Raw genomic sequence first — 576,716 nt, forward strand, 5'->3', positions numbered from 1 at the left:
GTAACTTACGTAAGTAAATTTTTCAGGTAGCAAAGCTTATTCCTTTTATTTTTTTTTAAGATTTTTAAAAAATCAATTAATTTATTTACTTTTGACTGCGTTAGATCTTCATTGCTGCATGTGGGCTTTCTCTAGTTGCAGCGAGTCGGGGCTACTCTTTGTTGCTGTGTGAGGGCTTCGCATTGCAGTGGCTTCTCTTGTTGCGGAGCACAGGCTCTAGGCGCGCAGGATTCAGTAGTTGTGGCTCACGGGCTCTAGAAAGCAGGCTCAGTAGTTATGGTGCACAGGCTTAGTTGCTCCACGGCATGTGGGATCTTCCCGGACCAGGGATTGAACCCGTGTCCCCTGCATTGGCAGGTGGATTCTTAACCACTGCGCCACCAGGGAAGTCTCAAAGCTTATTTCTTTTAGTATAAATTATCTTCTAAACATTTTTTAAAAGGCAAAAACCTTATCTCTGTTTTTTTAAATGTAGTTTTTGAGTCTCATTTCTTTGGAGATTCTGAACGTATTTTACAACTTTGATTTCTCAGCGTCATTATTATTAATAATTGTATTGCACTATAAAAATACACAGTTCCACTCAGAGACTTGTTAAGGTGTCTGACACTATTTATTCCCAAATGGCCGTTATTTTGTGACTTTGGGGGATCTGATATTTATTGGTTCGGTTGTTTACTTTTTCTCCTTAAAATTATTATTTCTCACTTTTTAATAATCTGTCTCTTTCAGTTTTCATTTTTTCCCCCTTCTAGACCAGAAGGCAACAACCTTCTTTTTTTCTTCTGAATTTTGAATTTTATTTTATTTATTTATTTTTATACAGCAGGTTCTTATTAGTTATCTATTTTATATATATTAGTGTGTATATGTAAATCCCAATCTCCCAATTCATCCCACCACCCCTGCCTCCTGCCACTTTCCCTCTTGGTGTCCATACGTTTGTTCTCTACATCTGTGTCTCTATTTCTGCCTTGCAAACCAGTTCATCTGTACCATTTTTCTAGATTCCACATATATGCGTTAATATACGATATTTGTTTTTCTCTTTCTGACTTACTTCACTCTGTATGACAGTCTCTAGGTCCATCCACATCTCTACAAATGACCCATTTTCATTCCTTTTTATGGCTGAGTAATATTCCATTGTATATATGTACCACATCTTCTTTATCCATTCGTCTGTCGATGGGCATTTAGGTTGCTTCCATGACCTGGCTATTGTAAATAGTGCTGCAGTGAACATTGGGGTGCATGTGTCTTTTTGAATAATGCTTTTCTCTGGGTATATGCCCAGTAGTGGGATTGCTGGGTCATATGGTAGTTCTATTTTTTAGTTTTTTAAGTAACTTCCATACTGTTCTCCATAGTGGCTGTATCAATTTACATGCCCACCAACAGTGCAGGAGGGTTCCCTTTTCTCCACACCCTCTCCAGCACTGGCGACAACCTTCTTCAGTAAACAGCCAGGTAGTAAATATTTTAGGCTTTGTGGACCATACAGTCTCTGTCACAATTGCTCAACTCTGCAGCTGTAGCATGCAACAGCCATAGAAAACACACGAATGAACAGACATGGCTGTGCTCCAACACAACTTTATTTAAAAAAATAAGCCGTAAGCCATATTTTTGTCTGTTGAGTGTGGTGAGATAGCTCTGTAGAGTTCTATGTACAAAAGTAACTAGAATTTTTTTTTAAGAGTAAATAAATGTTGTAGCAAGACTTAATGTGTTCCTACAAATGAAGTATACAATATTTTGTGCCACAATTTTATGTCAGTGATTTGGGGTACTTAGATGTCTTTCCCTCCCTTTCTCTATTTTTTGTATCTTTTTTCAGGCTTAGGTCTGTGTTGCAGGTAGTTGAGGTTATTGGATAAGTGAACTCCAGATACACTTGCTTCATGTGAAGGTGTGCGTGAGTGTGTTCACGTGTCTCAGGCATAGAGCTAAAGTCACTGGACCAGTGAAGAGCTAGATAAGATTGGTTTGATTCCCAGTCTATGAATTTTGAAGGGTTCAATATCCCCCACCCACACCACCAAATTTATGCAAAATTTCAGGGTGAGACTGTTTTTTATGGTCACCTCTGCTCCAAATTGAAGTCTGCCAAATTATCTCAGTACAGAGATTGTTTGGCCCTGTTCTGAAAATGTTTTTGGCCATTTCTACACCAGCTACTGTGTTTCTCACCTTTTCACAGTTCCTTCCAGATGACTTTGGAACTCCAAATTCTTCTTACTTTGTTATGCAGATTAATTCCACTTTCTCTACCCTCACCCCCAGACTCCTCTCTGATCCCTCAGTATATTTTCTAGTCCAACAAATAACACACCGTTATTTGTTTGCTCTGCAAACAAAAAGGAGCTCGTCTCCTTTAGTTGAACCATCCTCCAAAGCAGGGAATTAAAATTTTATGTAGAATTTTTCCCTTTATGGATGTTTAGAAGAATGATTGGTTGGATGGGTGGATGAATGGCTAGACAGGTGTCATTTAGTACTATAAATCTGGACTAATATTCCATGTGAAGAATAATACCAAATGTGGAAAACCCATATTTGGTTTCTTAATCTTGTGATCTGGGAGTTATTTAGGGTTATTCTTCAACCCTTGTAGTCAAAATAACGTCCAATATGCTGTTTCGATTGTTACTTGCATTATAGGGGGTATTTTATTCATTTCTTGTTTGTTTGCTTTTTAAATATCCCAATAATTATTTTATTACAAAAGGAGTCAAAATAGCATTCCCTGTGACAGTCAGCTAAATTATAGAAATAAAATATAAGATCATAAACAGCATAAGGTAAAAGTTAGGCTGGGACTCGAATGAACTACATCGTATCCCCTCAAACTTAAAATAATAGGGTGCTATTTCTATTTGGAGATATGTTCTCTAATCTCCAATATTAGAAAAATAGCTATTCCATTTACCTAAATATTTAATATAGAATGGTTTATCTTTATCCATAATTATTATTATTCAGTCATATATTCATTGAGCAACTCTCAATTGTCTGCAAAGAGTACTGAAAAGAATACAAAATAAGAAGATACATTTCTAATCCACTAAAGAGCATAAAACCTGCTTCAGGAAATAATCCAAATATGGTTAAATAATTATAGAAGAATAAAGAGTGCAACATATGAGAAAGTTAATTTTTTAACTTATAATTTCTGAGCACTACGCTAACCTAAAATTGGTATCCTTTGAAGTCTGCTCAGAGTGTTGAACTGGAATGAAAGCTAGTAACTATACTGCTTAAAATTTTTCTTAGCCTTTCTAGAAAGTATTTGACCAGAAAGATCCTGAGTAAAGTTAAAAAACCAAACAGAAACTGGTCATTTTGTAAAAATCCAGATTTATAAAGAGGAATGGAGATATGACATAGTACTTTGGCTTGCTTTGTCAATATTTTTTGTGTTCTGTAGGCTTGCTTCATTCAATTTATTTATCCTTTTGAGGAAAATACACTGCCAGGAGTCACAGTACACAAAGGCAAAGCAGACACAGTGTTGTTCCTTAAGGAATTTCTAGCCTAGAGGGACAAAAAACCATGCAGACAACAGAAGAAGGACGATGCTTTTGACTTCAGGCTCTATGGAAGAGTTGACGTTTGGACTGGCCCACAATGAAGTTGAATAAACTAAAAGAGATGCAGAGGACCTTCTTGGCTAAGGAAAGAAAATTAATAAAGGCTCAAAAGTTCAAAAGTCTATGTCCAAGTAAAGCACATGCAGGTTCACAATGCATCCTCTATGGTTTCTAAATCTAAGAAGCTCTGAAAATCATTGTTTTCTTCTTAAGTTTGCAGCAAACTTATTTGGTATCACAACATGACCTGAACTGACATGAGACTGTTTATAATTTTTACTTACTCCACTTATGAGAATCTTTGTAGTTTTTGCTGCAGATATATCAGTGTCCTTGATTATAAGTGCTGCTCCAACATACAGAGATTTTGCTAATATTTTATACATTAACTGTATTACTTTTTAAAAATACCACCTTGTGCCCCCCAAATCTGAATTATAATACGCATCCAGCAGCATGTATTTCAGATATGGGATTGTGGACCTGAAGTAATTATGGGTGGTGGGATATTGTAGAAACTGTGGTCAGAAAGCTAGAAAAAGATTGTGCCAGTTCTTGAATGCCAAGTTAAAGATGTTGGAAATTCTACTTTAAGCTGTAAAGAAACCATGATAAGCTTTTGAAGAAGGGAGTGAAATATTCAACAATGTTTTATCAAAATTAGTTTGTATTCCTGAGCGCACACTATTTTAAATTTCTTTCCCTAAACAATCACGAAACTGGGGATATTTTCCTTGAGTAAGATAATGATGTCAGATGAAATGTCTTTTGAAAATAGATATTTACATCCATCATTTGTTTCCTTGTGAAGGTGTGTGGGAGAAATAGGGTTAGAGAAAGCAATTTCAGATTGTCCTTGCAGCTTGCTAAGTGTCATGACACATAAATAGGGACCGGGTTTGATGTCCCCCAAATGACTTTGCTTTGAAAATGCAAAAATTGCTTCTTAAAAGGAAAAAAAAAAACCAAAAAAAAAATCCATCAGAAACAGTAATTTATTTATTTTTGTTCTTTTCCCCTTCAAACTAATTTATTCTAATTACGTTAAGAAAAGTAATTGAAAAATTAAGGGTGTGTGTGTGTGTGTGTGTGTGTGTGTGTGTGTGTATCTCACTCATAGTAAATCTTGAGACTCTGTCATTGGAAACAGGCAGCAAAAGTTTGGGAATTAGAAAATTGACTCTGGAAATTACCCATCTCAGTTTTTTTTTTTCTTAGGATATCTGGATAGTTAGTTGGGCTCTCACTTTTCCCAAGCTTGTAATAATTGATCCTGGAACCCCAGGAATGAGTATATTTTATTTTCATGTTTAAAAATGTCATTTGAGGGGCTGGAAGCAGAGGTAGGCATATGTAATAAACTGTGAATTGGTATACTTTTCAAAAAGAGTATTTCTTAGCTGCCATAGGGGTATTACTAAATTCACTTCTCACAGTGGTGTTTCAATCCCTGGAAGTCTGTACAGGGAATTAGGACATTCCATCCAATCCATAGCTTATGCTTTTCCAGAAAATTTCTACATTTAACTTCAGAAGAACTGTAAATAATAATAGTACATTTACAAACATTTTATGGCTCTCACTAGAGTCCAAGGATGAAGCATGTACATGAGGCCATAAAAGAAGTATTTTTTGATGCTATAACCTCAGGAGTATTTGATGTTCGTATACATTTAAAAAAATTCTTATAAAAATAAAAGATGCTGATATTTTTAAACAAATATTTATTTCTGATTTTAAAAGTGTTCAGTGTTAGTTGCAAAAAAAATTAAAGATACAAAAATGCAGGAATAGAAATCATTGACAATGTCTACTGAGTGTTTTAGTGTTCCGTAGGCACTGTGCCTCCAGCTTTACATACATTATCTCATAGGAATCTTACCCTGTGATGCATTACTGTTCCCACTTTATATAAATAGAAACTGATGGCTAGAAAGTTAAGTGACTTGTCCATAGTCATCCTACAGGAAGTGGTAGAGCAGGAGTGAGCCCAGGAAGTCCGATTGCAGAAATCACACTCTGAACAGCTGTACTCTACTGCCTCTGCTCAATTGCCAGTAACCACCAAACCAACCACCGGCAAATAGCCATCGTTACATTTTTGTGTGTATGCTCACAGACTTCTTTTATCCACATGTACATATATATATTTAAAACATAATTGAAATCTCAGTGCAGGCTGTTTTTTCTCCTTCAAGGTTGGTCTTTCTGATTGTTGCACCTAATGACTAATAAAATGGCTAAGGCATGATCTTGGTGCTTGCTAATCCAGAATGTAGCCCTGATGCTGAGTGTCTAGGTAATACCTTGGATTAAAAACAATGAATAAAAAAACAGGGGTTCCCTGGTGGCGCAGTGGTTGAGAGTCCGCCTGCCGATGCAGGGGACGCAGGTTTGTACCCCGGTCTGGGAGGATCCCACATGCCGCAGAGCGGCTGGGCCCGTGAGCCACGGCCGCTGGGCCTGCGCGTCCGGAGCCTGTGCTCCGCAACGGGAGAGGCCACAACAGTGAGAGGCCCACATACCGCAAAAAAAAAAAAAAAAAACAAAAAAAAACAAATAAAAAAAACCCCACTCTCCAAATAAGCGGGCATCATGCTAACACCTCCTCCTAAGCAGAAGCTACTTATATTCCTCATCACGAGGTGTCAGTGATGCATCAGGCATGTGGTAGAAAATGGAAGGGGGACTGATTTTACAAATTTTATCTTCATATTCTTTTCTTGCCAAATATAAGAATCCAAAACATTGTTAATAACCTTTAAGTTTTAGAATCCATCTTTAAGAAAGATACTTGCATTTACATATTATAAATTTTAAATATAGGAATGGCCAGTGGGCAATTTATACCATGTCCTGATTAAACAAAAAACTCTCTTAAAATGTGCCAGTCCTTATTAATCAGATCAAAGATCTCGGAAAAAAAGGAGACAAGAAACTCTCATTTGTGGGGAGTCTATAAGTGCTAAACTCTGCATTAAACATTTCCTTTTCCTTTTTTTTCTCCCATATTTTGTTGCCACAGCAACTTGGCAAAGCAGGTCATTAGCCTCACTTTACAAATGAGAAAAATGAAGCTGAAAGAAGTTAATTTGTCCTTGAACACACACAGCTGGTAACACTGGGATTTGAACTGAGGAACATACAGCTCTGAAGTCTTAAATGTTTCCTATGATACAACCTTAGAGATCGACAATTATAATCTGTAGGACCTAGAGTGGCCGTCCATCCAAATTGGAAAGACAACTAAAATGGAAAGAGAAAAGGGAAAAGAAATCACCACCTAAATTAACTTTGTAGTTGTATACCATCTTGCTGAGGCCCAATTATTTTTCTTATAGAATTTTTAAAAATTGAGATGTAATTCAGATATTATAAAATTCACTGCTTTAAAGTATACGGTTGAGTGGGGTTTTGTATATTCACAAGGCTGTGCGACCATCATCACTATCTAATTCCAGGACATTTATATCAAAAGAAAATTTATATCCATTAGCAATCACTTCTTATGGAGTTTTGATGAAGCAAAAATCCTCAAAATCTTTCTTCTAAAACTCCAATTTTCTAAGATTCTTTCCTTAAACAAAAATGATTCTTAATTACTTATATACATGTAGGAGAAAAGTTATAAAAATAATGTCCCATAACAGATGATTGATTTTGTTGTTGTTGAATATATCTTTAAGTATGAAAAGGATAATTAATGGGAGAGTTTCCCCAAGGTTATCAATGTCAGAAAAATCCCCACCACTACCACTATCATCATTACCACCATTAGTTGAGCACTTACTCTCTGACAGGCTGTATACTGACATATTCATTTTATTTTATTCTGATAGCAATCCTATTAAGTAGTTATTAACACCCATTCCATTGCGCAAATGAGAAAAACTGAAGTTTGGAGAAGTGACATCACCTATTAAAATGTCTGGGTTGAGAAGTAAACCCAGGTCCAGGACGATTTGAAAGCACAAGTCTTACCTACTGAGCTTTCCACCAAGTGAGAGGAAATGGATCCAAAGAAAACATAGATCTAAAATGAAAGTAATAATGAGTCCAAATGAAAAATTTACATAAGCCGAGATGCTGAAGAAGGTTATCTAGTGCTAGCTCCTGCAAGCATTATCCCAATGATTTACATATCCAAAGGATTGGGTACTTGTATAAAGCTATAGAAACCAGATCTTTCTGGTCTTTTATTTTTCGTTATTTGATAATTAACCTATCAAACCAGAAAGGGAAACTAGTGTGCAGTCAGAAAGTATGAGACCTTTCAGATTGGTACTGTAGAAACCTCTTCTCCTAGGTCTTGGTCTATTGGTCTTCCAGGATGATTGTGCTAGACTAGTCAATGAAATGGTTCCAAATGCTGCTTTTCTCTTGGCTTGAGTTTCTTTTCTCTCCTATCAAGATCTCCTTTATTTTTATCATGCTTAAAACCATCTGGCAGGTGTGTAATTGATTTTCAGGAAAGATAGAATGCGTGACACATGTTGCTTTTGTATATAATTGCCACATAAGTTTATAATAAGTTTGATTAAGGCCTTATCTGCAGGTGAACTATACGGTTAACTCAATCTCTGAAGAAACAGAATCATGTAACTAACCTGCAACTCTGGATGAAATTTTCAGTTCAATTCAGCAGCTATTTATTGACCTTCCCTATGTTTTGAGCAGAGTCTGTGTGTGGAGCAAGGTGGTAGTGGTGTTTCATAATGAATAAACTTCAGAATTACCATGAAAGGGAATAAATTTTCATGTGCAGTGTGTGTGTGTGTGTGTGTGTGTTGAGTGTGTGTGTCTGACGTGAGGAAATGTATACGAAACATATGCCCAACTAATTGTGATACAAGATATGATGTGATAAATGCCTCAGCTTTTCCTGATTCCAACAACTAGATTAACCCCCGCCCCCTACTTTAGACATTACAGCACTGTGTACACCTCTCCTTTTTTGCACCTATCACAGTTGCAATTGTTTGTATGATTATTTGGTTGAACTTTCAATTGTATTTTGTAACTCTATCAGACATAAAGGCTATATAAATAATACAAATCGGAGATAACTGTGTAAATGTTCTATACTAAGAAATACACACAGGAGAGCCCCAGAGTGGGACATCTAACCTTGTTAGGGAAAGGTTCTGATGGAGGTGACCTTGGATTCAATTTTTGAAGAATGGCTATGTATTCACTGGGAGAAAGGAAGGAAAGAAGGAAGGGAGGGAGGGAGAAGGAAGGAAGGAAAGGGGGAAAGAAGGGCAAGGGGAAGAGCACGTGCAAAGATATACACATATGAAATAGCATGCCTCAAGGATATGAATGAAGTCAAGTTCATGTAGAGAGATGGAAGAAGGTAAATCATCAGTGGTCTTAAGACTGAGCTTAAATTGTTGACTTTATCTTCAATGCTATGAAAAGTTTCTGAAGAGCAAAATCCTCCAGCAATTTGAGTTTTAGGGGTGGTTATGTTGCCAGTGTGAAGGGTGACTTGAAGATAGTTGGACTGTCTTTCATAAGTGTGTTATAATAAGAAATGAAGTGATGAGGGCCTGAAAGAAGGAGGGCAGGAACAAAGAGGATGTGAGAGATGTTAAGGAAATAGTATCTGTAATAGAGGTGATGTAGCAAGAGGTGTCTCTGATGGCTCACAGGTTTTTGAATCTGGAAACTGTATAGATGATGCAGTCATATGGAGCTCAACAGGTTTCAGGGGGAAAGACATATATCCAGCCATAGATTTGTTGTTTTGGAAGGACTTGTGAAATATTTAAGTGGAACCTTCCAGGAAAGCTTGGAAATATGTAATTAAACCTATGGAGGGATCTGATTAGCAGACACAAATCCAGGAGTCATCAACAGCCTAAGAAATTTAACATGTAAGAAGATGCTCAGGAAAAGTAACGAGAGCAAAAAGATTAGAGGCTGCAAACCTGAGAAACAGTAATACTTGTAGGAGATGAACAGAAAGACAACCATGAGGTTAAGTAGGGAAGTAAAGGAAAAACCAAGAGGAAAATTGTGTCTTTGAAGACATGGAGGAAGGGTTTCATGAAATAGAGAGTGATCAATAATTTTAATTTAAAAAAAATTTAATAAAAATAATTTAAAAAATTAAAAAAATATTTAATATATATAATTACTGTGTTAGGTAGAATTAGGACAGAATGTGTCCCTTGAATCCTAGTTTATGTTGATTTTATAAGGAAAACTTCAGTGGGGTAGTGTGGGCAAAAGGCAGCATTTAAGAGGTTAAGGAAGAATAAAAAGTGGTAAAGTGGAGACAGTACATGTAGACTCCTTTTAAGGATATTTGTATGTTTATGGGAGGAAGGAAAGAAAGGATAGAAAGAGAATGCCCAGCTAGGAGGTGGGGTTGGAAAATTCTACATGAGGTTCTTGTCTGGTACATGGCAGTAGCATTCTTGGCCTTAAGCTGTGTTCTGCACAGGCACAAAGATATGCATATTTGTATGTTTGTGAATGTATTTGTGTGTATAACAAGTACCTTAAAGGAAGCTAAAATATTCATTTTCCAAAGTACCACATTTCCATCAAACCTTCAGTATGACTCTAATCAATGGCTCCATTTGGCACTTTATCTCTTCCTTCCCCTGCCCCAACCATAGATCCATAACCACTTGTATTAGGACAGTTAAATTTCACCATTATGAGAGTTAACCCGAGCCAGAAGCTAAGACAGTCTCCCATGCCTGTTCTGAAAGTTGACACTAATAAAACCTCATAGCTTACTATAAAAGCAATACTTATTTTATTGTTGTCCTGTCTTTAAATGAATGGCTGCCTCCTGCTTTTGGAAAGCAGACGATATGCAGGGAGAAAATTCAATTTCCTGGGAAGGGAAAAAATACCCTGAAATCATTTCTATGCATTTATAATATAAAATAACTTTGATTCTTACATTATTCTTACATTTTCAAAACCAGAAGCAGTTAGCATAGTACTTTGTAAAGAATATTGCCCTGGGAGGCAGTGTCCTGAGTTAAGAGTTGCAGCTCTGTCACTGGGAGCCAAGGGACTTTAGGGGAAATCACTCTTCCCTTTTTTGTCTTCTTTTCTGTTAAAGGATGGGGATAGATATCGCCTATCTTGGTTTGACTTATGTTAAAATTTTATTCCCTTAAATCCTGAATGAAGTCAGTCCACAAATACATTTCCTTTTCCTGTCTTTTGGAAGACTTCTGTTCTTGACAAATGTCACTATATTGGAGTGTGTTTATCCATCCTTTACCTTCCTCCTAGGCAACTGGAATTGCTCCTCTCTGCTTTGCTCTGACAATCATTTTCACAGGTTTCTATCCTTATCAACCTTATTTGTATAGCTATAGATGAAAAGGTCTGCATTTATTCAAAACAACTTGTTAAAGTGCTACTAGAAGAGAATGGAAAATGTCCAATGGTAGCAACAAATCCCGATGTATTATTTATTTGAAGATTGGGGTCTGTCTGGGGAGGTTGGAGGACAGGCATAGATGTCTTATTTATTAACCTCACCTCAGCAGGTTTGATCAGAAAGTAATGTAAAAGTAACAACAGTATACCATGCATGTTTTTGAGTCTGGTACAATAAGATATACCTATGGTGAACATGGGACAGAACTGGGGGTAAATATAGAGTCTGAATTCTGGTTGCTGGGTTTTTCAGAAGCAGGATTTATTCTTTAGTGGAGGCAGTACCAATTAAGTGTGGCTAGAAAGTAAGGTGGTAACATTTATTAAGCATTGGGCATTCAATATTTAAGTGAGAGATATCTCCTTCAGTTCACCTCAAGTTTCTTAATCTATATGAAGCTTTTTCTAACAGCTTACTTCCCACCCTCAAAGATAGAATGTACCACTCACTTCCTTGTGCCTTCACTAAAATCTGCAGTACTACCAGTGTGGCAAAGCTGTGTTTTACTTCTGGTTTAAACACCTCTCTTCTTTTGCTAGCTTTTTAGGGTAAGAAGTTAGTTTTAGTTTCTAAGTAATTGTGGGGAGGGTGCATAAATGAGTGAATGGGTTAAAAGATATCTTGAAACTTTACTCCCTTTTTCCAATGACACTGACCTTGTTTTGAACTCCTATCTCAATTTTTTTAAAATTTTAATTTAATATAGTTTAATTTAATTTCAATGCCATCTTCTTTACCTATTCATTCATTGCTGGACTTTTAGGTTGTTTCCATATCCTGGATGTTATAAATAATGCTGCCAACGAACATAGGGATGCATGTATCTTTTCAAATTGGTGTTTTCATGCTCTTTGGATAATTACCCAGAAGCGAGGTTTCACTTTTCTTTACATACTCTCCAACATTTATTTCTCGTCTTTTCAAAGATAGCCATTCTAACAGGTGTGAGATGATACCTCATTGTGGTTTTGACTTGCATTTCCCTAATAATTAGTGATGTTGAACATCTTTTCATGTGCCTTTTGGCCATTTGTACATCTTTTTTGGAAAATGTCTGTTCAGCTCCTCTGCCCATTTTTAAATTGGGTTGTTTGTTTCTTTGTTGTTGAGTTGTATGAGCTCTATATAGTTTAGATATTAAATCCTTTATTGGATATATGACTTGCAAATACCTTCTCCCATTCGGTAGGTTGCCTTTTCATTTTGATTATAGTTTCCTTTGCTGTGCAAAGCTTTTCAGTTTGATATAATCCCATTTGTTTATTTCTGCTTTTGTTTCCATTGGCTTTGGAGTCAGATCCACAAAAACATCATTAAGGCCAATGCCAGTGAAGTTATCACCTGTGTTTTCTTCTAGGAATATTATGGTTTTATATTCAGGTCTTATATTCAAGTCTTCAATCCATTTTGAGTTAATTTTGGGGTATGGTATAAGATAGTGGTATAGTTTCATTCTGTTGCATATGGCACTCCAGTTTTCCCAATGTCATTTATTGAAGAGGCTGTCCTTTCTCCATTGTATGTTCTTTTCTCCTTTGTTATAAATTAATTGTTCATGTACTTGTGGATATATTTCAGAGCTCTCAATTCTATTCTGTTGATCTGTGTGTCTGTCTTTATGTACCATTCTGTTTTGATTACTATAGCTTTGTAGTATGGTTTGAAATCAGGGAGCGTGATACCTCCAGCTTTGTTCTTCTTTCTCAAGATTGTTTGGCTATTTTGGTTGTTTGTGGTTTCATATACATTTTAGAATTATTTTTTTCTAGTTCTGTGAAATATGTCATTAGAATTTTGATAAGGATTTCATTGAATCTGTAGATTGTTTTGGGTAGTGTGGACATTGTAACAATATTAAATCTTCCAATCCATGAGCACAGAATAGCTTTCCATTTATTTGCATCATCTTCAGTTTCTTTCATCAGTGTGTCTTATAGTTTCCAGTGCACAAATCTTTTACCTCCTTGGTTAAATTTATTCCTAGGTATTCTATTCTTTTTGATGATTGTAAATGAGATTGTTTTCTTAATTTCTGATTGTTTGTTATCAATGTATAGAAATGCCACAATATTTTGTATATGGATTTTATATTCTGCAACTTTACTGAATTAATTTATTAGTTCTAATGCCCTTGGTGAAGTCCTTAGGGTTTTCTCTATATAGTATCATGTCATGTGCAAATAATGGCAGTTTTACTTCTTCCCTTCCAATTTGGATCTGTTTTATTTCTTTTTCTTGCCCAACTTCTGTGACTAGGGCTTCTGATACTACGGCTTCTGATACTACGTTAAATAAAAGTGGCAAGAATGGGCATCCTTGTCTTGTCCTGATCTTCGAGGAAAATCTTTCAGCTTTTCACTGCTGAGTATGATGTTAGCTGTGGGTTTGTCATATATGGCCTTCTTATGTTGAGGTACATGCCTCAACATATACCCACTTTGTTGAGAGCTGTTATCATAAATGGATGATGAATTTTGTCAAGTGCTTTTTCTCCATCTATTGAAGTGACTGTATGATTTTTTTCTTCATTTTATGAATGTGGTATATCACATTGGTTGATTTGTGGATGTTGAATCATTCTTGCATCCCAAAAATAAATCCAGTTGATCACGATGTATGATCCTTTTAATGTATTGTTGGAATTCTGTTTGGTAATATTTCACTGAGGATTTTTGCTTCTATGTTCAAGAAGGATATTGGCCTTTAATTATTTTTGTGTGTGTGGTGTCCTTGTCTGGTTTTGGTATCGGGATAATGATGGCTTTGTAAAATGTGTTTGGAAGACTTCTCTCATCTTCAATTTTTTTGGAAGAGTTTGAGAAGGATAGGTGTTAAATCTTCTTTGACTATTTTATAGAATTCACCAGTGAAGCTATCTATCTGGTCTTGGGCTTTTGTTTGTTGGGAGATTTTTGATTACTCTTTTAATCCCTTGATTAGTAATTAATCTATTTGATTTTCTGTTTCTTCATGATTCAGTGTTAAGATTGTATGTTTCTAGGAATTTATCCATTTCTTCTTGGTTGTCCAATTTGTTGGTGTATAACAGTTAGTAGTAGTCCCTTATGATCCTTTGCATTTCTGTGGTATCAGTTGTAACTTCTCTTTCATTTCTGATTTTATTTATTTGAGCCTGATCTCTTTTTTTCTTGATTAGCCAAGCTAAAGCTTGTTGATTTTATCTTTTCAAAGAACCAGTTAGTTTCATTGACCTTTCTTCCTGCCTTCCTTCCTTCCTTTCCTTCTTTTTTGTCTCTAGTTCATTGACTTTCACTCTGATCTTTATTATTTCCCTACTTCTACTGATCTTGTGCTTTGTCCTCTTTTTCAAGTTACTTTAGGTGTAAAGTTAGATTGTTTATTTGTGATTTTTCTTGTTTCTTGAGGTAGGCCTGTATTGCTATGAACTTTCCTCTTAGAACCACTATTGCTGCATATGAAAGATTTGGGTATGTTTTATTTTTGTTTTCATTTGTCTCTAGGTACTTTTTGGTTTCTCCTTTGATTTCTTTGATGACCCATTGGTTTCTGTGTAGCATGTTGTTTACTCTCCACATAATTGTGTTTTTTCCCTGTTATTGATTTCTAGTTTAATATCATTGTGTTCCTAGAAGGTGCTTGATAGGATTTCAGTCTTCTTGAATTTATTGAGACTTGTTTCATGACCTAATATGAAAAGTAGGCTGTTAGATTTCCTCACTATTATTGTATTGTTTTCAGTTTCTTCTTTTAATTTTGTTAATGTCTGCTTTCTATATTTTGGTGCTTCTATAGTGGGTGCATCTATATTTATAAATGTTATATTATCTTGTTGTATTGACCCCTTATATCATTATGCAATGTCCTTCTTTGTCTTTTTTTACAGTCTTTGTTCTAAAGTCTATTTTGTCTGATATGAGTGTAGCTACTCCAGTTTTCTTTTCATTTCCATTTGCATGGAATATCTCTTTCCACCCCTTCACTTTCAGTTTGTGTGTGCCCTTACTTCTATAGGGAGTCTCTTATAGGCAACATACAGATAGGTCTTGCTTATCCATTCAGCCACTGTCTGTCTTTTGATTGATGAATTAATCCATTAACATTTAAAGTTATTATTGATAAGTGTGTACTGATAGCCATTTTGTTAATTGTTTTCTGGCTGTTTTTGTAGTTCCTTTCCTCTTCTCTTCCCTTGTGTTTTGGTGGTTTTCTGCAGTGTTATGTTGAGATTTCTTTCTCATTTTCTTTTGTGTATTTACTATAAGTTTTTTCCTTGTTGGTACTGTTAGGCTTACATATACTATCCTTTGTAAACAGCAGTCTGTGTTAAGTTGGTAGCAACTTAAATTTGAACACATTTCAAAGCTTTATCTTTTAATTCACTGCCCTCACTCCCATTTTATACTTTTGAGGACACATTTTATATCTTTTTATTTTATGCAACCCTTAACTAATTTTTATATTTTTAGTTAATTCTACTACTTTTGTCTTTTAAGCTTCATGCCTACTTTATACATCACTGATCCACTATCTTTATTACATATTTACCTTTTCCAGTGAGATTTTTATTTTCATATGTTTTCTTTTTATTAATTAGCATAATTTCTTTTCAGATTAAAGAAGTTCCTTTATCATTTCTTATAGGGCTGGTTTAGTGGTGATGAACTCCTTTAGTTTTGCATATCTGGGAAACTCTTAATTCCTTCAATGCTGAATATTAATATTTTGGGGTAGAGAATTCTTGGTTTGAAGTTTTTTTCCTTTCAGCATTTTGAATATGTTATACTGCTTCCTTCTGGCCTGTAAAGTTTCTGCTGAAAAATCTCCTGATAGCCTTATGGGGCTTCCCTTGTACATAACAAATTTTTCTCTTGCTGCTTTTAAGGATTCTCTCTTTATTCTTAACTTTTACCCTTTTAATTATAATGTCTCTTGGTGTGTGTCTCTTTGGGTTCATCTTAATGAAACTCTCTGGGCTTCCTGGACCTAGCTTTCTGTTTCCTTCCCCAGATGAAGAAAGTTTTCAGCCATTATATCTTCAAATAAATTTTCTGGGCCTTTTTATCTCTCTTCTCCTTCTGGGACCCATATAATGTGAATGTTATTCTGCTTGATGATGTCACAAAGGTCCCTGAAGTTATTTTTACGTTTTAAAATTCTTTTTCATTTTTCTCTCTCTCTAGGTGAGCTCTATTGCTTTGTCTTCCAGCATGCTTATTTGTTCTTCTACCTCATCCAATCAGCTATTGGACCCACTAGTGTATTTTTCTGTTCAATTATAACTTCTGTTTGGTACTTTCTTATATTTTGTTGAAGTCCTCACTGTGTTTATCCAGTATTCTCCTGAGTTTGGTGGGCATTTTTATGACCATTACTTTGAATTCTATCGGTTAGATTGCTTATCTTCATTTAGTTCTTTCTCTGAAGTTTTGTCTTATTCTTTCAATACAATAGGAACATATTCCTCTGTCTCCTCATTTTGCCTAGTTCTCTGTGCTTACCTCTTCCATGTATCAGGTAAGTCACCTACCTCTCACATTCTTGAAGGTGTGGCCTTATGTAGGAGATGTCCTGTAGAGCTCAGAAGCACAATCCTGCCTGGCCACCAGAGTCATATTCTCAAGGGGTGTCTCCTACATGAGCTGCATCAGCCCTCCTGTCCTGGCAGGGCCATGGCTGCTGCTGCAGTGCACTGGTGGGAGGGGCTGACCCAGTCACCCAAGCTTTTGAAGAGAAATTTGGCAAGAGCCAACAAAACTACCTGTATACTTACTTTTTGACTCAGCGTTCTCATTTCTAGAATCTATCCTGAAGATATATTTCCAGCAATATGAAAATACTACACAAGTTATTTATTGCAGTATTAATTGCAATTGCAAAATATTGAAAATAACCTAAATGCCACTACATAGCAGAGTGTGTGCTATTTTGTGCAAAAGAAACCTATGGAAGATAAATCAGAAATTAAAAAGAGACCAGTTACCTATATAAGGGGTTGTTGGAAAAGGAGGGGAAGGAAGGGGAAGTGGGAATAGGACAGGAGGATGAGAGTGTAAAACTTATTGGAGTATACTTTTTTGTAGCTTTCACTCTTAGAACCATACAAAAACATACCATGTTTTACATATTCAAATAATAATAAAGTAATTAAATAATTAAAATCAACCAATATGGAAGATAAATAATAACAAAGGAACCTAACTGGATTACAAATGAATAACTAAACCACACTGAAGAGAATGGAGAAGAAAAGAAAAATCTATCAAAAACAAAGTCGATAATAATATTTTGACTGTATAAGGCTAAAGACAAAAACAAATGTGCATCAATACTGTACTCTAGTAATAAATCTGTTTCTCACAAGAGTGTTGGTTAGGAATTCTGTAACTACTTTAAGTACATACTAGGATTGAATGAATAAGTGAATATATTATAAATAAAAAAATATTTTTCACTGTTGGAAAAAGAAGTTACAAATAAGGAAAGGGCAAAGACTAAAATGGAAATTGTGATGTTGGATTGGAATCATAGGTATTAACCTATAGCTATATCTATACTTATCATGTATAGATATCTATTATTTATTTATGTATGGATATATCTACACATAGATATTTCTACATATAGATGTCTGTATAGGGAGAAATATATATTTATCAACAGAAATAAATATGATGGATGTGTATGTGTGGGTTTGTATATATGCATATATTTCATAGCTTTCTCCACTGAGAGAGCCTAGGATCAATGACACCCCAGTAACAATGGGCACACTAGCACCCCGATTTTAGTTCCTAAATACTATTTTCCAATAAAAAGTATTAGACTCATTTGAGAATGAGTTGATTCCAGAGCTAGGGCTGGAAAATAAAAGGTAAACTTGGAATATCTTGTGATGCTAGAAAATTAAGGAACTGCTCATAAAAAGACACCAGAGCCAACCAAAAGGATCTCCTGAAGGCTAAAGTTGAAACAATTTGAAACACAAAATAAATGATAGTATTGGATTATAATGCATAGAATAAACATTCCTGAGGCCATACTGATATAAATAAATACTTGAATAAATAAATAAGTGGGGGAGAATTTACAGCTCTTGCAGAAGAATTCCCATTACAATAGAAATAATTAGGAAAATACAAAGTTACTATTAGGGAAACAGCACAATAATAATTACTGCAAGCAAGTTCCACCAATGGATGCTAACATCAGTGGATGAAAGTTGAAGGAGAAACAGGATATTAGCATAGCCTCAGAGTTTCTTCTTCAAGATATTTATCAACCATAAATGAAAGTAAAATATAACTTGACAGTACAGAAACCTAGCAGACACTACCTTAACCAAGTGATTGATGTTAATAACACTAGTTGACATCATGTAGCTCTTGATAAGATCCTACCGAAAAGGATACATCACTTCTGTGGCATTCTTGCTGAAAATGAATAACTGTCGACTAATCATTAGAAAGCATCAGACAAGCCCAAATTGAAAGACATTCCACAAAATATTTGATCAATATTTATCAGAAGTTTCAAAGTCCTGAAAGACAAGAAGAGACTGGGGGACTGCCATACACTGAAGGAGACTAAGGACACACAACTAAGTGCAGGGTGGATCCTAGTTGGATCCTGGAATAGGAAAAGGGCATTAGGGGGAAAAAAAACTGGTAAAAATTCAATAAAGTTTGTAGTTTATTTGATAGCATGGTTCCAGTATAAATTTTCTGGTTTTGATAACTGTACACTGGTTATGTGAGTTGTTAATAGTAAGAGAAGTTGGGTGAAGAGTATACATGAACTCTATTTTTTGCAACTTGTCTGTAAGTCTCAATTTATTTCAAAATAAAAAGTTTAGAGAAGAATAAATAGAAGAACAACAAATAAAAAAAGAACAAGAGGAAGAAGATAACAATAAAAAAACCTCATGCATTGCTTTTTTGAAAATAGTTTAAAGTGATTTTAACTTATTTGGACCATATATGTCATTAATAAATAAGTTTGCTGCCAGTGACTGTTTTTATCACATCTGATAAGATTGATTTTCTTGCTTTCTTTGTCTGTTGAGGCTGCTATAACAAAAAGTACCTTAGATTAGGTGGCCTAAACAACCAACATTTGTTTCTCACAGTTCTAGAGTCTGGGAAGTCCAAGATCAAGGCACTAGCAGATCCAGTGTCTGGTGAGGGCTTGCTTCCTGGCTCATAGATGGCCATCTTCTCCCTGTGACTTCACATGGTGAAAGGGGAGAGAGAGCTCTCTGGGGTCTCTTTTATAAGGGCACCAATCCCATTCATGAGGGTGAAGCTTCCCGAAGATGCCACTTCCCAATACCTTAGGGGTTAGAATTTGAATATATGAATTTTAGGGAGATATAAACATTCAGTCTCTGATAGTTGCCTATAAAAATTGGATTTGAGGGTATTTCTAAAGACATGAGATACAGACCTGGTTTTTATCCTGGCAGTCGGTGGACTAGACAAATAACATAGAACAAAGATACTGTGTTAGCTATTAGACTGGTTTTCATCTTTCAGTTTATATGTTGGTTTGGTTTCTTTGTGAAATAAAGTTGCTTTCCTTTTGATAGACATTTTGACATTAATATACTCATTAAAAGTTTTCGGGCCTGGCAATACTCTTGAGTATGCTATTACTGATTCAATATAGGCTTCCAAACAGATACATACATTAATTGAAGAGCTGATGCCAGCAGTCAACAGATTCCTATGTTTAATATGAACAGAAATAAATTACCACTTAAAAATCTCAGAACTTCCTCATACAATTATTAATTTATACCATCTGTGAGTAAATAACTCTTTATAAAATGAAAAATTTAGACACCAAGAATTTAAATAAGTTCACCTATCATTATGTACCAGATTTCCCAATCCCTCTCAGAAAGTGATAAATGATTTCATTTTGAAATTACACTGGCGAGTCACTTGCTAGAGTTGGTCCAAGGTCAATAAGAAAACAGAAAGAATACCCAACTTATGAAATTTTAATTAGAGACAGATAATTTAAAATTTGGTCATTATATAATATATCTTCAATTTAAAAATATAATTGCCAGTAAAAATTTCATTTTGGCTTATGGAATAACACACAGAAAGCAGAAAATTTCCAAGTTTTGATTAAACTAAAATATGCTCTTTTCCTACCATCCGTTGTGCACCTGGCTATTACTATTTGCTTGTTTTGTCTTGCTTTTGGATGTTATGGTACTTGTAAAAATGCAGTCTCCTTATGTTCTGCCCAAGATACTTAAGGAAGACTATATATCTACATACCTGACTGTGAAGCTGGATGTCACCTTAGGAGTTGTTTTAACAAGCATGTACATGAAAGTCTGATAAGGGCAAAAATCTTTATTTTTTTAAAACTAACTCTAAGTAATACAATTCAATTCATCAATTCCCCTTTATACCTACTTCAATCAAATATCCATAATTTATAGTAAGAAAATATTTTGAATTTAAATGTTATGTGCTCACTTTGGTGTAATCTGAACTCATCTGAGAGTTCAATAACAACAAAAAAATATCTATAAATGTGATCCCCCAGTTTGTTTTCCAAGTACTATGATGATCCACTTTCTTGGCGATGAATATACCTGGCCATAAGAATCACTGTGACAGCTGCTTAAACAAGACAGCAGGACATTTAAGTATTATTTGTGACAGAGTTGGCTTTCCTGCCCTGTTTTCTAAGAATTTATAGTTCTGTTAAGGAGACAGAACTATAATCAAATAAAAGAGCCACTATGTTAGACCATTAAGGTGCACCTAGAACCCAGGGCAGTTGATAAGAGCACCCTATCTTGTGTAGATAATTAAAATCTTCAAAGCTCTCTCACATGTTTCACCTCATTGAATCCTTGCAACAGTCTTGCCAGGTAGGCAGAAAGGCTTGTTGTGAATATGAGAGTTGATGCTCTAGAAGTCATGTGTGTTTTAAATCACACATGGATTTGCTTGCTCTGCCCAAGTTCCTTGATAGGGGCCTCATCCTATTCCTTTGCTACGTTTCAAGGAATAGCTTTTCTCTCCAAGTACAAAACAGCTCTAGGCATTGGGTTCCAGAGCAGGAGAGCTCTACCGGAAAGCTCTCTGTCTCTGCTGCAGCAGGAAAGACTATTTTTAGATGTTTTCCTTTTGCTAATTATCTCCCTCTCCGTGGGGAATTTCTATGGGTAGAATCCCCAGATGAGCCAAGTTTCTCACTAATTCCTGCAGAGACCGGAAAGACAAAGGCCATGGCCCAGCTTGCCCTGGAGCCTCAGAACCTCTCCAGTGATGACAGTGTGGTGGCTTTAGCAAGTTCTTCAAGGACTGTGGAGCCCACAGAGCTTTGGTGATCACACTGAACAAGGGGACTAAGGGGCGACTGGAAGGAAGGTCTGCACATATCTTCTTGAGTCTTGGAACCACCCCAAATGACCTTGCCTGGAGCTCAATTCTGAAAGGACTTAAGAGAATGTGGAGCCAGTGGTGGCTGAAGGCTCAGGAGGCCCTGCTGATGTTCTGGCTTTCTTCCGTCATCTTTGAGAGGAATAAGGAAGAGACTTCTGAAAGAATATTTTTCCAGGCAACTTCAACCTTAAGCTTCAATCTCCAGGGAACCCCACAAGAACTGTGAAGGATTAGCCTATAGAAGAGAAAGAGGAAAGGGGTGATGAAAACCATTTTCACTCCTTTGCTGGGAAGAGCTAACCAGCTAGTGCTAGGTGGTCTGGGGACAATGGGTGGAAAGAAAGTAAAGTAAGATTTTGGTTCAATGTCAGGATAAATCTTCAAACAGGTTTTGTGCAATGAACTCCCTGGGGAGCTGGTGAATTCTGTCACCTGAACTGTTCAAGCAGAAATGTGGACACTGAAATGGATGCTGGCATTCATGGGAAGGTGGGAGTGATGGAAAACCCTACAGGTTGAGGACTAATAATTGCTAACACTATTATAGCACTTATTTTCTATCAAGTTTCTTTTTTTTTAAACACTCAACAAGGGGTATAGAAGGTAGATGTTATTATTAACTCTCTCTTAGAGATAGGGAAACTGAGGCACAAAGAGGTTAAGTGATTTGTTCAAGGTCACACAGCTAGTAGGAATTTTCACTGTGGCTGCCTGTTGTTGGTGTCTGTGCTTTTAACTACTTGCTGTATTGCTGTGTCCTCTAAGGACCCTTCTTGCCCTGAAATCCCTGATAGGGTGGAGTCCGATCCCAATGCCAGCATTCTTTGTATGCATCACTCATAAGACTTCTTCCAAAAGGGCAATGATGGCCTCTGAGAAAGAAGGAAGGAAGGGAGAGGAGAGGGGAGGGGAGGGGAGGGGAGGAGGGGAAGGGAAAGGAAGGGAAAGGAAAGGAAAGGAAAGGAAGGGGAGGGAGGGAGGGAGGAAGAAAAGAAAAGAAAAAAGAAAAAGAGAAAGGCAAAGGATGATGGAAAAAAAAAAAAAATCGAGACCTTTGGACCCAAAGGGAAGCTCCCTAGTCATCTTTGGGGCCAATTGGCAGAGACAGAGCCTAACAGAATATCGCATCAAAGTTAAATACTGCCTATGTTTTCCTCTAAGAGTTTGACGCTGTCTGGCCTTACATTTAGGTCTTTAATCCATTTTGAGTTTATTTTTGTGTATGGTGTTAGGGAGTGTTCTAACTTCATACTTTTACATGTGCTTGTCCAGTTTTCCCAGCACCACTTATTGAAGAGGTTGTCTTTTCTCCACTGTATATTCTTGCCTCCTTTATCAAAGATAAGGTGACCATATGTGCGTGGGTTTATCTCTGGGCTTTCTATCCTGTTCCATTGATCTATATGTCTGTTTTTGTGCCAGTACCATACTGCCTTGATTACTGTAGCTTTGTAGTATAGTCTGAAGTCAGGGAGCCTGATTCCTCCAGCTCCATTTTTCGTTCTCAAGATTGCTTTGGCTATTCGGGGTCTTTTGTGTTTCCATACAAATTGTGAAATTCTAGTTCTGTGAAAAATGCCAGTGGTAGTTTGATAGGGATTGTGTTAAATCTGTAGATTGCTTTGGGTAGTAGAGTCACACTCTATGACATAAATCACGGCAAGATCCTTTTTGACCCACCTCGTAGAGAAATGGAAATAAAAACAAAAATAAACAAATGCTACCTAATGAAACTTAAAAGCTTTTGCACAGCAAAGGAAACCATAAACAAGACCAAAAGACAACCCTCAGAATGGGAGAAAATATTTGCAAATGAAGCAACTGACAAAGGATTAATCTCCAAAATTTACAAGCAGCTCAATATCAAAACAAACAACCCAATCCAAAAATGGACAGAAGACCTAAATAGACATTTCTCCAGAGAAGATATACAGATTGCCAACAAACACATGAAAGAATGCTCAACATCATTAATCATTAGAGAAATGCAAATCAAAACTACAATGAGATATCATCTCACACTGGTCAGAATGGCCATCATGAAAAAATCTAGAAATAATAAATGCCGGAGAGGGTGTGGAGAAAAGGGAACACTCTTGCACTGCTGGTGGGAATGTGAATTGGTACAGCCACTATGGAGAACAGTATGGAGGTTCCTTCAAAAACTACAAATAGAACTACCATACGACCCAGCAATCCCACTACTGGGCATATACCCTGAGAAAACCATAATTCAAAAAGAGTCATGTACCAAAATGTTCATTGCAGCTCTATTTACAATAGCCAGGACATGGAAGCAACCTAAGTGTCCATCAACAGATGAATGGATAAAGAAGATGTGGCACATATATACGATGGAATATTACTCAGCCATATAAAGAAACGAAGTTGAGTTATTTGTAGTGAGGTGGATGGACCTAGAGTCTGTCATACAGAGTGAAGTAAGTCAGAAGGAGAAAAAAAAATACTGTATGCTAACACATATATATGGAATCTAAGAATAATAAAAAAAAAGTTCATGAAGAACCTAGGGTCAAGACTGGAATAAAGACAGAGACCTACTAGAGAATGGACTTGAGGATATGGGGAGGGGGAAGGGTAAGCTGTGACAAAATGGGAGTGGCATGGACATATATACAGTACCAAACGTAAAATAGATAGCTAGTGGGAAGCAGCTGCATAGCTTGGGGAGATCAGCTCGGTGCTTTGTGACCACCTAGAGGGGTGGGATAGTGAGGGTGGGAGGGAGGGAGACGCAAGAGGGAAGAGATATGGGAACATATGTATATGTATAACTGATTCACCTTGTTATAAAGCAGAAACTAACACACCATTGTAAAGCAATTATACTCCAATAAAGATGTTTAAAAAAAAGTTAAATACTGCTGTTGTTTTAAGAGTTCCCACCTCATCTGTCTCCTGTAACTCTGGCCGTCCCTTCTGGCCTGCCTTACTCCACCTGCACCTGCCTTCCCGTGGCACCTGTGCTAAGCTTTTCCAGGAGACTGGGAGGCACGGGGACAAACAAGCAGCTGCCAGTTCTCTATTCTGCACCCTCTAACCCGCCCTGATTTACGGAGAGAGAAAGTGACGCCCAGGGTGGTATGTAACTTACCCAAGGTCACAGAGCCCGGATCAGAAAATCCAGGTGTCCAGACCCCCACCTCAGCGCCCGGCCCATGCCTAGAGACCCTTCGCTCTCCGCGCCTGAATCCAAGAGCTTTCTTTATTTCACATCCCCGCCTCCCCAGCCCCACCCCCCAGTTCCCCGGAGTCACTTCTGACGCTCGGCAGCCTCCAGGGTCCAGCCCTTACTGCGGGCGCTTTCTTTCCGCCGGATTCCCACGCCGGAGTCGCCCTCGGCCCGCGCGCAGCCCGCGGGAGCGCTGCCTTCCGGCCCGGGAGCTCCTCTCCGCGCCCCGCAGCCCCGCACGGCGGGGGCACAGAGGCGGGCGGGCGGCCAGGGCTCACCGCCCGACGCGGAGAACAGAAACTGAGGGGGTGTCCCGAGCCCCCAGGCCAGAAGGCCAGGGACCCCGGGGACCCCGCTTTCTTCCCTCCCTGCGCCCGCACCTGGAAAGGGGCAGCAACCCACGGTGACGTCCTCCGCGCAGCCGGTGCGCTCACCCTCCAGCCCGCAGCCCCGCCGCCTCCTTCGGGAAGTCCCAAAGTGTCACGGTCGAGCCCGCTGGGGTGTGGCCCCGCCTCCCGCTCCCCCAGGGGCTGTCCCCAGCCGGGCGGCCGTTCCTAATCCCTGCCCGGCCCCGGCCCCGCGTCCGCTGTGCTCCTGCCCTGGCCCCGGCTCCGGCCCCGCCAAGGTGCGAACCGCTCTCCGCCCGGGACGCACGGACCATGGATTTGGGATCCGGCTTCCCAAGACAGGCCGCCTTTTGGTTGGACAATTAGCGGAGGTGGGCGGGGGGTTGACCATCCCCACACACGCGCTTCTCCATGAAGATTCTTGAGCTTTCTTTGAAGAAAGGAGTGCATATGCTGCAGTGTCTCTGTGGAAGGAGCCTGAGGTCCAGCAACAGCCTAAGTGGTGAGAAAATGTTCCTTCCTTAGCCCTAAACCTGCAGATGCCCCCCCGTTCCCTCCTCCTCATCCCCTCTCTGCCCCTCCACCCCGCCCTTAATCAGCGCTGTAAGTGATGGAAGGAAGGCGTTTCCTTACTGGGGCAAGATAATGGCCCCGTCGCCGGTTCTGTCTTTGGATTTTTTTTTTTTTCTCTCTTAAATCCCTGAAGTCATCCGTGTTTTATAGAACGCTTTCGCTGTCGCCTAGCGCCTGAGCTGGAACCCGCGGGTCTCTTTCCGAGGGGTGCTTACAGTGACCTGCTTTCGCACTTCCTCGCGGCTGTCTCCTTGTGACCTGCGAGGGCGGCGTGCGACTTGGAGTTGCTCAAAGTCTTCTCTTGAGAAGTTGCTCGTGCGTTCGACAGGAGAGGGGACTTTTAAACAGGTGGCTGGCCAGGCAGGTATCTTTTATTTTTCTTGCTTTGTCTGGAAAGTAGACATCTGGTCATCGTCAGTGAGTGCCTTTTGCCCTGGAGATCAAGAAATTTCTGAACTGATGCTGAAACAGAAGAGTCCCAATTAGGCCTGGGTTTAACCGACTAGGTCCCTCAGGAAAAGCTCAGGGAGGGAAAGAAAGAAAATCAGACCCTTTTAGTGACCTGCGATATTGAGAAAAACAATTAAAAATTTTAATTAAAAAAAGAAGTACAACCAAGTAAGTGTGATACTTCTCTGCTGAAGCCTTGAGGATGAGGCGAACTGTTTCACCACACTTTCCATTGTCCATCTCTCTCTTTCTTCAGGTGTAAGTTCTCTTTAAAGTGGTTTTGTCCAGTAATCTTGCAAGTGCTAATCCAGTTTTTGTGTCTTTGGGTTTCTGTTTACAAAATGGGGGTGGGGTGTGAGGAGAGAGGAAAGGCACCCATATTATGTCTAAACAAATGTCTCTTTGTAAAATAATTTTTTGGTACATAAATTCCAAATAACTGTAATGTTCAAAAATTTAACAATATTATAATAGGCTTCAGGTTTAAAACTTCATATGTTATTCTGGGGGATCTGATTCATTTGGTTAAGTACCTATTTTCAGTCTGTGCGGGAGCTATGAAGATTATATTTGGAAAGATTAGAATATATATAGGTTTCATTCATCCTTTCTAAAACTTCGACTTTCTGCTTACTTACCGCTCTAAATGAAAAATAAAACCATTGTAAAAGAACTAATTAGTTAATTTAACTACATGTGAAATATGAGAATATACACTTTTGGAATGAAATCAGCAATGAGATCTCGTATTTCTACTTTTGTTCAGTTCAGATTATTTAGACATTATCTTTTGCCAGCATATTTGTAAGGGCTGAAATATATCAAATAACTGTATTCTAAACTAACATGCTTGATGTTGAAGTTTTATGTTTTGAAAATACATATTTCAGGAAGCCAGCAGAGATGTATGTTAATATTATTTGTTTTTCCTTGTCTACATTAAGTAAAACATGAATAGATTATAACTTGGATATATGTTTCCTAGATGTGAAAAATTTGAAAGTATGTATGGTGTGTGATAACGACCTCTTGTAAAAATAGATAACACGTTAATTTACATACAGAGTCAGTCTCTCAAATATTAACAGATCCAAACAGAAGTGGTAATATGTGTGAGGGAGAAGCATAGGTTGTTGCAAAGTCATGGGACTTAGAATCAGAAGACCTAGCTATAAAGCAGTTTCAATAAAATCGCTAACAATCTTTCAAACTCAGTATTTTCATCTGAAAAAATAGTGGAAATAATGATAGCTCTAGGCTGTTCCCTATTTCTTACTGGATCCTAGATTTAACATGTGATCCTATGAAAACTGTTGCGCTTTATATACGCATTGTTATTTAGTGGGGTGGTTGGTTATTTTAGGGAACTATCACTCTAGGAGAATTCTTGTAAAATGGTATAGTCACAAGTTGTGAAGATGAAAGTTCCTTTTGAGTGGGTTTTTACGTCATAAGCCTAATATTCTTCACTATTTCAGTAGTGCTTCGATGGCTAAAACGAATAAGAATCATAAAATATACAAAATGATCATCACTTCCTTTTAGCTTTCATTTTCAAAAGGATTTTTGTTGTTTTATGTAACATTTTCAGTGTTAATGTCAGAAAATTCAAAAAGTTAGTGCTTACTGTTAGTTCATTTGTCTTGCAGTACTTAACAAAAGCAATTTGCTAAGTGCCTACTATATGCAAATGTGTAGGCATTACTACTCTTCACTTAGTATTTTGGGTTCTCGGGCATTTTGCAGGATAGCATTCTCGAATTCCCTTGAACTTACGTATGGCCATATGACTTGCATTAACAAACGAAACATGAGCAGAAGTGACATGCCTCACTTCCATGTGGAAGGTTTAATAGCCAGAGCACACTTCACCTTCTGCTGTGACCTTCTGATAATGTTCAAGGTAGTGGCTACTCCATCTGTCTGTGTCCCTGAGTATCTGTAGTAATAGGGCTTTACTATGTGACCCATGATGGGCATTTAGCACAAATGAGAAGTTAAAACTTCTTTTTGTAAGTAACAGATTTTTAAGGTTATTTGTTATCTAGCCTATCCTGATTGATATAGTAAGGCAGTACAGTTTAACATAATAAAATTTAATGGAAGATTATTGGCCTCTGTTTAAGGTTCTTTCTAGTCAAACACTTTAATTTCTCTATGATATCATCTGTAGTATGTAATGAATTGACGTATTGGTTTCCTTTCCTAATCTTTGAATAATTAGTTTAGCATACCAAAGTATGCGTTTTTGTCATCAAGTAAGTTAGTGCCTGTCCTGAAACTAGTGGGTACATTGCTTCTTAAATGGTATTTATCATTCCCCCAAAGATATAATGAAGCTCCACTGATATTTGAGATTATTCTTTCAAAGTGGTAGTTTAACTGAAAGACCCTTAAGGACTCAGGTGCTCCTTTCTACTTACCTTGCAATGTAGAAACTACGTTTTGATACCCCCAAGTTCCTGGAAAGAAAGAGCTAGCTATATTACCTGAAAAACAGTGCAAATGTGGCAACTCTCATCTCTGCTGCAGTTTTGCCAGACAAAAGAAAACGCAAATAAAATTGATTTTCTCTCAGCTTATAAACTAAGAGCTGTGTGCCTGTGAAGAAAACCAGGGCAGTAGTTTATGGTGAAGGGATTGGGCTGAATGCTCCATCTGGGTCATGGACCAGCAATCCATTTGCTTGGCTCTGGGTTAAGTAAAGCAAAAGAGAGGAGGGAAGGCAGACTTTTCCAGAAGCCTAGGGTATGTTTGTCATGCCAAATAGCCCTCCACAGCTGGCACCCCTCCCTTCTTCCTGTCTTTATCCATCTTAGGATAGAAAGTTAAAGAAACATGTCTGGCTTCAGGGGTTGCCATTTTTCAAATTAGCAAACACTCTTTGTGGACCGATTGTTGCTAGGCTCTGTGTTAGGCACAGGAGGCCCAGCAGGGAGAGATATGGACAAGCAAGAGGTACCATACTAGGCAGGATATGATACATGCCAAAAGTCGAGTACCTGGGAGCCTCCATTTATTTCAGTTTAACAGTCTCTTACCTGAGTTAATGGTCTATGGTAAGAATCATCTCAAAAAAGGGATAATTAATTCTGCCTGGAATTTGTTTATCTCCCTGAGCTTGAAAAAGCATTTAGGAATTCAAAAGGTAGTGCTGGGTGAGGCAGATGGGGGCTCTCATGAAAAGGAATAGTATCTCTGTATATTTTACCGGAAGAATGTGTTTGAATAAGACATAGATATAAAAAAGCAATGTTTTACAAAGAATTAGCCTACAACTCATTAAAGCCTACCCAGCATTGCTCATACTCAGATATCCTGCCTAGTTATCTGTTATACCTCTCCTCTGCCCCTCCTTCAACCTAAGTCCATTTGTTCACAGCCAGATATAACACATCAGCTTCTAAGAAGGGTGCAAGTTCTATTCTCTGGTATTGGAGTCAGAAAGAGACATCCAGGGAGTACTTTTAGATCTGTTTTCTCAATTTCCATGGAATATCTTGAAACAATGAAGCTTTCCTTTGTACAATTTAGTGTATGAAATTGCTACCTTTATGCTGTGTTATTTTCATTGCACAATGTTATGAATGCCATGTCCGAATATTATTTCTAATGCCAGCAAGTGTTGCAGGGTATTTGCATTTCCTAGGGTGAATATCAGAAAGATACTGTGAATCTGCCAAGACAATCTCTCTTGCTGAAATGATCTTTCTTGTTTATACATAAGCTTCTAGTACCGTCCTACCCTCTCCACTCATTACTGTTTATAGAAACGATAGCATTGCAGTTGGTGTCACTGATTGCCCACGTTGCTGCTTCAATGAAGCCAGCTGGGATTCGATTGCATGGTCTTTAAATAAAACTTAGTGGCACAAAATGAATCTCTTTTTTTGAGGGGAGGGGGGTTGTTGCTAGCTGGATCATGCTCTAAGGCACTAATTATTTGCTTAACTTGGAGGAACTTGAGAATCAGTGAATCACCATGTTGGCTCAGTGTCTGACCTTGGCACTGAGGAACTTGTGGGTAGGTAGCATAGATAAAGTCTTTACGAAGCCATTCTCAAAATGACAGTGATGAACCACTTACCCCCAGCCCATTTTAGCACTCTGTAAGTAGCTCATGGACTGGGGATAGTGAATGTGCCTGTGGTTCCAGCCACCCAAAGACTGGAGCCAGATTAATTGAGAACAGGAATTCCAGGCAGTAATGTTCTGTGCCAGCCTGGTACAAGGGGATGGCCTGGAAATGGTGAGAAACAGAGTGAAAGATTGGTGGTGCATTTTCTTAAACTGCCACAGTATGGAAAGTAAAGAGTATCTGTCACTACTTTTGGCCTTTGGCTTCCAAACTTCACTACAAGTTAGGCAGGATAGCATTTTTCTTTATAGTTATATAATACAGATTAGGGGACCAAGCCTTATCCAGGTGAAGATTCATATGTCTATGTAAGTTTATTTTCTCCTGAAAAATTTTAAATTTATAAATGTATCTATATCTATTTAAAATATCTGTGCACTTATGCAAGTGTGTGTGTGTATGTGTGTATCTCTGTGTCTTTGGTTAAATGTGTTCAAAATTGTTAATGGCAGTTACCTTTAGGGAGTTTGATGGCAGAGACTTGCTTTCTGCTTAACATATTTCTATATTATTTGAATTTTAATGAAAATGTGTTCCCTTTTTAATTTAAAAAACTAGTGATATATATTTTAGATTATGCAGTTTTCTGCTCATAGCAGGAAACTTTGAAAATGTAAAATCTCTGTAGAATAAGAAAATCACTTATAAAACCATAACCTCAATATAATCCCTTTTATTCTTGGTGTGTGAATTTTAAAAACAAAAGTTATCACATGAAAGTTATATGCTTTGTTTCCTTTCCTATGCGCTTAAACAGTTATTCTAAATATGGAAAGAGATACTCATTGAAATATTTGGAAAATACTTTTTTCTAAGAGGAATTACAAGAAGCTGTTAATAGTGCTTAGTAGGGGAGAGATACTTTTGGGACAGTGGAAAAGGAGGGTTCTTTTTAGCTTTGTGCATTTCTACATTGTTTCTAATGATTTGTACATATTGACTTTATATATATAAAGCAGGATATAGCTGGGTGTGAAATGGTGAACCATTTGTATTTTCTTTTTTTAAAACTCATATATGTTAAAAAACACTAACAGATATGTCATTTTGCCAAAAATTCTTCTAAATATGACTTTAAATTATAGAATGACCTCACATATCTATGCTATAATTGTCATCTGCCTACTGTTGGATCACATCCATTTTTCTAAGCCTTTAAATTTTGTTTTAAAGAATTTTTGACGAATATCTTTGTGTAGCGATCTTGGTGTGTGGTGGGCTTAGGGGATGGTAATCAGTTATAACTTTTCTTTCTTCTCCTTCCCTCTACCTTCTACCTTAATCCTGAGTTCAAAACAATTGAGAAAATAAAGTTGTGAAACAGATAGCTATTAATGTATCTGCTTTCTTACTGGATTGCTGGACAATTGGATTAGAGAATGGTCAAAATTGAATTTAACACCAAACTAAATCTTGATGTATGCGAACCACTAGCGGGAAGTTTGGATCTATAGAGCAGGCCCACCTGCCAAGAAATCCACCTTTACCCCTGCTGAACCCCAGTAGCAGAGCAGAGAGATTTGCATTCCATATTTACCTCTAAAGACAGGTCTGGGACCAGAGCTATTTTTGCCTACCCAGAAGCTAAGAATGTGTCCAGCCTGTGAGTAGGCAGATCCACAGAGACAGAGAGAGACCACAGCAGGCTAAGCTTCACTGGCCCCATTTTTTCTCCCCAGTCTCACCAATCAGATAAGTTTTTCCTCTTCCTTGGAAAGGAGTGAGAAGGGTGGATGGAAGGGCACAGAACTCTTCCCATTTGTTGGAAAAGGCAAAAGAGCCTCTTTTGTGGACCAAAAGTAAATGAGGAAAGTGGGAGCAAAAATTTATTCTTACAGTGTGTAACTTTCAAAGGCATAACTATTTTTAAGGGTGTTGATATATCCATATATTCTCCAGTAACTTACACTTTTGACCACCGTATAATATTTTCCTGGCTGTGTGTGACTGTGGGCTAGTTACCTGTGTCTCATGTGTAAAATGGGGCTTAACAATAGTTCTGAGTTTATAGGGTTGTTCTGAAGATTAAATGCATTAATATCTGTAAGGTTCTTAGCCTGTGAAAGCCTGAGCACTTGGTATTTAGTATTTCCTGCTCTTCTTTTTCTTGCCTTTCATCCCTCCTGGTGTTATAAAATACCAAATGCATGCTGTTAGTGTGTGATTTATCCCATTTTAGTCTTTCTCTTAATTTAAGGTAAAAAAATGTGCACCATACTAAATCTTAGGATATATCTAATATTTTGATCTGTATCTTTAAACTTTCCTTTATTGTTTAAGACAGGTCTTTATTCTGGTAAAAAGCTATAGGAGTCTGAATCTAGCCAATTTCATTTGTGAAGATTCCAGTTTGTTTTCTTAAAACTAATAATTATCATAATCACAGCATTAAGGAAAATTCTGGATTTTATTTCATCCATAAAATTCTGGATTTTATTTCGTCCATAGAAAATGGAATTGCAGAGTAATTTGGCTCTAACAGGTAATTTGGATGATATTTTTTTTTCTTTTAGCTCCAATAACATTTTATTTAAGGACATGGAATCTGAATTTTATATAATTTTTCCATGATACACAATATTATTATTTTGATTTTTCTCAACTATTTAAAAATGTAAAAACAGTTTTTAGCTCATGGGCAGTACAAAAACAGGCATCAGGCTGGATTTCACTCACAGGCTGTGGTGTGCTGACCCCTGCCATTTCCATTACTCGTCACTGTACTCGAAAGTCTGCATGCACCTACACCATTGGCAACACCAGGCATTACCAAACTTTCAAATCTCGCCAATTTGACAGGTGAAATTGTACCTTAGTTTGGTTTAGCTTTACTTTGCATTTCTCTTTTTATAAGGAAAGTAAATGATCTTTTCTTATTGGATGATATTCTTTTAAGTGACTTTTGATGACTGAATTTTTGGAATTAAACATAGTAGCACGAACCTTATTCTTAGGAGTTCATGTTGCTCGAGTTTTAACTCTCTGTTGTGTTGGTAGATTATTTAGAAGATCAAAACAGGAAGCAACCAAGAGTCACATTACATTTTATTACTGTAGAATCAGTGTGACTGAAAAAATTCCTGACCTCCTCAGGACTAAGTAAAATCATTTTAATTTATTTTCAAGTCCTGGCAGCTAGGATCATTCGGTAGATTGCTGTTTTTCCATTCTTTGTTGTGTTTCTCTCACTAGGTCATTTCTAGGAATTACTGAGGGGTATTGCCACATTCCACAAACATGTCCTGGTGTTATTCAACATGTCTGCCAGTATTCTTCACTCTGAAACACTGAGATGCGGGAGCTTTGTTACTCCCCTCTTTTCAATTTTAAAGAAAACCAGACTGTAGGTCTTCCGAATAATTTACTGAATACTTGAGGAAAGCAGGGGTGTATAGCAGTGCAGAGAATGGAAATCTAAAGGCAGACATTAACTGTCACTGCTCCTAAAGTCCATGGGTCATGTCCTTCTTTAGGAGAGCCTCCTGGTCATCTCTGTGTAACTCCTGGACTATCTCTGCATAATGGATATTCTTTGTTTCCCCCAGCATTTAGGAACTGCTTCTCCAGGTTCCAGAGAAACAATAAGGTAATTCTCATTCCCCTTCCAAGGCTCATTGACTTTCTTATTGCAGGATGGCTGAGAGTGAAGCATCCATGTGCTTTAGGAGAAACACTCACAGCACAGGACATGGTCTGGCCACTCCTGGCCCAGAAAAAGCAATCATGGTAGTTATCAGCACATTTCCAAATGTTTAGCTTATTCCATTTTAAATAGTACCAGATGAGGTGTACCAGATGTCAGCCCAGGTAGCCTTACACCTTTCTATCATCTATCTTTCAAAGTAGATTGCAAAGAGCATCAGTCCTGCATGGTCTCATCTCAGAAACTCTTGGGACAAACAAGACGGCTCCTCTAAGAATGAACAGTGATTTTCAAATAGGGCAGCCTAAATGCAGGGGAGAATTCTTTAACTCTGCATGAACTTGGTTCTGTTCAAAATATACCCAATTTAAATTACTGAAAAAAATACATAACATCTCAGATAGAAGCATCTGCTTCAATGGTTGGAGCAGCTTTACAGCGACAGAGACTAGGAAATTGACATATTTGTATGATTAGAAAGGCTCGACAAGGTAGTCTGTCTGAAAACAAGGTAGTATGTTTCTATGACAAGGGGAAATTCTAATTTTTACCTGAGGGAATACAAATCACTAACATCCCCCTAAAGTGCCATCTATCCAGTTACAAGAATTTTAATGTTCAGCCTCACTTACTACCCTATTGCTTGAAGAGTTAAATATTTTTGGATTTTTAAACCAAAGATACTATGGAACATCACTTCATTTATATGTCTGTTCATCCAGCATTTAATGAGACCCACACTATGTGCCAAGCAATGGGTCTGCATGAACCCTGTTCTAAAGTAACTCATACTTAGGTAAGGGAGATAATAACTGAGCACAGCTTATCCTAATTAAGATATCAATGATGTCTAGTGTCTAGGTATAGTGGGTCATTATTCTAGAAGGGACTGCTATGTTGGTAGTAGAGATAAACTCTCCCTAATATTTTTTTAGGTTATCTTCTCTGATAATTACTGTTTGCTGCTGTGATTGTTTACATGTGCTCTGTTCAAGTTCTAGTTGAGTAGATTGATTGTTAATTTGTTTTCATCAAGCTGGAAATATTCTAGCTGTAGTTTACATTAGGCTAACTAGCACTGGATGGATCATCGTTATGATTTTGTTTTCCAAGATGCAATACTCTGGATTCTATTTTTTCAGCTGAAATTGGAATTGGGAGGGCACAAGAAGGAAAAGGAGATAAAATATATATAGTTTGTTTTTAAGGTTAAAATACAGAAATGGCCAGAGATTAATATAACAAACACTAATATACCTAAGACTCAAAATGAGCAAATTATTAACATTATGCGATATACATTTCAGATTTTCTTGAAATGAAGAAGTCAAACACTACCGATAAAATTAAAATCACTTAGAACTATCCCCAGCTCTATTCCAGAATCCCTTCCTCCTCAGGGGTAACAACTATAATGACTTTGGTGTGTGTCCCTCCCATCCATATGGGAGGTTCTGTAGAGCTGAAAGTAGCCAGCTTCCTCAAAAGATGGAAATACGTTTCTAAGGCAGACATGAAGACTGATCTTCTTAATTTACTATGTATCATATATGATACTGTTTTGAGTGTTTCTAGAATTTATAGATGAGGTCTGGAACTGTACTTATCTCTCGGCATCTTATTTTTTCACTCAACTATGTGTTTTTGAAATTCATCCCTGTTAAGACAAATGTATCAAGTTCAGAAACATGAAGCTGGATGTGAGGGAATCAATATTTGTAGCTGAAAGCGTGGACCGTGGAGCCAGGTTGCCTGGGTTTGACCTGACTCTAAGACTTACCAATTATGTGACCTTGGACAAGTTTCTTAACCCCTCAGGGCCTCACTTTTCTGATTTGTAAAATGGTAATAGCACCTACTTTATTGGGATGTGGTGTGGAGCAAAATGAGTTAATATCTTTGAATCTCTTGGAATACTTTCTGACACTTACTAAGCGTAGTATAAGTATTTATTATCTGTATGTTCATTTGAGAACGTGTATTGACTTATAGTAGGAGGAGCAACCTTGCTTGGCTGATATTCCCTGATTTTTTTACATCCAGCACCATGCTAACTAGAAAAGAAACCTCTGTGTCCAGGCTTCGATTCCTGTCAGAGGCAATTAGGTATTGAGAATGAGAGGTCACCTAAACTGGAGAGGTTAGTAAATCACTAAGAAACAGTCATCTTGGGGAGCTGCTATATTTACAATGGATAACCAACAAAGACCTACTGTATAGCACAGGGAACTCTGCTCAATATTATGTAACAACCTAAATGGGAAAAGAATTTGAAATAGATACATGTATATTTATAACTGAATTACTTTGCTCTACGCCTGAAACTAACATGATGTTGTTAATCAACTACACTCCAATATAAAATAAAAAGTTTAAAAATAAAAGAAACAATCATCTTTTGAGTAAGGCTGTTGCACAGTGGACTGGCATCAAAGGAATTTGCAGCATCTGCCTTAGTGTTTGGTTTGATTGTATCAGATACAGCACTCAGGTGCTACAGAAACACCTGAAAATGGTCCGATGTTCAACCCTATTTCCCCTTGATTGTATGCTACACCGCCCCTCCCCTCTCCTGGGAATTGTAAAGTGGTGTACTTTGTCAACCCACCTTTTGAATTGAGAGGAAGTGGTTCTTGGTTGAGCTGGAACTACAGTGAGTGCTTGAGACTGAAGCAAATCCCTCTAGAGATTCAAGAGGAAAAATAAATGAAAGAACAGGTGGAGCTGAGACTGTCCGATGACTTCAGATCTGTGTCAGTCCTACTTTTCAAGCCACCTGGGCCTCCTTAGCAGGTTCTGCAGAGCTGAAAATAGCCAGCTTCCTCAAAAGATGGAAGTATATTTCTAAGGCAGACATTAGGACTGATCGAAGGCTTTGTTCTGATTGATCTCTTCACCTGCTGAAGCTTTTTGGTATGACCAGGTTTCAGTGATTCTAATGAACCTTGTTGTCAACCTCACACCACAGATATTAGGAAGCGAACATAATGCCTGTGTTGTAATCTTCTCACAAGGAGGGACCAATTATATTATGCGTAGAGCATATGTGACTCAAAATGTAGAATTGTAATATTTAGGTCCTAGCAACAATTTTAGGAATTGAATACACACTTTCATTTGACAGTTGAATAAACAGTCCCAACAAACTTGAGACAGTTATTCAAAACTCCGTATCTGTGTGAAGTGGCTGGATCTTTGAATCCAGGACTTTTAACTCTTAGTATATAGAATTTGGACACTAATTTGCAATGTTTCTTTCATTCACTCATTTCATGAACTTAGGCAAGTTTTTTTTAACCTTTTTGAGCCTCAAAATCCTCATCTCTTGTATAAGGAACATAAAATCATCCTTGTATCCATCAAAGCACTGTTTGAAATCTAATTGAAATAGTGTGTGTGCTAACTGGCAAAATCTAAAAAGCATAATAGAGATATAACATTTATTATTACTAGTTTATTATATTGGATGCATTTATGACACAAGGCTATATTGGAGATAAAATAAAGCTCCATTTTATACTGTCTTGGAGAGGGAGTTAATGGCAGAAGCCAGTTTTATCAACATGAAATTTATAGCTTCTTTGGCATAAGAATTATATCTTCCAGTAGCCATCACATCTTGCTGTACATGAATTTTTCTGGTCTACCCTATTTTGATGCTGCTTGAAAAGGATGCTCTTCCCATCAACGGTATGGAACCTTTTCAGTCTGTGTCGTAAAGTGGGACAATATGATAGAGGTTACGGCATTTTGTTGATTTAACCTTACTTTAAACTCTTTCACCGATGACTAGTAACTAGGGTCTTGCAAAGGGTGTGGTAATATATTCCAGTATCCAGAGTGTAACTTCTATTATTGAGGGCTTGTGTCACTTAGTTCTCAGTCAATGGTGAGCAAATATACGCTATATTAGAGTTTAATTCCTGGGATCTACAGGCACTTTTGTCTGTGAGGCAGAAAGAGTAAATGAGCTACTTTTAGGTAGAGTAATCACATTAATTGACAGCAGATTCTAATAAAAATAACAACATAGACAGGAGGAAATAGTAAAAGCTCATGTGAGCACTAACAGTCAGACATATTCTAGACATAATTGGGTTCCTAGTATGTGCTTGGCATTGGGCATATAGAGATAAATCAACTCCTGCCTTAAGTAATTTGTAGTATGGCAAGGGAAAGAAGATACAGGCAAAAAACACATCTTCATGGGTAGGTGCTAGACCAAAGGTAGAAACAATTTACCTTGGAAACAGAGAGAGATGAGAGCAGTTCCTTCTGCTTGGTGATGTGTGTGTGTGTAGTCAGGGAGGCTCATCTGGGAAGGCTTCAGCGAAATATGCTACCAGAGATGCATTTTAAAGAATAAATAGGCATCCACCTTGCATAGAAAATGATGAGGAAGGGCATTTTGGGTAAAGGAAAACATGCGCTGAGGCATAGGGCCAAGAAAGAGCATGTGTTTCAGGCTAAATTTGCTCATTCTTTCCTTCATTCTTTCACTCATTTATCAACGACCTACTCTTTGCCAGGTACTGTTCTAATTGCTGGGGATTCAGGGGTGAGCAAAACAATCTCTATTTTAAGAGCTGACTTTCTGGTGCAGAAGTAAAACAATAAATAAATAAACAACTAACATGCATATAATAAAGTGTCAGGTGGTGGTAAGTGCTATAAAGAGAAGTAAACACATTAAGGGGTTAGAGAGAGAAAGGAAGATGTCTTTAGATACAGCAGTCTTTTCCGAGGGAATGGCTTTTAGGCAGAGACCAAAGGAAGCGAGGGATCAAGCTTGCATTACTCAGGGAAAATTTGCTCTAGCTGGAAAGAGCAGCAAGTGCAAAGATCCTGAAGTAGGAATAGGCTTGACATATTCGAAGATGAGGGAGAAAGGCAGCGTGGCAAGAGCAAGATGAGATGAGGAAAAATGGTAGGAAATGATATTGTTTATGGTATTGTAGACTGTGGCAAGTATTTTGGAATTTATTTTGAGAGTTATGCAAAGTCATGAAAGGGTTTTGAACAGGAGTGTGAAAAGCCATTTATATTTTAAATGGATCACTCTGGCTGCAGTATGATAGTAGACTGTATCAAGGAGACTGTTTAGGAAGCTATTACAGTCTTTCTGGTGAGAGGCTTGGAAGAGAGTCAAGATGTGTTAGGTGGTGAGACGTGGTCTGAATTGGGATGTATTTGGAGGTAGAGTTGATAGGGTTTGCTAATTGAGAGAAAGAGAGAAATCAAAGGTGACTCAAGTAATATGCCTGAGCATCTAGATGAAGAGGGATGCCTTTCATTGAGTTGGGAAACAAAGAAGGGTAGAGTTGCTTTGGGGAGATAAACTCAAGTGTTGTTTTGAATATGTTCAAAGTGACATAGAATAAAAGATAAACATTGAATAGAGAGATAAAATTCTGGAATTTAGAGGAGTCCAGAGCCTTAGATATGAATGTATGAATAATCAGCATATAGTTGGTATTTAGAATCCCAGAACTGTGTTCAGTTACATAAAAAATTAGTGTGGGGACTTCCCTGGTGATGCAGTGGTTAAGAATCCGCCTGCCAATGCAGGGGACACGGGTTCGAGCCCTGATCTGGGAAGATCCCACATGCCGTGGAGCAACTAAGCCTGTGAGCCACAACTACTGAGCACGCACTCTAGAGCCTGCAAGCCGCAACTACTGAGCCCGTGTGCCACAGCTACTGAAGCCTGTGCGCCTAGAGCCCATGCTCCACAACAAGAGAAGCCACCACAGTGAGAAGCCCACACACCGCAATGAAGAGTAGTCCCCACTTGCCACAACTAGAGAAAGCCTGTGTGCAGCAACGAACACCCAACGTAGCCAAAAATAAATAAATAAATTTATATATATTAAAAAAAGAATTAGTGTTGATACGGAAAAGAATAGATTTGAGGACTACGCCTGCAGTACTCCTGTACTTAGCCATTAGGAGCTAAATGCTACCAAAGAGACTCAGAAGGACTAGCCTAAGAAGTGGAAGAAATTCAGGAGAGTGAGATAATAGGAGTTAAGTGAAGAAAGTGGCAAGAAAGAATGACCAACTGGGTTATATGCTGATGAGAGATCAGTATGGTGTAGACTGAGAATGGATCTTCAGATTGCAAAATGTGGAGGTCATCCCAAACCTTGGCGAGCGGTTTCAGTGGAGAGGTGGGTGTGAAAGTCTGATCGGAATGGGCTCAAGAGACTAGAAGGTGAGAGAGTGGAGAGAATGAACATAAAAGAATCTGCATAGCACAGGGAGATCAGCTAGGTGGTTTGTGACCACCTAGAGGGGTGGGATAGGGAGGGTGGGAGGGAGACACAAGAGGGAAGAGATATGGGGATATATGTATATGTATAACTGGTTCACTTTGTTATACAGCAGAAACTAACACACCATTGTAAAGCAATTATACTCCAATAAAGATGTTAAAAAAAAAAAAGGGCATTAAACCCTTAAAGAAAAAAAAATAAAATCTTTGCCCTTTAAAAAAAAAATCTAAGAGTTTCACAGTGAAGTTGTGTGGAGAAATGAGGGAATGTGGGATCAAGGGGAACATTGTTTTTATGAAAATATTTTGGCATATTTATTTATATGCTGATGAGATGATTGACTAGGAAAAGGAAAGCCATTGTAGGAGAGAGATTGGGAACATTGCGAAGATTAATTGACTTCCCATGATTAATACATTCCAGGCTTGGACCAGATACATCATAGCCGCATCAGACTCTTGTTAAAAAAAGCAGATTGCCTTGTCCTACACCATACCTCCCACGTGTTAGAAAGGTCCCATGTGCTTATATTTTGTAAAAGCTCCTCCGGTGGTTCTAGTGTGGAGCTAGATTTGGGAAGTTTTGTTTTGGGCAACACAGTGTATTGCAGTGGTGGCAAGGGTCCATTGACTTGGGGTGGCAGAAGGTGGGGCTATAAATTTTGACTTTTTATAAATCTTTAATCTCTTAGCTTTGGCTTTTCTTGTTTTTGGATTTCCCCTCCTAAGAATGCTCTTAGCATGCAGTACCAGATGCTGCTAATCGTTTTTTTGGAGCCCATGTGGTTTCTCTATGGGGATGTTAATGGAAGTATCTGGCTGTCACAGTCTGTGATTAAAATCGCTCTGATCCATTTATATTCTTACTTGCTCTTTATAGTCTTAAGGTAGTTGCTGTAGCTCCAGGTATCAAGTCTAAATTCCAAGCAAAGGGTGACAGAATGATGCCAGCCACATCAGTTCTCTTTCATCAAGGGAGTAAAAGTTTCCCAAACATCCCAGCAAAGACTTCCACCAATTAGTAAAAGTGGGTGACCCCTAGCTGAAAGTGAGGCTGGGAAATTGGGGCATAGTACAATATTAAGATTATCTTATATTGGTAACCATCCATTGCTTGAGACTAAGCACATTGTTGCCCTGAGAACACTGGAACTCTCTAGCAAAGATGAAATGGATATTAAAAAGGCAGTTAAATGAGTCTTCCATTGCAATACTGGCCCCAGAGGGAAGAATGGGCTAGGGGATAAAGTTTTATGTAATATACCATTTTTATTTTCACATGGGATAATTGGACATTTTATAGAGAAAATTAGTATATCATTCCATTTGATGATTTGAAATTCACCAGGGCTTTTTATTATTACTGTTGTTTTTGTTATTATTATTGTCATTCTTGAGATGATGGAGTAAAAATAATCAGATAATATCTCTTAAAGTGATCTTGCCTTTGCAACTTTTCAGTTACATAAAGTGAATTTTTACCAGCTTTTCTAGAATAAAGTGAAACTAAAGCGCAAGCAAGCATTGTGAGCTGCTGCAATTACAGGCAGAGTGGTGTAAAGAGATTTCTATGATGCATAAATTAAAACATCCCATCATAAGGCTTAACAGGTCCAAAATAGCCCCAATTTGGTCTTTCATGTGACTTTATTTCTATCTCTAACCTGCAGTTGTTGGTTTGTGAAAAATTTGTCGTGAAATCAGTTGAGTTAGTGCACAGAAGGACAGAACATTGATTCAGATGTTGTTTCAAAAACTCGTATGTATTGCCCTAAAAAGAGAAAAATATTCATATGTGGTTCTTTTTGTTTTAAGCTAGTCTTAGAAATCAGGTCAGTCTATAAAATTGGTTTCCTGACAATTTATTTCCTACCAGCAACAAAGTGAAGTGCTGATTCAATTAAGGTTCACAAAGCATACTTCTGTTTCTACAGGTTGTTTGTTCATTATTTTGTTTGGTGGCATGGTGGCATTATTAATTTAGCAAGGGCTAAAGTTTTCTGTATTGGGTGGAACCAAAGAGAAAGAACAGAATCATAACTGTGTCATCTCCAATGTGATACTGATACAAGAAGAGCTAATGGACTGGGAGAATTTCATTTTACACTGAGTGTAATGAATATCTGCTCTGTCCAAGAAGTTTTGCTCACAGAGAGGAAGAAGAGAGAAGGAATGTGAATGTGGTTGGAAGGCACAATTCAGACCTGAGTTCAGCAATATTTGGGTAACTCTATTTTCATATGTGATTATTAGCGATGAGTGAAATGTTTCCATATTAGGAAGTGTTCCCCAGATTGTTTCATAATTACAGTGTCCATTGGTCTGTTTTAAAATTATGTGTAGAACCAATAGAACTGTTGCTTTTATCAAGAGGTAATTAATGGGCAAATTTCATTATTCTTAGGGATGTTACAGATCCATAATATAAATAGGCTTAGGAAAACAACATGTGAGCTAAAAGCTATAGCTCACAATTAAGTAATTGGGGGTACTTGGGGAGGTAAGTGTTATAGACTATACTCTTAATAATATGGAGATTTTATCACAGAGTACAACCATGTTTTTCCATTTTATAACCCCATATGCCCAAAGCATAATACTAAGCTGAGTGTCTATAGAGTTTATTTACTAATTTATTTACTTTTTAATTTTGCCATGCCATGTGTATGTGGGGTCCTAGTTCCCTGACCAGGGGTCAAACCTGCGTTGGAAGCATATGGTCTTAACCACTGGACCGTCAGGGAAGTCCCAGGCTGAGTGCCTAATACCCTAACATTTCTTCACTAATTTAACAGAATATTTACTGAGAAGCTTACCATATGCCACTGTTATGGGTACTGGAGGTAGAGCAATGAACAAATTAAAATGTCTGACCTAATGCTTCTACATTTTTTTAGAAGCATGTTTTATTCATGGAGTTTTTCATGGCAACAAAATGGCTGTGCTTTCTAAGCAGATAAAGTAAAAGGGATACAACTAGAAACAGGGTTCAGCTAATCTCAAACCAAGAGGTTTGCACATGATATACAATAAGAATTATACTTTTATTGCTTTTAAATTTACAGTTAAATTCTAAATAAAGCACCTTAAGCAGTCCTACAACACTTGATTGTACCTACAGTACAACACTCTTCCAAGGGCCCAGCAATGACTTGAAGGGTAGATGTAAACAGTGCAGAGTCCAAGTGTGAATGTTTTCAGAGAGAAGCATGGTCAAACAGGTGAGCTTGAGCCCTAGGGTAATGGCTTGCAGAGCTGAAGCTAAGGACTAGGCCATGGATGAACACAAAGACACGATAAGTTAGTATTTCATGTTTGGGTGTGGTGTTGGAAGGACAAATGGACAAAGAATCAGGGGTTGGTAAATGACCAAAGGTCAGGTCAGGTATGATCTATACCAGTTTTTTTTTGTTTTTTTTTTTAGCGGTACGCGGGGCTCTCACTGTTGTGGCCTCTCCCGTTGTGGAGCACAGTCTCCGGACGCACAGGCTCAGCGGCCATGGCCCACGGGCCCAGCTGCTCCGTGGCATGTGGGATCTTCCCAGACCGGGCCACGAACCCGTGTCCCCTGCATCAGCAGGCGGACTCTCAACCACTGCGCCATCAGGGAAGCCCTATACCAGTTTTGAGTCAGCACTAGGGACAGCTCCCAAGGGCTGTGCCTGTTAGTTGCTGTAGTATCTAAGAGGATGTGACAAAATAATTCCATCTAGATACATCTAGCAGGTGGGAAAAGTGAATGAAGTAGGCTAGTAGTTAGGCAATGGGGGAGAACTGTGACAAACAGGAAATTACAGAACTTTCCAAATGGAGAAATGGAGCAGCTGCTAATCAGCTCCATCCAGCCAACTGGTTTTAGGCAGGCATGCAGGCTACATATTACTGGATTTTCCAGAAATTAAAAATAAATTCCGGAGTTGCAGAAAACTCAGATATTTTAGGTAACGTTTCATAATTTTAATAACTTTGGCGACTCAAAATTAAAACAAAATGCACACTTGTAAACACTACTTTGGTTCCCATTTCTTTCAAGGCAGTTTTGGTCCCAAGTGAAGGATGCTGCATCCTTGTCCAACTGGGAGTCTATGGTGTCTTGTCAATGGCATATATAGCTATTTTACCTACTTCAGCCTGATATTTTAAAAATATAAATTAGGTCATGTTTTCCACTGCTTGTCCTCCTCAGTGGCTTTCTATTACATAAAGTATAAAATAAGAACTAACATGGCTTTCAGGACTCTGAATGATGCTTTTTGCCTACCTCTGCACCCTCATCTTATCCCATTCTTCCCCAGCTCACTATTTTCCAGACACATTCTTCTTCTTTTACTTCCTGGAACATGCCAAACTTTTCCTACAGCAGTTTTATAAATTTTAATTCCTTCCTCAGGAATAATTCCCCTTGCTGCCTGTGTCCACTCTCTGTTTAGATGGCTTGTTCTTTCATCTAGAGATCATCTTAATATGTTCTCCAAGAGGCTCCCACTGGTCATCTAATCTCAGCTGGTCCTCCAAGTTACTCTTTATCATAGTACCCTCTTTATTCATACCATACACCGAATGCAGTTTGAATTGTTAAAAGTTACTTATTCGTATGTTAATATCTGTCTCACTTATTTGATTTTAAGCTCCCTAACGATAGGAAACATGTCTGTCTTGATCACCGATAAAACTTCGATGTCTAACACACAGTAAGCATTCTATAAATGTGAATGAGTAGATCATTGCATAAGAGGACTTGAAAGATTTGTGTCTTTCATATGTTGATTTGGTGCTGAATTCTTTGGACCTAGATCTTCTAGAGCAATACTTCTCAAACTTAGGTAAGGTGCTCACCTCCGTAATGAAAATCTGTTTTAATGGCCATTCAGTGCAATTTATTTTTATTACATTAAATATATATATAATATAGAAAAATAAATATATATTTATAGTATATAATATAATAAAGTATATTGTACAATAAATATATATGGGCATAAATGTCTCTTGTTTATAGCTCTTATAAAATTATGAAATTAATTTACAAATTAAGTTATAAACAAGTCTATACAAAAGTAGTTCAGTTCAAATTAATACTATTCATTTAATGTTATATGTGATATTTTGATGACATAAAATTGCCTCAGTTCAGATTCAGTTCTATATTTAATGTTTCTGTGCTTTTATTTCAATAATTCTTATGCAGATAATACCTGTTCACATAAGTATATTGAATAGAATTAGTAATTTCTTGGTTTTGTTTGTTAATTGAAAGTATTTGACCTTAACCAAATCTCTGCTTGCTAGAAACTCTAAAATGTTAAATTTAATTACCTGTCACTCCAAAATTGTTTTTTATTCCACTTGAAGATAAAGGCAATATTACTGAAAACTACATTATGTTATGTGAACTAGTTGCTGGAATTGGGAAGAGAGAAATTTCTTATTGCACATTTGCTATTTATTCTTACTGTGAATGAGTTGTTGCATTGTGGTATGCTCAAAGCTGGGATTTCAGTAATACATCTGCCAGCAAAATAAAATGTCTTCTTACTGCTGAGACACAAGTACTTTTGAGTTTTCAGAAGACAGATAATTACTCCATTTTTCTCTGTTTAAACTAGCACAAACAACTTTTATTGGCTGCCTGGTGATTTCATTTAACCTTTACTTTGAGTGAAACAGATCATAATCAAAATCAGAAACATTTGTTCCAAAAATTTTGTGTCAATAATCAGTTATAAAGTCATCATCCAGATGCCCTGGAATATGTCTACCTGCAAATATATAGATACATATACATACATATACAAACACATAGATTTTTATATATAGTATATGTGGATATAGATATGTTTGTGTGTATACATAGAAAATTTTAAATGTAAATTCTCATGGACACCGCTTACCCTGCCCCTTACCTAATTTAAGAACAGTATACTAGAAAATCCAACTATGTTTCAACTCCCAAATACCTGGGCATTGACTATGGTAGGTGGGGTTCTAGACCTGTCTTGAAACATGTGGGCTTAAAATAAAAATACAAGTATTATGAAACTCTCTCTAGTAAATGCATTGTTGTCTTTGAACTGAGCTTTGGTCTGGGGGAGGGCTAACATTTCTGGGGACACCATACAGGCGGTTTTCTGGAATTGTGCTCCAGGAGATGCCATTCACGTAAATACAATATGAATAGCATCCCCTAGAGCTGTTTAAGGTGGACCCGTTCATTCAGCAGTGCGTGAGCACTTAACCATTTATCTGCCTCTGCAGCAACTGTCCTCTCCTTCCACCCAGAGAAACCTGCACTTTTCCCATTCTAGCTCTCTCGGCCAACCATTTGCTTTGATATTAGTTTAAAAGAGAATCCCACCTCCCAGAGATATTTACATTCCAAAAATTAATTTTGTATATAATGAATATTTCACATTAGAGAGTAATGAAAGTAGAACAACAGGCTGTATTTTGCTTTTTGTGGGGAGGTGTGACAGGTGGTCAGCATCACTTATACTTCTATCATATGTGAACCTGGATTGAAGGGTCTGTGTGGTGTTTCAGATTCTATATTTATACCAGGTTCTAGAGCAAGTTCTAGATCAATAAAAACAGATGTCTCTTTTTTTAGAGGAATGGAATGATCTCCTTGTATCTGATGGCTGGGTGTTCTTTGGCATGGAAATCAGAGCCTTTGCACCTCAGTGGTGATAACAGAGAGAGCTCCCTCAGGGGTACACTGGCTCTTACAGTATCAGTTCTCTCCTAGATGCCCTGCCTCTTTGATTCAACAAGATCAAGCTAGAGTTTGCTATCTCACCTACTTAACTGGGACACTTGTGGGTGTCCTGTAACCATTACGTAAAATTTTTTTGTTGTTGTTTCACTTTGTTCGCTTCAAGGACAAGCAAGTTACATATAAAGGGCAGTAGGAGTTTAGAGAATAAGGGATTACAATTAGTGATGGTATGTGAACCCCCATGAAGGAGGTGGCATTTGAACTGGGCTTTGAGACATGGGCAGATTTTATGTAGGCAGAAAGGGAGGATCCTTAGAGGAGGAATAACAAGAACAAATCATCTAAGTGGCTATGTGCGAGGAAGGCGGAGAACAATGGGGTGCTTAGGGATGAAGGACTGCAGGTTCCTTGGCAATTAGAGCTTGTAAAGAGGAGTAGTAGGAAACGAGACTGGAAACATAAATTGCAGCCAGGTTGTAGACTGTACAAGATTATAAATCCTATTCTAAAGTATTTATACCTTATTCTTTAGGCAATGGAAAGTTGAAAACTTTGAACATGGAAATGAGTCATTCAGTGTTTTACCATGCACATATTGTCTTTCCAATCAGGTTAGATGCTACTCATTTTGAGGAAATCATATCATGTAAATAATAATTTATTAAGGTCTTTCACATTATCTCACATCATTTTATTGATAGCTTTTTTTAACTTATTGAAGTATAGTTGATTTACAAAGTTGTGTTAGCTTCTGGTATACAGCAAAGTTACTCAATTATATATGTATATAGATATATACATATTCTTTTCCATTATGGTTTATTGCAAGATATTGAATATAGTTCCCTGTACTATACAGTAGGGCCTTGTTGTATATCTATTTTACGTATAGTAGTTTGTATCTGCTAATCCCAAACTCCTACTTTATCCCTCCCCCACCCCCTTTCCCCTTTGATAACCAAGTTTGTTTTCCTTGTCTGTGAGTCTGTTTCTGTTTTGTAAATAAATTCATTTGTATCATATTTTAGATTCCACATATAAGTGATAGCATATGGTATTTATCTTTCTCTGTCTGACTTACTTCACTTACTATGATAATCTCTAGGTCTATCCATGTTGCTGCAAATGGCATTGTTTCATTCTTTCTTATGTCTCAATAGTATTCCATTGTGAGTGTGTGTGTGTGTGTGTGTGTGTGTGTACACACACAGACCATCTTCTTTATCCAACTATTGATAGTTTTTGAAAATTATGTCATTATCCTTTTCTTTAACCGCTGAGGGGAATAGTCTTGGAAAGCTTTAGTAATCTGCACAAGGTCAGAAGGCTACAAGGAACAGTCAGGAATTTAACCATATCTTAAGATTCACATTCCATGTTTTTCTTCTTTGCCATGGTACCTGTCCTCTTCTCAATTGAATTTTTAGTCCTCTAAAGAGATCCTCATTTAATAAAAAATTATATAGTATATAAATATGTTTATATATGTTGTTTTTCTCTCATGCATTTTGTTTAGTTCCTTTCAGATGCTAAAGCACTAAGGATGCAATCTCTTCTATGACTGAGATTCAAATGTCAAATTTGGAAACTCATAATGATCCCTATAGTGAGGTGCAGTGTCTTCACCATTCTCAGCAGTGGTGAGGTTGGTATCTGATAATGACATAGTATTAAGCTCTTGGGCCCACGGGACCCCATTAGTTGCAGCTTCTAAAATCATCCTACCTTCTTCATCTGGCCTCTTTGCCTCTTCATATTTAAACAAATAAAAATACGCTCATCAGAGTTTAAGATTCATTTTCTTGGCCTCTGATGAAGTACAGACTCTGAGAAGAATTGAGCATCACATATGGTGTAGTGGTAGGTGGCTTAAATACCAAGGAGTTTACCTGGCACATTTTACTAAAAAATCCAGAAGTAGACAGACTTCAGGGTTGGTTGGTCGAGTGGTATAACTCTCATCAAGAACCTGACGTCTCTTCATCTCTTGCTCAGCCATCTACAGTTTTGATGCCTTTATTCTTAGGCTGCTTCCATTTGTGGTCATAGGATGCTGCTTGAAGCAAACTGGGACTATCCAGTGGGACTGTTTGTGTATAACTGAACAAAAATGTTTAAAAATCTCTGTGACTGGAGAATTGTTATTCATTAATTGGTATAGACTTAGTTTATCTTAAAGAAACAAAATGGGTAGGATTACCTTGACTGATATAGATTATCAGGATTTAGCCCTAAACCTGGGGGATAATGGTAAATCCTATCAAAACAAAAGTTTTGCTGTCCAGTGGATACTGAAAAGAAAAAACAGTGTCTACTGTGCATCAGGATAAATTATATTTTGTAAACCATTCAAGCTATGTATGCTTTTTCCCATTTCAAAGAGTTTTTTTTTAAATTCATGTCAAAATACCTTTATATGAAATTTGTTTTGGAGACTGCTGATGAAGTCGTTACTCAGCAAACCCTAGAGGCCTCTGAAGTGAAATTTCTGTTATATACTGTATTCTGAGTAAGGCATGCAGTGAATGAAAAATTTCATCTATCAGCAGTATAGTTATTTCATTTTTGGGAAGAGGTTAAATTCAGCATGTTGCTTTAGAAAAATAAATTAAGCATATGGAGCATTAAACAGTGCTACTCTTCCCTGCTTCCCTGATTAGATCTAACCAATTATAATGCCATCTCCTTTGATTTAATTTTAAGTAGATATTGGAGTAATTAATGTGTTAGCTCAACATGTAGACAAAGAAAACACTTTGATCAATCAATAGCAATTGGCAAATGTCAGAAGATAAACTGCCTTGGATTCCTTTCTAAATTTCAAAATGTACTGACCTCTTTTTTTTTTTCTTAAAACATAGAGTACATACAGCGTGACTCTAGATGACTTTTGCTGTGTCCCATATTGCTAGTGATTGGGACTTTGGGAAGAACCTTTTTTTTTTTTTTTAATGGTAAAACATTAAAAGTTTTATTTTCATATCTAGAATAAGAATTAGATAGTAATGCCTACCATCTCCACTATTAATATTATTCTAGAAATAGCACATGAAATTTGACATGAGAAATGACAATTTAAGGGGTAAATATCGGTAAGAACGAGACAAACATTAGTATTAAGTACTGCTTATATTATTATATTCCTATCAAATCCAATATAATCAATTGAAAAATTTATAAAATCATTAGTTAACATATAAAATGTCACTAGGAATAAAATAATCAGTTTTGGCTTCTCATCTGTTCTCTCTTTTTAAAAATTTTTTTTATTTTTAAATTTTATTTTATTTTTTTATACAGCAGGCTCTTATTAGTCATCCATTTTATACACATCAGTGTATACATGTCAATCACAATCACCCAATTCATCACATCAACAACCCCACACCCCCACGGCTTTCCCCCCTTGGTATCCACATGTTCTCTACATCTGTGTCTCAATTTCTGCCCTGCAAATCGGTTCATCTGTACCATTTTTCTGGGTTCCACATATATGCGTTAATATACGATATTTGTTTTTCTCTTTCTGACTTACTTCACACTGTATGACAGTCTCAAGATCCATCCACGTCTCAACAAATGACCCAATTTCGTTCCTTTTTATGGCTGAGTGATATTCCATTGTATATATGTACCACAACTTCTTTATCCATTCGTCTGTCGATGGGCATTGAGGTTGCTTGCATGACCTGTCTATTGTAAATGGTGCTGCAATGAACATTGGTGTGCATGTGTCTTTTTGAATTGTGGTTTTCTCTGGGTATATGCCCAGTACTGGGACTGCTGGATCATATGGTAATTCTATTTTTAGTTTTTTAAGGAACCTCCATACTGTTCTCCACAGTGGCTGTATCAGTTTACATTCCCACCAACGGTGCAAGAGCATTCCCTTTTCTCCACCCCGTCCCCAGCATTTGTTGTTTGTAGATTTTCTGACGAAGCCCATTCTAACTGGTGTGAGATGATACCTCATTGTAGTTTTGATTTGCATTTCTCTAATAATTAGTGATGTTGAGCAGCTTTTCATGTGCTTCTTGGCCATCTGTATGTCTTCTTTGGAGAAATGTCTATTTAGGTCTTCTGCCCATTTTTTGATTGGGTTGTTTGTTTTTGTAATATTGAGCTGCATGAGCTGTTTATATATTTTGGACATTAATCCTTTGTCCGTTGATTCATTTGTAAATATTTTCTCCCATTCTGAGGGTTATAGTTTCATCTTGTTTATGGTTTCCTTTGCTGTGCAAAAGCTTTGAATTTTCATTAGGTCCCATTTGTTTATTTTTGTTTTTATTTCCATTACTCTAGGAGGTGGATCAAAAAAGATCTTGCTGTGATGCATGTCAAAGAGTGTTCTTCCTATGTTTTCCTCTAAGAGTTTTATAGTGTCAGGTCTTAATTTAGGTTTCTAATCCATTTTGAGTTTAGTTTTGTGTATGGTGTTAGGGAGTGTTCTAATTTCATTCCTTTACATGTAGCTGTCCAGTTTTCCCAGCACCACTTGTTGAAGAAGCTGTCTTTTCTCCATTGTATATCCTTGCCTCCTTTGTCATAGATTAGTTCACCATAGGTGAGTGAGTTTACCTCTGGGCTTTCTGTCTTGTTCCATTGATCTATGTTTCTGTTTTTGTGCCAGTACCATATTGTCTTGATTACTGTAGCTTTGTAGTATAGTCTGAAGTCAGGGAGTCTGATTCCTCCAGCTCAGTTTTCTTCCCTCAAGACTGCTTTGGTTATTTGGGTCTTTTGTGTCTCCATACAAATTTTAAGATTTTTTGTTCCAGTTCTGTAAAAAATGCCATTGGTAATTTGATAGGGATTGCATTGAATCTGTAGATTGCTTTGTGTAGTATAGTCATTTTCACAATATTGATTCTTCCAATCCAAGAACATGGTATATCTCTCCATCTGTTGGTATCATTTTTAATTTCTTTCATCAGTGTCTTATAGTTTTCTGCATACAGGTCTTTTGTGTCCCTAGGTAGGTTTATTCCTAGGTATTTTATTCTTTTTGTTGCAATGGTAAATGGGATTGTTTCCTTAATTTCCCTTTCAGATTTTTCATCATTAGTGTATAGGAATGCAAGAGATTTCTGTGCATTCATTTTGTATCCTGCAACTTTACCAAATTCATTGATTAGCTCTAGTAGTTTCCCGGTGGCATCTTTACGATTCTCTATCTATAGTATCCTGGCATCTGCAAACAGTGACAGTTTTACTTCTTCTTTTCCAATTTGTATTCCTTTTATTTCTTTTTCCTGTCTGGTTGCTGTATCTAGGACTTCCAAAACTCTGTTGAATAAGAGCGGTGAGAGTGGACATCCTTCTCTTGTTCCTGACCTTAGAGGAAATGCTTTCAGTTTTTCACCATTGAGAATGATGTTTCCTGTGGGTTTGTCATATATGGCCTTTATTATGTTGAAGTAGGTTCCCTCTATGCCCACTTTCTGGAGAGGTTTCATCATAAATGGGTGTTGAATTTTGTCAAAAGCTTTTTCTGCATCTATTGAGATGATCATATGGTTTTTATTCTTCAATTTGTTAATATGGTGTATCACATTGATAGATGTGCATATATTGAAGAATCCTTGCATCCCTGGGATAAATCCCACTTGATCATGGTGTATGATCTTTTTAATGTGTTGTTGGGTTCTGTTTGCTAGTATTTTGTTGAACATTTTTGTGTCTACATTCATCAGTGATATTGGTCTGTAATTTTCCTTTTTTGTAGTATCTTTGTCTGGTTTTGGTGTCAGGGTGATGGTCGCCTCATAGAATGAGTTTGGGAGTGTTCCTTCCTCTGCAGTTTTTTGGAAGAGTTTGAGAAGGATGGGTGTTAGCTCTTCTCTAAATGTTTGGTAGAATTCACCTGTGAAACCATCTGATCCTGGACTTTTGTTTGTTGGAAGATTTTTAATCACAGTTTCAATTTCATTACTTGTGATTGGTCTGTTCACATTTTCTGTTTCTTCCTGGTTCAGTCTTGGAAGATTATACCTTTCTAAGAATTTGTCCATTTGTTCCAGGTTGTCCATTTTATTGGCATAGAGTTGCTGGTAGTCATCTCTTAGGATGCTTTGTATTTCTGCGCTGTCTGTTGTAACTTCTCCTTCTTCATTTGTAATTTTATTGATATGAATCATCTCCCTCTTTTTCTTGATGAGTCTTGCTAATGGTTTATCAATTTTGTTTATCTTCTCAGAGAACCAGCTTTTAGCTTTATTGATCTTTGCTATTGTTTTCTTTGTTTCTATTTCATTTATTTCTGCTCTGATCTTTATGATTTCTTTCCTTCTGCTAACTTTGGGTTTTGTTTGTTCTTCTTTCTCTAGTTCCTTTAGGTGTAAGGTTAGATTGTTTATTTGAGATTTTTCTTGTTTCTTGAGGTAGGCTTGCATTGCTATAAACTTCCCTCTTAGAACTGCTTATACTGCATCCCATAGGTTTTGGATTGTCGTGTTTTCATTGTCATTTGTCTCTCAGTATTTTTTGATTTCCTCTGACTTCTTCAGTGATCTCTTGGCTATTTAGTAACATAGTGTTTAGCCTGCATGTGTTTGTGTTTTTTATGTTTTTTCCCCTGTAATTCATTTCTAATCTCATAGCGTTGTGGTCAGAAAAGATGCTTGATATGATTTTAATTTTCTTAAATTTACCAAGGCTTGATTTGTGACCCAAGATGTGATCTATCCTGGAGAATGTTCTGTGTGCACTTGAGAAGAAAATGTAATCTTCTGTTTTTGGATGGAATGTCCTATAAACGTCAGTTAAATCTATCTAGTCTACAGTGTCATTTAAAGCTTGTGTTTCCTTATTAATTTTCTGTTTGGATGAACTGTCCATTGGTGTAAGTGAGGTGTCAAAGTCTCCCACTATTATTGTTTTACTGTCAGTTTCCTCTTTTACAGCTGTTAGCAGTTGCCTTATGTATTGAGGTGCTCCAATGTTGGCTGCATATATATTTATAATTGTTATATCTTCTTGGATTGATTTCTTGATCATTATGTAGTGTCCTTCCTTATCTCTTATAACATTCTTTATTTTAAAGTCTATATTATCTGATATGAGTACTGCTACTCCAGCTTTCTTTTGATTTCCATTTGCATGGAATATCTTTTTCCATCCCCTCACTTTCAGTCTGAATGTGTCCCTAGATCTGAATTGGGTCTCTTGTAGGCAGCATATATATGGGTCTTGTTTTTGTATCCATTCAGCAAGCCTGTGTCTTTTGGTTGGAGCATTTAATCCATTCACGTTTAAGGTAATTATCGATATGTATGTTCCTCTGACCATTTTCTTAATTGTTTTGGGTTTGTTTTTTGTAGGTCCTTTTCTTCTCTTATGTTTCCCACTTAGAGAAGTTCATTTAGCGTTTGTTGTAGAGCTGGTTTGGTGGTGCTGAATTCTCTTAGCTTTTGCTTGTCTGTAAAACTTTTGATTTCTCCATCGAATCTGAATTAGATCCTTGCAGGGTATGGTAATCTTGGTTGTAGGTTCTTCCCTTTCATCACTTTAAGTATATCATGCCAGTCCCTTCTGGCTTGTAGAGTTTCTGCTGAGAAATCAGCTGTTAACCTTATGGGAGTTCCCTTGTATGTTATTTGTTGTTTTTCCCTTGCTGCTTTCAATAATTTTTCTTTGTCTTTAATTTTTGCCAATTTGATTACTATGTGTCTCGATATGTTTCTCCTTGGGTTTATCCTGTATGGGACTCACTGTGCTTCTTGGACTTGGGTGGCTATTTCCTTTCCCATGTTAGGGAAGTTTTGACTATAATCTCTTCAAATATTTTCTCTGGTCCTTTCTCTCTCTCTTCTCCTTCTGGGAACCCTATAATGCGAATGTTGGTGTGTTGAATGTTGTCCCAGAGGTCTCTTAGGCTCTCTTCATTTCTTTTCATTCTTTTTTCTTTATTCTGTTCTGCAGCAGTGAATTCCACCCTTCTGTCTTCCAGGTCACTTATCTGTTCTTCTGCCTCAGTTATTCTGCTATTGATTCCTTCTAGTGTAGTTATCATTTCAGTTTTTGTATTGTTCATCTCTGTTTGTTTGTTCTTTAATTCTTCTAGGTCTTTGTTAAACATTTCTTGCATCTTCTCGATCTTTGCCTCCATTCTTTTTCTGAGGTCCTGGATCATCTTCACTATCATTATTCTGAACTCTTTTTCTGGAAGGTTGCCTATCTCCACTTCATTTAGTTGTTTTTCTGGGGTTTTATCTTGTTCCTTCATCAGGTACATAGCCCTCTGCCTTTTCATCTTGTCTCTCTTTCTGTGAATGTGGCTTTGTTCCATAGGCTGTAGGATTGTATTTCTTCTTGCTTCTGCTGTCTGCCCTCTGGTGGATGAGGCTATCTAAGAGGCTTGTGCAGGTTTCCTGATGGGAGGGACTGGTGATGGGTAGAGCTGACTGTTGCTCTGGTGGGAAGAGCTCAGTAAAACTTTAATCTGCTTGACTGCTAATGAGTGGGCTGGGTTCCCTCCCTGTTGGTTGTTTGGCCTGAGGCAACCCAACACTGGAGCCTACCTGGGCTCTTTGGTGGGGCTAATGGCAGACTCTGGGTGGGCTCACACCAAGGAGTACTTCCCAGAACTTCTGCTGTCAGTATCCTTGTCCCCATGGTGAGCCACAGCCACCCTCTGCCTCTGCAGGAGACCCTCCAACACTAGTAGGTAGGTCTGGTTCAGTCTTCCCTGGGGTCACTGCTCCTTCCTTTGGGTCCCACTATGCACACTACTTTGTGTGTGCCCTCCAAGAGTGGAGTCTCTGTTTCCCCCAGTCCTGTCGAAGTCCTGCAATCAAATCCCACTAGGCTTCAAAGTCTGATTCTCTAGGAATTCCCCCTCCTATTGCCAGACCCGCAGGTTGGGAAGCTTGACGTGGGGGCTGAGAACCTTCACTCCAGTGGGTGGACTTCTGTGGTATAAGTGTTCTCCAGTCTGTGAGTCACCTACCCAGCGGTTATGGGATTAGATTTTGCTCTGATTGCACTGCTCCTACCACCTCATTGTGGCTTCTCCTTTGTCTTTGGATGTGGGGTACCTTTTTTAGTGAGTTTCAGTGTCTTCCTGTCGATGATTGTCCAGCAGCTACTTGTGATTCTGGTGTTTCTCACAAGAGGGAGTGAGAGCATGTCCTTCTACTCTGCCATCTTGGTTCAGGCTCCCAGAAACTTTTTAAATTGGTTCAGTTTAGGGAGAGTTGGAAGAGATCTCTTAGTGTTTCCCCATTGTGAGATATTTACTTTCTGCATTTAGTAATTACTCCACTCAATCAGCAGCATTATTTTAAAAATATTTTGTTCTTGTATTGTTTCTATACATGGCAGCACTATTTGCCTCAGGTTCATCTTAGAAGAGAGGACTATCTTCTCTATTAACCAGCATAGCCTTTTTCTCATTGGTGAGCACAGAAATCATATGTCTTTTCTACACTGACTGCCTAAGATTAGTTATGGACTCTCAAACTGACATTCAATACCTTAATTGTATCTGGAGGAGAAAGAAGGAATTTAATGTAGATATTTAAAGTCTGATCATACCAAGTGGAATGTTAGGATCCCATAGTACTGATTTTGTGGAAGAAAGAATGGATGTTACAGGCAAGGGTGAGCGAATGGTGAGGGTTTTTTGCGAAGTCCCATTTCTATTTATTTTCTCTATTCTGTTTCTCCCATTATCAACATTTAGTACTGAGATTATTTCAGTTGGATCATCACTAGATTCTTTTATTCATTTTCATTATCCTCATTAGTTCTACTTGCTGGTGCCAACTGAATTTTCCCAGGGTACTGATGTGCTCTCTGCTATTATCTTTTCACCGTCTGCATGACAACCCAGAAAATCCTTACCCCTTTTCCCAATCCAAATTCTGTCTTTTAAAACCAGGCTGCCATACCTGTGCTGCAAACCCTTCCCCAATACTCTAGGCTATAAAAAAATTCCTAAATTTATGTGCTGTGGTCTTTAGAGTATTCATCAACCATATTCTTTAGCCTCCCCATCTGGCTATTTTTATAAGCATTGTACATCTTAATATTCTAGGGGATAGGGATGCAACTTAGATTTTACAGTCCCCTGAACTGAATACACAGGAGGCACTCAATTTAAATGAATTGGATGAACCAGTCCGCATTATTATGAGAATAGAAAACACGATTTTGTTTAACCGGATTAGGTTAATAGATTTATTCTATTTTCTCCCCATCTTACACACACCCACCATTCAGGCGCAAGGAATATGTCTTTATTTGTTTTGGTTTATTAGTGAGAGACAGGAGAGTTTGTAGACTTTTTATTTTCGTTTATCGTTTTGTTTGGTGAACAAGAAACTAGGAAATGTGTAAAGTCTCTCAGGTTTTTTTGAGCTGGACAACTGAAATAAAGAAGTTGACTAAATTGGTGTTACTCAGACTCCATGTGACTTTACTGGTCACATATTGCAATAACATCTGACCTAGATAGAGGCTGGGACTTTGGGCAGGTGGTCATCTGCTCAGGGACCCATCCTACTGCTCTTTCTCTCGAGTTAGCTACTGCTGCCTGCTGGAAGGATGACGGTGTGGGACTCTATATGTAGACTGAACTGTGTGGTCTTCTGTGGCCTTGAAAGAGACTAAGAAGTAGAATAATTCCCTTTATTATGAGGAGAAGAAGGCTGACCTAGGCATATTGCCTGTACAAAAGGGAATTTGCTTCCTGTATCCAGCAAAAGAGGAACTGGAAGGGGAGCAGACTTGAGCTATAGATGAGAACAAATATCTACATAACATTTGACAGCGCTTTTCAAACAGCATGCCTTCTTTAGGCTTCCGTGTTTGATCAATGTGTACAACTAGGGATTATTCTGTTTTATAATGTTTGTTCTGTGGAAAAGTGGGCTGAGCAGGTTCAGAGAGAGAAAATTTGTAGTAAGAATTCAGACACATAGCAGAACACCAGGATCATGCCACTGAAATGTTGCATGCTTACTGGTGTAGGAGAAAGTGTTTCTTTGGCGTTTATGCAAGTCAGCGGTTATACTGATACAGTGACTTAAATCTCAAGAGGAAACTAAATAAATACTATGATATTATTGGAAAGGGTATAATTTTTAGTTTTCTTATCTTCCTTTTTACTTCAGCCAGTGTTCACTCTTTAATGACTTCCAGTATGCTGTCACACAATCTAGTATTTGAAAATTTTACCTCAATCACAGGAAGACTGAAAACCATTAATATACAATAAAGATATATTTGTGAAAAGTGAAGAGAAAAATCTCTTTGAAAAGTTATACTCAAGGAACAGTAATGGATGTTGGAATTTATTAGACAAAAATCTGTGTATTTTTAAATACTTTACATTTACACAGTACTTTAACATATGTTCTTTCATTTGAACCCCAAAAGAGTACTGTGGTGTAGGGACATAATAGTATAGTATATGGTGTAGAGTCAGGCTAGGGTCTGGGTTTAAATTCTGATTTTATCACTTACTAGCTGCAAGATTACAGGTAAGTTACTTAACCTAAATTAACGAGAGTCATTTTCTCATTGGTAAAATAGAGATAACAGGAGTACCTACTTCTTGGGTTGTTGTGATAAGTAGGGGAGATAAAAATGGTACTTGGAAAGTAGTAAGTGTTCAATATATTTTCTGTGAGAGGTTGGATAGGGCAAAGATATTAGCTTGAAAAGGTCAAAAGACTTGCCCAAGATCAGAGAGTTGAAATGGGACTAGGTCTCAAGCCTACTGCCTTCCAAGGGTATTTTAATTTTATCAGTTATTGGCAGAGCTAAATATAGAACTTTGGTCTGTACTTTTCACAAGTCAGTGTGCTTACCAGTGGCATAAAAGTGTAACCCATGGATACCCATGTGCAGAATCAGTGTCTCAGAAACTGAATCAAGTATCTAATTAAATGATGTAAAATAAAAATAAAGTATTTATAATCACTTAGCTCCTGATTAGGAAGCACTAAAGTTTTTGTTTATGGGAGCTTTCTTTTCTGTTTCGAACTTGAAAGATGCAATTGTTCAAACATCATACTAAACTATTAATATCAATATGTGGTTTCAAGTGAAGTTAATTCTTAACTATCCATGCTCAGTTGTCTACTATGAATAATTCTTAGTTAATTTTTTCACACTAGGTCAAATCATATTGTGTAACTTTTGAGCCAGTCTTGATTCTTCTCCATCCCTACCTTTACCTCCCATCTTAATAGCTGGTATACTTGTAGAGACTTGAAATACAATATAAATGAACCTGATGTTTAAAAATAAGTATAATTATGTTACATAATCGCTGGGAATAAAGTATCTTTTACACTGGTAGTAATTTCAGCTGTTCTATCATTGTTTCTTCTCACTCTTCATTGTCTGTTAATACAGATAATTAAAGTTGTCTGTACACCCTACTGCAATAGAACGTTCTTCATTATTTGGAAGACTTTGAGCCAGATATCTTCTGTTTGTGCTTCCATATCCCCTTTCTACTCTCTTATCTCTGCTTTCTACCTGGGAGGCTGACTGGTATAAATTCTTGAAGGGGTTCCTGTGTACTCTGGCTGTCTGTTGGGTCTGTCCAATGGGGAGCCTTGGCAGGAGATGGAAGGGAGAGAGAGTGAGATCAGAGTGTTTATTCTTGTGAAGCCACCTGTAGCTGTCTGGGGCAGAAGGTCACAACTAATTTCTGGGTAGCATTGGTTGTACAACTTTCTCCCCCTCTGGATTTGAGTAACTCCTCCGTCTTTTCCCTTCAAGCTAGTAGAGCTCTGCTGGAATAGCCCTGAGTTTCTGCACTCTCCTTGTAGTTTCCCTACACTTTGCCATCCCTTACGTAATTAGTCCTTTGTAAGTAAAGCCTCCTCAAATTATCCTAATTTAGGAGTGCCATATGGGATCCAGTCTGACACCCCTCAATCATTCAAAAGCGTTTATTGGACGTTTGCTCATATATGGCTCCAATTTTGTTACTCATTTACTCTGGACCCATTCAATATCTCGCTATTGCTTTCAGGATCAAGGTCATCCAAGCCCGTTTATAATTTGGCTATAATCAGTCTTTGCTTCTTTATCCTCACTAACTTCTTCCGGATGCCCTCTATTCTGACAAACCTAGACAGCCCAGTACCTCTCCAATCCTTAGTGAGTCACTTTGGGAAAGTCACTTTACCCTTCTGTTCTCAGATCCTAAATTTTAAGCTTCTTTTCCAGCACTTTCTTGTGACGGTGGTACTCGTGGTGGTAATTCCACAAAAAGGGGCCATGGGAATGAATACCATCAAAATAGGAGCATATTGCAGATGGCTTTGAGGACTTTAGACTTAACGCTATTGATTCATTGGGTATTTATTAAGTACTGATGTCTGTTGTTATAAAATGATGATTCATTAGGGGTTATGGAGAGTGGTGGTGAGAGTCGGGCTTTGAAGTCAAACAGTTATGGTTCATATCTGGATTCTACCACTTATTAGCTGAGGACCTCAGAGCTCCATTTTCTCATCTTTAAACAAAGAGAACATTTTCCTCACAGGCTGATATGAGGAATAAATGAGATAGGCTCTGTGCCCAGCCTTTTAGATAAATGGATATAGAAAAAAGGTATCAGAATTGTTGCTATCATTATTATTTTTCTATTTTCCTGCCCTTTAAAGTACAGAACCTCCCATGTGAGCCGTGAAGCCAGTATTTAGGTGACGCATGGAAGGTCTTTATCCAGGTGAGGGACCTGGGGTCTGTCTCAACATTCAGTATTAGACGTCACCTCACCTTGAGCTTTAGGTTCTCATGGGGATCAAATAATTTTATTTCTCTGCTCTTTGATGATAGTTTGGGGAGTTCATAGGTTGTAACATTATTTTCTGGATTTCCTAGGCTATTTTTCAGCAGGATTTTATCTATAGCTATCTAGCTATTTGACTTTAATGATTTTAGGCTTGCAAGTAGTGAACTTCTGGAAGGATGTTTTATGGCTCTCCAGTCAAGATCATATTTTAGATATATAGGGGCTGTGATCTGTCACTCTAAATGTCTCTGTCACGAGAACAGCTTCGGCAGTGATTTTTAATCTTTCCATTCCTTTGTCATTAAAAAATCATGAAATGAGAATATTGTGTCTAGAAGAACTGGGCCTGTCGTAATGATACTGTAATCCATAATCATTTTATGGATTCTGGCTTTTTCCATTATTTTAGCTTTACCCATTAATGGGTCAAAGCATCTTTGCATTTGTGCTTTACTCATATTTTCTGCATTCATTTCAGTGTTTCTGGAAACAAAATCTGGGAATAATCTGATATTTCAGGTCCTCTATGGTTTGCAATCATGTTCTTTGTAATCCCTAATAAACTTTATTGACATCTACAAAGTTGCCTGTTTCTCGGTGCATCATTTAACTGATCAGGCTTTACAGATTAAGGGGAGAGGATCTTCTTTGGGTGTGGATGGAGGCTCTGGGAATGCCTAGGAACAACCCATCCTCAATCCTCACTAACTTTGAGCTAGAAGAAGCCATTGATTTAGGGTTCTCTTGCATGCTCACAAGAGCACCATGTTTTACAACCAGAGTTCTTGGATTGGATCACTTTAATGTTTTGCTCTGTGTTTGTTTATAAAACCAGTGGTTTAAAGCTACTTTAACTCGAGCTGTGTTTAGTAGCATTTCTTTAGTTACAGATGCAGACCTCAATTTGAATTTACTTAAGTAAAGAGGGAATTTTTAGAAGGATACTAGGATTGCTCACAGAAAGAAAGAGCTGCATGAATAAGGTTAGATATGGGATTTCACGGACTGGGCAAAGGACCTAAGAGCCCTTAGAACATTCTGTCGCTCCTTCTATTCTTTCTCTCTCTCTGTTGGTTCTCTCTCTCTCTCTTCATGCCATTTGGGCATGGCTGCATACCACTGCAGCTGTGAAGCCAGAAAATAAAAGATGGGAGTTTTCTCCAGCCACCTCAGTGTATGAAAATGCAAGAAAGGCTGTCATCTTGGCTCATATTCCTGCCCTTGTAACAATCACTGTGACAGAGAAAATGAAGTGTTATGATTGACTAAATGGGTTATATGCCTACTATTGTGGCCTGGGAAGCCAGTGTTCTGTGGTTGGAAACTTTATGAGACTCACTTGCCCCTAAAAATGGATGGTTGTTGCTACTAGAAGTAGGGGAAGAGATTCTGAACTGGGAAAAACAACAGATGTCCAAGACACAAAGGGAAACTAATTTTTAAAGTTTTAATTTCTACATCATTAAAGAAAACCTGTTTTACCTTATGTAGAGTTATAGTCATTCAAAAATATTTATTTAGTACTTTTTGTGGGCCAGATCATAAAAAGACATATGAGATGTTCCCTACTCTTAAATTTAAAAAAATATGTATTAATCAGGTTTTCTTCCATATGCTGTGTAACAAACAACCACAGACTTACAAAAATAAATGTTTAATTCATACTTGCGTTCTGTGATTTCTATAGGTCATGAGTTCTGCAGTCAGGATAGCTCTGTTCCATATATCTTTTCATTCTGGAACCCATGCTGGAAGTGTAAACCCCTGTCTGAGACATGATATTCTCATGGTGGAGGGCAAGAGCAAGAAAGCTTGAGTCAAACCATGCTTCATGTTGAAAAGTTCTGCTTAATCATAGCAAACGTCTGCTCACACAATCCTTTTGGCCAGCACATGTCACACAGCCAAGCCCAACATCAATGAGGTGGGAAAGTGGTCTTTTACCATAGAATGTATGACAAGTCACAAGACAATGAGTAGAGAGGGAACACGTTATGAGGACACTACGGCTACAGTTTACAAAGCAATATTGGGTTTTCACTCTTTTATTCATTTAGTATGTGTTTGAAAAAACCAAAATATTAGTGAATAATTAACAATTACCATTACTTTTTTTTTTTTTTCTTTTGGCCACACCGTGTGACATGTGGCCATCCTGATTCCCTGACCAGGGACCAGGGATCAAACCTGGACCCCCTGCAGTGGAAGCACTGAGCCCAAACCACTGGACCACCGGGGAATTACCCCATTACCTTTCTTTTGAATAGACGGAGATTAGATGGAGTGTAGTCAGCCTACCTATGTCACCTCTATTTAGTATCCTGGATTTCCCACCCATGTATGCAGGTTTTGACTACCAGTGTGTCTTTGGTTACTTTATAATAATCATCTACTCATGGTAAAGGATTTCAAGTAATGTCAGCTGGTCTTAAAAACTTGCTGGAAGTAGGTATGGGAATAAATCAGTAAAAGCATACATAAACCAGTCTGAGCCACTCCTAAGGTTAAGTCAAACCTCAGGGGTTTGAAGGGTGCGGTGCGGTTGAGAATTTCTCTCTAATGCTAAGTTTTAGTTGGCCACAAAACATACCCTCTGTCCTCTGTTTCCTCTGTTTAGTCAGACATTTATTCATTTATTGAACATATAGTAAGAGTTAGGATTACAATGATGAGTAAAATCAGAGGTTCTGCACGCAAAGAAATCACAGTAAGTAGAGTGAAAAGCATGTAAATTATAGAAAAAATTTTGAGTACAGAAACAGCATTAAAGAGAAAATAACTAAATTGCTTTTGATTCTGGCATGAGATGGCAGACATGGAGATAGGGAGAGACTTCCCCAAATGAGTGATACTTGAACAGAATTGTGAACAATGAATAGGAAATATTTAGGAAGAAATTGAATTTATGCTTAGGAAGGACCAAGTAGTGGGAATTAGCAGGCACAAACTTGAAATCATAGAGACATAGACTTTTTGTCTGTTTTTAATACGCTTGGGAGAAATCAAGGACATACAGTAAAAAAAAAAAGAGGAGGAGACAGGGCTGAGGAACCAAATAGAAGAAGGAAGAGTTCCAGACAATGAGGTCAGCTCCCCGCCCCCCAGAGCAAAGAGAGTGGTAATTATTTCCCCTCCCCTTCTCCTCTTTCTTCTTTGGAACAGGTGAATTTGTTTAGATGTTTAGGTTATTGGCACTTGGGGAGATTCTGGGAGATTTTAAGTCTTCAAGCTTTTATTTTTGAGCCCCTTGAGCTGTGGGCCTTTGGGGATCTTTGGACTCTAGGAGATGGCAGAAATCAGATGGAGAAAAAGCCAGGTAACAACATGGAATGGCATCTGGCTTCCCTATGAAAGGGGAAGTGTTATCAAAGGAAACATGAAAGTTTCACTCTAACTGTTGGCGCCTACGCAAGAGTATAAAGCAAGAGGCGGTGATGGGGAGGTGCATCTCAGTACAGGAAACAAGGGGGTGCAATATCTATAGAAGATTTAAAAACGTTGATAAATCCAAATCAAAGTCCACATGCATTTTATTATCAGCACGTGCAGTCAGTTTTCAGTAGCATCGGCGATAGCGTACTCCTCCCCTAAAAACGTCTGCTGCGGTAGCTTACTGTTGAGTTTTAAGAATATGTACATAAGCTTGAAATTAGCACATTTAAAGTTACTTATCCTTTAAAACACTGTATTCTACATGGATATTAATTTGGAAACCTCTCAGTAATGCAGTCAGTCCTCGAAAACTGTAAACTCAGCTACATGTATTCATTTTGAGGGTAAATTAGTAATGATTCAGAATATTCCAGTTGGCCTTGGGTGCTGTGTGCATCGATGTATTCCTGGGTCTAAAGAGTAGATTTGAAGTAAACAGTAGTAACATGGAATTTGATGAACAAAAACTGAAGTTCCTCCAATTCTGTGACCTTGTAAAAAGTTTTTGTGTCTAAAATTTAAAACAGTGAAATAGAATACAAACCATTGTATATATTTGTCCCTTTTTAAAAAAAGTGCATTAATGTAATTATTTTATTTTTTATTGTTGTATTATTTTTTATTGTTACTGGCTTGATTATACATAGAGGCCAATAAAATACATTTTTATCACTTACAATTTTTTTCTATTATTACTACTAAAAATAATTTTGTGGCCTATCGGAGGGAATTATTTTAAAAAATAATCTTCCCTGAGTGCCAAATGTAGTAGTCACATGACTACCTGGCTCCTGAAGCTAGGAATAGAGGCAGGGACCCTGGGCAAGCTCTGTCCTAGGGATGGAAACTGCGCAAATGAGTGAAACCTTCTCTTTGGAGTATGTCTCTGCCACTTGAGCAAAGCATTTATGAAACGCCCGATCCTTGCAGACCCTGTTCCTAGAACTGACAGTGTGATGGCGAGAGACTGTCAAGGGCCATCCATTCTAGTAGGGAGAGAGCGGAAAAATAATCATGCAAAATAAAGGACTTTAAATAGGAGCGCAAACAAAATAAACAGCTTGGGGAGAGTAAGTGATGGGGGAGCGATAGTTTAGATGGGGAGTCAGGAAAGGTTTTGGGAGAAGTGCCATCTGATAGAAGCCCGCGACATGAGCATGTGGAGGAAGAGTGGTCCAGAGGGCGGGCTTGGCTGCAGCAGAGGTGCAAAGATACTAGGCTTCGTTTGTCCAAAAGACTGAGGAAAGACCACAGAGCCTGGAGTCACACGGGGAAAAGGAGTTCATTTTGTCTTGTGGAAGGAAACTGACCTTTTAGAGCCTAGAAAGATGTTAGGTGAACATTCATGATAGTTATCAAACTCCACTGTGCTCATGATATATTTAGTAGACCTAATGTTGGACTTTCGAAGCATTGTAATGCATTTATACATTTCTCACATGTCATTTTGAGTTAGAGTCTCTTCAGTGCTGAGTTAAAAAAAAAATTGTTCCTAACCTTTAGCTTCTTGAGGCTTTGAATGACAATAAATTTAATATGACCGAAAAATTTATTTTCAAATCAAATAATTAATTTTATTATTGGCCTTTTGACTTTTTCACTGACTCCTTATCCATTGCCTATTTTTATATTTACCTGCAGTGAGGAAATCAGAATTAATTACACCCTTCAGTTCATTGCACATTATTATCTCGATTCAGTGAAAATGTATCTCTCATTTTATTTTATCCTAAAGTACTTCTTCCCTTTATATCCAGTTTCTACTCCCATTCCCCTTCCCACCATGACATGCAGGATCCAATACATGCTAAAAATATACATATATATTTTTAACATATATAATATTTTATGTAGGTATGTTATTTATTTCCTTCTGATTTTTCATTCAGCACCGTGATCGGGGTCTCTCCATGTTCCTCTTTGCCTAGTGTCTTGCACAGTAGCCCACGTTTTGTATCTGTTACATTTTCCTTTTCCAACCCAGTGATGGGCACCTAGGTTGTTTTCAGTTCTGGCAACTACAAGCAATACTGCAGTGATCATTGTTACACACGTTCTTTTATAGATCTGGGTGTGTGGCACAGAACGGATTCTCTGAGTCACAAGACATACACTTACTTAATTTCACTTAGCCTGGTTTCCATCTTACACAGTTCTACACAGTTTGTAAGCACACAACCATTTGTCTTGGCTGAGCGGGTGATTTGTGGAGGCCAGGCTCTGTAGTTGATTTGTCCTCTGACAGCCAGCTCATCATCATTGGAGAAAAAAGTTAGAAATAAAGAGGAAGGCTAACATGCACCTATGGTGTTCTGCTGGATTTAGACGGATTGATAGGAACTCATAGTATTTACTGTACATACTTAGATGAAGAAGGATAGATGTGTAAATATGCATCTGTTAGTGTAGGTACACATATTTCCAAGATCTGCTGACTAACGGTTGTAGAAACAAAGGCACCCCAGCTGCAATGAGCACACTTAGCACCCAGATCTTAGTTTCTAAACAATATTTTCCAGTGAAAGGAACCAAGATACCTTGGAGAAGTGTTTGGTTCCAGCGTCAGGGCACACAAGTTATAAGATGAGCCTGGCACATCTAATGATACTAAAACACATGGAAGTGTTCACAAAGGGATGAAGCCTTGTCAGAAGAACTCAGGGGCCAAGCTGAAGGGGCTGTTAATGGTCAATACTGGGACAATTTAAGCAAGAGAATAAATAATGATAGTATTAGATCTTAATCCATAAGCTAAAGTAAGTACCCATGAGTCCATACAGATATAAATAAATGATTAAATAAATAAATAAATGGAGGAGAAGGGATTGCTCTTTCTTACAGAAGAATTCCAGTTAATAAGTGTAGAGGGAAAGAAGGAAATGGAAAAATCACTATTAGACAAACACCACAGTAGTAGTGACTGCAGGTAAGGTGCCTGATGGATGCTGAAATCAGTGGGTGAATGTTCTAGGAGAAACAGGATATTTGGACAGTTTTAAAGTATCTTCCCCAAGATATTTTTCAGCTACAGATGGAAAGATTATAACTTTATGGTCGAGAAACCTAGATGTCACCTTAACCAAGTGATCAAAGTTAACATCACTGGTTGTAAAACATTGATGTCACTAACTCCTTGATATGATGAGATGGACACACCCTTACTTCTGTGGTTTTCTTTCCCAAAAATGCATAACCTCGATCTAATCATGTGAAGATAACAGATAAGCCTGAATTGTGGAACAGTCTACAAAATTACTGGTCAATATTAAATAGTGTCAAGATCATGAAAGACAAGAAAAGATTGAAGAACTGTTGCAGAATGGAGGAGATGAAGGAGAAATTGCAACTAAATGCAATTTGATAATAAATGCTGGAGAGGGTGTGGAGGAAAGGGAACCCTCTTGCACTGTTGGTGGGAATGTAAATTGTTACAGCCACTATGGAGAACAGTGTGCAGTTTCCTTAAAAAACTAAGAATAGCACTACCATCGGACCCAGCGATTCCCCACTGGGACATGTATCTGAAAAAAAAAACCAAAAAGACTAATTCAGAAAGATATGTGCACTCACATGTTCATAGCAGCACTATTTACAATAACCAAGATATGGAAGCACCCTAAGTGTCCATCAACAGATGAATGGATACACACACACACACACACACACACACACACACACACACACATTGGAATATTACTCAGCCATAAAGAAGAATAAAATATTGCCATTTGCAGCAACATGGATGGACTAGAGATTATCATGTTGAGTGAAATAAGTCGTATACAGACAAATATTATACGATGTCACTTATATGTGGAACCTAAAACTGATACACATGATATTTATTTACAAAACAGAAACAGACTCACAGACAGAAAACAAACTTATGGTTACCAAAGGGGAAAGGTGGGGGAGGGACAAATAAGGGATATGAACAGATACACACTACTATATATAAAATAGATAAGAAGCAAGGATTTATAGCACAGGGAACTATATTCAATATCTTGTAATAATGTAAAAAAGAATCTGAAAAAAATATATATGTATATATAAAATGTATATATGTATAACTGAATCAATTTCCTGTCCATCTGAACTAACACAATATTGTAAATCAATTATACTTTAATAAAAAAATAAATGCAATTTGGGATCCTAAGTAGGATTCTGGGATAGACAAAGGGCATTAGTGAATAAATTTTGAATAAGGTCGGTAGTTTAGTGGATAATCTGGTACCAGTGTTAATTTGCTGGTTTTGGCAATTGTACCATGGATGTATAAGTTGTTAATATTAGGAGAAGCTGGATGAAGTGTAAACAGGGACTCTCTATACTAATTTTCCAACTTTTTTATAAGTCTAAAATTAGCTCAAAATGAAAAGGACTACATATATATATATATATATACAGCCCTTGAACCACAGACAGACAGGAAAGCTTGACCTCTGCACTCACAGACTCCAGGTCTCCTATATGTTTGTATAAAAGTGGCCGTTTGCATCTTGGCTGTTTGCCGATATGCCCACTCTCCAAAAGGGGCCACTTGTACTTGGTGTCCCCACTGAATCCCAAATCCAGTAGGCTGAAGGCACAGAACTTCTCTGTGTATCTCTTCGAATTTTCATTTTAAATGCATGTTTTGCGAAAGTTTTGCTATGTGTTAAGTCCAGAATATTGGCCTGGGTGTCAGACAAGCTATTTTCTAGTTCCAGCTCTGCCATTACCCAGCAATGAAGCATTGGGCATGCGCATAGGATGCCTTCTTTTAGAAAAGTACATAATCATTAAAGGCTTATTTAGCTTCTATTTCTATGAATTTATAGTAATCTTTCTACTTCTATGAATTTACAGTCATGTCGTCCTCTTTTAAATTAGAAAAGAAACCTTCTCTGTGTAGCTGTTTCCTGACACAACGTGTGGGAGTCAGTTCACTGGTGAACGCTTCTTATTTAACAAAAGTACATAATTGCAACATAACCTTCTGTATTTTTTCCTTTTAGCACGGTGCTCTGGGTGTCCTATTCACCCACCATGCTCACAATCTGGCTAAATTAATACTCTGCTGCCATCCTGTGGGTAATTCTAGGTACTGCAGAGCCAGGAGACAGAGAAAACAGATCCAGGAATTACAGGATCGTAGACTTTTAAAAGTGCAAGTTCCCTCAGAATACACCTACGTGAACCCCTTTATTGATAAGTAAATTGATTTCCAAAGACGGACAGTGACTTGCCCTGTGATTCTCAGTGATCAGTGGTAGAACTAAAAGCAGAACCCAGGCCAGTGCACTTGGAAATTAATTTGTCAGGCATATGTGACAGGGGGAAAAAGATTCTAAGACTTTGAAATATAAATAACTGAAAAAATGCGACAACCTTTTCTGATCAGGTCTGTATACAATTGCCTTCTTTTTATTCTGACCTATTAAGACGTTACACATAGTTAGGCAAACAACTAAAAAATGTGACTGGAAACAGTTACTGTCAGTTGTTTGTACAAGCTTCTAACAGAATAGCTATTTTAACCCTAAAAAGGCAGAACATAACTAACAAAGAATATATGGCAATTCTTTTATGGAACATCTTAATTTGTCTCTCACTTCACTGGGGGCTAATGCAACTTCTTTGCTGGTATAAATGCCCATGTACAAACTATATACATTTGAGGGAACTACTGGCAAAGAAGGCAGTGGCCAGGGATTTGAAGAACTAGGCCTGATTTCAACTCCTTCACATTCTGTGAATGTGGAGTAAGGTAACCCTGATAAACACACTGATTTCCTTCTTCTGGTCCTCCGTTTCCTCATCTATAATATTGTATACCTTCCTCACAGGAGTTTTGTGAAGATTAACTAGGAAAATTAAGATACAATTGGTTGTAAACTGTAAAGCACAATAAATATGCTTATTATTTGGTTGTAATCATGGACTGAATTGAGATGAGGCAGAAATTCATCAATGATTTGAAAGCCCACAGGGACTGCTGTTCCTCTCCTGCTGAGGAAGGATGCTTTGGTCATGGTAAATACATTTGGTCTCACACTTTGTGGATGTACATGGTGTCTTGCGCTCTGGTGCTGGGGCCCTGTATGTGAGTGAAGTGATTAATGCTTGATTTTGTCTCTGAGTGTGCATATGTGTATTCAAGTGCCTGTTTCAGGGATCCTCAAGACTACCCACACGTTCTGTTCTTCGCTAGAAAGACACAGGGCTCAGCATATGGTTGTACCCACCACCAAAGTTTATTGCAGGGAAGGGATACAAGGTAGGATCAAAGGGGCAAAGACAGAAGGTAAGATCAAAGGGGCAAAGACAGGAGGAGTCTGTAGAAATCCGTGCACAGGCTGTGGTGTGCTTTCTCTCCTCTGAGGGAATGAAAGTGTGCTACTTTCTCAAACGGAGAAAAACATGGTACCACGTTGCCATATTTCTGCCCAGAGAAGTCCATTCCAGACTCAGAACCCAGGGATTTTATTGTGGGACTGGTCACATAGGCCCCCTCTGCCAAGCAACTACCAAAATTCTAGACTCCCGGAAGGAAGTAGGTGTTCAACATAAATCTCATTGTTTCTATGCACAGTGAACCACCTTTATCAGTTAGAGAATAGAGGGAACCCTCCTAAAGCCAGGTTCGGATGCCAGCTGAGGGCTAACCTTGCAAGCCAGCCTTTCCAGAGACAGCAGTCTTGGGCATGTTTTATTAAAGTTTTTCTATATAGTGCCCCAAACTGAAACAGTCTAACCAAGATAGCTGTGACAGATTCTGAGTGCAGAGGAAGTCTTGGGTTTATTTTATCAGTATTGTCATAGAACCTCATGTATCACATGATCTATATGTTAATTTTCAGCTGCTACCTGTATTGTTTGTATATTTGTATGATACGTTTTAAAATTGGGGATCTTTGGAAGGTATTGAAGTCTTTCCCTGTTGCCATGCTGAGTACTTCTTTGAGAAGTTCAGTTTTTCAGTGGACACACACATCAGAGAACTTCTGTAATGCCTCTTAACCAGCTGATTTGCATTTACTTTAACAGAAAGTTCTGCAATGCAAAAATTCTCCTATAACCTTTAGTGAGTGACTGGGACTTTCTCCCTAGCTTTATTGAGACATAATTGACATAACATTGTGTAAGTTTAAGGTATACAGCGTCTTGATTTGATATACTTTGTGTTGCAAATAATTAGCACCATAGAGTTAGCTGACACCTCCATCCCATCACATAATTACCATTGCTTTTTTGTGGTGAGAACATTTAAGATCTTAGCAACTTTCAAGTGTATAATACAGTATTATTAGCTGTAATCACCATGCCGTACAGTAGAGCCCTAGAACTTTTTCATCTTATAACTGGAAGTTGGTACTCTTTAACTGGGACTTAATCTGTTCGAATTTAGAGGCCCAAAGGGAATTTACAGTAATATACACCCATGGAAATGTTATTACATTATGTTAAGTAAAAATTGTAACATGCTATATTAACTCTAACATATGTGGTCTCTAGTAAGGAAGCCCATGATTAAAACTCACTGGAGACTTGGCTTTTTCTCATTAACCTCAGAACTGTGAAAATGAGCTAGAAACTTTTTCTTTTTTGTTTGGCACTTAAGCTTTACTCTTTTAGCCCCTGGGCGTTTCTCTTCTTCACATCTAGACCTTTGAGAGGTGTTTTCAGCGCCCACCTTCTCCACTTCCACCCCTCTCCCTCTATCTTTAACACATGCAAACAGACTTGCACCACCCTGGTCCCAGTCCACTGGAGAGAGCTGTGATCCAGATGTAGAAAGCAGAGATTCTTTTTGCTAAAGGAAACAAAGAACAAAACAGATGCATAGAAGCTACTCTGGTTGAAGTGAGTTAAGGAACTAGAGCTCTACCCGCAGGCCCTTCTCCCTCTTCCATCATCCTTTCCAGGGCTTCCTTATCATGCCTACAGCTTCTAGCAGCAGGGTCCACACGCCCCCATCTAGGTTAGAGTCACCCACCATGTTGGCCCGAGAAGATGGCTCATGTTTGTTGGAAACCAAATGCACAGCTGGTGATGTCAACTTACCTGAAAGACTAGGCAAACTTGAAGAGTTCATTCCCCAAAGGTTAAACAATAACCAGCCTTCTCAATTAATGGAAACAAGGCTTATTTTTCCACTATGGACAGTATTGATAATTCCAAAAGGAAGACAGCAACAAAAACAAAGTCTGTCATCCAAAGGTGACGACTTTGAACACTTTGGTCTATTCCTTTCTAGTCTTTTTGATGTTGTTCCCCCCTATACTCCTGGGACTTTATTAGTTACAGTTTTGCAGTTGGCCTCTTTTCATTTAACACAATAGCACAGGCATGATTTCATGTCTTCACGAACTCCCCATATGCCTTATTTTTCATGCCCCTACAAGCTTTTCATAAGACATTTTAATTGTGGGTTTTATAAAGTATTTCTCTTATATGGCCAGCCATTTAAATTGTTTACACTTACAAATCAATTAAAAGGATAATTAATATATATCATTATCATGTGCAACTTTATACATAAAGTTTTTAAAAAGTGGTTTTTTTCTTTACTTAAGGCTATTTCCCCTGTGAACTCCTAGATCAAAAGTTAGGGACTGTTGTATTTAATGCCCTCACAGTGAATTCTCCCATGAGGGAACCTTGGTAATGCCTTCTTGACTAGATAGATCCCTGTCACGACCTCTGTCAAGAGCAATTTATATTCCCATCATTTCATTGATATTAGGGATTCTTATTAATTATAATATTTGTCAATTATATACTTCTTAATGTACATGCTTTTGGTTACTAGTGAGTTTTTAAAATAGATCTTTTCTATTTTAAAATGAAACAAAGCCATATTTTTTATTCATTCCCTTATTGTTCAATAATATTTATTTATTTTAAACATTTCGCACACACATACACTTCTATTTAGGGTGAGATAGTTGGAAAGTGAATTCTGTTATAATCTCTGTTTTATGCACTGTTGAGATAAAACATAATATTTCTTTAAATTAAGAAATTGGAAGCTACATGGTATTAAAATATTGGCTAGGATTTGGTAGATACTTGCTTGTAATTTTCTTTATAAATATAATATAATTTAATCACTATTAATCCTTCACAGGAATTGTTTATTTTTCTTTTACTTTAGGATATTTAAAAGAATTTGGGTATGTTCTGTAGTACTGATCATTTTTGATATCACAATGCCAGTATTTTCAGTTGTCAGTGTAAATTTGGCAAATGTGTTCCAGGAAAATTCTGTTTATGTTTTTCTATGATGTCAGGCCTGTGTTTTGTGAATTGGAAAGATGCGTGTGGGTCATGCTTTTGGCATGTTTTCAACTCTTAAAAGGTGTCCCTGCTAGTGGAATTCAAACTGCATTTGTTATTTTAAAAATCACATGTTTTACAGTGTGCATCCAAAGAAATATCCTATTGTTTATATGGTTGCATTTTCCAGGTAAGCTTCAACCAGTGGAAAAAAATGTGTCCTTAATGGTGAATATTTTATCATACTGGTGTCATTAAGCTCCTTGAGGCAGAAATTGTGGCTTACTGATTTTTAACTGCTCTACCCCTGGCCCATGTCACTTAGAACAGACTCTGAAACATACCAAGTGTCTAATAAATATAGTACTTTGGTTGAAAAGGGAAGATTAGTAGCAGCACTGTATGGTTGGGGATACATAGGAATTTAAATACTTGGCTTCTTATCCAGTTGGATTCAGGTGACTCTGGGAAATTCAGCTCATCTCTCTGAGCCTCATAAACCTTGCCTTGACCACCTTAAAGTGCTCTTACAAGAAAGAAGTTATATAATAGATGGGAAATAAATTGCCAACTATAAAATATTTTCTAAATACAAGGTGGATAATTTTTAGGGCAAGAAAAAATAGTACTTTTCTAATGTTCAGGAGAGACAGAAAGATATTCCCTCCCAGTTCCCTCTGCCTTTTATATTAGATTCAACAAACATTTTTGAGTATTGTGCTGGTCACGGATGGTGGGAGAAAGATTTCACAGACCTTGAAAGGCACAGTCCCTGAATTCAGAGAGCCCAGAATCCAGTGGGAGAGGACAGTGCTATTGCTGTGAACACAGGGTCAGGGGAGCGTGGTAAAGTGATAACTGTGGAGATTCAGAGGGGAGATCGGGGAGCCTCTCAGGTTGCTTGCTGTCTGCAGATTATGCGCTCTACTTTGGGTTCTAGGATCAGTGGGTTTATGTGACATTTGTTTGAGGGTAGACCCCCAAAGGCCTAGTACATGAGTCTTTTATTCCTCTATTTTTTTCACATTGAGTGTTTAGTGGTCAAACTGGCCATGCTGCATATTTGTGTGTCATTTGTTATTATAAATATATAACATATATAAAAATGTATGTTATATAAAATTCATAACACATATAAAATAGTGGAACAGTTTTAATCCAGAAAACTTTAATTCTTCCAGTTGGTAATCGTATCTTCTGCTTACAAATGCTTCTTCCCGCAAAGCAGCTTTCACGGATGCTATTTTGATGTGATGGCTTGGGGTTTTTGTATCATTGGCTATTTCTTATGGGTTTAAAATCCTTCTTTCCTACTTTTGTTGCTTGCTTCAGAGCAAAACTGTCGAAAAGTGTATACTCTAAGGATCTGTCATAAATTCATTGGAGGAATCTGCAATTTCCTGCTGCAATCCCAATCAACTTTTCTGAAAACCTCCTGTCGCAGAGTGGGAGAAAAAACGCTGTAAACAGACCACAGGGGTTGAATGGAGAGAACGTGATCTGTCTCCTGAGAATGGTTTCTTTCTGCAAAGGCTTTCATGGTAACCATGCAGAGGTTGCCTCTTGGGAAAGGGAATTCTGACAGTGGTGCAAGAACAGTAGGACACAGGGACCACGCTGAACCTGGGGAGCGGTGAGGATGGTTAGTGGAACAGGAAATGCAGAATTTGTTACAGTCAAGCCTCCACTGCCTACACATATTTATTCTTAAACTGGTTTTCCTCCTAGCAGTCTGCCTGTTCAGAAGTTACATAGCCTAAGCAACATAATGTAGGTGTAAAGCCTAAGGAAAAGCTCATGTCTGGTTTGGGTAACTGTGCTGCTGTCCCTCCAAATGCACGGGTCCTTGAAAGTTGCTAAGAGCAAGGGTTCAGTTCTCCGAGGAACTTGAAGAAACTCCACTCCTTAAACAGTCTTTTGTGGCCAAGCATGATTTGGATCTGACGAAGATATTGAAGTTTTAATTTGTGATATAAGCAAACATTACCTAGAAGACCTCAAGTATGACTCAAATCAACTTTTGCATTCTGTAGGCCTCCTTTTCACATAGTTTATTTCACTTCTGTGTCAGGAGGTGAAATCCTTCTCTGCTCTGGAGAAGGCTCTGGATTTTGTTGCCAGCCAGGTTGGCCCAGTAGGCCTGTGTGTTTTTCAGCAGACATTCTGAGCTTTACTGTCATTCATCTAGCTCAGTTCTGAGACTTTGGATAAAGCTCAGACAGAGAATCCAGGCAGGTTTCTGAATTAAGAAAGGATTCTCTGTTCTTGCCCAGTTTGAAGATGAATTGGAGTAAATTTGTGTGATCCAATGTTAGTGCAGTTAGTTCTTTTGGGAAAAGAAGAAATTCAAACAAGGAAGAAAAGATGGGAGCATGCTTTTTTTTTCTTTGCCTATATGACCAAAGATTTAATGTTTTCCTTTCTCATTACATCCCTAACAGTCATAGAAGCGTTTCCAGTCCTCTCCAACACCCAAGGTAGAGTTGATTTCACCTTCCCTCTCACCCACCCACCTGTTCGTTTTATTTCCATTATCGCCATATCATAAATGCATTTGTGTCTCCTTATCCTATAGGACTTGAAAGTGAGGTTTGACCTAGTTCATCTTTGTAGCTTAAATGTCTAAAACACAGGCTTCCTTACATGGGAAGTGCTAAATAAAGGTCTTTTGAATGTTAAAACACACACACACACACACACACACACACACACACGGATTATCTTTAGGATTAGTAAGAATTTTTGAAAATACATAGTACAAATGTAAGCATCATGATACTTTAACCAATTCAGATTTAAGCACATACATTTTCAAAATTAATTGATTTTTCCTTTTGGAAACCATGCAATCATTCTAAAATTGGCTCTATTATTAGTCCATTTTAACATTTGAATCACAGCACCTGGTGTGTCTAAGTGCAAGCCTCAGGCAGAATGGTGCCTTTTTTAAAAACAAACAGGTTAAAAACGTGTCTGGTTCCCATGGGAAGCAGGCCACAGACACAGGAGAGATTAAATAAGATTCATAGTTTTGTGATTGTTGCTTTTGAATAGGATTTTCCCAATCCTTTTATTTTGAATGTGGCATTCACAATCAGTAGGCGTGTAACAACTTTATCTGACCAACTTTTGTCTCCTAAGGGCTAGGCAATTCCTTTGAAGTGGAAGAGAATCAGAAACAGAAAATGGCAAATATCGTGGCCTTGCCATTTAGCATTTGCAGCAAGAACTGAGGCTTAATATTTAGATCTGATGGGAAGTTCATTAACTTAGTGAAACCAAGCAGCCACTCTCTCTCTCTCACTCTTCTCTCTTTCTCTCTCTTCCTCTCTGTCTCTCTCTCTATTTGAGAATTTCATTCTAAATGCCTACAAAATGCAAGGAATTGTGCTACAGAAATAAATAAGATGGAGCTCCTGCGTGCATGGATTTTATAACTATAATGTAGAGGAGAGTGACTAGTGTTCACGTGTACAGGGACCATAGCTTCCCACAGTGATATTTCTATCACTGGAGAACGGTTTAACCAAGTCCCCGGAATACTTACTAAGCATCTATAATGGCCATGACTTAGAGCTAAACACTACAGGATACGGGACTTGCCTTCGGTCCTTGCCAGCGAAGAGATCAGAGACTGGTATGAGAGACAGAAACATAAACTAACTTCTAATACAAACCAGACTCAGTGAGTGCCAACGTGGGCTTAGGAAGAACAAACAGGTTACAAAGAGGGAGAGACTCTTTCTCACTGGGATGATCAGATTGGTGCCTGGCATGGAGTAAGTGCTCAGGAAATATTTGTTCTATAAATGGATTGTTGAAGAATATGTATATATGGCCTCTCCCGTTGCGGAGCACAGGCTCTGGACGCGCAGGCTCAGCGGCCATGGCTTACGGGCCCAGCCACTCTGTGGCATGTGGGATCCTCCCAGACCGGGGCATGAACCCGTGTCCCCTGCATCGGCAGGTGGACTCTCAACCAGTGAGCCAGCAGGGAAGCCCTGAAGAATATTTTTACTCAAATAAAAATATTTGTTAATCAAAGAAATATAAAAATAAAAGAGAGATGCCACTTTTAGTATAGCTAATTAGCCTTTTTTTAAAAAAAAAAAGAAAATGGTTAGAGCTGATGAAAATACCTAGAGCTGAGAGAGGAAGAGAGAGAGTTAAAGATGATAGAAAGTGAGTGAGAGAGAAGAGGGAGAGAAAGGAAGAGGAAGAGAGAGAGGAAAGGAAAGAGAGAGGCAGAGAGAGCGAGTAAGAGAGAGAGAGAGAGAGAGGAAGAGAGAGACAGAAGAAGACAGGGGAAGAGAGAGAGAGAGAGCAAGAGATAGAGGAAGAGAGAGAGGAAGAGAGAGAGAGAGGAAAAGAGAGGCAGAGAGAGGAGAGAGAGAGAGGAAGAGAGAGGAAAAGAGAGAGAGAGGAAAAGAGGGAGAGGAAGAGAGAAGGAGAGAGAGAGAGAGAGGAAGAGCGGGGGGGGAGGGGGGAGAGAGAGAGGAGAAGAGAGAGAGAGGGGAAGAGAGAGAGAAGTCAAGTGGGTAAACTATAAGGAAGGATATACATAAAATGTTAAATGTTAACTCTAGTTATCTCTAGATGAGATTTAAGTGATTTCATTTATTTTTAAATATATCCACTATATTTTTATATAATAAGCATGTATCACATTTATAATAAGAAGGATTTATCTTCTGAAAATATTTTTAATGCATTATTCAGAACTATCTACATGTAATGAGACTCTATCCACTAGCTCTGCTTGGAGCCAGGCTTCTGGTTGAGATATCCCTAAGTCTCAGCCAACCTTCTGCCTCCTAATTCCAAGTGTGCTCTGCAGTGTAATAAATTTGGTTTTCCAGATTATTTTATACATAGCCCTGGAAAGCAGAAATGGATAACTGGATTGATCTACAGCATGATAATAATGCATCTTTAGTTTTAGAACACAATTAAATGTCAAATATTCTATCTTATTAGAGATAGTATTTAGTTGTGAACCTGTAGTGTCTCTTTTATAATTGACTTCGCAGTTGATTGTCTGGTTATGTGCTAGACATCTTCTGAGTGTCAACTGACCCTTTCCCTACAGTGACATCTTCCCCTCCTCAGATCTGCAGGAATCAACCAGCAGAACCATTTCTTCACTTTGGTGAAATCCTGGCTAATGTTTCATACCTTTCATTGCTTTCTAGACCTTTCCTCACCATATGAAAAGGGGTTGAACATGTAGGCTGGTAGATGTGGCTTTCATGCTTTGCTATGTTTCTATCCTTACTGCCTCCCAAGGAAATTCTCCCACTTTTTCATGCAGAATTTCCAAAATGCAATATCCCTTTATATCCTATTACCATTGAGCCTCATTTCTTTTTAAGCATCCAAGGTAGACCTTTTTTTTGTGAACTTTTGCTATTTCTTTTCCTTCTACCAGACATTCAGTTATTTTTCCTTCTTTTATGGATATCTCTCTTTTTGAGTATATAACACTCCTAAACTACATTTGTACCGGGCACTCTCCATGTTCATTTTATTCTGCTGATGAAACAGAAAAATCTCTGTATTTTTATGTGAGGACTGTGGAATTAGAACATGCAAGGCTTTCTTGTTCAGAGAAATATGGATATGTACATGTTTATCTTTTTGGCAAATCTTGATTAGAATGGAAATCATAGACCAAGAATATTACACACAGAGATCAAAATCTCCTTGGTTCTAAAGATGTATTACTTACACAGATGTCATACTGTTCTTTTAGAAAAATACTTTGAAATGATAAAGAAATGGAATTTAAACCTAAATTAGTTAAATTTGACCTAAACAAATGGACTTGGTTAACTGACTAAACAAGGCAAAGGTAAATGAGTGTGAGATTGAGAGACTAATACTGGGGGCCATTGTGGTGGCTGAACTGAGGCAAAGATTCCTGATTTAAGTAGAGGCTTTCCCTCACTCCCAGACAAGCAGAAGTGGTCCCTGATAAGCAGCATCCTCTGACTCTTGACCGAAGAAAAAATTGCAAATCTTCTCTGGAGGGAAGGAGCCACAATTATCCTTTTAAAATAATACCTTAAACAATTAAAGTACTTTTACTTCCTTTATTAAATTTGACTTCTTAAGAGACAGATCCTATAAAGAGATTAGAGTCAATCAAATTTGAACTTTCAGTCAAATATTATGGAAGTCCTTAAAAGAAGCCATTCTTAATCAGAGTTACCAGGTACAATAAATGATAGATTTAGACCCTCGAGAATCAAGAACTTCATATATTAGAATTATCAGTTTCAGAATATTAAGAGTTCTGTATAAAATATTTCAGAAATAAGATTTAAAAAAACATTTACATGAAGTAAGAAGGAATTTTCAAATGTGACAAAATTAGTTTCCAAAAAGAAAAAAATACAACTTTTAAAAACAAAAAAATTCAATTAAAATTAATTGAAGTTAATTTACAAGCATATCAGACACAGCTAACAAGAGAATATGTGAAATGGAAGCCATATATATATGAAGTGATTACCCAGATTATAATAATACAGAGAGACAAGAAGATAGAAAATATGAAATGTTAAATGATATGGAGGACACAATACATATATAGATAAACACAGAGTCCCAGAAGGAAATAATAGAGATAATTGAGAAAAGAATTGACTGAAAATTGTCTGGAATTGGTGAAAGACATCATAGATACACAAAGGAACATGTCTACTAATGTCTTAGTTCATTTGGGCTGCTGTAACAAAGTACCATAGACTCGGTGGCTTACAAACAGCAGAAGGGGTCTCTTTTATAAGGGCACTAACCCCATTTGTGAGAGCTCCCCCCTCATGACCTAATCACATCCTAAAGACTCTATCTCCAAATACCAACACATTGAGGATTAGTTTTCAACACATGAATTTTGGGGGGACATAAACATTCAGTCTATAGCAACTAGGTAGGATAATAAAAAGAAATGTACCCCTATGCATAATGCAATAATAGATTACCAAAGAAATTACAGTGAAATGAAAGGACCAAAGAAAAAGGGATCTTAGGAGCAACCAGAGAGAAAAGACTGATCAGCTGCAAAGGAACAATAATTAAGTAAGGAGAGGTTTCTCAAAAATGGAAGCTAGGAGACAGTGGACCAATATTGTCAAGGTTCTGAGAAAATCACTGCAAGGTTACCATACGTAGTCACAAAAGCTGTGCACTGAACAACTCCAGGGGGTGCCGCTCACACAGACTTGTTTGTATACTGCTCCCTGGAGTTGGCCAATGTGCAGTAGATAGAATTTAGGATCCAACAAAACTATCTTTCAAGAATGACCCTAAATATTTCAGGAAATAGAGGAAGAAGCAATTTCAAACTCAGTTTATGAGGCCAACATAACGCTGTTACTAAAACCTGTCAAAACTATTATAATTAGTACAGACATAACATATTGCCATAAAAAAATTCTTAACAAGACATTGACAAATCAAATCCAGAAGTATATAAAAAGGATAATAAACCACAGCTAAGCGGAATTTATCTTTGGGAAACAAGGTTGGTTTATCATTTGAAACTCATCAATCAATGTAATTCACCATATTCACAGCATAAAGGTTTAAAAAACACACGATCATCTGAACACATACAGAGAAAACATTGACAAAATTGAACACCCATTCATGACAAGACAAAACAAAAAACCCTCTCAACAAACTAGAAATATAAAGAGCTTTCTCAGTTTGATAAAGAATATCTACAAAAAGCTATAGTTTACTTCAAAATGAACAGTTAGTCATTGAAGGCTTTCCTGTTAGAATTGGGACTAAGTCAAGGATGTCCAATTTCACTAGTTCTGTTCATCCTTTTGCCAAAATAAAAAATGGAAATGAAAGGAAAGGAAAAAAATAATCTGTAATACTGAAAATATGCATATCCTATAATTATCTATTTTACTTTGAGGCAAATGCTGTAGATAAAACTCTGGCACATCACTCAGATACACGTATGAAAATGTTTAGACAGCATTGCATAGCAAAAGTCTGTAAAAGAACCCAATTTTTATCAACAATGTAATGGATAGAGAAATTTTAATAGATTTGCACAGTGAAATATTATAAAGCCATGAAATGAATAAATTAAGGCTATATGTTATTGTATGGATGAATCTTAGAAACAGATTGTTGAGTAAAAAAGCAAATTGCAAATAAAAAAGCAAATTGCAGAAGATTAAATGCAATGTACAAAATACCTGCGATGCTATACCAGATCATGACACATTTGTGTGTGAGCAGTTTAATAACCTTTTTTTTTAACATCTTTATTGGAGTATAATTGCTTTACAATGGTGTGTTAGTTTCTGCTTTATAACAAAGTGAATCAGCTCTACATACACATATATCCCCATATCTCTTCCCTCTTGTGTCTCCCTCCCTCCCACCCCTCTAGGTGGTCACAAAGCACCGAGCTGATCTCCCTGAGCTATGCGGCTGCTTCCCACTAGCTATCTGTTTTACATCTGGTAGTTTATCTCCAGTCCAATAGATACCTAAGGACCTAATAATCATCACAAACATAGGTTGTTATGTGATAGCCCGCTGCTTCATAGTCATAGTGGCACCAAATGAATTCCAAGTCCTGTAGGCTGGTTTCAATGATCATGGTTTGGCCTTGTCAGCCTTTAAAATTTCTCCTGTTGTCAAGCAATCACGTTTCATATTGTGCTGTCAAACGGGTGATTCTCATAGTCCTTCCATTCCTTCAGCTCTTTTCCAGCCAAAGCCTGATGTTCTTGTCTTTAAATCTTGTCTCTTGACACTTACAAGGGCACAAGACAAAGAGGGTTGTTAGAAAGTCAAGAGATTTGGATTCTATTCCTGGTCATTCTCTGCACCTACTGTGTGACCATGGGGAATTATCTAAATATTTACCAGTGAGGACTGTCAGTGTGGAAACAATTGGGTTTGCAGTTTTGGCAATAAAACATAGCAATAAAGGAGTTCCTGTCCCTGAGTAATGTACAGCTCCCAGGGAGATGAAGGGAGATACATATGTGGTGACCATACAAACCAGAGCACAGTACACATTATAAGAGAAGCACAGATCATTCTATGGGGCTCCAGTGGTGACGCCGTCACATTTCATATTGTCAGTGGAGACTAGGAAAAGCTTCATGATTGAGGTGGTATTTGAAGTGGGAGTAGGAGAGTAGGAAATGTATTACAGGTAGAGGAAAGATCATGCACAAAGATACAGAGCTGTGTTGAACATACATGACAAGCTGTAACCAAGGGTGAATGCTTTGGATAAGGGTTTTGGAGATTGAAGGAAATACAGGATCAACATAGACTTTGGTATTCTTGCTCTATTTGAGATTAAGACCATTGGATACAGATGCTAAATGATGTGTTCACTATCAGAAATTGAAATGGGACCATGGCCAGCCTGGTAACTCTGGATGCGTAATCCACTGAACTGTATTATATTGAGTTTTCTTTAGATTCTGGTCTTAGAAGCCAATTTTGCTTCATGTGCTAAATAAATGAACCTTGACTACTATGAAGAATCATCTTTTTTATTCTATTTTGTTTTAGTTTGGTTTATTTGGGTGAGCCATAAAATGCGTACCTGATTACATTGTGTTCATTACAACTGTGCAGTAATTTCATCAAAAATTAAGATGCTAATCTACCTAGTGTCTTGTGTTGAGTTTTACCAGTGATTGGTGTTGAGTTTTACTTGGTGTCCTGTGTTCAGTTTTATTGGTGTTGAATACTGAGAGTGGCTTCCAGAATTCACTTTATGATTAAAACTGAATATAGTATCTGATTTTTTGCTCCATAATAGGGTCCTGCAAGTTTATCTCTGTGTAGTATAGGTAGTCCCAATATGGCATATACTATGGTGTGATGCTTTTGTCTTTGAGTGTCTAAGAGAATGAGTTGGAAGGGGAGTGCTGTAAAGTGACACTGATGTTAATCATTTTAGAGAGTTTCTTTCTTTCTTACTTAATATGCTTTTATTCATGGAAAGACTATTTTGGTGTAGTGAAAAAATCAGGAGATTTTGGAATTAGAAGATCTGATTTTGGTCTTGGCTTTGTCTGGGCTGAAGTTGAATTTCTTCATCTTGTAAGATCGGGTATCAATTAGAATCTAATCAAGAGACAGAAACCACACAGTAATTTGAAAAGGGAAAGTTTAATGTAAGACCTGTTAACTAAAACGTGGATTGAAGTAACAGGGTGGCTAGTGAGAAGTAAAGAGAGTTCTATAGAAGTAGAAATAGCATATGTAAGGAGAGGCTGCTATTCACAAGGCTAAGGAAGAGCCTTCCACCCCCGTCTTCCCCGGCAGAGATCCAGACCTCTTTGGAGAAGGCAAGGCATAGCTCACTGGATGATGGAAAAGTCACTGAAGTACCTCGCCACTGGGACTTGTTTGAAACCTGCCTCCTGGGGTACTGGGAGAGCAATCCACAGGGAAGTGTTGAACCTGAAGACTTGCTGCATAGTTGCCCAAGTCAGCGCTGGGGGAGGCTACTTGCTTCGGGGCACTGCTAGCCACCAGACGCTGCAAGAACAAGGAGCTAGATGAGCCCTTCTTTGTAGGAATGGGGCGTTGCAGTAACTGTACTCTACGTAAGTCTGATGCTGGAGAAAGCATAGGTTCTGCAGGAGCTGAGCACTGGCAGGTCCACAGAGAGAGATGGATTGTCAGGAGCCTGTTCACCTGCAAGATGATGTAAGGCCTGGGGTGCGTAGTATCCATATTGGCAGATCCGTACATTGGCTGAGGCCAGTGCCACAAGCTCACTTAGAAGCCAGAAGGAAAACACCTTTCTCCAGCGCCCTCTACTGACAAAGCTTAATATTGTGCTTCCTGTAGAGAAAAATAAAAGGGTTTCAAGTCCATTACAGAGCAAATAATGAAGAATGGATTTAAACTGAGATATAATAAATTGATAACTTGCACAGATGAGGACCTATCCCCAAGGGTATCAAGGTGATTAAATTAGTATAGAGTTTAAAAGCACTTCATGAGCTCTCAAACAGAATACAAGAATTCACTGTTACTACTATTATGATTTGCTGTAGTTAAACCTGATACTGACATAAGTTTGCAGTGCCAGAGTGGGACTGGATAGATTGAAATCTGCAAATCTGCAGCATCCTGACTTTTAGGGAATTTATTTCAAGATTCTATTTGAGCAATGTTGCACCTGAAATTAAATTGATTTGGACCTCCTAAGGTAAAATGCACTGCATGTTGATGGCCATTAGTTGGTATAAAAAATAATATTTATTGAAATCTAATTATATGGCAGGTATTACAAATGCATTTAGTCTTGCTAATATTAGTATTATTAGCCCCATTTAAAAAATGAGGAGATGAGATAAAGTAATTTACCAAGACCATACAAGTAGGAGGAGTTGAACCAGAATTCATATCTAGGTTTCTCTTATTCCAGAATCTTTGCATCTAACTTAGAAACAAATCTCTCCTCAGGCCAGGATAGTTACCAGAGTGCTTTAACTTGGGTAAAATGTATATTTACTTTGGACTTTTAGTGTCTGTTTGCCACTTACCATGCTGGTATGGTGCTTCATCCCCCTTTTTAGGTGAATGTTTCCTTTTATATTTGGTGGCTCTCAGTAACTCACGAATCTGGCACTAGAAGTAAAGAGCAGGTAAGCAGCAAGTGATTTCGAGTTGGTCATCTAACTCTAACATCAGAAGGTGATTTATTCACAGGCTGCAGAATAATTGGATGAGGCATGTTCAGGAAAGAACAATCCTTCTTCCTCAACATAGGTAGATTGCTGCAACCATTTCACTAAGGTGTGTTTTAGGCTAAATATATGACTAGATTTAAAATATAGTTCATAATAGGAATTTATATGTAATAGTTTCCACCTGGAAAAAAATCCATGTGTTCATCAACAGTGGAATGGGTACATAAAGTGAAATACTTTGAAGAAGTGAAAATTAATAAAGCACTGCTACACACAGCAGCATGGATGAATCTCTCAGACATAATATTGAGCAAAAGAAGTCAGGTGCAAAAGATTATAAATTGCAAAATAAAGTTCAAAAACAGGCAAAAGTGATTTCTGGTGCTGTAAGTCAGAATAATACTTTTGGAAAGGGTATTGCCCAGGAAGGCCACATGGGAGGCTTTTGGGTACTGTTAATATTTAAGTGCTTGATCTGAGTTGTAGTTATGTGGGAGTAGATATTTGTAAATTTCACAGAACAAAACCATTAAGATTTATGTACCTGACTGCATACTATTTCAATAAAATATTAAAATGGTTAAAAACCTAAGTTTTTAAAAATAGGAAAATAATAAGTAAAAGTAATATAGTGATATGACTGAATGTCGGATAGCCATTGAACGAAACTTACTAAAGGTTTTTAAATGATTAAAAAAAAATGCTTAGTTTACAGTGCTGAGTGGCAACAAAACAGAGTCGAAGTTTGGCTGCACTATATTATCCCCACTGTTTAAAACCAATGTCTTGAAAATTAGTAGGGAAAAAAACCATCAGGTAGTAGTACTGTAGAAATGGTGATTTTTTCTTTTCTCTACCTCACTACATTTTTCAAATTTCCTGCAATAAATGCTTTTTATAATCAGCTGTAATAGTTATGGAAAAATATGAATATCTGGAGAGCCTCTTCATCTGTAAAGACCCCACTATTTTCCCATTACTTAGACAATAAACAAAACTTAGTTATCTGAATGCTCAAGAACTCTGGAAAATGGCTCCAACCTGACTTTTTGGCCTGAAATTTCCCGACTGCTCCAAGCTTCTCAGTGCCTTGCCACATTGGACTTTATAATTTTATTTATTGATTCAACAAATGATTTTAAAGCATCAGTTATTTGCCAAGCACTCTAGGTATATAGCAACAGATAGGGATGACAGTGACTGATGTTCTCTTACCTTTTGTTCCTTTTACCGGGGGAGAAAAAACATAAGTAATTGTCCTAAAGATTAAGTTGAAGATGGGAGAAACCCAGGGCACTACAAAAGTATATATAACGAGGAAACCACATCCGGTTTAAAGGAACAGGATTGTTGCTGGAAAAACAGTTTTGTTTAAGCGAAGACTGCTAAGATGAGTAGGCGTTTGCCAGTTGTGAAAGGATCGGGCATGATGATGGATAGTGGCGAGAACAATGGGTTATGCATCACAGTGAGATTGAGGAATTGTTGAGGAGTGATGGGAGGAAGGATAGGAGACCATGAGTCAGAGCTAGATTTTGAGGTGAAGATTTCAGAGGTGGTACAAGTCCACAAGTGATGTGGAAGTGGGCTGCTGGGTGGGGTGGAGGAAAAACTATTCAAGGTGAGGATGCCAGTGACCTGAGAGCTGCTGTTGGATGAGTTTTAATGTGGATGCCTCACTGAGAAAGACAAAGGGGTGGGGTATAAAGGAAGGAACATCATTGCTTGTTGGCTGCTGTTTGTGCTATTTCCTCTGCCTCAACTCCCTAGACTGTGCATAAGGCCACATAAAACATGACAGTCGGGCTTCCCTGGTGGCGCAGTGGTTGAGAGTCCGCCTGCCGATGCAGGGGACACGGGTTCGTGCCCCGGTCCGGGAAAAGCCATGGCCGCTGAGCCTGCGCATCTGGAGCCTGTGCTCCACAACGGGAGAGGCCACAACAGTGAGAGGCCCGCGTACCGCAAACAACAACAACAACAACAACAACAACAACAACAACAAAACCATGACAGTCTATCACACCATCCCTGAATTACCCAATTTGATAGGTCCCCTCCTTCCTTTGATTCCATAGCATGGGACGGCTCATTGCATGAGCTGGTGTTCAATTAACATTTGCTGAATTCAATACTTCTGTGAGGCATCACTATTAGAAACAGATATGTTGAGCTCAATGAATTCTGTTTAACCTGGAACTCTTGTTATGTTCCAATAGTCCAGGCAAATTGATTTACCTATTCTGAAAGCAGTTTTGTCTAGAGAATAACAATCTGAGTTTTTCATTTTGCCTACAGCAGCATAGTTTAGGAAAAACGTTTCCAAGCATTTGTGCTAAGAAGACAAAACTATGGCTTTTTAAGTAGTCAGTGTTTGTACTTCTGTTCAGTGTCTGGCTATAGTCTCACTTTTCTGTTGATAAACCTGTAACATCAAATGAGATGCCCGGATTCCAGACAGATGCTTCCAGTGTCTGGAATCAAGACAAATCCTATCACTTGCCTGTCACAAAGGATACCTCTTCTGTCATTTTGGAGCAGTCTGTTTAATGACACAGCTGCTAGGCTGTGGAGCACATGACTGTCTCCTTTATCGCTCAGAATTCCTGGGGTACTCTGCAAAGAGCCAAACAGCTGCAGCATGATTGGTGTGTCTGGGTAACTTGGTACCCTTGGGGCCTGAGCAGGGATGTGTTTCACTGGGAGCAGTTGGTCTGCTGCTTTTAGGGTGGATGGGAGGTTGTTTTCTGTGCCAAGTTTTCTTGCTGGCTAATTATTTGAAGCCAGAAGACTCCTAGTGCAATTTCAAGCAGGGTTTGTGCAGAATGCTGCTGCATGTTGTGTTGTGGGTCCCATTAAGAGATGAGTGAGAGCCCACACTTTCCAGGATGTCTCCGCAAAGAGACAGCTCTCTGATAAGCTAAAGTAGAGAGACTACTTATAACAGGTAGAAGGATGTGATTAGGCTGAAGGACTCAGAGCCAGAGGCACGTGTTTGAACGTTTTGGAATAAATTGGGAAAGCTTCCTGGACAAGGTGTCCCAAGAAGCTGAGCTGTGAAAAAATATTGTAATAGTAATAGTCTATCACGTAGGAACGAGGGCAGTTCTCTTCCTAAATTGCTTAATTTCTGGAGCCAACGCAGAGAGCGTTGGGGTCTCTAACTGGAGTACACAGAAAGGGCTGCTAACTTGAGATGCTCATTCCTAGGTTATAACCCCAGAGATTCTGATATCATTTATGTAGGGTAAGGCCCAAGAAACTGCACTTTAAGAAAACAGTGTAGGGCTTCCCTGGTGGCGCAGTGGTTGAGAGTCCGCCTGCCGATGCAGGGGACACGGGTTCGTGCCCCGGTCCGGGAAGATCCCACATGCCGCAGAGCGGCTGGGCCCGTGAGCCATGGCCGCTGAGCCTGCGCGTCCAGAGCCTGTGCTCCGCAACGGGAGAGGCCACAGCAGTGAGAGGCCCGCGTACCCCCGAAAAAAATAAAATAAAATAAAACAGTATAGTTGATTTCAATGGAAATGGTCCATAAACCATACCTTTGATGATCACCAGTGTTAAATATGAAAAAATTACTGGTTTTTGTAAAATGGGTGGTAGTTCCAGAGAAAGAAGAGATACCCTCGGGGAAGATGTAACAGAAGAGTAGTAATTAGGGCTCTACTTTAAAGCATGGGTGGAATTTCCTGCTCAGATACTATGTACGTTTTAATTTGAACGTAATCTGCATAGTTAGAGCTCCTTTTTCTTTGAATTTCTGACTGCTCCAAATCCTTTATTTAAAGAAGGGAAGCTAGGGTTGTCCTTCACCTTAAATTTTACCTGAGGACAGATTCATGGTTCAGATATTTCTGCTGCTACTCAGAGAATACCTCGGACAGAGAATTCATAAATTCCAGCTTCGCTTCAGTGACTGGAAAGTGTTCAAAGCATTTTAAAATCCAGTTCTCTTAAACGTGTTTTGAGAGCCAAACGGAAACTCCGTCTAGTTCTCAGAGTGAAGCGTGTTCCATCGAGCCCACGAGGTGGCGCGCTCCCACCATTCCTGGCCTCAGTGCGGAAAAGCTGGCCTGGGGAGGGTGTGTCTAAAAGCAGAGAACTGGGGAGATCCTGCCAGCATTATGAACAAGGCTTCCCGGAATTATTCTTAGAACATTAGGAATGACAGTATACTCTGCTCTTTGCCCATTTGCTCCAGTCTTGTCTAAATGCTGAAGGTCACATTATCCTGTTACAGAAACAATGTTAGGATCAATTGGCTAAATAGAAAACACAAGTACAACCTCACACAAAGGCAAGGGGAAAAAAGACAAAAGAAAAAAATAAGACAAAAAAAAATGAAATGAGGTCTGAGAGAGGAAAACGTATACTCCTCTAAGAAACACACTGAATGGGAAATATTGGGAGGTGAGAGGAGAGAAGAGTGGGGTAGATGGTGAATCGAGGTTCAAAGAAAGTGAACTCAAGTCTTTCTTGACCTTTTCTCAAGGTCAGCTCTCAGGGTCAGCTTGGACAGCCCTGGAGGGAACGTGGGCCGTGGCATGCTGGTCCAAGATGTAGGGCTTGGCTATAGAGCCCGGGGCAGCCAGATTGAGAGTCATTTTTCTGTTTTCTCCTCACATCAGTTTGTTAAAGTTCATGCAAATGTCTATGATCCAGTAAAACCGTATTACTTTATAAACCACTGCAAAGACTTCTGGACCTCCGGGATCTATGGTTCCTGAATTTGAAGGTAGATGTCTGAGTCCCTGGATGAGCCTGGTACACGGTATTGTGCCAGTACTGCACCCTTAGTACCCATGCTTCTCAGCTATTTTGTTTGAACCCATTGCCACCTGCTCCATGTGCTGCTCTCCAAGGTCCCATAAGCTACAGAGCCTTGCACGTACATCATGGAGCAGCACTTGACCATGAGAGGGAGTTTTCATCCAGACTTACCTTGTGTGAAGCAAATAAATGCCTTAAATATGAGAATGAAAGGTAAAGCAAAGTCTGCACTAAAATTTAAATTTTGGGGCTTCCCTGGTGGCGCAGTGGTTGAGAATCTGCCTGCTAATGCAGGGGACACGGGTTCGAGCCCTGGTCTGGGAGGATCCCACATGCCGCGGAGCAACTAGGCCCGTGAGCTACAACTACTGAGCCTGCACGTCTGGAGCCTGTGCTCTCCAACAAGAGAGGCCGTGATAGTGAGAGGCCCATGCACCGCGATGAAGAGTGACCCCCGCTTGCCACAACTAGAGAAAGCCCTCGCACAGAAACAAAGACCCAACACAGCAAAAATAAATAAATTAATTAATAAACTCCTACCCCCAACATCTTCTTTAGGAAAAAAAATGTAAATTTTGTTGACCTGGAAATGATGTTTAAAATGATTTTTGTTTCCTAGGCTTATGAAGAATATGGAGATACCTTTTGAACTCTTGTCCTAAACAAATGTTATTTGAAATAGAAAGCCAAAATAAAATTATTCAGCTGCACTTCCTAAAGCAGAAGGCTGATTATGTCACACCTGCTTTTCAAAATCAACAGTCTGAAAGATAAAGTCAGATACTCAGCTAAATATTCAAAATTCTCCATCAGCCTTTCCAGCCTTATCTCTTACTACCGTCCTATAATATTTGAAGTTCTTATGTTTTTATAAAATGTACAGACCTTATGCAGGGTTATCTACATTTTTTGAAGATTTTTATATAAGAGAAACAAAGAGTATTCCATTTTGGCTATCACATTCCAGTGTTGACTCAAATCTGGATTTAGGAGCTATGGCGAGAACTGCACAGAGCAATGAAAACCTCATGTAAGGTTATTCCTGAGTAACTATAATATTTACACAAGTTACAAAGAGGATGGATATCATTGCAGATGTCTGAATGTCTCTGTAACAAGTTTTAACTAAAATCCAGTTTTCCCAAATGAAACTCATCCTTTTGGCTATTAAGCTATCATTAGATAGGCCTCATTAGTAATAAGAATCATGTGGCTCTGTGTTTCTATTTGATAATAATAATGGATTCTTTTTATTTTTTATTTTTTGGTACGCGGGCCTCTCACTGTTGTGGCTTTTCCCGTTGTGGAGCACAGGCTCCGGACGCGCAGGCTCAGCGGCCATGGCTCACGGGTCCAGCCGCTCCGCGGCATGTGGGATCTTCCCAGACCGGGGCACGAATCCGCGTCCCCTGCATCGGCAGGCGGACTCTCAACCACTGCGCCACCAGGGAAGCCCAATAATGGATTCTTTTGTTAGGGTTCATCTCAATTACCTTGCAGCATTACTTTGGTACCATTATTTTGGCATTTGATGACACTGGGGCTTTGATCTATGTGATATACAATAGGTCAAAAGGAAGCTTCCAAAATACACGTATAAATAGTGTGGTTAAGGTGAGGCAGCAGCAAAAGCAGTTTTTTTTTTTTTAAATTGTCTTTCTTAAGGAAAAGTAAGTGGTATTGAGTTAATTGGACCTAGAGAATACAATTCTGGTACAACTATGGACCTTTAAACTACAAACGGGGGAATTCTGTAGTGGTTGGAGTTGCTAACCTGGAAGCCCAGGCCAACCTTTGGGAGGTAATTGGTATCTGCCTGTCCCTGCCCACACAAGGTTCTGGTGTTAGAATTGCTGAGGACTCACTGGTTGAACAATCGTGTCTCCTAAAGTAGAATTTCTCTTGCTGTCCCTTGCAAAAGGAGAAGAAAATACAAACTGGATCTAAGGGATGCATCTAAGTGCTGTCATTTCCCATTTGAAGAGGGCTTTTTACACTGGAAATGAACAATACTCTCAGTTTATTGTCCTTTTCATTCTCAGAGGGATATCATTGAGTACAGAGCTTCTGTTTGTGGCTCCCTGGCTCTGGGGCTGTGACAGTTAGGGTGTTGGAAAAAAAGTGCAGCATCACATTTGAGGTTTCATGGGGAGGAAACCAAGGCACAGAGGAGAGAAGACTGACATAGAGAGTGAATCAGTGGCTGAACTGGGATTAGATCCTGGTTTCCTGACCACCTAATTAATACCCTTTCTACTCACTACATCCTCCATTAGCATCACTCATTCAGATATACATTGATTCACACCTTTATTGATTCAACATTTAATCAAGTAGGATAAGGAAAGCTCTTATGGCTTCTGTGATAAACGCTTATGCTTTAAGGTACAGGATCCCATTGAACTGAATCTTCAGAGATTAATAATTGAGGCAACTGAAGCCCAGGGAAGTGAAATAATTTGCCCACTTTTACATACCTAGCTAGTTAAGGGACAATACTGGCTTTAGAATTCAAGTCCCCAAATATAATTCTTATTTTATTATGCCATATAGCATTTTACCCTTAAAAATGCTCAAAACAGGGTCAGAGATTGGGAAATGTATAGTATTTATTATATCTGGATTGAGGTACTTTATCCTAGAGCATTTTCTACAATGCCTTCGAAATGTGACATGTGGCTCCTACCATCAGTGAGCTCACGCTTAATTTGAGAGAGACGTTAGATACATTTAAGTAAAACTGTAAGTCAGATGTCATTATCAAATTAGTGTATTATATTTAATGGGCTGGAGAACTGTTACCAGCCTCATGATGGATGCTCATAGTGACTGATGAGTTAGATTGTGTGGCTGGTGAGTAAGGCATCATTGGTTTCATTTTGTTGAATGATTAACATGTATTAGAAGGGTAAACAGAGTTGGATTTTCAAATGTGGCAGATGTTTGAAATCCTCTTACCATCTGCAAAAAAGAAGATTTAAAGAGATGCTGCCTATATATTTGAGCCCTCTTTTTAATTTATAAGTTATTCCCTCTTTCTTTTTAATTTATAGAGATCATTTCATGTAAAAGATGCTTAAAAACTAGGATAAAGAAGAGGGTTAGTGAAGGAAAATCTTGAAGCTCAACACATCAGAATTCAAACTTATGATCTTATTCCTCACACTGTCTGTTGGCAGTGTCATCATGTTCAGTGAGCGGTACTCACATTATCCTGTTATTCCAGAAACCTAGAGATCACTCTTGACTCATTCTGTTGCTCCTACCCCATACTCCATCTGACTAATCATGAATTGCTCCACTGCCACCACTTTAATCTTGTTTCTTTCACATACATTATTGCAAAATACTCCCAGCCAGTGCACCCTGGGACTAAATGCCCCCTCGAGTTGATATTTTCCCAGACTGCAGTCAGAGTGACTTTTCAAAATGCAATTTTTTTTTCATTTCATCTCACCAACTATTTAAAATCTTTCAATAGATTTCTTATTGCTCTTGTAACAGTCATTTTTCTTCCAAAGGTCTGCAGAGACAACTTTTCCCCGTCCTTTAAAAAAATTATCTTATTCTTTATACTCTCACACCACAGAGTCTTTCTACGTACTGTTCCACCTACCTGAAAAAGTATTCACTTAGGTTCCTCCATTCTGAGCCCTTAGACTTAAGCTCAACATTTCCTTCTCCAGTAAAGACTTCCCTGACTGCTTTTTCCTTGTACCATACTCTCACACAACCATGCACCTCTCTTCACAGATGCAATTTTACCTTTAACTTGTGTGATTATTAGATTCCCATCTGTCTCTCCCACCACTAGATTCTGAGCTCAGTTGAGGCAAGAATCAGATCTGGTTTTGCTCACCATTGTATTCTCAAGCACAGCACAATGCCCAGCACATAGAAGGAAATTACTAAATATTTGTTGAATGAATGATCTAAGGAAAGTGGAATATTCTGATTCCAAGAAGGGAAGATTAAAGTGTGCCTTAAAGGGGATCTTCATTGGAAGCTACATTCCACTGAGAAAAGTCTAAAATTCTTTTCAGCTGTACTGAGAATGGGTAAAAGAGCTCTCCACTGTGTAGGACATAAAGAAATATTGGGCTGGATTACCAGTGGAGGCTCTAAAATCTATATAAAGAATATTGACAGTGGCAGAATGTGTGCTAACAGGAAAGAATAAAAGCTGGATCAGAAGGGGCCATTGTAATAAGCAAAGTTATTATTTCAATTAAAAGCCTTCAGGCAATTTTACTTTCCTGCTTGTGTTCTAGACCTAAAGTCTGAATTTGACTGCCATTTATAAATATCCATAAGAATGTGATAAAGGCAGACAACCCCATGTTGGTTATACTGTGTCTTGTATGATTCTCAAAGACCCACTGCAAAAAACAATCACAATTGTGATTAGACCCACACACTTAGTGTTGCCGTGCAGGACAAAGTGGCTGGGGGTTGCCCACACTTTGTGACTCTCTTGTTTTAGATTCAGCCCTGTCCACAGGGCTGCTTCTCTCAGGCCAACCTCCATTTCTCTGAAACCAGAAAGCTTTATAAAGCCAGAGAGGGCTGCTGGCCCAAGGAGCTCTGAAGTGTTACAGCACATGCAGACTGATTTCCTTAGTAACACTGCAGATGTCACTGTGATGACGTACTGGTGAAGCATAAGCTTCTTTTGCTGCAATTCTGATAAATAGTCTGCCTTTGACATAATGTTTTCCTCCTTAGTGATATCTGCCTGATTATAGCAACAAATCTGTCTCTTCTCTGGGTACTTTACTCTGGTTTTTACCATTCTGAGGCTGCAGCAGAGGGAGACTTATTAACTAGTGATCTAATCTGATTGGCATCAGGAAATAAAAAGCCTGGAATCCCTGGTTCTGCCTCTTGACTGGTAAAAAGAGCCAGATCTGTTCTCCTGTTTTCCCGTGGATGGTTTCTTCTAGATTGGCTGTAAGTTTTCAGGAAGGCTTAAAATAAATCCTTTGTAGCAGTTTTTACCTTCCCAAATCAATTTAGCAAATGATAAGTGCAAGCCTTAGGTTGCAGATATGCAGATGAACAAGTCATGTTTGTTGTCCTCGATGATTTTAACATTTGGAAGAGAGGTAAAATTAGAAGATCATGAACCATCATTATACTGTTAGAGGAAGGAAGAAAGTACGAGGTTGAGGATCATATCCAGCTAGAATCAGAGATGCTATTGTAGCACATTTGAGACTTTTTAAAGAATGGCAGGATCTCATCAATGGGTAAAAATGAATAAAGTAGTATCTTCCAGTTTGAGGTGCCTAAGGTGTAATTTGGAGGATACATCCAGGAGGCCACCGGAAATGAGAGGCTTGACCCCAGGATAGTTGTAGGTGAGAAGAAGCTGGGATTCATCCCTACGGAAAAGTTATCTTTTAGTCAGTTGAGGTGATATGAGTGCCAAAGAAGAATAGAATTTAGAGAATACATTTATTCAGGGACAGGAGAAAGAAGGAAAGACAGGAAATGAACAAGGGAGTGGCAAAGAGGAGGAGGCAGATGCCTGGGGCTCAAGGAAGCTGGAGATTTTAAGTAGAGTGGTTATTCAGTGGTGTTTCCAGATTATGGGAGGGGGAAGAAATAAGTAAATTTGGAATTGGAGTTACCAGCAAATATTCTCTTGACTCATAAATTCCACTGGCTTTTCCTTAAAACTTCTGGCTAAAGGGCATTTCTTCTACCCAACTAGTTCTTTGTACAAGTAGCATATTTCTCTTTTAATGAAAATAGTATTTCTATTTTCCTAATGATCTTGAAACTGGGATCGTCAGTGTTTCACTGAAATCTTTGTAGCTAAAAGCCTCTTTCTCGAGTCACTAGCCTCCTTAACGACTCCTATTTCCTCCTCCTTTTTTCCAGAGTTCTTCCTCCTCCCCTCTGCTATTTAATTATGACCCTTTCTCCCAGCCTCTCTTGCTCCAAGGACCTTCTAATGAATCTAAGATGCACACTACAAAGATGCAATTCAGATTCCATCACCCTCGTCCTTAAAAATCTCCGTAACCTCTCATCTTTAAAGAGAAAAGCCTGAGCTCCTTGGCACAGCACAAAGTGAGCACTAAAGCCATGTTTTTTGTATGAATATGTTATTAAATAATCTTTTTGTCCTTTAGTGCCTGCTCAGTTTGGGTCCCCTCAGTTTGGGATGGGTGTTCTCTGGCACCCAATGTAATGTTGGGAGACACAACACCTTGTATGTATTCAGCAATCAAAAAGTATGGGCTGCATTCTGGTCTTTGGAAAATGTCATCGTAAGCATAACTTTACCTAAAGGTTTGAACCCACAGGGGAAGAAATCATTAATCAGGCGAGCTGCTCAGAAATAGACATGAGCTTGAAAGTATTTTGTAAGTGCAACTATTTTGGGAAAGTAACACCGCCTGATCTAACCCAGTGGCTCTCCTCTCCCACTGCACATCGGTACACCTGGGGAGCTCTTTAAACCTATCAGTATAGAGCCTTCCCCCGGACTAATTAGCTCAGTTCATGATCGTCCCTTCCAGCAGAGGTTCTCCAAGTGTGGGCCCCATATCAGCAACACCTGCATCCCCTGGAACTTGTTAGAAATGCAGACTCTTGACCCAGCCCCACACCTCCTGAGTCAGAAATCTGGGAGTGAGGCCCAGCGGTCTGTTTTAACAAGCCCTCCAGGTGGTTCCGATGTGTATGAGGGTGTGAGAACCGCTGGTTTTCAGCACTAAACTCTGCCTCTTGCCCACTGTGTCCCAAGGGGCAAAGCTAGAGGCAAAAAAAGGTAAGTATTTCTCTGGCACCTCACTACAACAAAGTGTATTATTTTGGGCCCAGGGGCTTCTACTCCATATCAGTTTATGTGGGATCACCATGTAGAATGAGACTGAGATTCTTGAAGATGGGGACTCTGACTACCTCATCCTGGGACCATGTTCTTCTCTTGTCCTCAGAGCCCCGGCACTTAGCACAGGACCTGGCGTGAGGTAGGTGTTCAGTAAGGGCAAGAAGAAAACTCTGAGGATTACTTAGGCCAACTGAAAGAAGTAGATGCATTAGTCGTGATGTGTTTTCCTTAAATTGTGTTGTTTTAACAGTACTCTTTGAAATAAATATTCTTTAAAAAGTGTCAGAGAGTCAGAACTTCACAGCGAAGTTGTAGCAGTTTTTGCCTGGTCGTCAAAGAAACATGTGGTCTTGCGTTATCCTGATGGAAGATTATACGTTTTCTGTTGATTAATTCTGGATGCTTTTCATTGAGTGCTACTTTCAGTTGGTTAATTGGGAGCAGTACTTGTTGGAATTAATCGTTTGGTTTACCAGAAGGAGCTCATAATAGAGGACTCCCTTCCAATCCCACCATATACACAACATCACCTACTTTGGATGAAGCCTGGCCTTTGGTGTGGTTGGTGGCAATTCATTTTGCTTGCCCCATGATCTCTTCCATTCCACATTATTGTACAGTATCCACTTTTCATCTCCTGTCAATCTGTTTTAAAAATGGAACGTTTTCATTATGCTTAAGTAGAGAATCGCATGTGGAAATACGGTCAAGGTTTTTTTTTGCTTAACTTATGTGGAACCCAAACATCAAAGTGATGAACATAACCAAGCTGGTGCAAATGATTTTCAGCATTTGATTTGGATATTTTGAGTCTGTCGGCTATCTCCCACATGGTATTACGCTGATTGTTCTCAACTAATATCTCGATTTGATGGCTGTCAACTTCAACTGGTCTACCCAACCATGGAGCATCATCCACCGAGAAATCTCCAGCACGAAACTTCGCAAACCATTTTTGACACCTTCAGTCACAGCATCATCTCCATACACTGCACAAATCCTTTTTTTTGCATTTCGCTTGCATTTTTACCTTTCTTAAAATAATAAAGCATAACATGCTGAAAATGTTTTTTTGGGTCCATCTTCAATATTAAAATGGCTACACAAAAATTCACCAATTTTGATAAGCCTTTTTTTAAATGCATGCTGATATGAAGTTGTCACATACAATCTAACAAAATTGTTTTGAATGAAGTTAAAGACAACTAAGTGCTACTAGAGCCATCTTATGGAAAAAACTGAACGAACCTTTTGGCCAACCCAATATTTCAGCAGCAAAAGCAATAGCTTATTTCACTTCTTTTTAGTAAGAGAATTTCTGATATGGAAAGACCTAAAGATGTAACTAGGTAAGCATCCTTCCTTTACAGATGAGGAAAGTAAGGCCCAAGAGACTCAGCCACAGTCCCCTTGCTGAGTAATGCTGTTTGTTCCAGGCCCAGAACTTGGCCTCCAGTACTTCATCTATCAAACCAAAGTGGTGCATTGACTTCCTGAAGCCTGCAAGTAGAGGAGACCACTGAGCTTGGGGATTATTATAGTAAAAAGCCTTAGGAGTAGGGAGCCTGAAGGCCAGGGCTCTGTCAAAGACTTTTGCTAAGATTTCCTATTTCTTGTCAGTGGCTTTCAGTTTCAGAACAGAAATTCTCACTGTTTTTCCTTTAAAAATAATTAAAAATTCATTCCTCATTTAACATTCAAAGAAATCAAGTTAGTTTTTTTTTTTTTAAAACTAGTATTGTTCTAATTGAGAAAGAGATATGTGATTAAGCCAGGATATTCCCACTACGTCATAGCCTTGAATGTTTTCTCTTCTGAAGCTTTCTATTTGTAGTTTAAAGATAAAAACATAGATCATAGAACATGGGAGCAGCTATATAATCCCTTATCCCATTGAGGAAACTGAGACCAAGAGAGGGGTAGGAGTTATCCAAGGTATCATAGATGGAGTCATTGTGAGAATGAGACAGAATCCTCTCTTCAGTGTTTTTTGAACCCTTGCCTGGCTCAGATGTCACCACTAAAACTTGCTCAGAGATCAAAAAGCAATTTGATGAAAAAGTACTGCCGCTCCCACAAAATGGAAAGAGAAGCCACCATGACTTAGTTTATCCTCTTAACTTTTGATACCCTAATGATGGGAGTTCTAACTAGCCTGCTGTGTTCTGGGGAGAAAGCCTTGAGACGGGCTTTCCAATCACTGCTGAGTCAAACTAGTTTTCAAGTAGCACTGACTGCTTTTTTGGCCCCTAACATCAACTCCAAGACCCATTCTCTATTCCTATAAGCTATCACTATGACTGTAAGCAAGTAGAACAAATATGAACTCAAAAAAAGTCAACTTACGTTAAGATTGAATCACAGAGCACTTGTTTTCTTTCCCCTCTGCCAAACTCACATACATGTATATATATGTACATGTACACACACACACAGGTGTGCACACACATGTATACATAAGCTTGCTTCTATGGCAGAACGGGTAGCATACTGCTAAAGACTGTGAAAGCTGGGTTTAGGCTGCTTGGGTTCAATTCCACCTACACCCTTTACTGGTTGTGAGACTTTGGGAAGTTATTTAACCTTTCCATGCCTTATTTTCCTCATTCCACAAAAAACTTGATTTGTCTCGCAGTTTTCATAGTAAAACGGGTGTCCTTTACCTTCACTGACCTGAGGCTACTTAAGCTTCAGCTTCATGGTTTCCTCACTTGTATAGACCCTTCCTTGGGGAGGGACGCTAGTAATGTGTTCACATGTTCATGTATTTTTTGTAAATTTACAAAGGTAGGATATTTGACTACAATTATTTAAGGTTGCTAGTTTTTTTTCCTTCCAGCCACCTCTTTATCATTCTTCCCCTGCTGAAGGACAGGGGAGTTGTCATGCCATTTTGGGGATCTGGCTAAGAGGAAGTTGAGTAGGGGTACATTTAATTTGGGTCAGTAGGATTATTATAATTTTTGTTTACAGTCACCTCCAAGTAAATCATTGTCAGCCATCCTCATGTTGAAAGGTCCAGGAATACTCCAGTGGCCTGCTAGGCTGACTCAGCGGGGGGCATGACAGCCAGATGCAGGGCCAGAGATCCTATTGTGCTATGAACTTACCTGACATGGAGGAGAAATATACAGAAATTAGTCTGTTGAAAATTCTTTCAAATTTTACAGCTCATATCTAGTAGAAATTCAGTTTGTTTTTAAATCAAATTTAACAAAAATCCTAAATATTTACAAGATATTGACAATAATGAGTGGTAGTTGAGTTAAACATTTCTTAATAATTAAAAGCAAGTAGATCATCAAGTTAGAGGCAAGATTGAATCATTTATTTTCTTTATAGAAAATATAGCAAAATTGTTATATAAAAACTATGAAAGCACATATGGGCAAAAATTAGGGCGAATAAGTATTAAAGCTATGTGTGGATTTTGTGATGTTTATGTTATTTTTAATTTTTAAAAAGATGTGTAATTTGGTCTGATTTCTTATTTTTTAAATTTTTATTATTATTTTTTTTTTGCGGTACGCGGGCCTCTCACTGCTGTGGCGCCTCCCATTGCGGAGCACAGGCTCCGGACGCGCAGGCCCAGGGGCCACGGCTCACGGGCCCAGCTGCTCCGTGGCATGTGGGATCCTCCCGGACCGGGGCACGAACCTGCGTCCCCCGCATCGGCAGGCGGACTCTCAACCACTGCGCCACCAGGGAAGCTCCTCTTTTCTTATTTTAAATAAACATTTACTTGATGAGTAATGTATTTGTAATTTTATATTTTCTTTAAAGAGGGTTCCCCAGTTGCATAAGCTTCAGGTCATACAGAACTTGGCTGTATCCCTGCAATCGACTACTTGTGAGAGGTTGCGGAAGATACTTCCTGGGTCTCATCGTTTCCAACTATAAAATGAAGATAGGACAAGATTACTCTGAAGTATCTCTACGTATCCTTCTAGCTCTAAAGTTCTGTGATTCTGTCTTCTCAACACGATAACTGGTGTGCTAGTTATTTCCCTGGGAAATAACTAGCCTAAGAATGATGAATCAATACCCTTTCTAGGAATTCCCTGACAGAATACAAGGAGGGATTGATGACAGCTAGATTCTTGAGTGTTTCGTGACCTGAAGGGTGCCATTCCAGGGAATTGTGTAGGTGATCAGACCATTACTAAAATGATTTGACATCCTTAGGAAGCTCACAAATCCTATGGACCACTCTGGCTCATTTTGTTTAGGGAAGGTATATTAGTTTTCTCATGCTGCATAACAAATTATCATAAATTTAATGGTTTAAAGCAACATAAGGTTACTTTGTTTCTGTGGGTCAGGAATCTTGGCATCACTTTGCTGGGTCCTCTGCTCAGGGTCTCATGAGGCTGCAGTCAAGGTGTCTGCAGTTCTCAGGTGGATCTCGAGGTTCTCTTCCAAGTTCATTCAGGTTGGCAGAATTCAGTTCTTTGTGGTTGTAGGACTGAGGCCCCGATTTTCCTGTTGGCTGTCAGCCACAACCACTCTCAGGTCCTACAGGCTGCCCTCAGGGCCTTACCATGTGGCCATTTCCATAGGCAGTTCACAGCATGGCAGTTTGCTTCTTCAAGACCAACAGGAGAATGTTTTTTTCCTGCTAAGGAGGAGTCTTACATAACATAATTGAATCCAGGGAGTTACTATCCTATCATATTCACAGTCCCACTCATGATTGAGGGGAATGGATTATATATTAGGGAATGGAAATCTTTGGGCCATTTTAGAATTCTGCATACCACAGAAGGGAAAGGCAGTATTTTTTTTTTTTGACTACCAATCATGTACTACTTTATTTAAGTTCTTTTATTCATTTCTCAGAATAATTTTGAGAGGTGGGTATGATTATCCCATTTTCCATGATCAAGATACTAAAACTTGAGATATTAAATAATTTGCTCAGAATCAAAGAAGCAGAGTCTAGATTTGAATCCAGGTCCCTCTGACTTGATAGCTTGAAGTCTTTGCAGCATACCCCATGGCTTAGGGAATTGATTACCTATCTGCACGGAAGGCCTGTAAAGAGAATGTAAATGCCATGAGAGCAGGGCTGCTCTGCCTTGTTCACAGCTAGAGCCCTGGTACCTAGGGCAGTGCTTGTCCCCAGACGGTAACACAATGTTTGTTGAATCAATGAGTGAATAAAGTGTAAGAACTCGAGTTAAGGAGGAATCTATTGTAATAATGAAAATGTATTTATTTTCTTGTGGTGACATAGATCTTTGTGGGATCCTATTGTGGACTCTTAAGGATTAAGCTTTTCCCATGGCCATGTTTTACCTCTAACAAGCATACCTTCACCCTATGATATCCTGTAAAGATGGGAATCTTGACTGTCTTCTCATTAACACTGTCGTTTGACATCTTTTGATTAGAATGGACATTCTTAAAATTCCATGAAAAAAATCCATGAAAGAAATGCCAGTGTTCTAAATGAAATTTAAACAATTGATGTTGAGTAATTTACTCAATGATTTCACTTCTGTGGATCACATGGAAGCCCTTCACGTACTGTGCACTTTGTGCATGTTTGTCCATAAGGTTCTTTTTGCATAGGATCCCCTTCTCCACTTCCACACTTTTGTCTGTTCGTCCAAGTCTTATTTCTTCTTTAAAAATAACACTTTAATAACGTATTGGGGAAAGGAGTTTCTATTTATAATTTAAAAACTTGTTTATTATAGAAAATGTGGAAAATAAAAATATTTAAAGAAGAAAATTTAAATCTTTCATAAATTTACCAAGTAGAGTTAAGCATTGTAGCTATTTACTGTTTGCACATCTATTCTTTATATACTTATATAAGATTGTATTTCCTCTGTACACATCTACATCATAATGGAGACACATATTGCCTATATGTAAATTCACTTTTAAATTCTCATATGTAGATACATACGTGCAATATGAAATTTTAAATGAAATTGAGATCATATGTGTTGAGTTTTGCATTCTACATTTTCTCTTAATACTGTATTCTATTTCCTTATTTGATTTGATTTGATGATATGCTTTTCAAAGATTTCTCCATGTTTCTTTGTGTATTTAACATACTTTTAAATTCTTCTACTTCTTACTTTTTTTCAGATATATAGGTTGTTACCTTTTCACAAAATCTCTTACATATTCCAAATTGTCTTCTAAAATGCTTGAAGCTCTCTTACCTCTTACCTACCATGCCTACCTCACTACTTCTAGCTAATTCTGGTCTTGCTTTTTGAAAACATGAACTGAGAAGAACTCATTTTAAGTTGTATTTTTTAAGAATGTGTCTTCTTCTTTAAGGCCTAGCTTTACTGACATCTCTTCTTCCATCTGAATTAAGATTCCCACAGAACTTTGAACAAGATCGTATTTGTTTCTGCTGTCCCATAGTACAATTATTTATTAAGTTCTGTGACCCTCAGCTACTTAAAGGCAGAGATCTTCATTCATTTTTGTATCTCTATTGGCACTTAGGTGAGGGCCTAGAGCATAATGGTTGTCAGTAAGCACTGAACGTTTGTTGTTGAAATAAGTCCCTTGAAGAATGGGAACCAAAGGTGAGAGACCATCAACCCTCACCTGGGCAGACCTGGTCTGTAGAACTGCCCATGTGAGTGTTGCTGGAGGCCTGGATGAGGAGGTAGCTATGGGAATAGAAAGAAGGCAACAAGGAGACATTGTGGGTATAAATCAAGCAAAGTGTGCCTGTGTGCAGATGTGTGTGTGCTGTGGTTGGGGTGTGTGAAGGAGAGGTTATAGTCAAAGAGAAGGCCCAGGGGCTTCCCTGGTGGTGCAGTGGTTAAGAATCCGCCTGCCAATGCAGGGGACACGAGTTCGGGCCCTGGTCCCGGATGATCCCACACGCCCTGGAGCAGCTAAGCCTGTGTGCCACAGTTACTGAGCCTGTGCTCTAGAGCCCGTGAGCCACAACTGCTGAGCCCATGTGCCACCACTACTGAAGCCTGCACGCCTAGAGCCTGTGCTCTGCAACAGGAGAGGCCACCGCAGTGAGAAGCCCGCACACCTCAACAAAGAGTGGCCCCCCTGTCGCTGCAACTGGAGAGGGCCTGTGTGCAGAAATGAAGACCCAGTGCTGCCAAAAATAAATAAAATAAAATTAATTAATTAAAAAAAAAAGAGAGAAGGCCCAATGTTCCTGTTTAATGGCCAGGTGGAGGTTAATGCTGCTACCTGATAGGTGATGGGACAGGTTGACATAATGAGGTTAATGTTTCATCAGCATTTCTAGATAATAAAAAAGATTTGTTATATTTTATAGTAATACATATTGAAATACACACAAATAAGTAATTTATAGCCTTTAGGAAGTCAAAAATTTTTAAGTCATTTTTTAATGAGTAGAGTTGAAATTGACCCAAACTCAGGGCTAACTTATTTAGAGGTGACAGAGATGTTAAAATCAAGAAAGGTATTGAAAACCAGGTGCATTCAGCTGGGAGAGGACAGACTGATTCTGTGAAGAATGGCTGAAGGAACTAAGGGTGTTTTGTTAACAGAGACAGGAAGAAACGGGAAGGATAACATTGCTCTCTGCAAAAATCTGAAAGGCTGCCCTGCGGAAGAGGTGCTAGACTAATTGAGTGCAACCAAATAGTGGAACCTGGGCCAGGAGAGATGCATTTTCTTTTAATATTAGAAGGACATTTTTATAGTCATAACTGACCACAGATGAAGGAGAGGTCTCAGGAGGCTGTGACAGTCCATCAGTGGAGATTTTCAAGAAAGGCTTGTCACTTGCTGAGTTAGAGGACACGCCCTTCCAACCCCAGGATTCTGTGATTTTATCAAAATTGTTTTCCTTTCAGCAGGTTTTGTATTTTGAACCGATTTGTCACTTTTTCCTGTCGTTTTTGATTATAGGAAGTAGAATAATGGTGTAAAAACAGCCTCTTTGTTTTATTAGTTTTCTAGACACATTGGCAATAGAAATACAGGAATAAAGTGGTATCTATCTATCTATCTATTTTTTTTTAGTGGTATATATTTTTAAAATTCTCCACGCTTTTTTCTTTTAATACAACTTTACTGTCAGAAAACCAAGCTATTTTGCTTCTCCCCTTTAGCTAAGATCTAATCAGCTCCTTTCTATTATGACTTCCAAGAAAATCAACCTGATACAAACTTTAAATCAAAAGGTTTCACCTACTACTTACTGCTTGCAAGTACCACCAAAGTTTCTCTATTTAGACCCCAGCTCCCATGTAAGTAGAGAGCTTATTTCTGAGGTTCGTTGTGGGTGGTAAAAGGGGTGTTGCCTTTGTTAGGGTGATCCAAGTAATTTCTCCATTTGGATCCTGTTTGTGTTGGAGTTTTCAAGAAAACTCATGTCATCACTGTTCCTTCATTCCTTTGGCTTACAAAATTTCTTCAAACAAATGAAGTGTTTAGTGCTTGGGGGAAGTAGTTTGACTCCATTGTAGCTTGGGGCTGACAGGCAACCTCAGATATCTCTTGAAATAAAGAAGAATTCAGTGGAATCTAGAAATTGTTGATATTGAGCACAGACTCAAGTGTTTGAAAAACTCAGGCTTCCAGAGATTCAGATATTAAGATAACAAATATGCCCCAATATACTGGTTATAGTATTGAAGGAGTTTCTTGATTCTGTATCAATTTTTTTTTTTTTTTTTTTTCGGTACACGGGCCTCTCACTGTTGTGGCCTCTCTCGTTGCGGAGCACAGGCTCCGGACACGCAGGCTCAGCGGCCATGGCTCACGGGCCCAGCCGCTCCGCGGCACGTGGGATCTTCCCAGACTGGGGCACGAATCCGTGTCCCCTGCTTCGGCAGGCGGACTCTCAACCACTGCGCCACCAGGGAAGCCCGATTCTGTATCAATTTGAATTTTGTCTTTCCTTACTTGGGCTAAGACTTCTCCAGGACTGCCCTCCTGATAATGTTTTCTATTAAAAAATATTAGTTACTGAAATGCTTTCCTTCTTTGTTCCTTTCATCCAGTACCTAATACATTACATTACATATAACAGGAGCTAAATAAATAAATCTAGCCAACATCTTTATTACTTTGAGAAATATTTGTATGTTGTAAAGTAACTATTTAAAGAGTAGCAATCAAAAACTAAATGGTGGGGGATGGGTTAAAATTGATGCAGGCATTTTGTTCCAAAGAAGGTCCAATTATTATTTTTTTAAATTTTTTATTGTGATAAAAAACACATAATGTAATATTTACCTTATTTACTGTTTTTAATTGTTCAATTCAGTAATGGTAAGTACTTTCACATTGTTGAGCAATGGAGCTCCAGAAGTTTTTCAACTTGCAAAACGGAAACTCTACACCCAGTTAACGACTCCCTTTCCCCTTTCTCCCAGCTCCTGCAAACCACCATTTTGTTTTCTATGAATTTGACACCTCTAAGTGCCTCATATGAGAGGAATCATGCAGTTTTTAATCTTTTTTGTAATTAGCTTATTTCACTTGGTATAATGGCCTCCAAGTTCATCCATGTTGTGGCATGTGTCAGAATTTCCTTCCTTTTTAAGGCTGAATAATATTCCATTGTATGTAGGTACCACATATTGTTTATCCATTCATCCATGGACATTTGGGTTGCTTCCACCTTTTGGCTATAGTGAATAGTGCTGCTGTGAACATGTGTGGGCAAAGGAAGGCCTGATTCTTAAAGTAATTATAATACCTCTCCGAAGGAGCTTATCTTAAAATTGTTTAAGGCTATTTAACAAAAATGGTATGGTGGCATCTGAGGTAATAATTCTATCACCATGGAAAACCCACTGTGTGTGGCTGTGAAGGAGGCATATGGAACATCCTAGGTGTATTGCTTTGTTTGTTTACTTGTTGCAAAGAATATCTTAAATGGCTTTCACCTAATTTTTTCCTTTTTTTAAAAAATTGAAGTATAGTTGATTTACAATATTGTGTTAATTTCAGGTACACAGCAAAGTGATTCAGTTATACATATACATATATATATATTTTCTGATTCTTTTCCATTATAGATTATTACAAGATATTGAATATAGTTCCCTGTGCTATAAGTAGGTCCTTGTTGTTTATCTTTTTTATATATAGCACTGTGTATCTGCTAATTCCAAACTCCTAATTTATCCCTCCCCTGCCCTTTCCCCTTTGGTAACCGTAAGTTTGTTTTTTTATGTCTATGCTTAATTTTTTTTCTTGATAGTATTTTCTGGCACCACACACCATCACTTTTTTTTTTTTCAGAATGACATGAACAGATATCTTCTCAAATCTGTAAATATTCTTATTTACCTTAACTCACGTGTTAAAATCAACATACACCAGAATGTAGGCCAACCCACATCAAAAGTAATAGAGATTGTGTTTTAAACCAGCAAGCATCAACATATGACCAACTTTTCTTTTTTCTTATTTTCGTGATATCCCTCTTAGAAGTACACCTGGCCTTTGGGGTAAAGTGCAGGCACACAGTTCTGGAGAAGGAGTAATACATGTAGAAGTTGGGGAGATTTTATAACTTTTTAAGTTATAGTTATTAATACCTCTTTTTTTTTTTTTTTTTTTGCGGTATGCGGGCCTCTCACTGTTGTGGCCTCTCCCGTTGTGTAGCACAGGCTCCGGACGCGCAGGCTCAGCAGCCATGGCTCACGGGCCCAGCCGCTCCGCGGCATGTGGGACCTTCCCGGACCGGGGCACGAACCCGTGTCCCCTGCATCGGCAGGTGGACTCTCAACCACTGCGCCACCAGGGAAGCCCAATACCTCATTTTTATCTAAAAGAGACAGAGGAGGAGCACATGAAGGAGAGGTGGAGGAAGGAGAGGAGAAAAGAGGAGAGTTAAGAGAAGAAAGCATTTTTTCTTTCAATCCATTTCTCTTTCCAAGATACAGTACTATAGAGGTGCAGCTCCTTCCCTGCTCTGACAAAAGAATCTACTCTTTTAGTTATCCCTCACAAGCCTGTCTGTAAGAAGGTGTCACTGTTTTATGATTTAAAATGATTAGTCTGTGAGGGTTTCATTGGTAAGAGTCAGGTGTTGTAGGCTCCAGGAACAGGTGAGCCTGATGCCAGCCTCTTCCCCCATCTCTTTCTGTGAACTTGGATATTTCAATTCAATATCAATTTGTGAAGTACTTTTTCTTAGGCATTGTGCTAGGAGTTTGGGGGTGGGTAAAATAAACATAGTTCTTACCCAAAAGGAACTCATGGTCTAGTTGGGAAAACCAGCATATATCAGTGTATAAATGAAAGTATATAAAAGTGATCCAGGAGGCTTGAAGGAGGATTAATAAACTGAGAGGATCAGGGGAGGTGTCACCAGGGGAGGTGACATCTGAGTTGGGACAAAGAAGTAATTCCAGGAAGAAGAGTTACCACCTGCAGAGTCATGGAGGTTTGAAGGCTTAAGAAATATTTGAGGGAACAGTCTCAGATTCTCTGTCTAAAGTTAAGGTACTAGAATAACTGATTCCTGAAATCCCTTCTAATTCTGCCTGTGAGTCTGTAAAATATACAGGTAATGGCTAATAGGTTTTTCTCTCATGTTTTACTGTTTCCAAACTCTGACGTCATTACCAGGTTGGGGAAGTGTGGGATTAAATCCAGATTTGGAGTTCCTTCTACCATCTCCTGAGGCACCGCTAAATTGTGAGAACAAAAGAGAAGATTCACTGACAGGTTTTACATACTTTAGATGTTGATAACATCCCAAGGAGTGTTTTTTTTTTCTTCTTCTTCTTCTTTTTATTTCTGATATTTTGAATATCTTGCAATTTTAAAAGAGAGCTCTCTCTGAATTATTTGTTTGGCAACTCAGAAGTATAAAAATCAACATCATTATTGGAGTGGTTATCCTCCGTCATAGAAATTCATTCTTCTTATTTTCTTACATGTGAACTTGTTTTCTCCCCCATCAGTCCTTCCTCCACTGCTTCCTTCCTTCCAACACATATTTAATTAGAATGCCTGCTTATAAGTGAGGAAGTTAGATTCCCTGGCTTCTAAGAAACATAGTCTAGCAGAGGAGCTAAGACATGACTAAGATACATATCCATAAAACGCAAGGCAGGAAGCTGCCTTTGCTATAAGAAAGCTGGAAAGCATCCTTGACATTCATAAGACGGCAGAGGGAGAAGTCCTGTTAAGAGTTTCCAAGAGAAGTTGCAGTTGTGAAGGATCCTGGGGGGGTTGAATAAGGAAAGCATTTTCCACCCAACCCAACTTTTTACAATATTAACATCCTTTTGTTCTCAGTTGGAAAAGCACAGTTGAGGTTCTAAGACATTCTTTGTGGCTGGTTATCTGAGTGCCTTGGGCCTGCATTCTGGTCAAAACAAATAGGATATATGTTCAGATGGCATCAGGTATAAAGAGAGGCCACATTTCCCGTACCTGTTACTCTGCAGGTGGCTGCAGTAAGTGGGCTGTCTCTCTGCTTCTCGGAAATAACACTGAAGGGTTATTCTCCCTGCTGCTGAGTCTCTTAGTTATAATCATGCTGCCAAGACTGTACCAGTGAATGCACTTTAAGTGCTGCTCAGTATCTTCTCTTGAAAAAAATTTTTTTTCTCATTGTGGTGCTTACATCTCCTCTCACAAACACATACTATTGGAACACTAAATGAAATGATGTGGGAACCACTATACCCTTATTATTCATGTTTCTTTCCCAAAGGAAGGAAATGTTCACTTTATTGATTAGAATTAACTTCAGATTGCCCTACTTTTTGTTTCTTTTTCCATCCAGATAATGCAAATTATAGATTGAAAATCCTATGCTGATTTAAAATATTGCATCTTTATGTTTACTGAGTACCTAGAGTATATTAGATACTACCACATATATCATGCCAAATTGTTACACTTACTCTCACCTACTCTCATAGCTCTCTGCAAATGTCATTGAAAAGTCCCAGCTCACTGCATCATTATAAAAATAGCTACTATTTATTCAGCACCTACTGTGTGGCATGAACCATGCTGAGTGACTATTTTCTCACTTATTCCTCAAAATAATCATATTAGCAAGTATCTTTATTCCCATTTCCAAGGTGACTACCAAGCTAAAGGACAATAAAGCAGTCATTAACCTAAGGTTCTATAGCTATTTAGTTAAAGAATTAAAATCTAAAATCAGGATTCTGGTAACAAGTCAAGCACTCTTCTCTTGAGACATTTGGTTCTTTTGAATCCCGATATTTCTTATATAAATGTCTCTCTTTCAAACACAGCTAAAGAGAAAAGTTAAGAGTGTGCACTGTCTTTCCATCTCTTAATATAGTTACTGGGGTGTTACCATCTTTCTTTTATTTCCTACAATTCTGAAATAATTTGGGAAGTTAACTAGCAACATTACTATATATGCTGAAATGCGGTCATCTCTAGGGTATAATGAAACATCTGCTTGAATAGCTACACAGATTTGAAGCCTTTCTCAATTGTCTTAGTCCCTTTGGGTTGCTTTAACAAAAATACTTCACTTATAACTGGGTAGCTTATCAACAACAGCAATTTGTTTCTCACAATTTTGGAGGCTGGGAAGCCCAAGTTCAAGATGCCAGCACATTCTGTGCCTGGAGCCCACTTTCTGTTTTGTGCCATGGATGGTGCCTTCTGGCTATAACCTCACATGGCAGAAGGAAAGGGCTAGGAATCTCCCTGGGGTGTCTATTATAATCACCTCCCAAAGGCCCCACCTCCAAGTACCATCACATTGGGCACTAGCTTTCAACATATGAATTTTGGAGTGTTCAGACATTCAGACTATAGCATCTATGGAGCTTCCTGCCTCATCTTTTATGTTATAACTTCATTTGTTTATTTTTAGATGAACAAAAAAGAGGATGCATTATTTTTTTCCTAAGAAGATACTGTGAGGTTCATTACTGGACAGAGTATGGACTGGACACAGTCCATACTCTGGACACAGCCTCCTGCTGTGCTGTGTGGAAACTGATGGAGGCCATGTCTGCAGTCCCTATCCCAGCTACCTTGTTAAAATCATAGACCATCAGAGCTAAAGCAGACCTTGGAGGGTGCCAGTCTACCCCTTCCTTTTATAGATGAGGGGTCTGGGGTCCAGAAAGGGGAAGAAAGGCCCAGGGTCTTAGGGTACATTAATGGTAGAAGCAGAACTAAACCCAGGTCTTTCACTACTAGTCCTGTGCTGTTTTCCATTGTGACCTTGAGAAAGCTTGTGGACGTCTATACCTATTTTTCTACTTAAGAAAACAGGCAAATGTGGCCACCTGGGATTTTTCAATAACATTTGTAGGGAACTGTTGAGTTGGTGTAAGTGTAACACCTTGGAACTTGGTCTCTTGGAGCTTTGTCTCATGTGCTACTTACATCCATTTAAGGAAATTGTGGTAAAACACTTCCATCCTCATATAATTTTAATGTATTGAATTTTAGTTTAATGTAATTAAATTTTAATGTAATGAGTTGAATCTGATTACTACTCTGTTGTACCACACTTACACAATCACTTTTATTAAAAGATGCCATAGTAGAGAACTTTATTGATTAAATTGTATAAAAATCATTAAAAAAAAACTTTCAATAGCTCTCTGTTGCTTTCAAGATGAGGCACTAATTCCATAGCAATACATTCTATTCTATTCTATTTTAATAATAATACCAGACATTTTTTTGGAAACTGATTTCTACCATGTGTCTCCATACATCTTATTTTCTGAACCTGCTAAACAATCAACACTCTTCAAATACTGTTCATTCATTTATTGTTCTGTTTGATCAGTTTAGTTTTATTAATCATGCACATGAGATATAATAATGCACAAGACACACAGGGTTCCTCTCCTGGAGGACTTCATGGCCTGACAGAACCCAGCTGTTTGACGTATCTGTGCTTTCCTTCTCCTCTCCTCTCCATTTAGGAGACCTTTCCAGCCCCTTTTCTGGGAGGTCACATCCTGCTGATTGTGGAGTGAGTGGTTCTCACATCACTCCCTGATGAAACCTTGCAAGGTCTCTTCCAACTGAGGACAGTAGTGTTCTGTCCTGAACATCTCAGCACAGAGTCCACCCGTCATTAGCAGGGTTTTCTATTCTCACGGTTATCGCATCAAATATCAGGTTCATGCACAAGACAGTAAAGTATTTTGAGGGAATAAACAATGATTTATTTTCTTTATGTTCCCTGTGTGCTAAGCAGTTTGGCATGTAGTAAGTGCCCAGTGACTGAGGGAAGGATGAGATGTATGGCTAGATAAAAATGGAGGTACAGGTAAGTGTAGAAGGAAAGGAAAATAAATGCTTTGGTAGAAAACTGCGCAAGAGCTCACATTTCATCCCTTCACCTGTCTCCTTACCTTAGCAATTAAAAATTTTTTATACACACACACACACACACACACACACACACACACACACACACACTGGAGGTTGTTGCAGAGAACAAACATGGCCACACTCCCCTGGCACGTGATTCACATTACGTATGTTCAAGACATAGTCAAATCCATTTCTTCAATAAATTTTCCCTAAGCTGTGGTTGTTTTTAAAGATGACTTGCAGGCTACTCCAGCAATGAGCTGCAAGTTTTGTGTTTAATCTTTGAAGCCAAAAAGCACAAGGGGCGATCTAATTAAAGAAATTACTTTTGTGACTATCATCTAATACATATATTAAAGACAGCGCCTGCTGTGAAATTACCTGGCAGAGAAGATCCTGAGGCAAGATTAGTGTCCCGCCTTTCAGCTCATATGTATTCTTGGCCTGCTGCGCCAGATGTTTTGCGAACAGAAGGACCTGGTGAAGAAAATTCTCATTAGCATCACAAAGAATCCTGTAATTTGGTGATACTTGCATGGTTACAAAGAGAATTATGTCTTTTATCCTATGCAATAAACCAGTAAGAGAAATTCTTATGGTTCTAAAGAATCCTGTTTTACTAGAAAATAGATGTTGGATGAAGAGGATGAGAAGCGGGCAGTGAGGCAAGATAGAAGAAATGTCTGCCATATATGCTAACTGGGGGGCGTTGGGGGGAAAGTATTAATATCCTTTTTTTTAACATTTATTTTATTGAAGTATAGTTGATTTACAATGTTGTGTTAGTTTTTGATGTACAGCAAAGTGATTCAATTATACATATATATATTCTTTTTCATATTCTTTTCCATTATGGTTTATTACAGGATATTGAATACAGGTCCCTGTGCTATACAGTAGGACCTTGTTGTTTATCCATTCTATATATAATAGTTTGCATCTGCTAATCCCAAACTCCCAATCCATCCCTCCCCTATCCCCCTCCCTCTGAAAGCATTAGTATTCTTTAATGAAGATTTTATAATTCATTTGATCTTACGGGAAACAGGTAAGTTTAAAAGTTCAAGGGTGAGGAAAAGATCCAAATAAATAAATAAAGAATTTCAAATTTAGAAAATCAGAGCTAATGCCATAATTTACCAGAATGTTACCTTAACCCACTCCCTCAGCAGTCTGAGCTTCTCTTTATGCATATGTAAATCAGGCATATAACAATATGAATAATAGTTATTAACTGGTGGCTGTGAGGATTGAATGGGAATAATGCTATTCACAGTAGTTTTTACTTTTTTAAAAACAAAGCCTAAGTTATGATCTTTAATTGAAAAATTAAATGTTATACCAGAGAGCCCACTGATCTTAGAAGGAGAAAGCCTGAGCTGTATTTTGGCTTCAGTCACCAATGACTATGTAATTTAAGGTATGTCTTTCCCAGTCTTCAGTTTAAATGAGGGCAGTGGCTTGGTTGATTTAAATGAGGGCAGTGGCTTGGTTGATTCTTAAGGTTCCTTCCATTCCAGTTCTTGTGTTTGGTGGTTCTATATCTAAATTTTTGTAATAAAAGTCTACCACTTTTATTTTTCCAAATAAAAAATCCTAAGGAACAAATAGGTTAAGGTGTTTGCCCAGGCTCTCTCAATAAGCTAACAGCAGTTATACATTAAAATGCAAAACCCCAGAACTTAGTGACTTAATGCTGCGTTAAGTTGCTCTTTTAGATACATACTTATTACAGTGGCTCCTTAAGATTAAATACTCTGAAAAGAACATTAAAGGTTGGCATTTTAGGGATACTGCCAGTACACTTCTCTTGAAATCTTACACGCATTTTACTGGCTTTAGGAGAATTAGTTAGCAAAGCCATACACACTTTAGTTACACAGAGTATGCAACAGGGGGCTCTCTACCAAAGAAGAAAATTAGACACACAAATTTAGGCCTGATTCTGCTTCAGAAGCAAAATTACTCTTGCTTGCAAGTTTCAAGGAAGTAGAAGTGAGATGCTGTGCTATTACAGGGCTCAGTTAGGATTATAAACCATGGGGATGTCATATTGAAGATAACTTTTTGATGATTACAGGACAACAGTGTGATATTGGATGGTTAGTGTTCTGTTGGAGAGAGGCAGCCATACCCCAAATCCTGGTAAGGCGTTTTGTGCAAGCTCAGAGCTGCTAGCGTCCTCTCCTTAGTGAATGTCTGGGTTGAACAATAAGGAAAGCTAAAGAGAAGAAAATTAGTTCAATGTATCAGAGGAAACTGTCAGACCTGGAAAGGGGCATTAGAACCAAAGTGATAGAGTGGAGAGGACATCCCTTTGGAAGTCAACAGACTTAAGTCCTAGTTCCATTACTTTTTAGTTCTTATCTTGACTGATTGAATTTAATCCTCTGTCAATGTGTTGTTCTTTAATAGTATAATAACAATCTCTATCATGCTTGTCCTACAGGATTTTTGTGAGGATTAAATGCTTGAGAACACTTAAATCACAAGGTGTGATATGACTTTTTCTCAAGCGGTTCATGCAGTCTCCCAGTTCATACATATCTTCAGCTACTGAGAAGGAAAAAAGATGGGCCTGCTACCAGCCACTCTTAGATGAGAGCATCCTTCATATCAGGTTTTCTAACTCTGGGCAACTACATGTAGGACAAAAGGAAGAGCTCCAACAACCATCACCGGCACACCACCATTCCTTCTTCCCCCATTGCCACCAACACCACCTTGCGGGGAGGTGACTGATCTATTAGTAAGAGGCTGGATCCAGACTTCCTGTGTTCAAATCCTGGTCATTCCCTTTACTAACTTAGAATCTTAGCCAAGTTACTTAACTTTTTTGTTCCTCTCTTTCCTTGTTGATAATAATGATACCTACTTCATAGGGTTGTTGTGAGAATTAAGTCAGTTAGTATATATAAAGTGCTTCCACCAATTCCTGGTAAATAATTAGCTCTCAAAAATATTTGTTTTGATTATTATTGCCTTTATCCAGAGTTACAGAGAAGTGCTGTGTGGTAAAAGATAACCAGTAAGGTTTAGTTCCAGGGACTGAAGGCATCTAGCTATGAGCCAGGGGGTGAAGGATAACTGATCACTCCTTTTACTCTAGTTAACTACCCTGAAGTTAAAAGGAAGATAAAAGGGAATATCCTAGTTTGTGTCACATATGTGGTATGATGTGGGTGAGCATATAGAGTCACAGGATTTTAGAGAGGGAGGAAACCTTGGCATTCATCTGGTTAATCTCATTTTAAGTATGAGAAAATGGAGACATCTCTAGAGAGGAGGAATAATTTGTCCAAGGTTCCATTTTGAGCAAATAGCATGAAAATGAGATTTCAGCTCAGGCTAGGAGTAGGCCTATTGGAAGAGACTGCTTCTGTTGACTCTCCTCACTATAGAATTATCTCTTTTCTTCATCTGCATTTTTACAAAACTTCTTCTTAACAGTCATCCGAGACATTGCACCCAGGAAAAAAATACCCAGCAACAACAACCATCTCTGAAGTCCACCTGTGATGGGAACAGCTTTATTTTACTTTGTGCCATCTTTGCAATTAATAGACCACTTCATTGTTTCTTATTCCTCCTCCACCACCACTCACTCAGAGATAGAGGAACCCATTCTGAACCAAAATTGAGAGAATTTAGCAGCTTCAGAGAGTATCACTGAGATCAGTCATTTATTCTCATGACAGTCTTTGCTACAGCTACTAATGTCCTTTCTTTTTCGAGTAAGTGATCACATAGAACATATTTGGGTACTTTATATTCTATACTTTGTTTCTTGTTATATAGAATACCTAACTAAATGCCACTCCTGGTTTCAGGACCCTTCCAGAAGTAACCTTTCATTAGAGAACTTAAAACATACAGATCATCAGTTATTCTTTTAAAACTTTCTAATTTTATAGACGAGTAAACGATGCCCCAAGGTTAAATGACCTTTCTGTGGTGACACAACTTTCTTCTCAAAAATGCCTCCTAGTGGGACACATGCTTACTCTCCAGTTTTGAAGATAGTACTTTGTATACAGTAAATTAAAAATTGTCAAGCAGGAAGTGGGATGGTTGCCTTACCAAATTCCTAACTTCATGAATGTGACAACTGGGAATCCACCATCCAATATCTCGCCGTCTTCCTCGCCATGCTTTGAGATATTTAGTTCCAAATCATTTTGTAAGAATTTTTCTCAGTTTATAATAAGTTTTCTCAAACTGGTTTTGAGTTTTCCAGAGTTGTGATTCTCCTTTTTCATTCTAAAAAGTGAAGGCAAAGATACTATATGTACAAAGATTTAAATAGTTCCTTCTTTCTACCATAAATTGAGTCTCCAGATTTCTCTATGATTACTCACGGTAGAAGTCGTTGATCTTGTAGCAGACAACTGCATCTTCAGGACAAATAAGTATTTTCACACTGTCTGTGGTGGGCCTAACAATTTACCTACAGAAGCCCTTCTGTGCAGGGAACTCAAAGAGTTGCTAACGCTATTCTTTGCCCTCCTAATCCTTTTCCTTTGTTAAGCTAATTAACTTTTGGTTACTTTTAAGTATCCTATCTCAGTGTGGGATCTTTCCTACAGAGGAATCCAGAAGGGTCAATGACCATCCTCTGCAGAATTCACTGTGGTTTTGATTCACACCATAGGGGCTTCTTACACTGGCCTTTCCTGGGGTGCTTTCCTCACTTACATTTTCATAGGTTCATATGTTTTCTTTCCCTTAGTCTAGAATGCCACAACTCAGGGGAACAATATCATTTAACCTTTCAACTGTTTGTTAAGAAGTGACACCTTTGATCAGCTATGCGGCCTTTGTGACACATGTTCATGCCATATAAAAGAAGTCTTAGCCCTGTGCTTTCTTCACAGTTACCCTGATCTGCTTTCCTTTGACTGTCTCCTTGAATCTCGAATCCATTTTACTGTCACTCTTTCCCAGTAGTAGTCAGTTTCACCATTCATTAATCATTACCTTTTCACTTTCTTAAAAAAAAGTTTTGCCAAGTATTGCCTTGGATGCAGCCTGCAGTGATTTTGATTCATTGTTTTCCCCAGCAGTGCTGACTGTAACCATTTTATAGAATACCCATTTCAGCTCTTGGAACCCTCCTCCTGTGGTTTTGTCCCTGATCTTGACTTGAAAGTCTCTGGTGATGGGAAGCTTACTTTCCCATTTTGGGAAGCAGTCTATTTGATGGTTGGTCTGCACTTCCTTGTATATAACTGCTTAATAGAATCCAAGTTTGCCTTTGGACACACAAGATGCCTTTCTTTTTTAAATAAGAATGTTTCAGATGCTTGAAAATAGACATCAACTTTCCTCAATTTCTCTTTCCCTGGCTCTAGTTATTAAACTGGTACATCACATGAGGTCATGATCACCAGAGAACGAGCAACGTGGATGCCTCTGACTTGGATTCTGAGTGGCCTTAACTCATGGGTTATCTTAACTTTTCTAACACTTTAAGAGTATAGATAGTCCCCCTGTAAATTCGTATTGTGGCTTCATCATCTAAAAAGTCACGAAGAAAGCTTTGGATTTTGTGTCAGCTAAACTAAATTTGAATTCTTGACCAGACCCATACTTCAGACAATTAATTAACCTTTCTGACCTTTAGTGTTTTCATTGTACATGTGGATAACAATATTGACCTTATGTGGTTACCCTGAGGATTAAGTAAAAGAACCTGTATAGAGCCCAGTACTGTGCTTGGTGCATTGCAGGTGCCTAATAAGTCTTATTTTCCCTTCTCTTTTCTACCCTATCTTTCCTTTCCCTCAAATACTATTTTTTTAATTGAAGTATAGTTGATTTACAATATTTTATTAGTTTCAGGTGTACAGCATAGTGATTCAGTATTTTTACAGTTTATACTCCATTAAAAGTTAACAAGATAATGGCTATAATTCCCTGTGCTATCCAGGATATTCTTGGTGCTTATCTATTATATAGTAGTAGCTTGTGTCTATTAATCCCATATCCCTAACGTGCCCCTCCCTATTTCCCTCTCCCCACTGATAACCACTAGTTTGTTTTCTATATTTGTGAGTTTGTTTCTGTTTTGCTGTATACATTCGTTGTTGTTACACTTTAGTTATGTGATATCACACAGTATTTGTTTTTCTCTGACTTATTTCACTCAGCATAATATTCTCTAGGTCCATACATGTTGCTCAAAATTGCAGAATTTCATTTTTTTATGGCTGAGTAATATTCTGTTCTATCTATCTATCTATCTATATCTATCTATATCTATATCTATATATCTCACATCCTTTTTATCCAGTCATTTATTGATGGACACAAGATATGGTTGCTTCCATATCTTGCCTATTATAAGTAGAGCTGCTATGAACATTAGGGTACATGTATCTTTTTGAATTAGTGTTTTCATTTTTTGTAGATATATACCCAGGAGTGAAATCGCTGGGTGGTATGGTAGTTCTATTTCTAGCTTTTTAAGGAAACTCAATACTGTTTTCCTTAGTGGTTGTGCTAATTTACATTCCCACCAACAGTGTACCTCCTCACCAACATTTATTTGTAGACTTTTTGATGATAGCCATTCTGAGGGGTGTGAGGTGATAGCTCTTTGTTTGATTTGCATTTCTCTAATAATTAGTGATGTTGAACATCGTTTTATGTTTCTGTTATTCATCTATATGTCTTCACTGGAAAAATGTCTATTCAGGTCTACTGCCCATATTTTTGGTTGGTTTTTTTTTTTTTTTCTTTTTTTGATACTGAGTTGTATGAGCAATTTATATATTTTTAATATTAACTCCTTGTCAGTTATATCATTTCCAAATATGTCCTCCCGTTGTATTATCTTTTCATTTTGTTGATAATTTCCTTTGCTGTGCAAAAGCTTTTAAGTTTAATTAGGTCCCATTTGCTTATTTTTGCTTTTATTTCTTTTGCCTTAGGAGACAGATCCAAAAATACATATAAATATTGCTAAAATGTATGTCAAGGTGTTCTGCCTATGTTCTCTTCTAGGAGTTTTATAGTTTCTGGTCCTACATTTAGGTCTTTAATCCACTTTGAGTTTATTTTTGTAAATGGTATAAGAAAATGTCCTAATCTCATTGTTTTACTGTAGCTGTCCAGTTTTCCCAGCATCACTTATTGAAGAGACTGCTTTTTCTCCATTGTATATTCTTGCCCCATTTGTCGTAGATTAATAGACCATAGGTATGTAGGTTTATTTCTGGGCTGTTTGTTCCATTGATCTATGTGTTTGTCTTTATGCCAGTACCATAGTGTTTTAATTACTATAGCTTTGTAGTATAGTCTGAAGTCTGAGAGAGTGACACCTCCAGCTTTGTTCTTTTTTCTCAAGATTGCTTTTGCAATTTGGGATCTTTTGTGGTTCCATATGAATTTTAGGATTATTCTAGTTCTGTGAGAAATGTCATGGGTATTTTGATAGAGATTGCATTAAATCTGTAGATTGATTTGGGTAGTATGGTTGTTTTAACAATATTAATTCTTCCAGTCCAAGAGCATGGGATATTGTTGTATTTCTTTGTGTCATCTTCAATTTCCTTCATCAGTATTTTATAACCTCCTTGGTTAAGTTTATTCCTTGGTATTTTATTCTTTTTAAAATAATTAAAATCCTGTTTAATGTGATTTTAAACAGGATTGCTTTTTTACTTTTTCTTTCTGATAGTTCATTATTAGTGTATAGAGAAGCAACACATTTCTGTGTATTAATCTTATATCCTGAGACTTTGCTGAATTCATTTATTAGTTCTAATAGTTTTGGGGGGAAGACTTTAAAGTTTTCTATATAAAGTGTCATGTTATCTGCAAATGGTGACAGTTTACTTCTTCCTTTTCAATTTGTATATCTTTTATTTCTTTTTCTCATCTGATTGCTGTGGCCAGGACTTCCAATAATATGTTAAATAGAAATGGTGAGAGTGGGCATCCTTGTCTTATTCCTGGATTTAGCAGGAAGGCTTTCAGCTTTTTATTTTTGAGTATAATGTTAGCTATGGATTTTTCTTAATGGCCTCTTTTATGTTGAGATATGTTCCCTCTAAACCCACTTTGGTGAGAGTTTTTTTCAAATACTTTTAACCTATACTTCAAATGTAGAGGTTTCAGTTTATGTTTTTGAGTGATTTGAACTAAAAGGCCTGAACTAAAACCCAATGATTCCTTGACTGACATAAAAATTGGGGTTAATATAAGACTGTACTGAAGGTCAGTGTGTAACAAAGGAGATTACAACACAGAGATAATTTGAAACTAACATCTAGATAACTTGATATGGTTCATTCTCTGGAGCCCACAGCTCTAGACTAGTGTCTTAGGAGTCTCTATGAAGTTGTTTTCCTATATAGTTTCTGGCCCGATTCTGTTTGGTAGAGGATTTCTTCCCTTAACGGTCAGGAAAACTTTAAGTGTGGATGGATTACTCAAAATCCAGGTACAAAAAAGAAGAGCATACCTTACTCCGAGAGTTAAATGCACCTTCCCAAGCCCATATCTTTTTTTTATCTGATGCCTGAAACTATGACTTTCTACTCACTTTAGGGAATAACTCTTCCCCTTCTGAGAATGTTGTGGTTTTACACTAGGGTTTTATCAGCATAGCATCATCAGAAAAAGGTAACCCAACATCTGTGCTAGATGCACAAAGGGGATAAGGGAAAACACATTCACAGATTAAGACCTTGTGTTTTCCTCTATATCAGACATTTGTTTGTTTGTTTCTCTTTTTTCATAGCTACTACTTAACTGATGCTATCAGAGACTAAAGGTGATACCACTATTAATAAAAGTATGCCTAAGGTTTTGCTTAAGGTAAAACTTGAGACTGTTCTTACTCATCCTGAGCATGTATTACTTTCAAGTCAAAATTAAATCAACACACATTTACAGAGCATCTACTATAGTCAAAGTGATGTACTAGATCCTCACAGGAACAAAAAATGTAAGTCATGATTCTCACTCCCAAATTCTATTTCTACTCTTATATATAGATCATATTTAGAATCTATTTTATAATAAAATCCACTTATTTTAAACATAAAGTCAACATCCTTTCCCTGGCTTTTGTCCTCAGAAAATAATAAATGCTTCTGGTTACTTATCTTTTAAAAGCCAGCTATGGCTATTTCCTTGTCTTTTTCCTTTTTATGGATGAGAGGAAGAACTGTAAAAATGAAGAGAAGGGAATGGCCCTCTTCTCCATTGCTGTATTCTTAGCATACTCAACCAACTAGAGACAATTTTCTAGCTTACGTTTAAAGAGGTTTCTTTTCTATGGTTTCTAGTGATTACAATATGTATACATTATCTAGAATGGGATTATGACCTCATGAGATCCCTTCTAGCTAATACTGCATGTTTAAAAACTAATATCTTGTCTAAAACATTACAAAAATATTATTTATCCTTCTTGCTCCAAATGCTGTTTAAATAAATATGCTTATGCAATCATCTTATTCCTTTCTGGATATCTGAGCACTGAAATGCTTATTTACAACTATCTATCTATCTATCTTGGCTTTGATTGTAGATGGTGTACCATCTACACCAGTATCCTCTTGGTTTCATGTTGCGTATGCTGTATTAGTGGGCAAAATTAAGCACAGGGGAGTATAACTTTATGTGAAAATGAGTGCTTTACTGAGTGCTTTCACTTACTACTCTGGAATTTTTGAACATTTTCTTGTCTCCACAGCATTCCAAAAGGAAGCTTGCCAAATATTTTTATTTTTTGTTTTGAGCTATTTTGTTTAGCCTAACAGTGTGAATTTAGAGGTTTGTAGATGAATGATGCTACTTTTCATCCATCCATCTACTCATCTACCCATCCATTCATTCATTCATTTATTCATTCACTCGTGCATACTGTTCCTTGTTTCAAAAACCAGTGTTATCTTTTCAATATATTATTTTAAGTAATCTAGGTCATTTTACAGGCAAATAAACTTAGGCTCAGACAAAGTAACTTTATGCAGAGAAAGATTATCTATTCTAAATCACATATTCTTTCTACTTTATATTTTATTTTTAGAGAATTCTAAAAAGTTAGGACTAGAAAGGACCTTACTGGTCACCTTGTCAAAACTCCCATTTGATCCCCTGACAGTTTTCTCTAACCAGATTGTATATTTCAGTTATTTCCAATAAAATCTTATTAAATATCAAATAGGATCAGTGAGGTCTTTCACTACTTGTTATTTTCACAGAGTCCAGTGCTATGTGCACACAGAGGACAAAATGTGAATTTATGACAATTTTAATAATATAATTTGAGTGTCAATCATGTGCCGGGTGCTGTAAGAGACTGCTATTTCAACAAGATCCATCCCCTGAAAATTTGGAATCTAAAATTAGAAATGGAGCAACTAGGTCCATGGAGAAAGCAGCTCAGTACAGATGGGTGACAGCATGAATGTTAGGATTATCAAACGATTTTAAGGTCATTTTGATCATATTCTGAGACTTTAAAAATTGACTACTCATTTTATTTGATGTCTGTGCTCTCTTTTTCATTCTTATATTCCTTTTCTTCTCTGAATGTGAGTGTGTTTGTGTGTGTGTGTGTGTGTGTGTGTGTGTGAGAGAGAGAGAGAGAGAGAGAGAGACAGAGAGAGACAGAGAGAGAGAGAGAGGGAGAGAGAGAGAGAGAGAGAGAGAGAAATTGAGAGTAGAGAGGGAAAGATCAGAACTGAAACTCTACACCTAAATATAGGGGCGGAGGTTGGTCAGGGCAGAAATCTAGGTACCATGTACCCTCTCAGGCTATCCAATTTTAATAGATGGATTGAATTTAGGCAGATTTTTGAGAGTATTGATGATCAAGTTGGAAATGTGGAGGCTACCCTTGAATTAGCTGAGTTTGTTTCTTGATATAAGAATAAATGTTTCATTTTAAACTTAAAAAGATAGATGGATGGATGAATTCATTAATTAATTCATTTAAGTATTTATTGAGCATCTGCTATATACTAAGTGATATTTTAGGCACTGGAGATAGGAAAGTAAGTAAAATAGACAATCTTCCTCTGCTTATGGGTTTTACATTCTTATGAGGATCTTCAAGCTACATTACTCATCTAGAAGGAAGGGGTATCACTGAATCGGTGACACTGGAAATTAGAAAAGGGCTAAAATGATGGAGAATCACTTGGGGCAGTTTTTTAATATCCTCAATCCAGCTAGGAAGGAAAATAACCAAGTGCCAAACATGTGTTTTAAGCCAAACCAATGTACATTTTTTTAGGAATAGGAATGGAAAAAGTGTAACTTTATCCTCTTACAGATTTCTCTAATTTCTGTTTTGATTTAGTTTCCCTGTAGTTTTCTCACGAAGCTCAACTTAAATTACTGAACTAAGGAGGAGAGTATTTGGAGGCCACAATCTCAGAACCAAAGAATACCCTCTTATGCCAAGGGTGAGAAAACCACCATCTTAGTTCCCTGGCCCAGCTGCAGAGGGAGGAGATTTGGGACACTTGAGTCCCCTGGTTCTTTGGCCCAGCTGCAGAGGGAGATTTGGGACACTTGAGTCCCCTGGTTCTTTCCAACATTGAATGATCCCTTCAAGGTCATTTATAAGATGTGAAACCCTCCTAGGGGAGCACTAGAGGTCAGTGAATGAAAGGACACATAACATTCCCATTTTTTCTTTATGTGACCTTAATTGGGACATGAGAGACACTGAGGTCAGAAGACCTGGATTAAACTCCTGTATCTTCACTCATCGCTTGTGTGACCCTGGGAGAGTACATCACTTACTGGTGTCTCAATTTATCTGTAAAATTGAGTTATTATTATCTCCTTAATTTTCCCACAAGGTTGTTAAGAAACTCAGTGAGATAATACATGTGAAAATGATTTCTAAACAGTAAAAGGCTATATCAATGCAAATGATAATTACATTCTTATTTTAAATTGTATTACATGAATATAATTATTCATGATATCATGTTTTTATTGGCATATAGTGTAACACAGAGGATAAAAGAGGAGCTCTGGAAATAAATTAGTTACACTTGAACTCTACCAATTCTTAACTGGGTGACTGACTAAGCAACGTAACCTCTCTGTGCCCCAGTTTCTTCATTTATAAAATGAGGATAGGGCTTCCCTGGTGGCGCAGTGGTTGAGAGTCCGCCTCCAATGCAGGGGACACGGGTTCGTGCCCGGGTCTGGGAAGATCCCACATGCCGCGGAGCGGCTGGGCCCGTGAGCCATGGCCACTGAGCCTGCGCGTCTGGAGCCTGTGCTCCGCAACGGGAGAGGCCACAACAGTGAGAGGCCCACATATCTCAAAAAAATAAAAAATAAAAATAAATAAATAAAATAAAATGAGGATAATGACAGACCATACCTCATAGGGTTGCTATAAGGATTCATTGTGTCAATAATTGCAATGCAGTTAGAACCCTGCAGGGAGCTTACCCCTGGCTCACATTATTTATAGCTTATGTTTCTTATTAAAACAGACATTCTCCAAAACATTGATAATTTCTCTACTTGGGCAATAAGGATACTACCCCTAATCTGTGTCATAAAGAAGAATTAAATATACCGTCTTTCTTATTTTGAGAGATGACCAAAACCAGACAAACATATAACATGTAGTAATTCAATTTTGAACTGTTGAATAAAGCACCATAAAGGAATTCACAAATTATTAGAAAGTAGTTGTTTATGTTGCTGTTGTCAACCTATTTTAACTGACAATCTGAAAGAGAAAAGGAAATGGAAGTAAAGCCATTGTATGGGATAATATTCATGGAGAAAAGGTCTTCTTCTGCCCGTCAAGCTTGCGGTGTCAGAGGCTGGTGAGCTCATACTCACCAAGGTTTGAGTCAGGGGCCTGATCTCAGAGCAGGATGATATATGAGGAGAGACTGATTGCCCTCCACAGCTGGTTGTTGACTGCCCTTGCCCACAGTCACCCTCTCACTCCACCTCCATCCTCCCCTCTGTGCAGGGTGCTCACCTGGTTCCTCATTTTAAGGATTGAGCCTGTTTTGCACGTTTCCTGATAGAAACCAGAAATCTGGGTTCCTCAAATATGGAGACACTTTTTCATTTTGGCTCCTTTGTGTTCCCAACAGACAAGGACATTGACAATATTCCGCTAATGAAAATTTTGTTTGCCATTACAATGTCAAGGTTAATCATTCATTTCAAGTAGATTTCCTGCCTTTGTTAAATACATTATGTCCAGGAGTGAATGATGGTGTGTATGAATCACAAGCGATGTTTTCCTGTTTTGGGAAGTCTGGATTTTATAGGAGGGACTTGATTTAAATGGATATTTTAATGACAGCATGCTTATTCTAATACTTTACATTATGGTCACATCTTCTTTGAGCCTTGCAGTAGCCCAGTTAGATAGGTACTGCTCGTGTCATTATCATTGATGTATTTTACAGATGTGGTTTGGAGATTGAATAACTTGTCTGGTAGCATACGGTGAGTGGGTGATTAAGACAAGAGCCAAATAAGATCATGATGGGATGAACTATAAGCTTGTTGAGGGCAGGGAGAATGTAGAGGTGTAAAGAGTTCCCCTTCGTAACTGAAACAGGGCCTTGGATGCAACCTGTGCCCAATTCAAGGTTTCAAGTGAGTGACTGTAGTGGTCCTAATAGTTTGGTTTAGGAGTTGAAAGACTTGGCCTATAAATACGGGAAAAACTATTCAACATTCTGTATTTCTCCCCTTTAGAACACAGAAATGACTTAAAATACAGAGATGATTAAGACTGTCCATGTTTTATTTGTTTGAAGGGAGGTCAGAAATATAAATATAATTATCGTTTCAATGTGTATCTGGCAACTTTCTTCAGGTAATTCCACTGCTTCCACCTATGCTGTCTTCAGAATTGTAAATGGAAATTCTCAAGTTGTTCAAAAAAAGAGCAAAAAAGTCAAGATATTGTTATCCCTGAGATATTGCCCTTCAAAATGACCTGATTATTTTAATTAAATGATCAGTAGGTTGATGTAATCTCATTCCTGAACCCCAAATGCAAAGATATTGGAAATGTCCTAGTAACCATGAAGGACAACTTACGAGAATTAGTGGCCCAGGTAGGAAACTAATGAATTTTTTTTTTCTTTTTTCGATATGGGCCATTTCTTAAAGTCTTTATTGAATTTATTACAATATTGCCTCTGTTTTATGTTTTGGTTTTTTTGGCTGTGAGACATGTGAGATCTTAGCTCCCTGACCAGGGATCAAACCCTCACCCCCTGCATTGGAAGGTGAAGTCTTAACCACTAGACCGCCAGGGAAGTCCCTGAATTTCTGAATATAAAAAAATTAACTAGGGTATTGCTTCTGATCTCAACAGCCATGTAAATAGGACCTAACTTCTCAGATTTCCCTGTATTTACCTCTTCTTCTCACTGGAGAAATGAAGTAAATGACGCTGCTGATGAGTTAAAGGGCTCGACAGCTAAAAAGCACCCTGACAATAGCCACAGGAGTGCAAGGGAAGAAGTTGAGTGTTTGTTGTCTAAGTGAATCGAAAACACCACATTCGCTTAGTAGCGATCTAAAGACATGGAATGTCACTTTCAGAAAGCTAGCATTTATTGTTTTCATTTTGTTCCTTAAATGCCTAACGATCCTGTCATGTCAAGACAAAGAAAAATTTCAAACAGCAACTGTTATCTGCTTTTTCATCTCTGCCTCCATCACCTTCTTCTTTCCTGTGCTGCTGCACTGATTACCTTCTGCATCAAAACATCTTTCATGTCTCATAAACCTACAGGAAAAAAAAAATTAACACACTCAAAGATTAGAGAACACACATTCTTTTCCCAGGCCCTTTTTTTTTTTTTTTGGTGGGGGGCAGGCACAGACTGTAGTTCTAGTAAAGTGTGTTAAATTTTTGAGAGTCTGAGTTTATTTCTCCCTTCTAGGATAATGTGTTATCTAAAATGTATCTATATCTATATATCTCTCAAACTTTGACACCTGAAGAACTTGTCAAAAACTCAAAATTCCTGAGCTCTACTCATAGAGATTTCTGTTTCACGTTCTGAGAAACCATCAGGGATCTACATTTAAAAAAAGCATCTCAGAAGAATATCATGCATTTTCTTAAAAAAATAAACACTGTCATCATCTCTTTTACTCATTCGGCATTTTCCACTTTTCAGAATGCTTGCGCATACATATTCAGTTCTGTGAGGTAGATGGGAATGATTATTCCCATCTTGAGGATAAGAAAAAGACTCACAGTTTAGCAGTGATTTTCTCAAGGCCTCACTATACACCCCTCTCTCGCCCGTTTCTCTGGATTCCTCACCTTAGCTGACCTTTTCCTTTTTGGGTGTTGAACTGCAAGAGGCAAGGAGCCCCCAAAGCCAGCCAGTACTATTTGTACCTGCCTTCCTCAAGAATAAGACAAGCCTTGTGGTAGCCAAGGAAGGAAAACACGTAATTTTATCTGTGAAATGTGAACATTTCCCAGATGTTCCCATAACATTTCCCATATCATTGACAGTGATAACAATTGATTTTCAGTAATGTCCCTTACCACATCCAGATGCGCTTTTGAAAATGTATTTGGCTGGATTCAGTTTTGGAGAAGAGGTCTGTGTGTGGTCGCCTGCGTGTGTGTGTGTGTGTGTGTGTGTGTGTGTATATATCTTTCTCCCCTGTTATGTACTGTTAGAATCCCAAGTTCACTGCCCTTGTTCAGGCACACTGAACAGCTGCAGGGGATGTGGTGCTCCCCATTGACAGCTGGGATTCCCCCCTCTCAGGGCGCCTGGCCTATTTAATCCTCCCAGCTGTCTGCCTCGTAAACCTGTCTGCCTGTGTTATGTCCAGCTGCAGCATGAAAGGTCCAGGCCCCCAGACGTGGTGGGGCTGTTTAACACAGTGCTTGCTCTAAACAGCCTCACAGGCCTCAATTCTTCTCCTTCTACTAGGCCCACAGGTTTGTGCCCACATCTAGAGAATTCCTGGGCCCTCTCCACAGCCCACATCCATTCTCAGTAGCTGCCAGGGCCTTCACGTTCCTTGCCCACTCTTAGGGTATTTCCAACATACATGTTTCTGCTTGGAAATCATCCATTAAATCTTTTGGCACTACCCTTGATGCTTAGTGGAATGTCTGTTAAGGGGAGGGACTAGGGATATTTGAAGACTGATTGAAGAGAGATACTAAGTATGACTAATAGCCACTTCCAGGCCTTAGCATGACTAGTCCTTTATGTTTCCAAATTTTTTCATGCTGCATTTTAACTTGGGTGACATTATCTTCCCCGCTGAGTTTTCTGTTGCATCCAGCTGTCATCACAAGCACTCCGGGAGACCCGATTGCCCTCCACAGCTGGTTGTTGACTGCCCTTGCCCACAGTCACCCTCTCACTCCACCTTCGTCCTCCCCTCTTTGCAGGGTGCTCACCTGGTTCCTTATTTTAAGGATTGAGCCTGTTTTGCACGTTTCCTGATAGAAACCAGAAATCTGGGTTCCTCAAATATGGAGACACTTTTTCCTGTTCCAAAATGTGCTGAAGGTGGACCCAACAGGCCATTGTTACTTTCTCCAGTGTCTGCTGCCTTCCTTTCTAAAAAGAGAATTCTTTGTGCTTCAGCTTATTGGAGAGACGGCAGATTGCTTTGTGGGCGCCTCACCCCTAGCCCCTCTCTGTGTAGCCGGGATCCTTTAACGGGCCGGTAGTGTTTTCTCTTGGGGGAGGGATGGGACAGAGCCGACCGGAGCTGCAGTTCCTTCGTTCTGCCTCTGAGAATTTCTCATACAAACCTTAATCACGTAGGATTGCGTAGAGAGGAGAAAAGGGGAAAGACAGAAGGCGGAGAAGGGGGAGAGGGGTGACGGGAGGGAGGGGGAAGAGTCTGGGAACAGAGGGCGCGAGGGAGGGGAGGAGGACCCGAGCTCTCTGCTATTCCTTGCGCTCCGGGAGCCTGGCCCCCAGGCTGGCCCCACCTGGGCGCTCCCAAGCTCTCAGCGAGTGGGCGAGCAGTGCCAAAGGTACACCGGCGGCCGCCTGCTCTTCGTCCCACCCTCCGTCTCGGTGGCGGTCGTCCCCGCCTGGAGTTTCCTGTGGAGCTAAGCGCTCCAACCCAGCGAGCCGGCTAGGCGGCGGCGGTGGCGTCCAGGAGCCGGTGCGGCTCGGCGCGCTTGGAGCCTCAGCCCCCGAATGGGACTCAGCCCTGAGCGCCCCCTCCGGGGCCTGGGGAGGAGGCGGCGGGGGGCACCCCGCTAGCCCGCGGCTCCGAGCTGCCACCCGCGCAGCAGGTTGGCCGAGTTGGCGGCAGCCCGCACCTGCTTCCTGGCCCTGGACCCAGAGTCTGCGTCGGGCCCCGAGGGCCCCAGTGGTACACGCAGCCACCTCCCGACCCCCAGACCCGGCCGCCTAGGGGGCCCCTCTTGCGCCCCGGGCGCCAGACCATGGTGGGTAGCTCCGAAGCGGAGCCGCAGCCGCCTGGAGCCGACGTCGCCCGCAGCCAGCCCCCGCCCCACCCGAGCCGCCGCGCGGGTGTTCGCAGCGCGCGGGTCCCTTCCTTCTTCGGCCGGGATGGGCCGCGCGGGACTGAGTGATCGGCCTCGCGTCCGGCGGGTAATCCCCATCTGATCTGATGCCTGTGAGCCGCCGACTGCCGGGCCGCGCGAGCCTGGGGGCCCCGGGCAGCGCGGCGATGACCCGATCCCGAGCTCGCTAGGGCGCCCCCTCCTTCCCTCGCTCCCTCTGAGCCTGTGCGGAGAGCTGCTCGGTGCGGCGGCCCCGGGCGGACCATGGCGGGGAGCTCCAGTTAAAGGCGTGTGGGCGCCGAGCTGGAGAGGAGACCTTCGGCATCGCTGCCTTTTGAGGGGGCTTATTTAAACTACTGAGTCATTCCAGATTTAGGATTCCCTAAATAATCACCAACTGTGCCCGTCTTGTGCCAGAAAGAAAGAGGAAAGAGAAAGAGCACCTGCTCTCGGGACCCCGCGTACCCGCGGCGCTCGCCTCTCGCGGGTTTCTCCCGGAGGGGTGCCTGGCCCTCGAGGATCTCCCTCCCTCCCTTCCTTCCTCTTTCCCCGTCCCTCCTTCCCTCCCCCCTCCCTCGCCTCCCGCGCCTCCCGCTCTCCTTGCAGCGCTGCTGGCGGGGAGTCGCGCTCGCCGCAGCTGGAAACAGCTGCCCCCGCCTGGCGCCCCTACCCCGACTCCAGCTAACCGCTCCCACTTCGCGCCTCTCGGAATTCCAGAACTCGGGCGGCGGGCCCCTGGAGAACCGCAGCCGGTGCGATGCAGTCCGTAGACCTCACCCAGCCGGGACGGACCTCCTAATCTCTCCAGAACTGCGGGCCGCAGGGAGTTAAATTGCTGCCTTCCTCTCCTCTCTTGCGGTTGGTGGCTTGTTTTCTAAAGGAACGTTTTATTCACTTTTTAGTATTTTCTACCGGGGGCACGCTACCCGCCTCGGTCCAGACTGCTTTGTAAACGGGTTTTGTATGTATATATGTGTAGATATACTTTGGACACCTTACAACGCTTGCGCCTCTCCAACAGGGGCACGGCTTGTTGTTTTGGACATCCTTCTTCCCTTTCCACTTGGTACTCCGAACGCAGTGTGACCAAACTCCCCACTGCCCCTTGGACGCGGATCGCCTTGGGGTGCAAGTTTGGGGTGCAAGAGTCTAGTTAACAGGAAGGCCTGGGACCGCCCCGCCCCCACCGCCAGCGGTTGGGGAAGTTTACATCTGGATTTTCACACATTTTGTCGCCACTGCCCAGACTCTGACTAACGTTGTGGGCGCCGGGTTTTCGGTACTGCGGCCTTCTCAAATATTAGCACTGCCTCCACGCGCCTGCCCTGTCCCTCCAGGCCGCCGAGGTCCTGCCCTCGCCCCGGCGGAGCGTGATCCCGAGGGCGCAGTGGAACCCGGGGCCTGGGACCCGCGCTGAGCAGCTATGGCTGCAGCGATAGCCAGCTCCTTGATCCGGCAGAAGCGACAGGCGAGGGAGTCCAACAGCGACCGGGTGTCGGCCTCCAAGCGCCGTTCCAGCCCCAGCAAAGACGGGCGCTCCCTGTGCGAGAGGCACGTCCTCGGGGTATTCAGCAAAGTGCGCTTCTGCAGCGGCCGCAAGAGGCCAGTGAGGCGGAGACCAGGTCAGTAGAGGTACAGACGGTGGGCTCTCTAGAGGCTGACACCCCCCTCCCCTTCTGAAAAGCACAGGGGGCAACCACGATAGAGAACCAGGATCCCCCTCTTCCATTCTGGCCCCCGTTCTCCAAAAATGTTCAGACACCTTTCAGTCGCTCTCTGTTAGTTAATAGCGTCTTGTCCCATATTCAGGAAAACACTTTATACCTTGATGAAACCACGGTTTGACTAGGATGAGAGTTACATATATCGATGCTCCTGGTCCCATAGAGCTTGTAGAGTCCTTGAGGGCAGTGACCACTTCATTCTCCCTCACTCTCTCTTTCTCATCCATCCCTTTATCCGTCCATCCATCCATCCAGCTAGCCAGTGTTTAATCTGCCTACTGAGGACCTAAATATAAATAAACCTTCCTCCCTATATCTCTCATAACACTTAGCACAATTCTTAACACATAATAGACACTTAGTAGACACCAGATCAACTTAAATTTACTCTTTTTCTAAATCTTTCTCTAGCAACACATCAAGTCCAATCTCTCTCACATTCTGATCAATTTCTCACCTCCCCATTTTTACCCATGCCCTTTCACTTCCTTTTACACAGACCTCCTTTTCCTATTCTCTTCCTCCCATTGCTCTCATTGTTTCCAATGGCTCTGCTCATTAACTTTTCTGTCCTATTCCTTCCATCCTTTGCACACTCACACTTACTCTTGGGACATTACGGGAACAACGTAGTATCTGCAGTTTGGTCTCAGGGAGTGCAAAGAAGACTTTAGACTTATCCGAGATCTTCTAGGCCTGGCCTTTCTGAAGCTGATTCTCTTCTTTGGCCCTAAATTCAAATGGTTGGTCTTTGATGTGTCTCTGTTTACAAAGGGACATTGGATACCTCAGAATTTCAGAGGGATTATTCCCATTTTAAGCCAGGCTACCTGGAGAGAATGAAAGCAGAATTTCCAAGGTCTGTGCTTCTATCAGACTTTATTGATCCTCTGGGTGTGGCCCACAGGGTCGTTTGCAGTCTGCAGATGATCTACCCTTACTGTGGACAACTGAAAGGAAATACTGTCTCGAGAGAAAGCTTGCTCTGTGATCAGTTGACTAGTTTAGGTTAGCATCTTTGCAACTCTGACTGTGATGTTCTCCTGGGTTCCAGGAATGAAGCATATGGGCTAGGGTCATTGGGTGAAGAAAACACTTGGAAAGTCTGGACAAGTGGGGCTCAGAATTAGTTTAGAAATTTGGGATTAAGCCTTAATGAAAAAGCCATCTCATCTCATTTTTCCATTGAGTTTTCATGACGTTATTCACTCCCTAGTGGGCTCATTTTCTTATTCCGTGATGTTGATGAAATAGTAAATTTCAGGAGTAAACAAAAATAATTATGATCTGAAGGCAGGAGCTAGTAAAGCCGATTATTTTATATTCAATTAATATGGCCTGTTCATTTTATAAAGGGAAGATGTATGCAGAATACTAGAGTTATCTCTGCACAGTAAATAATTCATATTAGGGGGAAGTCAAATCTCTTGTATTGTTGTGCAAGGATCATTTGGGGGCCATTTTCTCTCAGGGCTTATGTGGCCTGCAAGGGACTTCAAGGCTCTGAATTCCATGTGACTCTTATATCTCAGTCTCTGAAGTATGTTCTTGCACTCTAGTTGGGATAATAACGTTTGTGAATAGATTCTACTCAGCCTCCTCAGTTACAAACAAGGTCATCAAGATGATAGGTAGATTGTTTTTGTGAATGGATAAGATAAACTTGACTGATCTTTGTTGAAGTTGATTTGGAGATGAGTGATTTGCATGGCTTACTTTTGCATAAGGAAATTGCTTCCTGTGACCTTTTCCTTAGCCTCTCATTAGAAAATAGAGAATTTGAGGGAATTGCTGAGTTTATTGTTCTTTTCAAAGTTCATTTAATCTTTCCCTCTTTTTCATCTACTTAGCGTACATTTCGGCAAAGAGATCATGGCTGGTGAATTCCTTTAGCTTAAGTGTCACAGTATAATCTGGCAGAGAGGTGACAGGACCTGTTAAGACATACCCAGTGCAAAGGCAGCACACGTGTTTCTGTCCACCGTAGACTTCAGTTTGTTATGAAGCTTAGCTGAGAAGAATGGGAGCGTAGGGTGCAGCAAAGCTTTCGGGGAAGATGATAGTGTCCTGTTATTGTTACTAACAAAGCCAAACAATTAACCTGTTGATTTGCTGTCAGTGACTCTGATTCATGTAGTATGGGATGAGTCTATATAGAAAGATATAGCACCTTCCACATCTCAATTCCAGAGAGGATTCTTTAGCTGGATTGGGAGAAAGTTGCTAAACACCAAAAGGAAAAAAACTATCTGAGCAAATCTGTTTTACAAGCACTTTGATGTTATGTTCACTTAATATTTGAGTTATCCTTGAACTCACTAGCCCTTCTAAGCTATATTCTGTGAACTACAAACTGAGTCACAAATGGTAAAGTGGAATAACTTGTCCTGATAAAGAATTTCCACTCTGAATTTCTGACGAGACACAAGTTCCATGGACCAGACTTGCCAGGGGAGAGAGCCTGAAACAGTGAAGCTAAGTCAGGTATTGGATGGGAAAGGCCACGGTTGTATTTCTGATTTCAGGGCTGACACATTGTCTCTTAATCCTTGTCTTAACTCACCAGGTTCTGATACATATCATGTTGAAACCTCATAAACACAGAGGGAATACTGAAATTACACAGTAAAGGTCTCAGATTTCAAAATCATGATATTGCATTATGAAAATGTGAGAATTGGCAGGGCAAGACCTCCCGTTGTGCAGTTCCAGGACCACAGGGCACCTCAGATGCTTTGTGAATGCCCTCTCTGGAGCACAGTGATGGCTTACACTGGGATTGTGTAAGCAGAATCCTTCCTAAGATAAGAGATCCTTGAGCCATAGCAAGTTGGTGGTTTATACAAGATTGCACAGCTAGATTGTGGAAAGATTGGGGCTAGAACTTGATCCAGTTGATTCTTCTTGCCTGTGCACTTCACAACACAACACAGAAAAAAGTGGTATGATGAACTGGATGTCCTCTGTCAAAGAATGGAAATAATTTTGTGCATTATTTATTTTTACCGTTAAGGTTTGTTATCATTATTATTTTGTAATTAGAACAGGAATACGGTCTCATAGAGGAGGTAACGGGTAGAAGGAAACATAGGCAATTGGGATTCTAAAATGACCATCCTATGCAAACTATTATACATAGGATGGATAAACAACAAGGTCCTACTGTATAGCACAGGGAACTATTTTCAATATCCTGTGATACTGAATAATGGAAAAGAATATGAAAAAAATGTATAATATGTGTATAACAATCACCTTGCTGTACAGCAGAAATTAACACAACATTGTAAATCAACTCTACTTGAATAAAATAAATTAAGAAAAAATAAAGTGACCATCCTATAGCAGCCTGCATTATAAAAGTAAATCCAACAGTGAAGACGTACAGACAGTGCAGGAATAGTTAGCCCCTTAGGCACTGTGCGGGCTGTAGCTCTTTGGAAATGAAATGTTGGAGACCTTGAACTGGCACGTTGGCCGAGGGCACTGAACCATAAAAAAGCCTTTAGAACAGTTCTGTTTGTGGACTTTCTAATAAAGAAAGGAGCATTCCTATGGTCATTATTTCTTGAGTAATTATTTATATGAGAAATACCTGTATGAGCCAGACGTGCTGGAATACTTGCTTAAATGTCGATACCACTTAATTTGCCATATCTAAGCTATTAGCACATCCACGTGAATTACATGGCTTATTTATTTCCAATATTTGTTTTACTTTTGAATAGAAACATCTGTACACATGACTGACTCCAGAATTATTTATGTTTTGACTCAGGAGTTGCTGCAGGTAATGGATAGCATTCATCATCAGGAAGGGAAAGGTGTTTATAGAATCTTTGAATGTTGGAGCAGCCAGGAACCTTGGAGGTCATTCGTATCACTCTTTGAGTTTTCAAATGAGAGCCTCTCTGGAAAGTACAGAGTAGTTAGTTAAGCCTAAATCTATGTATTTTAAGTGATTTTGTGATTTTATTATTTTTCTATATAATTTAATCCCTTCCCTCAAACCAGAGCATTAAAAAATCAGAAGTAATCAGGAAAATTCCTCACCTAAAAAACATTAGATGTTTTTCATAACTTAAGTTTTTGGTTTTATATTACCTCCCTCTTAAAGAATGATGTGGTATATTTATACCGACTGGATAAAATAAATCAAAGAAGTGATTATAATTTTACTAAATTTTGTTGATTTTCATTTGTCGTTTTTCTGAGTCCCTGTTTCTGAGTCCTTGTTTGTGTTATAAAAATTGAGGTTACTCAAAATATTTTAGTATTTTTCTGACTTGTTTTGGTAGATGTATAGTATCTAAGAGCATACTCATTCCAAATTTTACTATCAAATATGTCCTTTGATGTTGATGAAGGAAGCATCACAGAAAATAGAAACTTCAAGAAGAAAACTGACAAAAAAAGGAGAAATGCTTAATCATGTAATTTATGGAATATAAATTAGATTTTTATAAACTGAAATAATTCTGGTCAATATATAGATCAAGAATACATTCACATGACAGGTGATACTTTACATTTATAGCAAGTAGTCTTATTGTATTTTCTCCTTTAAAAGTATGACTCATATCTGAACTACAAAATCAGCCTAATTAAATGATATTTGGCTTAATGTCTTGTTAAAAAAAACCCAGGCTTTTCTCTTTAGAAACCCACCCTAGGGTTTAAACTGATATTTTGTATGTGTTTTTATAATCCTGTTTTCTCTACAGCAGTGCATTCTCATCAACAAATGATGTTTCCATTGTAAGGTCGTGTTAAAATAGCAGGTACTGTGATCTCTTGATTTCTTTCATCCCACAGAGATCTCATCAAGCCGTAACTCAGGATTAAGTCTTTAAAGTTTTAATGAAGTTGATATTCTTGAACAGACTTAGAAAAACAGTTTGCAGGAAATGAGACAGTCTGTATTTGAGGAAGCAATAGGAATATTTTAGAAGATCTTTAGAAACTAAAGCTTTGTCTCATATAATTATATTTTAAAGAAAGTACTGGGCTTACTAGTCAAAAACTATTGCTTTTAGTCTTGTTGAGAGCATAGTTTTACATAGATATTACAGTGTTGATTTGGTTTGAAAAATTTGTTAATAGTAATTAGTCTTTTCTTGTCTCTTTCTTGAGTACTTTGTCATAATGTATATTCGCTATGACTTCTTTCTAGAATTATTATAGATTTTATGAGAACTCTCATAAACGGTCTCATTATACATAGGAGACCAAGTTAATATACTACATTTTGGATTCTATCTGATGGCCTACCCATCAAGCTACAGAGCTTTACTTGTTGTCCAAAGAGAAATGCAGCACATCTAAAGGGCTCTGACAGACATAGAGACACAGACCTAGAGAATGACATATGGATACCGGGGCAGGGTGGTGGTGTGGTGAATTGGGAGATTGGGATTGACATGTATACGCTAATATATATAAAATAGATAACTAATGAGAACCTACTGTAAAACACAGAGAACTCTACTCAGTACTCTGTGGTGACCTAAATGGGAAGGAAATCCAAAAAAGAGGGAACGTATTAATATGAATACGTACAGCTGATTCACTTTGCTGTACAGCAGAAACTAACACAACGTTGTACAGCAACTATACTCCAATAAAAATTAATTAAAAAGATAAAAAGTTAAAAAAAAATTAAGGGCTCTGGTTCTGAGGCCACTTTCTAAGCATCTGTGAGAAGGAGGGGCCTTAGATGCAAAATGTCTCTAAATTAATCATATATGATAATAACTTTTAACGATAACTTCCTTGACTGTATAACTTCAGGATTTACGGAGTTCCTTCACAACTTCTGCCCCTTTTATTCTTCATAGCGATCCACTGACATAGTTAGCCCCATCTTTGAAATAAGAGAACTAAGCTTCAAAGTAGCAGACAGACTTGTTCAGGTTTATGGAGTCAGGAAGTGGCTAAACTGTTTCAGAAACCCCAGCCCGCACCCTGCGGATCATCTTTCTTTATCTCCCACCACCTCGAGCTAAGGAGGCTGAATCTGAAGAACTCAATGTGATTTGAAGCTGGGACACTCCGGTTGGGGGGAATCCGATGAAGAGTTCAAGGAAATGTGGCGGGTCATGTTACTTTGCTCTGGGTATGATCTGGAGCCCCCAGGGAGGATCTCTAGTGAGGAGGAGTGAAGTGGGAAGGCTGCTGGAGGTCTGCAGGCCGGTGCTGCAGAAGCAGTCCTGTGGCTGTGTCGTCACGTGCTGTTCCCAGGCTCCTGGCTGGGATGTCCCTCTCTGCATGCGGGAGCCTCGGAGATGTCAGGGGTGCCACCTGGGACACCTAAGGACCCACTGGGAGACTGGGGTCCAGAGGGGAAGACTTTCTTGACTATAAACATAAACAACTGCTTCAGATGTTTTCAAAAGTAAAGAGGTTAATAACAAGGTCAGGAGAGCCCTGTAGGATTTAGCCTTTACAAAAAAAAATTTTTTTTTAATTTAAAAATTTTTTTACAGTTACTGTTTAAGCGACTGTGTAGCAGAGTGATTAAGTTCATGGACGTTGGTGTGGAATCTGAATCCAAATTCTGGACATATTATTTGTGAGAACATTAGGCAAGTTTCTTAATACTTTGAGCCTCAGTTTGCTGATCTGTAAAATGAAAATACTATCTCTAGCGTTTGTTCAGGAAACATCTCTCTGAGGAAGAATCATGTAGGCTGAGTTCTGAAGGGTGAGGCAGGCAGAAAAGGATAGAAGAATGTTCAAGGCAGAGGAGAATAGCTTGCATGAGACTGAGGTGAGAGGGAGTTCGGTGCTTTTGAAGAAGTTGAAGTGTAACTGGAGTGACGGGAGCAAGGGGTCCAGGTGATGTTGGAAAGCTTGGCAGGGCTGAGTTGTGCAGGGCCTTGGAGACCCTCAGAGAGATTGCATATTTTAATCTAGGGTCCAAAGAGAGTCAGAAGTAGGTGGTGATATAATGTGACTTGCATATTTAAATGCACACTCTGGCTTTGGAGAGGAGAGTGGATTGTAGGGGAGCCAGAGAGGAAGCTAAGGAATCATAGGGAGGCCGGGGCAGCAGTCTGGGCCAGCAGTTCTCAAAGTGTGGTACGCAGGCCCTGGAAGCTTCTTGGAGACCTTTCAGTGGGTCCACAAGATTAAAACTATTTTCATAATGATATTTCCTAATAATACTAATTATTCATCTTTTTTCACTCATTCTGTCACAAGTGTCCAATGGAATTTTCCAGAGACTAGAAGATATATCCACAATCATCTGAAAAGGCTATTAAAATTTTCCTCCCTTTTAAGCCATGTATCTGTGTAAGGCCAGGTTATCTTTAGACACTAAAGCCACAACATCTCACAAGAGATTAAATGCAGAGACAGATTTGAGAACCCAGCTGATTTGTATTAAGGCAGACATTAAAGACATTGGAAAACACATAAACTGTTTGTTCACTCATTTTGTTTGTTTTGGAAAATATAGTTAGGTTTCATTAAACCACCTATTTATATTAACATTTGATGGGCTTATTGTTATTTTTAATAAATATTTGAAAAAATTTGTTGTAATTTCTAAACATGGTAAATATTGAAAGATATAGGCCACATAAACAAAAGCTCTTTGGGGTATTCAGTAATTTTTAGGACTGTAAAAGTGTCCTGAGAGCCAAAAGTTTGAGAACCACTAGTCTAGGTATAGGTGATGTTAACACAAAACATTATGGCAGTGGTCATGGATGTGAAAAGAGTAGGTGGAGGTAGAATGACCTGAGCCTGATAATGGGCAGGTATGGGCCAAGAGAGCATAAGGTGCCTGGATGAATCCTGCCTAAATAATTCAATAGTGAGTGGTGCCTTTGCTGAGATGGAGGATAACTAGGGGAGAAGCAGGGTTGGTGTGCGTCAGATAATACTTATCATTCCCAAACTACAAAACACTGCGGAATGCTAAGGTGAAAAATTGGGTAATGGTATTATTTATTGGTATTATAATATAAACTTATTTATATAAATTTATATAAATATATTTATTTATATAAATTTATTTATAATATAAATAATAGTGGTATTATTATTTATTGGTTAATAGTTTTACAATATGATGAAGATCCTAAATACCCCTCTGTGTAAGGCTATCTACCTTACTGTGAACTCTTTAGGGAACTTCTCCTCCTCCATTGATTTATGGCTACTACCTTGCAAGGGTAATCCAATAAGCAAATGTATTTTAGGCAGAGAAAAATATTGAGGAAAGTAGAAGACCTTAATAGTTTTTCTAGTCCTTTAAAATTGAAACAAAATATTTTCATGTCTAACAAAATTCTAAAGATACTTGACCTAGTTTAGTTGTGAATATATTCTGAATATGGCTTTTATATGTGTGGCACCTAGGTGGATTTCATACATGAGTTTGGGCCAAGTTCAGTGGTTTTTGCATAATTAAGTGCCTTTGACAAGACAAACTTTGTAATGTCCTCCTTATTTGTCCACCTGTTGTTCGTCATTTGATTAGTTTGTGGTACTTATACACCCCCAGACTCCCTGCTTCTAATCATACTTCTGTTAATGCCTCTTCACTGGAATTTAAGTGTGTACAGCCTTTTCTTAATGACTTTTCAGAGGTCATTAGAGAAACCCTAAGGTCTAAGACCAAACCTAGTTTCCTAGAAAAGAATGACATGGGACAAATAAATCAGTAGTCAAATCACGAAACGTTAGAGCTTAGATATTATACAGGCCAGTGGTTCTCAGCCTAGCTGAAAATGAAATCACCTGGGAGCTTTTCTAATGTGCTAATGCCACACAACCAGAAAATCTGATTTCTTGTATCTATTCTGGGGCCCAGACATCAGTTATCGGTTTTGCTTGTTTGTTTGTTTTGAACCTCCAAGGAGATTCTGATATGCAGCCAAGGTTGAGAACAACCAACCTGTTCAAGTCCCATCACTTCATACCTTGTGACCTTGAACAAAGAATAATTATTTTATTCATTAATGCCTTTAGAATACATTTATGAGGCCTAGAAACTGTCCACACTAATTTTAATTATAATGATGGTCGCTTCCTTTTGCTTATTGTTGAGTCTTTCCAGTGTTTAATGGTGTCCAAAACCTGAGCCACATTATATGATATGTTTATGTGCCTCATCTTCCTGACCAGCATGTGAGCTCCTAAGGATGGGACCGTGACATGTTCATTGCTAGATTCTCAGCACTAGCATCTTGCCTGTGTCACTGCAGTTCTTTGATCACTGTTAAATAAATGAGTAAATGACACACCGACTCCTTGAAACTTACCTTTACAGCAAGCCTCCAAGGAAAAGGGATTCTGAAGTTAGTATCTCCAGTTCTCACATAAGGATGCTGAGGTATAGCAAGCCTGGGGCTTCTCAAGTTCACGAGACTAGTGAGAAGTAAATTCTGGGTTTGGATTCAAGTTTGTTTTTCCTAGTTGACTTTTCTTTTCACTCTGCCAGCACTGGAAATGGGCCTCAGCGTCTTTCTTTGCAAAACAGTGGTACTATTTTAAAGGATATCTAAGAGCCTTTTTAGCTTGAAAAGTCATTAAATAGCTCCCCTCCTCCCAGGAGGAACACTCATGACCATGACCCGTGACATGAAATGCTCATCTGCCCCCTGTTTCCTACTTACACAGGAAATATTAAAACTGTTTTCCTAGTGTGCTGTTTAGAACATTCCTAACTACATCCCATGGTTTAATTACCTGAAATGTGCTATTAAACATCTCTTTGCCTAAAATATCAGTCTTTATTCCTTTTGACTCCAATTTAGGCCTTAAAAGTTAGGAATTAAATCCAGTGTACTGCAGCGTTTTAGACATTTTTTAAACCTAAGGTAAAAAGGGGGATTAAAGCGAAGTGTGAATGAGATTCAGGAGAGAAAATCTGTAAGCTTGTATAAATTATTATAAAAAGAAAAAATAAAAATTTCCAGAAGATGTAGTTTTTTATTGTTACTGGTGACTTTAATGTTTTAATTTTGCGAATTCAAAAGATGACCCAGGTCACCTTCACAGTGCCCTAGAATCAGATAATACTCCTCAAATAATTAAAAATGGGGGCAAAATTTAAATAAGTACCAAAAGTAGGAATCTGTAGTCAAATTGCCTGAGTGGAATAAGTGTCAGATTCTGTTTTTAGATAAATAGCTCTAGCTGAGCTGTCCACATATTATTATATTATCCATACCAAATGTAATATTATGCTGGGGAGAAGACTTTAAGACAGGATAGCCACCTAAATTCACCTAAAGAAGCTAGAAAAGAAAAGATTGGTCAGTGTCTGTAATTAATAAAAAAATGATGAAAAAAAAGCAGGATCTCAAATTCCAAGGAAGCCCAAGTTTCTCATGATAGAGTTAAAGCAGTGTTATTGTCATGCTTTATTGCTTCAGGGAGGACTGCAGAGGATTTTTGTAACCAGCGTGTAGCCATGAAGTTAAACATAAGTGGCAAATGAGGTGATGATTCTGAAGATCAGAATTCTAGAAAGGAAGTCATGTTGATAGAAACCCAAGTTTCCTCTGCAGTCTTCTTCTTGTGGGATAGCGCTCTGAGAGACTGGAAATTTACTTTCCCTTCAGAATGGTGGAGAGGGTTCCTGTTTGCCTCCTTGCTGAACCTGTCTTCTGATAGGCCCCAGGGCCCTTCTCCTCTGTAGCTTTTGTTCAGGAAAGTATCAATAGTTGGTAGCATCTTGAAGTTCTGGTATCCTGAGAGGTCTGCCTCTCCTCCCTCTCCACCTACAGGTCATGAGAAAAGCAGCACGAGGAAGGAAATGCACTTTGAAATCATACTTTTCCTAGTGTTTCCACATAATTCCCTTCTTTGAGGTTTTGCTGGATTTCTGGGTTACTATATAGCTTCTAGAGTTCGAATTCCACTCATGATTCTGCTAATGGGATCACCATTTTGGTTGGAAACCTGAAGGTGGAGGATCCTTGACTCCCGTTACTTTCACCTAAAGCATAGTCCTGCCTGTTCTCTTTATCATGTTATGCAACCACATTCAGTCTGAAGCTTTTGTCTCATGCTATTACACGTCTGCACTTGAGAATGAGTAACTGTGACATCAGCCTTGGGAGATCCACCTAGTGGGGTATGTGATTTAAAGTGTTATTGGGTTTGCATTAGAAAACATCAGCGCTCATTACAATCACCCACCTTATGGGGGAGGGAAGTGAGCCTCTGAAGGGGTAAATTAGGTCATATAACTATGAAAGGCAGAGCAAACACAGAGACTAAGCCTATAAACATAAGCCTGTGCCTTACTGCTACACCATAGCTGTCTCCTGTGGGCCATTGCCCACTGATGGTAGCAAGATTATCCATCTGCTTCTTTGTTTTGAGCAATTTAAATGTGGGTAGTTGCTTTTAAATATCTGTAGTCAAGTTATATTGTCAGACATCTATTGAATAGCTGTTTTGTCATGTGCTTGGGAACGGGATGTGGCAATAATGAGGAAGTACCTGTTCTTTTCCTGTAGGGCAATCTATAATTTTGTTAACTCTGGCCAGATTTGTATTACTGCGTTCCAAGTTGTAGTTTTGCTGTGTTCTTCTGGACAGTTTCTCCTGTAATGTCTAAATTTCAAGAAAAATAATAATTTCTTAATTTTAAAAAATTCACTACAATTTGTCTTTCAAAAATACATGTGGGCTCAAGACCTGGCTGAGAGCATGCTGTTTGATTATATATATTATCAACATGAATATGCTGCATAATCAAGGTTCTTTCTCTACCCCTCCTCCCACAGTGCTCTAGCCAACCCCAGCCTTGTTGCATACATAGAACATTTACAGCATCTGACCATTTCAGTTCCATAATTTATAGCTGGTTTCCCCACAAGGCATGCTGATAATTTCTATACCTGTCTTTCCCTTATTCAGACATAGCCTCACATTTTCCCACCCTGCGGCAGTCCAGCCCAGCTCCCACCTCTTATGCCAGATCTCAGATCCTTCCAGGTAGAATGAATCACTGCCTGCCCCTTCACTTGGCTTTATACCTGTATTGTCGTCTGCAGTTCAGTCTGTCTTGTCTTATAATTACTGCGTAAGTACCTGTCTCTGCCTTTGGAGTATGAGCTACTGTAGGAAAAGGACACTATCATTTTCAATGCTATCTCCATAGTAGGTGGTCAGAAATAACTCATCCAAATGAAATGAATTCTATTGGTGACTAGTGTGCTCATGGCATCAGTACTAGTCAGGTTTCAAGGGAATTTCTGCACAAATGTGAAAATGCTGAGCAAGAAAAGGAATTAGTATCTTAAGCTAATATTAATTTCCTTTTGTTCAATATTAAACTACAAAAATATCATTAATCCATTTTCATTTGGTGTATAGCTATTAGATAAATACTTAGCACTTACGTCTTCCCTTCCTCCCAACCCACCTCTCAGTTGCCACCCTTGTTTCACTCAGTATATACTTTCTTCTTTCTCAGCAGCGTAACTACTTATAAAGGGGGAGTTTCTATGGAAATGCTACAAAAGAGAGCATCTTTATATTAATTTATCTCTTTGCTCCAGAAATGGAGGGGAAGTGGGTGGCGTAGCCAGTTTGGAATAGGGCCCGTTTCTATTTTGACTGGCTTTGGTTTCTTAACATTGGGTTAATGAGAAATAACCTTTGCCATTGATTTCAAATTCATGCATGCCTGGTCCTTACATTTACAGTTGAGACCAACAAGCCATTTTACTGTTAAATAATCTTGAGGGAACATATTCACTCTGCTTTCACTTTCCTTGGTGAAGCTCTAAGTGATGGGGGAATACAGTATTGATTGGGTCTAATGAAAAAGCTTCTTTCTGTCAACTCTTTCTTACCTCATTGGCTTTTCTTTTCTTTTACTCTTAAAGCTATTGATAGCACATTAAGTAAGTCTTCTGTGTATGCTGCAGTCCTCTGTATTTATTCTTTTGCTGGGTTTGAAACCCAGCCTTTTTCTTAAGAAGATATGAATAAAAGAGGCCTTTCATTCAGTCTAAGGTAACGGTATCATAAAAATAGCATTGGACTTTTTGACCTTGGGGAAGCTTTTTTTTCTTCTCTTCAGCTTAGCTTCCTCGTTTTCAGAATAAAGGGGTTGTATCAGGTGGTTTCTGAGATCCCTTTCAGCTTTATCATTCTTGATGTGTATTTTTGGTGTTAATTCTTACAGGGAGTAGGTTGTTGGATTCCAAGATATCTGTATGTCAGATGTAAGAAAATAGCTTAATGATATGTTGGACATGAAATTCCAGAAGACTTGACATGTATATTAAGGGAATAGCACAAAATTAATACCTATATTTTTGTTTAATTGCCCTCCTCCATATTCTTTATTTGTACTTAGATCCACTAATTTAATTGAACACAAATTGACTGTATTTCTAAATTTTCTTTGTATTATTTTAGTTTTTGCATTTCACTGGGCATTCAAGATAGATCATTACATAGATTTGGACTTCAGCACTGAAGGGATTTAATAAGATGGTGGAACTAGATTTTGTTCTAATGTAGATGACATTTATTTATTTACTGGTGCAGCCTCAAAGAGAAGATAAAAATAAAAAATGGACAGCAAAAGGGACTATGTGATACTGAGTGCAAGTTGAAGACTGATTTCTGAATAAGCTAATGTGAAACATCATATTCCATGACAGTTTTAAATTAAGCAGTGGATATGTGCCGTTGGAATAGGAATGATAGTAGAGAGAAAAGTCATGCCTTAATTATCAAGTTTTTAGATTTCTCAGACTTTAAGACATCCCTTTTTGATATATTTCTACTAAGACTTCATCAATTAAGGAAGAAACCAACATTTACTGAATATCAGACTTGACATACTCTTAGCAATCATCACATTTATATTATGGAGAGTTGGTGAAATTTAATTGTGCTCATTAGTGGTAAAAATATAAGATTTAGAAAAGAAGGGTGTAATTAAAATATTGCCTAAACTGAGATTTTTGCATTTCTGTGATTTTCATTTATGTATGTCAACCCATCTCATCTGTTCTCATAGGTATTATTGGTATTTGACTTTTTTCTTCTTTAGTTTTTCCCAATTCTTTATCTATGCAGTATGGTGACAATATACATAGGGGAAATTCAGTTTTATCTTTTGAACCATTGATCATGTTATTTTACGAAAAATAAGTTTGGCCTTTTCCTTGAATTTGAAGTCTAATACAAGGTCACGTTTAGGATTTATAGCACCTGAAATTGCATGACATATAGTAGGTGTGTTGATAAACCTGATTACCTGCCTCTGGATAAGCTCCTAATTATCAGTATCGTTGTAGAGGGTATTGCTTGGAATCAACATTATAATCCAGGTTTGGTCTGATAAACCCAGAGTAAAATACCCTCAGTCTAGATTAGAATTTCTGTGAGGGCTTTAGGAGGTCATTTTATCCCTCGGCACAGTGATATTTGGTTAACTGTTCTTGCAGCTGCTGTTTATAATGTGCTTTGAGAAAAGAACTTTATAATTTCACAGTAGGGATTTTATTATTTTTTTGTGTTAACCAAACTCTTAGGATTTTCAGAAGTGGTTTTTGCCTGCATTCTAAATTAAGTCTCCAGTTGGTCTAGACCTCATCTGAATTGATTCAGGCACTTTCATGGGTAGTTCTCCCAGCATGTAAGCTATATGCTCAAAGGCCTTATGGTGTCTAATTTTAAGAGTTCTGAGCATATCTTGTTCACAATTTCAATGTTACAGTCTGTGCACCAATGTAATGAAGAGATGCACATTTTATGAGTCCCAAGACAGTTGGCTCTTTTGGGTCTCCTTGTGCTCATGCAAGCCCCATTCATCGTTCAGACCTATTTCCCAGGTAAAATTCTCCATCTTCTCCTTTATGCACCCATTTCCTCTGTAGATACACTAGTCATAATACTCATAACACTTTCTTCAAATTGTTTTTATAGTTTTTGTTCTTCTGCTAGACTTTGAACCTGTTGACAGAGAGTCCATGAGACCAGCGTTATCTTGGTGAATATTAGTGTTTGCTGAACGATATCCTTAATAGAGGTGTTCCTGATTTTTTGTTGTTGTTGTTGTTAGTTTGTTTTCTCCTCCTTGGGTGAAGTCACCTTTATTGACTTCACCTGTCTCCTGTATATTTCTGACTCAGGTTGACATCTGAGTTCCTCATCCAGATTTCCAGTAACATGCTGTTTACTTCCATGTGGTTCCACTGCTAACTCAAATGCAACCTTCTTCATCTTGAATTTAATTATTATCATCCCCCAGATCTCAGTCTGCTTTGTATCTTGAGCTTCCCATCTCAGTGAATGACATTCTTTATGATAGGTAGTATGCACTTAGCAAATATTGGCAGTTTCCTGACGCCAACCTTCTTGTCTGCCAAGTTGGGAACCCCTCTTATCTTTGACTCATCTCTCTTTATTGTCATATCCAATCACCAACCTCATTGATTTGATCTCTGCAAAGTTTTTTTTTTTTAACTTCATTTATTTGTCAGGCACTAACTGAGGACTTTCTGGGAACTGAGGAAAGTAAGATGAATCAGGTACAGTTACTAACATCAGGTAAACTGATAATCTTTGTTCCATATTATCTTTTCTCCATCTCTCTTGTCACTGCCAAGATTTAGGGTTTTTTGTTTGTTTGTTTGTTTGTTTTTTGTAACCTGCTGTTCTAATGCATTTTGAAAGGTGGATCTTATACTTAATACACTTCTGAGAGAATACCTATTTATTAACCTGAATGTTGTTAATCTTTTCCTTTTCCTTTTCCTTTCCTCTTCCTTTTCCTGAATCCTTAATCAGTCTGAACAGAATTTTTAAAAAACATCCTTAATATCACATTACTTCCCCATAAAAACCTTTGTAAAATTTCCCAGTTGCTTACAAAAGCACCTTTAAATGGCCTGAACATTGCTATGATTTCCTGAGATCTTGTTGTCAATCTCTTTATCTTCCTCTTAGCGCATTTATCCACAGCCCCCGTACTTTGAGTGTGGCATTTGAGCCAGGCCAAGGAAGATTAGAAAGATTTCAATAGGAATAAATGTGGATGATAAGCACGTGAACAAAGGAATAGAGATGGGAAACCCTGTGGCTGCATTTCCCAGCAGTTATTGATACTCAAAGGTACACAGCACAAAAGGCTCTCCCCCATCCCTCCATTTTGATATTTTCCACTCAGCTTGCAATCTGAACAGTCAATTTGAATGTGTTCTGTGGAAGGAAAACTCATGGACATTTGTTTTTCATAAACTAAGGCAACCAAGTCAATGATTATGAGTCAGCCTATGAGAACTCTTTCTTTATATTCCTGGGTTACCCTAGTATCCATCTTGGTTTAGATTAAATATTTACAATTGAAATGAGAACCTTAGAATATGATGTTTAAGTATAGGTAGTTCTTTTTATTGCCCAGATATTATGGATGATGATTTTAATCAGACATACAATATTTATTTCATCATTTGTTCCTTGGGTTGAATTTTCTGCCATCATGTAGTTAATTGTAGCTTGTACTTGACACCCCTGGTTTTTAACCTGTCATAGAAATAATGCATTTTGAAAGGTGGAGCTTCTTAGTACACTTTTAAGAGAATGCCTATTTATTAACCTCTTGTGTCAAGTGAAGATTTAACATCGATTTTAGTTAGAATCAAAATAGAGTATAGAATTGATCTAGTTTTGTTTTCTTTTTCTTTTCACTTTATGTAATCAATCTAAGAACTAGGAATGCTCAGTTGCCTTTTTAAAATCTAGAATTAAAAGAGAGGAAGTGCTCAGGCTGAAGGGATAACATTAAAATATACGTAAGTGGTTCCCAACCTTCCCCTTGAGGAAATGGTCAGTGCAGATGGTCCCAGATTTCAGGGGAAAACTGTGGACTAGATATTGTTAAATGAAGTCTTTTCACATTTGTTAGCCATTCAATCCTGTTTCATTATAACATTACCTTCTTTTACTTTTTTCTTGATTAGCTTTGTTTCCTTCTTATTTTTTGACTTCCTTTTTCAATAATTGGGTACCACAGACATCAGTATCAGGAAATAAATGAAAAAAAATTGACACTGCTTTATATTTCCTAAGATATGAGTAAAAGTTTTTACTTATTTTTTTCTTCTTTTTCATATGTTTATTTTTTTTTAAAAATTGAATTTTAAAAATATATTTTCCAAATGACTACTTATTTATGGTATTTCACAATTGGCAACATATAGCAAGTTGCTTTCAAAAAGGTAAAATATATGAAAAACATAAAGTTTTGATGGCTTTAAGAAACAAATGGTATTAATTAAAAAATTTTGTTTTTCCTTCTATACTCCCTTTATCTCCAAGTCGTTCCATTTATCACTGTATTGAAATTATGTATTTGTAAGTCATATATCTCCCATAATATTATAGATTGAATTCTTTTTAGTATGTGATTTCTAATTGTAGCCCACAAAATCTAGCACAATATCTGGCATATCATTATATTTCACTAGACAAAAAACAAACAAACAAAATATCTAATATATGTCAGTTTCTATAACTTCACATATTTTAAGTAAAATGCAGTATAACTCCTGAAGCCCTCCAGTATAACAATTCCTTTTCTGTAGTTGAGATTCCATGACACTGATTTAGATTGTTTTGTCTTTGCTTCTTTTCATAAACACTTATATTTTCTGTATTTTTAATTACTTCAATTAAGAGTAGCTACAATCAAACTTTAAAGTTATTCCATTTCTCTTTTGTTACTTATTGAAAATAAGGATCGTAAATTAATGAAAGAATGAGGTAAGACGTAAAATAAAATCTATTTTTAAAAATGTATCAAAGATTATTCAAGCAGAACTAGGCTTTCTGAATTAGTTTTATTAATAAGTAATTTTCCTTCTCCAAACCTGAAAAAGAAACATGCTTGGATGTCTAATCATTTAACAAAATGGTTAGATATACTTACAGTGCCTTAAAATTCGAAGCTTCTGAGTGACTCCTAACTGGTCTTACACTTGTCACTTCTCTTCTGTGAAATCACAAAAGGGCCAACTATGAGGTGTCATTCGAGTTCTTCCTCTGAGATTTCATCATAAAATATTCACCAGCTTCTCTGTAGGGCTTTCCCACAGGCAGGCACACCAGGACACGTTCCGATTCACTGATAATAATGGGATCTGATTTCGATCCTTGAATTTGCAGTGCAGGCACCTACGTCTGAAACAGGAACACTCTGGACGTTTCCCTACATTTTTTCTCAAACACAGTGCAGATCCCTGCTAACATTTGCCCCTTTTTCGTATTCATATCATTGTTATTTATGTTATTGTTACAGAATTCCATGATGCCATGTAAGTAGCTACTACAACCGTCTGCAGTGTTTAGGGATAAGGGAGTACCAGGCAGGTTAGTGTCAATCTTATGGAAGACAATAAAGTATAGAAAGGTACTCACCCTTTGCCTGGAATGTGGTAAGTGTTCAATAGCTTTTAGTTTCTTTTTGCCCCTCAGCTTTTGACATTAATTCCAGTGTTCTTTCTATTACACGAGATTGTCTCTCCCAGTAGCCTCTTTGTTGGGTAGATCAGAAATAGTTTTATTTTTGCAGCCACCCAATTGGTCATTTTCAATTTGTGTTCTTTACATACTTCTTTGTTTCTGTTCATGCATTGCTGTGGATGTAGAAGGAAAAGAAGAAAAAAGAAAAATTACATAAATCACTTGAATAATGACAATATCAGAGCCTTCCTTTAACTTTCAAATTCATTTTTTTCTGCATTTCAGTGGATGATAGGACATTATTTCTACAGTAAATTTAAGAAAATGAGAAAATAATTTTTGATAAGATTCAAATGTTGTTTTGGAGGGTGAGATGTGTAAGTGTTGCATCCCTGAGTCATAAATCAGTCAGGACTTACAACAGATGAAATTTGTGTAGGGAAAAAATTAAATAATGAAATTGGCTTTAAACAGTAATTGCCACAAACCATATTTAAGATATAGTCCCGAGGAAGGCTGCAGCTAGCATATTGTGTGTTTGTGTGTGTGTGTGTGCGCGTGCATGCACACGAGCACGCATAAGCATGTGTGTACTTAGACACTAACACAGTGTGTGAGTACATAAACTATCAAAAAGAGTATCCAGAATCATGAGAAACCCACATAGCAATATGTACTTAGGTCAGCTTGGAACCAAAGAATTAGCTCTGGAGAGAGGGAAACTGTGTTCGTCTTCAGACAATGCCACTAACTAGGTGTATTTCATTTATTCTCCATTTATTCAGACAATACTGAAAGCTTACCATGTACTAGTGATGGGCTAGGTAATAGTTAGTTACCTCACTTTTCTGAGCCCCAGTTACCTGCATGATAAAGTAATATAGTACGAATACTAATGAATCTTCTAATTCTCAGAGAGAGGGCCTTTGTTCTGGACTCCATTCTGGCCTTCCTCCAGGAGCAAGGAGTCCAAAGGGCTAAGGTTTATGTCCACCTAGAGCCCATGCTTCCTCATTCTGTACCACATTCTGAGGATCTGGAACCCTAGAAGATCTGAGCTTTGAGACGAGCGGCATGTTCTCCCAGTGCTGCCCTGTTTGACAGAAGATTCTGTGGAGTCCAAAGAATTTAAGTTCAACCCTGGGCTACTTCTGGGTCATTAGGAAGGTATAATTTTCAAATAGCAAAACCAAACGTTTTATTATACGGTTAGTTACCTTGATTTACAAATTTAAATATTAAACATGTGGTATGTGGGTTACCATTTATTCTGTTGCCCTGGGTCCCACAAATATTAGGGGTGGAATTGAATAATACCTACCTTAAAAGTGTATTTCATGGAACAAATAGGAATATGTTTGTATATGTATATATATATATGATTCCTACACAAATATGGAATATGTTATTAGTATGCCATAATATAAAAATAAATAGTAACAGAAGGAGCCCCGTGGTAATGAGATACTTGACACTTTACATACAACCCCAGTACGCAGTGTTCAGGATGTTGTAGGAACTCACTGCCACAGTCACGATGAAATTCATTAAACATGACAAGCCCTTTCATATCTGTGTCTTTGCACATGCTTCCCGAAAAGCCATTTCTTCTTCCTTCTTCTCTGAATCTACCTATCTGTCTGTCTATCTATCTCTCTATCTATCCATCAATCATCTATCACCTGTTGCTACTCTGTACAGATGAGGACATTATAAAACAGAGAAGGTAAGTGACTTACCCAAACTGAGAGTGACAGAGTTAGGAATAGAGTCGAGTTCTTCTGACACTTAAATCAGTCCCTTTTTGCTCTTCTAGCCTGCCATAGGAATACACAGGTAACGGGTCTTCCAGGTTCATCTGTGCAGATGGTGCTCTGAATGATATCCCTGGGAAACTTGTCATAACTCAGTAGATACTCAGTGTAGTTAAGAGAGTGTGTGTGTGTGTGTGTGTGTATATGTATATATATACACACACACACACACACACACACTATGAGATATCAGGGAGTATATATATATGTGTGTATATATATATATTCCCCCCCCCCCAGAATTTTCATGTATGTACTGGAAAACTTGAATGAGAATTACCTGCTATAAAGGGGAACTGCCATATTTGGGAGCTTTTGCGTCTGAATAAGCAAATTGACATCTGTTCTCTCCTTCTTTCCTTCTGTTACAATGAAGTTGTTTTTTCTTCTAGCCGAGACGAATCTCCTGTGTTTTAAATTGCATCCCCTTCCACCTTCATAGGAAGGATACTTTACCTTTAATTCCTCTTTCTCTTGGATTCTTGTTGTTTTCAATTCAGCAGGCTTAAATCTTTCTAAAACAGTCAAACAACCTTACCACAATCCCTAATCCTTTGTCAGGTCCTTAACTTTCTTCTTATTCATGTTCAAACTTAAGATCTTCTATTTATTTTCACCTTTTCTTCTTTTCTTCCTCACACCTCATATCTTTCTAATCTGGCTTCTACCCTCAGTACTAAAAATTACTCCTCTCGCTGTGGTTACTAATAACCTCCAATTTACTAACTCTAGTGGGTATTTTCCAATCCTCCTTTACACGACCTCTTGGTAGCACCCAACACTGCTGGTCAGTCCCTCCTTTTGAAATATTGTTTACTCCCATCTTTCTGGTTTCTACTTAGGCTCCTTAATTAGCTTATCCTTATTTATTCCATCTTTGGGGATTCTCAATGTTCAGTCCTGGGTACTAAACACTCACAATGTACTCTCAGTGCTTTACTTCTCAAAAGTCAACTATTGCCACATTTATATCCTCAGTAAAGACCTTTTTTCTGAGTTCTAAGTTTGTATATCCAACTTCTACTTGGTGCCTCAAACTGAAAATACCCTAAACTGAATTTGAAGATTTACCCCAAATCTATTCCTCTCTTAATGTTCCTCTTCTCAAAAAAAGGCACCAATATCCATCTTGTTTAAATCAGAAAGCTTGGATTCATCCTTGACATGTTAGGCTAGGTCTGGCCACCAAGATTTATCTGGGTTCAGAGACTGGTAAGAATGACCACTTTTAGGATTGCCTTTTCATCTCTTGGTTGACTTTCATAGTGTATGAACAGTGCAGAGATGTACACACAAGAGCAAGGATACAAGTTACCATGCACAGTTTTCCATTGGCTCCTTGATATCTCAGAGGCACTCCAAGATCAGTGGTCAATGTATAGCTCACAAGGAGAGAGGGATCTTCAGTCAGTCAGAGCAGTATGAGCTCTGGGTTTTGTCTTTAATGCCTTGCTGCGAAGTATATGCTAATTTGAGGGGAATATTTCAGTTAAGGATCTACTCTATTTCTTCCGGACGCACAGGCTCAGTGACCATGGCTCACGGGCCCAGCTGCTCCGCGGCATGTGGGATCTTCCCGGACCGGGGCACGAACCTGTGTCCCCTGCATCGGCAGGCGGACTCTCAACCACTGCGCCACCAGGGAAGCCCTACCCTATTTCTTATAAGAATATTCTGGAGGTGCCGTGGTTCCATACTTCCACTTTCTATTTTTACTGCCCTCCCACACATCTTCTCTTCCCACATGCAATTAATAACTATGTCAAGACAATTTTATATCCTAAACTACCTTCTGTCTCCAAACACTCTAATCCAAGTCTGTCATCTCTTGGTTGGTCTACTGTTTTTACTTCCTAACTTATCTCCCTGCCTAGCTTTCTATCTGTTCTTCCTCTTGCAGTCTTTACTGAGCCTTTAAAATATGGGTTAGACTGTCATCTTTATTCTCCGAAGATTTCAATGTCTTTCCATTACTCCTTGTGAAAGTTAAAGTTTAAAATGTAGGCTTTCCTTCTACAGGGTAATTTTTATAATCCAAAATTTATAATTATAGTATTGGAATACTACAGTTGGGAAATAATCCACATAAATTATTTAATTATGAATTATAAATGTTACATAATTATAATTTACTTGCTCTAGGTTAGTGATAGCAAAGGAGGGAAAGACAATTCTATTGCTTGGGCAAGCCAGTTGCTTTCTTTGAGTGATATGTGCTTTGGTTTTTATAGCATTGCATTTTGTTATTGCTACAGGCAGTATTGAAGACCATACTAATAATTGGTACGAAAAGGAAACCTATTATTCTTAGACAAAAGGTACATAAAATCAAAGGCTAGATTTGTACAGTGATGTTTAGGTTTTTTAGCTATGTATTTGAAGTTCTGCACCATTGGCATAGATGGGAAAGTGGTGGCCAGCCTGGGTTATAGATAGACCTCCATATCAGTGGTTTATTGATGGACAAATACAATAAAAAGTGTACCCTAAACTGTCTTTTCTATGTGTCCCATATTTCTTCTTTTTTGATCCAGAGCTCCTCAGATGACTCTTGCTTTCACGCTTCTTCCAACATGGTCTATAGCATTCTGAATGATTGGGACACATCTTGGACCATGTTTCGTACTCCTAATGTCTAAACTCCAGCCACAGTTTCAATGTTTAAACTCAGCAAAATCTTTTGTCTTTGAACCTCTTCTCTTATACTGCTGCCCTTGTGTAGAATGTTATTAATTTCCACTTCCCACATTTTTTTTCTCACCCACCTGCTCCATTAAGCTAATTCCTCCTTGTTCTTGAGGACTCATTCACCGTCAATGTTAAGTCCCGATGGAAGCCATTTTTGACTCCTGTCTTACTTTGTTCAGGCTGCTATAACAGAAATTCCATAAAATGTTTGGCTTAGAAACAAAAAACGCTTACTTCTGACAGTTCTAGTTGCTAGGAAGTGCAAGATCACGGGGTCCATAGATTCAGTGAATGGTGAGGGCCTGCTTCCTCACCGATGGTTATCTTCTCCCCGTAACCTCACATGGTTGAAGGAGCAAGGGATCTCTCTGGAGCCTCTTATAAGGGCACTAATCCCATTCATGGCAGAGCCCTCATGACCTATTCACCTCCCAAAGGCCTTGCCTCCTACTATCATTACCTTGCAGGTTAAGATTTCAACATAGAAATTTTGGGAGACACAAACATTCAGCCACAGCAACTCACTTGAGACTAGGTAAGTTCCATCCTCCATAGCAGCCAGGAGTCCTTCAAAGCACTTCTCATATTTGTAACTAATTCATTATAGACTTATTTAATTAAGTCCTCTCTTTCCTGTTACATGGTCAACTTCACGAGGGCTCTGACCTCAACTGTCTTGTTCACACTTGTATTTCTTGGCATAGTACCAAGGCCAGAGTGTTGGTAGAAGGAAAGACCAGTGTAAGAATGGAAGGAAAGAAGGCAGGCAGGCAGGCAGCAGGCTTTCGATATAAATTTTTGTCTTGCATCTTCCTTTGATAGATATTTTTCAGAACATATGTGGTCTTTGGTTTAACAAACCTCTATTTTGGAGAAATATGTCTGTTAAGATGAGCACAGAGCTGTGCTGTCCAATATGGTAGTCATTAACTCACGTGGCTTTTGAGCACTTGAAAGTGGCTAGTGCAAGTTGAGATGTGTTGTAATTGTAATATACACAGTGGATTTTGAAGACTTGGCATGAAGAAAAAAATCTAAAATATCTCATTAATACTTCTTATGTTGATTACATATTTTGGATATATTAGGTTAAATAAAAATATTGTTAAAATAATTTCAGCCATTTTTCCCTTTCTTAAATATGACTGCTAGAAAATTAAAATTACCCATATGACTTGAATTATATCGTCTTTGGATAGCACTGACTTACAGAACACAGCATTCCTTCCCTTGCTGCTAGACCCTGAGGGAGAGGGAAGCCATCCTGGTAATGAGGCAACTGCCTTGAACAGTGTGTGCTAAGACATCTAAGGAGTCCTGTTTAATCCTTACTAGACAATTAGGAGCTGATTTCCCCAGGTTATATTTGCTGTCCCACTATCATAAATAGACAAGAATTTCTAGACAAGACACCATTTTTGAAATAGCATCATTGTTACCTTCCCATAGTGTTTATAGTTTAGTTTATTTATTTTGTCTTGTGAATTTCTACTCTGATAACCACTATCTCTATATCCTCTTCTAGATTCTAGAATGTGGTTTGGAATGTTTTCACTTAAGAAATGAAAGTTAATAAAGTTTCAGACTGTGAAATAGACTGAGAGTTTTCCCAGTGTGAGAGGATGTTGAAGTCAACCGTAAATTATCTCACAACCAATATTAAGTTCCAGAACTCTGAATTCCAAGAAGATGCCAGTCCATTAAGCAAGCAGATGAAATATGCTTTGCTTAAAGGTTTATCTGCAGCACAGTCAATTGTAATTCTTAATAATGAGACAAGAAAGGGAAGCTTGGGCACCTGGAACTGAAACTACACATCACCCACTTAATTATTAGTGGATATTAATTATTATTCCTAAAGTTGGAACTGACTTAGTGTTCTTACAAATTTCTGGCACAGCCTTTAATTTAAATATTGTTAGTAATTTCTGACTATTTTTTCCCCAAGCACTGTGCTATAAAAGATCATTGTTATACATCACTGAGGTGTATGAATCTATTCAAATCTTGGTACTTTGTGGTATCCAATAACTAAAACATAATAAAATCATAAGCCAAAAGCCTTATAATTATCACCGTTATTGTTTTAAAACCATAGAACAAAATATCTAAAAATGATCTTGACAATCCAGCTCCTTTAATCTTACCTGAGAAAACTGAAGAATGAAGTGAATTGCCTAAGTGGCAGAGCAAGGATTAGAACTTAAACCTCTGACACCTATTCCAGTGTTCTTCCTACTAACTTCTGTTAAGAGTATATTGGTGCCAACGTGTAGTGACTAGAAACTAATATTGTTAAACTGGGTAAAAAAGGCCTTAGGTATGTGAAAGTTAAGAAAAATCCACAATTATTTATTTGTGTGTGTGTGTGTGTGTGTGTGTGTGTGAGATGAATGTGTTATGTGTGTAAAATGTTCCATTCTAGGTAGTACACACTTTGTAAATTTCATTGTTTTGTTGAATATTCCCAAAAGAGCTAAAGTTTTTTAGTGTTCCTTATGTCCTTACTGCAGATATCAGAGTACAAAGGGACATTTTTGACATTTTGCCTAGGTTATCTCCAGAATGTATGTTATAATTTGTATTTATTAGCATGTAATATGGATAGTCATATACACATGTATTTATTACATAGTTGTATGAGAAATGTAGGTATGAATTACTGAAGCTAGATAAGAAGTGTTTCTGATTCTGCAGAGTGGGGGGAAAGATTAAAAATGCAAGAAAGAACAAATAAATATTATTTTCTTAAGTTAGAATGTACACTTATGCCAGTCAGAGAATGTTCTTAGAGAGCTATTTTGCTAAAATGTAAAAAATGAATGCTTTCTCTATTGCTTTTAGAAATCTTGAATTTAAGCTTACCAAAATTATATTTATCAATAATCAGGGATTTATCTATTCAGTTTCTAACTGCAAAGTAGTTGTGTCCATATCTTTGAATTTTTAGAAAAACTATTTTAATATTTAGGAAAAACGGTTCTGATAGAATTTTGATGAATATATAATACAAGAAAAGTCATCTTGCACTGGGGCTCTACTCCCTCACTTGTAAAATAAAGAAGGGGAATAAGAATTGTTTTCCCAACTGGGGGTTTGCAGTCCTCTAGGAAAAATGATATCTGTTTGTATGTATTATTTTCCTTAAAGCAATCAAATGTATGATTTAAAAAATTATTTTTCCTTTAGGATTTAAAGTTTGGGAACATATAATTAATGAGCTCCCCACTGTACTCCCATCTCCTTGCTTAGTTCCTGGCTCTGTTAAGCTCTCAATTACTGAATGAATATCTGTTTGACACACAGAAGGGATCAGATAGGTGTGCTTGTGACTTTAGTCCTTAAAGGTGTTTCTTGGTTTTCTCTTATTTGACTTCACAGTTCTAACTACAGTGATTGTCCTGAAGATTACACAGTTTTAATGTTATCCCCATAATGTACCATTTGTTAAAGATAGCAGGTGTAGGAAACATTGATGTTGAAATGATAAGACTTTGAGTATTATAATCTGAGCTGTTACAAAAGGACTCTGCTTCCCATTTAAAAATAGATGGTTCTGCTGGAGAGAGTATAACAACAACAGCAAAAATTAAAATGCATAGTTGAGCTGAAAACCAAAGAGGGGAACTCCTCAGCTGCCAGAAATGAAGAGGGTATTTATATGCATGGAGATGAACAGGAACTGATTTCATGTGCTTCAGGGGGGATTATAGAAACAGACATGGCCATCAGTAGTTGGGCACTGGGTTTAGCCCTCATGCAGGCTGCAGGAGATGAGGCCTCAGGCCTGTATTAGGCAGACAGGGACCTGTAACAGAGACACTGCTCTTTCTGAGAAATGGTGAGTTAGAAAAACTTTCCACCTGCCGAGGAAAACTGAAAGGAGCTTGATGCCCACCTAAGGAGCAGGTGGAAAGTGTTGCCTGTAAGGAATTAGAAACTTTGACCTGGACCACTTCCTGGGTGTGGTCTGAAATCAAATCATAAAAATATTAACAATATCTCCCTGTTAAGCAGGAATTCCAGTCTGAGAAGTTAATATAAAAACTTACAGTAGTTAGAGAAATCCACAAAGTATTATGGGAGGCCATTGTCAACCCTTCTTGAAGGTTTCACAGTCCAAGGAAGCCCAAAACAACTCCCTTTGAAGAAAATCTTATTGTCAAATAATAGAAACCACACAAGGATAGAACACAACAAATTGAAGAATTCATATCCCTAAATTCTAGATACTAGATCAATCTGAACTAAATTTTAAATTAAGAATATTTTAAACATTTAATAATTAAAAGAAACAGAAACTATAAGCAGGAACAGAACAGTATGGGAAAAAAGTAGAGTAAAAATATAAAAATAGGGCTTCCCTGGTGGCGCAGTGGTTGAGAGTCTGCCTGCCGATGCAGGGGACATGGGTTCGTGCCCCGGTCCGGGAAGATCCCACATGCCGCGGAGCGGCTAGGCCTGTGAGCCATGGCCGCTGAGCCTGCGCGTCCGGAGCCTGTGCTCCACAACGGGAGAGGCCATAGCAGTGAGACACCCGCATACCGCAAAAAAAAAAAAAAAAAAAAAAAAAATATATATATATATATATATATATAAGTAATTATATAGTAATTGCAGTGGTAGGAAAAAAAGTCTATACATGTGTTCAAAAGCAAGCTATACACAAAAGAAGAGAAGATGTTTGAGTTGGAGATGAAATCATAGAAATCACTCAGAATCAGAGAGGTGGAAAACATTGAATGAGAATTTAAGATACATGGGGTATATAAGGAGAAGTTCCAACATGCATGATATAGTAGTTCTGGAAAATAAAAAGACAATGTTAGATCATCTAAAATTAAAAAGACTGAAACAAAATTTTCAGAACTGAAAAATTCATGTGACCTTATCCCATCAAGTTCTTAAAAAAATTCCCACTTGGAATTGTAGTAAAACCATATTACAATGAAGATAAAATATGTTAAAAGTGGCCAGAGAAAAAATATTTAACTACAAATGATAGATAGGTAGACCTACTGCAGACTTACCAGCAATAATGGTTGCTAGAAGACAATAGGATATTATTTTCTGAATGCTGAGGGAAAATAAACATCATTTGATTCAGTATATGCATTCAACTATAATTCAAGAGAGAGAGAGAAACAAATGGTATAAACTAAGAAATGTAACCATTTATAGATTCTCATTGGTTCACAAAGAGCAGGTTGAATCTAGAGGGAAGAAGGGGTGAGCAAAAAATATGGAATACATAATCGTTGAAAAAGATCCTATGGCAAGCCTTTCATGGGCTTAAAAAGAAGCTAGAACTCTATTCAGTGATAGGAGTGGGAGGATTTCAGAGTTTGAAGGAGGTGCTTGCAGTATTTGGTAGGAGCTTAATGATAACAATTATACTTGGATTTTGCTAAAGTTAAATATGTAAGTGTAACCACTAAATTAATAGAAATAGAGTGTAATTTCCAAATCAAGATAAGGGGGAAAATCAGAGAGCAAACAAAGAAAACTAAATCAATCCAACTGAAAGAACATAAGGATAAGTAAAGAAGCAAAGAAAGGCATTGTAAATAGAAAACACAAACTAAGATGATAGAAATAAAAACAACTAAATCAGAAATGACAATGAATGAAAAGTGATTATAGTCATCTATTAAAGATCAGATGAAAATTGAAAATTCAAACATATAATGCTTATATAATGTTGACAGAGATAATCAGATTGCTGAATGATATGTACAGCATGATACTTTTTATGTAAAAATGTACAATACACAAAATAGCAGTGCGTAGTTTTAGGAGATACATAAAGAGGGAGTAAAGGAACAAACATATGAATAAGAAAACTACACATAAACCAAATTCAGAAATGTAGTTGGGTCTGGTCAGGAAAAGTAATGGAATGGAATTAAGGAGATGACTAGAATGTTTTAATTACATAAAAAGATTGGAGGCAATTATGGAAAATGTTAGCGTTTGTTAAATGTGGATGCTGAGTTCATGGATACTCAAGAGGCAGTAGAGAATGGTAGCTTGCACTGTGGGTTCTGGAGCCAGCCTTCCTGAACTCAAATCCTAAAGTCCTTTTACTTAATGAATTGTGGGACCTTGGGCAATTACTTCACTCCTTTGTATCTAAATCTCATCATTGTAAAATGAGGAAAAAGAAAAAAACAAACAAACAAAAACCTTGTAGGGCTGTTGTAAAGGTTGAATGAGTAAATGCTTTGCATAGAAATTTCACAGTCCCTGGTTCATGGTAACACACTTGTTGAGGGCTATTGCTATCTCTATATTTTTCACATGTTTGAAATATTTATTTCATGTTAAAAAGAGAATTCAAAGAAATGAGTTAATGAGCATGTACAATTATAATAAATCTGCAAATTGTAATCAAGATAATCTACACCAAAACTTAAAGTCACTGATCAAAATTCTTATATGACGCATCAAAAAGTTTATAGAGCCTCAATGCAAAGTTAAAAGAGAAAATCTCGTGAACATTCTATCTAATTTGGTTTCCCATTTATGACAATAAAGATGATCCACATGCAGAATGGGTTTTATGTGGATACTTGCAAAGAGCTTCACATTTATTCTCCTAACTTGTCATTTAGAAACAAAACACAGAAATTCTAAAATTAAGCCAGTTTTTTATAGAACAAACTGCAGGATTTTGAAGCATCACATAAAAAATGAATTTTTTTTCTGTAAAAGAAAATGAATTTTTTGTTCTGTAACACATAGGTAAAATTTAATGTATGCTTTAATGTTTATTTGTTTTTCCAAACAAACCTATGACAATTTAAAATTTTATTTGTTGACAAATCATGCCTTTTGTTACTAGAATGTGTCATATACCTATGGGAAACTATTGACAATTTTAAAAATAAGTGATGGGTATTAAAGTCAAGCTGACCTCCTCTGCAAAGTTTGGGGGAATCATTAGCTATGGATAGATCAATCCCTGTAGTACTGAACCCTGAAGTATGCTTCTTGGCGTTGGCCAGGAGAGAGTCAGGCAGGCTTTTTTATTTTTTGGACATGGGTGTTTGGAATTAGAGTGGCCACACTTGTCTGAAACCACAGGTTCATATCTTTGTCCAGGGAATTTTTCATCTATGCGTTTGTAATGGCCCCTCATAATCAGTCACAGTGACAATTCCTTGTACCTGTTTCAGTTGCTTTCAAGTTGTCCCCAAGAGCCTCCAAATCGAATTTGAGGTATAGCATGCAATCCATATTTACATCACAAGTATACCAACCACATTTGATAACTATTTCTACTTCTTTTTTGTGTATTGTTATATCAGGTAATAATTTAATTGCATTATTATACCTTGTGTAATTATATTTTAAATGGAATTTTAACAATCTATTAATATACGGTGGTGAGAGATGTAATCTCTCTAAAATCTATTAAAAATACTTTCTCCATTTTCAGTTTTACTTCATTGCAAACAACTTGTATCTATTTCTACTTGTGAGTCCCTTACGTTTCGGGGATCCTAAACTTCTAGCCACTGAATTGTTCAAAGCCGTCATTTTATATATGAAACCTGAAGCCCAGAGAGAGGAAACCAGCACATTGAACAAATATGTGTTGGCTTCCTACGTTGTGTTGGTGGCACTATGCTAAATAAATACTGGGCATATTACGATGGCTAAAACTAACATGGCCTCACCCTCATGGGTGCTACAGTCTAGAGGAGGAAATAAATATTAAGGAAGTAAAGAAAAATAGATATCTAATTACAAATTGGGACATGTGTTAGGAAGGGGGAAAACATAGTGTGTTGATAGAGAATCTGAATCTGAATATGAAGGCAGATTTAGATGGGGAGCCTAGACAAGACCTCTGTGGAGTGACATTTAAGCTAAAACTTGTATTTATCTTAGGACGAAATCAATCCAGGCAGAGGGAAATGCATGTGCAAAGATCCTTCGATCTGAAGAGAAAGGCGCGTGCGCCTAGCTAGAGCTTGGTGAGCCAGGGAGAGAGTAAATTGAGATGGTGATGGAATGGTAAACAAGGAGCCACATGGTGCAAAGCTCTCCAGGCCATGCTAAGGGTTTGACATTTTATTGTAAATGAAATGGAAGCTATTAAAGGGTTTAAGCAGGAGAGTGACGTGATCCAACTTATGCTGTAAAATATTACCTCCACCGTAGTGTGGTTTGGAAGGGAAATGGGGTAAGAGTGTTAGGGAGTGTTGGAGGAATCTAGCTGGGAGCTGTGATGGCCTCGACCAAGGTGGTGACGGTGGGGATGGAGAGTAGCCAGCCGCTGGGAACAGGCCCCTGGCACATACTTCCCATTGCACCATCCTGCCTGGCCTGAGCTTGCAGCAGAGTCGAAGCTGATTGATGTGCTGTTGGAGCTCTAAACTGCTTGTTTGCAGAAAGTATTATTACCTCTTCAACTCACTCTGGTTGACTCTGCAGATTTTTCTTGGTGGATGCTATAAAAAAGATGACAGAAGATCACATTTTACAACAATGGCATTTTACCTGCAGATAATTTAGATTTGTGGTGTATGAGGGAATTCCCCAGGCTTGCCAATTTGGATGAAAAGATTTCCTCTGAGACACAGGACAGTTTTAGGACAGGTCCAACATCCTGCAGTTTCTCTGATGTCAGGGAACTGTCATGCCTGTGCTGTCCTGTTCATTTATTTCTGGTGCCAAAAGATGTGTCTATGAAAAAGAGGCCTTAAGACTAACTGAGAAGATTTTTTTCTATGCCAAGTGAGGATGCTGTTATTATAGAAGACTATTTGGATGAATGGAGGTGTCTATGGTTTTCCCCCACTTTTGTACTGGGAGGCCAAAAGCTTTAACGCCAGCTTAGTGTTTGCTGTTTGCTCTAGGTCCCTTGCTTCATAGGTTTCTACCATTTTTGTGGGCTGATCACCATACAGGCAGAAGAGAGAAGTATCAGCATGTGTTAGACTTCTTCAAGAAGCAACCGATGAGTAGCAGTGAGAAGGTGTAAAGAGCAAAGAGCTCTGGCCTCAGCACCTGGCTCTGGCATTTATTACCTCTGTGATCTAGAGCAAGTGACTTAACCTCTGTAAGCCTCAGTTTCCTAATCTATAAAAAAAGCGCCCAATGTCTGCCTTCAATTATTTCTGTGAGAATTTAAAGGGATAATCCACGTAAAGCACTTGGTATGTGGTATATACTTGACAACTGTTATCTGTGAATAAAACTCAGGAGAATTTGCCCATTGCTACTGCTCCTAGCCATGGGTCTTCCAAACCACATAAATTCTATCAGAAAGTTAATCTACCCCACAAGCAAGGCCACTTGCTGGTTATAGAACATGCTACAATATGTATTCTTTAAAAAACAATTAAAAAAATTTTTATACAATTTTTAAAGGTTACTTTCTATTTACAGTTATTACAAAATATTAGCTCTATTCCCCACGTTGTACAATATGTCCTTGAGTCTATCTTACACCCAGTAGTTTGTGCCTCCCATTCCACACCCCTATATTGCCCCCCATCCTACTGGTACAATGTGTATTCTTAATTCCTTAGAACGGCCTTCAGAAGCAGGTCCTAGTCATTCAAACAGTTTCACAAGAAGCAAAGTATACCTGTGTATAAAGAAATGAAATAGCTTTCTGGATACCACACAGCTCATTTGGGATAAAGCCAGGATACCTGTGAGAGGATGAAAAATGATTTTCATTTAAAGGGGTGCAGCACAGAAGGATCATGATGTATTAAAGAGCCCCGACTCCAGGGATTGGAAGACATGCTTTCATGGGTTTCCCCTCTCTCTGGTGTTCTGCTTCTTCATCTGTAGAATTAGATCACCCTGAAGGGCTTTTCTGGTTCTAAAATCTTCAGATTCTAGGATTTTCATGTGTGAAATACCTTGTGGTTTTCATCCTCCGTAGCTCATTCATGAATTGCCTGGAAGACAAGGTCCATTTCTTGGATGACAGTCTGAGAAAAACCAAGGGGCTGTGACTCAGTGAGGTTGACCAGAATCAAACTCCCCTTCATGAACGGAAATCCTTAGAAAGGCAAAGAAGTCATTTGGCTTCCTAGGAATGCTCACATTAAGCTTTTTCCACTCTCATTTTCCATGATATTCTACACTGACACAGGGCTTTCTTAGAAGCCTAATGATAGATTTGGATTTAGGGAAGGAGAGGTCACACATTTTTCCAGAGCTGAAGAGACTCTACACATCCTGTCATCTACCAGGTCCCGCCAAGCATCAGTCCTCAGGCTGATGTCTTCTCTCCATCCTCATTGCCACTGCCTACCTGAGGCCTTATTATATGTCACAGCTTCCTACGTGGCTTCCACAACCACAGCACCACCCACTCTAAGTCATCCTTCTCTATTGTTCCCCAGTATGACTTTCTAAAACACTGCCCTCATAATTTATCCCCAGGCTTAAAATCCTTCAGTTTCCCTATCGTCTGATGCAGTGGTCCCTAATGCTTCTCTTCTCTGAAGTGAGCGGGGCAAGACAAACTTTTGTCATGTGGATATTTTAATTTTTGTGTGTGTTTAGTATTGGTCCTTTTTAAACATTTGAACTTTCATTTACAATATATGCATAATATATGGTATTTATAAATTACCTACATGTAATTTATAAATAATAAATACACATACATGTGTTACCAAAATTCAGGTCTGGCTCCTTGCTGCTTGAAAGCCAATACGTGAGAGGCAAGGTTGGTGGAAAGGAAAGTTTGCTTTCTTTTTTTTTAATCTTATTTGTAAGTTTGGATTTTCTTTCTTTTTTTTTTTTAATTTTATTGGAGTATAGTTGATTTACAATGTTATGTTAGTTTCAGGTGTACAGCAAAGTGACTCAGTTATACATATACATATATCCGTTCTTTTTCAGATTCTTTCCCCATACAGGTTATTACAGAATATTGAGTGGTATTCTGTGTTATACATTAGGTCCTTGTTGGTTATCTGTCTTATATATAGTAGTTGGTGTATGTTAATACCAAGCTCCTGGTTTATCCCTCCCCCCAATGTTTCCCTTTCGGTAACCATAAGTTTGTTTGGAAAGTTTGCTTTATTTCAGAGGCTGGCAACTGGGGGAGAGGGCAGGCTCATGTCCAAAGGCCAACTGCCCCCTGACAATCAGTAGGCAAGAGCTTTTAAAGGGGAGATTCAGGGGTGTATGGGCAGAGGGAGGGAGCTACATGTAGAAAAGACACAGCTCTGACAATCATCTTGAAGTTAGTCGTGTGGTGGTCTGATCAGTGTCATCTTGATTGTTTTAAGTTCAGTTCCAGGGTTGGTTTGAGTTCAGTCCCAGGTGCCTTCAGTTCCAGGGTCGGTTTTTTCCCATTTCTTTGAGGCCAGTTCTCGGAATTGTGGCAGCTTATGTCATGGCTACAGTCTGGTCATCATGCAGTTAACTTGTTCCACCTGGTGGGAGTTTCAGTATCTACAAAACAGCTCACAGGATATGGCTCAGAGTACTATCCATAGCCCTTGAGGAGGAACTAAAAGTCCTTGACTTTATTTAATGACTAGGCTATTATTATTTGGTCTTGTTTGACTGCTTTTCCTTTGTTTCTGTATTTTCTCATTTCTCTGATTACATTTATTCTTTGACTAAAGTTTTTCTACAGACAAGGCAGAGGACATGGGAGGGTGGGGTTCTGTCCTGGGAAGGTCTCAAGAGTGTCCTGCTCCATTTCATACGGAGGCTGTAGATTTAACAGATGGAGATGTATGCTCAAAAGAGTTTGGAGATCATTGGTTTAAAAGGTGAACTTTAGGGGCTTCCCTGGTGGCGCAGTGGTTGAGAATCCACCTGCCGATGCAGGGGACACGGGTTTGTGCCCCAATCCGGGAAGATCCCACATGCTGCGGAGCGGCTGGGCCCGTGAGCCATGGCCGCTGAGCCTGCGCGTCCGGAGCCTGTGCTCCGCAACGGGAGAGGCCACAGCAGTGAGAGGCCCGCGTACCGCAAAAAAAAAAAAAAAAAAAAAAGGTAAACTTTATTAGCTTTGCTTAAAGAACCTCAAGTGTCCTGGGACCATATTTCCCTTCTGCTGTCACCTCCAGCCACTGCGTGCACCCTCTTATATCCCCACACCCTGGCCATGCCAGTGTGCTTGCCCAGTCTCTGAACATGCTGTTTGTGTGTCCCATGGGGCTGCCCCTCCTGATTATGCTGCTCAAAGCACAACTGCCCTGCCTGTTCAAGGCCAAGTCTAAAATGTTGCTTCATCTTTGAAGCCTTTCTTAACTGCTTCTTGTCCCAGAACTCACCATCCCAGGTAAAGTTAGCACCCGTGCTCTGTGATTCCATGGCATTTTGTTTGTTCCTCTAGGAAAGCACTTTCCATGTTCACTGGGTATGGTTAGTTGTGTGTGCATCTCAGTGAGGAGGCCGTGGGTGCCTTCAAGGCAGGAATTGCATCTTACTCAGCTTTGTACCCAGCACCTAGTACACGTTGGAAGTCAGTAAATGGTAGTTGAGTTATTTTAAATTTTCATGAGCATCTTTTTTTTTGGTTTGTTTTTTGGGGTTTTTTTTGCGGTACGTGGGCCTCTCACTGTTGTGGCCTCACCAATTGCGGAGCACAGGCTCCGGACACGCAGGCTCAGCGGCCATGGCTCACGGGCCCAGCCGCTCCGCGGCATGTGGGATCTTCCCGGACCGGGACACGAACCCGTGTCCCCTGCATTGGCAGGCGGACTCTCAACCACGGCGCCACCAGGGAAGCCCCATGAGCATCTTATAGAGAGGAAGCTGGGAGGGTGGGGGTTAATGGTATGAGGAATAAAATTGGCTCAGTACAGAAACCCCATCCTGATGGGCATTTCCCTGCCCTGCTTCTCCCGTCTCCCCCAGCTCAGACTGGTTTAGTGAAGAGGATATTCTGGCAAAAGCGTGTCCTTCTTTCCATTTAGCTTTGAGGCAGCATGAAGGTTAAGGATTGCCCGTCTCAAGGTCACTTGATTCCCGCTGAACAGGGCTTTGGAGACTGTTCAGTTTATGGAGAATGCCGCTGTGCTTGTCAACTGTGTTCAATGTGGAGGGGCTGAGTCGAGACTGAAAATGGAAAGAAAGGCACTGAAGGCTGGAGGCATGATATTCAAAGGCTATAAACGTCTTTCTTACAAATGAGGAGCTCCTCTAAAAGTCACGGGTCACAGTGGAAAATCCCAGATATAACTTACCTCCTTTCTATCCACATACACATACCTCTCACCTACCCGGTGCCTGGCACTGTGCTACGTGTTGGGACAGGGTCATGAATCATTCAAGGTCCTTGCCCTTGAGGAGCTGTACCTAGTTCAGCAGAGACAGATCATATGCAAACAGCTGTAACAGTGTAGGGAGTCCTCTCCTAGCCTGTGCCTGAGGGAGCTGTGCAGAGGGAGTGATTAATCTAGCCTCAGGGTGTCAGCGAAGGCCCCGTGGAAGACAGCTGAACCTGGAAGACTGAGGAGGAATTCTGGGCAGAGAGAAGGCAGGGCATGGGATATGCGTTTCAGGCAGAGGGAACTACATCGGCAAGGGTCTAGAGCAAGGGATGGCCAGCTTTTTCTGGAAAGGGCCTGTTAGTAAATATTTCAGGCTTTTCAGGCTGTAGGGTCTCCATTGCAACTACTCATCTCTGTTGTTGTAGCACGAAAGTAGCCAGGGGCAAATGTGTGAATGAAGGCGCACAGGCTGTGTTCCAATAAAACTTTATTTACAGAATTGGCAGCAACAGGACTGTAGTTTGCCAACTCCTGGTCGAGAGGAGGATCTTCAGAGAGCCTCTCGTCTGCTGGTTCCCAGTCTTTTCAAGCATTAGGATTACTTTGCATCTGCTAGTCCCTGTTTCCGATGCTCTTAGCTATTACTCCACGGCTCTTCATCAGGTCTCGGTGAGGTCCACTTCTAACCACGCTGTTCACAACACATCCATCCCCTGGACCCTCCATCCTTTTTCATCGCTTTCATTTTCATGGCACCTATACGAAAACTCTTATGTATGAATTGTTTGTTTACTTCTTGTCTTTCCTGCTGGAATGTAAGCTTCATGGCTTGTTCTCTGTTGTATTCAGTGCTGTGCTGGATCCTGGAGCCTGGGATGCTCATTTCTTCTGCTCCAGCTCTGCATCCAGTGAGGTCAAATGATAGTTTTAAATCGGCCACGGTGGGAAGATTTACCCTGTGGAAATCAGTCCCATGGAATCAGGTTTGGGGCATTTTTTTAAAAAGAGCTGCTTTATGAGCATATCACTGGTTCTCCCCTCTACCTAGAATACCCACCAGAAAGTCTGGTGCTCAGTAAATACTTGATTTTTTAATAAAACGTGCTACCAGTATCTGCTGATTGAGAAAATAGATCTCCGCTTATAGATACAGAATCCTTTTGCCATTATTAGTGCTTCACAGGGATTTCCATGTCCCTTAGATGGGTAACTGCTGAGGGCACCATCACCTTCACTTGACCTATGGGAAGACTGAGGACTCACGACAGGACGTGGTAATCATTTTTTTTTTTTTTTTTTTCCGGTACGCGGGCCTCTCACTGTTGTGGCCTCTCCTGTTGCGGAGCACAGGCTCTGGATGCGCAGGCTCAGCGGCCATGGCTCACGGGCCCAGCCGCTCCGCGGCATGTGGGATCTTCCCGGACCGGGGCACGAACCCGTGTCCCCTGCATTGGCAGGTGGATTCTCAACCACTGCGCCACCAGGGAAGCCCAGGACGTGGTAATCTTTACCCCATAGAGCAGAAAGATTCTGCTAGGCCATGATGTCACATCTCCGCCTTATTCGCTACAGTCTCCCGAGTGAATGTGGGGTCTCAGGTCTGTGTCTCTTTTACTAAACAACAAGTATTTTTAATGAATTCCCCCAGTTTAGTGTGATTGTCATTTCTGCAGAGTGTTCAAAAGTCCAGATAAGTTCTGTCCTCTTTCACCTGTGTTACTGTATCCATTTCCGATTTGTCTGGGGCTTTGATTTATGGTATGTAAATGTGCCCTAGTCTATACCCTTTAGCTGTGATTATCATAAATATATCTGTTTATGAACAGTCTCCTACCCTGACAATCTAATTTTGAAATCTGCAGTGGTATGAAGCCCAGAAGCACTTGACAAGAATCACAGTTTAACAGCCTCTTCAATCTCCGTTCCTTTAAGTGGGCAACATTAAACCTTGATACCAAGGGTCGTTTGTAAGCCCACAGAAACTGATTAAAAAGCCGCATCAAATTACTACACAATGCATGCTTAACTTTTACAAAGTACTCTCCATTTGCAGGATGCCTGCTAAACAGTCTTTTCAATTCCCTGTCCTAAGCACACACTAAGAAACAGAAACGTGAACTTGTATTTAACGGCCATCTGGCTTATCTCAAAGCTTTCCAGGACCTCAGGGCTAGAAAGAACCTTGCATTGCCATGCAGAATGCCTTTGCTTTCAGAGATATCTGTGTCCTTCATAGCTGTCCTGACCTGTAGTTTTTTCTGCTTCTCTCTGTTTGCTTCTGTCCAATGATGGAGAACTCACTCTTTCCTTAGGCAGCCTGTTTTCTTTTTGAATACAGTTTACAGAAAGTTCATTTTTACCTGCCTCCCTGTAACGTTCAGCCATCGGCCCTAGTTCTATCCCTGCGGAGCCACTCAGAACAAATTGGCCTCTTCTTGCTTCTGTCTCCTCTTCTGTCTTCTTACTTCTAATCTCAAGAAAGTGGGGACAGCTCTCACGTCCCCTGCATCCTCCTTTCTCCAGGCTGCATATCGACTGTCCATTCAGCCATTCTTCCTATGACAGTCCTTTGTACCACCCTCCTTATTTTGCTCCTCTTCCTCTGGACATGTTCCAGTCTTGCCGGTGTCTTTCTTAAAGTGACTGAACAGTGCTGGAGAACAGCTGGGACCATAGAATGTTACGCTAGACTGCCTCTTCACTTACTAGTCCTGTAACCTATAGGGTAAGTGATGTAGCTTCTCTGAATCTCGATAATCTCACCTGACAAATGAGAAAAAGTACCTTACACATTAAGTTGTTGTGAATACCAGATACAACTGTAGTGAAATCATTGGGGGAGTGCCTGGTACAAAGTAGATGGGTTCGTAATACAGCCATTGTTATTATAATAAATACTATTAATTCTCTGGATACAGCTCATAATAAAGTTTGGATCATATATATATATATATATATATATATATATATATATATATATATTTTTTTTTTTTTTTTGAGGTACACGGGCCTCTCACTGCTGTGGCCTCTCCCGTTGCGGTGCACAGGCTCCGGACGCACAGGCTCAGCAGCCGTGGCTCATGGGCCCAGCTGCTCCGTGGCATGTGGGATCTTCCCGGACCGGGGCATGAACCCGTGTCCCCTGCATTGGCAGGGGGACTCTCAACCACTGCGCCACCAGGAAAGCCCTATATTTTTCATTTTAGATTGGAGTTTACATGGGGGCACTTTCTGTAAGTTTAGGTGCAAATGTTGAATAGGCTGGCCCTAGATAAACACAGTGCAATTGTAGTATCTCATATATATATGCATGTGTATAAAATATGTCGATATTAAATACATATTTCTTGCACGGTTTCCTAGGACTCCTTTCCTTTGTCACTCCCACACTTCAGTACTGATGCACAGCTAGGTGCTCCTGCCTCTCCTTGTCATCTCTTCTCTAGCTTCTTGCCCCCCAGTCCTGCAGCTTGCACAAGATATATACAGATTATGTCTTGGCTGCTCTTTGGGAAGGAAAGGACAGTGTTCATTCAGTATATCAGAGACGAGTCTTTTCCTAACTCATCCGTGTGTTGGCTGGATGACCTTGGACAAGACATTTTCCCTCTGAGGCTCAGTTTTTCTTTTTTATCTTTGAACTTGATGAAGGAAGGTATTTTGATGCAGGAAGGTATTGGATTCTGAGCTCCCTTCCAATTCTAAAATTCACTCTGTTTTCTACAATCTAATATTCATTTTGAGATGTGTGATTAGGCTTCCTTTGCTCTGTCTGTGTTCTGGTTTCCAGCATGTACCTAGGTAAGCACTACACTTTAAGGCAGTACACTTTAAGGCAGCAGGAATGTCTAGGTAATTCCTTCAGGTCTCAGCTTTTCTGAGTGGCTTTGAAGTCAAACCTTCTGCGGAAATTGCCACGTCATCCTGAAGGGAAGCGGTGCTGAACGTGAGTTCCTGTGCTTTACCTTCTTTCTCACCAACCTCTTTGAAGGTAAAATTTCTTACTTGCTTTTGTGGCTCTAATTATTATTTTTAATCAACTTTTTATTTGAAAATGGTTTTACATTTACAGAAAAGTGAAGCCTACACCCAGTTTCCCATATGAACATCTTACATTCGTTTGGTATGTTTGTGACAATTAGTGAATCAGTATTGATACCTTATGAATAATTAAAGTCCATACTTTATTCAGATGTCCTCAGCTTTTTACCTAATGTCCTTTTTCAGTTCCAGGGGCCCATCTAAGGTACACTACACTTAGTTGTCTTATCTCCTTAGGCTCCTCTTGGCTATGACATTTTCTCAGAATTTTTTTTGAGTTTTTGACAGTTTCGAGGGGTACTAGTCAGTTGTTTTGTAGAATGTTCTATAGTTGAGATTTGTTTGATGTTTTTCTCATGATTAGACTGGGGTTATGGGTTTTGGGGAGGAAGATCACAGAGGTAGAGTGCCATTCTCATTACAGCATATCAAAGGTATCAAGATATCAGGGCTATCAGTGTGATTTATCACTGTGGACCTTAACCTTGACCCCCGGCTCAGGTAGCATTGTTTTTATCAGGTTTCTGCACTGTGAAGTTACTCTCCACCCCTGTACCCCCTTTTCATATTCTCTTAGGAAGGGTGTCACTATGTACAACCACTGCTAGTTCTTATTCACCGAACTGTCCAAGGTGGGTATTTCTGATGGCTGTTGTCTTTTCTTCCACCAGAATTCTCCTACTTTGTTGACATCTCCTAGGGCTTTATCATCTAAATCCAGCCAGCGTTAAGGAAGAGAAAATGTGGAGGATAATGTTTGCTTTTAAAAGCCTTGGCCTGAAAATGGCACACATCACTTCCACTTAACATTCCATATGACACTCATTCATCTGCCAAACCTAACTGCAAGGGAGGCTAGGACATATGGTCTAGCTGGGTGCCCAGGAAAAAGAGGAAATAGATTTTAGAGAAAATCTAGCAGTATTTGCTATACTACTTTAGAGTACAAAAGGGAACAAACTAAACCATGTCTTACCATCATCAAATAATATAGCCATTGCTTCATAAAAAAATGAAAAAATAATGGAAAAACATAATCTTTGAATCAAGGAGAGTCATATAAATTGAAAATAAAATTAGCTTAATAAAAAACTTACTCTGTTGGCCATATTTTTCTTACTTCACTGTTTACCTGTGAACATTTGTTGAGAATAGGCACTTACCTGCGTGTCAGCATTTGCAAAACTCTGCTGTAAATTATGCCTATACCAGATTCTGCATCATTCCCAAAGTCTGCCATGCTGTTTTCTTCTTCATCCATTGTTTTTCTGGAATGGCCTTCCTCTGGTTTCTTTGCCTATGAAAATGCTATTTACTCCTCAAGTGACAGGTGAGGTGCCTTCATCTAACTTCTAGACAGAATTAGTCCCTTGCTCCTTGTGACATCATGTCATTTTGCTTCCATTCATCATTTAACAGCTATCTCACACTATGTATACGTATGTTTCATGCATTAGACTGGGTGCTCCCTGAGGACAGCACAGGTTTTATTAATCTGTTAGATGCCTAAGCATGGTCTGAAAAATAAAAAGCATGTTTTCTTGAATGTACTCAGGATGCTAGATATCCCAAAAAGTGGTCTCATTTTTTTAAAACCCCTTTCTTTAAAATACAACAAAACATTTTCTTTTTTTCCCCCCAATTATAAAAGTGATCCTCCCTTATGATAGACAAGCCTTCCTGGTGGAGGTGATCTTGAGCTGAGCCTGGAAAGGTTGATAGGATTTGATAATAATAAAGGTATAGGCCTGTCAGGCAGGCTATACTGCTTTCCATGACACATCCCAGGTTCAGGGCATTTGTTTAATAGATGGTCAGGGCTCCTTTGAAACAGCTATAGTGTAAAACATTCACTTTCATAGATCATCACATAATTAAAACTCAGACTCTGAGCTTGTTCTGCACTGCTCTTGGGTGGTGGGGCTTGGTGAACAGCCTTATGCTCATTATCTTGAACAGGAGTTATCAACCTGAATTCCCAGGGTCCCAACAGGGGGATAGCTTCACCGTAGCAAAAGGAGTGTTTAATTACAGCTACAGAAAGTGGAGCATGAAAAAAAAACCAAACAATCATTTTCAGGCTTTAATGATTCAGCTGCCATGCATCTCCTTACCTATCAAAACATGACTTCTTAAAGTGACCGTATCAAGTTTATTAGAGATAAAGTATGAATTATATGACAGTTGTTCCTTTCCTTCCTTCTATCCTTTTCTATCCTCTACTCTTAATCTTTTGATTACTTTAGTGACTTTACAAGCTCAATATTTTACTGAAACATGAATCAGCAAAGTCTATTTGTAAAATACTTCCTTTGGTTTACTTACACTGTTTCCTCAATTTTCAGGGTTGAAAAATTAGACCTTAATTAGGATTTATATTTTTATGGTTTTTGTATTTCATATTATCACATTTATTTATTCATCTGAAATTCTAAATTATTATAGTTAGCGTAGAAATTATTTTTTCCCATTACACAGATAGGAAAACAGCCTCAGATACTAAGTGACTTGCTTAGGACCCCACAGCAACTGTGGTTCAAAGCTGGGTCTCCTGATTGCACATCTAGAGCTGAACGTACCACATTAGCATCTGCCTGTCAACCACTTAGCCTTGTGGCAGAGGCTCACACATTCTTTTATTTCTCCTAATTATAAAAGTGACCCACACTTATGATAGCCAAATCTTCCTGAGAAGGTGATCTGGAACTAAGCCTGGGAAGGTTGGTAGGGCTTAATAGATGGTAGGGGTACAGGATATTTTTTTGCAGTGTGGTTAACTAGCTACATGCTTCTCTGACATGTCCCTTGGGGGTCAGGGGCATGGAGACAACACATTGAGAATGAATCCATGCCTTGATTTCTGGCACTACTTAGAGGAGAAGATTCTCAAATCAAAGAGACTTTAAGTCAAAGGTGCTCAAATTATAAATACACTGAATTTATTTAACCACAGTAATAATACATAGTTATCAATCAGAATGCCTAATTTCCAGTTTAGTTCTTTTTTTAATACCCTACTTCCTCATTACCAGTTTTCTTGGCAACTTTTCTTCTTCTTAGGACTGCTTTGAAGAAGACATGTTTATATAGGCATTGCCTCAAACTCCCAAGTATGTGTGATCTAGTCATATGTGCAAAAGACATATGTCATAGGGAGCAGATCCATTCCCAAAGAGTTTATTGCATTGAATCCTTATCTAGAACTCTTATCTAGACTCAAACATCAATAAATGTGTTTAGTTTAACACACAGTACTTAGCATATTGCCTGCCCAATAAAAGAGGTTCTGAGTAAATATTGATTTAATAAATTGGTGAAGGAATGACACTGTCAGTTGAAATTCATTGATTGTCCTTTTGAGGATAACACATAACTACTTCACCAGTCATATGATTTCTATCCTTGCCTCAATTTTTATCACCAGAAGCAGCATTTTTCTTTTTCTACTAATTTTTATGAAATAGGGCTATAAATGTGCTAGAGTAGTCTAATTTTTGCACAAAACTGAAGTAGAGACAAAGATGGTGGTGATGTACCGGTCAGAATGGCCATCATCAAAAAATCTACAAACAATAAATGCTGGAGAGGGTGTGGAGAAAAGGGAATCCTCTTGCACTGTTGGTGGGAATGTAAATTGATACAGCCACTATGGAGAACAGTATGGAGGTTCCTTCAAAAACTAAAAATAGAACTACCGTATGACCCAGCAATCCCACTACTGGGCATATACCCTGAGAAAACTATAAATCAAAAAGAGTCATGTAACACAATGTTCATTGCAGCACTATTTACAATAGCCAGGACATGGAAGCAACCTAAGTGTCCATCGACAGATGAATGGATAAAGAAGATGTGGCACATATATACAATGGAATATTACTCAGCCATAAAAAGAAACAAAATTAAGTTATTTGTAGTGAGGTGGATGGACCTAGAGTCTGTCATACAGAGTGAAGTAAGTCAGAAAGAGAAAAACGAATACCGTATGCTAACATATATATATGGAATCTAAAAAAAAAAAAAAGGTTCTGAAGAACCTAGGGGCAGGACAGAAATAAAGACGTAGAGAATGGACTTGAGGACACCAGGAGGGGGAAGGGTAAACTGGGACGAAGTGAGAGAGTGGCATGGACATATATACACTACCAAATGTAAAATAGATAGCTAGTGGGAAGCAGCCGCATAGCACAGGGAGATCAGCTCGGTGCTTTGTGACCACCTAGAGGGATGGGATAGGGAGGGTGGGAGGGAGACGCAAGAGGGAGGAGATATGGGGATATATGTATATGTATAACTGGTTCACTTTGTTATACAGCAGAAACTAACACACCATTGTAAAGCAATTATACTCCAATAAAGATGTTAAAAAAAAAAAAGAATGGTGATAATACTGTAGAAAATAGATTGTTGCTGGCAGCTAGTACCACAGTGAGAAAGCTTTAAATATTTATGTTAGCTGCTATACAAAAATTCAAATGTGGTATACAAAGATCAGTTTGATGGTATTAGTGTGTAGGGTGTTTTTAAAAGCTGAAGACCACTTCTGGTTTGAAATACAGAAATATGCATGGCTTGATCTTTTTGCGTGTGCTGGAAGAATGACTTTTGTAGTATTGGGGCTCACTCGGATGAAGTATTCACTGAAGGTGAAATCTGTTTCTACATACTTTCCAGTGACATCTCATGGCCATGGGGGTTTGGCTTTTTCCTGTGGTTCTCAACCAAGCCTGAATTTAATCAGAATTTCAAAACCCAGGAAACATAGATAGAGAGTTGTCATTCAGCAGAAATAGAAGTCTTCCCGGAATTGACTATGACTGCTGAAAGCTTAGCAATTACAGTGACAGTTTGGTCTGAACAGTGACGCTGGAATGGGACCACAAACTTAGTGGCATCTTGCAGGCAGACACTAGATGCAGGAGGGAGAGACATAATTCATTTTTTAGCACACCTCTGTATTTTCTAATCATAATTAGCTTTTATTCATTTACATTTGGTTTAGTGTTGCAGAGATTTATTGATCTGCCTCTAGAAAGAAAAAAAAATACAGATATGTTACCAAAATGCCTTCTTTTCAAATAGTTATTTCAATATTTAAACCATTGACATTTATGCATTTACTTCAGGAATGTTTTTGACAATTTGCAAGTGTGTATTAAAAAAAATTTCAATAATCATTTCATTTTGTTCTGCAGAACCCCAGCTGAAAGGAATTGTGACAAGGTTATTCAGCCAGCAGGGATATTTCCTGCAGATGCACCCAGATGGTACCATTGATGGGACCAAGGACGAAAACAGTGACTACAGTAAGGCACATTAGCTTCTTGCAATCTAATTACAATCAAATGTATGGCCCAGTGTATCTTAGACTTAAAGCATGGCCAGGCTACCTTTGGAACTATTGAACTACTAGTAAGCTGGTGTCTTTTCCTTTATCCTTCTTGCTATGATTCCCTATAGCCAGGAGACCGTAAGGGACAGAGATTATGTACTCAATAAGAAGGTAGGAGGCTTGAAGGAGTTCTGACTGGTCAGTGGACAAGAATTTCCTCTCATCCCACTGTTTGTAGTCAGGATGATGTTAAGTATTCATAGAAGCAAGGCAGACCTTCCAGCACAAAATGGTATTTTCATCCTGGAACCAAACAGTAAACATGTTATAGTAATTCTTAGAACATCATTTCTGGAAGAGCAAAGTTACTTCTCAAGGTAAACATTGAATATATACATATGTATATTACATGTTATTTTATTTTGATTGAGGACAAAATTATTGATTTAAAAAGGAAAATATATTAAAATATTATGATAACAGATAATGAAGACTGGTAGAACTGCAATTTTGTTTATAGTTTTTTGAGATAAAATGCAAACATTAAAAGATTATTGATAATATCCCTGGAAATAATGTTTAAGTAATTTAACTATATAGGTGACAAGTTTGATAACTAAACAAATCATCAAGGTCTGAGAGAGTATATTTGCATTTCAGAAGAATTTTGATTGCAAGCCTCAGAGCCAAGAATGATCACTTTCATCATATCTTTCAGTTTCTGAATAATCGTGTACAGATACCTGGGGGGAAATTGGTGTTATTCTAAAATTATACAGGGCATCATATTGTTTCCCAAAGTTTGTCTGTATTTCCTGCTAGATCTTTAGTACTAGTCACATAGTAAATGCTCATTAAATCTATATCCAATTGAGTTGTCTTCTGATGGAGGTGATTTTGTGGTTAGACTGACATTCTACCCAACTGCATAAGATAATCTAAGAAGTCTGATATTTTACGGTGAACTATCTTTTAAATTAAAAATAAAGATCTCAGGAAAGATCTACAATCCCTAGAGTGTGAAAATGCTCTTCTCCACCCCTTCTAAATTATTCTTTGTTCACTTAATGTTACACATTACAAAATATGAATTACAATAAAGATCTTATTATAAAGAATTTCATCCCATTTTCTGCCAAGTAGGTGATTAGCTTATTGTGGTTTGCATTGTTGGTTTCTGTTTGTGGGAATGCATTCTTTAAATGATTTAAGGTTTAACTGAGTACAGAAGAATGAGGATGCTTTCCTCTCCATGTAGAATTTTCATTATTGCATGTGAACTTGAATTCAGATTTAGTGAAGCTACAAGTATAGGTGGAAAGAATCAAGGATGTGGCTTAGCTGTGTCACCCGTACTATCTCTGGGGTATCCCTTGTTCTGGTTTCTTTTTCTATAAAATGATGTGGCTGGAGATGATAATGTTAATATCCTTTGTCAGACAGAACGATCCACCCAACTTAAAAAAAAGATTGAAAAATTATAAGTTGGTGAACATAGATTCAGTCCTCAAGTGAGCCAAATAGCCATAGCCACAGGATACAGCTGTTACCTAGACAGCTGTCCTATGGACCTGTGACGTTTATCACGGGGCAGTGGCAGAGAGGTGAGGGTGAAAGCGTGGGGTCAACCAACAAAATACCTTCCTTCAATGTTTTTAGAAAAATAATTGAAAGTGCTTTCTCTGCAGATGCTGGGTCAATGGCTAATATAGATCTACAGCCACATATAAATATACACACTTATACACACATATGCATAATATATATACGTATATATAGAGGCGTTACGCATAACACACATACTGAGGGTGCTACATTTTGTCAGAAACTTTTAGAAACTGTCTGAATTCACAATGTTAAAATACCTTATTTTTTATTAAGACAAACTACTGCATACATTTATTGATATGTTGGTATTAAAAGGAGTTTAAATATACAAAATAATAAGACTTAGATAAATTCATCTGGATACCCAACCCCGGCTTAAAATTTAGCTAAAAACATCAATACATTTGAAACCCTTGTGTGCTCTTTCTGGTGGAGTCCTGCTTTTCCCTTCAGTACCAGACATAACAACTATCTTGAATTTGACATTTTTTATTTCTGTGCAGTTTTATAAATACATTTTTTCATATATACATATATATGCATATACTTACATCCGTCATAACATCATTTTGCATGTTTTTAAACTTTTTATAAGAGGAACATTACTATATATAACTTTTATGTATTTTTCTTCCCCAGTATTTTGGTTGTGAGATGCATATATGGTGATATATTTGCTTTATATTATTCATTTTCATTTTTGTAAAGTATCCCATTGCATGAACATACCCAAATATATTTATCCATTCTCTTTTGGGTGGATAATTATCATTTCTATTTTAAGGCAGTTACAAATAGTGCTGCTAAAATATTTCTTGTACAAGTTGAAGAGGCCTTCGCTGACCATCCTTAATAAAACTAAACATTTCACCTTGACCTATTCTGATACCCTAGTATTTTTTTTCTAGTCATAGCTCCTGTGATGACCTGATATGCATATTGTTGCAGTTTATTTGTTTATTTTTGATCTTCCTAGCAGGAGAATGTTTCATGAGTGAAGAGATTTTGTTTTGATCTTTGATGTATCTTTATTATTTTTTTTCACATCTTTGTTGGAGTATAAATGCTTTACAATGTTGTGTTAGTTTCTGCTGTACAACAAAGTGAATCAGCTATATGTATACATATGTCCTCATACCTCCTCCCTCTTGTGTCTCCCTCCCACCCCTCTAGGTCATCACAGAGCCTCGAGTTGATCTCCCTGTGCTATGCAGCAGCTTCCCACTAGCCATCCATTTTACATTTGTGTCTTTAGAACCTAGAATGATCATTAGTACATAGTAAGCACTCAACAAAAATCAAAACGAATGAATGAATGTGTCCTTGTGCATGTGTAAAAGTTTCTCTAGATCATTGGCTAAATATTCTATCCACCTAAATATTTTTAACATTTCCTGTTGAAATAATGTTAGACTTCAGAAAAATTACAAAATAGTACAGGAAATTTCTGTGTACTCTTCACCCAGCTTCCCCTAATGGGTACCACTTTTATGTAACAACAGTACAATTATCAAAGCCAGGAAATTAACCTTGGTACAATACTATAAATTGAGCTATAGACTTTATTCAGGTTTTGCCAGTTTTTTGACTAATGTACTTTCTTCTGATCCCCCCACACATATTTTAATTAAAAATATCCCATGAAAACAAATAATTTTTATTTTTACATTTTCTGAGTGTGGATTGAGATAAAAATATCAAAGAAGGATTTAAATTCTACTCATGTTTTTTAATAGAAAATTATAAACCTCTAAGTTGTTAAAATGCCTTTTCTTTCTCTACTTTGTGTGGGCAGGAGTAAAAGCATTTGATTGTTTGGAAAAAAAAATCTTGTTACTATGAGCATCTGTCAGAAGTGTGCTGTTTGGTTCAGTAGACATCATTAGGTCCAGCCAACCTTACCATAGTATCTTGGATTGAATTGATAGGACACCTGTTCTTTTGTTCATGAAGAAAAGACTAATTACATGTAATTGAGTACAAAACCAAATGGGTTTGTCAGCAGCAACAGATACAAATCTCTGCAAGTGTAATGATACCAAAGATGCAAAACAGTGTTGGAACACTGACACAAAAAAGTCAACAGCAGTTTGGAGAGTATTAATAGGAACATTTTACATAAAATTAGAAAGGTAATTATTCTGCTCCACCAGTTTCCGTAGGAGAAGATACATTTGAAGAGGTCAAACATGCTGGGGTGAAAACAATTAAGATATGCAAATGCATTGTTGCCTTTTTCTCTGAACAAAAATATTAACAGCCATTTCACTGTGGCATGAGCTGCCTGACAAATGAATACAATGGTGAAACTGAAGATATTCAAGCTGGTGCTGCACTGGTAGTTGTAGAGCGTTTATGAAAATACCCCTTCAGTGTGGGAGGGGAAGAACGTGGTGGTGGTTGAGATAGTTTCAGAACTCAGTGACTTTTAAGGTCTCCTTCAGTCTTGAGATTCATTTAAAAATTATTTTGAATAGATAAGATAAGTATATGGTACAGAATTGTAAAGGCACAAAAAAGGATATACAGTTGAAAAAGAACAAAACAGTTCTTGACAGCCAAGAGCTGGCTCGGCACTACCAGCAGGCCAAATGTGAACAGTTTCACAGGACACCAAATCAGGCAAGGCCACTGTGACCATGATGGATCAGGACAAAAACAAGAACACTCTGTAATCACATCTGAATGCAGACAAAAACAAGAAAGTTGTCCAAACTACAAAATGATAAAATCTTGCTGTACCCTGGTTTATATGGGTGGGTGCTGCTTCATCACCAGGAACAGGATGTTGCTCTGTTCTTCTTGCCTTCTAGATAAGAATTATTAAGATAGCCAAGTATAGAATTACACCTGCATCCAAAGAGCATTCAACTTGGAATAAATCTGCTTTCTTTGAGCCCCCTTAAAAATCACTTAACATGAGACTAAATCCTGGAAGTCCTTTCTTACACCTTACTAAGACACCCCAGTTCTGCCATGGTGTATATTTTTCCTCCTCGCTGAGAGTCAGTGAACCCAACTTTGTTCAACCACAGATGTGTGGATGTGTTTCTTTGACTAGAAGACATTAACATAGTCAAAAGCAATTTTCTGTCCCTCCCCTCTCTGCCACCTGGCCACATTTCTTGGTATTCTTTCAGATGCAGTCTGTGCATTAACAACATACACAATATTATATATCTGTATATGTCTATCTCTCTCTCTCTCTCTATCTATCTTTCTAATCTTGTTCAGTACTTTTTCTTAACTTAAAATGTTGTATTTACAAGACTTTTCCATGTTAGGACATATTTAAATGGGATATTTTATTTAACCTAGTTTCCTCTTGAAGGACATTTCAGTTCTTTCTAATATTTTGCTGATACACACTATTCTATAAACAATATCCTTGTACAGAAGTCATTCTGCGTGTGTGCAACTATATTTAGAGGATGGATACTTAGAAGAGGAATTGTTGGGTCAAGGTTTTATGCTTTTATATTTTTGAAAGATAGCTATTTCCTCTCCATCAAACAAATTTACACTTAGAGTGACTAGTCGTTTCCTTATCTTCTAGTCAACACAATGTGTTATCAGACTTTTGGTTCTTTGCTACCTAAAAACATAAACTTTAAGTTTTCTTATTATGAGTTAGGTTGAGCACTTGTTCATATAGTTTATGAGACACCTGCACTTCTTTTCCTATAAAATGTCTGTTTATATTTGTTTCTATTAAGTGTCTGTTTTATCATTTGCAAGAAATCTATTTATATTTTAAAAATCAGCTCACTGTTATGTGAGTTTCAAATATCTTTACTCATTTTGTTGTTTGCCTCTGAATTTTTTTGCAATGCCTTATTTTATTTTAAATACGCTTTTATGCCCTCAGCTTTTCTTTCCTATTTAGAAGTGTACTCGTTCCAAGATTATAAAAAAAACCTCCCATGTTTTAGTAAGGAATTGTTTCATTTTTATACTTCATATTTAATTAATCTAGAATTTTATTTCTTGACTTTTGACTCTAGACCTCTAATATTTTGTGTTCCTAACTACCAGTTTTAAGTACAAATACAGTTTCTTCAGATTTTATGAATGTATTAAATTCTCCATGAATTCAGCATTAAAAATATATATTTCAACAAGGCCTGTATCTGAGTTTCAGAAATCCAATTGGAAATTTAAAAATTGAGTCATCCAGCTATGTTTTCTATACAATACCAGACATATGATGTTTTGATACCACCAATCACAAGTATATAGACACAGCCGAAGCCAACAGAAGCTCTGTATTGCTAAACGATGAACAAAAACATGATCCAAATGGTTAGTTGGAGAAAATCATTAAGGACATAAGGGATGCTGCAAAGAATTATAAAGATGCTCTGTCTTCCTAACAAGGGGCCTTTGTTAGGTGAAAGAGATGACATGGAGTTCATCTCTTTCACCTACTCAGACGTACACATTATAGTAGTTATGGGTGAGCGAGGGCTACGCCATATCCAATTATAGGGATATTATTTTCTTCTAGTGTCTTCTATACTTTAAGAATATATCACAATTTGTATGCGTGAAGTCATACCTACAAGTTGGATGAAAAGAAAAAGAAATGCGTGCGTTATCCTGCTGATTTTCTTTAAGCAAGCTTATTTATATAATCTTGAGCAATACTTTGGTACATGTAATGTTGTTACCCTTACAGTGGCATGCCTTTTCAAAACAAAATTAATATTCAGCCTTAGCTTATGAATGCAGTTACCTCACTTGATTTTTTTTAAATAAAGAAAAAATATTGCCTTTTGACTTTCATAGCTAGAAGAAAAGTAATGGACACTTGTTAGAAATTTGTTTTTGTGGATTGTGTTTCAATTTTAAAGCCTGTTCCTTCAAATAATATTTATGGAAAGCTTGAACAAGAACCAATTATTTCCTTGAATAGTTTGCTGATTCACATATGTTCATAAGGAAATAACTCCTCAGACTTTTTTTAACCTTGGCTTTGTACCTTTTTATGTCTTATATTTCCTTTCGACCCTAAGACTTCTGCCCTCATGTGCCCCTCTGTTTAGTAAAGTAAAACATGAGCCATTTGAAATTATCCTTTTTCCTAGTTGCTCTATGACTATTTATGGGCATATTGATAGGAAGTATACATATACATAGTGGTTAAGAATCTGATGGGAGCCACTTTACCAAGTGTATTCCTAGAACTAAGGACTGAGATTATCTTTAGTCTATTCCTGGCTCTGTGAGGTGACCAGTGCTTTGGTCTTGGGCAAGTCACATAAATTTTGTCAGATTTATACAATCTCTGGTTTTACAAAATGAGAGGAACAGAGAATCTCTAAGCTTTTTATAGCCTTTCCTTTAATTCTCATATAGAAGTAAATGTATGCTCAGAAAAACTGATCGACAGATTCCGTTTCCACAAATACCATTTGTTCTGAAAGGTATGTTACTGACAGGAAATCTTCAGTTGCAAATCCCTATGTGATATTCTCAAGGTGTATATAAAGATCTGGAGAGTCATACATACATATAAGTGATAGAGCCAGAATTGAATGCAGGCTATCTGACTTGAGGTTCTTTGCCTTGGAGTTAGTTATTTAATCTCTTCACATCTTACTTCCCTCATTTGTTAAGTAGGGATAATAATAGTACTTAGATCACAAGGTTGTTGTGTAGATTAAATGGGTGATTCATGAAAAATGCTTAAAATAATGCCGAAAACCTGGTTAAATGTTGTTGGTGGTTGTCGTTGTTATTCTCATCAGTCGGGGTAAGAGTCCTTGTTTGCAAGGAGCTTATAGACAGTGACCATTTTAACAGAAGTAGAATTCTTACTGGTGGTAGCTGTTGTTATGTGAAAGAATTTAAAAGTGCTTAAGCTAGAGGGTCTGGAGCAGTACTCTAAGTTAGTGGTTCCTAAAGTGTGCAGTCCCTGGACCACCAGCATCCGCATCATCTGAAAACTCGTTAGAAGAACACATTCTTGAGGCTTGCCCTAGACGTGCTGAATCAGATAGAACCTCAGGGCTGGGGCTCAGCAGTGTGTGTTTTGACAAGCCCTCCAGATGATTCTGATGCACTGCAGGAGGTATGAAGGGGCACGTTCCTCTGCACCCAAGATTTGGAGTGTTCACATTTGCTAATGAAGCAATCTCTGTCTTGGGACTGTCATACCTAGTTCTATGGGAACCTGATTCCTGATGTAATAGGGAAAGCATAGGTCTGTAGGTAGACTGAAAAGCATACTGAAATCCAGACTTTCTAGTATCTCAAACATGTGTGGAATCTGTTCCATTTTGATGTATTTCCTGGAGAGAGTCAGAGCTCAATTCTAGACAGGTTATGTGATCAAACACAGGTTTGGGGAATGATAGAAAAACGTATATAACGATATAAGTAAGTCTGTACCATATAGTTTTAGGTCTTGGAGCTTTTACACATGCTAATTCCTTTTGCTTGGAATGACTTCACCAATCTTACCACCTGATAAATCACTCTTACCTTTCAGAACCCTTCAAAGCTCTTATCTCCTTTGTCAGTGTGAAGCCTTCTGCAGCCATCCCCCTCAACTGCCACCCTCCCTCACACAGAACTCCACATTAATTACTCATTTCACTCTACTGTGTTTGAACCTCGTGTGTATATTTACAGTTGCAGAAGTCACATTATACTGCAATTCCTTATCTGCATTTTTGTAGATAAGGAATAATGTCCTTATTTGCCCTTCTGCCTAGGACAGCGATGGATATTTTCCAAGATCCCGTACTGGGGGGTATGCAGATATGTTTCATTTAGCTGGCACACTTCAGAAAAAAAATCAGTGTATTTAAGCAGTGGATGCACCTACTTTCTCCCACATTTTCCTCCTAGCTGCCTGTGTCCTAAAGACTCTTGAGCTTGGGATACCTGTGGTTCTCCCTCAATGTTTATGAAATAAAAACAAAACAAAGCAAAAACAAACAAAAAACTTCAAAGGAAGAATATACACCACTTAAATGTCACCAATTATAAGGCAAAGTAGCTTGGTCTGTGAGTCAGATAACCTGGTTTCTAGTCTAGGTCCTGTCCCTAATTAGCTGTATGATCTTGTTTCAGTCATGTAGGCTCTCTGTTCCTTGGATTTCTATTCTGTAAAATGAGATTTTGGAAAAGATCATCTCCAATATTGCTGACAGATCTGAAACTTATAAAGCCTATAAATTGGCAATAATTTTTGTTTTTACCTTTGAAACTTCCCTTTTAAACACATTACAAAAAATGGGCAAAATTGTGAGAACAGATAGTGCAATAATTTTTGCATTGAATTTGAAAACAGTAGTACATTTACTCTACCTTCAAAATATATGCAGAATTTGACCACTTCTCAATACCCCAACTGTCACTACCTAGTCCAGGCTATTCTCATCTTCAGACTATTACTGCAGCTTCCTAACTAATCTTGTGCTGGCGACTTTCCCCCCTCAGTCTAGTATCCACGCAGCAGCCAGAGTGACCCAGTTAAAATAGGTCAGATAAACTGACTTATCTGCTCAGTCTCTTTCACTACACACCACTAAGGGTAAAAGCCAAATTCATCCCATGACCAATAAGGCTTTACATAATCCTGTCCATTACCTCCTGGCTGTTCTCTCTCCTCTTTCTTTTGACTAGTCTCCTAGCCGTTCCTTTAACACACCAATCATGCTCCTTCCTATCCCCATCTTCCAAAATGTTCTTCCTCCAAATATCTAAATAGCCCACTCCCTCATCTTCTTCATTCCCTCACTCAAAAGTGAAACCTTTTCTCATGGAGGACTTTTCTGATTAATATATGTGTATTTCAATTGCTGTCTTCAACATTTCACTCTCCCTTGGCAATTTGACTTATTTCTCATTCCACTTACCATTGTGTAATATACTTATTTATTTATTTTATTTAAAAAACAAATTTATTTGTTTATTTGGTTGCACTGGGTCTTAGTTGTGGCAGGCGGGCTCCTTAGTTGCAGTTCGTGGGCTCCTTAGTTGTGGCATGCAAACTCTTAGTTGCAGCATGCATGTGGGATCTAGTTCCCTGACCAGGGAACGAACCCAGGCCCCCTGCATTGGGAGCGCAGAGTCTCAACCACTGTGCCACCAGGGAAGTCCCCTTATTTATTTTATCATCTCCCACCTCCACTAAAATATTCCCTACATATACCACACATTTAGCTCATTCATACTTGCTTATGTTATTTTTTTCCAGTAATAATGTCATCCTCTAAAAATAAGATCAATTGCCTTTTGTCTTTGAGAACTTTTCCTGATGTTTTTAACTGGAAATCCTGCTTTTTCCTCTGCATACACAATATATCTCAAGGTATTTTTGCACTTTAATCTGTATTGATGTATCTAATCTCTTTAACTTATAAGTTTCTTGAGGCCATTGACCATGTCTGCTTATCTCTATGTTGGCGTGTAACAGGGCCTTAATAATGGATAGTGACTTAATAATGGATATGGATAGCTTAATTCATAGTAACAATAGTATAATCAGACTACCATTTAAATTTAAAAGCTTAATTAGAGTATAAGCTCCACAGGGCAGGGAGGTTTGTCTTCATTTTGTACTGTTGTATCCCCAACACTTGGGATAGTGCCAGGCACATACTAGGTTTTCAATATTTGTTGAATGAATGAATAAAAGTCAGTTCTCAGAACAGCCTCATCAAAAATGAATATGATTTTGTCAAACAACACCTAGCTTGAAGGATTATTGCAAATTAAATCACATTTGCTTTTTTTTTTCTTTTTGAGAATGACAGTTTAAGAGACTTTAAAGGATGGATAAGGAAGTCATTTTCCATTATGAAAATAGGAGGAAAATTGAGTATGCTTAGCCTGGAAAAGTGAACTCCATAGCAATAATAGTAAAAGAAGACAGTTTTAAATAGATCTTCAAAGTGTTATGCAAATATATATTTATGGTGATAATTACAGAGGCATCATTTTCTGAAAGTATGTAAATAGTATGTTTACGCAGAAGAGAGGGAGCCATTGCTTTTATTATTCAGCTAGGACCAGTAGCTAAATTTAAGCTTATGTTGCAGGAAAAAGAAAATATACACTCAGGTGCTTTAAGGGTAAGAAAAAAGGACAGCCAGGGGGTCTTGAGGTAGTGGAAAAGGGTATTAGAGTTGTGATGAATTAGAGATTATTAAAATCTCCCTGAAATTACCTGATTCTGAGGCTCTGGAAAGTGAGTTGATTTGCTCAAGACAGAGTAAGAAAAATTCAGTTCTACTATATCCATAACCTGTGTTCCTTTCTCTATATAAGTTATTGCTTGAGAGATTATACTGATTTACCTACAGTCTAAAACTTAATAGATTTTAATGAATGGAATTGGGATTTGTTATATGTGGCTGGTTTAATTAGGAATTCAGTCTATGGCCTCCAACTAAACAAGGGATAAATTATAACTTTATTTTCATGTGGACCAATATTTTCCAGAGCATACTACCTATCCTGAAGTATGAAATAACTATGTATTTACAATGAGGAATTTGAAAAATAAAACGGTCACCTATGTGCCAAGCATTATTTCTTTTTATTTATTTATTTATTTATTTATTTATTTATGGCTGCGTTGGGTCTTCATTGCTGTGCGCGGGCTTCTCATTGCGGTGGCTTCTCTTATGGCCGAGCACGGTCTCTAGGCACGTGAACTTCAGTATTTGTGGCACACTGGCTCAGTAGTTGTGGCTCGCCAGCTCTAGAGCACAGGCTCAGTAGTTGTGGCACACGGGCTTAGTTTCTGCACGGCATGTGGGATCTTCCCGGACCAGGGCTCGAACCCGTGTCCCCTGCGTTGGCAGATGGATTCTTAACCACTGAGCCACCAGGGAAACCCCAAGCATTATTTCTTAATGTATGAGTTTGGGCCACATTAGATAATAATAGGTAATGTTTACTGAGTACTTGCTAAATTGTCTAGTACAAGTATGAAAATTTTATAAATTTTACTTGTTTAAGTATTATAACCATCCTATAAAGGGGATACTGTAATCATTCCTACTTTGAAGATCAGTAAACTGAGGCATAGGAAGTTTGAATAATTAATCCATGGTCACACTGATATTAAAAGGTAGACCCAGGATTTGAGCTCAGTGAGTTTAGTTCCAGAGTTAATGCTTTTACCATTTTATGCTGAATACCTAATTTATCTTTCCTCATTAATATTTCCTAGTGCATTAAAAATCATACCACTGCATTCTTCTCACAACACTTTAAAAAAGTATTACGAAGGGGATACGACTTACTTATAAAATATTATGGTGGTTTGCTGGCTAAACATTGAACTTGAGAGGATTTTTCTTCAATATGTTCAACGTATTTCAACTATAAATTAAAAAACTTTTTTTGAAATAGTAAACCATTATACAATAATTTGAAAGATCTTAAATAATCTGGTTGCCTTTTAACTGTATCTGACTTGGGAAGTTTGAGGTGTGTAGGCTGTGTGTGTTTGTGTGTGTATATATATTTCCATGTATTATTCAGTAGCCTAGATAGATAGAGTGGTACTGAGTAGGCATCCTGCCAGGATCTAGTGAAGTTGCACTTAGTACATCTGCTTTCCCTGACACTGAGACAGAATGTGGAGCACACACCCATGTCAAAATATGTCTGTATAACATTACTAGGCCCACTCCATAGTATTATAATTGAATTTTTTTAAATGTCCTAAAGAAAGCCTCTCTTTGCTTCCTCTTACTTAGATATTGGCAGAGACATCATTTTTATTGTTGCTTTTGTATGTTCCAGGGATCAGTCCTGATACGTGGGGAAGCAGTGTGGTGTTGTGCATAGTCCATAGGATTTTAGAGACAGATAGTTATGGATATTAATATGCATTTCTCCATTTAACAGCTGCATAAACTTGGGCAATTTGCTTAGCACTTTGAAACCATAGCTAGTCATCTGCAAAATGGGAATTATACGTAAAGACTTCAAGTATATAATATCAAATTTACCCTCTTGAAAGGAAGTGCTTTGGAAAGTCTAGAGAGGAGAAATCTATGCTACCTGAAGTATGATCCAGAGTAATTTCAGGGAAAATGTAGGACTTGAGCAGAGCTTTGAGGAACTGTGTAACAGCCTTTTTGGAACCTCATCTACAGTTTCAGTGCTCATCTAGGTCCTGGACCCAGCCTTCCCATCTTTGGGGGAATTTGATCAAAGTCTAATTTAAAGAGGATTAAACCCCACTGTACTTGGAATTTCCCTCAGGGGTGAGGGCAGTGGAATGAATCCAGTTACATATCTGTCCTCAGTCCTTGGATTCTTCTGATAATCTGAGAAGGGAAAGTCCTATTAAGATGCAAGGGAAGACAGTCCACCTCCCACCTATATCCAAGTCCTCTAGAACAATGACTCCAAAATTTTTGCACATTAGAATCACCTCGATAGCTTTTAAAAAACTTGAGGCCCAGATCAATAAAGTCAGAATCTCTGAGGATGGAACCCAGCCATCAGTATTCATTTAAAATCACACAGATGATTCCAAAGTGCACTCAAGTGTAAGAACAGTGATTTCTTCTAGAAAATTGCTTCTTATAATTTAGTCTGCATTAGAATCACCTGAAGGACTTGTTAAACTACTTATCTGGGGGCCTTAACCCCAGAATGTGTGATTCAGTAGGTCTGGAGGAAGGGCCAGAGTGTTTGTGTTTCTAACATGTTCACAAGACCACACTTTGAGAACCACTCTCTAGAGCAGTACTTCTCAAACCTCAAGTGCATAGTGATCATCTCGGGATCTTGTTGAACCGCAAATTTTGATTAAGTGGATCTTGGATGGGACTTGAGATTCTGGCTTTCTGATAGGCTGCAGGAGATGCCAATACTGGCCACACCTACCTTTGGTCTATGGACTGGTACGATTTGCTACACAATGGCATCACCTGGGAGCTTGTTAGAACCACTTCAGACCTATTGAATATGAAATTGCTTTTTAACAATGCTGCATGTTGGAATCATCTGAAGTGGTTAAAAAATACTGGTGCCTAGGTTTAATTCTGAAGACTTCTATTCAATTGGTATGGGTATGGACAGGGCATCAGAATTTTAAAAAAAGAAAAGCAAACTCCTCCAAAGGTTGTAATATGCAGCAAAAATGTTTGAGACAGAGTTATACAATAAGATATTTGTTTTAAATACAGTGCAAATCATTGCTGTCCTGGTATGGAATATTCCATGATATTTTATTGTAAAAGGAGGCCCTCGAGATGGAGATGACAAATAAATGGCCCCTCCTGGGTCTACAACAGATGTCAATAAATTCTCACAACATTTCTTGTGGCCGAGCCTCAAATGACTTCTTAAGACATAGCTTCAGGCAGCTACAAAAAAATGACTGGAGTTTCATGGATGCCTGCCGTGCGCATGCCTCATCTTCATTAACTCCAACATACTGAGGACCAACTGGGTTCTAGTTACTGGGTTACAAAGATGACTGCAGTACAGTTTCTGCTTTCTAGCTGCTCCCAGGATAGTAGACGAGGTTGAACGTGTATGTAAAACAAAATTTAATAATGCAAGGTAGCACTGGTACTGCCAAATGATTCGAAAATCACCAGATTCCAGAGATGGGAGCAATCCCCAAAAGCCATAGTGCTCAGAGAAGGTGGATTTTAAACTGAATCTTGAAGAATAGGAACAAAATATGTAAGCTAAGATTAGGAGAACTGCATTTCAGATAAGGAGGCACAAAATCACCTAGTGGAGAAAGTTCCTGCCATGTTGGGGAAAGATGAGCTAATTTGGATGAAGCAAAGAGATTACATGGAAGTGTCAAAGGGACCATATTTTAGAGTGCCTTAACTGACACATAGGGGAGTTTAAAGTTTACATTTTAAGATGTGGGGGACCAATGAAAGTTACTGAACATTGCAATAGAGTAATAGGTGAAATGTGGTGGGATTATAGTAGTGATGGGCTAAAAGAGAGATTTTAAGATAGAGAAGAGTAATGACAGAATCATCTTATTTTTCAAATTTTTTCCTCTATTTCTAAAAATATCTTAACACATTTATTTCTATAGATCCACTTAATATTTTTGGAATGAATATACATATACCACATATATATATATTCATTGGGATCAGCAAATATAACATTTGAGTGTCAATGACAACGTAAATTGAGTGGAATCATGAATGTTTCCTTTGTGGCTTTTTCACTGGCTTTCCACACTTTAAATATATAATTGCTCATCAATATTACTTGCATAAATTTTCAAAAGTGCTTTCTTGTTTTGGTAATTAGTGATAATGAAATGTAAAGCTTTGGTTGAACATACCTAAACCACCTCAAGCAAGTTAACTTGTGTTGTCTGTGTGTAATTTTGATTAAAAACTAAAGGTTTTATATTTTCTGGGTGGAGCATTTCTGCTTGGCTGCAAAAATTCTAAGGCTTCCAAATTTATTTATTATAGTTTCATTTTTTTCTTACTTTCTTTACAACTGTTTAGGTTGTGGTTACTAGAAGTTCTCTTATATTTCTTAAGAGCAACAATATTATATAGCCTTACAGCCCTCAGCACCTAAGTGTACCTTCCTTGGCTGACTTCATGACTCTGGCAAAACCACATTTTTGAGCTGAATTCAGTGCCCCCATATGTAAAGATGGAGGCAGAGTACACGTGTGCAGTTATTTTTTTCTATTTTAGACTTTCATGATCATGATGGCAGGTACCATGCCTTTTACACCACTGCAGTGCCTGGAATACAGGTGATGAATTCATGAATAAACCTAATGGGCCATAGTGTCAGCTTTGGCAACATAGTGTTTGATGGAAGATTTGTAGAAGATACAAATCTAAAATCTTCAAAACATGCCGAGATTTCTTGGAGGATGTTTTTGCCCATTGATCTTATGGAGTGACACCTGTGCTGTTCACCAAATTCTTCAAATGGAATGTGAGATGAGTCTTCTGTATAAGACAAATAGGCTGCAGCAGATGAGTGATGGCAGGCTTTGCTTTCATTATCAATAGTGATATGCTTCATTTTTCACCTTAATGAAAAAAAGAATCACATTGAGTTGACTTGTTAATTATGCGAGCATTTGAACATCTTTGAAGTAACACAGGAAAGGTTATACGATAATAACAGGATTAAAAGCCAGTGGTGGCATTTCTACCAAAGCTAAGGCAAATATTTCTACTAGCTCCTGTCAAAGAAAGGGATCATCATGTTGTTCATTTTCACTAAGTTGAAAATCCACGATGTTTGCTATCAGCCAATGCTTGGAAGAAAAAATTTAAGTTTCTAAGCCCCGAACTACTAATCAGTTCCATAAGTCATAAGTTCAGGGGGCAAAACAAGTCGGACAGTTGAACTGTTGGACCCGTTGTTTACAAAATAAGGCACGCTGACTGAAAGCACTGAATCAACATAGGCTAAAGCGTGTCAATTTTTACATTTTATTTTAAATATATAGTTATTTTAGCTTACTGGATCTTACATATATAAAATGAAATACATTTTTTTTCTCCCATGACATTTTAAGAAGTTTAAGTTAAATTATGAGATAGTGATGACCCTTATGAGATAGTCCACGACCCTTGCCCCTATTACGAAAGCTCTAGATTCGGAGGTTTAATAACAATGCCATTACCAATACCAATAATACCTTGTATTTTACTTTTATAGTTTAATAGCAAGCTTTTAAGAAAATTATTATCTTAATTGATTTGCATAGTAAGTCAGTGAAACATTCAGAGCAGACATGAAGTGAGCTCAGGGAGGTTACATTACTTCAAATCATCAAGGTCGTAAAGCTGTCATGTTAGAACTAGGGCTCGTGAACTAGAGCTGTGCCTTTTGGACTGAAGTTTAGTCCTCACCTTGGTCTTGTTTTCTTGACTTAAAGCTAAAGAAGTAGGGACAATTACATCTTTCCCTTAATTTCTGTAAGAAATGCTGTTTTCGAGGTTAAATTTGATGATCACAAGTATTTTAGCTTCTACTGTGCAATGCACTCTGGATGAAAAAGAAGCATAATTTCATACTTTTGAAGAATTCCTACTTTGCAGGGAGACTCAGGCAAAGACATAAATATGAAAAAGCAATGTGATAAGTGCTGTGTATGGAATGCTGTGGAATTAGGATGAGTGAATAATTAATTTGTCTGAGTGAATACTCCATTGTACCATAATTTAAGTAACTGCTTTTGTGTTGGAGGATTTAAGAGCTCAGACTATCTCCTAGTTTGCTGACTATTCAATAATAGCATTTTCCTATTGAAAATGGGGAGGGGAGGAGAATTGACCTTATTAAATGATAAATAAATGCCAGAAATAAATATTAATTTCATAACTAATGGAAAACCAGTTGAGTGACCTACAAAAATTATTGTAAATATTATAATTACACGTGTTATTGTAAGAGACTATAGGATTATAGGTGAAAATAACCTGGTACCAACTTAATTTTAGGTTAAGATTTTGTAGGATATGATATTACTTACACTCTAACAAAACATCTTTATTGAGAACATTTTGAAGTGTGGGAAATGGTATGAATTTTCAAGACAGTCTGATATTGAGAATGCACAGATTATAAACCCAAATATCTCTATTTTATCTCAGTATCTTCCACTATAAATTTATTTGGGTTTTTAGTGGGTCATAAAATGCGTCTTTTTCTCTGCACATTCTGCAAATTCAACCCAGTACTCTTTTATATCTGTACATTTTTACAAGCAATAAGAGTCTATCTTTAGAAGTTACTTGAGAGGATACTGGATTTACCTGTTGTAAAGAAGAATTTGTAATGAACTTTTCTCTCCCTCCCTCCCTATTTCTCTTCCTCTTCTCTTTCTTCTTTGCATCTTCTTTGGCTGTAACATTAAGTGCTTTCTGATGTGTTTTGGATTGTTACCTTTTTGTCACTGGGATAACTTGTATGGATAATAGGCAGATCAAAATTAAGTTGAATAAGAACACAACACTTTTATTTCACTTAGCAGACAGACAAATACAGTATGATATCACTTATATGTGGAATGTAAAAAATAAACTAGTGAATATAACAACAACAGAAAATGAAACAGACTCACAGATATAGAGAACAAACTAGTGATTACTAGTGGGGAGACAGAAGCGGGGAGGGGCAAGATAGTGGTAGGGGATTAAGAGGTACAAACTACTAAGTATAAAATAAATCAGCTACAAGGAAGTATTGCACAATACAAGGAACGTAGCCAGTATTTTGTAGTAACTGTAAATGGAGTATAAACTTTAAAAATTGTGAATCACTATGTTGTATACCTATAACTTACATAATACTATACATCAACAAAAAAATGAAAAGTAAAGAAAAGGACCTAGCTCACAGAGTTGTTCCAAAAATTAAAAAAGAAAAGGGCCTAGCCCACAGAGTTGTTCCAAAAAAAAAACAAAAACCCAGCATTTCTTACAAAGTACTTTTTTCTAGTCCAATATAATTTTATGAGATGTCCAGTATCTTGGTTGTAATAGCTTCCCCCAAATCTTCCCTTCCTCTTCATTTTCTCAAAAAGATGCATCACCGTACACATGCACACACACACCAGCCCTATGCATCCTATGCTCCTGCCCTCTCAAACTTTGTGTCATGCAGGTTTTCTGGCTTTCCCTTTAGATTCCATACTTAAATACATTCCATATGTGGTAAATATTATCTTTGATTTTTTCTTACATGCTTAAGTATGGAAATATGATCTAGAAAAGCTATGAATAAGCGAGCTTAAGGAGAAACCACTGCTGAATCATTTATTTATTTGGCAGTTATTGAATAGTAGCTTCTAAGACCAAGATGCTTCTAAGACCTCGTTGCTAGGCAATGAGGATAATAAAAGTTTCCTGTGCCATCAACTTGCCCACAGAATAGTGGGAGCCTCAGGGAGATTTACAGATGAAGGTGTATTCCTCAGGGACCATATCTGTTGAATATGTCACTATTTTCCTAGCCTAAGCATGCCATGTGACCTATACTAAGTGCTCAGTAAATACTTATGGAAAGAATAAATGACTTTTGAATAGAGATATTTACAAGGAGTTGTATGAGAGTTCTGCTAACGCCATGGAAACTTACTCCAAAGTTTTGGATGGCACTTTTCATTCCCTTCTTTTTTTACTTTGTACCCGCACTGCCCTCAAATTAGGGCTTTTTATATCCTGAAATAAAGCCAAATAGTCAATTTAGTTTATTTATTTATTTTTTAAAATTTATTTATTTATTTATTTTTGGCTGTGTTGGGTCTTCATTGCTGTGCACGGGCTTTCTCTAGTTGCAGTGAGTGGGGGCTACTCAGCTACTCTTCATTGTGGTGTGCAGGCTTCTCATTGCGGTGGCCTCTCTTGTTGTGGAGCACAGGATCTAGGCTCATGGACTTCAGTAGTTGTGGCATGTGGGCTCAGTAGTTGTAGCTCACAGGCTCTAGAGCGCAGGCTCAGTAGTTGTGGTGCACGGGCTTAGTTGTTCCGCGGCATGTGGGATCCTCCTGGACCAGGGATCGAACCAATGTCCCCTGCATTGGCAGGCGGACTCCCAACTGCTGCACCACCAGGGAATTCCCTAGTTTATTTTTAAAATGACATTTTACATGTCAAAATGCCTACCATGATGCCTGAAAAATAAAGTAGGCATTGAAGGAGTATAATCTCTTCAGTTTTTCCTTTCTTATTAGTTTTTTCTTTCATTGTCTTCTTCCATTTAAATTTCAACCTGAGACTGACTTAAGTTTTGTAGGTCCTAAAACTTATACAATTTGGGACATCCCCTTTGAAAAAATAAAAAAAATATATAACAGTGAAATGAAACTTAGGTACAAAAATGAGTAGAGTGAGAAAATAAATCATGAAAGATTAAATTTTAAAGAGCTGAAACCTATCACAAGGATTATAAAATCCAGGGAAGTAATAAAATATTTTAATTAATTACTAGATGTGTACAAGTCTATTTATTTCTTTCCCGTTATTTTGTTTGTATAATCTTTGAACATCTTTTCATATTTTATAATACATTATCTGTAGAAAAATAATTCAGTCCTTCCTGTAGCATGAGTAATCAACATTGACCTTTTATTATTATTATTTTTTAATTTATAAAAGTTTACTTAGCTTCACAGCTCATAATCATTTCAGGTACCTATTGAGGATTGTTATCAAATTTGAGAATTTTTTGTTATAAGATTTCAGGAAATTTCAAATCCACCACCCAGGTCCCCCAGTGAATAATTTGCTATTCATTTTATATATTACTACAATAATGCTATGTACCCAACAATCACATAGCCCCATTTGCATGTATCAGCAAGTATTTATGTCTCATGTGTCTGGGGTGGTTGGCTAAGCAGCTCTACTGATCTTGTCTGGCTTACATATCTAGGGGTCAGCTATCAATCAATTAATCTAGAATGGTGTTGGATGGATTACCGAGGCCACTCTGTTGTTATCTAGGTGTCTTACATCCTTTTCCTGGCACCTGCGGGTTAGTCTGTGCATGTTCTTCTCAATGCCGTGGCAGAGGGGAAAAGCATAAACAAGCCAACCTGAGCTCTTTTTCAAGACTCCGCTTGCATTGGCTGACATCCTATTGGCCAAAACAAGTCACATGGCTCAGCCCAGTATCAAGGGATAGGGCAGAATATCCTTTCAGAGAATTGCAAGTTTATATGGCAAAGCACAGATACAGGGAGAAGTGGAGAATTGGGTGTATCAATGCAATTCATCTACCATTTCCTTCATTACTTAAAAAAAATAAAAGCAGCCTTACTGAAGTATAACTGACATATCAAAAATACCTGAATGTTTAATGTATGCAATTTGATGAGTTTGGACATATGCATACACCCATGAAATCCCCTTTGCTTTTTTTTTTTTTTTTTTTTTTTTTTAGTAAGAACACTTAACATGGGATCTACTCTCTTAACACATTTTTTAAGTGGACAATATAATATTAGTAACTGTAGGGTACTATGTTTTACAACAGATCTCTAGAATTTATTCTTCTTGAATAACTGAAACTTTATACCCATTTAACAACAATTATCCATTTCTTCCTCCCTCTAGCTCCTGACAACCACCATTCTACAGTCTGCTTTCATGAGTTTGATTATTTTATTTACTCATATAATGGGGATAATGCAGTACTTGTTTTTCTGGGACAGGCTTTTTTCACTTAGCAAAGTATCCTGCAGGTTCAGCCATGTTGTTACATATGACAGGATTTTTTTCTTTTTAAATGCTAACATTCCATTATAAGTATATACCATATTTTCTTTATCCACCCATCCATCCATGGACATTTAAGTTGTTTCCATATTTGGGCTATTGTGAATAATGCTGCAATGAACATAAGAGGACAGATATAGTCTCGAGATCCTGATTTCAGTTCTCTGGGATATATGTCAGTAGTGGGTTTGCTAGATCATAGGTGGTTCTATATCTAATTTTTTGAGGAACCTCCATATTGTTTTCCATAATAGCTGCACCATTTTACATTCCTACCAGTAGCGCACAAAGTTTTCAATTTATCTGCATCCTCATTAACATTTGTTATCTTTTTTTTTAATAGTGGTCTTTCTAACAGGTATCAGGCGATATCTCATTGTAGTTTTGATTTGCATTTCCCTGATGATTGGTGATGTTGAGCATTTTTCATGTACTTACTCATGATTTGTATATCATCTTTGGAGAAATGTCTGTTCAAGTCTTTTGGCCCTTTTAAATTGGGTTATCTGTGGGTTTTGCTACTGAGTTGTATATTTAGGATATTAACTCCTTATCAGATGTATGGTTTGCAGATATTTCCTCCCATTCTTTAGGTTGCCTTTTCATTCTGTTGATTGTTTCCTTTGTTGTGCAGAAGCTTTAAGTTTGATGTAGTCCCACTTGTTTATTTTTGCTTGTGTTGCCTATGCTTCTGGTGTCATCTCCAAGAAATCACTCCAAAGATCAATGTCAAGAAGGTTTTCCTCTATGTTTTTTTCCTACGAGTTTTACAGTTTCACAGTGTCAGGTTTATGTTTAGATCTACAATCCATTTTGAGTTGATTTTTGAGTATGATATAAAATAAGGGTCCAATTTCATTCTTTTGGATGTGGATATCCAGTTTTCCTAACACCATTTGTTGAATAAACTATCATTTCCCTTTATTGCCTTTTTTCTTAACTTTTTCCATGTGGTTCAGTGATTGAGTTTGTTACCGACCTCAACAGCACCAATTCCGTTATTTCATTTTTAAATATGAGTCAGATTTACGTAAGATTTAGAATGAAATACTCGTTTTGGAAAGAACAAGATTGAGAAGATGCTTGAATGTCAGATTAGATGCTTGGATTCTTATTTGGCTTATAATTGTAGTCTTTATTCACCAAATGTTTACTGGGATCCTGAATCCTGAATATAAGCAGAATATGTACTACTATCCTGCTTATTCTCTCTCTTAATCTCTCTCTGTTTCTGTCTCTGTCTCTCTCTTTCTTTCTTCCTCCCCAGCTTTTTCCTTTTCTCCAAGCTATACAAGTGTGGTTTAGGTGTGATCCTTATCTTGGAGAGCTTATAAACTAGTTGTGATTGTGAAAGAAAAAATATTTTTTAAGGAAAATTAAAAATTGTGATAAATACAGTATAAATCTAGGACTAGGGGAGCTGAGAAGTGAGAGAAGGCACTTGGTATTTGGTGTATCATTCAAGCATGGGAGGGGTTTCGGCATGAAGATATGGGGAGAGTGACATTGCAAGCAGAGGCAGTGAAGTAAGCAAAAACATGAAGTTAAAAGGTAGGAAGAAGAAGATCAAATTACTAGAGGCAGTAAATAAATATATTAGAGAGAGTAGTGCGATGGAGCAGAAACGTATGCTGTGACTATATGTACATAACCTTGAATATTGGGCTGAGATGTTTAAGTTTTTAATTTTCTTTTTATCTTAAAAAGCAACTTTTTCCTAGAGACAGTGTTCTTAGAAATAATGTGTCTTTTCATGACCCTTATAATCAATAATATTTATTGAATATAAGATATGTACATAGAACTGGGGTAGACATTGCAGAGACTTACCCTCAAGAGTCCTTAAGGATGGCGACAGATGCGTAAACAAATAATTATAATACCATGTTCCGAATACCATAACAGTGATATGCCCATGAAATAAATAATTATGGAAAAAGAAACAACTGTCTCTGAAGGATCTGGATAAGATTTGTGGTTCAGTTAAATAGGGAAGATAGGCTTTCCAAAAGAATAATAAATCCAGTCTAGTTAAGATCAAGGGGGAAACTTAGAACATAGCAAAAAGCTCTATGAAGCTGCTTATGGTGAATGGAATGAGTGATAGGTGATAAACTGGAAGTGTGGTTTACAGCTAGGTGCTAAAGGGCATTGAGGGTCAGAGTAAAGGCTTTGGATCTATCTTGTAGACAATGAGTATTCACTAGAGGTATCAAGCAGGGAACTGTTAGCAGGGAAGTGGCATGAGTAGATGCAGGGGACTTGGAAGAATGGTGTGGCCCAGTTCCTATGAGTTAGGCCAGTGGCTTTGAGGATGGAGAGGAAGACTGGAGATTCAGGAGGAGTTGTCAATGCGTAACAAAGGACTAGAGCCAGTGTGCTATGTGGAAGATAAATAATAGATAAGGGTAAGTCATTTGCCATTTTTCAAGATTTTAGGAGGCAGATGCAGACCCTCCCAAAGAGAATAGCTTTTAGCTTTTACCGCTAAAAACTCTCATTCCAAATTGTTTACTGATTTTGTTTTTAATGGACTTGCTAAATCTCCCAAAGCATACCATCTAAAAGCCATCATCACCTTATGGTTTCTATAAAACTTTCACACAGGTTTCTTGTTTTGGTCCCTGCCTAGCTTTCATAGTTTTCTCACTTTTCTCAGATGAGAAAAGCTTTATAGTTGCCTTTTTTACCCCTGTTTTAGGTAAATGAACCAATGTTCTTAGCATTTGTCCTGGAAAATCTTTATTTAGAAAGACGTTATGTACAATTTTGGATTTCATTACTCTTTTTCATAAGAATCATCATCGAACTTGATATTTTCCAATGGTTACATTTATTTACAATATATAAGTACCTAACATGTTTGTACCTTACGTGTTAACTCTGCTTTCGTCAGCAATTTCTGTCAGTTAGGATTAGGGTTGGCTCAGTGTTGCACAGACTAAAATAACAAGGACTTATTTTTCTCACATAAAAGCCAGACCTACGTAATTGGAAGCTAGACTGGTGCCATTGCTCCACAAGGTCCTCAGGGAAGACCCCACTCTTTCCAGCTCACCTGCCATCACTCGCTCAGGGGGAAGTCCTTGTTTTCATGCCCTGAGATCATCCAGCCACCTCAACTCATCCCCCTCCAAACAGCAGTAAGGCAAAGGGTAGGGAAGAGGGCAAAGGCCAGTTGTCTTTAAGGAAAGGGTCTTCAAGAGTACAGAGACCTTTCTGCCTATATTTCATTCGTCAGTACTGAATCCATAGCCACAGTTGGCCGCAGGGTATGCACAGAGATGTAGCTAAATCGTCTGTTACTTTTTGAGAAGGTGAGAATGACTATTAGGGGAAATTAAACTTAAAAGGGAAGGAGGAGGAAATAGGATATTTGGGGCAGATAACCACATTAGCGAGCCAGAAAACCTTTGGTCAGTTGCACTTCCACCTGGGTTACCTCTCTGAATCTGTTTACCCTTCTAAAAATTAGAATAATCATTCTGTCCTAAATTCTTCATAGTGTTTGTGGTTGAGGGTCAAATACAATGATGAATTTATCAACACTGAAAATTGTGTTGCACAAAGGTAAAGTATTATTGTAAAAGTATTAAGCAATCTTCTGAATCAATAGATATTAGTCAGGTGATATGTCGGTTTACATCAGACCCTTTGGTAACCTTATTTGACAAGCAGAAGAATCATATATTAATGACAGATAACTCATATAGAGAGAACACATCTCTGTTTATGAAACACTTTCAAGAACATGATAATGCATTTGATTCTTCTGTCAACTCTGTGCAGTAAGGATTATTATGCCCATTCTACAGACAGGAAAACTAAAGCAGAGAGGTTAAATGAGTGGCTCAAAGGCATGTAGCTTCTCAGTGGTGAGTTTAGAAACCACTTTGTCTACAAATCTCTCCCACTTTTTTGTAATCTGTGTTGCTGCTTTAATCTTTACATATGCCACACTTCTTGTTGCCCATTTGGTAAAGTCTAGATCTCTAAGACTGGAGTGACAAACTCTCAGTTATTTATCCCTACTTTGTCTACATGGTGTTCTTTCCCATTCCTCCCCAACATGAATCAAATCCTTCAATCTGGCAGTCCATTCCTATATACATACACTACCCTGAAGAACCACTTACTTCCTGCCCTACTATAATGTTTATGATCTTCGCCTACTCAACTTCTGTCCTTTCTTTAAGTGTCAACTTGGGTCTCATCTTCTGTGTGAGACATTTCTTGAACACTTCAGAACACAGTTCTTCCATTTCCTTGAACTTCTGTAACATAGAGACTATATATAGAATGCATATATTACATTTAATTATAGATATACATTATACAGTGTATCAGATTATTCCATATGTCTTAGCTCTCTCTGACAGTGGTAAGAATATTGGAGGAACAAAAACTAGTACAGATTCAACTTAAGGCAGCTATTAATTCTTAAGTGTCTGCTAAGATCTAGTCTCAACTTTCATGACAGATGAGGGAAAAGGTTCAAAGAGGCAAAGAGACGGGTCTGATGTCAAATATCTAGGAATTGAATCCTGCTGTACTAAACTTGTGGTCTTAGGCTTGATCCTTTACAACTACCAGTTGAACATGTGACTAAAAGCCAAATACTGTGTGGGTGTGTTTAGCTTACTATCCCACGTTGAGAGAAGCCCAGAAAAATAGCATTCCTGATTAATGGTAATCCCTGGGTTAATTTATATATATATATATATATATATATATCTTATATTCAAAACTGAGAAGATGACCAAAGCGATGGGAATTTTATCAGTAGAAAAGATAGATAAGAACTTCTAACTAAGTCAGGATGTTAAAGTGAACTGCAAGGCTATTCTCTTATGCACGCAGTCATAAATGTTTAGTTCATATTCACGTTGCCATCTATACAGCCTAGTTATATGATTGCTTTCCTCCTTTATGTAATATAAATTCTTTCGGGATGGGGACAATGTTTTATGCTTATGCTCATTTTGTAATATTAATGTTAACTAAAATAGTGCTATATAGGAATATATAATTCATAGAAATACATTTTTGACAGAAAAATGGATTATCTTCTTATTTATCTTCTTTCTGGTGTTTGAGTACTTTCTCCAAGTAGACAAGTAGACTGTTGAATATTTTCAGTAATGGACAACCCAAATATTTAAAGACTACAAGCATGTTTTCATTTTATCTTAGGATTTTGAATTAAATTTATGAAGTTGATTTTTAATGGTTTGTGCATAATTATGCATATATATATATATATATATATATTTCCCAAGATATAAAATCTGTCTGTTAGAGCTTAAGCTATCTAGCAACCATTGATACCTCTATTTATCTATCTATATTTATATGTAAAAATGAAATATGTTACATGAAATATGAAGAGAAATGTTCTCCTGCCACTAGCATAGTGAAGGATGAGCCAGTGTTTTTGTGTTCATCTTGTGTGTTTAAGACAGTGTTCAGGACCGCAAGGAAAAGAAGCTCTGGCATATGTTATGAAGATCATATTTTATTATGACTTATGATTCCAAATATGTTTTCTTCTGTTGAGAATTTTTTGGTTCAAATTATTTGTTTGTTAGAAAAAATCATCTTATACTGTTTGAGTATATGTTCATTTCACAGAGCAGAGATCCTGAACTCTCAGATCCATGTGGGGCCCTTGGAGTCCTTCTAATCTAATCCCTTTATTGCAGATGAGTTTATGTGTTACCTGAAGTCACATAGTAATTAGTCATGGTGCAGAGACAAGAAGCCAGTTCTCCTCACTCTTAGAACTCCTCTCTCTCTCCTAATTTCAATTCATAGGTTTTAATCTTTAAAAAGAATCATTTTAAGAAGCAAGATGATTTATTCAAAAGTTCACTGATCCTTTCCTCTCTCTTCCTTTTTTCCCCTCTAGCCCTCTTCAATCTAATCCCTGTGGGCCTGCGTGTGGTGGCCATCCAAGGGGTGAAGGCCAGCCTCTATGTGGCCATGAATGGTGAAGGCTATCTCTACAGCTCAGTAAGTACCTTGTTGTGTGTGCGTGTGTGTATGTGTGTGTGAGTGCGCGCACATAAACTGGCATGGAGAGTAATGAAGTAACCGTTATTTTAGGGAAGAAAATTACAAGTTGAAGTCAATGTATATTTTCTGACCCAGTATATCAGGATTATTATGAAGATTTTATAATTTACAATGTTAAAGATCACGCTCTGTTGAGAAGGAGCTAGTAACTCTCCATGTGATACAAATTCTCTTTTTCTGTCTTTCACTTCCAGAGGATAATCTTTTGAATTTTACCTTTCTGTTTAATTCAAGAGGTAAAACATTTTTTCCTTTCTCCTGTTACCTCTCCTTCAAGCACAGAGGATGGTTTAGGAAGCTAAATTCTTGAATTTGTCTGGGAGTCTTCTCTGGCTTGTTGTGGAGAAAAAAACCTTTCAGAATAGACTGTGTTTTTGTTTGTATTTAATAGAACTGTGTAGTACCTAATTTGTCAGATTCCTGGGATAACTGGTCACTTTAAAGACATGTGAATTGATGGAATGAGCTTTGGATTAGGGGCTGGGATATTTGAGTTTTATTTGCATTTCAACTACAATATTCCTGTGGGAAAGTGGCCTCCTCTCTTTGACTTAATTTCCAAACTTTTAAAATGAGGGTGTTGGATCTCATGTTGTCTAACATCTCTTTTGAATCTAAAACTAACAAAATTAGGAGGCATCAGTGGCTACATTATGAGCCCTGACATATTTTAAAGTAGTTGATGGTCCCACTCTCAAGATGATAATTTATGCATTGAGAGAATGCAGCTGCACTGAATCTTCTGTATGTATATAATTCCTGCTGTGTTCTAAGGGAATGGCCTATTTGTAGTTCATGACGAAATATTCTTGAAAATCATGGTTACAGATTTCCACCCTTGCTTTCTGTGATCTCACTAAATAAGACAAGGTTATTCAGGAAGTTCACTTATGCCACTAGATTCTCAATTAATTATTGAATAGCTTTTATTAAACTTTTTCCACAATCAATTAAATGAATCTCTGGTACCCTAGGCTTGCTTACTGGTAGTACAGCTGTCATTCATATTAGAATTCTTGAAGATGCCATTTTACTCTTGAACATATTCACATCTGAATATGCATTTATATATCAGATGTGTACATACACATTTTTTCAATGGTCTACTCAAAATAATACTTAAAGATAGATACATTTTGGTCAGATGGTCAAAACAATGGGCTTTCATTTTTAATGTGTCATAATTCTAACATTTCTTAATGTCCAGTTATTGTGAATCTATATTTTAAATGTGAGAATTAAAATAAGAAAAGGACAGTTATTGTTTTGAATAATTCCAGTTGGTTAAACTTTTTCTAAAAAGTTTTGAATGCAATACAAACTAAAATATTTAGGTGATCTTAGGATAGTATTGACTTAAGAATTTAATTAGTCATCAAGTAAACAGCTAAAGGTAGACTATATTTATATTTATATTTAGAAGGTTGTTATTCATTTTTATATTTATTTAAAAGATCATAATTCTGGTTGTAATTCTACAAAAACAGTAGAGTTCAGATTTCTGAACCAGAGTTCATTTCCAAAGGTCTGGGAAGAAGAAAAACACAGATTATCTGACAACAGTATTGTAGCAGATGGCAGCTGTATAGGAACCCGTGTGTGTTTTGTGTGTGTGAGTGTGTGTGTGTGTGTGTGTGTTAAGGGGGTGCAGGCAGGGAGGGGTCCCCGTTGTTGGGTGCAATCCCAAAGTTCCTGGGAGAGGAGCCTGGATATTCAGCATGACATAACTGAACTTCATATGTGGCAGCATTTTTAGAGATACACTTTTTCTTTTTTTCTTGCTCAGAACTAGGCTTAAGATACAGGGAGCCCATAGGAGAGGTTTTAAGAAATTCTTGACTAGAGAATTTTACTGTAGGTACTTTTTTGTAAAGGATCTAACACCTTAGTAAAACCAATAATGACCTGTTGAGTTACCTGTTTTCAGCTTTCCTCTTCACTTAAATCAAATTTGCCTCATACCGAGAATTGCAACCCTTTTCCCTGTATGGTACTGTGAGGCTACTGGAACAATTCTTCTTAATTATAAGCTGGGCCTCACTGACATTGAGCATCAGGCTCTCTACTTTCAAAATCACTCTCTTTCTGGATAGGACTAACAGTATGAAATTCTGGTTTTTAATTTTAAGCAGGGGCATAGGCCTGAAGATTTTGTTATAGGACTAAAGGGGGCCAATATCAGGAGAGACAGACCTGAAAGAGAACTGGGTATCAAGGCTTCATCACACTGGTTTTGCTGCTTGTCTGTGTGGCATGTCTCAGCAAGAGAGCACCAGTGTGGCCAGGAACCTTGTGGGGAGTTAAAAACAGGATGTTACAGGCTTTCGTGATGTGCTTTTGGTATATGTTAAGGCTTGAAGTTATTTGAAAAGCAGTTTCCTACTTGATGTTAAACAGTGTAGCTGAGCACACCAATAAGGCCCATACCTGGCATTATGGTGGGCGCAGGGGGTCTGGTGGTGTGTGTCTGAAGGCAAACCCTAGAGGTCCTAAAGAAGCTAACATAGAATCCAAGAGAAATTCTCAAATGGTATCATTTATCTAGTGGCATTCACCTTTTCTGTATTCATATTTAAGCTAGGAATTCCCCAGTTACTTCTGATTCCCCCTCACCCCACCCCCTTTACCAGGAGACAAAAGAGACAGTAGTAAAGACCGAGTGACTGTTAGGTAGCATAGAGCTAAAGTTTCCGGATCCATTCTGAAAATATTTTAATAGGTGAGTTTAATCCATAAGCATTTAATGAGATTGTTGATGCATCTAGATTTGTTTTTACCCTTGTAGTTTGCTTTTTATTTTGCTTCTATTTTCTTCTTCTTTATTTTCTCACATTACTGAAACATTTTCCTATTCTATCTTTATTCTTCTGCTGGTTCATAAACGTAGGTTATAATTCTAGTGTTTTAATGATTTAGACTTTTTTAACAGACATACATATGTATATAATTTGCTAAATAATAAAACATATTATTTATTTCTGTCCTTCTTCCAAACAGCTGATAGACCTTAGTATGTTTTCTTGCTTAGTAAACACCACCACCCTTCTCACCAATTGGATTATTTACACTTTAAAATTAATATGCACAATTAGTTATTATTCTATACTAAAAGTTACATTTATCAATCTTTAAAATAATTTCTGTGCACACAGGTTTTGTTTTTGTGTGTATCAAATTCGGTCACTCTGAGTTTACTTTTCTTCTAAACAAAATCTTCCACTGTTTTCAGCGTGTGCATCTGTAGGTGGTGAATTCCCTTCATTCTGGTATCTGTGAAAATGCCTTCCTTTCACTTTCACTCTTGAATTACAGTTCAGATAGTTATACAGTTCTTAGTAGACCTATATTTCCCCCAGCACTTTGACAGTTATATTCTGTTGGCTTCTGGTATATACTGTTGACTGTGAGAAGTTTGCTGTCAGTTTAATATTCTTTCCTTTGTAGGTTATCTATATGGAAAATTTTAAGGACTTTTTCTCTTTATACTTTATAGTTCTGCAAATTCACTATAATGTCTAGTTGTAAATCTAATTAAGTTATCTTGTTAGAAATTCAGAATGCACTTTCAATCCAAAGAATCAGACTTCTCTAATTCTGGAAAGTTTTAACTCTTCCCATTTACATTTTATTTCTCTGTTATACTTGCCAGTCTCTTGTGCTGATAATATTTAAATCACTTTCACTAGAAACTTGCAAATTTATCTGCTCTAGAAATGATGCCATCTGTTTTGTGATTTCAGTCACTATGCTTTAAATTTTTGGATGTTTAATGGTTTCCATTCCATATCTACCTGATCTTGATTGATTTCTTCCTGTTTTTACTATCTGGCTCTTTTTACAGAAAGTTATTAAGTCATTTATCTCTCTGAGCTTTCTTATAATACTTGTTATACTTTTCCATAAAGTTAGTTTCTCTTGTAATGAATTCATGTTTCAATCGTTGATTTTGTTGGCTGTCATTTTTAGAATTAGACTGAGATTATATTAGACTTTAGAATTTGTTTTGCATGTGTTTGGAATTTTGGTCTGTAGGCCCATTTCTCTCTTTCTTTCTTCATGATCTTCTTCTTTTGAAGTCTGCCCTCAATTTCTAGCAAATTTTTGGTTGCTGCTATCCAACCTCCAGTGGTCCTAGTTTAGAATAAGATTTTAAGAGTCATTTCAAGGCTGCATCCTAGGGTAGCACCGGGGTTAGGAAAGGGGGCCTGGGCAAGGGTATGGCTTGGTCTTGTTTCTCTCAATCTGAGTCTATGTCTATCATTGCATCTTGCTTAAAATACTAGCAGCATTTTTAAAAATACAGTTGATATACAATATTATATTAGTTTCATGCAATCTACATGGTGATTTGAAATTCACATACATTAGGAATAATCACCATGGTAAGTCTAGTAACAATTTGTCTCCGTACAGTTATTACAATATTATTGATCATAGTCCTTATGCTACATATTACATCTCTGTGTCTTATTATTTTATAATTAAAAGTTTGTACCTCTTAATCCCCTTCACCTACTTTGCCCAACCCTACACCCCCCCCTCCCATCTGGCAACCACCGGTTTGTTCTCTGTATCTATGAATCGGTTTTCATTTTGTTTTGATTGTTTTGTTTTTTATATTCCACAAATACGTGAGATCATATATTGGGTTGGCCCAAAAGTTCATTCGGTTTTTCCATAACATCTTATGGAAAAACCCAGATGAGCTTTTGGGTCAACCCAACAGTATTTGTCTTTCTCTGTCAGACTTATTTCACTTAGTGTAATACTGTCTAGACCCAACTATGTTGTTGGAAATTGAAAGATTTCTTTTTCTTTTAAATGTTCCATTGTATATATATACCACATCTTTTTTATACATTCATCTGTTGATGGACACTTCGGTTGTTTCCATATCTTGGCTATTATAAATAATGCTTCAGTGAACATTGGAGTGCATATATCTTTTTGAATCAGTGTTTTTGTTTCCTTTAGGTAAATACCAAGAAGTGAAATTGCTGGATCACATGTTCTATCTTTCATTTTTTAAGGAACCTCCATACTGTTTTTTTTATAGTGGCTGTACCAATTTACAGTCCCACCAGCAGTGCATGAGTGTTCCCTTTTCACCACATCCTCATCAACATTTGTTATTTATTGACTTTCTGCTGATAGCTATTCTGATAGGTGAGAGGTGAATTTGATCTCATTGTGGTGTTGATTTGCATTTCTCTGATGACTAGTGATGATGAGCAAGTAGCAGCATTTTTTATTTCAGCCTTTTAAGAGTTGGAGCAGGAAAATTATACCAGTCCCTCGTGTGAGCAGGTAGCCTGGCTCTGGTCCTTTATTTTACACAGAGGGCTTTTATTCCCATTGACCTGACCAGAGTGGAACTTGGGGTCACACCGCCCCCTTCAGGACATGAAGCCCAGTAGGCCTGCAGCTGCCACTTGCTCAGTGCTTTGTATTTCCATTCTATAGGGATGATTAACTTGCTTTGATCCTGGTTATGTCATTTACACCTTACATTGCCAAATTCAATGTCATGAAACTTTTCTTTATTTTCTTCTAGGGCTTTTATGGTTTTAGGTCTTACATTTCAGGTTTTAATCCCTTTTGAATTAAATTTTGTGTATGATATAAGCAAATACCAGTATAGATGAGGTAGGTTAAGAAAAGGAAATTCCAGTTCAATCTTCATTAAAAAAAAGTTTTTTTGATTGATGTATTGTTGACTTACAATGTTCTATTAGTTTCAGGTGTACAGCAAAGTGATTCTGTTATACATAAATATATATATGTATATATATTCTTTTCAGATTCTTATAGGCTATTATAAGATATTGAATATAGTTCCCTGTGCTATACAGTAGGTCCTGTTGTTTATCTATTTCAATGTTCACTTGTAAAGTCAACATTTCTTATCCTATTTGCTGCTGCAGTTAAGGATGTGTCACTCCATACTGTTACAACATAATATCAAAAGCATAATTCTTTGACATGCCTTTAGAATTCCATGACTAAATCTGATGCTTCAGTGAGAGCAGACAATGTCGAGATTGCAATAATATACTGACTTTATATTGAAAAACTGAGTCAAGTGTTATTGAGAGGGCTTCCCTGGTGGCGCAGTGGTTGAAAGTCCGCCTGCCGATGCAGGGGACACGGGTGCGTGCCCCGGTCCGGGAAGATCCCACATGCTGCGGAGCGGCTGGGCCCGTGAGCCATGGCCGCTGAGCCTGCGCATCCGGAGCCTGTGCTCCGCAACGGGAGAGGCCACAACAGTGAGAGGCCCGCATACCGCAAAAAAAAAAAAAAAAAGAGTTATTGAGAAACATAGAAAGGGTCTCTGAGGAAGAAGAAAAGAGAAGGCCAATATTGAAAGTTATTGGAAGAAGACTGCTTTATACCCACAAAATGACAATAGGATATTTTTTATTTTCTCCTCTAATTTCTTTTCTTCCCCACTATCATAGATGTCCAAAATTTCTCATCACTGAGGATGAAATACAAATTTTCTCATTTTCTGCAGCCAAAAATAACTTCCACATTTTGCACTTTGGTAGGACATTCATCTGTATATTTCCTTTCTTTCTTTTGTTGGAATTATTTGTTTTATGCCCTATCTATATAATTAGATGCAAGTTCCTTAAAGTTAGTAATCATATCTAATATAGATTAATATATACCATAACACTGAAAACTGCAATTCCTATGTAAAGATAGCTGTTAAAATTTTGTTGATCAGTTGATGGATGCATTTCATGCAGTTTAATTTTGACAATAATTCATTGGCCATCTGGTCTTAATGGTTGTTGTAATAATTTTCCTGATTGTAACTTTATACACTTTCCAGTTCTGTTAACTGGCTCAACTTTGAATAGGCTATGACTATTCTATGGAAACATGGAAAATTTGCTAAAGGAATCTTATTGTGCATACTTCTCTGTGTTGAAGCTAATGTTGTATTGTAATTTTAAGAGCTGATGTTGTCGTGTTTTCCTTTCTGTACTAAATATTGCTTATAAAAGAAAAAAAGCAAAAATTGGCAAGGATATCTTCTTGGGAAGCCACTTGGTTATTACAATCCATCTCTCACTGGAAGAGTTCTGTTCCATAATGAAAAGAAATGGCAGTTTTTTAAAACACACATATCTAGAATAGAGGTACAAAATAGGTACCCACTCTGGAATTTGAGTTTCTCCATCAACTGACTTCCTCATGTAATGTTCCAAAATTTGAGGAGGCATATGCAGAAATATTTCTTGGGTAATGGTATCTCTGAAAAGTCTCTAATATTGAAGGAGAGCAAGAGGGAGGGAGGGAGGAAGAGAGAAACACCTTAGCCATTAATGCCAGATGAATCACAGAGTTTTGAAGTTACTGGTGCCTGAATAGAGGGAAGTCAAAAGCCAAATTAGAGGCTTGTTCAGCAAGTAGATTGTTAAATATTCAGTTAGGGTCATTTGCATAATTTTTCCTTCCATATAATTGTGGTTTTCTTGAATTTTATAACATTTCTTTTTCATCTTAGGTTGATTTTTGGCTATAGCACCTAGAAAATAATTGCTTATTTTGCCTACTTTTTTTTTTTTTGCCCTCATGTATATATATTTATTAACTGAACTGGGTTGTTTTTAATCAACTAGAAAATATATATGTGGAATCCTGTTAGCCCAAGAATCTGGCTCTGTTGCTTGCAAATATGTGAAGTGAATTTTTGTTGCTGTTGTTGAAATTCGGTTGCCTTTCTTTAGAAAGAATCAACAGGTCATTAGTTATACGTTCAGTAAGGACTAAATGATGGTAAGCATCCATTTTTACCTTATGTTTTCAGTAGTAAGTAGTGTTGGTTTTATTCCAAGAAATTATAACTTCTGGAAAATATTAATACTTTAGCTCCTGGGCTAGCCTTAATTGTAAAAATTAATAAGAACCTGCTATATAAAAAATAAATAAAATAAAATATACTGAAAAAAGAATTAGCATATGTGTTTCCAGTAGCATTTTTCATTGAAAAGTAAAAATAGGATTAAGCTCTAAGAGCAGCACTAATGAGGACCTTTGGTTGAATCATTTGAAAATGATACTACATTTTATATTTTTTATTTCTACCTTGCCATGAGGCACATTAGGCCAACATGTAGTCATATATCCAAAATTTCTCAATTGTATTTCTTAGGTCATTAGTGAATCAGGCAGTATTAAGCAGTATTTAAGAATGAAAGCTTTAGAAATAAAACTGGGTTTGAATCACAGCTCTGTAACTTACTTCCTTGTGTCATTGGGGAAATTTGTTAACCTTCTAGACTCAGTTTCCTTATATATAAATTGGAGATAATTATGAAAATACCAGCTTTATAGGATTATAGCAAGAATTAAATGAGACAATGCATGTAAAACCCTAGTACTGTGCCTAGTACATAGTCAATGCTCAGTGTCAGCCATATGTAGTAGTAGTAGTAGTAATAGTAAAATAGTATAGTAGTAGTATTAGTAATGGTAGTAGATACATTAAATAAGATGCTCAGTGTATCCTAAATCAGTTTCTTACCATCAGTTCATGAAGTTCACATAGGACAATTCTACCGGAATTTTCAGTGGTGATTCCTGGTTTGCCTAACCCACTATCTTTAGCCATCCTGGCCATGGGAGGTTGGTTGCAGAGCATCTCCCATTTAACTAGAGCCAATTAGTTTCAGGCCCAAGACTTGACTTTATCTGTTGAAGGAGAGTTGCCTTTTTTTTTTTTTTAAACTGAGTTTAGAGCTGAGAGGATCAAGGACTACAGCCATCTTAAAAACACAAGGAGAAATCATGTCTTAGAATGATTCCAACCCTCAGAGGACAGAAAGTCTCTAGGTGGAAAGATGGAGAAACCAGTTCTTGTTCACATCCTTTGACATTGTACATGAAGACATACGTGAAGCCAGCCCTACCTCTGAATTTTCAGTCTTAGGAGCCCATAATTACCCTTCTGTATAAACCAGTTTGGGCTGTATTTGTTTTTAACCTGCTTAACTGATAAAGTGAACCAATTTTCAGAGTGTTAAGACTTTCCGAGAAAGCTAAAGCTCCATTTGTTCCGTGTTCTCTATGTCTTTTCTGGTGAAGATTTTCCCAGTGGCCTCCTTCTGAAGAGTTATGACTTTACTATTGCTCTCTAGGCCAGCCTGATTCCCAAAAGAGATTATCTGTTCTGATTCGTTCTACCTTCCCTTGCCTGTTCCCCTCCAAAACCAACATAAGAATTAGTCATTTTCATATGTAAATGTTTCTTGGGTTTGTAACAAACAAATCATCGAAAGATAAGAATCAACTTTTCTTTCCTCTTGCCCCCCCCAGCATGAGCCAGTTTTTCAACTTCTGGGGACTTCTTCAAAATATCTCCTTATATAACTCCCTTGGATGGAAATATATTGCATAAAATAAGTGTGTAAGCCATGACTTTCATAGACTTCAGGGAGGGGAAAAGAGAAGAAATTATGAGTGCTAAATGCAGAGGGAAAATCAGTAGGTTTTCAGGTGAGATTTGAATGAAATAGAGATGCAGTGAAACAGAGAAACAGAAGCAATTCATTTTTACGACCAAGTCTGCAGATAAGTTCACCCTTTGAATAGATAGCACTGAGGAAAAGAATATGAAAAAACAAAACAAAACATTGTGATAGGTGGCCAAATTAGAACAATTGTCAGAGAAGGACAGATTGCAAAGTGCTGCATTTTGAGGAGATTTCAAGCCGACAGCCTCCTGCATTTATGGTGTACCTAAAGTTTGTTTCTGCACCACAGAATTTTAAAATCTAGTAGTTAAATTGGGGAAATGGTTTAGCTGCATAAAAATGTATATGTCAAAAGTGACATATATTTCAGCTATCTCCAAATGGAAAGAAAGACATTTATTTTGAGTCCACTGAAAACGTCAGTCACCCATGGGGTACCTATATGTCCTGGTTCATCCAGAAGAGTTCCAGTTTATGCCTGATGTCTTAGTGTAATTATTGACACTACCTGTTTGACCCTCAGAAGTGTCCTGGATTAGGGTTTGGGCAATAATTATACAGTCATGTTACAGATGATTCTACATATGACTCAGTGGGTGATCTGAGGTGTCAATATATGCACAAAATCTTACTGAATAATTTGAAAATTACCTGTTCTGATTTACTCCCCAAGACCAAATCTTAATGATAAATTTCTTAAGTTCACTTTCCTGTATCACTCAGTGATTGAGTTCAGCTGTGAGTAAAAAAGACACCCATAACAATGATTTAAAGGGATCAAAGGTTTAAGTTTTCTCACATAACCAGAAGTCTGGAGATAGATAGGTACTGGTATTGGTTCATTGACTGACTAAACAACCCTTGGCTAAAGGGCCAAGGTTTTTACATTTATTTGGCCTTTTCCTCGTGGTACAAGATGGCTCCTGCCTCCCCAGCTAATATGTATACATTCTGGGAAGTAAAAAAGGGGCACAGAGAAAGAGATGGTGACTTTATCAGGAAAGAACACTTTCCCAGAAGTTTCAGCAATGTCCGTAGTGATGTCCAGTGATGACCATAGAACTGTGTCACATGGTCACCCCTAGGTGGACGGAGTGTGGGGAAATGTCTCAATTTTTTTAAAAAAAAATTTGAGCTACATATATTGCCATATTCATCAAAACCAGGGTTCTTTTAATATGATGGGAAAAATGGATATTGGGTAGACACTTGGCAACTGCCCCACTTCTCCAGGCTGAGAATATAAATGTAGGTAATGTAAAACTTTAGCACAAGAGAGTCAAAGAGACAGAGAGCAACTGAACAGATTGAAGAATAGATATGCATGTGTAGTTTCTTCATTAGGTAATGTAAAATCTTTTGAATTACTATAAATATTGGTTGAAAAATTTATGAATCTCTACTAGGAAGCTAAATATTGAACTCTAGAGACTAACGGGAAGAGATATTACCTGTAATTTTATTCAGGTCCAAATAGATTAGAATTTCCCTGGGATTTGGTGACAGAAGCTTTCTGCTTGTTGACTTTTCATGATGGATCGCTGGATATTTCCTCTGAAATTTCTCTCTATAGCTAGGGCAAAGATGAATAAGCACTGCTACTTCAACTTCCATTCTTCTATTTCACTGGATGGGTAAAAGTTCTCTCTGTAGGGAGCTGTGAGAAGTTGTGAGGGAACTGAAAGTCACTATGGAGTGGGATATAGCATATTGACTTGTAAGGGTATGCTTGCCTGTGGTTTCAATACAGATATTCCTGAAACTCCAGCAACTTTTCCATGCTCCCATTTAACCAATAATTTACCTATTTATTTAGTGTAGATAGTGTGGCACACATTGTCTTAGGCACTGAAAATGAAATGAAAAACACTTCCACTGTAGTGGGAGAACAAGACAACACATAAATAAATATGGAAATTTACTATATAGGATTGTTTTTTATAAAAGAAAATATTTCAGTAATAGAGAATAATAGAGAAAACTAATTTAGATAGGATTGCCATGAAAATTTCTTTAAGAAGATGATATTCATGCTAAAACCTAAAGGATGAAACGAAAGACCAAACCAGAGGAAGTGTACTAGCAGAGGCAGAAATAAGTGCAAAACATTCATAGGAGTAAAATGTTTATAAATCTTATTGTTTCTCACACATTCTATCATAATTCTTGCACCTGAAGTGCTAATTCTAATATCTGTTCATTTTAATTTGCTCGTCTATTTGATTTAAAATATTTTTACATATTGTGTTCTGAGTACCATTTTGGGTGCTCCAGGCATGAGAGAGGAAAAGAACAAACACTGCACTTTCATACCATAATAAAAGAATGAAATTGTTAAGGGTTATAAAGGAAGGAAGCAGGGTTATAGAAACATAATACATTTATGTCTTGGTGTATTTTTTTAATTTTTAAATTTACATTAATTCTCATCATGAATTTCTTTCTGTTATTTGTGCTATCCTTGTATTTTGACTCTTTTTACATTGAATCCAGGAATAAGTTGTATGTTTTTTAAAAATTTGTATGCTGTTTATTGAATTCTTTCTTTATTATTAATATTCCTAAGGGATTTCCAGGAACTTTCTCAGTAATTTCAATGAAAAGACTTTATTGGCATTATCTTAAAACCTTGAAATCTGATTAGTAGCATGTCCAAAAATATTTATGTTTTAAGAAGTCCACATCACATACAAAAAGTAACTTAAAATGGATCATAAACTTAAGTGTAAGAGCTAAAACTATAAAACACTTAGAAGAAAGCATAAGGCTAAATCTTCATGACCTTAGGTTAAACAGTAGTTTTAGAGATATGAAACCAAAAGCATAAGCAACACACAAAAAAATTTCATCTTAATTAAAACATTTGTGCTTCCAAGAACACAATCAAGAAAGTGAAAAAGACAACCCAGAGAAGGGGAGAAAAGTTAGCAAGTCATTTATCTGGTAAGGAATGTGTATCTAGAATATATAAATAACTCATAGAACTAAAAATAAAAAGACAAAAGTGTACAAAGGATTTGAATAGACATATTTCCAATAAAGATATACAAATAGTTAATAGCCACATGAAAAGATGTTCAACACCATTAGCCATCAAGGAAATGCAAATCAAAAACCACAAGGACTCACCACTTCACACCAACTAAGATGGCTTTATTAAAAAAGATAATAACAAGTACAGGTGAGGATATGGAGAAGTTGGAACCCTTATATACTGCTAATGGGAATCTAAAATGCCATAGCCACTTTGGAAAATAGTCTACCAGTTCTGCAAAAGGTTAAGGATAGAGTTACCATATGACCCAGCAATTTCACTACTAGGTATATACCCAAGAGAAATGAAAACGTAGGTCCACGCAAAAACTTTTCTATATTAATATTCATAGCAGCATTATTTAAAATAGCCAAAAGTGGAAATAACCCAAATGTCCATCAACTAACGAATGGATAAGGTGTGGCACATTTATTCAATATAATATTATTTAGCAATAAAAGAGAGTGCTGAGGCATGCTACAACATGTATGAATCGTGGCAACAGTATGTTAAATGAAAGAAACCAGTCACAAAAGACAACATATGGTATAATTCCATTTATATGAAATGTCCAGAATAGACAACTCTATAGAGACAGGAAGTTGATTAATGATTGTGCTGTGATAAATGGGAACAGACTGCTACTAAAGGGTGGGAGTTTGCTTTTTGGGGTAATGAAAAAACTACAGTTGATTGTGGTGATGGTTGTACAGCTCTGTCAATATACTAAAAACCATTGAATTATACACTTTGAATGGGTAAACTGTATGGTATGTGAATTATATCTCAATAGTGCTGTTATTAAAAAGTTAATTCTATTTAAAATATCAATTTAATCATGATTTAATGGAGATTAAAAAGTAAATGAGATCATTTTCCCCTAATGGATTCCATACACATTAATTGAATTGTATTTTTTGTTTGTTTAAAGTAACACAAAGGTGTGAATTTCCTCACAACTGGAGGGGCGTGACAGAACTTTAATACTCTGGTGCAAAAAGTGGAAAAAGGAGTACGAGCAGAGTAGAATTTGTTTTCATTGTGAAGACGTGTCCTACAACTGTAAACACCATTGATTTTGACCACAAAATACTAGCTATGAGAGAAGAGTTTTTATAATACGATTAATATTTGCTGTGACATTTTAATTTACTTACTGAGCTTGGACCTTTAAATTATTACTGTCAGGGCTCTAAAAATTTATACCTGCCTGTTCATGTGGTGATACTTTTGGAGGTATATGTTTAAATCACAGAATATATATATATTTTCCCTCTTTGGCTCAATTTAAAAATGTTTCGTGAGGAAATCTTGAATATTTTGTACCTTAAAGTTGCATCTTGGAATATACAAGCAGCTCATGCAACTCAATATCCAAAAAACAAACAACCCAATCCAAATATGGGCAGAAGACCTAAATAGACATTTCTCCAAAGAAGATACACAGATTGCCAACAAACACATGAAAGGGTGCTCAACATCACTAATCATTAGAGAAATGCAAATTAAAACTACAATGAGGTATCACCTCACACCAGTCAGAATGGCCATCATCAAAAAATCTACAAACAATCAATGTTGGAGAGGGTGTGGAGAAAAGGGAACCCTCTTGCGCTGTTGGTGGGAATGTAAATTGATACAGCCACTATGGAGAAGAGTATGGAGGTTCCTTAAAAACTAAAAATAGAAATACCATACGACCCAGCAATCCCACTACTGGGCATATACCCTGAGAAAACCATAATTCAAAAAGAGTCATGTACCACAATGTTCATTGCAGCTCTATTTACAATAGCCAGGACATGGAAGCAACCTAAGTGTCCATCAACAGATGAATGGTTAAAGAAGATGTGGCACATATATACAATGGAATATTATTCAGTCTTAAAAAGAAACAAAATTGAGTTATTTGTAGTGAGGTGGATGGACCTAGAGTCTGTCATACAGAGTGAAATAAGTCATAAAGAGAAAAACAAATACCATATGCTAACACATATATATGGAATCTGAAAAAAAAAAAACGTTGTGAAGAACCTAGGGGCAGGACAGGAATAAAGACGCAGACGTAGAGAATGGCCTTGAGGACACCGGGAGGGGGAAGGGTAAGCTGGGACAAAGTGAGAGAGTGGCATGGACAATGGACATATATACACTACCAAATGTAAAACCGATAGCTAGTGGGAAGCAGCCACATAGCACAGGGAGATCAGCTCAGTGCTTTGTGACCACCTAGAGGGATGGGATAGGGAGGGTGGGAAGGTGATGTAAGTGGGAGGAGATATGGAAATATATGTATATATGTAGCTGATTCACTTTGTTACAAAGCAGAAACTAACACACCATTGTAAAGCAATTATACTCCAATAAAGATGGAAAAAAAAAAAAAGGAAAGAAATATGTGCCATGCTAATGCTAATCAAAAAAAATTATTTTATTGAAGTTTAGTTGATTTACAGTGTTGTGTTAATTTCTGCTGTACAGCAAAATAATTGTTATACATATATATATACATATATATACATTCTTTTTCATATTCTTTTCCATTATGGTTTATCACAGGAAGGTTTAGTTTTTTGTTTTGGGGGGTATTTTTGGCATGCCATCTTAGTTCCCCAACCAGGGATCGAACCTGTGCCCCCTGCAGTGGAAAAGCAGAGTCTTAACCAGTGGACTGCCAGGGAAGTCCCCAAGGTTTAGTATTTTTTAAAGCCTTATTTAGCTTGAACTTTCCTTTGATATTTTGAGTTGTCTGTTTTGCCATTAGATCTGCCAGTGTCACTTACCCTCCAACTTGGTTTAACATTATATTCGTTTTGAGTGCTCGGGTGATATGTGAGGTACTATATGGTTGGGAGGGTTGCAAATTGGTTTCTGGGTTTTTTTTCTCAGAGTTTACTTGTATGCCTTTCTAATGCCTGATTTTTAATATAGGTATTGTCAAGGTGTGGTTTTTATTCTTGAAAAATTTTAATGTATCTGCTAATTCATTATCCCAAGAGTAATTTGGCATTATTATAATAATGTAAAATATACATAGATATGGAGTATCGAGTAGTAGATTATTATAATAAGGATACCTTTCTTAAGACTTTTTAACTGTGTTTCCTGGTTCTCATTCTCAAATCCATACTTACAAACAGGCTATGTTTTTGGTGCCTTATTATTTACAAAATGAAGAGACACAGGCAGAGTCCTCGCTAAGATGTATTATGTGAGAATGGAAAATGGAGTTGTATAGCCCTTAAGTCTCAAGTGAAAAATGCAGAGGGAAGTAATTGGCCACATTCCAAACTCTTCTGAGAGGCTGATCCAGTAGTCCAAAATGGAAAATGAAGTTTCCAAAAAAACATTCCCCAAAGACGCATGATTCATTTTGTGTGGCAATAAATATAACTCTTTGAACACTGTTAGTTATTTGGCTAGTTTACTGGAGTCCAAGTGTACCTAACTTTGCAGATCAACTTCTCAAAAACTCTTAAAGCCCATCCCAAATGTTTCCCCTGAAAATCAGCTGTTTGTTGTTGTTGCTGTTATTTTAATTATCTTTGTAGTATCGAAAGATCTTCCGAATCTACCAGTTCTATCTGTCTAGCACTGTGCCCACTCGGGCTTTATTTTTATGGGCCCTCAGTTAATAAGAGTGATCATAGAGGTCAGCTACACTAAATCAGTGGCTCCTTTCCTAATATTCACAAAAATTAGAACCCGATTACTGCTGAAACATCTCTAAGAGTGAGGGCTTTATCACCTGAATCGTACACTGGAGATGACCGTTAGGATCATCTTTTTTTTTTTTGCGGTACGCCGGCCTCTCACCGCTGTGGCCTCTCCCGTTGCGGAGCACAGGCTCCGGATGCGCAGGCTCAGCGGCCATGGCTCACGGGCCCAGCCCCTCCGCGGCATGTGGGATCCTCCTGGACCGGGGCACGAACCCGTGTCCCCTGCATCGGCCGGCGGAGTCTCAACCACTGTGCCACCAGGGAAGCCCGATCATCTTCTTTTTACTGTGCCATTTTTGGTTCTAGTCCTGCAGTGTGGAGTCACAGAGAATGTGTTAATTGCTTAGTAGCACTTGGCACATGGTGAGTGTTCTAAAGCTGTTGACTGTTGTGATGATCAAATGAGTTTTTCTACCTCTACGTCCATTTTATCTCCATCTCAATCATTATCCATATATCTACGTATCTGGGTATCTATCTATTTATTTATCTTCCATTACTTAGAACGATGACTGACACCCAGTAAGGGCTTTAAAAGTGTTTGCAAAAATTATTATATATATTTCTTTCTCACGTGATGTTTTCAACTATTTGTTGAACACAAATATTATAGGAAGTGATCATGGTTTTCATGAGAACATTAACCAGTTCCATTTCTTTCGCAAGGAAGTTAATAAATACTATTTATTAAATAAATTAACGAGCAATAGAATCATTAATTTTGTAAATTGAAGGAAAGCTATAAATAATTTGGTTCAATTCCTCCTTTTTTCAGATTAGAAAATAGAAATTTAGACTGAACTTTTTTCATCCCTTTATTATTCAGAGCTCACTCTTTTGTTTATACTGTATATCTCTCCTGAAGTGTGATATTATAATCTGTGCAAGTGATATTTTATTAGTTTCTGCCCTGGTTTAGCCCTTGCTGAATACTAGTTGACTCTCTGGGACCAGCAAGAAACCATTCATGGTCAGGAAGTATTGGTCAGCAATACAGGGCTGGGGGAATTAAAATTCATTCACTTGCCTCTTAGAAATATCTGTTTAAGAAATTCTTTGATATTGATTTACTTTCAAGCATTGATTACTTTTCTCCCTGAAGGTAACAGTTTTATGATCATTCTACTGGTCTCTAACAATGGCTTACCTGATTTACTGATATGTAAAAAGCCTACAGAAATGTATTTTTTCATTGACTTTATACTTGCCCAGTAACAGCATTGGTGTTTATTATGTTTCAATGGGTGGCTTGAATTAGATGCATAATAAGCTGAATCCACACTAAATACAGCTGTAATGTAGGGGAACCAAGATGGTATTCCTGGCAGCGTTCTCATTATATGTGCTTTACTTCCATTTGGTAGTCATTTCTGTAAGTTCCAAGGAAATTTCCTGCTATGAAAGGTTTTCTCTTACTGACATTGGCTAAAGAGACATTAGACCCTTATTAGATGTGTGTTTTGCCTTTGCTAATTCTTTTCCCCTGAGCCAGCCCCAGCCTTCTTTCAATAAAGTTTGCTTTGCTTCCCATTACATTATATTCCAAACAAATCCCTACTTTGTATTCTCACTTGTTCCACTTATCACCAAAGCCTTCTGATAGCTCAATCTATATCTAATTTTTCCTCCATTTATCTACCAAAGCCCCTTTTTTAGAATGTCTCACTTTATGTTACACAGAAGGTATTTCCTTGGCCAGATCTTTGGTGGTCAACATGATGCCTCTCAGAAAAATATGCCCTTTCTCCCTCATTGGAGAGTCAGAACCTCCAACTCTTCTCCGTTGGGGGTTGAGGCATATTTCTATATGAGCCTGTTAGAGGTTATGGGAATCAGTAGGTTAATAAGGCTTCTATAATGGATCAATCTGTGCAGGAGTTTCCAACTTACTTTTCTTCTTCCACATGATAGAGACCATATAAACAAAAACCTTCATCCAGAAAATGTTTCTGCCTGTGCATTTTTGTGTGCATTGTTTTTATTTATATTCAAGCAACTTTCATGTTTGTAGTGTGATGAGATCCACATAAAAACTCCAGAGAGGTTGATCAGACCAGTGTAATTATCACTATATTATAAATATGGAAAATTACTCAAAGGTGATAGGGATCATTAATACCAGTGTCCAATCTAAGATTTCCCATCCTTACTTGAAAAATGAATATTCCTTTGCTTGCAGTAGTAAAGGATTTCTATTTAAGAATGTTAACTTCTTTGTTTATTTTCCATTTGAGACAGAATATTGGTTATGGTGTGTCTGGAAGGGTAAAGACTGCTTTGAAGATGTGAGAACTGAGAATAGAGAGTTTGGCTGGGAAGTGGAGAGGGAGGCAGTCAGAGAAAGGGCATCTCAACCTGTATTTCTGAGAAGGAAAAGAAAAAACAAAAGAATCATCTGTCTGCTTAAAATTTCTTTTATATTTAGCCTTTTAAGTTTGTATGAGAATTAAGTGCGTTAAATTTACTTTTTTTATTTTGGTATCTTGTAGTGGTGCCTACCATCCTAAGCATCAAGATATGGTATACAAGAGGGCCAACAGGACACAGTATTATACTCTTGTGCAAAATGATTCAGGGATTCTATTTAAAGTAGTTGAGCATCTGTGAGTCTCTGCTTAATGTGTTTATATGCTTCTTGTTTTCTTTCTTCCATTTCCATCTTTCCATTCTCCTTTTTCCTCTCCCTCCATCCTTCCCTCCTTTTCTCCTTTTCTCTCTCTCTGTTTATCTCTCTCCATCCCTCCAACCCTTCCTTCTTTCTTATTTTTTTTTTTTTTGGTATAATCTTTATTTTACAGACATTCATTAAGCATGTGCTATATACAAAGTGAGGTAAATGTTTTAGATCCCTGTAATACAAAGAAGGATATAGAACTTATGCTTTCAAAGGAGCTTATAGGCTGTCCGAGTAGGTGGTAATACAAAAATCAAGGCATTCAGGGTGGAATCTGCCGAAGTTCTGAGTACAGAATAAGCAATATTGTAGATATTCTTAGTGTAATACTGAGGTCATGGAATGGAGAGGATATTTTAAAATCTTGGCCTGAAAATATATTTCATATCAGTAAGTCCTAGTGATTTGCATCCAGGAAAATACTGGCCACTGTGACCTGTTCTAAATCATATTAAAGATTCTATTGTCATATCACATAAAGTAGGTATATGTGGTAATATATATCACATCTTTTAATATTAGAAATTACTATGTACAAATGGAGTTGAATGAGAAATTGACTACTCTAGGTCCCTTAATTAAGACCTCCTGTCGCCTCCTTCCTATGCAGGAGAGCAAACTGGTAGTAAGATAGATAACATATACTCTATTTTGTAAGACCTATGAGCAACTGGGTGCTTGCCACGGTTGCTTACTCAAACTTGCAGAGACTATCCCACATTTGTATTTATGTGTGGAGAGGGAAAGTGATAATTTCAGGGAATAATGGAGAGGTCACATGAGGAGGGGAAAGTGAAAGCAAAGTCATTTTTTAATGCCCAGTAGGAAATGTAGAAAGCTTGGGGATAAACCTTTTGCAGGCACAAATGTGTCAAAAAGCTGTGGAGGGTTTATACTGTGCAAGATCCCTTAGATATGTGTGTTTTGGTTCTACAGCCCATTGCTTTGGGGCCATTGAGTAGGAATAATAGCTCTATCCAATTTAACAACCCCTCAAGTTCTCACAGTATTAAATGAAAATGATGATAATAATTATGTTAGTAATCATATTTTGAATGCTTACTACATGTTTGGACCCTATAAATTTATTGATTCAATCTTCATGGCGACTCCCTAAATTATGTCCTAGCATTATCTTCCTTGGACAGGTGAGAAAATAAAGATGAAGTGATTTACTCAAGATTACCCATATGGGAGATGAAGCTATTAACTATATTAAATACTGAGTCTCTAATAATAAGAAAATGTCACAATATTTATTTACATGTGGTGCTTGGTAGTTTCAAAGAGCTTTGACATCCACCATGAGGTATATTAAGTCAGGTTATTTATCCTTTTTTAAGAGGTAAGGCATTTAACTTCAGGTCTATTTACTCCAAAACCTAAGCAGAATTCACTGCACTCTGAAGTCTATTCATAATTTAAACCTACATAGATGTGTCTAATTTTAGACAAATTTCCAGTCAGATTGGCTAAAATCTAATAGTTTCTTATGCTTGGGAATGTACATTTTAGTCTCTTAGTAATTATCTTATGCATTATACAATCTTCACTGGAGTTACCAGATAAATGAGATGTCACTGCACTTAACAGCAAGGATCACTGCTGCTAGCTTTCGATTGGTTTCATCTGTTGCTGGGAGGAGTCGCCATCTCTCAGCAGCTGCCAGCCAGGCAGGCATTTCTGATGGAGCTGAGCCCAGGTTGACAGTAGCTAGAAAAGGAACGTGTCCTAACCTGGCAAGGACATCCTTCAAGTCAGTGTTTTTGTCCACCAGGCTGACAGAATCCCCAATTTAGATGCATTTCATTGCTTTTCATGGAGCCCATTTTTGTCCTTTTTTCTTTCTTTTCTTTGCTTAAATTTGTTTAGTTGCTGACAGACCATATTCATGCACTGTACAAAAGAATAAGTAAATTCCAATTAGCATCTGAAATGCAGAAGAACTTGGTTCCAGCTCTAGTGGGAGAATGATATATTGTTTGATTAAAAGAAGGAAGAGCCATTTCTTCTAAATAAGGCACATCATTTTCCTGGCAATTACAAAAGGGAGCTTTAAACGCTCTCTTTAGGATTTTGATGAAAGAATGAGAATTGTTCTATTTGGATGGCTTCCCCTGTTTAAAATCCTGTTTATATACAAGGTGACTGAAATAGATGCTGGGGAAAGAAAAGCATTATGTTTGTTCTTCCCCTTCTTGACTTTACATATCATTAGCTGTCTGCCTGGAATGTTCTACACCCTGTTTATTAACTCTTCTTCACCCCTTAAGGTCAGGCTCCAATGCAAGACTGATGGTGAAACTTTCCACATGCACCTCTATTCACTCCCTCCTTTGTGTGTCCTCAAAAGGCTTCAGTTATATTCCTGTTTTGGGACTTCCCATAGCAAACTGTCCTTTTTTTTTTTTTTTAATGTGAACTATAGTTTTCATTTCTTTATTTACATGTGGTATTTTCATTTTGCCAACTGTCTTTATCGTCACTCTTCTTGGCCATTTCCATTACTAAGTTCTTGTATGTCTAAATGTTCAAGGACCACATTTTATGCACTTTTGAATTCTTAGCACCTAGTACTGTGTCTGGACCTAGTAGACACCAGTCCCTAACCTCCCAGTACCAACCCCAAGGTGTTTAGTAAATCAACAAAGGCACACTGTGGTACAACATTCTCCTCAATCTTCAAACAGCTCCATTCAGGAGTCTCAAAAGCCAGGCTTATGAGAACTAAAAACATATTTATATCTTTGACCCCTGAAATATATTAACTGCCTCCAATCATACCCCCGTGTGGAGGGATTTGAGTGTTCTCTAATTACAGAATCTGGGAAATGGAGCACTGTCTCTCTAAACTGGAAGGGATGTCAGCGTGTCAGTGGGCCCACGTGCTCTTTGACCGATGTAGAAAAGAAGGCCTGTAGGGGAGACGCCATCTGCCCAAGGCCACCACCCAGAATGCTGGTGGCTGAGCTGCGCTTCAGACCCTAGTGAGCATTCTGTTAGGTTGTTACATGCACTTGGCATGTAACACTGAAGGCAGCTTTGTGATTCTGACTTTGAAATTAAGTCCTCCCAGTAAGGAAATATCCAGTAGGATCAATATAATATCATGGCACATTGGAAGGTACCTTAGTCTTGGAGCTGGAAGAGTTGAGTTCAAATACTTGATTAAGTGCTTTGTGCCTTGACCACTGAGCCAAGGATTCTATTTAAAACTTTACGGGACATTCTATTCATTCTCGTTGTCTAGAGTCTCCCCTACTCTCCTCAGATTGTAAACTCATCAGGGAATGTTTAATTTAATAAGGATTTATTGAGCATTTACAGTGTGTCAGCACTGTTAAGACCTCATAATAAGACTATACCATATCTTGTGTAATACCTAAAGCAAAATTAAGCATACAATGTGGATTTGAGGAATTATTGTACACTTATTACATGTTTCCGTGTAAGTAATAATGGTGCCGGACACCTTTCAGCCTTATATTCAAGAGAGGAGTGAATTCCCTCATTTTTTATGCAATATACATTAGGAAGGAAAAAGGACAGGGATATTTAAAATATATGAAAGAATAAGCTCTATCCTCAAGAACTATAGAAGCATACATTTACAACCAACCAATTTATATGGTAATCACAAGCCATTCTCACCCAGAATTTCTCAGAGACATGAATCCAGTTTGAATTTACAGGGTGTAGTCAAAAGTGATACTGTGTTAGCTATAAATTTCCTCATATTGATGGGAGCAGGAAAGCTGTTCCTACATCTTGGGCTTTCCTTAGTCTGAAGTAATCTTCAATTTCTTCTGCCTGTCCAAAACCCAAGAAAAAACTACCTCATTTGTGAAGCATTGTTTTGAATCCTCACCAAATAGAAGTATATGTTCCTCTTTCATGCTCCCATCCCTGTATTGTGGTCCTTAGTCATCTTCATTTTTCATTTATTTGTGTGTCTGGTTAATTATAAACTCCCTGAGATCAAGGGACAAGTTTTTTTCTTAATCTTGCTAAATCATCTAATTCAGTATCTTGCAAATAACAGTGCTAAATAATTGGGAAATGAATGAATGAGTAAAATGAGTGAATAAAGTCGAAAGAGTATTAGTGATTTATTCACTAACAATTTCTGGAATGACTACTAAGCTTTGGTGTGCCATGCACTGTATTCAATCTTGCGTGGACATAGCATGGTGAACTTTTATCTGCTGCCTGGCACTGATGGCCTAAGTTATAATAGCATATAAATATCCTCTCTGTATTAAACAATATATATCTAGAAAGCAGGGATGCTACCATTTTGAGAATGTATGAAAAATCTGCAGCTCTTAAAAATTTAACAGTCTTTGGGGGCTTCCCTGGTGGCGCAGTGGTTGAGAGTCCGCCTGCCGATGCAGGGGACACGGGTTCGTGCCCCGGTCTGGGAAGATCCCACATGCCGCGGAGCGGCTGGGCCCGTGAGCCATGGCCGCTGAGCCTGCGCGTCCGGAGCCTGTGCTCCACAACGGGAGAGGCCACAACAGTGAGAGGCCTGCGTACCGCCAAAAAAAAAAAAAAAAAATTTAACAGTCTTTGAAATATAGAAGTGAACTTTTGAGAAATACAGTGGGCATAAAGAAAACAGTGTGACTCTGCTATCAGAGCCTAACAGATATTAGATATATGAATTGTATCAAAACAGGACTGCTGATTTGGGGGATGCTAGAGATTGTATTTCGGTCTCAAAACAGCTCCTTTATGGGCTTATCCAAACTATTTCTTACTTGAAATCCTCTGGTTTATAATCTGTTTCTCCTCCCCACCCCCCTTCACGAATGAGTATTCTGAGGATTAATTGTTATAGAGTACTTTGCAAATGAAAGGTCTATATAAATTCTAAGTGGTGTTGTTACACTGTGGGTGATGTGCCAGTGAAATATTGACAAAAGCCCCTGTTTGCTAAAGCCTGCATTGATGTATTAAACTCCAGCTGTAGAACAGTACCTCTGGGGAGCCTCATACTTTCTTTTCTTTAGATACGTGAATTGGCAATTAAAAATAATTATATTGCAGCACTGCTTGTGATGCCAGTCAAGAAATCCACATTAAACAACGTGGGATGTTGTCTTTGAGCTTCAGTTACCAAAGAGTACACTTCTCTCTTCCCTCTTCAAACAAAGTATTGCATGTCAACCAGTCTAGCAATTCAAAATACTGTTTTCTTTTTTCTTTAAGCAGTTTTTGCTTTTAACATATCTTCAGAAAACTGAATGAAAGAGGTTAGGCTATCTCATTCTGGGGCATTCTGCTGACTACCGGGATTTTATTCTGTTTGTAAACCTGTGTGTAATCCTGGGTTTGGGCTAAAGGTGTTCAGGAATAATGATACCAGTGCAAATGAGATAAGAGGATTAGACTGTACCACTCCAATACTCCATCATCTTCTCTTCTGAAATGTAAGGTTGGGACTTTAAAGATCTTTTCTTTTGATTTCAAATTTGAAGGTATCAAATTTGGATACAATTTCTTAAGGGATTGTAAAAGTTTCCTACAAAAATATAGATTACTTGTGTGTGTTAGCTTTGTGAAGAACAATTATTTTATCCATTATGAAGGCATAACAATGTTCTTTATAAAAAACTAAATAATCTATGAAACTAAAAAAGATAAATATTAATCTATTTTGAGATTTTCCTTATTAAATCATGACAGTTTTTGAAGATTTGGTTTAAAAATAGAATGAAATATTTGTATTGCAGTGTTTTGTTTTATTTTTTCTTTTTTTTTTGCGGTACGCAGGCCTCTCACTGCCATGGCCTCTCCCGTTGCGGAGCACAGGCTCCGGACGCGCAGGCTCAGCGGCCATGGCTCACGGGCCCAGCTGCTCGGTGGCATGTGGGATCTTCCCAGACCAGGGCACAAACCCGTGTCCCCTGCATCAGCCGGCGGACTCTCAACCACTGCGCCACCAGGGAAGCCCTGCAGTGTTTTTATAAACCAGACCTGTATTGGATATATTGGAATGGCTGTCAAATATGGGAATGTTTGTGATAAAAATAGTCTGTGTATAAACTCTTGATTCTGACAGTCTTTCAGGGATGAAATGATTTGATTTGATATGAGATTGACTATTATTTAAAGAGCAAGTCTAAATTTGCCTTGAAAAATATTCCATCAAAACAGCCATTCTGGGTTGTTATATTTTGCTGTAGTTTTCTGTCAGGGGAGAAATATAGACCTTAATCTGATCCGTTCATGTTTGGATATTCTGTCTTTGAATTCTTCTTAAGTTTAACATATTTTCTTTTTTTGAGGTCTTATCTGTTCTGCAAGAGAGATGGCGTCTAAAGCCTGTACAGTCATAAGGCAGTGATTACAGTTGGGTGAGGCCTGGAGATGTCTGGTATACAATTGATGCCAAAAGGTTTTCAAAGGTCATGATGATCTAGTAACATAAATGTTGATAAAATTTTCACCTTGTTTTGTAGTGGACAGATAAGTGAACCAGGAGTGAGGAGATCAGATTTCTAGTTCCAGCACTGCCACTGCTCCAGGCCAAAGAGTGCCATGCATGGCCAGAAGACTCCAGGCAGGGTTCTCTTGGATAAGTCTGCCTTGTAAGCCAGAGAGAGTGAGTGAAACCTGGCAAGACAGCACAGGAACATGGCAGGGTTTATGCCACCCTTCTCTGGATAACTCTGAAATGCAAAGCCCCATCATTTTGCATCACTAGGCACAATATACTTACATACTCATAGACCTCTAGTCTTTGTTGGGGTCTGCTAGATTCCATTGGTATTATTTGAAGACAGAGTCCTATGGGCAACATTTTGAGGGTCTATGTCCCAAGAAACCAAAGCCTTTTCATAACTTCCTTATTCTGTATGCCCAAAGGAACCCTCTTAGTGGTAAATAGTATGTATTAAGGAGAGAGATTATATTTTATCTAGCAGTAGTTACCCAATCCGATTAAGATTCCTTTGACCTTATTCACTTGGAATATTACTGTTGCTTGTCTTATTCTTTTATTTAATATTTACATACATTTACCTATTCAGCTAATACTCTCTCTAAACTAAAATGCGTTGGAAAACCAGGAAGAAAGCAAAAAATAAAAAAGAAAGAAAAAAACAGAAAAACCCAACAAAAAAAAAAAAAAAAGAAAAACCCAACAACAGCAAAAAACACCCTAAACATTCAAAAGAGAAATTACTGTCTTTGTACAAAATCTTTTATACTTTACTTATAAGTAAATAAATTATTATGTTTCCATATGATCTGATATCTATAATTCTTCCAACCTAGGTTGTTTTGTTTCTTTGTCTAGGGAGATAGGAAGCTACACAGAAAGAGGAAAGAGTGACAGCTGTAACAGGTAGTGAGAGCTAGAAAAAGCAACCCTGAATGGAAAGAAAAGGCAGGGGACTGTTTAGTACATATTAGAAAAATTTCCACAGAAGAAGGAGACTTCGAAAGGTACCAAGAAAACCCTCCAAATCCTTAATTAATCATAAATAGCAATCCAGCATATGACACTCTGAGAATTCCAGTTTCCTGAGGTTTTACTCAGCTGAATTTGGCACTTCTTTTTGGTACAGGAGATCTCAAACTGGTAACAGATCAAAGTAGTAGAATCACCCCTTAAATCAAATTGGCATCGAGGATGTGGGGATGCAGGAATGGAAAGATGTGTTAAGTTTTACTTTAGAAAAGCCTTTTAAATTAGGTTAGAATTTAGCAGTAGAGAGAGGACTGGAAATCCCCAGACACTTATACTTCATTTTGTCTTCTGTTCAAAAATTGTAACAAGTAATGTTTCATATAATTTTCTTTTATCTCCAGAGAGAAAAGGTTTTTCCTCTTCCACACACTGCCTTTATTTTTCCTTCAGAAGACAGCACAAGGGCACAGAATTGGATTAACCAGAGAAAACTTTGGCTTAAATAAAAATCTTTCCCCCCACTTTTTTTTTTTTTTTTTTTTGTGGTACGCGGGCCTCTCACTGTTGTGGCCTCTCCCGTCGCGGAGCACAGGCTCCGGACGCACAGGCTCAGCGGCCATGGCTCACGGGCCCAGCCGCTCCGCGGCATGCGGGATCCTCCTGGACCGGGGCACAAACCCGTGTCCCCTGCATTGGCAGGCGGACTGTCAACCACTGCACCACCAGGGAAGCCCTCCCCCCACTTTTATCTCTCCTTTTCATCTGTTGGTGGAGGAAATCTAAATGAAATTTTGAGAGATTTCTGATCAAAATCACCTCATAAGAAGTCACTTGTTCAACTAGTGTGTGTGTGTGTCTGTATCTGTATACACATATGTATGTACACACGTACACACACATACACATATATATGTTTTTAGATAGACGGAGACAGTCAAAGAGAAAGAGATTGAAATTGTATAGCTCTTTAAAATATTTTTCCGTATTTATTTCAGGTATTTAAGGTATTTAAGGCAATTGTATAGATGTTTGAATAAATGAATATTTTTTCCTTTAATATTCCTGCATTATTAATTTCCTTTACAAAAATTGGGAAAGAAGGATGCTGACTCGGTGGAACATATTGTTTTATGTCTGTAATTGTATGATGCCAGACGGGTCTGTGAACACTGAAAAAAAATACTGCTTTGTATTCTTGATACTATGCGCAACACAAAGCTACTACACGTTTGAAAAGAAAATGCATGGCTTGGCTATAGCTACTTGGGTCAATATGTGAACAAAGTAAGCCCTTAGAAAGTGGCTTCTATCATGCTGAACAAATTTCTGATTCTGAGCAGTGATAGTGAGTGGTTTTAAACTTAGTGTGGGTGTAACTAAAATTTGGCGTGAATTTTAGCCATTTTCGTATTTTGATTGGGTGCCACTGCACATATTTTGAGCTTTGACTGTGAAATCATTATCCATTGCCTTCCTATTTCCACTTAAATGGTATTTTGAATTGGTTTAAGACACATGGTTCCAATGCTAATTTGATACAGATATTGTCAACTATAGCACACTTTGCTTTTACGAGGACTTTGGGAAAATACTTTCTTTTTTTCCTTTTAGTTAAGATTCACAGTCTGTTCCTCCATGAGTTTATTGTTAGAGGTTACATCATTTTAGTATTTTGTCTTAAAACTTGAAAAGAATGTATTTCTATGGCTAATTTATTTTTATGTACTTATTTTCCCTTATTTCCATAGGCTTCTCACAATTATACCTATTAATATATACCTTTTGATCTGTATTAGTAAACCAATATTTCCTGAAGTATTTATTTGAAGAAAAAGTCAGATTTGTGGGGAAATATCCTGGAACACTCCTCTGGCTATAGTGCTAATTAAAAGAATAGTAATGACCATAAGAATTCCAAACTCTCATGTCCATAGAATAATTGATAAATTGAGTGTTTAATATATTCAGATATTTTTAATATCCCCAAATTCTACTAGTCAATGGGTATTAAGTCACTAGATGACCATAGAAAAAGTCATTTATTCTATACAAATAATGTACAGTCATGAACTGGGGAGATGATAATTTAATGCCATTTAATAAACAAGGGCTAATGACAGGGTACCTGTAGGTTAGTTGATAGATAAATAGATACACATGTATATACATATATACATAGATATGTATAGATGTATGTGGATGTGTTTTGTATGTGTGCATATATATATATATATATTTAGTTATTAATATTTATTTATAGCTTACAAGAGCAGAACTGATTCTAAGCCCCTCAAATTACTAAAAAGGGCACGGTCTGTACATAACTAGGTGAGGGCATTTTTATTTTTGGACAAAGGGGCACTTTACTAAAATACAGCATAAGAACCTGTTCTGTATAGCAAGTGGAATTTTCCAGCTTATCATATGAAAAAATATGTATCATGATGTCACATTGTGGTGGAGATTTGAGAGGTCAAGTCCTGACCCTGCTACTTACTAGCAGCTCAGCTTGAGCAAATCAGTTCTCCTCTGGGAGTATCTGCTTCCTATTCTATAAAACAGGAATTCTAATCTTTACCGTGCCACCTCCTTGGGTTGTTGTGAGGCTCAGTGAGGTGATGTCTGTGAGGACTCTGGAAGCCCTAAGTGCTACCCGTAGGTAATGGTGATATGGTTATTGATGGCTCTAGTGCTCAATAAGTTATAGGGTGTGTCACAAAATAAAGGGTCCTTATAATTTTTTCAGGCCGCTCAGAACTGAGGTCAGAACCTCAGCCACAAAATGCCTATTTTGCCCCAAAGTCTTGCACATTATCAAGAAATACCCTTTTGTAAGATTTGTAACTCTTCTAAGGGACCCCACGATGAATGTAGTATGAACCCCACTGTATCACATTAACCTTGTGATGCCGGATGTTGGGCATCAGCAGCAGAAGCAGTGGTAAGATTCACAGGTCAGGCTTCTATGTAGTTCCACAAACCTGTATGGCCTTTGACTCCTTCTGTGTGTTATGTAGACTAGAAATCTTAATGCAAAATTAAAAAAAATTAGGGCACATTATTTAGCTTGAATATGTATACTTTTTTCATGGGGGTAGTATTACTGTGCAAAAGTGAGAAATCATTTGAGATATTTGGTGATATTCTGAAATGACATTCTTTTTTAAATTGCCAGTTATAGATTGGCGAAATCTTTTAGCAAATGAGAAGTGCCATTCTAATAACTATAGCTACTAATTATTGAATGCTTGATACATGCCATACAGTATGTTAGGTGTTTTATATGCAGTATGTTATTGAATCATTAGCACATTTTGGTGCTGTTAATACTGTTATTAACTCCAGATGAGTACTAATAGATGAGAACCTGAATTTCTGAAGAGAAAAGAAATTTATGTAGGTTTCATGGCTAATACATGGTATGCTGCAGAGCTGGGCTTTCCTGGCTTCAAAAAACTTACCCTTGGGGGCGCAGTGGTTGAGAGTCCGCCTGCTGATGCAGGGGACGCGGGTTCGTGCCCCGGTCCGGGAAGATCCCACATGCCGAGGAGCGGCTGGGCCCGTGAGCCATGGCTGCTGAGCCTGCGCGTCCGGAGCCTGTGCTCCGCAACGGGAGAGGCCACAACAGTGAGAGGCCCGCGTACTGCAAAAAAAAAAAAAAACAACTTGCCCTTGATCCCATTGCACCTTAGTGTTGTCCTCTATAAACACATGTAACAACCACAACTTCCCTTTCATTCACTATTTTATGAAAAGCTCTTACCCATTTATCTAAAGCCATTTTGATGTGTTAATCAAACATATAGATATGATTAGTAGGAAGTTCAGTGCAGCCAAAGGTCTTGGAATGAGATATTTGAAGATCTGGGTCCAAGTCCAAGCTCCCAAACATGCAGAGTCATCTTGCAAATGTCAGTTGATCTCTTTGAGTTTCAGTTTTCTCATTCATAAAGGGAAGATGATAAAAACCTATTCTGTGGGGCTTATTGGAAGGTTGAATGAGGCACGGTCAGCTGTGTTATAAAATAAGTTACTGTAATTCGATCTGATATATCTTTTTAATCCCAACTGGGTACATCTACTTACTTTCCTGGTGAAGAGGGAACTGCCATGTGTTGAACATCTAATATGCGCCAGGTGATTTATTTACACTAATTAATATTGACTACAAACTTAGAAATTAGATGCCATTGCCCCAATTTTATAGTGAGTAAACAGAGGTTTTAAAGTGGCTAACTCTCTCACATAATGCAAAAAATAAGCGGTAGAGTCCACAGTCCCACTCTAGACTCAGGACTCTCCTTCTGTAGGCTGGAGCCAGCTCTTTGCATAGCCAGCAAGATCCCAGTCTGTTCCTGACATGTGTTGACTTTAGTGTTCTTTGTTTTTATCTGTTTGAATCCTCTTCTTGTTTTTTTTTGTTCTGTTTTGTTTTGTTTATGTTCCCCCCCCCCGCCCCCCCTTATCTAGCAATGACTGCTCCTTTCTTGTTATTCTTGTTACCTTTCTTTTTGGCACATTGCCTATACTGTTTTTCTTTTGTAGCACTTGTCACTGTCTGAAATCATTTATATGTTTGTCTAAGTACTGATTGACTCCTCTAGTAGAATATAAACCCTTGGAGACCAAGACTTTGTCTTATTTGTTCCTATGTCCCAGCACTTAGAGTGAGCCTGGCACACAATAGGTGCACCAGCAATAATTGTTAAATGAATGAATGACGTTCAGCTGTCTCTTAGAGTCTACTTTCAATGTAGGCTGAGGCTAAGCAAATCATATAAAGTGTAACCTTCAGTTTATTGAATGATTATCAGTGTTTTTCCTGAAAAAACGTCCTAATTTCCTGAAAAAATGTATTGGTGCTAATAGGCTTGAGTATTGGTGAATAATATGAATCTTAGCTGAGACAGCAAGGGCACTCTGACATAAGGTCTCCTTTAACATCACAATTGGTGGGTCTTGGTGTGATATAAAGCTAAGCATACAAAACATGGTACACGGGAAAGCTTATGAGGAATTTTTGAAGACATTTAAATGCAAAGAGAGCGCTTATATCTTGAGTATATACAGTTTGCATTCAATCTTTAAAATGCAGTTCCAAATAGAAAAGTGAATTTTAAAAAATGGTCCATGTGCCTTGGTAACCAGCATGAGCTAGTTTTGAGACAGACTCATTACCTGAAGATTTTGTCTACTTCATTATTGACAACTCATTACTAAAAGTGTTGGTTTGATATCTACCTGCTGATGTATGTCTATCATAGCCAGAATCCTAATTATGAAAACTTTATAGTTTGATGATTCAAGAAATGGCTGTGGATGAGATTTCAGCCTTTTTGTTGAAAATGCAGAGTCATCAGTTAAGATAAATATCATTTGGTTTCTGAACATATATTTAATCTGGGTATCATCTATAACAAAAGATTATACTATAACTTAAAGATTTTTAAAAAATTTAATCATAGGTATAAGTCTAATTCTTAAAGGAAGATTCGCAAATCCCTTGGAGAACAGATTCTCAGTTTTGTGTTCCTCTTAAATGACACCTGGATGGTTTATGTAATTGTGCTTTGGCTTTGATAATATTTCTTGATAACTAGGCATAAACTGCATTAATTGCTATAAATTGCTCTGGTTCCTTGCTGTGAATATTTTTCTTCTGTTGGGTAATTGTATTTTGTGAATGATGATGGGTCACACAGAGTAGTATTGCAATTCACAAACTTATTTTTCAAGACCTGCATTTTGCTTGAAAACTTGTCACTTCTACCTAAAGTTATTTCTATAATAAACACCTCCCAGTCCTGAAGCAGTTTTGGCAAAATCTTCATCCTAAAGGTCTTTCTTTAACTTATTTTGGGGGATAATAATGCCTTTTTAAACAGTGATGGATAATAACTACTGTTTTCTTGGTAGCTGGAGTCATCAAGGAAAGTTACTCCACCAGGGAACCCTAGTCTGAGTTAAGGAAGTATATTTGATCTGTGCTCCTTTAAAATGTTGACATCTATCATAGCACTCACCACTTTGTTTTGAAAACAATATCATGTGTCTCTTTCCACTAATAGATGGTGAGTTTCTCAAAAGCCAGATATCTGGGCTTCCCTGGTGGCGCAGTGGTTGAGAGTCCGCCTGCCGATGCAGGGGACACGGGTTCGTGCCCCGGTCCGGGAAGATCCCACATGCCGCGGAGCGGCTGGACCCTTGAGCCATGGCCGCTGGGCCTGCGCATCCAGAGCCTGTGCTCCGCAACGGGAGAGGCCACAACAGTGAGAGGCCCGCGTACCGCAAAAAAAAAAAAAAAAAAAAAAAAAAAGCCAGATATCCAAACGTCATGTCAACCTTTGTAAACTCAGGTTCTAGCATAGTTCTTGGCACACTGTAAGTATTAAATGCATAGCTGTTGAACTTGAAGGCTAGCTGAATACTTTGCTCTTTTCAGTTACAATCTCAGTGGCATTTCTGGTCTTGCATTTATTTGTTCCTCCACTCAGTGACACCGGTCTCTTTGGGGTTAGTGGTTTTACTGCCTTGGCTAGCTTTTCCCATGTCATCTCTTCTCACTTGTATTAGCTTTCAGAGCCTTTTTCATAGTTGCTGCTTCTAATCTTCTTTGATGCAACAGACCAGATAACTAAGCACATTAAAACAATAAGCTAAATTTTACAGACTGTTCACTTCTGAACAAAACTCTATGCTTAGTGTCGTATTAAGCATCATGGTGATACCAAAAAAAAAAAAAGACACGGTTCCTCCCCAGTTTATTTGGGAAGGCATTATATAAAAAGAGAACGCAACTGGAGAAGGAGATAATATATATTTCATACTGAATTGTTCAGTGCAGATGAAGGTGAAGGAAATAAGACTAAGGGAATTAGGGTATCAGGGAAGGTTTAAATTATGGTGACAAGGTATATGATTAGATCTTAACCTTGGAAGTTAAGCAAAGAGAAACATATGGGGTGATTGTCAGTATGGAAGTTATTTGGAGGAAAAAGTCTAGTATAGCCAAATAACAGATTTTTAGGCCCAGAAGTCTAAATTCTTCTGGGTCATTCAGGGAATTCCATTTATATTTGACCATTAATTTTCTATTTTAGTGTCATTTTTTATTTGTAGATTGCCTCTATTTAGAATTGGATAGAATATAAATTCTAAAGAAAATATTTTGAAAGTTTAGTATAGATGATAATGTTTTGTAAAGCAGAACTGACTCACATATCATAAGGTTTACATCTTTGCAATAAGCAGTAACACTTCTATACATTACAGGTGTGTATTAGGGCTCAGAAGCAAATGTATATGCCTTGGAGTTCCTTATAAGTAGCTAGCACCCTCTCCTGCTCTTGCAGAACAATTGTATTGTTTGATCGCTTGCTAATAAAATGAAGACAATTTGACAAAAATAATAAATTTCAGGAGCACAGTCAAAACAAAAATAAAAATTACCCTAAGTTTTTAAAATACAAATTATTACAATTAATAAAATGAGTTCTTTCTTCATTTGGCTTTAAGCGTGTGCTCATCCCATCCTCTCATATGTGCCTTTTTGAGGACTGTTCAAAAATTCCATGATGGAAACCTCTGTATGTATTTGTATGCCCACCCAACTAAAACAACCAAAACTCTGATCATGATTTCAGAAATCAATCAATTCAGCCAGACTGTAGATCACTCTGAGTAACTGAAAAAAGAAGAACAGATTTCTGGGTGTTTTAAATTCTCTGTAATTCAGTAACACCACAGTGCTCAGCACTAGTAACTGTGAACGGAAACTCTTCCAAACCCTTCCAATCTACCATTGATGCGTATTTGACTCGGAGGGTTTTATGATTTGGCAAGGACCTTAAGGAGGCTAACATATTGGAGAAAAAAAATAATTCTAATAATTCCATCGCAAAATTCACTTCTCTCTGATGGGTGCCAGGAATACATGTGATGGAAGATATAGCCAGACATCTGATAACATACTATTTGGAGCACTGGGATTAATCCTTTTTCTCCTCAGCTTCTTTAAGTTTATACTGTACCAAAAGCATCTCACTTCAAGACTTGGTTAAATTATCACCTCCTTTTTGAAATCTTCACTTGCGTTAGTAGAATTAATGGCTTCCCCTCTCTAAGTCAGACATTCTGTGCTTATATCAGGAACTAGGATACATTTTGGTTTAATCAAATATATATCCACCTCTCTTAGGCTGATCTCCTCAGGGACAGGCACCAGGTTATGTTCATTTCTATATCTCTAACACGTACTAGATACTCAGACATTTATTGTCGGAGTGAATGAGCACACTTAGTTAGTACTTGGCTTGATGGTCTCTGGTTATTTCCACTAAAAACACTATAACCTTGAAATAGTCTAGAATCTGACTTAAATACTCTCACAACAGGATATAATTGCAGAGAGGTGCTATTTCATTTGCTTCATGCAGGAAGTTTTAATTACTAAGGGTATCCATAAAAATAATTATGCTGGTCTGACCTAAAAGGTGGTTCACAGCATGAACACCAAAAATAAAAGTATAATTATGTTCTAGTACATTTCAGTTTTTATTATAGGGGGTAGGAAATGAAGCAAGAGCTTCAGAATTTAAAAGAATTTCAGCTTATAATGAGAAAACAACAGTAACAAAACTATATTCATGTGATGGATTCTTAGAGAAATGCTTATTTATTTACATAAGCCATTTAAACAAAAAAGGAACAAATTACATCTAATGATATTTCATTTACTTATATTGCTTATCCCCTATAATAAGTTGATATACTTTATAACTCATTGATCTAGAAACTAGTTCTTGACATTAAGAGATTTGTTTGGGATTATAGTGAAAAAAGCACTAGATTTGGAGGCAGGAAGCTTGAATTTCAGTACTGGCTTGTCCCATTATGTATTATATAGTTATGGCCAATTCCTCTATTTCTTTGAGGCTTAGAAACCTCATTTGTAAAATGGAGATAATTCCAGTCTCATAGCAATTAATTGCTTACCTACCACTAAGGGCCATGGGGACTAAGTGAGATGGCATATTGTTTTTCACATCCTGAGACCAGTGTATAATTCAAGGCTTAAACAGCTCCTTCTTTGCCAGGTCATATAAATCCCACATACTGGAACAGTTGGTTATATGTTTATACTATAATCTATCTTTGAAAATAGGTTACATCTCTACTCACACATTGGTGGAGCCTAACTGGGATAGCCCTCAGGCAGTCTGTCCAGCTTGTTGAGTCTTAATTCCAGTAACATATATAATCCAGTGTCACCACCAATCTGATGGGAACTCAGAGCTCTCTGCATACCCAGGACCAATGAGTCAAAGGTCTAGCTTCCCCAGTAGTTTTCTGAGTGGCTTCAGGTGCTTAATTTAAGACTTCCAGCCCAATGATTCTATGACTCTGTGAAAACCAATATATTACAATAGAGTCTGTCCAAAGTCTTGAATGTTTTCCGACTTATTGGGAACTTGAGATTTGGAGTTTTGTTCTTTTTTCTCCCTCACTGTATTGATCTGCCATGAGGGTCATGACAAACATTACTCTCTCCCCATGGAATAGTAGACAAAAGGCAGTTCTGTAGTGTGACCTGATTCTCAAAAATCCAAATAGATTAATACATTTTGTTCTTCCCTTTTTTTTAACCTCCTTCCCACCCCTACAGCTAGCTAGAGACTCATATCATTGGGAAGCCAAATAGCAAAGCTAATGCTATTCTTTAAACAATTAATTTGGAAATTTCTGATGTAAAGATTATTTGAAGGACAGGATAGGGGGCAACTGTAATTGAAGAATATTTCAGCAAAGATCTCAAAGTGTTTGAATAACAAGATGTCCATTTAGCAATGTTAATTGATCATCCATGATGGGCAAGGTGCCACGTGGTCATCAAGATATCAACAAAGGTAACTGGCAAGTACTTCATACTTCTCGCCATCAAGAACTTTCCAGTTTAGAAAGGATGTTGAAGTTCCGGGTCTTGATTACTGATGCCTCTCTTCCAGGTTCTGACTAGTAGAAAATTAAGGACCACAGTGCAAATGAGGACCAAATTATCAGTTTTATTTTTAGTGGTGGCAAGTGCCTAGTAGTTGGAAAACCTGCAAAGCAGAATTCAGTGTTGGCCTGAAACAAAAGTGTGGGGTTATTTCTGGGTCTCTGAATATAGACCTTAGAACTAGAGCCTACCTGTTGAGCAGAGCTATATCAGTAAAGTGGTCCCAAGGGCTCTTACCCACTCAGCTACACGGAGGTTCTCTGGCAGAGCAGGAAGGAAAGAAAGAATGGCTGGCCCCTCTTTGTGCCTCAGATGGAAAACTCAGACTCTGTTTCAGTGGTGTTGACCACATGGGGATAGGAAAGGAAGGAGGAGCCATGGTTTCCATGAAGCAGGCAGTGAAATAGAATTGTGCTTTTTCGCCCTTTCAACATAAAGGGCAAAAATTAAGCTCTATATATCTCTGCAATTTCCCTCCACAACCCTATCTCATTTAGTACCCTACATAAGATAAATCTTCAGTAGTCATTAACTTTTGACTAATACCTTCTGTCAGTTAGAAATTGGGAGGACTTTTATCCTTACAAATTGAATTTTTATTTGTTTAAATATGTTATTAATTCATAGTCTAATTATATGAAAGGTAAATATATTGCTTTCTCGTGCACAGCAAAATAACCTATTTCTGACAATAATTTAACATTTTAGAACTTCCACACTGGATATTATATAGTTTATGATAAACTTTTCTGTATAGCCTAATCCTAAATTTAGAAGCATTAGTTCCTATTTTGGCACTTTTGTTCTCTAGTATCTCCATATTCTAAGATATGTAGAATAATCATAAGGAGAGAGAATTTGCTGGGAAAAATCATGTGATTGAAAGATCACCTATTTGGCAATCAGGAACCTTGCTCTATTCCCAATTTAGCTTCTAATTTATACTGGAACTTTGGGAAGTCCTTTTATTCTTATTCAACTAATACTTGTGGAATACTCATTTTATATCAGTCACTGTTCTAGGCTTGAGATACTGTAGTGAGAAAAATGTACAAATATTTCTGCTTTTATGGGGCATAAATTCTAGTTTCCCCTTTTGGCCTTTGGTATATTTCCCTATAAAAAAGAAACTCCCCACTTGATAAAAGGAGAGGTTAGGATCTGAAAATCTCTCAGGATCCTTCCATGTTTAACATGCCAGAATATGATTCTGATATATATATATATATATATATATATATATAATTCTTATGGCAGTTAAGGACTAGAAGCTATGGTTGCAAAATGGGAAATATTGTGCTTTTCCAAGATAACGGTTTAGTTGCATGTATACCTTGGTAACCATATGGACGAGTATCTTCCTATCACCACCAGCAAGGAAGCCAGTCCCCAGATAGGGACCTTTGTCTCATGTCCAAGCTAGGCAAGCTTTGGTTCAGAGCTTTCAATCTGGTTTCTTCTTGATTTGCTAAAATCGAAAATGATTTCAATCTTCTAAGGGAGGAACCACTAAAAATGGCAAGATGATTGATGTTAACCTACATTAATGTGACAGCAAAGTTTGGGGTCATCTGCAAACTCTTTTTACCCTTATTAGGAAATTTAATGAATACTGGGCAACAATAATCAATCTTCAGAATCTCATGAGTGTATGTTACTAATTTGCATTATTCTCTGGAACCCTCTTACTAACTTTCTGTGGCCTTTACATAAGAAATAAGACTGAACCACAGGGTTCCAAGCTCCAAAAATATTATCTCAGTGACAATCTGACCTAGCTGATGCTGAAAGGAAGTATCAGGTGAATCAAAGCCAGACCTGAGAGAGAACAACCATGGAATTAATAAACAAGGAAATTATTTACTCATGTTTAATTCGAAGTACACCATAGTTTATAGTCACTGCCCACAGCATCTAACTATATCATAGATAATGTTGTAAATAATATAATATAAACATAATATAATGTGATAAGTGATAAAATCATCCTGTGTACCTAGTGGTATGAGAACATATAGTTTAGTTGTGAATAAATCTCCTTAATGAAGATGTCAGCGTAGAAATTAACACATGAACTGATTAATGAGAAATGATGAGGCTCTTACTCTTCTATGAAAAAGAGGAAGGACATTCCAGGCAGAAGGAATAGCACGTATCAATGAAAAAAAAATACAAAAGCGGTACGGGATGACCAACAAAAAGTAAACTACTGACTTCTGATTTCTGGTTCTACATGTAGAGAGCTTAGAAGTCATTGCTCCCATCCTCTCAATAAGAAAAAGAGGTTGAACAAATTGAAAATCAACAACTCTTCTTAGCTCTGTCAGAGAATTGAGGTCACAGGACCAACCACCAGCTGAAAACTGGAAAGACAGGAAAATAGAGTCAGATCTTACTGGGAGCAGAAGCTACAGCTGGATCTTTGTAAGAATACTTGAAGAGTAATTGACTAATTGCTGGAGACTGAGCATGGGCTAGCTTGAGAGAGAAAAACTCCTGGGGACCCAGCTTTGTGCAGGAGCGGAGGGTTCAAATTTCATGAGTTTTAGCGTCAGGAGCCCCACCAGGTTCTCAGGGTGAAGATTAGAGAAAAAAGCCCCCATGCATATAGCAGCAGAGGGGAAAGTAATCATTTTAAAATGAGCATTTGTTCTTATTGACAAAGGACTGACCTCAAGGAAAACTATTTTACCAGAGCCTAACCAAGAGGGAGGGAAAGGCCCAACTCCAGTTTCCTCTAGCCTTTCCAAGTCACACAAAGGTATAGCGGGAAGAAGCTGAGAAGCACTTGTGAAGGTTACAGCCCAGGGGCACAGACCCACTAAAAGACTGAGAGATAATCATAGGAATAAAATGTTTTTCTACCCCACCCCCCACCCCATCTTACCACTCACTACTATATCTACAGGGCTTCTGTGGTATTACAACTGTAAAGAGCTAAAAGCTTATTCTCTTATTTAAGAAGGAGCCTCTGGGGAAAACCAAAGACAACCGTAGAGACAAAAACAAGAACAATAGAGGCAGTTTTATCCTCTGATACAGATATAGCAAACAGTTAAAACAGTCTGACTCCTAGCCAAATAAATATAAAACCTCACACTAAAGTCCTACTGCTTTTACCTGCTACATCATGTCTGGCTTTTGACAAAAATTACAAGGCATGCTGAAAGTCAAAAAATGCAGTTAGAAGAGACAAATCAACAGACTCAGATATGGCAGAGATTTTGGAATTATTAGGCTAGAATTTTAACATAAATATGATTAATATAATTAGGACTCTACTGTAAAAAGTGGACAGCATGTAAGAACAGCTGGGTAATGTAAGCAGAAAATCTAAGAAAAAACTTAAGAGGAAACACTAGAAATCAAAAACACTAACAGAAATGAAGACTGCCTTTGATGAGCTCAGTAACAAACTGGACATGGCCAAGGAAGGAATCAAGGAACTTGACTGTATGTTAAAAGAAATTCCTCAAACTGAAAATTAAAGAGAAAATGACCCAGAATAGACCATCCAAGAACTGTGGAACAATTACAAAAGGTGTAACATATGTGTAAGGGGAATGCCAGAAGTGGAAAATATAAAGAATGAAACAGAAGAAATATGTGAAGCAATAATGTATGAGAATTTCCCAAAATTAATGTCAGGTACCAAACCACAGATCCAGAAGTTCAGAGAACACCAAGCAGGAAAATGCTAAAAAGTCTACACTAAGACATATCATATTCAAACTGCAGAAAATCAAAGAAAAAGAGACTTTCTTGAAAGAATCTAGAGGGGGATGGATGAACACCTTATCTATAGAGTAGCAAGTAAAATAATGACATCAGAGTTATCTTCAGAAACCATATAAGCAAGAAGAGAGTGAAGTAAGATATTTAAAGTGTTTAAAGAAAAAAAAAGCTACCAACTTGGAATTCTGTATCCAGCAAAATTATCTTTCAAAATCGAAGTAGAAATAGAGATTTTCTCAAACAAAAATTGAGGAAATTTTTTGCCAGTAGACCTGCCTTAAAATAAATTTTTCAGGGAGAAGGAAAAGAAAGGTCAGAAACTGGAATTACATAAATAAAGGAAGAGTGTTAGAAAAGGAATAAATGAAGGTAAAATAAAATCTTTTATTTTCCTTATTTTTAATTTATCTTTTCAAATTAGTAATAGCAACAATGTATTTCATGATTATATTAGCTTATGGATAAATGAAATGAATGACAGCAATATTATGAAGGGATGGAAGGGTGGAATTGGTAATACTATAAGGTACTTGCATTACTTGTGAAGCAATATAGTATTGTTTGAGAGTGGACTTGGATAGTTGTATATTGCAAACTCTAGGGCAACTTCTAAAATTTTTTTAAAAAAGAAATATAATTGTTATGCTAAGAGAGGAGAGAAAATGCATTGCTATGGAGCTTCTATATTTGACAAAACAAATTGACCCAGAGCTACTTGGAAGCCACAGTTAAAACTGGGATATAGTAATTCACATGTTTATTGTTTTCTTTTCTTTTTCCTTTTTTTTTTACTATGACCAGTATTTATTTTTCAAGCATACTTAAATAGGCAGATTTCTTTGTTTCGCTGTGTTTTCATAAATAACTCTTTAAAATTTTTAAAAATTGAAATAGAATTGATTTACAATGTTTCAGGTATACAGCAAAGTGATTCAGTTACATATATATATATATATATATATATATATTCTCTTTCAGATTCTTTTCCAGTATAGGTTATTACAAGATACTGAATATAGTTCCCTGTGCTATACAGAGGTCCTTGTTGTTTATCTTTTCTACATATAGTAATGTGTATCTGCTAACCTCAAATTCCCAATTTCTCTTTCCCCCTTTGGTAACCGTAAGTTTGTTTTCTATGGCTTTGAGTCTATTTCTGTTTTGTAAATAAGTTCATTCGTATCATTTTTTTAGATTACACATATGTCATATTATAATGCTATTTGCAGCAAAATGGATGGACCTAGAAATTATCATAGTAAGTGAAGTAAGTCATACAGATAAAGACAAATATCATACATATTTATTGTTTAATTTGGGGTCATAGCAAATGTAGCTCTTTTTAAAGGAATTTTTCAAACAGCATCCCACAGGGGGAGTATTGAGGGTTGGCACACAACAGAGAAGAATTCACAACAAAAAAAAACTATTAGTATAAATTATTTTTTACTCTTTATAACAGTGAATGGGGATATATTTCATACTTAAGAGTCTAGTACTTTTGCACTTTTCTCTTTCTCCTCTAGGTAGAGTTTATTCATTCATTCATTTTTTTCAAAAAATATGTGTTGAACACCTACTATGTCCCAGATATTTATCTAGATATTAGGAATAAATCTGAGAATAAATGGAGCTTACACTCTAGTGAATTAATTGGATAATTATTTATAAACATTTAGCAGTGATAGGTCCAAGAATAAGTGTTGAAAATACAATTCTGTAATAATTTAAAATACACATTTTACTCATTAAGTCTTTATGAAAAGTATCATATATCACTTTTTAATGTTCTCAAAGCAGAGACAGTAAATGAATAAGTAGAAGTTTGTTTTATTCTGCACCTATCAATGGTCTGGGTCATATTCTAGCTCATCTGCTCACTAACTGATTAACCTTGAGCAAGTTACTCCTTCTGCTTCAGTTTCCTCATATGTCAGATGGGTTGATAATAGTCCCTAATTATAGGATTGTTGTGAGGATTAAATAAATCAATAAACAAAAAGCATTTAGAGCAGTATGTGGCATATAGGAAGTTCCTAAAACATGCTGGATATTATAAATTTCTGCTCAGCTACTTAAGATTTGTTTTGGAGACATAGTAACATCATAACTATTGACCTTAAAATAAGGAAAGACTTACATGACAGGAAATGAAATTCTGAACAGTAATATTCTCTAATCACGGATACTATCATTAAAATATATGGAGAGAAATTAAAATATTGAGTTATTTTCTAATCTTATAACTAGCAAGTAAAAAAGCTAAACACCATGTTTCAAATTTTAAACTCTGACTTGTTGCGTTTCTTATTTAATGCTAAGCTACGACAAGGAAATAAATGGGTTATCTGCTCCATTGACTAAAATTTGTTCAGAAAGGAAAAAAAAGCCTCATTATATTTGCAAAGTAGAACTCACAAAACAAACTGCCAAAACAGCTGTGCAGTTCTAAAAATAATAATAATGAATCTAACTATAACCCCATCACACTCTCTTAAAAAATTACACTTAGGCTTCTTCAGTTTTTGAAGTTGGTTTACATTTTCATCTAGTTGACATGTTATAAAAAATATTTTTTTGATTGCATGTTATGTTAACATTTTTCAAAAGAAGATCTCTTAGGTAAATGTAAATTTCAGAAGTGTCTCGTCAGCCCCATCAGTCAGACGCTGAGCTAAATTGTTTACATAGTTTAATATGCATATACCTGTCCACCACACACATATTCTTTCAGAAATGGAAATCAAATCCACAACTGGAAGGAACCCTTGGAGACTCCCCAGTCCACTCCCCTAATTTAATAGATGTGGAAACTCAAACCCAGAGAAGGGAAATTATTTACCGCACACCACACAGCAGAGTAGTGACAGACCTGGTGTGGTCCCTTCTTTACTTTTTGTCTTTTGCATTACTCTTTATAATACAGTTGAGTCCTTACTCATTGATAAAGGGGAAAGCCCATTCAGAATCACTGGTTCAGATTAGACTTTGCTGCGTCCTCTCTAGGTCACATGCCCAAGGTTTAGGACTGTGGGCTCTGGAGCCAGGCTGGTTGTGTTTGATTATCAGCCTATCAGTTGCTGGCTGTGGATTTTTATAATTCTGGACCTCTCTTTTTCTCACCTATAAAATGACGTATATCATAATGACTATCTCACAGTGTTGATTTGAGAACTAAATGAGTTAATTATATAAAATACTTAGAAGAGTGTACAGCATGTGGTCATTCAGTTAAAGTGGGCTATTAATAGCCTTACAGGCTCTCCCTTAGACTCAGTTTTCTCAGCTATAAAATGAGAGGCAGATTTACCTCACAGAGTTCCTGCCAGGATTAAATTAAATTCTCTGTCGGAATGTATATGATGCATAATAGAAATATATGTGAACTCATACATTAAACAAGCATGATTTATAAGATGAAATCAAAATAGACTTTGATTTCTTTCACTGTCCTTTAAAAATGTATACACTGGGCAGGTTTTTCCCTATATGCCTGGATACACCGATCACTTTTCTTTAAGTTGTAGAATACTTATTCATTTAATAAATTTACATTGCCTAGTCCAATATAATATAAGCACTTCTTTATTCAGAGATTATTCCTTCCCCACTCTTACCCTGAGTCAGGCCCTAACTGGGCCATGAGTGCAGGAGGCTACGTAACTTTGCACTCACCTCCATGGCCCGTACTGTAACCATTATGATCGATCCCTTCAGGGCTCCTTAGGGAATGGAAAGGGAGGAGCAGGAAGGGAGGCGGAGAGTTCTTACTTAATTGGTGCTGCCACAAGAATGTATTGGAGGGTGACTTCTACTCTACTGTGATTTTTCATGGTTTTTTTTTTTTTTTTTTTTCTTGCGCGGTACGCGGGCCTCTCACTGCTGTGGCCTCTCCCGTTGCGGAGCACAGGCTCCAGACGCGCAGGCTCAGTGGCCATGGCTCACAGGCCCAGCCGCTCCGCAGCATGTGGGATCTTCCCCGCAGCATGTGGGATCTTCCCCGCAGCATGTGGGATCTTCCCGGACCGGGGCACAAACCCGTGTCCCCTGCATCGGCAGGTGGACTCTCAACCACTGCGCCACCAGGGAAGCCCTTTCATGGACTTTTAAAGAGACTTTCCCTACTGGGCTTTCCAACTGCAGTTCCCTCGGGTCAGTGATGGTTTCTAATCTTCAAACCACCCCTCTCCTTTCAGCTCCTGGTTTTTCAGTTTCTACTCTATATAGACATTTTTATGTTGGAGACACATTACCCTCCTACCCTTTCCTCTTGGATTGGAATTAGAATGACTCTAGGCTGGTTCATTCTACCATGTGGTCCATATCTGGTGTATGAGGCACACTCAGTTTCCTTTGCCTTGACCAACTTTGGGAATGCAGCTCAGTCAAAATATAAACACTCAGTGAGCTCCTCTCCCTTTTTCCCTAACTTTCCCAGGGCTTGATGCATTTTGACATTGGTCTACTCTGGTCCCCAGTATGATGGGAGGAAAATCAAGGTCTCTGAATGGTCCTACCAAAGACCTTTCTCTAGGTCTGAGATGAAGAAATTATTAAGCCCTATTCCATCCTCAAACTTTGTATCTTCCCTGTGGAATTTAGAGCAGTATAACCAATTTTCACATTACCTATTTTTAAATTTCCATATTTTTTACCATCATACTTTGGAATTCATATCTATCATATCCAGATGCCTTAATTAAAATTTGCAGTTTAAAAAAATTCTGTTATCTAATGATGCCTATTCAAGCAACATTTGTTAACAAATTGATAATTTTCAGTTTTCCAAGAACTGGTTATGGTGACTGTCTGGAATACAGTGCATAGATAAGCTGAAGTGTTTATCACAGCATCAGACTAATAAGGTGGAAATGTGTGTGTATGGGGTGGGTTGGGGAAGAACCGTGATGGCCAGATCGCCATTAAAAGGCTGGTTAGCAGGCAGGCTCCACTGCTCTGAACATGCAAGGAGGGAAGAAGTTTAAATACTCATGGAAACAACAGTAAGTACTGCAGCACAGTCATAGCTTCTGTAAGCAACATTCTTGGTTACTCAGAATCAGTAAAAGGTTTTCTTCTCTTGAATAAAAAGAATGTATTAATAGATTTTAGGTGCTCTCATCACAAATAAACACAAATGGTAACTATGTCAGGAGATAATATGTTAATTAGCTTGACTACAGTAATCCTTTTACTATGTACATGTACATCAAATCATCATGTTGTATACCTTAAATAGATACAATTTTTATTTTTAAAAAATTTCAAATGAAGACCCCAAAGAGGATTGGCCAAATAGGTGCCCCCACTGCAGACCAAACATCATTCTTTGTTCACTTTTGGAAACCATCTTTATCTTCTGTTGGTTTTGCAGTCGCAGTTATGTCTGTGGATGGAGGTATCTACAGTGCTTTCTCATTAAGCCAATGAAAAGTAGTAGATCGTTTCTGACTACCCCTCAAATTTGGCTTTCCCTGCCAGTTTATGTCTTTTTCCCTCTGACCCAGGTTTATCTGTTACATCTGGATAAACCTGAGGCAACACTTTCACTTAGAAACAATCTATTCTCTGATACAAAAGCAGTGAACCATTGTATCAATGGAACGAGAGCATTAACATAAGGATCACTTTCCCAGAAGGCATTTTGGTTTTCTGTGAGTTTGTGAGAAAAATAGAAAAATTTAAAAATATGTAACAACCAGGACAAAATTTAATGGATCCACACCCTGAAGCCGTGTCAGACTCTGTTCAGAATGTTGTGATTTGCTTTGGATGGCAGTTTAAACAGGATTGTTACTTGGCACTAGATTTCTAGACTTCATCTCATTGTGTGTGGGCCTGAGGTCCATTTATTTTCCCCTCACCTTTCCTCTGAGAGGTGTGATATTGTCAGGGGAGGGAGACTTTCAGTGCTTATATAAGGACCACAGTCCCTAGAGTTACCAGAGCTGGTGGATCAGTTCTCCTGTCAGTGGGCATTTGGGTGGTTTTGAGGTTTTTGATTTTGAACACTACATATGTGAGCCTCTTTGAAAACCAATCTTAATGAATTGCTTTTAACTTTTATAATCTAGAAAAGTAAGTAACTGTTGTTGCATCTCTCCTAAGTAAGTGCTGGGTTTATATAGAGTGGTTTGTTGTGTACAAGAAGCTCTTGACAATAAAATTTCTATTACTTTCAGATTCCAAGGAAACAGGGATTCCAATCCAACCCAACAGGGTCACAGTAAGGAGACATCTTTTGCTAGGACGTTGGGATGTGGAATTACCTGGAAAATATGATCAAGCCAATTTCATGATCTGTAACTTTTTTTTTTTTTTGCGGTATGCGGGCCTTTCACTGCTGTGGCCTCTCCCGTTGCAGAGCACAGGCTCTGGACGCGCAGGCCCAGCGGCTATGGCTCACGGGCCCAGCCACTCCGCGACATGTGGGATCTTCCCGGACCGGGGCACGAACCCGTGTCCCCTGCATCGGCAGGCGGACTCTCAACCACTGCGCCACCAGGGAAGCCCCATGATCTATAATTTTTAGTGATTTCCCAGAGAACAAGAAATAGCCTGACATTCGTATCTTTCCACACTTTGTCCCTAAAGTACATTTCTAGTTGTTCTTCTCACCCTAAGCTTTACTTAAATTTTACTTAAGGATATCTGACCGTATATCTGACCATTGAGCAAACTCTTCATTCTTTTTCTATTGCATTTTCCTGTATTGTTTCTATCAATCTGTCAAGATCCCAGAAAGCATCTCCTTTAGAAGCCTTTTCCAGTTCCTACAGGCAGATATATTCCGACTTTCTCTTTTATATATCTATACGATAATGCCTGCACCCTATGAAAATTCTGGTGTCAGGTACTGAACAAAGGAAATGAGATACTAATCGTCTTTCCTCTAAAACAGTAATACTCAGCTTCATCGCCATGTTATTCAACAGATGGATTTTCACTTTTTAAGGATGTATATTCCCATTAAGAATAATCAAAGGATCGTTCCCTGGGCCATTCAAGCGTCTTTTAAAAAAATATCTCAACTGTGGACTTAGTACTGATGGCCCTGTTGGAAAAAAGAATGTGAAGCCTTCTATGGTGACTAATATAAGGGAACAGAGTTTATTTGGAAATGGCCTGTTTTAAGCAGCTTTATTTCTTTAGGGTCACACTGTGTCCCCAGTATATCCCTAATTGGAAGTCAGTCATGCCAATTTGAGCAAATGCTTATATTTACTTAAAGTATTTACGTATTATTGGCCTGGACTTCAGAGCCAGACAATTAGATTACCAGGTGTTAGTGGAAGACAGCTCTTCCAGACTTCCCTTCAAAAATAGAGAAGTATTTATATGATGTCACTAAAGGTAATTAGGATGTGTTAACCTTGAGGCATCTATTTTAGGTTTCATGTTTGTAACAATCTTGCTCAGCCTGTATAATTATCTGGCTAATGGTGATCAATCATTATGATGCTGACGACAGGTATTTTTCAATGTTTCCAGTTTTATTTTTTTTAATCACTTACTTGACATTCTGAAGACTCAAATCCTTGAATCAAGCTGCTGAGCGGGAAGGGCATAGGCAGGAAGCAGACAAACCAGTCTCCCAGCTTGCTGTCTCAAGGCTGTACTCAGAGATTGAATCCCTTCATCTATTATTTTTGCCAGCTATTTTTTAAAGAAAAAGTTTTATAGAAGTGGAAGTAAATTTTTCAAAGTCTGACAGACTGTCAGAAGTACATTCATTCATTTAACATTTGCTGGGGACTGGCCATGTGCAAAGTCTTGAGAAAGAATACTCACTGCCTTGAGTATTTGTGTTTGCCGTCCAGACACAGACATGGACCACAAACAACCAGTAATGGGAGGAGATGCAGCTTAACTCCAGGAGCTTAAATCTGAGCGCAATATGAGCTACTGATGAGGTTCAACTCTAAGTGGAGGCCAGCATGCCGGATGGACTCTCTGAGAGCCTCCAAATTCATCTGTGTTGAGAACCACCTTTAGCCCAAGGGAAGCCTGGTGTTTTTTGTTTATTCGTTTGTTTTTAATCAGTAAGTGTTTTGTGAAGTTTTCTTCTTACTCCTTGCGTCATAGAGTTGTGTACATATTTGCCCTGTTCCACTGGCGCTCTTTAATGTCAGGAATGGCAGTGTCTCTCAACCGTGGCCATGTCTGTAAACTTAGAGTGCCTAGTGCAAATGTTTGCATGGATTGTCCCCATTAACTCATTTATATAACAGTGTGAGTGGTTCAGTACCTTTGTTAGAAGAGGAGATTGATATTCTTATGAAAAAAGAAAATCCCTTCAGAAAGATTCAGAGAGAATTCTTCTTTGCTGTGCACAAAAGTGATAAAATTAGCTTGCTCTTCTATCTGTGGGAAACATGGCCCTGTAAACTTTACCCACTCTTTTCCTACCCTGAATCCAATCTAAAGAAACTGGTTCTTAAAATTTATTCATCAGTGCTTTCTGCTCATCTAAAAGGGTTTTGAAAAAGAGAGGGTAACTGAGATAGATGCTATTTTTCTCCTAAAATACACTGGACAGGAGTTTGTCTGTAAGGTAGGGTGTGAAAGTAATGCCTTGTCAAGTTCAGGAAATCACAAGTCAGAGGACGTCAGACCAGGAAGGGACCTTTCAGTTTTATCCATGAATGTGTTTGCAATGGCTGTGGCTAGTTGGACTCTTTTGGGCACTCCCAGTGATGGAGAACTCTCTCTCTTTCAGTGTGCCGTTTCTCTGACACACAGGAAAAAATCAAGCAACTTGGGGCTTTGTGACAAATACACCATAAATATCTAGCCTCATCTGTATGTAATTTCTTCTTTGTCTTACTCAAATAGGGAAAGATCACTTAAGCCAGTAGCAAGCATATCATATACACATACAGTCCCTGTTTCCATCGTTGAGGATTTATATCCAGTTAGTGGAGTGGTTTGTAATTTTCTGATAATTAAATTCAAGTTTCTATGTCTGTAATTATGCAGCAATATTTCATAGATTACATTGTGACATAGCAAATGCACAGACTCAGATTATGGATACACATAACCTCCCTGCTGCCCTCTTCCTGTCTGAAAGGGGTACAAAGGTAGCTTGAGAAGAAATGAGCCCTTTGTGAAGCTTAGATGCCACAAAAAAAACCCAAAAAAACAAGTTATTGAAAATTTCTGGAGTAAATTGTGTTTGTATGAAACTTTTTGTTGTTGTTGTTTTTGTTTATTTTCTTCCATTTTGGATTTGTCCTGGGTGATTATTTTATTTTCAGATGGATCCAAGGAACTTGGGCCATTAACTTTTTTTTATGCAGTACTTCGAGTTGTCTAGGAATTGCCAGCATTTTTATTAGTCATTCCTAATAACATCACTGAAAGGAAAGTCAGTATTCTTCTCTCTCCTCTTTCCAGTATTCTCTTTTCTTTCCGGTCCACCTGGAAAACCCTAGACCAGGAGAAGAGAAATGAGTAGGGCCAGGTCAGATTCCAGACCAGAATCCTTCTCAGAGGAGCAATTTTTAAAAGCCAATTTAGGGACTTCCCTGGTGGTCCAGTGGTTAAGACTCCAGTGCAGGGGGCACGGGTTTGATCCCTGGTCGGGGAACTAAAATCCCGCATGCCTCACGGCGTGGCCAAAAAAAAATAAAGCCAGTTTAAGGGGTCGGAGTAAACCAAGTAGTGGTCCATAGCCTGGAAAACTGACTCCTTGGGTCATTCTTTCCACAGTCCCTCAAAACTGATGTCCCTGGCTTCTATGTCTCCTCCTTGGGACACACTGAAAGTGTTTCCGACTCCTGCGTTAAATTATTTTCACGTTTGTTCCTGGTACATCCAAAACCTGATAAATGAGAGTGGGTTGATCTAATTTAGGGATGGGGGTTGGGAAAGACTTCCCCTGAGTAGCAATCTTTGAGTAGATACCTGAGGGAAAAGCTAGGAGTAACTGAGATGGATGTTAGAGGTACCATTAGCAGAGAGAGGGAAGACAGAGGATGGTGATAGGGAAAGCTAGGTCAGGGAGGTAGATGGGGAATGGCAAGTTAGGTTTTATAGGCTGAATTTCAAATATGTGTGGGATACTCTAATGGAAATTTTAATTCAGCACCTCAGGGCCAAATCAGGCTTTTCCAGTCATGCTATTGGAACTACCAGCAAATGGATTGAGAATCCGTCACAATATATCTGGTTAATAAAGTGATTATAGCATTGAACAATGCAGGTATTGATGTAGGCTCGGGAAATGGTTAATGAGTGAATGATACAGACCACAGGATAAAAGAATTGGAAGAGAATTTGAACCTCTAAATTCATATAAAGCCAGCAGATCTTTGGAGATCAGCAAATACCTTGAAATGAAGAAGGCCCTGTAGTTTCAAACATGAGGCTCATTCTTCCTTGGTATTCCAGAAAGACTCATAGATCTCTTACTCATAAAATGGCCATCATGTTTTGTGCTCAAAGTTAATGACTTTTATTTTATTTTATTTTATTTTTATTGTTTTTATTTTATTTTATTTTTTTTTGCGGTATGTGGGCCTCTCACTGTTGTGGCCTCTCCTGTTGCGGAGCACAGGATCCGGATGCGCAGGCTCAGCGGCCATGGCTCATGGGCCCAGCCGCTCCACGGCATGTGGGATACTCCCGGACTGGGGCACGAACCCATGTCCCCTGCATCGGCAGGAGGACTCTCAACCACTGCACCACCAGGGAAGCCCGAAGTTAATGACTTTTAGATGACACTTGGAGAGAGATTTGTGGCAATGTCTAATTGATTGATCATGGTCTAGTTTTCTAAAGAACCATCTCCATGGCATGGGATGAGTCAGCCTACCAATAACGCAGCTGAGAAACTCAGAATGGCAAGAAAAACCTATTAATCAATTCAATTTGAATTGAATTTGAGGCGATTTTAGTGGAATTCTACCATCTTGTCAACACCAATTGTCTCTCCCCATTATTCTTTCCATTAAATTAGTGGGTATTTTTCTTGTTTTTTTTCTTTTAATTTTCATCCTAGCATTGTCCTGTCTATAATCTGGAAAAATATGCATGTGAGATACGTATGGAAACATATTTGTCATTTTAGTTTATCTTTGCTGAAAGTATGAAAGATGTATAAAGTATAATGCATATGGATTCTCATGAGCTTTTTGGATTTGACTCATCCAGAATTAATTCATCGACTCCTGTAATGCACTCACTTTATTTCTCTCCCAGGACCCTTCAGGAGTCCTGCTGTGATTCATAATAATTTAGACTGAGGGATTTGTTTTCCTTTTTTTTTTCTTTAGCTCATTTTGTCAAATGATAGAAAGGAAAAACGAGGATTTTATTAAATGTTGACATAATTAGATAACATGAGCAGAGAATTTCATGAAAAGTCTAGTTCTTTGCTCATGAATTTATTTAACAGTTGCCAATTTAGATGCAGGAGATTAAGTGCCATATTACATGCAGCCTGAGGCTCCTTGGAGGGAAGAAAAATGCTTTCCCTTTTCAGTGAGCTGTGGAAAATTGTTTCAAGACCATCAGAAAGGAAAAGCTTTATTTCTGTGAGAAAGCTCTGTGGTCATCAGAGCAGAAGAGCCTTGAATTTTACATTGTGAAAGCTTTTTACTGAACACCAGGTCTTAACTCCGTTGACCTTTGGACATGGGAGGGTATGGAGCACAGAACTGGAATTGTAACCCCATGAAAGTTATTCTCTTTTAGTATTTACCAGTATTTAATGTTCTACCTAAATGAATGAAACACCTAGCCACTAACCTGAGCAAATGTTGTTTCTCTTCGTCGCAAAGGACTCAGTAACAATGTTCAAATTCTTTGACTCATCTATTCAACTCATAGAAATTTATCTTAATAAAATAATTTCAAAAAAGAAAAATAAAGCCATATACCTGAAGATATTCTTTTCAGTATTAGCTATAATAGTGAAAGATGGAAGCAATTTATCCAGTGGTATAGAAATTATTAAATAAATTCAGCTATACACAGGTAAAGAAACATTCTGTAGCCATTAAATGTTATTAGGTAGACTATGTAACTATAGAAGATTATTTCCATTCTAATGTTAGATAGAGGAAATGGATAACTAGTCATAATAAGTATAGCTAGTTAGGCTTATTAGTTTATGTAAGCTTATATAATATAGCTTATTAAGTCCTTTCCATGTGCCAAGCACTACTTAAGCATTGTACATTTATACAATCTTCAGAATAATTCTATGAGATAGGTACTATTATTATCCCCATATTATACACATGAAGAAACTGAGCAAGGTTGCAGAGCTAGTAACTGCTGGGTCTGGGATTCAAATCCAGATAATCTGTCTCTAGATGTCACACTTAACCATCGTTCTATATAAGATCAGCAAACAAATGGGTATATTCACATTGATTACACCTAGTAACACTCTGAGTGCATGGAAAAAGCTGGGAGAGAATATACAGAAATAAAATTAGTTAACATTGTTGAAATTTGGAAGAGATGCATTTTTTAAATTTCCTTTAGGGGAAGAGGGGGGTGGGATGAATTGGGAAATTGGAATCCACATATATACACTATTGATACTATGTGTAAAATAGATAGCTAATGAGAACCTACTGTATAGCTCAGGGAACTCTACTCAGTGCTCTGTGGTGACCTAAACGGGAAGGAAATCCAAAAAAGAGGGGATATATGTATACGTATAGCTGATTTACTTTGCTCTACAGTAGAAACTAACACAACATTGTAAAGCTACTATACTCCAATAAAAATTAATTATAATAAATAAATAATTAAAAAATAAAATTTCCTTTAATGTTCTAATATATGGCTTTTACTATTTAAAAATATGACTTAGTAATGTATAACATTTGAGTACAAAGTTCAAACTTTATTAAAATAGGTCTTTCACATATTACAAAAGAAAGACAATCTCCATCCCATTTAGCTACTTATACCATTTGAAAACCTACTCCCAGAAGTCTGATATTAGGTTTAGTGTTTGGTAAAAGGCACCAGAGAGCCCCAGATAGTGGGAGAGTAGATGCTTGAAGAATGAGCCTTTCATGGAAAATTGCAAGTAGCAGGATTTGCTAATATGTAGCTCAGAGAACGGTAGACTGGGTAATCTGTCCATAATGCAAAAGTGGCAAGGATAATAAGTGTAACTGGCACAGGAAAAATTAAGTTAAACATTAGGAACAACTTCTGAGCTTTAATAGTATTGTGTTGGGTTGGGTATTGATGTTTTTTGCTTTTTAATTATAATCATGTTTTTAACATCTTTACTGGAGTATAATTGCGTTACAATTTTTGTGTTAGTTTCTGCTGTATAACAAAGTGAATCAGTTATATGTATACACATATCCCCATATCCCCTCCCTCTTGTGTCTTCCTCCCACCCTCCCTATCCCACCCCTCTAGGTGGACACAAAGCACCAAGCTGATCTCCCTGTGCTAAGCAACTGCTTCCCACTACCTATCTATTTTACATTTGGTAGTGTATATATGTCAATGCTATTCTCTCACTTCGTCCCAGCTTACCCTTCACCCTCCCCATGTCCTCAAGTCCATTCTCTATGTCTGCATCTTTATTCCTGTCCTGCCCCTAGGTTCATCAGAACCAATTTTTTTTTAGATTCCATATATTTGTGTTAGCATATGGTATTTTTCTCTTTCTGACTTCCTTCACTCTGTATGACAGACTCTAGGTCCATCCACCTCACTCCAAATAACTCAATTTCATTTCTTTTTATGGCTGAATAATCTTCCATTGTATATATGTGCCACATCTTCTTTATCCATTCACTGTCGATGGACACCTAGGTTGCTTCCATGTCCTGACTATTGTAAATAGTGCTGCAGTGAACATTGTGGTACATGACTCTTTTTGAATTATGGTTTTCTCAGGGTATACTCCCAGTAGTGGGATTGCTGGGTCATATGGTAGTTCTACTTTTAGTTTTTTAAGGAACCTCCATACTGTTCTCCATAGTGGCTGTGTCAACTTGCATTCCCACCAACAGTGCAAGAGGGTTCCCTTTTCTCCACACCCTCTCCAACATTGATTATTGTTTGTAGATTTTTTGATGATGGCCTTTCTGACCGGTGTGAGGTGATACCTCATTGTAGTTTTAATTTGCATTTCTCTAATGATTAGTGATGTTGAGCATCCTTTCATGTGTTTGTTGGCAATCTGTGTATCTTCTTTGGAGAAATGTCTATTTAGGTCTTCTGCCCATTTTTGGATTGGGTTGTTTGCTTTTTTTGATACTGAGCTGCATGAGCTGCTTGTATATTTTGGAGATTAATCCTTTGTCAGTTGCTTCATTTGCAAATATTTTCTCCCATTCTGAGGGTTGTCTTCTCATCTTGTTTGTGGTTTCCTTTGCTTGGCAAAAAGCTTTTAAGTTTCATTAGGTCCCATTTCTATTTTTGTTTTTATTTCCATTTCTCTAGGAGGTGGGTCAAAAAGGATCTTGCTGTGATTTATGTCAAAGAGTGTTCTTCCTATGTTTTCTTCTAAGAGTTTTATAGTGCCTGGCCTTACATTTAGGTCTTTAATCCATTTTGAGTTTATTTTTGTGTATGATGTTAGGGAGTGTTCTAATTTCATTCTTTTACATGTACCTGTCCAGTTTTCCCAGCACCACTTATTGAAGAGGCTGTCTTTTCTCCATTGTATATTCTTGCCTCCTTTATCAAAGATAATGTGACCAACTCAAAATGTGAGTCTGATGATATTCCTAGAGAGCATTGATGAAATCCAGTATACTTGAATATACTTAGCAAGATCCAGTACACCTGAATATCTTTGAAGCAGACCAGTACTCTTATAGAGACAAAGACAAAGCTGTTGGCATCAGAAAGTGGATCCCAGGGACATTTTAAATTTTATTAGACATTTTGCTATAAGTTCCTCAGATTGGACTTCTGGAATTCTATTCTTGTTGGTCTAAAAGTAGAGCCTTAATAACCACTAGTATATTAGAGCTTTTCATATAAGATGTCTGATTTCAAAGGCTCTATAATTATGAAGATTCCACTTAATATAGTGTAAAGAATTGCCTTGACAACTTATCTATCCTCCTTTTTCATCATATTCTACCTCTGGAAAGTGGAGTAATAATAGCTGCTTCTTTGGGTTGATGCATGGATTAAATGAGATAACAAATCATTTCAATTATTTTAATTACCCTCTTTTAAGAATTTTTGTTTTGCTTTTTATCCATGACAATTAAAAATAGAATTCAAGTATTCCAGTTCCCTGCTATGTTTATTGTGAATACAAGTTTTTCCTTTTAGTTCCTTTTGGAATTCACACTGAACGTGAACCAATCATTTCCTATCTTTGTTTTGACAACACTTGTCAAAAAATATGATGTACCCAGCCAATTGTATTCTATGGCTTTTAAGAAAAAGCATCCTTGAAAAACATTTTATTGATGGGGTGAATGAACACAAACTATTAGATCAGTTTAGTTACTGTGTGCTAGAAGAACCTTTATTTATTCTTCAGATTTTTGATTATGGTATATAATTATGATGATTTATGAAAACAAACCTGAATGTCTTATGCCAAATAGTTAGCAAAAGCGTAACTCAAAATGAGATATTAGTTTACATGATGGAAGGATTGATTCCTTTGATTTTCCCCAAGAGAAAAGAGTGTTTCAGTCTTTATTTATTTATTTATTTATTTATTTTTTGCGGTACGCGGGCCTCTCACTGTTGTGGCCTCTCCCGTTGTGGAGCACAGGCTCTGGACGCGCAGGCTCAGCGGCCATGGCTCACAGGCCTAGCCGCTCCGCGGCATGTGGGATCCTCCTGGACCGGGTCACGAACCCGTGTTCCCTGCATCGGTAGGCGGACTCTCAACCACTGTGCCACCAGGGAATCCCTGTTTCAGTCTTTAAAGATGGAGTATAACACACTGTTAGCTCCTCTTTAGTCTCAGTACGGAGAGTTTCCTGTAATTCTACAGAGCTGTGCTCTAAAGCTCATTTCCACTGTGCATATTGATGCTTATAGCTTAAGATGGTTTTGTATCAAAGAAGGATTGGAATAGTATGCTTTGTTAGATGACAGAAGAGTTACAGAGGACATCTTTAGACTCATATGTTTCTCCATTAGACCCTAAAATCAATAGACTGCTGAGCAAGGTCTTACTTGAATTTTTATATACTGTATCATTTATATATGAATTTATATATATCAGAAATTTATTTCTTCTGATTTGAATTTTAAAACTCAAAATTATTTTCTTCAATTCAGACAATTCCACGGCAGAGCCAATATATTGTTTAAATCAGTGCTTCTTAACTTGGTTGTATCTGAGAATTCCATAGACAGTTAAAAGTAAAAAGAAAGGTCATCCCTGGACTCATATGCATATTTAATTGGTTTGGAGTGTGGCCCAGAAATAGGTTTTCTTTTTTCTCTTTTTCCTTTTTTTTTTTTTTCCTTATTATTTTAAAACAATACCAGAATACTTTAACATGTAGTTTTGGTTAAAATACAGTGATATAAATCAGCACTTCTCAAATTTTAATGTTCATCTAAGCCACTTAGGGGTCTTGTAAAAAGTCAAACTCACCCTTCTGTAGGTCTGGGGTGGGACATAGATGGGGCCAACATTGCTGATCTAAGCATCACATTTTCAATAAGAAAGATCTAAATTAAGGTCTGAATTTGTTAGGAAACTTTTTATCTGTGAATGCCTTGACTAAACTACTGTCTATGATGTAATTATCTTTGGCTTCATTAGATACTCAAAATGATCTCATACTTTACCTGTCAAAAAATTACCACTCTTACGGTCACATTGCTTAATTCAATCCTACATTTATTGAACACCTATTACATGCTCTCTCTTTTGCCAGGCTTGCAGGGAATGTACAGAGTAGAAAAATACAAATCTTACACGTAAGTAACTCAAAGAAGAGTGAAGGGCTGATGCTAATGACCATAATTTAAAGTGCAAAGCATTACAAGAGAAGTAAAATGTTTGACTTTTTGCTTAACTTTGAGATGTTATGCCTTTTGGGTTGAGACACTTTCCAGGTTTTGAAAATTCTTAAAGTCTAAAGTCCTTTTTTTTCTTTCTTTTCTGTAAAGGATGTACGTGTGTATGGGGTGGGGGATGTAGGTCTTAGGAATTTTAATCTAGTTTGTTAATGGGTGTGTCTAGAGTAACTAGAACAGTGCTTGACTAAAACCTCTTGAAAAATGTGAGTGGAATGAATGGTTGCCACCTAGTATTTCAGAACAGTGACTTTTGAAGCAGGCAATGTGACGGATGCCATAGTAAAGGTGAAGAACCCTAACATACCATGTCACACCCGGGACAGTTTCTTTATGAGAAAGTAGAGAAGGAATGGAAGAAGGATATGGGCAGAACAACTGTTATAGATCAGGCATTTCAAGACCATACAGAAGAATAGATAACACTCTGCCCATTTTATATATCAAGTTCATGTTATCAAGTCCCTGAAGTTCAGTGGAAACAATGGTTAAGAGGATAGTTTAAGTACTTCCAGACTGGGTGTTTGGAACACTTAGTTTTCTGTTGGAAACTTTGAGCCTGCAGATGAGTAGAAAATCATGGGATTTTTGTGGAAAATTTATAAATTTCTCTTGGTCATTGATGAGAAAGTTCTCTAAATATATTACAAGATCTTTTCTTCCAATGTATTACCTTATTTAAACATAACCAGCTATTTCTCTGTTTCAGTTTTTGAAATGGTCAAAAGCAAGTCGTAGTACTCTCTAATGTACTTTTAGGATTTAATGAGGTTAATAAATTATAATAAACAAGATGGATTATTCCTCAGAAAATAAATGTCATTTAATGTTATTTTATAATATCTGATTATAGACTGTAATTATATAAAATTATCTAAGTATCTCCAGCCAGATCTAAATACTTTTGTGAAAACTTTTTGTAATAGTATAACTTGTAGTGCTTAAGACATGTTCAATGGAAGTCATTGTGTTAATCACTTATTTTTGTCCTCAAAAAATAGTTTTTGAATCTCTTTCAAGAAATTAACAAAGTGATCAGCAGCTCACTTGCCAGGGGAATTAAGAGCAAAGTTTATGCCTCCCACTGCTGGCTTACTTGTACAAAACAAATGTCAGAGGCAGCACGTGGGGAACTGGTAATGGTTTAATTTACATGTATGGAGTCAGCACAAAATTAATAGCAGTCTGTCACCAAGGTTTGTTAGCTAATTGCTGGGTTTTAATGTTAAGCAAATGAGTGTGAATTTTAACAACACTGTTTAAGAGCCTCTTTGGGAGCCTGTTCTTTCTATTCCTCTTGGCATGCCTTAGGTTTCAAGCTGTTTTCTGAATATGTTTTCTAATACTTCAGATATTAAGGTGGCAACCTAGGTTGTCTTTGGCATTCGAACCCCTCCCTAATAAAATCAGCTAGTCACCTTCTCAGAAAAACAGGCCATAAAGCAGAATTTCCAGGGCCACTGCTACTGTTTTCTTTTTTACACATCTGTTTTTCTGTAAAGGACAAATAATTCAGATTTTCCCACAGGCTGGAGGAGGAATGACTTACTGAGTTTTCTATTATATGACTCTACATAAAATTACTGTAGGTAGGGAGAATTCATTTTACTAATTTAAAGCCTAATTTATTTGTAAGGAGTGTGTTAAAAACATGTCTTACGATGTAAACGGAAGAGATTTTTTTCTTTCTCCCACTGCCCCGTTTATATTTTATTCAGTGAGGAATAATTTTAATCTATTCCTAGATGTAACCTCCAGCAGGCCCGTGGCATCTCTACAGCCCTACAGACACACTAAGTCAAAAACAGTGTAGGTCCAGTAATTGGAATATAGTCCAAGGGATTAACCCACACTTGGAACTCGATTTATCAACAGTTAAACCCTTCCTTCTTAGAGTCTTTTACTATTGCTTACTATCTGGCCGCTATATTAGCTCCACCGGGGTCAAGGTGTTTTGTGGAGGGGAGGGGAGCTGTAAACATATAGTACAGGTCTCGTTTGTCTCGTTTGTCTCAGCTTCATAAACCCTGGGCCTTGGCAGATGTTAAAAGTTGAGGTCTTTGGGTAGACCAGGCTAATATAAAAGCTGTCTTTTTCTTTCATGACTGTTTTCATGAGATCGTTAAGTATTCCCTGACAGATGCTCTCCCCTGCAGTTTCCTTAACTGGCGTCTCTGTTGCAGGTGGTTTCTTCGTAGATCTTCCCTCAGCTCCTGTTACCCTGTGATGCAAGCTCAACCTCTTTGTGGTGAAAAGCCTCTCTCCTTGCACTCCAGCTTAGCCTATCCAAGATGACTCCTCCCCTCTCCTCCCCTCCCCTCCCTTCCTTTCCCTTCCCTTCCCTTCCCTTCCCTTCCCTTCCCTTCCCTTTCTCTTCTCTTCTTTCTCTCTGTCTCTCTCTTTGGCACAGCTTAGATCTTAGTAAACTTTAACTTTCTTAGATGTGAGTCAGTCCCCAGTGCTCTGTGTCTCTCCACTGCTGAGAAGTAGCACTCCTCAACCCTTCCTCTATATGGGTGGGGAAAAGAGGACTTCTAGCACAGCAGCAGCTTTCTCTGGAAAAACCTGATAACCAGTTTTCTCCAAAATCCTACTTCTGACCCTCGGACCTCTGTTTAAATCTTGTTATACCTAAGGGGGTCCAAGAGTAATAGAATATGTTCCCTTTCATAACCTATGTAAATTCTGCATGTGGAGATTTGTGTAATACACAGAATGCATTCTGACAGCCACTGTATGTGTTTCTCAATTAAATCTGAGGCAAGTAGAATCCCAGCCAAATATGTTACGTATTTAAACAAGTTGAGAATGGAGAGAATTCCATTTATTGTGGTTTCTTAACCATTGACTTGGCACTAATAATTAGACATAAAGACTTCTGTGGGAGATCAAAGATGTATAAAACATGGTTGTCTTCATGGGCACACAACCTAACTGGGAAATCCAGGTATGTTCAGTATAGAAGAATTTGCCTCTGATATTATTGATCAGACTACCCTGATAAGGCATCTTGTAGTTTGGCAATGCATTTGGTTTGGCACTTGCCAAAGGAAAAGGCTAACTTGGTATGCATGGGAGCATCTTGGCATGATGATTTGGACTTGGCAATTGGTTATTGATCGTTGGCATGGAGATATTTCAAGAAATGAAAGATCTGGGTGGGGAAGGAAAAAAAAATCAAAGAGTAAATTAACCTGGAATAAGTTACTGGTTGTATAATAAACTTATGCTAAGTCTATATATTTTACTGCAATGTCTGTCTGAGGAAGAAAAAAATTCACAATGAAGGCAGTTAAGCATTAGAGACAAAACTAAGGAAGTATCACACACAATCTCTCCTACAAGATGGGCTAATGATTAAGAATTCTGGCATTGGACCCAAAGTCCTAGGTTTGAATCCCTGGCTTGATCGTGAAATCCAACACCTCGGTTATTTTTTGCTTTATCATATGCTTAGACAAGCTTTCTCTTTAACCATTACCTAAAGTTAAATTGTTTTCATTACTTTGTGGCCAAGAAAGATTCATATATTTCTTATATCCTATATGGAAAGAAAGAATATTTATTGTATTTTTCCTTTGAGGAAATATTTTTAAGCTATTCTCAGTTTACAGATTTCCTTAGAGAAGAAAGTATAAACCATCCCCCCTCCATTTATAAATATTTCCTTGAATTTTTTTTTTACTTCTCATCCATAGAATGTGCGTATTCATATGTCGTATGTCAGGGACTTACTGCATTTTACCCATGCACTTAGAATTTCCTTGTTCCAATCTGATTACTCGTGGTTTTGTAATAACATGATTGTGTTTACCTCACTCAGTTCTTTTTTTTCCTCTCTCTATTCTCTGGATATGTTGGCAACTGCATTTTACATATAAAAAGTAAGTTGCTTTAAAGCCATTCAGCCATAGCCTCAACATCTATTTTCACTATAGTTCTTATTCATCACCCAAAATGATAAAAAAAAAAATACAATGCAATTGTTAGCTTATTATGCAATATTTTCATTATAAAGATTTCCCCTTTTCAATTTCTTCTCTGATGCTAGACCAATATTTTTCTCTTGTGATTCTGTTTGGCAGTCATATTAATCAAGCTCAAGTCCATGACCTTGAAAAAGGGACTAAATAGAGGAATTGCCCTTGGGTGTAATGAATTGACACAAGAAAAGCCAGGCAGGTTGGATCTTAAATGCAACAAAGTAATTTGCTTGGAATCTTGAGAGAATGACTTTGTATCCTTTATTAGAATGTATTCAGCTGAGTAACTGCAGTTACATAAGTAATACTGATGGCATTGCTGATGAGGGGGGTAAATATACATGCAAACACACATACACACACATTACACATACATATGATAAAATCTGTTTCGTAAGTGACATTTCTTGAGTCACTAAGTGTTGATGACAGCACACAATATTCAATTAATTTAGAGATAGGAGATTTTCTTAGTTTTTCTTGTTCACTGCTCTTTTTCTCCTTATTTGGAACAAGGATTTATTTCATGTGTCTTTGCTAGAGTAACTTCCAGCCAGCAGTGTGCCAGTTTCTGCTATTTTACTCTTGAGCTATACAAATGTTTTTATACTTTCTTTAAAGGTATATAACAAATACGTCAAAATAATTTGCATCTTCATATGGATTACAGCAAAACAATTAGAGCTTTTGACTAAGAGTTAGAGAAAAAGACTAAGGTTGTCAATATTTATGTTTTCCAGACCGTTTTTGGTTTTTTAATGAATCAACTCCAAACTACTTATGTTTTAAATGCATTTCCACTATAAACATTAATGATTATTAAATCAATGATGCTAACTGCCATTTTTACTCTTTTCATTATATTTATGATCATGTATTTTTTCTCATGTAAAATTCCCTGGTTCTAAAAAATGCCTTTTCACACAGTTAATCTATAGTGTGTCTGTTCATTTTGCTTTTACTTTACCACTGTTTTACAAATACGGAAGCTTCCTTGGTCCTAAATCACAGGATAGCTTAAAGATTAGAATTCAGGAGTTCAATTTTTAAACATTTATTACAGTGACAAGCCCTCTTAGAAGTCAAGACCAAGTTTAAAAATAGAAATTTACCATAGCTTAGAATTAGCTCATCTTATTTTGTGTAAAGTGTAACTTTGTAGTTCTTCTTATGAAATGTGGAAAAAGCTAGTGCTTACTGTGACTAAATAGAGGAATTGCCCTTGGGTGTAATGAATTGACACAAGAAAAGCCAGGCAGGTTGGATCTTAAATGCAACAAAGTAATTTGCTTGGAATCTTGAGAGAATCATTTTGTATCCTTTATTAGAATGTATTCAGCTGAGTAACTGCAGTTACATAAGTAATACTGTTCTAAGACTGCTTACTGTTCTAAGGAAGACTGCTTACAAGGTAGTATATTCTTGCTTAATTGTGAAAAAATTCCCTAGTCAGGTGAATAGAACATTTGGTTAACCCAACCAACCGGCAAAATCAGCACCAACAATTTCTACATGATATAGATGGACTACACGTAATTATCATTGCACCAAAGGTGGAAGCCAAAATGGGTCTGATGCAAAGAATATGGAGAAAGCCATTTACTGAGAAGAAAACTTTAAAAATCAAAACACTAGGATAACATGGGATAAGGATTTAAACAAAATTACTCAAAACTCAAATTAGTATGCATCATTTTTAAAGTAAAGAAGCATGAATATGTATGCATATCCTAGTTTCTTTACAAAATATATATTAACAAGTCTGTCAGCTATAGGTTTGTGTGTGTGTATGTGAGTAAATGCAATGCGAAATTTGAATAGAGAGTAGAAATCAGTGAGGATAAATTATTGCAAAAATATCAAAGGCTTTCTCCTCCTTACATATAATCTCTCTTTAAAAGAAAAAAAAGAACAATGTATATTTGGTTAGATTGTTGAAAGTTTCAATTATTTAACTCTTATAAAATTACCTAAATTTCTAAGTCAAAAGCTGAAAACCAAAGGAAAGACTCAGTCGCATGGAAAGTAAGACTCTGCCTCACTGTAGTTAGTTGGATACCATTATGATAGAAGACAGCACAAGGACCAGCTAACTGGGTTCACTATTCTCTGGCCTGAACTTGAATATTTATGACAATGAATTCATCATCTGGCATAGCACAACCAGACGAGCCATAACAGTGACGTGCAGTTTCTCTCCCAACCAGAACTCGAGTCAGAAAGGTCTATAAATCTCATTAAATGGGCTGTTTTACCTCCTTTAGAATAACAAACTAGTCTGCCAGGTGGATGTCCTCATTAGATGCCCTATAACCTCAGGAAGAACATTAATGGCCACTAGAGAGGTTCCATACGTTTAATACACACCTCTCTGGGAAAAAATATATGTGCTTGGGTGTGTTTAGATTAAATGTAACAGATTTCTCTCTTTATGTTAAAAACTATCTGCGAGTCAGAAATGAGAAATAATATAACTTTGTCCTTGGCAAATAAAATTTTTAATGATTGCTTTTAAACAACTAAATTAGGTTTGCCTTTGATGATTCATCAGAGGTTGCAATAAAAAAAAACCCCAGAAATAATGGTGGGAAGTCAAGTTGTGCCCATATTTGATATGTAAGACAGAATCTCACTTGAATCCAAGTGTTTTTTTTAATCACATTAGCTGTGACAGGGCGAGAGAGAGTCATGGACATATACACACTAACAAACGTAAGGTAGATAGCTAGTGGGAAGCGGCCGCATGGCACAGGGATATCCGCTGGGTGCTTTGTGACCGCCTGGAGGGGTGGGATAGGGAGGGTGGCAGGGAGGGAGACGCAAGAGGGAAGAGATATGGGAACATATGTATATGTATAACTGATTCAATTTGTTATGGGGCAGAAACTAACACACCATTGTAAAGCAATTATACCCCAATAAAGATGTTAAAAAAAAATGTGAGTTTAATTCATTGTAAAAATTTATGCTATGATATACACATCAACATTATGGCTTTAGTGCATTGATAATTCCAACTCTCCTGGGTACCATAATCATTTTCCCCCCTATAAATCAACTTACTCAGAAAGCACCTAATATAATAAAATTCAGAGACATTTTCTCTCCTCTGATCCTAATTTTAATATGTATACCTCACTCCTAGACCTATTTATTGGCTTTTTCTGGAAATATTGTAAGTAGAAAAGTTCACAGTGTTCATAATAATTTTAATTTTTTTATTACTTTAACAGTAACAGCAACCCTCTATTGAAGTCACACACAATGTGCCCAGCAGGTTGATAAATGCTCTGTTTGAAGTATTTCTCTTAATCCTTACTATAACCTGGTATGGAAGTTTATTAACTTCCATTTCTCAGATGAGGAAACCAAGGCATCTCCAGATAAAGAATTTTTTCCAAGGTCTTACAGTTGGTAAGTGGTGGAATCAAAATTCATTCCCTTCTCAGTGTGCCTCCTGAGTTTTAAGTTGTTCTTACACTTCACATTAATACTTCTCTTCTATCCTAGGCTGTGGCCTGATATACATTACAGTAGAATGTTAGCAAAAATTGTGTAATGTTACTTAATATTCCAAATATTAGGTATATTGTTGAAACCAAATCATAAGAAATTATTCAATCGAAACCAAATCATTAGAAAGTATTCACTTGTTTACTTGTTATGACTTCTTTTGACTGAATTGTTAAACTTTTCATAGTGCAAACTGTTAGAGAAGTTTAAGTCCCTATTTAAATGTAAACATTTAATATCTTCCAACTCAATCTTTTAATGTTTACACAGTTAGCTTGAGATTCTTGGCTTTTGCCTGTGGTGGAATCAGATAGTTTGAGTTCAAAGGTAAATTACAGATTATTGCTAGTCCAGTATCACATTTAATGCAGTTATCCTCTGTACGTTTCCTAAATAGCTTCTGTGATTGTCTTAACTGATCAATTTATCAAATATCCTATACTGTCTGTCACTGTGCTGAAAATAGCAGTAACACATGCACGGAATTGAACACCTGTTATTTCTTTTACAAAAGTGCATTGTAATACTAAGGTGATACTAGATATAGCTGTTTTAAACAGTTGTAAATGAATAACAAATATGTTGACAGTAATACATGATTCTTTCCCTGTATAAAGTGAATAATTTTCATAGCTGAAGTCCTTCTTTGAGAAAAATTTCCTGCATTTTTTATTCTGGGAATCTCAAGAAAACTTTAAACTTTCTGTGGATTAATATGAAATGGCAGGGTTCAATATATAGTTTAAATAACACCATCTTCTCTTCCAAACTCAGGCTTTAGCCACACCCAACCTTTTTTTTTTAAATTATTTTTATTAATTCCTGTATTGACTCTAGTTTGTGTTTCTGGACACATCTTACAGAAAATCAATAGAACATCCTAATTTCCTCAAAGTCTTGGTTTCTTACCTTTGGCTAAAGCTAAATTAAGTAATTCCTTTTCCTTTCCATCTTTCCACCCTTCTTTCTTCCTTTTTTTCCTCCCCCATTGCCACATTTTTATTAAACTCAAGTAATACATATTGCTTTTGCCAGGATTCATGATTTGTCAATATTGTCTTATTTCCTCCTTCCCTTTTGTTCCATATGATTAGTTCCATGTCTGGGAGCAAAGTCCAGGATCAACAAAATGGTCTATCTGCTCTAAAAATATTAACCTCTTTTGGAGGTTAAGAATAGGTGATCGAGCACTTTTGTAAAATATACAATTGGGAGGAAGGTGTTAGGTTCCAAGAGCTCTGGGAATTCAGACCATATCTTTTTATCCAGAGTCAGGTTATATTTCTCCTTCAGTGCAAAAGTAAGGAGATCAGATGATTTTTTGATATATTTTACATGCCATTGGTCAGAAATTATCTCTGAGTTTATTGATCAATTCATAAATGAATTTTCAAGGGAATGGATTTTATACTACTAAAGTATTTACTAAATAACTAACTTGTCAATAGGATTTAGTTCCTTTTTTTTGCTTTCCTTGGCATTAAGAACAAATCAGTTCCTTGAGGGTATAATGAGAGCAATGTTAGAAAGGCAATAATATGAAAATCACACTTGATGTAATGCTTTTTATTTTCATTAATCTTTCTTGTGTTCTTTTTCTTTTCAATTTCATTGAGATATGTGTCTCATGTGAATTAAGTAGTAGTTTTCAGAATATTTCTCCTGACTACCCACTCACAATTTTTTACCATGGCAGACACTGATCAAATTAAGATGATTATTGTATTACTTAGAGACAAGTAATTATTTCTGAAATTGGCAGTAAAAAGCACCTGGACAGAGCCATTGATTCTAGTTAGAGGCAACCAACCTAGGTACATATATTTTTATTCCCCCTGTCGCTCTAGGGTTGGAAATATCATATTCTTTCTTAAGAGCCTATGTGTTTCATCATCCTATTGATGAAGAATTTCTTCCTTGTTTCCATTTAAAATATCTCTGATTTGCTTATTTTTGTGCCTTTTTTTTTTTTTTTTTTGCGGTACGCGGGCCTCTCACTGTTGTGGCCTGCGGACGCACAGGCTCTGGATGCGCAGGTCCAGCGGCCATGGCTCACGGGCCCAGCCGCTCCGTGGCATGTGGGATCCTCCCGGACTGGGGCACGAACCCGTGTCCCCTGCATCGGCAGGCAGACTCTCAACCACTGCGCCACCAGGGAAGCCCAGATTTGCTTATTTTGGGGTATAGCAAATATTTGGTTACAATTCCCATTATAAAATATATAATTTCTTGATTTTGAAGATAGACTTATCTTTTTAATGTTTTCTCCGTAGATTAAACTTGATCTCTCTTAAGCATAACTTCATAGGGACAATGTGTTGTTGTTAAATTGTCTTTATTTTTTCCATTTAGAAGACAACATACATGTCATAGGTTGCTATTTGTGATGGTGAACAAATTATATTTAAGAAACTCTACCAAGGGGAGATAAGTCTAAGATGTAATTACCGATTACAGTGGTAAATAATTCTTTTTTTTTTTTAACTCATGAAGACAGTAATCCAAAACATTTAGTGATGACCTAATGTGTGTCTGCTATTGTGCCAGATACAGAGAATATAAAAATGAACCACGGTGGTCTCTGGCCTTACGTAACTCCCAGTCTTTGTTAAAAGGAATCAAGAAAAATAATTAAATGTGTTATTGCTGTCTTGTTCACCAGGGTATTACCAGTTCTTATATGAATACCTAGGACAGACTAGGTCCTAAATAGTTATATATGCTTTATATTTGCTCAAATCTTAAGTGTAAAACTCCTGTGTAAAGACCACTCAGATATATGGAACTCATCCATCACTCCAGAAGTTTTCCTAGTGCCCCTTCACAAACTCCCCACCAAAAATTAACTACCATTCTGACCGTTATCACAAAAATGACTCTTGCTTGTTCTTGAACTTCATGTGAATAGGATCATACTATATGTGCTCATTTGTATCTCTCTTTCTTCATTCAAATTAATGTTTCTGAGATTCATCATGTTTTGTGTTTGTTTTTTAATTTGTTTTAAGATTTTATTTTTTAAAGCAGCTTAAGATTTACAGTAAAATTGAAAGGAAGGTATGGAGATTTCCCATATAAATCAGTTTGTTTATCTCTAGTTAATTCATTTTATTACTATGTAGTATTCCTTTGTATGAATATATCACAATTTGTTATCCATTCTCCTGATGATGGACATTTGGGTTACTTCCAGTTTGGGGATATTGTGAGTAAAGCTGCTATGCACATTCTAGTCATGGTTTCTTGGTGGGCGCATATAGTCATTTGTCTTTGGAATTTGCATAGGAATAGAATTTCTGGGTCATTGGCTGGTATATATTTAGTTTTAGTAGATAGTGTCAAATATAATTGCAAAGTTGTTGAATGAGTTGATACTCCTACATTACAGTCAAATTTAGGGATATAATAGTACAATAGATTTAAAGGCAATATACAACATGATTATTAAGAAACACAACTTATTCTCCAGCAGAATCAGGGTAGACAGTACCAGACAGTATAACCAATGACAGTATTTGCATGGAGCACTCACTGCTCTAAGAAAGAGGGAGAAAAAAGGTGAGAGAGTAGATTTCAGGCGCTCTCATCACACAGAAAACTATGTGACTAGATATGTTAATTAGTTTGACTGTAGTTATCATTTCACTATATATATTTATGTCAAATCATCATATTGTATACTTTAAATACATACAATTTTTTAAGGGAGAGTAGCTCTTTCTAGGAGAATCTTGTGCTAAGTTGTGTGAATTGTATGTTCCTGGAATATTTATGTGGTCAGCAGCAAATGTGTGCTGTGGAGAGACAAAAGAGTTTCTTGAGAGAAGGACAAAATATGTCAATTTGTATTCCAATAGCTTTACATTATTGAATCAGATTCGGCTTAGGACCTTTAATTTCCTTTACTGAAAGCCCACTATCATAAGCAATGACACGTTTTCACCTAGAAGAAGTAACATCTCCTGCTTTTGCTCTTTCTGGATACCAGTATCTTGAGACCAGGAATTAAGTATGGTACACTGGATTTCTGCATCTAAGAGAATTCTTTCTCTACAGAAGTACCTATGGTTTTTGGCTCTTGTGGAGTTTATTTTCTATGTTTGATTTTAAATGAACAAGCATCCAAGTTTTATCATTCTTTCGTAGCCCACCATAAATTTAAAAACCTTCAAAATATATTTATTTGTCCCATAATTTATTGAATTGTTTACAGCATAAAGAAAACATCCATTTTACACTGTGCTTAAGTTCTCTAGGAAAAGAAGGTTGTAGATATAATCCCCTATTATTTTTGATACGGTTTCTAAAAAGCAATTTTCTGAATATATTATTATTATTATCATTGAATTAATGTTAGCAAGGTCAGAACATTATTCTCATTAATTAGGTGTATAAAGTATCAGAATTTTGAGGCAGAAAATAGACTTTATAATTTAACATATAATACTTTAATATTATTTATTTATCAAAAATCACTTGTGCATTATTTTCTCTTGAGGATATTCTCTGGTGACCAAGTATGATGGTGCTCTATTTTGTTGTTGTTGTTGTTGTTTTGTCCTAAGTGTAATTTATATCAAAACCAACAAAATCATGACTTTTTTTTTTCTGTGTGCCTATTTAACAAGCTAATGTTAAATGTTATAATACAGCCCACAATCAAAAGTATATTCCTAGGAAATGTTTCCCCTGCCCAAATGTGGCATATTCAAGGCCACAGAATCAAATTTAAAAGGTTATCAGAATATGGGGCTTCCCTGGTGGCGCAGTGATTGTGAGTCCGCCTGCCGATGCGGGGGACACGGGTTCGTGCCCCGGTCCGGGAGGATCCCACATGCCGCGGAGCGGCTGTGCCCGTGAACCATAGCCGCTGAGCCTGCGCGTCCGGAGCCTGTGCTCCGCAACGGGAGAGGCCACAGCAGTGAGAGGCCCGCGTACCACAAAAAAATAAACAAAAGGTTATCAGAATTAAAAAAAAATAGACACATTTTGGCGTACCCTAAAAATTTAGGGTATGAGTCAGATTTAATATAAGTCCAGATTTAATGTAAATGTTATTTGACTTCTCACTGTTTCAGATTATCCACATGAGTGCACACTTCAAGTACTAAGAAGAATGGAAAATTGAGTATATATATGAATCAGTAATAATATTGATTTAAAAATACATTTTTAAATATTAGAGCAATTATCTCCATGTCTAAAACATTCTCCTGTTCTGGCTAGACTCCAACCTTTCATTGGCTGGATGCTTTCTGTATTACAGCAAAGGTGATGATGCCATTTAATGGCTTCTGATGCAAACTGCTTGAAAGGAGCCCAAAATTGCTTTTGGTCAGTGTCACGTACAAATGGATAGAATGTGAGTTATAATGATTGCCTCATTTTTCAGGTAGCACTGAGAAAGTCACCCCATATACCTGTCCTGTTTTTGTAATAATAGTGCCATTAGAAAAAGAGAGAAGTTTGTTCTTTCCATTCTGAAGATACTATGTGTGGGACTAGTCTCAACTCATCAAAAGACTCAGAGCAAATAATGCCTTTTCAAGCACCACATAAAATAATCTATGTTCCTTAGCAAGGAAAGCTGGAGTTTTCAGGAAGTCATTCAGGAGAACCAGATTCTATGTGTTGAAAAAACAAATTTCCTCTGTTCCAAAGGTCTCTATATCACATATCTAAAGATAATATTCCCGACCTTACCCACTGTTCATGAAGTATAGAGAAATCCATTTAGTGCATTACTATATTTTAAATATTCTGGAAGGGCTGAGTCAGGCTCACAGCAATTATTTGAGCAAACAGTCTTCTCTCACATATGTTTATCGCGTTTATTGAGTACCTTCTGCATACGCTGTTGTATGTAAGTATAATTACAGGCAAGTTTTAAAAACAGAATACTTGATTCACAACAGAGTTTTCTATGATAGTATTTTATTAGTTCAGCTGACAATTAATGAACATTCACTTTGTGAAGACTGCTAAGGGCCATGAAGGTTATTTCACATACCCTCTCTCAAGGAGCTTATGATTATAATTATAATAATACAGTGTACTGCATTTATATAGACTTTACAATAAAAAAGTGCCACCACATTCATTATTTAATAATTAGGACAGTTCCATTTTAGTCATGGTGGACTGATATATCGTGAGTTGTGCATTTGATAACCAAGTCTCATGTTGAGTTCAGAACGGCTGCTAAAACTAAAGTATTAAAATTTCTTGGCTAACCAATGAATAATCACCAATTGTAACGGCAGGTAAAAAGTGGCATTAGTAAACATGATTCATCAACTAGGTAGGACTTGATGATAGTCCAATTTATTTACATTAGGCAATAATAATGTGCCCTCTAAAAAATTGCTATCTGAAGGTTTTATAATTACTATTAGCCCAGAATACTAATAGAGAAAATTAAAGGGAAACTATTGGATAATTTTAAAAGCTTAATTATCTGAAATACTTAAGATAGCTTAAAGCCACGTTCCAGAGAATGTGATAAGTATATTCAGTGTTAATACTTGTGCAACACGAATAGTGATACTTCCTATATTCAGATAACTTGAAGATGTCAGGCTAGGTGAAAGCGGGTGCATGGAGAACATGAAAACTTCCATATTGAGCCACGTCTATACATCTTAAAGTAGCTTCAAAGAACACATTTGAGAATTGTCAAGGTTGTTCTCCATGACAGCGTTTCAAGTTAAGTGTATATCTTAAACATGTCTAGGTTTTTAAAGGCTCTTTATTAGTTTCCCATTTGTGATTTTTATTTCAACCCCTTTTGAACCTGCATATCATACCTAATAGTTGGGTGAAATTTTTCCTCTAGGAAATAGATGTTGATAATTCGGCTACATTGATACCAGATAGTAGTATGCAACAGAAAAAAAATGCTCAGCCATTTATCCCTCTCAGAATTTTCGTGACTGATCATAGAATATAAAAAGAGACAGTCTAGAAGGGTCAAATAATTAAATGCATTAGGAAATGTATGGGTCTTAATAAATGATATCTTTAGGTATTAATGTATCATCTGTTTTACCCATGTAGCAGAAATTCTGCTTTCAGAAGCTAAAGCTTTTCCATTTTTCAGCATCCTTCAGTATTCGTAAGGTCCTATTTAGGACCAAAATCCACCTCACTCATTTGGTCTTAATTTCTCCACTAAGCCACACAGAAGTTGTTGACTCTCTCTTCCCTAGGTCCTTTCCAGATTTAACATCTTCAGTTTTTTATACATTCCTCATTAAATATGGTAGAATCCATAAACATGTAATAGAAGCATTCATTAAAGTCTTCACCCTGAATTGTTTTGATCCTGCTACTGATTTCTAGGTGTGGATTTCAGAAAGTAGACATAGAGAATGGACTTGAGGACACGGGGAGGGGGAAGGGTAAGCTGGGACAAAGTGAGGGAGTGGCATGGACTTATTATATATACTAACAAATGTAAAATAGCTAGTGGAAAGCAGCCACATAGCACATTATACTCCAATAAAGATGTTAAAAAAAAAAGGAGTTAAAAAAAAAAAAGCTGTCAGCAAAATATGTGCCATAATACAGACCCACATCGCTGGTATTCTCTCCTTACGCTGTTTTGACAGAGTGAAACTTGGCTGACCTTTAAATAGTATTTTATGCATGCTTGTGAGGTGAGCAGAGTCGATTGAGCCAAATCTGATTGCATTCATGGATAACTACAAAATACAGTAACCTTTAAGCTCATAGCCTCCGAATTTTTTTTTTTTTTTTTTTTTTGCGGTATGTGGGCCTCTCACTGTTGTAGCCGCTCCCGTTGCGGAGCACAGGCTCCGGACGCGCAGGCTCAGCGGCCATGGCTCATGGGCCCAGCCGCTCCACGGCACGTGGGATCTTCCCGGACCGGGGCACAAACCCACGTCCCCTGCATCGGCAGGCGGACTCTCAACCACTGCGCCGCCACGGAAGCCCTGAATGAATGTTTTTGTAGCCAGGTAGAAAGACAAAATTCCCCACCAATTTAATACTTTATAATGAAGAAACAGTTATTCAGTGCTGAAGTTTTTTGGGGATGCCAAATTAGTAAATCTGCTTGTTGAGGATTTGGGATTAGACTGAAAACGTGCCTACTGGATTGGGCAAGCAGCTCTTGTCAGCGTGTCTCAGCACACTCTCACCTCACCAAGCTTTTATCCTCAACATTCTGTTTTGTTTCTTGAAAGCTGCTTTAGGTTTTCTTATCACTTTAACATTATATCAACTAGAACCAGGCCCTATATGGAAAACCCTTTCATGATATCTGAGAAATGAGTTCTTAAAATCTTTAATCAAGGAGAGTATGTCTCCATCTACAAAATATTCAGACTTTCAGAACTTCATGGGAAGCACTTACAGGATTCAGTATAATTTGTATTTACAATTATTATGCTTGGTGGTGAGTCCCTAAAGATCCACAATAGAAAAGAATTTGCTTCTTTTATATATTTGCTCTATACTATGTAGTTGTATTTGCTCCATTTATGTTAAAGATGAATTATTTCCCTTGTACAGTTTTTAGTGGTTATTGATGTCACCTGTAGTGACAGTGTTTCTTTTGTTTTCCTTTTAATACTTTTGTGAACTCATGATGGTAATTATTATTCTATGAAGATAAATGATGATATTTATATTTTTAATTCTGAGTATTTACCTTGGATTGGAGCATGCTTTTTGAAGAACCGTCTTAAAACTAAAGCTATAATTTCTGGTAGATGTTTTGAAACTGTGTTTATGTTCTGAAGGTATTAAATAACATGGACTTTTCTAATGAGATGAGATTCATTAGAAAATTCTAGACTGGGAGTTCCAGAGATTTGGATATGAATTCTCCCAAAGTACCTAATGTTTTGGTTTTGGTGGCTATTGCCACAATCACTATACTTTCCTAAGCCAATTTATTGGAAGTTGGTGAATAAAGTGGATATGAAGTGGAAATCGCCAACTGTGAAGTCAAAACTTCATTGGTCACACTAATCACATTTTTTACTGTTATATGTATTCAGTCTTTTCGTGTTTAAGCACCTCGAAGCAAGGGGTTGGCTGTCACTCTAACTTTAGGGGGTCTGGGAGAGGTAGAATGTTCTCCAGTTTGTGAAGCCCTTTCTACAGCTTCAGTAATTGTTATTGACTCCCTCTTCCAGCCTCCCACTATACTTTTCTTCATGACTACTATTCTAACACAGATCAAATTGCATAAATTCTACCATTTCCTCTTCTCCCTGTATGATTACCATGTGAATTCCTTAAGAGCAAGGACCATGTCTTTGCATCTTTCTGTTTCAGGACCTTTCATCCTACCTGGCATGTAATTGATACCCAATAAATGTTTGATGAATAAATAGTAAGTTGTGCTTGATCGAATGTGTAACTACTGCCTGCTTAAAAATTGGGGGTGGGGGGGCTTCCCTGGTGGCGCAGTGGTTGAGAGTCCGCCTGCCGATGTAGGAGACAGGGGTTCGTGCCCCGGTCCGGGAGGATCCCACATGCCACGGAGTGGCTGGGCCCGTGAGCCATGGCCGTTGAGCCTGCGCATCCGGAGCCTGTGCTCCGCAACGGGAGAGGCCACAACAGTGAGAGGCCTGAGTACCGCAAAAAAAAAAAAAAAAAAACTCACTTATGTACATGTTTCCAGCAACTTTTTTTTTTTTATAAAAGCCAAAAATTTGAACAACCCAATCTTTGAAATATTTATCTACATGTGAGTGGGTGAACAAACTGTGATATACTCATATAATGGAAAAACACTTGGCAATAAAAGGGACAGGCTTGGATGCATGTGGTGATTGAAATGAATCACAAAACAGTGTAGTGAGCTAAAGAAATTAAACACAAATAAATACACATTGTATGGTTTGATTTACATGGAGCTCTTGAACAAGTAGAAAGAACCTATGGCAATTAACACCAGATCAGATGGGCTAGTGATGAGAGGAAACGGATTACAAGGGGGAAGTGACAAGTTGGGAGGTGACACATATTCTATATCTTAATTTTGGGTGGTGACAGGGGTGCATACAGTCATCAAAAGTTATATAACGATGTCTTCAAAATGGAAACATTATAGGGTAGGTAAATTATACATCCATCAAATTTAAAAAATTAAACTAAAACCTGTAGCCAAAGAATAAAAGCACATTGCTTGCAAAGAATAATACCAACAGCTGACATCTTGGCAGAAATGATGAAAACCAGAAGTCAGTGGAGAGAAATCTACAATGTTCTAAAGATAATAATGCTAATAGAGAATTCTACATCAGTAAATTAAAAAATCATTCAGAAATAAAGGGAAAGATACAATCCAAAGGAGGGGGAGCTTGGTTGTTGGTCTCCTCTGGAAATATTGCCCCACGGGTGCCCAGGAAGGAAGGGGGACCGTGTACCAGCAGACCCTCTGAAAACTGAGTATCTCCATGTCACTGTGATACACTTTCCCTGGTGTAGGCACTCAAGCAGTGGTACAATCATTGCCCGACACCCTGGCCGGGGGGTCACAGAGTCTCCCTGTAGAAGCCTGGCCTCACCTGCCAGCCCTGGGTCTTAGGTCGGAACACCACCTCAGGTGTGGAACCTGGAGGAAGGGTCATGACCTTGTCAAACTGTGTCCTGTTACAAGGAGAACAGATTCTTATTGAACTCAAGTAAATACATATATTTCCATGAAGAATAAGAATATTTACTAAGAGTTTCTGGAAGAATCAGGAAGGGAGAAAAAGATAAATGTTTCAACTTTTGTTTATAAAAGTGCACTTTACCAAATTGCTGTAACTTATAGACAACTTAACAGACAGAAGAAAATGCATCCTCTAAATCGGGAAAACAAAACATAAAGAACCAGCAAGGCTTGAAATACACTCATAAAATTATAATCATCTTCATCAGTTCATTTAGCCTCTTGCAGTTAATTCTTGTATGGCTTGGTCTTGCATTAGCAGCTTTGTGGATCAATCAATTTTCCATTAGAGTTTTAGAAATTCTTACCCATTCCATGTTATGATCCTAAAGTTATCAGAAACCTGCATTCTACAGTCCTTGTCAGGGTTTCTTACCATGAGTCACTTTGAAGAGGAAGCATTTTTTCCTGTAGTTGATTGTAAATTTTTTCAGAGAAGAATCAAGAGTAAAGCAGTAACTAACTTCTGTGATTTTTTTGAAGTTTACAAGTAGATAACAAATCTCAAAGCCAAGTGCAAGACTAGGGTCTGATACTGTGTACACCGTAGTTTCTCTTAAAGAACATGTTTTTAGAGCTGTCCCATTTCTATCAAAGATATTTACAATATTTTCCTAAGACACAGAATCCCTCTTCCTGGGCAGATTACACTAAAGAGAAAGAAAACATTTTATAATATTTTACTAAGAGTAAACCAATAACCTAAGAAATTTTCTGGCTTTAACGGAGAGAAAATTTAACTTTTGTTTTGTATCAGTACATTATTGAGCTCATTTTAAAAATTCTTAAAAACAAATCTGTATAATTTTAGCCAGCTTTGACCTCATGACATAGCATTTCTTTTCGACAAAACTCCTGCAGCTTTCTATACCCATTTAGGTTTTGGTCTTCTTTTTCCTTTCTTATCCTGGAAGAACCAGTCACTTTATTTTAGGAAAAAATTACTCTCTTTTTTCCTTAACAAAACACATATTTCTTGCATACTCTTCATATAACAATAATCCCATTTTCTTGTCATATTTTGTATACAAAGTTGTTTCCCTTCATTATTTTTTTTAACATCTTTATTGGAGTATAATTGCTTTACAATGGTGTGTTAGTTTCTGCTTTATAACAAAGTGAATCAGCTATACATATACATATATCCTCATATCTCCTCCCTCTTTCGTCTCCCTCCCACCCTCCCTATCCCACCCCTCTAGGTGGTCACAAAGCACCGAGCTGATCTCCCTGTGCTATGTGGCTGCTTCCCACCAGCTATCTATTTCACATTTGATAGTGTATATATGTCCATGCCACTCTCTCACTTCATCCCAGCTTACCCTTCCCCCTCCCCGTGTCCTCAAGTCCATTCTCTGCATCTGCATCTTTATTCCTGTCCTGCCCCTAGGTTCTTCAGAACCAATTTTTTTTTTTTTTTTTTAGATTCCATATATATGTGTTAGTATATGGTATTTGTTTTTCTCTTTCTGACTTACTTCACTCTGATGACTCTAGGTCCATCCAATTCACTACAAATAACTCGGTTTTGTTTCTTTTATGGCTGAGTAATATTCCATTGTATATATGTGCCACATCTTCTTCATCCATTCATCTGTCGATGGACACTTAGGTTGCTTCCGTGTTCTGGCTATTGTAAATAGAGCTGCAGTGAACATTGTGGTACATGACTCTTTTTGAAATATGGTTTTCTTAGGGTATATGCCCAGTAGTGGGATTCCTGAGTCATACGGCAGTTCTACTTTTAGTTTTTTATTTTTATTTATTTGCAGTACGTGGGCCTCTCTCACTGTTGTGGCCTCTCTCCAGACACACAGGTTCAACGGCCATGGCTCACGGGCCTAGGCTATCAGCGGCATGTGGGATCTTCCCAGACCGGGGCACAAACCCATGTCCCCTGCATCAGCAGGCAGACTCTCAACCACTGTGCCACCAGGGAAACCCTACCTTTAGTTTTTTAAGCAACTTCCATACGGTTCTCCATAGTAGCTGTATCAATTTACATTCCCACCAACAGTGCAAGAGGATTCCCTTTTCCCCACACCCTCTCCAACATTGATTGTTCGTAGATTTTTTGATGATGGCCATTCTGACTTGTGTGAGGTTATACCTCATTGTAGTTTTGATTTGCATTACTCTAATGATTAGTGATGTTGAGCATCTTTTCATGTGTTTGTTGGTAACCTGTATATCTTCTTTGGAGAAATGTCTATTTAGGCCTTCTGCCCGTGTTTGGATTGGGTTGTTTGTTTTTTTGATATTGAGCTGCATGAGCTGCTTGTAAATTTTGGAGATTGATCCTTTGTCAGTTGCTTCATTTGCAAATATTTTCTCCCATTCTGAGAGTTGTCTTTTGGTCTTGTTTATGGTTTCCTTTGCTTGGCAAAAGTTTTTAAGTTTCATTAGGTCCCATTTGTTTATTTCTGTTTTCATTTCCATTTCTGTAGGAGGTGGGTCAAAAAGGATCTTGCTATGATTTATGTCATAGAGTTCTGCCTATGTTTTCCTCTAAGAGTTTTAGACTGTCTGGCTTTACATTTAGGTCTTTCATCCATTTTGAGTTTATTTTTTTTGTATGGTGTTAGGGAGTGTTCTAATTTCATTCTTTTACATGTAGCTGTCCAGTTTTCCCAGCACCACTTATTGAAGAGGCTGTCTTTTCTCCATTGTATATTCTTGCCTCCTTTATCAAAGATAAGGTGACCATATGTGCATGGGTATATCTCTGGGCTTTCTATCCCGTTCCATTGATCTATATTTTTGTTTTTGTGCCAGTACCATACTGTCTTGAATACTGTAGCTTTGTAGTATAGTCTGAAGTCAGGGAGCCTGATTCCTCCAGCTCCATTTTTCGTTCTCAAGATTGCTTTAGCTATTCGGGGTCTTTTGTGTTTCCATACAAATTGTGATTTTTTTTGTACTAGTTCTGTGAAAAATGCCATTGGTAGTTTGATAGGGATTACATTGAATCTGTAGATTGCTTTGGGTAGTAGAGTCATTTTCACAGTGTTGATTCTTCCCATCCAAGAACATGGTATATCTCTCCATCTATTTGTATCATCTTTAATTTCTTTCATCAGTGTCTTATAATTTTCTGCATACAGGTCTTTTGTCTCCTTAGGTAGGTTTATTCCTAGATATTTTATTCTTTTTGTTGCAGTGGTAAATGGCAGTGTTTTCTTGATTTCACTTTCAGGTTTTCATCATTAGTGTATAGGAATGCCAGAGATTTCTGTGCATTTATTTTGTATCCTGCTACTTTACCAAATTCATTGATTAGCTCTAGTAGTTTTCTGGTAGCATCTTTAGGATTCTCTATGTATAGTATCATGTCATCTGCAAACAGTGACAGCTTTACTTCTTCTTTTCCAGTTTGGATTCCTTTTATTTCTTTTTCTTCTCTGATTGCTGTGGCTAAAACTTCCAAAACTATGTTGAATAATAGTGGTGAGAGTAGACAACCTTGTTTTGTTCCTGATCTTAGAGGAAATGGTTTCAGTTTTTCACCATTGAGAACGATGTTGGCTGTGGGTTTGTCATAGATGGCCTTTATTATGTTGAGGTAAGTTCCCTCTATGCCTACTTTCTGGAGGGTTTTTATCATAAATGGGTGTTGAATTTTGTCGAAAGCTTTTTCTGCATCTATTGAGATGATCATATGGTTTTTCTCCTTCAGTCTGTTAATGTGGTGTATTGCATTGATTGATTTGTGCACATTGAGGAATCCTTGCATTCCTGGGATAAACCCCACTTGATCATGGTGTATGATCCTTTTAATGTGCTCTTGGATTCTGTTTGCTATTATTTTTTGTTGAGGATTTTTCATCTATGTTCATCAGTGATATTGGCCTGTAGTTTTCTTTTTTTGTGACATCTTTCTCTGGTTTTGTTATGAGGGTGATGGTGGCCTCATAGAATGAGGTTGGGAGTGTTCCTCCACTGCTATATTTTGGAAGAGTTTGAGAAGGTTAGGTGTTAGCCCTTCTCTAAATGTTTGATAGAATTCGCCTGTGAAGCCATCTGGTCCTGGGCTTTCGTTTGTTGGAAGATTTTTAATCACTGTCTCAATTTCAGTGCTTGTGATTGGTCTGTTTATATTTTCTATTTCTTCCTGTTTCAGTTTTGGAAGGTTGTGCTTTTCTAAGAATTTGTCCATTTCTTCCAGGTTGTCCATTTTATTGGCATGTAGTTGCTTGTAGTAATCTCTCATGATCCTTTATATTTCTGCAATGTCAGTTGTTACTTCTCCTTTTTCATTTCTAATTCTACTGATTTGAGTCTTCTCCTTTTTTTCTTGATGAGTCTGGCTAATGGTTTATCAATTTTGTTTATCTTCTCAGAGAACCAGCTTATAGTTTTATTGATTTTTGCTATTTGGAAACATGAATTTTAATTTAAAAAAATATGAATCATCTGGGCTTGGATTCTGGATTTTAAAATCAGCATTTGTTTTGACTTCATTTGATCTTATTGTGCATATCTTCTTTCACATTTATCAAACCAAACTTTTGCCAGTACTTTAAAATGATTTATTCCCTTTTGAAGAGGCAATATGTTTATTTAACCCAAAATCATAAGATGTAAAACAGTATTCACTCAAAATCTTCATTCAGCCTGTCTCGAGCCACTCTTTCCTATGGGCTACCAATGTTATCATTTTCTTATGTGTAAGTCAGAGGGTTTTTTTTTTTTTTTATATGTAAGCAGATGTGCCTATTTACTCCATATTGTTAAAAAGATAGACACTCTTCACACTGTCACTCCAATTTGCTCTTTCCACTTAATTGTATTTCTTGGAGATTATTCTGTATCAGTATAGAGGAAGTTTCTGTACTTTTTAAGTCATGTGGTTTTGCATCATAGACTTTGCCCTATGTGGTTTATCAATCTTATTTTGGGGAAGGTTTTCTTCATTTTTTTGCAATATAAACAATAATGTCTTCATTAAATATAAGTATTTGTGCACATTTTAAAGTATATCTGTAAATTCATAGAAGTGAAATGGAAAGCGGAACATTTGTGTTTGCTAGATATTGCCAAATTGACCCCCATGGGTGTAGTACAGATTTATACTCACTAAAGCAATATATGACACTGTCAACTTTTCTACAGCTTCACTAACACAGTGAACAATGTAACTTTTAAAATTTGATGGGTGAAAAAATGTTATTCATTGTAGTGGTAATTTTTACTTCACTTTGGACATTTGGCTTCTAGTATATTGTATGAGAATGGCTAAGAGCTGCTTAATTTTAATCTTTTGGGTCACCTCTCTTTGCCCTTTTTTTATTTAGATCTTGACCTTTTACTTTTTGGTTTAAATGAACTCTTTATATATTAGGAAAATTGGCCCTTGAAAATGCTTTTTACTTTTCTTTTTAACTTTTGACTTAGTTTATGGTGTGTTTTGTAATAGAAAAGTGCTTGCATTTTCATGAATACCAAGTATTTGACTGATTCAGCAACATAAAGAAGTTAACATTTTATTAATCTTTTATAGCTTCTGAGATTTATAAAAATCATACTGAGAATGCCTTCCTTACTCTAATGTCATTTAAGTTCATTAAAAATACCTAAAATAAAGCTATGGTTTAAAATTTTATACTTAAATTTGGTGTATTTGGAATTTATCCTGAGAAAAGTTTTTTCCAAAGAGCTGCCCAAATGTTTCAACACAATTTCGTAAATAATTTATCTTTTCTCCATTAATATTAAATGATGCCTTAGAAACACATTTTTATTTGTTTGGATTTCTGTACTTCTACCACTGTCTCATTGTTCTGTCTATTTGAGTCCCAGTACCACACTGATTTAATTATTGTAGCTTTCCATTATTTTTTTAATATCATAAGCTTATCTTTTCCTTCTCCCCTCCCAAATTAATCTTTTTTTCATAATTGTCCTAGCTATTCCTTCTGACTTATTTTTCTATATGAATTATAGAATCAGTTTTTCAATTTTCTCAAATTTTCTGTTGTTTTTTTCTTGTTATTTTATGAAAATTTATTATCAGTAAATTTTCACTAGATATTTTGTGTCTTTTTCGCATGATCTCTTATAATGGAGGTTATTGGTGTACATAAAGGATACTGATTTCTGTATGTTAATTTTATACTGAGCCTATTTATAAATTCTCTCATTGTTTTCAGTAGTTGCTTGGTAACCCCCCCTTTCTTTTTTTTAAGTTATCACCTGCAAAACATCATCTAAGTAAAAATACTAATTTTTTATCCTTAAGATTTTTTTTCTCTTATCCAATTATATGGCCATGTGTATATAGGAGAATGGAACAATGTTTAAATAAGAGGGGTCAAATAATTATTTTAGATGGTTAGAGTTTGACAGCTTTCTGTCTTTCTTCTTTGGTAATCCATGTATTATATTTTCTATTTCTATTAATTTGATTGATCTATAATATTATCAATTTTATCCATGTTTCATATTCATTTGCAGAGTTTAATAAAATGGTCTCTTTTTTAGCCTTTTATTTTCTCTAACCAATTATTCCTTCCTTATCATTTGTTATATTAGGCATTTGAGCTTTTTCTCTTTATTTTTGATTGGGCTGGTTTAGTGGATTCAGTTGGGGCAATTTTGACAACCCCCAGCCCAAGGGGACAATTGGCAATGTCCATAGACAGTTTGGGTTGCTAGAAAGAGGTGAGGGGAGTGGTTGCTGGCATCTAGTAGGTAGAGGCCAGGGATGCTGCTCAACATAATGCACAGAACAGCACCTACAACAAAGAAATATTTTCCCTGACTGCCAAGGTGCCAAGAAATCCTGGCAGCTAAAAGCATATTCATGTATTTATATAATTTTATTTTTCAAAGATTCTGCTTTTGTATGTATTTACTATTCCTACCATTTCCTTTCTAATTCATTAGCTTTTGTTTTGATTATTCTAATAGTCTTCCTTCTGCCTTTGTTAATCTTTTACCTAATTTCCAAATATGGATGCTTAATTCATTTATCTTCCTTACTTGTTTCCTTATGTAAATATTTAATGCGGTGACTTATTTCTTTGAGCAGTGTCTCAGCTATGTCCCATAGGCTCTGATGTAGTGTATTTTCACTATGGTTTTGAGATATAGTGTAATTTGGGTATTGATCTCTTTTTTGACTGAAGATAATGTAAGAGTACTTTAAAATGTCAGATATTGTTTTCCAGTTTCATTATTAATTTCTAGTTCTATCAGTATGTGATCAGAGACTGTTGCCTTTGCTCTTTCTCCTGTTTCGATTTTATTAATGGTTTGTCTGTAACCATAGCAAATAAATTTTTATGAATGTTCTACGGCCACTAGTAAAAAGAGGTCTGTTTTGCGTTTTTATTTTGGTCTGCCTTAATCATTATGTGTTGAAGTTTATGAATGTTGCTGTTCTATTATTTGGTGCCTATATAATCTTAGCTGTTTAATCTACATAGTTTCGTTAAACATCTATTTTATCACTTATAATCACATTTCTTTGCCTTCTTTAAGAACATATTTTTTGCCTTGAATTCAACCTTGACCATTATTACAATAATGACTTTTGTTCTCCTTTTGTGTGCATTTGCTTGGTATATTTTTTGCCATTCTTCTATCTCAAATTTACTGACGCACTTTGTTTTAGGTGTTTTTCTTCTGTATAGTACAGAGTGGGTTTTGCTGCTTACTGCCACTTGAAAGTATTTTTCTTTAATATGTGAGTTTAGCCTATGTACATTTTATGCCTTAAAGATTTTATTTTCATGTGAATCAAGAGCCAGACACTGTGACAGGTGCTAGGGATACAACAGTGAGCGAAAGAGACTACCCTGCCCTCTTGTTGCTGTTATTAGGGAATACATATTTAATATCAATTGTATATTATTTCATGTTATGCTTTTCTCTCTTTAAAGCTTTTTGTACTCTGTTTTTGCTTACTGTGGGGTATTTGTGGGTATGTATGTATTGCTTCTGACAACTGGAAAGTTGGTATTCTTGACATAGTAAAACTTTTATGTTCTAAATTCTCTCAATTCTCTATTTCTTTAAACAGTATTTGATTCTCCTCTGTAACCAATGATGGAATTAGTATTTTTCCTCTTCTTTATATCTCCGCATCCTCCACTCCTCCACCTGATTTCAGTTAATTACATAATCTTTCTTAGTGTTTTACTTTGAGCTATTAAATACTTATATCCCATTACTTATTTTGAAGAATTAAAAATATCTTTTAACCCTGATTTCGAGTTGAGAAAATTACCATACTAATTCACTCTCCCACCCATGGTCAGGGTATGTAACATTTACATTCTCTCCTGTCACCTTAATCCTTGCATATATTTAAATCTTTATTCCACAAATAAGTAGATTCAACTCTCTGTACTTATCTTTTTACATAGTCTTTCCAAAAATATCTCTTTGCTGGATGAAATTCTTCCTCAAGAAGGACTCATGGGAACACTATCTCCTGAATTTTTGAATGTTAAAAACTGTTTTTTGTTAGTGTTTGAACAATACTGTGGCTGGATATTAAATACTTAGGTTATTTTTATCTTCCCATGAAGATTTTTGTGGGCATTGTTCCACTACTTTCTAGAATTGAATGTTGTTCTAGAGATCTCTAAGGTCAACTTTATTTTTCCCTTCTTATAATTGACTTATTCCTATTTCCTGACATCTCCGAAGGATCCTTTCTTTATCCTTGAGATTAGTTGCTTTAAAGAGATATAACTTAAAAAATAAAATATATGTCCTTTTTGTGACCAAGAGCATAATGATAATATCATAAAATGAGAAATTACAAGTAATAATTAAAAACAGAGATAAGGAGCCCTGAGAAATTGGAGGTAGAATTTTTTTCAGACAAAATATTGGGCTTTTTCATAACACTTAAGCTGCACCTTGAAGGATTAGGACATGGGAAACTGGGAGGGAACAGGATTCTGGTTGGTGGAAATGGAAAACTGTGTGATACAATCATTGTGCACTAGGCCATCTATTTTACTAGATTCCAAGAACCTTGAAGTCAGCAAATACTTCCGATAGGTCTTTTTATCCCTTGCAACTCCTAGCAAAATCTTTTGCATATAATAGGAGCTAAGTTCGCATTTATTGTTGCATATAATCATCCTTATTTGTTGCAGGTAAACATATTTAAATTGGTTTTCAGAATAAGAAACAATTTTATCATCAGAAAACCATCTTAATTCAGTGAAAAGTCAGGATTCCTAAGTAGATGTAGGATATTAGGGAAAATCAGGCTAGTCATCGTACCCTTTTACTAACATTGATTTCACTTACTTTTTTGAATGACAATTATTTTCACTGCTGGGCTAGAAAAATCTGAAAAGCTTTTCAATATATGGTAATTAGATATAGGATTCATCACTCACTGTGCTTCTACTGAATAACAAACATGGAAATTCAAGCATGAATGCACCTGTTTCCCCCTATTTCCTCTGAGCTTTTAGCACTCTAATGGATTTCCATAAGGGTAGGGATTTAACTTGCACAAGGTCTATGAAAAATTTATAAGACAAGTTTCCTTGTTGAGTTCTGTTCTACCAACAAGGCCAGATCTTGAACTTCCATGAAAAGACTTTATTATTTCTGAGATCTCCACCCCTGCTCACTTATTGCCAAATACAACTCCCTCGCCTTTTATTTTACCCACTCCCACTAAGCCCTCAGATATTCACTGGGGTTTTCCAACCTTAAAGTTGCTTGTGATTTTAGTTCCACGGTCAGCAGGATTAACAGTCTGTCACACACTTGGAGAGCTCTTGCTAGAATCAGCTTCACATAATTAATAGTTTTGTCACAATTTGGCATTAAAGAACAGGCTGAGTTGCAGTAACTTCTCCCGTCATCAATCTCTTCACTAAAATTCAGTGTAGGAGTTCAGGGATTAGTCCTTAGTTCCTTAGTTGGACAAACAAATTTATTGAAATCAGTAGTTCTAAGACAGTCAATGCAAACAAAATAAATCCATTAGCATGTTTATTTTCTTACCATTAATCTTGAATAGTGTTATAATGTATGAGTGCTATCATTTGTATATAAGCCAAATAGAGAATGGAAAAGAGCTAGCATTTTATTCATCACACACATATTTATTAGGCTCAATAGATATTTTTAGTCATGCATACTTTTGGATGCTCTATGTATGAAAGACATATGAAAGACAAATTTCTTTTGCAAGTACAAAGACTGGGAAAAGTTTTGCAGTGAGCGAGATCTTTGGGATTGGAACTTTGATCTGCGTGACTCTAAAACCTCTGCTCTTTCCAGGACTCTGGGCTTCCTTCCCAACTGAGTATTGTTTGTAGGCAATTTACTTCCCATCAGACTTGGGAGAATTAGATTAGCATAGGCTTGACTTGGCATGAGTCGCAATAAGCACCGTCCAAAGACTGCCTTTGATAGTGTTTTTCAGAAGGATTACATGTGGGGTGACCAGAGGAATTCACTGAGTTTGAGTAAACTTTGGAACTGTCAGGAACCTTTGGAGCTGCTGTAGGATGATAGAAAGATACTTGTAACAAAAGGACCTTGGATTCATTCCCAGCCCTACTCCCTTCAAGGAGGTAACTCACTTCATTCCCTGAGCCTCCATTTACAATGCTGTCTAGTGGCAGGGTTTTTATGCACATCAAATAAGATAATTGAAGTATTTCCATTTAATGAAACTTCTTTTTTCTTTTTTTTTTCCAGTCCTGCCATCTTATGCTTCAGGTAACAAAACTAAGGTCTGGAGAAAAAAAGGTCACTTCACCCCTGGAGATAGAGATCATTAGAGAAACAACTAGGGCTAATAGATTAATAGCTAAACTCATGCTCCATCCACTATCTTCATTGTTAGTGTGAAGGAGCAGCCATGCATCTTAAAGTCTGGGTTTCAAAGATCTGCCCTTGTTAATGGAAAGTAACAGCAACAACAAAAAAGATGTATTTGATTTACTACTGAGTTCTAGAGATATTTTATGAGTATTTGTTGAGAATTAGTTATGTTTGAGGCATTGAGCAATGAAGTGCATCGAGAAGTCCATCAGAGGAATTAGCTCTGTATCATAAGCAGTAGGCAGTGCTGAGTTTGGTCTCTGTTTCCTGCTGGTCAGTCATTCTTATTGCATGAGCTGATTAATCTAGGCTTGCTGTACGATTGTTTTCTAGTTTTACATACACCTCCTTTCACTGTAACAGCCCTACTTTAAAAACATGAGTATACAAATTTAAAGTGTTTATTTGGAGCTCTACACAGCACCTCATAACTCGTAACATCTTCTCTCAGTGCTATTGATGCTCTGTGACTCCTGATTTTTAAATATTAGCTTAGTAAAAAGGGGACCTGTAACCTGTCCAAATAGTCATTTTCAGATTTTCTATGCATTTCAAGGTTTATTCAGCATGACTTAAAGCTACATCAATAATATATCAACAGCATTTAAAATAAAGAGAATTCAGAATTCTGTCAGAGATAATTGCCAAGGCCTGATAAAATGGTGTAGGTTTTTCTTTCACAGGTAAAACTAATCAAGGCTTTTATTCCAGGTGAACTTTCATTTTTTCACATTTAATCAAATTTAGCAATGTCTAGAGACTATAAATCTAAACTATTTGATTCAGGTGCTTAAAGATTAAAAAGGTAAATGATTTTCTTAAGTAGGTTATCCTTAAAGTGTTTAGTTTTATTAAAGCTTTCATTTCTCATTTTGAAATTTGGAGACCATATCCACTATCTTTATTTTTCAACTCTATTTCCACAACCTGAGAGGTCATCTTTCCTGATATGCTGCATTAATCTTACTTGTCATTCGTTGTATTTCAGGGCTTCCTCTTGTCCATTTTAAAATTATACGTTGAGGCTTTTACCCTTATGAATGTAAAAAAATAAAGAGGTAAAAAGGAAGAATGCTTTTTATTCCATCTGAAATTTCAGGTCAATCTGACATAGGATCTCATCAAAATTAACTATGGGAGTTCAAGAATATTAAACAATAACCTTTTTTTTTTCCTATTCTGATAATCTCCAAGTGCACTGGAATTATTGTTACTGAGAGTTTCTTACTATTAGCTCTGCATCAAAGACATATTTTCTCTTTAATTCTTGCCAGATTATAATATTATCATAATTTCTCAAGGTGTATTTTACATATTTGTTTGATATGCAATGAACTAAGTATTTGAAGGCAATCCCTGCCCTCCAATAATATGAAGTCTAAAATATGTCAGAGTGATACAAAAAACATAAATCAAAAAAAAACCCCTATAGGGCTTCCCTGGTGGCGCAGTGGTTGAGAGGGACGCGGGTTCGTGCCACGGTCCGGGAAGATCCCACATGCCGCGGAGCGGCTAGGCCTGTGAGCCATGGCCGCTTAGCCTGCGCGTCTGGGGCCTGTGCTCCGCAACGGGAGAGGCCACAACAGTGAGAGGCCTGCGTACTGCAAAAAAACAAAAAACCCTATAAATCAACATACTCTTGATTTGTAGAGGATGCTTAACTAGAATATGAAGGATAACAGCAAATATGTGTCTCTCTAAGTGACCATGGATTCACCTAAGTTTCACATCACATAAGTGGGATAGCCACACATTCCTAAAATTGGACAATGAGCTTGTTAAAATGTATATTCTGATTAAGTAAGCCTGGAATGAGGTCTGGGATTCTTCAGTTCAGTTCCTAGGGATGTTGATACTGCTGCACTGTTTATGTAGCAAGGTATTAGATAATAAGCTATGGCATGTGCACAGCACTTTAAAGTTTACAACATTCTTTCTCACATAATGTATCATGTAATTTTTACAATTACATAGAGCATGTAAAAGGAGATGTATTTGTTTTACAGATGAGAGAACTAACGTGAATGTGACTTTTTTCAAGCTTTTCCAGTGTGTGAACTGCTAGTCAGTAAATATTGTACAAGAACTCTATTCTTCAGACTTCCTGAACAGATCTCTTTCATTTATATAATGTTCTAAAGCTCTATGAGAATAATATGCCATAGTTTATATACCTTGGTCATTCAAATTGTTTATAGCAGCAATTTTTGTGTTTTCTATAGGATTTTATATTAACCTCATTTTATGCTATTAAAATTGATTTTCTCAGTCTGCAGGATGTTATTAATTTTCAAATTGTTGCCTTGTATTATTTAGTAGTAAGTGATATTTGGCCACTGACCTGGTAACACTATTCTAAAAACAATTTTAGAGTGTCTAAGAAATCAAAATCTGTAATTATCAGGACATACAGGATTGTCTAATAAGCAGTTAGGAGGTGGTAGAAAAACACTGGAGCCAAAACATCTGCATACGAATTTTAGCTCTCCCATGTCCTGGGTGAATGAGGTCAGTCAGTTACAAAAACAAATGTGGAAGATTCCCTACCCACAATTGGAAGAAGATATCGTTTTTCTTTTTCTCACCGATTCTTATTCTCGATAGTAAATAAACATTATACCAATGCAGCTTGCTAAGGTAGAAAGACATTTTAGTGTTCAAATCTTAATCTTCCATCAATTAATTATGTGTGCTTAACCCTCCAGTGCTCAGTTATTGGTAATTTCATTAATTTAGATTCATAAAATGTATTGTGCTTCAACTGAGTGCCCAATGCTAGACCCCTTATGCTTGGTACAGGGATGTCCTTCCTCTCAGAGAGCTCCTAGTCGTGGGAAATCTCACAATACCGTAAGCTCTAGATAGCCTGAAAGTTTTTGATCCACCGTAACGAGGATTATGCTACCTGTGTAACTCAGAAAATTATTGTGAGAATTGAATAGGTTAACCTAATAAACATGATTGAGATCTGTTACTGGAAACTTATAGCCTCTCATAATGCCTGGTTTCCCATTTTCCTTTCTCTCAAGCAGAGAATTAGACAGTTGTACTAAATAATTATTTAAATAATGTAACCAATGCTAGAATGTAAATCTGTGGAGCAAGTGATCTTCTTTAATATAAATCTTGATGGTTCTAGTGCCTTAAGCAAACATGGATTGTAGATTCCCTTGGAATATGACTTTTGATTCTTAGTATAATTTTTTTTCCTAAAATAGTGACACTGATTTTGTTTTTATCTTTATTACTACAAAAAGATACCATTTCCTGTTCTGAAGAAAAAAATACCTGAGGGCATCGTGATTGTGATAAAGTTCTCATTATTTTTTAAGGATTTTGCCTGTGTTTCCTGTGCTAAGGTGATGAGCCTTGACAGGTTGACTTGGCAGCCTTGCTAAGTAGGTAGAATACAGTTGTGGTGAGAGCAGAGTTAGTTACATCTAAACTATTTAAATTTCTACTTACTGTTAATGTCTGTAATGCAGTTGGCATGACTAAGAATATACATGCTTAGCAGAATGACCATGTCAGGACTTAGATAGGATTTTTACCTCGGTAGTGAGTGATATATGCTTGATGTCATCTCTAATCATTTTTTTAAATTTATTATAAACAAAAAGACATTTTAAAGATTTTTTTTTGATGTGGACCATTTTTTTAAAAAGTCTTTATTGCACTTGTTACAATATTGCTTCTGTTTTCTGTTTTGGTTTTTTGGCCATGAGGCATTGAGGGATCTTGGCTCCCCGACCAGGGATCGAAGCCGCACCCCCTGCATTGGAAGGTGAAGTCTTAACCACTGGACCTCCAGGGGAGTCCCCAAAAAGACATTTTAAAGTAATATGTGCTCTTGTAGAAAATATGGACAGGTAGAAAATAGAAACTAAAAGTTTGTTCACTTAAAAAAATATTCCTCTTGCTCCAGCTATTTCCAGTTCTCTTTAAATTCTTCTCAATTTTTATTTTTTGCTGAAGTTGAATCCATTTTAAGTACCAGTTGAAAGGAATGACGATGTATCATGGACTTCAAGAATTAGGTGACCTCTATTTGTCAATGATGGATAGTTCGGAATGAGTCTCCATTCCTAGACTTTGCTTTGATTTTCAGTCAATTCTTCCTTCAATTTCATAGGCCTGTTAGTTACCTCCTGTTCACTTACTGTGGTGTGGTAGACTTTTTTTTTTTTTACCAGAAACTCAATGGGATTTTAGCTTTACCATGTAGAAGGGAACATTTTCTCTTTGGTTACACATAGCTTTCAATATTCCAATAATCAGATGAAGGGGAATGAGGAAGCAATCAATATACATTTCAGACACTGATTCTGCTCACTCGCCTACTTCCACAGACAGAGGAAATGGCACTGATATCCTCATAAGAACAGAGGAAAGGATATTGCCTAAGCGAAGGACATAGGCACAGGATATGGGATTAAGTTTCTAAATGTGAATAAGAACAAAAGTTATGCTTCCTGGGTTTTACTTCTCTTTCTAAAATTGCTGCTAAAATAGTGATTATACTGATTGCAGAATGAGAAAACAGGATAGTTGTAAGACTGTATAAGATCTGCTTATTCATGCCTTTATTGCATATGCATGTGTCTATGCACGTGGTTTTTGTGTGCAGTGTGCATAGGCATGTATTTATTTATTTATGGCTGCACTAACGGCATTTTATGATATTTTTTGCCAAGGACAGAATCCTGCTTTATTCCTATTTTAAGGATTTCCACACATTCATGTTTGAAATAAAGATGGTGCCATATAAAAATTGAGGCATATTGTGTTTTTGAAAAAAAAAGTTTGCTCTTTTACTCAGCATTCAAGTATAGAGTACTGACATTGTGTGACACATTATGGTAACTGCACATGAAACAAAGATATACGAAATATGCTTTCAACCAGGGGAAAACACGTGCTAGTACTTGGGAAGAGCAATGGTTCACTTAGGCAGGGGAATAGGACACATGAAGAGGGGCTATAGAAAAATGAGTCTCACATGCCAAGGTGGGAAGTTTAGAGTTTTCACTGAGACAGTCAGGAGCCATTGGAACCTTTTATTCGGAGATAAATTCATATAACAAATATTCACCCTTTTAAAGTGTACAGTGCAATGAATTTTAGCATATTCACAAGGTTGTACAACCATCACCACTATCTATTCCAGATCATTTTTATCTTTCCCCCCCAAAAAAACCATACCCATTAACAGTCACTCCGCATTCCATCATCTCCCAGCCCCTGACAACTGCGAATTTACTTTCTGTTTCTATGGATTTGCCTATTCTGGACATTTCATTTAAATGAGTCACACAACATTAGGCCTTTTGTGTCTGGCTTCTTTCACTTAGCATAATGTTCTCAAGGTTCATCCATGTTGTAGCATGTGTCAGTATTTCATCCCTTTCCATGGCTGAATAATATTCCATTGTATGCATGTACCACATTGTATTTATCCATTAATCAGTTGATGGACATTTTATCTGTTTCCACTTTTTGGCTATTATTAATAATGCTGTTATAAACATTTGTGCAGAAGTTTTTGCATGAACATATGTTTTCAATTCTCTCAGGTATAGATGTAGGACCGGGATTGCTACTCATATGGCTACAGCATTTTTAACTGTAGGTATTACCAAACTGGTTTCCAAAGCAGCTATACCATTTTATATTTTTACCAGCAATGTACCAGGATTTCAATTTTTTCACATCCCCATTGGAGGATGCATACATTGATGTTTTGAGCTAGAAGGGTCATCTACAAAAGTTTCAAGGTTTAAGGTAAATTCAGTTTGGGACATACTGACTTGCTGAAAGGATATCCAAAGGGAGATGTTAAGTGATTGACTATGTATTTGTAATGCGAAATTTCAGCCTTGAGATTGTGGCTAGGCTTCATTTCTTCATTTTCTCTAACTTGTACTTGTGCAAGTGTGATCTGTGGTAATGGCTGGGCAAGTGCTAATAAGAAATAAAAAGTCCTGGGGCAACTTCCAGACATAGAAAATCAGAATTTTCTAGGTGGGATTAGGAATTTGTATTTTAACAAGTCCTTCAGCTGATTCATTTACAGACTAGAGTTTAAAAAATGCTCTAACCTACTAGCGTTAGAAGGGGTCATTGCAAGAACCTCACTGACAGGTCTTACCCTGACTACTCTGGTGATTATGTGCATTTGAGAACTGATATTCAGGTTCAAGTTTTACCAACATCATGCCAGACACTCCACATTTTTTCTTTCATTTCATTCTAACACTTTTTTTATTATAAAAATGAGATATTTAGACTTGGAAGTTCAAGCACATAGAATGAAAAGATGGCAGAATTGAGATTTGAACCCTAAAATGTCTTTTCGTTTTACCAAGTCATATTAGTATAATTTTTATTTACTGTATATAACAAGGGTTGCTGAGAAAAGGAAAGAAAAATAATTTCTTTCAGTGGTGGGCAGGGGACCCTTCATGTTTGTTTTAACTGACTAGAGTAGAAGTGTAAACTGGAAGGAAATGGAATTCTACATCATTACCATCATGATCACCACCATCATCACCCAGAAGCACTTTTCAAGCTCCTTTTTGCTGAGCTATGTTGTGCACGGCACCTTGCCTGGTAGTAATAATGGACTTGGTAATTGGATTTCAGAAAATACTGCAGCAACTCTCAGGGTATCTTACAAAATCCTAACCCTGAGGCAGTCTCTCAGTGGTAGATTTAGGATTGGGCAGGAGCCAACGTGACCTTGATTTTGTTGCTAACCAAGCTGCTGTGGGTTTGCAGAATCATAACAACCTACTCTGTATATATATATATTTTTTTCATTTTATGGGCTATGGGGAAGTGTCTTCTTGACACAATTTATTACAGTAGACAGAAAAATTTGGAAAAATTATTTTTGTCACTTCGTAATAGTGAATAATGTTAACAGCATTATATTATTTTAATTAAATGTAAATAATATAGTATACTACTTTTTACATTTTTTTCAATTAGGGTATACATTTTTAGCTCCTTGAGCACACTGATTATCCTGGTTCAGTTTTATATTCCTCAATACATTTTGCATATAATGGATAATTAAGGCAACCATATACTTTATCATTCAAACCTGGATAATTTTCAAGTAAAAGGGCTCCATTAAGAATCTTGCCAGGATTTCAGGCAAAAACCAGGATTATACTCAGCAAGCTATATGTATGGTCACCCTAAATTAATGAACGCTTAAAAGACATACAAATTATTTATCACCTCATCTGAGGAACCTCAGGGTCAGAGGTCATGAAATGCATCATAGCTGATACTAGAAACCATTGCTCATGATCCCTTATTATTTTCTTTACTTCTATATTTTAACAGCAACTCAGTAGCAGAAATAGAAGTAAACTAAAGAATAGTGTGAAAAAGAAAACCCAGATAGAACAAAATCTGTGTGCTAATATTTACTTGTTAACTATTTTTTTTCTTTTTACCATTCCCAAAATAGAATTTTTAAAACTGGATCTGCTTCAGGAGGAGGGCTTTGTGTTGTTTTTAAGTGTAATCACCGTAAGTTTCCTAGGTAACCTGTAATATTCAGTGTTCAGGCGCCTTTGATAAGTAAAATGTGTTGAAGGTACAGAACTGTAAGAAACTGGTTTTATCTTAGATGATTCCAAGATTCCTGTAATGTGATTTTACTTGATCTGAAAATATTAATGATCTTGATTCACTGTGCTAAGCTACCCGCCTCTAGTCTAGAGGAAAGTATGGCCAGAGGTGTAGTGCAGAATATACAGGGAGGAAATAAAGATGGTCTGTCTAACTGAAAGGGAAGGAAATAAAATGTCTGAAGGAGATTCTCAACTGCATCATAATGCAGATACAGAGTTTTAATTCAACATTTATTTTTCTGAACTCTAATGCCTAGTTCTTTTGCAGGGAAGATAAATGAAACTGTGTTGTGTTTCAGCCTGTGTTTAAAAAGAGCTAGAATGGGCTTCCCTGGTGGCACAGTGGTTGGGAGTCTGCCTGCCGATGCGGGGGTCGCGGGTTCGTGCCCTGGTCCGGGAGGATCCCACATGCCGCGGAGCGGCTGGGCCCGTGGGCCATGGCCGCTGAGCCTGTGCGTCTGGAGCCTGTGCTCCGCAGCAGGAGAGGCCACAGCAGTGAGAGGCCCTCATACCGCAAAAAAAAAAAAAAGAGCTAGAATGAGCAGTCTTTTTGGTGACAGTAGTAGCCAAACTGGTGGATTGAATACATTTTCCATTTTCCAACCTGTTTTATCAGGGTGAATTGAAATGTACCAGCCAATGTAATCATAAAAACATGTTTGAATTTTTGCTTGTGTCATATACAGTGAGTGTATCATGTATTGATATAGCCTTTTTATCTTTTAGCATCGAGAAAAGAAAAGACGTATTTTCACCATTCAGTTGGTATCTACTAATCTATCCCCCCAGGGAACACCACACTAGAGTAATGTAAAATCTGATATGCAAGAACAAATACAAATTATTCTTTCCCATTGGGTTCCCAGATGCCAACCTGTTAGTACTGAAATAAGAAATCTGTAATCCAAGAATAATCATGTCCAAGTAGTTTATAAAATTCTTCACAGTAAATGCAAGGATATCTGATAGGCAAGCTGATTCTCCTCTGGACATTCTCATGAGCTGTCCTCAGCCAAAGAACCTTATCCGAGTCTCTCCAGTAGAGTGGGTTATCATGAATATTATGTCTCAGGGGGCTTTTTTGATCATAAGAGAACAAGAAACCTGCCTTTCATTAGTTTTCCTTCACTTACCCAGCTAGTACTAAGTTATTCCCACGTTCACGTCCCATTCAATATAACTCCATTGAGTATTCCAGTCCCATCTCCCACATCCTTTCTCAATTTACTTATATTCTCTCCCAGTTTATGGCTAGTGCCTGAATATACATCACACTTGGCATTTCTCTTTCTTTTTATTTCTGTGGTTTCGTCTTCTTACCATGCCTTTTCTGATCAAAACTGAGTTTGAATTATAAGGCATCTCACTCAAATGCGTATCTTTTTCTTTTAGCAAAGATTTTTTGTTTTGTTTTGTTTGTGTGTGTGTTTTGTTTTGTTGTTTTATTTCTCCAAATCCTTACACCATTTAACTTTATGGTATTCAAATTACAATTGTTCTTTTATAATTGTTTATCCTATCTTACACTGCTAGTCATCACTGGAAACTAGGAATGCATCTCAAATATCTTAGTAATATTTTTTTCTATATTTTGTAGATCAATAAATGCTTGTTGACCAGAATTGCATTTTACTTTTAGATTTCTAAGTGTTGAACTGTTTTTCTTTCTATATATTATCCATGCACATTGTTCTCCCAGTTTGCTCCATGTTTAAATTGTCCTGAATCACATCATCTAAAATTTAGTTATTTGAAGGGCTATTTATGATGTTCTGAAGACCCAGGCACTTGGTTCTTATGCTCTTGGTATCTCTTTCACCCTCTCACACCACTGGTGTTTGAGATGTGTCACAGTCTAAAGATACCAAATACCTCCCTGGGCTGTCACGATGCCCACAGACATACCAGAATCTCTCATTTGAGTAAGGCCCATGGCACATGAAACAAGCCCCATTAAACTTTAATTACTATTAGGAAAGCATAACATTTAAACCTAGTTATCATTTTCCCGTTGGCTGACCTCTGGAACATGGTCTAGAAGAAAAAGACGCACTAATCATGTAAGAATAGGGGAGTTAGTGTTGGGAGTGGAGCTTTATCAAAGAAAAAATATCACCCTACCCAAATAAAGAGGGAATCCAGAAAACTGCATGTTCATGATAGAATCCAAGTAGCAACCAAATGTAGACAAACTGCCAGGTTTGACTAAGACCCAGTCTTATTCCACAACCAATACTTGTCCTTTCATATCATCTTCTCATAGAGTCATGTAAGTGTGTTCATTTGCTCCTTTGTCTTTCACATGCTTGGGTCAAGATCTTTTAAGGTGCTTGTAGTTGACACATGCTCAGAAGACTTTATTATGTCTCATTTCACCTGATAGAGTGATGATAGAGGAACCACCTGGAAGATGGAAAGGAGAGGTTTCCCAAATTTTCCTTTTCAGTAAACTATTGGAATGTTGAATATCATGTTTCCAACTGTCTTTTAATTTTTTTTTGTCTTTTAATCTTTTAATGGAACTTTTTGAAAACATTTTGGTCCGTAGATTTTTAGGATATTGTTTATTTAATGAACCGATATACTTACCAATCATCTAGAGCTTAGCACAGCTCTTTGTTCATAGAAGACAATTATTAATTTTTTGTTAACTGAGTAGATAAATGCTAGTTCCTGATTGACTATGAGACAGTTATAATGTGAGAAGAACCTGGAGTAGGTGATAACAGAAGATGAAATCTGAACAATCCAGGTGGAAGAAAGCATAAGGTAAAACATAAACTTAAAAATAAGTACAGAGTAGGAAAGTTTAGGGGATAGTAAATCATTTCGAGTTTAAGGTTCAAAGAGAAGTGGAATGGTGAGAGAAAGGTATGGGAACATAGGCAAGAACCAGGTCATGGAGGGTCTTTGGTGGTGGACAGAGTAGATGGAACTTATTCAATGGTGAGTCACTGAAGAGTTCTGAGCTGAGGGAGTTTATGACCTGGCTTGCACTTTAGGAAGATTAAACTGTCAGCATTATATGTGATGGATTGGAGTGAGTAGGTACTAGAGGCAGGGAAGCTCGTTGGGAAACAATTTCAATACTAAAGATAAGAAGTAATGAGGGCCTGAACTGGAAAGCAGCAGTGGGACTGTAAAGAAAGAATGACTGTGAGTAATATTGAGAAGGTAGCATCAGCACTGGAAAGGAAAATGATGCCTGCAGCTCGTTGGTATCCTTTTGTCATACTCAGAAAGAGGAAATTTACATCTGTCATAAATAGAAACATTAAGATTAGGAAAGTGGAAGTGAGCTCAATTAGGGGTTTTCAAATGCAAACTAATGCACTAGGTAGGTCACTTAATTGAGTGGGAACAAGCTACAATAACCAACAGAGATACGTGGGGGTCTATGGTATAGTGCAGTGGTTTTAATACTAGAGGGCGCACCACAATCACCTGCAAGACTTGTTAAAACAGAGTTTAAAGTTGGAAGAGAAGTGGATTGGGAAGAGAAAGTGGTAGGAAGATAAATAGCAACCATGTCAGGAGGGTCTTTGATGCTGGACAGAGTAGAGTCTTCCCACTCCCAGAGTTTCTTGTGAAAAGAAGTTTGTGTAGGGCTACATGTGGTCTGATAATCTGTATTTCTAACAGATTCCAAGGTGACGTTGTTGTTGCTGGTCAACCACTTTGAGAGCCTCTACTATTCTGCGCCCCAGCTAAGTAAGGCACATGAGAATCATCTGAGGAGGCTTAAGAGCGTCCCAGTATCTGGGCTCATGCCACGTCTATTAAACAATTCAGGATGGCTTCTTTTTTTTTAAGTTCTTTCCTCATGTGATCCCAATGGGTAGCCAGACTAAAAACCATGAGTCATATCTTCTGATATTTAAGAAGTTAAAAATTTGAATGTTATGTAAATTTCTCTGATTTTTTAACATTGCATTGTCCAAATAAAACAAATATGTGCACTTCCAAGTTTACCAAACCAGTTGCATGATTAGGTGTGACATCTGCTTAGGTACACAATAGACAGCTGAAATACAGGACCAGGACCTGGAAGGTAAGTTTGGACTGTGACCATAGATTTGAGTACATGAGCGTGACTTTATAAATGTGAAACACATCCAGCAGGAAACCAGAAAGTTTTATATTGTCCAGATAAAATGATTATTTTAAAAATCTTTCCTACCTTTGCCCATTTTTAGTCAAAGTACCTTGTTGTAGAAGCAGCCAATAACTACATCATCCACATTAACTGACCCAAAAGATGCTATTATCTCTTCTTGATGTATTCCCCACATATCACATATACCCTCCCACAAGACGAACTCACATCTAGTGATTTCCATTTATCTGTATAAATTTCACTTTTTAGGTCTATTAATGCAATAAGGTTTCCTGACATAGAATATTGGCCAGAACTCATTAATATGTCACAAGTTGTATATTACTGGTGGAAGTAATCAGACCTTGATCCTTTTAAAGTAAGATTGGAGAAAGAACTAGACAGTGTGTATGTTTACAAAACTTTATAGCAAAGCCATTTAGAAAAATATCTTCCAATTTGACTTTACATCTTTTCCTTAAAAAAATACTAAGATTTAATTATATGTTATTCGTAAAAGCATTTTTAAAATGATGGTAAAACAATTTGAGAGTCATTGAGAAATGCCCCAGATGTCATATAGCTCCACATGCTTTCTTTGATTTCTCGGTTTTGTCACAAGTAGAGAGCATTTACCCACAGTACAAACTCCTGTGCCCACTTCTCCCCCTGGAGTAGCTCCTTTCCTTTGGTTTGATATTGATGGCCAGCTGGTACCAAGTAAAAAGAGTGACAATTAAAAATGAACTTGTGTTGAGTGTTGAAAAAGTTAATTCTTGAGTCTAGAAATAATGACAAATAACAAAGACAAAAACATCAGCAGACACTCATGTAGTGTACTTACTATGTCAGGCACTGTTTTATGTGCATTACACATATTAACTCATTTTATCCCCAGAATAAGCCTATAAGGGATGAGGAAACTGAGGCCAGGAGTAGTGATTTGCTCCGTGTCAGGAAGCTGGGTGGGAATTGGAACCCAAGTCTATCTGATTTAAAACAGATTTTCTTAACCATTGCCCTACTATATTATTAATGTATAGCAAGTACCACTCAGTAAACGTGTTTTCCTCGACACACAGATTGTAAAATAAAACAAACACAATTAGAAACATCAAATTATCTGCTTCAATGGATTCATCTTGTCATACCCATAATATTCAATTATTAAAACATTTATCACCCAATGCAGTCAAAGGAAATATTATTGTGAAATGAAGTGATGGGTTGGATGCCAGAGTTTACGTCCACATCGGCCATGGCTATACACTTTCTGTAGTAGATTTAACAAATAGTGTATTTCTCTGGGCCTCAGTTTTCTCATCTCAAAATGATGGTGTTGAAGGTTCTTTTAGGCTCCCAAATCTTACGAATTAAACTTTATTTCTAAGGTAAAATTTAGATAGGACAAGAGCATTATTGGGGAATTGTTTTCTACCCTAACTGCTATTTCCTAGAAAAAGTTGTTGATGATTTCTTTTAAGATGAAAGCTTTCACAGAAGTTTCTGATTGTCTGGCATTTTAAAGCTATTGTTTATTATGCGGTTTGAAGACATTTGTATTTTAAGGAAGAACAAGGCTTTTTTATGAATACATGTAAATCGTATAGTATATACTGCATTTTATAGAACAATGTGTAAATTCATTTTTACTTTCCACGCAAGAGGGATCCTGTTTTGCATTATCAGACTAAGAGTTAGGAAAACAATACTTCTCTTATTGTTATATACAATGGACAGTAAAACAGTGTGGGCCAGGTTTGACAAGGAATAACCTCCATTACCTGAATATGTAGATAACACATAGCTTGAAGCGACACTGTCCAATTTACAAGATGTTCAGGTTAACAGTAATTTGGGAATATTTCTTTGTGCCGGAAAATAAAGGAAATAATCAGCTGGAGGAATGTCAATGGGAGGAGATCAATTACAGATTTTATGCAGAAAAATATTAGGGTTATTCTGTCACAGGATATAAAAATACACTGCAGTGTCTTTGTGACCATGGCCTGGAAATTGGTTTCAAGGACGAAAGTAAATTTTCTTAAATTTACTGTGGACTCTGAGCTCTCTGTGGACTCTATTCATAGGGTCTAGCATGGTGCCTTGTACATAGTAGAAAGTCAAGTGCAAGTGCCACGAATGAATGCATCATGACCACATTTAACATTCTAATACTGATAGTAAGAAAGTGGGATGAATACAGAGGAGGCCAGTAGGATGGGAAGGAGTCAATTTAAGTCCTGTGAGGAAAGACTGAAAAACCTGAGAGTATTAGATGAAATTTTCAGGGAAACTAGAAAGCTGTTTTTGTGTAGTCAAAGAATTATATCAAAGAGTTGGATTTGTTTTATATGACTTTAAGGAATAAAATAAGAAAAAATTGGCAGAATCTCCTCAGTAGGGGGAAAAGATTTTGAAGGAAATAAGGGAGGGCAATCTAAGCCGTCCAAAGATGGCCTTCAGCTGTGAGAGAGCCTTGTAATTGGAGACCTGTTACGAGAGAATAGATTCAAATCAACAAGAGTGTTATGAAGTAGGTCCTGGCATTAAATATTCTTCGATTTATTGGGGTTTTTTGGCCTTTGAGGTGCATGGGACTTCGAGTCAGGCACTTAAGTTTAAGGCCCAATGCTATGGGTAATGAATAGTGAATAAAATCTTCATTGAGGAAACTTAACTATTCTGATGAAATATTGCCATGTGAAGTCCACCAATTGTAACGCTAACTTGCAGTAGCAGGGTGAGGATGAGACAGGTTTCTTACATTCCTGGAAAATGAGTATTAAGCGTCCCTCTCCTTTCTCTTTATCATTGGCTCAGGAAAACAGACTCTGAAATGGAGATTAGTGGGCTGTGATCTTGGATAAGGCAACTCTCTTCAGTGGATTTTGGGGGAACTGAGAACATGAGGAATTTCTGCCAGCAGCAAAGAATAAGTTCTTCATTCCTAACAGGCACCTGGGTTGCAGGTGAAGATATCCAAAGAAATTGCTCTCATATAACTCAATTCTAATTGGCAGATACTATTTTTTGCAGAATAAAAGATTCTAACGTCATTCCTTTCCAACCATTCTTACCTGGTCACAACTATCCTCGCTATTTAGCCTTGTCCTAACATTGATATTTAAGACAACTGTTTGGCCATTTGACCCAACATCAAGCTGGGTAATCTAATGATGCTTATGATTGACATTTTTAAATAAGTTTTAACAAGTCAGTCACCAACTCCCTTCCTCTATGTTGGTTTTCACTCTCATGTAAGTTGCTTAATGATAACGACTATTTGGAACACAGGGAAATGTGAATGAGCTGGAAGCCAGTCTGTAGTTAGAGCTCCTCTTCCTACTGTGTTACAAGTGTGTGGACCACATGAAGATGGTGGCTCTGTGCAGTCACTTCCCCTCATTCCAGATCTTCCTTTAATAAACATATTTGACAGCACCATCACCTCTCCCCAAAACAGCATTTGCAAATAAAAGAAGCCTAACACACCAAGATTTGTGGAAGAAAGTTATTGTGCTTGCTCAAAGATTCACTATTGGGGCTTCCCTGGTGGTGCAGTGGTTGAGAATCTGCCTGCCAATGCAGGGGATGCGGGTTCGAGCCCTGGTCTGGGAGGATCCCACATGCCGCGGAGCAACTGGGCCTGTGCGCCACAGCTACTGAGCCTGCGCTCCTCAACAAGAGAGCCGCGATAGTGAGAGGCCCGCACACTGCGATGAAGAGTGGCCCCCGCTTGCCAAAACTAGAGAAAGCCCTCGCACAGAAACGAAGACGCAACACAGCAAAAATAAATTAATTAATTAAAGTCTTAAAAAAAAATCTATACTGGAAACTATTCAAAAAAAAAAAAAGATTCACTATTACCTTTCATTATTAATTATAGCTTTGATTCTGGGTTCTCACACTTACTAAATATGAAGTATTGGGTAAGTGTTTTGCCCTTTCTGATCCTTCATTTTCTCATCAGCAAAATGAATATAACATTGATCTCACATGGTTATTGTGAAGAAGAAACAAAAGAGAATTAGTAAATGCTGTGATGGAGGATGTGCAATCATGTAGGTGCTTGATTACTGTTGCAGCTCCTGTCTCCATGGAAGAAAGTGCATCCTGTGGACTGAGAAATGGCCTAATTAAGTGTTTGACAGTCTTGTAGCATGCATCGTAATATTTGCGAATTACACTGACACATAGGGAGGAAGGTAACTGTTTAAGGAAATATGCCATTCCGTTTCCTTGACTTGGGTTTGTTTTGCCTTTGCTCCCCAGGAAGTCCTCCAATCCTGGGCTCAGTTTTTGGAGACCAGGCTGAGCTCACTTACAGACACATGACCACAGCCTCCATGATAATCAGTGCAACTGGAAGCTCCCTTGAAATAAATGGACCATGAACATCTAATTTATTGAGAGGCACCCCAGTCACGTTAGATAGGGGACATCACATGGTCTCCGGGTCGATTTGAGCTGTGTTCTATCTGTTGGGCCACAGAGAGACATGGTTCTTGTCATATTTGATAAATCAACTCTTGGGACTGTAAAATCCCTAATAGATACTGTAAGTTCCTTAGACGAAGAGGTTAAAATGTAGTAAAATGAGAGCTAGACTGGATCTAAGACCTGGTCTTGCCCCTTCCAAGCTGGATGATCTTGGGTAAATCACAACTTACTGAAAACTGTTTTATCATCACAAAAGCGGCATCGTAATACTTACCTTCAAAATGGCTTTGCAAATGAAATGAGATGGATACTTATATATGAAGAAATAAAATGAAATGAGCCTTTGTAAAATACAAGACCTTAATAATTCCTGCCAGAGGATATTCTTATTGGTTGTAGAGTTCCAAACACATAGAAGCTGTTCTCTTTTCAAAGGGTGATTCCTCTCCTGATTTATGCAGAGCTTTTCACTGACTACAAATGCAGTTTCCAAAAAAGAGTGGGAGGCACACTTACTGCTCTGGCTCACACTGGGAAAGTTGTGCTTTGAAGGAAGAAGGGAGACTGACAGCATTTGGCATTTCCTTGCTAGAAGGGTAAGAACATTCTGTGTGGAACCCTCTTCTACAGAATTTTTGACATTGATTAAGGATTGTCACAGCATATGCTGGCAAGCTACAGTGGAGGAAGAACATGGGATAAAAACTGCTGGTATCATAGCATTTCCAGGACTGGCACACAGCACACAGCTCTGACAAGCTCAGTTGCCACAGAAGACAAGTCATTGATTTCTGTATTTCTCTTTATGTTATATATCTTTGATGCTAACCGTTTTATTCCCACCAAAGCTCAAGGACCAGCTTTTGAAATCATTAATAAAAATCGCCAAGTTACCTTCTCATCTTTTTCTTTCCTTCCGTTTTTTCTTAAACTCTGCATTTCTGTGACTTTTTGAGTTGAAGAAAATATGAAAGGAGAGGTGAACAATCTCCAGGATGCCACAAACGGAGGCACATTATTTATGACTTTTAAATGACAAATCCTGAAATGGCTTTGAGTCCAGGCAGGATAAAAGGTTGGTATTAAATGTGACCTTTGATTTTAATGGTCTCGAACAGAAACCTTCATTTTATGCTGTGCAAATTGCACTGTAAATTATTGGCCCAGTTCACTGCATTTTCAAGCAGTGAGGGAAAGGGGGTGAGCAGACAGCAGCAAGAAACGATTTCTTGTCACCTACAGTCTTCAAAATAACAAGTTGTTTGAACTTAACCATTTTCCTCCCCACACCATTTTTACATAACACAGTTAAGTACATTTTTTCCTGAAAGCAGCTGGCTGAGCTAAATCAGACTTTGACATTTATGGCACATTTCCTCCCCACTCCAGTCCTCAGTTTCCACATCTGTAAAAGGACAACCTACCTGATCAGTATCTTTGTTTCCAACTCCAATCGTAGGATTGTATAACCTTCCTGTTCTTATTGGCTAGAAAAGAAAAACTGTGAATCGTGACAACCCAGCAGCTTGCAAGCAAACAAGTGATGCCAAGAGCATCCACTTGCTTGAGATCTCAGTGTTTAAAGGTACACCCTGCTGTGCAAGTCTACATAAATGACAGCGTTGCAACGTGAAGAGGATGCATTTACAAAATAAAGTTAGGCAAAACAGAAATTAAATTGCAAATACATGTTGCTCAAGTTACACAGTGGACTATTTGGGGGAACACTGTAGGCTGTTTAATGTTCCTGTGTCTAACGTGGGAGACTTCACTCTGCAACAAGAGTCTAAACTTTTGTGTTTTCCTATTTCTTTTGAAATATGCAATTATGTAGGGTTTATTATGTTCTTTGGAAAGAAAAAAGATTTTGTGTTGTGACTTTTAAGCACTTAGAAATTATCATGCAGTGGATCTTATACTTTTTTTAGCATTTCTTTCCAAAGTAGGTTTTGTGGCATCACTAACTCAGCTGTCACTGATTTGCCATGACCAGAATTCATCTTTCGTCCCAGAGGCACTCAATCCACTGTATTCTCCTTTTCAGTTAATGGTTACTCTACACTTCCAGTTGCTTAAAAAACCAACCAACCAACCACAATTAGAGTCCTGAATTCATCCTTAATTCCTCTTTTTCATCCCCCACATATACTCTGTTGGGAAACTCTCATGGCTTTATTATTTTCAACTATAAGCATAATCTGAGGAATTCTCACTTTGTTTACAGTTTCCAATCTAATCCACACCATTAGCACTTCTCCTCTGGAGTACTGTAGGAGCCTGCTCACTACTAGCCGGTCTTCCGGCTTCCTCCACCGCCTCCTTGGACCCTAATCCAAACAGCGGCCTGAGTGTCCTTTCAAAATACATGGGGAATCATTGCATATCTCAATTTTAAACCCTGCAGTGTCTCCCCTTTCCACTGAAAGGCAGAAGTCTTTGCAACGGTCTTGGAGAATCTGATCCCTTGCTATGTTTCTGACCTCATGTCTTTGTTGCTCTCTTCTTTACTGATTTCTCTCCAGCTATGCTGGGCATCATCTCCAGGCTCATCTACCTTGATGAATCTATCAACCTATTAAAATTATAGCACCCCCCAACATTTTTTCCCCATTTATATTTTTAAATTAATATTGTATTTTAGTAGCACTTCTTTCCTCAAATATAATATTTATTATGTGTATGGTCTTCTTACCACTTTCTGCCAAAATATAAATTCCGTGAGGACAGAGATTTGTATCTCTTTTCTTTGCTATACGCCAATATGTAGAACAGTGCTTGGTTCAAAAATAATAACTAGTAATTATGTGGTTAATTCTTTGATATATACCAAGGCTAAGCAGAAGTACTGCATTTGTCATCTATGTTCAATTTCATAAAGTCCTGGGTGGCCATACAACTGTTCATTCTTCCACCTGTTTTCTGAGTCTATAGTGCTGACTTTTCCAGAATTTTATTAACATGAAAATACACAAAGTAATTCTCTCCTTAGAGCTCTTTCCAAAGACCCTTGTATTACCAGGTCTTTCCATTCTGATATGTGGGGAATTGAACTACTCCCAGCTCTGTGTGAGTTCCAAAAATTATTTCTAGTGGTTCCTTCCCTAGACTTGGGTAGTTTTCTCTCCCACATGTTCAGGTCAGTACCCATCCAAATACTTAAGGGGCTGTGCAGAAATTAAGTTTTCTTCGTGGAGTTATAGACACTTGGTTCCCTGAACTCCAATTTCTGTATCATCAACTCAGTGAGTTTGTGGGCTGTCCAGGTTCTAGACAGTTTCTGTACTGCTGTCTAGAAACTTCTTCCTGGAGCAATGGTAACGTTCACCACATTTGTTTCCCTTCTTTCAAGGATGACAGCTGTTCACTGAATGTTTTCCAATGTCTGGAAACCATTGTCTAGTTTTTGGTTGTTTAAGGCAGGAAGATAAGTCTAATCACTGTTACTCCAACATGACCAAAACAGAAACCCAGTGGAAAACTCCTGAAGCCAAATCTTTTTTATTTCCTCTAAACAGAAGAGCATATAAGTCAACCAGATAATTAATGGCATAAAACAGTGCGACTAATTTTCATGTTTCATGTAGAATCTGCAAGTTATGAGAGGAAAAGCAATAAATTTTGAATCAAAGGGTTTGATTTTTAACTCCATCAATTGCAATTGTTTGACCTTGGGCAGGTTACTCTTGAGTTTTAATTCCATCATCTGTTTACATGGGGAAAAGAAATCCTGCTGCTTTATCACAGATTACATCAAGGATTAAATGTGGTCATGGATAGAAAAATTCCTATCTCTAAAATCCTGTCCTCATATGAGGGTATATTCTTATTCGCATCATCATTATCTGTCAAACTAGAAAACTCAGCATGATAGAACATTTCTCCTTAATTCATTTTATGCTTTCTTATCCTGATAACTTATGTAGACAAGAATATGTTCTATTTTGATACGATGTGTGTCAGTTAGGATTAATTTTCACTGTACTGTAACAACAGAAATTTATAATACTATTAGTTAAAGCAAGACAGAAGTTATAAAATGGTCTGTAGGGATACAGTCATAGCTGGCATAGGATTTTCAGAGGACACTGGAGACCCAGGTTTCTATTTTTTCTGCTTTTCCATCCTCAGTGAAAGCTTTCATTACCTCTTGATTCAAGATGGCTGCTGAAATTCTAGCCATTACATCTGCATTCCACGATGGCAGAAAAAAGAAGCAGAGAATAACAAAATGTTTTCCTCCGAGCCAAATGAGCTAATTTTAATCAGCTTTTCTGAGAGTCCCATAACATATTTTTGTTCATATCCTATTAGCCCTGATTTAGAGAGATGGCCACATATAGATATAAGGAAGGTTTATCAAGGAAGCCTATAGTATACCTATTTAAAAATATGTATTTTGTTACCAGAGAGGAAAATAAGAATGAACGTTGAGAGGCAACTTTCAGTTTGTCGCATAATTTTTCTTTAGCAACAAGGGATTCTCTGAATTAGTTCAAAGTAAGGTACTACATAAGACATACTATATATTTATACTTTATGTGTGCACAGTGAGACACTCATAGGCAAATTGCTAAGTTAGGATAGTTCAAAGAATATTCTGAAGGCATTCCTCAAAGAGATTTCTCAACAATGTTTTGAACTATTGTGGTTGAACTTTGTAGGGTACATTCTATGGAATATCGTGACACACACTGACCTCATCTTAAGAAATAGCTGTTTCTCTAAATTACGTCTGAACATTTTTGTAAATCAAATTCGTTTTCCCACTGATACATGATAACTTCAAAAGTTTCATTTTCATTCCATGATGATTTTTAATAAGAACTCTGGAAACTATATCTTTAAGATTTTCTTGATTTCCTCCACCTTTGTCAGTAGTTAATAAGCTGTAAAGGGATGTCTAAATGCACTAAAACTTTTTCCATTTAAAGGAATTCTGGGATCACGAAGTAAATCCTCTTGTGAAGCAAGGTATGTTTTGCAGTAGTTACCCTGTAATTTATCTGGCTGTAAGTGGGATTTTCCTATGTTTAGCTTTGTGAGTGTGGTTTACACTGGGTATCCTGCAGGCACCTCAACTAGCAGTGTGTCTAAAGTGGTGGCAGGAAGCCCAGTTAGGAGACTATTGCTGTAGGTCTTGCCACCAGTTTCTAACCTCTCTAATTCATCAGCTACTCTGATGCCAGAGAAATAATTCCTAAAAAACAAATCCACTCATTTCACTGCCCTGCTAAAAACCTCTGTTGGATCCCCGTTGCCTGCTGGATAAACGCCAAGCCCTTTAGCAGAGCGTTGATGGTCCTTGACATTTTGGCCCCAACTGCTTTTCCAGTAACATCTCCTGCCATTCCCTCCACGTGTCATATGCTCCAGCCACACTTCACTTCTCCCCACTCTCCAAATATATCGAACATTCGTACTTCTCTGCATTTGCTTTTGACGGTGCCTGGATTGCTCTGTGTCCAACACCTTTTCTATTTGAACAGTTTCTCTTTCTGCAAGACTCAGCTCAAATACTTCCATTCCATCTCCGCAAAGAAAGTCAATCATCTGTCTCTTTATTTTCATAGCAATCTGCTCGTATCTGAGAGTATTAGTTACATTTTATTGTAATTATTGTTATATCTCTGTCTCCGTGACTAGACTTTAAGTTTAGGAGCTGTGACATAATAATTTTTTCTGTGTCAGATGTGGGTAACATTTAGATGTATGCTTAATCCCAGATACTATATACTTTACAAATAATATATCATTAAATCATTTCAGTACAATTATAAAGTGTTATTTCCATTTCACTGATGAATAAACAGATGTTTATGTTCTGACCATATCACCAATAAAGTTTATAGCCTGGATTTAAACCCATGTCTGTTGCCAAAGCCTAGGTGTTTTTTTCTTAATATAGCATTCTCCATCTTCAGAACTTAGCACTGTGATTGATGTCTGAAGAAAGGTGACCCTTGTTATTATGGTACCTGGGTAAATGGCTACAGCCTGACTTTACAGATTATTAAAAGGCAGTATGTTTACCTGGTTGGGGCATGGCCCTTCATAATTCTAGTTCCAAGAAAGTGTGATTAATTTCTAATTAAAGCTGAGATGCCCAATAAACGCTATTTACAGCTATTTAAATTTAAATGTTAGATGATATTAAATAAAACTAATAATTTAGTTGCTCAGTCATAATAACCACATTTCATTACTCAGCAGTTACAAGTGGCTTGTGGATTCAGTATTGGACAGAGTAGAAATTGACCATTTCCATCATTACAGAAAGTTCTACTGGAGACCATTGCATGGTGAGATTCTTATTATATGATAAGGAAAATGGAATTTTCCTCCATCTGTGTGCTCACATCTGCTAGTGTGAGGCTGAAAGAGGAACAAGGATTGACATGGACTAGATGGATACCGTTTCAAGATTTTTTTGCAACTTAATGTTTGGCTTTTGTTTGGCACCTCAACTAATTGAAAAGTGAAAATTCCCATCTATCAGCAGTTGATAATTTGGATCAAGCAATTGTAAATAATAAATTTGTCAAATTTCCTTTATTTAATCTTTGATGAATTGTTCAAATCAACTGACTAACAGGACTAATTCTTTTCAGCCACATGAAGTCCTGACCTTTCTTTACTAGAAGTAAAATCAGCTATTCAGGGAGGGCTCAGAAACTCCTAAGATTGAAACCATAGTTAAGAACGTAAGTTAAGAAATAAGAACTCATTTATTAGACATGCTTAAGCTGTTTCACATGAAACATGTATCCATGTTCTTAGGCATATAGACATTAGGTATTTACAGAAAAGTTCAACTTGGTCTTCCAAATTTTAATTTTGTTGACACTTTTCAGTAAAGCTGTGTGTAAATGAATGAAAATGAAGTTGTACCTCATTAGTCAATGTCACATAATCTAATTACTTTTCACTAGAGAAGATCTTATTTAGAAAGATAATTAAGCTTGGCCAAGGTGAAAACAGGTTATAGGACAAATGCATATAAAGTAACGATTTATTAGGAAAAAAAATTCCCAATTAGTCCTACTAGTCATCTAGACTAGAAAAAGACATTATTTTTATCTAGTGACCATGTACACACACACACACAAATATGCATAGGTAAACTTTTTGAAAACATTTTTTTGAAAATGTGACATTTATTAAATTGAAGTATAGTTAATTTACAATGGGTTAGTTTCAAGTGTACAGCAAAGTAATTTAGTTATATGAATTAGTTATATATATATATATATATATTCTTTCTCAGATTCTTTTCCGTTATAGGTTATTACAAGATATTGAGTATAGTTCCCTGTGCTAAACAACAGGTCCTTGTTGTTCACCTATTTTATAGATAGTAGTGTGTATAGGTTAATCCCTAATTTATCCCCCCTAATGAAAACATTTTCTTAAAAAGATCCAAACAACTGTCCTAACTAATCTTTTTTTCCCTAATACATGGACCAATTTAAAAAATAAAATAAGCATGTCTGAATCAATGAAATATTTTAGCATTGTTTTGTCACCATTGAGCAAATTGTCATTCTCATTTTCTTTCATTGACAGAGGAAACACTAAAAATATAGAAGGGATGGGGGGGATGAATTGGGAGATTGGGATTGACACATATACACTAACATGTATAAAATAGATAACTAATGAGAACCTGCTGTATAGCACAGGGAACTCCACTTCGCTGTACAGTAGAAACTAACACAACATTGTAAAACAACTATATCCCAATTAAAAATTTTTTAAAAATAAAAATATAGAAGGTAAAGATAAAATAATTGTAAAGTTTTTAGTTTTTGTCTTTGTTTATCCGTTCCACACAGATAACTGCTCACTGTTCTATAGCACTATGGAAGTTCCCATTACATAGGCAGAGTAATGTACTTCCCATTACTCCATTCCAACAAGGTGGTCTTTCTGCTACTCTCTAGATATGAGACAAAATTAAATCTTTTCTAGATTTTTCCTTCCAATTGAAGAAGCAAGTTGTCAACAACAAAAATAAAACCCTGTCCCCCATTTTAATATTTTTCTCAAAGTTGTATGGAAACAGCAGGATATTAAGTGCATTAATAAAAATAGCATCTTTGCCCACATTAATTAGTGAGAGCAGGCACATAGCAAATCTGTGTCTAAGACCAAACAGAAAATTTTGTCCAACTTTAAAGACTTTATAACAGTTTTAGGCTCACAGAAAAATAAGGAGGAAGATAGAGATTTCCGATATACACCGTCTACCACCCATGGGATAACCTCCCTCATTGTCAATATCTTCCCTACCATAATGGTATATTTGCTTCAGCTGATGAACCTATGCTGATACATCATAATCACCCAAAGGACATAGTTTATATTACATTTCACAGTTGGTATGGTATGTTCTATGGATTGGGGCAAATGTATAATGGCACGCATCATCACTCATTCTAGTATCATACAGAGTATTTTCACTGTATGCCCTAAAAATCCTCTGTGCTCTGCCTATTCATTCCTTCCCATTCCCAATCTTTGGCAACCACTGATCTTTTTACTTTCTCCTTAGTTTTGCCTTTTCCAGAATGTCATATACTTGGAGCCATGCAGTATGTAGCCTTTTAAGATTGGCTTCTTTCACTTTGTACTATGTATTGAAGGCTCCTTCCTGTCTTTTTATGGTTTGATAGCTCATTTCTTCTTAGTGTTGAGTAATATTTCATTGTGTGGATGTACCACAGTTGATCTAGTCACCTACTGATGGTTGTTTCCAAGTTTTGGTAATTTTGAATAAAGCTGCTATAAATATCCATGTGCAGGTTTTTGTGTGGGCATAAGTTTTCACCTCTTTTGAGTAAGTACCAAGGAGCACAACTGCTGGGCTGTCTAGTAAGAGTATGTTTAGTTTTGTAAGAAAAAAACCACCAAACTGTCTTCCAAAATTGCTGTACCATTTTGATTCCCATTAGAAATGTATGAGAATTCCTGTTGCTACATCCTTCTCAGGATTTGCTATTGTCAGTGTTCCAAATTTTGGCAATTCTAGTAGGTATAAAATGCTGTCTCGTTGTTTTATTTTGCATTTTCCTGATGATGTGTGATGTGGAGAATCTTTTATATGCTTATTTGCCATCTGTATATCTTCTTTGGTGAGGTGTCTATTAAGGTCTTTGGCCCATTTTTTAATCAGTTGTTGAGTTTTAAGTGTTCTTTGTATATTTTGGATAACAATCCTTTATCAGATGTGTCTTTTGCAAATTTTTTTCCCATTCTATGGCTTGTCTTTTCATTTTCTTAACATTGTATTTCACAGAGGAGACATTTTTAAGTTTAATGAAGTCCAACTTATCCATTATTCTTTACATGGATTGTGCCTTTGTTTTTGTATCTAAAAGTCATTGCTATAACCAAAGTCATTTAGATTTTCTCCTGTGTTATCATCTAGAGTTTTATGATTTTGTGTTTTATATTTAGATCTGTGATCCATTTTGAGTTAATTTTTGTGAAGGGTATAAGGTGTGTGTCTTGACTCAGTTTTTTGCATGTGGATATCTACTTGTTCCAGCACAGTTTTTTGAAAAGACTATCTTTGCTCCTTTTCTAAAGATCAGTTGACTATATCTATGTAGGTATATTTATGAACTTTATTCTGTTCCATTGACCTAGTTTTCTATTCTTTCACTAGTATCACAGTGCCTTCATTACTACAGCTTTATAGTAAGTCTTGAAGTTGGGTAGAACCAGTTCTCCAGCTTTGTTCCTCTCCTTCAATATTGTATTGGCTATTCTGTGTCTTTTGCCTCTTTGTATGAACTTTCTAATCAGTTTGTCAATATTCACAAAATACCTTGCTGGCATTTTGATTGGGACTCTATTGAATCTATAGATCAATTTGGGAAGAACTGACGTCTTGACAGCATTGAGTCTTCCTCTCCATAGGACTCCATAACATGGAGTATCTCTCCATTTATTTAGTTCATCTTTGATTTTATTCATCAGAGTTTGGTAGTTTTCCTCAAATAGATCTTGACCATATTTTGTTATATTCATACTTAAATATTTCTTTTTTTTGGTTGCCAATGTAAATAACATATTTTCAATTTGAAATTCCATTCATCACTGGTATATATATATATATGTATATGAAAGCAATAGATTTTTTTATATTAACCTTATATTCTGTATCGTTGTTATAATTGCTTATTAGTTCCAAGAGGGTTTTATCATTTCTTTTGGGTTTTCTACATAGACGATGATCATGTCATCTGAGCATCTGAGAACAAAGACATTTTTATTTCTTCCTTCTCAATCTGTATACCTTTTATTTTCTTATCTTTTCTTATTTCATTAGCTAGTATTTCCAGTAGGATGTTGAAAAGAAGTGGTGAGAGGGGACATACTTGCCCTGTTCCTGATTTTAGTGGAAAGTGTTGAGTTTCTCACTGTTAAGTAAGATGTTAGCTGTAGGATTTTTGTAGATATTCTTTATTCAAACACAGAAATGTTAAGATTTAAAATTTTTGGACAATTACATGTAGCTTCAAACATTTGGATATTTGCTATCATGTAGACAGAGCACCATGACTTTCCAAAGCCTGATATCAAAACTCTATTTACCTTTCCTCTAGTACTTTCATTACAGCCACAAGGCCAGTCCCTGTTCTTGGGAACTATGCCATCTTCTCAATCTCTGTGCGTTTTCTCTTGCTGTTTCCTCCACCTTGCATCCCCTCTAAATATGATCTGATCTTCTTGTGTATCTTACTTTTCTTTCAAGAGCCCAGCTCAAATGCCTCTTCCACTTGAGACATTCTTATATAGTTCCAAACTGCAGTGAATTCACCTCTCCTAAATTGCTGCGTATTTATCATTTTGTTAGTGTCTACAGTTTACTAGGCATTATTTTATTCATTTTGGGGGATGCGGAGCTAATTAAGACATGGCCTGTGATTTTACGGCTTATGGTACTTCTAAAACTGTATTATAGGGGCTTCCCTGGTGGCACAGTGGTTGAGAGTCCGCCTGCCGATGCAGGGGACGCGGGTTCGTGCCCCGGTCCGGGAGGATCCCACATGCCGCAGAGCGGCTGGGCCCGTGAGCCATGGCCACTGAGCCTGCGCGTCCGGAGCCTGTGGTCCGCAACGGGAGAGGCCACAACGGTGAGAGGCCCGCGTACCACAAAAAAAAAAAAAAAAAAAATGTATTATATATGCTTAAAGCCATGTGGAATTTTTTAGAATTTATTTTTTGGGGGTGTAAAATAAAGGAGAATTGAATGTTCAATCCGATTTTCATATCATTTGTTGAGTAAGGATTTAAAGAGAATCATGTTATATGACTTTAACATGTAGACATTTCAGACTTCCAAAATCATATGAATTTGTTAATTATAAAACCCCTAATAGGAATAGTTTTGTGAAGTTGTATATTTAAATTTCCTCTAATTTTACTATTAGGTATTAAAAACTCAAGTGCCAACTACAGAGGAATTTCAGCAATAAAGCTCTTTATGTGTAGGAAGTAACTTTGATACATCTACTTGTATCATCTGAATGAAATAAATGCAAAATTTTGACAGCATAAAGGATTCAAAACCAATTACTTATTGACATTAAAGGAATGTCCATATGTAAGAGGTTATTAGGAATAGAACTTGTAAAAGAATATATATTTTAATAACTATTTATTCTCAATCAATAGAAGAATGTTGTTCCCTAGAGGTTCTAAGTGTATATTCCATATCTGAAAATCAGTGTGTATGAACATGAGACTGTTATTAACAAAGTCATTAATTACAGTCCTGCTTGTTCTTCTGTTGTGAAGGATATTCACTCATTTACTTCCTGACTGACAGGCAGTAATGACTCCAATAAGCTAATGAGACATCAAGTTAAATAAATATGATTTTAAGCCAATAAAAGTGTAAACATGATTTTAATGTGTTTCTATGCTAATAGTTTTCCTACTTATGGATCAGTGTTGATGGTATACAAAAAGGGATGAATGTAAGACTGGGTTCCATGTCCAGCTCTATGCTTTATCAGATTTGTGGCCAGAGTTGAGCTATATCTATAAGCTCTCTCAGCCTTAGTCTTTGAGCTTACCCCATGGAGTTATGGTGAGGTTCAAGTGAAATAACAGACATTGACATTTTTTTTAAAAGGCAAGTTTTATTTAAATGCATGAAAATAAAATTTATAAATCTATGAAGCAGGTATAATTTGATGACACATTTTTAAAGTTTTGATTTTGCCCCCTTTCACCATATCTCCATTTTAGCTGTTTTCCATTTCCATCCACCCATTCATGCAATGGATATTTATGGTCCGTCTGTAACATGTCAAACCCTATGATAAACTCTGCTTAGCTCCTTGAATCCTATGCCCCTTCATTTCATTGTCTAAGGGTCCAACTGTTAACTAGCTAAATTGGTAAACATATATCCAATGGCCTTCTCTAGATGATCTTTCACAATTAGCAGACATATGTGTGGGGCTTTCTAGGGCTGTGGAACTTTTTATGAAAACGTTGTATGTTTTTATTAGCTTTTTCACCTCTCTGTCAAAAGTAAGATATTTTTACCATCCATTAAAATACTCAGGTAGCTTACCCACTTATTTTATCTATGCAGAAGCTAGTAGGAGTCTATTATTGATCCGATCAGTAATATAACACAGAGCCTCTCTTTGACATCAAGAAACTTAAGGAGCACAGGCCTATCAAGATACAACTAAATTCATGGTGCTGAGAAGAATCTCTATATAATCTGTGCCTCCATTCCCTATCCCATTTTAATGGCCGAGAGAGGGGGAGTATGTTTTTTTCAGTATCACATAGCATATTACCAAGAGAGTTAGATCCACCTCACCAAACACTTGTTGATGCTGTAATCTACATTTGTAAGCCTTTGATGATTGCTGGAATGTGAATATACTACAAGAGTTAGTTTACGCACAAGGGGAAAATGATTTGAGAATTTATTTGGCCTCCTATGTTGAAGTTTTGTTCTTAGTGTCTAACATATGTATCTCCTGGGTCTAGTATTTTTCCAGATTAAACCGGAGAGGAAAAAAAATAGTACATAGCAGTGTTTTTCATTTCTGCTTGACTAGTATTCTCATTTTCATTGTGACTTTAATATCTTTATGTTCTAACACATGAGGAATTTCCATTGTATTCTTGATTAGTCTCTTTAGCACTGCTGTTTTCTAGAGTCAGGAAACAAACCTTTCATCTCTAGGAAATTGACTTGATAATTCCTCAGTCAGTACATGTATACAATTGGCCTTTGACAGATGAATCATTCTGGTCATCAACCGAGAAAATACCCTTCATTCCAACAGGATTGTGATAGTTTTATTCCTGAGCTTTCCTGGCCTAAGAGTACATGATACAAGTACTTCATTTTCACTATTTTGAGAGAGGGAGGGAAAGGGAGCAGTTAGAGCTCACAAACAGCTAGACTATCTTTTTTCTTCACCTTTCCAAATAGACAGAGAATGTTGTTTATTTTACCTTTTAGCAGCCACTTACAAGATTTAGCTTTTCCCATATGGTCAAATATTTCTTCTTTATTCCTAAACTTTATGCACTGACTCTCAAAGGAGTCACTGCTTAGGCGGGCTTTCTATATTCCATGGCATGCTTCTGAAGAAAGGCAGCGTCTATATCTGACCTCCACCTGTCTGCTGGCTTCAGAAATCTACTTGGTATTTTTAGACAGTACTACTTTTTTTTACCCTAACCCCCCTGCTCCCCAAAACCCTGCAAAAAATAACAGTAAGAAATGTCAACTATAGAAGACATTTGATCTGATCTGATCCATGAAATGTAGAAATGCTAGCCTTGGGTGATACATTACGGTGGATGAATAGAACAAGGTTGGCTGCACTCACTACTCAGTTTTCTTTTGCAGCCTTGTTAGCATTTCATTTTAGGCTCATAGGTTCCTATACCTGGAATAGATCTTAAAGATGATCTTGTTCCTTTTAGTCTCCTTTCCCATTTTACAGATGAAGCAAGTGAGGCCAAGAGAGGTGGCATAGCATCTTGATTTCAGGTAGCGTTGTTATTGACTTCAGCTGTTTCCCATTTGTTCATGTGTCTTGCACATATTTTCCTTGATATTGTGCTGGGACAAGCTTCATTAGTTTACAACTTAAGTGGACTCTTAATTTTTCTAAAAAGCACATACGTAAAATTTTCCAGAATGGAAAGTTTACATAAGTTGGAAATAGTCTGTTAATGAGCTGTTGCCTGGTAATAAAGAAATTACCTTAAAAGGTAATAAATTCGTGCCTTGTGCCACTGAAAGTGTCCAAAGGCAGGTTGAGTAAAACAGTATGAAACTTCTCTTTGAGAATGCACACTAGCATGTGAATCGTATTTACCTCTTTATTATAAATAATTAGGACTTCCCCAAAACATTTCTAAGTTGTTTACATATGTCTGGGCAGTTGAGTGAAGATGTTAGTTATTATAAGCTTCAGGAATTTGGGGAACATCAGATTTAAAGAGCTGATTTTTTTGAATTTTTATTGTATCACTGATATCCATTTCGACTCATTTTTCCTTTTCAGTATCCTTAGCACTCCATCTTGAATTCATAGGCTATTGTACGTAGAGCAGCTATTAAGAGATTATCTTGTCTCCTCCCTCTCTCACCCCATTTTACAGATGATGTAAGCAAAGTTACAAGAGGTAATGTAAAATCTGAACATTTACAAATTTATTAAACATTATTACTGATTTTTGTTTTGTTTACTCATTTTCTCAGTGGTTTCCACCCTCAATCTAATGTGCAGTTTCATTTGTACTTAGGTTATAGGATAAATAATAAATATTAAGTAAATAAAGTAATGAAAAAACTATATTGTCAGTTTTTAAAGGCCATTAATTCCCTCATGGCCATCAGTGAACATTTCACTTCTAATTAGGTTCTTGAAAACACTGTGGTCTTAAAAAGGTTGAATATCCTTTCCTTATCTTATTTGTGTGATTAATTTGCTTAGCATATCTTTTTATCATAATGCAAAATTCTCAGCTCTTTGTCTTTGGAATTGCTGCATTTTTCTGAATTATCTCTGGCGGCTTCTTTCTATTCAAACTTTGTAACAAAGCCATGGGATGAAGAAATCTGTTGACAGCAAATATGTAGATATTATCAGAGCTAAAATTAAAAGGGAAAAAAGTAGCTTTGTAGGTTGGCATTCAGAAGTCCCTGAAGGAATTCGTAAAGAAGATAATCTCCCTTCACCATACTGTCCTGATTGGACAGTAATGAAAACCGTAGCTTTCCATCCACTGTTTTCTAATTCAAGGACTAGTAAGACCCTTATGATCTCTATGGTGCTTACCTGAGAGTATTCTATAAAAACTTGGCAAGAAAGGAAATAGAACAAAGAAATATTGCTCTCAAATTATGATACATCCGAAGTTAAATCTCATATAATTCAGACTTTGTTTCATCCCCAATATGAAAAATTACAGCATATTAAAAATTTTTAAAGATTAGTAAAGGAAGGGCTTCCCTGGTGGCGCAGTGGTTGAGAGTCCGCCTGCCGATGCAGGGGACACGGGTACGTGCCCCGGTCCGGGAGGATCCCACATGCCACGGAGCGGGTAGGCCCGTGAGCCATGGCCGCTGAGCCTGCGCGTCCGGAGCCTGTGCTCCGCAACGGGAGAGGCCACAACAGTGAGAGGCCCGCGTACCGCAAAAACAAACAAACAAACAAAAGATTAGTAAAGGAAGACAAGTGACAAATATTGAAAATTGGTTTCCTGATCCTGAGGTTCATAGTAACTGTCCAGAGTGTTTTATGTAGGTATTGAGAAGAACACAGAATTAAAAAACAAAAATGTCACTAAAAATACATTTTTTCTTTCATAACAGGACTTTCTGGAATGATTTATAGAAAATTACATATCGACTTTCAAAGTAAAGACTGTGCTTGGCCAATTCACAGCAAGCAGTAAGAACAGTAGTTCATTATTGTCATTTTTGATGATTAGTTCCAATAGAAATATTTTTACAAAGTTACCTTTCCTTAGACTTCTAGTAATTGAAACCCATATTCTATGATCTCTAGTCTTAAGTAGAGTCCATTCAGTACATACTGATTTTTTTCCCCTAAGGCTCAGCCCACTGTCACATTAAGTTATTATTTTCTATAGCTAGTGCTTACTTTATTTATTGCAAAAACAGACACTTGTCCTTGCAAATATGGCTTCTGAAAAATTAATCTATAATTTTATTCTGTATCCTAGTTTGTGTTGAGGAAAGAGTGCTTAAGGCTGTCAAATTGTCACAGAAAACTAAATGGACTCAAAAGGGGGGAAAGAATGCTATAAAATGCTGTCAGATCTACTCGATGGTTCACATTTAGAGTGTTATTCTTGAAGGAAAGTAAGAAAAGTGAAGCCTAGAATATTTTAGTTATTAATTCCATCTATATTTGACATGCTTAACAGGGAAACTTGCTGCTAAACACTTTCATGTATGAATGGGAATTTTTTTTTTTTTTTTGCAGTACGCGGGCCTCTAGCTGTAGTGGCCTCTCCCGTTGCGGAGCACAGGCTCCGGACGCGCAGGCTCAGCGGCCATGGCTCGCGGGCCCAGCTGCTCCGCGGCATGTGCGACCTTCCCGGACCGGGGCACGAACCCGTGTCCCCTGCATCGGCAGGCGGACTCTCATCCACTGTGCCACCAGGGAAGCCCTGAATGGGATTTTTTTTTGTCCTGGCCAATTAAAAAATTCTACTGTACCATTGAGTATTCTCACCTAATAAGCTCTAAATATTGGCTAAATAAGAAAGGTGACATTTCATCTCTCAATGGTTTATAAAGATCTCTCACTTTCAGGGTTCTATAGCTCATTCTGTTCTAAGACATCCGTTCAAAATCTGTGCCTAAGGCATTATAAAACATGGTATTCATCCCGACCCTTAAACAAAAAGAAATCTCAATTTTATTTTTCGGTACAATCTTTGAAATAGCCTTTTGCTGTCTTTTAAAATTCATTGACCCTGATTTTTCTCTTTGATCATTTAAATGGTATCTACTTTAGTTGAAATAAAGTCTTTATGAAAAGTTAAACTTCAGGTCAATCATAAATGTAAAAGAAGAATTTGTTTTCTTTCTGCTTCAAAATGAGGGTTCAAAGTGCCTTTTTGGAATAGATAAGCAATTGGTGGACCCTGCTGGCCGTGTGTGGGAGAGCCAATATCCATCTTAGCTCTGGCTCCAAGGTAACCTCAGTGGTAGAGAGTACACCTAGTAAGGATGCTTATCCCCATGAAACTCTTAGCTACCTGAGGACAGAGTCAATCATTATCACTTGTTTACCCCAACCTTTGGCAAAGTATCTGACCCAAAGCAAGAATACTAAAAGTCCTTGGTATATGATTTAATTAAATAACCTTGAAAACTAATATTGGTTGCACCAGGATTATTTTAATTTCTTATTGGTGAGAAATCTGAAAATATGTTATATAAAAGTAATCAAGTTCCTTACTAAAAAGCATACATATTGTTTTTTAGAATACCTCAGATTATAGTTCAATGCAAAGTGAATGGGAACTTGATGAGGTTTCAAGCATAGTACTGAGTTTTAGACTGTTAAGAAAGGTGCATTTCTATGATTATCTTCTCAAGAAAAAAATGACACACACTCCAGATATACCTATATGATATTCATGCACAGGAAGAGAAAAATTTTGCCAATTAGTTAATATTTTATTTTTAGGATACCAAACATCTAAATATATGAAAATAAGCCCATATGGAACTACCCTGGTGTTTACAGCTGTGAAGGAAAATTTTATCCAGAGTAATATGAATAGGTAACTCTAAGGTATTATCAGTATCAACTAGAGCATGCTTTCATTTTACAAGAGGAGAAATGAGTGTCTCCAAGGTTCCATAGCTCCCCCTCAGCCTGATTCACTACTTTAGGTTATCACTTGTCCCTCCAGACATGTGCATTTACTATCCTTGCACTAGACAAGAATATATTAATCTCTGCGCCAGTGAGATGAAAAGCCTCAGCACACTTTTAATTGCTTTGACCATTTGGGCAGACCACAAGGTAAACCTAACGAGCTAAATCTCTATCCATTTTACAAATTTCTGACCTATTTGAATGGATTTCTGCTTCATACAGATCAGCTTCATGAAGTAATAGAAAACTATACCTTTATTAAAATATGTCTCCATTTTTAAATTCTCAAGTTTATTTTCAACAGTTATGTCAGGAGAAGCACAAATCCAGTGCTATTTAAGTTGTGAGGAGCAGAGATGTTGCTCTAGTTAGAAAGATGCCGCTTGTCTTTTTTCCACATACTACACACACCTGCTGGCTCAGTGTGTACCATTTGGTAGAAAAGGAACTTGAGAAGGACCAACATCTTTTACTCACAGCCAAACTCGGGCACATGAGGGTGAGCCAGCAACAGTTACTTTGCATGTCAGGCTAATAGTGTTCCTGGGAGTCACAGCGATGGTACTTATACAAATTATAATATTTGGAATCAAAATGTCTTTTAAAAAGAGGGAGGACAAAGGCCATTTCCCAACATTTGAAAGTGTTTCAGTGTGGATTGGGAACTCATCCCAAGATAAGTGGAGTCATGATATTAGACCTGGTTGTGTTGAAAATGACAGATGGCACAGGATGAGATCATGAGATATAGCTTTAATTGTTACCCAGTCTTAACCAAGGTAACTTTTACTACCAGTTTTTAAGAGAAGAGGTGTGTTTGGTAAGAGAGAGTCAAATAAAAGAATTATAACACTAGGCTGTTGAGGAAGAAACTGATTATGGGAACCTACGTAAAAGAAAAAGAAACTTAAATCATTGTTGAGGAATGGGTCCTTTATTGCATCAAAAAGAAAATGAGCACCCTTACATACAGACCAGTGTCTGTGTCCAAGATAGTGGACAGTGTCAATAGAGGACCAAGGTATAAAAATTGAAGTCATTCCTTTTCACTTCAGGTTAGCTTATATCTAAAATAGACATCTACTTATTGGAGCCATATTTTAATAAAACATTGGCAATCCTGAACATACCTAATACAAGGCAAGCAAGACCGTAAGGTAAGTCAAACCATATCTTGCAGAATGGTCAAAATATTGAGAAGATCTAAGAACACATGTGGCACTTATGATACCTTTTCTGGTCTCTGAAAACTGTGAGTCATGGGAACTCAGACCATCAAGACCAAACTTCTGATTTACCTGGAGCAAATCATGTCCTGCTCTATGTACTCCTTACCTCTCAATGAGCCAATTATAGCAACCAAATCTAATACAACTCCTCTCACTGTGTAGGTGCTAAAAGCATTCTTGACATTGCTATTTAAATGATTATTGTGTTGTCATTAATTCCATTTTTATTGGCAGTTCCATGACACAAAATGCTTCCTATTTAAAATGGCAAACATCTCAATGCAGTGTGTACACAGTGATATATTATGTAGACACAGATGTATTTGTGGATAAAGATAGCTGCCGGTGTTTATAAACACCTATTGAACTTGCACTTAGTACCACAGTATAAAATTAAAGATGCTTCTTTCATTTTCAAAATGAACCTCCAGGAAATAATTTCCCCATTCAGGGCCTTATTTCTTTGTAAAATCAAATGGTCTCCCCTTTAAGTTTTAAAACATTGTGATTCTGTGATTCCATGAACAACAAATGTGTAATGTAAATGTGGAGGGGGGAAAATCATTGCTAGTAACATTAAAAATGTATTTTGAGTGAGAAGAACTTTCTTGTTGCTAGCTTTATTTTTTAAATATATTTTTGTTTGTTCTGAGAAAGTATGTGTGTTTAAGTGTGAGAGACAATGAGAGTGAGATAGTGAGAAATAAGAGAATTTCTCTTTATATTGGAAAGCTCATAATCAGTAGTTTCCTTCTGGTCAGTTTGTAAGAAAATCACAAAACCCGTAATCATCTGATTCTCTCTCCAGTAAATGAAAGTTTCAGGACCAAGACTTCAAGCTCTAACCAGGCTAGCTCTTCATTTAGCATGTAAGATTTTGTATTAAATGAGACTGAAGTGTGATTTCTCCAGAGTTTGTCCTTAAAATGTATGCTAGAACACCAGAGATTACCAATACTGTCTACTCAGTGTGCTTAAAGGCACACAATGTTATCCCACGTCCATGTGACAAACAGAGAACATGAAGAATCCAAAAACTTTTGCAACACCACTTTCTTATTTTCTACAGAAGCTTTCTCCTATCTTGTTTGTGTTTCTCTTTATCCCTGTTATTTGTTTAGGGCTTCATTATTTTACATGTACAAATACTAGTATACTTCTCCATATTAATGTCAGAAGAATCATCAATGCTGGAAGTACTGATGAAGAAAAGATAGACCTCCAGAAAAAATTACTGGGGTGTCACTACAAGAATCCTGTCTAATTTCACTAGATCTATTGTTGCTTTCTCATGGGCTCACTCTTATGAAAGCCTAAAGAAATGGACAGAAATAGTGAATTCTTTTTGAAGAGGTCATCGTTCTTCAGAATAACGGGCATAAATGATAATCCTTTGTGCATATATGATGCATTTTAATTTACAAGACCTTTTCACTAATATCATCACATTTGTATTCTGATGCTTTTCATGGGTTCTGGGGCCAGTATTGACCTACTGAAATTTTGGAAGAGCATTTCAAAGAGAGAGTTGGAATTAAAATTTGTAAGAATCTAATCATCAGTATAAAGTTGGTCATATGAAAGCATGTTATAGCTCTGTTAAAGAATTAGTTAAATTTTTCTTCTAAAATGTGATTGCTTCAGAAAATTTTCAGTGAACAAATCACTTGCCCTTTAAAATAGTTTTTATATTCCACGGGAATTTTTGAAACATAAAACATCCTGCCACATGCAACTTGTAAATGGCATTTTGTTTGTTTGCTTGTTACTGAGGAGATACTATTTGTAGAATAATTTAAAAGTTTTGACCACTGTGTTTGATGCTGGAGAAGCCCCTTTTAGATAACTCTATCGGGACAGATTTCATGAAATAGGCTGATGCTCAGAAAGGCTACAAGCTGTTGACTTGTGTGAAAATGCTGAAGTGTTTCTTGTTTTTGTTTTTTTGACACAAATACACCAGAATCCCAGGGAAATTGACTCTAAATCCATGATAGCAAACCCAAGTGCCCAGAGCCCAAGGTGGAGAGAGGGGCGCCTAGGTAATTTAACTCCAATAATTCTTAGGTATGGCAATGAAGACCCAATGTACCCTGAACTTCAGGCTTTTCATGGGAAGTTAAAAATCATATTTCTGGGTTTTCCTGGTGGTGCAGTGGTTAAGAATCCGCCTGCCAATTCAGGGGACACGGGTTCAAGCCCTGGTCCGGGAAGATCCTACATGCCGCGGAGCAGCTAAGCCCGTGCGCCACAACTACTGAAGCCCGCACGCCTAGAGCCCATGCTCTGAAACAAGAAAAGCCACCGCAGTGAGAAGCCTGCGCACCGTAATGAAGAGTAGCCCCAGCTCGCTGCAACTAGAGAAAGGCCGCTCACAGCAATGAAGACCCAACACAGCCATAAATAAATAAATTTATTTTTTTAAAAATCATATTTCTATGTGAAATTTTACGAATTTGAAAAAAAAACTTTTGGAATTAAATCGAACGTATCCTTGGGTCATAGCTGCATGGTTACCCACATTTTTCCTCAAGCCACAATGAACCATATGGCTCTGTTCATCTTCTAACAAACATGTAAAATAAGTATGATCATTCAAGTTTTACATACGAGAAAGCCGAGGCTTATAGAAATTAAGGAGCCTGCTGGCTTTTACCCAAGTAATAAACGGCAGAGGCAGCAGGGAAACCTTGCATGCGATACCAAAGCCCTGAGTTTTCCTTTGTTTCATTCTACCTCTCAGAAAACCTGTTTTAATCCAAGTATCATACCACACAATTAATTCTTTATAAAAGCTTATTTTTGAAGTGTATTTCTTAAAACTGTCCAATACAGTTTTTGAAAGAAAAATGAAAAGAAATAGGAATCATGAGACCCATAACTCTCTCTTTCTCAGTCTAACCAAAGCCTGTTCCCACTAAGCCACCACCACTCCACCTAGTGGCAGCATTGGAGGTCAAGTACCATCTGGAAAACAACTTAAGACTGAAAGAAAAGCATGAGTGTAGTTTCAGTCTGTAATCCCACACTAACCTTTCAAAAGGCCAGCGGAGTCTTATCCTAAGTGCGTTAGGTTGTGTGGAACATGGAAGTTCTATGCTTGGAATTCATGCCATTTTAATATCTGGTAGGGCAAGCTATCTCACTAGTGACTCTTTGGACTCCATATTTCATTTATAGGATCGTATGATTATAGGAATATTGGAATATTATAAGTTGATTATTGGGTATCAAAATATTTTCTTTCCTTCCCTTTACCCCTCATTGTCTTTCTGCTAAGTTCCTATGCATTCTTCAAGGGTCAAATACAGCTTCTTCCAGGAAGCTCTTCTTGACCCAGATCCTTACTCAAGAGGAGATTTAATTACTCAGTCTTATGCTTCACAATATTGTAAACTCCTGACTACAAGGGGTATCTGTTAATCTCTATATCACTAACTGATTAGAACATGGACAGAATTTAAATGTTAGCTGAAAGAGTACACGAATTATATAATTATTTCAGTGGCTACGCAGGCATTAAATACCAAATGTGCTATTTTGTCAACCTCACATTAACCTCCCTTTTCTCTACCAGCCTTGGATGATTTACATGTGAAATATACATTGAACTTGAGAATACAGGCAAACATATGCTTGTAGTTTTGTTGACCTGTTTATGAGAAATTATTAAAAAAGATATACTATATAAATTTTTGCTCAAAGACTGTATGTCAGAAACTAAAACTTGTCGAGTCTAGCACAATATCTACTTCACATATTGTTCTCCTCTCCCACACATTCGTTTTACATACAGATTTTCAAAAGATGAATGCTATAAATTTGCATGCTGATTCTATTAGAGAAAATGGTCAGATTCTATTCAGAATGAATACAAGCTAAATTGGTAAGATGCTGTGGTACTTTGCCACTTGGCTTCAAGTTAGGACAGCATCAGTGTTGAGGTTGGCTTTCAATGCTGGGTCTTTCCCTTTTATAAAAAGGTTTAGGAAATCTCCAAGTTTCCTTTCAGCTCCATCTCTAATAATCCAGACTTCTACTAAGGAGAAAAGAATATTTAAATTGCCAAACTGCACAATATCTGAAAAGAGCAAAGACTATGTTTGAGCATTGGGCACACATTAGGGGAAACCAAAGTCAAACACTAACTGCTCATCAATTATTAAACCCCAAACTATGAGACTAAAGTTGTAGGCAGGTAAAAAGAATTTGAGATTAATGACTCAAATTAGACAATGGATTTTCAATTGCTTTTTGTTTGTTTTTGTTTTTTTGTTTTTTGCAGTACGCGGGCCTCTCACTCTTATGGCCTCTCCCGTTGCGGAGCACAGGCTCCGGACGCACAGGCTCAGCGGCCATGGCTCACGGGCCCAGCCGCTCCGCGGCATGTGGGATCTTCCCGGACCGGGGCACGAACCCGTGTCCCCTGCATCGGCAGGCGGACTCTCAACCACTGCGCCACCAGGGAAGCCCTCAATTGCTTTTTAATCTATCAACCCATTTTTTTTCCCATAAGGGCAGGCAAAAAAAAAAAAGCAAGACCAAATTATTTTCCTTTCAGATAAAGTAGCATTACAGAAAATAAAATTTAAGAGAAATTGAATTGACGGTTTTTGTAGTCAGTGACCTGAACATAAAATTTTGTTATTTGATAGTTCCTAAAAATGGCTGTAATAGAATGAATTAGTGTGAAAAAGGAAGTATAGCTTTCTTACTATTCAGGTTAGTATGTGCAGAACCATATATATAGGAAAAATTATGTATAGTTCACTAAGTGTTAAACAGCATTTTATGACTGACTAATATCCCATTGTATAAATACACCACATCTTCTTTATCCATTCATCTGTCAATGGACATTTAGGATGCTTCCATATCTTGGCTATTGTAAATAGTGCTGCAGTGAACATTGGGGTGCATGTATCTTTTCTAATTATGGTTTTCTCCAGATATATGCCCAGGAGTGGGATTGCAGGATTATATGGTAGCTCTGTTTTTAGTTTTTTAAGGAACCTCCGTACTGTTCTCCATAGTGGCTGTACCACTTTACGTTCCTACCAGTAGTATTGGAGGGTTCCTTTTTCTCCACACCCTCTCCAGTACTTATTATTTGTAGACTTTTTGATGATGACCATTCTGACTGGTGTGAGGTGATACCTCATAGTAGTTTTGATTTGCATTTCTCTAATAATTAGCGATGTTAAGCATATTTTCATGTGCCTGTTGGCCATCTGTATGTCCTCTTTGGAGAAATGCCTATTAGATCTTCTGCCCATTTTTTGATTGGGTTTTTTTTATATTAAGATGTATGAGCTCTTTATATATTTTGGAAATTAATCCCTTGTCTGTCACATTTGCAAATATTTTCTCCCATTCTGTAGGTTTGTCTTCTCATTTTGTTTATTGGTTTCCTTTACTGTGCAAAAGCTTTTAAGTTTAATTAGGTCCCATTTGTTTATTATTGTTGTTATTTCCATTACTCTAGGAGACGAATCCAACAAGATATTGCTGCAATTTATGTCAAGGAGTGTCCTGCCTATGTATTCCTCTAGGAGTTTTATAGTGTCTGTCCTTACATTTAGGTCTTTAATTTTGAGTTTATTTTTGTGTGTGGTGTTAGAGAATGTTCTAATTTCATTCTTTTACATGTAGCTGTCCAGTTTTCCCAGCACTGTCTTTTCTCCATTGTATATTCTTGCCTTCTTTGTCATGGATTAATTGACCATAGGTGCGTGGGTTTATTTCTGAGCTTTCTATCCTGTCCATTGATCTATATGTCTGTTTTTTTGTGCCAGTACCATACTGTTTTGATTACTGTAGCTTTGTAAGTAGTCTGAAGTCAGGGAGCCTGATTCCTCCAGCTCCATTTTTCTTTCTCAAGATTGCTTTGGCTATTTGGAGTCTTTTGTGTTTCCATACAAACGATATTACTCAGCCACAAAAAAGAATGAAATAATGCCATTTGCAGCAACATTGATGGACCTAGAGATTATCATACTATGTGGAGTAAGCCAGACAGAGAAAGATAAATATCATATGATATCACTTATATGTGGAATCTAAAAAAAAATAATACAAATGAACTTATATACAAAACAGAAATAGACCCACAGACATAAAAAACAAACTTATTGTTACCGAAGGGGGAGGGGGGAGGGATAAATTAGGAGTTTGCAATTAACATATACACACTACTATATGTAAAATAGATAACCAACAAGGAACTATACTTGATATTTTGTAATAATCTATAAGGGAAAATAATCTGAAAAAATAGATATATATGTATGTGTAACTGAATCACTTTGCTGTACATCTGAAACTAACACAACATTGTAAATCAACTATATTTCAATTTTTAAAAACTATTTTATTTTTAGTCACATAACTGCCCAGATAATCCATAAAATTTATTAATCATCCTCAAAAAAATGTATTTTAAAAAATAAAAACAGAAAATTATGTAATATTTTATGCAACGTAGTGGAGGTATGTAGACATGAACTGGACAGGAACTGTGACATTTGAGAGAATGGGTTTATTTAACATCAAAAAAGAAACATTAGGATTCTATATATATTCCTCAAGGCCCAGTATATCACTTGTTTGCTTTGCTTAATATATATTAGTGGGTTTTATCAAGTTAAAATATATTTGAATTTTAACATAATTGGTTCTCAATTCAAGAAAGGATTAGTATCTCTTATAGACACCCTACATGAAATCTTTCTTTTGTAAGCTAACACAGAATGTGAAAAGGTTGCTGTTTCATACCTGTGCTTATTCTGTCATATTTTAGGCTCCCTGAGAATGTATACTCCTGTTTATTTTTTTAAAACATGTTTTTCTCTTTTTCAGATATTTATGAAAGGATAAATGGCATTTTCTTTCAGGCAATTGAGCTGTTGATTGTTAGCTGTAACTTTTAAGTTTTAGATGTAAAGCAAAGAAATAAGTTAAAAAATACAAATGGTTGGATTTTGAATTTTGTTTGTATGCTGATTCAAAGGAAGCTTAGCTCTGGAAGATATCAGTACTAAGTTTGATGAACCATCACAAAGGCTATTTCATCAAACTATTTCATACATTTGGAAAAAGCTATATTCATTCATTCATTCTTTCATTCATTCACAAACATTTACAGAGAAGCAACCAGGTGCAGGTACTGCTAAAATTCGAGGAGAAATGAGAGACACCTTGATCACAAATAAGTTGAACTTAGTAAGGTCATATTTGCAAATGTATATATATATAAAACGTGAAATAAAAAGTGAACATTATGTTGAAAGCCACAGATACATTGCTGTTGTTGGGATCAGAAGAGGATGAGATGATTTTCAGATGACAAGATGAGATGATTTTGTGAAGGGAGTTGAATTATATTAGGTCTTTAAGAATAATTAAGATTTGGTTTTGCAGATATAGGTGGGAGGACTTGCCACATGTAAAAGCACAGCAGAAACAAGTGAAATATTGTGATGGAATCTGTGGGAGATGAAAAGGTATATAACAAATGACCTATGAAGATAGATGCATGCATATGAGGTGATTTAGCAGTCTGATGGTAAAGAACATGAATTATCCACATATGTCTGAATCTTTTCTTTTTATGGATATGTAACCAAAAACTATACAAATGGGAAGATAGGTAAATAAACGTTCATGTTTACAGGACCATTTCCTTGGTCTACCATTTTTGTTGGGTCTAAGAAGATGCTTTGATTAAGTGACTTGTCACCTTTTAGTGTGCAAAAGAAAATTATTCTAGGATTAGGTCATGAGTCCTGAATTACAAATGAATCAAATTAAAAATCTGCATTAATAGGACCATTGGGTAGTAGGATGGTTATTAACTTTCAGAGCTGAATGGGCCTGCCCCTGTTCTTTCACCCAGTGTTGTCTTTGTACACAATGTCTTCCAATTCCACTTGGAAGAATATAATCTCTTTTCTATTCACGATCCCTATTCAATCCATCAGTCAAGCTTACTCTGCTTTTATCCTGTTTACATAAAAATGGTCACCTCTTTTTGCCTTCTGCCTCCTGTTTTGCCAATGCCTGTCTTATGAAATCATAGGAGCAAAATACTCACTACCTACAATCAAAATGTCTAAAAACAGAGTGTGCTCAATGTAACAGGTAAACAAAGTGATATTAACTATTATAGTAACTGAAGCACATTGATCAAAGTCATTGGATTACTGGAAAATATGCACATTTATAAGTAAAAGCCTATTTTACCTGGTCATTTTTATCAATGAAAGGGCATAAATCATAACCAGAGCATCATTTTACAGACGAAGATGGAGAGTCAGACTATATATTTACAAGCTGTGAATTTCAAGGATTCCGTTAATCATAAGAACAGAACTTATGAACTTCCTTTGTTTTATGAAGCCAAACAAATATGCGTGTCATCTCTTTGTATGAATGATAATATATTTGAAACATGATAGAGGTATATTATATTCAATAACCTAGGACTTTAGAAAAGAAAAGCAAACAGCAAACCAAGGCCTCTCTCTTCATTCCTATTTAGTGGTGAATATGTTTACTTTGAATTATCCTTCTGAGGAGTCATTATCACAGCAAGAAGCATTGCAGCAAAGATGTTTTTTTAATAAAACACAACTCTAGTGTTTTAATTCTATCAGAACTGTTTGTCTAGCAGATTACTCTTTAAGCTGTTGAAATGAAAGTGGCTGGTGTGATGGTGCATGCAGGCTTGATTGAGACTAAGCAGAACACGTCTGTGACAGGTGGGATATATCCCCTGTGACAGGGGATATAATATCAGGTCTCAATCTACTCACACCTGCTGGGTACCTGCATGATACCAGGATTCTTTTGTTTTGCCTCATTTTTTTAATCTTACATTTTTTTCCAGATTAATAAAAGGATTTGTAGTGTCTGCTATGCCTCACAGCAACATCACAGCAATCCCACATCACAGGTGCTCTGTAGTCATGGTGCATCCCAGCCTATATTTCTCATTCATTGACCATTACAGTAGTTCCTCACTGAGAAATGTTTCAGTCACTGAGCATTGTAATCACTGCCAAGAAGATCTTTAAATGAAAGTGTAATTTAAACCCAATGAGCAAGTAACACAAGCAAATTCTGGGGTTGTTTCTCCTCAATGACAGTGGAAATAGTTATAGAGAATCCCTACAGTGACACATTTCCCCCAAGAAAAGCCCTTTACTGCATATATTCAGAGGCAAAATGTCATCATCCTCTGGAAAGCCCACAATGTTATGTCAGCTTTGATTAGAAATTTAGGTAGTATTGGAGGAGAAATTTTGAGTCCTCTGGATGTTGGAACTGATCCAAGTCATAGAAAGGCTGAAAAAAATAAAGCAAGTAGAGCCCAAATAAGGGTGAGGTTTTTAAAAATATATATATTCCTTGTACTGAGGCCCAAGGTTATTTTGGTGGTCTAATCACCAGGACATGAAAGATGTGATAGGTAACCAGGTTTATTCTCATTCCCTCCTTAACTCAACTAGTCCATTTTGGGTTGTTTATTTAATGGGGATTTCACTGATCTCCTTTTGGTAACTTTTCACAGGAAGTACCATTCTTTTATATGGGATCAGATGATCTTACAGTATATCCTTGTAGTCATGAGGCTTTTGCTTGTTGTGTGAGCCTGGGTAAGTCAATTCCCATTTCAGACTCTAAGTTTTCTCAGATTTAAAATAGAACTATTTTAGCAGCTGTACCTTTTAAAATTTAATTTTGTTATTTTTGTACAAATTTTAAAGGTTGCTTTCCATTTATAGTATTACAAAACATTGGCTATGTTCCCTGTGTTGTACAATACATCCTTGAGCCTATCTTACACCTACCTTATAGTTTGTACCTCCCACTCCCCCACCCCTATATTGCCCCCCATCCCACTGGTAACCATTAGTTTGTTCTCTATATCTGTGAATCTGCTTCTCTTTTGTTTTATTCACTAGTTTGTTGTATTTTTTAGATTCTACATATAAGTGATATTATACAGCATTTGTCTTTCTCTGACTTATTTCACTTAGCATAATGCCTTCTAAATCCACCCATGTTGCTGCAAATGGCAAAATTTCATATGTGTATATAAACCACATCTTTATCCATTCATCTGTTGATGGACACTTAGGTTGCTCCCATATCTTGACTATTGTAAACAATGCTTCTATGAACATTGGGGTGCATGTATCCTTTCAAATTAGTGTTTTGGGGTTTTTTTAGGATAATATACCCAGGAGTGGAATTGCTGGGTCAAATGGTAGTTCTATTCTTAGTGTTTTAAGAAGCTGTCATACTGTTTTCCACAGTGGCTGCAGCAATTTACATTCCCATCAACAGTTTACGAGGCTTCCCTTTTCTACACATCCTCACCGACATTTGTTACCTGTGTTCTTTTTGATGATAGCCATCCTGAAAGGTGTGAGGTGATATCTCGTTGTGGTTTTGATTTGCATTTCCCTGATGATTAGCAATGTTGAACATCTTTTCATGTTTCTGTTGGCCAACTGCATTTCCCCTTTGGAAAAATATCTATTTAATTCTTCTACCCATTCTTCAATTGAGTTGTTTGTTTTTTTGACATTGAGTTGTATGATATGTTTATATATGTTGTATATTAATCCCTTATTGGTCATATCATTTTCAAATATTTTCTCCCATTCAGTAGATTGTCCTTTTATTTTGTTGATGGTTTCCTTTGCTGTGCAAAAGCTTTTAAGTTTAATTAGGTCCCATTTGTTTATTTTTGGTTTTGTTTCCTTTACTGTAGGAGAGAGATCCAAAAAAATATTGCTGCAATTTATGTCAAAGAGTGTCCTGCCAATGTTTTCCTCTAGGAGTTTTATAGTATCTGGTCTTACATGTAGCTCTTTAATCCATTTTGCATTTATTTTTGTACATGGTGTTAGAGAATGTACTCCAAAAACTATAAGATACTGAAGAAAGAAATTGAAGATGGCACAAACAGATGGAAAGATATACCATGTTCTTGAATTGGAAGAATCAGTATTATTAAAATGACCATACTACCCAAGGCAATCTAAGAGTCAATGCTATCTCTATCAAAATACCAATGGCATTTTTCACAGAACTAGAACAAATAATTTAAAAATTTGTATGGAAACACAAAAGACCTGAAATAGCCAAAATGATCTTGAGAAGGAGGAACACAGCTAGAGGAATCAGGCTCCCTGACTTCAGACTATACCACAAAGCTATGGTAATCAAAACAGTATGGTACTGACACAGAAACAGACACATAGATCAATGAAACAAGATAGAAAGCCCAGAAATAGACCCATGTCCTGTGGTCAATTAATCTATGACAAAGGAGGAAAGAATGTACAATGGAGAAAAGATAGTCTCTTCAATAAGTGGTTCTGGGAATATTGGACAGTTATATATAAAAGAATGACAGCAGCTGCACTCTTTATTAGAGGTCTGAGAGCCACATTTTCCTAGTTCATTAATTTCACTTGACCAACAGTTTTCTCTCCCTTAATTTAACTTACTGTTTGAAGCAGTAGCACAAGCATAGAGAAGAGTAAGTCTATTTCTTACAGCTCTATTCTCCAACCACCCAAATCCCTTCCCAGGAGGCAAACAGTATTGTCAGCTTCTTGTATATCCTTCAAAAGACTTTCTAAACATAATACAAGCAAATACCTATTTGTGCATTTGTACATATTGAACACAAATGGTAGAATGTACAAATATATATGCATTTGCATTGTGAGTGTTTGTGTATTTAATACAAATGGTAGTATGTACAAACACACACATTTATAGATTGCTTCTTTTATTGAACAATGCATCTTGGAGATCTTTCTAAAGCAATACATAATTAGCTGCTTTATTGTCTTTAGCACCTGTATAACATTACATTGTATGGACATTCCAGAATTTATTCTAACCAATCCCCTATTGAAGAACATTTATGTTTTTTTAAGTATTTTGATGTTACAAACATCTTTACCATGAATATAATCTTGAACATACTCCATTTTGCACATGTGCTACTATGTCTGCAGGTCATATTCCCAGAAGAGGGTCAATGGGTAGGTACGTGCATTGTAATATGAGAGTTTATTCCCATTTCCTAATAGTATACCTTTGGCTGCATCCCACAAACTTTGATATTTTGTGTTTCATTATTATTCATTTAGAACTATTTTTAATATCCTTTGTGATTTCTTCTGTGGCCTATGGGTTCTATAAGTGTGTTTAATTCCAAACATTCAAGGATTTTTAAGATGTTTAATTTTATTAATTTCTAATTTAATTTGGTTGTTGTCAGTGATCATACCCTGTAAGGTATCAGTCTTTTGTTTTTTTATAAGGGCCAACATTTGTTTTAGCGAATGTTCTATATACACTCAAAATATATTCATTCTGCTGTTGTTTGGAATCATGTTCCACAATATTGATTAGGCCAAGTAGTTTGATAGTGCTCAGATTTTATATATCTTTACTGAGTTTTGCTATATCTTCTAACAGTTGTTGAGAGAGGAGTATTAAAATCTCTAACTATGATTGTGGAATTATTTGTTGTCTCCTTTACATCTGTTGCTTTTCACTTCATAAATTTTGAGATACTATTATTAGGCACATACATAAGTAGGGTTATTATGTCTAGATCCTGATGCCCTGACCCTTATTATGAAATGTTCCTTTTACCTGTGATAATACTCCTGGTCTTGAAACACCCTTTGTCTGATATTAATATGGCCATATCTATGCTTACTGTTGACTTGGGTGTATGTACTCCACACTTTTACTTTCAACCTCTATGAGACTTAGGGGTATCAGACTTTTACTCTCAACCCCTATGAGACTCAGGGGTATCACTTCTAGACAAGATATTGTTGAGTTTTGCATTTTTGATCAGGCAGGCAGGCTCTACCTTTTAGTTGCAGTGGTTGCTCTTTTTGCAATAAATGTGGTGATTGCTATGGTTGGGTTTAAACTACCACCTTGTTGTTTGTTTTCTATTTATCTCATCTGACTTTTATTTTTCCATTTTTCTTATTTCTTTTTGTTTAATTAATGATTTTTATATTTCATTTTTATTCCTGTGTTGCCTTCTTAGTTCTTTTGTATTATATTTATAGCTCTTGCTCTAGAGAGTATAGCAGGGATTCTTACTTTATGATAGTCTACTTAGAATTCATATTAAACACCTCACATAAAATAGAACCTTAAAATAATATATTTAAATTAAACACCTTTCTGCAATGTCATGTATATGTTTTTACATTATGACCCTTTCAGTGCAATGTTATTATTTTTGCTTTAAAAATTAAAAGAAGAAAAAGTATGTCCTTTTATATTTATCAGCATGTTTATGATTGCCAGTAGTATTTATCCCTTCCTATATAACCTAGTTTTCATCTGGTATAATTTTCCTTCAGTCCAAATAACATCTTTCAGCATTTATTATAATGCAAGTCTGCTAGAAATGAATTCACTCATTTCGTTTATCTGAAAATATTTTTTACTTCTGTTGGGTATAGAATTATGGATTCAATCTCTTTTTTATTTTAGCATTTTAATGACATCGCTCCATTGTTTTCTAGCTGCCATTGTTTGCTTGTGTTTCATGTGTCTTTGTTCTTTCTCTATTTCATTTAATTTTTTCTTTATTTTTCAGAAGTTTTGTTATAATGTGCCTGAGCATAGTTTTGGTGTGTTCCTCCTGCCTGGAGTTTGCTAAGATTCTTTGATGTGGATCAGAAGAAATTTTTATTTTTACCATATTTGATAACTTTCAACCATTACCTTTTTTTTTCTACTATATTCTATTTATTTTTCTTCCACATAGGTTAGATAGTTTGATGTTGTTGGTGGTTACTGAATCTGTTTTATGTGTTGGCAGGGGGATGGGGGCATTAAATATTTATCTGTCTATTTTAGCCTGGATAATTTCAGTTAATCTGTCTTCAGGTTCATTAATGCTTTCATTTGCCTGTTTCTACTCTGTCAATAAGTACATCCAATATTTTTTCCTTAAATATTTTTCTTTTCACTTTTATGAAAAGTGAAATGCCATTTCTTTCTATCATTTCCAAATTTTGCTGATATTTCTTATTTGTTTACTCATTATGTACATTTTCTTTAAATCTATAACATATTAATAGGAGCTGTTTTAAAATCCTTGTCTATTAATACTAACACCTGGGTCATAGTGTGGTCCTTACTGCTGACTGCTTAATTGGTTGATTATGGATTACATTGCCTTGTTTGTATCTATGTTTTATAATTTTTTATTGTAGGTTAGATATTTGTATAATATGAGTGCTCCTTTTTTATTTTGAATTTTATTTTATTTAGTTTTTTATACAGCAGGTTCTTATTAGTTATTCATTTTATACATATTAGTGTATATATGTCAGTGCCAATCTCCCAATTCATCACACCACCACCACCACCACCCGCCGCTTTCCACCCTTGGTGTCCATACATTTGTTCTCTACATGTGTGTCTCACTTTCTGCCCTGCAAACCGGTTCATCTGTACCATTTTTCTAGGTTCCACGTATATGCGTTAATATACAGTATTTTTTTTTCTTTCTGACTTACTTCACTCTGTATGACAGTCACTAGATCCATCCATGTCTCCACAAATGACCCAATTTCATTCCTTTTTATGGCTGAGTAATTTTCCATTATATATATGTGCCACATTTTCTTTATCCATTCGTCTATCAATGGGCATTTAGGTTGCTTCCCTGACCTGCCTATTGTAAATAGTGCTGCAATGAACATTGGGGTGCATGTGTCTTTTTGAATTATGGTTTTCTCTGGGTATATGCCCAGTAGTGGGATTGCTGGGTCATATGGTAATTCTACTTTTAGTTTTTTAAGGAACCTCCATACTGTTCTCCATAGTGGCTGTATCAATTTACATTCCCACCAACAGTCAAGAGGGTTCCCTTTTCTTCACAGCCTCTCCAGCATTTGTTGTTTGTAGATGTTCTGATGATGCCCATTCTAACTGGTGTGAGGTGATAACTCATTGTAGTTTTCATTTGCATTTCTCTAATAATTAGTGATGTTGAGAATCCTTTCATGTGTTTGTTGGCAATCTATATCTTTGGATAAATGTCTATTTAGGTCTAGTGCCCAGTTTTTGATTGGGTTGTTTTTTTGATACTGAGCTGCATGAGCTGCTTGTATATTTTGGAGATTAATCATTTGTCAGTTGCTTCGTTTGCAAATGTTTTCTCCCATTCTGAGGGTTGTCTTTTTGTCTTGTTTATGGTTTCCTTTGCTGTGCAAAAGCTTTTAAGTTTCATTAGGTCCCATTTGATTATTTTTGTTTTTATCTCCATTTCTCTAGGAGGTGGGTCAAAAAGGACCTTCCATGATTTATGTCATAGAGTGTTCTGCTTATGTTTTCCTCTAAGAGTTTTATAGTGTCTGGCCTTACATTTAGGTCTTTAATCCATTTTGAGTTTATTTTTGTGTATGGTGTTAGGGAGTGTTCTAATTTCATTCTTTTACATGTAGCTGTCCCATTTTCCCAGCACCACTTATTGAAGAGGCTGTCTTTTCTCCATTGTATATCCTTGCCTCCTTTATGAAAAATAAGGTGACCATATGTATGCGGGTTTATCTCTGGGCTTTCTATCCTGTTCCATTGATCTATATTTCTGTTTTTGTGCCAGTACCATACTGTCTTGATTACTGTAGGTTTGTAGTATAGTCTGAAGTCAGGAAGTCTGATTCCTCCAGCTCCATTTTTTTCCCTCAAGACTGCTTTGACTATTTGGGGTCTTTGGTGTCTCCATACAAATTTTAAGACTTTTTGTTCTAGTTCTGTAAAAAATGCCATTGGTAATTTGAAAGGGATTGCAAGGAATCTGTAGATTGCTTTGGGTAGTATAGTCATTTTCACAATATTGAATCTTCCAATCCAAGAACATGGTATATGTCTCCATCTGTTTGTATCATCTGTAATTTCTTTCATCAATGTCTTATAGTTTTCTGCATACAGGTCTTTTGTTGCCCTAGGTAGGTTTATTCCTCGGTATTTTATTCTTTTTGTTGCAGTGGTGAATGGGAGTGTTTACTTAATTTCTCCTTCAGATTTTTCATCATTAGTGTATAGGAACGCAAGAGATTTCTGTGCATTAATTTTGTATACTGAAACTTTACCAAATTCATTGATGAGCTCTGGTAGTTTTCTGGTGGAATCTTTAGGATTTTCTAAGTATAGTATCATGTCATCTGCAAACAGTGACAGTTTTACTTCTCCTTTTCCAATTTGTATTCCTTTTATTTCTTTTTCTTCTCTGATTGCTGTGGCTAGGACTTCCAAAACTATATTGAATGATAGTGGTGAGAGTGGACATCCGTGTCTTGTTCCTGATCTTAGAGGAAATGCTTTCAGTTTTTCACCATTTAGAATGATGTTTGCTGTGAGTTTTCCTATATGGCCTTTATTATGTTGAGGTAGTTTCCCTCTATGCCCACTTTCTGGAGATTTTTTATCATAAATGGGTGTTGAATTTTGTCAAAAGCTTTTTCTGTATTTATTGAGATGATCATATGGTTTTTATTCTTCAATTTGTTAATATGGTGTATCACATTGACTGATTTACGTATATTGAAGAATCCTTGCATCCCTGGGATAAATCCCACTTGATGATGGTGTATGATCCTTTTAATGTGTTGTTAGATTCTGTTTGCTCGTATTTTGTTGAGGACTTTTGCATCTATATTCATCAGTGATTTGGGTCTGTAAATTTTTTTTAAGTATCTTTGTCTGGTTGTGGTATCAGGGTGACGGTGGCCTCATAGAATGAGTTTGGGTGTGTTCCTTACTCTGCAAATTTTTGGAAGAGTTTGAGAAGGATGGGTGTTAGCTCTTCTCTAAATGTTTCATAGAATTCTCCTGTGAAGCCATCTGGTCCTGGACTTTTGTTTGTTGGAAAATTTTTAATCACAGTTTCAATTTCATTACTTGTGATTGGTCTGTTCATATTTTCTATTTCTTCCTGGTTCAGTCTTGGAAGGTTATACCTTTCTAAGAATTTGTCCATTTCTTCCAGGTTGTCCATTTTATTGGCATAGAGCTGCTTCTAGTAGTCTCTTAGGATACTTTGTATTTCTGTGGTGTCTGTTGTAACTTCCCCTTTTTCTTTCTAATTTTATTGATTTGAGTCCTCTTTTTCTTGATGAGTCTGGCTAATGCTTTATCAATTTTATTTATCTTCTCAAAAAACCAGCTTTCAGCTTATTGATCTTTGCTATTGTGTTCTTTGTTTCTATTTCATTGTTTTCTGCTCTGATCTTTATTATTTCTTTCCTTCTGCTAACTTTGGGTTTTGTTTTTTCTTCTTCCTCTCTTTTCTCTAGGTGTAGGGTTAGATTGTTTGTTTGAGATTTTTCTTGTTTCTTGAGGTAGGCTTGTATAGCTATAAACTTCCCTCTTAGAACTGTGTTTGCTGCATCCCATAGGTTTTAGATCGTCATGTTTTCATTGCCATTTGTATCTAGGTATTTTTTGATTTCCTCTTTGATTTCTAAAGTGATCTCTTGGTTATTTAGTAAAGTATTGTTTAGCTTCCATATATTTGTGTTTTTTATGTTTTTTTCCCTGTAATTGATATCTAATCTCATAGTGTTGTGGTCAGAAAAGATGCTTGATATGATTTCAATTTTCTTAAATTTACTGATGCTTGATTTGTGACCCAAGATATGATCTATCCTGGAGAATGTTCTGTGTGCACTTGAGAAGAAAGTGTAATCTGCTGTTTTTGGATGGAATGTCGTATAAATAACAATTAAGTCTCTCTGGTCTATTGTTTCATTTAAAGCTTGTGTTTCCTTATTAATTTTCTGTTTGGATGATCTGTCCATTGTTGTAAGTGAGGTGTTCAAGTCCCCCAGTATTATTGTCTTACTGTCAGTTTCTTCTTTTATAGCTGTTAGCAGTTGCCTTATGTATTGAGGTGCTGCTATGTTGGGTGTATATATATTTATAATTGTTATATCTTCTTCTTGGATTGATTCCTTGATCACTATGTAGTGTCCTTCCTTGTCTCTTATAACATTATTTATTTTAGTCTGTTTTATCTGATATGAGTGTTGATACTCCAGCTTTCTTTTGATTTCCATTTGCATGGAATATCTTTTTCCATCCCCTCACTTTCAGTTTGTATGTGTCCTAGGTCTGACGTGGGTCTCTTGTAGACAACATATATATGGGTCTTGTTTTTGTATCCGTTCAGCGAGCCTGTGTCTTTTGGTTGGAGCATTTAATCCATTCACGTTTAAGATAATTATCAATATGTATGTTCCTATTACCATTTTCTTAATTGTTATGGGTTTGTTTTTGTAGGTCCTGTTCTTCACTTCTGTTTCCCACTTAGAGATATTCCTGTAGCATTTGTTGTAGAGCTGTTTTGGTGGTGCTGAATTCTCTTAGCTTTTGCTTGTCTGTAAAGCTTTTGATTTCTCCATCAAATCTAAATGAGATCCTTGCCGGGTAGAGTAATCTTAGTTGTAGGTTCTTCCCTTTCATGACTTTAAATATATCATGCCACTCTCTTCTGGCTTGTAGAGTTTCTGCTGAGCAATCATGTGTTAACCTTATGGGAGTTCCCTTGTATGTTATTTTTCATTTTCCCTTGTTGCTTTCAATAATTTTTCTTTGTCTTTATTTTTGGTCAATTTGATTACTATGTGTCTTGGCATGTTTCTCCTTGGGATTATCCTGCCTGGGACTCTGTGCGCTTCCTGGACTTGGGTGGCTATTTCTCTTCCCATGTTAGGGAAGTTTTCGACTATGATCTCTTCAAATATTTTCTCAGGTCCTTTCTGTCTCTCTTCTCCTTCTGGGACCCCTATAATGCAAATGTTGTTGTGTATAATATTGTCCCAGATGTCTCTTAAGCTGGCTTCATTTCTTTTCATTCTTTTTTCTTTATTCTGTTCCATGGCAGTGAATTCCACCATTCTGTCTTCCCGGTCACTTATCCGTTCTTCTGCCTCGGTTATTCTGCTATTGATTCCTTCTAGTGTAGTTTTCATTTCAGTTATTGTATTGTTCATCTCTGTTTGTTTGGTCTTTAATTCTTCCTGGTCTTTGTTAAATATTTCTTGCACCTTCTTGATCTTTGCCTCCATTCTTTTTCCGAAGTCCTGGATCATCTTCACTATCATTATTCTGAATTCTTTTTCTGGAAAGTTGCCTATCTCCACTTCATTTAGTTGTTTTTCTGGGGTTTTATCTTGTTCCTTCATCTGGTACATAGCCCTCTGCCTTTTCATCTTTTCTGTCTTTCTGTGAATGTGGTTTTTGTTCCCCAGGCTGCAGGATTGTAGTTCTTCTTGCTTCTGCTGTCCACCCTCCGGTGAATGAGGCTATCTAAGAGGCTTGTGCAAGTTTCCTGATTGGAGGGACTGGTGGTGGGTAGAGCTGAGTGTTGCTCTGATGGGCAGAGACCAGTAAACTTTAATCTGCTTGTCTCCTGTTGGGTGGGGCTGGGTTCCCTCCCATTGGTTGTTTGGCCTGAGGCAACCCAACACTGGAGCCTACCTGGGCTCTTTGGTGTGGCTAGTGGTGGACTCTGGGAGGGCTCACACCAAGGAGTACTTCCCAGAACTTCTGCTTCCCAAAACTTCTGCTGCCAGTGTCCTTGTCCCCGTGGTGAGACACAGCCACCCCCCGCCTCTTCAGGAGACCCTCCAACACTAGCAGGTAGGTCTAGTTCAGTCTCCTGTGGGGTCACTGCTCCTTCCCCTGGGTCCCAATGCATACACTACTTTGTGTGTGCCCTCCAAGAGTGGAGTCTCTGTTTCTCCCAGTCCTGTCGAAGTCCTGCAATCAAATCCTGCTAGCCTTCAAAGTCTGGTTATCTGGGAATTCCTCCTCCTGTTGCTGGACCCCCAGGTTTGGAAGCTTGACGTGGGGCTCAGAAACTTCACTCCAGTGGGTGGACTTCTGTGGTATAAATGTTCTCCAGTTTGTGAGTCACCCACCCAGCAGTTATGGGATTTGATTTCATTGTGGTTGCACCTCTCCTACTGTCTCATTGTAGCTTCTCCTTTGTCTTTGGATGTGGGGTATCTTTTCTGGTGAGTTCCAGTGTCTTCCTGTCAATGATTGTTCAGCAGTTAGTTGTGATTTTGTTGCTCTCGCAAGAGGGAGTGAGAGCATATCCTTCTACTCTGCCATCTTGAACCAATCTTGAGTGTGTGCTTTCTTTCCTGACATTTAAATTAAAAAGTAATAGATCCTCTTGATCCTGTGTGTGTGTTTAGGTCTTGACTATTTTGCTTCTGTCTTTAGTCTGAGATCGGGGGGGAGACCTTATTTAGAGATTTACAGTGTGGTCCTAAAATGGCCTTTTGAGGTCTCCAACGAATGTCCAATGTGTTTATTAAGGTCTCTCCTTTCTGGCTTGTCTAGAAGTTCATCATATCCCGGCCCTGCCCAGCCATGGAATGTTCATTCAGTTATCAATCTTTCAGTAGTTGTTCTGTGCTAGGCTTGAGGAATCTCATTCTCAGCATATGCAGTCTATCCATAAGCCCAAGACCCTCAGGAAATTCCCATACAGACTCCTGCCCCCAATTCCACCAGCTTCCTTTTCTCTGGAACCTTGCTCCACAAATCCAAGTCCCCTTAGCAGTCCCAGCCTCCAGTTTCTGACACCACAGCTCCAAAATACCCAGAATGCTATACCTCAGCTTCACCTTTCCATTTCAGGGTTGAACAGTGCCCATTGAAGAAAGCCAGGGTTGTAAATCAACTATACTTCAATAAAAGAAATTTTAAAAAGAAGAAAAAAAGAAAAGAAAGTCAAGGTTAATATGGTGCTTACCCCATGCATTTTTCTTCTCTCAAAGATCAAAACCCTACAATTCCAGTTGACAAGTGCTTGGAAAATACTGTCTCATATAGTTTGTCCAGTTTTATAATTATTTATAATAGGAAGTTATGTTTGATACCGATTATTCTGACTTCAAGGAAGTTGACAGATGAAATTTTTAAAATTCGGAAATTTCATGTTTTAAGAATGTATTTCTCTCATTAGTTGATCATTTCTGGGGCCGTTAGAGTATTCAGAATGATTTTCCAAAAGGTATAATAATGTTTAAATTGAAATAAGGGAATTTGAAAACATTCCCACTTTCATCCTTATCCCCAGAAAAGAAGACAGAGGCTGAGGCACACATCCTCTCACATAAAGTGTTAAGGGTATTCAACGTACTTGCCTTGATTTTCAAACTCAATCATAAGGGGGCATTTGGTTACATACTGTGTACATGCTCACTTCATAAGAATTAATGGTGTTTTTAATTGGAGAATTGCACTGTTCCCCCAATATCTGCTCTCTGTCCCTAGGACATTCAGACTTCTGGAAATAATTTTTGTGATAACAGTGAATTGCAATATGATATATGCCCTCATCCACTGGTCGTCTTCTAATTCCCACTCCTCACCTTACTTCTATACTTGCAGGCTTCTGGCTAAAGGATAAGTCAGATGGCTTTGTGGTATTGCGCCTCATTAGAAGGTAACATCATCACATCACTTATTTTAAACTGATGTCAAAATCATCCTTTACTAGAAAAAGAGAAATGGTCAGATTTATCTGTGTGCTCTGTAAATAGATGACCAAATTGAAAATTGAGCCTTAAGCAAAATAGCCTTGATTAGCCTGTTACAGGGAAGAGAAACTCAGGACACATGATTTGGAGTCCATAAGGAAAGTGACTTTTCTCAACCTACTGCTCAGGCGAACACATTTTCATTTGTGATATCAGATATCACCTGAAAATTGTAACGAGAAAGTAAGGAAAGTAAGTAATATGCCAGTTACTGTGTTTAGCATACCTACATTGTCTTGTTTAATAATCAAAACCTTATAGTGAAGGTATGATTAGTGTTAATTTACAGGTGAAGAAACTGAGCTTTAGGGAAATTAAGTAACCTGTCCAAGTTTAAAAATTAGGGAGATGAACATTTTTGTCTATCTGCCTCCAAAATTATGTTTCCAATACACTACAGTTTTCATGATTTTATGATGATATAAGTTTACCCGGTTGCCTTGTAAGATTTTGCAAAGAAAGCATTAACAAAGAACCTTTAGTTTGGTTGCCTTATAAGATTTTGCAAAGAAAGCATTAACAAAGAACCTTCAGTTTTAGAGAAATTAGCTCAGGAGTTTTCCAGTAAAAAATATCTCAAAAGTATATAAAGATTCCCATATCTACAGTTTAAGTTATAAAATTAGACTTATTCTAGTCAAAGCAACCAAGTTTTTAAAAAATGCTTCATTTGAGATAATGTTTTTCAGCATTTTCTTTGCCTCTTGTCAGGATGGGAAACAATAGTTCTCTTGCTTGATTTAATATCATTATGTCTGACAACACAGTTAACAAAGCAACTGCTAATATTCCAAAGATTTTCAAGTTCTGTGCATCTAGAAGTCACTAATGAGGTTAGTGAACCAGAAGCTTCACAGCCAAATATCCAAAGGTTAAGACCAAAGGAACTGTGTATCTCTGGAGTTGTTGAATGTAAATCGTGTTGCAAGAACCATCAAGTATTTAATTCCGTCCTTATACACAACCCAATAAACAAGGTTTACGGCAAACAGGGAAGATGCATTTGTGCATTAAAAAGAGTTTAGATTTTGGTTTCCAACTGGAAAGGAAAAAATCAAAACAAGAGGGTTCTTTGTACTAGCATATGTTTGAAAAATCAGTAATTTTTACATTTTGTAGGGAGAATCATTAGTTATAATTGCTTATATAATAGCAAAGTTTCTTTTCTCTGATTACCTTTTCTTTTACATTTTACATTTTGTTTTCTTAATAATAATGTATCACTACTATTTCTTTTTGGTATTTAAACACTGTTTTTGAAGTAACGATATTTTATCATGACTGCTTAATTTCAAGAAATTATTTAACCGTTTAATATGAATGATAAAGCTATAGAAGGTTTAAGTCAAAGTGATGTTTTAGATTTCCTGGTTCAACAAACAACTCTCTTTTACATTTAGGAGAACAAGGAGCCTAAGAAGGAAACTGATAATCCCAATTTGAACACAAATTAGAGATATACAAGAATAAAAATCCAGGTCTCATGATGTCTTTTCACCAAATTATTTTGTTGGAGTAGACATTTTTTTAATTCCAAGAACTGTTGAGAATTCGAGGGGAATATAACAATTATAGTAGTTACCTTCATAAAGCGTAGACAGGTAGTGTTAGATTATGAAAAATGAGAAAACAAGGTAAAGAATTAGAAAGTGACTGGAGGAGGTGCTAAATTATGCAAGGTAATCTGGGGAGGTCTCTGAGATAGTCACGCTTGAGCAGTGACTTGAAAGAAATGAGGGATCAAGCCATGTTAATATGCTACTGAAGAGGTTTCCAGGAACAAAGAATATCAATTGTGTAGGACTTGAGATGGTTTATGCTTGTTATTTTTGGGAAACAGCAAGGAGACCAGTGGCTGCAGTGTGATGAGTATTCATTCATTCACTGCACATTCATCCCATGGATTATTATAGCCAGAGCAGTGAGAGGGGAAATGGGGATCCACAAAGAACTGGATGAAGATGAATCATAATTATGGTACCATTTAATTTTATTAATCATATAGGATTATAAAAGTTGTGGATTCCTACTTGAGTTAGAAAGCATACGTTTTACACGTAAAGCTAGAAGGAGCAAAAGTGGTTGTGATTGAATCACATAACATTCTTTACTTCTCAAAAAATGTATTCCAAGCAATTGTCACTCTAAAATGTAGAAACTTTTCAAGTTAATGATGTCAGAGTCTTCTATGGAAAAGAATTAATCTCAAATAATTGTGTAGGTCTTCAAAGAGCTTGCACATAGGTTATGTAATTTGATCTCTATAGCCCCATGAGTCTATAGTACAATAGAGGAAGTTGAGGTTCAGTGAGGTTAACTGATTTGCCAAAGGTCACTTTGACAGTTTGGAAAATTATTAATGGATAATAAACCAGAAATTTAGAGACTCCAAATGGTTTTCCAGAAAATAATTTATTGTGTATTTCTTCATGTGTTATGGGCAATTCTCTTTTTCTATTCTCTTCATTTTATGTTTTGATATTATTATTATAGGAAATTACAAATGGTTAGTTTTAAATTATGCAGTTTTATAAGCACTATTTATAAATAAAACATATAATCATGTGCATTACATAATGGACTGCAATAAAAAATGACAAGTAGAATAAATGAGTTGGAGAAAGGATGGAAAATATTTTTTGTGAATAAATTATTTGATCCAAAAGTGTTATATTTTCATCATGAACAAAATTTGTCTGCAACCTATGAATGAATGATTGTTATTGGTATAAAATTTTCATGCATTATATGTTAGCTAATTATATGGGAAAAACTTGATTTTAAAAGAAGGACAATGATTTTGAGAAGTAATATTTATCATTTTACTTAACCTTCACCACATGCTTTGACTCTTCTACTGTGGATTTTTAAATGAGAAATATAACATACATAAATAAGTGCACAAACTGTATAGAACTCGATGAATTTTCATAAAGTGAACACACACGTGTAGCTAGCTACCAGATCAAGAAATACATCATTGCCAGCACCCAAGAGTCCTCCCCTTGCTTCATCTTACTAATTACTCTCCCTGAACAAAGTTATTGCTTTCCTGAGTTCTACAGTAGATTAGTTTTACCTGCTTTTGAGCTTTATATAATTGAAATAATATAGCAAGTAGCTGTATTTATTGTTTGGTTTATTTTTTTCCACATTATGTTGGTGAGAATCATCCAGATTATTGCTTATAGTTGTAGTTTGTTTATTCTCACTGCTCTATAGTATCTTATTGTCAGAATATGTTACATATCCAATCTACTATTGATGGTCATTTCAGTTGTCTCCATTTTGGGGCTCTTATGAATAGTGCTACTAAGACCATTCTTGTACATGTCTTTTAGGGGATAGATAGTTAGAGATAGATAGATAGATTGATTAATAAATAGATAGCCTGATAGGTTTCATTGGGTATAAATCCAGAAGTAGAATTGTTGAATTATAGGATACACTTGTATTTATCAATACTGCCAAACAGCTTTTCAGAGTGGTTTTACCAATTTGTTCTACCGTCATTTACATATGAGAGGTCCAGTTGCTCCACATCCTTTCCAACACTTGGCATTATCTATTATCTCATTTTAGCTATACTTGAATGTAACCCGTGATGGATTTTTCCAGCTTTATTGAGGCAGAGTTGGCAATTAAAAATTGTACAGCTTGATGATTTGATCTACATATACACTGTGAAATACTCATCACAATCAAACTAATTAACATATCCATAGCTACCTTTTTCTTTCTGTTTTTGGTTTTTTTTGTGTGTGTGGTGAGACACTATCCTATGATCCAGGAATCCCACTTAGGAATATATCCAAAAAAATGAAGTCAGGATCTTGAAGAAATGTCTGCATCCCAATGTTTATTTCAGCATTATTCAATAGCCAAGATATGGAAGCAACCTAAGCACTAGTCAACAGACGATTAAAAAAACGTGATATACATATATCTATATATAGATATATATAATTCAACCTTAAAAAGAAGGAAATCCTGCCATTTGCTACAACATGGCAGCTATTAGACAAAGTGAAATAAATGAGATGCAGAAAGACAAATATGTGGAATTTAGATGTTTGGAATCTAAAGTAGGCAAACTCATAGAAGCAGAGGGTAGAGTGATAGTTACCTGGGGGAGGGAGAAATGGAGAGATGTTGGTTAAGGGGTACAAAGTTTTAGTTATGCAAGATGAATTAGTTTTGGAGAGCTCATGTACAAGAATGTGACTATAGTTAACAATATTATATTGTATACTTGAAATTTGCTAAAAGAGCAGATCTTAAATGTCTTCACCAAATTTTTAAATGTGAAAATTATTGCCCCTACTTTATAGATGATAAAACAAGGATATATCAAAATTAAATAGCACATCCAAAATTATGCAGCTAAAGAAACAGAATCAAGGCTGTCACTCAGCTCTATCTTATCACATAGTCTTTGCTGTTTCCTTAAAATATTTTTATTATTTACTTCAACAAGAATAAATTGAGTGCTAAATATGCTGGACTTCCTAATAAGCACTGATGAGGAACATGTCTTTGTGAGCAAAAGCTTGCAGTGTATAGGACAGGAGCAAGAAAAACCATCATGACACAAGGCAAAGTGCATTAAATACACTTTGGGGAAAAAAAAGTAAATACCATGAGAAGCTAAAGGAGGGAAAATTCACAATAACCTGCAATAACTGAGAAAAACATTTGCCATTATTTTATTGGATAGAGAATTAGAGAGGATAGTTGAACCAAGTACAATTTGAGGGTTAAAAGGTGTGAGCATGTCGAGGAATTAGTATGTGATGAAAACACTGTTGGCAGTGATAGTCAACCATGAAGGAAATATAACATTTTATCCATACAGCCATCAAATTCCCTAAATTTCTGTCTCCTTATTCCTCATGATACTTATATCTAAAGGAGAATGCCATTCAAATAGGGGTGGGGTGGGCCAAGACTGGCACAGTTAGAGGCTGGCTAAGAAGGCAGTGTCTCATTCTTGTGCAGTGACGGAGCCTAAGACTGATGGGAGAATCCAGAACCTGAGTAGGTTATCAGTGCTCTAAGTGTAGAGAGAAGAACAGGAAGAAATACGGGAGAGGGATCAAGGTAGAGTATGAAGCTATGAAGTTGGGGATCAGCGAGAAGAATTCTGGAGAGAGTAGATTAGAATCAGATGGATGGGGAGGGATTGAAAAGGGTCCTGAGTGCTGGTCTTGAGCTTAAGTGGTGTTCCATTATTCACTCATCATCTGGAATGAAATGGGTGGGTGATCCAACTTTCCAAGACAAGGCTAGGGTGAATAGGCATTTGGAATGTGAGAAGAATTGGTCATATAATGACTTGTACAATGCTAGAACAACAAGTTGTGCAAATGCTGCTAAAAAAGTGAGTGCTCAAAATTAATTTCAAAACACTATCAAAGGTCATATTCATATTCTGCTGAAATTAAGGTCAGTTTAAGTTGAACAAATTAAAGATTTGGAAAGATTTTAGAGTAATAAATGTGAAAAATAAACCTAGCATTTCACATACTTACACACATGATGTGCATGTGGGTGTGTTTCTGTTTCATCAACAAACGTTTATTCTATAAGCCTTGCTATGTACCTACATGGAACTGAGCACTCAGGATTATAGATATAAGTAAATACTATTCATGAGATGCAACATGACTACTACTTAGTTTTACAAAAGGAAAAATAACCCTCCTTATACTAGTTATTTACTCTGCTTTCATGATATGTCCTGGATTGAGATAGTCTAGGATTTTGTCACCTTGTCTCAAAGCCTGCCTATCTCCATTACACTTTAGAGTTATTACCATTCTGAACATAATTTTTATAACCTCAGAACCTCTTCTGAATATATGTGATTGCCCAAGTCTTTGCCAAAGATTTTTAAAATGTATGTGTATATGTTGTTTTAGCTATAGTAGGAACAATCTATGTAGGATAAAGCTTAACTTACGGCATAGGGTCCTGGATGCTGGAGCAGATATAATCATCTATGACAAAAACACAGAATTAAATGTCTAGTTACATGACTGATTGTATTTTCCTTGCTATAAGAAAAAAATAATAATGCATTGGAGTTTTTGTAAAAATTCTATAAGCTTACAGCATGCTTTCATATCCATCCTATTATTTTCCTTAAAATAATTTGCAGTTGAAAATATGAAATTCAAAGAAGTTTAACCACTTTCCTGAAGTCACACAGCTATTATGTATGGATCCAGAAGCAAAACCCTGAGTTTTCTACTCCAAGTAGAGGATTCTTGATTTCTCATTACACACATAGAGTGATAGTAGCAAGTATATTGTAAATTCTTTGATGCCCAACTTTATATTGAAATTGTTGAACATCTTGTAAAGGTTGCACTTAGAATGATCGTCCAAGCTGGCTCGGTGTTCTTAAAGTTTTCCTCCCCATTTCTAGAAAGTTGGCCGTGCCCCACAGAAGTGCCTGCACTAAGCTTTTGCCATTTTTTTCCTCCTGAAATGTTTTTCCCTGGCCGGGTATTATCGATTGCCTCATTTCTGAATTCTGACTCTGCATAGCCCCTTTAAAATATTAAATGGGATACTTCACTTGACTTTTTATATCTGATTATCACCTGGATACTATATCTGGGATCCCCATTCGCCAACTCAGAATTTCAAGGCTCAATCCTTACCTAATGCTATCCCTGACTCATGCTCCCAGGAATTCAGTCCCTGCCCAATTTTCTGGACTTTCGCTCTTCTAGGAGCAGACTTTAAACAATTGTGAAACTGAATGGAAACCTACGAGTTCACTATTTATTAAATAAAAATGTTACTTTCATATGTATAAAAGGCAGCATAGTAATTATACCTGGTGGGCATGGTTGTGATGATGGCTTGCCTCCAATCAACAGCTTGGTACCAAAAGTAGGCTTGGTTAAGTAGTAAGGAAGCATTGTGTGGCATTGGAAAAAGTACTGAACCAGCAGCCCAGGGTCTGGATCTGCCTCTAATATACTATGACTCACAAAACAATTATTTAACTATCAAGGGCTTCTGTTACTTTGTTAAATAAGGGCAGTAAGCAGCTTTCTATCTACAAATTTTCATATTTCTGTGAGGTATACTTATAAGTAAATAGGTATTACACGTATGATAAGATGTATTTATACACACAATTCCTTGCCCCATATATTTCTCCCACCTTCTATTATGAGGTCTGAAGTCTTATATATAGAATTTATTCATTGAACTTTGAAGAGTCCCTTAGCATCTAGAGTTCATTAATATTGAGCTAGACCTAGAAACAAAAGCTTTGAGATTTGGATTAGTTTGTTTTAAAAAGTATAACTAATAAAATCTGTGCTAAATTTTTAGCTTTTTCAGATCTTTTTAACCTAGTCCTAGAAGGAAACCAGAACTTTTAGATTATCTTATAAATTTAATCAGAATCACTTTGATTCCTATACTTGGCAATGGTCAAACTCTGTCCTAATAATATTGAGACAAGGTCATAGGAGAGCCCATTGTTCAGCACATAGGACCACAAATTAGGATTTTTGTGTTGCCAGACAAGGAATATGCAGTAGTTTCATTTTTTCCCCTTACTTTCTCTAGTTACTTCATTTATCTGATTCCTCATTTTTTATTGAGAAATAATTCACATGCCGTAAAATTCCTGTTTTTACACTATATGCTTCAATGGTTTTGTTCATACAGCTGTGCAATCTAATCCCAGGAAACTTCCGTCTCTCCAAAACAGCCATCACTTCCCGTTTACCCATCTCCTCAGCCCTTGGCAACCACTAATCTATGTTTTGTCTCTGGAGTTGCCTGTTCTGGATATTTCGTATACATTGGATCATGCAACATGTGACCTTTTGTATCTGGCTTCTTCCACTTAGCATAATGTTTTTGAGGTTCATCTGTGTTGTCACATGAATCAGTACTCCATCCTTTTTAATAGCTATCTAATATTTCATTGTATGGATATATCACATTTGTTCATCCATTGATAGATGTTTGAATTGTTTCCACATTATGAATAATGCTGCTATGAATATCTGTGTACAAGTTCACACGTGGAGATATATTTTCAATTCTCATATGTATGTACCTAGAAGTAGAATTGCTAGATCATATGGTAACTGTATGTTTAACCTTTTGTGGAATTGCCAAACTATGTCCCACAGCTGCTGCATTATTTACCTTTTTACTAGCTAGGTATGAGGATTGTAGTTTCTCTAAACCCTCAGCAACACTTTTTATTGTCCATCTTTTTTGATATGGCCATCATAGCAGATGTGAAATGGTACCACATAGTCAATTGTTTCTCTGGTTCTTAAGCCACTAAGTTTACTTAAAACTGAGAGTATTCTGTGACATCATATTTTTATTATCAATATAATTATTATTATTGAAATATTATTATTATTACTACTATTATTATTTTAATGGGTACAACCACCTTTCCATCTCCCGTCCCATATTTTTTGTCTCATTTTTTTGGGTCTATAACTTTTGAACCATTTAAAATCAACAGAGTCCTTTCAGCAGTTTCTTTATCCTTGAAGACCTTCATCTGTCTCCACAGATGCATCACCATAGCTCCCTGGAAGTGAAGCCAGGGGATTAGTCTGCAAGAATCACCTCCAAGGACATGGTTTCAACAGCTTTAGTCCCACATATTCCTCAATAACTTAACTCCAGGTGTAACTGCATTAAATCACTGGGGCCTTTCACTGAAAGGGTTACAAGGAAGAGATTCTTCTAGCACTTAGTGAAGACGGCAGTGACTATTGTGAATACGTTTGACATGTAGGATTCTTATTTACTTGTAGCTGATAAGATGCTATCACATTTGTTTTTCTTCAGCTTTTCTTTGAAGGGGAGGAATTTCTTCTTTCCATGAAATACATTTTGTTCATTTGACATGTTAGCATTTGTTTTTATTGTATTGATTATAAAATCTCATTGTAAGTCACTGAACAAGACTCAGGCAGAAAAGGTGAACTTGAGAGGCAGTGATTGTGAAGCAATAAATGTGGGTTCTGGCATTGATGCAGTAATTTTGCTGTTGTTGTTTAACTTTGTATTAATCATATAACCTTTTGGTTGTCTCACTTATCAAATGGTGAAGGTGAGGTAGAGGACTTTTAAGGTTCCTTCTTGAACTAAAACTCTCATATGTTTCACTGGAGATCATACAGTATAGTAGTAAAATTTTTCTACTACTTTTTCCTGATATTTTTACCTGAAATTTTAATTACTAAGTAAAAAAAAAAAAGTTTCAAAGAAATTAACAGGAAAGTTACTGACGTTAAGCAAAGAGGTAGTATACTAGTGATTTTATGGAACAAGCTTTGAGTGTTTCATAGATTTGTGAACATATAGGGTAGGGTAGTCCCTTCAAAAATGTCTGCTGAGCCTGTGTGTGCCATGATTGTGTTATATTTTGATTCCCAGGGTTACATTTTACATGCTAAGTGCCACAAAAATGCACAATGGCTATTCTCTTAAATTTAAAAAACATTAAACTGAGATCAGAGCGTGGACATGGGCACAGTCTTGAGTGATATTAACCGAAGAAATTATTCAAGCCTGACAGTGTTCTGTGGAGTAAGGTTGTTTAGAAAGGAAATCCCGTTTCTTGATTTTGTATGATAAGTCTTTAAACCAAATGCTAATAGAAATTATGTGCAATTATTTCTCATTTTTTCTTAACAGAGAACCTATATTTCAGGCTCATTGGATTTAAATATTTGCTGATTCATTATTAAATCCTTTCTCTCTTTTGTATCTTCTTCTTTTTTTTTTTTTTTCTGCAGGATGTTTTCACTCCAGAATGCAAATTTAAGGAATCTGTGTTTGAAAACTACTATGTGATCTATTCTTCCACACTGTACCGTCAGCAAGAATCAGGCCGAGCATGGTTTCTGGGACTCAATAAGGAAGGTCAAATTATGAAGGGGAACAGAGTGAAGAAAACCAAGCCCTCATCACATTTTGTACCAAAACCTATTGAAGGTACAAGACAAGCTTCTTTTCTTTAGACCCTGACCTGTGTGTTGATGCCAGTTCCGCCCCTTTTCCTTTCACTCAGTAGATTGTTTGTCATACAACAGATCAGAACAAAGATTCAGAAAACACAATAGTACCTCTTCCTATCAAAAAATAAAATTCCTTTAAAAATACTTGACACTTAGAAAACACTGCTTGAATATAGAGGCTAGCAAGTTCTTGAAAGTAGAAAAATAGTGGTAGTGACCATTTGGAATGTAATTTCCTTCTTTATTGAACACAATAATTTAATTTCTCAGGCTACACTCTTGAAAAAACCAGTAGTACCATTATAATGCTTTAAAGTTTTTACAAGTCTTTTAGAAATATGTTTATATCCTAATTTCTACATCTTTGTGAACAAATCTCATAATATAATGTATTAATTTTTATTTGTATTTTTTAAGGAAAGAAAATAATATTCAATTTACTGTGCTAATAAATATTACAGTTTTAAAATTTTATCCCTCTTAACTGAGCCTGTAACTTCCCCTCCCTTGCTCATTTAATATAGTGTTCATTTATTTCAACTGATCAGTGGAATAAATAATTTCATGCTGAGGAAACCCATTTTTGGCAACTTGTTCCCTAAGCAGGATGAGAATCTCCCATTGAGGTAACCACATTTACTGTATTCAGTCAAGCTTTTTAATACAGGCTAAGAAAGCAGCAGTGGAGTGGACATTTACCAACATAACGCTCTTCTCTAAAAGTTACATTATAATCTCTTAAGACATTAGTTCAGCTTCCTCATCCAAAGAAATGAGAAAATTGAGGCAGTGCATTGCTATTCTGTGATTTAGCCAGGCTTACTGTCCCCTAAATATCCATAAGGTATGGTCAAGTCCACCAGTGTAGGGACACAGTGCCTGCTGCAGATTACCTATGACTGAAACAGTCAGCAAACATTTGTTAAATCAATACTATGTTCAAAGCACTGGGGGGAAATGTGACATTCAAAATTCCTAGTCTTTCTCAAGCCTCCCCTCACACCTTGTGCTTTTAACCACACAAAACAGAACTTTCTTCTGTTCTACATTTTTACTACTTGTAATACATTTTTACTATTTTGAGCTTTATGTACTTTTTTTTTTTTTTGCCCTTCTGTCCTCAAAATTTCCATTCATGTGCCTGGAGAATGCCTATCAGTCCTTGTAAAGAATTAATTCAAGAGTTAATACTTCTATGACGGCCTCCCTGACTTTCTTCAAGTAGAATTAAATATTCTGTCACCTTATTATTGTATCTTGTTCTCTCTTCTAGAAATTATCACATTGTATTAAATTCACCTATTTACCACTCTGTCTCTTCTTATCCATAATTAGATCACTTGTTAAATGACAGAATGTTTTATTTTTCTCATATCTCCTTGTATCTTGTACAATACGTGGCATATCATAGGGAGATATCCAATAATCATTGTCAATTGAATAAGTGAACAAGTGAATGAACAAATGAACACATAGGTAAGTATAAAGACAAAGAAGAACTATATTCTCCAGGAAACGTTATAATATTCTTGGAGATATGAAGTATGTTTACTAATGGCAGTAGTATAATGTAAAAAGTGATGGACTAAATGTTGCCGGAAATGATATTGGGATTTATAGAAAGAGCCAGCACTTCCACCAAAAGGAAGATATTGGAACGTTGATACTGAAACATACCTTCAGGGCTAGGTCAGGTTCAGAACATTTGAGATGAGAGGTGGGGATTAGGTAGACAAAAACACTCCAGGTGCAGAGTGAGTAAACTATTAAAACTATTGCACCATTTTTATTTGTGCATTTAACTTGTTTTTTTGTTGTTGTAATAAAAGTAGTGCATGCTCATTAACAATTTTTGGAAAATTCAGGAGAGTATAAAGGAAAAGTAAAAAATCCTTGTGTTTTGTTTATTCCTTTTATGAATAATGCATTTCATACTAAATCCCTCCCCCCCCAAAAAAAAGAAGAAACACCTGTAACGTACCCTCCTGATCATGACTTCTGTCTGCATTTTGGCTAATCAAGCTTCTTCTTGGGTCTGTATGATCATGTACATATTTCTAAGAGAAATGTATACAATTACCATGTTCCGAGTTTGAGAGCTGCCTTAATTCTTCATATTTGCTGCATTTCAGTACAAATGTGGGAAAAGAAAACCAGACATTCCTAGTTGTATATGTTAGAATTAGGTTTGGTTGTGTACAACACAAAACCCATGTTAAGAGCAGCTTAATCATACAAAGTTTTATTGTCTCACAAACCAAATCTAGAAACCTGCTGTCCAGGGCTGGTTCTGCGGCTCTGCAATTGTTAGCGACCTTGGCTATGTCCAGCTTTGAGTGCCACTCTCGTTTTGTTTTTGTTTTTCAAATAGCTCTGCCTTTTTCCCAGTCCTGATGGCGATGTCATTTTTGAATGTCAGGATTCCCAAAATTAAGCTCCGTCAGTGTGAGGATCTTTAAGTCATGCACTGGTTGCATGATAATAATAACCCACCAGCCCCTTTCCCTTCACAGCTTCACCCTCCATCCTGTGTTTAGAACATAGGCAGTGTTAATAAGGGGTTGCAAGGGCATCTATTCAGACAGATGGATGGACTTGATATTTAAACCCATTACCACGTACATTGCACATCAACCTTTACTTACCCTCCCCTGGAATTTAAGACAACAGTGCAGGCTTCACCATTCCCAGTTTTGTCCATTCAGAGCACTGTTCACACCACAGATAAGTAACTCCCCCAGATTTAATTGTCTGGATGGTGACCTCCCCCTTTAGCTTCAGATACACCAGCCAAATACTGTCTGACAAAGAACAAGAAACAATCTCTGCCTTTTCTCCTCCCTCCTCCTTCAAGGAGTTCATTGCTCAGCTCTTGCAAGTGGTTGGATATTCAGAATCTAGTTCCTTCCCCCTGAAAAGAATGTGTGCGCTTTCCAAGATTTAAGCTTCAAGAACTTAATCCTGGCGTGAGAAATACATTTCCAAAGTGAAATTAGTAAACATCAATTGCAAGCCATCGCTACAGAAATATTAAACTTGGACTAAAGGAACACCTAACCAGTTTCTACCAATTTATTTTCTAGTGGGAAGATAAGACTAACACAACATGCACATACACTCACACACCTTTAGGACAGTTACAGATTACCCTTTCTGTCTGTTAGAACTGTTGCTTCAAGCTAATAGAACCTAATTGAAGTCTCAGCAGTATATAATGTAGATCATTGGTTCCCAAACATCAGTATCAAAACCACCTGAAGTGGTTTTAAAAGCTACCAATTCTCAGATCAAATCTCCATAGGATTCTGATTTTATTGTCCAAGTTATTTTGATGGCAACCAGGTTTGAGACTCAGTGTTCTAAACTGAATTTGCTGTTTCAGTGCTCATTTTGATCCAGTCTGGCCGTAGGCCATTATTTAAATGTATTCAAATTAGTATGATCTATATATTGGACTAAGCCTAATCCAATATAGAGTAAATTGTCACTCTGACACCATGGAATTAAATATATTAAACACATTAATATATTTAATTACCTTTCCTACTGCTATTAGGATGGTTGTACTTTAGTGCTGGGTTAAATTACTATATGGAGTTAGTGGAGGTAATACCAACTATTGTACCACATTGATCACTAAGAAAGCGTTACTTGATAGTAATCAATTAGTCAAGGATAAACAAATGTCTGATTCTTCTAATAAAAATTTTACCAATGATTTGCTAAGTAATTTTGCAAAAATAATTTTTTACTTCAACCTAGGTAATCTCTGGAGATGTAACTGATTATAAATTCCATCTATTTCACAGGAATAATATGAAGATTGGCATTGTAAGAAAGTTGGGTCTCTCAAATCTGTCAGATCGATGCAAAGAGCCTTTTTCATTTTCCCTTGGAAATTGTGTTACTGTGTTATGTACTAGAGAAAGGCTGTGAGGCGTGGTATTGAATAAAGTATTAGAGACAATGAAAATTGAATTTGGAGGGAAAATAATAATTTCTTCAAAACCTTTGTACTAAAACACCAAAGAAGTGAATAAATCAGGGGTCCTGATTTTGTAAAACTCCTATCAGGAAGATACTAATGGCAAATTATTTTATTTTATTTTATTTTTTGCGTTACGCGGGCCTCTCACTGTTGTGGCCTCTCCCGTTGCGGAGCACAGGCTCCGGACGCGCAGGCCCAGCGGCCATGGCTCACGAGCCCAACTGCTCCGCGGCATGCGGGATCCCCCCGGACCGGGGCACGAACCCGTGTCCCCTGCATCGGCAGGCGGACTCCCAACCACTGCACCACGAGGGAAGCCCTGGCAAATTACTTTGATGTTTTTATTTCAGTTAACTTGAAAGAGAACTAGACGGTTTGTTTTCCAAAATCCTCTTTTGGACCCAACCATACTAAAAGACAAAAACAGAAAGATGGAGTAAAAACATACTTTCGATGCTCTTGAATGTTTCTATTACAGAAAAGATAATAGCAGCATCTCTCTCTCCACCGTTTGAGTTTGGGATCTCTGCCAGCCTGTGACACCTTCTTTCCCCAAACCAGTTAACTCATTCAAAGCAGCTTTTTCCTGGCTTTGAATTTAGTCTTTAATAAAGCCCTCCTACCTCTCCCTGACATATTCTTCTTCTATATCTATCTCTTGCACACAAATACTGCTTCTGATCTCTTTCTAAATGAAAATATAGATCTTTTTGTTCACAATGTCTCTTAACTCTTTATAATAAATATTTATGGCATACTGGGTGCATCCTTTTGACAATACGTTCTGAACCAGCACATAAAGTTCTGCTACAGTTCCAAAAGGGATTCTATGTGACATTAATTAAGGTGTGAAATTGCTTCCTGTTAATTTCTCACACCCTTCCATGATCTGCTATTAAGACAATTAAATTTCTTTAGTGGTCCATTAACTAACAGAGCAATCTAACCTTTCCACTTGGAGATTACAGAGGGCCAAGGAAAATTTGATTAAGTTGGTAGTAATAAAAATATTAGTCATATTTCATTCTTCTTTGATGGAAACTGATAGAGCCTGAAGGTTCTTTTCTTTGTTTTGTTTTATTTTTATTTTTTTCAATTGACAAGGAGATTTAGTGATTTCTGAGATATACATTTTAAATAACTAGAATTATGACTTATAACATTATACCAGAACATATAAGATTTTTAGAAATTTCATGTAATGTTTGAAACGTTTATATTAACATATTTCCATACAAATAACCCAAAGAAAGTTTAGTGTTAGTTGTTTTTGTTTGTTTGTTTTTATACTGCAGGTTCTTATTAGTCATCAATTTTATACACATCAGTCAATCCCATGTCAATCCCAATCGCCCAATTCATCACACCACCATCCCCACCCACCGCGGTTTTCACCCCTTGGTGTCCATGCGTTTGTTCTCTACATCTGTGTCTCAACTAGCATGAAGGTTCTTTATAAAGTGTCATTTATGAGTTTTATTAGAAACTGGAGTTATCTTCCCTCCATTTGGAAAACAGAATCTGTCAGCAACAACTACAATTGCCCTCCACTCAAGTTTTCCATCTCTCAATTCCAGAGTAATGTTGACACTTAAAGATTTACACCTAGTTCTTCCATAACTATCAGAATTTTCCATTTTTAAATGATTTACAAGAATCCAGCAGTAATATAAAAGTAATCATTAGTAGCAGTTGTACTACTTTACATTTGAATGATTTGTTGTTATTTTCAACATTCTTCCTTAACAGGGGTATCATTTGATAGTCACAGACATTTGGAAGGATGCAGATTAAAATTTCCAATTTTAAACATGAGGAAACTGAGTTTAAGAGAGGTTACATAACTCACCCAGGTCCATTCAGCTAGAAAGAAGCAAAACTAAGACAAGAACTGTTACCATTACCAAATACTGCTAGAGCGTCCAGCAAGCTGGTGAATGAGAATGACCATTGGGATTGGAACATACGTTCAACAGTGACTTGACTGGAGTGATTTCAGTGAAGTAGTGGGCACTAAGTCTAATTGGAGTAGATTCAAGTTATAACAGGAGGTAAAGAAAAGAAGAAAATAATATTAAATGACACTTCTGAGGAGTCCTGTTATAAAAGGGAGGTAGAGAAATGGGGCCCAAGGTGGAGAGAAACATGGTGGTTGCATGGTGAGGTTTATTTGTTTAAAACTGTTACAACGTATTTATAGACTGATGGGAGAGAAGTGAAAATTGCTATTATAGGAGAGAGGGTGACTGAATAACACTGACCAGCGGGGATGGGATCAAGGACACACATGGCAAGGGGAGGGCTAGATTTAAATAGAAACAGGAAGAGTTCATGCATTTTAACAAGCAGGGAGCCAGAACATGTATGAGCAGATGTGTGAGGGTTGGTAACTTTTGTGGTGGAAATATGAAAACTTTCTCTTCTGCATTTCTTTTCTAAGGGAAGTACAAAGCATGGTAGTTTATTGATGAAAAGGAAGGAAGGGAGGGAAGAAAGGAGGGAAGGATAAAGGGAGAGGGAGGAAAAGAGAAGAAAAGACAAGAAGAGAAGAAAAGAAGGCAAGCCTATTACCTGAGTCTGAGGAGGGTCTGAGGCAGTTTTCAAAGTTTGAGGAGGGAAGAGAAGTATGGAATAGTCACTTGGGAAGAATGAGAGAGGAAACTGGGTAGAAAAATGCAATAGGACTCCACGAACTGCTGAGCACCCCAGAGGTTTGGGGTGAAGACTTTGACTGAGACCAAGCAATTAAGTGTTGTTTTTCTCCAAACTCTTTAAACTATTTGGCTATACCCTTAGGGCAGGAACCCTGCAGCTAATCACACATGAATTTGAATGCAGATTTTGCCTGTGTCAGTGCACTACTTTCAAAGAACTACCCTTTTTGCTCTTCAGTTTCCTTTACTGTGAAAGAGGTCAATTAAAGTATCCACCTTTCAGGGTCATTTAAAATAAACGTACTGTATATAAAGCACAGATGTTTAGCAAGTGCTCAGTTAATATTAGCTATGATTAAGAGGACAGTGGCTACTTAGAAGGAGAATACCCCGGGATGGTACCTGAAACCTGGTTTATTATTGTTGTTTGATTTATAAATAACAGCAACCCCCGAGATGTCACTTTTTCATACTTTTAAGAAAGGCATTATTTTAGTTTAAGTTTTCCAAGAGAAATTTATGATAACTAACATAAAACTGATTGTTGAACATTAAAAGTTGCAAACAGGGAATCTGAGTTATTATAATGGCAAGGGACGCCTGCCTATTCTGACAACTGCATTTGCAGCAGAGGTACCAGTGAAAGAATATAATGGAAAAATAATAAGTGGAAAGCCTGCCCTGGAAAGACCCATAACTAATCTTACAAAGAGAGGATGGATTTATTTTTCATAAGACTTCAAAGCCCAGTGATATGTATTTGGCCCTTTTCTTTTCTAATGGCACAATCTTGCATTTAAAAGTAAAGCAAAAAATAAGTTGAGCAAATACCACATATTATTACAACGTTGGTAGCTTATGGTCTTGTTATGACCAAGGGTAGCATTTTATTTGATAACAGGACTGCAGGGCTTTCTATAGAAAAATGGACCACTGCATCTCAGACAGCTGTGAAAATGACAGCCTTCACTACACCAAGTCACTAAGTGACTAGGGTCCATCATACGAGTGTGTTCCGTTCACATTAAAGGGATGAACTCGGGATTCCTAGCAGATGCTATGTCTTAAGGTAATATGTAACACTGGCTGTGTTATTAGAAATCCGCGCTTGTCCTTGTGTCTGCAAATGAGGAAGAATATTCTCTCATGAAATCTCTACCTCATTCTTTTTCTGAAAGCTGGGATAAATCCCTCTGCTTCAATATACTATAAATCAAGAAAAGTCAAAACATGAATAAAAGGAAACATTCAGAAGAAAAAGAAGACATGAAGGAAGAAGGGGGGAGGGGGAAGAAGAGGAAGAAATGGAAACATATATCAGAATAGAGGAAAAATAGAAAACTGATTTGAAGAAAGAGATCTAAAGAGCCATACTGCAATACTTCCCTTTTCAGAGCATTATCTCCTTTTTACCATTTATCCAAAACTATTATGATACCACATATGTTAGAATAAGAAAAATATTTATCTCAAAAACATTCTGTGGGCTGAAAAAAAGAGCAAGTATATTTTTTCATACTTTAAAGAGGAAAGAGGGCAAGAAATAGGATCAGGACAACCCAGAAGAGCCAAATGAAAGAGATATAATGTTGTGAATCATGAAAGTATTGCATTATCAGGACACTGAACATTCTTGAAATTTGGATATTGAAACTTCGTTGGAAAGATAGTATAAAATTAAATCAGAAAGAAACACAGTTAGAAACCAGTTCCATACCAACAGCTGGCCATTAAATCATGCCCACTGAAAGTAAAGCCTGTATCACAAGTGGAGCCCACAAGGTCCTGAATGAGAAGTAGAGAGTTATATCCCAAGTTCCCCTCACTGGATTGGTTTCCAGTTGTTAAATCTGCAGTGGCACTGAACCTGAGTTTCTGTGAAACAGGTGTGCGGAGCTGGGAGGACAAGAATGATAGGGAGTTGGAATTTTTGTTTTTTCACTTTATTCTCAATTTGGAAATGACTCATCAAAATAACTAGAATATCAAACTTTGCTCTCATAGCTATAGTGCCCCAGAATGCATAAAACAGAGCACTTGGGAAGAAAATATTCAAGGATTTTTAAAAACTTCTAAAGCATTGACTAAAAACTCTGTTTTCTAATGAAATAATAGCTTATAGTAAAAGAAAGTGATGGAAAAGCCCCTACTTAAATAGCATTTTAGTCCTTTGAACTACTGCAAACCAAGAGACTAGGGTTCTTTGCAATTACTAATAAGGAACTTATTAATGGGAAGAAAAAAAACTTAATCTTGTATGGGACAGTAATAATAATTTGAGAAGCACAATTTAGGAGCTATAGAATTTATATAATTGTTGAAGATCAGAATCTCGACAGTTCCCTGGAAATGTTTCTTAAAGGTTTCTCAGAATTGCTTAGTAGTATATGATTGGAAATTAATACCAGAACTCCAAATTCTAGTACTGGTAGCTGTAAAAAAAATCGCAATTAATTTTTATGGTACAGTATACAGGAGTCTCATATGCGGGATTAGTAATTCTTGATTTATCATTTGTTGTTTGTTTAGTCGTCTTAAGTGCTAAGCTAAATTACGCTTCCCCCAAAACAAAAGGATAACCATTCTCAACATGTTAGTTAGCTTAACAAAGAGAGCCCCACTTTTCAATCGCAGTCAGAGTCATGGTGTTTGAAATGTGTTAGATGTTGAGTACAGTCAGCCGTCAGTATTTGCAGGAGATTCGTTCCAGGAATCCCTGTGGATACTAAAATCTGCAGATGCTCAAGTCCCTTATATAAAATGGCATCGTATTTGCATATAACCTACACATCCTCCTGTATACTTTAAATCATCTCTAAATTATTTATAATACCTAATACAATGTAAATGCTATGTAAATAGTTGCCAGAGCAGGGCAGATTCAAGTTCTGCTTTTTGGAACTTTCTGGAATTTTTTAATTGAATATTTTCCAACTCGCAGCTAGTTGACTCTGAGGATGCGGAACCCACAGATACAGAAAGCCAACTGTATAGGAGATAAGCAGCTGGTCTCATACATCATGGCGCCCAGCTAAGTTTGTTCCTAAGAAATTAAGACGGTGTTTGCAAGGCATCAGAACAACTCATAAAGGTTTGAAACGCTGCCAATGATTTCTTATGTAATCTATGCAGTAAGATTCAGTTTGATTTTTCTTGACTACCCTGACTGGCTATGAATGTCATGTAAACATAGATATTTTTCTAGATAAAGAGATTGAATAAATAGATTTTTCCCTATACACTCATATACTTGACGGACATATTATTAACTGTTCATTCACTAACAAATCAAGGCTGATATGTATCAGGATCATGGCTTAAATCCTCTGGCCTGGATTCAGGAGGTCTGATTCAAGTTGGCCCTGTCACTCTCATCCCTCGCCACCTCTCAGTTTTACCCCATCCTTCAACTGGCCACTGTTTCTCTTATACAACCTGCGCTTCATCTCTTCGTTCTTATTTAGTAGCTCATCCATTTCTCTAAATCCTCTGCATCCTTCAAGGCTAAATCAACATCAAAGAACTATTTTATAAACTCATTTCCATGAAACTCTGCTATGGCCCTTTCTACCCTGTGATTTGTGTGAACGCCTGTGCTCTCTTTCTTAGCCTTGAGCTCCCTGAGGGCAGGAATCAAGAGAGCATTTCTTGCAGTCGCCGCAGAATCTAGCAGAGCGCCTTGTACAAAGTAATTTGTAACTGTTCATAAAATAAATGAACAAATTAATGCTGAAACAAATTCATCTCTGGATATTAGTCAGCAAAAGAGTAACTGGAATTTGAGGAAAGAAAGAAATGAAAAGACAGTAATAGAATCAAAATGATACAATATTATTAATAGTTAAGCCAAGTTAAAAGGGCCAATAAATGTTTTGTGAACCAGTTCATTCCATCAAAGAAATCTAAGATACGCTGTCTCTCCTAAGTTTGCCTATGGAGGTCAGGTCCAATCAGTTCAGGAAGTTTCCTTAACTCCCCTCCCCATCATATAGTAATTGATAGCTTTGACTCTAATCAAGACACTTCTTTTCCAGAGAACAGCAAACTTCTAAGACAGCACTGTGTAATAGAAATATAATACAAGCTACGTATGTAATTTAAACTTTTCTGGTAATCATATTTAAAAAATAAAAACAAACATATGAAATAAATTTTAATAATGTATTCAACCCAGTATATTCAAAATGTCATTTCAATATGTAATCAATATGAAGCATTATTACTGAGATATTTAATTTTTGTGTGGTCTTTGAAATTCAGTATTTATTTTATACTTCTAGCACATCTGAATTAGGACCAGCCACATTTTAAGTGCTCAATGATCACATATGGCAAAATGGATACTGTATTAGGTAGCACAGTCCTAGGATGTTCTCATCAGATTTTCCTATCCTCTCACCAGCCCTGTACCCTCAGTATATCTCAATTCTCTCTTTCACAGTACAGTCCTAAGACTAATATTTTTGACTATTGGGGAATCTTTGGCTCTTCCCATGCAAATAGGACATCTCTGGCTTTGATAGTCACTTCTTTGTTTACAGCTTACACTCAGTGTGTTTGTTTCTGTGTGTGTGATTTTTTAAAATTATGTATAATTGTTAATTATGTTGTATAAAATATACACAACATAAAATTTACCATTTTAACCAATTTAACAGTACATTTCTCAGTCCATCCACATCGCTACAAATGACCCAATTTTGTTCCTATTTATGGCTGAGTAATATTCCATTGTATATATGTACCACATCTTCTTTATCCATTCATCTGTTGATGGACATATAGGTTGTTTCCATGTCCTGGCTATTGTAAATAATGCTGCAATGATGGACCTAGAGTCTGTCATACAGAGTGAAGTAAGTCAGAAAGAGAAAAACAAATATTTAGATTAAGACATATATGTGGAATCTAGAAAAATGGTACAGGTGAACCTATTTGCAGGGCAGGAATAGAGATGCAAGCATAGAGAACGTATGTGTGGGCACAGTAGGGGAAGGGCAGAGTGGGATAAATTGGGAGATTAGGTTTGACATTAATACACTACCGTGTGTAAAATAGATAGCTAGTGGGAACCTGCGGTATAGCACAGGGAGCTCAGCTCAGTCCTCTGTGATGACCTAGATGGGTGGGATGGGGGGAAGGTCCAAGAGGAAGATAATACATGTATACTTATAGCTGATTCACTTCATTGTACAGCAGAAACTAGCACAACATTGTAAAGCAATTATACTCCAATAAAAAAAAAAAGAACTGTGATCTAAAAAACAGAAATTCTTGAGAATGTAGACAAAAGGGCAGAGGAGATAGAAAATATCACAGAGTCCAAGACATCCAGAAGAAGGAGTGAGAAGATATAATACTTATCTAATTGGAATCCCAAAGGGAGAAACAATTATACTCCAATTAAGAAAAAAAAAAAGAGAGTACATTTCAGCGCCAATGAGTACATTTCAGTGCCATTAAATACATTCCTGTGTTGTGCAACCATTACCACCATCCATCCCCAAAACTTTTACATCTTCCCCAACTGAAACGCTGTACCCATTAAGTATTTACTCCCATCCTCCCTTCCCTCAGTGTCCAGCAACCACCATTCTACTTTCTGTCTCTATTAATGACTACTCTGGGTATCTCACATAAATGGAGTCATAAAATATTTGTCCTTTTGTGCCTAGCTTATTTCACATAGCCTTAGTTCCTCAAGGTTCATCCATGTTTGTGTCAGGACTTTGTTCTTTTTTAAGGTTGAACAATATTTCATTGTATGTATATAGCACATTTTGTGTATCTGTTCATTTGTTCAACCAACCAAATGTGCTCCACCTTTTGGCTATTGTAAGTGATGCTTCCTTGAACACGGGTGTACAAATACCTGTTCACGTCCCTGCTTTTATTTCTCTTGGGTGTATATCCAGAGGTGGAATTTCTGGATCATATGGTAATTCTATGCTTGATTTTTTGAGGAACTCACCATATTGTTTTTCACAGTGGCTGTCCATTTTAAATTCCTGCCAGCAATGTACAATGGTTCAAGTTTCTCCACCTACTTGCCAACACTTGTTATTTAATTATTTATTTTTATAATAGGCATCCCGAATTTGTTTTCATTACCATTTTTGGATGACATTAGGAACATCTGGTAGAGGTGAAGCCAACTTGGATCTACATTAATATACAGAAATAACTTAAACATTGGTATAAGACAGTCATTTATACCATTTATTTGATGAATTGTTTTTCTGCTTTTATTAAAAACTTTTGACTAGGACCTCGAAATCCTATACTCCCATCTGGCTCGGCTACTACTCACCCTCTGACTTTAGGGAAGTTGCTTAGTTTCTTTTATGTTTCTCGCCTACTTTATTCACCTGGTTATTGTAATTATCAAATGAGGTGGTCAGTTTACAATGGCTTTGAATATCCATTTGGGCAGGTTTCGGCACTCCCCAGCCGCATGCAGGAAAATCTTCACAGTCAAATGCCAGCTCGGGTTCTCTACTACAGTCTAGTCTCTCTGTGATCATTCAGTGCCTGGGAAGAAGTCCCAGTTAGGGTTAAATGTAAAATTCTGTCTGTTGGTACAATTCATTAAAAGACAATTTGCCTATAAAAAATAAATAAATGAAATGGCTTTGAAAATTCTGAAACAGATTTATTGACGGGATTAAAGGTTTATTTAAGAGGTTATGATTGTGGTTACTGTGTACATCACAGTGATTTGGGTTTACGTTTTGAGCTTATAATGCACTTTATAGAACACTTATGCCTTCTTGTTTTCTTCTTGTATTTTGTGTCATCGTTTTATTATGTACCATTCAGACAGAATAGCACAGTTATGGAGTGTTAATACAACTATCAAAGGAGGTTACATTCCTGAAGAGAAGTGTTTTGTCCTTTCTTTCTTTGCTTTCTAATTGGATCATGGTCTCTTAATTACATTTTAATTCTAAAACTTGATTGAGTTTCATCCCCCTTTATTTGTCAGCTTCTTAAGTTAGGTAGTATTACTGGCATCTGAGAGTCTGTAAATAACAATGAAAATTAAAGCCCAAGAAATTAAATTGAATCTATTGGTTTAATTACTCTTAATTTTCCAGCTACGATATATAAGAAGATATATTTTTCAAAACCTGGAAGTTTATTACTCCATTTAATGGAAATATTGGAAAATTAGTGATTGAGTTGTCCTAGAAGAAGAGCAAGTTGCACATTTTGCTATGACACTAGTGAGTTTTGTTCTTTTTGAAATACTGACAAATTTTAGATGCCAGTTTGGAAAACTCTACGGGGACTTGATACTAGGATGGTCAGCAGAGTTAAGTTATTTGAAAAGCTATCTGCAATGATAATTATAATGGCAACATTTTGTGTTGTCATAACTTAAGTATTTTATGTGTGAGAAATAGCAAAAAAAAAAGATAAAACTTAAAAACAAATGTCTTGAGTAGAATCTATGATACAAGGAAACAAAAAAGAAATTGCAACAGTAAGAAATTCAGATACAAAAACTATAAACAAGGGCTTCCCTGGTGGCGCAGTGGTTGCGAGTCCGCCTGCCGATGCAGGGTGACATGGGTTCATGCCCCGGTCCGGGAAGATACCACATGCCGCGGAGCGGCTGGGCCCGTGAACCATGGCCGCTGAGCCTGCACGTCCGGAGCCTGTGCTCTGCAACAGGAGAGGCCACAACAGTGAGAGGCCCGCGTACCGCAAAAACAAACAAACAAACAAAAAACTATAAACTATATTATTTAATGGAAATTAAAGAGTAATATTCTTCAAGTGCCTAGTTGAAGTTTAAGAAATTCGCGTGTCAAAATCTATTGTGTGTATTTTTAAATATTTTTTTTTCATTCTTTGAGGCTGATTTAGCAGTCAGTAGTCAGGTCTGGGGATTTTCACAACTGATTAGGTGACAGAGTAGGGAAAAACTGCTTTATGGCATCATATGAATAACTTTCCAACTGAATCACTTCATAACTTCTGAGTTCCCCTGTGCACTAACCAGTTATAAATACATGGCTATATTTTGCACATATAAACATATTTTTTAATTTGGGGGATTTTAATACTTGTGTATAACAGAAATATAGGTAAAAGACCTTAGGCTTGAGGAATTTCAAGATTTCAATAGAATCTTAAGGATCTTCTGTCTTTTGTAAAAGAAAGGTAGAAACTTGAATTACCTACTGGCACCATCTGAAAATTACAGGATCAATTCTTTCTAGTTTCCTCTGTATACTTTGCTAGTGAGGCCAAAGGCAGTTAGTCCTTTGAGGATATCGGAGGGACCATTCAGTGCAATAACTGAAATATTTTAAAATCTCATTTAAAAATATATATGTAGGGCTTCCCTGGTGGCGCAGTGGTTGAGAGTCCGCCTGCCGATGCAGGGGACGCGGGTTCGTGCCCCGGTCCGGGAGGATCCCACGTGCCGTGGAGCAGCTGGGCCCGTGAGCCATGGCCGCTGAGCCTGCGTGACCGGGGCCTGTGCTCCGCAATGGGAGAGGCCACAACAGTGAGAGGCCCGCATATTGCAAAAAAAAAAAAAAAAAAAAAATATATATATATATATATATATATATATATATATATAATAATCGTGCACAATATACTTAACAAACATGCTTTATATATATATTTTGTACTGGCCACAGTGTGGTTACGGTTTTGCCAGCATCCGCATCACCTGGGCACTTATTAAAAATGCAGAATCTCAAGCCCACTATAGACCTTCTGAATCAGAGTCTTCATTTTAACAACACCCCTAGGTGATTCAGATGCACATGGACATTTAAGAAGCCCTACTACTGAGATGTTGGAAGAGACCTATCTCTTCATCACTGAACGAGTCTGAGGAGAAGCTTACTTGTATCTTAACTCTCTTAATCTAGTTTTGGATTTAGGATATACCTTCAACCAAAACAATTTATCAGTATGTTCTCTGAAATCTTTTATTCATAATGTTCATGAAGAGATCAGCTCATTCATTCTTCTTATACATCTTTGGATGCTTACTGTGTGTCCATTAGACAGAGCTAGAAAGTGGCTAAGGATGTAGACCAGGCAGTGTGGCTCCCAAATTGGTGCTCTTAACCACCATGCAATATCTATTTTATTCATGGCCATGCTCGGGTCTCCAGTTCCAGGGCAGAGCCCATCGGCAGAAGCAATTTGATTGGAAATAACATTCAGATTACCAAGGTATTGTAGTGATTGTTCAATAGATGGGAGTACGCAACTATTTGTTCCTAAGTCAAGGATAAAAATACCTCCTGATATTTAAGTAAATATTTCATATACTCATATACAGTCACATTTGTCTCACAACAGTAAAATGAATCTCTTTTAATGGACTCAATACGCTAATAGATCCTATCTTATCTTTGTGAATTGAAAAACATTTTTCTTTCTATGCAAAAATCTAGCAAGAGCCACGATAATTCACAGATGACTGAGCTTTAGAGCCAGACAAAACAACAGAGATAAAAGGAAGTGTTTATATAGATGTGAACTGAAATCTCACGGTTGCATAATCACATTTCCTACTGATGAATAACTATAGATGAATACCCTGAAAGTTGGCAATAAATATTTCAATTTGATAAAACAATGTCATATTTCTTGCAGTAGGGTAAAGATTAGGATCATGTAAATAAGAATTTTTTCCCAAGATTGCAGGCTGAAGGCTAAAAAACAAAATATCTCTTTCTACCCTTTAAATGTTATACTCCCAATGTCTCCTCTAACTCTAGATGAAAATCCTATTATATAGGTTAGTAGACAGTAAAAACTTAAGCCTTATCTATACAGGAACAGAAACTACCCATGTGTTTGCCGTTCGGGAAGACTTAAAAGGTTGTGACTGATAGAACTAGAAGAGAATTATGTGTATCCATTAAATGTTTTAAGTTAAAACTCATTTTCACATGGGAAGAAGAGCTAGTGATGAGACTGAACAATATTATGAAGTCAAAATTGAGCTGTTTATTGAGGCCAAATTTATGTCCACTATTGTAAAGAGTAATTAATGTGATTTTTGCCTTCCAGTGTGTATGTACAGAGAGCCATCACTACATGAGATTGGAGAAAAACAGGGGCGTTCGAGGAAAAGTTCCGGAACACCAACCATGAATGGAGGCAAAGTTGTGAATCAAGATTCAACATAGCTGAGAACTCTTCCCTTTGTCCCTCTCTCATCCCTTCCTTTTCTCCCCTCGCCCTTTACCCATTTCCTTCCAATAAATCCACCCAAGGAGAGGAAAATAAAATGGCAACCCAAGACCCAGTGGCTAAGATTCTGCACTCAAAATCTTTCTTTGTGTAGGATAAGAAAATCGAACCAAAGCTTGTCTGTTGCAATGTGGTAGAAAAATGCACATGCACAAAGATTAGCACACCTAAAAGCAGAGGAAAAAATAAATCAAGACTCCACAAGCATTAAAATAAACTGTGTTGTTATTAATAGAGGGCTAAATGTAATGAAAACATAACTATCATAAAGATGAAATAAAATTATTACCTTAAAGAAAAGGGTTTTGGAAAATTGAACTTACAAATCGATGTAATACCCTAAATACCTTAAACTCTGGATAATTCTCTGGTGTGTGTTTTGTTTTGAATTTGTATTTTCTTTGGACATCTGGAATTGACACATAATTACATTCTGTTTCCAGGATTTTTTTTTTACCATGATATTGAACATGTATGAATTATAGATTCTTCTATTGCCTATAAGGTATATAGCCAGAAATCATTTAACATCAAGAAAAGTTTAAAATTTTATTCTTGAAATCGATATTTAAGATTGTTTCATGCAAAGGATAGCCTTATGTTGAATTTAATGCTATTAGCTGATTTCATTCCTTCCTGAAAAGAGTTTCAGATTCTCCTAGGAGAATATCATGTTTTTTTCAAAGGTATTAATTCAGGGGCTCATTTTTTTCTTTAGCCATTTAGAAAAAAATTTCAGGTTTTAAGGCTGATGTAACTTTTAGGAATTCTTTGTCATTGCCATGCCCAGGCAGTGATAAATAAGTTATGTGCTCATACCATTTTGGTCTGATTTTTTACTTTGTGGACACCTTTGAGAGTATAGGTGCATGTCTAGCTGTCTTAGAGAGTTTTATACCATCTCTTGCAGCAGGAAAGAAGGAAGAGGGGTTTTATATAAAGAAATAAATCCTAAGAAATTGGTGAAAGCAAATTGTATTTGTCTTTGTACCTTACCAGAGTTTTCTGTATGTAGCATTTTCCAAACTTCACCAAGGAATTGGGAGGCATGGCTGTGAAATTCCTAACTTACTATCTTATGAAGCCAGTGAATTGTTTGTTACTATATATCCTCATTTATAAATCTAGTTGAAAATCAGTCTGTCTCCTAAAGCATAGAATGAAACTTGTAATGTGCTGAATTTTCAAGGGGTATAGAGAAATAATACAGAATTAACATCCATGGCTCCAACAGACAGGGTTGTGTGAGTGGCTTAAAGTAGTCCCCCCACCCCCCCCCAAAAAAAAAAAAACACCTCGGCGTAAGACTAGGCAAATGCATATTTAGGAATACTAAAGTGTTATAAAAATGTTAGGGAAGAACTGAATGTTATACAATTGCCTTGGAAAAAAGTAGATCTACTTAGTCCTACAAATCAGGAATGGTGTAGAGACATCCAAATCAAAACAAAACTAAAGAGAATGTTAAAAAATATATGTAGATTTATGGATATTATCAATGAGAAGACTTAGCATGTTACTTCTCTTATAGCTCTACCGTCCAGCATGTATTGTTCCAAATACTCCCTAAAATATATACACTTTGCAGAAACTCTAGGCCCTCACTTCAATGACCTTGCCGTTGGTTGCTGTATTCTTTCAAAGTCACTGTAGTTTCCCTCACTCTACACAATCATTATTCTTCAGTAGTGGTCCGTGTCCTTCACCAAGTATTCTGTTTCTGTTATCAGGAGGTTAGCAGAAAATGAAATGGAGGAATTTGTCTAACTGGTTGCAAAGAATAAAAGTCATGCATCTAGGCAAGGATTTTGAACACACATTTTCGAGAGATATTTGTTTAACCAAAATACTTGGAACGTAACAAATACACACATTTAAATTAAAGAGAAAAAACGAATGTTACTCTTCTAGGAAAAGAATGCCCTTGTCAAAAGAAATACAGAAATACAAATCTGGTTGTATTTCTCCTTGTCACTCTTGATTCAACTTGATTATAAATGCACCTGTCACTTCCAGGACCAAACAAATCCCAAGCACAAAGCCTTATTTCCTTTGAAAAAATTAAAAAGAGGCTTCTACAAAATGGGTCACAGGCTCATTTAGCATAAAATGATTTGTGCTTTTCGGTCATATACACATATACATAGGCATCACAAGCTCACAAGTAACACAATTGACAGTTTCTCAAAGTGTTATCAATTATACTGATGATTTCACGACAATATATCTTATCTAGTTAAATATTATGGAAAATATGGTAGAGAAATGAATTTCCAACAAAATTCTTCCCTTTTTTTTCAATGGTTGTTCGTTTTTTAGCATCTAGACTCACATCTGTCTCCTTCGTGATAACACTGAAGAAACATTTCTAACTACCCAATTTGTATATTGTTTTTCTCCATATCATTTAAGCAAATGTTCACCACAATAAAATGTTTTGGAAACTTACTGTCAGAGAATAAATTGGAAACCTCGTATTTTTTTACACATTAACCTGACAAAAACTATGGTTTAGAACACAGGGTGAACATTTGCCTAATTGCTGCTTACATTTTAAGTACATAAAACCTTTCATAGAAAAAGTCAGTATTTACTGTCTAGGTTTTTAAAATATTACCATATATACACATATAATTATCCTATTTCCTCCAAAAATATGAGCCAGTTTAAATAGTTTGTTTTTCAGGTTTACTCCAAGTAAAATAATTCTTAACTTTGATTTTCATCATTCCAATTTCTGGGTCTCAATTCACCCATCACTTATTCTCCTATAAGTAAAATAAGCCTGTTTTTCTTAAATGCATTGGGATAGTCTCAGGAAAATTATGACTTTTAGTAAAGCTTTGTAATTGGCTATGTAAGTATAAGTTAAAATATGTTTATTCTAAGAGTCCTTATTGTAACATGTTTCAAAATCAGTGGACTTAAGAATGAAAACAAAACTGAGAATCTCACAAAATAATTTTCTGGTCAATATACCTTACTTGATGTTTAAGCTAGAAGTCAGAGGTATAGAAACAAAATGGTGCTGAAGTTCCATTTGCTAATTCAGAGATTTTGTGCTTCAGGAAACTGGAGGACAGCAAGCCAACCTATTCCTGATCACAGTAATAGTTTGGGTTTTGAATTTTACATATGAATTTCATACCACGTTTTTAGTCATTATGGATCAGCACAATAAAAAGACATCAATTTGTTGCAAATGATGATGCTTTATGGGCCTCATTCTAATCCAGACAGCTTGTAAAAGAATTGTTCTATTTAAGAAAATGACAGTGCCATTGATAGGTATTGTATATAGGTTGGTGGTCCCGTGGTGCCACTAGTAAGACATGAGGGTATTAAGACAAAAGTAAAGTGTGAAGACTGTCTCTTTGTGTATTGAAAAGTTTGAAGGTCCTAATTTGGGACCACTAATTCCCTGGCGGAGAAGCATGACTACATCAACAGTAATTGTTTTAAAACATGGACCCAGAAACAGCAAATCTACTATTCCGCCTTCATGGCTTTGTCTATAAGGCTGTGCTCTGAGAAGGTCTTCCGTGATGTTGCACAACTTCATCTGCACCAGGTGAAACACATTCAAGCATACAAATCCCCTGCTCATTTTAATATCATAAAAAGCTGAGATTATTTCTCTGTCATAAAATTGTAAATAGCATTTTTAAAAATCCGAGTCACATTGAAAACAGTGGATTGTTCTACAAATATATATGTGTATATATACATATGCTTCTGAAATAGGATATATCATATAGGGTTTTTATTTGATTTGTGGTCTTTGGTCCTAGGTAATCAAAGCTTAAAGAGATTTGAAGGCAAAGCTTTATATATAAATGTATATTTCTAATGATAGTATAAATTGCCACTTTATAATTAAAAAAGAAACAGGTGGGAACAATAATCAAAACACATGCTCCTTCAGAATGCTAGTGATTCTGAATCCCCTCTTTGATGCAGAGGTGGCTATTTTTTATTCCTAAAAAGGTATGTTAAAGAGCTGTACTTCCTGATACAGATTCCCTGATAAGTCATGCCACATTGAAAATTTGTAGTTGAGAGCAAGAAAAAAAAAGCTAAATGCAGCTATTTTTCAGGACTTTTTTCTGGAACCCAAGTTAAAAGTTCAATATTTAAAATCTAAATTAAGTAAAAACAGCTAATGTTCAGGGATGATATATTGAGCTTCAGTAACAAACAGAAACAAAAATATATTTAACACTATGATAATAACATTAAGATAATGTCATAGTAGAAATTGCATCATTAGATGTTTTATTAGTTGGACAGAATTAGTTGGTTTCTTTGTCTTTGCTCTGAACACAACCTAAAGACAGTGGCATTTATTTTACTTTTGTTCAAAAGTCCAAAATATACTCCCACAAATAGAACTGGTTTTAGCTCCATTACAAGGTTAAATGTTACAATCTTAAGAAATTATTGAGCCCGAATTGTTTAATAAACGCATTGTGTGAGAAACTGAACAAATTAATGTTTTGTTTTTACATTAAAGCACAGATTATTCAAAACATTGTTTTTTTGAGATCAGATTTGTAAAATGTTTATACATCACAACGTTCCTAAGGCAAAAAGCAATTAAATCTTGAGATGCTCATGCATGCAGAGAAAATACTTGCACTTTTTTTTTTAACATTAAATTTCTTTGGGAGTCCCTTTCCTTTTTAAAATGTATTTAACATATAATGTGTCAATGAAAAAGTGCTGTGTCTCATAAAAAGAAGATCAAAACCGGATTTATGGATGGGGAATGAGTCAAAATTTTTATTGAACACTGAGGTCAAAAGTAAAAATTACTTCCTAATTATGAAGCTACTTGTGGTAAACCTAATAACTTGCTTTTTGAGAATTAAGAACTAGAAGACATTCATTTGTTCATAATTTACTAACTAGTCACTTCGTTGAGTTTAGGGATCATAAACTAAATTATGCTCTCAAAAAAATCCAAGAAGGCTAGACACATAAATAACGTAATATCCAAAGGTAAGTGCTACCATAGGTGTGTTACTAAGATTTAATAGACAACTGATGATGCAACAATCAATCCTAGATGAAAGACAGGGATTGAAAAGCAAATAGATATTTACTGAGTAATGAAAAAACAACAAAGGGTCCCTCCAGTAGAGGAAATAATTTGAAGAAAAGTTGTGGAGAAATGAAAAATACTATTGATACTTAACCTGGGAAATACTTGTGAATGAAACAAGGAATGAGTGTTCAGAGGAGGAGGTGGGGGGAAAAAACTGAGTTGAGATTTAATAAAAAGTAAACGTTATTCAAAGTTTTGTCACTGCACTGCTTGGATGGGTTTGAGCCTCTGTGTCTGTTAGGATGCTTCTGTTTGCTCATATCAGAATCCCCCAAACCAAAGCAGCCCTTCATCGTCTAGAGGTTCCCAGGAACATCACCATGGAGATTTAATTTGTCTGTAGTTCTCTCAGCTCTACCCACTCCATGTTTAATAACTTCCCTCTTGGATTTCGGAATTCTTTTACAAGTTGCAAAACTTCACATATTTATATCATCTAGTCTCTTACAATTGCCCAGAAAACATCTCCTCAAATCTCCTTGGCCCAGTTTGGGTCATGTGTCCATACAACGAACCACTGTGGCCAGGAATTTGAGATGTGTTGACTGCTTTAAATCAACCAGGGCCTTTTCTTAGACTTCTAGGTTGGATGTGCTTCCCCAAAGATACAGGTCTGCATAGATGAGAAGTGACTATTTGAGTGAAATTCAGAGTCTATTTAGCAAGAGGAAATGGAAATGCATGCTGAGTAGCAAAAAAGGCAATTTTCCATTATCTGTTAATGAATGTATTTCCTATCACAGCTCATTGGATATTCTAAAAATTGGCAGAGAAATGCAAATACTGATAAATTAAAGCTATAGCCATAAACCACGGGGGACAGACAAAAGCACTGAAGCTTCAATTCCCGAAGCATTATTAAATGTCTTCTATGCAAAAGGCACTGTGTGGGTCACTGAGGAAGATATAAAGAGCTGCAATTTTAAAGAAAAGTGATGCACTGGGTAATAACTCAATACACCTGGTATGTCCAATGCTTTTAAATGACTGTCAGAGGACTAGAAAAAGCAGCTTGCTATTCTAAACCAGAGGTCTATGTCATATCTACTTTTTGGTACCTAGGATTAGGCCATTACAAAATTCATCTCAAAATAGCTTTCAATAGTCAGTCCAGGTCCCAAATTCAGGGCTATTTGGTTCTTCAGAATCACCTGGGATAGCCATACATAGCATTCTTGAATTTTCTCTACAGATTATAGTGTATGTTTGAACACTTTGAATGATGGTTAAATATATTAATCTCTCAAGCAGCCTATTCCATTTGGGAGCAGTACTGGTGGTGTAAAATTCTTTCTTATATGAAGTAACTTGTTCTGTAGCATCTACCATTGTTTTAAATTTCACTCTCCAGGGCTATTCAATGTCAATTTAACCCTCCACCTACAAGAAAGTCCTACAGATATTTGAAGATCATTGTATTTCTTTATCATTCTTCAAGTATTCTCTACTCATGTGAAAGATTTGCAGAGATTTAAAATATTTTGTTTCTGTACCATTCTGTTTTATTCAGAACAAATTTTATTAATTTGTAATGCATAATCCAACATGATATTCCTTATATAATCTAACTGGTCAAGACATTCCCTCATTCTTGATATTGTAACAATAGTACATTGTTACTCATAGTACATGACCTCATCAAAAAAATTTTAACATTCCAGTTCATTTCTATCAAAACACCTAAATATTTTTTTCACCTTTTCATCTTTATGACAAATTGAGATGGAAGTTTGTTAATAGACTAAGAATAATTCTAATCTGGTCAAGTCTTTGAGAAGCATAAACTCCAAATATACAAGCTCAGCATTGTCCAGATATACTACAAAATTTCCGTTCAATGATTAAGCATGGATCCTCTACTTAATTTTGTGTGATTATACCTAACTTTGTGTGATCAGGTCAGTCTGTTTTCAGGAATTAACCACAATGCACTTCATCTTCTCACCTCACCTGGGGCAAGGTTTTAGAGCTGATTATTCTGATGGAAAATCTTACCTTAGGAAATATGTGCTATTATAGAAGATACATGGTTTGGCTCTATTTTAAATTCTCTCTCCTCTTTTTAGTCTCCATTAATTTCATTATCTATCTCTCCAATAATTACATTAATTAGACTTATCAGAATCAGTTTCTCATTGATCTCATTATGTTATTCTGAAAGTTAAATCTTTACTTATTTAAATGTTTCAATAATAATTTCCAGATCTCTTCGAATTTCTATTTAAAGTTGTCTTCCCTAAGTCAACTTGCAGTGTTCTGGTGCACACTCTAAAAACTTTCTAAGCTGATAAATCTCTGAAGCTTTAAGAACCTGAGAGTGCTTTTTGTTTGCCTTTGCCTAGGAAGGACAATTGGGTGTGCATCAAATCTTTGATTTATCTTCTTCCGTAAAATTCTCCTGATTTTCCATCAACATCCAGCTTTGTTTTTTGCAGAGGAGATAATCTACTCTATTTGAAAGTAACATGAATTCTCTGAGCATGAGCTTTCACAATTATTTTTCTTGGGAATTTAAAATATTATTGGTATTGTTATTTTTCTAACACTTTTTGACAAGCTTATCTAGAAGATAATATATCTTAATCACTATGCAATGTCTCTTACAATTATACTCATGTATTAGCCTTGTCATTCCATTGCAATTTGTTGTCCTCAAAAATATGTCCCTGTCCCAGAGAAGCACACACAGACAAACACAAGAACAGAGTAAGAGGAGGTCTTTAATGTATGAATTACACGTCAGCCAGTCGATGCTTTAGCTTGTCTCTATCAACCACATTTTTATCCCTTGCGTCATCATTTTCCTCCTTCTAGCCATTTCCAGATTATCTTACCACTTGGTTGACTGACTTAGCTCTGAACTAGTTTACTTCTTTAAAAAATTAAATAACTGATATAACCCCCTAGGACAGTATTTGCCACATAGTAAGTCTTTAATCAATTTATTATTATTATTATTATTAGCTACGTGGCGTGCAGGATCTTAGTTCCCTACCAGGGATCGAACCCGTGCCCCCTGCAGTGGAAGCGTGGAGTCTTAACCACTGGATGGCCAGGGAGGTCCCATAGTTTACATTTTTTTCACTAAGTTTTTGAGTACTTATTTTTTTTGGTCAGGTAACCCTGGAATGCACTATCGCAGAATCTGCTGGCTCAGCATATCTGGTTAAATAGGAGAACGGCCAACACAATACCCTTGTTTAATGGTCTTCCTGAGGTACAACCCACTCACTATTATCAGATAGCCTGCACTGGCACATCTCAGCACACATGCAAACTAAGCATGAAATTATGGACTAGAATGATCTTGACCTGCTTGACTAACCTGCTCTCCAACTTAAAGGCTTGAACTATTTCTGACCTGGCTGGGAAAAAAAAAGACTGTTGTCTGTTAGAATACAGACAATGCAATTGTCTGCGGACTTGCAGGTGGCGATACACTTCTCTGATGCACAATATGTAGTTATCTGGAACTTAGTTCTACAAGCAGGAACTCCAGCGGTTAGTTCTACCCTCTTCCTGCCTCCCCAACCACTGTCTCTACAACTAGACCTAAGTTCTGGTCAAATGTGTGTATCTGGCTTCCAGGTGAAGGAGTCCAACAATTAAATCGTCAATCAGACCACAGAAAGTGATTTAATTTTCACGACTTTTCCATTTATTTAAAGGAATGAAGGGACCTGTTCAGTTTCTATTGTAGGACCTCTTCAGTGGTTCTTTAATCCTGGTTGCATATTAGAATTATCTAGGCTCACCACCCCTCAAAATCCAATTGCAATTGGTTTGGTGAGAAGACAGGTGATTCTCATCTGTAGGGGTTGCAAACCACTCTACTCAATAAACTCCTAAACAAAAATAACTAATACTTATTAAGTGCCTATTCAAGGCTGGATGAATCTGGATTTCTAGACAACTTGTAAGTTGTAAATATCTATGAGGGTTATGAGCAGAAGACACCCTTTCTGATGAGGCTTAGACAATTTGAAATGCAGATGCTACTAGATGCCAAGCCACTGCTATGTCCCTGCCATATTCTGGCACTGCCTAATCTCCCAGAGATAGTGTTGTGATATATTTAGAGATTTCTTGATAAGGAACTTGGCCTTATATTAAATACTTGTCTATATATCTGGAGTTGATTCAAAGACAATTAGTTCTGTCTGAGTCCAGAGAGATGCTTGTTTAAACAGCCCCATTTAATGGGTGCTCACTTTCTACACAAGATACTTGGATCTAGGTGAGGTCAGTAAGTGTGGCTGCTGTCTTGAAATAGTAGCCCCAAGGACGTCAAGGACATCCATAAAATATCTGGACCTTTATAGAAAAATGGCTTTCCTTGCCTCTCCAATGCCATTTTATTTACGGCAAACATCCTAAGACAGGCTTCGCCGTTACTTGGAAAGAAGTTCACTCTTCTCTGATAGTGCAGTCCTAGCTATGAGATATCTTTTAGTGTTCTGCTCTGTATCAGACCATCAATTCCCAGGACAGAATTAAGTTATAATAGCTTTTTCCATGCTTTCACTCAGAGCACTCTGTCCCCTGAAAAAAAATTGTCACCCCTGATATTTTGTTCTCTGCCCAGCACTACACTCTAGAAACCAAGTAAGAGGTAACATGTGACTCTTCCTATACTACATGTACACTGACTGACCCTGACACAAGAAAAAGAGTTCTCTGTATCAGTTCCAGAAAGCCAAGTAATTCAGTGGTGTTTGTTTCTGTTTGTTACTACGTAGCCCATCTACCCTGTATTTCACTTGTCCTTGCCCTTATCTTTTCCATCAGAAACACAGCTTGTCTGATTCTTCCAGCTCTGTTTTTCTTTCTCAAGATTGCTTTGGCTATTTGGGGTCTTTTCAAAATATACTACAAAGCCACAGTAATCAAGACAGTATGGTACTGGCACAAAAACAGAAATATAGATCAATGGTACAGGATAGAAAGCCCAGAGATAGACCCACACACCTATGGTCACCTAATTTATGACAAAGGAGACAAGAACACACAATGGAGAAAAGACAGCCTCTTCAATAAATGGTGCTGGGAAAACTGGACAGCTACATGTGAAAGAATGAACTTAGAACACTCCCTAACACCATACACAAAAATGAACTCCAGATGGATTAAAGACCTAAATGTAAGACCAGACACTATAAAACTTAGAGGGAAACATAGGAAGAACACTCTTTGACATAAATCACAGAAAGATCTTTTTTGACCCACCATCTAGAGTAATGGAAATAAAAACAAAAATAAACAAATGGGGCCTAATTAACCTTAAAAGCTTTGCACAGCAATGGAAACCATAAACAAGAGAAAAAGACAACCCTCAGAATGGGAGAAAACGTTTGCAAACAAAGCAATGGACAAAGGATTAATCTCCAAAATATACAAACAGCTCATGGAGCTCAATATCAAAAAAACAAAAAACCCAACCAAAAAATGGTCAGAAGACATAAATAGACATCTCTCCAAGGAGGACATACAGATGGCCAAGGGGCACATGAAAGGATGTTCAACATTACTGATTATTAGATAAATGTAAATTAAAACTACAATGAGGTATCACCTCACACTGGTCAGAATGGCTATCATCAAAAAATCTATAAATAATAAATGCTAGAGAGGTAGTGGAGAAAAGGGAACCCTCTTTCACTTTTGGTGGGAATGTAAATTGATACATCCACTGTGGAGAACAATATGGATGTTCCTTAAAAAAACAAAAATAGAACTATCATATGACCCAGCAATTCCACTACTGGGCATATACCCTGAGAAAACCATAATTCAAAAAGAGTCATGTACCACAATGTTCATTGCAGCTCTATTTACAATAGCCAGGACATGGAAGCAACCTAAGTGTCCATCGACAGAGGAATGGATAAAGAAAATGTGGTACATATAAACAATGGAATATTACTCAGCCATAAAAAAGAACAAAATAATGCCATTTGCAGCAACATGGATGGAATTAGAGATTGTCATACTGAGTGAAGTAAGTCAGACAGAGAAATAAAAATATAATATGATATCGTTTATATGTGGAATCTAAAAAAAAGGGTACAAAAGAACTTATTTACAAAACAGAAGTAGAGTCATGGATATAGAAAACAAACTTATGGTTACCAGGGGATAAGGGTGGGGAGAGATAAACTGGGGGATTGGGACTGACATCCTAAATGCCCATTGACAGATGAATGGATAAAAAAGATGTGATACATATATACAATGGAATATTACTCAGCCATAAAAAGGAACAAAATTGGATCATTTGTAGAGATGTAGATGGACCTAGAGTCTGTCATACAGAGTGAAGTAAGCCAGAAAGAGAAAAACAAATACCGCATATTAACGCATATATGTGAAATCTAGAAAAATTGTACAGATGAATTGTACAGATGTAGACTGGACCCCTGATATTCTTAAAAACTCCAAAAATTTAATGATGCTTATTTATATGTGAATTATCTTATCTCATCAGTTTACTGAAAGTCTTCCCCTTTCCCCTCAAAGTCCATGCACCAAATAAAAGTGTAAAATCCAGGAGAAATGAAAATCAAAGATTAAATATTTCAATACTCTACCAATCCTGCATGATTTGAAGAAGAATGAAATGTCCCCATCCAACCCATTTGCTACCTGAATATAAAATGTGATATTGTATGACTTTCAAAATATGATTTTTGAAATAGTATTTTTAAAAGTAAGAAGATAGCTAATTTCAGTCTTTCTGTTTAGCCCACTGATTCGGGTTTAGTAATTTGGAGGAAAAATGGTTTTTAATTCAACATTTTTAAAGATCATCATAGGGCCCTCCTACAAGCTGTTGGAGGCTTAGTGCTTCGAAAGAAATATAAAAGCTGGCCACCTATAGAAAATGCATAGAGTCAAACATCTGGCCTCCTTTTCTCCAGCAAAATATACAGTGTGGCTTAGAGTAAGTGGGCCCTGAGGGGTACATCTGCAGTGGCCGTCATTCACGGTGCATTTCTTCTGTAAATCAATAACCTTCATTATACTTGATTATGTCAGAGCCATAATGACTAAGGAAGACTCAAAAATATTGGAAAAAATATTACTTCCCTGATATCTACATAGAAATTACAAAATATAAAATGCCAGTAAAAACACATATGCATTATATCATTCTTGATAGATCCTCTAAAGAAAATATTAATTTATTAATCAAGGCTCAGTTCCCATATTGAGCTCATGTGAGACAGTTTTTAAAAGTAAATAAAGTTTTCTGAACTCTAAGCAGTCATCTGGTTTTTAAGAAAAACATAGTGTAGGTAAACAATATGATTTCTCTCAGAGAGAATCATGCTACATTTGTACCTTTAGATGTAATTTGATTATTCAACTTTTACACTATTTTATTTCTTTGTGTAGCAATCTCTTCTATTGGACTGAGATCTTGGAAAGCCAGAATGAAGTTTGTTCAGCTATTTGGCACAAAGCAGAATTTAATAAATGTTCTTCAAATTGTTTCAAATGTGCAAAAGATCAATCATAAAATTTCAGTAAGAAGTAATGGGTTTTTTTTAGCTGGCCATATCAAAGAAAAAAATCCTGGCAAGATTTTTTTTAAAGAACACTCATGAAAAATTCATTTTCTACAAAACAATCCTTGCCATTTAACTACAGTATGTGGCAGCACTGTACTATTGCTAGCTTCTTTTCCTCCTTTATTCAAAGTTTATGGGTGGAAAAATTTAAACCAGTCTTCTAAGTGGTGTGTGGGAGTCTTCTCTGGGCACATATCTTATTGATACAGAATAGGCTATGTGCATATATTTTAACTCCCACATAATCTTTTAACTGCTCTCCTAAAGTCTGTACAGCATATAATCTAGTTAGATGGTTTCTGCCTGGGATTCTGGTTGAAATCATCTTAGGGATAAATGTAACCTTCTGTAGTGTTCAGATTTGATATAAAGAAAATCCCCCCTTTTGGTCAGCAACATTTGTCACTCTAGATGAATCATCAGCATTCTATGGTTACCCAGGAAGCAAATGATTTAGAGCAGCATTGACAATAGATAAATGATGAGACCTGCAGATGTAATTTTAAATTTTCTAGTAGCTACAATATAAAGATAAAAAGAAAATGATGAACTTAATTTTTATAATACAATATACATAACCCAATATATCTAAAACATTATCTCAACATAGAATCAATATAAGAATTATTAATAAGATATTTACATTTTGTTATGCTATGGCTTCACAATCTGGTGTGTATTTTATACTTGCAGCACATCTCAATTCAGACCAGCTGGGAGGGTGGGATGAATTGGGAGATTGAGATTGATGTATATACACTACTAGGTATAAAATAGATAATTAATGAGTGCTTACAGGGAACTCTACTCAATGCTCTTTGGTGACCTAAATGGGAAGGAAATCCAAAAAAGAGGGAATACATGTATATATATATATATATATATATATATAGCTGATTCACTTTTCTGTACAACACAAGCTAACAGAATATTGTAAAGCAATAAAAATTAATAAAAGAATTCAGGCCAGCTACATTGCAAGTGTCAGTAGCCACATGTCACTAGTGGTTATCTTATTAGAACTAACATTTAGAAGAAGCAGAATGAAAGGGTGAGAAGAGATCATTGAAATTCTCACCCTGCCTCTTATCTTGTATTTGAATATTTCCATACTGTCTATAGACAATTTTCTCTAATCCAAAATGCTTTTCAAGTCCTGCAGTTTCCTGCATGGCCAGGCACCACCTTCCTGTTTCTCTGAGCCTCCAGTTGATGCCATTGTCTCTTTTTTTACTCATCTCTTTCCATTACTGGATCCCAGCTTGGGGAATGTGGGATGCTTCCCAATGTTTGTTGCACTCACTGATTTCTCTATGCAAAATATATTTTATTTTTACCATTCTCAACTCAATAATTATCTCTTTTCTCAACTTTTTGTCCCTACTTTTTTGACTAACCAGTTACTTTCAGGTCTCTAATTAATTTTATCTTTCTCAGGCAAGACTTCCCCAAATCTCCAAGAGCTCTCTGAGAGCAAGGATGGCCCCAAATACTGGCTGACGAGTTCATAGCACTTACTATGGAGGGTCCCCTTCTAGTGAAGAAACATATACATATTAGGTGATACAATCAAAAAACTAAATACATAGTTGGTGCTCAATCAGTACTGCTTGAATGAATGCATAACTGATTAAATGAATGAAGAATGGAAAGATCAGAAAGAGAAAGTGACTTGCTAAAGCTCTCATAGTCAATAAAGGGTAGACCCTGGTCAACTGAGCTCACACAATTTATATATTTAAAGAGATTACATCTAAAAGAAGATGCAGTCACTGCAGTATGGACAGTAAAGTTACAAATACTCATTTATTCTGGAACTTTTGGTCATGGTAAGTTTCTCATGTCTAAAGACATCATGAAATATAAACTGCTGATAGGAATGTAGATTGGTGCAGATATTCTGGAAAACAATGTATCAGTACCTAGACCATACCTATGATCTAGTCAAGCCACCTTTAGGTATGTATCTCAAATTCTAATACAGGTTCATAAGGAGAAAGGGTGTCCATCCCAGTGTTGTTTGTGTTGGCAAAGAATAGAACAGCTTGGTAAGTGGACACAGCAACCATGTTTTCTACCTCCTAACAAATATTGCCTAAGCCTTCGCCAGCATTCCTCCTCCTTAACTCAACTTGCAATACTGCATCATCAATTTTTTTCCAGTGTTTAATACTACTTTGTTAGATGCTCTTGACATAATCATTCAATGAACAAACTCAAATAGTCACTATCCTAGATGATAGATATATAACGATTGCTGGATATAGTTCCCAAATTCTGGAAGATCCCATTCTAGTGGAGAGTATATAACAAGTGATTTCATCATAAACTAAGATTTATAGGCTTGTTTAAATGATATTCTGATACAGTTATTTTATCTTATATAAGTTATTTTATCTTATATAAGCCATTTTGACTTATATAAGCCATTATATATGACTTATATAAGCCATATTTTATCTTATATAAGCCAAGTTTTCATTTACTGACATTCAATTCATAGCCAGGGATCAAATATCAAGGAGTTAAGAACAGATGACCAATAAAACAGACTCTTAAAATTAGTGCCATTTATATACAATGTTGTCAAGATGGACGGGGAAAACATTAAGACACTACCCCACCTTTACTGAGAAAAATATCTAGTAAAAGTTAAGAACATATCTAAAAATAATGAAAATACATGACAAAGATGAAAAAAGTAACTTTCTTGTGCCACTAATAATCTGATGTGTTGATCCAAAATAGGCAGGCAGTTTTATTTCTAGTTTTTTGAGGATCCTCCATACTGTTCTCCATAGTGGCTGTATCAATTTACATTCCCACCAACAGTGCAAGAGGGTTCCCTTTTCTCCACACCTTCTCCAGCATTTATTGTTTGTAGGGAGACGCAAGAGGGAAGAGATATGGGAACATATGTATATATATAACTGATTCATTTTGTTGTAAAGCAGAAACTAACACACCATTGTTAAGCAATTATACTCCAATAAAGATGTTAAAAAAATGCTTAGAAAAATAATAAATAAATAAATAAAATAGGCATTTTGTTTGGATTAGACAGGATTAGTAACTGTTTCTGGGAGAAGTGGCATTTGAAATACAAAGGCAGAATTTATAAGAAAACATCACGGACAACATGCACAATAGCCCAGAGGCCAGAATGTATATGGTATCCATGAAAAATAGTAGAGAGAGAGTTTACTGGGACTAGGAGAAGATGTGTGAAGGACAGTATTGAGCCTGGAGAGATAAGCTAGAGACAGATCTTGCAAGGACATTAATGAGAGATGGATAACAAAGATCCAAGATAGATTTAAAATAGATGATGATAGGTTTAATAACAGTAACAAGGACATAGGGATGTTGCTTAATTTATAACTAATTGATACACCTGATCATAGAATTGATTTTAAAAAGATGCTGGAAATCATGACTGTGTAAACCACATTTAATCATTATGTTATACAGCATTTTGATACCGACTAAAGCCTCCTCTAGGTAATATTACATAGTTGATGTTTGTTGCCATACCTTTTATTCCCTTTTCATGGGAAGAAAGAATGATTAGTGTCCTTCTTAAGTGTCAGTCAAGCTGCTTGAAGTTCCCCTTTTGTAACACCCTTCCTGTGCTCACTGTTCTTGAGATTTCTTGCTCAGTTCCCTCACTCAAACTGTCCGTTTAAGAGTTTTTCTATTCAGGGCCCTGAGGACTGGTTTAAAGAGTATTTTAATATATCTACGTTAAGATAGTAGAGAATAAAAATGGCTCAGTATGTGGTATTAATCCAGATGAATTGACACTGCACCTCACTGCTCTTGGATAAGTTTCATCTTGCAATTCTGGCTATTTTAGGGGCCATTTGTTTCCGGTTTCCATGGTGAAAATTCACAAATCTGCTCTCTGGTGAAAACTGATCCTTGGTTATGGATAAATTGAACTGTAAGATAGGATGAGTCCAAAAGTGACAAACTGAGAAAGTCAACATATTATATGATTCAAACAATTGTTTTTCTATAACCATGGTGAGTTACTTAATATGGATTCTTGTTATGCAGATATAAATGTGAGATCTTGGAATCAATCTTCCTCTTACTAAATATTATCATTTATACTAAGTGTTTAGTTAAAATTTCTCTAGAGTTTAGAAAGTAGATTCCATCCAAAATATTTTAGAATCAGAATCTCTCCAGAACATACATTCTATTCACTTGATGACATTGATACACTAGTGCTTCAAAGAAATTTGGACTCAGAAAGCTTGTGGGGGAATTGCTGAAGAAGATGGCGGAAGAGTAAGACAAGGAGATCACCTTCCTCCCCACAGATACGCCAGAAATACATCTACACGTGGAACAACTCCTACAGAACACCTACTGAGCGCTGGCAGAAGACCTCTGACCTCCAAAAAGGCAAGAAACCCCCCACGTACCTGGGTAGGGCAAAAGAAAAAAGAATAAACAGAGACAAAAGGATAGTGACGGGACCTGCACCAGTAGGAGGAAGCTGTGACGGAGGAAACGTTTCCACACACTAGGAAGCCCCTTCGCGGGCGGAGACTGCGGGTGGCAGAGGGGGAAAGCTTCGGAGCCGCGGAGGAGAGCACAGCAACAGGGGTGCGGAGGGCAAAGCGGGGAGATTCCCACACAGAGGGTCAGGGCCGACCGGCACTCACCAGGCCGAGAGGCTTGTCTGCTCACTCACCGGGGCGGGCGGGGCTGGAAGCTGAGGCTCGGGCTTCGGTCGGAGCGCCGGGAGAGGACTGGGGTTGGCGGCGTGAACACAGCCTGCAGGGGGTTAGTGCACCACGGCTAGCCGGGAGGGAGTCCGGGGAAAAGTCTGCACCTGCCGAAGAGGCAAGAGACTTTTTCTTCCCTCTTTGTTTCCTGGCGCGCGAGGAGAGGGGATTAAGAGCGCTGCTTAAAGGAGCTCCAGAGACGGGCGCGAGCCACGGCTAAAAGCGCGGACCCCAGAGACGGGCATGAGACGCTAAGGCTGCTGCTGCCGCCACCAAGAAGCCTGTGTGCGAGCACAGGTCACTATCCACACCCCGCTTCCGGGGAGCCTGTGCAGCCCGCCACTGCCAGGGTTCCGGGATCCAGGGACACCTCCCCCGGAAGAACGCACAGCGCGCCTCACGCTGGTGCAACGTCACGCTGGCCTCTGCTGCAGGCCCGCCCCGCACTCCGTGCCCCTCCCTCCCCCCCCGGCCTGAGTGAGCCAGAGATCCCGACTCGGCGGCTCCTTTAACCCTGTCCTGTCTGAGCGAAGAACAGACGCCCTCCGGCGACCTACACGCAGAGGCGGGGCCAAATCCAAAGCTGAGCCCCTGGGAGCTGTGAGAACAAAGAAAAGAAAGGGAAATCTCTCCCAGCCGCCTCAGAAGCAGCGGATTAAAGCTCCACAATCAACTTGATGTACCCTGCATCTGTGGAATACATGAATATACAACGAATCATCCCAAATTAAGGAGGTGGACTCTGAGAGGAAGATTTATGATTTTTTTCCTCATTTCCTCTTTTTGTGAGTGTGTATGTGTATGCTTCTGTGTGAGATTTTGTCTGTATAGCTTTGCTTCCACCATTTGTCCTAGGGTTCTATCCGTCCGTTTTTTTTTTCCCTTAATAATAATTTTTTTATTTTAATAACCTTATTATATTATCTTACTTTATTTTATTGTACTTTATCTTCTTTCTTTCTTTTTTTCCTTTCTTCCCTCCTTCCTTCCTTCCTCCCTCTACTTCTTCTAATTCTTTCTTTCTACTTTTTCTCCCTTTTCTTCTGAGCCGAGTGGATGAAAGGCTCTTGGTGCTGCAGCCAGGAGTCAGTGCTGTGCCTCTGAGGTGGGAGAGCCAACTTCAGGACACTGGCCCACAAGAGACCTCCCAGCTCCACATAATATCAAATGGCGAAAATCTTCCAGAGATCTCCATCTCAACACCAGCACCCAGCTTCACTCAATGACCAGCAAGCTACAGTGCTGGACATCCTATGCCAAACAACTAGCAAGACAGGAACACAACCCCACCCATTAGCAAAGAGGCTGCCCAAAATCATAATAAGTCCACAGACACCCCAAAACACACCACCAGACGTGGTCCTGCCCACCAGAAACACAAGATCCAGCCTCATCCACCAGAACACAGGCACTAGTCCCCTCAACCAGGAAGCCTACAAAACCCACTGAACCAACTTTAGCCACTGGGGACAGACACCAAAAACAGCAGGAACTACAAACCTGCAGCCTGTAAAAAGGAGACCCCAAACACAGTAAGATAAGCAAAATGAGAAGACAGAAAAACACACAGCAGATGAAGGAGCAACATAAAAACCCACCAGACCTAACAAATGAAGAGGAAGTAGGCAGTCTACCTGAAAAAGAATTCAGAATAATGATAGTAAAGATGATCCAGAATCTTGGAAATAGAATAGACAAAATGCAAGAAACATTTAACAAGAACCTAGAAGAACTAAAGGTGAAACAAACAACGATGAACAACACAATAAATGACATTAAAAATACTCTAGATGGGATCAATAGCAGAATAACTGAGGCAGAAGAACGGATAAGTGACCTGGAAGATAAAATAGTGGAAATAAATACTGCAGAGCAGAATAAAGAAACAAGAATGAAAAGAACTGAGGACAGTCTCAGAGACCTCTGGGACAACATTAAATGCACCAACATTCGAATTATAGGGGTTCCAGAAGAAGAAGAGAAAAAGAAAGGGACTGAGAAAATATTTGAAGAGATTATAGTTGAAAACTTCCCTAATATGGGAAAGGAAATAGTTAATCAAGTCCAGCAAGCACAGAGAGTCCCATACAGGATAAATCTAAGGAGAAATATGCCAAGACACATATTAATCAATCTGTCAAAAATTAAATACAAAGAAAACACATTAAAAGCAGCAAGGGAAAAACAACAAATAACACACAAGGGAATCCCCATAAGGTTAACAGCTGATCTTTCAGCAGAAACTCTGCAAGCCAGAAGGGACTGACAGGACACATTTAAAGTGATGAAGGAGAAAAACCTGCAACCAAGGTTACTCTACCCAGCAAGGATCTCATTCAGATTTGATGGAGAAATTAAAACCTTTACAGACAAGCAAAAGCTGAGAGAGTTCAGCACCACCAAACCAGCTTTACAACAACTGCTAAAGGAACTTCTCTAGGCAAGAAGCACAAGAGAAGGAAAAGACCTACAATAACAAACCCAAAACAATTAAGAATATGGGAATAGGAACATACATATCGATAATTACTTTAATGTAAATGGACTAAATGCTCCCACCAAAAGACACAGGTTGGCTGAATGGATACAAAAACAAGACCCATATATTTGCTGTCTACAAGAGACCCACTTCAGACCTGGAGACACATACAGACTGAAAGTAAGGGGATGGAAAAACATATTTCATGCAATGGAAACCAAAAGAAAGCTGGAGTAGCAGTACTCATATCAAGCAAAATAGACTTTAAAATAAAGACTATTAGAAGAGACATAGAAGGACACTACATAATGATCAAGGGATCAATCCAAGAAGAAGATATAACAATTGTAAATATTTATGCACCCAACATAGGAGCACATCAATACATAAGGCAAATACTAACAGCCATAAAAGGGGAAATCGACAGTAACACATTCATAGTAGGGGACTTTAACACCCCACTTTCACCACTGGAAAGATCATCCAAAATGAAAATAAATAAGGAAACACAAGCTCTAAATGATACATTAAACAAGATAGACTTAATTGATATTTATAGGACATTCCATCCAAAAACAACAGAATACACATTCTTCTCAAGTGCTCATGGAACATTCTCCAGGATAGATCATATCTTGGGTCACAAATCAAGCCTTGGTAAATTTAAGAAAATTGAAATTGCATCAAGTATCTTTTCTGACCACAACGCTATGAGACTAGATGTCAATTACAGGAAAAGATCTGTAAAAACTACAAACACATGGAGGCTCAACAATACACTACTTAATAACGAAGTGATCACTGAAGAAATCAAAGAGGAAATAAAAAAATACCTAGAGACAAATGATAATGGAGACACGACGACCCAAAATCTATGGGATGCAGCAAAAGCAGTTCTAAGAGGGAAGTTTATAGCAATACAATCCTACCTTAAGAAACAGGAAACATCTCAAATAAACAACCTAACCTTGCACCTAAAGCAATTAGAGAACGAAGAACAAAAAACACCCAAAGTTAGCAGAAGGAAAGAAATCATAAAGATCAGATCAGAAATAAATGAAAAAGAAATGAAGGAAACGATAGCAAAGATCAATAAAACTAAAAGCTGGTTCTTTGAGAAGATAAACCAAATTGATAAACCATTAGCCAGACTCATCAAGAAAAAAAGGGAGAAGACTCAAATCAGTAGAATTAGAAATGAGAAAGGAGAAGTAACAACTGACACTGCAGAAATACAAAAGATCATGAGAGATTACTACAAGCAACTCTATGCCAATAAAATGGACAACCTGGAAGAAATGGACAAATTCTTAGAAAGGCACAACCTGCCAAGACTGAATCAGGAAGAAATGGAAAATTTGAACAGACCAATCACAAGCACTGAAATTGAAACTGTGATTCAAAATCTTCCAACAAACAAAAGCCCAGGACCAGATGGCTTCACAGGCGAGTTATATCAAACATTTAGAGAAGAGCTAACACCTATCCTTCTCAAACTCTTCCAGAATATAGCAGAGGGAGGAACACTCCCAAACTCATTCTACGAGGCCACCATCACCCTGATACCAAAAGCAGACAAGGATGTCACAAAGAAAGAAAACTATAGGCCAATATCACTGATGAACATAGATGCCAAAATCCTCAACAAAATACTAGCAAACAGAATCCAACAGCACATTAAACGGATCATACATCATGATCAAGTGGGGTTTATTCCAGGAATGCAAGGATTCTTCAATATACGCAAATCAATCAACATAATACACCATATTAACAAATTGAAGGAGAAAAACCATATGAACATCTCAATAGATGCAGAGAAGGCTTTAGACAAAATTCAACACCCATTTATGATAAAAACCCTGCAGAAAGTAGGCAAAGAGGGAACTTTCCTCAACATAATAAAGGCCATATACGACAAACCCACAGCCAACATCATCCTCAATGGTGAAAAACTGAAAGCATTTCCACTAAGATCAGGAACAAGACAAGGTTGCCCACTCTCACCACTCTTATTCAACATAGTTTTGGAAGTTTTAGCCACAGCAATCAGAGAAGAAAAGGAATCGAAATGGTAAAAGAAGAAGTAAAGCTGTCACTGTTTGCAGATGACATGATCCTATACATAGAGAATCCTAAAGATGCTACCAGAAAACTCCTAGAGCTAATCAATGAATTTGGTAAAGTAGCAGGATACAAAATTAATTCACAGAAATCTCTGGCATTCCTATACACTAATGATGAAAAATCTGAAAGTGAAATCAAGAAAACAGTCCCATGTACCATTGCAACAAAAAGAATAAAATATCTAGGAATAAACCTACCTAAGGAGACAAAAGAGCTGTATGCAGAAAATTATAAGACACTGATGAAAGAAATTATAGATGATACAAATAGATGGAGAGATATACCATGTTCTTGGATGGGAAGAATCAACATTGTGAAAATGACTCTACTACCCAAAGCAATCTACAGATTCAATGCAATCCCTATCAAACTACCACTGGCATTTTTTACAGAACTAGAACAAAAAATTTCACAATTTGTATGGAAACACAAAAGGCCCCGAATAGCCAAAGCAATTTTGAGAAAGAAAAACGGAGCTGGAGGAATCAGGCTCCTTGACTTCAGACTATACTACAAAGCTACAGTAATCAAGACAGTATAGTACTGGCACAAAAACAGAAAGATAGATCAGTGGAACAGGATATAAGTCCCAGAGATAAACCCATGCACCTATGGTCACCTTATCTTTGATAAAGGAGGCAGGAATGTACAGTGGAGAAAAGACAGCCTTTTCAATAAGTGGTGCTGGGCAAACTGGACAGCTACATGTAAAATAATGCAATCAGAATGCTCCCTAACACCATATACAAAAAAACCTCAAAATGGATAAAAGACCTAAATGTAAGGCCAGACACTATAAAACTCTTAGAGGAAAACATAGGCAGAACACTCTATGACATAAATCACAGCAAGATCCTTTTTGACCCACCTCCTAGGGAAATGGAAATAAAAACAAAAATAAACAAATGGGACCTAGTGAAACTTCAAAGCTTTTTCACAGCAAAGGAAACCATAAAGAAGACCAAAAGACAACTCTCAGAATGGGAGAAAATTTTTGCAAATGAAGCAACTGACAAAGGATTAATCTCCAAAATATACAAGCAGCTCATGCAGCTCAATAACAATAAAACAAACAACCCAATCCAAAACTGGGCAGAAGACCTAAATAGACATTTCTCCAAAGAAGATATACAGTCTGCCAAGAAACACATGAAAGAATGCTCAACATCATTAATCATTAGAGAAATGCAAATCAAAACTACAATGAGATATCATCTCATACCAGTCAGGATGACCATCATCAAAAAATCTAGAAACAATAAATGCTGGAGAGGGTGTGGAGAAAAGGGAACCCTCTTGCACTGTTGGTGGGAATGTAAATTGATACAGCCACTCTGGAGAACAGTATGGATGTTCCTTAAAAAACTACTAACAGAATTACCATATGACCCAGCAATCCCACTACTGGGCATATACCCTGAGAAAACCATAATTCAAAAAGAGTCATGTACCAAAATGTTCATTGCAGCTCTATTTACAATCGCCCAGAGATGGAAACAACCTAAGTGTCCATCATCGGATGAATGAATAAAGAAGATGTGGCACATATATACAATGGAATATTACTCAGCCATAAAAAGAAGTGAAATTGAGCTATTTCTAATGAGGTGGATAGACTTAGAGTCTGTCATACAGAGTGAAGTAAGTCAGAAAGAGAAAGACAGATACCGTATGCTAACACATATATATGGAATTTAAGAAAAAAAATGTCATGAAGAACCTAGGGGTAAGACAGGAATAAAGACACAGACCTACTAGAGAATGGACTTGAGGATAGGGGGAGAGGGAAGGGTAAGCTGTGACAAAGCGAGAGAGAGAGGCATGGACATATATACACTACCAAATGTAAGGTAAATAGCTAGTGGGAAGCAGCCGCATAGCACAGGGAGATCAGCTTGGTGCTTTGTGACTGCCTGGAGGGGTGGGATAGGGAGGGTGGGAGGGAGGGAGATGCAAGAGGGAAGAGATATGGGAACATATGTATATGTATAACTGGTTCACTTTGTTATAAAGCAGAAACTAACACACCATTGTAAAGCAATTATACTCCAATAAAGATGTAAAAAAAAAAAACACTCCTAGAACTAATAAATGAGTTCAGCAAGGTCAGGAGAGTTAGATCGACACATGAAACTCAATCACGTTTCTATATACCAACAATGAACATGTGGAAATTGAAATTAAAAACAGAACGTCATTGACAACCACCCCAGAGAAAACGAAATACGTAGGTATATACACTCATTAGGCATACACTAAATAAATGGAGTGACATGCCAAGTCCATAGCATAATAAAGATGTCAAGAAAAAAAAAAAAAAAGCTTGTTTTTTTTTTTTTTTTCTGAGTCAACCTGGCAAAGCTAGAACCACATTTTCTAGGATTCATTTCCTATATGCTTCCAAGTCAGAGTTGACCAAAACCAAAATTTCACAAGATGTGGAAGGCAGAAGTGAAGCAGGAGTCACTTGGCTCTGAAGGTCTTTGTGGTTAGATAGACCTTGAGCTGCTGGTGGGTGTCAGTGTGTCCTTCAGTGACTCAGACTTTATGTAATTTCTTTCTGACTGCTGGCACTGATGACCAACTTCAACCCTAGACTCACCACAAGATACAGAGGCAGCATCATTTCATAGCCTTTCCCATCAGCTCCCCACCTTTAGTGGTCACACACCAACAGACGTTTGACTGGCTTCCCGGATTCCCATGCAAGCCCTAATATTTCCATCATTACCAGTGCTTCAGGAGGGCTGCTTACGAACTTTATTCTGATCCTCCAGCTTCTTCATTCTAAACCTAATTTCTAGCTTATCCCACAGTTGGGTAACATCCAACTTCTCTAATAAAACCTTTATTCCATAGTACTCTTAGTGTTTCTACTTCCTGGATTGAACTCTATCTGATACATTACTTAAGACTCATTTCATTCTAGCTTTTAGTAAAGAAAAGGCAATAGTTTTTTTTCTGAGAACTTTCCTTTTAAACGAATGGAGTCTCTCTTTGACTCATGATCTTTTTGACAGTTTTGGCTTAGAAGAAACTTATTCAGTTCCATGAAAACTTACTTCATCTATGCAGTGTAGGAAAAAGAAGGAATATTACACACATATCCTATGAAATGTCCTGGAAATTTTTTTCACTAACTAGCTTTGAAATAAAAAAGTAGAGGGACTTCCCTGGCAGTCCAGTGGTTAAGACTTCGCCTTCCAATGCAGGGAGTGCGGTTCGGTCCCTGGTCGGAGAGCTAAGATCCCACAAGCCTCGTGGCCAAAAAAACCAAAACATAAAACAGAAGCATAGTAACAAATTCAATAAAGACTTTAAAAAAAAAAGTAGACATTCATATATATCAAGTGCTTAGAAGCAGTCTTTAGTCCTCAAAACAATTTTCCAGCTCATATACAAATCTGTTTATTAAAGGGGATATGCATACATAATGTGTATATAATTTAAATGCATATCTAAAGAGGATAATTTAGAAACTAACTTAAACATAATTTTAAAAGTTAATTTCCTCTGGTGAATTACATGTTTAGCCAAATGGAAGGGCTGATGGGATGACAGCTTCATGAATAGAGTATGTTACACATGTGTAGGACTGGTCTTCATCTTGATACAAAATTTGACCTAAAATAGTTATGATTTGTGAGTTAAGAGAATAACATAAAAGTGAAAATCCACAAAATAAAGAAGGCAGGAAGGCAAGGATACAGATTGGTACTTTATTTTCACCATTTGTGTCATTTCAGTGGAATATGAGAATTATAATAATATCACCACTACTAATAATAATATCTATCACATGGATAAAATGATCCAGAGGTGAAGAAAGTGTAAGGAAATGGTAAAATTCTATACAAATGACCATATCGTGATTATGATGATTTCCCCTTTCCTTTTTTCTCTCTTTTTCTTTCTCATACTCATAGGGGTTCCTTGCTGATATGAGCTAACCTGATAAGATAATCTATAAAACTGCCAGTGGGACTTGCTCTGTTCCCAGGCAACGGATGCTTATTTTAAATATGGTCTTTCAGAAACCATGATTCATCACTGCTGTCTAAGTCTGAAGTGACATTTAACAATGGAGACCTGTGGGAGCTCAATCTTTCAGTGGCTTAGTCAAGTCAATTCAGCAAATAGTAACTAAACACCTACATTGTAATTTCACATTCATTCACTCAGGGGAAGCGTGAGCCATGCCCTCTGCTCAGAACAGACATATAAGTCTTCCTCTCATGGAGTTCCCAGCACTGAAGGGATGACAACTATACTAAAACTTATTTTAATACATAATAGAGTATATATAAAGTGCTATAATAATAGATGTTAGAAAAGGAGGTGATAACTGAATAAAAGAAACCAGCATTCCAGACAAGAAATGGCACAAGGCTATGAAAATGCAAGATATGGTCAAGGTTTCTTGAAGTGTTGTCTGGTGTCATTTGATAGTGAATATCCTAGAACCATCTATTACAATGGCAGTTTCCAAACTTCAGTGATTTAATGATATTCACACCTTTGCTCCATCCAAACATTTGGCCAAATATTCCAAAATACCATTATTTGCTTTTCATTTAATTAACTCTACATTAATTTTTATTTTTTAGTTAAAATTGTTCTAAGCATTTGAGCTTGATATACTAGTAATACTTTTTCCTAAGAGACCACAGGTGGCCAATTGGATGAATTTATTAATGGCTGCCCACTGAAATGCAGTTATATTGTAGTGGAAGAACCAATAAACTGTTCTCTAGCTTTGGCTGTGTCACTAGTCAGTATGTATCAATAATAAATGCTCTATCTCAGCAAATTTCAATACCAGAATGAGTCGAATAATAGCTCCTTGCCTTCTTTACATGTTCCAATGAAGTGATGATGTGGAAATGGTTTCGGAATTTCTTTCACTCTTGTATCCACAATAGTCCATTATGGATAAAACAATTAAAGTGTGAGTTTTAGAAAACAAACCAAATTATATTACTTTCTTGCTGAAAAGTTTCAATAATTTCCTATCTCAGGTTAAAATCTGAATAGCTTATTAGGACCATAGGCAGAGCCCTTGCACATAGTGCAGCCCCTATTTGTTTAGCAGTGTATTGCTAGCACCTAACGCATTTCTTGGCGCATACTACATGCTAATAAGTATGTAATGAGTATATGAATGCATGATAGAATAAATAAGTAAATGAATGAGTTGCCTCTGACTTCCTAGCTAATTAGTGGTGGAGTCAGGGCTGGAAGATAGGTGTGTTGATTCCAAGCCCCTTTATTTCCTTTGTCCCCAAATTGTTCTCATTCGTGAAATTCTCTTCTGTGACCACCATGGGACCTACTGAAAAAGCATTAATTTTTGAGGTGTTTGCCTAAAGTGAAATGTGTGGTCTTTGGCTAAGGATCAAGTTACAACACAGATTTGACCATGCACTAGGGCTTGCAATCACAGCTTTTTGGCTTTGTGTGTTTACCAGCTGATCTATGTAGTTCACAGAAGCTGTTCACTTATTTTCATTTCATAATGTAGCAATGTGCATTTATCTGCTTCTTATTCATACATTTTGTGAGACACGTCCATTTCAAATTTATTTTGACAAAATGTGATACCATTCCAGCATTTTATAAATGATAAAGAGCAAAGTGGAAGAGGCATTGACTTCATCATGTAAAGTTTAAATAATTCTGATTTTGAACAATGAATATTTATTGCTTTTTTAAGATGTGTTTGAAGATTCCTTGTCATTGAGAAAAACATTTATCAAGGGTCTCTTGAAATCCATTCAAGTGCAAAGAGAAGGGTGAAGAAACTGTGGTAAACAGATGACTATTTTGCTTTGTAAGTTGTTTAGAAATGCAATTTTCTTGCCGTGGGAATAATGGATATCTCTGAGAAAAACTATAATCAGCTATTGCAAAATTGTAGCATACCTTTGTGTTAGTCTGTAATATACAGAAAAGGGATTGTTGAAATGGGGGAAAAACAGTCAATCCCGGGCTTCCCTGGTGGCGCAGTGGTTGAGAGTCCGCCTGCCGATGCAGGGGACATGGGTTCGTGCCCCTGCAACGAAGATCCCACATGCTGCGGAGCGGCTGGGCCCGTGAGCCATGGCCGCTGAGCCTGCGCGTCCGGAGCCTGTGCTCCGCAACGGGAGAGGCCACAACAGTGAGAGGCCGGCGTACCGCCAAAAAAAAAAAAAAAAAAAGCCAATTCCTTGTCTGATGAATTTCTGCCATGCCAACTCTCAAACTCAGATATGTCCCAATTCATAATTAAAAGCAAATTAAGGAATTCATAAAACTTTTCATTGGGTGCATTGCAAACCCATGCTATTATATTATAGCTATTTTCCCAATGTCTTTCTTTTTTCCTCCAGTTGACTCTCTAGTCATGGAAAAGTTTTTTCTACTTTCATAAGAGTCTTACTGCTGTCTCTACATTTTTGTACAAGCTATTGTCTCTCTACATTAGGGAAAGTGCAAGGCAATTGGAACTTATTTTAGTTACCTCTCCTTTTCATTATGTTTTATACATATTTTTATATATCCATTAAGCTTTTTCCCCCCTATCTTGAGAAGAAAAACCTGTCTCTACTTTGGGATTTTTTTTTCCATTATTTTAAAATTTCCCTTGTATTGTATTCTCTCCTGATCCCGAAGACCACTGAAATGTTTATGTTCTTAACAGTATTAAACAAACAAATGCACAACAAACCCTCTTGCCTTATAGATGCTCACACTATTACAGCATCTCTATTTTCACTACTAAACAACTTGGAGAGACATTGAAATCTTCCTGTCTCCAAGACCTCAGCTCACACTCAGGCCACTTCCTCTCTTGTACCCTGCTTCATCATTTGTTATGGTAGATACATAGAATGGATTTTGGAAGTCAGATAATATGATTTGTTTCAGTTGTCTATATTCTTCCAAGATACTCTTGCCAGGTGATTGGCGATTACTACTAAACTTGCTCTTGCCAAACACACTAATGTACAGTTAATTAATTTATTTTTTGTTTCTTTTCAAACTTTGATTTCAAAATTCCTTGTAATGTTTATCAGTTGACTGTTCTACAATTTTCGATTTTTAAACGTTCCATTTCCTTTGGTTTCCATGACCCTTCCTTGTGTTGTTTCTTTTCCTACCCATTCAATAATTATTTTTTTCTTCTCCACTCTCTCTTCTTACCCCTCCTGCACATGGAAAATATGGACATTTTCCAAGAATATGCCTATGATCTCCATCTTATATTTTTTTTCATTTTCCTAATGATCTTACCTACTTCTATCTTATCAGTCACCACCATATTCATGAATCACTCCATCTAATGGTGATAACTTTCCATTCAACTTCTTAGATACTTTCACATGAAGTTTCTGAAAATACTCTGCCCAAAATGGTAGCCACTAGCCACATATGGCTGTTGAACATTTGAAAGGAGCTTAATCTCAACTGAGATGCGCAAAAATTGTAAGATACACATTGTTTTTAAAGACATAGTACAAATTCTAGGGTAAAATATCTAATAACTTTTTGTACTGATTACACATTGAAATAACAATACTTTGGATACATTGAGATACATGAAATATGTTGTGAAAATTAATGTTACCTGCTTCTTTTTACTTTTTAAATTGTGGCTACTGGAATATATAAAATTAATATGGGATCACATTATATTTTGATTGGACAATGCTGTTGGAAATAATGCAAAATATTTTCTACATTCCCTCTCAAATTAGTGCCTTCACCTGATTTTTGATTTTGGAAGGAAAAGCAATTCTTTTCCTGGCCCCTGGGTTTTAGTCCTGGCTCTTTTTGACATATTTGTCTCACAGCTTTTCCCCATCACCTACTTTCATTCCAATTTGGTCTCCATTTAATCAGTGATTAAGCTTTATATATTTTTTCTTTAAACGTATCCTGTCTCCACCTTTATTTTTGTTTCTATTCTCACTCATCTGTTCTAGAGAGTTTCAGTAAATAAAATCTCTCAGCATTAGGCTCCTGTGAAAGGAAAATAGAAATGGAGTTGGTATGGCTAAGAGAACGCTCTAAAATGGTCTAAAATGGAGCTGGGAGATCCTTAAGGAAGTGTGACTTATGCACACTCATCTCAACCTGGAAGGAATTTGAACTTTTGATTACTTATTGTCCTAATGAAGTCATCCAGAACATCTGCCAAAACTCAAGATACTTATTGGACCTTTACCCTAAAATAAGTGGTGATTCTTTAAGGACAAATATTTCCTGATTTGCATCAGAGTCAATCACAATTCTCATCAGGAAACTTTTAATAACCTCCTGGCTTTTGTCTTTATGAGTCCTTAACTCTTTCTCTTTCCCAGAACACTTTGTCAGTTTTGTCTGAAGCTCTGTCTCTCCAATTGCAATTCTTCTTCTTATTTTTTTTTCTTTTCTTTTTGCGTTACACAGGCCTCTCAGGCCTACTCACTGCTGTGGCCTCTCCCGCCGTTCCGGAGCACAGGCTCCGGATGCGCAGGCTCAGCGGCCATGGTTCACGGACCCAGCCGCTCCGCGGCATGTGGGATCTTCCCGGACCGGGGCACGAACCAGTGTCCCCTGCATCGGCAGGCGGACTCTCAACCACTGTGCCACCAGGGAAGCCCTGCAACTGCACTTCAATAAACTATCTTCCTATATGCAGCCTCCTGCACTGTTTTTTGCTTGACACTTCTTGCTCCTTCCAACTAGCCTATATATCAACCCAGATAAACCTCACTAAACATAACCTTCCTCTACTCAAAAAATGTTAATGGTTTCTTATTATTTAGTGAGTAAAGTTCAACCCTTTTAATCAATGCTCAAAAGCAGCAATCTTTCCAATTTTACCTTTGCTCCAGATAGTTGTTTTCCCTTACATTTGCTTTCAGTTATCTTCAGTCTTTGTAGGTTTCCAAGTAATACCACATCTATCTTTTCATCTTCATTTATTAAAGCCAATCTAATATTCAAATTCTATTTTAAATGTTATTTTTCTTATAATTTTCCCACAAATAATATCTCCGAAGTCTGAATTTTGATGGCATTTATCTTTTATGGCATTTCCCCCTTTTTAACTTGTTTGGAGTTTTCCCATTCAGTATTCACTTTCTACTTAAGAGGTTCTTTAAGAGCAGGAATCATAGCTTAATTATGTTTATACCCATCCCCAAGTGGCTATCATGGTGCCTACCATGACAGGTGCTCAAAATTATTTATTGTATAAATAAACATGTAAATGAATTAATGAGTAATGATATAATGACGCTTTCTAAAATTAAGGATTTCTTTTGGAAATTTTCTTCCCTATAGCAGTAATGACCGAAGTTTTAAATTATTGCCTTATGTGTTTTTCTCCCAACTCAATATGCAAATCATTGACTTTAGCAAAACAAGTATTTCATTTGCTGGTGAAAATGCTTAAGATGACAGAAAAGGAGCATATTAAGAATCGAATGAAGCTGCTACATCTGTGTCTTTTTAACACCGTCTGTCTCCCTAGTTGTTAGATGAATCCAGAGCCCATCCAAGTTTTGCTGGTCTGCAGCAGTAAAATGCTTCAATGGCAATTTCAGACAGATTGAGCATATTTCAACCAGACAATTTAGTTGTAAGAGCATTGTCTTGGTGGATAACCCTCCAGGGATTATAATGAATACAGCTTAATTGATTTATTAAGTAAAATTTACAAAAGTCAGGAGCCTTAGTTTGAAAAACTTTTAGCCATCGGTGAGGTACAGTTTTGCATATGATAAACGTGACAAACACTTCTATTGTAGAAGGGTTGGTAAGTAATTGTACAAGTTAGATGACTCTTCTAGCTAAGAAGCAGCGCCTATAACCACAAGTACATTTATAAATAATTAAGAAACAATAAATATGTACCTAGCACTGAAGCGGAAAATTAAGCCTCAGTGTGATACCTTGTCAGGAGACTCTGGCCTGAGAACCAGAGTTCCCAGATTCTAGACCTAAAATCATAAAATATAATTAAATTTCTTATTTATTACACAGTCCATAATCATAAATAGCAAATAAGCTTTCATATTTGTATATATTAGTAGGTATACAAAATAAGATCTGGAGTTTAATATTTACATAATTATGCCTGTATTCACACAATTTAATATTTAAGAATATCTGGAGTTAGCTGTAAATATATATGTTCTTAATGTGTATTTGTTAAAATCAGATATGTAATGCTGCGTGATGGCATGGATGCACCATAAAATGCAGAAGTCACTTCCGGTTGGAAAGAAAATTTTATATTATCTACTTCTAAATTTTTCATTTAACAGCTAGGGAAAGAGAGGGTCAGAAAAGACAAGAAAATCCTCTATGGAGATAGTTCTCCAAAGCCAGACATCTAGATAGTCGGCTATGCTGGTTTCAAAATTCATGTAATTAGCTTCCCAGTTGGCTACTTAGGTGACTTTTACAAGTAACTAGCAAATTCAGGTTTCCAAGACTGTGACACAGTGAAGAAAGATCAACAGAGCCTCTAAAGGTGAAATAGTGATTTGGGAAACTAAAGAAAAATGCAGAGAAATACAGTCTAGAATTTCCTGACTCCAAAAATTTACACTCAATTTAACAGGAAATTAACCATGATTTCCAGAAAAATCCTTTTCATCTCACTAGATAACAATAGTCATCACTAGGACCAGATATCTTTTTTAACTTAGAGCTTTATTCTAGAACAAAGGAAATACGATGTAGCTAATGTCACCATGGGGGTAAAAAGCAAATTAAATTCAAATCAATATGTATTCTAATCTCCTACTATGCTTAAAGCATTATTCTAAGCAATTTGGGGAAAATAGATATGAAAATAATATCTAATATCTGCATTAATATTCTACTTTATAAAATCCCTTGTTATGGGTTGAATTCTGTCCCCCAAAGGAAGTGTTGACATCTTAAACCCTAGTACTTATGAATGTATCCTTATCTGGAAATAAGGTCTTTGCAGATGTAATCAACTTAAAACGAAGTTATTAGGGAGGGCCCTAATTCAATATGTTGGGTGTCCTTATAAGAAGAGGAAAATGCCACATGAAGACATATACACATAAGGAAAATACCAGGTGACCACAGGCAGAGACTGGAGTGAGGGAGCTGCAAGCCAAGAAATGCCAAAAATCTATGGCCACAACTAGAAGCTAGGAAAAAAGCAAGGAAGGATTCCACCCAGAGTCTCAGATGGCCCTGCTGGCACCTTGAGTTTTGGACATCTAGCCCCCAGAACTCTGGAAGAATAAACTTCTGTTGTTTTAAGCCACCCAGATTTTGGTGTTTCGTTATGGCAGTCCTAGAATACTGATACTTCCTTTTTCAAATTTTACATATATATTAGTTACAATTAGACATTCAATTGTCAAATTTTAAATCATTTAGGGCCTACCCTAATTTGAGCTTAGATTTCCAAAGTTTGTGGTGGGGTATTCCAGAAAAAGGAACTGGCTGAGGAGCCTCCCAGGGACAAGGATGAAAGGCTCACATGGACATAGTTTGGAGTCTGGTTGGTTTTGGCACTGTTCCTAGGGGGAATTGTGGAAAGTGAACAGGGTACTGCCAAAATTAAGTACAGCTCTTTCAAAAAATGAACACCAATGCTGAAAACAAATGGGCTGCTTGTTTCCAATTATTTTATTCATCCCCACAGTCCTACGGAGAGAGGTAGGATGTGCCCATGTTTTATTACCACTATTTCTAAAGAGGAAAATAAAAATCATACAATTCAGGCCACTTATAGTAATGAAAATCTTATTTTTCCCACCTCATTAGATCTTAAGAACATTGGAGAGTAGGTGAGAGAAACAGGGATACAAATTAATTATATTGATGGTGTACAGCTCTACAATCACATGAATCTCTGGATTTATAAAGAACTGTGGGCAACTCCTGACAGTAGCAAATGTAGGCCATAAAACTTTGTGTACCTGAAGCTTACCTCCTATTCTTTCTTCTTGGTAACTCAACTGAAATGTAATTGGAGAAAACTCATTGTGGCTTCTAAGGAGAAAATAGGTCAGAGTCATGACAAAGGCAGTGGTCTGCGTATTACCAAACTTTAAAGATAAGATTCTACTTTTACAATCGTTTTCTGGGAAGTATTTTAATGTTATCATCTTGATCCTTTTTAAATAATAATAATAAGGACTCACACTGATGTGTGTTTTCCATGTTCTGGGAACTAAAAGCTTTACATGAATTAGATTTTAACAACCATCCTTTGAAGCTTTGCAGTTGATGAAACAAATGTAGGATGGTGAAGTAACATACCCAGACTCACACACACTAGAAGAGGCCAACCACGTTTCCCTAGCAATCGTGCACTGAAGAGCATGTACTGATCCACTATTCTCTTCTGCCTCTGAGAGCTGGATGTTGTATATGCTAAATATTAAAATCTTAGTTACATTGTCTGACATCTCTTTTTTTCAAGCCAAATATCCTTTTCACATACAGACAGTGTCATCTGCAAGAAGCACAGGATAATGAGACTGTGGGCCATTTCCTCTTAAGCTTTACCCTTTTCTCCATAAACTATAGAGGATATCTCCCTGCCTGTTCTGTGAGTCTTCCTCCGTATTTGAGTCATTAAATGCACACAGCTGTAGCTCTTACCATCTTAACGTGACACATCATCATCCTTCATCACAATGTAAACTCCTTCATATCATGTCAGCAGGATCATGTCAGGTTTACCGCCAATGCTCCCAGAGTGCCAGGTAGAACGATTTATTTTTAGTGTATATACTCTTAAATAATGCTGTATAAGCTAAAGAAGCAAAAATAAGAATCAATCATTAGTGCATGAAGAGTTACTCAGATTACCATGTGTACAATATTTCTGATTGGGAAAGAATACTTCTCTCCATCTTTATGCTCATAAATCCCATCATCAGTAAGAAAGACCTTATATTATCTGTCCCGACAATGTCACACAGATGTAAGTAGATCAAACTCTAAACTGATGTATAAATAAATATGAGATGGTGTCACCAACGTCTTGCCACTATCTTCTGCTGTTTACTTAGTACTTCTATATATTTTACATATTTTCCAACTTCATTCTTTCTTCCAAGCCAAATGTTAAACAGATTTCACACAGTAACACTTTCCCCTGCTTTATTTACTTTCTTATTCTGATTCAAATGTGAATATGTGAACAACTGACATTTTCTAAGTATTAGATTTTTTTATTACCCCAAAGAAGTGATCATTTGAAAGTGTATATATATCTCTAAATCTTTTTCCTCTGTTTCATCCTTGGAATTAAAATATACATTCTCTTGAACTGCAGGAGGTGCTAGCATAGAGGGAATAAATTGTCCCAGCAAAAGAAAGAGGTGGTTTAGCACAGCTGGTCTGCCTGAGTGTCAGTAATCATCTAGGGCATCACTGAGCTAAGGTTTCTCCCACTATTTCTTCAAAACAGTACCTTAAATCTGTAGACAGGGAACATCTGCATCTGTTGGTTCACTCACTAATTAAAATAAGGGTATCTCTACCTCATTAAAAAAATGCAATTTTTTCCCCAAATTTTTAATATCGTGTTCATGAAGGAGAAAAAATTATAAGTAAAAAATTGGGCAATATTTTTTTCCCCAACTTTCCTAACTCAGCCTGGAATCTGATTCCTTTTCCATCTTTTCCTTTCCAGAGCTTTAGTGCTCTAGGCAAGAAAAGAAATGTCGGGAAGTCCACTAATGGTAATTCTCATGGTGTGCTTATGAAAAGTGTTTGAGAAAATGAGGTTTGTCCTAAAGGTCTTGTAAATAATGGTCAGGCTTTCCTTCTCTAGTTCTGTGCACATATTGTATTCTGCTGGTGAGATAAAATTGCTTTTCCTCCCTACTCTAAATGAATTTACTGTGGGATTTATGTCCTCGTGAGCTCCTAGAACTGCCACATTAGAAAAGTACCTGGAGACTCCTGAAGACTTTAACTGAGGTGGAGTAATGAGAAGTTCTTGCAAGAGATGCACAGAAGAGGCCCCTTTCATCAGGGAGGGGACTTGAAACACAGCAGATAAAATCAACTCTCACTGTGGTAGCCTTGTTGCTCAGAAGTTCAGCTTTGCTTATGTCATTCGAGGACAGAAGAAAAGCCCTAAATATTATACCTTTTGTAATTACTGTAGGTAAAGTTCTAAATCTACTAAATATTTGGCGTACCATGGAGGCTCTGCTGCTATGGGGAGTTCAGTGTAGGGGAGGGAATCTGTTGAAGGTGTTTGAAGGAATTCAACAAAGTGGACAATCATTTTTATACGAAGTCAGCATGGGCTTCTATTCTTTAACAACCAAATGCCTGCTAGTATTCGACTAACCCAACTCTGCAACAACTCATATTTAGATGAAAAATTCCTATCTGTAAAGTTCTGACACTGTCAACTGAACTCTTACTGGCCATTTACTTTGTGTGAGGCCTCATGCTAAGCAATTTGGGGAAACAGAGGTAAGCAAGACAAGTCATGCCCCCAAGAAGCTATTATCTGTTTGAATCAGTGGCCTCTTTGCCAAAGCACCCTGTCTTCTGAAACATTCCTTGCTGTGACTTCCCAAGTTTAAGTGTAATGTGTTTTTATTTTTGTTTAGGCTTTCACAATGATCTTTGAAATAATTAGAATTACCAGTTATTGTAACTAGTTACCAAAAAGCTTGAGTTTAATATGCTATAAACAACTTTTTATGTATAAATATATTTCTCTATATTAATTTTGCACATTTACAGGACAATCACCAGTGCTTTGGATGTTGACCCTATGGCACTGAGAAATCTTATAGTAGCTTCTAATGGAAAAAACTATGCAAAGTAAGTTCAAAATCATAAGGAAAAGTATTTCTATTTGAAAAATAGGCAACCTAGATCGACATATACAGTTACTTTCAAGTAAGCAGAGTACTTTATTAGACTAAATATTCAATTCTTAAGATATGCCTGAGGGCAGCTTAATATTTTTGTGTACCTATATATGTATATATTTTCATTTTTCCGAATAGTCCATCTTGGGTAATTTCTTCAGCATGGATTCTGTTCAGATAACTGAAATGAAGATTTTGGTTTTCTTTTCCATTTTTCTGATGTCTAAAATTCCAGCACTCAAGCCTGAGAGAAGAGATGTGACAGTTACTTCGCTTAATTACAGATGCTGATCATGTAGCCTATTTTTTCTGTCTCTTAGTCCTCTTCATAAACTGGCAGATAATATCATAATTATTCAAACTGTTCTGCTACTGCACATACCACCTGATAAAGACTAGCACATTATGCTTCAGCAGCTCCATAGTCATTTATTATCAAGACTAGAGATTCCCAGAAAAATCATGTTTTAACTAATTTTACTTTGAGGATTCAGCAGGGAGGGGAGGAAGAGATAGAACAAGGCAAATTACATTTTTTAAAACTCTGGTGCTTTCCATTATCCAAGTAATAGTGAGGAAGGTATTGCATGAGGAAGGAATACAGTGTTTAAACATTTTTAGTGAAAACATACATAATTAAGTCTGAAGTCTACTTATGGCTGAATAAAAGGCAAATGGCTTTTTCCAGCTAAAGTCTTCATGAGGCTAAAAAATGGTGTGCACAATGTAATGTAATGAAACACATGAACTAGTATTAATATAAAAGTAAGTTTGATCCCATTAATAGTCATGAATGTTAAACTTGGTTTTAACATTGTTATGGGAAGAACACGATGTCTTCTACTTGTGTATTCAACCATGATCAGAGTAGATCACCAAATGAGTTTGCTCTCAGGAGATTTCCAAATCAATCCTCCCCATCCCCACCCAGGAAAGACTGATAACTTGGTAAATGTAGTTAAATATCTGAATATTTCTGCAGAACATAACATTGATGAGATGTTTCTTAGAGCAGAACTGTTAGTGAGATGCAGGTGGAAGAGACCTGGACCTGGACGTAAATGCTCTGGGTTCAAGTTTTGGATCCCTTAGTTAATAATTGCAACATTAGACAAGAATTAATTTCTGTGAATATTAGACTCATTTTCTTGAACACAGGGATATTAATTTGGTCTTACAATGCTACAGTAATACACTAGATCAAAATCACTTTGCAAACTGAAATTCATTGCATGGTTGCACATTATTATAGCACATAAATAGTTTGTGTGTATATGTTGATAAAGAAAAATAGAACCGGGTACTTGTTAAAATGGCAAGGAAGACTTTATTCGAGACTATCGCAGTAGGGGTCAAGGTTATTGCAGTATGGGAGAGAGACTGAATTTAATTCCACTGAAACAAAAGGCAAGAGGATTTTTTTTTAACATCTTTATTGGAGTATAATTGTTTTACAATGGTGTGTTAGTTTCTGCTTTATAACAAAGTGAATCATCTATACATATACCTATATCCCCATACCTCTTCCCTCTGGCAAGAGGATTTTTAAATTCTCGGGTGTGTTAGTGGAAAAGTACTGGAGGACTTCAGGGGAGAGATTGGTCATTGTGATTAGGTTATCTGTTTTTGCTAACTGACACTTATTGAAGTTAGGTTTCTATCTTCACCACAGAGACCGGGAGACAGAGGTGTTATCTTTCTTGAAGATTATATCTAAAAGGGAAGAGACCAGAAGAAGATTTACATCTCAAAGAGGCAGAGAAAGAAATTACAATGGTAAGTTTTTCTAAAGTAAACACTGTAAGAAAAGGGACCTATAGTCAGGAAGAACCTTGCCTAAAGTTTAGTTAAGCTGAGGGGACCTTTAAGGATGACTTGGTCAATGGGTGTCAAAATCTTATAATTCCACAGGCAAAACCAAACAGTTAAATCATATCAGCAGTCACAGATCTACCTTTTATTCTTTGTTTCTGTTTACTGCTGACCGACATTCAGCCATCATCACTTATATACTGAAATTTATTTTTTTAGTGTTGGAGTTGTAAATGCATAATCAATGACAGGGAAAAGCTTAATAAAGTAACAAAATGACAAGAACTTTTGCAGTGAGCTGTTTCTTCTGAGATATATTGACGTTTGTATCCTGACGAACTTATGTGATGATAAATATATGCAGGTTCTATCCTTTGATTCAGCTAAATAAAGTAAAAGAAGTACACAATATTGACAAATTCACTCAGACATTGCTGCCAGGAATGGACTATTACCCATGTAGAGTCACATGCCTCTGAACAGCCGAAATTTTCTTGGGTCCTTGTTCTTTGGTTCTGTGGGAAGAAGTATTTGACCTTCCTTATCCTTTTTTTCAATGGCCTTGCATTTTGAGCACATGGCTGAACTCAGAGTTGCTAAATAGCACTTGTTTAAACAAGGGTGGGGGAGGGGCTGTTCTCTGAAGATGTTGACGCGACAATATTTTCAGAAATAGCCAACTTGTGAATTTCTGAAACAAAAAAAATCCTACTGAGAATTTGATTGAATTTACATTTAATCTATAGATAAATTTGGGGAGAATTACCATCTTAACAATATTAGGTGTTCCAACCTGTGTATATGATATATTTCCTATTTATTTAGGACCTTAGGGACTTCCCTGGTGGTGCAGTGGTTGAGAGTCCACCTGCCGATGCAGGGGACACGGGTGCGTGCCCTGGTCCGGGAAGATCCCACATGCCTCAGAGGGCCTGGGCCCGTGAGCCATGGCCGCTGAGCCTGCGCATCCGGAGCCTGTGCTCTGCAACGGGAGAGGCCACAACAGTGAGAGGCCCGCGTATCGCAAAAAAAAAAAAAGAAAGTATATATTATAGAAACTATTTCATTCAGGTATTCTTTTTTTGCTTTTAAATCACATTCAATACCATTCATTTCAAATTCACTATTCTTAGAATTATATTTTCCAGTAATTAACTAGACAGTTTTCACTGGAGCTAAAAGAAAAATAACTATGTTATTCTAGTGAAATGAAAACCAGAAAAACAAATGAATAAAATGAAAAACATGAGGAAAATATATTTGTTTTATTGTATTTGAAAATAACCTCCATTCCCTTTCCATATATTTAGTGTTCATTATGCAGAAATTTTTATTTAATTATAAACTCACTCTTTGTCTCTATGATAACCTACAGCCTTATTTACTCTCTAATAGCCTTTGTTTATACTGGTACAGTACTCAGAATCTTGTCTTTTAAAAAATTTTTTACAGAAGAGTACCAAATTTTTGTGTGTTTTTTTTTTACAGAAGGATACCAAGAGTAGCAAGTTCTTTGGAAAGTAACTTGCTTAAGGTCATACAGACTTAGTGTTCATCAGAAGAAGAATTCAGTAGATGCAAACTACTACATTTAGAACGGATAAACAACAAGGTCCTACTATATAGCACAGGGAACTATATCTAATCTCCTGGAATAAACCATAATGGAAAAGAATATTAAAAAAAGAATATATATGTGTGTGTGTGTGTGTGTGTGTGTGTAAAACAGTCACTTTGCTGTACAGCAGAGACTGGCACAACATTGTAAATCAACTGTACTTCAATTTAAAAAAATAAAGAAGAATTCAGGTCTGATATTTATTTTTAGCCTTCTCTCCTTCTTATCTTGCTGATTCACACTGGAGATGATTAAGAACAATGTTTTATTGAGTAGTTCTGGGTGAACGTATCTGTTATGGACTGAATGTTTTGGTCACCTCGGAAATTTGTATATATATGTTGAAACCCTAACACACAGTGGAATGGTATTAGGAGGTGGGACCTTTGGGAGGTAATTGGGTTTAGACAAGGTCATGAGGGTGGAACCCTTATGATGAGATTAGGGTCCTTATAAGAAGAAAAAGAGGCTAGAGCTTCCTCTCTCTGCCATGTGAAGAAACAACTAGAAATCAGGAAGAGGGCCTTCACCAAGAACCAGATTATGCTGACATCCTGATTTGGACTTCCAGCCTCCAGAACTGAAACAGAAATGTTTGTTGTTTAAGCTTCCCAGTCTATGATATTTTTGTTATATCAGCCTGAACTAAGACAATATCTCACAGTGATTAAGGAGTGGTGGTGGTATAAAGACATGGAACAAACTAGAGGAGGTTAGTCATTTGAAAAAATTTATTATAAAAGAAACACTGGAACTTAGATTGGTAGCTAGATCAAGTGATGTGTGTGCATGTGTGTGTGTGTGTGTGTGTGTGTGTGCGCACAGCCCCATTTTATCTTCTAATGAGTACTAGAAAAATACCCATTAAAGGATAATGGGTATTTAGAAAAAAAAGGGAATTCTTTATAGATCTTATGACAGAGGGTAATAGGTCAGTGAAGGAGAAAAAGGGTGATAGTTGCTTGAGAAACTACATTAAGGGTAAGGATCTGAAAGGAGTTGGACATAAAGTAGAAGGTACATATAGAATCACAAGCTTATTTATCTGAAGCTAGAGGACAACTGACATTTCTAAGAAGCCATTAATTTCAACTCTACTTCTTAAGAGCATCTCATACATTTATGGATCAGGCCAACAAAACATTTCTTACAGTCTCATGTTGGTGGGTCCTTTTCCAAGGCATTAGAAATTGAGGTAAATAAGCAAAAGGGCTCACTGCTGTGATTCATTCCATAGAAATCCACAAACTTATTGGTCAAGACTAACCACACTAACCTGCATGCATAGTTAAAACAGAATCAGTAGGGTGACCTAATCCTTTAAAACATTGATGATGTTTTCTCTTCCAGTATACAAATATAAGATCATACAGTCTACTCTCCTTTAAGGATTCCATAATTCCAGGCAGGAAGGAGCTGAAAAAATTCAAAAGACAAAAGAAAAGAACTTTTCTTTCTAGCAAAAAATTCATTTAGATATATCAGAGGAACCTCAAATTTATTATATTAAAATTGAATTTATTGACTTTCAGTTTCAGCTGTGATGTGTAAAGAACTTAGAAGTCATCATTCCCATCACTACACTAAGAAAAAGGTGAAAAAAACCCTGAAAACCAATAATTTTTCTAGTACCCATTAGAAAACTGAGACTGTAGGGCAAACCTTCACCCTTAAATCTGAAGAAGACAAGACAACCCAGAGGGTAATAGCCAAGATTTACTTACACGGAGTACAAGCTACTGGAACCATTAGCTGGTAGGAACACCTAAATGCTAATTTTGACAAATTGCTGGAGATTGAGTGTGGACTAACATGAGAATGAGAACTTCCTTGGGACAGTTAGTGAGGGACACACATTCATGGGCCTTATATCTAGGAACCCATGAGATTCTTAAGGTGAATTCCTCTGGCAAGCAAAAGATAATAATAATTATTGTAGAATTAGTCCAGAGCATTTTTCATAACAAGTAACTGGCCTTCAGGAGTAAAGATTTTACCAGAACCTTAATCCACCTGGGGTAAGGACTTTCTTCCTACTCCAGCCCCCTCTAATCTTCTTGTATCATCTAAGAGGAGAAAAAATGTGTTACTGGATTGAGATTTGTGATTGTCACAGTCCCAAGAACAGGCACATTAGAATTTAAACCTAAAATCATACAACACTTCCCCTATCTCACACCTTACCACCACCAAAAAGGGCTCCAGTATAACAGCAGTGAATTAGAGCTGAAAGAGTTTCAAGATTCGGATTCCTTCTGAGGAGTACAAAGGGAAGCCCAACGTCAAGAGGGAGACAAAAACAAGGACAACAGATGAATTTGAAATCTCTGACACTTAAAACCTTCAGCAAACATTAAACACAGCCCAACTCCTAGACGGAGTAACATAAACTCTAACACTAAAGCCTATTTATCTATTGCCTCCAACACCACATGACTCGCTTTCTGCAACATATTGTAAGGCATGCTGAAAGGCAGGAAAAAATAGCTTGAAGAGGTAAAGCAATCATTAAAACCACATTCAGATATCAGAAAGAGGTTGGAATTATCAGACAGGGAACGTAAGATCACTATGATTAATATGTTAAGAGCTGTAATGAAAATGGTAGACAACATATTGGAACAGATGTAAGCAGAGATTTGGGAACCTTAATAAAGAATCTACAAACTTCCCAAAATGAAATACGAAGAGAAAAGGGAATGAAAATAAACAAAAAAAAATCCCAAATACAGAACATTCAAGAACCATGGGAGAGTTTCAAAATGTGTAACATATGTACAATTTGAATAATAGAAAAAAATAAAAGAATGGAGCAGAAAAATAATAATGGCTGAGAACATTCCAAAATAAATGGCTGATACCAAACTGATGTTCCAGGAAGCTCAGAGAACAGTGAGCAAAATAAATGTGGGAAAAAAAAAAAAAAACCTGACATCTAGGCATATCACATTCAAATCGAAGAAAAGAGAAGAGAAAATCTTAAAGGAAGCCAGAGCAGCAGGGAGACACCTTACTTACAGAGAAACAAGGACAAGAATTGTAATGGACTTCTCATCAATAATAAAAAGAAATGGAGAAAAGAAAAGCCAAGAAAAGACAGAGGAATGTAAATGTAGGTCACTAAATATAAGAAGTCCATCTAAAAAGACTACAAACTGCATAATTAAAATTATACTTCAGGGCTTCCCTGGTGGCGCAGTGGTTGAGAGTCCACCTGCCGATGCAGGGGACACGGGTTCGTGCCCCGGTCCGGGAAGATCCCACATGCCACAAAGTGGCTGGGCCCGTGAGCCATGGCCGCTGAGCCTGCGCGTCCGGAGTCTGTGCTCCACAACGGGAGAGGCCACAACAGTGAGAGGTCCGTGTACAGCAAAAAAAAAAAAAAAAATTATACTTCATTTGGAAAAAGCAATGTAGAGATGGTAAAAAGATCAGTGATTGCCAGGGGGTTGGGGGGAAGTGAGGAGTATTGAACAGGTGGAGCACAAAGTACTTCTTAGGGTGGTAAATCTATTTTAATGATACTGTAATGGTTGATACATGACACTATGGATTTGTCCAAAACCATAGAATTTACACGCAGTATTCCTTAAAATATGCAAATATAAAAAAAATATTTAGGAGGTTAGGGGAACCCAGGATATAATGCAGAATGTGACAAAACAATCTACCTGTATTAAAAATGTATGAATCAACCTCACTGAAAAGTATGAGGGGTGGGGGAAGTGTTGACCTAAATAACTTTGGAAATGAGTGGAGTCTGTAAGACTAAAGGCAAAAGAAACTGAACATAAACATACTCTAGCTGATAAAGTTGTTTCCAATGGGGACATGGGTTACCAATGTGGAAATGGCTATACGTTACACTGGAAATGAACAATTAAGTGAAAGGATGATAGATGCTGAGAGCCGTATTTTTCAGTATTGGAGTGGAGGGTACAGATATGAAGAAGAAGCTAGAATGATCCATGTGGTAATCAGTTGGAGTCAGAAACATCAGAATAAACTCATGTTTAACTTAATGTAGGCACAGATCATTAAACATAGAAATATTTGCACATATACATATATACAAGGTTAGAGTACACACATATAGCACCTTGTCATGTCAGCTAACTTAAAAGAAATTATCTCCTCCAGTAGCAATGAGCACACTTAGTGCCTTGTGATTTCTAATACCATTATGCAATGAAAGGGCTCCTTAGAGCAATGACTGATTCTAGGGTTAGGGAAGGAAATATACAAGAGGGCCCTGGAGCATCTTGTAGTGCCAGATAATAAGGAAGTGCTCAAAAATGAAACAAAACAAACAAAACAAAACAATGAGAGCAATAAGCTGAAAGGACACAGGAACCAACTGAAAGCACTTCCAATGGCCAAATCTGGAACAGTTTGAGACAAAAAAAATATAAAAGTAGTACTAGATTACAAACCAAAGTAAAAGATTAATATTTGGAGTTTATACTGATATAAATAAATGTTTGAATAAAAATAAATAAATGGCAGAGGAAAGACAAATCTGCCTTGCAGAAGAAGTCCAAATAATTTATGTAGAAACTCTGCCTTTAAGGGAATGGAGCCTAACTCTCCACACCATAAGTCTCGCCTGCACAAAAATTTCAGTGTGTGGTGGGAGGTAGTAACATTAGAATGGAGAGAGTTGACAAACACTACCTCATCCACATGGTCAGGTGGGTTACTTGATTGCAATGAAAAACATGCTGATAAGATGTACTCTTGATAATATACTATAACTGGTGCTTTTCTTTAGTGATCTTCCTTTCAAAATTCCGCAACTAACCCCAATCTACTCAGAAGAAAAACATCCCACAAATCCCAATTGAGAGACATTCTACAAAACCATGGATCATAGTACAGGTATTCCCCCCTTTTTGAAATTTTGCTTTACACCCCTTTGCTTTTAAGAAGGACCTACATTAGTACCTGTTTTTGCTAACAGAAAGAAATCCAAGAGAATCTACACTTTTACGACGAAAGGCGAAAAGCAAAAATAGCATTCAGTGTTTGTTTTGCAGCCAGCAGAAAGCGTGGCACAGTGAAGATACTTCCCCAGGAACTACACTTAGCATCTCAGCATCAAGCAGACATAGCTTCGAATTGTGTCTGTGAGCTTCTGTGCTTTATCTTGATTTATTTTGTGCATCTGTTATTAAGGGAATTAACCTAGGGCGATTGCTTCCCCGCTTTACACCATTTCAGCTTACAAAGGTTTCATAGAAACGTCCACTTTTGGATAGCAGGGGAAACCTGTATCAAAACTTCAAAACTATCAGGTCATTGAAAACAAGGAAAGACTGCCACAGCCAAGAGGAGCCTACGGAGACTTGACAGCTAATTATAACCTTGTGTTTCACATGGAATCCTAGAACAGAGAACAGATATTAGAATAAAAACTAAGAAAATGTGAATAAAGTATGGATTTTAGTTACCCATAAATTATCAATGTTTGTTAAGTAATTCTAACCAATATGCCATACTAACGTAAGGTATTAATAATAAGGGAAACTGGGTGTGGGTACAAAGGAACTTTGTACTATCTTCACAATTTTTCTTTAAGTCCAAAACTCTTCTAAGATTAAAAATTCATTAAAGAAAATAAACTTATCAACTATTGCAAAATATCATCCATCCAAGCATTCAACTAGAAGTTGAGCAGTTACTCTCCCAACTTCCATCTTCCTCAAGGATACTTGCATCAAGTTTTAATTCTACTTCAATTTCTCTTTTTTTTTCCTCTCCATCTGTCACATTTGCTCCACTCTCATCATCTTATCAGGTCTTCCTGGACTATTTAATTTAAAAATCCTCTTAACTAGCATCATTTTCACCTATCTCAAACTAAGAATTAATGGATTAGAAAAGAATGGAATATAAACAACTCTTTTAAAGTTAGGGATATTGATTTAACAAGTTTGGTGGTCCTGAGGTCATTTGGGGGGGGAAAAGAAGGTGTGATAATTAAGAAGAAAAGATTAATTAAACTGCTTGCTCCCTGCTTTGGTTTTGTTGTTACACTTAAGCTGCTTATCTTTCTAATGATTTCCTAGAAATATTATTTCTCAAAAGTCTTTGCCAAAATGTAATTTACATGATTGTCTTACAAGGTCTTATGAGATCTTGCTTTGTAGTTAGGGCCTTTAGGTGATTGGCTTTACCTGCTTATGGCCTTTTTGGAGTTCTAGGCACTGACAAATAACCAATGTAGAATATTTATAGTATTGTATATTTGACAGTCTGTTGAACTGTTAGGAGTTAGTATTTAAGTTACTTAAGTTGTCCTTGTTTCCTGAAGCTAGAATGAATTCTTGATGAAGTAGCAAGCCACCGAATGATTTGTTTTACTATGTATTTTTCATGAATGCCCAGAGATAATCTAGATGGTCTATGATTGCTTTTTTGTGGGCTTTGACATGAGAGAAATAAATATACATGATTGCAAATTATCCAAGGCAGACTTTTTAAAATTGCAAGCTATGGTATTTAAATTTGGCCTTTAATCTTCTTTCACCTCTGTATTAGGCTTCCATAGTCACAGTGAAATCCTATGACAAAATATGATTCACCCCATAAATATTCATTTTCATTAATCTCTGGGGGAAGCACAGTTAATGCATAAAGTAAAGACAAGCTACACTGGCTATGTTAACTATTCATAACAAAACCACACCTGTTCTTCAGGTAACATGTTCATTGATCCTTCTAGGGTTAAAAGATTTTGTTTCATGTTGTGAAGCTTGGTGCTTTCAGTCAGTCAGAAGGTTTGACAAGGGAGCCTGAGGGGATAGCGAGGAAATATTTGATTTTGAGGCTCAGACTTTTTTATCTGGAAGGGAGTTAAAATGGCTTCTACTAGGAACTGCACTAGTCGACTTCAAAACTACAGGGTTCAAAAAACAGCCTTTGATTTCTCTTATCTCCCTGTAAGCCATGTTTATCAGAAAAGATTAGGAGCAGAGTTAATGCTTCCAGCAGGACCGCTGTCCCAGAAGCTTTCATTAACCAGCTTCCACAGTCTATTCTTTCACTGTTATGAAAAAATTGGTAATCTGCTTTGTATTTCTCAATCTACCTGGCATTTGTGAACATACGTTGGAGACTAAACCAAAAAATGGAGCCTTAAACAGGAAACATATGCTTTATATATATATATATTTAAATAAATTCCAAGGGAAAAGAAGTGAAGAACTAAGATGTCTATATATCATAAAATGGAAGGGGGCGGATTGGGTGGAGGAAGAAGGAAGGTGTACCTTCCTGGGAAGAAATAATAAATTATTTTGCTAAAAAAAAAAAGGAATGGAAAATAAGTTCCAACAAATGGAAGAATGGAGGTAAATTAAGAAAGTGTTCAGAGAAAAATTAGTATGAAGGAAGAGAAAGAGAACAAACCATACATATGGGTAGCAATGAAAAGTGGAAAGAAAAGAACCAGTTATCCAGTAGTTATTGGCACTCTCAGAAGGAAGGGAACCAAAGGTAGTGACACTCTCAGGACCTGAAAAGCTAGGAGAACAGGCTGTGCTTCTCCTTACCACCCCCACCCCCACTGCTGTCAGCACTTAACTCTGGAAGCCTTTCTGCTGCCCCAAGTGCCATGTCTTTCTAGTTTGGCATGTCCATGACTAGTTATGTTGAAATAACTTTCTAGACCCCAGTTGGAGCCATTCCTTTCCAGGATGCTGAATCATCAAACTAAAACTTTGATAACTTTCTTGTCTCTGTAAATGGTCCACCTGACCAGAAATGCAGTATATCCCCATCAGCCAATTCCCAAATGCCAAGCCAATTCTGGGTCTTTCACCCCAGACAAAGTTGACTATGTGACCCAGCCAAGCAGATATTTTTCTATTAGTCTCTTCCTTGTTCTTTATTCTTCATCCTATAACGGCTTCTTATCTTGTGCCCCAATTTTGCAGTTCTTGGAAAGGAGACCATCTGCCTCATGAAGGGTTAACGTTTGTTTGTATTACCTAAATTGTCTTCTTTGATCATTGTTTTAAGTTAGGCCAGCCAGCCATACTATGTACTTGTCTCGACATCCATGCTAAACCAGTGTGTTGATATAAATGGTTTTCAAAATATAGTGATTTTTAAGCCGTGGGGAAGCAAAGCGGTGGAGGAGGGACAGGGGATGGGACAGGAGGGAAGAAGAGAGGTCAGGTCACCATTGGGCAACGTCCAATCGGGGTTCAGATCAGGGCAGGGGCAGGGGCAGGTTGCTGGGCAATCAATCCTAGCATTCCCTCCCTTTTTTTCCTTAAGAAGTTCGGATGGTAAGCATCATGTTTTTATTTTATGTATGTATGTATGTATTTATTTTGTTTTATACTATTTTATTTGAGCTCTTGATTCTCAAGGCAGGACTCAGAACCGTCACCAAGGAAAATCACATGCAAAACTGCAGTCAAAGCAATTACTGATGGAAGAACCCGCAGAATCCACAGAGGAGAAAGCAGTACCAGCTAAGAGGCAGGAGCCAAAGGACATCATGTGGAACCAAGAGCAGCATATGTAGTACCTTAGGAAGAATTAGGAAAATGTTCCCTTTCCCCAAGATACATTTATAAATCTACTACCTCTGAACAATGAACTCTGAACTCTAGGTTCACATGTCTCGCCAGAATTATGCAGCATACAAACAAACATGGAAGTCCTTAGAGATGGGAAAAGATGCAGTGAATTAGCACCTGAGGACAAAGGGGGAGAAGTGGGTCCTTGCTGTGTGACTGTGGAAAATCACGTCAACTCTCTGAGTTCAATATTTCGTTCTCAAATTGAAATAATAATAATAATAGCTGCCAAGCCTGGCTTGTGGTGACGATCAAAAGAGAGAAATATGGGACCATTTTACAAAGCTATGGCCTGTTATCTGAGCCTGTGTTCCCTGCCAGATTTACACATGCAAAGCTCAGAGGCAATTACAAGTCACTGCCAAGTAAAGTCTTTGAACTTGATTTCCCTAATCAAAGCTTTGAATACCATAGAAAGGATGACTGAACTCTCAGAGGTGGGGGTGTTAAATCCCAAAGGTTTCAAAAATGTCACTTTTTGAAGCTTCATGTTTTTATATTATTATTGTAATTAACAGCAGCCAGGCAAATGTTTCTTCCCTTTCTCCTTTACTTCTCCAGAGTAGCACAGTTCTTTTCTAAATTCAAGGATCAGTATAACAGGCTTGAAAAAATTCACCAACCCCCTTCTACACTTTCAGTCTGCTACAACCAACTAAACACAGGAAAATACTCAAAAAGACCATTTTACACATGGGCAGGAATCTAGGTTAGAAGTCAGAATGGCCTTTCCTTTCTTCTCACTTGGACTTTTATGAAGGGAAGGTATAGCTATGGAGCCATGATTTCAGCAGGGGCTGTCATTAGTGGCAGACCGAACAGGCAGGCACCACAGTTTGCCACCAACTTCCAGCCTTCTCTTGCAGCTGCCAGGAAGTGGAGGGGACGGTGGAAAGGGCTGACTCACTGGAGTGAGCCAGGGAGAGTAAGAGGCTGACAGGTACCTCTCTGCTAGGAAGAGCCAGGCTGCAGCTGGGCCCATCAAACAGCTCCTTGGAGTGCCTGCAGTGCAACAAGAGAATATTGGAAGGATTGGTCAGGCCAGGTTTTTCAGAAACTTAGATGCAGTTTTCAACCATATGATAATCTCAATAGATGCAGAAAAACCTTTGTCAAAATTCAACACCCATTTATGATAAAAACCCTCCAGAAGGTAGGCATAGAGGGAACTTACCTCAACATAATAAAGGCCATATAGGACAAACCCACAGCCAACATCATCCTCAATGGTGAAAAATTGAAACCATTTCCTCTAAGATCAGGAACAAGGCAAGATTGTCCACTCTCACCACTATTATTCACATTGTTTTGGAATTTTTAGCCACAGCTATCAGAGAAGAAAAAGAAATAAAAGGAATCCAAATTGGAAAAGAAGAAATAAAGCTGTCACTGTTTGCAGATGACATGATACTATACATAGAGAATCCTAAAGATGCTACCAGATAACTACTAGAGCTAATCAATGAATTTGGTAAAGTAGCAGGATACAAAATTAATGCACAGAAATCTCTTGCATTCCTATACAATAATGATGAAAGTCTGAAAGAGAAATTAAGGCAACGCTCCCATTTACCATTGCAACAAAAAGAATAAAATATCTAGGAATAAACCTACCTAAGGAAACAAAAGACCTGTATGCATAAAACTATAAGACACTGATGGAAGAAATTAAAGATGATACAAACATATGGAGAGATATACCATGTTCCTGGATTGGAAGAATCAACATTGTGAAAATGACTATACTATCCAAAGCAATCTACAGATTCAATGCAATCCCTATCAAACTACCAATGGAATTTTTCACAAAACTAGAACAAAAATATTCACAATTTGTATGTAACCACAAAGACCACGAATAGCCAAAGCAATCTTGTGAAAGAAAAACAGAGCTGGAGGAATCAGGCTTTCTGACTTCAAACTATACTGCAAAGCTACAGTAATCAAGATAGTACGGGGGGTGGGGGTGGGGGTGGGGGTGGGGGTGGTGATGTGATGAATTGGGAGATTGGGATTGACATATACACACTAATATGTATAACATGGATAACTAATAAGAACCTGCTGTGTAAAAAAATAAAATAAAATTTAAAAAAAATAATTAAAATAAAATAAAATATATCCACACAAACACACACAAAAGGCAGTACGGTACTAGCACAAAAACAGAAATATAGATCAATGGAACAGGATAGAAAGCCCAGAGATAAACCCACACACATATGGTTACCTTATCTTTCAAAAAGGTGGCAAGAATACACAAAGGAGAAAAGACAACCTCTTCAATAAGTGGTGCTGGGACATCTGGACAGCTACATGTAAAAGAATGAAATTAGAACACTGCCTAACACCATACACAAAAATAAACTCAAAATGGATTAAAAACCTAAAGGTAAGGCCAGACACTATAAAACTCTTAGAGGAAAACATAGGCAGAACACACTATGACATAAATCACAGCAAGATCCTTTTCGACCCACCTCCTAGAGAAATGGAAATAAAAACAAAAATAAACAAATGGGACCTAATGAAACTTCAAAGCTTTTGCACAGCTAAGGAAACCATAAACAAGACAAAAAGACAACCCTCAGAATGGGAGAAAATATTTGCAAATGAAGAAATGGACAAAGGATTAATCTTCAAAATATACAAGCAGCTCATGCAGTTTAATATCATAAAAACAAACAACCCAATCCAAAAATGGGCAGAAGATCTAAATAGACATTTCTCCAAGGAAGATATACAGATTGCCAACAAGCACATGATAGGATGCTCAACATCACTAATCATTAGAGAAATGCAAATCAAAACTACAATGAGGTATCACCTCACAGGTCACAATGGCCATCATCAAAAGTCTACAAACAATCAATGCTGGAGAGGGTGTGGGGAAAAGGGAACACTCTTGCATTGTTGGTGGGAATGTAAATTGATACAGCCACTATGGAGAACAGTATAGAGGTTCCTTAAAAACTAAAAAAAGAAATACCATATGACTCAGCAATCCCACTTCTGAGCATATACCCTGAGAAAACCATAATTCAAAAAGAGTCATGTACCACAATGTTCATTGCAGCACAATTTACAATAGTCAGGATAGGGAAGCAACCTAAGTGTCCATCGACAGATGAATGGATAAAGAAGATGCGGCACATATATACAATGGAATATTACTCAGCCATTAAAAGAAACGAAATTGAGTTATTTGGAGTGAGGTAGATGGACCTAGAGTCTGTAATACAGAGTGAAGTAAGTCAGAAAGAGAAAAACAAATACCATACGCTAACACATATATATGGAATCTAAAAAAAGAAATAGTTCTGATGCACCTAGGGGCAGGATAGGAATAAAGATGCAGATGTAGAGAATGGACTTGAGGACGCTGGGAGGGGGAAGGTTAAGCTGGAAGAAGTGAGAGAGTAGCATTGATATATATATACACTACCAAATATAAAATTGATAGCTAGTGGGAAACAGCTGCATCCCATGGGGAGATCAGCTCGGTGCTTTGTGACCACCCAGAGGGGTGGGATAGGGAAGGTGTGAGGCAGACACAAGAGGGAGGGGATATGGGGATATATGTATACATATAGCTTACTCACTTTGTTATACAGAAGAAAATAACACAACATTGTAAAGCAATTATACTCCAATAAAGATGTTAAGAAAACCAAAAAAAAAAAGAATGAGGAGTTGCCATCTTTACATCTGCTGCCATGGGCATGTACTCTCTCCCCTCTAAGACTCATCTCTATAGTGGGACTAATAATACTCCTATATAATATCATTACAGATAATAAATGGAATAAAATAGTTCATATGCCTAACACAATTCCTAGTACATTTTGTAGCTCAAAGATTGTGAACTCTCTCTTCAATCATTCCTCTGAGTTAATGCATCCTAAGATCTTTACCAGCATGTTAGTTACCTTCATCTTTTTGGTTTGTGTCTTTAGATAATACACCATTTTCATCATCAAGGAATACTCACTCGAGGCAGAGTCAAGATGGCTGCGTGGTAAGACGTGGAGTTAGCGTGACCCCACAACTAGGGCGCCTGCTGGCTGCTGGTGGGGGACTCTGATGTCTAAGGAGGTGGAAGGAACCCCAAAGTGAACCGGCACGACATAGGGGGACTGAGGGCAAAGGAGAAGTGAAGGCCGGACAGGATAAGCGCCCCTGAGGCCAGGGAGATCAGGAGAGGCAGGTGAGAGGGACTCTCCGGGAAGAGCCAGAGAGGAGCAGAGGGCAATCGCCTGGCCCACTTGGGCTGGGGAGCTTGCTGAGCTCCCAAGCCAGTACCACCCTTCCAAAGCCCTGGGGACATGGGTTGTGGGGACATAAGAGGGAGGCCAGTGAGATCAGGAGAGGCAGGCAGGAGGGGCCCTCCCAGACCCAGGGCACGGGGAGCCTGCTGGGCTCCCAGGTGAGGTCCCCTGCCCTCTGAGACAAGGGGTTGGGGATACACCTGGGCCTCTTCTGTTCCTTGAGCCTAAACGTAACCCCTCACAGCACCCAGAGCCGTTTCCAGCCCTGTAGGTCCTGAGCATTGGCCCCACTCACCACCCAAACCTCACCCTTGCTTAGGCTCCACCCTCCACAGCCAAGGCCTTCCCCCGCCTTTAAATTTTTTCTTTTCCCTCCTCCTTTTTTTTTTTTTTACTATTTTGGTACTGATGTACCTTCCAGTTGTTGATTCATCTGTATTTTTATTTTTACATTCTTTCTAACATATATGATAGATTCCTAGTCTAATTTTATTTTTTAATTTGTTATTGTTTTTTGGGTTGTTTTTGCTGCCCCAGGAGATCTTGGTTCTTGAGACCAGAGGTGGGCCAAAGTTCCTGTGGTGGGAGCTCTGAGTCAGAACCACTGGACTAACAGAGAACCTCAGACCCAAGGGAATATTCATCAGAGTGAGGTCTCACAGAGTTCCTCATCTCAGCACAAAGACCCAGCTCTATCCAATAGCCTACAAACTCCAGCATTGGAAGCCTCAGGCTAAACAACCTGGAACACAAGACAGGAACAGAATCCCATTCATAAAAAAAAAAAAAAAAAGAGAAGGCAAAAAAATATGTCACAGATGAAGGAGCAAGGTAAAAACCTACAAGACCAAATAAATGAAGAGGAAATAGGCAATCTACCTGAAAAACAATTCAGGGTAATGATAGTAAAGATGATCAAGAATCTAGGAAATAAAATGGAAGCACGGACTGAGAAAATACAAGAAATGTTTAACAAAGATCTAGAACTAAAGAACAAACAAACAGAGATGAACAACACAATAACTGAAATGAAAAATACACTAGAAGGAACCAATAATAGAATAACTGAGGCAGAAGAATGAATAAATGAGCTGGAAGACGAAATGGTGGAAATAACTGCCAAGGAGCAGAATAAAGGAAAAAGAATGAAAAGAACTGAAGACAATCTCAAGACCTCTGGGACAACACTAAATGCACCAGCATTTGAATTATAGGGGTCCCAGAAGCAGAAGAGAAAAAGAAAGGGTCTGAGAAAATATTTGAAGAGATTATAGTTGAAAACTTCCCTAACATGGGAAAGGAAGTAGTCAATCAAGTCCAAGAAGCACAGAGAGTCCCATACAGGATAAACCCTAGGAAAAACACACTAAGACACATATTAATCAAACTAAGAAAAAATAAATTCAAAGAAAAAATATTAAAAGCAGCAAGGGAAAAACAAAAAATAACATACAAATAAATCCCCATAAGGTTAACAGCTGAGTTTTCAGCGGAAACTCTGCAGGCCAGAAAGGAGTGGCAGGGTATACTTAAAGTGATGAAAGAGAAGAACCTACAACTGAGATTACTCTACCCAGCAAGGATCTCATTCAGATTCGATAGAGAAGTCAAAAGCTTTTCAGACAATCAGAAGCTAAGAGAATTCAGCACCACAAAACTGGCTTTACAAAAAATGCTAAAGAAACTTCTCCAAGCCAGAAACGCAAGAGAAGAAAAAGACCCACAAAAACAAACTCAAAACAATTAAGAAAATAGTAATAGGAACATATATATTGATAATAACCTTGAATGTAAATGGGCTAAATGCCCCAACCAAAAGACACAGGCTGGCTGAATGGATACAAAAACAAAACCCATATATATGCTGTCTACAAGAGACCCACTTCAGACTGAGGGACACATACAGACTGAAAGTGAAGAGGTGGAAAAAGATATTGCATGCAAATGGAAATCAAAAGAAAGCTGGAGTACCAATACTCGTATCAGATAAAATAGACTTTAAAATAAAGACTGTTACAAGAGATAAAGAGGGACACTACATAATGATCAAAGGATCAATCCAAGAAGAAGATATAACAATTATAAATGTTTATGCACCCACCATAGGAGAACCTCGATACATATAGCAAATGCTAACAACCATGAAAGGAGAAATAGACAGTAACACAATAATAGTAGGGGACTTTAGCACCCTACTTTCACCAATGGACAGATCATCCAAAAAGAAAATAAATAAGGAAACAGAAGCTTTAAATGGCACAATAGACCAGATAGATCTAACTGATATTTATAGAACATTCCACCCAGAAGTGGTAGAATACACTTTCTTCTCAAGTGCACAAGGAACATTCTCCAGCAAAGATCACATCTTGGGTCACAAATCAAGCCTCGGAAAATTTAAGAAAATTGAAATCGTATCAAGCATCTTTTCTGACTACAATGCTATGAGATTGGTAATCAATTACAGGAAAAAACTGTAAAAAGCACAAATACATGGAGGCTAAACAGTGTGCTACTAAATAACCAAGAAATCACTGAAGAAATCAAAGAAGAAATAAAAAAATACATAGAAACAAATGACAACAAAAACACGACAACCCCAAACCTATGGGATGCAGCAAAAGCAGTTCTAAGAGGGAAGTTTATAGCAATTCAATTTCACCTCAAGAAACAAGAAAAATCTCAAATAAACAATCTAACCCTACACTTAAAACAGCTAGAGAAAGAAGAACTAAGAAAACCCAAAGTCAGTAGAAGGAAAGAAATCATAAAGATCAGAGCAGAAATAAACAAAATAGAAACAAAGAAAACAATAGCAAATATCAATAAAACTAAAAGCTGGTTCTTTGAGAAGATAAACAAAATTAACAAACCCTTAGTCAGACTCATCAAGAAAAAAAGAGAGAAGATGCAAATCAATAAAATTAGAAATGAAACAGGAGAAATCACAACTGACACTGCAGAAATACAAAGGATTATAAGAGACTACTACAAACAACTATATGCCAATAAAATGGACAACCACGAAGAAATGGACAAATTCTTGGAAAGGTACAATTCCAAGACTGAACCAGGAAAAATTAGAAAATATAAACAGACTTATCAGAAGGAATAAAATTGAAAGTGTAATTAAAAATCTTCCAACAAACTAAAGTCCAGGATCAGAGAGCTTCACAGGAGAATTCTATCAAACATTTAGAGAAGAGATAACACCCATCCTTCTCAAACTCTTCCAAAAAAATTGCAGAGAGAGAAACACTCCCAAATTCATTCTAAAGAGCCACCATCGCCCTGATACCAAAGCCAGAGCAAAGATATCACAAAAAAAGAAAATTATAGACCAATATCACCGATGAACATAGACGCAAAACTCCTGGACAAAATACTAGCAAACAGAATGCAACAGCACATAAAAAGGATCATACACCATGATCAAGTGGGATTTATCCCAGAGATGCAAGGATACTTCCATATATGCAAATCAATCACTGTGATATACCACATTAACAAATAAAGAAATAAAAGCTATATGATCATGTGAATAGATGCAAAAAAAGCTTTTGACAACATTCAACACCAATTTATGATAAAAACTCTCCAGAAAATGGGCATAGAGGGAAGCTACCTCAACATAATAAAGGGCATATATGACAAACCCACAGCAAGCATCATACTCAATGGTGAAAAACTGAAAGAATTTCCACTAAGATCAGGAACAAGACAAGGCAGTCCACCCTCACCACTCTTATTCAACATAGTTTTGGAAGTCCTAGCCACAGCAATCAGAGAAGAAAAAGAAATAAAAGTAATCCAGATTGGAAAAGAAGAAGTAGAACTGTCACTGTTTGTAGATGACGTGATACTATACATAGAAAATCCTAAAGATGCCACCAGAAAACTACTAGAACTAATCAATAAATTTGGTAAGGTTGCAGGATACAAAATTAGTGCACAGAAATCGCTGGTATTCCTATACACCAATAATGAAAAATCAGAAAGAGAAATTAAGGAAACACTCCCATTTACCATTGCAACAAAAAGAATAAAATACCTAAGAATAAACCTGCCTAAGGAGCTGAAAGATTGTACTTAGAAAACTATGAAACACTGATGAAAGAAATCAAAGATGACATAAACAGATGGAGAAATATATCATGTTTTTGGATTGGAAGAATCAATATTGTGAAAATAACTATAGTACCCAAGACAATCTACAGATTCCCTGCAATCCCTATCAAACTACCAAAGGCATTCTTCACAGAATTAGAACAAAAAAAACCTAACAATTTATATGGAAACACAAGAGACCCCGAATAGCCAAAACAATCTTGAGAAAGAAAAACGGAGTTGGAGGAATCAGGCTCCCGACTTCAATGTATACCAGAAAGCTACAGTAATCAAGACAATATGGTACTGGCACAAAAATATAGATCAATGGTACAGGATAGAATGCCCAGAGATAAACCCACGCACACATGGGCACCTAACTTATGACAAAGGAGGCAAGAACATACAATGGAGCAAAGATAGTCTCTTCAACAACTGGTGCTGGGAAAACTGGACAGCTACATATAAAAGAATGAAATTAGAACACTACCTAACACCATCCACAAAAATAAACTCCAAATGGATTAAAGACTTAAATGTAAGACCAGACACTCTAAAACTCTTAGAGGAAAACATAGGAAAATCACTTTTTGACATAAACAACAGCAAGATCTTTTTGGACCCACCTCCTAGAGTAATGGAAATAAAAACAAAAATAAACAAATGGGACTTAATTAAACTTAAAAGCTTTAGCAATAGTAAAGGAAACCATAAACAAGACAAAAAGACAACGCTCAGAATGGAAGAAAATATTTTAAATGAAACAACAGACAAAGGATTAATCTCCAAAACATACAAACAGCTCATGGAGCTCAATATCAAAAAAACAAACAATCCAGTTAAAAAATGGGCAGAAGACCTAAATAGACATTTCACCAAGGAAGACATACAGATGGCCAAGAGGCACATGAAAAGATGCTCAACGTCACTAATTTTTAGAGAAATGCAAATCAAAACTACAGTGAGGTATCACCTCACACTGGTCAGAACGGCCATTATCAAAAAATCTAGAAACAATAAATGCTGGAAAGGGTGTGGTGAAAAGGGAACCCTCCTGCACTGTTGGTGGGAATGTAAATTGATACAGCCACTATGGAAAACAGTATGGAGGTTCCTTATAAAACTAAAAATTGAACTACCATATGACCCAGCAATCCCACTACTGGGCATATACCCTGAGAAAACCGTAATTCAAAAAGAGTCATGTACCACAATGTTCATTGCAGCTCTATTTACAATAGCCAGGACATGGAAGCAACCTAAGTGTCCACTGACAGATGAATGGATAAAGAAGATGTGGCACATATATACAATGGAATATTACTCAGCCATAAAAAGAAACGAAACTGAGTTATTTGTAGTGAGGTGGATGGGCCTAGAGTCTGTCATACAGGGTGAAGTAAGTCAGAAAGGGAAAAATAAATACCATATGCTAATGCGTACATATGGAATCTAAAAAAAAAAAATAAATGGTACTGATGAACCTAGTTGCAGGGCAGGAATAAAGAGGTAGACATAGAGAACTTGAGGACATGGGGTGGGAGGGCAAAGCTGGAGCAAAGTGAGAGTAGCAAAGTGAGATACACACTACTGAATGTAAAATAGTTGGCTGGCTGGAAGCAGCAGCATAGCCCAGGGAGATCAGCTCGGTGCTTTGCGATGACCTAGAGGCGGGTAGGATAGGGAGGATGGGAGGGAGGCTCAAGAGGGAGGGGATATGGTGACATGTGTATGCATATGGCTGATTTGCTTTGTTGTGCAACAGAAACTAACACAGTATTGTGAAACAATTATACTCCAATAAAGATGTATTAAAATAAAAAAGGAATACTCACTCTTGAAGATGTAATAATGTGTTAAAAACTCATATGGGCTATAACAGCTGGGCAATAAAATGTCTCTAATGCAACGTAATATGGAATGACTCATACTGTGGCTAACTATATTTGTTTTATCTGGCTGAGTTTTGCCATTAGAACCTGTGGGTTCAGTCTGAATTTCTGCATTCTCATTGGAAATGACACATTTTAAAATACTGGTTCCTTTCTTTAAACCAAAACATCTCTATGTGGTGACCTTGGCAAGCTTACAAAGTGTTTATTATATTGATTTGGGACTTGGGGAGGTAGGTAGAAAGATTCTGAATTTATTTTATATGTTTCTAATTTACACTTCTATATGATTGTACATGAGGTCCTTGGGTGACTGAATCAATATAAAAGCCAAGGACTGACCCTGAACTTTTCTTCTCATCACTTTTGTCCTCGATTCCCCAAGTGACAGCTAATTTAAATGGAGACATTTCAGTATCTGGATTCTAGAGTCAAGTAGGTAGGAATAGAGTGGAGTTAAGGTACTGACTTTGAATGGGCAGTTTTCTAATAACTTAGGAGCCCAAAAGTGAAGCGGGTTGTCTAAAGATGTCCACTTACAGGAATGGTTGAAAGAGTTGCTGGTTGTACATATGCTAAGTTTGGGGTCTTGGTAGTTCCAAACTCAGACAGCGGTTAGGATTATTTTACTTCTTTGAATCAAGTCTTCACGTGCTGTCTGGTAATGTACCCATTACAGCTGGATGACCTGTAAGGAACTGTTCCAGGGCAGAAGTCCTCACACTTAAAGTGCCGAAGGATCACTTAGAAGGCACATTTTTCTCTGTGTCTTTTAAATTTATTTCTCTTGATTATAAAATTAACACATAAATCTGCTTTGGAGAGAGGCAAAAAGTATAAAGGAACAGAGAAATAATACTTTATCTATATGAAATTAACCAGGCATAGCTATTATTTTGTCACATTTTCTTTCAACAGTATTATCAGTAATCCTGCTAAAACCAACACAAATGGGATTATATAAACATTTTATATATTATGAAATTTCTAGCAAATATAAATAACTATTTATTCTGCTTATTAATTTTTTACCCTTTATATTATCATTTTCACATTCTCTTTATTCTTTTACCCTTTTAGAGCAGTGTTTTTAACCTTGACTGAAATTAGAATCAACAGGGCAGTTTTACTGAAAATACTGATGCCCAAGCCTAAGGCCCAGGTCAGATACAACACGATCTGGAAAAACTATGGGCATTAAAAAAAAAAGTCCTGGGAGTAACAACCTTGTGCGCACCTCCGGGCTCAGCGTGGCACAGATTCATTGCCTCTGAACATCCATCTGTCCATTTGGTCATCCAGCGGGAAAGGGCTCCAGCCACCCTAGGGCAGCCGCCACCCAGGGGGCCGCGACCAGGAGAGCTGAAAGCGCTGCTGACTCTCGCGGGCCCGGGCAAGGGACACCACCATGCAGATGTGCGCCGGGGCCTGTGGATTGCGTCTGGGTTGCAGAGTCCGAGGCTACCACCGCCTGGCTGGGGGCGCGGGGCCCCGGGTGGGCTCCGCGGGGCCGCTACAGCAGTAGCGGCGGGGATAGTGGGGCGGCTGTGCTCGCGTCTCCTGCAGCGCCTCTTGCCCCGACGCGACTTTGCTCGGAGGCATATAAACCTCGGGGACAAAGACCAGAGGAGATGTTATTGGCCCTGGGGCCAGCGAGAGTAGATGAACTGAGCAAAAAGAACATCCCTGCCAGCATCCGCTTGAAAAGACCCTTGAAAATGGATGACCCTGTCTGTGAAAATGATATCCTTATAACTCTGCATGCCATTTCCAGCAAGAACCAGATCTGGAGATTGTATATTAGCATGGGCTATTAGAACTGCTCAGTGCTACAGACAGTTTTGTCTAACTTAACTGGAGAACTCAAGGTGGATCACCCAGTATACTCAGTACCAGCCAGAGGTGTCTCAGAGGAGAGAGGACAGTTTACTCAACTACCAGACCATGGTGTGTGACATCACAGGTATGGGCATGGTTAATGCATCCTGCTGGATGAGGCCACCACGGGTGCAGAGGCAATGCAGCTCTGCCACAGACACAACAAGAGGAGGAAGTTTTTTGTTGACCCCCGTTGCCATCCACAGACAATAGCTGTCATCCAGACTCAAGCAAGTATGCTGGAGTCCTCACTGAACTGAAGTTACCCCATGAAATGGACTTCAGCGGAAAAGATTTCAGTGGAGTGCTGTTCTAGTACCTGGACACTGAGGGGAAAGTGGAAGGCTTCACAGAACTTGTGGAGTGCCCATCAGGCCGGGAGTTGGCCTGCTGCACTGCTGATCTTTTAGCTCTGTGGAGCCTGAGGCTTCCTGGAGAACTGGGGGCAGAATTGTCCTGGGCAGCTCACAGAGATTAGAGTGCCACTAGGCTATAGCAGACCACATGCCTTTTCAGCTGTCAGAGAAAACTTGGTGAGGATGATACCTGGAAGAATGGTGGGAGTAACAAGAGATGCCAGTGGAAAAGAAGTGTATCCTCTTGCTCTTCAAACCAGGGAGGAACACATCCAGAAAGACAAGGCTATCAGCAACATCTGTACAGCTCAGGCTCTCTTGGCGAATATGGCTACAATGTGCGCAATCTACCATGGGTCCTATGGGCTGGAACGTATTGCTAGGAGGGTACATAATGCCACTTGATTTTGTCTGAACGTCTCAAGTGAGCAGGGCACCAACTCCAGCATGACTTGTTCTTTGACATTTTGAAGATTCAGTGTGGCTGCTCAGTGAGTGAGGTTTTGGGCAGGGCCGCTCAGTGGCAAATAAATATTCAGCTCATTGAGGATGGCACACTTGGTATTTCTCTTAATGAAACAGTCAGTGAAAAAGATCTGCACGACTTGTGGATCTTTGGCTGTGAGTCGTCTGCAGAGCTGGTTGCTGAAAGCATGGGTGAGAAGCAGAGAGTTATCCTAGGGTCTGCCTTCAAGAGAATTAGCCCATTCCTCACACATCAAGTGTTCAACAGTTATCACTCAGAAACAAACATTGTCTGATATGTGAAGACATCGGAAAACAAAGACCTTTCCCTTGTTCATAGCATGATTCCCCTGGGGTCCTGTACCATGAAGCTCAACAATTCATCAGAACTCGTGCCTATCACATGGAGAGAATTTGCAAACATCCACCCCTTTGTGCCTCTGGATCAAGATCCAAGGGACCAGCAGCTTTTCTGAGAACTTGAGAAGGATTTGTGTGAACTCATGGCCTGTGACTGAATCTCTTTCCAGCCTAACAGCAGAGCCCAGGGGGAATATGCTGGGCTGGTCACTATCTGAGCCTACTTAGATGGGAAAGGAGAGAGACACATTCCAAAATCCGCACATGGGACCAATTCTGCAAGTGCCCACATGGCAGGCATGAAGATTCAGCCTGTGGAGGTAAATAAATACGGAAATATCGATGCAGCTCATTTCAAGGCTATGGTGGATAAACACAAGGAGTACCTGGCAGCAATCACGATTACATACCCATCCACCAGTGGAGTGTTTGAAGAGACTGTCAGAGACGTGTGTGAACTGATCCACCACCACGGAGGACAGATCTACCTGGACAGGGCAAATATGACCATTTATGTGGAAACTGTTGTCCTGGAGACTTTGGGTCTGATGTCTCACACGTAAATCTTCCCAAGACTTTCTGCATTCCCCCTGGAGGAGGCAGCCCTGGCATAGGGCCCATCGGAGTGAAGAAGCATTTTCTCCCTTTTCTGCCTAATCATCCCATCGTTGCAGCAAAGCCAAGTGAAGATGCCCAGCCTTTGGGTACTGTCAGCATAGCCCCGTGGGGCTCCAGTTCCATCTTGCCCATTTCATGGGCTTATATTAAGATGACGGGAGGCAAGGGCCTTAAACAGGCCACAGAAATTGCTATAATAAATGCCAACTACATAGCCAAGCGATTAGAAAAACACTACAGAGTCCTTTTCCAGTGTGCAAGAGGTTACATGGCTCATGAATTTGTTTTGGATATAAGACCCTTCAAAAAGTCTGCAAATATGGAGGCCATGGATGTGGCCAAGAGGCTTTAGGATTATGGATCTCATGCACCTACCATGTCCTGGCGAGTGGAAGGCACTCTCATGATTGAGGCCACTGAGTCAGAAGACAAGGCAGAGTTGGATAGATTCTGTGACGCCAGGATCAGCATTCGGCAGGAAATCTCTGACATTGAGGAAGGCCGCATCAACCCCAGGGTCAATCCACTGAGGAGGTCTCCACACTCCTTGTCCTGTTTCATGTTCTCCCACTGGGATCGACCATATTCCAGAGAGGTGGCAGCATTCCCACCCACCTTGATGAAACCAGAGAACAAATTCTGGCCAATCATCACGTGGATTGATGACGTCTGTGGAAATCAGCACATGGTTTGTACCTGTCCACCCATGGTTGTTTATGAGTTCCCATTTTCTTTAATAAACAACAGAAATTTATTTCTCACAGTTCTGAAGCCTGGAAGTCCAAAATCAGGGTGCTGACATGGTGATGTGAGAGCCTTCTTCCAGGTTCCAGACTTCTAATTGTACCCCCACATGGCCAAGAGGGGAGGGATCTCTCTGTAGCCTCTTTTGTAAGAGCACTAATCCCATTTATGAGGGTTTCACCCTCGTGACCTAGTCACCTCCCAAGGGCCCCACCTCCTAATACAATCATCTTAGGGGTTAGGATTTCAACTTATGGATTTTGGGGGGCACAAACATTCAGACCATAGCAGTGACCAAATGAAATAAAGCTAGAAAGGATTTAAAGTGATTACCTCTAGGGAGTTCAGTGAAAATCATGTATGTTTTTCTAGTGGGATAGGAGAGAGGATACGTGTACTTTTCTTTTGTAGTTCATTTCATCTTGTAGTTTGATTTTTTTTAACCATGTAAATGTTGTTCTACTTTGATAGTTTAAATTAAGTAGTTGGGAAAAAAGCACTTTAGTGTAACTGCCTCCTCCCATTACAAACCCTGAGATCCACAATTCCTAACTGCAAACCTTTTTTTCCCTCCTTAAAGGAAGATTTAAGTTCTTCAGTAAGAGGCTAAGAACTAACACCTTAATAAGTGAGTTACAAGGTATTAGGTGAAACCAAATGAAATTTTGACCAATGAAGATAGCAGTTTCATATCATTCAAATTAATATATGCTTTTTTCACTGAAAAAGTGCAAGTGAAGCCAGAACTATAATTATAGCCTGTTATGCACCATACATTTAGTTTTTTATATTGATTTTCTACTTAATTTAATTAAAAAATTTTTTTAAACCCCACAGAGCTCTGTCATAAACACAAAACTATTTTCAATTATAGAAAGGGCTAAGCCATCGGTCTCCAGAGAATTCTGGTTTACTTATTTTTAAAATTAATTTTTATTGGAGTATGGTTGCTTTGTTTACTTTTGTTTGATATGTCTCTTACAAAGCAACCTGCTAATTTAACTCAAAGTTGAAACTGAGAAGATGTCACATGAAGCCATCTATTAAATATTCAGGCCCCTTGTACATGTAATATGCTGAAATAGTACACCCTGCAATTTTTCTATTTATTTCTTTCATGAAGAACTCTAACTGGAGAGGGGCCAGGAAGAATTTCCTTGTACAAGGGCAAAGTAGACTTAAGAACAATGTCTTATACTTAATCATTGTTTTTCAGCAAACCTTGAAAGTATCTGAATCTCAAAAGTTAGCCCTAGGCTTTTTTTTTTTTTCTTAAATAAAACTCAATGCTCCTCTCAAATTTGAGGTATTTGATTCCTAATTGAGAATCCTTGAGAATTTTCATCCTATACCTGACAATTTATTCCGATTGTTACTTTGAAGGACTAAAAGCTGTAGAGGATGTGTAGTTTCAAATTATAGTTCTTGATATTATAGTAGGATAAGCATGTTGCTCATAGACACCTAGATCTCTAGGGAAGGGACTCTCAAGATCAGCTGATCTGTTCACAAATGAGGAAACTGAGGCCTAAAGAGACTGAGAAATTTAGTCTACACAGAAAGTTAATGACATACATAAAGTGACCAGAGAGTGTTCAGCTCCTGCTGAGACCTTTCTGTTACACTGTGCTGTTTCCTTAACTAAGAAATTCACCATCAAAAATATCCAGGGTTTTTTTTTTTTAAAGAAACTAGTTAAAAGTGGACTTTTGTAAACCTAGAAAATCATGATTCTCCAGATATGAGTTCCCATTTTCTGAACAGAAGAGGGCCTCTTCTTAATCTTCTCTCCTTAGGTTCAAGTGACTGATTTGATGTGCTTTGGAATGTCATTTTCCACCACAGACTCAAGTCGGGTTTTTTTTTGGTTTTGTTTCTGCGGTACGCGGGCCTCTCACTGTTGTGGCCTCTCCCGTTGTGGAGCACAGGCTCCGGACGCGCAGGCTCAGCGGCCACGGCTCGCGGGCCCAGCTGCTCCGCGGCATGTGGGATCTTCCCAAACCGGGGCACGAACCCGTGTCCCCTGCATCGGCAGGCAGACTCTCAACCACTGTGCCACCAGGGAAGCCCTCAGGTAGGGGTTTTTTATACTGTGTATATTTTTGTAATCTCTCTCAAGGTAAATGTAAATACAACTAGCACAGTGAGTGGCAGCTCATCGTTGGAAGATTGATTTGCGTTGGTGCCTCTGCTTTCACATGTAGCAGTTGACGTTCAAGTTGCCTTGACTGGGACCATTTAGTTTTTGCATAGAAAATTTGGGGTGTGATAGTAACTTTAACTTCAATGTAGCAGGTTGCAGACATTACAGAGGCTATACTGGAGATCTGATAGACATATTTTTATTCCAAATAAGTCTTTGTGGACTGTGCCGTCTGTGGGAAATCCCAGGGCAAATGTTTACATTTTGTACACACTGAAGAAATCTTTTTCCTCCTACTAATTTGCCTAATCCATAATAGCATTTCTGAGTGTTTTCCTTTTTCCATGTGTATAGTTTTTAAAATCTGCAATTAATAATATTCTAAGAAAGCATTGCAATTTGAAAAAAAGTCTTCTTATTTTGAAACAATTTTAGTCTTATAGAAGAGTTACAAAAATAGCACAAGGAGTCCCTATTACCTTTTACCCAGCTTTGCCTAATGTAACGTCTTACATAATCATGGTACCATTATCAAAACTAAGAAACCAACATTGTATAAATACCACTTAAATGACAGACTTTGTTTGGACTTCACCAGTTTTTTCCACTAATATGTCTTTTTCTGTTCCAAAATCTAATCCAGGATCCCATGTGGCATTTAGTAATGTCTTTCATTAGTCTTCTCCAATCTGTGATGCTTCCTCAGTCTTTCCTCTGCTTTCATGACTTTAGCTTGAAGAGCTCCGGTCAGGTTTTATGGAGAATGTTCCTCAATTTGGGGTTATCTGATAATATCTCAAGATTAGATGGCATGGACAAAAATAACACAGACGTAATGTACCCTTCACAGTGTATCAATATATTTTATTACTGGTTATATGAACATTGATAACTTGGTTAAGGTGGTGTCTGCCAGTTTTGTGCACTGTAAATTGCTATTCCTTCTCTATAGTTCATAAATATTTAGGGCAAGATACACTGAGACTATACAACTAGGTCATGTTTCTCCTTAAACTTTAAACTAATTTTAGTATTCTATGGGTCTTGCCTGTAGCAATTGTTACTGTGATATTCTAATGGTGATTTTCTATTTCTCTCTTTTTTCTATATTTATTAATGGGGATGCTTTTGTAAAGAAGAGATTCAATACTCCATGTCCCTTTTGTATTTATTTAATTTTTTATTTGTATCAGCATGGAATCATGAATATTTATTTTATTCTTTATGTTATAATCCAATAGTTATATTTTAACATCTTTATTGGAGTATAATTGCTTTACAATGGTGTGTTAGTTTCTGCTTTATAACAAAGTGAATCAGCTATACATATACATAGATCCCCATACCTCCTCCCTCTTGCATCTCCCTCCCACCCTCCCTATCACACCCCTCTGGGTGGTCACAAAGCACCAGCTGATCTCCCTGTGCTATGTGGCTGCTTCCCACTAGCTATCTGTTTTACATTTGGTAGTGTATATATGTCCACGTCACTCTCTCACTTCGCCCCAGTTTACCCTTCCCCCTCTCCGTGTCCTCAAGTCCATTCTCAACGTGTGTGTCTTTATTCCTGTCCTGGCACTAGGTTCTTCATAACCAATTTTTTTTTTAGATTCAATATATATGTGTTAGCATACAGTATTTGTTTTTCTCTTTCTGACTTACTTCACTCTGTATTACAGACTCTACGTCCATCCACCTCACTATAAATAACTCAATTTTGTTTCTTTTTATGGCTGAGTAATATTCCATTGTATATATGTGCCATGTCTTCTTTATCCATTCATCTGTCGATGGACACTTAGGTTGCTTCCACATCCTGGCTATTGTAAATAGAGCTGCAAAGAACATTGTGGTACTTGACTCTTTTTGAATTATGATTTTCTCAGGTTATATGCCTAGTAGTGGGATTGCTGGGTCATATGGTAGTTCTATTTTTAGATTTTAAGGAACCTCCATACTGTTCTCCATAGCGGCTGTATCAATTTACATTCCCACCAACAGTTCAAGAGGGTTCCCTTTTCTCCACACCCTCTCCAGCATTTATTGTTTGTAGACATTTTGATGATGGCCATTCTGACTGGTGTGAGGTGATTTTTTTTTTTTTTTTTGCAGTACGCGGGCCTCTCACTGTTGTGGCCTCTCCCGTTGCAGAGCACAGGCTCCAGACACACAGACTCAGCGGCCATGGCTCATGGGCCCAGCTGCTCCGTGGCATGTGGGATCTTCCCAGACTGGGGCATGAACCCGTGTCCCCTGCATCGGCAGGTGGACTCTCAACCACTGCGCCACCAGGGAAGTCCTGTGATTCTTCATTGTAGTTTTGATTTGCATTTCTCTAATGATTAGTGATGTTGAGCATCCTTTCATGTGTTTGTTGGCAATCTGTATATCTTCTTTGGAGAAATGTCCATTTAGGTCTTCTGCCCATTTTTGGATTGGGTTGTTTGCTTTTTTGATATTGAGCTGCATAAGCTCCTTGTATATTTTGGGGATTAATCCTTTGTCAGTAGTTTCATTTGCAAATATTTTCTCCCATTCTGAGGGTTGTCTTTCTGTCTTGTCTATGGTTTCCTTTGCTGTGCAAAAGCTTTTAAATTTCATTAGGTCCCATTTGCTTATTTTTGTTTTTATTTCCATTTCTCTAGGAGGTGGGTCAAAAAGGATCTTGCTGTGATTTATATCAAAGAGTGTTCTGCCAAGGATTTCCCCTAAGAGTTTTATAGTGTCTGGCCTTACATTTAGGTCTTTAATCCATTTGGAGTTTATTTTTGTGGATGGTGTTAGGTAGTGTTCTAATTTAATTATTTTACATGTAGTTGTCCAGTTTTCCCAGCACCACTTATTGAAGAGGCTGTCTTTTCTCCTTTGTATATTCTTGCCTCCTTTATCAAAAATAAGGTGACCATATGTGTGTGGGTTTATCTCTGGGCTTTCTATCGTTTTCCATTGATCTATATTTCTGTTTTTGTGCAAGTACCATACTGTCTTGATTACTGTAGCTTAGTAGTATAGTCTGAAGTCCAGGAGCCTGATTCCTCCAGCTCCGTTTTTCTTTCTCAAGATTGCTTTGGCTATTCAGGGTCTTTTGTGTTTCCATTCAAATTGTGAAATTTTTTGTTCTAGTTATGTGAAAAATGTCATTGGTGTTTTGATAGGAATTGTATCGAATCTATAGATTGCTTTGGGTAGTATAGGCATTTTCACAATGTTGATTCTTCCAATCCAAGAACATGCTATTACTCTCCATCTGTTTGTATCGTCTTTAATTTATTTCATCAGTGTCTTATAGTTTTCTGCATACAGGTCTTTTGTCTCCTTAGGTAGGTTTATTCCTAGGTATTTTATTCTTTTTGTTGCAATGGTAAATGGGAGTTTGTCCTTAATTTCTCTTTCAGATTTTTCATCATTAGTGTATAGGAATGCAAGAGATTTCTGTGCATTAATTTTGTATCCTGCTACTTTACCCAATTCATTGATTAGCTCTAATAGCTTCCTGGTAGCATCTTTAGGATTCTTTATGTATAGTATCATGTCATCTGCAAACAGTGACAGCTTTACCTCTTCTTTTCCAATTTGGATTCCTTTTATTTCTTTTTCTTCTCTGATTGCTGTGGCTAAAACTTTCAAAACTATGTTGAATAATAGTGGTGAGGGTGGGTAACCTTTTCTTGTTCCTGATCTTAGTGTCTCAAATGCTCATGGAACATTCTCCAGGGTAGATTGTATCTTGGGTCACAAATAAAGACATGATACATTTAAGAAAATTGGAATCGTATCAAGTATCTTTTCCAACTACAATTCTATGAGACTAGATATCAATTACAGGAAAAAATCTGTAAGAAATACAAACACATGGAGGCTAAACAGTACACTACTTAATAACCAAGAGATCACTTAAGAAATCAAAGAGGAAATCAAAAAATACCTAGAAACAAATGACAATGAAAACACAACGACCCAAAACCTATGGGATGCAGCAAAAGCAGTTCTAAGAGGGAAGTTTATAACAATACAATCCTACCTTAAGAAACAAGAAACATCTCAACTAACAACCTAATCTTACACCTAAAGCAATTAGAGAGAGAAGAACAAAAAAACCCCATAGCAGATGGAAAGAAATCATAAAGATCAGATTAGAAATAAATGAAAAAGAAATGAAGGAACAATAGCAAAGATCAATAAAACTAAAAGCTGGTTCTTTGAGAAGATAAAGTTTTCTTTTTTCTTTTGTCCTACCCAGTATGTGGGGAGTTTCTTGTCTTTTGAGAAGTCTGAAGTCTTCTACCAGCCTTCAGTAGGGGTTCTGTAGGAGTTGTTCCACATGTAGATGTATTTCTGATGTATCTGTGGGGAGCAAGGTGATTTCCACGTCTTACTCCTCTGCCATCTTGAAGGTCTACCCCCCAGTAGTTATTTATAGGGATGCTCAAATTGCTCCAGAGTTGATGATTGTCAGCTTTTAGATTGGGTCCACCATACTTTTCAAATGGCTCCATCATTTATTCATCCATTTATACTTTCATTTATTCATGTATTTATTTAACCTGGCATTACATGATACTTCCAGCTTATACCCCAGCCCTGGAATGAAGCACTTCTCCAAGGAGCTCTGGTTCCTTTTATTGGAGAATGGTATTAAGAAACAAAGATGTGTGCTAAGTGTTATTGCTAATGGATGTCACAGCTTCAAGGCCCCTTCAGAGGACAGAGCTAGAAAAAATATATATATATTATATATATATAATATATATATATACACACACACATATACATTTGATCTTAAAACATGTATATACATAGGTATATTTATATATATTTCATATCTGTAACAATATGCCTATATAATGAAAGAACCAAAAAGCAAAACGTAAGTTCATACAGGTATCTCCAACTCCACCAGCACCACAGGTTTTGTTTCAGCATTCTCCTTTTATTTCTGTCCTCTTGTTTCCCCTTTATTTTACCTTCTTTATCTTAGGGTAAGAAAATTGGCTCTCATTATGTCATATATTTATCTGTTCAACCTTAGCACAAATAAAAAGCAGTTTCAGAATTGATAATCAGTACTCCTGTTGGAAATAAATTTATCACCTAGATCACAGTGTTTATGTGGAGCTCTTCTTATTCAGAACTTTTGCTCAGCTTTTTTAAAGAGTGTTTGTCTTCTTAACGTATTCTGGATAAAGATTCTTTATTAGATATGTGCTTTGTAAAAACTTTTTTCGTCTGTGTCTATCTTTTCATTCTTTTAACAGTCTTTACTGTACAATTGTTTTTAATTTTGAAAGTCCCACTTATTATTATTTCTATTATTATCATTGTTTTTCTGTTGTTATTTATGGATTAAGTTTTGGCATTGTATCTAAAAAAGAAAAAAATATGCTAAACCAAGTTCATGCAGATTTTTCTCCTATGTTTTATTCTAGAAGTTAGAAGGTTTATCGTCTTACATTTTACATTTATATTTATGATCCATTTTAAGTTAATATTTATAAAAGTTGTGAAGTATACATCAACATTGAGTTTTTAAAAAATTTTGCATATATAGAACACTTCCTAATACCATACAGAAAAATAAACTCAAAATGGATTAAAGACCTAAATGTAAGGCCAGACACTACAACACTCTTAGAGGAAAACATAGGCAGAACACTCTTTGATGTAAATCACAGCAAAAGCTTTTTTGATCCACTTCCTAGAGTAATGAAATAAAAACAAAAATAAACAAATGGGATCTAATTAAACTTAAAAGCTTTGGCACAGCAAAGGAAACCATAAACAAAACAAAAAGACAACCTGCAGAATGAGAGAAAATATTGGCAAACTAAACAACTGGCAAAGGATTTATCTCCAAAATATACAAACAGCTCATGCAGTTTAATATCAAAACCCCCCGCAAATAACCCAATCAAAATATGGGTGGAAGATCTAAATAGACATTTCTCCAAAGAAGACATCCAGATGGCCAAAAAGCACATGAAAACATGCTCAACATCACTAATTATTAGAGAAATGCAAATCAAAACTACAATGAGTTATCACCTCACACTGGTCAGAATGGCCATCATCAAAAAACTACAAACAATAAATGCTGGAAGGGTGTGGAGAAAAGGGAACTCTCCTACGCTGTTGGTGGGAATGTAAATTGGTGCAGCCACTATGGAAAACAGTATGGAGGTTCCTTAAAAATCTACAAATAGAACTACCATATGACCCAGCAATCCCACTCCTGGGCATATACCTGGAGAAAACCATAATTCAAAAAGATACATGCGGGCTTCCCTGGTGGCGCAGTGGTTGAGAGTCTGCCTGCTGATGCAGGGGATGTGGGTTCGTGCCCCGGTCCGGGAGGATCACACATGCTGCGGAGCAGCTAGGCCTGTGAGCCATGGCCACTGAGCCTGCGCGTCTGGAGCCTGTGCTCCGCAATGGGAAAGGCCACAACAGTGAGAGGCCCGCGTACCGAAAAAAAAAAAAGTTACATGTACCCCAGTGTTCATTGCAGCACTATTTGCAATAGCCAGGACATGGAAGCAACCTAAATGTCCATCAACAGAGGAATGGATAAAGAAGATGTGGTACTATAAACAGTGGAATATTACTCAGCCATTAACAAAAACAAAAAATGCCATTTGCAGCAACATGGATGGAACTAGAGATTGTCATACTGAGTGAAGTAAGTCAGAGAAAGACAAATATCATACAATATCGTTTATATGTGGAATCTAAAAAAAAGTGTACAGAGGAACTTATTTACAAATCAGAAGTAGAGTCATGGATGTAGAAAACAAACTTATGGTTACCAGAGGATAAGGGGGGGAGGGATAAATTGGGAGACTGGGACTGACATATACACACTACTATATATAAAATAGATAACTAATAAGAACCTGCTATATAGCACAGGGAACTCTGCTGAATACTCTGTAATGGGCTATATGGGAAAAGAATCTAAAAAAAAAAAAAAGAAAGAGTGGATATATGTGTGTGTGTGTGTGTATATATATATATATAAAACTAATTCACTTTGCTGTACACCTGAAACTAACACAACATTGTAAATCAACTATACTCCAATAAAAATTAAAAAGAAATTTTTTTTGCATATGGCTATATTCTTTTGAGTTCTGTCAGTTTTTACTTCATGCATTTTGAATCTCTGTTGTTAGATACCTTCACTTTTGGTATTATTATATCACCTTAGGGAATTGACCCTTTAGTCTTAAATTATGTCCCTGTTTAACTCCGACAATGTGCTTTGTTCAAAAGTCTAATTTGTCTCTTCCTAATATGGCCACCCTAACTTTTTTTTTTGCTTAATATTAGCATGGGAGATCTTCCTCCATACCTTCACTTTGAACATATGTCTCTGTATTAAATTGATTTTCTTGTATACAGCACCTAGGTTGATGTTGTGTTTTGATTCAATCTGATAATCACTGAATTCTAACTGGAGTGTTTAGATGATTTCTACTTAATGTTATTATTAATATGATTGAATTAAAATCAACCCTCTTGTTAGCCAATGTGTTTCATCTATTCTTTATTTCTCTTTTCCTCTTTCTGTACCTTCTCTTGGATTAGTTGAGCACACTTTTTGTTCCATTTTATCTTTTCTATTGGCTTATATATTGGCTTATTGTCCTAAGGGTTACTATATATATTTAATTAATCAGCATCTATCTTCAAATAATATTACCCTGCTTCATGTTTTATAAGTAATACATTTTCATTATCTCTCTCCCATTCTTTGTGCTATTGTGTTTATGCCTTTTATTTTTACATACGCTACAAACACAAAATAGATTGTTGCAATTTTTGCTTTCAACATTCATTTATATTTTAATAATTTAAAAAAATGTGTTACCTTCATTTACTAATTTTTAGTTTTCTTTATCTCTATGTAGATCCAAGCTTCTGTCCATATCCTATTTTTTCTGCCTCAATAAATTCATTTTTCATATCTTATAGATTATGTCTTTTAGCCATACATTCCCAGAGTGTTTTTTTTTCTGAAGAATTTCTTCTTTATTCTTGTAAAATAATTTTGCTGAATGTAAAATTCTAGTTTGACTTTTATTTTTTCCTTCAGCACTTTAAAGATAGCACTCCATTGTTTTCTGCATGATTTCTGAAAAAAGATGTCTGCTGTCATTCTAATCTTGGTTCCTCTTTGTGTGATGTATCTCTTTTTTTCTGTCTACCTTCCCAATTTCTCTGTTTTTTGTTTTCAGTCATTCACAAACAATATGCTGGGGGTGTGTGTGTGTGTGTGTGTGTTTGTGTGTGTTTGGTGTTCCCATTCCCAGTTTGCTGCACCTCACAAGGGATGCATCTCTAGCAAGTTATGTGCTACTTGATATGTACAAGCCTGCCAGGGGGTGGAGGGCATTCTCTGTCATGATTAAGCCTCATCCTTAGCCAGGCACCATGTCCCTGGTACTTGTATATGTGATCTTTTCAGTGTTCCTGCCCCTTTCCCTGCGTAGTTCTGAGCCCAGCATGCATTTAATCCTCATTATAGCCCTATGTGTTCATTGTAATAGCTGTGAGTAATTTCTTCTTGGCAAAAACCCCCATTCTCTGTAGTACTGATGAGATACAGGGCTCTAAAATTATATCTGTAAAGTGCCAGGCCCATAGTAGGTATTCGGCCAATGGCGGTACTTTTCCTCTTGTCTCAGTTTAAGGTGTTGGGAGCTGATGGGATATTTTCAAGAGGGAATGGGTATGTGGGAAAGGAACAGATTTTCCTCTATGCTACTATTGTTTTCAGCCTCGGTGGACCATGGAGTTCTTTGCTTTGTAATTCAATAATTATTTACAGACTCAGCAATTGGCAAGGTCAGTTTCACCTTCCTTCAGACGAAGTGTCCTGTTAGAAAGCCTACTGAGCTCTAGCTGTTTGGCTAACGTGGTTTCTGGGGTTTGTGGGAAACCTACCACATTTGTAAGATTATTCACATTCCCTTTGCATTTAGGTACACAGCTAGCAGAATTCACAGGCATATTCCATAAACATTTACTCCAAAGAGTGAGACAAGGTTTGTTCTTCCAAATAAATGGCTTCCTTTTTCTTCTTTCTTTCTTGCCTTCTTTCTCTCTCTCTCTTTCTTCCTTTCTTTCTTTCAAGTGACTTGTCACAGGCAGATTTTTAAAAAACTAACATTTCAAATAACGGCATCATCAATGTCCATTTCTATATTCTATAGGATTCTCTTAACGTATAAAATATATATAAAGTGCTTTTAGTATATATTTGAGAATTTTCCTCTCTGTCGATCAAGTTGATTTCCCCAGTCTGATAAACCTTGAAGATTAATAGAAATGAATGTAATTACCTAACTAGAAAACAAAGGATTCCCATGTAACCAGTTAATTCTTATCTGACCTTTTCAGAATAATTTTATTCTATTTATTACTTGAAGAGTGGATACTGCTGATTGAGACCTAGATTTAGAGCTGCAGGGCATTAAAAAAATTAGAGAGGTGGATGGAAGATGAATCATACACATTCTTGTATTAATTTTTGGCACTGCATGAGAAACTCTTCTTTTGAAAATGATATGTTTACTTCAAAATACTGAAGTGCAATGCATGGTGATGTGGGCCTGGTGATTAGAGTACTCAGACAGCCTGTATTCCTCCATCACCCATAACATGCTCCTTTATACTTTGGCATGGCTGCTTCAAGGTCTTCCTAGAGCAAGAGGATCCATTTCTTTTTGTCTGACTTCTCTTTGACTTCCCTGCTCTACTTTTGCTTTATTATTAGGAGATTTTCTCTCTTACCCTTCATAGAAATAAGCTTTTTTTGTGGATGCTTTGATTTTCGTGAGTACATCAATCACTAACTGTTCCTTATAGTAGAGTCATTCTCTTCATCTGTATTGGTTGCTGTCCACAGTCTACCGATATTCACACATTTTCTCTATATTTTACACACGGTACTCCATGTGCCCTTCCCTGACACACCTCGCACACCAGCATATTGCCTTTTGTATGTTTTCCCCTAGTCACATCAAATTAAGTGTAACTGACATCTGCTTCCTCACTACTTACCTACTTTTCTTAAGCTTAAATTTTTAAAGTTAATCGTGTTCAAAGAACAATTCTACCAGACTGGTTAAGACAAATAATAACCCTTACACCCTCATTCCACATTTCCCCATTTCCAGAGACAATCACTTTCAGTTAACTTGTTTTAAGTGCACTTTCACTCTCTGGATATCTTAATATCTCTAAGTACCCTGGTTGTATCACTATTTGATAATTTTTTTCAGATTCGACACTATTTTTTGGCTCCCACTATGATAGATGAGAACTTAGCTTTCTCCCCACTCCACATCTCTAAGGATATATGCAAATTTCCATTTCATCATTCTCCCAGTAGAGACTTATAAATTTGGTTAGATCAATATTCAGTCTTGGAAATTTTTCTGGAATGATTTCAATGTCATTTTGCTCTACTGTCTCCATCGTTTGAACTGCCTTTTTGAGCTATCTTCAACCTTATCTTACAAAGATTCTATCGAGTTTTATATTTTTCTTCTCATGTTTAATGTTTGTAGGATATCTTTTGTTTTCAAAATAGTTTTTTTTCATAGTATCCTAGAGTTTGATGAATGCAATATAATGTCTGATTTCTTTGAAAATATCAATGACAATTTAAAAATTTTCTCTTCTCTGCATTGTCTCAGCTTTTTCCAAGTTGTTTTGTTCAATCTATTGCTTTGGACTTCTTCTGTGTTAGAGATTTTCTTAGGTATCTGCCATCCTGGTTGTCTCTTCATATTCTAGAATGTTGTGAACTAAAATCCTGACTAGTAACTCTGTGCATGTGGAAGGGTCTTAACTGACTGGTGGTTTCATTGCAACATGATTAGGCTAAATCATTTGTTAGGGAATACCTGATGTCCAAATATTTAGGCTTTTCTTCTTTGGGAGTCAGACTCCATCAGAGGACCCTTCCCATCCTCCTGAGTGTTCCATTATGCTAACCACAGTGGGCTCAGATCCACTTCTAGGACCTTTGAAGATTCACAGGGGCTATAGCTACCTAGAAGCAATAACTTCCCAGAGACATTTCCATGAGCTTCCGCTTTGCTGTCCCACTCCATTCTTGGACACGCTTGGCTTATTTATTGACTGCGTGGTGAGTTCTCTGATTTTCCCGTTCCTCCCACAGCTCTGTGAAGTCTAATTACGATAGCACACACCCAATCACATAATACTAATAGTCACTCTGCCTCCCTGTCTGAACCCTGACTGATAGACCCTCAGCTTTTTCCTCTTCAGTGGAGAGAACTGCCATCTTCTGCTCAGAGGGGTGCTAAAACAGAAGGGGCAAATGTAAGCTATTTTAGAAACAGTTGGATTCCTAGATGGAACTCATGTGACTTGAGAGGGGATTACCACCATCACCCCCAAACACACACATCGCACTTCATTTTACCACCACTCTTCAGCACCAAGGTTATCTAGTGCTATTGATTCCACCAGATGATTCCTGGATATTCCCACTGCAGCCTTAGGATTTGGCTTTCTCAGTGCTGCTAAGTCAGTTGTCTTCATTCCATATGTTTTGTAACATCTACAGTTTGTTACTGATGTCTCTGCTCCTACTCTCCCCATTTGCGTAGATTTATTCCTTAAACATTACTTGATATTTGGTGCAGCCACTGTGGAAACCAGTATGGAGATTTCCCCCAAAACTAAAAATAGAACTACCATATGACCCAGCAATCCCACTCCTGGGTATATACTTATAAAAAAACCAAAATTCGAAAAGATACATGCACCCCAACATTCATAGCAGCATTTACAATTGCCAAGGTATGGAAGCAACCTAAGTCCCTCAAGAGATGAATGGATAAAGAAGATGTGATATATATATATATATATATATATATATATACACACACACACACACACACACACACACACACAATGGAATACTACTCAGCCATACAAATGAATGAAATTTTGCCATTTGCAACAACATCAATGGACCTGGAGGGCATTATGCTAGGTGAAATAAGTCAGACATAGAAAGACAAATACTGCATGATATTACTTATATGTGGAATCTAAAAAATACAACAAAGTAGTGAATATAACAAAAGGGAAGCAGACTCACAGATATAGAGAACAAACTAGTGGGTATCCGTGGGGAGAGGGACAGGGGGAGGGGAAATATAGGGGTAAAAGAGTAAGAGTTATAAACTAATGTAAAAACTAAGCTACAAAGATATATTGTACAACACGGGGAATATAGCCAATATTTTATAATAACTATAAATGGAATATAACCCTTAAAAATTGTGAATCACTATATTGTACAGCTGTAACATATATAATATTGTACATAAACTATAACTCAATAAAAATAAAAATAAAAAATTGATATTTCAATGGGAGTTTGGTTTTAGCGGGGTTCCAGGAGAGAGTGAATAAGATACATGTGTTCAATTCACCATTTTTACTGAAACACCCTCATTCATTTTTTAAACTTTGTAATCTGGTTACTGGCTCTCAACTCTACTATTGCTCCTTCCTTATGAATAACCTAGATGTCAAATCAAATGTCCTCTTTTCCGGTCCTTGTTGCTCTTATTTTTTCAACAGTATTTGACACTACTGACTCTCCTGCTCATATATTTCCTCTTCTCTGTCTTTCCTTCTCTTCCTCTCTCCCTCTTGTTTGCCCTTTTTTCCTTTTCTACTAGCACCATTTATGAAGCATCAATTTTATGCAAGATTTTTAGTTAGGCATTACCCTTCAGAGGATGCAGGAAATGGAAACCAAGAAGTTGGAGAGTAGAAGAACACTTTAAATTATTCTGTGCCTTCATTGATAACATGTGAAGCATTCCTCCCACTCAGGGAGGAAATGACAGGTTGTAACTACCTCATGCTACTTGGGTCTAAAGCAGACAGCAAATCAGTCTGGTGAATGCTTCCTTCTAAGGGGGCCTGGCTGTCCATTATTTCAGGGTTTCTAATTCTCTGCAGAGCATCTGGTTTATACCACGTAGGCTTTGGTTCTGCTAGGCTAAACACCGAACAGGAAAATCCAGTGAGGATGTGGACAGAGGTTCTTTTCCATTGCACCGGAGACAAATATTCAGTCTGAGGGAGGAGATGGCCTTCTGTTTTTGTCACAAATCCTGAACTGAAGGACAAAAGAAGCAACAGTCATTGAGTGAGTAACCACCACTATTGTCACTGTGTGGCACTCATAAAGAGAGAGAAAGTATTTTGCAAATAAAAACCATAATTAAGAAAAAATACCCTACATATTACCTTTTTATAGGGGAAATAAAGAGCATTTCTTTAGGTTCACTTTAATTAAAAGAAAAAACTTACCTATAGAAGCAAAGGGTATTTCTCAAAGCAGATTAGAGCAAATAAAAGAAGAGTTTTTGGAGCATTAAAAGAAAAGGAAGTCTTTTTATACGAGCAAATTTAAACAGCAGCAGCAGTCATTTTAATTACAAGTATCAGGGCAGCAAGCATTCAACGTCTTCTATGTGGTGACTGATCTTCACAAATTGTCATTCCTTTCTTGATCTTCCCTGCCCTGACTTGGATAATCTCCACATAACACACTTGACCTCTCCAGAAAAACAAACAAACAGGTGAAATACTGTATTTTATAGTTTGGAAAAACACTGCTTGCTAAGGGAAGACAGGACAAGTCATTTTTTCTCTCTTGAATATTCCAAAACTAGATTTGAATACAGTCAATCCTCATTATTAACCTCTTCTGTATTTGCAGATTTGCCTACTCACTACAATTTATTTGCAACCCCAAGTCCATCCTCATGGCTCTTACATCGTCATTCTCAGCAGCAAAAATTTGAGTCACACAACACGTTCCCACCTGGGCTTAAAACAAAGCTATGCTCTACCTTCTTGTTTCATCTATCATGCAGTAAACAAGTGTCCTTACCTTGGTGTATGTAGTGCCACATCTTTCCCATTTTGTGCTTTTTGTTGATGATGTCACAGTTTAAAAGAGCCCCCCAAGTGTAGAGCTGGAGTGCTGCCTAGTGTTCTAAAGTGCGAGAAGGCTGCGATGTGCTTTAAGGGGAATGTAAGTGTGTTAGATGAGCTTCATTGAAGTTAAGCTTCTTTCAGGCACGAGCTATAGTTATAATGAGCTCAACATTACCAAAGCAACGATTTATATTAAGCAAGGTGTCTTAAAAAAACACATACAAAATAAGGTTATGTATCGATTGGTTGACAAAAATGTGACCTGGCCTTGCAGGAACTTAACTTTATATTTCCCCTCAAAGCAATGATTCAGTATTTGCTAATTCAGTGTTTGCTCCAACTTTATAGAGCATAACTACTGTGAAGAATGAGAACTGACATAGAGCGAGGTCCAAAAAGTATTTTGAAGCCCATAATATCTGTCCTACACCAAGTGCTTTTTTCTGTAATGTATGTGTTTACATTTTGTCCTAAAATTTCTGAGTTCCCTCTACGGGTTAACTCAATATTCATTTCTCATGTCTTGCAATAAATGAGCTTGCCTTCACGGCAAAATGGGAGCTTTTCTCTTTTCTTTAATGTTCTCCAAATTTGATAGGATTGCTCCTTCTTGGACTATGAAACACATTATCTAATTTTTCAGGTAGCTAGAGTATTATGGAAGACATTTTCAAACTCTGTGTGGTAAAGGAAAAAAATCAGAGAATGCTCCTTAAAAGACGTAATAGTTTAATTTCAGGGTGATTAGGTGGTAGTTTAAATTAAGTAAGTGAAAAACGAAAAGAGGGAGATTCCTAGCAACAGGGAGCCATATTGCAATAGGAAGGACACATTTGGGAGGAAGGGAGCTGGCAAGACTCCAGGACAGGTGCATGAGAGGCAGCAGATTGTATTAAATGGCTTGACATTTGGGCAAGGAATTTTGTCTTCATAGAAAGCTTATAAAGCAGAAATAGCATGACACCTTCTTATTTATGTCTTTGCTCTTTGTTTATTTTAGAATGATCTTTCTAATTATGTTGTACAGAATGAATTAAGAAAGTGATTAGGAAGTTTTTTTAAAATTTTTAGTGTAAAATCATGAGGGCCTTTAAGCAATAACAACGTAAAGAAAGAGGAAACTATAAATTGTAAGGGCGAGTAGGCCTTAGAATTTAAACTCCTAACAGCTAACTTGATATTGAAAGTAACTTCAAAGGTGGAAACTAGACTGGATCCCAATTTTAATTTATTTTAGCCCTTTCTCTCCCCAGCTTTTCTAAGTTCCATAAACAAATACTTACTAAGCAAAGATTGTATTCAAAGTACTGAATAGAAACTGAGAACATGACAATGATTTAGACATGACCCTGCTCTCAGAAGAGAGCAGAGAGAGAGACAGAATCATCTAAGCAAATAAGTGATGTATCACACAAATGAGCTAAAACTCTTCATCTGTCAATTGTGAAATTTTGATGGTTGCCACGCTATGTTGTTGGTCCAATGTTTAGAACTCTCCAAATTCTTGCAAACTGATGAGAACTAATGCAGTTATTGCCAGACACTAATTTCTTGGTGAGCCATGACCTTGAAAATCTATTAAGCCGTAGAATAGTGTGAGATCGCTAAGGGGAAGTATTACTGCATTGCCATCTGTAAAGTTCACCCATTGTCAGGGCTACATAATGTGCTAGAGAAATTCTAGTTTCCAAAATGAGGTAGCCAGACCAGAAAAAACAACCATACGGGAGTGAGAGAAGCAGTATTAATTGGTCAAAAGGAGAATGTGTTTCAATTTAAAGAAATATACAGATATGCAGCTAAATTATATATTTCTTTTCCTGATGGCCTTCTAAGATTGAATTTTTTTAACTGATGTATCACACTCTGTGCATTTTTTAAATGATTTCTGAATATTATATTATTCTTTCCTGGCACTCCAGCAAATGCCCAGAATAGAAGGCATGTACTACTGTTGCAAAATTATATAATGGACTCAGTACTGTATAACAGTAGATGCATCTACTGCAAATAACCAGTAGTGAAAATTCCTGGGCAACCTGACTGTGCAACATGCATACAACACACCACAAACTATTTTCAGATGGGAATACAGGGGGGCCAAGCGTGCCAGTCGCCTAGTATGCCCTTGGGTTCCTCTGTATGAACTAAGTCTTAGAAACTGGTGTGAATTCCCTTTCTCTCCTACCTCAGTTAAAAGAGCATCTCTTTTCTACTCCTCACTTTCTGGGCCTGGGAGGCCACCAGCCTAACAGTGGCAGCTGCCTAATGCACAGTAATGTCAGTGACATAGAATCTGTCTCAGATATACATAGGGGAAGGAAATATAATACCTTCTCGTGGACATTATTTTGTTACTTTCCTTCTTTATTTGTTATTTTGCTGTTGTTTATTCATAGACTCATTTTCTTTTAGTTTTACACTGGTTCTGGTTTATTAGCGAGTTTTCATTGCTTTTATGTCAATGTGTGGTTACCAACTATCATGTTGGTGACTATATGTTACTACATATCTTAATGTGTGTGTGTTTTAATGAAATAATGACCAAAAATAATTAGTTCTTTTGAGTGTGCATGTTTGTGATGCCCATTTATTTATTTATTTTAATTTGTATTTGATATTGGAGCATAGTTGATTCAGTTTATATATATATATATCTATATATATATATCTGTGCTTTTTCAGATTCTTTTCCCATATAAGTTATTACAGAATGTTGAGTAGAGTTCCCTGAGCTATACAGTAGGTCCTTGATTTTTTTAATTTTTAATTTAATTTTTATTTTATATTGGAGTATATTTGATTTACAATGTTGTGTTAGGTTCAGATGTATGGCAAAATAATTCAGTTATACATAAAAATGTATCCATTCTTATCCTCCAAAATGTAGATGACTCATTTTTTTTCTCTAGAATTTAGATGACAATGTTGTTTTCAGAATTAAGCCACATAACATAAATGAAAATACGTAGGCACAGAGGACTTTTGGTTCTAGGAATGTGGAAGAAAAAGCCAGAAATGTTCCACAAACAATCTAGATATGTGCAATAAAAGATAGCCAACAGGGCTTCCCTGGTGGCACAGTGGTTGAGAGTCCGCCTGCCGATGCAGCAGACACGGGTTCGTGCCCCGGTCCGGGAAGATCCCACATGCCGCAGAGCGGCTGGGACCGTGAGTCATGGCCGCTGAGCCTGCGCGTCCGGAGCCTGTGCTCCGCAACGTGAGAGGCCACAACAATTAGAGGCCCGCGTACTGCAAAAAAAAAAAAAAAAAGATAGCCAACATTCTTTTATATGCATAGCTGAATTTTTAAGAAGGAAGGAAAAATCGCACACAATGAGAAATGCAGGGACATCTAATACTAAAGCAGTGGACTAACGAGCTGAAGCTGCACTGCCCAAGGAGGGCTGTGGTCTAATAGCACTTGTGCTCTGACAGCCACACGTGGGGAGCAGAGGAGGCCTTGGGCCCCACATGAAATGAAGAATTGGAAATGAGATCCCCGCAGAGTGTCTCAATTCATATCTGTCTGGCCATTTTGGAGAACAGGAATCTAGGAAAAGTTGCCTATCTCTATCTGGGCTTGGAGTGAGGAAAACATCTCTTAAGATATTGTAACCTGAGGCCTGTGCCTCATGCTTATTGCATAAACACACATACATACGCCCCCACACACACTCACACAAAAGATAAACTCAGGCTGATGATTGCATCAACAACAGAAAGAAAGGGAAAGACAAGGAGGTGAGAAATTTAATGGGATCTGCATTTTTAAAAGATGTCTTCAAACTGGTATTAGTTAAAGAGGCAGATAAGGAGCATCTCGGACAGAGAGGAATCGTATGCAAAGGTTCTGTCATAGGAGCCAGACATTTTGGGGGAATCAAACGAGGTCCAGTGGAGGGGGAGATGAGGAAGCAAGAGAGAGGCTAGAATTGGAGAAACTAGAGGTCGACAGAGTGTGAGACCATGTACACAAACAGCTACAAATAAGCAGAGTTGCACAGATTGAGCAAAACTTGAGAATTGACACATTTGTCCATTGCTAATTACTGAAAATTAATGGGTCACTGCATTTTGCAAAGTGAAAGACCATCTCACTATTATTTTAGACACATCTATGGCAAAGGACTACCTTCGTATCAGTGTCTACTTGAACTCCAACACTAGACCTTTGAGCTGGGACTAATACTATCTATAGTTACTGGAGAATTTTCTAGACAAATCATGCCTTGAACAGACTGGGTACTGTGGTAGGTAGAATGCTTCCCCTAAATATGTCCATTTCTTAATCCTCCAAACCTGTGAATGTTAATTTACAGGTCAAACGAGACTTTGCAGATGTGATTAAGTATCTTGCGATGGAGAGAGTATCCTAGATAATCCAGGTGGGTCCAATGTGATCACAAAGGTCTTTATAAAAGGGAGGTATGAGGGTCAATGTCAGAGAAGGAAATGTGACCAAGGAAGTAGAGATTGGAGCGATGCTGTCACAAACCAAAGAATGTGAACAGACTCTAGGAGCTGAAAAAAGGCAAAGAACTGATTCTCCCCTAGAGGCTCCAAAAACAACAGCCCAGCTGATCCATTTGAGACTGCTGATCTCACGAACTGTAAACTAATCAATTTGTGTTGTTTTAAGGCACTAAATGTGTGGAAATTTGTTCCAACGGCCATTGGAAACTAATGTAGGTAACTACACAATCTGAATGAAGGGATAAGAGTAAAGTAATTGCAAAGATTTTTCAATGAATAATATTAAGACATGCAACTCCACAATTTACACAATTCTACAGTATAGAGCTGTGCTATCTTATAGAGTAGTCATTAGTGGAATGTGGCTATTGAACACCTGAAATGTGACGAGCCCTGACTGAGATGGGCTAAAAGTGTAAAGTATACAGTGGTTTTTAAAAACTTACTATGAAAATATGAGGTAGACTATCTCATTAATCATTTTATATTGATTGTATGTTGAAATAATATTTTGAATACATTGAGTGAAATAAAATATGTTGATAAAATGGATTTCACTGGTTTCTTTTCACTTTTTTAACGTGGCTTCTAGGACATTTAAATTACCTACGTGACTATCATTTTTCTGTTGGTTAGTACTGATGTAGCTATTTCCACAATAGCTCCACAAGTTAGACATCTGCACCTGTCTAGAAATTCTTTAAACTTAGGGCTAAATTCAAAATTATATATTGCATATATTAAACAAATGAGCTCATGTATAATATATGAATATGTGCTAGTACAGGGTGAACATGAGCATTTTTCACATATCTTCAAACTACTAAAGTAAACTGTGTTTTCTCTGACATTCTTGTCAGTATCAATTTTTAAGTCTAATGTTCTTTGAAATTTTGTTATGATGCGTGGCTTTTCAATCACATCTTTTATTTTGCTTCTCTGGATATGACATTATTTTCCCCTTTCCCAAGCTAAACAAACCTCCCTTGGATTAGAATAATGTATCTGAACGGATGAAGAATGGTTTTGTTCATCTTGGCAAACACTTTGCAATGATTTTAATAATGCCCTCTGTTGCATATATGGCAAGAAAATAAATTGGACACTAACACAAATCAATGAAATAAATCTGTTCACTGAATAGTAGAAATATTACTAGATATGAATTTTAACAAGTCCCTTAGAATTCTAAGCTTTGAAACCTCCACCAATTGGAATATTTTTAAAGATATATTTTATAATTACTTAAAAGTTTATTATAATCAGCCTAAGTTATTCTTGCTGCTTAGTAAGTTCTGTTTTTTACTTAATTAGGTAAGGTATAAATACTCCTTCTCCCCCCCAGAAAAAGCCGCCATATTTTGGTGATAATGTTGTATAACTATACAATTTTTGAGTGTGAACCATAAAAAGGAAATGAAATGATATTAAAGGTGAAACAAGAAATTATGATTGCAAATAAATCATAGTTATAACCTTGAATAAATGAAAGTTGGGTTTGAAAGTCATTTCCCTGACAGCCCATTTGTCAATTAAATTTATCTCATTTGTGAAAGTCTGGCACCACAATTATCATTATTCATGTAATGTACGAGGATTCATTCTAAGTGCCATGTCTGTCTCCTCTGCATTTATTCCAAATGCATTTAAAGGGCAATTGTTCTTAAAGGATAACTTAAAAATCAGCTTTCAAGTTCTATTTTCATTTGGAAAATCAAATTAGAATCCAAGTATCTTTTGTTTACAAAATAAGTCGAGCAAAAATGATTGTACCACATTTAAATTGTCTAAGTCTTAATTGAAATTATTATAAAATTTGGTTCTGTTGAATGACAAAAAAAGTTATTTTGTTCATTATTAAAGGCCTCAGGTATTCTGGCTTGCCTCTGTCATAACCACCAGTAATCTACTATAATCACACAATGCAAAGATCATCCCTCCTTCTACACACACACACACACACACCACACACACACACACACACACACACAGGCTTTTAAAGTGTATTGGTGTGTGTGTGCACGTGTGTGTACCTATACAAAATATCTGCTCATCACTCCCTTAGAGGAATGGTTAAATTTAGCATCACAAGTAATGGGAAGAACTGAAATTTTGTGCTAATTATAACACAATGTAAAGTACACAACTTCATCAATGAAGTTATCTGACCAAATGTGTTTAACCAAAACAGAATTAAGACACTAGACTTAACTTTCAGTTTACTGAAAATACAAGAGATATAAAAACAAGTTAATGACATAATAAAAAACAATTAGACAAATATGAAACATGAGGTACTCTCATGAGGTAAGAAAAGTGGTCTGGTGACTTAGAAGAGTCAATGTCATGGCAAAAATATGAAGGAACTCTTCTTAATTAAAAGGCATAATAACCAAGTGTAGTGTTTGAACCTTGACTATATTCTATTTCTAGAGAAAGAATATGTAGTAAGTGTTACATTTGGGATAAATGGGAAAATTTGCATATGGCCTTGATAATAAATAATTACCAATTATTTGGTGAAGAATCCAGTTTTTTAGGTATGATATTGATATTGTGATTTTTTTAGTAGAACGCCATTCTAATAAGGAAATCCACTTTGAAGTACTTGGGGATGAATTGTCTTAATGTGTGTAACAATTTTTCTTTATATTGGAAATCTTTTATAATAAAAACTTGAAGTGAATTTAAAATAATTGCTGACAATTCCTAAATGTATATTCTCAGTCCAGATTGCTTGCTGTGCTTTAGGTGCATATTGTCAACTTTTCAAAATCTCAATTTAGATATCAAAGTGGCATCTCCAACTTTCCATAACCAAACATGAGTTTGTGACCTTTCCTTCCAAAACATGTCTATCTGTGGTCTTCCTCATCTCAGATGATAGAAATTCTACCTTTCCAGTTGCTTATGCTAAAGTCTTAGAAAATATTCTTTATACCACTTCTTCTCTCAAACTCCATATAAATATGTCAGGAAATCCTGTTGACTCTAATATCAAAATATATTCAGAATCCAACTACTTCTCATCACCTCCACTGCTACAACTTTTGTCCAAGCCACTGTCTTAATCTCTTGCTCATATTCCTTCACTATCTCCCTAACTGCCCTGTTTCCATCCTTGCCAATTGCAGTCTGTTCTTAACCAGCATCTAGAGTGACCCATGTCAGTGTTCAGTGCGTCTGGGCCAGGAGCGAAGTTCTGCCATCTTTAACATAACAGCTTCACCTCACAATGATGAGGAAGAAAAAGTCCAGCAAAAGCATCTTTAAGGAGAAAACCTAAAAGTTGCATATATCAATTCCTCTCATAGGCCATTGGCCAAATTTGGCCACATGATCATAATTAGCAGTAAAAGAGACTAGGAAACATAGTCTGTTGTTGAATGACAACGAGTCTAGCTAAAAATCAGAGTATCTTTTACTAAAGAAATCATGGGAAAAGCTATACCAAGGGTTTTCAGAATTCCCCCCCAGTTAACTATTCTGGTTACCTAAGTATCTATGAATTTACTGCATACAGACCAAAATCCTGGATTTTGTAATGTTCATTCCTCTTCATCATATCTGGATTTGGCTCTTCAAAATCAATCTGTTAACTAATTGACAAGCTAGCTGCTTCTCTCTCTTCTAATATATGTTGATAGCATAAGAACAGCTATAACCATAATAAAATGAGAATTTGGAAAAAAGGAAAGAATGGGAAACAGAGTAGTCAGTGTTTCATAGCAGTTATCCAAGCCCAATGGACAGAAATCACACAGACTCCCTCCCCAGACTGTGGCGTGGGTTACTTGGTTCACCTATCTCACTCCCCCTGGTTTCTGCCTTCGGGGCATATCTCCTTTATCCACTGGTCACTGTGGTCCTTGCTTTGGAATATCCTTGTCCTTTGTCTTGTGTGACAACTCCAAAGTAGGATGAGTTGGAGAGTGTCCCCTCTTTGGGGACTAGGCAGCTTTCACAACCCATTTTCTGCCAGTGAAAGTTTGGGGGCTCCAGGGCTGTTCTAGGGATCAGACTCAAACTCTGTTTTAAGGGAGGCTTGTGGTTTCATTGGCAATACAATTTCTCAGGGGTTTAGTTCATGTGAAAGGTAGCACACCCAAATATCTCAACGGGCCATTATTGCAATATTCCTCCTTTATTTACTGGCTTATATGTTAGGCCTACCTCTTTTAGGCCAAAAATTTTAAATGGCCCCATGAAGGCAACAGAAATAACAGGAACAATAGATATCTTTGATCTGATCTTTACATCTGGATAACTCTAGGCATTGTCTTAGCTCTTGCTGTTTGAAGCACAGATATAGTTGTACTTTTTAACTCTGAAAGACCCCAAATTCCTGGACTTTCCAGCACTCTAACTTTTTAGCCACAAAGAGATTCTCCTTTTGTGTGCTCCTATGAGGTCCATCTCCACATGAAACCAGGCCAGTTCTGGTTTGTGTCCATTATCTTCTTGTAGTTACGTCCAAAAGGTGTAAGTACCAAGGGCGTGGCCAAGATGGCAGAGTAGGAAGACTCAGAGCTCACCTCCTCCCCTGAGCACACCAAAACCACAACTATTTACAGAGCAAATATTGATGAGATAGGCCGGAAGATTAGCCGCAACTATTTCCTACAACAACAACAAAAAAGAAAAAGGAACCACAGAGACAAAGGTGGGAAGTGGGGAGACAAGACCCATAACCCCGGGTGTGTGACCCACAAATAGGATAATTACAATTGCTGAGGTTCTCTCCAAGGAGCAAAGAGTCAGAGCCCGGAATCAGGCTCCCCAGGCCAGGGTCGTGCACTGGAGCAACAAGCTCCCAGAACATTCGGCTTTGAAGGCCAGTGGGCTTACTTTTGGGAGAGTCAGAGGGCTGTGGGAAATAGAGACTCCACTCTTAAAAAGGTGCACACAAAATCTCACACATTCCAGGACTCGGGGTAGTGGCAATAATTTGAAAGAAGCTGGAGTCAGGCCCACCTTCTGATCTTGGAGATCCTCCCAGAGAAGCAGGAGGCAACTGGAGCTCACCTGGGGACATAGACACTGGCAGTAGCCATTTGAGGGAGCTCATTCTACCACTAGGACACTGGTGCTGGCAAGGGCCATTTGGAGGCCTCGCTCTAGCTTATTAGGGCCAGGACCCAGCACTGCTCACCAGCTTGTGGTTACCAGTACTGAAATGCCTCAGGCCAAGCAGCTAGCTGGTTGAGGACACAGCCCCACCCTCCAGCAGGCTGGCTGCCTGAAGGCCCACTGAACCCACAACCGCCCTGGACCAGGCCCTGTGCACCAGAGTGCTCAGGACCCAGCCCTCACACCAGTGCACTGGCGCTAGCCCTGGAACCCCCTGGGTCCCATCCCTACCCACCAGCAGGAGGACACCTAGCCCCAGGACCACAGCAGCCCGTCAGCCTGCTGTGTCAGGACCTATATGATACAGCAGTTTCCCTCCTGGATATCTATCCAAAGAAAACAACAACACTAACTAGAAAAGATATACACATCCGAAAGTTCATTGCAGCATTATTTATAATAGCCAAGATATGGAAGCAAACCAAGTGCCTATCATTAGGTGAATGGAAAAAGATGTGGTATATATGTAGATATATAGATATATTACTCAGCCATAAAAAATAATTAAAGTTTGCCATTTGTGACAACATGGATGGATCTAGAGGGTCTTATGCTAAGTGAAATAAGTCAGACAGAGAGAGATAAAGACTGTATGATTTCATTTATATATGGACTCTAAAAAACAAAACAAATGAATAAACATACAAAACATAAACAGAGTTAGAGATACAGAGAACAAACAAGTGGTTGCCAGAGGGGAGTGGGTTGGGGGGAGAAAGAAATACATGAGGGAGATTAAGAGGTACAAAATTACAGCTGCAAAATAGACGAGTCATGGGTATGAAACGTACAGTGTGGGGAAGATAATCGATACCTATGTATTGTCTTCATCTGGTGACAGACCATAACTAGACTTACAATGATGATCATTTTGAAATGTATAGAAGTATTGAATCCCTGTGTTCTAGGTCAATTATGCTTCAAACACATGCAAAGGGACAAACATACAACCTCACAGAAAAAGAGAACAGATTTGTGCTTGCTGGAGTTGGCAGTCGGGGAAGGGGCAATTGGATGAAGGTGGCCAAAAGGTACAAACTTCCAGTTATCAGATAAGTAAGTACTAGGGATGTAATGCACAACATGATGAATATAATACTGAATACTGCTCTATGTTTTATATGGAAGTTGTTAAGAAAGGAAATCTTAAGTATTCTCATCACAAGGAAAATAATTTTTTCTATTTCTTTAATTTTATATGAGATGATGGACGTTCACTAAATTCATTGTGATAATCACTTCATGGTGTATGTGAGTTGAATCATCATACTGCATACTTATAAAGCGCTGTATGCTAATTATATCTCAGTAAAATTGGAAGAAAAAAAAGAAATACAAATTAACACCAACATATCATGTTATGCCAATTAAAGTAGCAAAATTTTATTTTGTTTTAGTACTCATTGCTGGTCTAGACTAAAATGAAAATTGTAATATTTATGCATGGTTGTTGACAGGGTAACCTGGTATGATTTAGGAATGGATTATGGAAATATGGTTCAAGAACTGTAAAAGTGTTCCTACTCTTCGATAAAGCAATTGCACTACTGAAAATGTTACTTAACCCAAAAGATGGGGAAAAGGTACATATGAGAAGATGTTTATTGCAGCATTATTTTCAAATATTTGGAAATCATTCAGTAGCGATGTAGTTAAGTAAAGTACAACTACTCTATGGAATATAAAACATTAAAATGGTAATTCTGAAGGTTATGTAGCAACATAGACAATGCTTATTCTGAGTTTAATAAAACAATGACAACAAAAAGGCATAAGTAGCAGCCAACACACAGACTCATTCTGAATTTTGCCAATTAATTTCCTCAGAGCCATAGTCCCAGGAGCACACGGTCTGCCTTCCAAGTTATGGCAACAGCTGTCTTACCGAACATTTTGCCACAGCGTAATGGCATTCTTCAGTTTCCAGCTCACAATATTTGTGAATTTTCCATCTTCCACTTTGTGCATTTCACATATACTCATAGTTTTCATGATAGCAACCCACTTCCAGGGCTTTCTTTCTTTCTTTTTTTTTTAGGATTTCTGAACAATTAGAGCTCTAGAAAGATATCCTAAAATGTATTGGCTTTTTATAAGAAAAGTGTTTTTGTCTCTAACACACTGGCTTAGAAGGTTTAGAAGTGAGCAGTCCAAGACTGGTGGGGAAGTTTCCAAATATGCTCTAAGTCATTACCATTAATCAGCTACCACAGAGGAGAAAACAGAGTTCAAGATAAGCATCTTAAAGGAGAGATCCAGGAAGTGGTATACATTAATTCCACTTGTGTAGCACAGGTACAGACTTAGTCACGTGGGCACACCTAATTGAGACAACAACAACAACAAAATCAGTAGTAGGGTACTCACATACTCACCTAAAACTCTAGCGTTCCGTTATTAAAAGAAGTAACAGTTATTGATCTTTATCACCATCACTTCTGTGCCAGTTACTCTACTGGACACTAAAGATATAATAGACAAAAACTGAGCAAGATATAATCCCTAGTATTACAGAGTGACTAGATTTCAGGGGAGCCACCTCTAGATTCTATTCAAAATTGTATGAAACATCAGCTCTCACGTAAAATCACTGCTAACCTTGTAAAAGAGAGAAGGATAAAAAACACATTCAATTAAATGTTCTGGCTTTTATTCCTTTTTTACTTCTCCTTTCCTCCTCCTCTCACTCTCTCTCTCTCTCTTCCCCCCCTCCCCCATCTCTTACTCTATCTTATCTTATCCTTTCTCTTTGTCATCCTTTTTCACATCCCAGGGGTAGGAGACAATGGCAGCTGGCCTGAAATCATAAATGGCAGATAATGGCTACCTCATTTGGTGAGAAAGAGGATATGGGGCTTGAGAGAAAGTGGGACATCAAGGACAACCTCAAGTGCTTTGGGCCTAAGACAAATGACAGGCAGAGGACGGCTTGACTGAGAATGGGGAACACTTTTGTAGATGCAGATAAGGGAGGTAAGGAGACTAACAGAAGCCCATTTAAGACATATTGAGTTTGAGATGCTAAATAACCAAGTGAAGATGTAGAATACAGCATTGAAACACGGAGTTCAGGAGTGAGGGCCAGGCTGGGATGTAAACAGGAGCATTTTCACCCTGAAGATGGTAGTGAAAGCCTTGGGACTGGATGAGATCACCAAGGAAGGGAAGGTAGGTAAAGGGAAAAGAAATCTGATCCCTGAGCTTGGGGTATAGCCTGAAATTTTTCAACTCAGAAAAAGTCTCCCTTCCTCTCCCTTCCCCTCTCCTTTTCCCTCCACCCTCTCCTCTGCCTCCCTCCCAGCTCTATATCCCCCAGTACCTTAATCTCTTAGGTACCTACAATACCTTAGGAGGTAAGATATTGTAGTTATATTGACCAGTGGTAAAACTCCAGAAGGGATGAGACATAGCTGATTGAGATAGTAAGATGCTACTTAACCATCTTTGTCAATATCTAACTCTTAAAGTGTAATTTAGATGCTAAAGAGAATTTAAAATTCTAGCATTATACAATTTAAGAATTGTGTCTTGTTTATGTTATAAATAATTTAAAAAAATATTTCCCTTAAATTCCTCAGTAGCTGCTCCTCTCTTTCTTCATCTCAAAATTTCTGCTACATGTACAGCTTGATCAACATTTGTCACAATTAGCATTTAAAACAGCACGTGCTACATGACTCTAAACTGCCCACCAGCACACTAACTCTGATTTGTTAGTGTTGAACAGTCATCGCCTCTTTTTTTTTTTTCGGTACGCGGGCCTCTCACTGTTGTGGCCTCTCCCGTTGTGGAGCACAGGCTCCGGACGCGCAGGTTCAGCGGCCATGGCTCACGGGCCCAGCCGCTCCGCAGCACGTGGGATCTTCCCAGATCAGGGCACGAGCCCGTGCCCTCTGCATCGGCAGGCGGACTCTCAACCACTGCGCCACCAGGGAAGCCCCAGTCGTCCACCCTTGATTGAGCACAGCTTTAACTGCGGTCAGAGATCTGCAGTTACCCAGTTTACCTCTGACTCAGCAAGGTCAAACTTCAAGTTGCTCACTACTGAAAAAGAAAATTTATATATATATATATATATATATCTGCAATTCTTTTTCAGATTCTTTTCCCATATAGGTTATTACACAATTCTCTGTGCTGTGCAATAGGTCCTTGTTGGTTATCTATTTTATATACAGTAGTGTGTATATGTTAATCTCTAACTCCTAATTTAGCCCTCCCCCTCATCTTTCCCCTTTGGTAACCGTAAGTTTGTCTTCTAAGCCTGTGAGTCTGTTTCTGTTTTGTAAATAAGTTTAGTTGTATCATTTTTTTAGATTCCACATATAAGTGACATCATATGATATATGTCTTTCTCTGACTTACTTCACTTAGTATAATAATCTCTAAGTCCATACATGTTGCTGCAAATGGCATTATTTCATTCTTGTTAAGGCTGAGTAATATTCCATTGTATATGTGTACCTGAATCACTTTGCTGTATACCTAAAACTAATACAACATTGTAAATCAACTATACTCTGTAATCAAATAAAAATTAACTTAAAAAGCAAAACAAACAAACAAACAAAAAGAAAATTCATGTCCACACCCTCTATGGTCTCCTACCCTGAAAAGGGTCTTCTTGCCTTGATGGCTGGCAACCTACTGTCTCCACAGTAGTGTGTGTATTTAGTGAGCTCTTCTGTCACCAGGTGAACAAGCTGGCTTTAAAATGACTAACAGAAGACAAGATGATCAAGATGAGCAGAGCTAGAAAAAGAGAGGTTTAAAGAGAAATTTAAAGTCTGCTTCTAGGTACAGATGACAACTTGCCCCAGTCATTTGATAAACTGAGAAAACAAACAAAACAAGCAAATGGTAACTGTATACGTATATCTTTGTGAGGTAAGAGTGAAGGTCAGGCATCGGACTTCTCTTTCTCGTGTGAAATATCTGTAAAAAAATAATTCAAATTACCCTATGTTTTTTATATGTCTTGCTTTCCTTCCACGTTTGAATTGGAAGCAATTACATTTTAGCTCTCCAGTTAAACAACTGCATTAACTTTCCCTTATCATTTCATTCTTTGAGTCCTTAGTTTCCTCATCAATGAGAAAGAAGTGTTGGATAAGATGGTTTCAAAGACCCCCTCCAGCCCTAAAATCATCTCATGTTGTGGCATTATATCTTGTTCATTTGTCTAGGGTCCTAGAAAAATAAAATCTTAATTTAAAAATAGTTTTTCAAGCCAGTTAAAAAAAAAGGCAGTTTATATTATGGTCTAAATCAGCACTTTTAAAACAGTGATGTCCATTTGAATCATCTGGATTTTATTAACATGAAGACTCTGATTCTACAAGACTGCGGTAGGGCTTGAGATTCTGGATTTCTAACAAGCTCCTAGGGGATGATGATGCTTCAAGTCTAAGCACCACACTTTGATCAGCAAAGATCTTAATAACCATGGAGGTTCCTACTTCAGAGACACATTCACACATGTAGTCTCTCTCAAACATACAGACACAGTTATGATGACCCAATGTTTTATTTTAAAGATCAAGTTTAAATGCTTTTTTTCCCCCAAGCTAACATCAAACCAAATCAATTTAGAAACCAAATCAAACCAAATAAACTTAGAATAATTTCAGTTAATTATCAGAATATTTTATTTGCCTTCAGAATTAGATTTAATCGTAATTGCTTTTTATATAATTTATTGATTTTTTAACTGATTGTTTGCTCTCCTGTCAATCCAATAAAAATATGATGCACTGTCTCAACTTGCCTCTTCTCTGTCCTGTGAAAGAACCCCAGGTGCCACGTTCACTCTTTAGAAAGTCATCCTAAAAATGCTACTGGGAATAGTCACTGTATGAAAAAGCCCAGTACAGGTGCTATGGGGTTTACTTTCAATTTCCATTAAATTTTCTCCTTCCTCTCACTCTGATTTATGTCAGGTCCTGGACCTATGAAACTCATATTAATTTGGACAGCTGGTCCCTACCTTGAAGCTAAAGAACTGGAAGATGTTTTATTAACCACTGCCCACCCGCCCCCTCCAAAAAATAAAAAAAACCACACACTGACTACCCTCAGAAATAATCAGCCAAACTGCAAAGGCAACATTAGTGCCAAGTCAATTAACAGATTGCTTCTGAGAGGAGTTTTTACATTTTTAACTTGATAATTATGCTCTATTCTTGAAGATAAAAATCTTTTCTGAACACTAGCAACTAACACTGCCAAATCTTTCTTGTAATTACCCCAGTGATTCCAACTATATAAGTACTTCCTAGACTCACACTCCTGTTAGTAGGGATCTTCTAAGTCACTGAATTCACAATGTAGATTCTCTTTCTAACAAAGAACTGAGGGCTTATGTCAGTTCAGGTTCTAGAATTAATTTATTGTTGCTGTTATTATTATTGTTGTCATTTTCCTTATGGTGGGGCAGATCCCAGAGATTCTGACAGATCTAGTGAGGAGAGCTGGCTGCTTTTACTAGATGGAGATTGTGAAGCAAAAGAATCAGCTAGGGAACTTATCTAAAACGCAGTCCTGTTATTTTCCTCCATCTCAAGCCCTTCATCTCTGGCATTCTGATTCATTAGGTCTGAGTAGGATGTCCAAAACTGAAATTTTAACAAGCATCCTATGTGATTCTGATGCAAATGTGCATGAGGTCATATTGTGATAGTGATTTCATTACTCCAAAATATCTTAGCTCTTGAATCATTTAATATAAAAGTTGACATCTGAAAATGCATCTGTTTAGAGTAGCAGAGACTTTTTGTGATGTAGATGGTCACTATTTACATCAAAGTCTCTACTGAAGAGAGTCCCTTCTGTTCCACATATGAAAGGTATTTCAAATCATACATCTTGATCACTCAAGCTTGTAAAGGATTCCTTCACACTTTCTAGAACTGATATAACTTTCATTTTAGCTTTTGACACTGCTTAAATTTCTCTGGAGGCTTTACTATTATTTTGTAATTGAATAAGGGCAAAAAACAAATCCATTTCAACAGGAGCATATGCATTCTGCCTACTTAAAATTCCTGGGATGAGTAAAATGGTTTCTGACACAGTATATATATATTTAGGCTATAGAACACTTAAAGATCAACATGCTATATAATACAAGGTCAAACCTCTTTGATGAAATGTAGCAATGTAGAAAGAAAAACAGGCAATAATCCAACTGATTTCCTAGAACTAATTATAAAAATGTGTGTAACTAAATATACCTTTATATAGTTCTTTATAAGGCAATTTAAAAATAATTATAAATAAAATGTTATTAAAAATTGTCCTCCTCTAGAGCTTTCAATGTGAGTGAAAGGTTTGAATACAGGAAGCACTAGAAAAGCTAAACTGAATTTTAGAGCTTAATGGGGTCTTTGAGAGCAGGAATGAGGAGACCTGGGTTCCAGCACCAGCTAAGCCTGTGACTCAGTAACTGGAGACAAGTCATATCTCCTTTCTAGACCTATTTTCTTCTCCAATTTGACTTCTTATGAGTGGGATTATTCAATTCAGTGGTTTCCAGCTTGGAAACCACTTTCTGGAACCAGGGATACTTTCAGTATTTGAAAAACATTTATCAAAAAACAAAACAAAATAACATATCACACACCTACACACACACACACACACACACACACACACACACACAGAGAGAGAGAGAGAGAGAGAGAATATGTAGTCAGAATAAAAATGAACAAGAATATTAAATGACATATTTTTTCATCTTTATTAGAATTAATTTACTTACTGGGACAATACCGAGTACCATGCATGGATCAGAAAATTTGCTGATGACTTCATGAGAATTTATAGATTAGGAAAGTAGAACAGTTACTTTTACCAGTATCACAGGTCACAGAAGTCAAATTGCAAAACAAAAAACAGCAAAGCATTTTGTTCTGGTGAAAACCAGGGAACCACTAATTTAGTTACAAACCCTGTATTTTACTTTATTTATTTATTTTTACTTGTGTAAAAATTAACATAATCTTAAGGCTCCACACAAAAACTACCAGAACTGATAAACGAATTAAGCAATGTACCAGGATACAAGATTAATAAATGGAAATGTGTTGCATTTCTTTACACTAACAGTGAAATACCAGAAAGAGAAACAAACAAAAAAACAACCCCTTTAAAAATCACATAAAAAGAATACTTAGGAATAAACCTGATCAAGGAGATGAAAGATGTATATGTTGAGAACTATAAAACATTGATGAAGGAAACTGAAGATGGCTCAAAGAAATGGAAAGCTATCCCATGCTCTTGGATTGGAAAAATTAATATTGTTAAAATGGCCATACTACCCAAAGCAATCTACAGAATTAATGTGACCACTATCAAATTACCCATGACATTTTCACAGAATTAGAACAAATGATCCTAAAATTTACGTGGAAACAAAAGACCCAGAATTGCCAAAGCAATCCTGAGGAAAAAGAACAAAGCTGGAGGCATAACCCTCTCAGATTCCAGACAATACTGCAAAGACACAGTAATCAAAACAGTGTGGTATTGGCACAAAAACAGACATATGGATCAATGGAACAGAATAGAAAGCCCAGAAATAAACCCACACACCTATGGTCAATTAATCTTTGACAAAGGAGGCAAGAATATACAATGGAGGAAAGACAGTCTCTTTAGCAAGTGGTGGTTGGACACTTGCTGGACAGCTGTGTGTAAATCAATGAAGTTAGAATACTCCCTCACACCAGACACAAAAATAAATTCAAAATGGCTTGAAGACATGACACCATAAAACTCCTAGAAGGGAACATAAGCAAAACATTCTCTGACAAAAATTATAGCGATGTTTTCTTAGGTCAGTCTCCCAAGGCAATGGAAATAAAAGCAAAAATAAACAAATGGGACCTAATCAAATGTACAAGCTTTTGCACAGCAAAGGAAATCATAAACAAAATTAAAAGACAACTGGGAGAAAATATTTGCAAATGATGCAACTGACGAGGGCTTAATTTCCAAAATATACCAACAACTCATACAACTCAATAACAACAACAAAAACAAACAATGGGTAGAAGACCTAAGCAGACATTCCTCCAAAGACGACATGGAGATGGCAACAGGCACATGAAAATATGTTCAACATAGCTAATTATTAGAGAAATGCAAATCAAAACTACAATGAGGTATCACCTCACACCGATCAGAATGGCCATCATTAAAAAGTCTACAAATAATAAATTCTGGAGAGGGTGTGGAGAAAAGGGAACCTACACTGTTGGTGGGAATGTAAAGTGGTACAGCCACTATGGAAAACAGTATATAGGTTCCTTAAAAAACTAAAAATAAAGTTACCTTATGATCCAGCAATCCTTCTCCTGGGGTTATATCTGGAGAAAACCATAATTAGAAAATATACATGCACCCTAATGTTCACTGCAGCACTATTTACAACAGCCAAGACATGGAAGCAACCTAAATGTCCAAACGACAGATGACTGGATAAAGAAGATGTGGTGTATATACACAATGGAATGCTACTCAGCCATAAAAAAGAATGAAATATTGTCATTTGTAGCAACATGGATGGACCTAGAGATTATCACACTAAGTGAAGTAAGTCAGACAGAGAAAGACAAATAGCATATGATATCACTTATATGTAGAATCTAAAATATGATATAAATGAACTTATTTACAAAAACAGCAACAGACTCACAGACATAGAAAACAAACTTATGGTTACCAAAGGTGAATGGTGGGGACGGGGGAGGGATGAACTGGGAATCTGAGATTAGCAAATACAAACTGCTATATATAAAACAGTTAAACAACAAGGTCCTACTGTATAGCACAGAGAACTATATTCAATATCTTGTAATAAACCATAATGGAAAAGAATATGAAAAAGAACTTATATGTATATATATAACTGAATCACTTTTCTGTACACCAGAAACTAATACAACATTGTATATCAACTATACTTCAATAAAAAATTTAAAAAAGAACTAAACCTGCTCTGTGCCTGACACAAATTGCCAATAAATAAATTTTTGTTTAATACATTTAAACAAATACAGTCAGATGACATTTTTATGCACACTAAATGTTGAAATACTCAGCTTCAGGTTTAAAAGGCTTCCAGATTATGGGAAGAATCTCCATCAGGAGTCATGGATAGCTGTGTGTTTGACAATTGTACTAGGTATTTTTTCCCCTTGCTTATTAACAGAAGAATTATGCCATGTTTTAGTCGAGTTTGCAAAAGAAAAATTTTAAGGCTTTGATACCAAGTAAAATCAAATTTGTGAGAAAATGCTTATTCACATCTGTAGACTGTTAAATGTTCCAGGTTGAGAAGCAAGGCTGGGCAGCCAAGTGACTTGTCAAGTTATCCGTGCTGATCTCAAGCCAGGAATCTAGAGAGACACAGAATCCAGTGGGGTGGGGCAGATTGCTGTTCCTGCTCCTGGTGGGATAGGAGGAGGATCTTAGCTGCTCTTGAGGTGGAATTTGTAGAACAGAGAAGTCATAGGGCCAGTGGAAGTGAAGTTGAAGGAGGGAAAGATGTAGACTAACGATGCAACTAGATCAACATGACTAGCTCTAAGCTGGATCTGCCTGTGGGTAGCAAATAACTATCTAAGTTACACCTAGAGTTTGTATAACACATGGGCTCTAACCTTTGGCCTTGGGTTCCTGAGTGGAAAATGATGAGATGATGAACATCTGTTGAGAGCTTATTGTGTGCTAGGCCCTGAGCTATTTTATTGATACTTACTTCTCACAAGAACTCTATATCAGTAACCTTATTATTCTTATTTAATAGATGAGAAAATTGCAGTTTAAAACCTATAAGAAACTTCAGATTCCAAGTTTGTATTATTCAAAGCTCCTAAACTTAACTCTCAGGCTTTACGTGCTGGTTAAGGAAATATAAAATAAAGGAAATGGTTTTCTCCTTCCCAGACCAGTGGAAGGATTCAGTTTATTCAATCCATCCTTTTGCTACTAACAAGGAAGTAAATTACAGGTCATAAGCATATGACAACATATTCCAGATTTCCTTTCATAGCCCAGATTTTAAATGCTGTTCCCCATGGTTCTAATGATATTTGACAATGTCCTGAATAGTTGATATTGGACTACAAATTTTACTGCCTAGATTTTCTCTTGCTGTTGAAAATGTCACAAAATTGAGAAACTTCCTCATGTACCTTCAGGGGGAATGCATTCTATGAAGACGATGAAAACTTTATGGCAGTGACTGGTTAATCCTGAGTTCCAGTGGTCTGTATAATTGTCAATCCAATGTGGACCAGTATGGTCACTCGTTATTGGGCCACAAAGTTTCTGCACGTTTGAGGGCAAATGATTTGCCAACCACTAATGATACTAAGGAATGTAAGATCTGATTCCTAATTTGAAAGAGACTAGACCTCATACAAAAGAAATATGTATGAATTAATCATATATTTTTATATCTTCTATTCCAGAGGTATATAGAAAGGACTGTGTTTGGGGATGATTTAGGCAAAGAGGATTGAATTGAGGTCAGAGAAGCTTCACAAGGGAGAAAATGTGTCTTAAGGAACAATATTCGTTTTCCAGATTGAGAAATAAAAGATGTTAACTTTCGGTACCATCAATACAACTGGTATTGGCTGGTTTGAAATTTTATAATTGAAAGAAAAGTAGGGTGGTTGGAAGTAAGCCTGGAAAGATAGAGAACAAATAATAAAGAGCTTTATATGCTATATGGATAAAATTCCATCACACCAAAGCATCAGCAAATGTTTAAAATAAGAGTTCAGGAAAAAATTGTGGGTATAGTTTAAAACATTTCTTTGGATTAGTTTTCTTTATGGGATTTATTTTTTCTTCTAACCCCAGCAGACTGTTGCCTTATTTAATTTTTAAGAAGTCCATTTTTTAACAAAGGTATAAGTTAACAATAAGAAAAAATTTTCTATGCTTTGAGATGTTTTTGAACAGAAAGAACTACAAAAGAGGTTATGAACTGTCTTTCCCTGGAGAAATTTGAGACTAAGAGAATCTTCTCCTCTGTCAGATATACTTTAAGGAAAGCTGACTAGAGATAGGGTAATGAACGTGGTTAGTCAATGACCTTATGGGGTCCTCCAACCAAACGTTTCAGTGATTCTATGATTTTTAGAGAGCTGCAAACAAGCTTTGCAAGTTCACGATAAAATTTGCAAAGCAGCTTATGGTTGGCAAGGATTAGTGGGGCTCTGTGAGCCCACAGATTAACCTTTATGTTTTAACGTGCTTGCCCTCACAGGCAAATGACACTGCTCTTTCAGCTTTAATAGGCTATGTGCTGTCAACTATTTTTCCAGTCCTGGAAATACTCAGCTCTTTATTACTCAGCCAGGTCTGTTGTGGTCAAGGTCATACATAGTGTTGCTAGCTGGCAAATATACAAAAATGTGAAGTTAATTGACCTTATAAGAGATGATTAGGAGTAGGTTCAGAAAGACACCGAATTTCTGAATGGGAAATTGCCTTAAGGTTACTTAAATAAATCTCCAGTTGAATTCAGGAATCTGCTCAGGGTCTCATCTGATCTTATCTTTAGGAACATCAGATTACCATGGAGACTCTTCTTAGGGAATTCCTTAGGAAAATCTTTGTGCTAGCTCAAATACACAGCAAGGTTATATCAGGTCACCCTCAGAACCAAAAGCTTAGATACTCTCCAAAAAGGGAAATAACAGACAAGAGGAAGAAATTCTAAGAATTCTTAAAAAGCTATTAAAAAAAAAGATGCGGCATATTCAATTACTAACCCTCAGGGACACTAACATCAAAGAGTGTCCTATATATAACAGAGGTACTGGTATTCAAGAGATTAAAACTGATTCCAGAATCACTCAGATTTGTGCATGGATGCCCTTGTGGAGGTTTAATATAGGAAGAGCATGATCCTTAGTTTGGGTCTCCCACCCCGTTCAAAGACCCGACAGGGAGGGGGAGCCCTGCCATTCACACCTTTAAGAGGTTAGCATGTCTGTTAAGCAAAAGTTTTAATCCATGTGTACCCTGGAGCCATAAAGTCCTCCTTCACATCTTATTACTAGAATGTATCATGAAACTGTGGGTCAGAATAGCAACCACTTATAGAATACTCTTGAGTTAGTGTGAGTGACTATTAATTCCCAGGGAAGTGATGTTTAGTAATTAGCCATAATGGGCAAGTACTTCGTGATAGCAGTCTCTCCTCATCTTTGAAAAATGGCTCATGAGGGACTTTCCTGGTGGTGCAGTGGTTAAGAATCCACCTGCCAATGCAGGGGACACGGGTTCGATCCCTGGTCCAGGAAGATCCCACATGCCATGGCACAACTAAGCCCGTGTGCCACAACTACTGAGCCTGCATGTTGCAACTACTGAAGCCTGTGCGCCTAGAGCCCATGCTCCGCAATAAGAGAAGCCACTGCAATGAGAAGCCCGTGCACCACAACAAAGAGTAGCCCTGTTCGCCACAACTAGAGTAAGCCCGTGCGTAGCAATGAAGACCCAACACAGCCAAAAATAAATAAATAAATAAACAAATGTAAAAAAATGCCTCATGAACTTCCCACAAGATTCTGTAATGATATATGTAACTTGTTGATAGCGATTCCTTATAGACTCAGTTCTTTCCTTGTTCATTTTCTTCTTCCATCTGAAGAAGCTATGGGGGCCTAGGATCCAAGAACCATTTATTTGTACTTCCTTTGATATTAACAAAATGAAAATTGTATAAATTCTAATTGGATGCTATTGTGACATATACTTTTATTTCCTACTACTGAATGATTACGTATGGTATTACTAGGTTTATATAGTACCAAAATTTAAACATGTTGTAATGATTCTTGAAGGCTTAAAATACCTTGCATCCTCCAGCCTTTATCATACAGACTGGATCTCATTCTTAGACCATTCATAAACAGATGCCTACAGATATTTCACATTCTTGATTTTGGAGGATCTTGGTTTTCTTACAGATCTCAGAGAATGGTTGATAATGTAAATATAATATGTCTTCTGGCACGCAGGAGTTAATTTTTTTTAATTGTCTATTTTCTTCTATTTTTTTAATCAGGACAATATTCATCTATTATACTTCCACTTTGCTTTTACTTGTGTTGTTTGGATGGTTGAAATGCCTGTCTTGTTCTGTATTCTGCCACTAAATAACCAGAATATCATCAGCTGAATTTTCATAGAAAAAAATTAAGTAATGTGCCAATTGCAGAACAAACTTTGGTTGCATAATAGTGGTATTCATGAGCCTTTCTGTGTTATATGTAGGATTCTTCTAACACTGATAAGGGGAGTTGTAAAGTTTTCCTATACTGCCCATTATTAATAAATGCCAATTGAAGCAAAAAGAAGAAAACGGCTAGTCTGACAGAAAGTACATGGACTCTTGATGAGAAAGATTAGAAATGGGGATGGAATTCAAGGGTGTCTCTAGATTTCTAGCTTTCTTCCCAGCTGTCTCATCTTAGATGGAAAGTCTGCGTATACTAGAAGAATTTCCAAATCTTATATTGCAAGGTCTTGAATTCAAGAAATTCTAGAAAAATTGAGAAAAATGAGAATTGGGAAACTATGGAGTTTAACTTTGAATACCTTTGAGAAGCTTATAAACTTTTTTATCAAACACAATTCATCTCTACCTTTGGAGTGAAAAATTCACACCAATAGCTTGAGAAAGTTTTTTGGTAGAATTTTCCTGATAAGGTTACTTTAAAAAAAGTAACCTTTTCTATAACATTATTTGGATATAAATTATTTTGACCTCTATGGGACACACTTCGGCCTGTTTGGGGGATCTGTATGGAAGGACGTCAAGGTAATTACGGAGGGAGGAAGTGCCATTGCCAGAAGATGATTCATTAATTTCCAGACAGATTCATGGTTTGTGAATCAACAGCCGAGAACTCAGGACCTCTTGGCTAGGAATAGAAGTAGATGCAATAGTTTCAGTGACAGGCATCTGTTATGTCTGACAGGGAGCAGTATGGTTCAGTGTTCAGTGTTTCCATCCTTCATGTGTTTCTAGACTTGAAGGAAGATTTTATTTAAATTGAGTTGAGCTAGAGGATTTTTAACGGTAATTATGAACTTATCATTTCCTGTTAATATTGCTGATACAAAAATTGTTATCTCACCAGACTGGTACTAATATTCTAATAGTTAATTTGTGTTGTACCCATATAACAACTTTCTTAACTAAATCAGTTGTATGTTACTTATAAGTGGTATATCAGCTGGATTGTTTGATTGTAAGAAACAGAAACCTACTGTAGCTAGCTTAGACTAAAAGATAATTTGTTAGTAATATGGTGGGCAGGCTTTAAAGGGTCAAAGGAAAAAACTGAACAACCAATACTCAAAAAGAAAAATAAAACAGAGTAGTCTCTTAGAATAGCTAAGTGACCCACCTCTGTCAGGTGATCCTCTCCTCATTGTGGAGGGATCCATATGTCAACCTTGCCTCCAAGATCACATGCAATGTGGGAGAGGTAGTTCCCTAAATGAAAATCAAGGTGCTTTCATCAAAAGAAAGAGGGAAAGATGTTGGCAGTCAAAAACAACAAACGTCCACCACCTAAACTTGTAACTGCAATTCTTAATTAACTTCAATGAAGAGGGTTTGGTGTTAATCTCATTAGCAGAACATTCATTTATTCATTCAAGAAACATGTGAATGACTATTTTTGTCAGATCTAGTGCTAAGCTTTGAACTGTAAAAAAGAGATGTAGTCCCCACTCTCATAGAACACATATATCTTCTACAGAGATATCGTCTCTCTTTACTAAGTACTGTCACTGGCTAGCATCAAATAAGAACTTATTAGATGGAATCATCAAAAATGTTTCAGAGAGCACCTTTATTGTCAGTTAATTCTAATTGGTAGGTAATGGGTTACCTCTAAAGGTTTGGAGCATAGGATTAATTTAAATAAAAACGATTTGAAGGAAAATTAATCTAATAATGGTCTGAAGAACAAATTGGTTAAAGTGTAGAGAGTGGCAGCAAGAAGGCTGGGAGGCCAATCAATTACTAGAGACTTATCAACTGCTTTCCTTCTAATATAATCCACAAAAAAATATCAAAATATTAATTTATTGTGAGCTAAAGTGATTTAATGCATAAATTTACTCTTTCCCACTCTACTAGGGAGATACAGATAAGGTAGTTGAGATGGAGAAATATTTGCCTTAAGTTGTTTATCTAGTAGGTGGAAGAGGCAGGATCAATTACAGGTTAGCCTACCAGCACTTTGATTCTTTAACTTTCCTTAACTATATAACTATTGATAAGTGGATAGGATGAAAAGAATATATTATTAAACTTCACATTCTTGACTGGGACTAACTATGGAAGATCATAGTTAGGTGCTTGTCTCAATTAAAGCTGGATCTCAATAGGAAATAAACTTGTTCTAGAACCTTTGTAATACAAATATTAGCATACATTTCATCAATTAGTTCTTTTAATAGATTTATGTGAATTTATTTTTAACAGTGGGTCACAACAACCTATGATAGAGAATCAGATAAAAAGGCTCAGATCTAGGGCTTCCCTGGTGGCGCAGTGGTTGAGAGTCCGCCTGCTGAGGCAGGGGACACGGGTTCGTGCCCCCGTGCGGGAAGATCCCACATGCCGCGGAGCGGCTGGGCCCGTGAGCCATGGCTGCTGAGCCTGCGCGTCCGGAGCCCGTGCTCCGCAACGGGAGAGGCCACAACAGTGAGAGGCCCCTGTACCGCAAAAAAAAAAAAAAAAAAAAGCTCAGATCTTCTGTCACATCTATTGACTTATGCTCTAGAAAAATGTGTGCCTATGAAGTTTGAATTTTATTTCTTAACATACCTTGTTTTTTTGTTTGTTTGTTTGTTTTCATGTATAAAAGATAGGATTCTCTGTACTTGTTCTTTTGGCATTTAAAGTGCCTCATTTGAAAAAGTTTGAATGATCTGTTTTCATTATTTGTAAGGTTATTGTAAAGTTTATTTATCACCTTTCCTATTTCCATTTCCCATTTCTCTGCAAGTCACACTCATTTTTTAAATGTGGCAGGCAAGGATCTATTAAACCATATTTCCACCCTTGTGAAAATGAAACACTTTTGGTTCCCTGAATAAAGTTGATCTTTTTTTGTAACTGACTGCCTACTGTGGCATATAGGAAAGAAAAATAGAATGAGTGTATGGAATGTATTTGTAAAACAGCGTTTTTTATACATACATAAATGAATATTATAAATAAAATGACTCATCAGCTCATAATGCTGCAACGTGAAGGGAATATTCTAGTTATCCTGTCCTCCTAGTTTCCTCTCAACAACAGGGATAGCATAAGAAATTATGGACTCCATAGAAAACTCATAAAACAAACCAGAAACTCCTCAACCTTGATTGATATCATCCATCTTTCTCAAAAATATAAATACTGTATGGCTACTTGTATAATTTTTTTCTCAACAGAGATATAATAAAACTAGTCAATTAATTTTTCCTTTCTCATCTGAAAGGAAAAAATAAATCCTCAAACCAGCTTTGAGTTTTCCTTTGTCAGTATTTGTCAATCAAAAAGTGTGAGAAGGGCTTCCCTGGTGGTGCAGTGGTTGAGAATCTGCCTGCTAATGCAGGGGACACGGGTTCGAGCCCTGGTCTGGGAGGATCCCACATGCCGCGGAGCAACTAGGCCCGTGAGCCACAACTACTGAGCCTGCGCCTCTGGAGCCTGTGCTCCGCAACAAGAGAGGCGGCGATAGTGAGAGGCCCGCGCATCGCGATGAAGAGTGGCCCCCGCTTGTCACAACTAGAGAAAGCCCTCACACAGAAACGAAGATCCAACACAGCAAAAATAAATTAATTAATTAATACCCTGTCTTGAAAAACCTCACAGAGACCCACAGAGTTACCCTTAAAAAAAAAAAAAAAAAAGTGTGAGAATTTATCTTATGGAAAGGCCATATGCAAAACGAAAATCCATTATCTTTGAGTAGTTATGAGAAAAGACTTTATGGAGAAGGGAATATCTAAACAAATTGTTTTGTTATTATGCCTCCCATTGATTTATTAAATAACGTTCATTCAGTGCTGGGTATGAAAATGAATAAAACAAGGACTCTGCTCTCATGATATTTAAATTCCAGCCAGCGGAAAGGTACAGTATCACATGTGTAGTAGACTATGATTAGTGCTGTAATCGAGATGAATACCAAGTCATCCTTTAGCACTTTGTGGGCAGTAAACGCCTTGACTCATCTAATCTGTCCCCCTTCAGAGCTTTGTATTAGAGGATGCTCAATACTTGAATGAAGGAAATAGATCCATCCATCCAAGAGAATAGACTTCCTTGATATACATGTGCACTCTATCCCAGGGAGCAGTCAATAAATATTCAAAACATGGCCCAGTCTGAGATGCAGTTGAAGGCATTAAGAATTGGGAAGAAGTTTGAAGTAAATAACCACAAAGAGCTCTCACAGCTTTAAGTTTTGTGGGCCTATGCCTAAAATGGGAAAATGGATATGCATTCTTCACTTTCTTACCATCTCAGCTTTAACAGGTATAGCTCTCTATGGAGAGCTCAGAAAATCTACACATAAGAAACCTCCATAATACAAAAATCATGATAACTATTTGAATACAAAGTAGGTAATATAAAAATAATTAAATATTAAGTCCAATTATCATGTCTTATTATTAATATTGAAAACATTTTCTCCAAATAATGTAATGCCTGCATGAAAGTAGGATTGGCAAAAAAAGCAGCCAAGTATTCCCCCAATATTGATTATGTTTGTGAAAGCTGCTCTGTGAACTATGTTCTTCTTAAAATTCAGAATCCCAAACAAGGAAAGGTTAGACTAATGAGGCCATTAAAATGACTTACGCTGACTGTGATCAATTAAGATATATTATAGCTATATAGACCTTCCAGGAACCTGCTTGATTGGGAGGACTACTTGTAAGACACAGCTCTTCATCTTAAATAAATGTTTTGTTTGTGTTTATGTATGTCATCTTGTAGGTTTAGATGATATACCCAAATTCCACAGGAAGGAAGAGAAGAGAGGAGAGAGAGAGAGAGTGCCCAAAAGGCACTGATCCTTGCAGGGAAATTCCACTTATTTGTAATTTATTTGTACTCAAAACGTAATATTATGATGGTTGTTTACAAAAAGGGAGCATCTGGAGCAAAATTTAGAGGTTTGGGGAGTGATATGGTTTTAAGAGTTTTGAGTCAAGTGGTCCTGGAAGGAAAATAATTTGAAGAAAAAGTACTTGACTTTGTGTGACTATTCCAGTTTATATAGCATTTTAACAGCAAATTTAATCTCTCTTATTAATCTTCAAAGATATACTGTTAGAAGATGTCAGGTCCAGATTGAAAGTCCAAGCCTTCTGGATCCAATTTTTTGTGTTTTTTATTACCCTACATTGATGAGGAAATCATGTTGGAAATTGTAGGTAAAGTCGGCAAATTATGGTTAGAAAAATGACTCCATCTGATTAACATTTGTTTGCCACCACTGTTGCATTCAGAGGACCACATAAGACACTTTGAATACATTTTGAGTATTGTAGACAAAAATTTCCTTTTCTAAGGACCATGTGAGCTTATAGAAGAAAGTGGAAAATGGTAATTGCCTATGAAGAAAATTATAAGAGAATCAAATATATTACACTCAATTTCCTTTTTTATTTAATAAGTTTTTGTTCCTTTCTCTTCTTCTGATTATAATAGTACCTAGAAGCCAAAAAGAAATTATGCATGATCCAACTATCTTGAAGCAATCACTATTGACATTTTGGCTTTTTTCCCCTGTTTTTATTCTATGCATTTTTACATAGTTGAGGTCATGTTATAGTTACACATTATATCTTAATATGTTCACATATATTGTCACAATCATTTTTCCATGTCACTAGAAATCTTTGTAAGTAATATTTTAATTATATGCACAATATTCCACTTAATGGATAAACAGTTTCACTTCAACACTTGCCTAATGTTAAAATATTTAGGTTGTTTTCAATTTGTCACTCTTTTAGGTAATACTATGATGACATTTTTATTCTTGTTTTGAGAGTAGAATACCATTCCCTATATTGTATTGTTATGTTATATAAACAGATTATGGTTTATATAATATACAATTTATGATGTGCATTATATATTTTTATCAATATATAATATAATTTATATGACTTTTATAAATGTAAATCATTAGAGTGAGTGGAAATTATGTAGCTAGCCTGGAAATGCTTTGATTAAATGGTAAATCAAGATAGATAAAGAGAGAAAGAAAAAAGGAAGAGAAAGAAAGAAAGAAAGAAAGAAAGAAAGAAGGAAAGGAAGAAGGAAAGGAAGGAAGGAATGAAGGAAGAAAAAAGGGAGAAGAGAGAAAGAAAAAGAAAGATTGATAGATGATGATGATTTAAGTAAGGAAGCATAGAGAGGGAATTCTAAAACTATATATATATATATATATATATATATATATATATATATATATATATATATATATACCAGAGGGAGTATATTAGTATTCTTTCTTGGAAGTTGAGGGGCATATTTTTTGTAAAGCAAGAATTAGAACTGTTAAGGATGGATACACTTACACTTTTGGGCACATGTTTAATATTTTGAGATGTTAGCAAGAGGCAAGTGAAGTCCTCTTTAGATATTTTATTAATAGGGGAATCTTAGGAAACCTGATGGATTAGGGTCCAGACAGGAAACAGAAACCACCCCAGTAATTTGATAGAGAATATTTAACATAAGTAATTTTAATTAGGTATAAAATTGCTGACTATTAAAAGAGAAAAGGAAGAATTCAAAGGTGTAAGAGAGGTGGCAACTGCCGGAAGCTGCTGCCATGCCACCCCTACAGCTGAGGGAACAAAGGAACAAAGGAGGAAGGGTCCTGTAGATCCGAAAATGAGACTTCTGAGGAGAGGGCTCTGCTCCTCCACTGCTGGTGTGTCTGAGCTCAGAGAAGGTGCCTCAGACCTCTGCGAAGGGGATATTGCTGCTATAGGAACAACTTTTGCCATCATGGGGACAAAGCTTTGCGGAGGTGCTACTCGCAGGAACCACAAGCTGACAGAGATCCCCCAAGAAAACAACAAACCGTGGGGCAAGTCCTGCCTTCCTCTTCCAATCTTGCAGCCTCCCTCTAGCGCCCTCTATTGACAGAGTCTGTCGGGGTAAAGCCGCCAAAGCAGAAGTCTGCAGTTTCAGGCGCAGCATCTCAGAATACGGGAGGGTGGGATTGCAGCTGAAAAATATCCTAATAGCTGGCATAGTTCACATGTTCTGACATGGATTAAATAAATGGATAATTGCAGGCAACATCTCTATTTAGAGTGAGCCATTTAGAGCCAAGATCCTTTCCTTCATTCTTGGATTGTGGAAATGGAAAAGCTCAATTCTGACAAAATCCAATTACCATCTTCGTATGCTTTTAAAGAAAGAGAACTATACTGACCATATGCATTGGTCAGAGTTTCTACTCTGCCTCTAGAGTATCTATGATGACCATGAGCAAATGATTTACGTCGCTTAGGCTCAGGTTACTTTCTAATAACATGAAACTATATCTTTTTTATTTTAAAAAGATTTTTGAAGACCAAAATCAGATAATATCATGAAAGCATTTTGTATGTCAACAAATCATTGGTTTCCTTTCCAAATCCAAATCGTTTCTAAGTAGGACAGGGTGAATTTCTACAACATCTCAATTCTATTTTCTATTTATTCTTATGATAACTACATAAGAAGAGGTTTACGTACATACTAAGTAAACATTTTCCAGTGGACTTTAATCCCTGATATTAATTTCTTTTCTTTTCAATGTGTGCTGCAAACATTGATGGATTTTATGGATTAATCTTGTATAGAGTATTGCTTAAAGTGCGTCACTTTCTTGCCTGCCCACTGTTTGGTGACATCAGTCTACACTGCCCACATACACTGCGGTCACATGCTATTTAAGGAACATCTCATTACATCTTCATCCCCATCTACATTTCTAAAGTCTTTCTCCATAACATATTTTTGCATAATTGACAATTGACATAGCCTCCTTTGAGCTTCTACAAGAGGATGGTTTATTCTGCATGAACATACTGCACATGTATGTTTGTTAGAGAATCTTTTTATTCTGTAGCATATTAGGCATTTGTTTGTAATATTCTTCGTATGAGACTGTAAGCCTTTTGATATTAGAGGTCATTTTTTTTTTAATTTTTAAATTTTTATTATTTATTTATTTTGGGGCTGTGTTGGGTCTTCGTTTCTGTGCGAGGCCTTTCTCTAGTGTGGCAAGCGGGGGCCACTCTTCATCGCGATGCGCGGGCCTCTCACTATCGCAGCCTCTCTTGTTGCGGAGTACAGGCTCCTGACGCGCAGGCTCAGCGGCCATGGCTCACGGGCCCAGCCGATCCACGGCATGTGGGATCTTCCCGGACCGGGGCACGAACCCGTGTCACCCTGCATCGGCAGGCGGACTCTCAACCACTGCGCCACCAGGGAAGCCCTAGAGGTCATTTTTGTATCAGTGCCTCTTACAGTGTCTTGCAGGTCATAAGCGCATAATAAATACTTGTTGCATGACATATTTGCAGAAGAAGATTTGGCAGAACTTTATGTTCAATTTGATATAAGGTGTGAAGGAGACAAAGCAACCAAAGATGACTCATGTTTGTGAGCCTGGGAATGATGGGAACTTTTATGTAATACAGAAATTCAGAATGAATAATGGATTAGAGGAGGGTTTGGAACTCCATTTGTCAACATGCTCAGGTTTGGCTGTTAGGAGAATGCTCAGCTGAAGTGTTTTATTCCGTTAAGAGAGTATTTTGAAAAATTTGGTAAAAAGAGGATAAGCAATATTATAGAGTTATACCTTAGAGGTTGAAATTGAAACAAGGGCTTTATTTCCTGAGGGAGGAAGAATAGAAAGTCCCAGGGGAGTGTCATTCAACTAATAAAACTTACTGAACACATACCATGTACAGAGATCCACTGGTGAATTCAGCAGATAAGGTCCCCAGCTGTTGCGAAGCTTACAGATTTACTGCTGTAAATTGTTAGAGGCAAAACATAAAACAGGAATGGTCAGGTGGTTAAAAAATATTAAACCCACAGGTTGGTGTCTTTTCATATTCATCCATTCAACAAATGTTTGTTGAGTGCCATTCATAAACTAGTTGTTGGCCTGTATTCTTTGGGATATAGCAACAAATAAATCAGAGAGCCTCAGAGACACTGCAATTTAGACTTAAAACCCTGGAGAACCAGCCAATGAGGGTGTTGAGACTGCTAGTGGCTGAGGCAATTTCAGCCTTAAATTGTGTCTTTGCCTGGGAAGTTTCTTATTTGTCTTGGCCTTCTTATGAGCAATAATGCAGGTTCCTTAGCTTCAGATATATCTGACCTAACCCTCAATGCATGGGAAAGAGTATAGACACTTTCTAGAAGGGTATTCCTAGCCTAACAAGGAGGGTGCCCTAGATCCAGGGGATTCCTATCTTGAACTTGGTTCTGTGCAAACTTGTTTAACAATTCAGACTTTAGTGGAAAGCATTGTAAAGAGTTTTGGATCAGTACTAAAGAGGCTCACACTCAAGTCAACTTGACTGCCGGTTCATATGTTCCAACTCTAGTAAAAGAGCCCCTTCTTAGTTCAAGACCACCTACTTAAATAACTAGACTCTTAATTCATTTTCCTGTGTCTGGGTCCCTAAGATAAATTGCCTCTTTTTCCAAACACCGCCTTAGGTGTTTGATCCCCAAGTCCAGCTGTAAGGGCATGCCAAGTACTGGAACTGCTTCCTATATGAAAGGCATAGATAACCAGCAGAGGAAAATCCTCAGCATCAAATTTTTATAAGGAAATAATGAAAATGATGTTTTGGTAGAGAACTTACACAAATGTCCAGCCTTTCATTCAACATAGTAATTCAACAAGTGTTTATTAAACACATATTATATGTCATGCATTGTTTTAGGGGCTAGAAATACAGTAATAACAAAACAGATTCTTTATCTTCATAAAACTTCCATTCAAATGGGTAGACAAACAATAAATAAATATAAAGAATAGGTATAGAAGATAATGTCAGGCAATAATATGAGCTATAAAAAAATAAAGCAGTTCTTTTGAGTGTGTCAAAAGAACAGCTGTCATTCCTTATTCCTTAACCCTCACAAATGTCTTTGTGAGACATTTCTGAGGAAATAGTTTTTGAACAGAAATTGATTTATTCAAATGTCTTTCTTTTTAACTAAGCTCTAGAAACATAGCGCTCAATAATAGGGACAAACATAGTCAAAGCCTGCTGAACAACTGCTCAAGATGAGCCCAGGTGGTCTGATCCCCTGAGATGTGAAAAAAATGTACTAAGAAGAGAATTTAAGATCCGTTGGCTTCATCAAGATATATCAAGGAATATGTCACCTGTCACACGTGCCCATCACTGGACACAATCTTGCAAAAGGACACATGACTCTATTTCTTACAGTTTGAAACTTGTCATTCTCGATGCTCTGTTGCCAGCATCAAAGCTGGCTTCCAGGCTGTCACGGGCAAGTGAGCACAGCTCCGTGCCAAAGCTAACTAATTTGCTAATCACCACTGATTTTGCAAAGTGTGTTGTGGAGATTTGGCTGGACAGGTTTACCATCAGAGTGGATATACCACTGTATTAAAAACAAGATAGAAAAAAAAAAAAAAACTAATTGCAACAGAACTAATCCTGAAGTGGAGGGTGAAGTGGCACCAGATGGGGAGAAAAGCCATTGAACTACGAAGAAGCAAAGAAAGACATTTTGGGTTTCTATGTGGCTGTGGCTACAGAATACCCAAATAACAAGTCAGTTCACCAAGACGTTCAAATTAACGGTTACCTGACAAGGACTTACTCTTTGACCAAAGTGACAATAAACCTCAGTAAAAATTATCAATTCATAAAAGCTTTTAAAACATTATTCAATGAATGGTCATATGTATGACCAAGGACTACAAAAAGATTTTGTGTTTAGAAGTTCCAGTGATCATTTCTTCCTGGTGTTTAGCATTTACCATCCAATGAGCAACAAGTACTTTTTAAGCAGCAATATAGTTGGAATCTAAAGCCCATTAAATCTCAGCTTGTGAGTATCTGGTGTTTCCCTAAATGAAGTTTCACTCTACTTCTCAGTAAATACTTAATAGAGAAATAATGAGGTGAAACCCCAAATTACTAATACTTGAATATGAGTACTAAATTTGCTTTGGTATGTATCCAAAATTTCATTCAGTGTCATTACTAAAACCGAATTAGTCTGGAGCATGTGGTCAGGGATGTCTTTAATGTCGGAGAGGGTACCAGAATGGGGTGTTACCTCACTGGTGATGCTGAGCTTATATGTCCTTGGCTGCCTTCTTTTCCTCTAATTCAAGAAGAATAGATTTTTGTTTGAAGGCTAGACAATATTACCTCTAAGATGGTTTTAAGTCTCAAGTTTCTTGTGCCTTTAAACTGTGCTCTTTGGAGTCCTCTGTGTTCCTGTGAGCACCATCAAGCTCCAGCATGGACATTGTAGAGAGGGTTCTGGTCAGCAAGCATTTCAACCAACCTCTGCTTTGACCTCTTTTACATACTGGGGTTTGCAGTATATTTTCATTTGAAGAAAATGTTTTGTGTATAAAAGCAAAGTGTTTTGGGGACAAGGAGGTTACAAATGGGAGTGGGTATATGGCAATGAATCTCCAGAAAAAGGATTGATTTTTGTTAATTATTGGTCTATCTTTCAACTTGATTTTTTCATTCTGGTGGTCTCTAACCACATTAAGATGTGGTTAGCTCTCTTACCTCTATTACTTGATTCATATTTAAATATGATTTGTTGTATTACTCAGTTACCAATGCATGAGACCAGGGCAGGAATTCATGTTTTGAGGAAAGGCGTGTTAATAAATACCTTCCATAAAAACAGCAATTTTCTGAGGAAAGAAATATTCATGTATCTGGGCATGGGATAATTAATATGTCTTAAGTGGGATAATTAATTTATCTCTGGAAGTAGCTATGTATGATAGACCCTGATGTCTGTCAGCAAAACATAACCAGAGTCATTCCTAGGAATATATTAACTATGTTTAAAAAACAAATTATGGAGACTCATTAGTTTAGTGAGAAAGCTTGCTTCTTCATACTGACACAATACATTTAATTATTACAGTGAGAATGCAAGGAAAATGGTATTTAAAGAGGGGAGTTAATGGGGTGAGGGAAATTGAGAATGCAGAATAATCATAACCTGAGACCAAATAAGGTGAAGCTTTTGAGTAAAGCTATATTTTAACAACTATTTGATATAACACCTTTTTAACACAAAAGTATTTAACTTGACATTAATTATTGATCTTAGGTTCTGTGCCTTTGAGAGAGTATGGATTATAATGTGACATACATACTTGGGGAATTACAGAACAATGGCAGTGGTGGTAGGGACCTCTGACTTCAGAGGAAGATTGAAAAGTCATTGAGTTAGATGCCAAGAGATTGAGGTTTTGAGCGAATCTTTACCAAACATTACTGACCATGGACAATTAACATTCTTTCTCTAGTGTTTCCATAGTTTAAGGAAATTGAATTAGTGAGTTCTAAGGCTGTTTCCAGTTATATAATTATATGAATTAAAACAAAATAGAAAGTTTAGAGTCACAACATGTTATTCCAAAGAATATATTTATGAAAAAACCTAGTTAAGATGAAAATAAATTTGATTTTATAGCAATCTCTGTGCAGAGGAAAAAAGATTTGAAAGCTAGAAGATAAATAGAGGGAGTGATTGTCAGAGATATTAATAAAAAAAAACTCGGAAAAGATCTGGCATTCATTGGGAAAATGGACACTGCTCCTCTCAAATGATTTTTGCTTGAAAAGAGAGTGGTCTTTTGCCCCTCATACCTCTTTTTATTGACTTTAATAACTGGAATTTAAGTTCCACCAAATTTGAATTTGATTTTTAAAATTGTAAGAAAATTCCACTTCTCCAAATGCCTCCTTCCCTAAATCGTCACTGTGTATGATAGTTCACCATTGACATGAGTCTCAGATATTTGTTCCTATAATTTAAAAAAAACTGTCATCATAATTGAGGAAATTATTTTTTATCTAATCCTATTTTTGTATAGCCAAGAATAGGCAGTATTTTTTCTTTCATTGATACCAATTACTCTGTAATAAAAGGACAACCATTTTGGTATTATAATTTGATGTTAAAGAAATATGTCAAGATTTTTTCTATTGCCCTATTCTACCAAATAATTGTTTCTGTCTGAAAAGCTAATGGTTTATCTTTATAACTTAAAATGTTTCACAGGGTTTTTGCTTCTTGGTATTAACCCTGCTGTGTGAATTATATGTACTTGACAAATATGTTAATCTAGAATAACATATTACAATTTTAAAGTATTTTCAAGAAATATTTCCTCTTTCTTTTTCAAATATATTAGTATTTCTCAAATACATTGATTTAACTTTTAGACATGACATTTTACCCTTCTGGAAAGCTATTCTAGTTTGGGATGCAAAAAAATCAATGTTCATACTAACTTTTAATAATTTAGCAGTTATTTAGACAGCTAAGTTTTAATAGTGTTAATTGATTTATATTTTACACTATTTCCAGTGTGATCAAATACAAATTTTAACTTAGTAGGTAATGTTTCTGCAAACTTCCTCATAAAAAAATAACAAAACCATAATCTTTGTGCCTGCTTGAGATTATACTGAGACTTTTACCTATTGGCTTTTCTTTGTTACAGGAATGGGTAGGGAACACGTATATAGTAAGCCTAGAATGGAACAGAATGAGCTGTATGTTAACAGCTGTCCTGAGAAGCAGTCTGATTTCCTGGGCCTGTTGCCAAGGAGAATCATCTGGAGCCCTGGAAAGTGACTCTGGGGCTTAACAGTATAAAAGTTTGGGGCCAGCTAAGAGTAGCATAACATCTGAGGCCCTTCATGATCTGACACCAACTTACCATTTTGCTTACCACTTATTTTGTTTGCCTCTTCACTATACTTGACTTTACATTCTTACTGCATGGGACCATTCACCATTTCCCAAACAAAACCATATTTTTACTAACTACAAGCACTTTGGCTTATACCATCAGCCTGAAGCACCATTACTTCTCCCTCTTCTCTCTCCAGGTGCTCAAATTCTAATTCTTCATGGCCTTGTGCTTTAAACTAACAAGTAGATATTCCATACACTGCAACAGCCCTTTACAATGTTGAAGAGCCTTTCAAATCTATTACCTTATTTGAGTCTTACAAGAACCTTTTCAGGATTTTAGGTTACAATCAAATTAGTTTAAAATATAATTTTTCAGATGAGGAAAAAGAAAACATAGATGCGTTTTGACCAACTATAGATTACACAGATATTTGATGAAGAATTTGAACTTAAGTAACTTGTCTTAAAGCAAAGATTATTTTTCTTCAATACCATACATAACCCCATGACATCTTTCATTTTACAGAATAATATAACTTAAGAATTGGAATAGCTCTGGTAAATTTAATTTAGTTAAATTTACTTTCTTGCTTTCACTTAATTTTTTTTTCTGATAGGCTTCCTTGAAAGGTAAAATGGCCCAAGGCTGTCATCAGTGAATTAGAGTTCAAAAGGTATTCCTGGTTGAATACATACCAAGTCTGCACTTCATGCTATTGAGAACTGTGGCTTTGTGATTAAGTTTGTCACATGGTAACCGTGAAAAAGAAAACAGTCTCCATGGAGTTTCAACATGATTGGCAAACACTGGTTTTTGAAATAGCAATTTGCTGTTTCCATGTGATAGAACAACATTTAATTTATCCAAAAATGTTAAAACAAGCTGCAATTCCAAAGGGGTTAGGAATTATAATGTAGGGTAAGAATTGATTTGTCAAAAGTGCTGATTCATATTTAGCGTTTCACGAGAAACTTTGATTCTCCCAAAGTGATACATGAGCCTTTGGAACAGCTTTGCTCTACTCAGTCATCCGATTTCCCTGTGGAGCATACAGGCTTTGTGGTAAGTATTTTGATTCCCAAAGGAATGCCTTTGGGAAATGCCAGACCAGCACAAATCATAAAGCTTAAAAGTGCCTGACTCTCCACTACTACTATTACTACTGGGTGTCTTGCTGAAGTTTATGTACTGCAAAAAGTTGAAATGAATCAGAAAACTGTAGCTGCGGGTGAAGGAAAAATAGAAGAGATTACATTTTGTCAATTCTTTTATTCTTTATCTCTAGTTTCTAGGTTTTGGACAAGTAGAGTAAGATGAAAGAACGTCCCTGCTGTCTTACTGAAAGACAAAGTCGTGGTTCCTGGAGCTCAGGTACAAGACTTAGGTTGAATATGTCACAGTTAAATCTTGGGAATGACTTAGTTCTATGCTGGCGGAGAAAAATGTCGCTGTACATTTTTTAGGGTTTGCAAGTAGGACAAGAGAAAAATAATTAAAATGACTTGAGGATTATTGTGGCCACAGAGAGATTTGAGAGGGCAACTACAAGTCTTAAGACTTGTATTTGCTCATTTCCACTCTTGTTGCCATATATATTTTGAGGCTTGTTGAGCTATTCTTCACTGTGTGTTTGAGAAAAGAATGTTTTATAGGATTTATAGAACTTGGTTTGAATTATTGCTTCAATACTCTCTACCTCTGTAACTTTAGCCAAATCATATAGTTCCTTTACTTATCTCTTTTCCTTTTCAATAGAACAAACTTGACAATATCTATCTTTTATAACTCACAAAACTATTGTGGGGCTCAAATAAGATAATAAATAATGAAAGCCTTGACGTCTCATAAAGCAGTAAAGAAATGTAAGGAGTCATTGAGATTACATCATAGAAACTGAGTCTAGCAAACCGTCAGTATTTTTTACATTCATGTAATCACATTGCCCTACCATACTTTATGTAATAAGATTTCAGCTTTCAAAAGGCACACTCACAAAATTGAGAATCTGAGACTAGGACAGTAATCTGGCACTAGATTTTTCCTGGTGGTTTAGGATTTCACCAAAAGAACATTAAGATTTCAGGTGTTTGTTTCACTTTGTTTACACTTTGGGCTGGGTACAAAGTTCCAAAGAGGCGTGCCATATCCTTATAAACCCCCATAATCTGCTAGAAGGCCCTTCTGCAGGAGCCCACTACAGAACAGTATGGCAATGCTTTTCTCCCTTCCTTCTTTACTTAATTCCTGCCATAGGTAGCCAAGTACTTACGATTTATCTATATGAACAAAGAAAATATTTATTCTAGTGCCCAAACTTGTTTGTAGAAGTCAGAATTTCGTTATCACGTTTCTTTTAAGTCTTCAGAAAATGATATATTTGATATCATTTAATTTTTCAATTTATACATTTCATTTAAAAAACTCACTATACTGAAAGGGAAGCACCACTGAAATATGAATGAGATTTGGTGCACTAATTTTTAATTTGGCCATTCATCTCCTCGCTAAAGTGGGGGGACAGATGAAGATATCTGCTTAAAATGGACTAGGAAACCTCTTTATTCTGGCACTGGGGGTCAGAGGAGAAGCGTTCTCCTTGCTGTGGGCCTCACACAACTGAAAACCCATTTTTTTCCTGGCACTGGGCTTGAAATGGGAAGGACTCCTCCTTTCTGTGGGCATCACACCTCAGAAGACCCCTTTATTCTGGCACTGCATATGAGAGAGGAAGGGCTCTATACTGCTGTGGGCATCACTTCTCTGAAAACGCCTTTATTCTGGCACTGGGGGTGAGAGGGGAAGTTTTCTTCCTTGTTGTGTACATCACACTTCTGAAGATCCCTTTATTCTGGTACTGGGGTTGTGAGGGGAAGGACTCCTCCTTGCTGTGTGCAGCAAAACTCTGAAAACCCCTTTATTCCGGCACTGGGAGTGAGAGGGGAAGGGCTGGTCCTTGCTGTGGGCCTCACACCTCTGAAAACAACTTTATTCTGGCCTTAGGTTGCCAGGCACATTATTATTCTGGCACAGACGAATGGATAAAGAAGATGTGGCACATATAGACAATGGAATATTACTCAGCCAGTAAAAGGAACGAAATTGGGTCATTTGTAGACACGTGGATGGATCTAGAGACTGTCATACAGAGTGAAGTAATTCAGAAAGAGAAAAACAAATATCATATATTAATGCATATATGTGGAACCTAGAAAAATGGTACAGATGAACCGGTTTGCAGGGCAGAAATAGAGACACAGATGTAGAGAACAAATGTATGGACACCAAGGGGGGAAAGCAGCAGGGGGTGGGGGTGGTGGTGTGATGAGTTGGGCGATTGGGATTGACATGTATACACTGATGTGTATAAAATGGATGACTAGTAAGGACCTGCTGTATAAAAGAATAAAATAAAATTCAAAAATTAAAAAAAAAAAAAGAGACCAGAGAGCTAGCTCTTTCTCTCTCTCTCTCTCTCATTCTCTCTCTCCTTCTCCCTCTCTGCCCACCATGTAAGGATACAGCATCTGTTAACCAGGAAGAAGGTGTTCACCAAGAACCTGATTGCACTGGAATCCTGCTCCTGAACTTCCAGCTTTCAGTCCAGAACTAAGAGAAATAAATATTTGTTGTTTAAGCCATCCAGCCTATGGTAATTTTGTCATAGCAATCTGGATGAATTTGTGTCAGTTGCAGTTGACCTCAATTTCCAATTCGATGATCTGTTTTGGGCTTCATTCTATTGATACATATCATTAGACCCTACTGATCAACCCCTAAAACTCTCCCCTACGTATCATCCAGGCCTTGCATCACTCTCTGACCATCCTTCTCAGTCTCTGACCAACTCCACTTCCTTTACCTGCTCCTTAAACCGATGATGGGTTCCACCATCATCTACTCCTTTTCTTGTTCTGTTCTGCTAATGAGGTGATATTATTTTCTGTCATAATTTCAGCTGTTACCCATATGCTCCTGATTCCAGATCTATATTTACCACCCTAACATCTACCTTACACTTATATTTCCAACTGGAGATATTTGTCATTTCTCCCTGGATACCCTTCCAGCATCTTATATCTACCAATAAGAATCAAACTTATTATGCCCCGAATCCACCAAAAGAATGAATTAAATAAATGGAACAAAATTAAGACATACCACTAGATCTAAAAAAAAAACAAAACTATTTACAAAAGTATATAAAAAAATAAAGATTCAAAAAGGACATGGAAAAATAACAAGAGGAAATACAGAGGCAAATTTTAAAAATCAAAAAATGTGAAACTATCTGGGAAATAGTCTTCAATGTTTATTTCATATGCTAAGTACACACAGACATACACACACATACACAATCAAAATGTTAGCATTGGGCATTAAATATGCTTAAGATGGCACTTTTACCTTGTCTTAGTAATCAAGGAAAAGATCTGGATTCTCTTAGAGTTGATTAAAAAGTTATTATGGAAAAGACTCAACATAGATGATTTTTAATCATTCCTTTATAAACTCTGTATTTCTTAGCTAATGTAACTCCTTGATTTTATGCCCACTTCTTTTTTAATCTTTAATTTTTTTAAACATCTTTATTGGAGTATAATTGCTTTACAATGGTGTGTTAGTTTCTGCTTTATATCAAAGTGAATCAGTTATACATATACATATATCCCCATATCTCCTCCCTCTTGCATCTTCCTCCCACCCTCCCTATCCCACCCCTCTAGGTGGACACAAAGCACTGAGATGGTCTCCTTTTGCTATGCGACTGCTTCCCACTAGCTATCTATTTTACATTTGGTAGTGTATATATGTCAATGGTATTATCTCACTTTGTCCCACCTTACACTTCCCCCTCCCTGTGTTCTCAAGTCTGCTCTCTACGTCTGCATCTTTATTCCTGTCCTGCCCCTAGGTTCTTCATAACCAATTTTTTATTAAGACTCCATATATATGTGTTAGCATACGGTATTTGTTTTTCTCTTTCTGACTTACTTCACTCTGTATGACAGACTCTACGTCCATCCACCTCACTATAAATAACTCAGTTTGGTTCTTTTAATGGCTGAGTAATATTCCATTGTATATATGTGCCACATCTTCTTTATCCTTTCATCTGTCGATGGACACTTAGGTTGCTTCCATGTCCTGGCTATTGTAAATAGAGCTACAATGAACATTGTGGTACATGACTCTTTTTGAATTAAGGTTTTCTCAGGGTATATGTCCAGGAGTGGGATTTCTGGGTCGTATGATAGTTCTATTTTTAGTTTTTTAAGGAACCTCCATACTGTTCTCCATAGTGGCTGTATCAATTTACATTCCCAGCAACAGTGCAAGAGGGTTCCCTTTTCTCCACACCCTCTAAAGCATTTATTGTTTGTAGATTTTTTGATGATGGCAATTCTGACTGGTGTGAGGTGATACCTCATTGTAGTCTTGATTTGCATTTCTCTAGTGATGTTGAGCATCCTTTCATGTGTTTTTGGATTGGGTTGTTTGTTTTTTTGATATTGAGATGCATGAGCTGCTTGTAAATTTTAGAGATTAATCCTTTGTCAGTTGCTTCATTTGCAAATATTTTCTCCCATTCTGAGGGTTGTCTTTTTGTCTTGTTTATGGTTTCCTTTGCTGTGCAAAAGCTTTTAAGTTTTATTAGGTCCCATTTGTTTATGTTTGTTTTTATTTCCATTTCTCTAGAAGGTGGGTCAAAAAGGACCTTGCTGTGATTTATGTCATAGAGTGTTCTGCCTTTTTTTTTTTCCTATGAGTTTTATAGTGTCTGGCCTTACATTTAGGTCTTTAATCCATTTTGAGTTTATTTTTGTGTATGGTGTTAGGGAGTGTTCTAACTTCATTCTTTTACATGTAGCTGTCCCATTTCCCCAGCACCACTTATTGAAGAGGCTGTCTCTTTTCCATTGTATATTCTTACCTCTTTTATCAAAAATAAGGTGACCGTATATGTGTGGGTTTATCTCTGGGCTTTCTATCCTGTTCCATTGATCTATATTTCTGTTTTTGTGCCAGTACCATACTGTCTTGATTCCTGTAGCTTTGTAGTATAGTCATAAGTCAGGGCATCTGATTCCTCCATCTCCATTTTTCTTTCTCAAGATTGCTTTGGCTATTCAGGGTCGTTTGTGTTTCCATACAAATTGTGAAATTTTTTGTTCTAGTTCTGTGAAAAATGCCATTGGTAGTTTGATAGTGATTATATTGAACCTGTAGATTGCTTTGGGTAGTATAGGCATTCTCACAATGTTGATTCTTCCAATCCAAGAACATGGTATATTTCTCCATCTATTTGTATTGTCTTTAATTTCTTTCATCAGTGTCTAATAATTTTCTGCATACAGGTCTTTTGTCTCCTTACATAGGTTTATTCCTAGGTATTTTATTCTTTTTGTTGCAGTGGTAAATGGGAGCGTTTCCTTAATTTCTCTTTCAGATTTTTCATCATTAGTGTATAGTAATGCAAGAGATTTCTGTACATTAATTTTGTATCCTGCTACTTTACCAAATTCATCGATTAGCTCTAGTAGTTTTCTGGTAGCGTCTTTAGGATTCTCTATGTATATAGTATCATGTCATCTGCAAACAGTGACAGCTTTACTTCTTCTTTTCTGATTTGGATTCCTTTTATTTCTTTTTCTTCTCTGATTGCTGTGACTAAAACTTCCAAAACTATGTTTAATAATAGTGGTTAGAGTGGGCAACCTTGTCTTGTTCCTGATCTTAGAGGAAATGCTTTCAATTTTTCACCATTGAGAATGATGTGGGCTGTGGGTTTGTCTTATATGACCTTTATTATGTTGAGGTAAGTTCTCTCTATGCTTACTTTCTGGAGGGCTTTTTATCATAAATGGGTGTTGAATTTTGTCAAAATCTTTTTCTTCATCTATTGAGAAGATCATACGGTTTTTATCCTTCAGTTTATTAATATGGTGTATCACATTGTTTAATTTCCATATATTGAAGAATCCTTGCATTCCTGGGTTAAACCCCACTTGATCATGGTGTATGATCCTTTTAATGTGCTGTTGGATTCTGTTTGCTAGTATTTTGTTTAGAGTTTTGCATCTATGTTCATCAGTGATATTGGCCTGCAGTTTTCTTTTTTCGTGACATCTTTGTCTGGTTTTGGTATCATGGTGATGGTGGCCTCGTAGAATGAGTTTGGGAGTGTTCCTCCCTCTGCTATATTTTGGAAGAGTTTGAGAAGGATAGGTGTTAGCTCTTCTGTAAATGTTTGATAGAATTTGCCTCTGAAGCCATCTGGTCCTGGGCTTTTGTTTGATAGAAGATTTTTCTTTCTTTTTTTTTTTTTTTTTTTTTTTGCGGTACACGGGTCTCTCACTGCTGTGGTCTCTCCCGTTGCGGAGCACAGGCTCCAGACATGCAGGCGCAGCGGCCATGGCTCGTGGGCCCAGCCACTCTGTGGCATGTGGGATCTTCCCAGACCAGGGCACGAACCCATGTCCCCTGCATTGGCAGGTGGACTCTCAACCACTGTGCCACCAGGGAAGCCCTGTTGGAAGGTTTTTAATCATAGTCTCTATTTCAGTGCTTGTGATTGGTCTGTTCATATTTTCTATTTCTTCCTGGTTCCGTCTTGGAAGTTTGTGCTTTTCTAAGAATTTGTCCATTTCTTCCAGGTTGTCCATTTTATTGGCATATAGTTGCTTGTAGTAATCTCTCATGATCCTTTGTATTTCTGGAGTGTCATTTGTTACTTTCTGTTTTCATTTCTAACTCTATTGATTTGAGTCTTCTCCCTTTTTTTCTTGATAAGTCTGGCTAATGGTTTATCAATTTTGTTTATCTTCTCAAAGAACCAGCTTTTAGTTTTATTGATCTTTGTTATTGTTTTCTTCATTTCTTTTTCGTTTATTTCTGATCTGATCTTTATGATTTCTTTCCTTCTGCTAACTTTGGGGTATTTTTGTTCTTCTTTCTCTAATTGCTTTAGGTGTAAGGTTAGGTTGTTTATTTGAGATGTTTCTTTTTTCTTAAGATAGGATTGTATTGCTATAAACTTCTCTCTTAGAGCTGCTTTTGCTGCATCCCATAGGCTTTGGGTTGTTGTGTTTTCATTGTCATTTGTTTCTAGGTATTTTTTGATTTCCTCTTTGATTTCTTCAGTGATCTCTTGGTTATTAAGTAGTGTGTTGTTTAGCCTCCATGTGTTTGTATTTCTTACAGATTTTTTCCTGTAATTGATATCTAGTCTCATACCCTTGTGGTTAGAAAAGATACTTGATAAAATTTCAATTTTCTTAAATTTACAAACGCTTGATTTGTGACCCAAGATATGATCTATCCTGGAAAAGGTTCCTGAGCACTTGAGAAGAAAGTGTATTCTGTTGTTTTTGGATGGAATGTCCTATTAATATCAATTAATTCCATCTTGTTTAATGTATAATTTAAAGCTTGTGTTTTCTTATTTATTTTCATTTTGGGGGATTTGTCCATTGGTGAAAGTGGGGTGTTAAAGTCCCCTACTATTATTGTGTTACTGTTGATTTCCCCTTTTATGGCTGTTAGCATTTGCTTTATGTACTGAGGTGCTTCTCTCTTGGGTGCATAAATATTTACAATCATTATATCTTCTTCTTGGGTTGACTCCTTGATCATTATGTAGTGTCCTTCTTTGTTTCTTGTAATAGTCTTTATTGTAACGTCTACTTTGTCTGAGAATTGCTACTCCAGCTTTCTTTTGATTTCCATTTGCATGGAATATATTTTTCCATCTCCTCACTTTCACTCTGTATGTGTCCCTAGGTCCGAAGTGGGTCTTTTGTAGGCAGCATATATATGGGTCTTGTTTTTGTATCCATTCATCCAGTCTATGTCTTTTGGTTGGAGCATTTAATCCATTTACATTTAAGGTAATTATTGATATGTATATTCCTATTACCATTTTCTTAATTGTTTTGGGTTTGTTATTGTAGGTCTTTTCCTTCTCTTGTGTTTCCTACCTAGAGAAGTTCCTTTAGCATTTGTTTTAAATCTGGTTTTGTGGTGCTGAATTATCGTAGCTTCTTCTTGTCTGTAAGGTTTTAATTTCTCCATCAAATCTGAATGAGATCCTTGCTGGCAATCTTGGTTGTAGGTTTTTCCTTTCATCACTTTAAATATTTCCTGCCACTCCCTTCTGGCTTGCAGAGTTTCTGTTGAAAGATCAGATGTTAACCTTATGGGGATTCCCTTGTTTATTATTTGTTGCTTTTCCCTTGCTGATTTTAATATTTTTCTTTGTATTAATTTTTGATAGTTTTATTATTATGTGTCTTGGTGTGTTTCTCCTTGTATTTATCCTGCATGGGACTCTGCACTTCCTGGACTTGATTGACAATTTTCTTTCCCATATTATGGAAGTTTTCAACTATAATCTCTTCAAATATTTTCTCAGTTCTGTTCTTTTTCTCTTCTTCTACTGGGACCCCTATAATTAGAATGTTGGTGCATTTAATGTTGCCCCAGATGTCTCTTAGACTGTCCTCAATGCTTTTCATTCTTTTTTCTTTATTCTTGTCTGCAGCAGTTATTTCTACTATTTTATCTTCCAGGTCACTTATCCGCTCTTCTGCCTCAGTTATTCTGCTATTGATTCCTTCTAGCGAATTTTTGATTTCATTTATTGTGTTGTTCATTATTTTTTGTTTGCCCTTTAGTTCTTCTACGTCCTTTTTAAGTGTTTCTTGTATTTTCTCCATTGTATAAAATGATTTTGGATCATCTTTACTATCTTTACCATGACTTATTTTTCAGGCAGACTGCCTATTTCCTCTTCATTTGTTTGTTTTGGTGGGTTTTTACTTTGCTCCTTCATCTGCTGTGTATTATCTCTGACTTCTCATTTTGTTCAACTTACTGTGTTTGGGGTCTCCTTTTTGCAGGCTGCAGGTTCATGGTTCCCATTGTTTTTGGTATCTTCCCCCAGTGGGTAAGGTTGGTTCAATGGGTTGTGTAGGCTTCCTGGTGGAGGGGACTGGTACCTGTGTTCTGGTGGATGAGGCTGCATCTTGTCTTTCTGTTGGGCAGGACCATGTCCAGTGGTGTGTTTTGGGGTGTCTGTGACCATATTATTATTTTAGGCAGCCTCTCTGCTAATGGGTGGGGTTGTATTCCTGTCATGCTAGTTGTTTGGCATAGTGTTTCCAGTACTGTAGCTTGCAGGTTGTTTAGTGGAGCTGGGTCTTAGCATTGGGATGGAGGTCTCTGGGAGAGCTTTCACTCTTTGATATTACGTGGGGCCAGGCAGTCTCTGGTGGACCATTGTCTGAGCTCAGTTCTCCCACCTCAGAGGCTCAGGCCTGACACCTGGCTGGAGCACCAAGACCCTGTCAGCTACACAGCTCAGAAAAAAGGGAGGAAAAAAATAAAGAAATAATAAAAAATAAAGTAAAATAAATAATGTTATTAAAATAAAAAATATTATTAAAAATATAAAAATAAAAGTAATAAAAAAAGAAAGAGAAAAACCAAACCAAATAACAAATCCACCAATGATAACAAGCACTAAAAACTACTAAAAACAAACAAACAAACGAAAAAGGACAGACGGACCCTAAGACAAATGGTAAAAGCAAAATTATACAGACAAAATCACACAAAGAAGCATACACATACACACTGACAAAAAGAGAAAAAAGAAAAAAGAATATATATAAAAATGAAGAGAACAACCAAATCAATAAACAAATATACCAATGATAATAAGTGCTAAATACTAAACTAAGATAAACATAAAACCAGAAACAAATTAGATGCAGAAAGTAAGCCTCAAGTCTACAGTTGCTCCCAAAGCCCACTGCCTCAATTTCGGGATGATTCATTGTCTATTAAAGTATTCCACAGATGGAGGGTACATCAAGTTGACTGTGGAGGTTTAATCTGCTGCTCCTGAGGCTGCTGGGAGAAAGTTCCCTTTCTCTTCTTTGTTCGCACAGCTCCCGGGGTTCAGCTTTGGATTTGGCCCCACCTTTGTGTGTAGGTCGCCTGAGGGCATCTGTTCTTCTCTCAGACAGGGTGGGGTTAAAGTAGCAGTTGATTAGGGGGCTCTGGCTCTCTCAGGCCAGGGGGAGGGAGGGGTACGGAATGCGGGGCAAGCCTGCGGCAGCAGAGGCCAGTGTTGCACCAGCCTGAGGCACGTTGTGTGTTCTCCTGGGGAAGTCGTCCCTGGATCACAGATCCCTGGCAGTGGTGGGCTGCACAGACTCCCGGCGGGAGGGGAGGTGTGGACAGTGACCTGTGCTTGCACACAGACTTCTTGGTGACTGCAGCAGCAGCCTTAGCATTTCATGCCTGTCTGTGATGTTTGCGCTGATGGCCACAGTTCACTCCCGTCTCTGGAGCTAGTTCAGGCGGTGCTCTAAATCCCCTCTCCTCACGCACCCTGAAACAATGGTCTTTGCCTCTTAGGCAGTTCCAAACTTTTTCCCGGACTCCCTCCTGGCTAGCCGTGGTGCACTAGCCCCCTTCAGGGTGTGTTCATGCAGCCAACCCCAGTCCTCTCCCAGTGGTCTGACCTCCGAAGCTAGAGCCTCAACTCCCAGCCCCGACCCGTCCTGGCGGGTGAGCAGACAAGCCTCTCAGGCTGGTGAGTGCCGGTCGGCACCGATCCTCTGTGCGGGAATCTCTCCGCTTTGCCTTCTGCACCCCTGTTGCTGTGCTCTCCTCCGCGGCTCCGAAGGTTCCCCCCAGCCTACCGCCCGTCCCCGCCAGTGAATGGGCTTCCTAATGTGTGGAAACTTTTCCTCCTTCACAGCTCCCTCCCAGAGGTGCAGGTCCTGTCCCTATTCTTTTGTCTCTGTTTTTTCTTTTGCCCTACCCATGTACGTTTCTTGCCTTTTGGGAAGTCTGAGGTCTTCTGCCAGTGTTCAGTCTGTGTTCTGTAGGAGTTGTTCCACGTGTAGATGTACTTTTGATGTATTTGTGGGGAGGAAGGTCATCTCCACGTCTTACTCCTCTGCCATCTTGAAGGTCCCCTGTATGCCCTTTTTGGTCAACCGAATAATAATTGGTGATATTGAGCAGTCTTTCATGTGCTGTAATCCATAGTAAGTTTATATGTAGAACGTGAACCCAAACCTGTTGACACCACTTGTGGTATATTTTACACTGCAGTATAATTTCTAGTAATTTGGTAAGTTTCTGAGTAAGAAGAGCTCATGAACTAGTTGGCAAGACTATGTGAAAGCAATTTCTTGTCCTCAATGGCCTCATTTTTTAGACTTTGGTTAAAGGCTATTTTGAAGAGGGATAAGGTCTGCAGAAGAAGATCATTGACTAAATGGGTAGTAGTGTGCTGTTTTTATCTAACAAAAGTGGCAATTTAGCTCTACGAGCTATAAAATATAATTCTGGACATCTTGAATATGAGACGTAGCAAGTTCCTAGAAGATGTGGAATATGGATGCTTAATGGACTTAGAGCCCACCAGTGTCATGTTCATGGGGACTCAAATAATTCTTTTTTGATAAACAGTTATTGAAAACAATACAAACTTCCAGTAGCAGAGGTTCCTAGTTGAGCCCAAACTGAGTTGACATATAGCAGGGTATTTGCGTTTGAGGACTAAAATCTCTGAAGAGAGCAGGCTTCCTCCTTTCCTACCTTCATCTGTCCTTTTCGTAAAGCGAAACAAAGGAGAGATGAGGAAATGGGAGAATTGACATAGGTTCTACCTACCCACTCAAAATGGATTTAATGCCCAATAAAGAAAAAGATTAGTTTTGAAGTTGAAGAACATACCTTTATAAAATATTTTATGTCTCTGGGTATTAATTCCTAGTTCAGATGACAAAATATGACTCACTTGAAAGAGGATGTTCTCTCTTTTATATGAGGCCAAACATACTAGAGCATTCTCCTAGAAGGCTTATTTTCATGGCGGTTTCTTGGAGAGCAGAGATTGATATGAAAATGGGTTATATGAAGCAAGAGAATAAAAACATGGGGACCATCTCATGATGATTATTGCTGACTTTCATTGTGAGACACTCATTTATGAGTGCTTGAAGGAGAAATAAGAGTCAGGACAGGAAGGGGAGGTATGTATGTGAAAAGAACTGGAATTTTAGTTTATTGATGAGTATAGAGCTTCATTAATAGCTATAGTCTGAAGAGGCCTGGAAGCATTGTTAAACACTTAAAATACAGATTTTTCTTAGGCACAAATGGGTCAGCAGGATATTGTTGTAGTTTTCTACTATTTTAGAATGAAGAGAGTGCTTAAACTGTTAGAGGTTAAAAAATAAACTAAGAATCTTAGTTCTCCTGTTTGAGAATATTCCGAACAAAATGAGAAGAGACTATTCTTCTCATTAACTAAATATCTATTTGTTTACTTCTCTGGGTAGAAGATTGATCTTTAGGATGGACCAAATAGAACAAACAATCTAAAAGGAAAATTTTGCCCAAGATAGGTAAAACAAGAATAGCCAGCTATTTTTAGAAAAATTTAGGTTACCAGTTGTATAAAGTTATCAAATAATTTATCGAGGATGTGTAGAGAATCAGGTGGGTGTTTGAAAACTGGGTTTATCTGGAGTAGTTTATGACTAAATGCACTAAAGAAGAGCCATCTCCTAGAAATCATAGAGAACTCAATAGAGAAGGGCCCTAAACATCAGGTCTGAGCTCCTTTTAGACATGGGGAAACTAAACCAAAGAGAGGGAAGTTAATTTGGCCCATGTGACTCCTAAACAGAAGTATCAAGCTCTATTGATTCTGCTTAATTCTTTTTTTTTTTTCTCTTTGTCGTATTCTTATTCTTAGGAAAATAATTCCAAGGATGCTATTAAAAGATAAAATATACAAATTCCTAAAATCAAAGCTAATCATATTGATGCTACAGTGGGGCAACTGATCATTATGGAAAGAATTTAATTTGGTAGATCTAAAAATTACTATCTCATTGACACTTCTAATTTTGACTTAAACAGCAAATAATCTGTATCTGTCTCTAAAACATGTATCACCTATATAACTGCTAAACCAAGTGGTAAGGATAAATTTTCATCACATTAAATAAAGAAAACTGGAGAGGGATCAGGTTTATTTATGAACTTTATAACACAAAATAGGAACTAGCAAGTTAGGGATGTAGATGCTTTTAGGGTTAAATCCTGTGTTAAATTCCATGAAGGAATAAAACAAAAGGAGAAATCAGTTTGCTAGAGAAGAGCTATTAATTGGTTAAAAGGCATTTGACACTGGGAGCAAAAAGAATGTAGTTAGTATAGGATTTTCCTTTACTTGAGTGATATATTTCCTTGCTGCTTTAATAATAACATTGAAGTAATTGTATTTCCTCAGGAATGTTTTATGCAAAAGATGTTGCTCAATATGAATGCCTGTTAATAGGCTATAGCTCATAAAGCAATAACTTATCTTGGTACATCAACAAAAGGAGTATAAAATTGTATAGTAAAACCTTCTGGTTGGACTGGCTATCAAAGAACATAGTTTATGGCTTTGAAAATGGAAAATGAATTTATAGTTTGAAGTGTAAAAAAGATAAGCTTGTGTCTGAATATTTTGTCCTCAATTAACTGATAGCATGTTTTCTATTTTGGGTAAAAGTCTAGAATAAAATTTAACATATATTATAAAAGACTGTCTTACATATACATAAAAATCAAATTATTATAGAGGCCTGATCTGTGCTTTGACAAATTTATTAAAAATATTCTTCAGTTTAAATTCTATTGACCAAATGTATACATTATGTGCCAAATATGGTCACAGGGACTATTGAGGATCTAACTATGGTGACTACCCCTGAAGGATTTATCATCTATAGGAAAAACACATGCTAACTGACATAAGGTTGACAATGATCTGTTGAAATAGATGTACAGATGGTACTATCGAAGGACAAAGGAGGATTAACCTCAACTTGGGTAGCTTGGAAAGGCTTTAAGAAGTGGCTTGAAAAGTCAATTCTGAGGCAGGACGTGAACAGAGCATTCCTGAAAGGAGAACTAATTATGTCCAGAAACAGAACGTTAAGAATAAACTTGGAGACAAAGAAAGTAATTGGATGAGGCTGCAGAACTGGGAGGAAGAGAGAGATGGAGAAGGAAGGGAGGCTTGTGTGTGGTGCTTCATATGTGGTCACTGTCAACCCAGTGAATTCACTACGTGCAGGTTGTAGGAGATCACATACGTGAAAGCTCCAGAGACAGCCTGCAGACCGGAGCACTGAGCAATCATGCACTTGAGTCCTGTAGCTAATCAGCAGCAGAGACTTCTCTATATCACTGGTGCCCTCCTTTCCATTGCTCTATCTACCTTTAGGCAGCAGTTATCTAAACTCAGTCTATCCTAGTTCCTGGTAATATTCAATTTATTTCCATTCCCTATATTTGCCAAATAGTCCAGTCCTTGACGTCTTATGTTCACACCGCTCCCAAGTCATCTTTCACTGAAACATATTTCATCCCTTGCTTTATCTCTTTTTTTATTTTGCGGTACGCGGGTCTCTCCCGTTGCGAAGCACAGGCTCCGGACGCGCAGGCTCAATGGCCATGGCTCACGGGCCCAGCCGCTCCGCGGCATGTGGGATCCTCCCGGACCGGGGCACGAACCTGTGTCCCCTGCATCGGCAGGCGGACCCTCAACCACTGCGCCACCAGGGAAGCCCTGCTTTATCTCGTTTCATCCCTTAGGCAGCTACTACTCATGCTTCAAGATTCATTTCAAATGACAGTCTTTTGTGAAGGATTTTCTGACAGCACATAGGTAGAATATGTTTCTCAGTCTACCCCAAATTCTTAGACATTCTGTATCACATACCTGTATAACATGTGTATTTGTGCCAACTCAAAGAAGAAGGTATTTGATCCTTAAGATCAAGAAGAAGGTATTTGATCCTTAAGATCAAATGCCTCATAAAACATGTTAACATCATCAACCTGTTTTAAATAAATCATGGAACATGTTTACTTTGTCAACCCCTGTTAAGTCCCAGAAGAGCAAGTCTTTCCATATATCTCTGTTGCTAGGACAGAGCCTGGTTTAGCCAGGCTATGTATTAGCTAAATAAATGATTGAAAAAGGGAATCTGAGGATTCACTCTTATTAGGTTTCATATTATATCTTAGGAATATTTCCTCACATAGTGTCTATTAAGCTGCAAACTGGTATTTAAAAAGCTTCTGAGTATATAATATCCAAAAATCGTTCCATCACAAGAAAAAGCACACTTCTTTAACCTCTTGTACATCTGTACAATCAAACATACACAGTAATACATATGCGAAAGCATTCCATTTTATTAACCTCAACGAAGGCTGTGGTTCGTTTCCATTGCAACATTAATCTCTTCTTATCACAAAGAATGTAGCGTTCACACACATGTACACACACTTAAAGCAGGGTGATATTTTACCTACCTGCTTGGGAGGAAAAGCAGAGTAGCAAGTCTGTGATGATTTATTATATGACTGTATGGTGTAAGAAGCAAGTTACTATCATATGTTTAAAATATTTACTTTCCTCTAACGAGTTGCTTATTCCTTCAGAAATGGCTTAGAAAAAAAGCAATGTGTTTAAGTTGTGTTGACACTACTTTTTTATCTCATACATCTAATATGTGGAACATTCCATTAATGCCCAATAAGTTTTGCATGGGAAAGAGGACAGATTATAAGATTTAAAAATGAAAGGTTGGAGCAGGAGAAGCAAGTCACAATCTACTATAGTTCTAAGGCCTTTAGTACACAATTAGAAGGGCCCCAGGATATAAGACTATGAGTGTGACTGATTCATGAGTTAATGGAATGTAGATGATGCTTTAGATAATGGACCAATAAGCTATTGGACACATTAATTCATTGCCACTTTTTCCAGCCACTTTTCTTTTTCCCCAGCCAGGGTATGTTTCTGATGCCACAGTCATCTTTTCCCTCTGTGCCTACTTTGTGGAAAGCAATCACAGGGGAGAGAGCTTTCCCTTCAGCCACACTTCCTTTGCTTTATCTTTTCCTGATTATTCCACTTTAAAAAAATGTCCTAGACCCTTTAAATAAAGAGTAGGAAGTAGAATCAAAGTGCTCCTAGAGAACATATTTTGTATCACCTTCTGTGTAGTAAAGAATGTGGCTGGGCTTTGTCTCCACTTCCTGGGATGTAACCTGTAAATCTCTGGAATTTCCCAGAATGTCTTTGTTATTCATGGTGAATGCTTTAGGCCACATCTGATAGTTTATACTAACAAGGTGACTCACAGTGGGCCCCTAGATAGTTTATGCTAAGGAGATGACTCAGGATGGGAGCTGGCCATGCCAGAAAGACCAGCCATGTGATTAGAGGGTTGGGGCTTTGAGCCATGTGATATCAGCCCAACCTAGATGAGAGGGCGCCTGAAGACTGAGTTCAACTCTGTGGTTAATGATTAAATCAATCATACTTATATAACAAAACCCCAATAGAACCTTTGGACACCAAAGCTCAGGTGGGCATCCCTGGTTAGTAATACTCCAAATATTTTGACAGATCAATGTGCTGGGAAGGTAATGCAACCCTGGGAAAAATGGAAGCCTTACACTTAAAACCTTCATAAGCTTACCCTATGCATCTTTCCCTTTGACTCGTTCTGATTTGTATCCTCTTTGCTATAGTTCAACTGCAAAATTAAATATAATGTTTCCCTGAGCTCTGTGCATCATTCTAGCTTATCATTGAAACTGAGAAGATAGCAGGAGGCCCTAAATCTGTAGCCAGCTGGTTAGAAGCAACGGTGACCCAAATTTATGGCTGCTGTTTGAAGTGAGGGCAGTCTTATGGAGGGCTTAACCTGTGAAGTTTGGCGCAAAGCCAGGTGGTTGGTGTCAGAAGTCATTGTATCCACCTTATTTTTCCATAAGGGTAAATTTGAACTCAGGCAGGGTTAGTAATGTTCTCAGTGTCATATTGTATTAGCAGAAAACCTTGGATGAGAGTCAGGTCTCATTTTCCTCGTGCCAGTGTTCTTTGTTATACTATGCTAGATATCAACTCAGATTCCATCTTCATCTCCACAACAGAAATGTGATAGAGAAGAAATCAAAGCAAGCAAAGGAATGGGATGCCAATGTGGGCAAATCTAATATTATGATGCCATCTGATAGCAGCTGTATTTCCTATTTACAAAAGGCTGAGAAGGTGCTGGGCCCTTGGCTAAGTACTTTCCAGCCATGATCTTATGCCATCCTCACAATTTAAATATCTCCATTTAACAGATGAAAAACTGAGGCTCATGGAATCTAATAACTTGCTTCAGGAAGCAAAGATAATATGTCATGGAGCCAGAGTACTGGGGAGACAACGTGGGGTCTTGACAAAACAGTTTCTGGAGGCAGCCAACTTTGATTCCTTATATTGGTTTGAGCTGAACTGTGAGATGTCTTAGGATTTATTTTTGACCCTTTCTACAGAAAAATATCAGATTTGAAATTAAAAGTATTTCTTTAAAACTAGCTAGGACATGAATACAAGGCAATCTCTCCCTCCCTTACCTTTTCCAACTTAATTTTTTAATAATTGTATTTAAGAGATGAAGTTTAAGAAATACAACGTACATGAGACTTTATCTTGTCAATTGCAATTTTTTTTAATAATCAAAGAAATAACACTCCATTCAAAATAAAAATTTAGACTGAAAGTTATGTGGCCTTGAGCAAATATCTTAACCATTTGATGAGTTAGCTTTTTCTTCTTAAATGGGGATAATAATGGTATGGGCCTCACAAAGTTGCTGTGAAATATGAACTCCTTAGCACAGTGCCTGGCACATAGCAAGTGCTGACAATAATTATTATTCGGGTTTACATCATCAGTAATCATTATTATTAATAACACTCAAGTGACACCACTGTTATTGCTTAGTAAAATACATAACTCTTGTTTTGTATCCTTGTTTGGTAGAAGAAAGACTATTAAGAAAGGAATCAAATGATAGAGGACTTAGCATGATACTAAACTAGCTGAGTCCAAACTAGCTATGTGTCTGAAATAAGAAAATTCCCTAAGTCAGTGTGAGTTCAACTCCAGCAAGAAGCTCTGTCTTCATGAAATCCTTAAAGTCAAATGACTCATAGAACACGTTAACACCATCGATTCAGTTTAAATAAATTGGAGATGTAGAAATCTTCCCACTAACTTCACCAGCATATGCAGTAAAATGGTGAGATTTGGCTAATAAGAAAAATCATTTTAAATTGGAGCAGATGCAAATTGATAACTTGAGGCGTAAACATATGTGAAGGAAACATTAAAGTACCGAAAGGGCTGCATTCAAAGGCAGTTACAAGGGAAAACAAAGGAGCCAGGATTCTTCCTCACTAAGGCCAGATCCTCACTGCACTGCTGCTTTACTCAATTCCTTCTGGCATCTACATTGTCATGATTAAGTAGAATAAATGTTTCACACTGAGTTTTGGAGTGTGCAATAGAGAAACAAGGCTGAATTACCAGGAATAGCAAAGAGCCACTCTAAATTACTTTGTGTCTCAAGGACACAAGTCTGTGTGCAGAGGTGAAAAGCTGATAAAAGAAAAACAGACTACTCACACAGCAAACACTAGTTGTGAAATTTAACTTTTTTCAGTTGATAGAAAGAGCTAAAAAGAAGACCTATTCAGGCTTTTAAATAGCCTGATGTCTTTCTTCTTTTAATGATATGTGTGAGTGCTAAATCCTTATTTATTTATAAAAGCCACAAAGCTATGAGCAGCATAGTGCGGGAAATAAATATATATATTTTAAAGAAGGCATCCCATTAATTAGAAGATTCCTTAGACAGCCAGATGGTTCAGTGAATCAGCTTATGGTTAATTCAAGAAAGATAATACTGTCACCTGAAATGTGGATACATCTGAGGGTAAACTTTATAAATAAACAAACAAAATGATCTGGATAATGGGATTCATTAATCACTGGAACTGTGTGTGTGTGTGTGTGTTTGTAGGTGTGTATGGCAAGAGGGTCAAAGCTGTCAGCCTGGGAAGCACATTATTAATGTTGAAATTAGTGTGTCAGAACTTGTGTCATAATAAAATATACCTGTAAAAAGTAGCACGGCTACTCCTGGTATAAGATACCACTAAGCACCTTCTCACAACTTTTCACTAAAATATCCATGAAGACAAAAAAAACTGTAAATTAAAAATGATTAAAAAAACCAATAGTATTAATTGAGGAAGATGCAAATGAATAATAATAGTAATAAATTATCTAAATTTTAGCTTATGGTATGTCTTATTTTCTTCTTAAAATACATTGTTCCTCCAAATATTAGTTTATTCACATTTATTTATCTCGGTAGAAGTTAAACAGCCCAGAATTCAAGTAGGCAATTAGTGTGAAAATAAATGAAGACCATTTAAATGAGAGCAAGCAAAGACTATTTATTCAGGGCTTGCAACAGCAAGGGAGTTAGCTATCATCATTTGTGTTTGGCAGAGACTCAAAGGCAGGCAGAGGAGTGTGAAAGCTTCATAGTGGATGTTGGGCTGCACCCCATAGGTATGCAAGACCTGTGCTTGCAGCAGCTTCAAGACCAAAGATAGAGCCCAGAGTCAACAACAGAGGCATCAGTGGTTTAGTGGATGGGGGAGCTTACACATCTGGAGCAAGGTCCTGGAGTGACACCCCACCACCTGCGGTGGACGGACAGGACAAAGTGTCAGTGTTAGCTGGGGTGGGGGTGGGGGGAAGGGGAGATTACCAGTTATAGGGAAATTGAAGTCAGGTGGGCTCGTTGGTTACCAGGGAAACCAGCAGAGGGGCACACCCCTCACCACCCCTTTGATAAGCTATTATTAGCTGGGGCCTGGGGCAAGTACATAGGAAGGTCAGTCATGTGAGTAGGGTGTAGGTGAAGCAGGTGCTGGTTGGGCTGGGGATCTACAGAGATCAAGAGAACAGCCATCTTGAGTGGCCTGACAATACAACAGAAAAAAAGGAAGGCTTCAGGTATGCCCTGATTGGGATGCTGTTGGCATAGGGAAACCGGACGTGGGCTAACTAGAAGCAGGGTGTCCTATGTGATTGGTTGGGCTGCCTATTTGGCTTTCTCTGGTTGATCCTAAATTAGAAGTGGGAGCAAATATTAAGGAAGCTAACAGTTATTAATGAAGTCCTGGCCTTTTTGGCTGATTGTTACAGGGGTTATTGTTTGCCTTCCTGGATTGGTTGCTGTAGTTAGTAGTCGGCCCTCCTTTATCGATTACTGTGAATAATAGGTTGGCTTCTTGGCATGGTTGCACTAGGTTGTGGGTCAGAATTCTATTTTTACACATAGACTGGCCATGATGCGTGTGTATATTCAGTCTCTTATAAGTATTGGATTCCAGCAGTGGCATGTGGCAGTTGGGAGGAATTATCCTCACAAGAAAAGTACCATAGAAGTCAACAGAAATGAGCAGGCCACAGTAGCAATGCTTGCTAGAAATTGTGCTCTTCATATGTTACATCAATTTAGATTAATGAAGAACCAGCCCAAAGGAGGTGGAGAAAGTTGCTACCTCAGTAGTGCAGCGGTACATTGGGTGAAAGCCCGCTTGAGATGCAGAAGCTATATACATTAATCTTTCCTCAGCTTAGTATTTGAGGAAGGTTGTGTCACCTCCTAAGTGGACTGAGAGAAATACCAAGCGTTGTCCAGTGACAAAGGCCTGGTCTTTTTGAACATGAGTCAGAAAAAAAAAAACCTTTAAAAATCATGATGTTCTTCATAGAAAATTCTAAAGAATAAGAGAGCAAACACAGCATCCAGGAGACCCACAAGAATAACATATGCTACTGCAGGATCCAAAGGAAACTTCAAGAATCTGTTAGGATCTTCATTAGAATCAAAGAAAACATGGCTTCTGTGAAAATCATCTGAAAGTCATAAGGGAATTAGACTGATGGAAATGGAGATAGAAGAGATGAAAAAAGATGGAAAAGGAAAAGAAAATTGAAAGCAAAACAGTAGAATATGAATCTTCATTGAAAGTATCAGATCAGGGGCTTCCCTGGTGGCGCAGTGGTTAAGAATCCGACTGCCAATGCAGGGCACATGGGTTCAATCCCTGGTCTGGGAAGATCCCACATGCCGTGAGCCACAACTACTGAGCCTGCACTCTAGAGCCCGTGAGCCACAACTACTGAAGCCCACGTGCCACAACTACTGAAGCCCGCGTGCCTAGAGACCATGGTCTGCCACAAGAGAAGCCACCACAATGAGAAGCCCGTGCACAGCAACGAAGAGTAGCCCCCGCTCGCCAGAACTAGAGAAAGCTCGCAAGCAGCAACGAAGACCCAACGCAGCCAAAAATAAATAAATAAATACATTTATTAAAAAAAAAGAAAGTATCAGATCAATGATGTAGGTCACAAACTTGAAACTCTCGTAAAGTGAGGAGAAAAAGGCAACTTTCTGTAAAAAATGAAAGATATTATTGTTATGGCCAGTGAAAAAACCAACAGTCTGTAGATAATTGACCATCCTGAGGGAGAGATAGAAGCAAGGAAAGAAGAAAGTTATCAAATAATAGTGATAATAATAATAATATGAAATAATTGCAGCTAACATTTTTTGACTATGCCTCAAACTACATGCTCTGTATTTTATTGGGATTATTAAATTTAATGCACACAATGGACCCATAACTAGTCTTATGTTAACTCTATTTCACAAATGAAAAAACTGAGCTTAAAAGGGTATACAAATATTCCCCTAGGTTATAAAATAAAGCTTTCCTCATAGAAATTTATTTTTTATAAAGTCAATACAAACATATATATATATATATATAAAATGTATCCTCTCAAAATAAACCTATATATCCTGTCAAAATGTTTGTATTGTTGTTTAAAGAAAAATAAGATACACGTATTCTAGCTTCGTTTACTCTCTCTCACTCTCTCTCCCTGTCCCTCCATCAGTAAACACTTCTAACTTGATTTGTCTCACCACCACAACAAAATAGTCATTAGGAAAGACCTCTATGTATCTCTAACCAACAGCTATTTTCCGGTGTAGTTTTCTCGACCTGTTGCCTATATTTGACACTGTTGATCAACCCTTCTCAAAACTCCCTGTTTCCTTGGATTCTATGGTGCCATACATTTCTGCTTTTCACATGCTATCATCTTTTTTGAGCTTCTTTTTATTTGAGAGCAGGGGTTGGTGCTCTTTCTTAGCTTAGGCATTTTATCTAAAAGCCTTTTCCATTTTCAATCCCCATCTCTCCCTGTGGGAACTTATTTGGCCTTTGCCATTTATATGCTGATGACTCTCAAGGTTGCCAAGTCTCTTCTCTGAGCTCCAGACTCCTATGTCTTCTCCGATGTCAATATGCATCTCACACAAAATGGACTTCTAGATTCTTGTCATGTTTTCCCACCAAAAGCTTGCATCTCCTTCAGGTTTTCCTGACCCAGGAAATGGCATTGCACCATTAAGTGCAACTGTTCAGGCCAAACATCTTAGAGGCATCATTATTAACTCGCTTTCTCTGACACCAGCATCTAAACTGGTGAAATTCTTTCCTCACTATGTTCAAATAACCCAATTAGAACCACATCTCTCCTCCTCTACTGCTACCACTTCATGCTGAGCCACCTGGATTACTGTATTGGTTTCTCAACTGTTCTACCCATTTCTACACTTACAGGATCCTCTCCCATCCTCTTAATATCTACCATTCAGCACCCGTAGGAATTATTTTAAAAGATAAATTAGAGCACGTCCCATCTTGATCTCAAGTTTTCAATGGCTTTTCATCACACTTAAATAAAATCCAAAATCCTTGGTCTTTTTCCTAAATATCTCTCTCCCCATCTCCTAGATGCTTCCCATTCTCCATTCCATTCTAGCCATCTTCACATTGCTGACCCACAAATATCTCACCATGAGGTCCTCAAACTCCCTGTTCCTCTGCCTAGAATATTCATTCCTCAGGTATTTGCCAAGTTCATTCCCACTGCAGTTAGGTCTCTGTTCAAATATCATTTCAAAAAACTATAACTTTCTCCCCTAGTACATAAGCTCTATGAAGTCAGTAATGACGTCTTTTGTTCACTGGTATATTGTTTAGAACTTAGTGTATATTAAATAGAAAAATGTTTTTTGAATGGATGTGTGACTGGACCTCAGACTCAACATTTCTACCAACAGGCAACCATCACCTTTTGTCCAGATTTTAAAACTCTCAGTCTTTATCCTATCACACCCTAGTGTGTAGGTAGTTTACTAAATCTTACCACCCTCCACTAAGCCTACTGGAATGTATATATTTTTTTGCATCATGTCTTCAGGAGTCTTCTTCCTTCCTTGGTTGATTTATTCGGTGTATTTATTATGTACCCAGCACCCAGAGTCTCCTATTAAAATGCAAATACTCTAGGTTAGTGACAAAGTAGGCCATGGTGAGTCCTTCCTTTCTAGGAAGTCTTTACACGTGAGAGTGAGAGTTTTGTTCAGCTGGGACCTCAGGAAAGTAGGAGCTAGCTATCAGGTCCTGAATACAACCCCATATGGGAAGTAGCTCTCAATTTTTAGTCCATCAGAATCACCTGAAAGATTTTTTTACAACACATATATCTGGGCTGGAATCTCTAACTCCTCTGATACTATAAATCCAGGGTGGGCCCAACAATTTGCATTTCTAACAAGTTTTTAGTAATACTGATGATGCTGGTTCAGGGACAACATTTTGAGAATAACTGCCCAGGAAGGCATTACTGGGGGAAAAATAAACTTGTAAAGTAGAAGGAAAATAAGACATCTACCAAAGATAAAGCTCCCCTTGACATATCCACTCTCTTCTGTCTGACACCAAGCTGTATCTGAAGAGAGAGGGACAGAGAGACAGACAGACAGACAGACAATGACGTACTAGAAGACAGGTACTCTAATCTAAGCTTCACTCTAAACTGGTTGCGTGACCTTAAATAAGTCTTTAAACTCTTTGAGCCTCAGATTGTTTTTGTGTAAAGGGACAAACTTTTGTTTCACTCACATTAGTTGTAATAATTAAATAATGTTTCTCTGTAAAAAACCCTGGCACAAATTAAACTCTCAAAAATATGTGCACTATTTTCATTTTATACCTTCCCCAGAGCTTGCACTTTCTATATACACACTCATTATTATTATTCATACTCTGATCTTTTACCTCTAGCCAGAACTAAAAAAGGAGTATCTTAGTGTGTCTATGTCCAAGTATTTATACCATTTCTCTTCCAAACCTGTCATCACTGCGATAATTTTCTTTGTCTTTATTTATAACTTCTCAGGCATGACAAAATATTTCCCAAGAGTTTCCTAAGTGAAATTTTAAAATGATAACGCATTGCATCTACATGATGTTTTAACCTGGGGACCTATAATTTTGACTGCAGAACTGACTCTGCCAAATAGGTAGCTGCATGACTTGGCCAAATCACTTTACTTCTGTGTCTGTTTTACCATCTGAATACTTGGATAATACCTAGTGTTCCAGTATCTCAGAATGTTGGAGGTGTATCAGTTAAGAATGCTTTTAGCTGTGAGTAATAAACACTGCTGGCCTGGCTTGAATAAACAGGGGCTTGATGTTTCTCTTACTTAAAAAAAGAACTGAAAAAAGGCAGTCCACAGTAGTATAGATAATCAACAGCGTCATCAAAGATCTAAGTTCCCTTTATCTTCCTGCTCTGTAATCCTTAGTATAGGGAGAGGTTGACAATTTTTTTCTGTAAAGGAACATATAATAAATATTTTTGGCTTTGTGAGCCATAAGGTCTCTGTTGCCACTACTTAACTTTGCCCTTGTAGTGTGAAAGTAGCCATAGGCAATATGTAAATGAATGAGCGTGACTGTGTTCTAATAAAGCTTTATAAACAGGCGATGGGCCAGATTTAGCTGACAGCTTCTAGTTTACTGATTTATCTGACCTCAATATGGCTGCTGCACCTCCAGCAATCACATCTACATTCCAGTTAAAAAAAAAAGTGTACCTTCAAGAGGGTGAAATGCAGAAGGTGCATGTCTACCAAGTCTATTCCTCTCCTGGAAGACCCCACTCCTGACTTTCTATCATATGGTATGGTCAGAACTGCATGTGTGGTGGTCCTTATAGCTGTTCACTAGTATTCAGATTCATTTCTTTCCAAGCACCTTCCCCTCTACCTGCCCCCTCCCCCCACACTCAGAAATTAAGTGTAGTAAGTCACTTGTATCAGTCAATGAAATTTAAGCAAAAATGATGTATGTTATTTATGAGCTGTACTTTTAAGACCCCAGTGTACAGGTTGTTATATCTCTTTCCCTCTGTCACTAACTATAGGAACATTCCAGATAACAACTGTATATGCCTGGGTCCCAGAGTGAGGACCCATGGAGCAGAGTTCATGATAACATATATGAAACGAGTTGAGAGACATATCTTTGTTCTTTTAAGGCACTTATATTTGGTATCTTTGGTAATTGCAGCATAACCCAGCACCTCTTGGGAGATGCAATTCTATTTGCACACTAAAGAAGGTAAAGGTGGCTTTTCAGCCTCTGTTGTAAGGCAGTAGTTCCCAATTTGTGATCCTTAAACCAGCAGCAGCATCATTTAAGATCTCACTGGAAATATAAATTTTCATCTCTGTCCCAGACCCACTGAATCAGGAATCTGTAACTTAACAAGCTTTCTAGGTGATTCTACTTTATATTTTACTCTCTCTGTAGTAAAGGAAGGAAAGGGAGAAAGGGATTATAAATGACTTTTGCTTCAAAATATAGTGTGTACAAGAATAATGAAGGAAGAAATAAAAAATGCTACATTACTATGTCATTAGCTACTATATTATATTACTATACCCAAGGGAAAGGATATATAGATGCAAGTAGCTACTAAACATGCTGTATAACCTTGTTCAAACTGTCATTGTAAACTTTTCTCCAATGAACATTTCATTTGCAGTTATGGGTATATATTTCAGAAAAAAATACATTATCCTGCTTATATGAATGCAAAATATGCACAAGACATCAGATGTATACTTTCAAAATAATTAAATTTTATTTTAACAGTCAATGTGCAAAATGCTAGTTCTGCAATGCCAGTGTTCATGTCACTTAATAACTTAAGAAAGCCTCTGGTTGAATGTGATTTAGTTCAAAGAAAATATTTGTTGAAGTATCTCAAGACTTGAGCCCAAAATAAACCACTATGGAAGACTGAATCCACTTTCATTCTGTTTTAGTTTTTTAAATCTGTGAAAATAACAAAACAAAATCATGCTTTGGAAAGTTAAATACATATGAAAATATTATCTTTAAAAGTTACCTCAATGAAAGTTGGAAGAAATGAGGAATAGCTATGAATTGAGAATGACCATCACTGCTTGAATATTCTTTCCCTTCCTGACAAATTATTTGGTGATGTGGAAAGGAAAATGGAGCGTGAAGAGAGAGTAAGAAGCTTGTCCCTTCCCCACATCAGCCTCACTCTCCCCATCTGAAAAATAGAGCAGTTCTACATATCACACAAGGCACTGCATATAAAAGGACATAGCAAGAATACGTTTCCATATGAGATTGTTTCATGCATTTATTCATGTACCTATTGGATATAAAAAGTGATTACTATGTGCAAATCCTTTGAGAAGCACCATACATACACATGGTGTAAGGTAAGTATAACGTGTTCAAAGAGCTTCTGTTCTGATGAGGAAGATAAACAAGAAAACAAATGACCTCAGAATAATAACTGCTATGAATGAGACATGAATAAGTGTCTCAATCTCTTCTTTTCACTTTTCCAGATGTCCTATCAATATCTCATGTCTGATCCATACCACTTCTTAAATGAACTAGCATAATTGCACCCTTATTTCTCTGTCAGGGTCTAGTGTATCTCACCTCCAATATATCCTCCACTTGATTGATAAGACAGTTGCAGTGAAAAGCAAAGCTGAACATTTAGTTCCTTGTCTACAAATTCTTTCACAGCTTCCCTATGTGAGCAAATAAATGCCAAGCTCCTTAGCTTAACATACTCTCTCCTAAAATGACCTCTCTCTAGCTCACTAGTAGTATCATCTCTCTTCACTCTAGAAACTTCCTTAGCTCCAGCTTTATTGAACTGGTTGAGCTTTTTAAAAACTGGCAGATTATTTACCACACTGGGTCTTCATTCACCCTCTTTCCTTCTATGGGCTTAACACATAATTGCACATCATTTTAGCTTAAACATTACCTCTTCAGAAAGACCTTCTTGACAACTGTACCTGCTTCCACTCACACCCTAGTTTCTCTTTATCACATCACCCTGTCATTGCCTTCTTGCTTGTTTCCCTGTGATATAATGTTAGTCTCTCCCAGCAGGATATTCCTCCTTGAGGCAAGGAAATTATCTTGTTCACTCCTTTATTTCCAAAATTTAGTGCAGTTTCTGTTACATAATAGCTATTCCATAAATACAGGTTGAATGAATGAAGCATGCCCATAGAGCAAACAGATTCAAGGGCTCATTCTACTTCTGCATGACTCAGCTGCACTAGGGAGAGGAAAAATTGAGGGCATTTGACCTTGATCCTAAACCTAATATTTCCAGTAAAACTGTCCTAGCAGGATGTGATGATAGTTTAAATTGAGACAAGGTACACCCCAAATCCCAAAGCAGACTCCCACATTTTATGATGTTTGACCTATACTCGTGCACACATTTGCTATGTTTCTTGGAGTAAGGCTCTTAATTTCTTGATTTTCTGCTTCTCTCAGGTTAATATTTAAAATTATATTCCTGACTGTTTTGTTTTTCTATAACAAACTATCCTATATCTTCAAATTAATGTTGTGACTTCACAGTGATAAACGTGATAAGGACGTTAAAAAATTCTGGCTTGTTTAAATTCTTAATAATTTATGTTGGCACTGTTTATTTGGCATGTGATTCATATACTTATTTAATCATTCAATATTTATTTACTTGAAAGGTGCTCTTTTCAAAGCACTAGGAGGCACTAGGAGGAAATATATTCTCTTTCTTCTCTGAAAATGCTCAGCATAAAGTAGGGGATATAAACATGATTAAACACAAATATAATGGATAACAGCATCATGACATTGAAAGAAACCCAGTTGAAACTAGAGGAGAGACACCAGGGTTCTCCTTTCTGGGTCGGAAATTAAATGACTGTGTGGGATTTGGCAAGTAATTCTACCTTTCTGGGCCTTACTTTTTTATTTGTAACAGGGGTTCAAATCATATAAACACCAAGTTAGCTTTCCAATCTATACAAGTTATTGAAGTTAGGAAATTAAATTTAAGCAATAAAGTGTTTGCCTCTTAATTTGGAAAACACTAAATAAATGATAATTCTCATTTGGCAAATTTTTTGAAATGCACATTCTAGCAGATATGTGAATTAATTAATCTATTTATTTAAATAGATTTAAAATGTGATCTGAACATGCAATTCTAATTTATAAGAATTTTTATTACAATAGAATTTTAAAAATAGTTTAAAACTGCATAAATCTAAAAAATTAGGAGAGTAGATTAATATTTCATGGTCCATTCCAACGCTTAATTCTATTTTTGGAAACTGTTCAAATCACTTACAAAGTGTTAGATCCTGTTCTGAGTGATGCACATGTACAAGCTAATTTAACTCTTACCTCAAATGTGTGAAGAGACATAGTACTCTAACCACACTGCAGATGAGATTATAATTAAATGACTAATTTCATGTCTGACTAAACCATAGTAGAGTCAGGATCTGAATCGAGACAGTTTGACTCTGCAGACCAAGCTCTTAAGAACTGCGTTAAGCTTGTTCTGCCATGGCGTGCAGTAGTATGGCCTGAAGCAAAATATAGAGTATGAATCGAAGATAAAATATAACTGGAAATTTCAGAAATAATACATGAAAGTGTGATGACAGTAGAAATGGAAAAGCAGCACAGATAGTCAGATATGTGGCAGGCATCGTGGAGAACCAATGAACCGAATGTGGCGAGACATAGAATAAATTAAGGGGGTTAATTAATAATGACATTAATAACTATAATAATGACACAACTACTATTTATTAGGAACCTACTATGTTTCAAACATTCTGCTAGTCATTTAACACTCCATCTCACAGATTAATAGGATTTGATTCGTAGGGACATGGTAACGGTTGAGATGTCTGTACGGAAAACAGATTGGCGTGAAAAATGCAGAATGAATCAGAGAGGAACCTAGGAGGAAATTCCTCCTCACGAGGAGCACAGGTCTCAGAAAGCATAGGGTTTCAATGGTATCTCTCTCCCTTTCTCTCTCTTTTTCTATCTATCTCCAGTTTTATAAGAATTAATTTTTTAAGTTACAAAAGAACTCACACTATACCCAAAAGAAGTCACCTCTTTATTTTTTGTATAACTGACCTGCTTTCTCTCATGAGCCTTCAACTCACTGGGTGGTGACAAAACAAACACACAAAAATACCCAAACATAAACAGGCAAACTAGTTTAAACCATTCCTATTATATGAACAGTCTCTGTATGATTTTCAGTCTTATTTTATAAAAGTTTTCAAAATTATAGAAAGAAGTAAAAGAAAAGTCTAACCTCCATTTACCAATCACATACATTTAATAATCATTAGCATTTTACCAAGTTGTTGTTTTTACTTTTTTCTTGTATTTTTAAGTTAATCACTATGATTACATTTCACCTCTAAATATTTTGTATGCATCTCTAAAAATCAGGACTTTTTAAAACATCTTTTTTTTATAAACTATTGTATCTTAAAATTAGTTATATTTAATACAATCTAATATTCAGTCTATTTTTAAATTCCCTAATTGTCCCTAATGTGTATTTATCTTTGGTCAAAGCAGGATCAAATCAAAGACCATCAATTGCATTTTGTTATGCCCCTAAGGTCTTTTTAAATCTAGAAGGGTCTTTTCATACCACTGACCTAAAGACACCAGGGCAATTGTACTGAAGAGTGACACGACATTTAGCTTGAACCCTTTCAATGAGAATACTTTGTAGATGATTCTGTGTGCCTTGCATTGAGTTATTTCAGAAGGTGCCAGACTTCTGATTGTCTCACTCTTAATGATACTAAGATTGTTATTTTAAACAGTTTGTAAAGTTACACTTTCCCATTGCAACAAGATATTTTATTGGTTGATACTTTAGATCCATGCAAATATCCAGTTCTCTGTCAACATCTCATTTTATAGTTTTAGTTTCCATTGGTGATCCTTGTCTGAATAAATTGTTTTATTAGGGTTACAATATAATCAATGCCTTTTGGACACATATTCAATCTTTCAAACATTTCCCATCTCACACACACATATATACTTTTTTTTCCCTCTTGAAATGATATTTAGGTGCGTGAGATGGCTTACCATGTCCTTGAAGGAAAAAATAGAGAGCCTCAAATCTCTATGGAATCTGCTGGATTCTCTTAATTATGGGTAGTCTTCATCTGTGGGCTTACTGTTTGGTCTGCTGGTGTTGGAAACTCAAAGCTGTCTATTCTCTTTTGTTGTAGGGAACTTGTACAGCCACCTATCCCATTTTGTCTCATGTGAGTCATGTAGATGTAACATAATTTCTGCATGTCTGCCACATACCCCATCCTGCTTCAGCCTAAACTATTCATACCAAGATGCTGCCATGAGGTTTCCTCACTGCTTTATCATGGTCCACTCCATGGAAGGACAAGTGCTATTAAGTCAGCTATAATCTGTGCAGCAGACCCCCATGGGAACACAGGAATCTTGAGTCCTTTCTACACAGAGAAAATGAGTGTGGCTTGGAAAATAAGATGACCAATTGTTTTGGTTTACCTGGCCCTGAATGATTTCTCACTAAGTGGGAATTTCAGTGCTAAAACTGGGATAATTCTGTGAAAACCAGGACAATTGATCACTCTATTGGGAAAGCCAAAAAGAAGTCCTCTCTCTGTCTAGTGGTGCCATGCTACAGGGAACACTTGGCTGGGGTTGCTCCAGGCTGGCCGCAGACTGACATGCACAGTGTCTCCTTTCAGAGTCCCTGCTGCCTTCAGTATCCCCCTCCGTATCTCTAACACATCTCTCTCCTCTGGCACTTTGACCTGGAGATGGAAGATGCGCAGGCCTGCCTTACCCTCTGCTTTGCTGGCAAAATGAAATCCTTTTTTTCTCCCACAAACTCTTAGGCAGAAGATATACATTTTTCTTTGTTCTTTCCTCTTTTTGTATAATCAAGATTTTTTCTAGACCACTGAAGAGACAGGCTAGGTATTTCCTTCTTCCAGGTCACATCTTTTCTGACTCCAGCCTGACGGCTAAGCCTTAGTAGAGACGAGGGTACAAGAGATAAAGGTAGCCTTCATGATAAGGAAACCTGGATTGTAAAGTGTTTCACAATCATTTTATCTCAAATAGCCTTTCTTCCACATAGGAACTAATAGCTCATACATGCTTTAAAATCTAGTGTTAAATGTATTGTGGCTTTGAAAATCATGTTGTATTAAAGGAGAAAAAAGCTCCTGAAAAGACAGTACCAGAAAATTCTTTTATTGCTATTTTCATTATGTGAGTTGGCTTGATGATGGATTAAATGGGATTTGAAAGCATCTAGAGAATATTCTGATATTGGTACTTGTAAAGTCTTTGTGAACATTTTTATTTCTCAGTCAGGCTTATATCAGCACCTTGCCTGACGTCTATTTATATGGTAGATGGTATGTGGCTAAAAAAATTCCCTAATATTCTTTAAGCCATATGGCATCTATCTCTGTTAAATTACCTCAAGTGTTATGACTACTGGGGGTATAGGTACTGTAGGAAAACTGCGTGAGAAGTAGAATGATTTACTCTATATAGCTTGTAGGAATGGGACATAAACTCAGTTTTTCAGAGTTTCTGTCCCACATTACTTTCTGTTATAACAAACTGTTGATTATATCCCTATTAGATTGAAAGCTTCTGGAAGACAGTGTATCCCCTGGAAGAGAAAGCACATGGAAGGAAATGTAGTTCTTTTTCATCTCTTTCTCTAAAGAATGTGGTAGAGGAAGAGAGCTGGGAGTAGGGTGGCAAAATGTAAGGGTGGGGAGTGCCAAAAAAATTTGGTAACCAAGATAAATATGTTAATGCAATAGTTTTAAAAATCAGAATGAAGGCAGAATGCATGATGTACCAAATACTAACATTTAAAATAAAGATGGGATGAGTATTATGAAGTTTTTCTTTTGCCTCAGCCTCTAACAAGGCTCTGCATGGCACTATACAGAGAAAGAACCATTCAAGGGAGGACTTGCTACCCAGCTGCAGCGAGCCAGTTGTCAACTGCTGCAGTGCCTGCCTCAACTGCAGATCCCAGCTCATAGGAGGCCTCACATTCCCGGGTGCCCACATGCATAACTGAGCAAGGCAAGGGTAGAAATGCCCAGGAATTTTGACTCTATCAGAGAACATTGTAAGGCACCACTCTCTTAAGAACTCCCCGTTGCATTGGCCAGGCTTGATCTCATGTGCATCTCAGTTTGATTTCTTCCTCTGAACAATCCTGCTTCCTCCACCTTCCTTCACAGGTGTTTATCCTTAAAACATCTTGCACCTCAAACTCTGATCTTAGCATCTGTTTCCAGAGCCCAATCTATGACTGGGATACAGTCCCAAAGCCTGCTTCATCTATGTGTCATGGTTTTGATTAAAATTTTGATAAATTATCAAAAATTGAATTAAATAAGTCCTGGTCATGTACTGTACAGGATGTGAACTCTAGTTAACAATACTGTATTGTACATTTGAAAGATGCTAAGCGAGTACATCTTAAAAGTTCTCATCACAAGAGAAAAAATTTGTTACTAAGTAGTGATTGATGTCAACTCACCTTATTGTGGTAATCATTTTGCAGTATAGACATATATCAAATCATTATATTATACACATAAAACAAAAAATGATGTTATATGTCAATTATATCTCAATTAAAAGGATAAAAATAAATAAAATTTTAAAATGTTGAGTTTTCTTGCTGCAGTTTCTCTTCTTAAAAATCTGGAGATTGTTATATATAAAGCTGTCAGGACAACAGGAATGGGCTACAGACAAGTTTTAAGCAAATTATAAATAATACTCATAGCGTTACAGTGTGGTTTTATTTTTGACGATCAGTCCATCTCAGGGTAGAGTTAAAGCCCTATGCTTAGATTTGTTAGAGTACTGATTTCTCATGGTTACGGTTCATATTCTTCTTTTTTGTTCCCTTGATTTATCACAAGAACCTGTATCAGACTTGTTACATCCTTATATGACTCACTAGTTGTAGAGAGTTCCCAAGGCTATGGTCAAAATTTACTCAAAAATTTTTAACAAAAAAAGTCTTTATGTCACAAATACAAGACTTCATCAACTACATTTTTATTAATCTAACCATTTCTTCTTCTAAGTAACTATTGCACAGATCTGTACAAATGCTGAAAATTCAGGAGATATTTCCCCCTAAAATGTAAATATGCTTAGCTAGCCAAGAAGCTGTAGCATCACTCTTTTTATGAATTACATGCAAAGGGATTAAACAGGCTTCCAGGGCTTCCCTGGTGGCGCAGTGGATAAGAATCCACCTGCCAATGCAGGGGACACGGGTTTGAGCCCTCGTCCGGGAAGATCCCACATGCCGCGGAGCAACTGAGCCCGTGTGCCACAACTACTGAGCCTATGCTCTAGAGTGCGTGAGACACAACTACTGAAGCCCATGTGCCTACAGCCCGTGCTCTGCAACAAGAGAAGCCACCACAGTGAGAAGTCCGCACACCGCAACTAGAGAAAGCCCACATGGCAGCAATGAAGACCCGTCGCAGCCAAAAATAAATAAATAAATTTATTTAAAAAACCCCAAAAAACAGGCTTCCAAGGAAATGAAAATGTTTCTTCCTGGGTTTGAGGCAGGAAACAATACAGTTTGGGTTGCATGTTACCAGACATGTTGTCTTTCATTAGCTAAAATTCTTTCCACATATAATATTTTCCCCTCCCTCCTTCCCTACTCCCTTCCTTCCTTCCTCTTGCTCTTCCTTCCACCCTTCCTTTCTTCTTTACCTTTCTTCCTTCTTTTCTGTCTCAACTTCAGAGCCCTACCTTACCCAAGATTCTTACTTTCCCAAGTTGCCCACATTTAGGAAATGCTGCATTCTACCTTATACCTTCCAGTCTCAATGGAGTTTCACTATTACTTATTTTGTGCTCACTACATACAAGTTATATTTGTATCTAGGTAGAAATAAGTTTTTTTTTTTTTTTTTTTCTATCACAAAACCAAAAAAATTACTGGTCTGGGACCCAGAATACTTTGGTTCTGGTATTAGCCTTACTGCAAACTTGATATTTGACAGGGAATAATCACTTCTCTTTTCTAGATTTCAACTCTTCCCTCTGGTATATGGAGACATTTGCTGAAATATTGTTGACACTATCATTATAGATGTTACAAAGCTGAATGGGTACATTCTAGGGAAAGTTTTGGAGAATTCCATGTACAATTTTACAGATTTAGCAGGACTATGGATGTGTGTGAGAAATATGGAATAAGCTATGGACATGAATTCTAGAGTTACTATTTAGTGCCTGGAAAACCTTGAACATTTTGCACAACCTCTCAGATTCTTAGTTCATTCATCTGTGATTGGAGATAATAATAACTAACTTGCATGGGTATTGAGAAGATTTGGGGGCCCCTTCTCGTCCAAAAGTAATACAGGGCTTATAGCAGTTACTCTGTGATTGTTAGCTATCATTATCACTGAAAAACCTACAATATTTCTGTCAGACCCATTTTCTTCTTTAAATTAACATTTTTGCTTGATTGTGTTTAGTTCTGAGCTTATACATAGGTATTAATTTGCACAATTTTGTAATATGTAAAGTGCTTTGAGCTCGCAGAGAAAAAGTATTATGCAAATAGAGGACATTATTATGCACTGCACTGATGTGCGAATGCTCAAGTCTCCAGACACATTCATCTTAAAGGAAGTATTAACTTCCAAATCTACATGAACTAGAGTAACTTCCAAATCTACATGAACTATATACTACATGAAGTATAAATGCACACTTAATAAACACTGACAATTTAAGATGTTTCACTTTTCTGTTAAAAGTGAAAAGACAAAAGTTAATGTAACACAAAATTTATGACATGATTATAAAATGCTAGAATTCAATCTTTAAGTTAGTATTAACTTCTTGCAAATAAAATGTAGACAGTTATAATAAGAGATCTTGCCAATCATTGCCATGGACAAAGTCCTGTCTGTATATATTTGAACTAGGTACACTTCTTTTTTTTTTTTTTTTTTTTTTGCGATACGTGGGCCTCTCACTGCTGTGGCCTCTCCTGTTGTGCAGCACAGGCTCCGGACGCGCAGGCTCAGCGGCCATGGCTCATGGGCCCAGCCGCTCCGCGGCACGTGGGATCCTCCTGGACCGGGGCATGAACCCGTGTCCCCTGCATCAGCAGGCGGACTCTCAACCACTGCGCCACCAGGGAAGCCCACATTTCTTTATTATTCTATTATCATCTTACAGTTGCATTAACTTGGCACAGCATTCATATATATTTTTTAATGCTCATAATTATTCTGTGAGAAAGAAAGCTTGGGATAATTAGTGAGAAAATAAAGGCTGAGAGAGCTTAAGTCACTGGTCTATGGACACTTGAGAGTCTAAGTTCACACCATATTCACCCTACTGGTGGGTATGGATAGAGCATGTAAGGGGAAATAACGACTATTCCAATTTGATTGGAGTGTAGATTTGAGGTGAAGGTTGGAACAGGTTGAAAGGATCCTTGAAATTAATGCTAAGACATTTGGGTATTTTTATGGACAGAATTAGAGGAAAAGTTTAACGCTCATAAAAGACTCTCCTCATCAGAACTGTGCTCTGAAGAGATTAATATGGTGGAGCATGAAGATAGACTAGAAATGGATAGGAATAGAAGCAGAGATTAACTGGATGCTTGGCATAGTTCAGAAAATAAAACAATCATGAGCAAAACCATTAAGGAGGTAGTATGAATATAAAGAAGGCAGAGTTGTAGAAAGTCTTGGGAAAATAGGGGTTATAGAGAGTAGAGAGGATACAATGATTAAGTGCTTCTCCTTTACTTGTGTTCTGAACCAATGGTGAAATAGGACCCAGGAGTCTAAAAGATGTAGATTAACAAGTCTGCTTAATGGCTGAGGTTTGCGGTTTAGCCAAATCACAGCCAATCAGCTTGCTATAGTTGAATTAAACAATCTTTCACATTGAGTCACTGGCATGAATAGATAATTTTAGGCCTCCCTGGTATGGGCTACCTTGGTAACTAGGCAAGGAGAAGCAGAAAATTCCTAGAATATATACATCTGTAAGCAATCTGTTTCTGAAAAAGGAGGGATAGTAGAGCTGAAATAAGCATATTCAGTTCCTTCTTCCAAACTTGCTAATCAGAAAATCACCTCTCTTCCTGTGAGGAATGAAGCATAAAGAGTAATGAAGGATACCAAGGTTTGACCAAGAGATAATTCTAGGAAGGTTCCTTCACAGGGAGACACAAGTACTTGACAATAAGTAAAATAAAACAAAATTATCTTTAACTGGCTTCTATTTACTTTAGTCTGTAGAAAATAATCAGTAATAAACTCAGCTTAAAGTGAGTTTCTCAGTCTCAGCACCTAATGACATATTTGAACAGAGTTCTTTGTTGTAGGATATTATATTGAGCATGGAGGAAGCTGAACAACATCTTTGGCCTCTACCAATATCACATTCCTAGTATTGACACTCACAAATATCTCCACACATTGCCAAATTTCCTCTGGGGAGGAAAATCTCCTGCTCCCTTCCATTGAGAATCATTGGCCTAAATAGAAAGGACTCTGACCATGGCTTTTTGGTCATCTCAAGAATCTAAGTTTTAATCTTTCTAAATTAATCATGCATGAGTCTCTGAATTACCTGACCTTTATTTTTTTTTGTAGGTTCAAAAGAACATGTCAATCTTTATGAGGAAAATATAATTTACACTAGACCTGACATTTTAGAAAAGACATTGATAACTAGATAGCTGGGAGAGTGCTAGTGGGAACTCACTACATATAATCCTTTCCTTAGTTTGGAAGGATATTCTTTGGTTTGTAAAATGCTTGAAGAATTCTCTTTGTCAGAGATAGAAGACTACATTTATTGTACAAGGAAGTACGTAGGAATAAAGCATATGGGTGACACTATGATTAACAACATCCTTGTCATTATTGTCATTCTTTCATAGGAATCCACCTATGTGGTCTCTGGAGATATTATTTCAGCATTGGGCTATACTTATATCCATCTAGAACAGGGAATGCTATTGTAGGAGATATGAAATTGTTTTAAAAGCCATAAAATATTCTATAATCTTCCACAATTTAATTAATGCAAACAGCATTAAGATTAAAAAGCAAGACTTGGGTTTAAGAACCACTTTTGCTCCTGACTTGCTTCTTTACCTTGAAAAAGTCATATCATTTTTCTAGGACTAAGGTGATACATGGGCACCAAAGCAAACCTCCACAATGCTGTGTAGTGGGTTAGATGGGTTGGAGTTTTGTTCTTTTTTTTCTGATTCATATTTGTCCTGAAGGCATAATTTTGTCACTTAGGGGACTGTCTATCAGATTCCCCAATTTTGGTAGATCTTGGGTTTTGGCCTTTGTCCTTCTGGCTGCAAAAGTCAGTTTCTTGTCAAGTTAGATAAATGTCCTCAGAGTAAAAGCAGCTTCCAGCCTCAACCTACCACTTTAGTTTCTCCCTTTCTCTCAGGTTCCAGCTTGGTCATTTTTTCCTGTATTTTCAGCTCTTTGTTCTTTTTCAGAACTTTTTACCATTTTCAATGACAGACTAGTTTGCCATTATCAGAAATTGGAAATATGATACATTCAAGATAAATAATTGGGAAAATAAATTGAGCCATAGAACAATACGAACTACTATAATGTAACTATCAAGAGCAATCCCCTGAAAGCTATTTCTTTCTGTTTTTAATAGAGCATTAAAAGTATTCATATTTTTATCATACTCAATGTATCCCTTTATATTGCATTTTGTCTTTAAACTGATTTATAAAACATTTAATAAATATAAATAAATGTTTATAGCATAAGTGAGAGTTGTAAATCATGGTAGTGAGATAAAGAACCTGTATCCAATGTTCAATTTAAATAGAATACTATAAGCCATAAAAAGAAACGAAATTGAGCTATTTGTAATGAGGTGGATAGACCTAGAGTCTGTCATACAGAGTGAAGTAAGTCAGAAAGAGAGAGACAAATACCTATGCTAACACATATATATGGAATTTAAGAAAAAAAAAATGTCATGAAGAACCTAGGGGTAAGACAGGAATAAAGACACAGACCTACTAGAGAATGGACTTGAGGATATGGGGAGGGGGAAGGGTAAGCTGTGACAAAGCGAGAGAGAGGCATGGACATATATACACTACCAAACGTAAAATAGATAGCTAGTGGGAAGCAGCCGCATAGCACAGGGAGATCAGCTCGGTGCTTTATGACCGCCTGGAGGGGTGGGATAGGGAGGGTGGGAGGGAGGGAGACGCAAGAGGGAAGAGATATGGGAACATATGTATATGTATAACTGATTCACTTTGTTATAAAGCAGAAACCAACACACCATTGTAAAGCAATTATACTCCAATAAAGATGTTAAAAATAAATAAATAAAAATAAATAAACAGAATACTATAAATCCCTTCTTCAATCCAAGATAACTGTTATTCTGAGTTTTCTGTTTTTTTGCGGTACGCGGGCCTCTCTCACTGTTGTGGCCTGTCCCGTTGCGGAGCACAGGCTCCGGACGCGCAGGCTCAGCGGCCATGGCTCATGGGCCCAGCCGCCCCGCGGCACGCGGGATCTTCCCGAACCGGGGCACGAAGCCGTGTCCCCTGCATCGGCAGGCGGACTCTCAACCACTGCGCCACTAGGGAAGCCCTGAGTTTTGTGTTTTTATTCCTTTCCTTGCTTGCATTATATTTGTTTCTCATTTTGTCATATTTTATCACATTTTTTGTAAAACTGCAAATTTGTATTAATACACAATGATTGAGTATTTCATACATTGTGTATCAAAATTTATTTAACTATTCTAATATGCATTTATTTTGTTTTACTTTTTAATAAATAATGTGTTATTCATCTCTATGTCTAAGTCTGTTCATATTTTTGGATACTTGGGTAATAAATCTAGAAATTAAATTAAGAGATCAAAGAATATGTGTTTTTTAAGATCTTTGATACGATGCCCTTAAAATCTCTTTTCAGAAAAGTTTGTACTAATTTTCAGAGTAGTGCTGTGATTAACTAGGTGAAATGTTTAATCAGACCACATGAATTAAAGCCCCAATTTACCTCTAGCTAACTGTGTTCTTGGACAAGTTCTTAAGTGCTCTGTGCCTCTACATTTATTTTTTTTTTTTAAAGTGATGTTCATCAGTACCTACTTCCTAAGGTTGTTGTGAATATTTAATAGAGTAATATAATTTATACAAATATGCTGTATGAAAAAGATTGAATAAACTGATAAATACCAGTAATAATATATGAGTGTGCTGTACTAAGAGCATACACTGTGAATATTAATTTATATATTTTATAAAATATTTGCCAATATCTTTTTTGTAAGATTTATGTATTATTTATTAATTTATTGAATTTATTTTTGGCTGCATCGGGTCTTAGTTGTGGCATGCAGGATCTTCGTTGTGGTGCTCAGGCTTCTCTATAGTTGTGGCGTGTGGGTTTTCGCTCTCTAGTTGTGGTGCACAGGCTCCAGAGCACGTGGGCTCTGTAGTTTGCAGCCCACGGGATCTAGCTGCCTCGTTGCACATGGGATCTTAGCTCCCTGACCAGGGATTGAACCCTTGTCCCCTGCATTGTAAGGTGGATTCTTTACCACTGGACCACCAGGGAAGTCCCTATTAATATCTTAAGTAAATATATTCTTATTTTATCTTTCATTACTTTGATTACTATTTATTTTCATCTGTGTATTAGCAGTACTTTTTAAAATAAACCATAAATCCATGACTTCCCCATTGATATGACGGGATATTTTTGATTCCTGTGAATTTGTATTAAGTTCCTAATTACCAAGAAGTTTAGTCTTTTCATTAAACATTTTTCAGTTGTTTTATTTTATAATTTGCCATTTTCTTTTTTGTTCTAGGATACATATTTTTAAAATGTTTTAGTGTGAAAAAAATGTTTGAATCTTATCCTTATTGACTTCTCCTATTGATTTTATGTTTAGAATGTGTTTCCTCATTTTGGGAAAAATTAGTCTACATTTTCTTTTAGTTAAGCAGTTTTGTTTTCAAAATTCAATACACCAGGGCTTTATTTTGGTGTAAATTAGCATATTATTTATGTCCCTCATTAATTCCAGGGGCTTCTCAGAAGAAATTCTAGGGTTTTGAAGTAAAAGATATTACTACCAGAAAATGAGGACAGTATCCCTCTTTCCAATAGATAGAGCTCTTATTTACTTGTCTTATTGTTGTTTATCCAGACTTAAGGGTGTGCCACCAGTGTTTCTCTGTTAAGTGTAATACTGGCACTGGATTTCAGAATAACAGACATTCCTTATTGCATGAATAAAATTTCCTTCTATTTCCAATACACTCAACATTTTAATGAAAAATAGTTAAATCATATTAAATTTCTTTCTAGCATTATTAGCTCTCTCTTCTTGGAGGAGATATCTGAAGCTATGTACTATTACAACAGGTTTCTGAGGAAGATATGCAACATAAACAGTCCAGGTAATTGCACATTTATGTTATTAACTAGGGCTTTGAACCTATGTCTTATGTTGTAGGTTCATCACGTTTTTTCCTCTTACTAAGCTAAATTTTTGCTATTAATTTTTTCTTACAATAAATAAAGGGAATGATAATGATGGGAATGGTGATGGGCTAATAAAGGTAATGATGATGGTAATGACCATGACCACAATTTACAGTTACTGAATGTATACTATCCTGTGCTAAACTTTTCACATGCTTTGTCTCATTTTTCTTCTTATTAAATGAAGAAAGTGACAGAGAGAAGAAGAAATACAAACAAAATGTACCTTGTAAGTGGAATGGGGTATAAGAGCAGACATTTGGAACTTTGACTCAAGACCCTCAACTTTATTTCTTGGTTATGTCTTGTTTCTATAATTCCTTCTGTTAATGACCCAGTTTACAAGATTTTGTTTCTTTGAGTTCTGTGTTCCAAGACACAATATGCCACCTTCCATATATTTCTATGTTCAGCAATTTTTTGGAGAGTTGCAATCTCTACTGGGATTTTGAAAGAGAAGAATGATGGATGTAAGGGGAGTAGATGGGAAATGAGCTCATTAGAGAGCTCCTGTGCTCATTAGAGAGTTCCTATGCAAATAAAGAGCTGCAGTTTATTTCTCAAGCTAGTTAAGCCTTCTCGTCCCAGAATTACAGAGTGTACAGAGTTTAATGAATGTCTTTTTCTAGCTTCTTTGATGCTGTTCATACAGTTTTCCATCAGAAGATGGAGCATATGGTTACTAGCTTATGATAGTGTTTTTAAACTTTTCCTCATAATTAATGTAATTTGGGTAAAGTCCCTCTGGATTTTGGCATATGTCTTCTTCCATATTTAGTTTATAGTTCCCTTGCTCTTTTTTTTCTTTGTTTCTCTTAATATGCATTTTGATAGGAACAAGGGCAGAGCTCTACCAAATTCCCTGGTCGCATAACCTAGAAATCTCTATAAATCTAGTTTATTATTTAACTAAAAAGTAATACTGGATGTGTTGAGTCTTATATCTTGTATTATTTGGACAGATACAATAATTTTTTGAGTATATTGAAAATCAGTTAATGCAAATAACTTTCCAGTACAATGTCCAAAAATAAGGGATGACTAAAGATTAACTTTTAACTTCTCCCCCTGCTGGTATTAGGTGAGTCCATAAGACATCTCAATAGCATTATAATTTTTAATTTCAAATTGAAATAAAATATTAACTAATTTACAGTCATGGAAATGTTAATGATTGAACTTAGGTTGACCTGAAAATGGCACTTATTTGAAATATTTACAGATATGAATAATGGACATAGTATTTCCCCTAAGTTATGCTTTGTGACCACCTAGAGGGGTGGGATAGGGAGGGTGGGAGGGAGATGCAAGAGGGAAGAGATATGGGAACATATGTATATGTACAGCTGATTCACTTTGTTATAAAGCAGAAACTAACACACCATTGTAAAGCAATTATACTCCAATAAACATGTTAAAAGAAAAAGAAGTAGAGTAATGATCACTACATGTGGATGAAAAAACTACTGGAGGCTGGGGAAAGATATGAGCAAAAGAAGTAGAGGCAATAGAACCTATGTCAAACAGGCCCAGGACTAGGGACTGTTTTCACCAGCCAGATCAGAAAAGTTCATAACGGAGGGAGGGGAATGTTGGGTAAAGTACTCAGAAAGGTCATGCCTCAGTAGTGGGACTAAGTAGCCCAGACTTAATACTGCTCAGGAGCCAACTAGCAAATCATAAAAGCAAGATCAAAGGATTAAAATATTCCTGAGTATCTTAACTGTACCTCACAACAAAGCTCAGGAATATTTGTAGGAATACAAAATACCTACCTAGCAAAGTAAAGTTCACAGTGACTGATCCATTGTAAATTATCAGGCATACAAAGAAGCATGAAAACAAAATCTGTAATCTGTAATAAGATCAATCAATAAAAACTGACTCAGACCTGCCACAGATATTAGAATTAGCAGTAAAGGAGATTAACAGACTCTCTACTGAAGAATATATACAGCACTTGAAAAGATGCTCAACATCATCAGTCATTAGGTAAATATAAATGAAAACCATGACAAGACACTACTACACACCAATTAGAATGACTAAAATTAAAATTACCATATGATTTGTTAGTGAGGATGTATTAGAACCATATTCTCATTTCCTGCTGGCAGGAATATAAACTGATATAATTACATTGAAAAACAGTTTGGGAGTTTCTTAAACCCTATCATATGATTCAGCCATTCTACTTCTTACTGGTAAACAATAATGTTGAATAGAGCTTAATACCAGTAAAGCTTTTATGAACATTTGTACATAAGTCTTTGCGTAGACATGCAGCTTATTTCTCTTGGGTAAAACTATAAACTCCACAAGGGCAAGGGGCTTGTCTGTCTTGTTCACTGTCCCAACTCAGTGCCTAGCTCTGTGTCTGACCATGGCAGGAGTTCAAATAGTGGTTGACTAAAGTAATATGATTTACTATGGACTTTGTCTTAACAACAAGTAAATGAATAAACAAATTATGGTGTATTAATACCATGGAATATTACTTCACATTAAAAAGGAATGAACTATTGATCCATGCAACAACATGAATAAATCTCAAAATAATTATGCTGAACAAAAGAAGACAGGCCATAATGAGTACATACTATGTGATTCTGTTTATGTAAAACTCTAGAAAATTCCAGCCAATCTATAATGACAAAAAGCAAACTAATTATCTGAGGAGTCAGAGGGTCAGGAGAGGTGAGGGGAGAAGTGAGAAGGGAGAATGAGGGAAACTTTGGGAAGATAAACAGTTTACAATCCTGATGATGGTGATGGTTTCACAGGTTTGTACACGTGAAAGCATATCAAATGATACAATTTAAATATGTGCTGTTTAACGTGTATCAATTATACCTCAATAAAACTGATTTTAACAACCTCCTCTCCCCCAGAACAAAGCAGTGTCTGTCCGATCTTATGGTATTCTAGGAACAAGAATGTATTAGAGATATACTGCTATCTGTCCATGCTTTCCTATATTTTTGCTGCCTCATCTTCTGCCTTTCCTTTAAATTATGGTTCCTCCTAGGCTTCTTCTCTCCTTGGTCCTCTTATCTCTTTGCTCTATATGCCCTCCCTGCATGTTATATCTTTTTTTTTTTAACATCTTTATTGGAGTATAATTGCTTTACAATGGTATGTTAGTTCTGCTGTGTAACAAAGTGAATCAGCTATACATATACATATATCCCCATATCACCTCCCTCTTACATTTCCCTCCCACCCTCCCTATCCTATCCCTCTAGGTGGTCACAAAGCACCAAGCTGATCTCCCTGTGCTATGCAGCTGCTTCCCACTAGCTATCTATTTTACATTTGGTAGTGTATATATGTCCATGCCACTCTCTCACTTCATCCCAGCTTACCCTTCCCCCTCCCCGTGTCCTCACCCTTCCCCCTCCCCGTGTCCTCAAGTCCATTCTCTACAACGGTGTCTTTATTCCTGTCCTGCCCCTAAGTTCTTCAGAGACTTTTTTTTTTTTTAGATTCCATATATATGTGTTAGCATACGGTATTTGTTTTCCTCTTTCTGACTTACTTCACTCTGTATGACAGTCTCTAAGTCCATCCACCTCACTACAGATAACTCAATTTTGTTTCTTTTTATGGCTGAGTAATATTCCATTGTATATATGTGCCACATCTTCTTTATATATTCATCTGTTGATGGACAATTAGTTTGCTTCCACCTGCATGTTATATCTTGATGTCTTAAATCTGCCAATTTTTTTTCTAATTCACATAAATTTCCATAGGTCCTGATCTAAATATCTAACTATATATTGGACACTCACCTAAATGCCCACAAGCACTTTAAACTCAATATGTTTAAAGATAAATGTCAAAAAAAATTAAACATCGCACAATAAAACAAGTTCTCAGGTGAGTTCTCAGGTGATACCACATGAATTACATACCATCACTAATGATGTTTTCTCTCCCACATTTTAAACTTGAATATACTCAAAACTTTTGAACTTGTATTTCACTGGAAATTTAGGTAACAGAGGAACAAGTTAAGTGAATAGAGCAATCAAATATTGTATGACAATTGGCTCATTTTCTTCAAGTTCATATCATTTAAAAAAAGTGAGAAGTTTGGAAGTGGCTTTTAGATTTAAAAGGACTAAGAAGATATAACAACTGAGTGCAATGTGTGACTATTGGATCCTGGTTTGAACAAGCCAACTATAAATAACCTTTGGGAATAACTAAGTAATTTTCATTCTGGATATTAGAAGTTATTTGGAAATTTTATTAATCTTTTTGATGTGAATACGGCATTGACATTATGAAATAAATATTTGTTTTTAATTTTAAGAAAGATATATTTAAAGGATATACTTTTAGGATTACTCCTATCTTTTCCTGCTCAGCTTCACCTAGGTGTGCCACTTACTATTCTGGGAGCTGTTTCCTACTGAAGAGACTTCAGTCAATTGCTCTTTGTATGCTTATGAGAGAATCAAGCAGATTGAAAGAAAAAAAATATTCTTGCGTCCTCTATCTTAGCAAGCAAATATTAAACTTTTAGCCCTGACAATCTGATTCCAGTGTTTCTTCCTAATGAATTGAAGCTTTCATCCAGGAAAAGATATATCTTTGGGGTTTGAAATGGAATCATCTGGGAGCCACTACATGATATTACAGGGATTTATTTGTGTGATGAGGAATTCAATTTAAATTATGATCGACATTAGAAACAGGTGAAATATTTAAACTCACTCTTGTTCTTCTTCCTTCCCTCCCCCATCTCCCTCTCTCTCTCTCCCTTTTCTTCCTCCTTCTCATGGATATAATAGCTTTAGGAATTGAGTATAATAACATACACTTAATGTAGTATTTATTTTAACAATAAACTTTCTTGCCTATTATCATATTTCATTCTTCTGGCAACCCTGGTATCTGTAGGTGCTTGTATTTTTTTTAATCACTCACATTTTAGAGAAATGAGATTTAGAAATCCCTGATTCTACCAAGTTCTAGAGCCAAGGTTGGATTCTACATATCTGGATTCTAAATTCATTTTACTTCCAAAATTCTTATAAATATTTGTTCTATTTTTTCAATTTCATATTGAAGAGTTTTATAATAATTCTAATTATTTCCATGTCTTAGCAGAAATATGTATTTTTGCATGTTTCTTAAGTGACTTTAAATCATATTAAATGTCATATTGCATTTTGAGAGCTTCTGTCATAGTTGGTTATAATCTTAAACCATAATTATAATATTATAAAAGGCAATTTACACTTTATCAGAAAAAGAGGTTGTAAAAGACATACTTTTCTTTTCAATTAAAAAAACTGTGTCAATTTGTGTAGCTAAAAATACGACTATTTCCATTGTTTCCAAAATGAGATAGAATCCATTGGAAGGTTTAAGGTGTTATTATAAGGAAATAACTCTCTTCATCTTCCTGTTCCCCAAATACTTAAGTCTGTGTTAGAATGTCTAAATGAATGAACTCAAGATCACATGTCTACAGGGCCAGGTGATATGAATAACTGAAATGATAGTAGATGTACTCAGTGTCTCATGATTGATTATAAGACAGAAAAGTAAGTATGGAATGTGATATTTTTAATGAATTAAAAACAAGTCAGAAGAACTTCTGGTTTCAGCCCTGGCATGTAAGGAGCTTGGAGGTAGTCACTTTCATTTTCACAAGAAGAAAGCTGAACAAATTGAAAATCAGCAACTTTTCTTAAATCCAGCTGAGAATTGATGTCACTGGGAAAATGGCTAGGGAATTGTAATATATGTCCATGTATAGCTGATTCACTTTGTTATAAGGCAGAAACTAACACACCATTGTAAAGCAATTATACTCCAATAAAGATGTTAAAAAATGATAAAATACTACTACATACCAATTAGAATGACTAAAATTAAAAAAAAAACAGAAACAAAAATTTGACAGTACCAAATACTGAAGAGGATGTGGAGCGACAAGAACTCTCATTCATTGCTGGTGGGAATGCAAAACAGTACAGCTACTTTGGAAAAATGTTTGGCAGTTTGCCGCAAAGATACGCATAGTATAACCAGTGATCCAGCAATAGAACTCATAATATTTACCCAATTGAGTTGAAAACTTATGTCTACACAAAAATCTGCACACCAATGCTTATATCAACCTTATTTATTATCACCCAAATTTGGAAGCAACAGCCAAAATGTCTTTCAAAGTTTAGAGGATAAACAAGCAGTGGTATATCCAGTGGGGTATTACTCAGTGGTTAAAGGAAATGAGCTATCATGCTACAAAGAGACCTGAAGGAACCTTAAATGCATATTGCTTTGTGAAAGAAACCAGGTTGAACAGGCTACATACTACATAATTCCAACTATTTGGTATTCTGAAAAATGGCAAAACTATAGAGACAATAAAAAGAGCAGTGTTTGCCAAAGGCTTGAGAGGAAGAGGTGAGGGATGAATACGTAAAGCACAGGAGATTTTTAGGGTGGTGAAACTATTATGTACGATACTATAATGTTGTATCCATGATGATATGTATCTGTCAAAATCCACTGAATTGTACAACACAGAGTGAACATTAATGTAAACTATTGATTTAGCTAATAATGTATTTGTTCCTTTGTTGTGTTGGTTAATTACTTGTAATATATACCATAATAAAGAAAGAGGGCTTCCCTGGTGGCGCAGTGGTTGAGAGTCCGCCTGCCGATGCAGGGGACACGGGTTCGTGCCCCGGTCCGGGAAGATCCCACATGCCGCGGAGCGGCTAGGCCCGTGAGCCATGGCCACTGAGCCTGCGCGTCCGAAGCCTGTGCTCGCAACGGGAGAGGCCAAAACAGTGAGAGGCCCGCGTACCGCAAAATAAAATAAAATAAAATAAAGAAAGATGTTAATAATAGAGGAAACTCGTGTGTGTGTGTGTGTGTGTGTGTGTGTGTGTGTGTGTGTGGTGGGGAGGAATTGATATGGGAATTCTGTACTATCTGCTCAATATTTCTGTAAATCTAAAACCATTAAAATCTATTAATTAAAAGTCTATTAAGTAATTTAATAATAAAAATCTGTTAATTTAAAAATATACCAACTAAGAAAAATGAATCAGAAATTTTCTTTCAATAGAATCAGTGCAAAGAACAGTGTTCATTCTATAAGAACAATAAACAGTTATAAAATAAATTTAAAATTAAAATATACTATTTAAAGTAGCATAAAAAATAAACTGCCTGGGATGATTCGAGAAAGAGATGGGTATGTTTTCATACAGAAAAGTATGAAATTTTGTTGAAATATATTTACTAATATATAAATAAATAGAAGGATAGATCTTGTTCATATATTGAAATATTCAACATGATGAAGATATCAACTCCAGAACAATCTATATATTCGGTGAAATCTAACAAAAATTGTAAAATTTATAGGAAACGTAAATAATGAAAATAACCATAGTAACAGATTTCCCCACAAATTTTCACAACTTCCTATAAAACCATATTAATTAAGAGTGTGTGTTATTAACCTAAGTTTAGATCCTTAAACCAAAGGATCAGAATTAATAGCACAGAGACAGAATTACATAAACATGCATGCTTGATCTGATAGAGGTAGTTTTACAGGTCATTGGGGAAAGGTTGAACTTGACAGTTTATGTGAGAATGTAACAGAGAAGAACAAAACTGACTTCATATTGGATCCTTTAGCTCTAACCTTTGTTCTCTGTTGCCTGTGCTTTAGTCAGGTTGGCTCTGCACCTTTGTAAAAGAATGTTGCCTATATAGCCTGAAATACACTTGATAGCCTATTCTCAAGGCTCTGCTTCCCAGGCTTGACCTTTAAAGGTATAACACTTTTCATTCATATAGAGATAAAAAGTTACAGAACAGAAAGTAACATATGTCTTGTTGGAGTCTTACAGGAACATGGTGACCAGACCTACGTTTACAGCTGCAAGAACAAAGGATTCAGGCACCAAGAAGTTTGTAACAACCAGCCACATCCCCTCCCCTTTAAGTATAAAAGAAAGCTGAATTCTAACTGGGTGAGATAGTTCTTTGGGACACTGGTCCACCATCTTCTTGGCCTGCTGCCTTTCCAAACAAAGTCGCTATTCCTTGCCCCAACACTTTGTCTCTTGATTTATTGGCCTGTCATATGGTGAGCAGTATGAGCTTCGACTTGGTAACAAAAACATGTTATTTATGTTAAAAAATAAAATTGAACCCCCTACTGCAGATTTTATATAAAAACCAACATTATTTACATTAAATTCTTACATGTAAAAGATAAAACTATAAATAGTTAGAAAATCATATGGAGAATATTTTATTACCTTAGTGTAGAAAGTATTTTCTACACAAAACACACACAGCCACAAAACAAAAAATCGTAAAGGAAAATATTGGTAACTTAAATTTGGTAATTAAAATTGTGAACTTTTTTAATCCAAAAAATGTCTTAAAATATAAAATATTGAGTCATAAACTGGGAGAATATAGTTTCAACATATAAATCTAGCAAAGAATTAAAATTTGAATACATGAAGTAAACTTATCAATCAATAAGGATAAAAAATAAAACTGAAAAAATGTACAAGAGAAGTTGCAGAGAATAGAACTAATATCCAATTACTGAATAAACATATGAAAAGAAGTTAATTATCAATATTAATAGAAAAATGTAATTGGGAACTGCTTGGAGATACAACTTCACAAACATTTCTCTGATTGGTCTAAAAATGGTCATTGATTTTTCAGTTTGTTCAGTTTTTTCTTGTAAGGATGAGAATGACAGTTTCCAAGGTCTTTACATATCAGAGCTGAAACTGGAAGGCTTGTTCTTCTGTTCTTTAAATCACACTTTTAAGAGAAGGAAAAACAAGCAAAACTTTGAGAAAATATTTATATACCATATATCTGATGAAGGACTTTTGACCATAATATATACAGAATTCTTGAAACTCAATATTTGAAAAATTAAGCAACTCAGTTAAAAAATGGGAAAAAGATTTTAACAGTTTCTTTAAAGAAGATACATGAGTGGTAAATAAGCACATGAAAATATGCTTGACATTAGTCTTAGGGAAATGCAAATTAAAATCACAATGAAGTACCACTTCATACTTGTTAGAATGACAAAAATTAGAAAGCCTGCTCTTGCCAAGTGTGAAAAGGATATGGAGAAGATAGAATTTTCATGCTGTGCTGACAAAGAATGTAAAACACTACATTTTGGAAAACAGTGTGGAAATTTCTTACAAGGTTAAACATATACTTGTCATATGATCCTGCCATTCCACTTCTATTAATTACCCAAGAGAAATGAAACTTTATGTCCATACAAAGATGTGCACAAAGCAGTTTTGTTTGTAATAGTTCTTAACTAGAAACAACCCAAATGTCCATAATTATTGACTGGGTTAACAAATTGTATTATATTCAGGATTATTGACATATGCAACAATATGGATGAACCCCAAAATAATTGTGCTGAGTTAAAGGAGCTTGATGAATAATACATTCATATGTCAAAATTATCAAATTTTATACTTTAGAAATATGAAGTTTATTGTATGTCAATTTTGCTTTTAAAATGTTTTTAATGCCAAAAATAGTGAAAATACCAATGAAATGGAAAAATTCTTATAAGTTAACTTATGAAACTGACTTAAAAAATAGAGTGAGCAATTTGTCCTCTATTTCTTTTTTAAATGGAGAAATTGTTTTAAAAATCCTTATGCAAAATTACATAGAATGTTTACATGGTTTCATCAAAAGTTCACAGAACTGATCTCTTGATCTTATATAAATTCTTCTAGGGAATATCCAAAGAGACAGTACTCAAATGATGAGGCTTCTGCATTCTAGCCTAATTATTCTAATCTATTATTTAACTACTCTTATTTTGTAACTTAATTGTCTTATTTATCTTTAGATTAAAAATGCATTAATACCATGCTTGTACATTTATGATTATTCCTCATCACCAATTTTCCCACAAATTTCTCACCAATTTGTCTCACCATTGTCTTTCCTCAATGTATCAGTATTCCCAACTTTCCGATAAGTAGAAGTCTTTTCTTCTTATATGGCATATATGTCACTTTTATTTAAAAAATGTGATTTAGCTTATATTTGTCTTGAGCTGACTGTCACTAGTAACAGCAAAGTTAGTTAAACTCACTGCTTTCTCTCTTTCCTGCCACAGTTAAATCTGATATCCTGAAAGATTGCTTGTCTGAGCAGTTTAGCTTGTAGCTCCTTGTCTCTGCCAATAATTAATGCAGAATGTGCCCTTGGGATTTTTCACACCTGGGTGTGCCTCTGAGACTCTGCTGTTTCAATAAAGACATCATTAGTTGGGCCTACAAAACTATAGCATACACTTTTGAAAGCACTCTACACAATCTTCACAATATGATTATTCTTCCTCTTCTTTTTAATTAGTCCCACATTCACTATATCTGGAAGTTATCTTTCACAATTTGTGATTACAAGGAGTAAATATTTGGTAACTTCATTAAATCTGGTAACATTTACTCTGTATTATTCTTTTTGTCTATTCAGTTGTTCCAGAGAGGAAAGGATGAAAAATGTTTTAAGAGCTTTTTCGTCCAGGTATTTGTGAGGATATTTTTATAATCTTAGAGTTGAGAAAATCTTAAACAAGATATGAAACTCGAAACCCATAAGGCTAAATTTTGACAAATTTCTCTTTGGAAAAAGGAAAAAAAAAACTTACATAGAATAAAACATAAAATAATCAGATTTGAAGGACCAAAGAGAACCAGGATGAAACTACAATAATAACTGTAATAGACAAAGGCTTAATACTAAAATTAATGAGAACAAAACAAAGATCTAATACAATCAAAAATTCTGCACAGGATATGAATCAATTTTTTAAATGTGTGGCCAAGATGGCAGAGTAGGAAGACCCTGAGCTCACCTCCTCCCATGGGCACACCAAAATGACAACTATTTACAGAGCAAGTATTGACAAGAAATACCAGAAGACTAGTAGAAAAGATCTTCTACAACTAAAGATAGAAAGAAGGAACTACAATAAGATGGCTAGGAGGGGTGGAGACATGGTATAGTCAAGACCCATACACCCAGGTGGGTGACCCATGAATGGGAAGATAATCACATTTGCAAAGGTTCTCCTCAAGGAGCAAAGGGTCTGAGCCCCACATTGGGCCCCACAGCCTGGGAGTCCTGCATCAAGAAGGTGAGCCCCAGAACGTTTGGCTTTGGGGCTTACTTTCTGGAGAGCCTGAGGGCTGTGGAAAATAGAGACTCTATTCTTAAAGAATGCACACAAAATCTCATATGCTCTGGGACCCAGGGCAAAAGAAATAATTTGAAAGGAGCCTGAGTCAGACCTACCTGCTGATATTTGAGAGTGTTCCAGAGAGTCAGGAGGCAAATAGCTCACCCTGGGGACATAGACAATGGCAGCAAAAATTTTTGGGAGCTCGTCTACCATAAGGACACTGGTGCTGGTAAGTGCCATTTTGGAATCCTTCTGCAAGGTTATGAGAGCTGGGACCTGACCCCGTCCACCAGCCTGTCAGCACCAGTACTGGGATATCTCAAGCCAATCATCTAATCTGGCAGAGATACAGCCCTACTCACCAGCAGGCTGGCTGCCTTAAGACCTCCTGAACCCACAGCCACTCATCAATTATATCTCAATAAAATGGGTTGAAAAAACACATCATACTATATGTAATACTTTAAAACTGTGTAATTTATCATATATCAATTATACCTAAATAAACATTTTTTACAAATAAATAAAGACCCCCCCCCAAAATGCATTAATAAATGCCAAGAAAATGTTCAACCTCACAATTAAATGGGAAAAATAAAATTAAATAATATACCATTTTCATATTTTGTAATTTCATATGTTTAAAAGATTAACGTATCAAATGTATGGAAATAGGCACTTTTGTGAGATTATAGATAATATGCATATAATATTTTTTGGAGAGTATCTTAGTTTGGACTGCTATAAAAAATTACAATAGACTGGCTTAAAAACCAGATATTTATTTCTCGCAATTCTGGAGACTAGGTAGTCCAAGATCCAGGAGCCAGCAGATCCTATTTCTGATGAGAACTTACTTTCTGGTTTGCAGATTGCCCTCATTTCCTTGTGCCCTCACATGGCAGACAGCAGAGAGAAAGAGAGAGAGAGAAAGCTCTCCTATCTGTTCTTATAAGTGAACTAATTCCATTCATGTGTGCCCCATCCTAATGGCCTACTTACCTCCCAAAGGCCCCACCTTCTAATACCATCACATTGGTGATTAGAATTTCAACATATTAATTTGGGAGGACTGCTAACATTCAGTCCATAACAGAGAACATTTTGGCATTATCTGTTAAATCCAATAATTTTAACTCAACAGACTTTGACCTCCAAATTCTATATCTAGAAATTCCTACTATAATAATACTGACACAAGTAAAAGATGGATGGATATATACATACTTATAAATTAATATCATAGCAATTATGCAACAGTGAAAATTTAGAAATATCCTAGAATGTCCACAGATAAGAAATGATTAAATAAATTATCATCCCATATGCTATAAAATAATATAAAATTCCTTGGAAGGAATGAGGTGGGTTTTTTGTTTGTGTGTGTGTTTGGGGGGAGCTAATACAGATGGATCTCCACACTTTAAGTGACAAAAGTAAGTTTAAAAATACTTATATGTTCTTAATCACTTTTAAGAAAGTAACCAAAAGTGTGGGGGAATCTCTCTTATATGTATATCACATATGTATACATACTTAGAAAAGTTCTGGCATTAAACATATTAAATTGATAACAGTGGTTACTTCCAAAGAGTATGTGTATGTGAGATGGGAGCTCAATTTTCATTTCACATATTTTTGTGTTTGAATTTTTGATTTTGTACGCTTTGTATTTGTAATTAAAATAATAAAAATGTGCATAAATATTTTAAATCTCCCTCAAATAGACACACATGAAACACATGCCCCTTCTTTTCACAAGCTGGCTGCTATAATGTACCCTGTAAGCCTCCACCTGTTCCGCTGAGCTCCAGAACTCTATTCTAGATATCCAGAATATGCTGCAGTGCTCTAAATATACTTATTTTCTTTCCACATTAACTTGTTACAGTTTTTCTTTGTGCTTGAGTGCTGGGTCCCACCCTACCTTCTACCCATGTCTGGAACATAGTCCCACTTTCTTGTAAATTCCTAATTATCTTGTACAGCTTAAATGTAACAAGTGTAAAGGTTTCTCTGATCCAGATCAGAATTTTAGAAATTCCATTTCTCTCCAAACCTGTGTTGGACAGAGGTTTACTATGGTAATTAACACTTACTTCCTAACTTTTTCATTTGGCTTTGCTTCCACTGACAAGAGGTATGCACTCTAAGGAGACTGAAAAAAGAAAGGAAGAAAATGGGCAAATCATAGGTACTAGAAGTTTTAAATTGAAAATTTCAATAAATCCTGACAATATGAGATTATTATTTTTCCCAAATCCCATCACAAGATTCAAAGTGTGGCCCCTAATACAAATAGTGTGTAGCAGATTTAGGATTTGAGACCTTGACTGTCTGATTTCAGAGGCTTTCAATTCTTTTCACATAGGCTAACTGCCCTTACTCTGTGTTGTAACTCTTTATAGTTTCGCCGTCTATCACAGTAACTGACTCAAGAGGTTCTTGACATATCTTTAACAGATGAGCAAATAAATGAATACTGTGCTTCATGGTATTGTGTTTTATACAAAGACAACTGAGACAGATTACTGTTCTTCAGAGTCTATAACACAGATAACCATAACACAAAGCCTTCCACATAGCATGAGAGATGCAATTATGCAATGCAAGATGAAAAATCTATATAACATAATTTGTGAGGAGTGGAGAAGCACCTAAAAAGGTGTCATAAAAGTGGCACTTGAATAATCACTTGACAGTTAGGTAGGATTTCACCACATAAAAATGGAGGAATTGAGCGATAAGATAGATAAACAGCAAGCAAGCAATTCTATCTAAGGAAAGACACAAAAACACTTAAGTAAAGGAGATGTTTACAAAATTGTGGATAGTCCAGTCTGTTTGCAATAACTTTAAAATCAGGTCAGGGAAATAGAACCTTGTTCTACTAGTAAATGGGAGAATTTAAAGTCATTTGTACCTGGGGGAATACGAGCAAAGGCTAGGTTTTAGGATGATTATCCTAGCAGGAGCATGTTGTGTGGGCTGAAGGGGAAGAGAATATAGAGACTGAGAATCTACTGAGGAAGTATCATTCATTCGCATAAGAAGTAATTGAAGCTTAAACCAGAATGTGGGTAGTAAAAGTAGTGGGAGGGAGACTCAGAATAATTAGAAAGGGATTATGAAAATGTTTACTTTAATATCTTCATTGCAAACTTTTTATTAAATCTTAGAATGGTGTTCAGTATTAGTTATTACATAAACAGTGGTTTCTGACCAAGAATACAAGAATCTGGGATACTGGGCTGAAAGAGTCAATATTTTTCATCTAATCATACACAGTGTGAGCTTACTTTCTGAAATATTCTGTCTCAAGAGTACAGGTTTTCTAATATCTAACCAAAAACTCGTAAAAACAAAGACAAATCAAGATGTTGCTTGTGTCCACAAATGAGACATTAAGTTATTTTTAATTAATTATTAAGACAAAGTCATTAATTTCTATATTATGTGGTATTTATATCAAATGTGCTTGTTTCAGACAGTCAGACTTATGATAAATTTCATAAAAAATCATGTTTTGATAATAACTGAGTAAAAACAGATGGGCTGGAAGTTTTCCAAAGGCCTTGCACAAAATATTTGTTTTAGGAGCATGAAGAAAATTTGCCCAGAAAACTGATTTAAAATTTACTGCTTTGTTGATGCTTAAAAATGGCAGATTTTAGAATTTAAATTTCTTTGTGTTTTCTCCTATTTTCCACATATTTGCCAGACTTAAAATGAAAAACATTCTAATTGGTGATCAGCCTGCAGTACTAAAGTATTAATTTTACCACATGCACTTTTCTTATCAAGGGTAGGGTAAGGAAGAAGAGGAACAAATGAGACTATTCTTTCAGTGTTAAAACATTAGAAGACACATGCATTTCATCCTAGTTTTCGGCTACTGGATCCACCAGAGACATATACTAACAAGTGATTGCCAACATGGGAAAGAAGGAGTAATATGTGTTGTACTCTCACTGAGAAATGTGACTAGTTTTGAGAACACTATCCTATAGCCAGTACTTAGTTTAGGTGATGGGAATTTAGTGAAACCCTACGTGGACTATTTTGTCTCAACTGCCCAGAAAGGTGATTCTTTTCTTGCATTTTAGTGTGGATAAGAGCAGCATCATATAGCAGCCCAGAAATGCTGATTTCAGGGAAATTTTGCTTTTGTGAATACTGGTTGTTGTGTCTAGGAGAAATTTACAGTGAACCTTATCAAATAAAAAGTTAATTAAATCACTTTGGTTATTAAAAACCTGTTGGATGGGCTTCCCTGGTGGTGCATTGGTTGAGAGTCCGCCTGCCGATGCAGGGGACACGGATTTGTGCCCCGGTCCGGGAAGATCCCACATGCCGTGGAGCGGCTGGGCCCATGAGCCATGGCCACTGGGCCTGCGCGTCCGGAGCCTGTGCTCCGCAGCAGGAGAGGCCACAACAGTAAGAGGCCCGCGTACCGCAAAACAAAAAACAAAAAAAACCTGTTGGATGTCTCCATCACTTCCAGCTAAAATATGCTCTTGTAGTCATTGCTCTCAGTGGGGTCACCTCCATGAGATGAAGCCTAGAAAAGTAATAAATGAGAAGAAAAAATGAAAAGAACGAGGGTTCTAAAATGTACAGAGGGAAAATCAAGCTGAAGATGAAGCACAGAGGTGACTCCTCTTCTTCCTGCCTGTCTTAACCTGTAAACATCTCAATTATAACTGAAGATTTTTCTCTTCTACACCCTGCTGGAAACACACTGAGACTGATTATTTATTTATGTGTATGTCTATATGTATTTATGTACGTACTTATGTATTTATGTGTATATGTATTTACTTAACAGGTAATTAAAAGGAGCTTACTAGGTATCTGGTACTGTTCTAAGCACTGTATAATTTAATTCCCATAACATCCCTAGAGGTAGATAATGTTATTATTCCCATTATATAGCTGAGGAAACTGAAGGACAATAATTTAAGAAACTTGCCCACATCACAATCACACAAGTCAGGTATTCTTTAAAAGAGGCTTTCAAATTTATGTAGAGAACTTCTTTGAAATAACTACAATATAATTATTCATTCTAGCAGCTGAAACATTTCAAACCACTCTATACTCTATGTAGTTATATTCTTTGACTCTAACAATGCCCTTTGAGGTAGGCCAGGAATTATTATCTCTATTTGAAAGATGAGGAATCTGAAGCTCAGAGGATTCACAGCTTTGCTCAAGGTCACAGCTAGTGACAGATACGTCATTCAAACTTAAGCTGAGAGTTGCCATTCAATTTTTTTTCACCCCAAGTCCAAAGTTTTTTCTACTATACTCACAATAACAGCATGAAGTCTGTTGCTGACAATTACCTACCTGTGAGTATCCCACTATCTCCTTGGGCTTTGCAATAGAGACCCACCCCACGTAATGTTACCCTTTCACATGGAAGATCAATAGACACCGATTCCTCAGGCTGTCTCCCATTGTCTGTTGCAAGCCAAAAGCAGGCCAGCTTTGATATTATCATGTCCCATGCACAGGATTTGTCTGAATGATCTGCCCTGTGCAAGTCAGTTTCAAATCTTCCCCTCTTTGATGCCAAGTCCTGACCTTAAATCTACAGCAGATTTTCACGGGCTCCACTTCCCAGTGGTTTTGAGCTCCACAAAACCAATCATTTATATCTAATGTTTTGATTGATACTAAAGTAATCAGTCTACTTTCACTGGAGAAAGTCCTTAAACTTAAGACATGAAAAATAATGAATTGTATTCTTTATCAAGGCTATCCTTAGGGGCAAAAAGAAAAAGGAAAACCTATTATGATTGCTTTCTTAATTTTTAATGAGCCAAAGTCCACAGGCTTTCTCTCTTTTTTTTTTTCTTATTTGAGTTATAAATAACATACAACTTTATGTTAGTTTCAGGTGTACAACATAATGATTTGATATCTGTATATATTGTAAAATGATCACCATAATAAGTCTAGTTAACATCCATCACTATGCCTAGTTACAAAAAACTCTTTTCCTTGTGATGAGAACTTTTAAGACCTACTCTTTTAGAAACTTTAAAATATACAATACAGTATCATTAAACTATAGTCACCATGCTGTATATTATATCCCCATGACTTTATTGTATTTACTGGAAGTTTGTGCCTTTTGACCCACTTCACCCATTTTGCCCACCCCCAGCCTCCCACTCCGGCAACCACCACCGGTTTTACTTCTTTACAAACTGAAAATGAGAATTTTAAGTACAGAATAGAAATAACAGTCATCAACTTATCAAAGTAGCAGAGAAATTTTTCTTTCTGGTCCAATTTTCCTAAGCATCACTCTACTCAAAACCCAAAGACATGTGTTACCTTTACAAACTACGTTTTTCTAGTTCTGTGGGTTTTTCATTGTTACTTAGTCTATCTATAACGCACTCTCTATCTTTCCCCCTTTAAATGTTTGAATCCACACTTAAGGCACTCCTAAATGCAAGCTGTCATCTCTGAACTCTTAAAACATTCGCACAACCATTTTTGCGGTCGTTATCATTTTCACAGTCATTTTACACATGCCTTCTTTCTCTCTTAAACTTGGAGCTCCTTAAGCACAGAAATTGTCTAGGCATTGCTCTCAGGATTTGTACAAGACCGCATTCAGTTTATTGACTCCAAGTGGGCAGTAAAGTCAGACATTTAACTGATCCAGGTTCTTTGGATTATTGGACTACTCTGGATTCAACATTTTTCAAAAAGGAAAAAAAAAGGAAGAAAGAAAAGAAAATCAACACACATACAAAACCCTAAATTCTAAATTTTCATTCAGAATATTACTTCATTCATATTGTCAACAGTAATCCATTATCTGAAGACCAGCTGGCTATTGTGGATATATGATTTAAGATGTATTTTATTATTATTTCCTTTTTGGACCTAGAGGAAAACCATATAACTAACAAGTGGCCGAGCACATAAATTAATTTAAATCTAATCAAAATGGTTTAACTGACATTTAAAAAAATTTTTCACAAATACAGTCTAAATTTACTAGCAACTTCCAAGATATAAGCCAAGATGATTCAACCTCTGACTGTTATGAAACATTAAGGATCACCAATACTCATGGCGGATTAAAAAGCAAGGTTAAAGAAAATTTGAAGCCTATCCTGAGAATTCATATTAGTGCAATCACTGCAGGGCTGGGCATTATTTTATCTTCTTCTCACATTTAGAAATAGGTTGCCATTGGGGAGAAAAGAAACTGTAATGAAGTTTGATATTGATTTCTACTGAACTCCACGGAGCATCCCTCTAAACATCCCATTAAGATAAGTTCTTCAAAGGTCAGACTTTTCTCCCAATTTCTGAAAGTCAATATAATTCAATCTAGTAATTTCCACAGGTGTTCTCTACTGTAAGACTCTTCTTCTCAAGTGGGCTGTGTATCGAGTGGAAATTTTTATCACACTTTATTTGACTAGGAGGCAAAAATCATAAATCAGCGAAAAAAATTAGGGCATATCGTTTAATGTATATTAAATATTCTCTTCAAATGATTTGTATATTTTAGCATTTATATAATATTTTGCAAACAGAAATTACTATCTAATTTTTATTCATTATTCCTAAAACACCCCACGGTATTCCAATTCCCTGATTATTGAGGCAGTTTAGTCATTTATCTTAGGGGACACAAATAACTGGCATTAAAATGTTAAGTCTCTAAACTCCAGTCTGCTTACCCATGCTGTCTCTCATTTATATTTTAGCATTCAGGAAATCTCTTATTTTCTCTGAAATAATAAATTTGACCCAGATAGGATTCTTTTCTTGATTTTAAGCAAAATGGTCTTTTTGTGTTTGTGTGTGTGTATGTGTTTTGGTTTATATTGCAGCATGTTAGTGGATATACAGAGGAGAGACATATAAATACAAGTATAGACTGTACTCACAAGATGGAAATTTAGAAATATTTGGATGAGTCCTTTCCAAGTGTTAGAGAAAAATACAGAACCAGCTTTAAAAGAGTATCATTTTCTCTGATTAAAGTAAATGTCAAATGCCTTCGCATTTTTGCCAATTAAAGCAAACTTCTTAAAAGCTAATTGTGACATATTCAGGCCTTTTGAATTTGCTCTGTTGTTTTCACCTTCTTAGGGAATGGAAATATATCTTCAGGAAACTCAGACTACCAAATTAAAATAAATTAAAATATGTACATGCTGGGCACCAAGCACCTACCCATGAGAACAGAGATGAAAGAGAAAACCTCCCTATCTTTGAGGTGCTTTATGACATTTGTGGAAAATTAAAACATGCATGTCTGAAAATTAAATAAATGTATAAATATAAAAGCATTATTCTACTAAAAGAACTGTAGCCTGCTGTCAACTCTTAGAGTCCAAGTTTCCACACCTCTGAAAGGCAGAGGTTCATGGTTGCTTATAGAATTTTTATTATACAAATTTTTATTATTATACATTTTTATTATACAAATGTTAACTGTATGCATTGGAAAGTTAATTTTGAATGTTATAATTTCCAGAGTATCACTGAATGATTAGTAAATGCATAAGTTCCAAACCAGCATAGGAAACAATGGGACAGTAACGATAAAATGATCAATCCAGAAAACATAAAAAACACGAAAAGGTAAGAAAGGAAATGAAAAGCAGTATGCAAAAGAAATTAAGATAATAAATAAATAAACTCAAATATGTGTCATTACAATAAACGGAAGTGGAAGTGTTTTATTTAAAATTAAGAAATTGTTATATTGGACTGAAATAGAATAAAAATAGTTCTAAAAGTAGAACTACCATATGACCCAACCATCCCATTCCTGGGCATATACCCAAAGAAAACCATAATTCAAAAAGACACATGCATCCCAATGTTCACTGCAGCACTATTTACAATAGCCAGGACATGGAAGCAACCTAAATGTCCATCAACAGAGGAATGGATAAAGAAGATGTGTCACATATATACAATGGAATATTAATCAGCCTTAGAAAGGAACTAAACTGTGTCATTTGCAGAGACATGGATGGACCTAGAGACTGTCACACAGAGGGAAATAACTCAGAAAGAGAAAAACAAATATCATTATTAATACATATATATGGAATCTAGAAATATGGTACAGATGAACCTATTTGCAAAGCAGAAATAGAGACACAGACGTAGAGAACAAACATATGGATACCAAGGGGGAAAGGGAGGGTGGGATGAATTGGGAGATTGGGATTGACATATATACACTACTATGTATAAAATAGATTACTAATGAGAACCTACTGTATAGCACAGGGAACTCTACTCGGTGCTCTGTGGTGACCTAAATGGGAAGGAAATCCAAAAAAGAGGGAATGTATATATACATATGGCTGATTTACCTTGCTGCAACTATACTCCAATATAAAATTAATTAACTAATTAATTAATAAATATAACAACAACAATAATAGAATTCCTCCCAAGTCATTGTTTCTTAGAGTGTTCTATGCCCTCTTTGGAAACCGTTTGAAAGCGGGTGAACTAGGATTGAAACACTGCATAACTCCTAAGATAGTATCTATCACTAAATCTCTCTGTTCTTTCCCTAATAAGAGAGAGAAAAAGAAAAACATTGACTCATTTGTTCGTGATGCCAAAATCCAAAAATTACCAGCTTTTTGAATTTCAGGAGTCACAGAGAGCATTAAGGCTGAGATGTTTAAAAACTATCAAGGATATAGGGTTAAGTATATAATTTAGGAAAACTGCATAACACTGAGGAAATCAAATGGCTAGAGGATGTTTGGGTACCTTTGTTAGTCACATGATAGCAGTTTTATTGTTGTTTAAAGTCTAGAAGTTATTTTGATCACAGGCATATATGTTATATCATTTAATGATAAAAAGCAGCAAAACCCAGAAGAAAATCAGGTGCTTCCACCACTCCTCTGTCTGCCTTTAGCTAAATCACTCCAAGCCTCTATGTTTTGGTTTCCTCATGAGCAGCATGATGTTCTTAATATTCCTTTCCAGTTCAGCATGCTATAATTCCATGAAAGTCAATTTGAAATAAAATGAAAGTCAATTTGAAATAAAATGAGCAACTGAACAGCAAAAAACAGGAGAGAGAGGAGAACAGGAACGACATTGAGGAAAACTTGTGTCCTTATCCAATGTAGTATGTCTAATTCCAGGATGACTTGCTGATTTTCATAATTATAGTAAAACTCATCAAATGGATAAAAAAGGATTGGTAATGTTGTGATACTGTAGCCATAAATAATAAGGGTTTTACACTCACTGTGATTTCCATTTGAAATGACCTTGTAGAAAATGGCTTGCCTTCCTTCACCCTAAATTACAGTACATTCTTCTACTGCACAAAGGGTATATTTTTAAAGTTGAAACTCCCTCTGGGTGATTGAACTACAATGCATCTGTAAGTTTCAGAGACTGCCACAAGGAATGCTGTCACTGAGAGAGGAAGATTAATAGCGGTAATAGCAGTTTAGACTTGACCCTCTAATAATCTGAGATCTCAATGGAATATCTATCTCAAAATTACTTTTCCTAAGATGTATTTACAGAGAGGAACTAGGGCAGCGAGTAGAAGTTTCATACTCTAACAAAGAGGTCTGGAATTTAAATTTATTTAAAATTGAGGGATGCAAGTATATATTACACCATGTACCTTTTCATTTGAATCACATGTTTAAAAGTAGTAGACAGATTATAGTATTATAGAAACTTCTAAACAGTGTAGTATTTTATCAGACTTTTATTTTGAGAGTCTATAAAAAATAGTCTTATCACAGCAGCCTCTAGTAACATGAATAGTGAGAAAAAGCCAAGGAACATCTCTGTCCAAAAAAAAAAAAAAAAAGATTTTTTAGGCCTTTTGGATGCACCATATGTCACTGCGGAATCTGTAGCTTTCAAAATGTTCACGGGCAAGATATAAATAAATACGGCTTATTCATTCCAGCAACAGGATTTTTTTTTTTTATTTGTAGTAAAACATTTTGTGTGGATCCTCAAGCTCCAGATTTGATCCTCGGTTATAGACATTCGTTATTGACTGGAAAGCTTTCCTCCAAATATCAAACAAGTTCCTGTAAAATGTTAGTCAATACATTTTGGGGAAGGAAGTGAATATTCTGCAGCCTGCTGCTACTTTTGGAACTGTCTTGCTTTTCAGAGCATTGTCACTGTAGGACTGAAACATATGTGAAAATTCTTACTGTGGTACCTAACTCTCCTCCCTGTTTGTTACTTCTGTTTTTCAGACTGCCTTAGGATAGCTCCCCGCTGAAGGAAGATGCACACAGAACTGTTAACAGCTTGACTTCAAGGTAACAGACAAAACACTTGCTTTCACAATCTCTCTGACGTTTGATAGGATACAGAAGTAAGAGTAAGGGTGTGGAAAAGAGGAAAGTTTTGTCTATCATGTGTTTTTGGATCACATTCGGAAACGGCAAGGAAATGGTGACTATTTTTAAGCATTTTCACAATCAGATTAAAACTAAAGGAGCTTTTATTACCCTTGATTATATTCATAAGCATCTGATGATTAGAACACATGCAAAAATAATACCTTTAAATCGTATAAATTAGATGGCTTACAATATGCTTTGAATACTTTATAAAATTGGTGAAAAAAAATCTTCAGAAAGTAATACTGCCATTTCCTATGTGTTGGTAACTATAGCTGTTTAAAAAATCTGTTTGGGGGAATAAGTAAAAGAAGTTTTACAAATAAATAAAATAAAAGCATACTGAAATATTTGTATGGAGAGAAGCATTTTGGAATGTAGATGGTGGCAAGATTTATGTACTATATAAAGCAATGATTTTATTAGAGCTGGAACTGAAAGTGAGTGACATTCAGCCTTTGTCATTTGGGATCTCACATCTGTTTTGACTATTAAAATGCTTGGAAAGAGACCCAAAAGTCTCTACCACCATAACAGTCTAGAGCTCTATAAAAAGTGTAAATTAAAAAAAAATTGTCTATATTAACTGGTTTCTCTATTGTGGGCATCATTTTCTTTTTTGGCTTCTTTATCTGTAATCCCTATTTGTTTACATTATTATATACATATAAGCACTATTATATGAAATACGTTTACAAACAGTTATAACAATATGCACACATACACACATTTTATGTTCACTTGGAATCTGGCAGTATGTTGACATGTTGTGTAAATTGTTAGCAGTTTATTAGCTATAATATTTATACTTTACATATAATTAAAGGAAAAATAAGAAATTTCCAAATTTCTCTGTAAAATTTTAGCCGATTATTTGCAATGCTTGTAAAAGAAAGGATAACATTATAATTCATCTTATTATTAACTTCTATTTCCGAAATTAATCTTCAAATGTAAATCTTAAAGTGTTAGATACAACCATTTTATTTAAGGGACCCTCTAAATAGTAGTTTCTTAGATATGACCTTCAGAATAATCTGAGGAAACAATACATGTGAGTCTTCTCCCTTAAGTTCCCCATATATTGAAACTGTTATGGAGCATCTGCTGTGTATGAATAGCACTCATCTCATGAATAGATTTGACAGGGAACTCTACTCAATATTCTGTAATAACCTATATGGAAAAGAATCTGAAAAAAATGGATATATATATATGTATAACTGAATCACTTTGCTGTACACCTGAAACTAACATAACATTGTAAATCAACTATACTCCAATATAAAATTAAATTAAATTAAATTGAAAAAATAAAATAAAAAGTGCTTTGACACACTCAAAACAGTTAACCAACAATCCCTATTCATCAAGACACCACATGGAGAAGAAGAGAGGTAAAACCGATTATTCTAAATGCACTAGAATTTTGTCCCAACTTGTATAAATGCAAATCCTTGAAAAGGAGGATAACAACCCATGAATAAAATGTTTATTTCAGAGATTGACTTAGAGGAGAAATGCTTCTAATGGTAACAGCAAAGCAAAGGGAATAACTAAACAGATAAACTAAACATTTTCAAGCAATATTTTCATTTTCAAGGAACTCATTTCTCCATGCATCCCCTCATTTCATTTCTTTTGTTTTGCCTTACTTGCAGTGTTTACAGGGCAAGAATTTGGGGAGACAAAAGTTGCTGCTTGCTTCTAAAAGTCTGTCTTGTATAAGCCTTTGGATTTCTCATTTGTGTTTTCCTCTCACCTCCCCCCGCACTTAAATACTCTTAAAGTGAACAAAATATATCCCATGCCCCTGAGTTTACAGATCATTTTATTCAGAGATAATTATCTAAGGCATCTTCTCTTTCTACATATTCTAAGTTTTAATTTGATTCAAATTATATGATATATGTTTACATGCTTGAAAAATGTTGGTTTTTCCTCTCAGCTAATATTTTTTGTAGAAGCCTCCACTGAGATATTTTAACTGTATTCTTCAGCTTCATAGAAATCATTAAAAAATGTAAATAAATCAGATTTTATATTTGTTGTAAATTTGTGGCTGAGAATTTCTACTCTCAGAAATAGATTATATTACATACCAAATAAAATATAATTTCAGAATTTAGTTTTAGTAAAATCTTTATCTTCCTTGAAGACATGATAAGTTACCTCTTTTGTGATACAAATCTATCTAGTTTGCTGTGTTCTTATTTTTTGCATAGAATACCAGGATATTCAGATGTAAATTAGGACATCAATTTCTTTCTTTCTTGTAAATTAGGATATCAATTTCTTTCTTTTAGCATTGGCTCTTATTTTCTATGTCCCTTTTTATATTTTTATTGTTTATATTCTTGAATAAAACTTTTCAAGAAATAATTGGAAAATTATTTATGCCAATATGTATGGGGTAAAAAATCAACCTTAACCTATAGTGATATGCCTCTAGTATTATTATAACTCTGATTTCCCAATTTTGAAAATGCTTATTTTCCATAATTCTTCAAATTAAAATGCTCTACATAATATTACCACGTTGTTTGAATATTTGTCAATTATAGTAAATATACATATTTTAATGTTTAATATCTGTGCTCATTTGAGTAAAATCTTGTTTCAATAACGTTGAGCTGGCATGTTCTGAATCTGTTTTTAGAGTTATTTTCTGCTCTTTTCAATCTTTTTCAGAAAATGAAATTTCTAACTATGCTAATACACATTTAATATAAGAAATGAATAGCAATAGTTAGGCTTTCCTTTAACAACTGTGGGAGACTGGGCGCTCTATGATCCAATGGTTTAATTAATGAACATTTCCTTTTGTTTGTCCCTATTTCCCCTTGCAGCCTTTGAGAGGCAAGAGGAAATTCTAATAGGGTTATAATTTGATATGGAGAGCACACGGTATTTATATATAAATTAAGAATACAAATTATTTATATATAAAGAATCACTTATATGTAAATAGAACACAGGTTTTACTGCAAAGCAACACAGAGTAGAGTAGCAGGGGTAAAATATATGGATCACAATAGTACTCACTTTAAGGATGTTAGCAGAAAAAAGTGTTAACAATTTGGTCTCTAGAGACAGATGGTCCAGGCTTGGATCCCACCCCTGCCAATTTCAAGCTGGGTGCTATTGGGCAAGTTATTTGACCTTTCTGATCTTCACTTTTCTTACTGTAAATAAACAGAATGCTAGTACTTTCTTTTTAGGGTCTATGCAAGTATTAAATGAGAAAATCTTTTTAATATGCTTAGCCCTTTCCTTTTATTATTATGACAGAGAAAATAAGAGTCACTTAAAAAGACTCAGGCAGAGGACCAAAATTATTATTAAATGTTGAGGGATTCAAGAGGCAGCAACTGAACTGGGCCATAGAGCTTTAAATTTTTGACAGGTGCTGATGGTGACTCTGGGCAGTATGCTCAAGGGCTTGGAGGCAGGAGAACTGGCAGTCAAGATAGCTGTTTACTTGGACTATGGGAGTCATCTCAGGAAATACTGAGAAATGGGGCTGAAAACATAAAGATCAGAGTGTGGAAGACCTTATCTGTCACTCTGTCTCAAAGACTACTTAATAGTGGCTATCTCTTAGATATTGGGCTATTTTCCCTGCAGAATTTTAAGCAGGTTGCTATTTGATTTCCAGTCATATAACTTTACAATATTAAGTAGACTTAAAGTGCCACTAAATGTTATGGGTCTTATACACAAACATTAAGAAATTATTACATTAATATCCTCCAGGCACACACACATGCACACATTTAATTAGTAGCATTGTTTAGCAAATACTGCAAATGAAAATGATATTATGAAGACAACAGACTGCATAACCAATTTTGTGATGGGCAGGATGAGTCTGTTGAATACTCAGAATAATGACTGAGTAGATCATGACAAGCTTAGGCCTTATTTTGCCTAAAAGGCCTTATTGTTGATTTGCCCTTTTCTGTCTACACACACTATAAACAGCAGTAAAGATAGATTAATACCATAATGTAGGCAATGTTCCTCTGTACTGTTCAAGTCCACAAAGTAAGAGAGACAGCAGAGTAAAGAGCTATCAACCAGCAATTGATTCTGTCAGCTATAATTTCTACAGGGGATAAGAACATCCTAATTTGTATGTATCTGCCTAAGTATCAAGTTTCTGATGGTTTAAGTCTAAACAACTCACTTCTATAAACCTCTATGGAGTGTCTATTCTAAGCTAATTACTATGCAAGGCTCTGGTGGAGAGAACAAGGATGCCAAAGTGACAAAAGCTATGGTCTAGCCCTCCATGAACCCATCCATTTCATACAAGGCAGACTATGGTCAGTGTTAAGAATAAAACCAGTGGATTCAGGAGGGAGGCTTACTCCTCAGGGAAGAGATGGGTCATGGAGTCACAGAGGGAGTGAAATATAAGTTGGAACTTGAAGGATGGTTAGGATTTTGATAGCTTAAAATGTTTTCCATATAGAGAATATTTTGAGAAATGACTTAATTTGAAAGATCTTCCAGGCAGAAGAAAAAGAGTAAGAAAAGACCTAAAACCGGAGAAGTTCAAGTGTATTCAGGAAACAGAGCTAAGGTGGTCCTTTTGATTAAAATTCCATTTTTATATATTATATTATTTAAGCCTCACAACAACATGCAAAGTGATTATTTGTCTCCATCACTCTAAAATTGGTAAAATGGCATGCCGTGGGTAAGACAGGAAAAAATTTGGACCTAACTGTATCTGTCTTCTAAGTCTATGCTGTTATCAGTACCCACAGACTGCCTGGATGGGATAAAGGGAGCAGTGTGGGAAATGGTCGAAATCCAGAAGAAGGTATCCAACCTGAGTGTGAGAGCTCTCCCCTGGAGTACATAATGGACAGGACTGGTCTTGGAGAAGAATGGGGATTCTGGAAGCTGACTGTTGGGGTGCATTCTTGCCACACCTCTTGCTCTTGTGTGATTTTTGGCAACTGATTTAACCTCCCTAACCCTCATTTTATCTTTTAATGAGGTGATAATATTAATAGCTATCTCAAAGGGCCATTGTGAGAATTAAATGTGATAAGAAATGTAAAATGCTTAGCACAGCGCCTGTAACTTTCTTAGAGATGAATAAATATTACCCATTATTACTCTTATTAAAATTGTGTTATAATTATTATTACAACTCATTTATGTATGGTGTACTAAACCCAGCTTATACTAGGTTTGGTGCTGCCTTAGGAAACTCAAATGTGGAATGGCCTTAGATGAGGAATTCCAGGACCATCTCCAATTCCAGTGGACATATGCTTAGTCATTTAAGAGCCAAGTTAGCTTACGTGCTATTTGTAGATCAAGGACTCAGAAGAGTTTTCTCATTAATAGCAGAGCATGATTCCTATAACCAATTACATCATATGTTTAATTCTTCCTTTTCGTACAGTTCTTATAAGAGTAAGGCTCTAGTTAATTATGTAAATATACTTTGCCTCACCCAACCCCAATAACTGAAAACTCATTAGTGGTATGGACTAGGCTGAATTCACCTTTTATGCATTGTCATGATTTGTTTATTGTAGACCCTTAATAGGTGTTTGCATAATTTCTCCATGCACTTAGGTGAATGGAAAAATTACAAAATTTTAGAAAATTTCCCAAGGATCTCATCATATTTTCACTTATATATATTTCTTTATTCTCCATAAATAATTATAAAGATCTTTGTAAAATAGTAACACTGTTTCCTGAGCTCTTGCTGGGGCAGATTTTATTCTTAAGGATGGAGTACTCTTAAAGACCTTCTCATTTCAGCCTACAAAAATAATGAAGTTGAGGTCTTAGTTCAAAAACAATAGCTTGAGTTGGGCGACTTTTCAAGTGATGGGGACTTAAGTGTGTCCCTCACATCTCAGCTGAATAACAGAGAAATTCTCCAGCTTCAATGACCCTTTTATCTAATACAGGAAAAATGCCAGAATAGGTCATTTTTTGACAGAAAACTAACAGCACAAGAGAAAAAGTGAATAGAGCATTGTGAGTGGAAAGAAACATTTCAGAATATGGATTTATTATTCTTGCTGTTCATGTGAAAAGACTGAATTTTTTCATTAAGGATAATTTTTAGAGCAGTTATAAGTTTACAGCAAATTGAGGGGATGGTACAGAGATTTTCCACCCTGCACATGCATAGCCTCCCTCATTATCAACTTCCCCATCAGAGTGGTACATTTGTTACAACTGTTGAAGCTACACTGACATATCATAATTACCCAAAGTCCACAATGTAAATTTATAGTTCATTCTTGGTGCTGTATATTTTATGTATTTGGACAAATGGATAATAATATGTATCCATCATTATGTTATCATACAGAGTATTTTCACTGCCCAAAAAATTCTCTGTGTTCTGCCTATTCACCCTTTCACCAACTCATCAGTCCTTGGCCACCACTGATCTTTTTATTGTCTCCATAGTTTTGCTTTTCCCAGAATGTCAAATAATTGAAATCATATAGTATGTAGCCTTCTCATACTGGCTTCTTTAACTTAGTAATATGCAGTTAAGCTTCCTCCATGTCTTTTCGTGGCTTAATAGCTCATTTCTTTTTAGCACTGAATAATATTTCCTTGTCTGGATGCACCACAGTTTATTTACCTATCCACCTACTAAAGGACATCCTGAATGCTTTCAAATTTTAGCAGTTATGAACAAAGCTGATAAAAACATTCATGTGCAGATTTCTGTGTGGATATAAGTTTTAAACTCCTTTAGGTAAATACCAAGGAACACAATTGCTGAATTATGGTAAAAGTATGTTTTGTTTTATAAGAACCTACCAAACTGTCTTCCACAGTGGCTGTGCCATTTTACATTCCCAATAGCAATGAATGAGAGTTCCTGTTAGCATGAATCCTTGCCAGCATTTGGTGTTGTCAGTGTTCCAAATTTTAGCCATTCTAATAGGTGTGCAACAGTATCTCGTTGTTTTAATTTGCGTCCCCCAGATGACATATGATATGGAGCATTTTTCACATATGCTTATTTGTCATCTGCATATCTTTTTTGGTGGGGTGTCTGTTAAGGCCTTCAGCCCATTTTTTAATCCAGTTGTTTGTTTTCTTGTTGTTGAGTTGTTTTTTAAAAAAATTTTATTTATTTATTTTTAGCTGCATTGGGTCTTCGTTGTTGCACACAGGATTTCTCTAGTTGTGGCTAGTGGGAGCTACTCTTCAATGTGGTGCGCTGGCTTCTCATTGCGGTGGCTTCTCTGGTTGTGGAGCACAGGCTGTAGCTGCACGGGCTTCAGTAGTTGTAGCACACGGGCTCAGTAGTTGTAGCTCGCGGGTTCTAGAGTGCATGCTCAATAGTTGTGGCACACGGGCTTAGTTGCTCCATGGCATGTGGGATCTTCCTGGACCAGAGCTTGAACACGTGTCCCTGCATTGGCAGGAGGATTCTTAATGACTGCGCCACCAGGGAAGTCCCTTGCTGTTGAGTTTAAGGAATTCTTTTTATATTTTGAATGTCAGTTCTTTATCAAAAGTGTCTTTTGCAAATATTCTCTCTCAAATATTCTCTCAAGTCTATGGCTTGTCTTCCCATTTCCTTGACATTTGTCTTTTGCAAAACAGAAGTTTTTGAGTGTAATAAAGTCCAGCTTATAAACTTTTTCTTTTACGCACTTTGCCTTTGGTATTGTGTCTAAAAATTTATCATCATACAAGATCATATAGATTTTCTCCTGTGTTATCTTCTAGGAGTTTTATAGCTTTATGATTTACATATAAGCCTGTGATCCATTTTGAGTTAATCTTTGTAAAGGATGTAAGGTCTGTGTCTAGATTCATTGTTTTTGCATGTGTATGTTCAGTTGTTCCAACGCCATTTATCGAAGAGATTATCTTTGCTCCTGTATACTGCCTTTAGTCCTTTGTCAAAGATCAGTTGACCATATTCACATGGGTCTATATCTGAGCTCTCTATTCTGTTCCATGGGTATATTTGCCAGTTCTTTCACAAATCCCACACTCTGTTGATTACTGTAGATTTATAGAAAGTCTTAAAGTCAGGTAGCCTCAGTCTTCCAACTTTGTTTTTCTCCTTCAATATTGTATTAGCTACTCTAGGTTTTTTGCCTCTCAGGATAAACTTCATAATGTTTTTTGATATCCACAGAATACCCTGCTGTGATTTTGATTAGGATTACATTGAATCTATAGATCAAGTTGGAAAGAACTGACATCATGACAATATTGTGCTTTCCTGTCCATGAACATGGAATATCCGTTCATTTATCTTGTTCTTCTTTGATTTCATTCATCAGATTTTTGTAGTTTTCCTCATTTAGATCTTGTCCCTTCTGAATGGAGATGCTACATACTGGCCTCCAAATCTAAAGCCAACTTCACTTAGATAAATCTTGTGTAACTAAAAAAGCCAGAACCAATTCAAAGCCATATTTGAAGAGGGGTATAATTATTGTGCCTAAGTGACTATTCCATCCACTGCTTCTTTCTTAGCCCTTGAACATGAATGCAAATAAAACCATCATAGAGATAAATAAACTTGGGGCCATTGATCAAGTACTACCTATTGATGCTCAGTTCTACCCAATTAACATACTTTTGCTCTGTAGAGGCAGAGAACATTGCTGTGTCTGAAGTTTAAAGCTGCAACTTTTGGGTGTGCCTGAGAATCATAATAAAACCATCCAAATTATCTCAGTCATCAGAGTCTTGAAGTTTGTATATATCATGACTATTTTGAGGTAAGCCTTACAAAAAATTAATTTTAGTCAACTTAAGCCAAGTCTGCTGAGGTAAAAGCTAGTCTAGTCTGTATGAAGTAAGATGAGAAAGTTCACATACAAGTCAACAGTAAATTTTTGTTGTGTCTTCATGTGACATTCAACTGGTAAAAGGCAGCCACTAAATTGTAAAGAGCATCAGTAAGCTGTAGACACTACAAATCACCTAAGTTGTCAAACATAAGTACATGGGTCATCTTACTAAGTCTTAAGGGTCAACATGCACTGAGGTCATACTGGGATTCTTAAACACTGCTGGTTGGTTCAAAGAGCTGGTCCCATTTCCCACATTCCTAACACTTGCACAGATTTTTGTTTTAGTTTTTGTTTTAGGAAGCTATTAAATGATATTCCTCTCTCCATCCTCAGTTCAGAATCAACTGAGCAAGAAGGCAAAGCAATTAAGCAGACGTAAATGAAATGACTAGATTTACTACTGATAAAAGATAGACTGGAAAATGTGACATTAAATCTGTGAAAAACACTCCCCAGAATTGTACATACTCATAACCCTCTAATCTTTCCCATTGGAGAACTTGCATTTTCTCTAAGTCTAATATTGCTAAGCTTAGAACATGGAAGAGCAGATAATGCATCTGTTCCGTTAACATGCTGGCTCCTCAAAAAGAATATCCAGAGCAAAGCCAAACATGCTCAGTTATTTCTCTTGGAATGTGACCTTGAGGAACAAACAGGAGCAAAAGGAGAGAGACGTTGATTGATTTTGCTGCAGTCTTGCAGTGAGATCATTCAAGAGTTCTTGACTGAGATATTTGTACTCTCCAGGTTTCAGCCCTACCCAAGACCTTTGTATTCTATTTTTCCCCAAATTTGGCAATATCTGGAAAACATATTTATGTTACCCAGAGTTGACTGAATTACTTGCAACAAAATAAACCTATCCGTATGTTTTGTTTATCTGTGTTTTGTTTCTGTTTATCTTTTTAATTCACTTGGAATGTCTTTAGTGAATGCTGTGAATTGAGACTCTGATTCATATTTTTCAAGTAGCTAAACATTTTTCTCAGCACTACTTATTAAAGACTTCTCATTTATGCCACAATAATTTTTCTTATATTATAAAATATTTTACAGGAATAGACTACTGATAACTATCCTTAGAATTTGGTATTATGATGTTGTACTCCAGCAAACTTGAAGACATGGAAGTAAGTTTGATCTCTGAGAATCAAACAGAAACTATACTATCTAATGAATCTGACTGTAGGTCCATGAAAATGTAAAGCCATCTAGAAGAGACAAGATTTTTTCTCAGATCAGCAGAATGTACATAATCTTCTTTGATATATTAAGTATATCTAAATAAAAAGTGGGATTCAGAAGGAGTCTTTCTTAGTCACAGAATCTAGAAAAATCAGTCTTTGAAGCAAACGTAACCAATTTCTATCCAAATACTGTTCAGAGACTAGGAAACTTTGGTCATTGGACTAAACACACTTCTGCTCTTGAGGGTGAAGCTGTATTTTTTCTGGGAAGGTACATACACAGCTGTGGCTAACAGAGTTGATGCCAAAACTTTCAAATATTTCTAATCCGTTGCAAGAATAAACCAATAATGAGATAGTCCAAATTCAGTGTACCAAGCTGATGCTGTTCTGATTCCTTGCTCATCAACATAAATTCTGAATAGAATGTGCCCCTGGTATGTCTACACTCAGAAATCCTGTTGATCAGAAGGATTTTGACTACTGTCATTTCCTGATACAGTGATTTCTTCTCATAAATAAAAATTATTTCTTTCTGGGATTTGTCTTTCTATAGAGCTTGACTATACAGCTTGAAAATAATATTTTTTTTCTGTCAAGGAATGACAACCAACCACCAAATCAACGAGCCAAAAAACAAACTCAACGTACTGGGAATAAAACAAAAAGTGATAAGTCAATACTTTGAAACAAATAAGATATCATGGAACCTCTGCATAACATTGCAAACTAATGATTCAACTGCAAAGCTGATAAGTGGGTAAAGATGTTATCTCCAGAGATCATTTTTGAAAATTATTATTTTCAAATAATAACATTGTTTTATTCACAAAACTGCTATTGAATGTAAAAATATGCCAGTATACCTTTTCTCTATATTAAATACTATATTATTGAGACTAAGTTATACGAAAGTAAAAACAAACTAAAAAATTTCAGTGTTTTAATGTAATCTGATGTGAGTCAGACATTCCAAGAAAAGCAAATTTCACGTCAATATCACTAAGGTACATAAACATTAAAATCCTCAATAAAATATTGGAAATTTGAATCCAGTAAATAATTTAAAAGCATAACACATTGTGACCATATGTAATTTATGCCAGGAATGTAAAATTGATATAACACTAGATAATCAAACAATGCAATTCAACGTAGTAACTGAGCAAAGAAGAATAATTGTATAATAACCTCAATAAATGAAGACAAAAATAAGGAAGAGAAGCAAAGTAGTCAAATCTCAGAAAATAGTAGGCCTTACCTTATTTTTTTATATTTTCATGATCAACTAAGAGCCTTAGAGCCACAGAGCTAGAAAAACTATTCTTACCCATCCTTCTCTATGAAAGTTCAGGAAATTTACTTGATTTAAATACAAGCAGCAAATAACAGTTATCATGTTCAGGGAAACTATACAGGAGCTGAACCGGAGAACTTGCTAGCATAACAATCTTTTCCCCTGATACAGTAATCTAGTGATTACCTTGAGCATATACCATGAAATTCTAGATCTGTTATTATAATGAAGAATTAAATGGTTGTAAAGGTCAATGCTAACATTTTCTATTACTGTCCTTAGTGTATACATATCTTTCATCTTAAAAGATTCCAGTATGCACTTTCAGATATGCTGATGTACCTGAATTAGAAAGAAGAATCCATATTAATAAAGTATTTAAAGTTAGACTTCATTTTTATTCTTGAAAACATAGTCAACTTTATAACATGTTTTGACAGTAACTATGGAGTTTGATGTGCCCTTAAACACCTTCCTTACAGGATGGTCATTTTATTTATCTTCTACTAGAATATCTAAGTTCACCATTTAAAGATCATTTCACAGTTAATGAAAGTTAGAGCTGAGAGGTATTCTGAAGACTATTATCTTGTCTATTCCTCTAATTTCTCTAACTGGGATCATTGGATAGCCTTTTCTGAATAATAATCATGAAATCCCAGTAGAATATAACACTGATCTCTGGGTTGGTTGAGGCTTGGCTGAGCCAGTTCTGCTTAACACTGTGTCAGGTATCCTGGATCTGCTTATCCATTGTCAGTAGGTCAGCAGAGCAACTCAGCTTCCTGCGTCTAATTTGACCGATAGGCTAACTGAACATGTTCTCACAACAAGGGCAGAAGCAGGAAAGGTCAAGCAAAACCAAACATGTCTCTTAAGGCCTGTGCTCATAAATAGCATGTTTTTGCATCTATCCATACTCTCTTGGCCAAAGCAAGTCATGTGGCCAAGGCAACAGTCAGGGGGCACAGCGAGGCTGCGGCATGGATGTGGATGCATGCAGAAATGGGGCCAATAATTAATTCTGGGAAAATGAAAAAGTCACTCTCCCAATAGCACAGGGAGTATAGTGATTAGAGTAATATATTTTTCTAAATGGTCTTTTAAAAATGCATGTCTCTAGGAATGCCTTAAGGAGAGGTATTACTTAAAGAGCATAAGCTTAGGTAGCTCATAACATTACACAGTATATTTTTTGTTCCATTTATTTAAATTTCCTGGCCTTGGATGTCTAGGTTCAAGTCCTAACTCTCCTAACTAGTTACCTCTATGATTTAGGACAAGGGTTCTCAAACTTTATTATACATCAGAGTCATCTGACAGGCTTAAGACACAAATTGCTAGGCTTTCCTCCCAGTGTCTGATTCAATAGGATTGGGTTGGGGCTTATGCTGATGGACCAGGTACCACACCTTAAGAAATACTGATATAAGAAATCCAAAAAGTGGATCACTAATAAATATGATAGTTGGTTTCTGTTTTAGAACACCCCAGGATTCCTTTCTCTTTATTTTCATGGCTTTCAATTTTGAAGGTAAATGACTCTCCTAGCCCTGTTCTATGTGTTCCATCTTTTATTCACAGGCATCAATAAATCTGAGAGGATTTTGTACTTCAGCTGAATATCAAATAAACTTGTTTGCCTCATCAGCGAACTGAGGAAATTTAAGAGAAAGAATCTGCCTCCATATTAATTAAAATTTTTCAGTATTTAAATCCATCAATCTAAATGTGATTCAATTCAGCAAATAAAAATTGAGTTCTCACCCTAAGATTCTCATATAAATGTTCTTGGAAAAACAGGGAAGGTTAAGAAAAGGACACTACTAATATTTATATTTATTGGTGAATTCCCTAAAGTAGCAGACATTGACTATAATAAACTATTGAAGTACAAAGCCAAGAGGAAATTATTCATTTCTTGAGGTACATCTGGGGCATGACAGAGGATGAGCTGTTGAGCACAATCATTTTTGGAAGGGAGTGAATAAATGCAGCATGAATAGTATGGAAATGGCAGTGATAGGAATTGATTCACATCTTGTTATTAATGTTGCTCAGAAAAACAAAAACAGAACCCAAGTTTACATAGGGCCCAACTCCCCTCTGAATTCAGAGTGTCTTTAAAAAATATTTTCCATTTAATCTTTGCATAACATAACTAAATCTAATATTCAGGGGCTGTAAAAGAAACAAATACTATCCATCGTACAAATGGATAAATCAGGTCATTGAAAAACTGTTCTCAAGGTCACAGACCAACTCAGCAAGAGAGATGGGACTAAGATAATTGATTTGTGACTTTCTATCATTCTTAGACTCATTGCTGAGCAAAATTTGTCATCTTTGTCCTTTAGTGAAAAATGAAGATTATTTAAAATATTAATGCCAAAAGATTTATTAATTAATCATGCTAATGAATAGAAGCTGCATTAGAAAGGGTACACATTTTTTTTGCTGTAGCATTATTGCTATTCATAAAAGTAATCAGATTGTGCTTGTTTTAGTTTTGCTTCTATGCTCTGATTTATTCCTAGTGCACAAATTTTCATAACGCTCATAGATAAATGCTAAAAGTAAGAATTTACATTTATAAGGCAAAACCATTCGTAGAAAAAAACAATTTTTTCCGATTACATGGAGATGGTAAACTTTCTGTACTCCAATCTTGGAATAAAAAAGTAAAGATGTACAAAGTTTTTTATTGAAAGAAAATATGTAAACTTTAAAAGATTAGAGGCTGAAGAGGCATTAAATATATTTTAACTCAATAATATTAATTTTATATTGAGAATAATAAAAGCCTAAAAAGGAAAAAATGACTCACCCAAGATCACATAGTCAATTTGTATTTTATTTGGGACTCATATCAGAGGCTTCTGCATGAATTAAATTTCACAAAATAATACTTAATACTTTCTATGTTTCCAGACTACTAAAGGATGCAAATATCAAGAAAACATTGTTTACTCTAGAACATACTCTCCAGTAGGCAAGTTAAGACACATACACAAGTGACATTTTTGTTACAAAAAAGTTACACTGTTTTCTTTGGATGAAACACAAATGATATTCATTTGCTGGGCACGGATGTGAAGAGAACAAGGAAATCATGGGGAGGGGAAGACTTTTGAGATGCCCTAAAAGTGCATCAGATTTTGGGAAAACATGTTAAGAGAAAGCATGAGCAAAATCACAGAAACAAAACTTTGGGCATATATTGAGAAAACAAATATGTTCATATGGCTTGTGTATAAAGGAGTAATAGAAGACAGGCTTTAAAATAAAACAGAAGAGAGATCGTAACAAGCAGATGGAAGAGTTTGGCTTTTATGAAGTCATCTCTTGCATCTCTCCCTATCTCCAATTTCCATGCTGTGCTTTGGAAATTGGGCTCAAGAAATCTCAATTAATTATTCAATCAACTCATCTGTTCTTTCTATAAATTTTCATTTCATATTCAAAACTATTTACTATCTGTCATTTGATAAGCATTTTGTGAAATGCATTAGGTTAGGTGATGAGAATTTAAAGATGTATAGAAGATGGTTCTTTTCTTTAAGGAATCTTACACTTAAGCAAGATGCACAAATATGTAAGCACATAGCTAAAATACAATTTAACAAAAGCTAAGATGTAAGTCTTTATTGGCTGCTGAGAAACTATTTTTTTTCTGGGAGACTTCCTAGAGAAAGGTACATGCTTGAAGAAGGAAGAGAAGTTTCCGGTTGAATAAAGGAGAGGAAGAACATTCCAAAACAGCACTTATAAAAGACGTGTGCTAGATGCTGAGTGAAGTCAGGATATTCTATTATGATGATCACAAATATTTAAATCTATTAGAGAAGTTCTAGGAATGTTAGGTCTGCCCTTATCCAGAAAGACTCCTTTTTCCTCTTAAGGTCCCTGAAGAAAAGAAATACACAAAGGAAACAAAGGGCAGTAAATACAGCCTTTCTTATTAGCTAGGCCTGTGATCTCACACCGCAGTAGTCTTTTAAACTCTCCTTTATCACATAGCATGGTTTCTTTACCTGACATAGAGGTTGAAACAGTTTTCTTCCCCTTAAGTTCAAACCAGAATTTTAAAATTTATCCCCTCAATGAGACAAGAAACCATCCTGTTTTCACTAGGGGAACAGAAATAGTGAACTATATAGAGGGCTTAATGGGAACCCCGTGCCCATGGCTTAGCACTGAATTGGCCAATAAAGCCTGCTCCTGGGCTTTTCGGGCAAGGCAGTTAGCTTCAAGCCTGGCTGGGTACCAAGGAGGAAGAGAAACCCATCAGAAGAGAGGGAGCCTGGTTTGCTAGGGGTTCAGGGTTCTTAGTGTAGCTACACAAGAGGTAGGAACTGAAAAACAATACAGCTGATAATCATCTCTGGATTTGATCTGTTCTACATTTATTCTGCAATGATCAGAATTGTACTCCAGAAAAGAAGTTTAGGTGCCAAAGTTTTAAAAGTATTGGTAAGTAACAGCTCTTTCTATAAGGAATATTTCAAGTTTTCCACAATGTCAGAATATCGACACTTTTGTCAAGGGGGATTTCTACACCTCGTACCAAGACAGAGTGCTGCAGGCTCGTGTCTCAAGGTATCATTAGCCTCTTACAACCCCATGAGTGTATGGGAAAATCCTGAATAAATTGGTATGGGGCCATCACACCACAGCTAATTTAGTACATTACAAAAATTAAACTGTTGCAAAACCCATCAGCATTTACTATAAATATGACTTTGTAGAAAGCCTTACAATTTTTTTGGCTTTTCTTTGTTTGCCCCAGCTTTATTGAAGTATAAATGACCAATAAAATCGTAAGATATTTAAAGTGTACAATGTGATGGTGTGATATACATATGTATTGTGAAAGGATTTTCCCCAAGTTAATTAACACATCCATCACCTCACATATTTACCTTTTGTGCGTGTGTGTGAGAACATTTAGGTTCTACTCTCTCAGCAAATTTCAATTATACAATACACTGTTATCAACTAGAGTCAGCATGATATATGTTAGATCTTCAGATTTGATTCATCTTATGACTGAAAGTTTGTCCTTTGACCAATGCCAACTAAGGAATGTCACTCACTACCTGGTTCTACCAGAATTGAGTTATCAGCCACTGCAGTCACTGACCTACCATAAAACCTGGAGAGAAATCAGGGCAGAGATCAGGAAGCAAGTGCCTGTACTCTGGGAAAACTGACAGAACAGGCCCTCAGGGAGTTAGATATTTTCAGGAGATTTTTTATGAACCCAGATTCTTGTATCTTTCCCATACTTAGAAAAGCACAAAACTATTAACTAAAATATCTGTTCCTCTTGACTAGCAGCAACTTTTAATCAAGATGTGTGCTTGATTGCACGTACCCAATCCGTGAGTATGGAACATCTTTTCACATATTTGTGTCTTTTTCATTTTCTTTTCATCAATGTTTTATAGTAGTGTACAGATCTTTCATTTCCTTGATTAAATTTATTCCTAAGTATTTTATTCTCTTTAATGCAATTGTAAATAGTAGGTGGGTTTGTTTTACTAATTTCTCCTCCTGACAATTAATTATTTATGTATAGGAATGCAACTGATTTTTGTATATAGATTTTGTATCCTGCAACTTTATTGAATTTGTTTATCCTAACAGTTTTTCGGTGGAGTTTTCAAGATTTTCTATATACAATATTATGTCATCTGCAAACAGAGACAATTCTACTTCTTTTCTTCTGATTTAGATGTTTTTTATTTCTTTTTCTTGTCTAATTTCTCTAAGATGTCCAGTACTATGTGAAATAAAAGTGGCAAGAGTGGGCATCCTTGTCTTATTTCTGATCTTAGAGAGAAAGCTTCTAGCTTTTTACCATTGAGTATAATGTTAGGTATTGGCTTGTCATATGTGGCCTTTATTATGTGAGATACGTTTTCTCTATACCCAGTTTGTTAAGAAGTGTTTTGTTTTTTTTTAATCATGAGTGGATGTTGAATTTTGTCAAATACTTTTTCTGCATCTATTGAGATGATCATATGATGTTTGTTCTTCTTTTTCTTAATGTGATATATCACATTGATTGATTTGTGGATGTTGAACCATCATTGCATCCCTGGCATAAATCATGAATATCTGAATCATGGTGTCTGAACCTTTTAATGTGTTGTTGAATTCAGTTTGTTCATGTTTTCTTAAGGTTTTTTGCATCTATGCTCATCAGGAAGACTGATCTGTAATTTTCTTTTCTTGTAGCATCCTTATCTGGCTTTGGGAACAAGGTAATGCTGGCCTCATAAAATGAGCTTGAAAGTATTACCTTCTCTTCCATTTTTTGGAAGCATTTAAGAAGGAGTCATAGTTATTCTTCTATGAATGTTTGGTAGAATTCACCAGTGAAGCCATCTGGTCCTGGATTTGTGTTTATTGGGAGGTTTTTGATTACTGATTCAATCTCCTTACTAGTAATTGGTCTATTCAGATTTTCTATTTCTCCATGATTCGATCTTGCCTGCATGTTTTGATGTGGTTACTTTCTCATTCTTGTTATATGTAGGATTTTCTCAGCTAATTTCTTGTTTTCTTTCAGAGGAAATTTTTTATGTGTGGCTATACAATCAGTGTATCCTTAGGAGGAGAAAAATTCAGGAGACTCTTATGTTGTCATCTTGGCTGACTCCATCTGAGAGCTTTTTAAATTTAATAGACCATAATCTGATTTGTTCTTACTACTTAGCTGAATGTTTTCAGTTTGAGTGAGTTTGAAAATTAGGATAAACATTTACTTCTTAGTTGGTGTCAGTGAAAAACTAAGTGCACTATTATTTTTTGCCAATTATAAGAGATCAATAGAGTCTATTCTTAGGGCCAATTTTATTTCAGCTCATTGGGAATTCCTGCCAACCTAAAGGAGAATTATAGATTTACTTCCTATTAAAAAGAAACATGTAATGGGAATTCTGAATTGTAAGCTTTGCTTACCATTTTTGCTTTAGCAGCAGCACTTCCTGGATTAGATTTATTGTTTACATGGGAATTTTATTGAGATATTTTCATATTTTTTAGAACATATAGACTGGTTTAGCTCTAATTTTAAGCATTTGGGATGTTTATCAATTCACCTTATCATCTACTTTTAATTATTTGTTTTTTATTGATATTTAATTCTCATATGTAATATTCACTCTTTTTTTAAAAAAAAAAAGCAAGGGCAGAATGGAGGAAACTCGTATGAATAATTTGGTTGTGTGAGACTTGTTTTGGAATGTTTCTGTAGTTTGTAATCAATGTTATATAATGCAAGCTCCTGTTTCATAATGTTGGAACTACTTCAGTAGGACAGTATGCTTTGAGTTTTCAACTAACTGGTCCTCCTTAAAATGGAAGAATAGCTGAAAGATTCCCATTGAAGTATTCCATTGTAATATGCAATAAAATATTCAAATACTTATTAATCTTTGATCTGTTGATTATCTTATATCCCATCAAATCTCATTCTTCTCCACAAAACACTTCACTTTGTTCCTGAATAATTAAGATTTCAAGATTCGTTTTGTTTTTTCCAATTAAGACAGTACATCTTTGAAATCTACATAAGTAAAATTCAGGCTGTTACAGAGTGAATATTCTTCTGTTAGCACAGAGATGTACAGGAATCTTGTAAAAGCCAATTAAGAGAAGACTATAAACTAGGAAGATACTTTTGTAATTTTGTCATTGAATTAGAATAGAAATGAGGCTTAGATGTTTAGATACTACAATTTATTTCAATATGTTTAATATCCATCATTTCTCTCCACATATCCTTCTTCTCTTTGTCCCATCTCCCACATGATTTTAATTGAATACATATCTGTGTGTATACATATATATGTATGCATTGCTTCAGTAGTAGCAATAACTACAGTTCAAGTCCTGAGTCTGGGATTGTAACAAACATTCACACTGTTATATATCTTGAAACACCAGGATTCTCATATTTTGGAAACAAATCTCAGTGCTGTCACTTTGATAAATTAAATGAAGATGTTACAATTTTGTGACCTTGCAGAGGTCGGTTGGTCCCTCTGGTACCTGTTACTTCATCTATAAAATTAGAAAATATAAAGCAATCCAAACAAGATAAAGATCTAGCTTTTTCTTTATCAAAAATCTATCAACAAATGATTCTTTTTACTCTTAGTGATACTGAGCAGGAAAGTCTGTCATTTAATAATCATTTTCAGGCTGGCATGAGTCCAAGGTAATTTTGAAAATCATCAGGAATTTCATTGAAATTCAAGTCATTTGCTTTGGATTATGGATTATAAAGTACACAAAAAAGAATGAATATAGCAAGCTTATGTGGTGATGAACTCTAAGTTTTGAATTACTTTAGAGAAAAATCTTAAATCTCATGGCAATAATTAATTTAGATTACATCTGTGATACAAAAATTGTCTGCTTATTTAAATCAACTTTAAAAAAGTCTATAATGCGAAAGTTTGTTTCCATGACTCCAAAAATCTGACTGAATGTCTTGCATGGATTGATCTTCCCTTACCTTCTTTAAATAGATTTACTACACTTATAGGAAAAATAAATTTTGCCATTTTACTCTATGGAAAACATAGTGAATGAGGACCCTTATTTAAATGCTGATAAAACTAAAACACATTGGAAAAAAATACCTAAACTCTTTCAGTAACAAAAATTAGAAAAATTATTAATAAATAACACTTTGGCACAATTACAGTTATTAAAATGATCTCTACAGAAATAAATAAGAACATTTATTTGCTAGATTGCTAAGATATTGATAATAGAGTATAAGAAAATGTCTTACCTTTATAATGTCATAAATTCATACATTTTGTTCACTTTAGTTTTTCTTTTATATTTTACACACCTGGAAACCTAAAATTCAAAGGAGAGGTTACACTACACATTGCATTCTCTAAACTTCTATAAGTATTAGTCAAAGTCAACTTTATGTAATCATGATAAATAATTTTAAGAAATTAAAAATAAAAGGCAATTACATTGATCTGATAAAGGGAATCTTAAAAATATCATACAGCGGGCATCATATCAATGATGAATTATTGAAAGCTTCCCATAAGGCAATAATGCCAGCTATAAGCACTACTTTTCAACAGTTTACTGGAGATCCTAGTGACTACAATTAGAAAAGGAAACAAAAGGCATACACATGGAAAATGAGAAAAAAACTGCTGTTATTTATGGATGACATAAAAAATATTATTTTGTACATAAGAAATTCTAAACACTCTACAAACTAAGAATTGATAAACAAATGTAGTAAGATTGGTGGACACAAAGTCCATTAAAGTTAATTGTGTTGAAATACAGTGGCAACATTAAAAATTTTTTTAATGAATACTATTTTCAGTGGCATAAAAATACTCAGGAATATACTTAACAAAGGATATGCAAGACTTTTACCAGAAAACTACAAAATATTATAAGCAAAAATAAAAGAAAACCTAAAGAAATGTAATGAAATACCATGTCCATGGATTGAAAGACAATGCACATAAAACTGTCGATTTAAAACAAATTGATGTATAGATTAAAAATTCAGTGTCAGTCAGAAACCCAAACTCCCAAAAGTTAGTTTTAGTGGGGAATGATTAAAACCTGATTCTAAATTTATGTGGAAACACAAACAGCAATTTTAAAGACAAACAAATTTGGAATATTTACATTAATGGATATCAATAATTATTACAAAGCTATACTAGTAGTACTGTACTGGTACAAGGATAGATAAATAGGCAAAAAATAGAGTCCTGAACATACATATATAGTCACCTAAGTTATGACAAAGGTAACACTACAGTGTAGTTCAAGTACACTTCAAGTACAATGTAGCGGGGGAAAGGTGATTCTTTTCAGTTACCAGTTCTGGGACAATGGGGTACTCCAAGCCATATACAAATACTAACTTATCAGAGATAAATTACAGATATAAATATAACATAAAAATATAAAAATAAAGATTTTGAGAAGAAAAAACAGGTGAATTTATTGATGAATTGAGATATGCTTTCATAAACAGGAACACAAAA

General features: G+C 37.1%; 1 protein-coding gene and 1 pseudogene across 1 annotated transcript; both read left to right on the forward strand.

Annotated features, from left to right (window-relative positions):
* The first annotated feature begins 129,864 nt into the window (after positions 1-129,864).
* On the forward strand, positions 129,865-374,709 carry FGF12 (fibroblast growth factor 12). The gene is made up of 5 exons (XM_022569526.3): positions 129,865-130,918; positions 176,426-176,536; positions 203,305-203,408; positions 356,299-356,497; positions 373,213-374,709. Exons 1-5 carry the CDS (start codon positions 130,720-130,722, stop codon positions 373,329-373,331), a joined length of 732 nt encoding a protein of 243 aa, XP_022425234.1. The 5' UTR covers positions 129,865-130,719; the 3' UTR covers positions 373,332-374,709.
* A 59,275-nt stretch (positions 374,710-433,984) lies between these two features.
* LOC111175493 (glycine dehydrogenase (decarboxylating), mitochondrial-like) lies at positions 433,985-438,779 on the forward strand (annotated as a pseudogene).
* Positions 438,780-576,716: the final 137,937 nt, after the last annotated feature.

Source organism: Delphinapterus leucas, chromosome 4, assembly GCF_059928025.1.
Source record: "Delphinapterus leucas isolate spDelLeu-1000000601 "Yukka" chromosome 4, BTC_Dleu_Yukka2, whole genome shotgun sequence".
NCBI classification, from domain to species: Eukaryota; Metazoa; Chordata; class Mammalia; order Artiodactyla; family Monodontidae; genus Delphinapterus; species Delphinapterus leucas.

Bases quoted from the DNA above. Each gene is read 5' to 3' on its own strand.
- FGF12 (XM_022569526.3), top strand. From the start codon at position 130,720: ATGGCTGCAGCGATAGCCAGCTCCTTGATCCGGCAGAAGCGACAGGCG. The intron at 130,919-176,425 runs GTCAGTAGAGGT...TTTGTTCTGCAG, and splicing joins GCCAGTGAGGCGGAGACCAG to AACCCCAGCTGAAAGGAATT. The intron at 176,537-203,304 runs GTAAGGCACATT...TTTCCCCTCTAG, and splicing joins GGACGAAAACAGTGACTACA to CCCTCTTCAATCTAATCCCT.